General features: G+C 38.6%; 5 protein-coding genes across 14 annotated transcripts; 2 read left to right on the forward strand and 3 right to left on the reverse strand.

Annotated features, from left to right (window-relative positions):
* Positions 1-6,850: 6,850 nt before the first annotated feature.
* Positions 6,851-246,860, reverse strand: KDM4C (lysine demethylase 4C). Of its 5 annotated transcripts, none has more exons than XM_032213187.1 (24): positions 246,494-246,683; positions 223,566-223,765; positions 222,072-222,117; positions 221,090-221,252; positions 217,631-217,806; positions 211,886-212,000; positions 205,738-205,931; positions 200,025-200,074; positions 190,235-190,338; positions 179,744-179,881; positions 115,430-115,620; positions 111,228-111,466; positions 109,286-109,599; positions 107,076-107,187; positions 86,835-87,016; positions 84,890-85,103; positions 84,169-84,245; positions 49,714-49,769; positions 47,711-47,819; positions 30,652-30,837; positions 27,622-27,792; positions 13,606-13,725; positions 9,560-9,652; positions 6,851-7,914 (listed from the first exon to the last, which is right to left on the reverse strand). In XM_032213187.1, the coding sequence occupies exons 4-24, from the start codon at positions 221,231-221,233 to the stop codon at positions 7,738-7,740; spliced, it is 3,162 nt and encodes a 1,053-aa protein (XP_032069078.1). In that variant the 5' UTR covers positions 221,234-221,252; positions 222,072-222,117; positions 223,566-223,765; positions 246,494-246,683; the 3' UTR covers positions 6,851-7,737. The 5 variants fall into 5 exon arrangements, with proteins under 5 accessions (XP_032069078.1, XP_032069074.1, XP_032069077.1 ...); XM_032213183.1 differs by having other exon boundaries at positions 221,090-221,255; XM_032213186.1 differs by lacking the exons at positions 223,566-223,765; positions 246,494-246,683 and adding an exon at positions 246,764-246,860 and having other exon boundaries at positions 221,090-221,255.
* A 19,426-nt stretch (positions 246,861-266,286) lies between these two features.
* Positions 266,287-307,496, forward strand: GLDC (glycine decarboxylase). The gene is made up of 25 exons (XM_032212964.1): positions 266,287-266,731; positions 267,226-267,304; positions 279,509-279,644; positions 283,682-283,846; positions 284,433-284,510; positions 284,756-284,903; positions 285,895-286,091; positions 289,115-289,211; positions 289,446-289,551; positions 290,245-290,384; positions 290,854-290,934; positions 291,505-291,602; positions 292,034-292,118; positions 292,202-292,243; positions 293,167-293,309; positions 294,441-294,516; positions 296,482-296,607; positions 297,791-297,940; positions 299,021-299,133; positions 302,183-302,324; positions 303,313-303,424; positions 303,744-303,839; positions 304,181-304,353; positions 304,486-304,566; positions 306,682-307,496. Exons 1-25 carry the CDS (start codon positions 266,429-266,431, stop codon positions 306,823-306,825), a joined length of 3,111 nt encoding a protein of 1,036 aa, XP_032068855.1. The 5' UTR covers positions 266,287-266,428; the 3' UTR covers positions 306,826-307,496.
* Positions 307,497-309,802: 2,306 nt separating this feature from the next.
* UHRF2 (ubiquitin like with PHD and ring finger domains 2) lies at positions 309,803-397,152 on the reverse strand. 3 transcript variants are annotated; one of them, XM_032212967.1, is made up of 16 exons: positions 396,848-397,152; positions 380,653-380,895; positions 357,709-357,968; positions 337,407-337,625; positions 331,258-331,367; positions 329,254-329,440; positions 326,147-326,270; positions 324,462-324,569; positions 323,855-323,959; positions 319,470-319,576; positions 318,679-318,841; positions 316,231-316,368; positions 315,213-315,336; positions 313,342-313,505; positions 312,921-313,019; positions 309,803-311,604 (listed from the first exon to the last, which is right to left on the reverse strand). In XM_032212967.1, the coding sequence occupies exons 3-16, from the start codon at positions 357,747-357,749 to the stop codon at positions 311,458-311,460; spliced, it is 1,836 nt and encodes a 611-aa protein (XP_032068858.1). In that variant the 5' UTR covers positions 357,750-357,968; positions 380,653-380,895; positions 396,848-397,152; the 3' UTR covers positions 309,803-311,457. The 3 variants fall into 3 exon arrangements, with proteins under 3 accessions (XP_032068858.1, XP_032068856.1, XP_032068857.1); XM_032212965.1 differs by having other exon boundaries at positions 396,638-397,152; XM_032212966.1 differs by lacking the exon at positions 313,342-313,505 and having other exon boundaries at positions 311,516-311,604; positions 396,638-396,937.
* A 14,248-nt stretch (positions 397,153-411,400) lies between these two features.
* On the forward strand, positions 411,401-470,501 carry KIAA2026 (KIAA2026 ortholog). Of its 4 annotated transcripts, XM_032213553.1 has the most exons (9): positions 411,401-414,328; positions 440,773-440,973; positions 451,409-452,799; positions 458,806-458,882; positions 460,480-460,569; positions 464,565-464,680; positions 464,797-464,975; positions 466,089-466,483; positions 468,611-470,501. In XM_032213553.1, exons 1-9 carry the CDS (start codon positions 413,694-413,696, stop codon positions 469,697-469,699), a joined length of 4,173 nt encoding a protein of 1,390 aa, XP_032069444.1. In that variant the 5' UTR covers positions 411,401-413,693; the 3' UTR covers positions 469,700-470,501. The 4 variants fall into 4 exon arrangements, with proteins under 4 accessions (XP_032069444.1, XP_032069441.1, XP_032069442.1 ...); XM_032213550.1 differs by having other exon boundaries at positions 411,402-414,328; positions 466,089-470,501; XM_032213551.1 differs by having other exon boundaries at positions 411,402-414,328; positions 466,092-470,501.
* A 7,359-nt stretch (positions 470,502-477,860) lies between these two features.
* MLANA (melan-A) lies at positions 477,861-484,167 on the reverse strand. The gene is made up of 4 exons (XM_032212771.1): positions 484,073-484,167; positions 482,248-482,344; positions 480,624-480,728; positions 477,861-478,085 (listed from the first exon to the last, which is right to left on the reverse strand). Exons 1-4 carry the CDS (start codon positions 484,144-484,146, stop codon positions 478,017-478,019), a joined length of 345 nt encoding a protein of 114 aa, XP_032068662.1. The 5' UTR covers positions 484,147-484,167; the 3' UTR covers positions 477,861-478,016.
* Between the last annotated feature and the right edge of the window lie 8,753 nt (positions 484,168-492,920).

A 492,920-nucleotide genomic window follows, 5' to 3' on the forward strand; every position in this document is an offset into this window, starting at 1 on the left:
TGTATAAACTGGGAAGAGGGCGAAAGCAAGCTAAACAAAGATAGATTAAGGTCATGTTTTTGATACTCTTCATCTGCCAATCTCATATTGATATAGATCCCTGTAACCAATTAACTCTTAAACAGATGTATTGCTGGAGAAATATTTGTTATAGGCATGGACTTCCTCCAGCTGTTCGTGCAATTCAACTTGACTAAGATCAAATGCAATTAAAAAGAAATAGAATGACTTGTAAGAAATTAGCCCAAGAAGGTTTAATTCACTCTGGTGTATTTGTAACATGTCTTAAAGACATCATCCAATACTGAAACTTATGAAATTCTCCTGAAATTATTTCTTCATTACAAGTGGGAGGAATACAATGGTTTGTTGGCTTGGAACACTGAATGCTCAAGGAGTGGGAGGATTCGGGTTCAAGCATCTCTCAGCCATAAAGCTCAGCAGGGGGGGGGCACTTGGGTCTCCCATTATCCTTAATTTAATCTATTCAATTTGGTTGGAATATAAAATGGGAGAATCGTGGGTGCTGCCTGAGCACATTGTGGAAAACAATATGCAAATGTAATCATCAGTACTTTGTGTGAGGAGTGGACTCTGAATAATATCTGTTGGCAGTTCCAACCCAGGGGGATTATGTATGTATTGTGTTGTCGAAAAAACAAGATGCACAACCCAAGATGACAAAAGAGAAGATCAGGGGATCTATGTCATTAAGTGTAATAAGTGCTAATTGATTGAATAAATGTATATTTCAGGATTGTGACTGGGTAAAGAAAATGGCATTTCACATGGGTGTGGAAAACCTTCGCTTGGGTTTGGATCAAACAAGCCTTCAAACACAGGATGTCTTCAAAGCAGGGTTAAGAAGCCCTTTGTTAGTCAAGGCTACATTTATTGGATGGTTATATAAAAGGAGTATACAAAACGAAAGAGCCATTAGTTCGCAACCAATGGTTTGTCTTTTCTGTAAGTTGATGGTGTAAACTAGCAATGGTATGTGGGAATGACCTTGGGAGACAAATGGAAGACCCAGAGACTAGATAATGGTCAGACAAGTGGCAGCTGAGCCTTCAGAAGGAATATTGGTGTGGCAAATGTTACATTCCTCCCTAGTTTCTTGGACCACAAAGGTGGGAGTAGGAGAGAAGAGATGTACTTCCAGACTTGCTTTTAAATTAGATATTAAAAATTATCTTTTTAAATATAAATACAAGTTAGAGCTAGCAATTCTGGGTGTCCTTCATGTCTGGACCACTGCATGAGGCTGGCACCTAGTTACAGAATATAGTTGATTATTTTTATTATTTTTTTGCTTGTTTATGCTCTGCTGGAAGCTACAATGTAAACACGGTAAGAAAACCTAATTAAAATGAATAAACTTGATAACTGAATTCTCCAACTCATTCACTGAAATAGCAGCAACCAGCTATAATTAATTTCCAAAGGATTCCTAGGAGAAGTCAAGCTTTCATTTACTTCCAAAAGGTGATAAGGTTGGGAACCATCTTTGCTTCAAGGGGCAAACTATTCCAAAGAGCACATCTGCCATTTGGCTTCCTCTTGCCATCCCTTGTGTTCGGAGGGGCCCGTTAGCAGGCATTTCTTGATTGTTTTGCTCAGATAGTCAAAAGCTTTTGAGGAAAGACTCTTAATATATCCAGGCCTTGAGTAACATAGGCTTTACTTTGAATTGCATTCAGAATTGTGCCACTGTGGTTAACCAGCACTGTACAGCAGTGGTGTAATGTGGATGTACAGCAGATCCTCATTAAGAATATGTTTTCTCACTTCCGGGGGGCGTGGCCTGTTGCCGAGGAGGGCTCCACCAAGCTCCTCAGAGATCTGGTCTGTATATCTAAATAAGATCATAGATAGCACCCCTTTTTGGCTAAGAAAGGGGCAGGGAGGATAGCCCCGTAGGTTAGGATCTAATCGTAAGCCACAGCCTTTTTTCTTTTTTGGCTGCGGAAAGAGATTAGAGCCGGCCGAAGCGGAGCTTTTATCTCCAGCCATTTCTTCTCAGCTGCCTTTTTTTTTTTTGGCAGCCCCAGACAGGCTAGCCTCCCCCCAGGACAAGACAAAGTTTTTTCAAGCTAGAATTGATACGGGCGGGTCCCACCCCTGTGAGATTTATGTTTTCATTACTATCGTAAATACCAGCACCATTCGTCTTAGAGACTTCTTTGTCTAAACAGACCTCAAAATGGCGATTTCTCTCCGTGGATGATTGATGTACTTAGCCGGTGTTATCTTCCTGCAGACTGCTCCTTAAATTTTTCTTCTTTGGAAATAGAGGGGAGCGAAGCTCTGCTTACTTGCTTATTTATTATGCCACCCAAGTCAAGGAAGCGTCTTGCTACAAAAGAATTTAAAGAATCTTCATTGGAAACACAGCCTTTGTCTCCTATGCCTTCTGCTGGGGAACTTTTAACACAGGAATATCTCCTTAAAATGCTTAACGCTTTTAAGAAAGAAATCAGGGAATTTGTATTGGAATTATATGATGATTTAAAATCTAAAGTTAATCAAATGAAGGCGAATACGTTTGCAGCTGTGTCTGCTCTGTCAGATTACTCTGCTGAAATAGAGAACAAATTGGAAAGTCTGGAGAAGGCTAACTTTAATTTGACTACCAATATTCAAATTTTACAACAGAAAATTAGAGACAATGAGAAACAGCTTATGATGTTAAATTTTAATAGGAAGGCATCTTCTATAAGAGTCAGAGGATTCCGTGAAAAGGAGCAAGAGAATTTAAAACAGACCTTTGCTGAAGCCTTCAGCCATGCGGTGGGAAGCCCGGGACTTAACTTTGATTGGCAGATTCGGAAAATCTATCGCCAGAACTCATTGATAGCGGAACAGCGACAGCTCCCGAGGGACATAATTATACATTTTTCTACAAAAGAATCTAGAAATGCGATTGTGCAAAAGCTTCATAATAACAGTCTCCGAGTTGACGGCCAAGACCTAATTGTTTTTAAAGATATCCCTTCTCAGATGCTGAAAGAAAGAAGGGATTACGCCTTTTTAACTAAGGAGCTTAGGAGCCAACAGATTCGATACAGATGGGAGGCCCCTGCCGGTATCACGGTTACATTTGAGAATCAAAGATTTCGTCTTAACTCTGTTTCGGAGGCTCAAGATTTCTATTGTAGGAGTCTGAAGGCGGGACTTCCTGACGCGTTTGGAAGAGTGGAGAGACAAGCGGAAGGGGAAGCCGAGCGGCTGGCCTTGTGGTTGCAAGATGGAGGGGGTAGCCCCTCCTCCCTCGGAGAAGCAGAAAAACGGAGATCGAGAATTTAGACATTTCAAAATGCTTGAGGACTGAATGGGGGTTTGAGACCTCTCTCCGGTAGAAAAAGCGGACTAATTTTTATCAGAAGGAAAAGCTGGGTGAAACTACTTTGAGCTAGATTTTAAATTAACGTTAGCATAAATTTGATAGTGGTAAACATCAGACAAACAAGGGATGAGGGTAAAATTTACGTTGTTTAAAGCTTATTAGAACAGAAAGCCGGTTGGGATTATCTTAAGATAAGTGTAAAAAGAATGCGGAATGATTTATGGTGTTTAAAATTTGTTAGAAGGGACTACTTTAAAATAGAAGGATAACTGATTCTTGCTGAAAGTATTATTTGAATATGTGGAATGATCTATGTTATTTAATTTTTATATGAAGGGAAAGTTGGTTGAAATTGCTCTGAATTACATTTTAAACAAATGCTAGTATAAATTTGATAGTGGTAAATATCAGACAAGTAAGGGATGAGGGTAAAATGCATGTGGAATGAACTACGTTATTTGAGGTAAACATTAGACAAGCAAGGGATGAGGGTAAAACTTATGTTGTTTAAAGTTTATTAGAACAGAAAGTCGGTTGGGATTATTTTAAGATAATGTGTAAGAAGAATGCTGAATGATTTATGTTGTTTAAACTTTGTTAGAAGGGACTATTTTAAAATAGAAGGTTAACTGACTCTTGCTGAAAGTATCCGAATATGTGGAATGACCCATGCTATTTAACTTTTACTTGAAGGGAAAATTTCAGACAAGTAAGGGAAAAGGGTAAAACGCATGTGGAATGAATTACATTATTTAAATCCTATTAGAAGAGGAAGTGGGTTGGAATTATCTTAAGATAGAAATTGATTTCTGTGTAAAGTAATATCTGATTTACGCTGCTTAATTTTACTAAGAAGGGGAAGCTTGGCTAGATTATTTAGATTTACTGTTTGAAAAGGGGGTAAAGAAAGATCATCCATCCTGTGTAAAATTTTACCAGAAGGGAAAGTTTGATTATTTGTCTGTAAAGTTATATTTGAATATATGGCATGAACCATGTTGCTTAAATCTTATCGGAAGGGATCATAAGGTTTAGGAAGAGGAACGGGAGAACCTACAGAAGGTTGGGGTAAATAGCAAAGAAGTAAGAGACGAGAATAAAATATAGATAGAATGATTTATACTATTTAAACATAGATAAAGATGGGGGGCTGAGATCAACACAAAGAGTGGTTACCTTTTTTTTTTTTTTCCTTTCCTTTTTTCTTTTTTCCCCTTTTTTCTTTCTCTGTTTTTTCTCTGTTTTTTTTTCTTTAGATATATTATTTTTTTTATTTTTTATTTTATTTTTTAATCCATATGTACACAAGATATTTTAGACAGAAGGAAGCGCCAGGTGTGGGCCCTGGGAACTTGGGAGGATTAGGGATGGGGATTTGTGGGGGGGTGGGGTGGGGGGGGTGTTAACATAGCCTTAATAAGAACAAGAATGTATTTATATACGGTGGTTCTTTTTTTTTTTTCTTTTTTTTAATATTTATTTATTTCCTTTTTTTTTTCCTTGGTTCATTTTACCTTTATCAGATCAAACAACATTCGAATAAAGGCATACACCAAGGAGGGAGGTAGAGGGAAGGAAGAGGGAGGAGTAAGGAAGGAGTAAGGGGAATGTAAGGGGAATGTAAGGAGGGTGTCTGGGGAGTAAGGGGAGAAGGAAGGTTTGAGGGGAAAGGGAAGTAGGAGGGGAGTGTTAGAGGGAGAAAGGAAAGTTGGAGGGGGTAGATGGGGTGTATGGAGGATGGAAGGGTTAGGTGGGGTTGTGAATGATGAGTTGTGTTTCTTTTTTATCTGTTCGTTTTATTCCCTTTTTCCTTTTTTTTTTTTTCTTTTTTTTCTTTTCTTTTCTTATAGTGAATACCCTGTATATAAATGATTGCAAATGGAATGTGAAAATTGAATAAAATATATTTAAAAAAAAAAAAAAAAAAAAGAATATGTTTTCTAGACCACCCAAAGATTCTGGGTGGTCTTCAAGGGCAGTCCCTTGTAGAAAAATTACAGTAATCTAATGACAAAGGCATGAGCAACCATCATCATTGTATCTGCTTCCTGGAAAGATTGTAAATAGCTCTCCAGCCAAAGCTATTCAAAAGATCTGTCATAGTCTCTACTTGCCCTATGGGCAGGAGCCAAGAATCCAGGAGGACTCCAGATTCAAGGCTAGGTCTTTCTGGAGAATCAGAAGCCCATCAAGCAGTGGTGGGATACGAATGGTACGCCCCGGTACGGCCGTACCGGTGCCTACTGGGACCACCAGGTACTGTTCCGGTATGGTGCTCCAGAGGCCCCGCCCATCTGCCCGCTCTCCTTACCTCTATTTGAGCTGACTGGGACATTTGCGCACATGCAAGGTACGTACGGCACCTGTGCGACACTCCGCTGAGCAGCTGGAGCATTGTGAACGGTGGGTACGCATGCTCATGCTGCACGTGTACACGTGATGGACGCCTGGCCCCATTGCAGCATAGCGGTTGCAATGGGAGCCGGAACCCACCACTCCTATCAAGGGACTAAGATGGAACATTCCTGGAAAAAGTCATCCTCTGATGTTCACATTACATTTACATGCTTAAAAAGTGGATCACCTGCTGCCAATGTTTAGCAATCATGAATGTAATAGCTCCTGAAGCAAGAGTCCCTGAGACCTCAATTAGATCCTTGCCTGCTGTTCATAAGGCTTTAAACACCTTTTTCTCCCTAAGCATTTCTGAATTCATTTGATTGCTGAAATTACCTCTGCAGAATGTGCAGGATGGACAAAAAAACAATTTAAAAAATCAAGGCAATGGTCATAATTACATAGTTGAAGCCAATGCTTTGTAAATCCATGCAATGTTGACACATATACAAAAGGGGAAGGGCTTTGATCATGTGTCATGACTCCTGTCTTTATTCTTTTGACTCCCTCACCTCCACCTGACAGTCCTGTCTACATAACAAAGTTTAGTCTGATTTACAGAGTTCACTTAGAGATGTCCCCAGAATTCAGAATTCTTGAATATCCTGGAGAACTTTCAATTTACTGTACTTTATAATCCATTTGAATTGGTTAAGCCGAATAATGTGAAAGTGATTCATATTGTTAACTCAGTAATTGCTAAATTAACTCTCTAATTAGGAAGAATATGACTTCTTTGGTCTACATATAAGAAGATGGTTACAGGATATATATGGAAAGAATTAGGACTGAAAAACTGATTAAAATAATTTTAAAACTTATTGCATGATGATAAAGGCAAGAAACGATACTTTTCTGCTACTGCGACATTAGCAAAATGGTATCCTGGCAGAGCCATTTGGGATGGTGAACTCTTGGAATCTTGTAGTTTGAATTTTGCTGATAAAATTATTTCTGTCTGTTCTGATTGTTTATTCCATACCAAAAGTTAAATTTGTAAAGGTAATAAGCTGTCTTAGTAATTATATAAGTTATTTTGAAAGATGTAAAGACCACCAATGTTTTGATTGCTCTCTAGAAGTTATATAACACATATTGCAACTCTAATAAGCAAAGAGACATTATTTATTTATTTCAAACACTATTACATTTGCAGACTATTATTTATAAAGGGAAGACAAAATTATTTTTCTATATTACATTAATTCAAAACTGGCCTGCTAAGCAAAGATATGTAAACTGTAATTTTATAAACACAATGAGGCATTTATTGTACAAATTGCTCTTTCCCCAAGAACATCTTGAAAAAAAGTTTAAAAATAGATGCCAAAAATATCCCCCTTTAAATATACACGCCCATTCCATTCCTAAAGATATCCTTCATTAAAAACACCTGTCTTTTATTAACACCCCCTCCCAAATCCCATGTTAACTTAAACCTAGCCAAAGAGTACTACTAGTAGTACTGTAAGTAGTAAAGGCATAAATAGTGTGAAAAGCCCTGTGCAAAGTGATGAGCAGCACAGTACTTACAGATCGTAATGCTCTTTATACTTGCATTTGTTTTAGCGAATGCTGTAGAAAGCTAAAACTGGTGGAACTTGTACAAATTATTTGGGGGTGGAGATTCCTATCTAGATAGGTAATTTTTAAATATCAGGGAATTGAGGCAAAACACTCACTGACTGTCACTTTTACTCCTGCTAGTCAGTAGGGTTTCAAAACTGAGGTTGATCAACACAAATTGATTCAAATGTTTAATAAAGTAAGTCCACATTGGAGCCCTAGATCAAGACATTTCAAAGGGTTCCAAATACTTTGGAGAAAACTTCTTGATATACATGTATTTAATGCATTTAACCACTAGGTAGACACCTGAATGAATAAGAGAACACATCTTCAAAAATTTTACATTTGTTTTTCTTTGCCCAGCAGGGAATACATTCATGCTCTTCATACCCCAAGAGAAAGTGAATTTGAAATCTTTCCTTTTTTTATAGTCCTTTTTGGCACTTCTTTTGGAATGAGGCTTTCAGGAAACTGCGGTAGCCGGGGTCATCCACGTACTCATTCTTAAATCTGGAGCTCAATACCCGCTGCCTTTTCTTTTGTCCTTGGATAATATCGGCACCATAGAACGTATCTTCAAACCTCATATCAGAAGCTGTAGACTAAAAACAGAGATTAAGAATATATTTCAACTTTAGAAAGCCCATCATGGGGGGGGGGGGGGAGGATTCTGCCTTGGTATAAAAGAAATCTATTTAATATAAATCCTGTACACCACTTATAGGGGAAAACCTTTCACATTTAATGGCCACAGTCTATCTTCACTCCAATGTTAGGTATATTCTACAGAGTCAGTAATGATATGGCACAGCCAAGGTCATACAGTGCATATTTTAATACCAGGTGGTGTTTTTTTTTTTTAAAAAAAATCTAGAACAAATATTGAATCTGAAGTGCTAATAGGTCTTTTGATGAACAATTATTGGATTCCTTTTGCACTCACAAATATACACAATATACAACTTACTCCCTCATTCCAACCCTCCCTTCCACCCTGCCCTGCCTTTTCTTTTCTTTTCTTTTCTTTTCTAACTAATATATTTATTTCTCTGTTCCAAAGTTATCTTTCCTATACTGGCAATATATTAGTTTCTTAGTTGTTGAAACACACAGACTATAAATACCACCAATTAATGTAAGAGTAATTCCTATTTGATATCTTTCTTTCTGGGAATCTGCTCTCACAATTTCACTGTACACACAAAGAAAAAGCTTTTCTGAGTCTTTTGCTGCTTTGAAAATATTGTTGCTATCTAGGAAATTCTCTATTTTTATTATTATGAATATCTAAGTTATGGATTTGTCTAAAACTTTACAAGATGTATGTTTGGACAAAAATATCACCATATTTTGTTCCTAAAAGAATACTTTGCCTGCTGTAATCTTACCCAAAATATTGCTTTGTAGCAGAGATGGAACACAGTTCATCTCTAGAAATAGATAAGAAATGTGTTTTGACAAATATAAGCAATCTACAAATTTGATCAATCCATCCACACCATGTTACAGAAGTGGTTGTAAAACCTGCGTATTCATGTGCTTTCTACCTTATAGCAAATACATTTTTATGCACACTCTCAAATTTATAAATTGATACAGAAACAACCTGGCAACAATTATGTTGATGGTAAAATGCATTGTTGAGAAAAGCAATCAAGCCAGTACCCTTACCCTATGCCCTAGTCCAAGGTATTGGAGGAGAACCAGAAAGCTGGAGAACTATTTGTTTTACAACAGGTGTATGTAAGAAAAGCCAATTTATAGCTGAGAGTTTAGCTACAATTAGATAAATTGGGGTTAGCTTTAACAAGAAGTACTGTATGGCCAGTTTGTTTCTGATACAGAAATGCCAACTTCCTTTTCGTATTTTGTGTGTGTGTGTGTGTGTGTGTGTGTGTGTGTGTGTGTAGGTAGGTAGGTAGGTAGGTAGGTAGGTAGGTAGGTAAGTAGGTAGATGGTAGGTAGGTAGGTAGGTAGGTAGGTAGGTAGGTAGGTAGGTAGGTAGATAGATAGATAGATAGATAGATAGATAGATAGATAGATAGATAGATAGATAGATAGATAGATAGATAGATAGATATAGTAAATATCAGTAGGATGCTGGTCACAGGAAACTAAACTATATATTCGTATAAGACCTCAGGAATTTTGAGGCACATAATTTTATAGTGTAAATAAGCAATATGGCAAATTTTGTGAAATTTTGTCCAGATTTGTGGTTCTAACACTTTCCTTGCCAATACTTACAAAGCGGGCTCTCACTCTTTTGGGTAATTCTTCATCAAGAGTGTAAAGTTCTTCTCTTTTTGTTGCTATCTGGGAGCCATCTTCAAATTCTACCTGATGGTAAAATGAATTAATGAAATAATTATTAACTGTTATTTTCACCTGGCAGCATAGCTAACGAAATATTTCAGCTGTTTGTATGCAGGATAAAATCCCCTGGAGTTAAACAATTGCGTAAAGAAATACTATAAAGGAAAGGTCAAGGCATTAAAATTAAAGGCTTTTTTAAAAGTGCAATAAGCAGTTAAGAAAAAGTGATAACATATTTTGTTATTTCTAAATTGTGCCAAAATGCTGAATGATTTTGTAAGTCACATCTAAAAGATTTATTTCATTATCTGGGCACATCTTTTCACTTTTTGGGGCAACACAAATGCCACAATAACAAGAATTGAAAGTGATAGAAAGGGAAGGAAAAGTCTCCTGCAGGTCCCCATTTGGAAAGGCCATCACTGGACCCCTATATCCTGGGCAATTATCATCTTATCTCAAACCCCCCACTGTGGAGAAAGTTGTTGAGAGTGTGGTTGGATATTAGTTGCTGAAAATCTTGGACAAACGGATTATCTGGGTAGGGTTTAGTTTCAAGCCAGGGTAATAGTAGAGATTCAGCACTGATTACACTGGGCCTGACCTGTGGCAGAGTCAGGATGGAGGTGGGGCATCTATCCTCATGCTCTTGATCTCTCAACAGCTTTTGTTACTGACAAAAGCTTACCTTCTGGATCAGCTGTGGGTAAGAAACACTGTGATGCAGTGGCTCATCTCCTTCCTCAGCGGTCAGTTCTTGTCGGTATTGACAGATGAGGAAAGGTAATGCCCATGGCTTCTCACTCGAGGGATGCCTCAAGTTCTGCTTTATTTTAGCATCTACATGAAACTGCTGGGTGAAGTTATCTGCTAGTTTAGAGTTCAGTATCATCAGTAGGTAGATGTAAAGAGTAAGGAAGGCAGCCTTGAGTACACTAGACCAACTGTATAATTATTGTGCCCCAACAAATGAGGTAAAAATGCTAGACAGCATATGAGCAATGACTTTATAAAACTTTTCAATGGAAAGTTTGATTAGACTTGTCCTGCTTGTTTGTGCTTTTTTAGTTTATGAATAAAAAATACAGACATCTCTAAAAGTTGGGAGGAAACTTTAGATTGCCAAAGCCATCTTTAGATTGCCAAAGCCAAGCAAGAAGTGTGCACCAAAAACTGGGAACATCTCTGAAACAAATAACTATTAAAAGGGGAAGTTTTAGTGAATTGTTTTATCGAAGATTGTCACTATAGGACTTTTCTCTAAGCTTATTAAAAGGATCAGAATTTCAGTTCCTCCATTTTATGAAAATTCTCAAGCCTAGAGTAAGAATCTCTTGTGCTTCTAAGAAAGAATGTAATTCTGGGACACTTTCCAAGTGCATTGAGTATGGTTTAGCCAGAATGAATGAATAGGTCCAAGTTGGCATGTCTATTCAGGTTTACAGCAAGAATAATATACAAAGTTGAATCAGTGGATAACTAGAAGTTGGGCTAAGAGCAAAACACACAAGGAAATATCTAGTCTGTCAGACCTCCTTAGTAGAAGCAGAAGTAGTGGCCAGAAAACATGTAAAAGAGAACTTCTCTTCACCACATAATATCTGACCCAAGGGCTTGGATCTCTGTTCCAAAAAAGCATCTGACCTAAATGTAGAAGTCATGACTGGTAGTATAAAATTTTCTTAGCACAACATCTTTAAATCCTGAGCAGTGGAGCTAGCAGTTGACTGCATAAGAAAACATATATTTGCTGGCTGTACATGGAAGTTTTCCATCACAAATGCCAAAGCCCACAAACAGTTATGCAGCATATTAAAACAGCTTGATGCATTTTCCTCCAATTTTCCAAGTGATAAGCATTAATCTTTCTGTTTTCAAGGTTGTGGAAGACTTATGTCAAAAGGAAGAAGGTATGAGTGACACTAAAGGAAATGCCCGTTAACAGAATCTGATGGAACATCTTTAAAATAGTCTGTTGAGAAGATGAAAAGCTTTATCATGCTTAGGTTTAGATCTAATCCAGTATGAACCTCTTTAGCAGAAAATGAAAAAGGGAATGTAGCTAGGTGTAGGGAATGCTAAATTGCTTTGCTGCTGCTGCCGCATTAGTTGTACCTTTTAAAAGTTCTAAATTATTTGATTCCACTTTTTAATGGACAGACATGGGAATTTGTGCATCTACAATTATTTTGTATTACTAGCCAAATTAATTTTTAAAAGTTCAATGATCCTATTAAATTAATTAAATTTTATTTTAAAAAATTCACACAAAAAACTTCTACAGGAAAATGTAAATCCTATTCAAATTTATCTAAAGGATATATGAGAAGAATGATTCAAATTATATTGACTAGCTCCGTTCTTAACCTCAATGTAATGTTAGCAGCAGACTTAATTTTTTTATTGTTTAGTGTTGCATTTTGTCTCATCTTATATGCAATACAGTACACATAGAGGTCTTTCATCCATACATCAACCTGATGAAATATGGCAAGTGGAGAAAAAAATAGCATAAAGTAAATTTTCTAGGCAAGTAAGATTAACCTGGTTCTCCTTAGCTAAAGCTCAATATACTATTCTAGCTATCCCCTAGTAAGCTAGTTTTTGTATGTTTGTATACACAAGACTCCTGGCGACCTTCTTGACTAATCAATGCACTTTTCTACGCAAACAAATCTGAATTGTTTTGCCATTACCTTCTTTCCAGGGCTGAGTGAAAGTGATTGGCCCAAAGCCACCCAGTTATAAGGGTCTCCAACTTTCTAGCCTTATGGGTTAACCAAACTGGATCTCCGGTAAGCCACAATGTAATTCATTATATTCTCTCTGATTTCATAGAAAATTATTAAATGGGCCTGAGATTTTCTGCAGTTATTTCAGAATAATTAGAAATTCTTAGTAAACAACTCAGTTTTGAAAATGTAACATTAGTCATAGTGGATGAAACAGAAGCAACTACAGTACATTTTTGTACTGTACATTTTTAATCTTCCATTAAGGATTCAGTCATACATGTGCCACTACTGTTACTTAAAAATAAATTGGAAAATAACTCCCAATTGTTGAGGTCTAATAACAAGCAACAGTTATTCAGCAGGATTTAATATAGAGAATGTTAATATATTCCCAATGAGTCCAAATCTGAATTAGGATTTATTTGCAACTGTAAACCACCAAGTTTGTCAATCACTGTCCATATTAATTGATATCAGCCTCAAGAGAGATACACACATAACAACATAAAACCACTACCACAATATGGTGTCAGTTACATTTGCTATTTAGCTCTCTCTATTTGCTTTTCTTATATTAGAACATAATTAATTAGTGGTTTAATTGGAATTTCTGCAAAATATTTGATTAGTACACAGAAATTTAGTCACTGTCATAAGCTCACACATGCCAAAAGACTGTGTTAGAAAAATGATAATGAGCTAATGTTTGGGCTTATATTTTTCCTACAAAATTCAACTCTCTATCTTTCTGAAAGTCATGGCAGCCATGTTTTCAAAAGTCATTAAAGTTTGTTAAATATATTCTTTTTAATCCTATAGTATCTAGAATCTACATGTTTTAAAAAATTACTTATGGAGTTGCATAGATGTGTAAATAAATCTTTCTTGGATGTTTAACACTAAGTTACTGGCTGTATTAAGATTGCTATTACATAAATATAAACATATAATTATACTAGTAACAGTGTATGTTATACACTGTGTGTTGGTTTTACAGCTGAATTCCAACACTGACACATGGACAAAGTGATGAAAATTTAACAGAAATGGATAGGAGTTAGACAAAATTCCTCTGAATCTCCTTTAGAATTTTGGGCAGAATATCTAAATATTAGAATAAATTTCTATGACTTATTGATGAATATTTTCTCCATGAAAGACTACCTTTCCTACCACTGTAAGCAACTGTCAACATAATCCTAAATATATAATGAGTATCTTGGAATAATAAATGAAACTTACATTGTACATATATGCTACATTGGTTCCAAAATATTTTGCACCATAAAGTTTTCCATCTGGCCATTTTACTTGAACAACTTCTCCCTCTGCAGGTGGGCCAAGCTTCAGGCAGTCTCTGCTCTATTTGAAAAGAAAAGAAAACCATGTTCAATCAGTAACTTAAATAATAACTTTTGAAAAACACAGGAACCAAGAAGTTATTCTTGTTTTTATCATAGTAACTTATACGCTTCTCTTAAAAAATGGAAGTCCGTCCCAAACAGCATATATGAAAAGTCCAAAAAGCACAGATATTGGTGATCTTGTCTGAAAATGTAATCAAAGGGATAGATATTGTCATAGCGCAAGGGAGGGGACTATGGCTACAGAGGAGGTTTCTTAAAGCTAACAAAATGTACTTGCTCAGAATCTACGAGAGAAAGTAGTTCCAGTTTGTAAAAAAATTTCTGCCTGTCTGTCTGTCTTATCAATCAATCAAATATGTATAGCTGCCCATATAAATAAAGTGGTCCATACAACAAACAAATAAAACATCAAATATAAAAATAACACATATAAAAATATAAAACCCACATTAAAAAATAAATATTATAAATATGCAAATTCTAGACAAAAAGAGGATAAAAATAAGTACCTCAGCAATAGAGCCATCTAAGCAAGTCTCCAGTTCTCAGGGAGGTATGATAACTTAACCTGGTCTTAAGGGGCTTCAGAATGACAAAAAGATGGAACTAATTTAATCGGGGGGGGGGGTTCCATAAGGTGGCTGCCACAACAGAAAAGGCACATTTCCTGGAACTTAAAAAATGTAGGTCCCTAGTTAATGGTACTCACAACATATCTTTGCTACCGGATCTAATAAGGCAGGCTGATGTACCTGAGGAGGGGCAGTCCCTCAGACAGTGTAGAGCAGAGTTCTCCAACCTTTCCAATTTTGCGGACCAGCGAGAGGAGGGGAGACGGGATGGTTCTGTGTGAGTGGGTGGCAAACACATGCATACAGTTTCATTTGCACAAGCAGCGTATATGTGCACCTGCCGCTCATGCAAATGGAGCGTGCTTGGCCTCTGCTTGTAGCCCCATGCTAAGAAGATTAAAACCGGCACTTTGAATTGGACCCAAAACCAAACAGGCAACCAATGTGACTTGTGGAGCAGAGGTGCACGCCGGAGCACCAGAAACCCAAAGACCAGCTGGCTGGCGCGCACATGACTGGTTTTTGGGGCCGTTTTCAGGCTGTTTTTCAGGCTGTTTTTGGTCTGAAAAACAACTTTCTTTTGGCCATTTTTCAGGCCATTTTCCGGGACTCTGGTACCCATAAACACCAGCTGGCCAATGCACTTGTGCACTCTGGAAACCAGAAGAGCAGCTGGAAATGGCACGCATGCCCACAGAGAGGGCTCTGCATGCTACCTCTGGCACACGTGCCATAAATTCGCCATCATGGACCTAGGCAGTCTCTCCCTCTCACACTCTTACTTCCATTAGTGGATCTCCTGATAAGTTGTGAGCAACTTCCTGATGAGTTGGAGATTGCAACTTTGATTCTTGATCTGATAGTGGCTGCAGGAACTTTTTCATGGAGATATTAACGGCATGAAAAAAAAAATTTTTTAAATGATTTTGGTGGAGTGCAAATAGTATTGTATCTACTATAGGCATAGTATACCCATTCCCAACCTTATTTTACCAATTTATCCCAAATATCACAATTTGACTATCATGCTATTAGATTCTGAGTTAATCTTGGGGAGCACAAATGTACTGCTGGAAGGGGTGGGGGAAGGGGTGGCATTAATCATGGGATGTCCATTTCTGCCTTATGCTTTTCTGAGCATTTTTTATTCTTCATTTTATTCCTGATTATTTCTACTGCTCTTAGTAGAGCAATCCATCAAGATCTCTAAATCAGTATAGTTAAAAGGAAGCTCAATTTCAAAAGGATAATATCAGATACTAGGAACAAATGACAATACACTGCTATTCATTTCTTTGAGAGAGTCCAAAGACATCTGACTGGCTCCTGTGGAAAACAAAATGCTGGACAAGACAGATCTTTAGTTGGAGGCATCAAGACAGTTATAGAATTATTTTTGTCCCATTATGGACATTGGAGTTTTTCACTGTTATATTGTAAGAAACATTTTTGAAGGCCAGCAAAAGGCTTACATTTTCTATGCACTATAACAAAGTAGATGAAACCTGTGAAACTAATTAAGGTTTTGAAGCTCCTTTTTATTTTTTTGCAAAAATATTTTTTGTATTACTTTTGAGTCTTGTCCAACTGACATACAGTGTCCTTGATAGGAAACTCTTCCCATCTACCCAAAATCCGCAAGCTTTTCAAAAAAATTACAAAGTATGCTGAATTTTAATTCTAGAGAACAATCAGCATACATTGTAAATTTTGTGAAAGATTTCAAGAGAACAATGCCTTCTGACTGGTTAAAATTACGTGGAAACCAAACTGATCTCTTGAATATACTTTTGGATGGATCTGAGTACTAAAAGCATATCTGCCAGAAAGAAAAATCTCCAAGCTATTCAAACAGCACAGCACAGAAACTACTACTAGTTCAATATAAACCATTCATTTTAACAGAGACACAATAGTCTTTGCTAGACGATTCTATCATGCTTTCTGATATATAAAATTAACCTACGTTATCTCAAGGAGTACTAGTTTTCATAATAAAAATATTATTGTTTCAGCAAGTATTATGCCAGTAATAGATCAGTGGGTCTGTAGCAAAAATAGATTACTGTCACATAGTTAGTATTTACTATTTAAAATCTAAGTGGGCAGAAGTGCTCCCGAGCAGACCAATAAGTTGAATGAATGGAATTCTTTGAAATAGGAAAAATATTTCTCTGAACCAAGGGTTCTAACAATACATCAAATTTGGCCCTCAAAATGAGAAATCAGGATGCCCCAATGCATCCTTTAAAAAAGTATGATATCAACAAAAGTTTTTTTTTAAAAACCCAACCACTGAGTGACAACACCATTAATAAATCGGGGGTTCTCAAACTATGCAGTGGCATGAACCACTAACATTTCAAACAGGACTGATTTGTCTCTCCATCTTGGCAGCAAATATTTAAAAGTCTGTTCTAAACAGTTCAATTTAATTAATGTTTAATTGGGAGCCTGTAGCTTAGAAAAGTAAAACTAACCAAAAAAAAAAAAAAGACTTCCATATAAAAAAATTCCTTTGAACTAGATGGCATTACTGGCTTAAAAAAGGCTAGAAAACAAGATCCTACGTACTATCCTCAGAGAACTGAAGACAAAGAGAAATAGCTTGATATCCCTCTTGAGGGTAGTTAGTGAAATTATGAGAGATTAGAGAGATTAATTGTCTAACCTCTTCCCCACTTTTTAATATTGTTAAGAAGTTATATACCAAAATAATAAAATACCGTAAGAGGCATCGGCTATAATCCTAAACTCACTTCCCACGTTATTTCTTAGTATTGGGTTGGTGTAATAAAATGTTATTCAGTCTTACTGAACTAAACAGACACAGTTAATCCATAAAACATGATTTCAACTTCTATTAAAAGAAAATGATAAAAGTTAAATTCTTCACTTGATATTAAGTTTTATTATTTTCTGTACAATTAGAGCAGGTAAGTCACTTTTCCCACATTGTCAGAAATACAGGAGTATGATTCTGAGTGGTAGTATTAGCCATCAAACCTCAACAATACACTTTTCACAAAAGATTTCCACAATTTTGGCCACTACTGTAGGTAGGTAGGTAGGTAGGTAGGTAGGTAGGTAGGTAGGTAGGTAGGTAGGTAGGTAGGTAGATAGGGTAGATGGCTAGATGGTCGGAGAGAGAAGACAGACAGACATTTACTAAAAAGTGAAGCATACAGTATGTCACCTTTTTTCCCACGCATATGAACAACAGTATTTGGAGATTCCTCTGTGTGTGCCTAAAATGTATTCATAGATATTTATTTCTCATAGTATACCAATTGCTTTCTTAGCTAAATTTTGTAAATTGCAGTTATAAAATATAAACTCACACATTTTTCAAAACCAACAAATATATATGTTTAGCTCTGAAAGAACTCCATGGAGCTGAGAACATTATTATGTTTAAACAATGTCTCAAGCTGTCTTGTTATTATACTGGCATTTTGTTCAAATATATGATCACAACAGGTCCACAATTCCAATACAAAAAAAACCAAAGATAGTAATTTTCATGTTTCATAAAATGTAGATGTATTTCAAAACTGGAAAGTAACCTTTACAAAAAAATTATTTATCATATACTTTTGCTATCACATATTTTCCTCTTTGTTTGTAGCTGATGGGGAGTTTAAAATCTTGAAAGATTAATAGTTTAATAGCAATAGCAATTAGACTTATATACCGCTTCATAGGGCTTTCAGCCCTCTCTAAGCGGTTTACAGAGTCAGCATATTGCCCCCAGCAACAATCCGGGTCCTCACTTTACCCACCTCGGAAGGATGGAAGGCTGAGTCAACCCTGAGCCGGTGAGATTTGAACAGCCGAACTGCAGAACTGCAGTCAGCTGAAGTAGCCTGCAGTGCTGCATTTAACCAGTGTGCCACCTCAGCTCTAAACACTGCCATTCTCATCTCACTAAAAGACCTTTGGGCTATTCTATTTAATGGATATGGTTTCATTAGGGTAGGCATCATTCTGTTATGGGTTTTGTGTCTTAATTTTGATTTTAAAAGAGGGAAGGAAGGAGGGAGAGAGAAGAAAAAGTATTGCTACGTTTTCGTTCAGATTGGGGGGGGGGTTCCAGATAAGAAAATATTCATTTTAGAAAAAATTGACCAAACAAACAATACATACATACATGATCTAAAATTAATTTACTGCTGTAGCTGATTTCTTTGTATTAGTACAACTAAGTCATATGGTAATACATCTTTTGTTACTGCTAAGAGTGCTACAATCTGCTAAATGTCTTTATCTGAACAATGCTATTTATTCACAGAACTGTATTGTTTAACATAAGGATATTGGATATTTTTGAGACCGGACAAAAGAAAAACACACAGGCTTTTCGAAAAATTCTCCTAGGATTCATAAAAAAGCCAATTCATTAAAATAATGTTCAGAATCACAATTTTATAAATTGAAACAGTAAACTTTTATACATACGCATGCGAGAAAGGGAGAGCAAGGGGGGAGTGATTTAAAAAAAGTATACTTCCTAATTGTGTTTTTTGTTCTTGGATTGTCCCAGAGACAAATCCTTCACCATTTGACCATGTACCAGGACCTTATCTGGGTGATCTGCCTATTCAATTTTCTGTGTAACTGCAAGGCTAACAAGGCAGACATGTAAGAGAAAGCAAGATAGAAACATAATTTTTAATTTGATTTTTATCCTGTCTTTATTTACCTCATAAGAAACTCAAGGCAGTAAGATATCAAATACTCCTTTCTCCTTCTATTTTCAACACAATAACCATAGGTAGTATGACTGGCCCAAAGTCACCCAGCTAACTTTCATGCCTAAGGCAGGACTAGAACTCATGTGTCTCCTGATTTCTAGACCAGCACCTTAACTACTACACCAGACTGGCTCTATATTAGGCTGCTTCAACATCTGCCATGGAAAGAAGACGATCCTCTGCATTAAAATACTTTTCCCCTTGTTCCCACAAACAAAAAATTAATAGACAAACAAAGTGTGGGGAAAGGAACCTAGGCACATAGTTAAAGTAAGACTTACAAACTGAGACATGTAGCTCAAATACTAGTCTATTGCAGGGGTGGGTTTCAAAAATTGTTCGAACCACCTCTGTGGGCGTGGCCTCCTTTGTGGGAGTGGCTTGCCGCCCATGTGACCGGATGGGAGTGGCTTGCCACCCATGTGACTGGATGGGAGTGGCTTGCCACCCATGTGACCGGATGGGAGTGGCTTGCCGCCCATGTGACCGGATGGGAGTGGCTTGCTGCCCATGTGACCGGATGGGAGTGTCCAAGACGATGTTATTACTAGATATTACTAATTACTAGATATTATTAATATTACTAGATCATTATTAATGCATAGATAACTGTGGGACATTACACACCCACCCACACCCACAAACTATGACAGTGCTAGGAAAACACCCAAAAAATAAAAATCCCCCCCCCCAAAAAAAGACTGCCAATGAAACCAGTTTTTTTTTTCCTAAGCCTAAGAACAGGAAAGACAAAGTCACTGGAATAAAAACCATCAAGGCAATGTGGAAAATTATAAAGGACAGGCACTCACAGAACCATCAACCACCTCAGAATTACCTAAACAAGTAAGGTGACCAGATTTTCAGATTGATAAAGAGGGACACCATTGACCGGAGGGGGGGGAGCTAGGCCGCGGCAGTTACTGCCAGCCCGCGACCTCGCTAGGGACGTCTGGTCACCTTAATTATATACATCCTCTCTCTCTCTATCCATCCATCCATCTGTCTAACTGCCTGCCTATCTAGTTATGGTATCCCTCTCCCTCTTTCCCCCTCTCTTTCTCCATCCATCTATCTGCTTGCCTACCTATCTCTCTCTCTTTCTCTCTATCCATCCGTCTATCTGCCTGCCTATCTGTCTATCTAGTTATGGTCTCTCTCTCTCTCTCCCTCTCCCTCCCTCATTATCATCTATCTCAGTGTTTCTCCACCTTTTTATAAAAATATTTTTTTTAATTTTTTTTGTTACAGACGACACATGCCCACAACAATAAAAACAAAACAAAACAAAAAGAAAAAAACCCATCATCACATATAGCATGTCGTTTGGTTACAAGTGTTTTAACATTTATCATTCTTATACATTTATTATTTCATTTAATAGGTTATAATATACAGTTTGGGTTGCTTTGTTTACCATCCCTTCCTCCTGTTATAACACCACCTTATTTTCCCTTTCTTTTCTCCCTCCCTTCTCTACTTTCCTCCTTCTTCCTCTCCTTCCCCTTCCTTCTTCCCTTACCTTTCTCCTACTCCTGCTCTTCCTCTTCCCCTTTCTACCCTCTCTCCCCCTCTTTCTCTCCTTTCCATCCTCCTCTCCTTACCTCTTTCTTCTTTCCCCCATCTTCCTTTCATTCTCTCCTCCTTTCTCCCTTTCTCCCAACTCCCTTTCTGGGAGTTGAAGTCCACACACTTTCAAGTCTCCAAGGTGGAGAAAGACTGATCTATCTAATTAATATAATTATTTCTCCCTCTCTTTTTCACTCTCTTTCCAGCGCATACACGCAAATGCATAGGGCAGCCCACCTCACACACAGGTAACTCCGGGCGGCTTACGGGAAGAGGACAGCTCACCCACGCGGGGGGGGGGGCAGGATTTCGCCAAGAAAAGTTAACTTTCCTGCGAAAGGGGCCGGCAGCCTCTCAGCTCTTCCCGGCCGGGAAGACCTCCCCCCACTTCCACTCCTGCGACCCTCCTCCCGCCTCCTCGGAGCTTCAAGCAAGCTAACTGGGAAGGCCGGGGAAGAAGAAGAAACGGCAGCGCGAGGTCAGCGGTCCTTGGGGGCGCGGCGGAAGCCCTGCAAAAGTGCTCCTTTCCCGGCTCGGCTACCATTGCTGCTGCTGCGGGCGGAAGGAGAGGAGGAGGAGGAAGAAAATAAAGCGGCGGGATGGTCCCTGCAGCCGCCGACGCGGGAAAGGTGCGCTTTGACAGCCCTGCCAAAGCGCTCCTTTCCCGGCTCGGCTGCCATTGCTGCTGCTGCGGGCGGAAGGAGAGGAGGAGGAGGAAGAAAATAAAGCGGCGGGATGGTCCCTGCAGCCGCCAACGCGGGAAAGGTGCGCTTTGACAGCCCTGCCAAAGCGCTCCTTTCCCGGCTCGGCTGCCATTGCTGCTGCTGCGGGCGGAAGGAGAGGAGGAGGAGGAAGAAAATAAAGCGGCGGGATGGTCCCTGCAGCCGCCGACGTGGGAAAGGTGCGCTTTGACAGCCCTGCCAAAGCGCTCCTTTCCCGGCTCGGCTGCCATTGCTGCTGCTGCGGGCGGAAGGAGAGGAGGAGGAGGAAGAAAATAAAGCGGCGGGATGGTCCCTGCAGCCGCCAACGCGGGAAAGGTGCGCTTTGACAGCCCTGCCAAAGCGCTCCTTTCCCGGCTCGGCTGCCATTGCTGCTGCTGCGGGCGGAAGGAGAGGAGGAGGAGGAAGAAAATAAAGCGGCGGGATGGTCCCTGCAGCCGCCGACGCGGGAAAGGTGCGCTTTGACAGCCCTGCCAAAGCGCTCCTTTCCCGGCTCGGCTGCCATTGCTGCTGCTGCGGGCGGAAGGAGAGGAGGAGGAGGAAGAAAATAAAGCGGCGGGATGGTCCCTGCAGCCGCCGACGCGGGAAAGGTGCGCTTTGACAGCCCTGCCAAAGCGCTCCTTTCCCGGCTCGGCTACCATTGCTGCTGCTGCGGGCGGAAGGAGAGGAGGAGGAGGAAGAAAATAAAGCGGTGGGGTGGTCCCTGCAGCCGCCGAGGCGGGAGAGGTGCGCTTTGACAGGGCTTCCTCTCCGGAGAGGCGTTTTTTAAAAAGAAAAACCCTGCAGGCACCCAGCGACAGGGGCTAGGAGCTAGGAACCCGGAAGTTAATTACTTCCGGGTTCACTGACGAACCGGATCGCAAGAACCGGTAGGAACCCACCCCTATAATGGCTCAATAAACATAGGTTCTCTAGGTAGCCTGTGTAATTTCTCTTCCTGAACATAATGGTGTCCCTGCCTAAATTAGTTCTTAACCAGTGTGTTGAATTCTAGATTGTATTAAGATATCATAGTATACACAAGCTTGATAGACAGAAAAGTTAAAATGCTACTTATGATTATGGAGATGCTGGATGGTGGGTTTCAATTCAAAGAGAATCCCAAATGTATTTAATTTTAAAATAAACTGCTTTTGTTTGATTAAAATATATATTTATTTTAAGGGCAACATCACTATGATAAAATATTTAGAAACAAGTACCAATTTATTAATAATGTATTTAGTAAAATAATTAAGAATCAGATAACCACAATGATACTACTGTTTAAGTTCTCACATATTGTTTCTTAAGATCACATTCAATTAAAATTACATTTTTATCGGCAAATTTTAAATCTAAATTTGTCTTTGTTTTAGATTTTTAAAAACCCATCACTTCCTGAATATTCATTTGAGATTTACAATCTAATCAACATGGCTATCTCGCTGATTACACACTGTTTGACACTCTCCAGTCGTGAAAAGTACAGCAGCTACCTATTAAGTTCAATAGTATAGCTTAAGCCAAAATTTTCATCCCACATATTTCTCTTGTTATTAATATGAAGACAAAGGCATTAAATAGTAACTATAAGCCTAAAAGAAATATTAATATTGAATTATTTCAACCAGCCCTACTAACTATAGTTGCCTCTCTATTAATATACACTTCCAAATGCCTTCTAGGGAAAACATACTGCCTCACTTGTGTTCCTATAATCAAGGAATATAAAGTTTAATATCCTTAAACCTCTTCTTTCACCTTGCAATCTCATCAATAGTAGCTGGTCTCACATTAATGCAGTTGTGAACTAAACTGAAATTGTGCAGTGGCTTGAACACATAAAAAGCATTTGGTATCATTGTGAGCTAGCCAAACAGGAAAACAGATTAGAGAAATAGCTTTTTCAATAGCAGCAACATTGCTTTTGCACAAAGTTTGATAAATAAGTCTTCCCTGATATGCACATTGCATGGATTAGGAAAGCAGTTTAAAAAAAAAAATCTTCTCCATTATTGAAGCTACAGGTATATTATCTAATGAAAAACACCCAAAGATTTCTCCAAGGAATCTAAAAGTTCTTTGGTGTTTCCTTCAAACAATTTATATGTTGTTCTTTTACTATCTGAGAAGCACTGAGGCATATCTAGCCCTGATTACATTTTTTTCTTACCTCCAAATCCCACTATCCCACTTGGATGGCAAGTAGTTTTTATTCTCTCCCACAATTCAAGTTTTGATGCAGATGTAAACAAAAGAGAAGTTTCTGTAAGATGTATATTCCCGCATATGTCATATCTAGATGCTCCTTAATAAAGCACCTTCAGTCATTAATGACATTTTGTAGCATTTCTGCATGGCTTCATTTATTACCACTGGGATAGGAATAGTTAAATCCATCTGACACTCCTTTGAAAATATCCCATTTTAAGGGTTATACTTCCAAAAAGGCATCAGACCACTTATAAATAAGGACTTAGCAGGGAAGACAGGATAATCTTTACTAATAACGTTTGAAGGGCAAGTTTGCTTCCTGAAAAACAGTAGAGGAGAGGTCATAACAAAGACCCCTATAAGAAATGTGATGCCTTTTCTCAATATGCCTTGCTCTCAAACAGAACCTTTCTTCCTACTATACTTCAGTCTATTGACCCAAAAACTGGAAACAAAGATCATAGCAAATCTCACTCTTTTTCAATGTGTTAATTTCAGGACTCTAGTTTTTCTACACAAATCATATTCTTTTTTTTTTTTTTAGAATTTTTTTTATTGTTTTAGTTAAACAAAAAGACAGGAAAAAAATAATCTTTCGTTACATCTTGTTGAAAGCGTATCGATTGGTTACAAATATATTCCGTGCGTTTCTTCCACAATCCTTACATATGTTTCATTCAAATCAGGTTGTACATTTTAAGTCAAGAAAGAAGTGTTATATATTTTACTATCTCTGTACCATAGTTCTCATTTAGTTACCATTGTTTAAACATGTTTTTATCTAGAACCATTTATATTAAAAGACACAACCACCTATTGGCATTCATTTGCAATTTCAATAGATCTCCAATAACATTGCACCTTTATAACATATTCTAAAATTAATTCGGTTAAGCAAGATATCTAAATGTTCCCCCCGCCCTGTAACACACCTGTATGTATCATTAATTATTGTCCATTAACATTTCATTGTTATTATTGTAGTTAACTAAAAGTTATTTACTGTTTATCTCACCTCTCCTCTCCAGGCCCACACAATATTATAACTTTATAGCCATCTTTAAACAATGATTTGTTAATAAGATTTATAGGACTTTTCCCTCAATCCCAAATTAGTTAATTACGTGCTAAGAAAATAAACATTAGACATCTAAGACAATCTAAGAGATATTAACATTTCTACTTGACAATCACCCAAAATATACATTAGCATTTCTATGGCCTGGTTATTTATCCTAACTAAGGTTATTATTTCTCTATTAGTATCATAGTAAATTTATGTTAATGAATAAACATTCAATAATAATCTAGAACAGTCTATAAGGTACTAAAATCTCTACTTAATAATCATCAATAGTTAACCAGCTTTTTTCCATCAATTAGCATTATTAACCAGTATCTTTCCAGTAACAAAATGGTCTTTCCTCTCTCACCAGCTGTTGTGTCGATTCTCTTCCCAGGACCTTACCAGGGTTTGAGACTTCTCTCCGCACCGTGAAGCTTAAACGATCTGTCATGTGGTTTTGTTGCCCTTGAGTTGTTATTAGTGTAAGCTTAACTTTGGTTGTCAGGTTTATTTCTGAATAGATTTGTCTTATTAACTCCATCTTTTTCGCTCTTTCTTTTTCTCCTACATCTTGGAGTTTGGGGTGGAGCACTAAATTACCAAAGTCACTTTTCCAGCTTCCCTTCTTTCCACCTTCACTCACATTTATTCTATTAATAAGTTCATCTGAGTTCTTATTTTCATTTGCTTCTTTAATTTCTGGGGCTGCAACCCCATCATCTTTTTTTTGTGTGATACCCCATTTTCTGTCCCATTTCTTATCAAATCTCTCGAGTCCTTCTGAGAAGTTTTGAAGTCCAACCAAATGTTTTGAATTATCAAGTTTTCTTCGTCTGAATATTGCTCCATTTTTTAGAGTAAGGGAAATATAAAGAAAAAGCAAGGAGAAGAATTTGGTACTATCTGCCACTCTAGCCTGTCACAGATTTTGAAGAATATATCTATTTTTATTTTAATCTTAAGCAAATGTTCTTTTATGGTTTTCAAAGAAGAAGGGTTCTAAAGTTTTTCTTTCCTTTTCCAATTCTTGCCAAAATATTTTTTCACACACACCAGCAGAACACTATTTGTGACCTTGGGTCTTTATCAGGTTTTAAAAAGAAGTTCCAAACCTTTCTGTTGCACAGTCAGTGTAGTCAGATAAGAGTAAACAAAGGATACATTGTTACGACAGCAGAAGAAAAAAAGCTTCAGACTTGGGCTTCCAAGTGGCAGATTCAACTATTTTAAAACCTTTTTCCTTAAGTATATTTAATATGATATTGTAACAAGTAGCAGAAGAAATTTATTAAAGTAAAAAGAATTTTAATTTAAGCCAAAAAAATTAAAGTAGTAAAGGGAAATAGAGAAAAAAAGATCCCTTCACCTCAAGCAGAAAAAAAAGGAAACGTTGCAATCACTTCAAACTACAAAAGATCATTACAGGCAAGAGCAAAAAACTTTCTAAGGCAGTCCAATAGGGATTAAATACGCCGCTTTGTTCTTGCTTTAAAGGACTAATTTAGATTAAGAAGAGAGTTTCTTAGGGCAATCTTCTAAAAGAAAAGGAAAAAAAACCCTCACCAGATGGAAACACTTTCATTTCTCTCTTTCTCGAGCCGTCTCCAACTATGTCAGCCGGGGGGGACTGCCTGTTGCTGCCGGTTGGAAGCGCTTCCTTTGGGTCGATCAGGGACTTTGCGATGTCCCTGCGACCAGCAAGATCTTGTCTTCCCAGTCACTGTCTCTTCAGGGTGGTTTAGGTCCTGCCGGACCGTCCAGGGGCAAAAGTGTCATCGGCGGATTCGGACAGTCGAATCCGCACAATGTAACGTTGCAATATTGGTTCCTCCTCCCACAAATCATATTCTTAAGGTGCTATATTTCCAGTGTATATTTTATGTTTGCAATTAATAAAAAAAAGGCATGGCTAACCCTTCTTTATCCCTTTATAATCACTGTTAAATTAGTGCACTGGGACCAAATAAATGCTTACATTCATCTTCATCATGCATCAATCTTTCTGCTTCAAAAAATGTATATATTTTGTGATTCTTCATTTTCAATACATCTAATTTTTCCCATAATTCCAGTTTAAAAATTGATCACCACATTTATGTTTCTGGGCTGCCAATTCTACAGAATTCAAGGGCAGTGTAGTGCAATTGTTAACATATTAGACTAAGAATACAAGACCCAAGTTCTCATCCAATGTTTCTCAACCTCACTAGCTTTAAGATAAGTGGACTTCAACTTCCATGCTGGTTGGAGAATTCTGGGACTTGAAGTTCACACATCTTAAAGTTGCTTAGCTAAGACATTATTCTAGGCTACCCTCAGTCATGGATACTCAATTATCAGTCATGTTCTCTTAGCCAGTCTACCTTTCAGAAGTACATTTGTGGAGAAATATAGGAAGAGGGAATGTTATGCACAATATCTTGAGTTCCTATACACAAAGATAGGATATCAATGAAATAATAAATACATTTAAGGGCTTATTTGGCACTGACTCTTTCAGAATATTTTCCAAAGATATTCTACTTTCTTACAATTGTAGCCCATGGAGTTTCTTATATAAATGAAGCAACATTAGATAACAGTTTACAAATACAATAATCAAATGTGTAGGCCCAATATCTTACTCGATTCATGTGAATCATGTTGCCTGTTACATATTTTAACATTAAAGGGTTTTTTTTGTTAATTCATCAAGGAATTTTGTTATATTACCTCTCTGAGACACTACAACATGTAGAATTCCCACTCTAATATCTTTTATTAAAAACATATTTCTTATTTAATTAAAAGACTTTGGAAGATTAGTTGTTATTCATTTGGAGAAATGGTAGATACTAATTAGCACAAACAAGGTTGGGAAGCCCCTGAGAAAGTGGTAATTTTCTGCTGCAAGAAATAACAAACATGAACAGAATATTAAGTTAATTATCTCTGTTGAAAGGTCACAAAAATAGTTCAATTTTTCTGATTTACCTTTAAAAAATAAAAGAAAACATTTCTAAGATAAATACTTACTACAATATCTTCAGGGAAGGTGTCCCGACTAAAGGAGCCATCATCAAACATAACTTCATAGAAAACTTGTGATGTAACTTCTATTACTCTGCAGCTGTAATAGCGTGTATTTCTGTGTTTTGCTATGACAGTTTGCCCAACTGAGACAGCTTTCTCAAAGGGTTTGGTTTTCTTTAAAAGATTAAAACAATATAATTAGTTCAAATACTATCTCTCCCCCTAAGTTTGTTTCCCCAGGTCCTAAAGAACTCTCACGAGTTCTCAGATTGCCTCATCTAAGTCAGATCAAGACTTAAAACTTATAAAAAGTGTGCTTTATCTAAGTTACTTATAGAGATTCGCCTTTTACCTATTCACATGCACATATTTAGCTGAGATTTGTAGAGTTTAAAATATTTTACAGATACTGATAGTTCAGACCAAATGATGCCAGATTGTATAAATGTGGAATAGGGAGCATTACTTCCAAAAAAAGATATACGAAGAAGTAAAGCATTTTCACAGAGGATGGCCCAGTTCATAAAGCTGGATGAAGGAGAAGAGCTGAGTCTATGCAACATTCAGCAAAGTTTCAATTTGTGGCTTGCTCTGAATACTATGTGGCATTTGTGTTTCTAGAAATCCTCTTTTGTTTATAGTTCCCAACTATAGCACTAAATGCTCACCTGATTATTGCACAGCCATCAAATTATTTTTTTATGTAGGGGGCTCTTGTGAGCTCCTCTAAGCCAGAGGCATTTGTGAGAAGCAAGGGGTTAATCAGTGTGACAAGAGCAACAGTGTGGCATTGTGATAGAAACTGTGCTTCTTCTTCAGATGCATCCAATGTTACCCACCCATTCGAAAGGAGTAAAGTTTGAAGCATGATAATGCTGTTATCATTTTGAACAAATCAATTAAATTTTCAGAGCACTTCCACCCTATCCCATGGTTATATAGCTGAGAGTTTAAGTTGTTAAAAAAAAGAGTAAGTAGCTCCAATAAAGCTGTGATGTAATCAGCATCTTAAATGAACTCTTGAGCATTTCATCAAACAAACTTCATTCCTTATCTCTTGACCTAGCCTCTGTAGTCTTGGCATTTTCCTATTCTAATATAATAGATTAGAATGGTTTGTAACTAATGTTCCCTCTAAGCTGCGGGGGTGCGCAGCCACGCACATGGCAACAAAACACCACGCAGCAGTTTCCAACTGCCGTACAGTGATTTTTGTGAGACACCTTCCACGATAATAGGAGAGACAGCAATGTAGACAGCAATCAGTTCTAGGGCCACAAGGCAGAAGGTAGCTGAGAGAAGGGGCGTGGGGGTTGGGAGAAGGCATGGGACAGGCTCCCAGCAGCAGCTGCTCGGATTTACCTTTTGTGAGAGAGAGGGGGGAGGGAGGGAGGGAGAGTGTGTGTATCCCTCCTTCCTTCAGCCCAACACTCTCGCTGGCATCCCGGCCAGACGACAGGGACTGCAGAGGGTCTCCTCGAGTCTAGGGCAGCGATTCATTCGATGGGAAAGTTGCCTCTTGGAAGGAATGACCCGGCTTGGCTCCTGCTTCATCTCTCCTGCCTCGTCTCTCCTGCCTCTTCGCTTCTCCGTTCAGTCATTGGGCAGCAGATCGAAAGCGGGAGCCAAGCTGGATCATTCCTTCCAAGAGGCAACTTTCCCATCGAATGACTCGCTGCCCTAGACTCAAGGAGACCTTCTGCAGTCCTTCTCGCCTGGCCAGGATGCCAGCGGGAGTGTTGGGCTGAAGGAAGGAGGGATACAAGAGAGGGGGGGTGTTAGTGGGCAGACTTAGCACTTTGTTAAGTTTGTTTCTCTGTGTGTTGTGTATATATACATGTCTCCATGGATGCAATTGTGCAAGCATTTTTTTTCCTCTTTAAAATAATTTTTGGATTTCTCCTCACCAAACCTTTAAGACTGAAAGTGTTAGAGTTGAAATATAAAGAGATTGTCAATCGCCATACTGTTAGATTGATAGGCAATTATGGACTATCTTGATTATATCCTCCTTAGAAAGAATATGCTACTGTATGGTTGAGAAAAAGAGCAAACTTCCTTCCAAGGAAACCCAACAAAGTTCATAGGGAGGGTTTCTTTCTACAATGGGCTTCTTGGGTCAACAGTGAATATCAGTTATCAAAAATGTAGGTAGAAAATTAAGCAGACAATAGGCAATTACAAAAAGGGAAGCCAACTTTCTGAATTCTGTTTCTTTGCATTTAGTGACTTATAAATAGACTAATGTTCTGAAAACCTGATCTAAATTACTATATATTTTAAATAGCTGTAAAACTTTGCTGAAAAAGTTGTTCTCAGGGTATTGTGATAAATTCAATAAAAAGAAGGGAATTCTTGATGAACTTAAGGAGAAATGAGAGTATTGGATAGTAAATGGACAAATAAAATTACCAATCAAAGAGAATATTTGCACCTCAGGGTTGAAATGAGATGTTCTCTCTTACTCTTTCTTCTTCCTCTCTTCTCTGTCTCTCTCATCCTCTTTCTCTTTGTCTCTCTTCTCTTTCTCTCGCCTTCTTTTCCATTCTTCTGTGACTTTCTCTCTCCTCCCTTCTCTCTCCTCTTTGTCTCTTTCTGTCTCTCTCACCCTCTTTCTCTGTCTCTCCTTCTTTCCCACTCTTCTGTCACTTTCTCTCTCCTTCTCTGTCTCTTTCTGTCTCTCTTCCCTCTTTTTTCTTCCTATCTTCCTCTCTACCACTCTTTTATCACTTTGTCTCTACTGCCCAACCTGTCCCCATACTTATCTTCAACTGATCATGTTTGCAATAATTTACCTTTACACACACACACACACACACGCACAAAACCATTCCTATAAATCATTGCTCTGTGAAACATCTGTGAAAAAAATTCAGGTGCTCAGGCATGAAAATGTGCCACTCAAACACTATACTTTTCCGCACATACTGAAAGAAATTAGAGGGAACATTGGTTGTAACAGGATATATAAGATCAACAACAATATGTCTAACTTAAAAACAATATTGAATACAATAGTATCTAAAACCTTACCACATTTTGGCTTATTTTGTGCCTGAAGCACGTAATATAGACCACGTAAGGCCAGTCATCTGGTTCCATCAACACCCCAGCAGCATGAGCACATGTGACATGGAATGAAGCTGGGCAACGTCCATAGGAGCACTGGATGCAAGCACCAGATATTTTCTTAATTCTTTGTCGACAGAAGATACATTTCTGCAGGTACAAATGGAAAGAAGGATTTCCACAGATTTAATTTTGAATATTGTCTAGCAGGTACTTATTTCCCATGATTTATAGCTACTACATGCACCAACTGGTCATGTGGTTAAGAATGTAGTTCAGAGAATACTGTAGTTGGATAACCGGTTAGATATTAAAAGGAAATATATAAATTAATCAACAGTTAAAATATTACTGTGGCAAACATATCTGTATGAACTGCATGATACAAAATAATTTCTGTTCAGCAGGAGAAATACCGGTAAGGTACTTAAATTTGATGTTGTAGATATCTGGAGATTTACACTTTTGTTAATGTAGTATTTATACAGAACTGCTTAGATATGCTGGCTCTCTGTTCACATCTAGCTGTAATGTTTCTTTGCTTTCTTTTTTTCTGTTATCGTGGCACCTTGGCTCAATAATTTATTTTGTTCTAGAAAGAGCAACAAAGCTCTTTAGCGAATAGCAGAAACAAGAATACAGCTCTGGAGGAATACTAAAGTACAAGAACCAAAGTTACTTAATTTAAAACTTTATAAAAAATATAAGAATTGATTTTTTTTTAAAGTAAATTTAAGCAGATTAATGAAAATGAAAATCATAAACAGAGAAAAATGATAGAAAATAGGTGTCAGATAAACATTATAGACATTAATTGTAATGTTGAAACCAATCAAAAGCTAGTAAAAACAAGAGATTCAGAATATAACTCTAAATCTTATCATAGATCAAGTCCAAAGAATATAGAGATTTTAATAGGTAAACATGAATATTACTGAACTGTATTCTGCCTTAAGATTAGAGCAAAATAGATACTAAATTAATTTTTGGGGGGATAATATATGGAAAAGCCACTGACAAAATAATACCTAATTATGACTTGCCTACATTCCAAGGACTAGATATAAATGCAAAAATGTATCATTTACCAATTTCAGCAAATGTGCATAAATAAAAAATAAGTCCCTGCATCTATATGGACCCGAAAATCATATGCAGCTTTATAAATTCAGTTTTTAATCAGGCAGCTTTTATTCTGGTCTCAGTATTCTCAGACTAGTACAAGAAATATATCCTTAAATAGTCTATAATCTCCTAAAACAGTCTAGCTTTTTGAAACCAGTAAATAAAAATCCATTGCCAAAGTTGAAAAACATCTGTAAAGTGACTAGGACTCATAAAGTAAAAAAGAGGTAATCTAAGTCTAGGCTGTAAATACGATATTTAACTGTACATAAAAGAGCATAGAATACACCTAAATAGCAAGACCTCATGTGATCAATCTGGCAGATTTTACATGCTACAGCACACAATCTAGTAGCATAACAAATGACAGTGCATCTGTAAGTAGTATTTTGGGTCTGCTGTATTTTGAGTCTGAGCAATCGTGATATCTGCTGATCAAAGATAGGATAGATTTAGTTTTGAATGTTTTTATAAAAGGAGCAACAAAGAAATATATATTCTGTGATTTTTAACTCTCCAGAATAATGAAAAACTGAAGCTTTTAGCGATTTATACTTTTTTTATAATTACCATTCAAAACTGCAGTGGTAAGAGCTTTATAAATTAATGGAAGTACTTTGGATTAAACCTAAAATTGAATATAAACCATATTTTCTCAGAAAATTTAATTTCTGAGTTCCAATTAATTTAAATTCCCAAACTAACCAAATAATTTTTTTCAGCACTTGTAATTTTAAACACTTTCCAGAAACTACTTCATATATGTTGTACTAATATAATATAGAACCAGTTTGGCCCAATGGTTAAGGTATCAGGCTAGAAATGGAAGACCAGGAGTATTAGTCTCGCCTTAGAAACAAAGCCAGCTGAGTTGTTCTCCCTCTTAGCCCTAGGAAGAAGGCAATGGCAAATCACTTTTGAAAAAAATTGTCAAGAGTAATACTGCAGGGACTTGTCAAGGCAATCTCTGACAATCTGGCAAAGGTAGGCAATACATTCCAAGAAAAGATAAAGTCAGCCTGCTTTGCTTGGTAAAATGCAGACCTAGAAAGAAGGATATATTTCCTGCTTTGAAAGAATCTGTCCACTATCATCTCTGGGATTTTCTCACTGGCAGAAGTGTCCTAAAGTCTTTCTTCCTTTGTTTCATTGTATTCTTGAATATATTTTGGTTGCTGTCCTGCATTATATTATTACATTATTTTCTTACACTGCCTTGGGATAAGGCCTTAGATACTCATAGAAGTGTGGTTATTTCTTCCAAATCCAAAATAATATGTGCCTGGACCCTGCTAGCCAAGTGATAGAGCCATATAGCACCTTATATGCTATTAACCTAATATCCCAAGCCCCAAAAATCATTTTATCAAGATATCTAACCAGCAAAATTTTGCATGACATAGTAAACTTGTATAACTCAATAATAATACACTTAGATACATTGGCTGCAAATGAATCACCTTTTAAATTATTAGTACATTGATCTAATTTGATACAACCAGCAAATGTCCTTGAAATGTCTATTGGAGTTGGGCAGTCTATAATATCGAATAAATAAAATAAACAATAGAAATAGAATAGGCTGTAATTCCTATTAGGAGTCCAAACCCATCAACTCCTGTATGTTATGTACTATGGATCTGTACCTAGGAAATACAATTTAATTCCTATCTGTTTATAACAAATGCTAGCCTATTTTTCATAAAAAGTAAAGCTCATCTGAATCTTTATGATCATGCCACTTTTGATATCTTTATTCAAATCATATATATAAAATAAAAAGTATAAATGGCTAAAAGCTTCAGTTTTTCATTATTCTGTTATGATCATGCATATATATATGATCATAACAACCCAGGTTTTCTATAAGGTAATAGAAATAAAATCAAGAGATAAGGTTAAAAGATTCAGTTATGAGCTCTGAATTTCTGAACTCTGCCCTCCAATTAGTTATACTTTTCACTTTCTACGTTTCTAGTTGCTACAAAACATACATCTTTATATATTTTTTAAAAAACAGAGAGGGAAAAAATAACTAGTTTATACTAGGCAGCCATTTAAAACTGATTGACCAAGATGAAAGGATTAAATTCAGAGCAATATGCTCTAAGCAATTTATTTTACTAAGGAAAAACCCCGCAGAGAATTCTTTATCACAAACTGGGTGCCTGTGCCTCCTAACCAATAAACCTTCCATCCTTCTGAGGCTGACTAGCTTGCCTGCTGATACCAATAAGCTAAAAGATAAATATTTTCTTTTCTCCTACAAACCTCAAAGAGATAATTTAAATTAAAAACACACACATATACCTCATGAGACAAAACAGTCCTAAGATATTCAGTCACATTTAAGGCTTGCATGTTCAAATATTTAGAAAGAGGAATCTTGGCAAGCTCTGACAGAGAATTTTGATGTGATACAAATACTCATATCAAAATTTCATCTACCTTGAGGCTACTTACTGGCATTTCAGCAATGGGCTGCAATGTATTTAAAGGAGACACGAGAATCCCTATGTGTCTGGCCAAGAGAAGGCTGTTGTCAATTATGTAGGTGGATGCCTCTGCACTGGAGAGGTAAAAATGCTGCATTTTTGAAGTGTATGGGTAATGACAAACAACTCTGTTGTTTGTCTTATCTGCTGAAGTGGAGTCATTGCAAATGTAAATAGTGCATGAGCATTCTGGCCAAGGCAGGTGTTTGGGTCAGCATGCACCTTCTCATTATTCTATTCTAAATCATAGAAATCTATTAATAGGCTCAAAAAAGATACCTTTCAATGAATTACTAGTGTTGAACAGTTCTTGTATTTTTAACTATTTTAATGGAAACATCCAATAACTCATAAAGTATTCAGACAATTGTGCTCTTATTTTCTGCATCCCATGGGAAGAAGATACATATTATTTGAGAGTTTAATCTTCTGGTTTAAGTAGGGAAGTTTTGTGCAAATATAACTATAAAATCCAAAATTGGTTGGTGAAACAGCTTGCAGTTTGTTGTTTTTTAAACTAGTTTCTGAATACATGCTTGAAATTCAACTACTAAGAAATATAACAAATTTATCAAAATACAAAACAAATGTACATTATTTACCTCATGTTTTATTATTACAATTGAGAATTACAATTTTCTAAAAAGAAATAAAACATTTTGGAATTTGGTTTAGAACAGGGCTATCAAACTCCTGCGCCAAGGGCCAGATGCATCATATGCTGGCCACACCCACGCTCGGTTTAGAGAAAGGGGGGGAGTCCTGATATATCATGTAACAACATGAGTTTGACACCTCTGGTTTAGAAGCATGGTTATTTATACAAATTCTGACAAAATGAAAGTTTCATCTGATTGATTTTACATCATGATGACAAAAAGCAGGGATTATTCATGATATCTACACCTATACAAACATATTATTCACACCACTAACATGTTGGGGGTACTTTTGGGTATTTAGACTCTCAGAAGTATGAAACGTATTCCAGATAGACAAAAACTTCAGACTAGACATTTGGAACTTCATTGAAATGCATTGGGAAACAGAATTTGAAATCCCTGTTAGAAATCTGTTGTCCAACATAAGTGGGAATCAGGATTTTTACAAATAGTGAAAATCACTTGTTCTTAAGTTGGGATATAACCAAGATGAAAAGAAATAAAAGGAATTGCTTGTACAAATGCTATAATACTAAGTTAATATAAAATAATGAGTTGGCGCTGTTTGCTTGGGGCAATGTTTTCAAATATTATGGTGTCACCAAAATCATTCTAAATGGATAAAAAGTGGTTAAAACAAATATGAAAATATAGTTTATGTATACCTACAGAATATTTTCATACATTCCTTTAGAATCAGAATATAAAATGAGTGAACATGCAAAATCTCATATTAATTATTATACAGTTTACAATGAGCAATTATCTCCTGACACAAATCTTCTGGACTTCTAATTTCATGAATTAAAATATACTCAAAATACTCAAATCATATTCAAATGCTAGACCTTATCATTATAATACTAATCCAATCTTAAAAGGACTCTTTAAGATTAAAGACTAAAGTCTTAAAGCACTCCTTATTGCTGAAAAACACTAAACATTAAACTATATTATAGTTATTTCATAGTGTTTCCCTTTAAGAAATACACTTGCTTTATTCTGTAATAGTTTCTTCAATATGTTCATATTTTGTTTGTATTATAAATGTTGAACCTAAAGGAAAAGAATCCACTGCCTCAAAATATCACAACCTGAATATATATGATACATCAACATTCTTTTATACAACATAAGGTTAGTGGATCAGTAACAGTTTATCTGAGTATGTCTACTCTGGGAATATTCAAGATGGCTAATAAAATATTAATATAAAAGCAGAATATAAAAAGTCAAAAACATAAATTTATCAATAAAAAAGTACTAAAACATCTAAAGCCTGAGTAAATCTGATTGATATCAGTTTCTGGCAGGAGCTTATTGACAGTTTAGTGACCAGACAGATGAGGCATGGAAAATACCATGGATACATACATTAATCTTACAAAGACATGGGGAAATGTTATTCTATTTCTTTAAAAAGGTTCAGAATAAAGAGAAAAGGAAATGAGACGGAAATTAATTTTAAAATAATAGCTATTCTATCCAAATCACACTGAGTACTTGACCATTTTGTATTATTATATTTTATTTTATATTGCAACTCTCTTGCCCCGCCTCTGTCTGAGATAGAGATTGATTGATTTCAATGTAAATTGTATTTAAAACTGCCATTTTATTTTATTTACTGGGTGAGGGGAGTTGTTTTGAAGACTGTTTGCTGCAAGTAAAACCAATTGAACTAAACTGCAATTATTTCTGAACAGGCCTGCAGTTGACAGAGGTTGTAAGCTGAAGCTACAACTGAAAATGGAATGGTATAAGCAGGATAGATAGGTCCTTATATTCCATTGGATGGCTTAATAGAAGGTATTTGTTGCTAATCACAAAAACATAGAACCTGAATAAAATATTTTGCAGATTGGCTAGAATTCAAGTATCTTCCATTTCTCTCATTTTTCTGCTGAAACAGTAAAACATGGATTATCAGTTTCAGTTTTTAGTATAAAGATTGCTATTTCCCCACATATATTGTGGACAAATCTAAATTCATAATTGTCTCTTAAATGTTAATAAAGGCCCCATTGTTAACCATAAATTACATTATTTTTTTAATTGGCTGGTATACTGAAATACAATTGCTTGAAGGCTTCAATAAAATTCAGTTTACTTATTTTATTTCATTTTATCCAGTAAAATATAGGGCAGTTTTCTTGGTCCTTTCCATTTTACTGGAGATTATTTGCTTTTAATAAGATGAATATGTAAAATTTACAAAAATGATAAACTGGAAAACACCAGGTTTTCCCAACTTCAGATTGGCAAACAAAAAAAAAAATTACGAATCTATCTCAAAGTTCACAAGGGTTGGATATGCACAATAATAATTGAATAATGATTGTGTTTGCATTATTACAAAGGAAGATGTAGTCTTCTGTGACATTTTTCCACCCAAAATAGCTGCTACTGCTATTGTGTACTTTGAGCTAGAAGGGGGGGGGGGTACTGCTGTGCTGCAGGAAGCAAAATACTTAATATTTAAAATCCATAATATTAACACTGTGCAATAACCTATAAGCATGATAATGATTTACACAATTTACATATCGTTTTAGTTTCTTCTCTACAATGGACAAAGCCACTAAGGGCTATACATTCTTCAAGTAATAAAATCAAAGAAAAGTCTTCATAATAGTAACTTTGAATTTGTGAATATGTAATGTATATGTGTGCATAAGTGCATATACTTTTGTTCTTTATAATGCCATTTGTAAAACCGAAGACTGATGGCTTTAATGTTTCATTAAAAGACTGACTACTTCATTAAATGTACTTGCTCCTGAAAGATGCATGAAAGTCACACATATAGTATAAGTGCAATTCTGTAATTAGCATTTATAGATGAAAGTTCCATATATTTTAGGGTTAGGGTTAGGTCTCCATGTATTCGGAGAGCAAGATGGACATCGTCAATGGATTCAGAACACATGGGTATGGTTAGGAGGGTGCATACCAGTGGTGAGTTCCAGCCAGTATGGCCCAGTATGGCCGTTCCGGTAGTAGCCGGGAGCAACTGACAGTGTACCGGTACGGTGGCCCGTTTCACCCGTCCACCCGCCCACATTTTATATGGTTTTAAAGTAACCGGACAATTCTGCACGTACGCACAGCATGTGCCACCTGCGCGACCTCCGACCAGCATCTGGGTGTCGCAGGGGTGGTAGAGTACACATGCGTGCACAGCGTGCGTGCATGAACATGACGCCCGGCCCCGTGCGGAGAGTACCAATAGCAAAAGGGAGAGGAACCCACCACTGGTGCATACTTTTCAAGCCTGCCTTGTCTATATTTCCTGGCAAAATACATGGGAAAATCACATTTAGGACAGTGGTATCTACTGAAGGCCCATGGCCCATTGGGTGCTTAATTCTGGCCCATGGGGCTGCCATGGAAATGGCGAAGGACCGGCCTGCAGTGCCTCTGCCAGCAAAAATGGAGCTTTCATTGGACATGGAAAGCCCCATTTTCAGCCTAGATGGCATCCTGCACCGCTCTGCCAGCAAAAATGGAGCTGGGGGGGGGCTACGTGCAGCCTCCCCAGGCTCCATTTTGGTTGACATAGGGCTAGCAATACAAGCTAAAAGCAAAACAAAAGGAGAAACAAGGGTTTGGCTCCCTCCCTGGTCTCGCTTTTCTCTGCTGGAGGCCACAGGTGCCCCTGAAATGAGTGATGTTGAGCTGGCCATGCCCCCCATCACTCTGAGGTCAAACAAAACCCTGATGCAGCCCTCAATGAAATCGAGTTTGACACCACTTTATTAGTGCATTAGATAGACTTATCTTCCTTTCTGCAGTGCTGGTTTCCGAAAGTATTCTTACTTTCAAATGGGAATCTGGTATATAAAAAATACTATTACTACATCCCATTTAATCTTCCAAGATATATTTCTACCACGTCAGATTAAGCTTATGCACTTCACTAGAAGAACCCAAAACTGAGTGAGCCGAATCAGCTCTTTCAATATGAAAGATAATCACAGCATAACAAAACTATCTTAATTTGTGAGACACCTGCCATTAAACTCACAAAAGTATAAAATTTTAACATATAATTACTCATCAATAAGTTTTAAATTGTATTTTAATACTGATATGCAAAACTCATTTTTAGAATTATTTTCCTTTGTAATTCCGTTATGGAGAAAAAATGGTACAATTACAGATAATAACGGATAGTAGTATATCTACAGTTACTCACAAGGGACAATAATTATCCCGAAGGCAGTGAAGTTAGCTTCATATAGATCTTTATGCAAAGTGGCTTTATTCTTCCAACTTGATGTTGTAGGGGCCTATAATCAAAATATTGAAGGACTGTCTAAAATAAAACAACCTTCAGGTGTCTCGTTGTGTAAACAACAAACGCAACACATTATACAACTTGCAAGCACTAGCTTTGTATTATACATAATCTTTGAAGTTATTGAGTTCCTTTTTAAAATAATTAAATAAGGATACAGACAAGCCACTGAGTGTCTTTGGTCTGTGGAACTTAATCACAGGAAAAGAGGTTTAAAAATCAACCAGTTATTGTTTCATGTTGAGCCTCTTTTTCTTGTGTTAGTAATTTTCTCCTCTAACCTTCTATTTTGTACTGTCAACTATATGACAAGATTTATTATGAATTCTGTATGTATTATAGCACTAAAAATCACTTATACACATATACCTGAAATCATTACACTCCCACCCGGTCACATGGCCGGCAAGCCACTCCCACAAAGCAGGCCACACCCACAGAGTAGGTTCCAAAAAATTTTGAAACCCACCACAGATCAGGAATCACTAAATATATCAAAAATGATATTCTTTCAAATAAATCCCACAAATAGACTCTTGCATAGTAAATTATGACTCTCATAAAGAATGAGAAACTTTCACAGAAAAACTATTTCTCTACTAGAAAAACTATTTCTAGTATACTGCTTATTTTGACATTGTCAATTCATCATTTCAAAAATGAGACAAAAGCATAGACCACTTCACTCAGGAAGCTCATTGCCTCATTAAAAATATAGTCAGTCTAGAACTCCACTTTTCTTAGATATTTATTGTTAAACAAAATAATGTGTAGGGAAAAGATTCATCCTGTTTTGGCTTCTCTATTTGTCATCTGAACTTGCACTGTAGCTGAAGTTGAAAAACAAAAGGCAGACATAATAGTGGGTTTTAAAATATAAAATCACAATGTCTATTTCATGACTGCCTAAAAAAATCCATGTAGTGAAACCCTTACATGTAAAAACCTTTCCTAGAATAAACCTCAACAACTGTCTTAATGTTTTATTTTCAGTTTTCTAATTTCGGAAATCTCAGAAATTAGAAAGGTTGTGACAACCTATATCCTACAGAGCTGGCTTTGAAATATCATTAAAATAACTTTGCCTCACCAGACTTGCAAGTCCCTTAACCCATGGGGGTCCAACGTTTTGGCTTGCCCGGGCTGCATTGAGTGACTGAGTGAGGAGGAATTGTCTTAGGCCGCATATAAAATATATAATATATTTAATGTATATATGGTAAATTACATAACAATTGTAAAAGTTTACAATCTTGTGGGGCTATATTATTAGCTGTTCAGGGCTGCATGTGGTCCACGGATTGAATGGACCTGCCCTACCCCCCCCCCTTTACTTATAGTCTGTCTTTGTGCCAATTAACTTTGATGCCAGATGTAAATGAGTCCACTCTGATTAATATTTATTCCGAATTGAAGTTTTAATATTTTGCTTTGTAGTAAGTTTTAACACTAAAATTAAACCATATTTACATTTATGCACTGAGCCTTTAAGTTTAGCATAGCAAATGAACTTAAATCAATTTATACAAGACTTTCAATGTTTATTCTGCCTTACTAGCCATAACTTGCTCTACTGCCATATTTAATAAATGTTGTTTTATTACCACTGTTTATTTGTTGAGAGCTACTTCGATGTAGTGGTTAAGGCACCAGGCACAAAGCCAATTGGATGAAAATTAATTGGTAGATTACATTAGTATTGTTGTATAATCTATTTAATAAGAATATGTAATATCCATGTTTCACATTATTTACAGAATATATTTAATATTGAGAAAATACCAGACCATTAAAAATGCAGTCAGCAAATTAATTTTTAGTCACTGTTTTCTAAGGATATCTGGATGGAAGACTATATTACCTCTTTTGGCAGAAACACAAGCAGAATATTAAATAATATCCTGCCTGGAACTAAATAGGATTTGCACTTAACTGCATCAACAGACATCTATTGAATATGGCTAATAAAATGACATGTAATTAACATCAAGGAATAATTAAGAACAAAATCAAGATGATAACATGAGCCAGGTTGCTGCTGCAATCCTTTCACCTCTTATTTCTCAGAATTTGTTTATACTTTATATGGGCTTCCATAATGGATATCCATTACAGTGAATCCTTAACAAGACGAACAGGAACATCTGTTAAATCCAAAAGAAATTTTAAGCATATATATTTTAGACATGTGCAAAACTGTGAATGGGATTTAAGGTATGCAAGGAATGGAAATGCTCAATTAATTGAATCCAAATTACATTAAACAGAGGTTTGTTAAAATTGATTTATTGCATATTTGGTACAATAAAGAAATGATATGTAAAGATGCATTTATATCTATTTGAAAAATGTTTCATTATTTATTAAGTAAAGCAATGTTTTATTAATTTTCATTTCATATATGATAAATCAATATAAAATTAATTCATCAAATTTAATTTTAATACTTTTAAAAATGGTTTAAAATAAATATGATACGTATTGTTAAGTACATGTGTGAAATTATTAAAGCTTACTTTCAGAATTATTCTTTACAAATACAGACTTTTAGGTCACAATATTTGTAAATAAACTATATGTACTACTGACAAAATTATTTATGGATATGTAAAAAGCTTATATTTAACCATTTGTTAACAACTTATATATCAAATAGTAATTTAAGAGAAAATTTCACTTACTCTGCTATAGACATCAAACATTGATCAATAACTGATGTACAGGCATAAATGTTTTTGTGTACCAATGTGTAAATATTATAAAAATAATATATTCTTAAGAGGTAGGGGGAATGTATTTAATATTTTTCCACCATTTAATGTCTTGAATAGTTTTGATTGATTAGTTTTTCAAAATTATAATTGTAAGCAAAGTAAGAACTCTGTAATAATATTAAATTTATATTCTACAATTCACTTTTATATATTTAGGATTTTAAAACTAGTATATCAGTCCAATACATACTTTATAAAAAATATGTTACAGTTATATTACTTACATACAAAATTAAGCACAGCAAAATCAATTTACAGCAACATATAATTTTTAGAAAAAGTAGATGACTTGTCGCATTCATTTTTATGCTACTAAAATCAGACACACAAAAACGTATGATAAGATATATTCTACGCACTGGCATCATTTTAATGCAACCATAAATTATTAACTGACTCTCTAGTGCAGTGTTTTTCAACCTTTTTGTGCAAAGGCACACTTTTTTCATGAAAAAAATCACAAGGCACACCATCATTAGAAAATGTTAAAAAAATTTAACTCTGTGCCTATATTGACTATATATAAAGTAAATTTCCCACGGCACACCTTACACTATGTCACGGCACACTAGTGTGCCGCGGCACAGTGGTTGAAAAACACTGCTCTAGTGAATTTTTAGTCTACTAACTATATTTTAACAACTTTCTAACTGAAAAATGCAAGCATTCATTCCTCATCAATGTATTTTAATATTATTTTTGAAACATTATAGAAATATGGTTGAACAATTCTGAGTATTATTCCAAAACATAGAATATGGAAGTCAGATAGTCAATGTGTAAGTTAATGTTCAGTATAATGACTTTCCTTCATATTACTGCCTGCAGCAATATTTTTGAAATGCTGAAAGTTAATCAATAGTTGCTTATTTTCCAGGAATTGCATGACAACAGCATAGTGTATCAGTGTCAAATATTTGTACAGTGCTAGAAAAAGGGAGTAGCTATTCAAAACTTTGTACTTAATCAATTTTCTTGTAAAATTAAATCCAAGACAATGAACAAATTGGTTTAGTTCTGTTTTTGGATTTTATTTTAAATGTGGGTTAAAGTATGGACACCTTTAGCACTACTATACCAACTCTTCCATTTTATTTTATTTTATTTTTTAAAATGGCATACTAAAGTAAATTTATTTTTTAAATGGATCACCTTTTTCAAGGATCAAAACATTGGTCTTTGGTTTTCAGACCCACAGTTATTTGCCTTCAGGTGCAAATTTATAACCACATTCAGATAAAACTTTGACCTTACCACATAATAAAAATCTCATAGATTTGCTATCGTTGCTTTGTAATTTTATTTTCAAAATACTATCCTCACCCAGAAAGTACTCATGCTTATATAGGATTCACTTCTCAAATATAAATATGAGGTAATCAAAAGCCTAAGGCAACTTCAGTCTGTTCAAAACTCATTTTCCTCTCTGCTTGGAGAAATATGTCTGAAATGTAAAAATAATAGGAAACTATATGGCAGAGAAAAAAAATCACTGCCAGTCATTGTACAGATAAGTATTGCTCCTCATGTCATTCAGTCTGCTAACATTCAAAAGAAATTCTAAGAAGGAAGACTTAATGACAACATAATGAAGTCCAGAAATTTGCATCCAAGCATTAATCTTTATTTTAATCACTGTTATATTAATCTCAAAATAAAGTAATTTATATTATTTTATACATAAGCACATTATTTTACTTTTATCATTCTGCATTGCCATAATTGGCTGTCTTTATTCTAATGTTTTATATGAGGTACATTATTTTGTTATCCAGAGTAAAGACAGCACTTGGCCTTTGAAAGGTATGCTGGGATACAAAAGGGAGGGTGGACAGAACACTACATTTCCTCCCCTTTCCATTTAATAAAAATTAAATACAGTTGATATGATTATTCTCCAGGCATAATTTATTATCATCTTACTTCAGTTGCATTGAAATTAAATTTTAGTAACAACTTTTGGAAGCTTTTGGGCACTTTAAGATTTGATAGAACAGCATTTGGCCATCAGCCTCTGTTATACAATTACTGCAGTTTTACAATTATTAAAAAATAAAGCCAGTCTTTAAATTACTTCCTATTTTTTTCAGTAATAGCATATTTGAAAAGAATGCAACTATGCAAAGATGTGAAAATAAAAATCTTCACAATATAGTCAGTCAGTCAGTCAGTCAGTCAGTCAGTCTGTATCTGTATCTCTATCTATCTATCTATCTATCTATCTATCTATCTATCTATCTATCTATCTATCATCTATCTATCATCTATCTATCTATCTATCTATCTATCTATCTATCTATATATATATATATAGAGTGTGTGTGTGTGTGTGTGTGTGTGTGTGTGTGTGTGTGTGTGTGTGTATGTATAAATAATTATTTTTTTCAATGTCTTTTTTCTTTCTTTCCCCAAAAAAGTTTTCTGGGAGGGAAACCAGCTCTGAACTTCATAATTAAATTATTGTTGAATTGACTTAGCCAGTATTTTAAATGTTTTTTTCATTTTTTTTATACACATACAAAACACTCAGAACATCTGGAATTTTATGAAGATTAATGCTGACAATGTAAAAGTCCAAAGCATATGAACAGTTCATTGCTTGAGTAAATAGAAGCTGTTTTACCATTTTTTCCCTGAGGGGAGTGAAAACATTAGCTATTTTTAAAAATAAAATATTCTTCTTGCTGTTTGTGAGTTAACCAGACACTTCATGTGTATAATGAACATCTGTGCTCCTGACTCGAGCAACTGTTGGCAATTTCCTTATTTTCAGCTGTTGAAGACTTGGATCTCAAAGATAAAGTCATACATGATACATATTGATATGCTATGGTCCATTTGAGTTTCAATTTTTTTTTTATCTGAGGGGGAAAGGTACTATTATTATTTAATCTTCACTTTACAATCAAAATACTAGTAGTTTCAATAAATCTATCATATATTGTCCTCTAAACCTATGATTACAGGAGAATTAAGATATATTTAAGTAATCACAACGAACATTGTTAGCACAGTAAGATGTCTCATGGAAAAACCCCAAACCAAAAAGCACAGTCAAATTTCCTGTCATCGTGTATTCAATCCAATCTGTTATCTATCCTATATCTTCTGTACCAATGACACATGCAAATAATTCATTTAGTTTCTCAGCAATCTCCAGATTCTTCTTGAGCATCCATTCAATTATTTTGTTGTCTAACAACCCAACCACTTTGACCACTTTTCAGGTTTAAATATATAGGTTTTTATCAATTCCTTTAATGCTTTAATGGACTTCTATAATTCCTTATAACATACATATTTTCTGCAAATTTAGTGTCCTCATTAGGTTCACATTGTCTAGAGCCATGATGGCAAACCTATGGCACGCGTGCTACAGGTGGCATGTGGAGCCATATTTGCCAACAAGGTCACCCTTGGCAGTCCTCAGCTCTGATGCGCCAGCTGATTTTTGGCCTTCAGGAGGACAGGAGAGACATTTTCACCCTCCCCAGGCTTCAGGAAAGCCTCCAAAGCCTGGAGAGGGTGAAAAACAGGCCCAATGGCCAAACCGGAAGTTTGCTGGTTGGGCCATTGGGCCATTTTTCACCCTCCCTAGGCTTCACGAAAGCCTCCGGAGCCTGAGGAGGGTGAAAATAACCCCCCCCCTGCATGGGGATCATTCTCACATGCACAGTGGGGGGGGTCACTCATACATGCACATGTAGGGGACATTTGTGCATGCGCAGGTGGGTGGGCATACACAACAGCAGACGCGCGCGCAGTTTTGGCACACTTTTAGAAAAAGGTTAACCACCACAGGCCTAGAGGAAGCTTTTTATAGAATGCTGATAAATAGATATTCTGGATTCTTTCTGGACTTCTATTATTGTAGAATTTATTTTTTATTTAAATTATTTATACAACGCCTAACCCTAACCCACAGCAATGACTGTGGGCAATGTACACAACTACCACAACAGTATATAACCCCATGACAATCTGTTAAACTAACCTCCAAAACAAAAAGGCACATCATCATTAGATGTACATCTCATGACCACAAATGACCACAAATGATCTCTCTCCAGCATCTTAAATGGTAAATAGGAATTAAAAGAAAGTAGAAGCCTGAGGGGCCTCTGACAAAGTAGGGATCTCTGACTTAACCTCAGCCCACTACCAACATTGATTGGAACTGGTCACAAAGAAGGGAAAAGTACCATAGCACAATGTCTCACACTCCTAATTCTCTGATTCATCCCAGAAGGATACAGGATCAAGGGGAACAAAGGTTGCTGAGAGAACAGAAGACCAGGGTGATGTACAGTAGTACTCTCATCCCAAGCTCATCAAAGGACACTGAAAAATGCAACCAATGCTATGCCAGTATTATGGCCAGGCCTCAATCCTGACTGAAAGGATGCCAGATAATTTGCTTTTTCCTAAATCCTCTCAAGCTATAAGTCATCACCTTCTCAACCATCTTCCCCAAAAAGAGAATGTTAAAGACTAGATGTAAATTGTCCAGATCTGTTGGACAATCCTGGATAAGTCTCAATTCTTATGATTTTAAATAAACTCTACGCAGAAACAGATTTGTTCATCGTAATATTTCCTCCCAGTATCTTTTTCATCAGTCCCTTCAATTTTAAGAATTTTCCCTGTTATAGTCAAATATGACCATGGAACATCAACAGTTTTCGATTTAATGTACCCTATTGGTACCCCAATGCTTACAAACAATGATTATCACATAAGTAAATCTAGAATCCCCTCCCCCCCCCGTGTTCGTAATGATATGGATATCTATAAATTTGATTTATTTGTCATGAGCTAAGCTTTATTACATTTTTCCTTTGTCTACCTGATGCCTTTCATCATCTCAAGATTTGGTTTCAGAATTTTAATCAGATGGCAATAGCATATCTCTATTTATGGTTAGAAGCCAACACAAAAATTATTGTTAGAAAAATTTAGCCTTCCAATGCATGTAATACACCTGATTGTACATCCTCTTTCAAATAAAAATCAACACACAGACACACACACACACACACACACACACACACAAAATCCAATCCATTCCCTGGCCTTTCTATGGTTTGGCATATAAACAATTGTGTATGTTCTTTACATTATATATATTCTTTACATATATTTGGATATATAAATAACCATACCCGAATGTTCTACAAGGTTTCAGTTAATTCTACATTATGTTTTGTTGTCCATGCTGGCTCTTACAGTAGAACCAAGAATATTTTCCAAAGAACACTTGTCATTTGATGCTTGCTGAGGCAGAACTTTGTCATATACAGTTAGCAAATTTATCAGCAATAATAGCTGGAAAAATTGTCCTTCTGTGTAAATACTTCAACTTACCTATTTTAGAAACGTAAGAAGAAATTAGGGTTTTATAGCTGGTAGTAGAGCAAAATAAATAAATAAAAGCAAGAAAGAGTAAAACACTAAAGAAAAAAAAAACACTAAACCATGTCATGTTATAATCTTGCAGATGAATGTATATGTTTCCAGTCTGCTACTTTAAGGCATAAGGAATAGCAAAAATTATGGTATACTCATTGAAAATACATCAATGCACCTATTGTTTACATAATAATTTGTAAAATTCACTACAACTGTAAATTATATATTATAGTAACAATTTAGACTAATATTACTCACCAGTTTCAATCTCTGCAAAGGTATCCTGGTCGTGTCTATTGGTGTTCTCTCTGTGACATTACCAAACCTGACTTCAGGTATAGCAATTGCACACATGACATGAGCCCACCTATAAAATTATAGAAAGTACATGCATGCAAAGACAAAAGAAATATAAACATTAAAAAATTTAAAAGATAAATTCATGTAACAGCTTTTGCACATTTCCAAAACTGCATGTAAATCAAGATCATGGTTTTAAATATTTTAAAGTGCTGAATTCTTTTTTAAATATGACCTTTAGGTAGACATATCAAATAAAGGTACTGTATTCAATTTATTTTTTTTCCTCCTAAGATTATTTTGAGTTCTATCAATTATGCAATTTTTGGAACTTATCGGTAATTCATATTTCATTTTTTTTTAAACTATACTGAGGTGATATTAAGGATTTTAATTAATTTAAAACAGTGTATAGTTATATTTTGATTTAATCTCTATAACAATAATATATTTGAGAAAGAAAAACCAGATAACAATAATTATTTATTTTATTCTATTTATTAGACATGTTTGCCATCCATCTCACCAATAGGTGACTCTGGGAGGTTTATAAACATTAAAAGCTATTAAAATATATAAACAATAAATAATCAAATAGCAATAACATGTTACTCCTCAAAGTAACATGCACATTTGAATATAATTATTCTTCACATATCATACATTTCAAAATTAATATTTTGAGTAATTTTTCTCCAATAAAAGGTGTACATTCAGCGCAATTTTGAACAAGAACAAAGATTTCCTGTTGATTTTTTAATTGTAATATAGTGAGATTTGAGGAAAGGACCTTATTATTAGCAATTGAAATAGCAGTTAGACTGTTCCATAGTGCTTTACAGCACTTTCTGGGCAGTTTACAATGTCAGCATATCGCCCTGAACAATCTGAGTCCTCATTTTACCGACCTTAAAAGGAGGAAGGCTGAGCCATCTTCAAGCCCCATTAGGATCAAATTTCAGGCTATGGGCAGAGTTAGCCTGCAATGCTACATTCTAACTATTGCATCATCAAGGCAATGTACTACACTTACATCAGAGGTGGGTTCCTACTGATTCGGACTGGTTCAGCCGAACCGGTAGTAACTTGGTAGCCTGGGTCGCTAGAACTGGCAGCAACCCAAGCCTGCCATGCCACCAAACCAGTTCTCCTACAGCGGCACCATCTTGATTTTCAGTTATGCGCATGTGCAGAACAATTTTCATTGCAGTAATATAATTTCCCCCCCTTTTTTTAATTTTCTGCACATGCCCAGACCTTTTTAGGTGCAAATGTGCATGTGCATGAGCAAGCAAAGTGAGTGTGCTTGCACATTTTTTGTGTGGCGAACCGGCAGTAATGCCTGCAGCAATCCACCCCTGACTTACATTGTTCTGAACGTAAGCCTAGAATCTGAATAAAATAGAAAATCAGATACAGTATAAAACTGTGAACAAATGAAGAGAATAAGAGACCATTTACTGTGTTCCAAAATGAAACCTGCAAGGGAATATCAGTGGGATAATAATGATAGACCGGCTTGTATATTAAAGCATAAGATAAAGTAAGATATTGTAATATCATGGTTGGCTTTAAAAATAGTAGTTTATCTATAGACTCTTCTAAAAGTAATGCTTGTTACAAAGATCATCTGTGAATACTTTTTCATTAACATTTCCAAATTCTCACTGTTAGAAACTGAAAATGAATGGAGCTTCTTATATCACATTTACCCTAATTTTCAAACCGCTTTTCAATTCTCGTGCAAATAGTGCTTGTCACAAAGAGCAAATTACTGAGGAAACTTGCAAATACTATTTAATTTATATTCCAGCAATTCCAGTCAGTTTTTAATTCAACACCAGTTCAACTAGTGTATGGGATTGCCCTCTCATAAGCAGTTGAACTATTGGTAATGTTTTTCAAAGTTCAATATTGTTGATAAAATAACAAAGATGGAACTTATTGGATAAGTTACTTACTTTTTGTCAGTAGTTTGCTTGAGTGCTCCACCTCTCAAATTACAGAGACAACATTCCTATGGGAGGGGAGGGGAGAGCTTAATCTTAAACTGCAATAAACTTTATATAATTGATTTTAAGATAAAAATAGTTAACCTCAATATTATCTTTACCATCATAACACAGCATAATATAATTAACAATATTTTAATGATTTTCAGTGCTTTTTTTCGATATTAAAATATTTTAATTGGATTCCTCATAAAAGGTTGATGGAAGTAGAAAAATCACATGACATTCCGGAAATAGAATTTGTACAAACTTGTTAAATGTTATAATATATGAACAATACACTTAAATCTGCTAAATTATTTTGGACACATTACAGGTAGTTCAAGCACAATCGAGTCCAACATTTCTGCAGTTGAGACATTTGTTAAGTGAGTTTTGCTCCATTTTACGACTTTTCTTGCCACAGTTGTTAAGTGAAACACCAAAGTTATTAAGTTAGTAATACGATTGTTAAGTGAATCTGGCTTCCCCATTGACTTTGTTTATCAGAAGGTCATAGAAGATGATCATGTAACCCCAGGACACTGCAACCAACATAAATATAAGTCAGTTGCCAAGCATCTGACTGTTGATCACATGATCATAAGGATCCTGCACTAGTCATAAGTGTGAAAATGGTCATAAGTCACTGAATGGTCACTAAATGAACTGTTGTAAATCAAGAACTATTTGTACTATGTAGCCTCTGCTTGAAAATCTCCAGGGATAATAACCCATTCCTCTGGTTTCAACTCTTACCATCAGAAAATTATTTCTAAGGCTTATACTGAATCTATTTCCCTGTAGTTTCATCTGACAAGTCCACTTTCTCCTCGCTATGATCATCCTTCAGATGTCTTAAGACAGCCATTAAATCATCCTTAGTCTTCTCTGTTACAGGTTAAACATTTGCCATTCCTTTACTATTTATAGGATAAGATTTCTTCTGGCTCTTTGTCTCCCTGTCTGTCTCCCTGTCTGTCTGTCTGTCTGTCTATGTCTCTCTCTGTCTGTCTGTCTGTCTGTCTGTCTGTCTGTCTGTCTGTCTGTCTCTCTCTCTCTCTCTCTCTCTCTCTCTCTCTCTCTCTCAGTGTCTGCTAAAACATTCCCCAAAAAAGCAATACTAAAATTAAGTTTACATAAAATAAACTATATTGTTTATAAATGTAATTGACAGAAATACAAACCACTTTTTGCATACATAAACCACTCTCATATATAGAAATACAAATACAAACATGTGCATCCTTCAAGTGGAAACTGCAAAAAAGAAGAGGAAAAAACAGGATGTGTTTACAGTGAGGAGGAAGAAAAACTATATTGGAAGGAAAGGGATGAGAAGAAAGGAAATAAAATGAAAGAAATAAGAAGATTGAGATGTAAAGAAAAGAAAAATCAGTATTGTTTAAACATTACAAAAAGCATTACCTTCAAGAGACAAGCTGATGCTTTAAAAAAAAACATTGAAGGTATTACATAATAGCAAAGTATGATGATTCTAACCCCTTGCACTTCTATTCATTCACACAGCATCATTAATTCTTCTCGGCTAGTGCAAAAGCTCCCCTGTATTCACTGGTAATTATTGAGTGGGTAGAACCTCATCTTCCTATCAAATGTGTAAGTTTTTTGGTAGAGCTTTCTCCAAAGAAAACATGCTCATTCATAATCTTCAATTCATCTGACTGAAAGAATGATCACTAAAATCTGAAAAATCTTTATAGATTCAAGGGGGGGGGAATATGTTGATTCACAGATAACTTTTCAAAGAATCATGATTAGTGATTTTTCTATTACTGGTAAATAGTAAGCTTCTCAAGAGGAACAGATTCTGAGATATGACAAATTAAAAAAGCAGGAAACAGTATCAAGTTGAGTGTGAGGTGCCATCCTATTATGTCAAAAATAGACAGATCACTATCACCCTTCATAAATTTAAATGAGCAACTATCTGAAAGAAAGCTGCTCATTAAGATATTTTGTTAGTGGAATGATGCCACAGCTGTTAGGAAACAACTGATACTTCATATCAAAATCAAGACAATCCCCTTGCAGATTACATTGTGCTTCTCACATTTCTCAAGAGTAAATGACAGAGCAGGGAGTCAAAAAATATAATCAGGAAAATCAAGTACCATCTCAAATGTACTCTGGGTACCATCTTTGGCAAGAACAAAATGTATTGGGGTTAAACAATGCCTTATGAAAAATCAGCCTGCAGAAATGGACTGTTTTTTTTTTAATGCAAGATGTAACCAACAAATAGACATAGATTCAAAGGATTCTTACTGTGACTAAGTAAGAAATCTTCCCCCTACAAAGAAGGCTACAAAAAGTTTAAATGTAATAAAAGATATAAAACTCTATGCCACAAAGAGAGTAAGAATAAAGGAATAAGCTGAATTGCATCATAAAAGAAAAAAATGAAAAAAATTATCTGTTGATGGGTTGTGAGACATGTCAATTAATTATTACATTAAGCATAACTGTGTCACTGATACGATTCTTCATTAACTGTCTTAATAGTAAATATCATAAAAATATAGCAGTTCTATTATTAATGGAAAGTAGCAATACTTCCCTTTTTACATAAAGAAGACAGAGTGAAGGCATATTTACTACTCCACTTGACTTTGAAATTTACTTGGATTTGAATAGATTGGGGAATAGAAGCAGGATAAGCACTGATGATCTAACTGAGAGAAATAAAGGAACACCTGCTCTCTTGGACAGATGGGCGGATATTAATTGAATTAATAATAATAATAATAAACTCCGCCGTTGCCGGTCCCAAGCCCGGATGAGAAAGGAGGAAGGTTGGGATCAGGTTGGCATCTGGTCCCGTAAAAAAACCCCCGCCAACCCATACAATATGGTGGAAAAAACGAATAAGAATTCCATACCGCATCGGTCGTCGCGCGGGTTAACAAGGGCCGCGGCGGATGTTGGGGTCCCTGGACATCCGTCGACAAGTGGGCTACAAGTGGACCAGCCAACAAAACGACAAAAATATAGTGCAGATGAAAACCGTGCCATAATGGCCTGTTACTACAACTCAGAGCCAGAAAAAAGAGGATATTTAAAGCGAATGTATGAATTATGGAAACAACAATATCCAGATTCAAATGTTAGTGAACAACGACTAGCAGATCAAAGGCGATTTATTATACGGAATAAAGTGTTTAGTGAAGTTGAACATGAGGAAATTCAGGCAAATTGCAAAAGCTAAAAAACAATATCACAAGCGGAAATAACTGATATTCAAGACACAACTAAAGACACTATAGTAGAACTCCCAGAAGAAGCTCTCAGGGAGGAAATAACATCACCACCACTAGAACCAGTTATCACTGAACCAACTGATGAACTAACTCAAAAACAAAAAGAATTGAAAGATAAGATCATGGAGCATTTTCTGCTTAATGTGGAAAGGCAACGTTTACCATCACTAAAAACTGTGCCTAAGAAAATTTTGGCCCCTATCATGAAAATGGTTAATGCAGTGTTTTCAACAATTGAACCGGGATCCATCTTGGAAACAAACCAGTTAATGTACAGCGCAGCTGTAATAGTCACTAATGAACTAGGCATTAAAATTAAAATACCTAGTCACACAACAGAAAAAGCATCAAAGCCAAAGTGGAAAATCCGTCTAGAACAAAAAATCAAAAAATTAAGGGCAGATGCTAGTAACTTAAAGAACATGCATGAGCAACGGCTTAAAAACAACAAAATCATAGATCGGCTAATCAGAAGATATAGATTGGATACAAGAAACATCAATGAAGCTGTAGAGATTGTAAAACAGCAGATAACAGCAACAGCTAGAAAAATTGAAAGATATGAGGCACGAATCATCCAATATAAACAAAATCAGCAATTTCGATCAGACCAACGGCGTTTTTATCAAAGTCTTAATGTGAATGGTGACACCAAAAGTGAAAAACCAGAAAAGCAGGCCACAGTTGAATTCTGGAAAGAATTGTGGGAAAATGCAAAGGACTACAACAAGGAAGCAAAGTGGATACATGACTTTGAGAAAAGCATTGGCAACAAACAAATGCAAGTATTAGAAATAACAACTGAGATGATCAAAAATCGAGTTAAAAAGGTAAAGAATTGGACATCACCTGGAAAGGACCAATTACATGGTTTCTGGCTCAAATATCTGACCAGCTTACATGCAATATTGGCCAGGCAACTGAATGAATTTTTACAAAAGGGCCAAATTGATGAATGGTTGACAACTGGAAAAACATACTTGATTCAGAAAGATCCAACCAAAGGAACAACACCTGAAAACTATAGACCAATAACATGCTTACCAACAACCTTCAAATTACTCACAGGCATTATTGCAGATAACATGATGGATTATTTGGAAACAAACAACATCTTGCCAGTAGAGCAAAAAGGCAACAAAAGAAGGAGCAGGGGCACAAAAGATCAGCTTCTAATTGATAAAATGATATTAGAAAATTGTAAGAACAGAAAAACGAACTTGAATATGGTCTGGATTGATTACAAAAAGGCATTTGACTCACTGCCACATAGTTGGATCATAAAATGCTTAGAAACAACTGGCATTAGCAAAAATATTACATCCTTTACTGAAAAGGCAATGAAACAATGGAGAACTGAGTTGGCAGTAGGGAATGAGAGCTACGGAATGGTTAATATCAAGCGAGGAATTTTCCAGGGTGATTCACTTTCACCTCTTCTCTTCATCATCGCAATGATCCCACTATCAGTAATCTTAAAAAAAATGAAATTAGGCTACCAAACAGCCAAAAAAGCTGAAAAAATTTCGCATTTACTATATATGGATGATTTGAAACTCTATGGAAAGTCAGAAATAGAAATCCAATCATTGACAAACACAGTCCGAGTATTCAGCACCGATATTTCAATGCAGTTTGGCATGGAAAAATGCGCCACTGTATCCATAAAAAGGGGCAAAATCACTGCATCTGAGGGAATTGAAATGCCCAATGGCCAACTAATTAAATGCAAAGAAAATGAAGCCTACAAATACTTAGGCATTCTGCAGTTGGATAACATCAAGCATGGAGAAGTAAAAACTATTGTCAGGCGAGAGTACACCAACAGAGTTAGGAAAATTTTGAAATCTAAATTGAATGGTGGAAATACAATCAAGGCCATAAATACCTGGGCAATACCAGTTATAAGATACACAGCTGGCATAGTTAACTGGACACAAGCTGATTTGGACCTTTTGGACCGAAAAACCAGGAAACTAATGACAATGCACTACAGCTTACATCCACGTGGTGATACTGATAGACTATATCTGCCCCGAAAATCAGGTGGCAGAGGATTATTACAAGTGAAGCAAACAGTTGAAGAAGAAAAACATGCACTGGCTGATTATTTAAAAGACACCCAAGAACATCTATTAATCGAAGTAAAGAACAAAAATCTACTGAAGGCCCAACAGACAAAACAAGAATACAGAAAAGATGTGATAAAATCAAGAATGGAGAGTTGGCAGAACAAAGCACTGCATGGTCAATTTCTGGAAAAAATAAAAGATAAAGTGGACAGTGAACAAACTTGGTTATGGTTAAAAACAGGTACATTAAAGAAAGAAACAGAGTCACTAATCCTGGCTGCGCAAGAACAAGCTATCCGCACAAATGCCATTAAGGCCAAAATCGAAAAATCCTCTGATGATGCCAATTGCAGACTTTGCAAAGAAGCTGATGAAACTGTTGATCACATACTCAGCTGCTGTAAAAAAATCGCGCAGACTGATTATAAATTGCGGCACAATTCAGTAGCACAAATGATCCATTGGAATTTGTGCAAAAATTATAATATTAAAACAGCAACAAACTGGTGGGAACATCAGCCTGAAAAAGTCACCGAAAATCAGATGGTCAAGATCTTGTGGGATTTCCGTATACAAACCGACAAAATACTGGCGCATAATACACCAGACATCACACTGGTTGAGAAAAATAAGGTCACAATCATAGACATCGCAATACCAGGTGATAGCAGGGTCGCCGAGAAGGAACATGAAAAAATCGCAAGATACCAGGACTTAAAAATCGAAATTCAACGACTATGGCACAAACCAGCAGTGGTAATTCCAGTAGTAATTGGCACACTGGGTGCTATTCCAAAAGCACTGGAATTACATTTAAAACAGTTAAAAATTGACAAAATCACCATCAGTCAAATGCAAAAAGCCGCACTGCTTGGATCTGCACGCATATTACGAAAATACGTTACGACGTCCTAGGCCCCTGGGTGGGGCCCGACTAGTAACCAATGCCAAATCCGGCGAAACAACTGGCCGCTGTGATACAATTGTACAACAATAATAATAATAACAACAATCATCATCATCATCATCATCATCATCATCATTTACTATATATGGATGATTTGAAACTCTATGGAAAGTCAGAAATAGAAATCCAATCATTGACAAACACAGTCCGAGTATTCAGCACCGATATTACAATGCAGTTTGGCATGGAAAAATATGCCACTGTATCCATAAAAAGGGGCAAAATCAGTGCATGTGAGGGAATTGAAATGCCCAATAGCCAACTAATTAAATGCAACGAAAATGAAGCCTACAAATACTTAGACATTCTGCAGTTGGATAACATCAAGCACGGATAAGTAAAAACTATAGTCAGGCAAGAGTATACCAACAGAGTTAGGAAAATTTTGAAATCTAAACTGAATGGTGGAAATACAATCAAGGCCATAAATACCTGGGCAATATCAGTTATAAGATACACAGCTGGTATAGTTAACTGGACACAAGCTGATTTGGACATTTTGGACCGAAAAACCAGGAAACTAATGACAATGCACTACAGTTTACATCCACGTGGTGATACTGACAGACTATACCTGCCCCGAAAATCAGGTGGCAGAGGATTATTACAAGTGAAGCAAACAGTTGAAGAAGAAAAACATGCACTGGCTGATTATTTAAAACAAAGTCAAGAACGTCTATTAATCGAAGTACAGAACAAAAAACTATTGAAGGTCCAACAGACAAAACAAGAATACAGAAAAGGTGTGATAAAATCAAGAATGGAAAGTTGGCAGAACAAAGCACTGCATGGCCAATTTCTGGAAAAAATAAAAGATAAAGTGGACAGTGAACAAACTTGTTTATGGTTAACAACAGCTACAATAAAGAAAGAAACAGAGTCACTAATCCTGGCTGCGCAAGAACAAGCTATTAGCACAAATGCCATTAAGACCAAAATCGAAAAATCCTCTGATGATGCCAAATGCAGACTTTGCAAAGAAGCTAATGAAACTGTTGATCACATACTCAGCTGCTGTAAAAAAAATCACGCAGACTGATTAGAAATTGTGGTACAATTCAGTAGCACAAATGATCCATTGGAATTTGTGCAAAAAATATAATATTAAAACAACAACAAACTGGTGGGAACATCAGCCTGAAAAAGTCACCGAAAATCAGATGGTCAAGATCTTGTGGGATTTCCGTATACAAACCGACAAAATGCTGGCGCATAATACACCAGACATCACACTGGTTGAGAAAAATAAGGTCACAATCATAGACATTGCAATACCAGGTGATAGCAGGGTCGCCGAGAAGGAACATGAAAAAATCGCAAAATACCAGGACTTAAAAATCGAAATTCAACAACAATGGCACAAACCAGCAGTGGTAATTCCAGTGGTAATTGGCACACTGGGTGCTATTCCAAAAGCACTGGAATTACATTTCAAACAGTTACAAATTGACAAAATCACCATCAGTCAAATGCAAAAAGCTGCACTGCTTGGATCTGCACGCATATTACGAAAATACGTTATGACGTCCTAGGCCCCTGGGTGGGGCCCGATAGGAACCAATGCCAAATCCAGCGAAACAACTGGCCGCTGTGATACAATTGTATAATAATAATAATCTCAACTTAACCCCTATTGAGTGGCTACAAATCATTTTATACATAGGCAAATCTGAACCCAAAACAGAATGTCAAGCATTTCCACAATCATTCCTTTAAAAAAAAAATTAATTGAACAAAAACACAAAAAGAGAATCATCCTTTATTACATCTTGTAGAAAGCATGTCGATTGGTTACAGATAACTTTCGTGCATTTCTTCCACAGTTATTACTTATAGTTCATATTAGATTATACACTTTAAATCAAAAATCTTTGTATATCTTACTATTAATGTACCACAATTCTCATTTTACTACAATTATTTGAACGTGCTTTTACCTCAAATCATTCATACTTAAAGACACAACCACGTAATGGCATTCATTAGCTATTTCAAAAAATCCTCCAATAACATTACATCTTTATAACATCTTTTAAATAAAAGTCAATTAATAAAGTTTCTAAACCTTCCCCCCCTCTTTTCCCCCCAACTCACTGTTTAGAATTTATATCCAAGTTACTTTTGCCAATACCATAGCATGTATATATTGTTAAACAATGTCCATTGACATTTCCTTGTTGTTATTATAATTGGCTAAAAAGCATTTACTATTTATGTCCCATTTCCTTTCATCAGAGCCCCCCCACTCCCCAAAAAACCTTACACCTTTATAACAAGATCTAAATAAAAATTTGTTAATAAAATTTATAGGTCTTTTCTCCAAGTCACAATTTACAATTTATATCCAAATTTCTTTTACTAGATTGCCAATACATGTATATATATTTACACTGTATCCATTATCATTTCATTATTATTATTATGGTTAATTAATTGTTAGCGAATAAACATTTAATAACAATCTAAAACAATCTAAGAGTTACAAAATTGCTACTTATTAATCACCAAAATCAACTAATTTTTTATTATCAACTTTCATTGTCAACCTGTATCTTTCCAGTAACAAAACAGTCTTATCTCTCTTGCCAATTGTGGTGTCAGTCTTCTTTTTATCTCCTTTGTAATGTTTTTTATAGACTTCTCTCCACACTTGGTTACTTGAAGGGCCTCTCAGATAATCTTGTTGCCCACCAGCCCACTGTAGCCTTCCAGGCCTCTTTTATTTTTTATTTTAGATTGACTTGAACACAAGTTCTTTTATGCTCTTCAAAGGAGAAGGGTTCTGTTTTCCCCCCTTTCTTTCCCCTGCCAAAATAGTTCTGAGAGGCACCTGTAAAAACAGTTCGTGCCCTTTGTTCTTTATCAGTTTCTGTAAACAAGTTGCAAACCCTTCAGCTACAAAGTTAGTGAAGTCAAATAAGGAAAGAAAAGAGATACGTTGTTTCAAAAACTCCAGCCTCTGACCTCCGAGTGGTAGCGTGCTAATTTTTCACCTTCTAATATTTATCTCTGGCTTATAGGAAACAAAGTTCTTTAGATTTCTTTTAGTGAAATTTAATAACAAATAATAGGAAGAATTGTTAAAATAAGAAGGAAGGTTTTAATCCAGAAGTCAAAAAATAGAGGAACAGAAAGCAGAAGAAGAAAAATCACTTTAAGAGGAGAAATGAAAAATGTTGCAAGTACTTCAATCCACAAAGAATAGTTACAAAGAAAAAAAACTTTCCACAGCAATCCAATTAGGGTTATTTTTGCCACTCAGTTCTTTTGCTTAAGGATCTAATTTGGCTTTAAAGAAAATTTTCTTCAGGCAATCTTTAGCAAAATAGAAAAAATACCTCACCAGATGGACTCACTTTCTCTTTTCACTTCCTTCCTTCCGGAGCGTCCCGATTTCATCAGCCTGGGGGCTGTCTGTTTACCACTGGCTTGAAGCTCTTCCCTTGGGTCGATCAGGGACTTTGCAATATCCCTGAGATCAGAAAGGCTTTGTCTTGCTGATCACCGTCTCTATGGGAGGGTTTAGGTCTGAATGGACCATCCAGCGCAAAAGTGTCAATGGCGGTCTCGGAGTATCGAGACCGCACATTGTGACATCGCGACTTGGCTCCTCCTTCTCTCCACATTCATTCCTTAATGTTAGGCACAAACCATTAAATTGGTTTACAGGTAGTCCTTGACTTACAATCACAACCGAGCCCAAATGCAATCAACATAGATCATGCTGGGCTACAATCTATATTTTGGGAACCTGGGAATGTTTTCAGGAAAGCAGAATCAATGGGTCAGCACCAGCCATAGCAGGACAATGGTAGATTGAGCTAATATATTTATGGATGACTGGTATAACAATGTAAGTTTCTCCTTTATAAAATAATGTAAGTCATCTAGTACACATACAAGGCACACTGTCAGATTACATATCTGGATAATGGTGTATAAGGTAACCTACCTCTGCCACTCCTGACAAAAAGCTGTGACCTTAGTAATTGCTATCACTGTTAGATAAGTATACTTAAAAGATGTGCCCCTAGACAAGTGCTACAGACTAGATTTCATTTTCTCTACAAGCACATCTTATCTGATCAGGTCAGAAGGTTATTTCCTCATCAAGCACATGCTATAGTGATTATATCTGAACATAATCTTCAATTTAAATAGTCTCATTAAAAGCTATGAATTTTATGGAGTGTAAATGTGGAGAGAGTCTATTAAAATGAACAAAAAAGAGGCAAAGTATAATTCTCACAGTAAATTGATTTATCTTTTTTTGCCAATTATTCTTCTGGTGGCTGAATGAAGAAAAAAATCAGAAATCATTGTCAAGACAAATCATTCCTATATCAGCAGTACTCTGCTTTTTTGAAGGGGAAAAACGAATGGAATGTCCTTCCTTCTAAGAACTTTGTATGTGTGGCCACAATATGGCAAAAATTACATGATCCTATTTTTACTTAAACCTGGTCTGCAATTAGAGTTGAAATAGTTATTAGAAAAGATAAGAGCATCAGCCTCCGTTTTCCTCAACTGATTTCATTCTGCTAAAAGTAATGACCTTAAGGCAGTGGTTTTCAACCTGTGATCTGCAGACCCGGGGGGCGGGGGGGTTGCAATGACGACACAGGGGTCCACAAAAGCTTGAATAAATGTTATTATTTAAATCTTGAGTCAGGTCTTGGGGGTCCAGGGCCATGGTTACAAAAAGTATTTAAAGGGAGTCTATGGTGAAGAAAAGGTTGAGAACCACTGCATAAAGGTACATCTTAGTACCTTATAACTGCCTAAAATATTTGTTTAAAATGTACCAAGTTTCATATCAGCATTTTGAGGGAAAAACATATATATTTGAAAATCATCTTCACCCATCTTTAACTATCTTAAATAGCAAAGTGCAGTGATTAAACATAATAGGCTGTGATAGGGAGTCACAAAAATTAATATAATGAACACATTTAGATTGAAGATTAAAACATTGACATGGGTTGTGCAAAAAAACATTTAACCATTTTGGAATGGTCGGATTTTAGTGTTCATGTTTTCTTAATACGTAAGGTTGATGAACATTGCATCTCATAATCTACATTTAGCAGCAGAAATATTAAAAGCAAATAATCCGGGTAATCTCACTTAAAGTTGTTTTTAAATTATTTTTCTATCAACAATCACAGGTCTGCGACTAAAAGCTGTTTGATTATTTTCATCTAATTTCCATGTATTTTGGTGTGCTGAAAACAAATAAAATATTGAAAAAACTCCTAGATGTCATGATTTGCCACAATATGCAAAATTGTCTTCAAATTTATCATTTTTAAAAATTTTTGGTATTTTTTTATATTATGGGTTATAATATGGTTTATATAATTAATAGTAATTTGGACTTTACATTTGGTTAAAAATGTAAAGTCCAAATTACTATTAATTAATTCACATAAGTGCATTTCAGATATAAAATGCCAAAAAAAAACCACCTTAAAGGATTTGTCCGAGTTATGTAAAAAAAAATATAGCACTGTAAATCTGATGGTCAGCAATATATACATAAACTAAGCAAGTTTTAAGTCTGTGCTTCTAATGGTAGAAGGGGTTAATCTTTCCTGAAAAATCCAGCGGGAGGGAGACACAGGGCAGATAGCAGCGTCTCCGGTCAGTGCAAGGGGCAACAAGCTGGGTATACCAAATACCCTTTTTTTGTGTCTATGGGACAGTCGAGACCGACAAAATCACTGGACCAAGAAGAGTTGGCAATCGGTGAAAAAAATGTCCTCCAAGAAACTTTGGTACCTTCCCATAAAGTTCTTCTACCACCTCTCCACATAAAATTGGGATTGATGAAGCAATTCGTAAAATCACTTCCAAGAGATGGAGAATGCTTCAAATACTTGGTCACCAAGTTCCCATGCCTGTCGGAGGCAAAATTGAAGGAAGGTGTGTTCATCAGACCAGACATTAGAAGGCTTATAGTTGTTCCAAGAGATTGTCAATACCATGATGGATTCTCAAAAAGAAGGATGCATTGTATTTAAAGAAGTCGTACAGAAATTTTTAGGCAATAACAAAGATCCTCACTACAAAAAGATAGTTGGAAGAATGCTGAAAGCATTTCAAGCTTTAGGTTGCCTGATGAGTTTGAAAGTGCATTTCCTCCAGTCCCACCTTGACTACTTTCCTGAAAATTTGGGAGCTGTGAGTGAGGAACAAGGTGAACAATTCCACCAAGACATTAAAGAGATGGAAAGGAGATACCAGGGAAAATGGAGCATTACAATGATGGCAGACTACTGTTGGATGCTTCAGAGAGACATTCCAGATGCTACTCACAAGCGTAAATGCACCAAGAGGAGCCTCACAAGGAAGAAGAATCGAGTTTAGTGTGTGTAGGTGAGCTCATTTCAGTTCAAAAAAGGATTTTCATGAAAATATTGTAATTTCCATTTATTTTGAGATATTACCTTATTTAACATAGTTACCTAAATTGTCAGGAAACGTGATGTCCTATGATAAAATGGAGGTCATTTTCGGATTCAGTACACCAAAAAACATAAAGATTACATGGAATAATCAAAACAGCTCTCTAAAAAAATTTTTTTTTGCAGACCTGTGAATTGGCACTTAAAGCAGCTGCACAAGGTGTCTACAGAATGGGTGAGGAGGATATAATTAAACATGTATTCAAATTCTTCCACTATACATTTAATTCTCAAATCTTTTTTTGATAATGTTATTGTTTTATCTTTTTTATATTTTGTATCAATTTTATGCTGCTATTTCAAAGTTTATGCTACACATACTGCTAATTTTAATCATTTTTCTATTTGTCTCACATATGTAGCCTAGCAAGCATCAATGTTACTAATAAAGGAGAATATTTGTAGCTCAGGGTTGACACTAGCACTGATGACTTTACCTAGTTTGGGTAATGAAACATCTGAAAAAAAAACAAGCAAGCTCAGAGAGCACCAAGGACCCCACAAACACTAATATTTTTTTAATTTAATATTTCCTTTTAGCCAAAATTCTTTGTATTTGCCTTTCCCAATTACCCTAATGTTGTCAATTTAATTTTGAATATTCAGGTGCCAATCTCCTTATGCAGTTTAATGACCATAATAAAGTTATTTCAATTTCCACTTACATATGTAAGCGCAAACACAGCAAAGCTTCCAAACCCAACAGACAAAATCCATTTATGTACAACATCTGCTGAAATAAAAATGCTTTTGACTTATATTCTGACCTTTTTGCAAAAGAGTTCCCAGGCCTGGGAATAGTTCTTTTTGATATTTTTACTAGACCTTGTCATATAGTACCAATTTGGGTCTTTATATATGACAGCCAGCACTCTGAAGGATGTCTGAAAACAGATGGTAGCTAGTTATGCATGGTGTGAAGTGGACACAGGTGGGAGCAGCTTTCAAAGCAATGGCTCCAGCCCTGCAAACAATGCAGCTGCTTTCTGATCCAGACATGATTCCCATCATTTCCATGTATTCCAAAACACTTCTTTCAAAGAATCTGCACGACTCTTAGCTGCTTTCTGGCAATTATTTCTATACAGTTTTCTGGAACTTCAAATTGAAAGTTTTCAAATTGCATGTAGAGAGCATTCTGAAACATAATTCAACTGATAAAATTAAATTCAAATTAAATTAAACATAATTACATAACTGATCAATCTGAAAGATCTGACACTTTCAGGAATAGGAATGATACATTACGGTTAAGTATAACAATGCCATCTAAGCCACAGTCAAAGTATTCAAGTTCAGAAATGAAGCCAGGAATATCCTGAAACTATTTTCATGGGGGGAAAGGAAGTTATGTCAATTGCAGCCTGAATTCCAATTCCTTTATCTCCCTATCACAGTAATTCTGTCTCATCTAGTAAATGTCATCACTCATGTCATTACCAATGGACACTCATTTACAATTTTAAAAACATCCTTGGATTTTGATACCAAGAAAAGGAGCTATGTCATCACCAGCACTTAGTGCCAGTAAACATTACATTAAGGTGACCAGACGTCCCGATTTCAGTGGGACAGTCACAATTTGTCCCGTGTCCCGGGGCATTTTAAAAAACTCCCGATTTTCTGGCTTCATGTTGAAAGCCCAGTGGATTTGCTTAAGAAATCCTAACCGGGGCAAGACAAAAGACACTCTGTCTAACTAACCCCTCTCTCTGTCTCAGTACTTTCATTGACGATATTAAAATGTTAAAACAACAAAACGGACCCCCCCCCCGCCCCTTTTACCTCACTTTATAAGAAAAAATGACCAAGTACCATAGAGCTGCAGGAAATACTTCCTGGATTTTCCAGACGGGAGGGGCACAGAGGTTGGAGGTCGGCCCGTGTGGAAAAAAATGGTGGCAAAGTTTCTTTGAAAAATATTTCCCTGACTAATTTCACCATTTTAATTTGCTCAGTTCTTTGTATTAACATCTATATCATTCTGGATTGACTTGGAGTGTTCACTTGTGCCTGCTGGTAAGTGAGCTGGGTTTTTTTCTTTTATTTTTTAATGTATTTTAAAATAATATTTTATTTATTGTCCATAGGATTTTTTAAAAGTTTTATTCTGTGTGGATTCTTTTTTTAAATTGTCTTAGACTATTTAAAAAAAGATTCTATCCAAAATAAATTGAAGTGAAACCATTTTTAAAAATTCTATGCACAATACTTTGAAATGTTTTACTTCAATTTATTCTGTGTGGATTCTTTTTTTAAATTGTCTTAGACTATTTAAAAAAAGATTCTATCCAAAATACAAAATACCAGCTGCAGTTATTCACTTAAGAACTGTGGCAAGAAAGGTGGTATAGTGACCAAAGTTACAATGGCATTGAAAAAAGTGACTGATGACCATTTTTCATACTTAGCAACCATTTTCACACTTAGCGACCGTTGCAGCATCCTCATGGTCACGCGATCAAAATTTTGATATTTGGCAACAGATTCGTATTTATGATGGTTTCAGTGTCCTGGGGTCATTTTAATTGCCTTTTGACAAAGGCAATTTGGGAAACCAGATTCACTTATGTTACTAACTTATCAGCTGCAGTTATTCACTTAAGAACTGTGGCAAGAAAGGTGGTATAGTGACCAAAGTTACAATGGCATTGAAAAAAGTGACTATGACCATTTTTCACACTTAGCGACCATTTTCACACTTAGCAACCGTTGTAGCATCCTCATGGTCACGTGATCAAATGTTGATATTTGGCAAGAGTTACAATTTATATTTGTAAATTGTAGTTATGTTGAAATAAAAAAATTACAATACTATTTTTGTGTTATATGAAAATTTTTATTGCTCCGTATGCCCCCCGCCCCAGTTAAAGGTGTCCCTCTTTACAAATCTGAAAATCTGGTCACCTTACATTACATCCATTTTATCATCTACGTTTACAGGCTCGTATTCTATCCAGGTTTCTAAATAGATTTTTTAAAAATCCATGGGCATACTTGAAATTTTGTTTCCAATATTCCTAACAGAGGAAGATTTTATGTGAATCTTTCATTAATATGCATAGACATTAACATAAATTGCATGCCAGCTTTTTAAAAGTGCAAATTTCTTCAATGTCATTGTTAGTTACACTAATTTCTCCAGTTCAGGCTTTTAAAATGTCAGTTTTACAAATATACAATCATTTTTCCCCTTTGCTTATTTAGAACATGTGCCATCCAACTTAATCAGTATGACTCTGGGCAGTGTACAAAATAGGCAAGCAACAAATGCAAAAGAAAACAACACATTCAATTAAAAATCAACTAAAACAATACATGGCACCCAGAACCAAAATATATTATAGCTTTGCTCATTTTGACCAAAGGGCTGAGGAAAGAGCCAGGTATTGATTGCCTTTCTAAAGGCCTAGAGGTTCAAGGTTAATGACACGGGTAGTCCTTACTTAACTACCACAACTGACCCTGTTCCTAAGCCATTTCAGGCTTGGTTTCAGAACCACTTTTGCAGTGAACATGGGTATTGTAATAGATCCCTGAACTTTGTAATGAGAAGATGCTGGTTAGAGACTAAACAATGAGGAAGAAAAAAAAAAGTTGGGCTGTGAATGACTGTCACCGTGGGGGGGTGGGGGTGGGTTGTATGTTTAAAGTTTGTATGTCTTATTTTTTAAAAAAATAATGTGTAACCAATAAAGATTATTTAAAAAAAAGAACCACTTTTGCCATGGTCAGAAAGTGAAACACTCTGGTTGTTAAGCAATTCATTTGAGTTGTTAAACTGGCAAAAAAAAAAAAAACCTCTTACAAACTGCAGTCACGTGGCTGCAGGATGCTGCATAATCATAAATGTGAGCTGGTTACAAAGTACCCAAAACAAGACTATGTATTTGGCAGTGGGGGCAGGCACAGTTGTAACTTCATAGCCAGGTCATTAATAGTTTTTCTGGATCTATCATAACTTTGAACAGTGATCAAGAGACAGGTCATTAAATGAGACTTCCTGTATGTTGAAGGAAAATCATTCAAGTGGGTAACTACATAACTACTGCTGTTTGATTTTTAAAAAAACCTTTTCAAATATAATTTTAATGTTCGTTTTCACGCAATCCCCGAACTCTTATTGCAAACGCAGTCTTTTTATAATTTGTCAGAATTTGAGAATTTGAAGCAGACCTTTTTTGAGGCTTTCAGTCGTGTGGTGGGAGGTCCGGGACTCAACTTTGATTGGCAGATCCAAAAAATTTACCGCCATAATTCGTGGACAGCAAAACAAAGACAGCTTCCGAGAGATGTGGTTATATATTTTGCTATAAAAGAATCCAGAAACGCGATACTACAAGAGTTCTACAACAACAGGCTGCGAATTGATGGACAGGATTTGATCGTTTTTAAAGAGGTGCCACCCCAGATGTTAAAAGCCAGGAGAGACTATGCTTTTTTAACTAAAGAACTTAGAGATAATCAGATACAGTACAGATGGGAGGCGCCATTTGGTATTACAGTCACACTTGACGATCAGAAACATCGCCTCAACTCAGCTTGTGAAGCCCGAGACTTTTATCACAAGATTTTAAAGGCGGGACTTCCTGAATTACCCGGAATTGGACAAATACAAGGAGAAGTACAAGAGAAACAACCAATCACACCACTACAAGGCGGGAGCTATCGTTTTTCCCCTTCGGAAGGGCAGCAGAGCGGAGAATAAGGATTTAGTTATGCTTCCAAAACATTTGCTTAATCTTAACTTGAATAACACTCTGTGACTATGTCTTGTAGAAAATGGCATAGCGGTATACCGATCAAGAGACATTAAGGCTGTAAGAAATGATGCTGATCGCCTCGGAAATTAAATTGTATGGGACTTAAAAAAAAAAAAGACTTGATGGACAACTTGGAACTTTTACATAAACTGCTTATGTTTTATTCTCTAGGGTGAGGAAGGCGGAGATTGTGATGCTTTCGGATTGTGGTTTAGGTTGAATCGAGTTGGGAAGGGTGGCGCAGATGGGAGGGTAGTGAAGGTTTAATTAGAGCTTATTTTGAGCCAGAAAGTAAGTTGACTTTTATAGTAATTTTTATTTGAACATAATGTTTGGAAGAATATACTCAGGGAGCTTGAAGGAAGGCGGAGCAAATAGGGGAGGTGTACGGATGATAATAAAATATATATATGGACACGGGTAGAGGCAGGATGAGAGGAGTTGGAACAGAAACCGAGAGAAATATTTGAGGTGTTTAAGTTGCTTTATAGAGAAAGAGGTAAAAGGGATATATTAAAGGTTTGGAAATGGATACATATTTAGATAAAGAGATAAGGTCCCTAGCTAGAGTAGAATTTTATTTGATTAACTCACTTGGTTTCAACATAGTTTGAAATCCTGCAAGTAATAAATTAATTGAGACTAGGAATGATGCACATTGCTTAAGTGTTAATAACGATGGGAAGCTGAGCTTAAGGTAGAGAGTTTATTGATTTCTCTTTTTGGGGGGGGGTCTTTTTCCCCTTTCTTTTTTTTTATTTTTTTTTTATTTTTTATTTTTTCTTTTTTCTTTAGCTTCTAATCTATTTGGTTTCAATATACTCCAGACTTTGCTTGATAAGGAACGATGTCGGGAATGGGATCTGGGAAGTCGGAAGGGGGTCTGGGAGGGGGGTTCATGGGGGGGAGGGGGGGAGGGTGGAAATATAGATTCAATTTTTAAAACAATGAATGCACTTGGATACTGTTGCTTTTTTCTTTCTTTCTTTCTTTTTTCCTTTCCTTTAATTTTTTTTTTCTTATAATTTTGGTGTAAATTACAAAACGAATGGACCAATGAATAGTGAGAATGCACCGAGGTGAGGAGTGGAGGGAAAGAGGGGGGAGGAATTGAGAGGGAGTGAGAGGGGAATGTAAGGAGGGTGAGATGGCGGGAAGGGGAGAAAGGAATGGTTGAGGGGGAGGGGAAATAGAAGAGGGGATTGTTGGAGGGGAGAAATGAAAGTTGGAGGGGTAGAAGAAAGGGTGTATGAAGGACAGAAGTGTTATGAGCGGTGTTTATTGCTTTTTTTTTTAACTGCACAGTATTTAAGTGATTGTATAAAGGAAAATGAAAATGAAATAAAAGATATAAAACTAAAAAATATAATTTTAATGAACTTTTAATTGGAGAAAGATGGATATTACATTTAATGGCATTATCCTTAATGTTCTTCCTATGTCAACTCAGGAAGCTCAGATTGGCTAAGGAGCTGCTAATACAGTTCTACAGAGGAATTATCAAATCTGTCATTTGTACCTGTATAATGTTCTGGTTTGGCACAGCAACCAAACAGGACAAGTACAGACTTCCATGGATAGTTAGCAGTGCAGAAAAAAACAATTACAACCAGTGAAACATCTCCCTGTTAGAAGAAAATATTTGGGGAGTGAATGTACTATAAAACTTAACGTGGCTTCCAGCATTTGAATTGGGGGAAAGGACAAATGGGAAAATGACAAGGATTATTGGTAAATTGCCAAGTTAAGCAGAACCTCTTTTACCGTGTTTCCCCGAAAATACGACATGTCCTGATAATAAGGCCATGCCACATTTTTCTGGTGGGCAAAAATATAAGCCCTCCCCTCCAAATAAGCCCCCTGAACAACCCCCCACCTCCGGCCAGGCAGAGCACCACTCACCAACCTAGTGGTATCCCAAAGGTGACAACCCACGAGAACCAGGGAGAGGCAAAGGTAATCGCGTTGCTTGGCGCCTTCGGGATACCGCTAGGTTGGTGAGTAGTGCTGTCGCAGAAGCGTAACAAAATAGCCATGAAGTGACCACGCTCACAAGCAGCCACCTGGCAAACTCCTTTCCAGCCGGGCACAGCGCCATTCACTGACCTAGGGGTATAGCCAAGCTGCGTGAGCACCTGTTTGCAGCTGCCTGGCTCCCGCGGCTTGGCGCCTTCGAAATGCCAGTGAAAGATGCTCTGCACGGCTGGAGAGGGGGGTTGTGCGAGCGGCTGTTCTGCTCCCGTTCACGGGCCTCCTAGCTTCATGATGCCCTGGCCCAGCTCTCTCTGCAGAGCCAGGGCACCTCCGCTGCCATCACATGGCTTTTTTGGCGGCTTCCAAACCAAGTCTTCCAGCAGTGGCTGCTCTTGGTGTACGGTCTATGGTTGTGGGCCAGCTGCCAGCAGAGCACCTTTCATTGGCATTTCGAAGGTGCCAAGCCACGGGAGCCAGAGGCGGAGAACAGGCGCTCACACAGCTTGGCGATATCCCTAGGTCAGTGAATGGCGCTGTGCCCGACTAGAAAGGGGGTTTGCCAGGTAGCTGCTCATGAGCGTGGTCGCTTCGTGGCTGTTGTGTTGCGCTGCTGCAACAGTGCAACACAGCCATTCACCCATGAGGCTATGCCCGGCTCTTTGGGAGCCCACTCGGAAGAGAGCAGCCACCCGGCAATCCCAAAACAATAAACTGTCGCCTCATAATAAGGCACAAGCCATATTTTGTGGGTAAAAAGAAAATAAGACCCTGTCTTATTTTTGGGAAAACGTGTGGTTATGGAGACCTCCATATTTATTAAGCCAAATTTCCATTTGAAAGCATCCTAGCAGTCAATTCTATTTTCTGTTTTAATATAGTCCTTTCCTTAAGTCTCTCCCTCTCCAGTCTTGGTCAAGTAGAGCTCAAATTTAGCCTCAGTTTAATTATTTCAATCAAACTAGAAGAATTTTCTAAATAAATTCTGAATACATAAATTCTGAAGTGGTACCAGGAATTGTTCCCCTTTGGGTCTGATTGATGTTGTTTTTTGGGGGGACGAGTAGGAATCTGAATGTATTATTTATACTTATACTTCAGGAAAGGACTACTTCCCAAACACCTAGCAAATTGCCTTTCAGAAATTTTCATCAGCCTATTTCTAGTAGTTAAAAAAATAAGTTTTGAGTCTTCAGACAGAACTTCACCTGTTCTTTCTCCCATTAGTGGATGAAGTGGTATGAGAATAAGAAAAAAAAAACCAACAAGCTTCATATGGGGAAAATTGCCACTGTCTTGATAATCATCCAAGGCAATATATCTTGGAAATAATGAAAATGATAGCTTGAACTTTGAATCCTGCCTGCCACATATTCAAGACAGCAGTTGATTGTGCATCGTTCTGTTGATAGGTGATGCTAGAAAGAGGAGAAAGGACAGATAGGAACCCACTAATAACTTCCTTGAAAGTAACCCAATAACCCATAATACCTTCTGTGAGGGCAGCAATATTACCACCTTCATTGACTGAAGGGCGGAGGGAGGGGGGTAAGAGGTTTTTACACCAGTAAGTATAAGAAGAAAGGACTCCTGGCTTACAAATTAACTATTGACAAAAAATAGTATGGGTGAAGAATTTAATGAGTAGCCATTTTTTAAATGAAACAATGCTGAATATTGACATTTTAAACCTAGCAAGGCATACTTCTCAGCATGTTTGCTTTATGAAAATTCTGTCACTGTAAAAACTGCACCGAGCATAGCTTATAAACTGGACTGTCTGTTAGATATTTTGGTATGTTTATCCATCACAGGTGGATAAATTTAAGTCAGGATTTTTTTTAATAATATACAATACTAAAATTGTATAAAAATAAGTCTCAAGACAAAATAGAATATGTGTATTTCCTTGCCCGATAGACTGTCAAAGGCATATTCCAAAACATTTTTGGCATGCAGCCTTCCCTCTTCCGAAATTTCATATACAGACCTTTTTAAAAAAGCTTTAGAAAAATGTGTAACTTTTCCCCTAAAAACAATGCTTTAACATAGACCCCTAAATTAGGAAAAGTTAAATGCGTTATAAAATATTAGAATGCAAGTCTTGCTTATCAGAATTATGCATAGAAAATAAACTTACATCCCAAAAAGGTAGCCAATTTTGTCATCAGTTAAGCTTTTGGGAGTCAAAAGATGAGAAATACATAAATAAAAGGCACTTCCATACGACAGTGTTTCTACTCCTCTCAATCAACAGTTGGAAGCCAATTTTCAATCATCTTCACTTGTACCAGCCTGAAAATGCTGAGAACATGCTTAGGTCAATCAGTATTCCCCCAGCTGACAAGGGGAAGAGTATAAAGAACAGCATTCAATCAACGCCCTGCCTGCTGAGCCACTCCAGATCCTTGAGAAACAAAAGATCTTTAGCCTTATTCCACAGAAATACAGAACAAATAAGGGAGGGAGGGAGGGAGGGAGGGAGGGAGGGAGGGAGGGAGGGAGGGAGGGAGGGAAGGAAGGAAGGAAGGAAGGAAGGAAGGAAGGAAGGAAGGAAGGAAGGAAGTCCTTTTTATGTTTAACATTTGAATATTGGCAGGAGGGAAGAGAACTCCAGGACTTGTAGGCAAAGTGACTCATTTCTCGCAAACACAACAAAGCTGCAATGATCCAATCAAACAATCGAAAAGGCAACTACTCAGTATTAGGAAACAGGTAAGCCATCACAAATGACCCAAGCTGATTTTAAAAGAGAACAGAATCCTCATATAAGAGAAACTTGAGTTGAACATACATAAGGTGACCAGATTTTCAGATTGGTAAAGAGGGACACCTTTGACCGGGGGGGGGGGGTGACCTTGATTAAAAATTTTATACGGAGCGGGGAAGAAGGCAGGGCTTAGCAGTGAGAAGACGGATTTTCAGGCTACTCCTGAAATTCCTCTATTCCGAAGCATTTGGACGGTCCCTTTTTGGACCCAAGCTGTCCCGGAGAGGCAGTGAAAGGTAGGAGGAGATCCAGTGGTGCCAGAGACATTCGCAAAGTCTCTGGGGACTTGGAAATTAACCTCCTTTGCCAGTGACTTCCGGATTAGCCATAAGGCTAACTGAAACTGCAGATAGCCCCAAAGAATGGCAAAAGTGTTTCCAGCTGGTAACATGATTTTATTACTCAGAGAAAGACAGTCCGCCTAAAAATTCAAGCTAATTTAAATTAAACAGAAGAATCTAGCGACGATTTTGATCTCTTTATTGGTTTATGGGCGGTGGTTATCCTACTTTTTAAATGTTTTAAATGCTATTCACACGGACAAAGGATAGATTATTCCAACATCTCCTCTGATCCTCTGCAAGCGGGCTGTAAACCAATTCACTATAATTTGGCTGCTTACAACTTGATACTTTTATTGCTTGGCTGTATTGGTCTAAGATCTGATAAGATTGCACAGTTCCCAGCTTGTTTTTATTTGCAAATACCTCAGAGCTCTCAAGAAAAAATACTAACTGCGTACAAATATAGCGTCTATTCAAGCCTCTATTCAAATGATTTTTTCGGCACTACAGAAATTATCTGTCACACATGATAGAATTGAGAGAAAATTGGATTATCTGGTGTTTCTAGCAACAAAATACGAGGAAAAAAATGAGAATGTTGAACGTTTGAATGTTCTTCAAATACAAACTAAGGATGTCAGAGATAAAAATTCTCAATTTGCTGATATTTGGGGCAACTGGTTTACCTCTGAGGGAGAAAAAGATGGAATGTCTGAAGGGGGAGCAGCCACACAGAAGATTTATTTTGAAAGACAGGGCGCAGGAGGAGTGAGAAGCATTAAAGAATTCATACTTTATGAAATACCATCTGCAAAGCATTTGATACCACCACTGAGAATTAAAGACAAGCTGATAAAGGAAATAAAAGAGGGCGGCAGCATTATATGAGAGGCACCATAAGCAAAAAGGTGCAAAGATTTCTTCGTATGGGCTTGCTCATAAAGATGTTTGGAGAACTGGACCCATGAATGGCAACAGATTTAAGACTGTTCTGTTACTGGAGAGACACAGGCTGATAGATGGAGGAGTATAATTTAAAATTAGCTAAACCTAGTTAAATTCATTTGTAATAGGTATGGTTGAATAATAATTGATAATGATAGTAATGTATATAATGTTGAGTTGCTATGATAAATAATAATTGGATAGGAGAAGGGAAGGTTAGAAATATCTTTGGACTATATATAAAGGCTATTAATCACAATAATAATTATTATAAAAAAATAAAATAAAACTATATCTATATACAGTTAAATCTTAACTAATAGGGGGAAAATGCTATGGTATAGGATATAACTAAATAAAGAAAGGAGAATGATAATAAATTATATACATGGAAGATGAAATTCTTGGTATTAAATATTATGGATGTTTAGCTAAAACAGGATATGAGGATTTGATGTTAATGGAGGATTTTATAAATAAGTAGATGAAATGCCAGCATGTGGTTATGGATTAAATCTTTGGTAGAGTTAAGGATGAAGGATGTTTAAATAACTGTAGTCAATTAAAAGTGGAGGTATGATGATGTTAATATAGTAAACATTTGAGTTAAGATATTTGAATTAATATGAATTAATGGAAGAGATGCACAAAAACTTGTTGTAACCAGCTGATATACTTTTTTATAACATATACTTGTGTTTTTTTTTCCTTTTTTGCTGTGAGTGTGTGTTTTTCTTTTTTAATTGTTGTGTATATACAAAGTATGTCTGTGGGGGGAAATATAGTTAGGATAAACTAGTAAAAGTAAGGGAATACCTATTAAATGAAATAATAAATGTATAAGAATGATAAATGCTAAAACACTTGTAACCAAATGACATGCTACATGTGATGATGGTTTTTTTTCCCTCTCCTCTGTTTTGTTTCTTGTTGTTTTTTTTGCTTTGTTTTTTTTTTTTCTTTCCCCACTGTTGTGGGTATGTGTTGTATGTGTTAAAGAGCCGAGGTGGCGCAGTGGTTAAATGCAGCACTGCAGGCTACTACTAGATCAGCAGTTCAGCGGTTCAAATCTCACCGGCTCAGGGTTGACTCAGCCTTCCATCCTTCCGAGGTGGGTATTGGGTATTGTTGGGGGCAATATGCTGACACTCTGTAAACCGCTTAGAGAGGGCTGAAAGCCCTATGAAGCGGTATATAAGTCTACTGCTATTGCTATTGCTATTTATGTAACAAAAAAATAAAATAACTTAAAAAAATTTATACGGAGCAACAAACATTTTCATACAATGCAAAAATAGTATTGTAATTTTTTTTATTTCAACATAAATTGTAACTGTTGCCAAACATCAAAATTTTGATCACTTGACCATGAGGATGCTGCAACGGTCGCTAAGTGTGAAAATGGTCACTAAGTGTGAAAATGGTCATGTCACTTTTTTCAATGCCATTGTAACTTTGGTCACTAAGCCCATTATACCACTTTTCTTCGCACAGTTCTTAAGTGAATAACTGCAGCTGATAAGTTAGTAACATAAGTGAATCTGGTTTCCCCATTTGACTTTGTCAAAAGGTCACAAAAGAGAGAGTTACATGCCCCCAGGACACTGAAACCATCATAAATACGAATCTGTTGCCAAACATCAAAATTTTGATCGCGTGATCATGAGGATGCTGCAACGGTCGCTAAGTATGAAAATGGTCGCTAAGTGTGAAAAATGGTCATCAGTCACTTTTTTCAATGCCATTGTAACTTTGGTCACTAAGCCCATTATACCACCTTTCTTGCCACAGTTCTTAAGTGAATAACTGCAGCTGATAAGTTAGTAACATAAGTGAATCTGGTTTCCCCATTTGACTTTGTCAAAAGGTGATTATATGACCCCAGGACACTCAAAGCATCATAAATATGAATCTGTTGCCAAACATCAAAATTTTGATCACGTGACCATGAGGATGCTGCAACGGTCGCTAAGTGTGAAAATGGTCGCTAAGTGTGAAAAATGGTAATCAGTCACTTTTTTCAATGCCATTGTAACTTTGGTCACTAAATGAACTGTTTGAAAGCTAAGGCTAGCTTGCATTATCTTTAGAAAGTCTACACGAATATAATTTATAAATCCCCCTATATTGCTCCTTTCCCATGACTCCTGATGCTGGCAGGTAGACTGCCCTTGCCCACAGAAGCTCAAGAGTAGAAAATTGGATAAAGCACACCTTAGTCATGCTGGATGAAAATTTAAATTTCTAACTTGCCTCTTTTTGGGGGGTGAGGGGGGGCGTCAAGGCTGCCCAGGAGGACCAGCAGAATAATAATTTAAAAAAAGAGATAAGACTTAATACGATAAATAGAGAAATGTGTAGAGAAATGTAAAGAATGAAGAGGGATGGATGGATGAAAAGGGGGAAAGATGTATGAGTTTTTAAGAGTCTGGGGCTGCAAAACAGGGGTTATTAATATCTCTCTCTCTCCCTGTGTGTGTGTGTGTGTGTGTGTGTGTCCAGCCTTCATTCCTGTTCACTTCACACTGGATGCACAAAAAGAGCAGTCAAAATGTATGTTTGTGTGTCTGTGTATGTGTGTATGTGTGTGTTTGTGTGTGTGTGTGTGTGTGTGTGTATGATTTTTACCAGCAACAAAAGGCTAGCAGCTAGCAGGGTCTTTTATTTGCAGCTGTTAAGTCTCGGTTACAGCAATTACGAGATCTCAGGAGGAATGGGGGAACCTGGGGAGGGGGCGCGGGGGAGGGGGATCAGAGATTACAAGGTAGGAAAGGGATAGATTAAAAAATAAGAGGGGATCGTACACCCCCACCCACCCACTCCCAACCCCATCCGACAGAAGGAGACAAGAGAAGAGCAGCGGAGAGAAGGAAATCTCCTCCATCCCCTCCCCCGTCTCTTCCAAATTATACACACAGACACTGCCCTCCCCATGCCGCAGCCCCAATTCCAGCCACACCAATTCAAGCTCCCAGATCTCTTTCTCTTTTTTTTTCTCCACTCATCCCCCCCAACCAAACAAACGAGCAAAGGAAATACAAGAAAAGCATCTTTTTTTTAAATAAATAAATAAATGAAGTCCAAGGCATGGGAGGAAAATCCCCCTTTCCCCTAATTCTCACTCCCCTCCCCCATCCCACCTCCGGATCCATTTGGGGTGGATTTCTTTATTTGCAATAAATCCTGGGTTTTTCCCCCCTTTTTTTTAAAGGAAGGAAAATGACAGATCTTCTCCCCCCCCTCCCGCCCCCCCCTCATCAAAGGAGACCGGAGAAAAGCAACCAGATCGAAAGGAAGGGAGATATGATCGGAAGAGCAGGAGGGGAGGGAAGGCTGCGAGCAAGCCAAGCGGAGGGAGGGAAACCACTGCCCTCTAAAGGCCACATCAGGAACGACACTTCGGAGAAATAAAAAAAAATTTAACGGCGTCCTTTTTAAATCAGGACTTTTTGAACATGCAGCGGGACACGGGACAAATTTTGAAAAATTGTGACTGTCCCGCCAAAAGCGGGACGTCTGGGCACCTTAAACATACAGCCACATATTCTTTGGAAGTACCAACCATCCATTCCTCAGTGATTTCTTTGGAATATACCAGATTATCTAAAAAAAATTCAGAAGCATGCATAGCTAGTTAAATGGAACTCACTTTAGATAAGGTCAATATGGAACTACAGTATGTCCTTAATATGTTGTGAGCTATAGACTTCCAGTTTATATTCTCCATTATACATTTGCTGCTCAGAATTATGAAAATAACATACTAAATATTTTAGTATGAATGAGAAAACCATAGAAAATTGTTATTTAATTTATACACATTTACTGATTTTCAATCTTTAACATAAATTGTTAGAATTCTTATTTTCCCATTTAGCCTTATAAATAAAATGAAGGCATTCATGTTTGAAGAGACTGCCAGAAGGATAAATTTAGGCTACATACTAGAGTATGTCCTGTTCCCTGAATTATTAGTCATTATTCTTCCTAACTTTATTAGTAGTTTCTGCTCAAAACATTTAAGATTAATGAGGCATTTCCTCTCAATCAAGAAGTTATGGGTGAGGGTGAATATAGTTTCACTTTTAAGAACAGGACAGATGAATTATGAAACTTATTGGGTTCTTTTATTTTTCTAGATGAAGCAGGGCCATTCTTTTTCCTTCTTCCCCTTGTTTTCTTTAAATTAGCCCCACACCAAAGGTGGATAATATAGAACTCTTCATCTTCTTCAATAACTATTAGCAGAAATATAGAAAAGAGTGCAAACATATGGCAAATAAAAATGCATATAATCTTTTGAAGGGATGTGAAACATCTTGAATAATGCAGGAATTGAGTATTGTGAGTATTGCTAAAAGGAATGGCTGTGGGGATGCCTATAGGTAGTGAAGATATTTATTCATAAATAGCTTTTTAGAGGTCTTCTAAAAAGAACTAAAAAAGAAGGGAAAGGCAGAATAGACTAGAAATTGTTCTATAACTGCATTTCATTCTACATACCGCATATATTGTAACATACTGTATATATACAGTGAACATTAACATCATTTTAAATTATTTCTCTTTAAAATATAATGGCAAATACAAATTGAAGGATTCTATGGCAGATTAGAATATGTGCTAAATACAATTTAGAAAAAGCATGGTACTTTGCATAACTAGCATACAAAAGCTGGAGAAAGTGAAGAATTAGACATAGTCAATTGGGTCTTGCAAATGTTCACTGCTAACATTGACTCAGGGTTGACTCAGCCTTCCATCCTTCCGAGGTGGGTAAAATGAGGACCCAGATTGTTGGGGGCAATATGCTGACTCTCTGTAAACCGCTTAGAGAGGGCTGAAAGCCCTATGAAGCGGTATATAAGTCTACTGCTATTGCTACTATTGCTAACACCTGCTTCAAGCAACATTAAAGCAAACTCTATACTGGGCATTACCACATGGGTAGCAGTGGAATCACATCAATGAGTAATTCAAAATAGAAGACAGAAAAATACAATACAATCCAGCAGAATACTTTTGTTCATTATTTTATAACAAGAGAAGCCACTTTTCCCCCAAAAGATAGAGAAATCCTTGGACAACAAGATGCATATGCAAAGACTGAATGCAACAGGTTTACAAAATCATGCAAAAAACATACAAAAAGATATCTTGATAAAGAATGCCAATGAAAAGAAAAAAGAGAAGGAAAATAAAACATGTTTTAAAATACTGTATGTGAGAAATTAAAAGGATATTTGCAATTGGAGACTGATGGACAGTAAATCATAAAGGATATGTGAGGCAAAACTTAAAGAGATGGAAAGATTATTCTGAAACAGTTCATAAATAGGATTACAGAATGAACAATTAAAATACTAATGGTGCTAAGCAAATAAATAGGGACTCTAGAGGTTGGAAGAATGTGGTTTTATTTATATTTGTTTATGTATTATTTTTATTCTACCTTTTTATAATCATAATGTATACCTAATACTGAAGAAGATACAAGAAAACAACTTCTATAATTCCTCATATAAGCAAAGCATTTCTTAATATTAAAAAGAAAATTAGAGCCATACAGAGAGTGAAATATCAAATGAACAGAGAGAATCAACAAAGACAGATAGTGAAGCCTGCAAGATAATAGAAGTACTTTTCTGACTATAATAGTGATGTCTGTAATAAGCTATGAGGTTATTAAAATGACATGTACATAATGACATCATTGCACCAGAGACATATTGAACAACTTGAATTATATCTAATCTGAGTACTTACAAAAAGTTGTACTATTTCTGTCATGAGATCATGATTATCAGAGCCCTTACCCATCACTTATTTTCCAAGTTAATGATAACAAGGCCTTGCTTTGATTATGTAAATGATGCCAGAAATAAATATTCCTTAGTGTGTCATACATATTCTTATTCTCCTAAGGAAATCTACATTGAATGAAAAGCTAGGCTAAAAACAGAGTTTGGAAAAAAGAAGATATTTCAAAATAGGAAAGGAAATGAGACAAGGATACATATTATCCAAGTATCTATTTAGCTTGTATTGCCAATATATTGTAACAATGGCAAGAAATAAAAGCTGAATCAGAATGTGAGGCCAAAATTCCAGTACATGGAGATAGGCTGATGGCAGCTCTTAGTTAGATGAAAGTAATTCACACAATAGTTTATGACAAACATAAAATCTAAAGTGGAAATAAAATTGTAAAGTAAAATGTGAAGCTGAATTTTAAAATGAGAAAGATAATATTAATCAGAATGATTAGTGAAACAGAGGGCAAAACATGAAAATGGTAGACTACACTATCTCTGGGCTCAGGAATAAAGGTAGACAATGTTCAGGAGAAGTAAAGATCAATGTTAAAGATGCTAAGCTTGTTAGTTGGAAAGTTGACAGTCCGGGTTTAAGACCCAAGCACAATAGAGTGAGTTCCCATTACTTGCTGCCGTGGCACGACAAAACCGCGCTCAACTAAACCGCGCCCGATTAAACCGCGTCGCTGACGTCATCAACAGGGCGACAACAGCAAGAGCGGAGAAAGAAGGGCGCTTTAAATAGCGCTTTGAAAGCAAGCTGATTCAACTTAAGGTAAGGGTTAGCTTTAGGGTTAGCTTTAGGGTTAGGTTAAGGGTTAGGGTTAGGTTTAGGGTTAGGTTAAGGGTTAGGATTAGGGTTAGGGTTAGGTTAAGGGTTAGGTTTAGGGTTAGGTTTAGGATTAGGTTTAGGGGGGTAAGGTTTAGGTTTAGGGGTTAATTTTAGGTTTAGCGTTTACAGCGTGCTTCTGTCTCCGTGCTGTTGTCGCCCTGTTGATGACGTCAGCTACGCGGTTTCGGCGAGCGCGCTTTAGTCGAACGCGGTTTTGTGGTGGAACCACTTGCTGCAGCTCCTGCCCACCTAGCAGTTCAAAAGCATGCTAATGCAACTAGGTAAATAGGTACCACTTTGGTGGGAAAGTAACTGCATTCTGTGTGCCTCAGCATATAGTCATGCTGGCTAAATGAGCACAAAAGTGTCTTTGGACAACATTAGCTTCCTCAGCTAAGAAACAGAGATGAGCACCACCCTCAATGAGTGCGACATAACTGAACAAGGGAAACATTTAACTTTTACTATTTCTGGGCTCAGGAATAAAGATAGACAAGACAGAAGGAGAAGTAAACATAAATCCTGCTTTGGACAGGATTGCAAGAAGAATCAATTGGTTGATCCTGGATAAAAGAATTATTGCTTGCTTGAGATGATCAGCAAACAGAAATTCATATATTTTGGACATGTGATTCAATTGGATGACTGACTTCAAAAAATATATAATAGCAAGATTAATGAAAACAGAATGGATAAAATAGATAGATGTGATAAATTATCAGAGCTAGTGATTGGGTGAGATGGTAGGCAGCTGCTGTTCCTTGAATGAGTATAACTCAGGAAAAAAAAAAACCCTCAGCTCCAATGTCAACCAAAGAAGAACCAATGCAGATGCTGCTTTCCTTTCTCTCTCATATAGAGGTTCCTGTCCTGGAGCTGGAGGAAGGCATCCCAAGCTTTGAGAATGCCAGCAGCATGTATAGAGGTTAGAAGCAATGGAAAGAAGAACCATTTGCAGTGGAAACCAACTTATGGGAACACTGACATTGTTCCTTGTCCGACCCCAGTGGTAAAGAAGTCTTGGATATTAAGGGTACTACTGAGTGGAATGAATGAATTCTTGACTCTTGGACTGGATCCATCAACTGCACCTACCTCTGCACTGAAGCTTGACTTCTGTATTTGGACTTTCACTTCTGTGCTACTGCCTGACCCCTGAAACCCAGATGGGAGGCTGATGCCTGATTTATGGCTCTACAAGCAAACACAATGATGTATTTTCTGATTTATGACTGGATTGTTTCACTTTCTGCCGGAACATAGATTGTGAAACAGTTGTTCATAGAGTTGCTCAAGGCTTATACTTACAGTTCAGTTTTGAGTTCCAGCACTAAAACCTACTCTTACATTTATCCATTCATAGGTCTTTATCATAAATTAGATATGTGTAGGTATTATTAGATGAGAAACTCTCATCATTCTAAATATAACCAAGCTACCTACACAAGGAAACTCATGATCATTCTTCTTACTAATGCTAAAAGATGCCATGTCAGTTCCTTGGCTGAAAGAAAACTGACACACTCTTGTTAGAGCAGCAGAGCTGTATATCTCTGTTTAACTGAACTAAACTGATAATTACATTCTGACTTAAAAGACACACTGTCAGTTCTTGGAATTGACTTCTGCCATTCTCCCTCCTTTCTAAACCCACCCACAACTCTTACTGAAGCTATAACAAAAGGAGTTTCATAAGTCCCAGAACTTCTGATTGCCTGATAAGGAACTTTCGCAATTTTATCGGGTAGCCAGCAAGGGAAGAAAAATTCAATTTTGCCTGGAAAGAATGCCTACCCTGCTAAAACGAAAACATATTACAGATTCAGAAATGGACTCTAGGAAAATTTTAATAGCAGCTCACCAAGCAAACACTGAATTAGCTATACATATGAATCACCGTTTTTTTATATTAATATGTTCTAAATTGGCATTTGCCATTTTATTTGCCTGCCTTGGTTAATATACACTTCATGTTTGCTACCTTCTGTTTGTTCTTTACCAACAGCTAGAAGGAATTATTGTCTCTTCCAACCTCTTCAGTCTACTTCTTACTTTTCATAAAAGAAAAATAAACTAAATTGCTGTGAAAAATACTAATATATTCCATAGTGGGATTGTGGCAAAGTCATTATTTATTGCAAAGTTCATTGCTAATGCTTCTCTTTCCAATTTGTGTAGGACAAAGGATGCATTAGAGGTAACTTACAAGCATGTTATAAAAAATATAGATACCAAAGTTAATTAGTAAAATGAAGTAGTTTTTAAAAGTAGCCCAGTGTTGTTTTCAGTTACTCAGTTTTTACGAGGAACAACTTAGCTAAGCATCTGGGTATCCTGAGGCTGCCTTCTGCCATGTTTCATTCAGCACCCAGATCTGAGAGACCTCAGGAACAGCTTTCATGTCACTGCCCCCTTCCCTTGGAACAGTATTTCCTCCAAGATGTATCCAAAACTGTTACGGTATCAATAGGCCATTAAGGCTTTTCAAAATGCTTTTTCAGAGGGCCTTGGGGAATCTGTTGCAATGTCTTTTTTCTGCGCCAAGAATAGTATTGCTTGTTTCTTGTTACTTTTAGGCAATGATGTTTTTTAAAAGTTAGTGTTTTAATCTCATTACTGGATGGGGGAATGTTATCTACTAATAGTCACACATGAGTGGAGCAGCACATAAACCGAAATAAGCAAGTAAGTAAATATAATTTTAAGTGTACTTTCATAGCCATAATATAATGTATGGATGACCTTGGGGAAATGAGGGGAAGACATGCTGTCTAGCAAACAAAGAGATAGAAGCCCTCAATGGCTTAATGGTCAGAGAAAGAAACATAGGAAGGACCTGTCCTAATAGATCAAGTAGTTAAAATTGACAGTGGAAAGTTTGTACAATCAAACTTGCAAAATTGTGTTAATGTACCCTTGCAATAAAGTAGAGATACTTCACTTAGTCCTGCTTACTGTCTGGTTTACCTGGGAAGGCTACAATAGCTTTAGGTGGAAATAAATGTCATTTTTTACAAAATAAATGGTAAATTCTGGACTACTGTACTATATGTTGAATGTATTAGCAATTATAAAATAAAAACAATAAGGTAGCACACATATATTTCTGAATAATTTATATCTCTTTATACACATCATGTTTATAAAAAGTTCCCGCAACACTCTGGGTTTGGGATTTTTCCACCCCTTTAATCACCTTTAGTTTCATGAAATGTCTCAACTAACTTGAGATAAATGAAAGTGTTCCTAAATGTGAAAGATGGCTCAAATTTCAGTAGTTTTATCTTCTACACTTACAACTTAATTATTCTGAATATTTTAATTATTGGTTTCATCCAGTTGAATTTACCATAAAAATAAACTGAATTCTTAGAGGAAACCAGTAATTATAAAAGGATTGAGCATTTCTTGCAGGAAAAGAAACTTCACACTGGAACAACATAAGAAAGATATTCAAGGAGTAAGAGATATGCATCTTGAAACCATTCAACTCCAGACATGGAAAAACATAAACATAAGACATAAATATTTTCATTTAAAGTACCTTAGCAACCTCCCAAATCCCGAATAAAATATATATTTAAAATAGAAGAACATGGGAAACATTTGCATTACTTTTACATCATAAACTCAATAGAAAAGAAAGATCTGAAATTATTGATATTTTGAGGCATACATTATATTTTGTATGATTCTTTTATATACCAATTACCTGTATAATATGTATTCAACAAAGGATTTCAGTATTGTCTTGAACCTATGAACTTAACTGTAGTATTTACCCTTCATTGATATCAATTTTAAATTTCAGTCTGTTCATCTAGCTACAAAGAGAGGTAATAAATTATTGGCAGTTCATTAATCTTTCTAGATGGAATATTGTGCAAACTTGGAATAACTTGTGCACTACTCAGCAATTTAAAATAATTGTATCAAAAAGCCTCAGTTAATTAGTTACAGTTTGGAACTAGTTGGCTATAAGCAGCATTGCAACGACAAATAATGAGAGGAATTTCTGATGGCTATTAGTATCAAGATATTCAGTATTTGGATTTTTAATTTATACACTTTATTTACCATATACCAAAATGAAATCAAAAAAACATTCTGAAGAATAATAATTAAAACAAGATGTTAAATTCATAAAATAAATATTTCCTGATTCTGAGATACATACATTTATGTTTTATTGTCACATATAATCTGGAGATTTAGTCGGTCGGGGATATGAACAATTAAATAAAGTTCATAACTTACAGCTGTCCAGGCTCCTCTTTTGCATCTACAACAAAGCCATCCATCGTGGATTTCATGGGAAGGAATACCATAGCAACCTATAATGTAAGAGCAAAAACAATACAACAGATTTTGCACTTTGTTATTTATCTAGCTAAAGAGATAACATGTAACTGAACCATTAAAAAAAGACAGTAGATTTGTATGCTGTGATTAAAGAAAGTGAAGAACAAGCATTTTCTCAAAAATATGCAGCTGAAATACATATCTTAGCAACAGTTCTCATTCCTCAAAACAGCTGTCTTTAAAATTTCTTTGACTATGATAGCTTGCCTATTAATCCAATATATTTGTCATGTGATAAAATTACTACTTGACTACTATAGCAATAATGTTCTATGATGAAAGGCCAGCACTGTGTAATGTGTAATGCTGCAATTCAATCAAGTAACTTAAGTACCTAATCTTTAGGTATGGTGTAAAACATTATAGTAGAATTATAGACTGATACAAAGACAACAGCTCAGTTATTCAAATCATGCTCTATTTCTGCTCTATAGAATATTTAAACCCATTTTCTGATTTCATCAGTATTAGGCCCTTTCATTTTTTTATACAAATGAGTTCTATATCATCATACATCTCCTCCAGGAGTAATGATAGATTAATGATTGTAGTTACTCAAAGATTAGCTTAACAATGCAAACTAAATGAAAGTGGAATGTAAAGCTATGATACATACTTGCATGGACCTGTACACAACATTTTGCACAGGATATTAGTATACTAGTCCCATCTTCTTCAATAAAGCCATTGGATGGATAGTTTTCTGTATTCTCCTCGCTATAAATAAAACATATCTCTGGAATAAGTGGTTTTGTCTTTTCAATGGACATACATATTTCTTTTTGCTTTGTTTCTGACCAGGCATATATTTCTTCATTAGGTTTATCAGCCTGAAAAATAATTTTAAATAAAAAGACGGTTATTCAATTTTCTTTTGTTTTTGTAAATTTTCTATAATTCATAATAATATTACATTCAATGCAATCTATTTTTGAAGGTGGATTTTTTGATAAAATTAGAAGTTTAACTTCTAATTTTAGAATTAGATGTTGGAGAAGACTGGCACTTATTTTAAATCTTTCTTCTTTCTATCACCAAATTCAGTTCTTACTATTAATTTTTATCATTAATAAAATAAGAAAAGAGACGAAATCAGTACATTGACAATGAGGGAAGCATCAAGCATCATTCTATAAAGTAAAATTGCATCTGCTGGGACCAGGGAACATTCGATTAAGACCTGGGAATTTTGTCTCATGAGAAGTACAACCAAGAATATCATTCTTCTATAGTTACACTAGATTGGATTCAGATTGAAAAGAACAATCTAAACTCTGGTCAAAAATGGAGACTATATTAATTAACTACGAATGTGATGTTCACCTTTTGATAAATTGATAAACTTTAAGGATGATAAGTACAATATAGAGTAAAATATATGCAAGACAAAGAGAATATGCCTTCTATATCACAAATATCAATGCACCTAAGTGGATATTTATTTAATTTAGCAACAGGATGAAATAGATTATTATCCATGATTATATATCATTAATAGCTGAACAGCCAAAGCTATAGTAAATGCACTTAAGAACTCTTATATTGAGAGTTAGTCAAAATAATTGCAATGTAAACAATAGAAGAACGAGAAACGTTTATTCCAGTCTGAAATGGAAAAGACAGGTATGTGAAACAGGATTGTCACATCAGCTGCCAAATTGTGAAATGCTGTCCTTAAAAACTCAGTAGCTTCATTATCAGCGTCAGTTATTTGGCTTTTAAAAATTCTCTTGAGATTTTTTTTTATAACGTATTGATCTAATTGTTTTAGTTCCAAGTGTGAGACTAAATGTTTATATTATACATTCTTATTGAGCTTTATGCTGGGATTTAAGATATGATCAATATTTTATATCTTACTTGAGTTTATGATTTATATAATATGTAAAGTATTGTATAAAGTATTATGTGAGGTACGTAATAAATCAAAAGACATAAATAATAAAAAAATCATTTCAGCTCTCTATAGCAAGGAGGAAAGTAGCAAATCTGGACGTAAAATGGGAATTAAAAACATTAAAAATGGTTTACTTGAAAAATTACAAAATGATCAAATCTTTCCCCTTTATGCACACATGGAAAGGCACTTGATATTGAGAATCAGTTTTTCATAAATGAAAGAGATCCAGGATTGAAGAAATAGGTATTTATTATTTAAATTAGGGTGTATGTGCCTATCTACATTGAGGAATCTGCTAAGAATGAAATTATACTCCCGATTTAGATACTTACACGTACCCGCGTGCGCGCACACACACACACACACAAACTTCCTCTCTATTTCTTTTGACACATCATACAACTAAGCAATAAAGATCATTGCTAAGAGCAAGAAGCAAAGTCCTTCCTTCCTTCCTTTTATAATGGTAAATATTAGGATTTCACAAACCTCTCTTGAATTAGAGTACTTATTTGACATGCTGGATGGAGGTGTATTTACCTTTCAAACCTTTACATGTTAAGAATAGAGAGATATTTTGTAGTTTCACAATAAAATATTTTGTAAGTACTAGAATTTCTGTGTAGCTGTACTTTTATTTTTCAAATAAAAACTTCCTTACCTTATAGTAAGGTTTGAGGAGTGTGCAAATGGCACAATAGGGTTCCAACTTGGCAACAGCTGCATTGTGCTCCTTTTCAGCAGTAAAATTTGGTATTCTGTTCTGCCAAAGATAGACTAGAGGCTTGGCCCAGGATTCTGTTTCTTGTACTTCCTCTTCAATTAAGGGAACCTCAGGCAGTTCTTAAAAGAAATTGACATATGAAATAACTATATTCTGAAGGTAAAAGCAAACAATTATTTAAGTGGAAGTTAAAAAGAATGGATGGCAACTTCATGAAAATGCGTAAGAGTAAATGAATTCAGGTTTGAGAGGTAGCTTGTATTGCAAAGATACCAAGAATTCCAAACAATAAACCAGTTCTCTTAACTACCCATTTGTGACAGGTACTCATTCCTGCCAAAATCTATAATGAGCAATAGTCTAAAATGCCTATCATTGATACTCAGAACAATATGCTATTTTGAAAAGAAGCATTTAAAGTTATTAAAATCTTTTATACTTAAAAGAAAATTATGTATCATAAAACAGAATGTGATCTTGGGGTATTATAAAATGAATTTATGATTAGCAAATCCTCTGCATAGAAGAAATTTAATGGTACCCTATATGTTGAAAGACCAAAATGTTTACCTATAACAGGCTTTCTTTGAATGATAATCTGAACATTCACAATTATAGGTTCTACACCTGCTCAGATCTTTGTCAAGAACTATTTATAACTAATGTGTTTTTTTGGGAAAACCCAATTGAAACTTGGATTAACAACCTTCCCTTCTGCAGAAAGACAGAAACTCAGAAATAATGAGTACTGATTTTAACAGCTAATTTATTCAAAGGAAAGGAAGGCCTGGAGAAACGTTGTCCATTGGGTCACGATGCATTGAACACGACTTCACAACTAACAACAAAATGTCCTCCACCCACAGAACTGAAAAACTAAAAAAGCACTGATTTAAGACCTAATGAGATGTTACATAGTATGACACTAGTTTATTTGCAAGATTGCATCTCTGAGGGTATTTGCTCATGACACCAGGATAATGTTGCAGGATCCAATCTGAGTCAGTCACCAGAACCAGAGGCTTGTTCTTCTAAGCTTTTGGATTTGTGCTGGATGCCATCCTCAGGGAACTTCTCACTCTCTAGGATGTATCCTGTTTCTCTGAAAATAAGACCTCCCTGGATAATAAGCCCAATCGAGCTTTAGAGCACCTGCACTAAAATAAGCCCTCCCCGAAAATATTGCAACACAGCAGCAGCGATGATGTGACCACACTCACCACTTCCTGCTCCTCAAAAATAATAAAACCTCCCCCAAAATAAGGCCAAGCGCTTATTTCGGGGCTCTGTCTTATTTTCAGAGAAACACAATATGCACAGATTGAACTCAGATTGAATCCTGCAAGATAAGAGGAAGTTGAAGCCTGAGAATTGTATTGTTAGATGGACTGGATAATTTTGGTTGAGTGCTTTTTATAAGGTTTTTTGGGGAAGGGAAAAATTATTGTTGTCAATCACCCAGAGCTACCTTACATAAAATGGGCAGCCATATAAATCGTATAAATAAATAAATAAATAAATAAATAAATAAATAAATAAATAAATAAATAAATAAATAAATGATGTTCCTTAAAAGTTATACACCCTAGAAATATACATCGATTTTAGATGCAGATTATCCAATGCCTATTGACAATTAGATGGTTGAAATAAGATCCTGAACTGCCTGCAAACCACTAGTAACCTCTGAGTGCAAAAGAAATTGCAAGTGGACAGGACTTAGGCTCAGAAGATCTGTTTACTACCGACATGCAGTATTAGTATTTCATGAAGAAAACCCTTAATAACTACTTGCGTTGTGTCATATGCAAGCAGACAAATGGCACTATTGAGATGTAAGCCCCAAAGTCTTTGTGGCAATCATACCCTTGCTATTAGACTGACTGCCTTTTGATATGAAAGGAAAATCTTTGTGGAGAATTGCATCTACATAACTTCCAATAAAACAGTGAGAATGCAAGAGTAAAAGTAATCAGTTTTTCTAGGTAACATACAACTTCAGATGTTGTAATCAGTTGAAAGAGTGCACCAAATATGACTCTCAAATGAATTTGTTTGAGACAGTCAAGAAGCTATTGTCAATGCATGGATATGGTTTGTTGAGAAACAGAGGTAGGCAGCTATATATTTGTTTACATTCTTTAATGCTATGCAGAGATCAGACAGGGAAACTTAGACTAGAGTATTTTATTTAATTGCAAATTTTAGATACTTCTGTAATGCAGTAGTCTAATCTTAATTTGGAAACACACACCTCTATAATTACTTTTCTGACATACCTAAAAACAGCAGTAATTATAAAACATTTTAATAGTGCTTTTAATGTGAAACTATATCACTTTTACTCTTCAAGCATGCAATTGTTGGGAAAATGCAAACAAATCTGACTCCTATTGTAACTTTTTTACTGTGTTCTTAAAATAATGCTAAACAAGCAAATCTAAATCTGCATGGAGTTAAGATAATTATATTTTTCTTACAAGTATACGTTTTTTATATTGAAAATGAACTTTAGCTTTTTACTGAAAGTGAACTTCAGCTATTCATGCAATATTTTATTTTAAAATACAAATCGACAAAGGTCTAAAAGGCTGAAATAAACACATTTCATGGAGTTGGTGTTGACACCATTTTGTAGATGATTACAATGTCATGATATTGAAAATCTTAATTTAAGCCAATGTGTGCTTCTCAATTGAAAAAAAATATTCTCACATGAGAAACTGTGTTATCTTTCTTTCTTTAGATTATTTTCAAATAATAATTATTAGCTTAACCTTCATTATCCCTTGCATAAAAATATTTTTAGAACAGCAACTGTGCATCACTCTGCACTCTATCCTCTTCCTAATCCAAGACATCTATAATTTCTGAAATTATTCTTTTGAATTACTAATTTGCATAAGAAACTTTTGAGAAGAATTAATCTGTTTAGCTTTCCATCTTCATATCCTCCAGGCATTATGCCCAATGTTCCCTCTAATTTTTTTTCAGTGTGTGCAGAAAAGTAGTGTTTGAGCGGCACATTTTCATGCCTGAACACCTGAATTTTTTTTAGCCATAATTGCCATCAGAGCAGATGTTGGGGAGAGGGGCAAGGAGGAAAAGGGTCCCCTTCCTCTCCCTCAGGAAGAAAGGGAGGGAAGGGACGGGAAGGGAAAGGAAAGGAAATGGGAAAGAAGAAAAGGAAAGGATGAAGAAGGGAGGGAAAGGGAAAAGAAAAAAAGAAGGGAAAAGGAAATAAGGAAAGGAAAAGAGAAAGGAAAGGAAAGGGAAAAGAAGAAAAGGAAAAAGGAAAGGAAATGGGAAAGAAGAAATGAAAGGATGAAGAAGGGAAGGGAAAAGAAAAAAGGAGGGAAAAGGAAATAAGGAAAGGAAAGGAAAGGAAAAGAGAAAGGAAAGGAAATGGAAAAGAAGAAAAGGAAAAAGGAAAGGAAATGGGAAAGAAGAAAGGAAAGGATGAAGAAGGGAAGGAAAGGGAAGGGAAGGAAAAAGAAAAAAGAAGGGAAAAAGAAATAAGGAAAGGAAAGGAAAAGAGAAAGGAAAGGAAGATAGAAGGAAAGAAAGGGAAAGGAAAGAGTGGAATGGATTGGTACTGCTCAAAAATCAAGTCTCAAGATCCCGTGGACCCCTTTGGCTCAGGCAGTCCAACGCCACACTGCTTCCCTCTCTCCGCAAAGTGAAGGGATTGCGGAAAGGCTGCCGAACCCAGAACGGGGCTTCAGATGATGCAATGTCTGAGAAATGCGGGATGTGCAGAGAAATGCAGGCTACAACCAGTGAATCGTGTTTTCCCAGGAACCGACGAAGCCCCAGAGGACCAATGGGAATTCTCTCCTGTGCAGCGTCATCGGTCTCCGGGCAGAGTCTTCCTTGACTTCACATGCTGGAGGAGAGAGTTCGGTGCAGATAGAGGAGGGAGGGAAGGGGAATATTTTAAGTCATATTTTAAGACATTAAAAAACACTGTGCGGCAGTTGGAAACTGCTGCGTGGTGTTTTCTTGTTACGTGCCCAGCCGCGCAGCTTAGACGGAACATTGATTATGCCATTAATTTACTTTTAAATATATTTTTATGAAACCAATATTTCTGAGGCCAAATAATTACAAATAATCCTCAAATTACAACCATAATTGAGCCCTACATGTCTGTTACCAAGCGAAACCGTGGTTAAATGAATTTTGCAACATTTTACAATCTTTCTTGTACAATGTTTAAGTGAACCACTGCAGTTCTTAAGTTAGTCATATGGTCATTAGGTGACCTGATCTGTGAATCTGGCTTCTCCATTGACTGCTTGTCAGAAGTTTGCAAAAGGGCATTCCATGTCAAGTGGTCTGATTTCAGAAAAGTGCCCAGCTCGACCACCACAGATTTCAATGAAATTTGGTGTCAACATGCACATACAGGTGAAACGTGAAAAATTAGAATATCGTGCAAAAGTTCACATATTTCAGTAATGCAACTCAAAAGGTGAAACTAATATATGAGATAGTCTCTTTACATGCAAAGCAAGATAGTTCAAGCTGTGATTTGTCATAATTGTGATGATTATGGCTTACAGCTCATGAAAACCCCAAATCCACAATCTCAGAAAATTAGAATATTGTGAAAAGGTGCAATATTCTAGGCTCAAAGTGTCCCATACTAATCAGCTAATTAAGCCACAACACCTGCAAAGGATTCCTGAGCCTTTAAATGGTCTCTCAGTCTGGTTCAGTAGGTATCACAATCATGGGAAAGACTGCTGACCTGACAGGTGCAGAAAACCATCATTGACATCTTCCATAAGGAGGGAAAGCCTCAAAGGGTAATTGCAAAAGAAGTTGGATGTTCCCAAAGTGCTGTATCAAAGCACATTAATAGAAAGTTATGTGGAAGGGGAAAGTGTGGAAGAAAAAGGTGCACAAGCAGCAGGGATAACCGCAGCCTGGAGAGGATTGTCAGGAAAAGGCCATTCAAAAGTGTTGGGGACTTTCACAAGGAGTGGACTGAGGCTGGTGTCAGTGCATCAAGAGCCACCACACACAGATGGATCCTGGACATGGGTGTCAAATGTCGTATTCCTCTTGTCAAGCCGTTCCTGAACAACAAACAACATCAGAAGTGTCTTACCTGGGCTAAAGAAAAACAGACCTGGTCTGTTGCTCAGTGGTCCAAAGTCCTCTTTTCTGATAAGGGCAACTTTTGCATCTAATTTGGAAACCAAGGACCCAGAGTATGGAGGAAGAATGGAGAGGCCCGCATGCAAGATGTTTGAAGTCCAGTGTGAAGTTTCCACAGTCTGTGTTGATTTGGGGAGCCATGTCATCTGCTGGTGTTGGTCCACTGTGCTTCATTAAATCCAGGGTCAACACAGCTGTCTACCAGGAGATTTTGGAGCACTTCATGCTTCCTTCCGCAGACAAGCTTTATGGGAATGCTGACTTCATTTTCCAGCAGGACATGGCACCTGCCCACACTGCCAAAAGCACCAAAACCTGGTTCAATGACCGTGGGATTACTGTACTTGATTGGCCAGCAAACTTGCCTGACCTGAACCCCATAGAGAATCTATGGGGCATTGCCAAGAGAAAGATGAGAGACATGAGACCGAACAATGCAGAAGAGCTGAAGGCCGCTATTGAAGCATTCTGGTCTTCCATAATACCTCAGCAGTGCCACAGGCGGATAGCTTCCATGCCACGCAGCATTGAGGCAGTAATTGCTGCAAAAGGGGCCCAAACCAAGTACTGACTACATATGCATGCTTATACTTTTCAGAGGTCCGATATTGTTCTATGTACAATCCTTGTTTTATTGATTGGATGTAATATTCTAATTTTCTGAGATTGTGGATTTGGGGTTTTCATAAGCTGTAAGCCATAATCATCACAATTATGACAAATCACGGCTTGAACTATCCTGCTTTGCATGGGTCTATCTCATATATTAGTTTCATCTTTTAAGTTGCATTACTGAAATAAATGAAGTTTTGCACGATATTCTAATTTTTTAAGTTTCACCTATATGTCCCCCCAATGAACACTAGTAAAGTGTTACGTTTGCCGATGCAATACTTGTAGAGATATAGTCATTTGTTTGCTCCGATACTGCAGCCTTCTACAGTATGACTCTGAGGGTTTAGCAACTTTGAGACATAATATCTCCAGCAATATTTTGTTGAGAGAAACAAAACTTGGCCAACTTGTACAACTTGGTGTGCTTTATTAAACAAAATAATAAAAACATTCTCATGCGAGATCTCCATCTAGATAAGTTGGAACAAAGTTGGCCAAAAATGACTGCAGTTCAAAAAAAGGTTAAAGTTTGGCTTTTTATATCTCTGGAAGGAAAGGTACGAAAAACGTGAAACTTTGTGCATAATAACATAGCAAAACAAGGTTACCGAATGTAAAATTTCATTTTCCTACTGCTTTCCAATAGTTCACAAATTGAGTGTAAAGTTGATGGTTTTTGTAATAATGCCAAAAATAGTGTATTTTCAGCCCACTTTTACAAAAAAAAAGACCTTCTGGAAACTCTATTAAATCATTCTCATTAGAAAGAGCATGTTTCAACCCCCCTAAAAAGTAGGGTTGGTGTTTCATCACAGATGTATAAAGCCCTAAAAATAGGGACAAAGTTGAGGACGGTGCTATGGCAACGTCACATGCATTCTATTATTGTTTCATCTTTGTTTTATAAAGACATCATTACTATTATTATATTGTGTTGGTCCATGGTGACATTGTCACTATCAGTTCAGGCACTTGACCCAGCAATCCCATTGCCACTGGAGGTACGCCCAATAGCTGTGCAAAATGAGCCACAGGTGGGTTTCTTGATTCAGGATCCCAAGCCTGTAGTTTGGTTTCTTCCTCGAGGTTCCAAAGCCTTGTGTGGGTATCTGTCTGGTTTCCATGCCAACAATTGGGCAGATTAGTCTAGGTTTCCAAGCCTAAAGTGGGTATCTTATATGGTTCCCAAGCGATGTCTGTATTGTTCGTATAAACTGCCAAATTCCAACAATTGCTTATTTATTCTTGAATTTGCATGCCACATTCTTTAGTGTCGCTTCTGGGAATTGATACTGTCGACCTGATGATATAATTGTTGGAAGCACACAAATAAGATGTGGTTCTGGAACCCAACAAACATCTTGTCTTTCAGGCCAATAAAATGAATGAACAGGGCCTTGCAGATGCATAAATGTTACAAACACATCATTTTGTTCGATCAACATTTCCATGACATTGCTTGCCCACCATTTTTTGTCATAAATGCAGGCAACATAACAACTGGGAAATATGTCGGCCAATTTTAAATTCGGATTGATGGTATTGGACATTTTTGCTACAAAGTGAATCGTGTCATTTGAAACTTTGCTGACAGAAATCAAATTTGAATCAACTGGCACAAACTGGTCATGATCTCTTGTGCCAGATATTGTGCTACTAACTTTCCATCCTTCTTCTTGCAGCATCCTGCTTTCTTCTATTTCTTCCTTCAGAACGTGTATATATATATTTAATCACATGAATGTTTCACCATGTGATTTTATTTCACCAACTTACCATGCGATGGATTTGGCTTCTCAAGCCAGCCTCCAGCGGCCATCAACTGACCAAATACTGATACTGACAGATCTGTTCAACTTTTGTGACATATATATATGTATGTATGTATGTATGTATGTATGTATGTATGTATGTATGTATGTATATGTATATGTATATGTATATGTATATGTATATGTATATGTATATGTATATGTATATGTATATGTATATGTATATGTATATGTATATGTATATGTATATGTATATGTAGGTCTCTAGTTGTTCGGGTTTTCTCCCGCGTAGAATTGGAGATGTCTTGGCGACGTTTCGACGAAGTCACATTCGTCATCTTCAGGCTGCTGCTGACTACTTCAGGTTTGGTGTTTCCAGGAGTAGTGTGGGATCTTGGCTGTTTGTTCCTTATAACTGCTGGTAGGGGATTAAATTTTAACTGCCAGTAGGGGATTAAGTTTTAACTGCCAGTAGGGGATTAAAACTGATTGAATGGGGGCTTGGGTGTGTCTTGATTAGGTGGAAGTGTGTCATTATTTGGTGGAGGGGTGTTCTGTTCTGATTGTTTGGGGGGTTGTGTTTCCTGTGAGGGTAGGAGGGGTTTTGAAGAGGGGTTTTGAAAAACCTAATCCCCACACAATTCCAATTGAAATCCCACTCCAACTCTGCAGCCACCAAACGCATCCTGAAAAGAACAGAATTGGCCCTAATCAGAAATGAACTTCACAGGAAAAGATTCCTCCTAGACCGAATCAACAAAGATCTCCTCACTCTCCACCTCGTACTCAGCAACCAGATCCACCCCACACTTTGGGACAAATCGAAACAACTCGCCACCTGGAGAGCTGAAACAAAGACCACCCTCAAGACAGAAACACACACCAACAAACTCCGAAGACTAAAAGAATGCCAGAAACCAACCCCCCCCCCGCACACACAACCACACATGAAACAAACAGTGCATAACATCTCAGATAGGATCCTCACCAAAGCCGAAACCAATGTCCTTTCAAAAGGATTCAACTTTGCAGTCGCCCCCAAATACATCCCCACTGAAACCATTATATGCGGAGTTGAAACCAGCCTGACCAAAATCAACCCTGACGACGCTAACAGAATCAGATCCGAAATCACTAACATCCTCTGCACCAGCAAGCCACCCAAAAGCAACTTACCCAAAGAAGAACAGACAGCACTACATAATCTGAAAGAAGACACCAGCATAATAATCTTACCAGCAGACAAGGGCAATGCCACGGTGGTTATGAACACTTCTGACTACCAAACCAAATTAACCAACCTACTCCAAGACTCCACATACAAACCCCTAAACACGGACCCCACCACCTACCTGGAAAAAACCACTAGAACCAAAATAAAAGCCTCCCCCATCAGTGAAGAGATCCAGCAAAGAATCATTCCCAGAGAAAAATCATCCAGATGTCCCAAGCTCTATGGTCTACCCAAGATACACAAAGAAGGAACTCCACTTAGACCAATAGTCAGCTCCATAGGCTCACCTTTACAAAATCTAGCCAAATTTCTTGCCAAACAACTACAGCCCTATGCAGATTCCATCACCTCACATGTAAAAAACTCTTTCCACTTCATAGAAATCATAAAGAAACAAAACTTACAGCCCAGTGACCTACTCGTGAGCTTTGATGTCGTATCACTCTTCACCCAAGTACCAATCAAAGAAGCCTTAACAGCTATCCAAAACAAATACAACCCCCCCAAACACATCCTGGATCTAACCAACCACTGCCTATCTAACACATACTTTATTCACAATGGACAAAGATACAAACAGATGGAAGGAGCACCCATGGGATCACCCCTCTCACCTGTCATTGCCAACCTCTACATGGAAAACTTTGAAACCCAAGCTCTAGAAAAATCTGATCACAAACCTAAACTCTGGCTCAGATATGTAGACGACACTTTCATAATCTGGCCACATGGGAAAGAACAACTGGACATCTTCCTTACACACCTCAACAGCCTACACCCCAAAATACAGTTCACCATGGAAACAGAAGTAAACAACCAACTCCCCTTCCTGGACGTCTTAGTCTACAGGAAATCTAACGGCTCCCTAGGACACACCATCTACCAGAAGAAAACACACACTAACCGCTATCTGCACGCACTCTCACACCACCACCCAGCCCAGATCAATTCCGTAGCCAAGACACTCATCTCCAGAACAAAACGCCTAGCTGATGAACAACACCTAAAAACCGAACTACACACTCTCACCAACGTACTGACATCCAATGGATTCCAAAGAAATAAGATCACCAACCTAATCCAAAAAGAAACCCCCACTAAAGTCCAGGACAGAGAACAAGAAAATGGAAAAGCCCTCCTCCCATACATAAAAGGCACTACAGACAAAATCAGCAAAATCCTCCGCAAACACAACATCAAGACAGCATTCTGCACAGACCGGAAAATATCCACCATCCTAAGAAACCCCAAAGACAAAATTGAATTAGAAAATCAAGGAGTATATGAAATCCCATGCACTACTTGCCCCGCCACATACATCGGACAGACCAACAGAAGAATAAGTGCACGCATTGAAGAACACAAAAATGCAATCAAAAAAGAAGAACCAACCTCTTCCCTGGTCCAACACCTCAAAGCCACAGGACATAAAATTGACTTCAATAAGACAAGAACCATCGCCAAGGCTGAACACTTCAACAACCGTATAATCAGGGAAGCAATCGAAATAGAAAAACACCCACATAGCATGAACAGGCGAGACGACACCTCCCGCCTGCCAGCCCTTTGGAAACCCGCCCTCATTAACAAACAAATCCCAAACATGAAGAATGAGACCAGGCCCACACTCACAATAGCCACACAGAATACTACCAAAAAACATCCACAAAGAAAACAACCCAAAACACAAACTGATGAGGAGGCACGACCCAGAACCAGAAGCCAGACTGCTAAAGCACAATCAGCCTCTTCAAAACCCCTCCTACCCTCACAGGAAACACAACCCCCCAAACAATCAGAACAGAACACCCCTCCACCAAATAATGACACACTTCCACCTAATCAAGACACACCCAAGCCCCCATTCAATCAGTTTTAATCCCCTACTGGCAGTTAAAACTTAATCCCCTACTGGCAGTTAAAATTTAATCCCCTACCAGCAGTTATAAGGAACAAACAACCAAGATCCCACACTACTCCTGGAAACACCAAACCTGAAGTAGTCAGCAGCAGCCTGAAGATGACGAATGTGACTTCGTCGAAACGTCGCCAAGACATCTCCAATTCTACGCGGGAGAAAACCCGAACAACTAGAGACCTACATACTAACACCCGCGAAAACCTCAGAAAACATTATATATATATATATATATATATATATATATATATATATATATATATATATATATATATATATATATATATATTAGATATAAAATATAAATATAAAATAAAAATCTATAAATATAAAAATCTAATAGATACCTTTCACCCTGGCTTCGCTGATAAACGGATAAGAGCCTGTGGCCTAATGGCTAAGATCTCTGCCTAGTGTGCCTAGTATGCCATATAGCCCAGGTTCAAATCCCAGTAAGGGTATGGCTAGCTGATGAGAGCTAAATAGCTTGAAATAGATCTATACTAGTCTCCCTTTATTTATTTATCAGCACAAATAAAAACACACACACACACACACACACACACACACATATATATATATATACACACACACATACATACATACATACACACACACACACACACACACACACACACACACACGTTCCAAAGGAGGAGATCAAAGAAAGCAGGTTGTAAAAGCAGGCCTGTTATGTATGGGAATAAGGATCAAAGTGAATAAGTGGGCAGTTTGGAAAAAGCGAGAAAGAATGGAACCCAGTACAGAATAAATGGCGTGATATGGAATCAAAAATATGATTTACAGATGGGGGAAATTATTATCAAGAGCATTGAAGGATTACCACATGGGCTGTGGTTAATACTAATAATGAGGGTTCACTATTCCTTGGCGAAGCAGCGATACAATGCTGATATGAAAGGAAGAGTGCAAGTATCAAGAAGGCAAAGTAAAAGTAATAATGAGCACTGGCTATTTATAATTAATTAAGACAAATATATGATGAGGGAATAAGGCAGGTTTTAATTTTCTAAGAATTGGTAGAGAACAGCAAGTGAAAAATTTCTCAAAGAGGAGAAAATAGGAAGACATTTTACAGCAGCACAGATTAATAGAATGGATACTTGGACACAGACGGCAAAAAAACAGGTACTGAAAGCAGAAAGAAGAGCAAAACAATGGAAGAAGAACAGTTTTGTGACATGCTTTGTTTTTGGAAGAATAGAAAGAATTAGATTTATAAATACATAAATGGGTATATTGGGATATAAAATAGTATTTGTAAAGTACAATTCAAAATTGGGACAATTAAGTGCATACTCAGCAAGGAAATCATTATTTAAAGTCAATGCAAACAGTTGATCGTCCCTTGATTTGTCCAATAGAAAGTGATGGGAATGATTTGAATGATTTCTTCTCATATTCAATATACCTGTAATATCATGCACCACTAAACTTTAGGATAGTTCAATTTTATTCTACCCATAGAATTGTTTTGTATCTAGTATTCTCACAGCTTAAATATTTCATATAAGAATCTCTTTTTTTAAACTTTATTTTTCTGCTACCTTAATGTGAAACAAAACCCATTTAAGAAACTGTGGGATAGGTGAACACTGGAATTTCTATTACAAAAAATGATCAAAGTTAGGTTATCTAGAAAATTACCTACATAGTTTCAATAATAATGCCATGTGAAGTGTATCAGAGCCAATCACAATTTTTAAACAAAGCCTCCTTTATGCCACCATTGACACTTTTCCTAATTTTATACAGAATCATTAAAATTGAGCTGAAGTATAGGAATTTGGGTTAAACTAGGTATATGCTAACAATTCTGTACTGCAATATTGAGCATTGTGAATGTTTTAAGAGGCAATAGGTCTCTTAAGCAGAATTGCATTTTAGCTTTATGCTTATCAATTCTGTACACAATTATAACAGGGGAAAAGGGGAAAAAGGACATCAGGGAAAAATACACTGTAATCAAAGACTTTCATTGAAAAGGTAGATGAATTCTTAAGGACCTCCAAACAGTCCGAATTCTGCTTGCTAGAACCCATTTTGAAATAAGACAATCTCCCTAACAGAGCAGTTAAATGAAAATTATACTTATTATTAATTATACTTATATTTGCTTCAGGAATATTTTTTCCTGAGTGAATAGATTCCTACCATAGGAACAAGAAGAACTTTTTTGGTTGCCCAGACTTAAATAACACTGATATTTCTGAGTCTTTAATTAGTTTGTGATGGCACTTTATTGGTCTCTGATGCTAAGTATTTATGTATTACTTTTAGAGTCTCTTTTTAAAATATTGCCTTATCTACAGATTATGTAAGCATTCCCTTGAAAACTGTTGCAGCTGTTATAAGACATAACATATAATTTAAAAATAAACATAAAAAGAACCTTCAAAACAGGAATGTTAGGGATGATTGTATGTTAACTTTTTAATGAGTCACTAAAGTCTTAAAAGGCTTCAAAAGTCAGTAATTGCCTCTATTTCTTCCCAATTATCTTATTTTTTTGTTTTGTCAAGGCAAAACTATTCTCTACTTCACCTGTTGCTTAGCAGACTGAGTAACTGTCTGAACTGTTTGGGCAGAAAAATAATTAGACATAATGAAGCTTGTATTGACAATTTCCCGTATTTTTTGGAATATAAGACACACCTTTTTCCCTCCTAAAAGAGCGTGGAAATGTTGGTGCATCTTATACACCGAATATAGCCATTTTTGGCCTCCCGAAGCCCCGCTCCTGCATCCCATTTTTGTGAAAAACGGGCCATTTTTGCCTTCCCCCACCCCCCAGAAGTAGTTTCAAAGTTTCAAAGTTTAATAGCATTTGTATGTTGCCCAATCCCGTGGGACTCCGGGTGGCTAACAATACAAATCAAAAAGAATAGAGAAAAGAAAAAATAGATTTAAAAACACACCATGCACTCCATTCCAAGTGGGGCTGGACCATATTCCAAGTGGGGCTGGACCGTACTCTGCAGGCTTCAGCAGGGGTTGGGGGGAGGGAAAATGCCCCCGTTTTGGTGAAAAATGGGCAAAAAACAGGGGCATTTTTGCCTTACCCCAGCCCTGCTGAAGCCTGCAGAGTGCTCCTGGGGATCGGGGAGGACAAAAACTTTTTTTTCTTATCCCTTCGAAATCTTGGTGCGTCATATACACAAGTGTGTCTTATAGTCCAAAAATATGATAATTTAGAATTCACATTTAAAAATTAATTTCCTTTAGATTTATCATTTAATTCTTCAGACATTAAAAGCATTTCAATTGTAGGTACCATTTGAAGAAAAGAATCTATGTATTTGAATCTGGTTAAGGCCCATGTTTACAATTCAAGGATTCACCTAAATCCAGTACCTCAATACTATATTGGTGTTATTACAGAAAGTCTTTTTTCATCTTTGGCTTACAGACCACATATGCTCATTTTCTAGATGAAAACGTTTTGATATTAGTGGCATATTTACTGGTAATGTACAGGCTGGATTACTATAATATGCTTTTTATTGGATTGTCCTTAAAACCAGTTTGGAAGATACATTTTGCATTAACAATAGAAGAGAATATTTGTAGCTGTGGACTGAACTGTGGGACCCTTACTGATTTCTGAACTTGATTGTCATCAAGTTCTGTGATTGGCAATGATGATGTTACCTATTTGGATAATGAAGCATTGGCAACAAAACTACCAAGCTCAGAGAGCACCAAGGATCCTACATGTTGTATTCTTTCTTAAAGGGTTTCTGTCACAGACTCCAGAGTAGGTTGCAACTTAAATCTCTTTATTATGTAACATTTTGAAATATAGTACATTCTCAATTTTTCTTTCCTCTTTGTATCTGCTACAACATCTCCTGGGACTAATACTATACTATAGTGCAACTATCTCAGAATGTAACAACAGAACCAGAATATTTGCCGGATCCATGTATTACCATGTAATTCTCATCCTTTTAGATTCAACAAAACATCTACTGCAAATTTCACCAGAGAAGAATTTAATATGGTGCCTGGTGTTTTTGAGATGGGGAAAAATGTTTCTATAATAGAACAATATTCTCTTGGCATTGCCTCTTGCCACTCCTTGTTACAATTTAAAACATCCAAAACTATGGTTTACAAAACTGAAGTATGATGCTTATGGAAACAATTTGCAATAAAATTAACAGGCCTACCATATTGAATGTAAATAATTAGTAGTAAATAAATATTAATATTGCTGAATTACACAATACAGTACACAAAAGCTGAATTAAATCATTTGTGAAAAAAGAAGATGATGCTGAAGCACTTCTAAAATTAATCAGGATAGGCACAATTCAAATTACTTCAGCTTGCCTTAATACTTTCCTTATTTCAGTTCAGTCCTAATACCATGTTAAAGATTCCCAGGATTGAATAGACAAAGTATGATAATACCAGATCTTTCTTGTGAATCATTCCAATTTTCTTCATTTTTAGCCAAACAAAGATAAAAGCCATTGATTTTTCTGAAAGACTATTCCAAAATTGTGTCTTTGCCAGCTGCAATATTGCTTTTGCTAAAATAACACCATGCCTAAGGTAAAATGTAGCCAACTATCCCTGAGGAGTTAATCAAGGACTTCCATTAAAAGTTAATGACAAACTTACAATTATGCAATTTTCAAGCTATTTTATTGTGTTTTAGGATTCTCTTCTCCCTCTGCATAGTCAAGACATGCCACACTGAGTGATCCTCTATATACAGTGAGCCTTATGACAGTTTTTTTTTTCTGGCCTTGAATCATAGCAATAGCAATAGCACTTAGATTCATATACTGCTCCATAGTGCTTTACAGCATGCTCTGGGCATATCAGTATATTGTCCCCAAAAATCTGGGACCTCATTTTACCAACCTTAGAAGGATGGAAGACTGAGTCAACCTTGAGCCAGTCAAGACTGAAATCCTGGCTGTGAGCAGAGTTTGCCTGCAATACTGCACTCCAACCACTCTGCCACAATGACTCATCTTGGAACTGGCATCTCTTCAGCAACTGAGATTGACAAACTCCATTTTTGCTTGCAAGACATTCTGTTTCTTTTCTCTCCTCTTTCAGCTTTCACCTGACTCCTATTCCTGCCAGTTTCTTAACCCATTTCAATTTCTCCTAGTCCTATGAGAGGCTCTATGTGATAACCCTTATTTGTTTTTTCTTTCAACTCTTTCCCAGACTCAGATTATAATATATAAGTATTGCATGGCTGCATGACAAGATGGAAGATGGTATTTACCTTCTCTATTCTGCAACATAACCATTAATTTTATTAAGATAATCCTGTACTTAAGCACTTTCTTGGTAGCAACAACCAATCGGAAATTTCATACTTGACACAACTAGCAGAATAAAACTTTACCCCTACTATTTCATGAAAAGCAAGAAAAAAACAAAGATACATCACAGCACACTTTATTTGTTCTGCAGTAATTTTTGAGTATTTACTACACTACTGACTATTTCGATATATGTGGTAGGGTTTGGTTTGGTTTTTTAAATTGGAAGAATGATATAGGAGAGGGGAAATGTACTTCCAAATCTCTGCTGAACCGAAGAATCCTTCAGTTCTTTGGATCTGAAAGAAGTCTGACAAGGACAACTCAAAATGTCCTTTTACTTAGGTTCAACCAAGGTTTACTATCATCTTTAGACTCAAAACTATTTAATCTCTAATTTAAAATGCAGCAATTTCATTTAAATTGAATAATTTTACCAGATGGGTTAAAATGTTAATACAGCTCTTTTTTGTTTGTAAATTACAGGAACATTCTAAACCCACTCATAATCTTGTCCCCTTAGGACATGCATATATTACATAGATACAGTTGATGGTTTAGAACTTAATATAATTTGAAGACAGATGCTTCACAACTAATTGAACTATGTATTCAGTGAATTGGTGACATCACTCTAACTTCTCCAGTACTAGTTCTGATACACAGCTATAGATCTATTCAATTATTCACCAAGAAGATTAAAACAAAAACAAAGTTATATTCTGTAGCTGATCTATCCCTTATCAGTCTATAAATATCAGAGAATAATTCTATGGTTGTAAAATACTAAGGCAAGAGACAGATGTCCAAGGTTTATTACTGAACATCCTTCAGTTCTCCAAGCAGCAAAAAAAATGATTTAGGTGTATGCATTAGTTAAATCAAAGACTATAGACAATTGCAGCATTTCCTTTATACTGAGTAAGCAAAAAACATTTACATTTACATTTTTTTTACATTTTATTAAGATTTATAGGCCGCCCTTCTCCCTGAGGGGACTCAGGGCGGCTTACAATCATAAGGGAAGGGGGTGCAATAACAAGAGACAAACAATAAGTGAACAAAATAAAATGGTAAACCACAACATGCATTCAACAGTCAACACTCGGGCGGGTAAATTGGAAACCTATCCCCAGGCCTGCTGGGAGAGCCAGGTCTTGAGGGCTGTGCGGAAGGTCTGGATGGTGGTGAGGGTACGAATCTCAACGGGGAGATCGTTCCACAGGGTCGGAGCTGCAACAGAAAAGGCTCTCCTCCGTGTAGTCGCCAGTCGACATTGACTGGCGGATGGAATCCGGAGGAGGCCCAGCCTGTGCGATCTAATCGGTCGGAGGGAGGTAATCGGCAGAAGGCGGTCTCTCAAGTATCCAGATCCACTACCATGGAGTGCTTTAAAGGTGGTCATCAGTACCCTGAAGCGCACCCGGAGACCGACAGGTAGCCAGTGCAGCTCGCGGAGGATGGGTGTAATGTGGGCGAACCGCGGTGCGCCCACTATCACTCGCGCGGCTGCATTCTGGACTAACTGCAGTCGCCGGATGCTCTTCAAGGGCAACCCCATGTAGAGCCCATTGCAGTATTCCAGCCTAGAGATCACAAGGGCTCGAGTGACTGTTGCGAGAGCCTCCCGGTTCAGGTAGGGCCGTAACTGACAGACCAGGCGAACCTGGGCAAATGCCCCCCTGGTCACAGCCGACAGGTGATGGTCGAAAGTCAGCTGTGAATCCAGGAGGACTCCTAAGTTACGGACCCTGTCTGAGGGGTATAAAATTTGACCCCCCAGCCTGAGTGTTGGAATGTCGGCCAAATTATTGGGAGGGAAGCACAACAGCCACTCGGTCTTGTCCGGGTTGAGTACCAGTTTGTTAGCGCTCATCCAGCTCTTAACGGCCTCAAGGCCCTGGTTCATCACGTCCACCGCTTCATTGAGTTGGCACGGGGCGGACAGATACAATTGTGTATCGTCCGCGTATTGGTGGTATTTTATCCCGTGCCTCCGAATGATCTCGCCCAGCGGTTTCATGTATATGTTAAATAGTAGGGGGGATAAGACCGAACCCTGCGGCACCCCATATGTTAGGGGCCTCAGGGACGATCTCTGCCCCCCTACCCTGCAAGGGATCTCCCACATCCCTCCTATTAAGGAGGGAGCGGGTGATCCTAAACAGGGCGGCTGGGCGTGACTCGGCGGACGCAACCAAGGCGGAGATATGCGTTCTTTTGGCAGCTCTTAGTGCCTGGATGTAATCCTTGGTGCAGGTGGTCAGAAGTGCTCGGTTCGCCTCGGACTTATCGGACCTCCACAGGTGCTCTAGGCGTCTCCTCCGGCACTTCTTCTCCCGGAGTTCCTCGGTGAACCAAGGAGGTCTCCGGGATCCGCTGGCCCGGAGGGGCCGTAGTGGTGCAATCCGGTCAAGAGACTCCGATGCCACAGAATACCAGGCGGCAACTCCGATGCCGCCGAATACCAGGAGACTCCGATGCCGCCGAATACCAGGCGGCAACCAGAGCCTCCGCCGAACTGTGGGCGAGAGCGTCAGGAATTACCCCAAGCTCCGTCTGGAACCTCAAAGGGTCCATAAGTCGCCTGGGACGGAACCATCTGGTCGGTTCCTCCTCCCTACGGTGGGGGTTTGGCCTCCAGATTAGCATAGATTTAGTAATTTGTGCAACCTTATTGCAGTTTTCAGGTAACACTAAATAACTAAATAATACTACCTGACAGTCACTTCAAAAGGTTACTGTTTTTATATTGTTATTTAGAGGCACCTTAATTCTGATTATGAAGGCTACCTATATATCATGGCCAACAACCATTGGCAGATTCCTTGTCTGATAAATCTTGGTCTGTTGTTATTTACCACTTAGATTTTTTTATGACAAACTGATTACTACCTCTTTCAAATTGCCACCTCTCTCAATATTATTCTGATTCTCAAAGAAATTCACCATCTCTCAGACTAATCAGCTATCCTTCTTACACACATAGCAAACCAAATTAGAACAAAAATTAAACTATACTTTCTCAAACTCAATACTGTTTTTTCTTGTAGTTTTCTACTGTTTTCCTTAAATGTATTGTTTAAACAGATAGATGTTTCAGCAATCCTCCTCTGACTTAAAAACTGTAAAGTCCTCCGGGATTGGGCAGCCTATAAATCCATTAAATACAAAAATACAAATACAAAGTAATATACAAGAGTCAGTCCACCCTGTATCTCTTATTCAATTGGAGGCAGCTGTACATAGGGAAGCCACAAAATACCCAGGGTTGAGCATTTAAAATCCAAGCATGTAAAAAAAGTTATAAAATATAAAAAATGCAATAGATATTGTACACTAATTTTTACCTTTTGATTAACCTCAAAACAAAGCAATGTAAACAGAAAAATAAATAAATAAATAAATAAATAAATATGGCTGTGGTGTTAATGATGCTATTTGTTTTACAATCTATTTAAAAGCTGACAATGGTACTACCAGGAAATAAACTCACTAATTCTAACTACATTTAAATAGATTGAGGAATAACCAAATCATCCAAACTAAAAGGTCTTTATACAATGCTGGCTGCCTCGGCCAAAGATGGAGATGAGTACTGTGCCCTAGAGTTGGACATGACTGACAGGGAAATCTTTACTTTAGTGTACTAACAATATAAAAAGATGCACCTTTTCTTGTTTCATACTTGAAATTAGGTACAAAATTCAAAATTTAATAAAGGAGAATAAATTGAACATTTTTTGACCCAAAACTGGGTTAGTTCCAAATGTACACTTAAGATCCAATTTCTCTCCCTGGAAAGTAGGTTTGATATCTTTTTTAATGCTTCATTAAAACAATGTTTTTATGATGTTCTAAAGCTGTTATGTTCTGGGCAGAAGTAATTACAGTATTTAAGCAACAATTCTAAGTATCTTACCAGGTCTTTTTCCAATGCATTCAGAACACAAAGAGAATAGTAGGATGGAAAGGACATTATGTATTTAGGAAACAGGCCAAAAACATTTAATGCAGTTCATTCTACAATTATTGAATTTTTGGCATGAGATTAAATACCTTTTCATCTACATCACTTTATCACTAAGTAACATTTAAAATGTATGCATATTATTTGATTAGAAAATATATTATTACATGGTGCTTTTAAAATATGCTCACCTTCGTCACTTATTGCCTGCTGTTTAACCAACGTCATAGGAGATCTGGCAGGAGGTTTATTTAGCGGATGACGCCAACTTTTTGATGTTTTGCTTTTTTCTCCTTCAAATATCTAAGAAAGAAAACATATACTGTGTTTAAGATGAGAGAAGAGAAATTATGCAATGTCTTATACAATATCTTGCTTTCATGATGGATATTTTTGGAGAATGCTCATGACCAGGTGCAAAAGGTTACCTCAGTTTTGATCATACATACAATACAGTGGTGGGTTCTCGATCCCATTGCAACCAGTACGCTGCAATGGGGCCGGGCACCCACCATGTGCATGTGTGCAGCACGCGCAAGCGTACCCACAGCCCACAACGCTACAGCTGCTGGTGGGCCCTCCGGAGCACCATACCAGAATGGTACCTGGTGCTCCCAGCAGGCACCGGTACGCTCATACCGGGGCATATCGGTCGTATCCCACCACTGATACAATATGATGGAAAAGAAAAATCATGGTATTGGTATCATGGTTAGAAGACAGCACATATCTTCCAATTGCAATGCCAATTTAATTTAGTTTAGTAGTCTTCAAGAAAAAAAATAGAAATAACTTTTGCCATCACAAAGTGGAAAAAGGATTGGGAACACTTGGAAATAAATTTAGAATGTATCATTCTAGTAAAGAGAGCATTTAAAAATACAATTTCTAGTATGGTGTCAGCTAGAAAATTACCTCACACCTCACATTGAGCAGCATTATTTGTGATAGTGGATATTTAAAATTTCTCTATTATGATCTGCTCATTCATAATTAAGATGGGGTACAGGAATGGAAATTCATATTCTTTTAATTGAGGCTATTCTATATCGTTAGCATCCACTGTTAGAATTTCAGCAACATCTGAAAACACACTACTTTTTCAGAGAAGAAGTAAATATTCTCTAATTTTAATCTTGATAGTAGCAACACAGGTAGTCCTTGATTTACAAGCATAATTGAGCCCATGATTATGGTCGTGTCATGACAATTGTAAAGCGGGTCATCACATGACTGCATCTGATTTGATGATCTTTTTATGATAGTAGATAAGCAAACATAGTTCTCATAAAGCAAATGCCACCATTGTTAAAGGAGTACCAAGGTTATTAAGAAAACTAATTGTTCACTTTAAGACATTTTTTGGCAGAAATCAAAAGTAAATGCTGGTTTCCAAAAAAAATCATAAATTGTGATCATGTGATTGTGGGATACTGTAAATGCAGTCCTGCCTAGCATCCAAAAGGTAGTCAGTCATGTGATGATTCATGTTGTTTTTTCCAGAAAGCACTTGATAGACACCAGAATATAATCTATTGGTAACTTACAGTCATAAGGTACTGAGATAGCCAAGTTTGTATGCTACTCTAAAGAGTTGTTAGCTTAATGCATTACACAGCTGGTCTTATGATTAAAGAATATAGTGGAGTCACAAAACAAGGCAAGTTATTTGTGCAGGTATTTGAATTAGATTTGTATAAATTCCTTGGTAGACAGACACAGTAGACAAACTTATTAGAAAATATTCAGAAACCCACCTAGGAATAACAAAAAGTACCCAAGCAAATGAATTAAATGTAAATTGAAATGCAAAATCTCACTATTGAGGAGATGTTTATTAGCACATTATATTAAGAGAAGAAGAACTGGGTTTGGGATTGTTAAATCTCATCTTTTAATTTAAAAAAAAAGGAGTTCATTATGTTGGTAAAAGAAAAAAAAACCTGCCTTATTCTTGGGTTTAAAATATACCTACCACTTTCTCAGGAATCCAGGCAATCCAAACTCTGCAAGTGCCAAAAGCAAATCTAGTCCCAAGTTATTATCTCTTGAAGTCTCATTCAAATGCAGAAAAAAATGAATACTTAATAGAAACGAATATGCTATAAACAATTATGAAGGCACTAGTTCAAATCCTTGCCATAACCATACACAAATATACAAAACTATAGCCACAGGTTATTCCATTATCTCACTCTTACATGTAGCTCATAATTGCAACATAATGCCGATCTACATGCAGTTGTTGAAAGCATTATTAATGTATCTTAAAACAATTTATAAAAGGATATATGCCTTATTCTAATAGAAAAATGTTAGAAACCAATTGGGGAATTTTATTATTGTTTCTAACTAAATACTAGGTTTTCTCTCATATTCTCTCATATTTCCTAATTCTTACCGTTGATATTTCCCCAGGTTCCAGACCACTTTTATTGCTTTCAGCATCACTAATCTCATCCTCTTCTGTGGATACACTACTAATTTCTTCTTTCTCAAAGTTCTCCATTTCAGAAGCAGCATTCTCAGAAGTTTGCCTTGAAATATTTGAAGTTTTTAAAACATCTTGATTGCAGTCAGGATATGAAAGCAAAGCCACTTTAGATTCTTCAGAAAAAATACGTGCAAGGTCAGAGACTTCTTTCTCTTCCTTTTCTGATTCTATATTATGCATTTCAGGAACTTGATCAAGTTGTGAGCTTGAAGGGGAATGACCTAAATAAAATTCATCATCAATACAAAATAGATACTAACAGTTCTTATTCATTTCATTATTATACAGAAAACATATCTGCAAACATTTTGAGTTTAGTGACAGATAATTACCATATTTTTCAGACTATAAGATGCACCAGTGTATAAGACGCACCAGGATATCGAAGAGGTAAGAAAAAAAAGTTTTTGTCCTCCACTGCCCCCAGGAGCATTTTGCAGGCTTCAGCAGAGCTGGGGGAAAGGAAAAACACCTCCATTTTTTTAAAAAAAATGGATTGTTTTTCACCAAAACGGGGGCATTTTTCCCTTCCCCCAGCCCTGCTGAAGCCTGCAGAATGCTTCTGGGGGATGGGGGAAGGCAAAACCGCCCCAATTTTTGCAAAAATTGGCTCATTTTTCACCCACTTTTCACAAAAATAGGATGTGGGGGTGGAGCTTCAGGAGGCAAAAAAATGGCTGTATTTGGTGTATAAGACGCAACAACATTTCCATGCTCTTTTGGGGGTGGGAAAGATACGTCTCATACTCCAAAAAATACGGTAATTGATTTCAACAGCAAATATTTTTAACAGTTGAGAAATAACTGGTCTTTTTAAACGTTTAGATTAAAATTGAATAAAGTTGTTTCTTTTTTGTTAAATTTTGGAGAAATGAATTTGTTAACCAAAATATTTTTTTGTATTTATTTATTGGAAGTAGGGTCATTCTACAGGCAAAAAAATGCATCCTGTACTGAATACTATACTGTAATGAAAACACATTTTCATAATGAATATTATAAATAAAAACATGTTTTCTAGTATCACTTCTTTTACCGTCCACAATATATTTTGCCCACTGTTATGAACAGTCTCTCTAACCATTTTATCAAATTGTTTGGAAATATTAGTATTCTAGCAAGGAGAGACTCAATGAAGATTACATCTTCCATTATAATATTAAAAATGCCAAGTTATATTCTCAGTCTTCCATGAACAAAATTAGTCTTTTCAACTTTCAAGGAAGGAAGTTCTAAATCCAACTCTATGTTTTTAAACTATTTCATTACCTTAGCACAATTCAATTTTAAACCTTAGTAAATAGTTACAGAACAAGACATTACATCTTAAATAGTAATATAAGTGAGGAAGGAGCTTTCTACTTACTAAGAGAAACCAGCCTGTAATTCCAGTAGTTTTCTGCCATGTAAAAATATGCTCATATGGAACATTGTGAAAAACTATACATTATAAGGTATATAGGTACTTTATTTGAAGGCCCTTTTTACAATTAAATCCTTTCCTAAAGATATTTTATATATTAGTAGTTATTATCTTCCACATTATTGTCAACTCCTGAGCTGTTAGGAAATCATGAGATAAAGCTGAAATTTAAGAACACTTAGCAAGCGTTCAGTTCTGAACTATTATTGTTTTATTGGGACAATGTTTTATTATTTTTTATAATTGACAAATATTACAAAGGTACTAAGCATAACATAAATGATGATGATTATGTAATATCACTGCAGAAATAAAGAAGCATAATGGACAGAACAGAATAAGGTATAAATTCTCATTTGCAGATTTATAGGATCACAATATCAACAATCTGCAAGTTATATGGAAAATAAATACCATTTATCTCACCCAGTATCTTTTTGTTATCCAATAAATTTTGATCTATGTGCATCCTGCTTGAGACTTGTTCTTCCCCAGAAGGCACTCCTGTGTCTCCTGGCTTTACTTTTTCTGATGGTTTGTCTTTGACCTTGAAGCAATCTGTAGCTGCTTCAGTAGCTGTGATTTCTGTACCAACCTCTATGGTTGATGGCTTCTTGTCTTCAGGAGTTTTAAGCTTTTTTGATCGTGATCGGGTATGCTGGAAGCTGTTATAAGAGATACTGCTGTCAAAATGAAACGTCTGGCTTGAGTAAGATAAAATATCTACCAATAGAAATGTTCTTTTTGCTTGCTTTAAGAAATGGAAAAAATGACATTTTTTCATCTTTTTGTGTAGAGATAGTGTTTACAATTTATTATGCAAGAGATTAACAATAGGCTGAATTTAACCTTTTAATCTGTCATTACTACACTTTAAAACTAGCATTAAACTAAAATGACCTCAAATAACCCTGTTGAAGCAAGTTACAAAGTTGGTTACTTGGTTCAGCATTATTTAGAATGTGACGATGCTTCTAATCACATTCTATCAATCTTTAGCAATGATGCTCAGTCACAAAATGTGGAAGACATTTTGACAATTTACTCTTCTGTGGCATTTACAGAAAATACAGGTTTTTTTAACCTGTCACAAGTACAATTTCAGCAACAGCTAATTGAACTGAACTACAAGTAGTCCTCGATGTACAACCACAATTGATCCAAAAATTTCCATTGCTAAGCAAGACAGCTGATAAGTGAGTTTTGCTCCACTATTGCTCCTTTCTTGCCACAATTGTTAAGTGAATCACAGTAGTTGTTAAGATATTGATATCATTGTTGAGTGAATCTGCCTTCTCTATTGACTTTGCTTGTCAGAAGCTCACAAAAGATGATCACATGACCCCAGGACACTGTAACCATCATAAATACATGCCAACTGCCAAGCGTCTGGATTTTGACCACGTAACTACAGAACTGCTGTGATGATTGTAAGTATTAAAATGGTCAAAAGTCACTTTTGACTTTTTGTAATTTCTAACAGTTACTAAACAAATGATTGTAACTCAAGGACTACCTGTACATAGATTGAGAATTTGTTTCTATAATAGAAACTATGAGACTGCGATATATAGGTTTTTAGAAAGTATATTTAGTTATTAAGATTATACACAATCAACAAAAGGTGGAGAACATGTCTGATGCTCTTTCAAATTCTAATGCACACATTTTATTGCACTTTAATTAGCAAATTGCTTCTATCTGAGAATGAATTCCCATATTACTTAACAAAAAGTAAGTTTCCTATTTTTACAAACAAAATGGAAATAGGTAAGACTCTGTCTGAGAGCCAACTTAATTTTACCCAAAGTCTTTCACTTCTGCATGATAAATGGCTCCAGAAAATGTATGTGTGCTGAAGCGTGTGAACAGTGTCTTCCAGAACAATTCCAATATATCTGAAACTAGAAAACTTTGCCAGCTTAAAGTAAGAATTTCAAAGCTGTATTATATTTTGCCATTGTTCTTTTAAATAAACCAAAAACTATGGTTACTTCTTCTCAATCTGCTGAGTCTAATAAATACATTTTTAAAAATCTACATAATTTCCCTTTAGCTGTAGTATGATTTATATTTTTCATTGAGGCATGAAGGCACTGATGAAGCTGATGGTGCTTATTATTTGCCTAGCAATGCTATATAACATGGTCATGACTTGTGCTTTAAAAATCGATTGCAGAAATCATTTGTCACAATTATGATGTCCATCTTTACATAAGTACCTTAAATTAAGTGGGATTAACATAAATGATTGCAACAAAAATATTATCAATTTTTTTTGACCTGCTGTTTCTATATACATGGGATTCTGTCTAAAAATTTATTATTCCCAAGAGTAAAATTATAATATTTTTCTGTGACATATTAGAGCAAAGGTGAAACTGAACATTTTATTTTCATTTTGGAGATGAATATCTCTTGCTGTATTTTCATTTGTGTGAGGACTATTAATTAAGCAGCACAAAAATGCAACCACCAGTTTAGCATAGTGGATAACTATAATCCATGTACACATCTGATAAAACTTTCAACATAATTACTACAATGTATCCATTTTTTAACTTGGCTAAAAACTTGGCTATCCAGATAAATATAGGTTCTACTGACAAGAAAATAATTGCTCTGCCAAGTACAAATCGTAGTTGTATAATAAATATGCCAAACTGTGTAGCAATACAAAAGTAACACTAAACAATTATATGACTTACATATGAAAAACCAAAGTTTATCAAGTTGTAAATGTAAATATGCATATGTATTAATAATTAGACATGACATGTTTGTTTAAAGTGTAATATCCTGAAAGAATTATCATTTTTGGAGATAAGGTTATTAATAAAAAAAAAAAGAGACCAGGTAAAGGAGCATCTGATTTATATTTTTTGTGTGTGTTATTTTTATTTTAAAAAGTCTCTATTTTACTAAACATTTTTGTAATTACTACTAGAAATTTCACAGAAGAGAAATTTCAGCAAACTTTAACATGGTGCATTTCTTTGTCTCCTCTCAAACTTTGGTGTGGTTGTAAAGAGAAATCTGAAAGCATCAATCACACTTTAGAATAAACACAGATGCCAATTTGTGAAGTATTTTTAATATCTGTAAATTATAAATCTTGACCTAACAGAAAAATAGACAACACTACATAAATAACACTACTCTTTCTACCTTTTTAAGTGTTTTTAAGTGTTCAGATGTATTGATCTCTAGTTAACATAATTATCTGATCTTTCATCAGCACTGGCATGGGAACTATTGTATAGAACTGGGTGGCACACGGAGCCATTTCTCAGGGACACGCAAGATGTTGCCCTGTCAGCTGGCCACACACATGCACACGCTGCGCTGACCAGCTGAATTCAGCCTTTTTTTAAAGCCATTTTTCGCCCTCCCCAGGAGGGGGGAACCTAGGGAGGGCGAAAACAGCCTCCCCCCACCCACAGAGGCCCTCCGGAGACTTCAGGAACTTCCCTGAAGCCTCCGGAGCGTAAAATACCAGCCCTTCGGGCAAACCGGAATTTCAGAAATGAACTTCCAATTTGCTCATAGGGCCAGTTTAAGCCCTCCAGAGCTTTCAGGGGCCTTCTGGAGGCTTCCCTGAAGGCTCCGGAGAACAAAAAATAACCCAATGGACAAACCGGAAGTCGTAAGACTGTTTTTAGCCCTCAGGCCCCTGAAGGCTCCGGAGGGCTTAAACTGACTCTACAAGCAAACTGGAAGTCTGTTCCTGAACTTCCGGTTTGCCCATAGGGCTGTTTTTTTGCACTCAGGAGGCTTCAGGGAAGCTCCTGAAGCCTCCAGAGGGCCTCCGGGGTTGGGGGGGAGGCTGTTTTCACCCTCCCCAGGCTCCTATAAAGCCTCTGGCCTGGGGAGAGGGGGGAAAGCATGCAAAAAATGGGGGGGAGTGCCTGTTATGCACGCATGCATGCTGGGGGTGTCACGCATGCATTATGGGTGCAGCACGCCCACGCACAACCCCCTGCGCTCCCCCCGCTGGCACGCGAGCCAAAAAATGTTCACCATCGCTGGTCTGGAATATGTGAAGGATATTAGATAACATATTTAATATAAATACATAAACTGTAAAATATTAGGCAAGTGGAAGAGAAAACTATGTATTTTTATCTTGGGGAAAACATCAAAATAGATATTGGGTGTTAAAAATAATGCTTACTTATTAAAATATTTGATCACATAATTTTGTGTGTGTGTGTGTGTGTGTGTGTGTGTGTGTGTGTGTGTGTTTGGCAAAAAGTATTGTTTAGGAAATTTCCTATTTTTTTCTTTTTTATGCCTGGAGTTAGCCCTGATTCTGGTGATGCTGGACAAGTCTATGCAGTTTTCTTGGCAACCTTTTCAGAACACCTCAAAAAAGTCTAAATATTATATTAATGCTCAGACCTCCAAACATTACATTTTCAGTAATGCTTTCAGAATCAATATATGTATTCAATAAGTATGTCCATGATGAAATATGATTTTTTGGCTCTCAGAATCACTGTTAAATTTAATGAGACACAAATTAACTAGGACTAAAATACAATAAAAGACTTCTAAAAACAATAACTGAGACATGAAAGCATATATTTTAAGTTTAACTATAAATAGAGGGAAAATATTATTACAACCTGGAACATCTCTTCGTTTTCTTTCTTCTTTGCAACCAGGCCTTTACCTCAGGTGTGGTTTCAGGGGTGGGTTTTGTATGATCAATATTATATAAATCTTTTCCTTGTTTCCACAGTTGGTATCTATCTGGCTGAAATTTTCTCACAAAGATGTCCATTGATATTGTCACCATGTCTTTTCTACAGGTACACTAGAAAAGAAATAAACTGGGTATGTTAAAACAAGCTCATACATAAAGGATAAACTACAGTAAATAGAACCATAGAATATACAGAATTCTCTGCATAGCAGTCAGTACAAAAGCTCCAACAAACAGTAGAATCAATTAAAAGGAGTTATAACGCCAATCCTCAGGTTACAACAGTTAGGACAGGGATTGCTGTTGCTAAGTGATGTAGTTATAAAGGGCAATGTTAACAATGGCAATCCTAGCAGTTCCAGCTGCGTCATAATTCACCGACTATGTGAGTTCTTAAACAGGAAGAAGCAAGAGTCCAACTTAAGAAATGGAATGTGGGTGATATGGGGAAGGCTGGGAAGAGCTAACCACCACCAGTGGAGTGCTTTAGGCAGTTCCACACTATAGTGTGTGGACAAGTGCTTGTTACAGGGTGTGGGCAGGAGGATGTGTGTGCTACAAGTGGAGCCATCCGGAGGAAAAGCAATGGAAGTGATTTATGGGAGTGACTTTTCTGGTGTCAGAAGCCATTAGCAAAAATCACAATTGGTGATCACATGATTGCAGCTTGCTGAAAACCAATAGGTTTGCAAATATACTTCAAAGTGCTATTTTTAACCTATAAAAATCTACTTCTCGGTATCTTCAGGGACTGTGCCCTCAAGGTAAAGCTAACCTGGCATGTAAACAGATGAAAAACTAGCAGTAAGAATGGCCTCAAGTTCAATAAACAATATTTCTAAGCATATGAAATTTCAGTATTAAATGTATTAAAGCGCTATGCTTCAGAATCATTTTTTCAGATGCTTTGCAGTGCTTCTTTGTCACATATTACGATGAGTTTATGGAGCTCTTTTCAGACATAAGCACTGATTGCATCACATAATGAAATTAATGACATTGTAGAGAAATGCGAGATAAAGTTAACGAAGGAATACAAAAATCACTTGCAGAACCATTAAGAGATAATAAAAGAAAATGTAAATGACAACATAGTCTTACAGAAGGGGGGAACATAAGAAAGAGACTCTGCATTTTTTCTACATGGTTATATAAACCAGCGGGGGGGGGGAGACTCTGACAGGTTTTCAAGATTCTGTTATTGTACCCTACAACAACAGAGCTCCAATCATTCTTTTTTTTAAAAAACATTTTTTTTATTTTTAAATAAACAAGTACAGACAAACATAAAACATAAAACCATCTTCCAGTTTCGTACAGTGTTTTGATTGGTTACAAAACTTTTGTACACTCTCACCATAGTCTCCACCTACAATTTATATAGAATCTTGTATTATCAATCTGATATATATGTTTACAATTATTATCATTATTAAACATTTATTTGACTATAACTATCATTACTTCATTTTATGTGAGATATTCTAAATTTTGTGTAAATTTATATTATGGCATTTAATTACATCACCCTAAATCCATCCAGTAGTAATACATCTTTATAAAATTCTTTGTCTAACCATTGATAAGTCCCATGTTTTATAAAATTGTTTATCTTTGGTTACAAAACTTTTGTGCATCCTCTCCATAATCCTCACTTACAAATTATATAAAATCTCATATTATTAATCTAATATATATGTATAAAATATTATCATTGTTCATCATTTATTTGATTATAGCTATTATTACTTCATTTTATGCAAAATATTTTAACTTTAAATAAATTCAAATTAATTTTAATTATAACATTTCATTACATCATCCTGTATCCATCCAATAGTAGTACAATCTTTTATCTCTTGCCATTTGTGGTATTCATATTCTAATTGCTTTTTTAGTAAATCTTGTATGGACATCTCTTGGCAACTTATATTTCACTGCATATCTTGTAAAGGCTCGAAACCCCTCATCCATTCCTTCCATCATCTTTCCTTTGGTTATCACCAATGCTTCTGCCAGCTTTTCTATATTACTTTTGCCAAATTTCTCCCTTTTCTTCTTCTATATTCTGGAATCTGAAGTAAAACTCTAGTCTGTTGATCTCCCATTCCAATATTCCACTCTTGTCTTTTTCAACCACAATCTGTTGTCAATGTCTCCAATTTTCTTATCTCTTTGTTCATCTTTTTCTTCCATTTTTTGAAATCTGTCCTCATATTTCATCATCGTTTGGTGAATATTCTCATTTTTTTCATCTACTTTTTCTGTTCTTTGTCCAATATTCTCCATTCTCTTTTTAATCCTCTTTGTTCTTACTTGTATTTTTTGAATTTCTTGCATATCACTTGTCACTTCCTTTTCTTTTTCCTGCTGTAACATCATCTGTATTGATCTTCTCCTTCAAATAGTAAACACTGCCACTATGTAGAATCCAAGGCTCTTTTCCAAACAAAGTTAACTGTTCTCTCTCCAAGTTCAGTGTAATCTTTTTTCTTTCCACTCCAAGCTTTTCACTCTGATAGTACCCAGAGAAGCACCTGTATAAACATCCATGCTCTTCCCACTATCATTTTCAATAAACAAGCTGAGAGTCCTTGAAGTGTAACACCATCTCTTACTTTGCACAAGATTATCAAATGCTCAAACGAAGAGAAGAGAAGAAAAACAATATTTCCAAGCCTCCAAGTGGCAGTGTTACTTCTTTTCATCTACTTTCACTTCCCTCTTTATATTCCAGGAAAGAAAGAAAAATTTAACAAGAAAATATTATAGGGCGTTGAAAAGAGAAAAAGAATGAGTCTTTTAAAAAAAGAAAAATAATAATCCAGTTTAAAAAATAAGAAGCGTTTGTAGAAATTCCAACAGTAAAAGGATTAAAGAAAAATAACACACTAAGTTTGACTCAGGCTTAATTTCTACATAGTATAAACAAAGGTTTACACTTCTGTCTTCAATTTTAACTTTACTTTTAATCTTTTGGGGTGTTCTCTCATCTAATAATAATTATTTCACCAATTCGACACACTTTCTTTCCAGCTTTCTAGAGCTGTCCCAACTTTCAGCAGCTTTAATGGCTGCTTCTTTATCGCAGGAAAAAAAGGCTTTTCCTGGATCTACCAGGGACTTTGCAATGTCCCTGAGATCAGCAGAATGTGCCCTTCTCTATCACCATCTCTACGGGACAGTTTAGGTGCAAAAGGACCATCCAGCGATAGAGATATCAACGGCGATCTTGGAGTTTCAAAATAGCACGTCGTACCATTGCGACATCAGACACGCCTCCCCCAGAGCTCCAATCATTCTTATGCTGTTTTCTGACCTTTCCTGACAGATATGTTGCCACAAATTAAATTTATTTTGGCACAGTGATATTTCTTCACACATCTTTTTTGTACTGACCAAATTAATCTATTAAGGAAATTAAAGCATATACTTATTTTAATTATAAAAATATACTTAGTTTGAGTCAAATATGTTCTCTTAAATTCAGAAAGAGGATGGAAATAACTTTTGCCATTTTTTTTCTCCCATTATTTCATTCTTTGCAATTGGTGTTCAAGGGATCTTAAAAAGCACATGGTAAGTGATCCTGGAAGCAACAGATGGAAAGAGGAACTGGGCAAGTGGCCTCCCTCTTCTTCCACAATCAAGTCTCTACTAGTCTTCTGAATATTAAACATATACTCTCTTTGAGCAGGAGCGCATGAGAGGCAGTTCACAGAAGAATCACAATTTCTTCCCAACCTTCACAATCACATGTCTCTAACTTCAAGATGCAATAGTATCAGGCATGAAAAACAATTCTCTAAATATTTTAAAAGATTAAATATGTGCTCCAAGTGTTCCTGGAATTTGAGGTAGGATGAATACTAAAGCCACTATTAATACATTGATGAAATATGTTACTTCTGAAATAATATCCAAAGGTTTCTAGTCTTCAGAAGCAAACTGTTTATATAAAAGTATAATAAGCAATATCTTAGATCTTGGAGTCCTAGTGGACAACCATTAAATATGAGCCAGTGTGCAGCAGCTGCCAAAAAAGCCAACACAGTTCTAGGCTGCATAAACAGAGGGATAGAATCAAGATCATGTGAAGTGTTAATACCACTTTATAATGCCTTGGTTAAGGCCACACTTGGAATACTGCATTCAGGTTTGGTCACCATGATGTAGAAAAGATGTAGAGACTCTAGAAAGAGTGCAGAGAAGAACAACAAAGATAATTAGGGGACTGGAGACTAAAACATATGAAGAATGGTTGCAGGAACTGGGTTTGTCTAGTTTAATAGAAAGAACATGATAGCAGTGTTTCAATATCTTAGGGGTTACCACAAAGAGGGAGTCAAACTATTTTCCAAGGCACCTGAGGGTAGAACAAGAAGCAATGGGTAGAAACTAATCAAGGAGAGAAGCAACTTGGAAATGAGGATAAATTTCCTGACAGTTAGAACAATTAATCAGTGGAACAGCTTGCCTCCAGAAGTTGTGAATGCCCCAACACTGGAAGTCTTTAAGAAGATGTTGGATAGCCATTTGTCTGGAATGGTATAGGGTTTCCTGCCTAGGCAGGGGGTTGGACTAGAAGACCTCCAAGGTCCCTCCCAATCTGCTATTGTATTGTATTATATTGTATAATATAAGGGACAAAGGAGAGTCATAGTTTAAAATGTAACAAAAGTTTCAGATTCATTGTTAGCATTTCTCTTTTTATGGTAAATGCTGATCAGATAGGGCATTAAGCAACTTAATGGAAGGCTACAAGGGGAAGAGGAGGAAGCAGTGACTAACCACTGTAGAGAATTAGATTAGTCTTACCGCTTCTTGCTTGGATGTGATACATGAGGGCAGCAGTGGTACAGTGGGAATGAGCAGCAGTAGCCAGAAGTATTTCACAGCTAGGAAACTGAATTGGCAACCATGCATTGAAATCTGCCATTTCTCAGTGCCTGAATGTGCTGGTAGCTTTATCAGTTGCATCATTTGGTTTTTGCTGATTGCCTACCAGATCATGGTAGATATCCAGTGCCTAGCCCTAGACCTACATTTGCTAATGTAGAAGAGGTTTGAATTTTTTTTTTCTGTCTGGGAGAAACATGGTGATCTTGCCTGCCCAGCACCAAGAAGCTCTCTTGGTATGCAACAGTTCTACAACAAGGTCTATTGCACTGTGACCAGAGATGTGTCAGAAAATAGCTGGTGTGAGGGGAGCAAATTTGGGACTAGTTGTTATTGATCTAAGCCCCATGGCTAATCTCGCAATTTGCCTTCTTTCCTTATCCAAAGTTCCTGCTTGCCGATTTTGTCTTACCAGACTTTTTTATTTTTGTGGACCATGAAAGATTTACAATCTGTTGGGCAGGGTGAAGTTGATTGGTTGGATTCCACAGCCTCTGAAAAAGTAAGCAGGATCCTTGATCTATTAACCTAACCATTTGTTTAGCTGTGAAGGAAGTTATCGTATGCCCCCTCCATAAAAAACTGACACTGGATCCAATAGTTCTGGATTACTTTTGTCCAGTCTATAAAAGTTTACTGGATAGATGGTGAAATGGCAGCTTGAAAGAGTCCTGGAGGAAGTAAGCTTTCAATTCAGGTTCAAAATCAAGCCACAATATAGAGATGGCATTGGCTGCACTTGTAGATAATCTCTGAGCTGTGATGGCGCAGGGGTTAGAATGCAATATTGCAGACTATTTCTGCTGACGGCAGTTCAAGTCTCACCAGCTCAAGATTGACTCAGCATTCCAAGTCAGTAAAATGATTACTCAGATTGTTGAGGACAATATGCTGCCTTTGTAAACCACTTAGAGAAAGGTGTAAAGCACTCTGAAGTGGTTTATAAGTCTAAGTGCTATTGCTATTGCTATCTCTGCTTGGGATGCATAGATTCAACTGTTTGGCTCTTTTTCATCTTTCAGCTTCTTTCAAAGCCACTGACAACGATAATAATTGTAAACCACCACCCATGGGGCACTGTGTGGTTATAGTTGTTTTCCATTCTCTGTGGCTAGTTCAAGTTAGTGGGTTGTGTTGTTTTTTTGTTTGGAGAGGAAAGCATCAATCACCAAGATCAAACCAAGGCTGCCTATCAATTTATCATGAAATTCACTAAGCTATTATGAAATTAACTCAGAAAATCTTCTCAGAGTCAGAAGTGTTTTGAATAATACTTTAAAACATGGCAATTATAGGCATTTTTGAAAGACTTGCCACATATATTATTTGAGAAAGGAGAAGAAAATGCCATCACATAATAAAAACAAATATCTGAAACAAGGACTAGTTGTACAGTGCAAGTGACTCATTGTTTCCTAAAATATATTTGGAGATGAGAAGTCTCTCAGAAGAGTTCTGAAGAACTACCTTCCATTTGTTTTATGAACACAATAGCACTATTTGTGACAAAACATATGAATCGGCATAGTACGATATATGTAAAATTGAATCTGTTATTTGTTTGTTTGTTTATAATATGTGTGTGGTCACCTATCTTAAAACACAGCTCTGGATAGCATGATTTACAGCATGATTAGTCTTCAAGACTATATAGTCCATAAGATATACGCTAGCAACTGAAATATATAATAAAAGTAGACTTGCATAATTCTATATGTGCCTATTCAAACTATGAGCCATTCATATAAGATTAAAGCCATACTTGCCAATCATTTCTTTCAAATAACAAATAAATCTAGGTATCTAGTTGTTGTTGCTGTTGTTGTTGTTGTTGTTATTAGTTGCGAAGTTGTGTCCTACCCATCACGACCCCATAGACAACATTCCTCCAGGCCTTTCTGACCTCTACCATCCTCTGGAGTCCATTTAAGCTCACGCCTACTGCTTCAGTGACTCTATCCAGCCACCTCTGTCGTCCTCTTCTTCTTTTGCCCTCAATCGTTCTCAGCACTAGGCTCTTCTCTAGTGACTCCTTCCTTTTCATTAGGTGGCCAAAGTACTTGAGTTTCATCTTCAGGATCTGGCCTTCCAAGAGGAGTCAGAGTTGATCTCCTATCTAGACTTCTGACTATTTATTGAAAGTCAAAAAGATTCCCTCATTCTTTGGTTTCATTCATCAAAAATATCATAAAAATATTACAAATACCACACAAGTAGTTCTCATCTTACAACACAATTGGGACCAGAATTTCCACTGCTAACCAAGGCAGTTATTAAGTGGGTTGTGCCTGATTTTACGACCCTTTTTGCCATGGCTGTTATGCGAATCACTGCAGCTGTTAAGTAATCCATCTCCCACCACTGACTTTGTTAAAAGCCACCCGGGAAGGTCATAAATGGACAGGTATATTTTTACGATGACCTTCCAGCAACTTGTAGTCAGTACTGCTTTACCTCTGATATTAGCTATCCATTTATACAAACTGCAATAAAGCAAGGGTTCCTTTGATAAAAAGCCTTGAAAAGCACATTGTCTGTTTTTCACTCACAAAAAAGAATCAATGTTATCACTGTCTAGCTTATTTTCAAAATACGTACCTTTCAAAATTTTAAACTTTAGTTCTATCTTTAAAAAAACTGTAAACAAGCAAAAATGTTTTCAGTTCCATTATGGGGAATTACTGATATACAGTACTGGATAAATAATAGCTGTCAGCATACTTTAATTTCATATTAGCTATTCTCATTGCACACAGCATCATCAATGAGATAAATGTCTACATGATTAAAACTAAAATGAAATAAATAAATACTACATGTTCAGAGTTGTGGTCTATGGCAAGAAAAAAATAATTTTATCCTTTTAAGCCACTGCTATTAAATGATAATTTAATCAGAACAACATAATCAGTTCTTGAATATAATGCTGTTTCAATGTTGGCTGCAGAATGGGAAAAGGCTTTGTCCTTTCTTTCAGTAAGCAACCATGTACGCTGAAGGCTAAGGCCATAAATATTATATGAATTATGTCCTAATCAGAAGTTCATTTTCTCTTAACTAGTGAAGCAAATAAAAGTGAATTTGACCAAAACATTTGGAATAAAATTAATCATACTAATGAGGTCACTGTAGAGATTAAAATGATTAACAGATCTTTATAAGAAATCAATATCTCAGTATTTCAGAACTGGGCTGATGGAACTTGCACTAACATTCTGTAAAAGGCCTTGTTACATAGCAAAATAAAGAACAAATATAATGCCACTTTACCAATTCTTCAAAATATCAAATATTACATACCAAATATTCTGCCATCTGTAGGGGCTGGGAACTTTATATTGCATTCTCTCTAATTTTGGCAGATTTTTTCCAACATCAACCCACACCAACCAATACCAGAGACTGTTGTAATATAGTTCCTTGTGTAGATGTGTGTCCTCCATGGCCTAGTTCATACTAGGGCCTGCAGGGTCATGCTGAATCACACAGGAGACAACTGGCTCCTAGAAAGCCATAACATCCTGATAGTGAATAACATAACATTCTGAGATGTGCCCTACCATTGACGTCCAGGATTTGACCATATATAGAAAGAACTTTCCTGAAGCAGTAGATTAGAAATTGTACTTTTACAGGCTGTTTTTTATCACATGCTATTGCTCCTCCTGCCTTTGTCCTGTCTCAATAAAAGGGGCTCTCAGGTTCTCATCTGGGTCGCTCCATCCCGAGAAAATTTGTCTCCTGTCTTTTCTCAACATTGGCCTCATGGGCGAACAGCGGAAACTTCACATTTGGTGACCCTGACGTGATCTTCCTGTGTCACCAGCCTTTCACTCATCCCCGACTTGGCAAAGCCTCGCAACCAGGGCCTGCCGTTAGCGACGGAGCACCCTCCCAATCGTGAGTATGGGCTCAGGTTTCTCGAAGGCTCAGACTGCACACCTGCAGGAGCTTCGGGAAATCGTTAAATCGTCTGTTGCAATCTCTCAAGCGACAGGCCATCCGCTTCCCATTCCCCCGAAAAAACATTTCCTCTCTCTATTGGCTTACATCTATGAGAATTGTCCCATTTACCCAGAGAAGGGCTCTCTTAAAGTCTCCTTATGGCTTCAATTGGGTGTTTATTTCCATAAGGAACCTCGGGCCCCGCCAGAAGTTCTCACTACTTGGAGACTTCTTGTAAGATGCCTTCAAATTCATGAGGAAGATATGCAGGGGGCTGCTTGTAAGCCCTCGGAATTATCTCCTCCACGCTACGAGGAGATCGCCTCTCCTGCTTGCCAGGCGATGGCCCTCTCCGAGGCCTCTCCAATTCCCCCGGCCTCTCCACCTCCCCCGGCCTCTCCGGAAGAGAAGGTTTCTCCTCTCCCTTCTGCCCCTTCCCCCGCCCCGCAAGTGTGGCGTAGCACTCTCCAAGACGCTCTGCGCGATGCTTACAATCAAGGGGACATGGAATTGGCAGAGGATTGTTTCCCCGTAACCTTTCAAACCAATGCGGCTGGGGTGGTTGTGCCTAATTATATCTCAATCCCCTATAGAGCTCTTAAAGATGTTAAGCAAGCAGTTTCCGCCTATGGGGTGCAATCCCCGTACTGCAAAGGACTGTTCCGAAACCTTTTGTCAGGGGACCCCTACGTGCTGGAGGATTGGAAACTTCTCCTCGGCATGCTTCTTACCCCCTCTCAGTATGCCATTTGGGCCTCCGAATACCTTAAAGAGATTAACAAGGAAATTGTCAGAGGTCTGCCCAACAATGTTACCGCCCCTCAGTTACAGGGAGGGGCTGGGTTTGAGACGGGGGCTCTGCAGGCTACGGCCCCCCGGGAAGCCCTTGATATAGTGGGACGGGCAGCTGTTAAAGCCTTGGAAAAGGTGGATGATCCTATGGATGGCACCGCCCGACGATCCTTTGCAAAAACTATGCAGGGTCCTAACGAACCCTACTCAGATTTCATTGATCGCCTGCAAAAGGCAGTGGTCCGTCAGATTGACAACGAGGACGCTCAGATTGAATTGGTGCGGAAATTGGCTTGGGAAAATGCTAATGCGGACTGTCAGAAAGTCCTGCAGCCTGTGGCAGCCAATCCCTCCTCCACTGTAGCTGATTTCCTGAGGGCTTGCCAGGTGGTGGGAACCCAAGTTTTTAAGGTGGAAAGCCTCGCGGCTGCCCTCCAGCAAACAACTGCTGGTAAAACTGGAAATTGTTATAATTGCGGGAAACCCGGTCATTTCTGGACTCAGTGCAAAGCCCCATGGCAAAACTCTGTTAATTGGGTGCGCCCCTACATGGGCCTTTCGACTGCTCAATTGACCCCCCTGTTCTCGGCTCTTAGCGCAGGCAAGCACCCTGCCGATCCCATAGCGCTCAACGATGCACAAATGCAATCGTTGCAAACAGTCCAACAGGCTCTAGGGATGGTTTGGGTGGACCGATGTGCGACGAGCGCCCCCTTGTGCATAGTGATACTCAATACACCATCCCTCCCCACTGGTGCGATCATTCAAAAACTGCAAGATCGCACTTTAATTCTGGAATGGTTACATTTGGCACATACTCCAAAAAATACAATTGTACAAAAAATAGAGCAAATTGCCCAGCTGGTTGTCAAGGGGCGACTTCGCACCAAAGCATTGATGGGCCTTGAACCAACCACTTTGTATGTTCCCATGCCGCTACATGTTTGGGAGCAGTACATGGTCCACTCAGAGTCCTTGCAGGGAGCAGTTGCCGGGTGGAATGGGACGGTCTCCTGCCACCCCCCCTTTGACTTTCGCTTTAAACTTATTTCACAAATTCCTATGTCTTTTTCTTCGCTTTCTGCCACTGCACCTATTGGTGGCGCTCCGACTGTTTTTGCTGATGGCAGCAAGACGCACGGCGCCTGTGCCTGGTTGGAAAAAGGGGTGTGGCTTACACAAACCACAGGCCCACAATCCAGCGCGCAGAGGGCTGAACTTGCTGCCGCCATCTTGGCTTTCGACAGGTTTTCGCATACCCCCTTCAATCTCATCTTGGACAGCCTGTATGTCACTCAGATCGTCAGGACTGTCCATGGCGCCTATCTTTCACCAGAATAATAAAGTGCTCATAAAACAATTTGGCCTTACGTCGGCGGAGGCATCAGCAATTGTTCAACTATGCCCCACCTGTAGCCAGCAGGCAAACCCTCTCCCGATGGGAGTTAAACCCCAGGGGGACAGAGTGTTGCCAAATTTGGCAAATGCATGTCACCACAATATCCTCCATTTGCCCCTTGGAAATATTTACATGTTTCCATTGATACATATTCAGGCTACATTATGGCATCCCCCCAAAGGGGTGAAGCCACCAAACATGTTATTAATCATTCTATTCGGACCTTTGCATCGCTGGGACGCCCAAAAGAATTAAAAACAGACAATGGCCTCGTTTACACAGGTGCGGCCTTTGCTGCCTTTTGTAACCAATGGGGCATTGTGCATAAATTTGGCATTCCTTATAACAGCCAGGGTCAGGCGTTGGCTGAGCGCGCCAACCAGACATTAAAACATGCCCTGGGCAGATATATTGGCAATAGGGGAAAATGCCCCCTGGCCTCCCAGCAGTGCAACACACCGGCAGCCCACCATCCTCGGCAGCGACTCATCATTTTGCAGCTCCACCTACTGCAGACACCTCCCGTCCACCTGTCTACTATCGCTGCTTGCCTGACTTGACATGGCGAGGACCTGCTGACCTGATTACCTGGGAAAGGAACTACGCTGCAATCCAACTAAAAGACAAAGTTCTTTGGATTCCAGGACGGCATGTAAGACCATATTTGCCAAAACCACCTATACAACCACCTACACAAACACAGAAGCAGCCTGACCATGACCAACCAACAGGAACCACAGCTTGAGGCTGTCTCTGTCTCTGACCTGGAACACAGAGCAGAGCACCCTCCACCCTACACTCCCCCGACCGGCTACCCCGTCTTTCGCCGCAGATCCCCCTACTATGTGTTTGGTTGAATGCTACCTGTTGTCATTATTTGAATCAGTCCGGACAAATTGAAACCAGTGTGGACAAATTACATGATACCGTTCAAACAGTTGGACAAACATACAAGGCCTTGGACTCCTGGTGGGATTGGATGACCTCTTGGTTACCAAATCTTAGCTGGTTGGGAAATACTGTCAAGACCGTTATAACCCTTGTTGCTTTGCTGATACTGTTGTGTTGCTGTATTCAATGTTTACCCTCTTTATTAACTATGTGTAAGAATATACTCTCTAGCTTGGCTCCACAGAAGAATATTCACATTGTCAACCACATGGAGTTACATGAACAGTCAACCCCCTTCATGGGGAAAGCTCCCTTCCGCATGCCCAGCGATGAAGAGGGAGACGCTGCCTTTTAAAACAAAAACAGTGTTGGAAAACATTCCGGGTGTGTGTGTGCAGGGCAGTTTCTGCTGTCTGAAACACACATACACAGGGATGCAAAAACATCACACCAGAAACATCCTTCCGGCCTAAACGGCCAGGACTCACTATGCAGCCTCATGTAGCATGGACTATGTGAGCCAGCTACTCCCACACATGCCCTTTCCCCTCCCAATGCCATGCAGTTGTAATCTTCTATTCCCACTTTGCCCACCCTTTGCCATGATGTGATTTCCTATTGGTTTATGTGTAGAATGCTGTGATCAGCCCTGTCAGATGAAGAAGAAGAGTCTTTTGAAAAAAAAGAAAATAAAAAAGTAGGAGATGTTGTAATATAGTTCCTTGTGTAGGTGTGTGTCCTCCATGGCCTAGTTCATACTAGGGCCTGCAGGGTCACGCTGAATCACACAGGAGACAACTGGCTCCTAGAAAGCCATAACATCCTGATAGTGAATAACATAACATTCTGAGATGTGCCCTACCATTGACGTCCAGGATTTGACCATATATAGAAAGAACTTTCCTGAAGCAGTAGATTAGAAATTGTACTTTTATAGGCTGTTTTTTATCACATGCTATTGCTCCTCCTGCCTTTGTCCTGTCTCAATAAAAGGGGCTCTCAGGTTCTCATCTGGGTCGCTCCATCCCGAGAAAATTTGTCTCCTGTCTTTTCTCAACATTGGCCTCATGGGCGAACAGCGGAAACTTCACAAGAGACAGCAAATAAACTTATCATGTTAAGGTGACTATTACATAACCAATAATAGAAAATTATCTTCAAGATACAAAAAAGAAGAAAGATTCTTTTTAACTGTTGTAGGGACATGTTCACATATTTGACGATAGCCTCCTCCACCCGTCAAAAAACCTGTATGGTCTTCACTTCAGTGCTAGTCAGTCATAAATTCCTTCAGGATATCATTCTGTCCTCCTTCCCTGCATGTCTTATTTTTGTGCAGTTTTAAATATATATTTTTCTAGTACTATTTGTCCTTCCAGGCATAATGATAGCTTCCTGATATTTCTAAATGGACTAAAGAAGTCCACATCAAAGAAAGGAAATTGTTACTCTAACAGTTACAAAATGTGATGTAATTAGAAAGCAATACAATGTAGCATGATACCTATAGTAACAAACAATTGAGTGCAGGTTGAAAGTTTGGAAAGAACTGATAAGGCAATTTAAGCACAGTAAAAGATGATCTCTACAAATTCAAATTAATTTCTTCAATTCCACCTTCACCTTAAATGTACTACACTACAGGGCAGTTTGTATGTTTTCAACCTTCTACGTGGGAATAAAAACAACATATATAAACTAGGTAAATATGTACATTGTTGAACAAATATTTTAAAACCCATATAAATTTATGAGTAGAAGGAAGACCTCTGTATACATATTCTGTATACAAAAGGGTAAAACATTGTTCATTCAGATCATAAACCTCTATGATTAAAACATTATTGTATGATAATTAGAAGATGCTAAGGTATCAACTCAAATCTTTGCCATTCAAAGCAATGTTAGCCCAAACCAAACCAAGCTCCATAATTCACTTGATACCTAAATGCCCATATCCTCATGTGGAAAGTAACTACATGTATTTTCTGTTGGAATTTAGAATCTAGATTTAAAAAAAACTTAAGAGAAATCATCTTAAATCAAACAAAATTTATATAATTCATGTGTCCCTTTCCCTACAAAATATCTATGGAGATTCTCAATCATCCAGGTCATGGTTGTCCCAAAGGTGCTTTTTCAAAAGGTGACTGGACTTCGTTTTTCCTTGAAGACATTTCACTTCTCATCCAAGAAGCTTCTTCAGTTCTATACAGAAGAGAAGCAAAACATCTTTAAAGAAAAACAACAGCCGGTTGCCCTTCGAAAAAGCACCTTTGGGACTTTTCCTACCAGCTTGATCCAATATTGATCCAATTTTTCTTTACTTTTGTTGCACCATTTAGGAGATCACAGCATGAACAAAAATGTTAATTTTTTATTTCTTATAAAGCTCATCTTAACAGAATAACAACAGAATAACAGAGTTGGAAGGGACCTTAGAGGTCTTCTAGTCCAATCCCCTGCTCTAGCATGAATCCTTATACTATTTGAGACAAGTGATTGTCCAATTTCTTCTTTAAAACCTCCATTGCTGGAGCCGCCACAACTTCTGGAGGCAAGCTTTACCACCAATTAATTGTTCTAACTGTCAGGAAATCTCTCCTCAGTTCTAGATTGCTTCTCTCTTTGATTAGTTTCCATACGTTGCTTCTTGTTCTGCCTTCAGGTCCTTTGGAGAATAGATTGATCCCCTCTTCTTTATGGTAGCCCTTCAGATATTGGAATGCTAGACATACCCAATTCCTGCAATCATTCTTCATATGTTTTAGTTTCCCATCACTGGAATAAATGCCAAGGCCTCAATACAAGTAAAATTAAAACTTGTTCAAAATTTGCACTTCTCTGTTTCATCTATCTTTAGGCTGTTATATTGCCTCATTGAAGCAGAGCTCTGCTTCCTTCTAAAATTATGAACAGATTCATATATATGGAGTTCTTGACTTAGAACAGTTTGCTTAGTGAGCATTTGAAGTTAGAACAGTATTGAAAAAAGTGACTTATAACCATTTTTCACACTTATAACTATTGGAGCATCTCCATGGTCACATGGATCAAAATTCAGCCATTTGGCAAATGACTCATATTTATGAGGGCTGCAAACATTTTCTATAGTCAGATAGGAGTCTTTCTTTTTCTGCTTTTGGAATTTTTCTTACTCTTCTTTGTAGAACTCTTCTAGATCAGAAATATTCTTAGCTTTCCTTGCATACTCTGCATGTCTGAAACATTTTCAATTATATTCAAGCCTGGGGACTGTGAAAACTATTCCAAAACCGTTATCTTTCTTTACTCTAATGTACTTCATGGTTGATTTGGTTTCAAACTGTTGCCTTGCTGAAATATCTACCTCTTTTCAGTTCAATTTTTTCACTGACTTTCAGATATTAGTTTCTAGGATATATTCATATTTTGCTGAATCCTTCCATATGTATAGTATTTCTTTTGCTACTAGCCCGATAGCAAGATAGGTGGCAAACAAATTTAACAAATAATAGTAATGATAGTTATAATAAAAAATTTCACACAACCCAAAGCATATTAGAATCAATCTCACACTTAATACCAGGCAAAGTGGAGTCCCCCTTCCCCCCCCAAAAAAAAGTTTCACCAATTCTTCTCCAAACCAACTGCATCTTGTCTGGCTTATGACAGTTCAATCTTTGTCTAAAACATTTGGGGGGGGAAATTATCAGGCTTCTCAAGAGTTCCTTTGAACATTTTAGACAATGTGATTAGAAAATATATATATATATATGTATGTATGTATGTATGTATGTATGTACGTACGTACGTACGTATGTCTTGTTGTATTTGGGTCTTTTCCCATGTAAGATTGAGATTGAGATTGTCTTGGCAACGTTTCAGCGAGGTCTCACTCACCATCTTCAGGCTGGTGTTTTCGGCTTAAAGTGTGGATTCTATAAATCTTGGTGGGGGTGCGTGGAGTGCTGGCTTTGTTTCAGTAAGTGGATTGCTTGGCTGTGTGGTTGTATCATGATTGGTAAATTGGTGCTGATTGGTGCTGGCTGTGTGTCCATTGTTGTTTTGTGTTGAAACGGCCTGGGTGGTGGGTGGGGCTCGTTTGTTGACTAGGGCTGGTTTCCAGATGTCTGGTAGGCGGGAGATATCGTCACGTTTATTCATGTTGTGGAGGTGTTTCTCTATTTCAATAGCTTTCATAATTCTCTTGTTGAAGTGTTCAGTTTTGGAGATTAATTTGGTTCCTTCAAAATCAATTTCAAGCTTTAAGGTGGGAGGAAGTTTTTTCTTTTTTTCTTACTGCATTGTGTTCTGCGATGCATGCATTTATTCTCCTGTTCGTTTGTCCTATGTATGATGCAGGGCAGATTTTGCATGGTATTTCGTAGACTCCTTGGTTTTCTAGCTGGATTTTGTCTTTGGGGTTTCTTAAGATATTGGCTATTTTTTGGTCAGTGTTGAGAAGGCTGTCTTGATATTGTGTTTGTGGAGAATTTTGCTGATTTTATCTGTTGTGCCTTTGATGTAAGAGAGGAGGGCGATCCATTGTCCTGTTCTGTGTCTTGGTTCTTGGGGGAAGTCTCCCTTTGGATTAGGTTGGAAATTGTTTTTCTTTGGAATCTGTTGGAGATTAATACGTTTGTGAGAATGTGTAATTCAGTTTTCAGGTGATCTTTGTTGGCTAAGCGTTTGGTTCTGAAGATGAGAGTCTTGGCTACAGAGTTGATCTGTGCAGGGTGGTGATGGGATTGTGCATTTAAGTAGCAGTTGGTGTGTGTTTTTTTCCGGTAGATGGTGTGTCCTAGGGAGCCATTGGTTTTTTTGTAGATTAGGATGTCCAGAAAGGGAAGTTGGTTATTTTCTTCTATTTCCATAGTGAATTGTATTTTGGGGTGTAGGGTGTTGAAATGTGTAAAGAAGTTGTCCTGGTTTTCTTTCCCATGTGGCCAAATCACAAAAGTGTCATCAACATATCTAAGCCAGAGTTTGGGTTTGTGTTCAGATTTATCTAAGGTGTTGGTTTCAAAATGTTCCATGTATAAGTTTGCAACGACAGGTGAGAGGGGTGATCCCATGGGTGCTCCTTTTATCTGTTTGTATCTTTTTCATTATGAATGAAGTATGTGTTGGTTAGGCAGTGGTTGGTCAGGTCCAGGATGTGTTTAGGGGGGTTGTGTTTGTTCTGGATAGCTGTCAAGGCTTCTTTTATAGGCACTTGGGTGAAGAGGAATATGACATCGAAGCTCACGAGTAGATCACTGGGTTGTAGGTTTTGTTTCTTTATTGTTTCTATGAAGTGGAGTGAGTTTTGTACATGTGAGGTGATGGATTCTGCATAGGGTCGGAGTTGTTTGGCAAGGAGTTTGGCAAAATTCTGTAGAGGCGAGCCTATGGAGCTGACTATGGATCTGAGTGGTGTTCCTTCTTTGTGTATCTTGGGGAGGCCATAGAGTTTGGGGCATCTAGAAGATTTCTCTCTGGGGATGACTCTTTGCTGGATCTCTTCATTGATGGGAGTGGCTTTTATTTTGGATTTGGTGGTTTTTTTCCAGGTAGGTGGTGGGATCTGTGTTTAGAGGTTTGTAAGCGGGGTCTTGGAGTAGGTTGGATAGTTTGGCTTGGTAGTCAGACGTGTTCATCACCACTGTGGCATTACTTTTGTCTGCTGGGAGAATGATTATGTTGTTGTCTTTCCTCAGGTTGGTGAGTGCTTTTTGTTCTTCTTGCTATAAGTTGCTTCTGGGTGGATTACTGGAGCAAAGGACGTTGGTGACTGCAAGTCTGGTTTTATTGGCTTCATCTGGGTTGATTTTGGTGAATGTAGTTTCAACTCCGCATATGATGTCTTCAATGGGGATGCATTTAGGGGCAACTGCAAAGTTGAATCCTCTGGAAAGGACATTGGTTTCAGCTGTGGTGAGGGTCTTGTTGTATTCGGGTCTTTTCCCATGTAAGATTGAGATTGTTTTGGCAACATTTCGGTGAGGTCCCACTCGCCATCTTCAGGCTGGTATTTTTGGCTTCGTGCTTGTGAGAGTAAAGCGTAGTCGGAGCTGCCATCTCTCTATAAATCTTGGTGGGGTGTGTGGAGTGCTGGCTTTGTTGCTGTAAGTGGGTTGATTGGCTGTGTAGTTGCATCCTGATTGGTAGATGGAGTTGATGTTTGTAGATTGGTCGGCTGTTTCGTATCATCCTGTGTGACTGAGGTGCTGGCTGTGTGTCCATTGTTCTTTTGTGTTGTAATGATCTGGGTGGTGGGTGGGGCTCGTTTGTTGACTAGGGCTAGTTTCCAGATGTCTGGTAGGAGGGAGGTATCATCACATTTATTCATGTTGTGTGGGAGTTTTTCTGTTTCGATGGCTTCCATAATTGTTCTCTTGTTGAACTGTTCAGTTTTGGAGATTAATTTGGTTCCTTCAAATTAATTCACACCTCGTCGAAATGTTGCCAAGACAATCTCAATCTTACACGGGAAAAGACCCGAATACAACAAGACCAGCATATCTACACCCTACCTATAGATATATATAGTTATAGATAGATAGATAGATAGATAGATAGATAGATAGATAGATAGATAGATAGATAGATAGATATAGAGAGATAGAGAGATAGAGAGATAGAGAGATAGATATAGATATAGATATATAGCAATAGCAATAGCAGTAGACTTATATACCGCTTCATAGGGCTTTCAGCCCTCTCTAAGCGGTTTACAGAGAGTCAGCATATTGCCCCCAACAATCTGGGTCCTCATTTTACCCACCTCGGAAGGATGGAAGGCTGAGTCAACCCTGAGCCGGTGAGATTTGAACCGCTGAACTGCTGATCTAGCAGTAGCCTGCAGTGCTGCATTTAACCACTGCGCCACCTTGGCTCTATATCTATATAGAGATATATAGATGATATAGATATATAGATGATATAGATATATAGATGATATAGATATATAGATATAGATAGATATAGATGAGATATAGATATAGATATAGATATAGATATAGATAGAGATAGAGATAGAGATAGAGATAGAGATAGAGATAGAGATAGAGAGATAGAGAGATAGAGAGATAGAGAGATAGAGAGATAGAGAGATAGAGAGATAGAGAGATAGAGAGATAGAGATAGAGAGATAGAGATAGAGATAGAGATAGAGATAGAGATAGAGATAGAGATAGAGATAGAGATAGAGATAGATATAGATATAGATATAGATATAGATATAGATATAGATATATAGATTTTACAATCCCCGGTATGCCCAAATATGGGAGGAAGATCACTACTTCCACTACAGCACAGGCTCGATTCCCAGTAAGGGTATGGCTAGCTGATGAGAGCTAAATAGCTTGAAATAGATCTATACTAGTCTCCCTTTATTTATTTATCAGCACAAATATAACAAATATAACCTCTAGCTAGATTTTGTGCAGTTCGGAGAACCCCCAAATCTCATCCCTGGCTGGCACTGCCCACCCTATCCCACTCCTCCCAGGAGTCCCCAAGCAGCTTGTTCTGGATGCAGGGCATGCACGGAGGCTCAGAGAGGGCAAAAAATCTGCCTACTGGAAGTAGGGGAAGGCCAGAAATGGGCCTGTGGAAGCTGTTTTCGCCCTCCTGGATGCTCAAGGAAAGTCTCCAGAGGGGAAAAATGCCCCCCCACCCACTGTGGTGCAGGAGGCCAGCTAGGCCACGCCCACCATGGCCATGACCACCCAGCAACCAGGCAGAGTACCCCTTGCTAATATGTTTAAGCCCACTCCTGTACTGAACCAGCTAGATTAATATCCTACCATATTCACTGTTTTCTTATTTGAATCCTTAAACAACTATATGTCAAGGTTTTGACTAACGAGCCAAGCAAATCAGAATTCCGAGACTCAGGCCTCTCTCAAAGAACTTCTTTATTCGGCACATCATATTGGCACGATTAAATGTAAAACCAACTGCAAACCTTTCCCATTGTTTCAGTATAATTAAAATAGGAAATAATTTGCTCCCTAATTGTCAGAGGTCACGCTGGCCAATTAGCGTAATTGGTAGGTTCTCCAGACACTCCTCCTGATCTTATCTATCACCTGTGGAGATGATCTTGATTTCAGCAAAAACTCTGTGTTGTGTCTAGAAAAGCATTCCATCTTCCTTCCCTCCTCAGAAAAATGGCCCCTGCCAGGTTCGTTTCGAAGTTGGCATTATATATTTTGGGCATATATTCTACATGAAAAAACAATGTCTAATTTTGCATTATGTACACAACTTCTGTTACTTGGGGGCTTACTGAAATATACAATTTGAATAGAACCACCTAAATCTTTGTATGCCACTGCAATGTGGAGATAATTGATAATATTGGACAATAGCTTTTGTGTAGCATAAATGCAAGCTATTCTTAATGAGGAGTCAGTAGCATATGAAAAATTCCAAAACTTCTTTTAAAATCCCTAATGTACAGCATATCTCAATTATACATTCATCACAGATTTTCGAGAGGATATTTTTAAAATTATTTGCAGTTATCTGGAAATCATCCATAAATAAATCAACCATAAATAAAGCAGTTTAGTGCTTTTGGCAAGCAATAAAGACCATTCTAAAACAATTCTGCTTCCTACTCTCCAATTGCATATCTGATGCCAGAATAGACATCTGTACGCATTATATAGTAACAAAAAGAAAAACTATTAATATAAATATGTAAAACGGAAATTATAATGTGACAGCCCTTTTCAGCATGTCTTGAAAAGTTGCTTCCTATTGTGGTCTATTCACTGTCAAGAAAGAAATATGATGAAATATATTCTACCTATCCACTTAAAATTTTGTTCAGATTAAATTACAATAGCAAACTTGTTTGGAAGAACAGAACAGAAGCCAATATGAAACAGATTTTTACAACTGTAATTTTGTATGAAACAGATCTGACATAATTTACCATTACAAAATGGAAGTATTACAAATTCATCTCTTGCTTTCCAATCTGAGTTCAAAATAAAGAATTTTCTACTTAAAAATGTAATAAAATCTCTCTCTGCCACAAAAACATACGAACACACAGATATATTTCCAAATGTGCTATGATTTCTATTATGACAGCATAAAACATGTATATTATAGCTATCCAAATTAATAATTCTATTGTCTTTTCAGATGTTTTCCATATTGGTTGCAAGATTTTGTGGTGATTTTTTAAATAATTAGAAATTATAAATAGAAAAAAATAAAAACTATTACAAAATGTAAAAAATATAAGAATGAAAAAAGAAAAAATAGTAACCATCCTTCAACATTACAAGTATAAACAATTTTGGTGACCTCACCATTTCATAAAATACAAGTACTCTCTTCACCCCATATCTCATCTCTTAACTAAAAACAAAATCCAAAGAACACATCAATTGTCCCTTCTTAGCAGAAGTCCAGGAAGGGTTGCCAGATATAACTAATTATCTATTTTAACCTTGATTTTTTTAAGAAAGCCAACCTTGTATTTCTTCTCTATACTTTTAACTGTCTTGATTTTTAACATCTTCAAATAAAGTCCCAGAGGTTGAATTCTTTTCAGCTTTTTTTTGTCCCCTCTCAAGGAATCTTCCAAAACTTTAACAGAGTCGATTTGTACAGGATATACAGGAAGAAAATGTTATGCAAATTGCTTTTTCTGATTACTTGTATATCTCCTTTAAACAATGAAACAACTGGTTTTGTTTGTACATTCAATACATTTTCAATACTTGTCACATTTAAAACTACATTCACTGAATTAACTTTGAACTCATCCAGTATAGCTTGTTCTTCTTCTGTAACTTCATTCACAGACTAGATATCTATTATATCAAATGATTTCAAAGACCATTGTTCAAAAATATCCATCAAAAATTCAATTGTGGGTGTATTTTGCTCCATTTTTAACTTTTAATTAAACTATTTATTATCTTCTACCTCCCTCTGGTGTCCAACCTTCAAAAGTCCTATATTATATTTTCTTTTAAAGAAACCCAAACAATCACCTATTTGCCATAGAAGGATGCTTGTAATTAATTTAACACTGTAATTCCAAGTCTATCTGAAGCCTTAATTCATTGCTACTTTCTGAAATCAATATTGTAAGACCCCTTTTGCTATTTAATCCAAAGTGTGATCTTTTTTCAAAAATTTAAAATCATATTTAAACATATTTCTCCAAGGCAACTCACCCACTGAATATAACTTTCCATTCTGAAGGGTCTTAATATTTCAAAGGTAATAAAATGTATCCAAAGTGATTAAGAAATGATGCTTGGTTGAGCTTTATGTCCTTAAAAAGAGCTACTGTGTGTTCATGCCTGGGAATAAAGATGGCTCCTTCCTAACTCCATCAGCTCAACACATAAGCCGGCTGCAAAACCCTTTCTGTGCCCTACTCATAAGGAGTAACTGTAAGGATTGCATGTGGGATATTAAAGGATCTCCTCTTTCTCAGGGAGATTTTGACTATAAATTTAGACTATAAAGTTCAAAATAGCATATTTTGTGAAAATAACTGTAAAAAACTGGAACTTTTGATTGTGCATTTTTGAGCAAGTAAAATAATTTGTTAAATAAAATATATAAATATACAGACTGCAAGTCCACTTGTCAAATAAAAGTGTTTTGAGTGTTACACAGCTTATGCATGTGCAAATGCTGATGTTTTCTTTATTCTAATCCAGATGAATGTAATGCCTAGTAGGATAGGAAAATTAACTTAATTTATTCATTTGTAGTTGATGAGTCAACTACATCATGAGGTCAGATGAAACCCTCATCTCAAGCAGTGCATCAGGAGAATAAACAGTTGTATAAGGGGCTTTTTTGCCATCAAAAGGATTACCCCATTGTTTTGCTATTGTAGAAAGTTAATCCAAATAAAGCAGCAGGAAGGCATCTAGCACTGCTCTTCAGAATGGCTGTTCATGAGAATACAGAGGAAGGCATTGAAATGAGCCAAACAAGCTTCTTTCCTGCTGTGACAAATGCTAGAGCAACATGAAGTTTCAGCCTCAAAACTACCTCACAAGTCAGCATATGGAACCGAAGACTGTGAGGACAATAGTGAGCACTTCAACTATTAATGGGGATCAAACTTCAACCTGTATATATATATATATATAGGTGCAGGAGGTGGCGAGCGTAGTCACCTCATGGCTGCTGCTGTGTTGCAATATTTTCCAGGGAGGGCGTATTTTAGTGCATTCACTCAAAAGCCCAATTGGGCTTATTATCTGTGGAGGTCTTATTTTTGGGGGAGCAGGATACAATGGTGTAGTATACAAATGCCCTATACTAATTCAAGACTAAAAGACAAAAATAAATGGCCAACATTTTCATTAAATTTGCCAGAATGAATTACTTCAGAAGTGCACAAAATTTTTCAGAAATGTGGTATCGTGACCATGACAGTTATTTTTGCTTTATAAAATGCAAGGCAAACAAACAAAACATCAGGAAAACCCTTACAACAGAAGCTTTTATTTCAATAATTTCTTTCAAATAGATTGAAAACCATACTAGAACACTAAGAAGGACCAAGTCAATTGGGATAAACATTAACTTAACTCAAAAGTTAAGTAACAGTTCCAACATCAAACCTCATTGGTAACTGATTCAGATATCAAATGGATTAATGTGCATGACAATTTGAAAAAAACTGAAAATATATATCTCAAAAATATAAGCTGTACCATTTTCAGCTGATATGCTCCATAGCCAAGTTGGAATGAAGTCAAAGCTTCCCAGTATGTGGCAAGGCATGGTTCAAAATAGAGCTTTGTTACAATAGCAGAATGAAGTTCTAAAACATTTAATTACTTGTGACAATTAAGGCCAATTCCCCAGTTTATATCCTCTTGGATGTTATTCTGGGTGTCTTTTTTTCCCCACACTTTCCAAACATAATAATAAACTCATTTAATGTTGCCCATGGTGAGTTCTAAGTGACAATTTCAAATTTACATTCTCTGCATTCCAGCTCTAGTTGTAATGTATATCTCCAACAACAACAAGTCAAAAACCTTTTAAATACATTCCTTATACTTTTTTGCCTTAAAAAGAGCTAGTTATTTACCTGTACTTTGATCTGTGAACTCAAGACACATGGACTATTCTCCTGCACTAAGCTCTATTCACAATGTTCTATACATTAAGGCTATTTGTGAAAACCCTGAAAGAAACTCTTTGTTTCCTTCAGCCAGATTTGAAGGAACAATGATTTTATCCTAGACCAAGAGAATAAGAAGATTCTCTCTGTAAAATTACTGATGATCATTTGAAGAATTGTAATTACTAATAAGTAATCATTTCTTTATTATAATCTAATACACACATGTAAGTGTGTAACAAGCTTTTATCTGGAAGGAGATACTGTATGAATGGCTTTCAAAGATTACAGTTCTTGGGCACAGGAATCTGGTCTATAATACTAGATGAAAGTACAGGTAGTCTTTGACTTATGACCACAATTGGGACCAGAATTTTCATTGCTAAGCAAGGCAGCTGTAAAGTGCATCGTGCCTGATCTTACAATCTTTTTGCCACTTTTGTTAAGCAAATCACTGGAGTTAAATGGAGTTAAATCACACAGTCATTAAGCACATCTGGCTTTTCTCATTGACTTTACCTGTAGGAAGCCCACTTGGAAGGCCACAAATGATGATCACATGACCCCAGGAGGCTGCAGTATAAATACATGTTGATTGCCAAGCGCCTGAATTTTTATCACATTACTGTGTGGCTGCGGCAACAATCATAAGTGCAAAGACCAGTTATCAGTCACTTTTTTCAGTTCCACTGTAACTGTTGCTTAACAAATGGTTATAAGTCGAGGACTATCTATAGAGGGCTAAGCCTTCAGAGGTAGCTCTGGTAGGGAAATAGGCCAGCTGAAGCTATTGATCCAGTCTCTGAGTATCATTGATCAGTGGCGTGGAGTCCCCACATTGTATTTTATTGCTAATATATGGTTTTCAGATTAATAGTGGTTCTATCTCTCTCTCTCTCTCTCTACTCTTTTAATTATAAATCACCCAGCACCATTAAGGAATTAGGCAGCCTCAAAATTGAATTTAGTAACTAAAAAAAATACCTGGAGAGTAAATACTGATAAAAAAAAGTGCATGGTTGTTTGACAGCTCATAGCCAAGTAAAGAAATTGTCTGGAGAAATGCTGAGAAGAAATACTAAACTTTTTAGATGGAAATAGATAGCTAGAAATGTCTAGCTATGTATAGAAAGAAATCTATCGTGGACATGCAAAGAATGCATACAAATTTAATAAACAAAAATAAAAAATGAGACAAATAGATGCATGAATACAGAACTACTTTGTCCCAATGAAGAGTAAGGAAAGAAGAATTACCTTTCAAGGCACACAGTTTTTTCAGATTGACAATCATAGCAATAAAAAGTCATGTATCTTGTAGGCAATGAGGTGAAGTTGTGGGATAGGTCATGGTTTCAAAAGATTTTAACATAATGACAACAAGAGAAAGGCTCTAAACATGAAGCTGAAACAGAGATTATGAAGTTATCAGCATGACAGAGAAAAGAAATTTAACTTCAGGGCAAAGGAAAAATGAAGAGATGGCCAAAAATATATTTTTTTAATTGGATAGAAAGTCAAACTGCTGTTTCAAATGCAGGAGAAAGACTAAAATGTGATGGATATTGCAAGGTATTGTTTTTATTTATTTATTCATAGCCGCCCAACTCAGCCAAGTAACTCTGGACAGCTTACAACTCTGAAATTATAAAACAATTTTAAAAACATTAAACCAATAAAAACATCCACAAAATAGATAAGTACAAACAACAGCAATGATGATTAATCAACTAATAGTAAAGCCAAGTAAAGGAGCCTTTAACACTTTTTGAACTCTCCAAGGCCAGGTACACAACTAAATTTTTAAAGCTTTGTGAAAAGCCAACAGGATTGGAGCCATTTTAATCTCTGAGGGAAGAATATTCTATAAGTCAGGGGCTGTAGCAGAAATAATATGGGGCATGGCACCTCAGTGTGTAAGACGCTGAGGTTGTTGATCAGAAAGGTCGGCAGTTCAGTGGTTCGAATCCCTAGTGCTGTGTAACAGAGTGAGCTCCCATTACTTGTCCCAGCTTCTGCCAACCTAGCAGTTCGAAAGCATATAAAAATGCAAGTAGAAAAATAGGGACCACCTTGGTGGGAAGGTAACAGTGTTCCATGCGCCTTTGGCGTTTAGTCATGCCAGCCACACAACCACAGAGATGTCTTCAGACAGCGCTGGCTTTTCTGCTTTGAAAGGGAGATGAGCACCTGCCCTAGAGTCGGGAACAACTAGCACATATGTGCGAGGGGAACCTTTACTTTTACCTTTATAGCAGAAATAGTTGAGCTTTTTGGCTGAGAGTCTGCAGCATGATCAGACTGGTTACTTGAGGACACATACACTGCCTTGCTTTTATTAAAATGTTATTACAGTTTATTTTTATTTATAATTATATTGTTTTATTATGTTGTAAACACCTGGAGTCACTTAGGTAATATGGGTGATGTAGAAATTCAATAAAGAAATAAAATTCAGTTCTTGGAAATCGTTATAGAAGCCAACATAGGCTGCTGTATTTCAACCCAAAGGGCCATGGAATAGAATTATCCATAACACAAAGCAATAGGAACCAAAGGCTGGATAAAGGTCTTGTCCCTGCTGATTGGAAAGTTAGTTGAGTCAGCTCTTAAGGTAGAGATACTAACACCAAACAAGTCAGAATATCCATAGCTGTACAGCACCCTTGGTATGTCCAACCAAGCAAAGCTGTAAGCTCTACAGCAACGTGACGCCACAAGTTTGACACCTAGAAGATTCTGAACAAACCTCTGTGCAGATGTTAAAAGTATGCCAGTGAATCACTGTGATTTAAAAAAAAAACCTAATTACTAAGTAATTTCATCCTCCAGCATATATTTAGTCAATTTCTCTGCAAAGATTATGTCACTCACACACACACACACACACACACACACAACTCCAAGTAATGTTCTCCTCATCCCAACGGAGTAGTGAAGAATATCAGTATTGTATCATCAACAAACAGAAATACCAAAAGAAGCCCATCTGCTAATTTCAGAGGGCAAATGTTCATAAAAATAAAGCTTTTAATCATGTTAAAATGTATGTTAAGCAAACATAAAGATAAAATATATTATCAAGAGATTTAAATATACTACAAAAATAATTACATAGTTGAAAACACTGATTCGTAAACCTGGAAAAACTCCCAGTTATTTCAATTATTCACCCATTCAAAATCACTTCATCTTGTCTACTTGCACAGGCATTTTGTCACAAATGAAGGCAAATATGAATGACCCAGATTGGATACTGCATTTTGTCTTTAAGCTGATACAATTGGAAAATCTGAATGCCAATGCCCACTGGAGAAGATCTAGTAACATGTTAAAACAAGGCCCACCGAAGCTTGTAGAAATAAAAAGACTTAAGTTTGCATTGGATTTGATTTTCTTTCATCTGAAAAGGACTTAAGTGAAAAAGATATAAACTATTAGTTCAATATCCTCTATCTCCTGGAACTTAGTCAGTGCATATTTACTTACCCAACTACAAGAGAACATCTATTTACAGCTGAACATGACAGATTGACATGTCTTTGAAGAGAGAGGTTAACAATGAGGCAGAGGACTATGACTGGGCAATAAGACCAGGTCAGGGGAATTTCTCTGAAGAGAGCCTGAAGAAAACAACTATGTGCACGTTGGAAGGCAGTTCCTCACAAGGAAACCCCAGGGCATGAATAAAAGGAAATGGAAAGAAATGCCTATAAGGAATCAAAAATAATCTACAGCAAAAAAAAAACTTGCTAAAAGTTTAGTATTTGAACATTTAAAATGGATAAGGGGTTTAATTGAATTTGGATGCTCCTTATTTTAAAGCATTTTCAAATTGGTTAAACAAATCAAATAAATAAATAGCACATGCCTCTGTGGGAAAGAGGATTGTTTGAATTTTCAAAGAGAAATGATTAATGTATTTTTACAAACTAAAAGACAAGGAATTGTTATTAAAGTCCATAAATTGTCAAATATGTTGAATAGAATTAAAAGTTAAGAATACAGGAGGGAGGGGGGAGTATCATTTATTTCATAAAGAGTCAGACACAAATGAATGGATCATATCATTTTTTCTTTCTATCTACCTACCTATCTACCTACCTAATTTATTTGCTGCAAATCTCATGGTTCTGAACAGTTTTTACTCTCCCAACTGGCTATTATCAGGAAACCAGCAAAAGGGGATTACTTGCACAGCTAATACCAGGAAAATATTTGTAGTTGTAAAAGGTACATCAGTAATGTTACATCTTACAAAAGATGTTGAGGAATTTTGGAACATTATATAAAATCAGTGAAAACTTCAGTAATTGAATTTATTAAGAAAAACCTGGCTGAATGGATTTGCAAATGTGGAAGAGAAAATGAATTTAAAAGTTTGAAGTGTCTGCAATATAAATGATTGGAGAAACTAAATCAATGGAAAAAATATAGATCCCAGATTATAAAATGAAAACAATAATCAGACCAATTAATGAAGACCTGGAAATGGCATCTACTGGATCCAAGAGAGGAAGAAATGTGTCTAAGTCTGAGAGTAAATTTGGAAAACCTAATCAATCATGGGGCTATTGAACCATTAACAGAAATTATGGAAGAGGAAGATGTGGGTACAGAAGGAAGTATAATATACAGAAGCAACACAAAATATATAAGGATAAAAAATTTCAAGAGATGTATCTTTGGAGTCTGTCTAGAAGATTTTCATTTGGTTAATTATTTGTATCCTTTTTTTATTTTTTTATTTTTTTAGAAATTACTCAAGGTGGCAAACATATCCAATACAATTTTCTCCCCCTATTTTCACAACAACTAAACTGTGATGTGGATTGTGCTTAGAGTGACAAGCCCAAAGAGATCAAACGACACAAAAATACTTCAATACTCAATTAATTCTGCACAAAGCAGCAGATTAGATACTGCCTATGAGAAAAAAAATATAAAGTAGATTTTTTTTGACCAGCAGTAAAATATATATATTTACATAGAAAAGATCAAAAACCCTTTATGGAATTTTTGATTCCATAATAATAATTTTGATTCCACTACAAAATTTAAAATGACCAGGGTTTGGGAGCTTTTGTTAATTAAAAAGTTTGAATGTGGAAGTGGAGAAATATGTATGAAATTTTAAAGTGGGAGGAGGAAAAATGTGTTTCTAACTGCTGTGAAGAAGATAGGGACTTCTTTTTCCTAATATTTTTTTTCTTTTTTCTTTCCTGCACTTATTTCTTTCTTCATCTATTGAATAAAATTCTTCACTATTTTATAGTTTTTCATGTTTTCATATTTTTCATGGTTTTTCATCTTACCATAGTATAAATTTCCTTCTACAAAAAATAAAGAGGGCCTTTGAAGGTCTTTGTGATCTTATCCCTCAAATCAACAGGAAACAGGGCCCACTTCAACATAGTTATAAATCTTCTTAAGCACATCTGATAAAGAAAAAAAGCTTTGAATGGCCAAGGTTAAACTAAATTGGTATGAGAGAGGTTAGGTCCAGTGCCCTGATTTGAAGGATTTCTCAGGGCACATTTTCCTCTCTACAATTTAATATCTACTTGAGTCCCATTTGTTTAATGTCATGTATCATCCATATGCTGATCATATTAGTATACATCTTGTCCTTCAGCTGGCAAGTGAAGTCATCTCCCAGTATCTGAAGGTTGTGAAGGCTGTAGGGAGAAATAAGTTCAACCCTCACATGATTCAGTAACTATGATGTTCAACTCTCCTGGTACTGGGAATTTTCCATCTCTGGTTTTGAATAGAGTTGAATAGAGTTGCACTTCCATGTTCAGGTCTAGGTACAATCTGACTGCCATCATTGACTCACAGTTCCTGCTGGAAGCTTATCCCAGGATGGCATTCTCCTTGTGTGTCAGTTATGCTCTTCCTGGACTGGGAGATTTGTTTCAATAATCATTCATACCTTGCCGTGGTTTATTGCAATGTATTCCACTGTTAAGGTATACATAGTTCTTCTGTCCCCCCCCTTCACGGCTTGAGAACAAACGGCAAGGACAAACTTAAAAGGAACTTTTCTTTATCAATTCACAGTTCAAACTGGCTTCGAGCCCAAAAAATAACATAAATGCAAGTCTTTGACCAGATAACGTAATGAAAACAAATCTTCCTTACGGCAACTCAATTTGAAGAAAACAAAAGCAAAACACTTCTTCCCAAAGTCTCTACGAATCAGGGTTACAGACAGACAGAGCACTTATCCAAGTGAATCTTACATAAACCACGACTGATGATCAAACAATGTTGTACAAACCAAGGCACGCATGAAGGAACGACGTTGACTCCAGCAACTGGGGCGTGGCAGCATCCGTCTTTTTATCTCCAAACCTGCCTCCCACAAGCCCCAGCTGCATACTGAATTTTGTATCCCGAAAAGACTCTCAGCAGAACTGCTGAGTCACAACACTATCCCCCACCGCAGGGCCCTTTCCCCGGGGTCCGATGGTCTAGATGACATGTCCCCAAGATGATCCGCACCCATTTCCCTTGGTGCCTTTTTCATGAATCCCAAACTCTGGAGGCATAGCCCCCTTGAATCGGAACTCTTTAGGTATCCAGTGGCCACCATGTTTCCTTCCGCCCTTCCCGGCGTCGACACCCCGTCAAGGGTCATCCACCCTCCACAAGGCCAACCCACCAACCCCCCTACCGTCGGAGGTTGATGGCAGCTCTATCGACTGTGGCCGAGCCTTCACTCCCTGTCTTGGGACCTCCACCCTCTGCAAGGCCGACCCACCAGCCCCCTTTCCATCGGAGGTTGACGGCAGCTCTACCGACTTCAGCCAAGCCTTAACACCCTGTCTAGGGTCCTCCACCCTCTGCAAGGCTGACCCACCAACCCCCTTTCCGTCGGAAGTTGACGGCAGCTCTACCGACTTCGGCCGAGCCTTAACACCCTGTCCAGGGTCCTCCACCCTCTGCAAGGCCGACCCATCAACCCCCTTTCCGTCGGAGGTTGACGGCAGCTCTACCGACTTCAGCCGAGCCTTAACACCCTGTCCAGGGTCCTCCACCTTCTGCAAGGCTGACCCACCAACCCCCTTTTTGTCGGAGGTTGACGGCAGCTCTACTGACTTCGGCCAAACCTTAACACCCTGTCCAGGGTCCTCCACCCTCTGCAAGGCCGACCCACCAGCCACCACGCAATCCCCTCCCGCAGAGCCCTTCCCCCGGTTTCGATGATCAGGGTGCAGCCCAGAAGGGCTGGTGACGGCCTCCCCGGAACACAGTCCAAGACCCTGGCACCCCATTGGGAACCTAGAGACAAAGTCCAGTGTTGCGGGGACCGGAGTCGATAAAGTCTGGAATCTCGGCGGAGTTCTTGTAGACCTGGCCCAATGACACTGAGCACATGACTTCATGCACCTCCATACGTCATTTTTCAGATGGGGCCACCAAAATTGACGGGAGGCCAGGCGCAATGTCCGAACAAACCCCCAATGTCTTGCTGCAGAAGCGCAATGAATTTGTGCGAGCACCCATTGACGGATGTGCCCTGCGGGAACATAGAGCCAGCCCCGACACTTCAAAAGATCCCCTTCCAAAGTCCATGGGGACGCCGGCCTCACTTCCACCTTATGTCGCTCCACCCAGTCGTCACCCCACTGTGCATCCTGTACCAGAGACTGCATGCTCCTGGAATGACAAACGGCAGCGCAGGTTGCAACGGGTAGAACAGTCCGAGGTGGAAGCGAGTTTGCAGGGTCGGAGTTCTTTACTTTACTCGGCAGGGCATCTGCCCTGGGACTCCACAGCCCCCGAACGCATGCTATCATGTGCGAACGGGGTATCACGGCCACACCAACGTGCTGATTGTCTGACTTGATCGTGCGTTGCTGAAAGATGGCTGCAGTCCACGCAACCCTTCTGTTCTTCTTGGGGCAGCTCCCTGCCAAGTGTCCAAGATCCCCACAATAAAAACACAATCCCTCCGCACGTCGTCTGTCCATCTCTGTCCGTGACACTCGAGGTCTGACAGCACCCTACTCCATGGGCTTCTCCCAGTCCACTGCAGTCTCTTGCTGAACCGGCATGCTGGTGGTCTCCTGGAATCCACAGCGAGGCCTTCGCCTCTGCAGCCGGGCATCTATCCAGAGGCACAAGTGGACCAAGGCGTCCAACGTCAGTGGCCTGTCCACCCTCGCCAGTTCATCCTGCAAGGCCTCAGACAATCCATCTTGGAACTTGTCCATTAGAGCTGGTTCATTCCATGTGGAATCCTGGCTACGTAGCCTGAATTCAGACACATATTCCTGCAATGACCCAGTCCCCCGCTGCAGTGATTTCAAACTTCTGGCCGCTGTTTCCCCTTTGATCGGATCTTCAAACATCAGTCTGAAATATTGGCAGAAGCCCTGGAAGTCATCCAACAAAGGGCTCTTCTGAACTAACAAGGGGGTAGCCCACCGGGCTGCTGTGCCTGAGAGCAAACTAATCATGAATCCCACCTTCGTCCGGTCAGTGGAAAAGTCCTCCGCTCTCAGGCTAATAAACAGCTGGCATTGTCCCAAGAATGCTGCAAACATGGCCAAACACCCATCATATTTATCTGGCATGGCTATTGGGCACTTCCTCCTTGGCTGGGGGGTCCTTGCAGCTCTCTGCAACTGTTGAATTTGGTCCGATAGGACAGCCATTTGCTGCGCGAGTTGCGTCTAAGCAGCATGTAATTGCTCCATAGTAAATGAAATGGAGGCTTATCGGGCTGGAGTCAATCTGTTCTGTCCCCCCCTTCACGGCTTGAGAACAAACAGCAAGGACAAACTTAAAAGGAACTTTTCTTTATCAGTTCACAGTTCAAACTGGCTTCGAGCCCAAAAAATAACATAAATGGTCTGGTCTTTGACCAGATAACATAATGAAAACAAATCTTCCTTACGGCAACTCAATTTGAAGAAAACAAAAGCAAAACACTTCTTCCCAAAGTCTCTACGAATCAGGGTTACAGACAGAGCACTTATCCAAGTGAATCTTACATAAACCACGACTGATGATCAAACAATGTTGTACAAACCAAGGCATCCACAAAGGAACGACGTTGACTCCAGCAACTGGAGCGTGGCAGCATCCGTCCTTTTATCTCCAAACCTGCCTCCCACAAGCCCCAGCTGCATACTGAATTTTGTATCCCGAAAAGACTCTCAGCAGAACACATAGTATAGTTAGTATAGGGAGTATCATATTTTTTTTACTGTCCATTTTTTGCAACAATGTGCTTCCTCAATGGGGACAATGATTTGATTCATACACATCAGGAAACACAGATTGTTTTCATTAAAACAGCAAAAGAGTGAGAAAATGGATGGTATCTGACTGCAATGTCAAAGCATCTATCAAATAATATTTTCTTATGCTGTAATTGATATATAGAGAAGAAATACTAAATTGGACATTTAGTATTTTAGCAGTTTCCTGAATATGAAGGTGGTATATAAATCAAATGAATAAATAACATTTAGTAGAAGACATTATTCTAAATACTTACATTAAGGTGAATCATGTCTGTTAAAAATGTTTGTATATATGTTGCATTGTTACAAAATTTATAAATTCAAGACGGAACAATATAACACCATCATCTGCATTTATCACATATATATACCCTAAGGAAATAAGTCGGGCAAGAGATAACTTAATTTTCACAGATTATCTCTCTAATTATCCTTTGCACTTGTTCTGCAACCTTTTTTAGGTTTGTGAAGTACTGGAAGTTTCAATTCAAAATAACCACCAAGCAATTTACTTCTTACATCCACAATACATTTGGCAACCAGGGAGAGCAATTTAGGCTAATATCTGTTGCCCTGTGGATGCACCATGCAGCTTCTATCTTAGGAGGATACTGCTGATCTTAAGCTCTGATACCTCCTAATACAACTGATGGTGTTTAATTTAAAAGGCCTCCCTTCTTAGTTCAGACTGGGTGCATTCTGAAAACATGGAATCCCTATCTGAATTTACAGAATCACCAAGCAGTTTGGACAAAACTTTAACAGACCTCATCTTTAAATACAGATCTGCCATAATCATACCCCATAACCTCACTTACTAGCAGTCCAGTCCTTTCCTTTCATTTGAGTTCCAGTAACAAAAGTGAGGCTGATTTCTGAAATGAAGGAATAACTAGTTGGTCAGCTTTCATTCTGGCTTCATCCAACACCCCCCTTCCCAAAGCCTGTTTGCCTTACTAGCCCAGAGTCCCGGTTTTCAGAAGGAAAAGAAAGGAAAGGAAAATAAATTATTTGCCTCTGTTTTTCCAAAGTACAAATTACTTAAATATATTGTCAGTTTCCCCCCAATATTCCTGTGCTACTATTTCGTATCTATGCCTTCCATTTTGCAGGGAGTATTTAGGGATATCCATCCTGTTCCTATTCTGCAATGTCCTTTTTTTCACTTCCTCAAAAGCTTAACTATTTCTATATTCCAGTGGTATGGAGTATCCATTCTACCTTAAGTGTTTTTCACTAGGCTTGCTCCCTTGTATGAATAACTTTATAAAGAGTTGCTTCCTATGTCAACTTTTGTCACAGCACCCCCTTTGTTTGAAAAGTGAAAATAATCCTCTTCCACTGATTTTCAAGCCACTATGTACTTGTGAGAATTGGTGCTACATTAATTTACAAACTGTGATGTATTAACTTTTCTTTACCACTCTAGTAATTAGTTACAGGTAGTCCTCAACTTACAATCATTAATTTAGTGACTGTACAAAATTACAAAGGCACTAGAAAGGGTGACTTATATCAATTTTTCATTCTTATGACTGTTGCATCACCCCCGCAGTCATGTAATCAAAATTCAGATACTTGGCAACTGACTCATATTTATGACAGTTGCAGTGCCCCAGTGTCATTTAATCATTTTTTGTGACATTTTGATAAGCAAAGTCAATGGGGAATCCAGATTCACTTTACCATTGTATTACTAACTTAATAACTGTAGTTATTCATTTAACAACTCTGGCAAGAAAAGTCGTAAAATGGGGCAAGACTCATCAACTGTCTCACTTACCAACAAAAATGTTGGGTTTGATTGTGGTCATAATTGAGGAGTATCTGTAGCTATGTTTTGTTAACTTGTACTTAATTGCAGTTTAACAATTCTTGGAAACTTACAAAATATACACTGTATATACAGAGTATATAGAGTATATACTATAACCACAATCAATTAGGTAGGATTAAAGGAAATAACTCTAAAACAGAACGAAAACAGAAAAACAATGAAGAACAAAAAAAAATAAGCACATTGCTTAAAAGAGTCCTTCTTAGATAATTCACTTTTAGTAATTAAATAAAAGCCCCACCATGTCTTAAGAGGTCAGATGCTTTCCAACCTAAAAACTGTCTTGAAATTTAATTCAAATTTCATCTTGTTTTGTAAGCTTTTTAATCCTACCAAAATATATTTTAAATCAGGTGTGCCCAACCTGCGGCCCACAGGCCACGTGACTCTGGATGGCTAGTAATGCAGTCCTACAAGATTATAAACTTTTAACATTGTGATTTATATACATTTATATGCATTACATTAGAAATATATATTCTATATTTCTCTTCACACAGTGCAGCCCCAACAAGCCAAAAAATTGTACACCCGTGCTTTAAATCATTCTATTACTCCTTTTCAGAGTCATTTTCATCCTAAATTCAGTATTGATCTGTATGCAAAAGCATCAAGGTACGTTTAATCTGTATGCACATACATACACATTGCTAATTTGTGATTAAGTTGGTACATGATATTTTATGTTATGTGCATCTTTTACAATTAATTCTTTCCCTGTTTCCCTACTGAATAGTTTATCTTATGTATAGCAACTAGGCAGGTCAACAAACTACTTATACTGAAAGTTTGCTGTTTATTGTGGCCTTACATAGATCCACCATTTTGCCTTCCTGAAAGTATGGGGTTTTTTTCAGAAGTCGTGCTTGTTGACCACTGCCTGTTAGCCTAAAATAGGCCTTGTCACTACAGTAGCTTTACAGAAAAAGTTCTATAAATAAGCTGACTGCTCTTTTTAGTAAGATTTCTCAACCTTTTAAAAAATAGATAGAAAGCTTCATTCTAAGAGTTTAAGCTGTACATTCTACAAGAAATGTACAGAGAGAATTCTTTTGATTTCAACTGCCAGAAGTATATAATTGTTAAATCCACATTTTCTACTTTGTTCCTCTTGATACCTGATCACATTCTTGTTTTCCATAGTCCTAACTCTTTCCTAAATTCAGATTTGATTTTTCTTCCATGCTACTTGTAGTCCCAATCCTAAAAGTTAATGTACAAGGAGCAACAATACTTTATCTTTTAAAAAGACTTGGGAAGAGAAGCCACATAAACTTATTCAAACTTTTTTTCCCCAGTAATATCAATTTTACAGTCAGACAAAAATGTCACTTGTGGCTCTAAAGATGAAAAAATACTATTCCGTATACTGAATAAAATAAATGATTTTAAATAATTTCCAATAAAATATTATGGAAACATAATTATATCTTTGAAAATAACTGGATGAGTTCTTTCTCTGACAAATGGCACAATCCTATTCTGAGAAAGGTAATAGGGTTCAGCAAAGTTTAAGGATTGCAGATTATGAGTTCTTGTAATATGTCTTAATTTATATTTATTCATTGAGTTATAATGGCTAAAATGTTAAATATTTGCTATTTATTTAGATTTAATACACTACTTCAAGTTGCAGGCAATGCTAAGGGGCAAATATTCCAGTACTATAAACTATTGTATTAAAACCACATAAGTTATAACCAAATTGTTTTTCTAAATCTCAGCCAACTTTTAGATTTGCATGACTAGTGTCAGTCTTGCTAGTTAGTTCAGATAAGCATGCCCAAATGAAATTATTATATTTTAAGGTCATATTAACTAAATCTTGAAATTATAAAAATACATTTCTCCCTGTCTCTCACTGACATTCCCACATACTAGTAGTCATATACACACACCTGATTGTCATCTCGTTGATTGAAATACCTGTAATTTCTCCTTCAAGGAAACTGAAAACTGAGAGGTTATTGTATGGTAGACAAAATCTACACTGCAGGATTGTAGGAACTAGAAATATGAATGAAATAATTTAAATATTAAATGAAATGTTATTACTTTTATTTTTATAATGCCATAAGAAAAATGAACTCAGAAAAAAACCTATAATTTGAATACTGAATTTCAAATAAACACATACTAAAATTAGGAAGAGAGGAGGGAACCCCGCCATTTAAAAAACTGTGAACAGGTTTTTAAATCACAATCTTCTCCAATAAAAATCTTCTTGCAATTAAAAATACTGGGGTAATTTTTAAATTAATAGTTTCTCAAATTAAAAGACTATAGTCTGGAAATTGTAAGTACAGTAACCATTTTTCCACTGCACACACAAACTACATAGCTCTATGTCACATCACTTAGAAAGGAAGAGGGCCTTGAATCTTTAAGAAAAATTTTCCAGAAGCTAAAGATTCAAATAAGAAGAGTTCTGTGATGGGGACATGGCTCCGGATCTGGCTTATTTCATTTGCACTGCATTTAATACTGCTTGCAAAAAAAGTATCATTACAAAATGTTTAATTGAAATGAGATCTCACTGAAAAGGGAGCAACCCGGTGCACAGTTCATACATATCTTAATGAAGGAGGCAAACCGTGCAGTTTATACACATGCCCCAAATATGCTTTTTTTCAAGAGGCAACTGGACTTACTTGTTTTTCTTTGAAGATGTTCACTTCTCATCCAAGAAGCTTCATCAGCTCTTACTGGATGGTAGACTTTCTTGTTTTTCTTTGAAGATGTTTCGCTTCTCATCCAAGAAGCTTCTTCAGCTCTGACTGGGTGGTGGGAAAGAAGCTTCTTGGTTGAGAAGTGAAACGTCTTCAAAGAAAAACAAGAAAGTCCAGTTGCCTCTTGAAAAAAGCACCTTTGGGACAACCATTACCTAGATGACTGAGAATCTCCACAGACATTTATGCATATGCCAATCTTTACCTTCTGGGAGCTGTGGGTATGAAGGTCTGAAGCTATGATTTCGCTTACTAGTGAGTAAGAGAACTGGTGGTGAGTAACTTTGGAATAAAAAATATATCAGTCTTTAAAATCTATATAAGAGACACTGTCACAGGATTGTTCTTCCAAATTCTTATAGAAGTCTGAGGGGTCCTTTGTGCTCTCTGAGCTTGCTTGTTTTCTTGCAGACATTTCATTACCCAAACTAGGTAACATCATCAATGCCTGAACCAAGGGAACACCAGAGCCAGAATGGGTGAGCAGCCACCCATTATACACTGCAGAACACAGGATCCTACAAAAAGGACTCAACTATAATACAGGTAATGCCAATGACCTAGAATTTTTTTTGCAGCCCTAGAAGGGTTATTTAAAACCACTAAACTCGCCACAAGTCCAAGAAAACATTAGACAAAGTGTCATTCCAGACCAGCAAAACATCTGCAAGTAAACAAGTAAGTTCAGAGAGCACCAAGGACTTCCTCACATCAACCTTGAGCTATAAATATTCTCCTTTATTTGTCTTAGAAGTCTATCTGTACTGATACCTGTATTAGGGCCTCAGTTGTCAAAAATACCTTTTGCCCACCAAATTTCAAAAAGTAAGGAAATTAAAATGTAGTTCACTGTTCTGTGATTTAGAACTTTCTTTTTCCAACATGTCCAAAAATAGTAAAAAGAAAAGTATATATTTAAAATTTTATTGAAAAATTCTTCAGCAGCATCTAGGATTCAATATTATTTTCTTTCTTTCTTTTTTATGAAAGAAGACTGCAAATTGAAATAGTATCTTGAAATCCTATATTGTTATGTAGCTTGAATTTCAAGACACTATTTCAACTTTACTAACTAGGTGCACTTGCTTAATAATTTTTGTATCTCCGTGCATTTCAAACAATAGTAACTGTTCAATAGTCTTCTTCAGAAATATCTTCATTTAAAGCTGTTCAATAAATTTCCAACCAGAGTTTTTCCATCATACAGTTTATATGACTACATTTAATTTTTTTCTCAGATATTTTTAGTGACAACCTGGTTACGTATGGAATTGCTTTTTGGGAGGGGGATTGGGGGGAAGAGATTAGATTTTTTTTCTCTCCTACTAGTAATTCTATTACTAGCAACCTAAAATACATTCCAGGGCACTACATTTTATCAATGTAATAGCAGGAATGAGAATCTATTTTATTCATTTCTCACTGCTTCTTTTTCTCATCAATACCTATTCTACTGCTGCTGCTTGTTAAACTGGAGTAGCAGGAAGAGAGTCAGTCCTTTTCACATAACAATTAATGTGTACTTTCAATCTTCTGTATTTTTCATTAAACAAAATACAATTTTATAGTATATACTTTAATTTTCTTTTAATTGGCATATACTCTTCCATAGCCAGCATATGGACAAGGTACACACACACACACACACACACACACACACTTCCAAATCACAGTTTTTACAAGAGATAGGGGAAAATGTTAATTGAGAATAAAAAAAGATGTATAAAAATACACAGTATAATCAATGGAAGTCAATTTTCAACAATGTTGTCAGTATGCCACAAAAATAATTTTAAAATCATCTTGACTTCTATCAAACACTATTAGCCCAGAGGAATTCACAGCAGCACTTTAACAGATGATCCTGCAGATGAATCTCTAATTCATATATGAATTTAATAAAATCTATTTTTCAAACAAATAAGTGGTAATAATGTTTTTTATTTATAGCATGATCATTTAAGCTAATCACTATGACTTGCTGAACTTGATATACTTCTCCCACAGAAAATAATGTCATAAAGTTTCACTGTTCTATTAAGTGGCAGTAATGTTCACCTGAATGGTCATTTCATTGCCATCAGGTTTATATGTGATACTATCTGCTTATTTTATGCAATATCCTTATATTTTTAACACTGTATCCAATAGTAAACAAGTTGAGTAGCTACAAATATATGAGGTTACACTGCCCTCTGCTGATGAATAAGCAGAAACTAATAGTTTGCTTCAAATACCTCTCCAAATATTTCTTGGGGAAAATTCAGATATATATTGCTCTAATGTAACTTCACAGACAGCAAGCATTTACAAGGGATAATGACAAATGCAAAACTACAGAAAAGATTTGAAAAAAACCATGCAATTTTGGACTTCCCCATTAGTTAAAAATATACTAATAAAACTTAATTCTAAACTAACATATCTCTGCAGGAATCACTTTTAAACAGCAAAGCAGTGTTATTATAGCATGAATCTTTCTCCACAGGTACTGAAAATAACAGAACATGGTGTGAAAATATATTTCTTCAAAGGGAAGCTTGAAAAAAATACTAGGAAATTAAGACAAAAGATTTCGTTACTATATATTTGTTTAATTTCCAAGCCAAGTCATTTTTAAGAATTTCCAGCCTCTCTTCATTTGTACAACAGAATTGTACTAATGTTTAAATAAAACACAACCCTATTAATTTATATAAGGTCTTCTCAGTCGCTTTGAATTTTGTGTTACAAATAAAAGTTTGATTCACATTTATAAGGCATCAACCACATATTTTGTTGTAAGGCAAAAAAATATCATTATTGACCAAGATATATTTTCGTCATTTCTCATACTACTTGTGTTGAAAAAAAGATATCTCTGGCATCTAAAACCACATTTCTTTAAATACTCTCTCATTTTTGAGTCCAGCATAGAAATGATTGAGTAAAATTTTGTTTTAAGGAAACTGACACTAGTAGTATTATTCGCTTTTTCAGCTACTCCTTCCATGTCTTTACCTGGAGAAGACAAATTTTCTTCAACTTACACCAACTGTATACCAATTCATTATTTCACCAAGAGACACAGAATAGATACGGTAGCTAAAATACTTCCATTGTACATTTCCTTATTGAAAAGTTAGGTGAAGCTGAAATGTATGCCAACACATATCTGATATAGAATGCAATTCTGAAGAAATTATTATTCTCGTGGGGGGGGTGGAAACAAGCCCTAATACTTAACTGCTGGACCAAAGATTTTAATTGCTAGGGAATAAAATTGTAATACTTTTCAGAAATAGTGTGTGCCTAAAGAAAAAAAGCTGCACAGTAAGCACAATTGCATAATGGCTATCAATATAAATGAAGACTAACAATTATATTTTACATTAATATCATATTCTACAACTGTTAAGGCTTACTTGAGATTAAGTTCTTCAGATAATCAAGAAAAATATGTTTATATTACCTGGTATAGAATGATAAGTAAAAAAAAATTAAATGCATTTTCTCTATTTTGTTCCATATATTCTGATTATAATATTCTGATTATGCATATTCCTAAATATCTTATCTATGCAAATACTTTTCTTATATTTAGTTTTTATTGCAATAAAAATAGCATCAAAATATTTCTCTTTTATGAACACTGTTCTGGCGAAATAAAACAATCAAAACTCCCATTAAGGATAAAATCCCATTAAAAAATTAACAATAAGTAACCCTTTTGAAAATGGTACAATTTACCATTTTCAAAAGGGTTACTTTTGAAAACTAATAGTAGAATACTACTATTATACATTTATATATAGATCTACTTGTGCAAGTGAAGAAAAAATTATAACTACCAATTTTAAAGTTCATAGCATCACATTAATCCTCTTCTTGACTTAACAGTTTTCCATTATTACTTTGCTGGTATTAGCCACTATTCAGATCTATATATTTGGTTTCTATTTATGACATAAGCTACCATCAAAAAAATAAAGCCCAAAACTTGAATTTGGAATGAATAAAACAGCAACATAAATATGACTGCGATACTTCAAGATATAAACATCGTTATAAATTATTGCTAACATTTTGAATTGGAACTAGGAGCTATCAATAGTAACATAGCATAAGGCCATCTCTCTTATGATAAGTTTCAAAACTATAGCTAATTCAGTCCCATCTATATGTTACCAAAACTATCCTGTCTGCTTGTAAAGTTCAATTGGGTAAAACAGTGCATCATATGGTAACATATTTGAATGAAGATATATCAAATACTCTAACTTAAAGAATGTATCCAAAATTAATAACTCATGTGGGATTGACAATTCAAGGATCTTCAGACCAGAGGTGGGTTCCTTCCAGTCCTGTCAGTATGCCAGAAAAGGTAGTGAAAATCTGGTGGACCAGACCGGATGTAATGGTGGCTTGGCCATGCCCCTGAACCTCTGTCAGAAGCTCCTTTTTTAGCCCTTTTTCCCTGCCAGTTCAGGCAAGGGAAACAGGTTTTAAAAACTAAAAGAGAGGGGGGGGGGGAGAGGGAGAGAGGAAGGAAGGAAGGGAGAAAGAAAAAGAAATAAAAAGAAAGAAGGAATCTTACTTTTTAACTGGGATTCAGCAAAGTAGAAAAATGCTGTTGCTTTAAATCGAAACTGAGCATGTCTGGCTGTGGAATTCTGGGAGTTGAAGTCCACAAGTCTTAAAGTTGCAAACTTTAAATTGAAACCTGCTTTAAATTGAAAATCTCAATTTAAATTGAAAAGCTCAAAAGGAAGTTTGCAAAATCACATTCAGCAATTTGTTTCTGGGTCAACTGAACTTGATAAAAGATAGGATCCTTATATGGTTCTATGTTTTTTAAGTTTGGGGGGGTTGTGCAATATGGCCTTCGTGTTTCTAAAAGGGTTTGGATCATTCCCTGCTTGTGAATGGAGCCAAACTTTCTATAGGCTCATTATCTCATTATCTATGGGGGGGGGAGGCTGACCAGTTGTATTGGCAAAGTTGTGGCCCTTCATGCTAAAGCACCACCAAAGGCAGCCGTAATCATGTTATTGTGAAACACTATTCACTCAGACTATCAGGGTACCATATTATCTGACTAGGATATAGTTTGCTGGCTTCATCCGATTTATTGTCTCAGCCAAGTGCTGACTAAGCACTTCTACTCTTACATGAAAATGATGAAAAACAGGGAATCTCAGGGAAGCCCAGCAATGATGCAAAACAATCCAGGTCTTAAGTTCAGTTTTTTATTGCTTACATCTGTGATCCTCAACCTTTCCAACTTTGCATACCCACAGTGACGGCAGCCGGGGGGGGGGGGGAAGAGGGATGGTTGTGCACATGTTTGCCTCTCACACGTGGAGCTATGAGCCCATTGCTTGTGCAGCCTGGTTCTGAATGCCCTGCAGCCTGGTATTGGGTCACAGCCCGGGGGGGTGGGGACTCCTGGCTTACATCATATAGACAAAACCTATCTTAAGATAAAAGACATAGCCTGGAAGATTCCAGGGAGTGACTATCCACTTCCCATGATCCACCTCTGGATTATGCTATATCTTGTCGCTCACCACCTTCCTCCTTGGAATGTGTTCCCGCCTAGGAACTTGCTGCATTAATGTAATCCATCATAGGGACAAAGACGGTTGTCTATTATCAACAATGCACTAAATATAAGATTGAGTTTAGTTAATAGTTTTACTTAGATATTAATAGCTAACAAATATAATAGAATCTTGCAGAAGTGTTCAGAATAAAAACTCTACAACGAGCCGTCAATCTAACTGAGTATAATCCTTTTAGAAGAGACTCTGGTGTGATTTGACTTTTATTTGCGAGAAACACATTGTTTGTACCAGTCATTAATTTGGCTTAAGGCCAACTAATTAAAAAGAAAAATAGAGTGTTCACACCCCAAGAAAAGTTTTTATTAAACTAAAGGGAAAGCAAAAACTTCAAGTTCCAGCACAAGGCCAGAACTATTAGACCCCATATGTTGGAGCCTTTCCATAGTCAAGGAAATGAATATTTTCATTTGTTCCTTATTATTGATAAATCACTATTTGCTTACATATCTTGGTATTTTGAGATCCACTAAAAACATTGTGAACTATAAACTGGTGTTACTAATAAATAAAATAAGTCTCTGTTTGCATCTCTGTTGAAAGAAATATGGACTTAGATCATTATCATGCAGCTACGTCTCTGCATTTCACTGGTTTTTATTCTGCCTAAAGAAGTCTGGTTTTATTTTGTGAATAAATGCTATATTTTAAGTAATGTGATTTTCCTTCTTCACATACATTTTCAGAAAAAGTCAGAAAGTTAAACAAAATAATTAGAGAGTAAATAAGTATTAAAAGGCCTTTTCTTCCATACCAGTAACAATATAAATGAAATAAACTCAGATTTAACTAAAACGTTCACATTAGATTGCTTTCAAATCTCATGACTCAAAATATTTTGTGACAATTTTCCACATAATGCATCACTGAAATGTATTCCTGTATTGCTTTAAGTGAATAGTGATATCTCAATCATATTATACAGAGATATTTAATTCTGCTGTGAAGAAATACATCTAGAATTTTGTATCACATATCACTTGTCTAATAGTTTTATTTCAATGAAAAATTCTGTATAACTTTAGTATCATTACCAAGATTTAGAGAATGTGATCTCAAAGAAATTTCTTAGTGTTACTTTAACTTTTTGTATTTTCAGACCCTTGCTTTTTTACTTCTGTACTTATAAGTTGTTTTGTTTGGCTTTTATGATTTTTAATTGCAGTTTTATTGCAAGTTCCTGCGCCCTATGAAATCTCGAATTGGTTTTAGGTATGAACGCAGGGTTGAGGTATAACATCACCTGATCCGGGTGGAAGATGCAGAGATCTTGTCTGATGGACAGGGCAGCGAAATCAGAAATACTCCTGGCCGATGTTATGGCCACCAGGAAAGTAGTTTTAAGAGAGAGGAGTTGCAAGGACGTTGAACGTAGAGGCTCAAATGATGCATCAGTAAGTCCCATGTTGGATATCTTTGGGTAAGTCCCATGTTGGATACCTGTGGATAACAGGTGGATGAAGGTTCGATGCGCCTCGAAGGAACCATCGAACAAGTGGTGATCGGAGAGATGACTGGTGGAACAGCAGAAGAGGACTGATGACAATGCCGCCACTTGCCAGTGCAACGTGTTGGGAGACAAGCCTTGCTCCAAACCCCACTGTAAAAAGTTCAGAACCTGGGAAATAAAAGCTCACATAGGCTCGATAGGAATGGATCAACACCAACACTGCAATGCCTACCAGGTGACATCATAGATGCGGTTCGTGGAAGCTCTGTGGGAGGCCTGGATAGTAGCTATAACATCGGTGGTGATGTTATCCACTGTCAGGGCTTGCAATTCTATTGCCATGTGGCTAGTTGCATCCACTGTGGGTCAGGATGCTGGATCAACCCGTGGTGAAGTGATATTTGTGATGGAGGGATGTGCCATGGAGGCGAGACCGAGAGCGTCACAAGATCGGCGAACCCTTCCTGGGAGGAGCCTGCTGGTGGTGGCAGCAAAAAAATCAGCTGCCTCCTAATTCCTGGCTACGTACCTGTTTAGAGGATCTTCCATCTGACGTCTTATCAGGTTTTCTTATCCTTCAGACAAGAAGGAAAGAAGAAATTGTTTTGCTGGCAAATGCTCTTCGATTTTTGCAGCTTTTGTGCTTGCAGGGAAAGGGGGGCTAGCCCAAGGCAGAACGGCTGTCCGTGCTGGGAATTTCAAACTGCCTTGTGCAGGACAAAGTAGGTCTCCCCCACTCAGTTCAAAGTTTTGTTTGATTTAATCTTATCACGAGCTGAATCTGTTTCCGTGGACAATAATTGTTTATCAACATTTTAGCTTCTTTTCTTTTTCTCCTCCGAAAAATTATTTACTTAGAGGCTTTTTAAATGGCGCCAAGCAGGCTGGTTTCTCTGGTAATAATGAACACTTTTTGTTGATTCTCACAAGAATTCAAAACAAAAGAGATTGCTTATCATATGTTTTGGTTTCACAATAGGCCAGCAGAAGCTTTTTAATTAGTTTCATTTCTACAAGAATTTTACTCCTTCATTAACTTTGCTTATCTGGAAGTTAAATGGTGATGAATCTGCTGAACGGTCTTGTTACAATGTTTACTCACTGAAAGTTTTGCCAAGCCTTAAACTTCAAAATAAAAGGGGAACTCAGCCTCTTTACTTAAAGCTGCATACTCAGGCAATAGAGTTTTACTAACTGCAGGCAGATAAATTTTGAAATGGCTTCAAAACCAAATATTAACTTGAAGTCGTAAATTTTTTTCTTATTACTATTCAAAATACCAGCTTCAATTTTGTAAAAGGCTTTCTTACCAGCTGCGTTACAAGATGGCGATTTTATAGCTTCTGCGTTTGATATATGACACACTCAATCAGCTCTATTCTCCTGAAGACTTCTCCTTATTAACTGTTAAAAGTCTATAAATAGTATCCCATTTAAAACCGAGGGGAGCAGAGACTTTGTTTGTTTGCTTGTTTGTTTGTGCGTTTTTTATAATGGCTCCCAAATCGAAGCAGTCTAAGCGTTTCCTTAATAATACATCTCAAGAAATTGTTACAAAATCGCTGCCCTTGCCTCCCACGCCCTCTACTGGAGATCTCTTAACGCGAGAATTTCTTTTTGAAACCCTTAAAGAGTTCAGACAGTAAATTAAACAACTTTTATCGGACTTATATGATAAACTGGATGCCAAGATTGCTCAAACAAGGGAAGATATGATCGGAGTTATGACTGTTATGACAGACTATGTTTCTGAAATGGAGGACAAATTGGAACTTTTGGAAAAAGCTAATTCTAATTTGACATCTAAAATTCAAACGTTACAACAGGAAGTTGAAAATGCTCAAAAACAACTCGTTATGATAAATTACAATAAGACTGCGTTTGCAATAAGAGTCAGAGGATTGCGTGAAAAGGAACAGGAGAATTTGAAACAGACCTTTTTTGAGGCTTTCAGACGTTCGGTGGGAAGTCCGGGATTTAACTTTGATTGGCAGATTCAAAAAATTTATCGCCAGAACTCGTGTGTAGCAAAACAACGACAGCTTCCGAGGGACATAATTATATATTTCACCACAAGAGAATCCAGAAATGCGATAATACAGAAGTTCTACAATAACAGGCTGCGAATCGATGGACAGGACTTGATTGTTTTTAAAGAAATACCATCTCAAATATTAAGAGCAAGGAGAGACTACACTTTCTTAACTGAAAAACTCAGAGATTCTCAGATACAATATAAATGGGAAGTGCCATCTGGTATCACAGTCACATTTGAGAACCAAAAATATCGTCTCAATTCTGTTTGCGAAGCCCGAGATTTTTACTACAAAACTCTGAAGGCGGGACTTCCTGATTCACCCGGACTTGGAGAAAGACAAGGAGAAGGAGAAGATAAGCAGCGGGACACGTGGCTACAAGGCGGAGGGTGTTGCTTTCCCCTTCCGGAAGGGCAGAAGAGTAAAGAATAAAGATCCAGTTATGCCTTTAAAATACTTCTTAAATTTTTAATCTGAATAAAATTTCAGGACTCCTGTCTGGTATAAAATGATAAAGCTGTATACCGATGAAGAGATATTGAGACTGAAAGAAGCGGTGCTGAATTTGGACATATATTGTATGGGACTTATATAAGACTTGTTTGAATCTTAATTTAAACTGCGCATGATCTATTCTTTGGGGCGAGGAGAGCGGAGATCGTAGTTTTCTTGGATTGTGGTTTGGGATGAATGGAGTCGGGTGGCGTGGGGTAGATGGAAGGGTAGTGAAAGTTCAATTAGATTACCTTGATCCAGAATGTAAGCTGATTTTTGTATAAATTGTTATTTGAATACAAGGTTAAGAAAGATTATCTGGAGAGTCTACACGAGGGTGGAGCAAATATGAGAGGAGCAATAGATGAGGATAAAATATATATGTGGACACGGGTAAAGGCAGGATGGGAGGTATAAAATTTATATGCGGAAGCGGGTAAAGACATTAAGATTTTAAAAATAATGAGAAGCTGAGTTTAATGTTAGAGAGTTTATTGACTTCTCTTTCTTGGGGGGGGGGGTTTCCCCCCCTTTTTATTATTCTTTTCTTTTTTGTTTTTTATTTTTTATTATTATTATTATTTTGTAACTTCTAATCTATTTGGTTTCAATATACTCCAGACTTTGCTTGATAAAGAACGATGCCGGGAATGGGATCTGGGAAGTCGGAAGGGGGTCAGGGAGGGGGGTTCAGGGGGTGGGTGGGGGGGAGGGTGGAAATATAGACTCAATTTTCAGAATAATGAATGCACTTGGATACTGTTGCTTTTCTTTTCTTTTCTTTTCTTTTCTTTTCTTCTTTTATTTTTCTTTTGTTTTAGTACAAAACAAATAGACCAATGAATACTAGAAATACACCGAAGCGAGGTGTAGAGGGAAAGAAGAGGGGGGAATTAAGAGGGAGTGAGAAGGGAATGTAAGGAGGGTGAGATGGTGGGAAGGGGAGAAAGGAATGGCTGAGGGGGAGGGGAAGTAGAAGAGGGGATTGTTGGAAGGGAGAAATGAAAGTTGGAGGGGTAGAAGGAAGGGTGTATGTAGGATAGAAGTGTTATGAGTTGTTTATTTCTTCTTTTTTTTAACTGCACAGTATTTAAGTGATTGTATAAAGGAAAATGAAAATGTAATAAAAGATTAATCTTGAAAAAAAAAAAAAAAGATCGGCAAACCAAGGACGACACAGCCAGTGGAGTGCTAGGAGTAGAAGTTCCGCCGCCTGTTCCAAAAGTTTGCGAACCACCCATTGAATGAGTAGGAGCGGTGGAAATGCATACAGGAGGCCGCAAGGCCACTGGCATCTGAGAGCGTCTACGGCCTCCACTGTTGGATCTGCAAACCTTAAGAAGTACTTGGGGACTTGATTGTTGATAGAGGTTGCAAATATATCAATGACTGGGAGACCGTAGCGGAGGATCAGACAGTGGAAGAGGTCTGGATGGATGCTCGACTCTGCCTGGTCTATCTGAGAGCGGCTGAGCCAATATGCTTGGACATTCAGGACCTCCGAGATGTGTTCTGCTTTGAGAGATGCTAGATGAGATTCCGTCCAGAGACATAACAGATTGGCCTCCCTCATGAGAGGCCAGCATTGGGTCCCTCCCCCATGGCAGTTGATAGGTAGTGTTGTCGGTCAGGACTAGTATGTGGGCATCCCTGACCGAGTCCTGAAACTGCAATAGGGCTAATCAGACCATCCGCAATTCGAGCCAGTTTATGATGTTTTGGCACTCATTTGCAGACCACTGGCCCTGGGCTATAAGGTACTGTAAGTGTGCCCCCCATCCTACCAGGCTGGCATTGGTCATCAGGGTGAGGCGTGTCGGTTCACTGAACAGTATCCCTTGCGACATGGCAGGGGGTGTCCACCACTCGAGAGATCTTTTCACTTCCTGGGGAACTAGGACCCAGCAAGGGGAGCAGCTCCTGTTGGATTTCTGATGGGGGAACAGGAACCACTGTAGTGGCCTGCTGTGGAGCTTCGCCCAAGGAATTATGCTAAAGCAGGAAACCATTTTTCCTAACAACTGGGACAATAAGAGAAGAGGGGCTTTGTGAAGCATCCGTACCTTCCCAGCTATTTCCCGCAGGCTCAGCAAACATTCTGGGAAAAGATAGACCCTGCCTTCCCTGATGCCTTCAGCACTACAAACAGGCAAGAATAATATCCCTGTCCTCTCTGGTCTGGGGGTACTGGTTGGATTGCCTGGTGCTGGATTGCCTATTCCATCAGTAACCATCATCAGGATATGGGGCATTGCATGAAGTGCTCCAGAGGATTGGAGAGGAATTCTACAAGGAGGCCAAATTTTATAGTTTTGAGTACCCAAGCATCCATTGTGGACTCCTCCCATCGGTGAGAAAACAGGGCTAGGAAGCCCCCGATGGGAATCGAGTCCAGGCAGCCACTTCTGACATCTGAATTGGCAATCTCCCCCCTCGGTAGGACTTCTTCAGGGGAAAACGCTGGTTGCTTCTATTTGTTCTGTCCTGCTGGACAACCTGTCTGGGTTGAGCAGGTCATTGCAGACAGGGGAAAGAGAATCCCCTGTCAGACCTCCGAAAGGGCAACCATCTGTAAAAGAGGGAGGGCTTATTCTCCTGTCCCTTGTAAATGGATGAGATGACCTTTCTTTTGTCTTGGAGTTGGTTAAGTAGGGGTCCAAGAGACCCACAAACAGATCATTACCCATGAAGGGGGAAGCAGCCAGGCACCATTTGGTTCTAACGTCTGCCTGCCATGGTTTCAACCATAAAAGGCACCGGGCTGTAACTGACAACGCCATTGACAGTCGGAAATCAAGCAGCATTTAAAGATGCATCCGAGGCATATTCTATGGCTGCCCTGATCTTGTTGAGATCTCGGGGTGACCTGGTATCACCTGCGGGAGTCCGCTCCTGGAGCTGTTGGATCCAAACCAGGGCTACCCTGGAGAAAAATAAAGTAGCCGTGGTGGCGCGCACCACCCAGGCACCTGCCTGATATCCCTTGACTAAGGTTTGTTCTGACCTCTCATCCTTGGGCTTGAGGACCTCCTCTGTGGCTCCAGCAACAACAATTGGGGAAGAGAGAGCCGCAACTAGGGCATCAACAGTAGGAGGCTCTAGAAGCTTGGAAAAATCAGGCCCTATATTATACAACCGCTTGTCCAAATTGGTGGGTAGAGGCCACGCCCCGGGAAGCCCACTGATGCTGGACAACATCCATAAACAATTTAGGATATGGAATGACTTCCTTCTCAACAGTTGGCTCAATGAAGTAGGAATTACATGAATTCCCTGTGGCTGATTCCGATGCCTGAGCCTATGGAGGCTGGCTAGGTTCACTGCATTTTTGGCTTTGAATAGCAAGCTCTTAAACCGGTCAGGTTTGAAGAGGCCAGCAAAGGCCAGAGTGTCCAGAGTTATGCCCTCATCATCAGATAAATCAGAGTCTCTAAGAGTCTCTTGTTCTCCAAAGGAGGCCTGGCTAGCTGAGGAAGATGGAAGCATCCCCTGAATAACACTGGACAATCTATGTCTACATCTGCTAGAGGACCTGGATGAAGACTTTTGCTACAGACTTGCAGCAATGCCCTGCTTAATTGCCTCAGAGATTATAGAAGACATATCGGGGGGGGGGGTTGATAATGAGGCCTGTGGTAAATTTTGCCATGAATGAGATGGAGGCCAGCCTGTGTGGCCAGGATCCCCTTGTTCAAAGGAGCTGTTCCAATTTAAGGGAACATCAAAACAATTTCTGTCAGCAGGTGGTTGTATGGGAGAAGAGGAAGCCGAGAGATCCTCATTCGAATCAGGGGATAACTCATTAATAGAAGTGCAGGTTTCCACCAGATTTTGAGGTGGAAGAGGAGGATCAGGGCTGGCTTGATCCACAGCAGTAGGAGGGGAACAGGGCCAGCCTTTGAGTCTTCTGGAACTCTTTGTCCAACTCTCTCACCCGATTGCCGAGCTCCTTGTAGCCTTCGGCAATGGTGTGCACTCAAAATGGCCACCACCATGCTTTTGCACCCTTAGAAAATGGCAGGCACACCTCCAGCTCGCAATCTGCTCAAACTGGCCACCCGCGCTGTTGCACACCTTCGATTGATGTCTGGCAACTTCTTGCGGCGCCGAAAAACAACCCAGTGTTTTAAACATACACAGCAATGTGAGAGCCAGTGGGTGAAGAGGCAGCCCTGATTGATGCCTCTGAGCTTCGCTCATGAGCCAGGAGAGAGGCTGGAGAAACGCTGCGCTTCCCTGTAGCCTCCTAGCCAAAGGCCTGGTCTGGCTAAGTGGTCCAGTACCACTGGGAAGTCCCCTGCTTGATCTGATGTTGGAGGAGAGCAGTCAGACTAGATTCCTAACCAATTTAAAGGAAAAAATATTTTTGAAAAATTCCAATTAAGAAGAGTTTTGGAAATAATTGAGGAGAAATCAATTCTCATATCTAGTCCTAATTAGACTGAGTCAAAAACTGGAAGGAGCCACCAGTGCATGATGAAATCACAGATTGTAGACTCAGTTCAATTGGATACTAGACAGAGTAAACCCAGTCTGGCTGCTATTTCCATCAATTGGAAGAATTTCCAAATGTATAACACCAGTAGTAACATAAAATGGTTAAAGTTCTAAAATACTTAAAAGAAAAAGAAAATGCTTGTTTTATTAAAATATCATATATAAATCTAACTATTGAATGCTTCCAGTTAAAAATTGTGCACATCTAGTTATTTACTACAACCCATGGTGCAAGGTAGTATAATGGTACCTTTCTTTACTGCAATGCAATGATTATATATTAATAAAAATAAGAAGAAAATACTTAGATTTCTTCCTTTTAACAATGTAGCCAGGAGGAAAGTCTGAATATAGTAAACCAGTTTTGTTCATTTTTTATTCTTATTACCTTTCTTTCTGGTAGCATTAAAAATGTATGAATGTGAAGGATCGAAGGAAATATGGAATGAAATCCATCTGTCTTTTGGAATACAAACCTCACAAAAATATTTATTTCATATTTTATTAGAGTCATATTCTATCTGCCACTTTGCACATCAAACAATTAAAAGTAGAGAGACAAACATTAAAGAATTTGACTGCTTTGCAAACTATCCTAATCAACAGGAATACATGAATGCAGTTACTGCCAATGAAATACCCCATGCCTATACTCACCAATGTCCTTTCAACCTGAACAATCCTACCAATACTCCTAATGATTATTACAATCATGCAACATATTTAATTTTTATTAAACATAAGAGCGAAGTCTGAGGTGATAAACGATTAAACGCTGTTCTGTTCTGACTAACGTGCCATACGCTAAATAAATAAATAAATTCATGTTTATGATTAGAATGTGTTAAGGACTGTAGTCATTTGGCAAGATGCTGATAAAATTGAATGCTGCTATCTGGACTGTGTAGCAGCTAATAATCTACTTTCTTGGAAACAGCAAACAATTCCAGCAGACTTAAAATGTTTATTTAGGGAAGAAAATACCATCAATAAAAAGTCCAGTGAAATATTCTTAGAATCCTACATTACTGACAAAGGTATGATTTAGTTCTGATTCTCATGAGAACTCAAGAAACATTCACCATCTTTAAATGATATTTCCAGCACTTCCTCAGAAAATGGTAGCAGAATAGTCTATTCATCAGACAAAGATAAATGAAGAGCAAATATGTTTTACAGGGGTACAAAGAAACAGAACAGATCAGTCCAACTTCCAGAATAACAATATATTGATAACATTCAATTAACATACAAAATTCTTTATTTCTATTTGCTGTAATTAAAAGTAGCTATAAATGTGGGTTGATGATCACATTTCTTAAGAGAAGATAAAAATATGGGTTGAGCTATTTTTCCATGATTTAAAATAAAAGTAATAAACAAAACAACTTCAAAGCCTAACCTCAGAGAAGTACTAAATAATTATCAGGCATTTAATTTATTTGTAATATATATTACACTATATATTACAGGTTGTAGATTTTATTTTGGTCATCAAAATTCATTTTAATGCATAGGCACTTCCTCTCTAAACTATTAAAGGAAGAAAAATGGTTGAATACACCAGTTGGAAGAATAGCAATTGAAGCCCAGATAACTGCCAATTCAAATACTATTAGTATATGCAATGAAAGCAACTCAATTTTATTCAAAAACTGTCATGAAGATATGTTGATTATTATAAACTATTCATGAACTTCAAGTTTTAGAAACTTAATTCTTAAGTTATAAGCTTCTTCTAAAAGGCATTCATGCAAGTTTGCTAGTGTGCAGAAAATCTGTCTGTTCAGTATGTTTCTTATCTTAAGAAATGAAATGTTACAGTACTTTAAATTCAAATATGCCTTATAAAAGTAGGCCACATAATTTCTATTCACACATACACACACACGCATCAACAATTTAGCCCCCAAAATCCAGAAGAAGGAGAAGGAAAAGGAGGAGGAGGAGGAGGAGGAGGAGGAGGAGGAGGAGGAGAAGAAGAAGAAGAAGAAGAAGAAGAAGAAGAACAGCAGGAGGAGGAGGAGGAGGAGGAGGAGGAGGAGGAGGAGGAGGAGGGGGAGGAGGAGGAGGAGGAGGAGGAGGAGGAGGAGGAGGAGGAGGAGGAGGAGGAGGAGGAGGAGGAGGCATAATTAACCCTAAGGGATATAAGAGTAATCAACTCTTTAAGTGGCTTCATCCTTTTTTGTCAATTGTTGAATATCTGGCAAGTTGCATTCTACGTTGTAATACAGATTCCTATCTAGTCATACCATGCTGGATATTTGGCAAGCTTTTGTTGAGTTCACTCCAGGGAGCCTTACAATTTTCCAATATTAGCCAGCAATTCCATCAGCTGTACCTTCAGAAAGCTGCTTGATTATCATACCTCCTATTAACATTTGGGCTCCATTATTATATTTTCCTTTTTACCATAAAGATAACCAATTGATGTGAAGGGTAACAGCCAGAACACCCACAATATTTCAGATTTAATTCAATTTATTTGAACAATTCATAGGTTCTCTATTCATTTCTAGAACCAATTTAACATGTCTATTTTAGCGTTTTAGAAATTAAATGCTTTCAGATAACATTATTTGAAGGACTATCTATAGCTTTATAAGCTCACCAAAGCTTTACATTAATATCTACTGTCCAACTTTTAGGTACTCCAAGGAGTACAGGGCTATGATGGTGAACCTATGGCATGTGTGCCAGAGGTGGCACACAGAGCCCTCTCTGTGGGCACAAGAGCCATCATTAGCCGCTTTTCTGGATTCCAGTGTGCGCATGAGTGCTGGCCAGCTGATCTTCGCTCATGACAGAGTGGCAGAAACCTGAAGATGGTGACCAGTGCGCATGCGTATGCTGGCTACCCAGTCTTTGTGTTTCCAGTGCTCTGACACGTGCAAAGACCAACTGCCGCCCTGGAAACCCAAAGATCAGGTGGCCGGTGCGTGCATGTGCACCAGCCACCTGATCTTTGGGTTTTTGGCAGTCCAGCGTGTGCACATGTACGTTCCACTTTGGGCACTCGGTGCCGAAAAGGTTTGCTATCACTGGGATAAGGATAGGGATAGGCAAGGACTACAGACAGCTTTGTTATAATGACTCTTAGGTAGAGAATTACACTCTTCTCCACATGTAAGACCACATGTGGAATATTGCATCCAGTTTTGGTCTCCATGATATGAGGTCAAAAAATTGGGCACAACTTACTTAACAACTGTCTTTCTTAGCAACTGATATTTTGGGTTCATTATAAAGTTAGATGACCGTATAAATTTAATAAAATACCAACAAAACCCATAAATAGAATTTCAAATTTATAATACCACTGGTAACATAAAATGGTATTATATTTGTAAAATATTGAAAATTATATGCACAAATATAATTCTTGCTTTCTTGAAATATCAGTTCTATAAATTTAGCTATTGAAATAAAAAAGAGTGCAGAGAAAAGCAAGAAAGATGATTAGGGAACTGAAGTCTAAAACATATGAAACGGTTGCAGAAATTGGTTATATCTAGCTGAGTGAAAAAAAGGATTAGGGGTGGTTATATAATAGTAGTGTTCCAATATCTAAAAGGCTGACCCAAAGAGGACAGGGACAACCTGAAGACAGAACAAAAAGCCATAAATGGAAACTAATCAAAGAGAGAACCAACCTAGAACTAAGGAGAAATTTCCTGACAGAACAATTAATCAACGGAACAACTTGCCTTTAGAAGTTGTAGGTACTCCAACACTGGAGGGTTTTAAGAAGAGATTTGACAACCATTTGTATGAAATGGTATAGGGATTCCTGTGTGAACAGAAGGTTGGATTAGAAGACCTCCAAGGTCCCTTCCAACATTCTTATTTTGTTTAGAAAAGTGTATGATCCCTTTTTGCAGGCCTATAAAACAATTTACCATTAATTTAATTTAATATTTTAAAATTCTTAGTTGTGCTTTGTTTTCTAAATATGTTAACTCCCTTGAATGCTTACAGAAATGTACAGTATAAATCAAATAAATAAATAATACACTTCAGTGGTATCCACAGGCTCTCACTATTTTCTTCAGAATTAGAAAACCAGTTTTTCCCTTTACCACCTTCCCAGAGAATCCATGGATTTTATTTTCTTCTTCTGTTATTAATTATGGTTATAACAAAAAATAAAATAAAAAATCTTGAACACTTATTTTATTTTTTAAATTATCTAATCTACCTTGTGAGAATTTTATCACAGTTATCATATTATATATCTAATAAGCAAATCTGCGTATACAACAAGCAGATTGCAATATGTATGTCAAACACTGGCCAGAAAAAAGATAATTACCGTATTTTTTGTACTATAAGAGTATAAGATGCGCCTAGATTTTGAAGAGGAAAACAAGAAAAAAAATAAGTTTTGGCCTCCGTGCATCCGGTTTTAGCCCTTCCTGGCCCCCAGGACACTCTGCAGGTCGCCCAAACCCTCTGCGCATCCCATTTTCACCAAAAATGGGTCCATTTTTGTCCATCCGAACCTCCTACACATCCCATTTTGCACTCCCCAGTCCCCAGGAGAACTCTGCAGGCCTCCCAAACCCTCTGTGCAGCCCATTTTCACAAAAATGTGCCTGTTTTTGCAAAAAACACAGAAGGAGGATTGATTGGTGCTTAGGGTTTTTTTAAGTGTAAATGCACAGAATGTCAAAGCTGGGAACCTGGGAAAGCATTGGCTGCAAGGAAGGAGATGCATCCCATTGCTGAAATAAAAGCTGACTTGTGTTTTTGTATACCAAATCTAATGTATTTCTGTAAATTATTTATTTTATTTAAAAAATATTGTTTGTTGACTGGATTTTTTTCCACTGAAAAAGAGATATGCCTATTCATTTGTTACTTCAAACACAAACTATGCTATTACAAATATTAACTTTATTAACTTATCTATTCTTTAGAAAATACAGGCTAAACCTAATTATCTGCAGGGCAAGAAATTCTTTTTTTAAGTCAATGAAATCAACATAGTAACTAACGTTCCTTGGCTTTAGAAATAGTCGTAAGTACTTGAGGTTGCATAGCACCAACATAAAATATCTTCACAAATGTCTCCAAACAGTCAAGCTGAAAATCTAAGCCAAAGTTTCATTTAACAGCCTGTCAATTTTTTGATGTGAAGCTAATGAATGCAGTGGCAAACAAATCCATCAAACCTAACATCAAAACAACTGCACTTCATCCCACCAAAGGGGGGAAAATGAAATACAACCTGCAGGCCAGCACTTTGATCTAACATACCCACACAACAAAGGTCTCTTAAGCAGCTACTGCTACAGAATATGGATGAGTAATTATGGGCTTACATCTCACAAACAAGCTAATCATTTTTAGCTGCCATGATTTCAGAGTGTAACACTGGCTCCTTTTGGGAACTAGTCAGTTTAATAGCAGATCATAGGAGATAATCTCAGTGAGAATTTTGAGCTGTCCTAAAAGCTTATTATGTTCTTTAACACAAATGTTATATATTTCCTCTTGTGATATATTAAAGTAAGGCAAGAGGTAGTATATAAATTTGATATTTTAAATTTAATTTATAAATATAGGCAAAAATATATTCAAGACCTTCATCTGTGTTCATTATAGATTATATAAATACATTGAATTTTTATGCCACTTTTTTCTTTTAAACTTTATTGTAATGATTCAAATGATAAAAATGGAGGTGATGTACAACAATTTCTTCATTATTTCCTTTGAAAAACATTTGATTCACTTTGCTCACTGCTTGGGATTATTATCACCAAATTTTTGATTAATGCAGATTTATGATCGAAAAATCACCTTACATTAAAAAAAGAAATCAAATGCAATGAAACCTTAATATCATATTACAGAACTAGTAGGGTAACAGCATTATTCAATAATAACTGTAAAACCCTTAGCTGCTATATTATAGTTATTGCTTTATGATATTTTGAAAATAAAAAATAAAGTATATCTCAATGTAAAAAAAATATTCTTCTAATCTCCTCTAATGTCTTGCTATGATTTTTCATTATGGTGGAGATGGTGCTCCTAAGGGGAATTAGTGAAGAATACTGGGGTATACGGCAAGGATGTATATTCCCAACAGGATCACTCATAGCAATAAGATCATCCCAGCTCTCAACTAAAGCAAGTAAAGTATATTGGGCAGGAACAGTAGAAGGAGATGCTGGAAACAGATAATCATTTTAGTGGCAAAGGAATTATTTTATAATGCATGATTGAAGGTAATGATCAGCTATTCCTTTATTTTACCAAAAACTTCCATGGCTAGACAAGATCAAATGATTAACAATTATACTGCTAGATAATGGCTTCTCAAATCGAATGATATTCAACATGCTTTCTAAAAAAAAACGAACATGCATTACTATTACCATTGATATTAACTTGATAATTTAACAGACTACTCAATTAACTAGAGCCTTTATTAATGGAAATTTGGAGGGGAAAAAGGAGTTTGATTTTTTTCTTGGTATTTGGATTTTTTAAAAATATCTTGGAATAATAATCCCTAGAAAAATGTCTTTGTCCTCCATGTAAATATATTGAACTTTTACTTCAGATTAATATTAACAAAAATAGATGCTAAAAATCCAATAAGTTTACAATGTTGGATGAAAAAATATTACTTCAAAGACTGATATAGGTAATACATGTAATACTGCATCAATGCCTCCTTGCTTAGTGACTATTTAAAATTACAACTGTTGAAAAAACAGCTTTGGGGCTAATCCTCACATTTATGGCCATCGCAACATCTTATAATCACATGATTGTCAGTTGGGCGCTTCGCAACCACTGCACATTTACAATACTTGCAGTGTCTTGTGGTCATGTGATTGCCATTTGCAAATTTCACAGTCAGCTTCCAACAAGCAGAATTAGTAAAGAACTTGGAACTGAAATTTCAAGTCATGGTCATATGATGCCTCATCTAACACACACAGTTATTCATGAACAACAAAAGCAGAAGTGATATTGTAAGACTGGCTTAGTCATGTGATTTTTTTTCCCTTAGCGAAAACTTTGCACTTAGCAACACAGTTGCCAGTGCCAATAAGTAATGGTAAGTAAGGACTATAGATAGTCTTCCACCTCACTTCCTAGTTCTTAATTCTACTGCTTTTTCATTTTCTTTCCATCATTATTGCATAGCTCCTCCTGTCCCTACACTTGATCCATATCCCTATAGGTTTTTTCTTTACATTTTCTTTATACCCCTCCACATCTCTGTGTCATTAGGTAGACTAAGGCAGTCATAAAATGGATTCCACTTGATAAAAAGCATCCCCCAAAGAGACCTAAAACAAGATGGAGAGATGACATCAGCAAGTATTATGGACCCAATTGGAAAAGAAAGCTCAAGACCATATTGCTTTGAAACATGCAAAAAGAGGCCATCCTGCAGTGGATAGAAAATGGCTAGAATGATGATGATGATGATGATGATGATGATGATGATGATGATGATGATGATGATGATATCTCTGAGTACCGATGTCTATTATCCTGTGTAATGACACAGTATGCTCCAGGCACAGAACAATTTTTTATTACATTCAACTGAGGAAGAAGTGTTTAAGAAGGTCTGAGGGGTAATGAGACCATACCCCTGTCGTGGTCAGACCACTGCCTACTGAGGCTAGACTTCCGGAGGCCAAACCCCCACCGTAGGGAGGAGGAACCGACCAGGTGGTTCCGCCCTAGGCGACTTATGGACCCTGTAGGGTTCCAGACGGAGCTTGGGGTTATTCCTGATACTCTCGCCCACAGTTCGGCGGAGACTCTTGCTGCTGCCTGGCACTCGGCAGCATCAGAGTCTCTGGACCGGATTGCGCCACTACGGCCCCTCCGGGTCAGCGGCTCCCGGAGGCCTCCTTGGTTCACCGAGGAGCTCCGGGAGATAAAGCGCCGGAGGAGACGCCTAGAGCACTTGTGGAGATCCGATAGGTCCGAATCGAACCAGGCACTTTTGACAGCATGCACCAAGGAATACATTCGGGCATTAAGAACAGCTAAAAGAACACACATTGCCACCTTGGTAGCGTCTGCCGAGTCCCACCCAGCCGCCCTGTTTAGGATAACCCGCTCCCTCCTAAATAGGAGGGAGACGGGGGACCCCTTACAGGGTAAGGCTGAGGAGTATGTTCAGTTCTTGGTGGACAAAGTTGCTCGGTTTCGGTCGGACCTGGACTCCACTCCCGCAGATCCAGCCGAGACACAAGGGAATGACTTGGCAGACCATCTCTGGGTTGAGTTTCAGGATGTTGCCTCTGGGGATGTGGACAAGGCTATGCGAGCTGTGAGTGCCTCCACCTGTATACTGGACCCGTGTCCCTCCTGGCTGGTTGCCAACAGCAGTGAGGTGACACGAGGCTGGATCCAGGCGGTTGTTACCGCCTCACTTCGGGAGGGGCACTTCCCCACCGCGCTCAAGGCGGCGGTGGTGAGACCCCTCCTGAAGAAACCGTCCTTGGATCCAGCCGTCCTTAATAACTATCGCCCAGTCTCCAACCTCCCCTTCGTGGGGAAGGTTGTTGAGAAGGTGGTGGCCTTCCAGCTTCAGCGTACCTTGGAGGAAGCTAACTATCTTGACCCCTTCCAGTCCGGCTTCAGGCCCGGTTACAGCACAGAAACCGCTTTGGTCGCATTGACCGATGATCTCTGGAGAGCCAGAGATGGAGGCCACGCGTCCATCCTGGTTCTCCTTGACCTCTCAGCCCTTTCGATACCATCGACCATGGTATCCTTCTGCGACGACTGCGGGAGGTGGGGGTGGGCGGCACTGTTCTGCAGTGGTTCTCCTCCTACCTCTCGGACAGGTCGCAGTCGGTGTTGGTGGGGGGGCAGAGATCGTCCCCGAGGCCCCTAACTTATGGGGTGCCGCAGGGTTCGGTCTTATCCCCCCTACTATTTAACATATACATGAAACCGCTGGGCGAGATCATTCGGAGGCACGGGATAAAATACCATCAATACGCAGACGATACACAGTTGTATCTGTCCGCCCCGTGCCAACTCAATGAAGCGGTGGACGTGATGAACCGGGGTCTTGAGGCTGTTAAAGACTGGATGAGAGCTAACAAACTGGTACTCAACCCGGACAAGACCGAGTGGCTGTTGTGTTTTCCTCCCAACAATTTGGCCAACGTTCCATCGCTCAGGCTGGGGGGTCAAAATTTATACCCCTCAGACAGGGTCCGCAACTTCGGAGTCCTCCTGAATCCACAGCTGAGTTTTGACCATCACTTGTCAGCTGTGACCAGGGGGGCATTTGCCCAGGTTCGCCTGGTGCGCCAGTTGCGGCCCTACCTGAACCGGGAGGCCCTCACAACAGTCACTCGAGCCCTTGTGATCTCTAGGCTGGAATACTGCAATGTGCTCTACATGGGGTCGCCCTTGAAGAGCATCCGGCGACTTCAGCTAGTCCAGAATGCAGCCGCGCGAGTGATTGTGGGCGCACCACGGTTCGCCCACATAACACCGATCCTCCGTGAGCTGCGCTGGCTACCTGTTGATCTCCAGGTGCACTTCAAGGTCCTACTTACCATTCATAAAGCGCTCCATGGTAGTGGATCTGGCTATTTGAGAGACCGCCTTCTGCCAATTACCTCCCTTCGTCCCATCAGATCGCATAGAGTAGGCCTCCTCCGAATTCCATCCGCCAGTCAGTGCCGACTGGCGACTACGCGGAGGAGAGCCTTCTCAGTTGCAGCTCCGACGCTATGCAACAATCTCCCCGTGGAGATCCGCACCCTCACCACCGTCCAGGCCTTCCGCACAGCCCTCAAGATCTGGCTATCCCGTCAGGCCTGGGGATAAGACTTTACTCTCGCCCCTCCCGAATGTTGAGTGAATGTTGTGTTTTACCGCTAATTATTTTTACTCATATTTTCTTTTTGTGTTTTGTCCTGCACTTCCCTCCCCTATTATTGTAAGCCGCCCTGAGTCCCCTCAGGGAAAAGGGCGGCCTATAAATGTTTAATAAAAGTGGGGGGAAAAAAGTTTAATCAATGGATTGGTTAATGATATACTGTATAAACTAAGTTTCAAAATAAACAAGAATGAGCTTTTGTTAGCAGAGAGATTATTTGTCTGGTTTAATGGTGTGCAAACTGCTAAGGAAGATCCTGTACTACTTGTTTGGATCAAAGTATTTTTTGAAATTAAATTACTTCTAGGGAAACTTCAGATTTTTAAAAACAGGAAAGATAATCACAAAGTTTGCAAACATATATATTCAGCAGTTTAGAAGTCTGCATATAGCTCCAACTTCAGCATAAATATTGCATGCTAAGCACAAATTAAAGAAGGCCCTAGCACAATACATGAACTAATTGTCACTTTATCATCTATTTCACTAACGTTTACAAAATGCACTCAAGTAGAATAAGCCAAAATGTCCATAGAAAAATACATATCTAACCAACTAACATGAAGATAGACTTAAAAAATTTAGAAAGGTCTGAGAAAACATCCTATCTGCCTTTCTTTAAAATCTTAATATGAGACTTTCTCTATATTTTCATTAGATATATCGTGCAGAGGAGGGAGATGACATTAATGAAAGAGAACAAACTTTACAGTCTACATGTGTTGCAGGCCTATGCAGGCTGTAATTGGCAAACATGTGATATTAATGTAGAACAACTTACAGCTGTAGAGAATAGACAAAGCACGCTGCCTTTTTATTGTCTAGCTTTCAGCCCATCTTTCCCTGACCTAATTTCTCAGCACATGAGGAAACTTATGAGGTTCCAATTCTTTGCTGTTGGAGACAGCAATCGGTTCCTTTCATCTGTATTGTCTGCTCTAACTCCTCTTCTGTGGATCTGCATTGGGTCTTTACTTTGTTTATTAACTTAGGAATGCAGGTGGGAGCATACCCAGCATTACACTGTAGCTATACATTCTAGGAAAGTTTTGTAAGGTATTTTTTCAGTGAAGCTTATCTAGTGTTACTGACTTAACTGATCAATACAGAGTTCCACAGAACACAGTATGAAAGCTATTGAATTGGAAAAATAGAGAATCTCTACTCATTTGCTTACTGGACAAATGACTTCTCTTACCAGCCATCCTTCTATGTTTGTATTCATACAGTTTTGTAAAATACTTTAATCATAAATGTGTGCTTAGTGTTAGCTTTTTAGGCATTAGGCTGGATTCACAGTAAAGATAGGCAGGTTAGGAGGTCCTATGACCCTGGAATGACAAGGGCAAGTTGCTAAAATTGAGGAAGTGGTTGAAGGTCTAGACAGAATTGAAAGTTAATCTCTCTCAACTAATGAGGACAGGTAAGCTCACAATTCTTTAATATGGACCGCAAAGCCTTGGAGATTGCCAATTGCCTGGCTGATACTAGATTTTGCAGCAAATAAAGGGGCTGTTAGTATGTTGAATTTTGGTCCAAGTCCCATGTTGAACCAAATCCTTTAACTGTTAAAGTCAATATATTCCATCTTGTTGACAGCTCTCATCCTCTCCCAATGATTCATTTAATACTGCTAGGCAAAGACACTCAAGAAGTCTCATCAATATTCTTCTTGTAAAAATAAGAACCCTAAAAGCCACAACTTTCAGAGAGACTTTCTTTGGGAATCATGGGTTCCAGATTTTGTATGCATTCTGTAAGGCGTTTTGATTCAAAAATTGCTGCCCTATGATGCACCATTTTGTCCAGTTAAAAATCATAACAAGAGTTTTAGTAGTATATAGATACTGTTCCTACACATATATAACATATAATATTATCAAATCAGCACATTTGGCTGAATTTTTAAGAATTTTCCTAAATAAGTCATTAATTACATGGAAATGAGAAATTTTCACAGTTAGAAATCACATTCTATATATTTTCTGAGAAAAAAACCTCATTGAACTTATTTCTGAGGAAACTTAATAAAAATTCTACCTTAGCAAGATAACTATTACAGTTGAAATAACAAGTTGAAATATTTTCAAATTCTGAAAATAATTAAGATGAAATAAGTTGGAATTAATATAAATATAAATCCATAAAGACTGATATTGTTTTAAAGGTCACAATAACTTTAACTAGCCAATTCTAACAAAATGTGCACTGCCTTAATAGCCATACCTATTGTAGGAAATCTCTGAACTATCTGGTAATTATTACTTGTAATGATTAATAACATTATACAAAATATTTATTCAGCATAAATTACTTATGTTGAAATTATCACGTTAGAGATTTTTTTCTAAATTCATGAATCCTTTTTAAACCCAATATTTTGAATAACTTGGTTATTAGTAATATCATCTAACTTACCAATTTAGCTACTTTTCCATAATCAATCCATCTAATTGTTGCAAAGTTTGTTGATTCTGCACAGTTGAAACCATGATTATATCCTGCATGGTATCCATATGGGAAAGTGATCATAAATTCTCCAGCCTCCTGTGTGATCTAAAAAAAAACACAAGGACAATAAATGAGAATCTCTTGAATATGGCTGTAGATTCCTTGCTTTCCTAGATGTTACCTCCCAGTTGTCCTTTTCTAGTCTCAGTATTTCTATGTGGACTATACAACAGATAGTTCAAGTGGGACATTTCATATGAGGAACAGATACAGAATCTTTTAAACCATATTTGATTTCAGCTGGCTGTGTGAATTCCTTTAACATAATAATAATAGATAAATGATTTCCTTTTTTTCTTGTCATGTTGGTTCAAGTGTCCACTCTGGCCTACCCTCCTGTGTTTCCCACCTAAATACTAATGGAGTAAAATTCCATTTAACTTTTAAAGATCACCCAAGGTCAAATATGTGCCATCAACTCTTAAGACATCAAGATAAAATATCTTCTGCATATTAGAAAACAGGAATTAAAACATATAATTTTATATAGCCAGGTTGCTATCTCCAACAACTTCATAATCACCCAATGCTAAAATAGGTAACAAGATGTCAAGGATCCATTGTAAAAACAAAATCAACAGGCAAGCTTCAATAAACGTTCTACCCATTATTTTCATATGCCACCAAATCACAGTGCTTAAGGATAGTTAATTACCACTTCTCCTGGGTTGGCAAAACAGCTAAAGCATATTTAACTAAAAACAGAGAGTAGCAAATTTTGAATCTTGTATGGGAAAGATATTTAGACTATGGAGAAACTCATGACAAAGGTAGACTTCATTATGCTCCATGTCATATATACACTTTAGAAACACTACTTTTTCTCCTTTGGCTTAAAACAATCAATTTTTCTTGCTAGAATTTCAAAAATAATTTAATGACAATACAATGCTTGGAAATTAACATGCAGAAGAATGGAAAACAGGAGGGACTGAAAAAAAAGTTCTATGTATGAAAATGTGCACACATTATTCATAAGCATATATGTATCTGTGTATGAATCTTATCACAACCTCAAAACAGAAAATTTATACTTGGCAAAAAAAAAAAGAGAACGACAATGACAATGACTATCCCATCTTCCTGCTTAGAGAACCCTCAAACAAAACATAATAAAACATTTCTAATTCAAATAGCAAAAGCTAAGCTGAAAAGGAAATCATTGATTCCTTTTCTAAAAGCACAACTGCTAATACAGTGTACTCCATGACTTAGAAACAACAGCAGAGAGATTTCTTTCAAGCAAACTTTCGGAAAAAAACATGTTTAAGAAGGCATCTCCTGTTGATCTAACTATTCAGGTAAAAATATTTGAAAAGTGGTCCCTTGGATATTTAGATCTTAAGGGTTTTTTTAAATATAATTTTCAAGATAAAATGCAACACTTTATATTGTGCCTGTAAAACAACTGACTAATAGTGCCAATTTTCATTTGGGTCTGTTTTCTAAATTTTATAATGGTCAACAACCAACCTGCCACATTTTGCACTGGATACATTTTAAGACAGCCTTATACAGAACACATGTTATGGTACAATATATGAAAGGTAACTACTAATTCCAGCTCAGCAACACAGTTGATCTCTTGGTATATCTGTACAAATGTGTTCCTTGCTACTATGCCATTAGAAAGCTGAGGTGAAGAAGCATCTACAGACTACAAGTAGTCCTGCATTTGGACTACTTGTGGATGCAACAGTTTGTTTAGTGACCATTCAAAGTTACAACGGCATTGAAAAATGTGACATGACCATTTTTCACATTTACAACCTTTGCAGCATCCCCATGATCATGTGATCAAAATTCAGATGCTTGGCAACTGGTTCGTATTTATGACTGCTGTGTGCAAGGGTCACATGATCACCTTTTGTGACCTTCTGACAAGCAACGTCAATGGGGAAGCCAGGTTCACTTAACAACTGAGTTACTAACATTAACTGCAGTGATTCATTTAACAACTGTGGCAAGAAAAGTCATAAAATGGGGCAAAACTCAGAACAAATGTCTCATCTCACTTAACAAAAAGAAATTGTGGGCTCAACTGTGATTGTAAGTTAAGGACTGCCTGTATAGGTCTCCTTTTTCAGGGGGGATGTAATCTTAGCAAGAGCAAGCTGAACTTCAGTGGCTGAGAATATTTCCCTACTAACCAACATAATCTTTATCTTATCAGAATCATTCAATTTTATCAGCATCTTGCCAAATGACTACAGTCCTTAACACATTCTAATCATAAACATGAATTTATTTATTTATTTAGCGTATGGCACATGTTAGTCAGAACAGAACAGTGTTTAATCGTTTATCACCTCAGACTTCACTCTTATGTTTAATAATAAGTCCATTAAAATTAACTTAAGGGAGTCTGCCTTAAAGTTAAATGGCAGGAAGTAGAGCTCAGTAATATCATTATACTGATAGCACCTTAAAACCCACCATGAGATCAGAGAAAATGGGAACACTATTTTAATTTCCAAAATAGTTTAATCATCAAGATAATTAAATAGTATGACTTTATATCCTGTTGAAGAGCCTATTCAAGGGTGTCAAACTCACGGCGTCATAGCATCGTCACAGCAGCGTTATGTGACGCATTGGGACTTTTTTCCCCTTCACTTAACAAGGCATGGATGTGGCCATTGCATGACACATCCAGTCCGCAGGCTGGGAGTATGACAGCCCTGGCCTAACTGAAATGAGTCCAGATGAAATATCATCCAGGTATCTTCCAGTTAAAACTACAGTAATTAAGAATATACTGAAAAAAATAATTTGATTTAGAGCAATTCTATGGTGCTAAGTAGTGGAGAATGTTTCCTTCTCTTTCTGGATAGAGAATTGTTTATTACTGTGCTGAAGGTGTTGGGGTGTTTTTTTTGGGGGGGTGTTCATTATGCACCATTGCCTTCACCAGAAAGCTGGGGAAATGGAACAGAGCAATCTTCATAGATAAAGTTATTCAGATATATCTTGAATTGATTTTTAGTAATGGCAACTACTTGTCATATTATTTTGGATACTTTTGAATGTGTAAACCTTTGATGGACAGGCAAAGTGCTTGGCTTTTGCATCTTAATATAGCCCTGCAATTAAAAGTAATTAATGCTCCCTTACAGGAGATATGTATCACTCTCTGCCTACAGAAGTTAGTGATGAGGCCAATGTTAAAGAAAACTTCCCTTGACTTGAAAGAGCTTAAAAATCAGGTGGTGTTAAATGTGCCATTTCTGGCTGAGCTAATTGAGAAACTTTAGTATTTCCCTGAGATTTCCTCCATTCACAACTCCTAGCCCTTCTATTTTATCACCTTCAATTCCGTAGTAAAATAGACTTGAGTCTTCAAAAGGGAAGAGTGTTGCAAATAAGAGACAGCAAAATTCCAAGTTCATTGAGGGGAAAAATCCATCAGGTAGCTAGGGTAATACACTTTAATTAGATCACAAGTAACTAGAGAAAGATTGGTCTGGTGATAAATTACACTGATTATCTGCAGTCTCATGTTACTGGTTCTACACAAACAGAGCATCAAATCTAGAATATGCCTTATATGCTTGAGGCCCAATATTAATTGGACCGGTGTACTATTTCAAGGTGAGAAAACTATGATGGATCAATTTACAAATAATGTATTGACTAGTGGTAAGGCTGGCAGAGAGATGTGGATGCATGTATTCCCCCCAAAATATAGGGAAGCAAGATAGAGCTGGCTACATTACAGCAGTTTTGAGTTTGTTTAAAATAAAACCAGGAACAAACAGCACACACCTTCAGGGAAATACCCAGAGAACAGTTAGTCAATCTGAATCAAAGAGCAAAGGGAAAGCAAAGACATAAGAATGCTGATCCAAAGTTAGTGTGTTGTTTCCAAAAGAGACATTTTCACTGGTAGCTGTTTTAAAATGAGCCAGATGTAGATATGGTTCAATTACAAGCGTTAGTTCTTCTCTGCTTAGCTCTCTGAAGCTGCTAATGCGTTCGGAGTTGGGTGCTCTGCAGGGATGTGGCCCCTCATCACCTGACTCTTCTGACACCAGGTCCTGCTGATGTTTTTTTCTGAATTAGTGTCAGATTGCTTCAGATAGATGCTGAGTCTTGGCAATCTGATGAACCAGGCTCTTCACCCTCTGATGCAGAGGAGTCACACTAGCTCGTGACAAACAGGTCCATGATCTTATTTCATATAGGAGATTTCTATGATACATTCTAGGGTTTTTTATTTTTTACTTTACCAACATACCACATTAGGCTAGAAGCAGATGATTGACTTTCTCTATGAATTCCCTAATTACACTGAAACCTGAAAGGAAGTGTGTCAGTTAGCATTAGAGCTCCCCATTCCCTGTAGCAGATAGGTTGAAGTTTTCCCCCTTTTCCTGGGTGAACAAATTAACTTCTTCCACCCTTGGTAGCAATAATCTCACTGTTTATATCCTAATTATTTCTTGTTTTCTCATCTCCCAAGTTCAATCTACCACATCAAGCCCCAATAAAATCAGTCATATATTCCTTTTCCCAGTGGTGGGATTCAAATAATTTAACAACAGGTTCTCTGTCCTAATGATTTCTTACAACAACCGGTTCACCAAATTGCTCAGAAAGTTAACAACTGGTTCTGAATCACACCACTGCCTTTGCCCAATGAAATATGATTGTATGATCTTCATACAATCACCATAGTGGTGTCATCTTTTACTGGTAGCCATGTTAGTTTAGGGCTAGAATTTTGTAGGCCCTATGTGTACAATAATCCAAAGGAGGCCAGATAGAATTCTGATAGAAGCTGATAAGTCAATGTCTTTGTAATAGATCATCACCAGTTTAGCACCAGCTTAGCTTACCCCAAAACAAGTGATTGTAAAACTGTTTTAAATAAATTCTTGTTTCCTTACACCCCCATTAAATATAGCAATTGCACACTATATCTAAGCATAAGCAATATAGATGGGATTATGCACAACAGCCATATGTTCATGCTGAGATTGTGATTGGACTGTTTTATTTTTACGAATAAGAAGTGAGTGCACAGAAGTATAAACATTTTCTGTGCCAGTAATTCCCAAATTTATCTTGTCACTCACCCTCACTGGTGACAGTTTAGCAGGTGTGCTGTGGCAATAACCAGCAGTTCAGCTGTCACCTGGTAGGTGTAGGCTGGCTTATCAGTGTTCAGCATGTTTCCAGTTCTATCACTCTAAGCCACAAGAGATCATAGCCTGACTCCCCCTATTCACATTCTCACAGAGGTATATTAATTAGAACTCCAGTTTAGTATTGACTGCTCCCTAGTGGTACAAAGTTATATAACTATTCAAAATACTTAAATGAGAAACTAGGGAGAATGCTAGGGAGATTCAGGTATCTTAAATTAAATAAAATTAACATGAAATAAAATAACGTAAAATAAAATCATGTAAAATGACAAATTTTGCATACTTAATACCCTACAGCTTATGAAAAACAAATTTGGAAACATTAAAAGGAATCTCTTCGCCAGTATCCTTGACATTTCTATTATTTTTCCAACATTTCTTTTATTTCAGTTTGCAGAATACAAACAAAATATAAAAGAAAAACCAGTATATGACATATGGGGAGAGAAATGAATATGGTATGTTTTTATATATGTAATTCAATAAAGGCCATTGGATATGTATAAATAAATCTTTGGAGGAATCTCTATTGCTAGAAAAGGTAAAAAGAAATAGAAGAAGAGCATGACCAGCAGCAAGGTGGATGGACTCAGCTACAATCACAATCAGTACACCACTAGAAATCCTGAAAGACTAAGTTAGGGAGATTGTCATAGAGAAAATCTATGTGGTCACTAAGAGTTGACCCCAATTTGATGGCACATCATCAAACAGTACAGAAATACTGTTTCTGCTTAATGTTTTAACATATACTTACAATGAACAAGTATATAGTATCTAAATTTGTTCGGATGTAAATCTTTAATTATTGATTTCACATATCTAAATAGCACAGTGGTATCCTGCATAAAAAAGCTGAAGACATTCTGAATAGATGCTAAACAACTCGCTCTATGTTTTTTTTACAAAACATAACACCCGTTAGACCATTGTCCTCAATTCAGCATTTAATCCTTCTTTATAAACTTAAATGCATACTCAGGAGCAACAGACTTAGTGTGGATATATAATCTGTTTTACTGTAGATAAAAGAAGCCCTAATAACAACAGCCACTGCAGATTTGAACCATCAATCTTTCTGTTTATAGTGGGCTGCAGTTCTAAATCTTACATTTCTTTTTCCCACAAATACATGGTAACAAACCTCTTGCAGCTCATTTCTTGTTCCTACATATGGAAGAAACCCACACTGTGTTTTGATAACATTCTTGGCTGGTTTGGGATTCCGTTTCTGTGTTTTCTGGCATATAACTATTGTGAGAAAACTGCAGCTGTTCTACAATTAGACTTAGTCCTTTTTTAAATGTTTTCCTCTCCAAGACTACAAACTATAAGGCAGAGTATGAAACAGAAACAATTATGTTTTGCAATGGTTTATATTATATTATTTTCAAACCTAAGGAAAGATTTAAATTTTCTTATTTGTTTTCATTCCTTTACATAGAGATTCCTCTCTGTTTTTAGAGGCTGCTTGAGTTTGCATTCAGCGGGACACCAATCTTACTTCTATACTGTATAGTTATACATCTATATTGCATTTTCAAAAAAAAATAGATCAAATGTTTTAATATTTCATCTTTATCCCAGCATTCCTATAACAATTGTAAATACCTAAGAGTCCCTAAGAGAGCCAAGTATAATGTCTCTCAAACACCTAGGACTACAACTTCCACATCTCCAATTTAAAATGGTCATTCATATTGGAGAAGATTGGAATAATCTATTTTGTCTGCCATGCCATTGTTCAGTTACTTAAAACATTCCTATCCCACCTAAGAATGCAAAATGGCTTACAATACAATAAATATAAAACCAGAAAACAGCAGACAGAAATTACACTGTGCACTAGAAGCAATTTGATAAAAACAAAAATACATTTATACATTGATGGCACTTTTAAAAAGGAAGATCCACTGATTTCTCAAAATTTATGGAAAGGAAATGAGATGGGGGTTTTCTGGAAATTTAAATTTCATTTCAATTCCTAGTCACAATACTGGAAAATCATAATTACAGACAGCTTACAATATAGAAACATGATCCGACGATGCTACCCACAGAGCAACTATTTCATATGGAAGAATGTTATACTTCAAATATTCTATTTCTAAATTATTTGGAGCTTAAAAAAACACAAGCAATTTGAAGTATAGGCAGAAACAAACTGGAAGATATGAAACTGTTTCAACAAAATAGTTATGTATTTTCCATACACAATTCCTATTAAAACAAACTGTAGCATTCTGAACTAATTTTTGTTTTTAAACGTCTCCAAAGAGAGCTCTAAATAAAAGTGCATTGAAATACATGATATATCTAGAATCACAGAACTGGAAGAATTGGAAGGATCTATTTAAGTAATATGCATGCTTTTTGCAGGAATCCAGATTAAGCATCCCACAGAGATGGCTGTTTAGCCTCAGTCTGAAAACCACTTGAATGAGTCAAAGTGCCAGGTTTGCATTCTCCAACAATGGCTATAATTGTCCACCAATCTCAGTTGCACAAAGTAATGCTTAGTCACTTGACAATTGGAATTCCAGGTTCACAACTGGATCCAGAATAATCTCTAAAGTGAGTTTTCAAAGGAAATGTTAGTTCATTAGAAGGTAATTCCTAAATCAGATCTATAAATGAAAAATACATCTGTATGATTAGAATTCATCTTCCATTTGCTAATTCCTATAGAGTCCCTTCTTCAAAGTCCCAAGAATTTCTTTATAATGAGATGGGAAGGATAGAGTTGGCTATTATTCACATGCTTGTGATACAGTATGTGAATAATACCAAACCTCAAAATTTCAGATGATTTCTTATAGAAAGAGAATGGAAAATAATAAAATAAGATGCCCAGAGTAGTCCCATGGTGAGATAGGTGGAAAATAATTTTAATATTAAATCAAATTAAATAATTAAATATCTCAGCACAATCTTTGGAGCACAATCTAACAGAAAGAATTAAAGTCCCGGTAAAACTATACCTTTAAATTCATTCCTAAAGATTATCAAGAGGTTTGCCACGCTTGGTGGTAATGAAAATATGCTAAAAATCCAGCAGAATCACCACCATCCAAAATGCCAAACTAGATAATTCAATGAATTGATCGCAAAATAAACCATCCAATGAATTGATCACAACAAAGGACCAAAGTTGAATCTAATCTAATTTGGGACATATGTTATCCAGATGATCTAAGTACACATGTAGCTATGCCTATATTGCCAAGAATTCTATCCATGTTTACAGAATGCATAATTTGAAACATATATAATTTTAAATGGGCATGCAGGTACTAAAGATGTTATCTACAAATATTGATCCAACAAATATTCAAATGAGTATTCAAATAAAAATAGATATGAGTGATTTGTCTGCAAAAAGCTTTGCAAACCGATCACAGTGAACCACCAAACCCTGTTAGCTTGCATCTGTCTGCGCAGGTAAAAGGCTGTCATTAAAAGCAAAATCCATTATGCTCTCATCAACCAATATCTACTTCCACCCCAAAGCAGTTTAAGATTTGAAGATTTCTATAACATGATTCCCAATTTTAAGACAATTAAGTTACCTATAACTGTCTTTGAAATATTGTTCCCATACAATTATGTTGTCAGGTCTATTCCTCCTTAAAGAACAGAACTATATACATTGCTTTGAATTCTTTGAAGAAATGTAAGATACAACTTGTATTGTACAACTTGTATTGTAATGCGGTCAGTGGCTAAGACACTGAGGTTGTTGATCAGAAAGGTCAGCACTTCTGTGGTTCAAATCCCTAGTGCCACTAACGGAGTGAGCTCCCGTTACTTGCCCCAGCTTCTGCCAACCTAGCAGCTCAAAACATTTAAAAATGCAGGTAGAAAAATAGGGACCACCTTGGTGGGAAGATAACAGCATTCCACGAGCCTTCGGCAGTTAGTCATGCGAGCCACATGACTAAACGTCTTTGTACGACACTGGCTCTTCAGCTTTGAAACGAAGATAAGCACTTCCCCCTAGAGTCAGGAACGACTAGCACATTTGTGCAAGGGGAACCTTTACCTTTAAGATACAACTTAGGTTGGCATTTTCATTAAAAGACTGCAAATCTTAGTTCACCAATCTGATTGATTTAGGAAAAACTTTGTAGGATGTAAATCCAGAGAAAGAAAGGGAGGGAATATGTATCTAGCAGTGACATGCGGTGAGCTTTATGGCTGGTGAGGCAGCTTTTTAGACTTGTGGACTTCAACTCCCAGAATTCCACACCAGGCATGCTCAGTTCCGATTTAAAGCGACAGCATTTTTCCCCCTTGCAAAATAAGTTTTCCCATTCTTTTTCTTCTCCCTCCCCCTCCTTCCTCCCACTCTCCCTCCCTCCCCCCTCTTTCAAACAGACACACACACAAAGAGAAGTTGGATCCCTCTCTCACTCACTCACTCTCAAACACAAACACAGAAGTTGGATTGGATATATTTTCCAAAGGCTTGAAAGCAGCTCCTCTGCCATACCCCCCCCCATTCCCCTGCTGCCTTCCGATCGGAGCCTTTGATTGCAGGTGAATCACGTTGCCTTTTCAGTGAAGCTGGGCTTATATACTTTTATCCAGCTCTGTGTGTGTGTGTGTGTGTGTGTGTGTGTGTGTGTGTGTGTGTTTGAAAAGGCAATGCACCTTTTCCAGCTGTTTCAGAGAGGATTTCAACTCTGCCCTCATGAAAGGCCAGAGCTCTGAGTCAGACTGAGCTAGTTGCTCCCAGAGAACTCTAAAAAGCCTCTAAAAATGCCCTCTACAGGAGGTGAGAGAACACGTGCCTCCTTTGCATATGAAATTTTTTGCTTTTTAACCCTTGCTTAACTCTTAAAAGGCGAAAAATTGCTTATGCACAGGAGGCCCCTAGTTCTCTGGCCTCCTCCTATAGTTAACACTAAGCACTCTTCCAAGTCACTGTGACTTGGAATCTGGCAGCAACTACCTTGGCTTTAATTATTTTTTTTTAAAAATTTAAAATTCTTTCCTTTTCCTCATGACTGGTGAGGCCACGCCTCCCCTGCCTCTAGTGACTGCACGTCCCTGGTATCTAGGTATTATGTGTTTTCAATAAATAAAGTTTTATTTCATGTCTTCCTCAACCTTACCAAGTATATGCACATCATAATTTGTTCATCAAGATATGTTTGTTTAAAATTGAATTTGTGTAAATATAAATGTGATTTCATAGGCATTATTTGATCTAATGGCTAAGGGCCAAACATAATAAATAACTCACTTTATTAAAAGGAATTCCGTATTTTTTCAATATTGAGGGAGATATTAATGTCATCTTATGGCGTAGAAAAGCATCACATCCTTGAGAACTGCTTGGGAAAAATCCTAGTAAAACAAAAATAAATGAAGAACTGCATTAGACATAGTTAATAAACAGTGTACTGTGAATAGATTATTTGAATTTATCTATAATAAAATGTATATATAACAATAACTCCTCTCAAAAACAGCATTCTGCCTGAGAAAGAAAAGAGAACACATATAATCAACAATAATTGGTGCTTTTCAACTAAATCCCTCATTCAAAGAGTCCCCCCAGCAATTACATTAACATACATACCAATCTCACAGGAATTATTTTACGGTATCAATTACTGTTGCATAATTTATTATCATGGTTGTTGACATATAAAACTGATAGCTTTCCAGATAATTTGAAAATACTATAATTGCATTGTTGGGCAATTCAAATTCCTTTTCTACAGAACTGCAATTCTTATACCTAATTTTCAAGAAATCAAACTCATAGAATTTGTCACACAGATTGTGACATATGATGGCAACTCCTTCCACAAAAACAGTGGATTCTCTGAAATCTTTACTAAAAAGGAACTTACAAATTGTGTTGAACAATTTCATCTGTTGAAAGTAATAAAATGGGAATAACACAATTATTTAAACTCAAAAACATTGACAAGCCTCAATACATTACTGAAAAATGTATGCAACTAATAACACGTTAAATTGCCCAACTTATTTTAATGGGAACCTTTCTCAGGGAAATAAGACATTTGTGATATCGTTGCCTTACTAGAATAAGTGAAGAGTGGACATTTTACTTCTGAAAAAAAGCTTGCATTAAAACCCATGAAACAGTTTCTTACTTCACAAAAATTCCTATACTTTTCAAAAACATTTTTCTTTTTCCATCAATTTTCTTTATAGAATTTTCAAGAACCAAGTGCCTCAGAATAACGACAAAACTGGATAATATTTTCCAAACAAAAAGGTAAGAAAAAGTGCTTAAACTCCTGATAAAGAATGTTGTGCTTTAGAGAACAGCATTTATTCTACCTTCTTTGGTCTCCACATTTCCCAGAAGTTACAAAATACTTCAGCAAAGAATGTTATGGCAAATGTGGGTCTGCTAGCAAGAAGAGAATCTGTGACTCTATGCACTGCTAGGAACTCACTTCTATTTTACCAAATTCTATATTAGCAAGATTTGAGATTATATGGAACCTTTCAAATGTACAACCACAAACACAAAAACCTCCACATTGGAGACAGCTGCATTTTGTCCATAGATATTTCTATTTTACCTCATGCCACAATGTAATAAATCAAAAGCTGGGGCTTTTTATAGATTCCCACATGATGTATTCTGATCCATGAGTGGGACTTATAATAATTATAGTTCTGATACACAAAAAGAGGTGGGATTTGTCAAAATATAAGTATTTAATAAAGCTAAGTAATAATTGTAAAAAATTCATAGGAAGTGCATCAAATCTTATTTCATTGCCTAATAAATACCAATCTATATAGCGCAGTGTTTTAGGAAAGTTGGTATTGAAGACTGATAAATTTAAGAGCAGGGATAAGAAAACCTATCTGCTAGCCGTAAACTTGAAATGAACTCATCATCACACTTTTAAAATCTAGAGGTTTGTGCTGCATTAAATAAATTAAATTTTAAATTAAAATCAATGAAGAAAGAAGAGACTATTTAAATCACCTTCTTTATGGATTTGTAATCAGGGCCTGAACAAATGTGGTGACTGGTCATAAGTTAATTTAAATTGGAAAACCACTGGAGTAAGGTAATGCACAGTATATTAAGCCCAGCACATCAGTTTAGAATGTATATTTACAATGACCCTGGAAAATTATATCCTATATCATCCCAGCAAGAAGGGAAATACAATACAAGATACATGCTTTGAAAGCCAATCTTCTGTGAATATTTTAAATTGGTTACACTTGTAACACCAATATCATTTTTTTGCACAAATGCCATAATCTCCAACATTATACATATGAAAATACAATATGCTTGATATGTCTTAGTAGGTGGGCAGTATTTTATAGTTTTCATTCTGTGAACAACTATGGTCAGAACTACTCACAGAAGACACAAGAGACAGAAATCATTTTTCTGTCTTCGGTCTCAGGAATACAGCCAATTAGAGACTATGCAAAATCTCAATTTTAGAGCCTACATTTTAGTTCATTTTAGATCTTAAGATTCAAGGCTTGATTATAATAAGTGATCATGAATATAATTAGATCTTAGTATATGCATGGAATGTTATAACTAAATGTCAAGAAAATATACAAGAAAATTGAAGTCTTTTCGCCATTCTTGCAATACTAATCATTAGCTGAGCAACATATGTAATTAGTTATATGAGGTGCAAATTATTTATTCCAATGCAAAGTACAATTAAATGAGGTGAAATTAGGCATATTTATAACTTGGATTTTTACTCCAAGTGCTCCATTAATGGATACTCTTTATTACAGTAACTGACCAGCAAATTAAACTTCCTAAATGTCTTAAAAGAATAGAGCACAAGAAGTCATTGCATTGAAAGGGAAAATAATTATCTGGCGGGGAAGGGGGACAGCAAAACACCTAAAACCTAGAATGTTTCTAAAACATAGATAAAATTCATGTAACAATTTACCACAATAAAGTGAATACAGAAATAGAGCCCAAATAACAGAAACAAATAGTAGATTTTAGCAAGGCATTAGACAAAGTAGAGCACAACCTACTTCTTGGTAAATTAGGAAAACGTGGGATATACGAATCACCACCAGATAGATTTGTAACTGGCTGACAAACTATACTCCTTAATGATACAACATCTACATAGATGGAATTAAGCAGTGGGGTTCTACAAGGTTCCATCTTAGGCTCAGTACTCTTCAATATTTTCATAAATGACTTAAATGGAGGACTAGAAGGGGAACTCATCAAATTTGCAGATTGCACTAAACTTGCAGGATTAGCCAACACCCTGGAAGACAAGCTCATGATCCAAAAAGATCTTGAAAGACTTGAACAATGGGCTTATCTAAGAAATTGAAATTCAATGTGGAGAAAAGCAAGGTTTTACATCTAGGCAGGAAAAACCAAAGGTATAAGTGCAGATTAGGTGAGACCTGGCTCAATAGTAACTATGAGAGGGACCTTGGGGGTCCTAGTGGATGATCACTTAAACATGAGCCAGCAGTGTGTGACAGCAGCCAAAAAAGCTAACATAATCCTTGGTTGTATAAACAGAGGCACAGAATCAAAATCAAGTCAAGTATTAGTACTGCTTTATAACGCCTTAGTAAGACCACACTTGGAATACTGTATCCAGTTTTGGTCACAACATTAAAAAAAGATGTTGAGACTTTGGAAAAAGTGCAAAGAAGAGCAACTAAGATAATTAGGGGCCTACGGACAAAAACATATGAAGAACTGTTACAGGAATTGGATGTGACAAGTCTAGAGCTGGGGTCAGCAACTCGCAGCTCTGGAGCCGCATGTGGCTCTTTCATCCCTCTGCTGCGGCTTAGTAGAGCCGAGGTGGCGCAGTGGTTAGGGTGCAGTACTGCAGGCCACTTCAGCTGACTGTTATCTGCAGTTCAGCGGTTCTAATCTCACCGGCTCAAGGTTGACTCAGCCTTCCATCCTTCCGAGGTGGGTGAAATGAGGACGCAGACTGTGAGGGCGATATGCTGACTCTGTAAACCGCTTAGAGAGGGCTGAAAGCCCTATGAAGCGGTATATAAGTCTAACTGCTATTGCTATTGCTAGTAAAAATAGTACTAGTAAAATACTTTAAGCACAGGGTACTAACTATGAAATATTGAGCAATTGGGTAGCTATATTATTACATGCGTTACATGTGAATGTAAGTATATAGTTAAAATCAATTCTGGGTCAGTGACAAATAAAATATAATAGGAAACATAAACCCTAGATAAAAAAGAGACAGAATAACAAAATATATATTAGTACAGAAAATAGTGAGATTAGCGTCCTGCTAATAGTATTGTGTAGCATTTATTTTCTTTTGTTACTGAGTAGACATTTTTCCTATGCAGCTTATAATGTTATGGAAAGTCTTTTGGCGTTTTTTATTTAAAAAACAATTGAGCAGTCTAACTGTCATCTTCTCCCTATTTTTTTTTTCTTTTAGCAGCCCTCTAATCCCTTTCTTCAGGCTGGAGTCAGGGCGACTGGATGGAGCTGAGCTTTTCTTAATGTAGTGACAAAACATATTAACTTTCAGGCTTCTTGGAAACAAAATATTAAATTACAAGATGCTAGGATGGATCTAGAATTGATCCAAAAGTTTTCTCAGTTTTTCTGCAAAAATGGGACTTCAAAATGTTCAAACAAATGTGAAACTATTTATGACATGTTGTTTCATGTCCAGGACCACCAAATCCTTGACTGATGTTTGCACCATCCACAAGGATGCATAGACTTTTTCACATAGTGATCTGGATAGCTATATCCAGTTTAAGCAATATAATATGCGCAAACAAGAGCAAAAACAAACAAAACTAATTTTACGGCATTGTGATTTCAATGACACCCATAAATGAAAATAAAAGAATGTACATAAACAGCTACCTGAGTAACTGGAAAATGAATTCATATTTTTGTTCCTTTTTTTTAGAGCACAGCAAATTCTAGCCCAAATAATGTAACCTGGATTTAACTCTGAAAGTTTGCCTTAACATGATGTGCGAATGAATCCAATTTAGTTTATTCAACAAAATACAGATGACTAAACCGTGGCATAGTACAATGTACAATCCAGCCATCATTTCTGTAATTTGTGCTATTGATTTATTTTACAGGATGATTTTTCGTAGTTTTGAGATACAGCAGTTTGTATATGGTCATGCAAATTTTTAAAAAGGCAAATTTTAACTAGAGACATTATCTCCTGTGCCAGTGCATCTATTAAAAAAACCATTATTAAGAAAAATTACAGATCATACCTGAATATTTAAAACAAGCCACACACATGTTAAAACAAGCCCTTTAGGGTTCTGCATGCTATATAACTGGCTTGCGTGTAGCTTAGCATGCCATGTGAAAAAATATGTTTTAATATTGCATAATTGTAAGAATTCAATACAATATGTGCAGGATACATTGGTCACTATACAATGCTAAATATTATTTGATGTTTAATAAAATATTACTAGTTAAGTAGTATTAAATGCTTTGTGTTTATGCTTAAAAGAATTTGAGTAATACAAAGCTGTTCATTCCGCATAAATGATTTGTAGTTAGATCGAGAAACGATAAATTAAGATTAAAAAAAAGATGTCACAGCACAGTCAATGAAGTTTGATCCAATTCTCTGGTGTCTTTGAATGTTAATTACTATGTCAAATTTTATTAAAATTGAAGAATAATTAATTTTCATTTACTACCTCAATTTTTGGATCTTTTCCAATTTTTCTTTTATATTGCACCACTTTTTACAGATCCATTGATAAATAATTTAGATAAATAACCATAGACCTCAGAACATATACTTCATTTCTCCCAGTGTAATCATTTAAACATAATAAAAATCATATCATGATTTATCAGATTCCTATTTTCCTTACAACATACAATACCAAGAAATCTTTTACACTGAATAAAACACTGCTAAAAGAAGGCAACAGAAGAGACAGAAATAAATTAGTGGTAGTAACAAACTGAAATCTCTTAAAGAAAAAAATCAAAACAAAAAAGGAAAATTAAGAAATTGAATGATAGATTTTAAAAAACATTTCTAAAATGAGTTGGCGCCATATTTAGTCATACCCTTTAATAAAGTCAGAACATTTCAATGTACTGTATATAATGGAAAGCAATGGGCAACATCTCTATATATTCTAAAGTATGGAAATTGCAGTGTGAAAATGTTGAAAAATTATTCTGACGATTCCTCAGGGAGTGAATCAAATAAATATATGGTTCTGTTCCAGAATAGCAAACAATAGTCCTACTAAAGCCTCATTTTAAAAAAAATACCGTAACAACCACAACAATCCAGTGCAGATTTAGGCACATTTATGGTCATTGATTTCAGTGGCCATAAATCTATGTTGCGTTAACTTGGCAACATAGCATATTATGTAGCCTCATTATTATTTAATACAATAAAACCTAGGTTTAGCCCCAAATTTTATATTATCAGTAGAGCAAAATAGGCTAGGAAAGTATACCAAATGAAACAGCTTCTAGCTATTGTGAAATCCTCAAAAGTAGCTCACAATACATACTTAGGTCTCAAAAAACATGCCAGATATAAATTAATAAGTATGTACAGTAAAATATTTCTCCTTTCTCAAGATATATTACAGATGTGCTAAACTTGCCTTATCAATGAAATTTCACATCATGGTAACAGTATTTTCTTTAAGAATTACCATATTTTTCAGAGTATAAGACGCACCCTTTTCCCTCAAAAAAGAGGCTGAAAATCTGAGTGCGTGTTTTACACTGAATACAGCATTTTTTGCCTCCCGAAACTCTGCCCCTTCACCAAAATGGCCATGCATAGCCTTTAGGCTTTCAGAGTGCTCCTGGGGGCTGGGGAGGGCAGAAATGAGCAAAAAAAGGGCCATCTTTTGCTCAATTTTGCCCCCCGCCCAGCCCCCAGGAGCACTCTATAAGATTCCTAAAGGCTATCCATGCCTTTTTTTTAAAAAAACGGGCCTGTTTTTGGGAGGTCTACAGAGTGCAAAAACTTTTTTTAAAATTTGCCTCTTCAAAATCTTGCTGTGTTTTATACTCAGGTGCGTCTTATACTCTGAAAAATACAAAATACTGTTCTTAAAACTAGGATAGGAGTTTTCAAAATCTGAAACTTCATCAGCGCCTGACATGATAAATAAGTTTATACATTTTCTGCCCTCCGAATGAATAAACTAATGATTTCATTGAGATTAGGGTTGGGCAAGAAATAGTAATATTTGCTTTTAATAATTCTTACTCTGTCTATCAAGTATAACCAACCATGCTAGAAACTGACAAGGCTATAAAATAAAATTGGTTATTATAGTTTTATTGTTCATTGACAATAATAAAAAAAATAAAAATGCTATTTTAATTAGAACAATGAACTTATTTCTGCATTATAATCAAAATACAAAGTTCCTGCAGACACTACCATATTTTCATATTTTTAAAAAATATCACCACTGAAATACCTTTATTATTAAATATTGAGAGAGAAGTCACATAAAGACAATGACTGACTCAGTGTTGATTTCTGAATAGAGTGGATGGCAAATCTGATTGACTTTATTATTTCCTCTCCTCTCATTCTCCTTTAGTGATGGCAATTACTTTTACTCATCAAATAAAAAAAAATAGGAATGGTTCTCTTAAACTATTAAAATGTTGCAGCTTTCAAAACATTGGCAAGCTGTGAATTGTCTGTCACAAACACCCATATAGTATTTTCCTTGATACCGCTACCTGTAAATCTCTCCTTTACTGTCTTAGCCTTACAACTCCCTCCTCCTTCCATTCCATAGTAATTTCCTCTGGAGAAGGAAAATCAAGTCAGGTGGTCGGAATATTTTAAATAAATAAATGTTTGCAAAAGAATCTTGTGTCATCAAAGGATAATTATTCCTTCTCTGAAAGACATGTTTAATATACAATATAATAGCCCCCCTCCACTGAAAAAAATATTTAGATGTCATAATCTACAACAGTCATAGTAAACCTTTTGGACTTGGCATGTCAACAAATTAGAAAATGCCTAACTCTGCTGGTATATCACCTTCCCCTTGAACAAAAGAGAAACAATCCTTTATGTCTCCCCCTCCCACCCATCTAAATCACCCTGACAGGGGACTCTACACAGGGCCACATGATCTTGGACAATGGTGAAGCTGCTCCCCAGATCTTCCACATGACATTTATCTTCAGGTGTTGTTCTCTTTCGGTTGAGAGCTCCTGCAGCCAACCCAAAGCTGCTCTGGATCACATGAAGCCTTTTTCTTGTTGCAGCTTCAGAGAATGTTCTACCGCAGCCTCTTCAGCCTCCAAACATCATGTGAAAATACTCCCCATTCTCGTGCAACTTCCAGATACTGTGCGAGGCCACACCCATTCTTGTGCAGCCTCTGCAGCTCCAAAAACCACAAGGGAATGAGGTGTGCTTTCAAAAATAGTTGTTCAGTATTGATGAACACTGCCATGTCACTCAAAATAAATGTGGTGTGTCACTTTTGACACACATAGCTTCAATGTCACTGGTCTAGAAACATCTCACAGTTTTGTGTTCTGCATAGTTTTATACCAAAAGGTAAGCCTGCTTCAGAGCTGATGTATTCAAGGCACTCCCTTATAACTTCCGTTGTCTTATGTCCCCCTAAATATTGTGGCCCACTTTTGATCCATATTTTGACTACTATCCTAAGCTACAATATTTACAATAATGTATAGGGAAATTGTGTGTATTTATTTTTATTTCCAATATATAGTTTGAATTCAAACAAAGAAATTTGTGAAAACTTCATTCAAAGACAAATGATCTGCATAAAGAACTATATTCAAATATATCTAAAAACAGTAAAGTTTGTCAACCATTTTCCCTGACCATACACAACATTATAGATTGTGTCTGTTAACATAAAAGAAAATTTTAAAACAGAAATGTCTTCTAAAATGTGCTTTGTGACATGGCTTCATAATATTTGTCATTGCCATTTAGAATTGTCATCAAAAATAGAATCTGTTATATTTTACCTTGCATTTTACAACTATGCAAGCTACTCTCAATATCTTAAGTATTCAGCAGTATTACAAAGAAACGTCTAGTTTCAAAATTGCAGTAACAGCTCACTTGAGATTTTATTACATTTGTTGCTGTACAAAAAAGAAAGAACTACATAAATGAAAAATAATCTAAAGAGCAAAATCAGGCTTCTGCATTTATTAGATGTAAGTCTAATGTCTTTCAGATAAAATATTTGTAGGTGCCATAGTCAATCAAGTATTCATGAATTCCAAAGATGAAAGCATTCATGCATAAAAGGCAATGTGATAATTATGATCGGCAGACAAGATAATGGGAAAAAAATCCCAGGCTTCCTTTAATTTTATGTATCAAGTACTGGCTTGACCTAGATAACCTGCAATGCTTCACCACATTTACTGCATTATTTTAGCATTTTAATTATTTAGGAAAATTCAATTAATTCAGCAGGCATCTGTTAAGCAGGTCCAACTTTGTTGCACCTCACAGCTTTTTTTCTAAGTTGCTGCAATTCTGGGCTACATTTTTAATATAAATATGTAATTAAGCTTAAAATCTATTCACTCTGCAAGTTTATTAACCTTTGCTGATTATGCAAATTGTAGCTGCGAGGCTGTTATGACATTTTCATAATTTTAGAAAGCTTGTTTTTAATTTTTTATTGTAATCTTTGTGGTTGGAGACCCAGGATGAAAATCATGTATGTATCTCTTTTGTAAATTCTATTAGTAACAAAATAGAATTATCAAAAGAATAAAAATGAAAGATAAAGAAGCAATATGAATTAAAAACTATAAACCTTCAATTGAAACAATAGCTTGCTAAAATCTTAACTTACTCAAAATGAGAGCTATTCCAATATGTTGAACTAAAAATCCCATCCTCTACCCAAAAATTACACATGAATGTTTGTAGGGAAAGATGAAAAAACAGCAGTCACAAGGCCTTGCCTCGCCTTTTAAATACAGTATGAAATATTTATTTAAAACCAAACAGATCTACCTTGAGCAAGTCGTTCAAGTCGCTTTCCATGCTCTGGAGGAATAGCATACCTAAAATGTATTTAAATGGAAAATGCAGATTAATTTAGAGATACACTTAACTTTTTAAATTTTTCTTAAAATACTCTACAGACTATATATGACAGATAACACAAAAATATTTAGTTTAATATTTTTGTGACATTCCTCTTTCTAAAATAAAATTCAGATGCTAACTGCAAGAAAAAAAGTATTTATATTAGCTATAAAATAATGAAATAAAACCAAAAACTAATATAAAAGCAACTGCCAAGTAAATAAAATACACTTTATCAGCTTCCATCATAAAAATGCTAAAAATAGGTAATAATGCAGTGGCAGAACAAACATCAAGAAGTTTCCTAACCTAAGCACCATTTCCAAAAAGCCCTTGCTGTTCTTACTCTTCTAACACTGGTAAAGAACTGCAACTGGTGTCCAGAATGGATATTCCTCAAATACCCAAACTGTTAGGAGCTCATATGTAAGCCAATAAAATGTACAGACAGAATATAATATATGTATGAGAGTAGTTTCCTTTAAATTAAAGTAATTGAACTATGTGTAATATTGGTTTATTATTATGAAGCTTTTAGAATATCCTACAAACCGGATGCTAAATATTTTATGCAATTCTTACGTGAATTTTTTTTGGACCAAATACGTATGTGCTTGTAACCATGCTGCATTTTTGCAAATTTCCAATTTGTTTCTCATCCTGCATAAGATTATGCTATATCTGAGTGTATATTTATAGACATTTTCATTTTTACTTTCAAAAAAGTATTTTTAATTAATTAAAAATATGTATTCCTTCAGACGTAGAAATTAGTATAGATAGGTTACAGAATAAATGATAGGGGAAAACTCAAGTTAATATTTGATATTCATACTTTTTATTATTGAAAAATAGTTTAGCAATAAGTAAAAATTACATATATGTACAAGTGCACATTTACAAACACTTGCACCGATTTTTAAAAAAAAAACTGCATTGTATTGTGTGTGTGCCTTCAAGTTAGTTTTGACTCCTGGCTACTGACATATTCACATTTGTTGACAGGATTTCTGAATTGTTTGCCACTTCCTAGGATTGAGAGTTTGTGACTGGCCTATGATTACCCAGTTGGTTTTATGCCTAAAGCAAAACTAGAATTCATAGTCTTCTGGTTTCTAGCCTGATGCCTTTAAGAGTTCTCCCTTGTATTCTATTTCATTTACTATCGAGATGATAAGGGGGTGAAATGCCATTGGTATGCTAACAATCTCTCTCTTTCATCTCCTATAAGAATCAGATAAAGATATACAGAAGCTGAATCAGGAATACCCTGAAGCAACAATTGTATGAGAGTTAATGAACTGAAGTTTAAGTCCAACAAAACAGAAATGCTATGAATGATTTCAGGGGGGAAAAACCAGAATGCTATTTCTAGCACTACTTCACTACTAGTTCACCTCCTAACAGTAATTCATGTTCTTATAACTTCCTAGTTGAAATATTGCAAGGCATTCCAAGGTCCTTGGAAATGCTGGGAAATTGCATAACTTAAACAAAAGAAATTGAATTAGTTGATTGTAAGAGACTAAATAATGTCTATTTATCTTTCAACCCAATTCTAGATGTTAATTAAAATGCTAAAAGGCTTATGACACACTTATCTAAAAGGAACTTCTCATCTTGGACTGTCATTTCCTGTTTTGAAGTTAGAAAACCCCTATTGTTAAAGCTTGCTGGAAGTTAGACTGGCAGTAATATTATCCCTTCTGCCTTTTAAATCAATTAATGGTAAATATTTCTCCTGTCCAGTCATAGCTATCTCCAGGGGATGGTGTTCATCTCCATTTCTTAGCTGAGGAAGCCATGTTGTCTGGATATTTCCATGGTCATGTGGCCAGCATGACTATATGGCAGGGGACATGGAACGCTGTTACCTTCCAACCGAAGTGCTATTTATTTATCCACTCGCATTTGCATGTTTTCGAACTATTGGGTGAGCAGGACCTGGAGCAAGTAATGGGACCTCACTCTGTCACATGGTATCCGGGTCTCAAACCTGGACTGACAGCTTTTCAGCTGACAATCTCACGGTCTGTTTAAACAGTGGCCTGTTTAAACCAATTATGGGACTATATATCCAGGAGAAAGACTTACAGGTAGTCCTCAAGTTACAATGTTTTATTCAGCAACCATTCAAGGTTATAATAGTGCTGAATGATGAGATTTACAGTGTTTTCAAAGTTCTGACGATTGTAGTAGTTCCATAGTCATGTAAACAAAATTTGAATGCTTGGCAACCAGCTTGCAGTTAGTACTGGTTGCAACCTCCTGTGATCACATAATTTGCAGTGTTTTGTGCTACCTTCCTACAAGCAAAGTCAATAAAGGAGCAAGAGGGAAGGCTGCAAGTTGCCCAGGTAAGTCTGTCTCACACCTGGCCTATCATTGCTCACTTGCACCACACCCTCCTTTTCCCCGTCACTCACATAGACCCCATGCCCTCCTTCCTTGGCCTCTGTGCACTTGCATGCATCCCATACTCTCTTTCCATAGCCTTCCATTGTCCACACGCTTAGCAATGAAAATTCTGGCCCAAATTACAGTTATTATTCAAGAACTACCTGCACTATAAAACCGCAGTGCATCCAAGATGACATTGGGTATTATCAGATGACAAGCCTTTCCAGTGTTGTCCAGAGAAGAATAAAAGAACTCTGTCCCAATATTAGCAGCTCACTACATTACTGCACTAGTCGTGGAGGAAGATGATTCTTTCTCTACCAGTCCTATAGTTTTGTACAGTGGATGCCCTTTGGCATGATAAGTGTGTTTACTAACATATATACATCAATATACTCTGATAAACAAATTAACCAAGATCTGAGACAGTATGGACTATCAAGACCAGTCCCACTTGCTCTAGACCTAGAAAAAACCCTGATAGAACTAAAGCAGAGAGTATGGGACTTAGACATTCAGGCCAACAGTGCCAAAGTTTCATACCTCTCCTAGAGAAAAACTGTTCTTTCCACCCGAACAATGCCAATTCTGAATGTTCCCCATAGAAGGGTTTACACTCTAACCTGAACAGATGTTCTTCCCAATAGGGTGACAACTGATCAACATGCTAATCTTCCACCTGAAGATAAACTACAGGTAGTCCTCGACTTATGACCACAATTGAGCCCAGAATTTATGTGGCTAAGTGAGACATTTGTTAAGTGAGTTTTGCCCCATTTTACAACTTTTCTTGCCACATTTGCTAATTGAATCATTGCAGTTGTTAAATTAGTAATACAGTTATGTGAATCTGGCTTCCCCATTAAACTTTGCTTGTCAGAAGGTCTCAAAAGATGATCATGTTACCCTGGGACACTGCAACTGTCATAAATAGGAACCAGTTGTCAATCATTTGAATGTTAATCATATGACTAAGGGGATGCTGCAAATGTGAAAAATGGTCATAAGTCACTTTTTTCAGTGCAATTGTAACTTTGAATGGTCACTAAATGAACTATTGTAAATCTGCTACTGTTTGGTCCCTTTAATGAAACATTAACTTTATTAGATTTATTTATTTTATATATATGTATAAAATAAAATAAAACATTTATATCATGTGACCAGGTCGGGGGGGGGGGTCCCCTAAAACAAAGACTCAACTACATAGTTCCATTGTTGAGGGACCTATTTCTTATCCTTCACTTTAATTGTATTTGGGTTTCTTTTAAGATATTTGTTACTAGGTATTACTACGTATTATTGTTTTTGCTGTTTTTAGATATTTTTTATCTATTCTGTGCACCTTGATATGATGGCCAATTATATAAATGTGATTAATTAATAAACAAATGTATCATACATATTACTTATGCATTTTAATCATGTGCCGTATTTTTTAATTGGATTGTAATTAAAATGAATAAATAGACATGACTGAAACCACAGAATATTCAGTAGATTGGTGATCTTCTTTCTATGACTGAATCAGGAGCCTAACTGATTGGTATCACTTACCAGCTATCCTGAGTTCATATCTAATATAGACTATGATTTACTACATATACACTGTTTTTAAAAAAAATATGAAAGGAGGGAGATGGCAGTGACTGAATCGACATCACAAATTCATGATTCCAAGGATCAAAACAGTCCTGAAAGCATTTGGTAAACATCAAGGGGAAAACAAATAATAATGATGGTAGTATGGGTGTGCATTACAGACCATTAATCCACAGAGAAGACAGAGATGAAATCTTCACAAGATCAAAAGAGATGGAAGAAAAAGCTGAACAATTTCTATGAAAATACAAAATTGTAACTGGGTGGAAACAGATAAACAAGTAGCTTTCAAAGTTAATCAAAATAAAAATGATAAAATAATTTGAGATGAAATTATAGAGAGAGACAGTTTGGTTCGTGGTTAAGGCACCAGTATAGAATCTGTGAATTCTTTTTTTTTAGTATTTTTTTATTTTTTCATTTTCATAACATATAATCACATGTATACTATTACATAGCCAGCATCATTTTGTATTATTAAATGTTTACATCAATTTATCTTAGCTCTTCTGCTCTTCATACACCATATTTGTCCTTACCCATTACTTTCTTCTCCCTCTCTCCTCCCCCTCCCTACCTCCTTTCTTCCCTCTATTATCCTTCCCTATTCTACTTCCCCTTCCTCTCTCCTTTTCCTCTCCCCCTTTCCACTCCTCATTTCTCTCCTCCTCTTCCCCCTTCCTTGCCCTCTCTCCTATTTGCTCTCTTCTTCCCTTATCTCTCTCCTTTTCTTCCCACTCTTCATCTCATTTACTTGGTGTATTTCAGCTTCTGAGCAAGCTCCATTTTATGTTGATGGTATTTATACATATTTAATTTTAACATATATTCTGAGACTGTGAATTCTTGTCCCACTTTAGGTAAGAAAACCAGCTGGACTAAGCTTGTAGGTGTGATGGAAGCACTGATGATTTTGCAAAGACAGGATGGTGTAGATTGGTATTATGAATGATTTGTGTAATTAGATTTTGATATGATTTATCTTTTTTTCATGCCTTGATACCTTTGACTTACTATTTCTTACTCCTTTTCTGCATTTTGCATAACATTACTTCACTTCTATTTTCCTTTCTCCATTTTTCCCCATAAATCTTTGAAGTACTATAGAATAAAGATTTTCAAACAAATAATATGTCTTGGCTCTGAAAATAACATATTCCTTATATTGCAGCCTTCCAGCCTTCCAAGGTCGGTAAAACGAGGAGCCAGATTGTTGGGGGCAATATACTGACTCTGTAAACCACTTAGAGAGGGCTATAAAGCACTGTAAAGCGGTACATAAGTCTAAGTGCTATTGCTGTTGCAACATTTTTCTTCGTATATTCAATAACTCTATTATGTATACTATGGTTATTATCTTTCTTAAAGATGCTAGAGACAACATTGGAAACTTTATTCATGCAGTATAAAATTTTTAAATGATATTTTAAAGTTAAGTATACTTCTTTGCTCACAAATCTGAGACTTCAGTTGAATTACAAATTGCTGACAAGATGTTTCCATATCTGCTTTTAGCCATATACTTAACATTGCAGCTCTTCATATTTTTTAATCTTTCAAAACTAAGAAACATTGTGCACTCTCCTTCTCTTTCCCCCCGCCCCACATACACCCACTCATAAAAGAATTAACTTACCAGGATTTTGGTTCTCCAAAGTGGAGATAATTAATACTGTAGAGATCCATATCTTCAGTGTGCCATGCAAATGTTGTTTTCCACATTCCAAAATACAAATATGGAGTGTTGACTCCCTCAATTGAGATTCCACAATCTTCTTCTACAATATCCAATATGGTATTGAGATGAGCGATATTCCATTCCTTTACACCCTGAAAAGCAGATGTGTACAATAAATAAAATATAAAACAAGCACAAAATAATAATATCCATGTACACTTTGGAGATCTACTCTCCCTTTGGAAAAAGGTAGCTGTAATCTAAATTGTCCATTGGTTTTCTTAGGATATAAACCTGAATGGTGATTTCTAGGCTAGGAGCAAAAGGTAAATTGAAATTAATTTTTAAAATAATATATTCCCTAAACAACTGTAATTATTATTTAAAGTATTAACAAGAATTATTTTATTAAAAGCAGAGTTCCTAAGCCACATAAACTGTTCGCTCAAAATAGTTCATTGTTTTGACTAGGGCACTATGAAAAAGATATTGAAATACTAAAAGCATCGTAAACCAAGGAAGATTGGGAACATTTGCACTAAATCATTGCTCAATACATTAAATTCAGTTAAGAGGCCAAGTGAATCAAATGCCTATGGGAACAATTCAAAACATGGCAAAAATAGTTTTGTAAACAATGAATCTAATGACAATTATAAGAAAACCATGCCAGGTCACTAGTATCCCAAACTATTTGATAACCATATGTATATGGAAGAAATATTCCCAAACCACAATAATTCCAAGATTTGAAACAGTAAAATACCAATATTATTAAAAGGCATCAAAATGGATTCAAAATTATTGAAGGTATTATTTGAGGTAAACATTAGACAAGCAAGGGATGAGGGTAAAACTTATGTTGTTTAAAGTTTATTAGAACAGAAAGTCGGTTGGGATTATTTTAAGATAATGTGTAAGAAGAATGCTGAATGATTTATGTTGTTTAAACTTTGTTAGAAGGGACTATTTTAAAATAGAAGGTTAACTGACTCTTGCTGAAAGTATCCGAATATGTGGAATGACCCATGCTATTTAACTTTTACTTGAAGGGAAAATTTCAGACAAGTAAGGGAAAAGGGTAAAACGCATGTGGAATGAATTACGTTATTTAAATCCTATTAGAAGAGGAAGTGGGTTGGAATTATCTTAAGATAGAAATTGATTTCTGTGTAAAGTAATATCTGATTTACGCTGCTTAATTTTACTAAGAAGGGGAAGCTTGGCTAGATTATTTAGATTTACTGTTTGAAAAGGGGGTAAAGAAAGATCATCCATCCTGTGTAAAATTTTACCAGAAGGGAAAGTTTGATTATTTGTAAAGTTATATTTGAATATATGGCATGAACCATGTTGCTTAAATCTTATCGGAAGGGATCATAAGGTTTAGGAAGAGGAACGGGAGAACCTACAGAAGGTTGGGGTAAATAGCAAAGAAGTAAGAGACGAGAATAAAATATAGATAGAATGATTTATACTATTTAAACATAGATAAAGATGGGGGGCTGAGATCAACACAAAGAGTGGTTACTTTTTTTTTTTTTTCCTTTCCTTTTTTCTTTTTTCCCCTTTTTTCTTTCTCTGTTTTTTCTCTGTTTTTTTTTTCTTTAGATATATTATTTTTTTTATTTTTTATTTTATTTTTTAATCCATATGTACACAAGATATTTTAGACAGAAGGAAGCGCCAGGTGTGGGCCCTGGGAACTTGGGAGGATTAGGGATGGGGATTTGTGGGGGGGTGGGGTGGGGGGGTGTTAACATAGCCTTAATAAGAACAAGAATGTATTTATATACGGTGGTTCTTTTTTTTTTTTTCTTTTTTTTTAATATTTATTTATTTATTTCCTTTTTTTTTTTCCTTGGTTCATTTTACCTTTATCAGATCAAACAACATTCGAATAAAGGCATACACCAAGGAGGGAGGTAGAGGGAAGGAAGAGGGAGGAGTAAGGAAGGAGTAAGGGGAATGTAAGGGGAATGTAAGGAGGGTGTCTGGGGAGTAAGGGGAGAAGGAAGGTTTGAGGGGAAAGGGAAGTAGGAGGGGAGTGTTAGAGGGAGAAAGGAAAGTTGGAGGGGGTAGATGGGGTGTATGGAGGATGGAAGGGTTAGGTGGGGTTGTGAATGATGAGTTGTGTTTCTTTTTTATCTGTTCGTTTTATTCCCTTTTTCCTTTTTTTTTTTCTTTTTTTTCTTTTCTTTTCTTATAGTGAATACCCTGTATATAAATGATTGCAAATGGAATGTGAAAATTGAATAAAATATATTTTAAAAAAAAAAAAATGGATTCAAAATTAACAGGAAGTCATAATGTGTTTTATACTAAATCACAGTTCCTTATCATAGGGGATAAAACTTCCCCAAAAATATATCTCTGGTTAGCAAGGTCATTGATCTGATCAAATAGAGAAATGAAGATAAAAATCAAGGTTAAGCAGAAGAAATTGAATATTTCAAGTTAATTTGAAAACACTACATGGAAGGATTGGATAGAAATATATTTGTCATTGCTGCCATCTAGTGGTGACCCAGAATTGTGTAGCCCATAGCTCGGAGCTCATTCTTTGAGCCATGTGAAGACATCCAAGCACATAAGATATAATGGCTGGACAACTTGTGCCTGACTTGAAAGTAATTACTAGCTTTTAGATAAAGATTTCATGGAACATAATAGTTTCTGAGCAAATCCTCAGTAGTGAAAACAATTCTTGATGAGTTAATTAGTTGCTAAAGATAAATGTTGTATATAATGCCACTTGTCCTCTTCTGATTTGGATGGTTCTAGTCTTTTCCAATTAGAACACACAATAAACCAAAAATAATCTTTGAGCTAAATAATCTTTGGTCAATGATATAAAATGCACATTAATGGAAAACCAACATGTCACAGCGACTCCATAAAAAAAACATATAATTCTGATAACATAGTCAAGATTGTTTTTTTTTTACTTTTTTGCCCTAACAATATATTTCATAATACTTTACGTGTTTGTTTATCATTCATCAAAATACTCAAAGTGGTTTCCATACCAAAATTGGAAAGTTTATTTGCAGCAGAGGGGGAGCAAGAAAGCAAAATGTCATCTCTATTAAAAGACAAACAATTCTGTCTGAAATGTTTCCATTTCAGCTTTTCATTATAAGCATTTTCTTTGAATAATTAATATATTAATTATTTTTCTGACCTTTTTCTTTTCTGTGTTAAACTACTGACAGTGTAAACCAGCACATCGGACGTATTAATATGTTAGTTTTCATATGTAAACCAATCAATAATTATTTTTGACATAATAGAGTGCATAAAAATGCTTTTAATAAAAACTGTGAAAATATATATAATTCCAAAGTGATATCACTTGTTACTTAAGAAAGGCCTCATTTAAACTGTATGGCATACTAAGAGTAGCAATAGTTCTTATATAAATTATTGACACTCCTTTTATAGCCAAAATATTCATATTTTCTACAAGCAATTGCTAATCTATGACTACCTAGTAATGAGTACTGCACAGGATTAGTTATAGCATAATCACGTGTAGTGGGCATTATATACTATTGCAATTATAGGAAAGTAAAAGGAAGATAAAATACATGTGTTTTATTCTTTGCATTTATGATTAGGTCTTATGCCATAAGCCTCTAATAAAATGCTACTCTTGCTTTAGAAATTGGAGGTCATTCAGTCTGTTTAATGTACTTTTTGGAGGGATCTCCTAAATACATACGTAACTGAAAAAACTAGGCAAGCATACCAGTGGTGGGTTCCTCTCCCCGCCGCTACTGGTACGCTGCTCACAGGGCTGGGCATCCTGTTCATGCGCACGGGCTGCATACACATGTGCACTCCACCGCCCCTGCAACACCCAGCTGCTTGTCAGAGGTCGCACAGGCACTGCACGCTGTCCGTGCTTGCACAATTGGCCGGTTGTTTTAAAAACAAGTATAGAACACTGGCAGGTGGGTGGGCCAAATGAACCACCGTATCGGTACGCTGTTAGCTGCTCCTGGTTCCTACTGGTATGGCCATACCGGCCCGTACCAGCCAGAAACCACCACTGAAGCTCACAAGCTTTAAAACAAAAATGTTTGTATGGTGTCAATATCCATACAATTTTGTAAATGTTTATTGGAAATCAGGGGCAAAGAAAGAGCAGCAGAGATTAGTCACCTACACTGTCAATTTTTTTCCCCAATGAAAAAATATTTATATTAGACCCGACTGGGTCTAAACATAAAGCTGAGTCTGCAGATATTAACAACATACCACAGCAAGGAAAAAACAAACAAACCCTGGGGCATTAATGATGCCAAAACTAAAGCTGTCAGGTTTACTAAAATATGCAATAATTGAAAGCATAATTGGAAGCAAACAATATCAGTACTGAATAAATACACATTTCTTCAAATATTTAGGAGCCATTTTGTAATCTCCCCTAATATGGAAGAACCAAATCAAAGATGTCCAATGATACAGTTCTATTTGCTAGATGCAGCAATAACTTCAGCAATAAAATTATTTAAACCCAAGTCTTATATGGCATACAGCCTTGTATGTAGGTGTGTCTTCAGAAGCAATCCAGAATAAATTTGTAAGAGCCATCTTTTATGTCTCCAGTTGTTTATCAAATGCTCTCTTGTGTCTAGTAGGTGGTCTTTCTTTTATATGGACACATTTGAAAATCTGTCAGCTAACCTACTGGTTACCATTAAACTGTGCGGAAGTCTCTCTTGAATCTGTTTTACTGGCAAGATTGTTTTATGTTAGAAGAAAAGCACAACCAAGTTGAAAAGATTATAAAGATTCTCATGACAAATCAAACCACTGACTGATCTACTCAGTTCTACTGAACCCAATTAGAGATGTCATAGATTGAAATGATTTTTTTGCATAAAATGTATATGATAAATCTCTGAGCTACAGTCCTTTCCAATTTTTCAATGTCTATTGCACAAAAATAAAATTGTTTATGTTTAAATAACTTGTTCAACCATGACCATTTTAATTACCACGAGTTTATTAATTTCAGAGGTTTCCATTTGCCCTACATATTCAATGCCTTCTTCAAAACACTAAATGCCAAAATACATATATTGTAGCCGCATTTTTTAATTGAAGCTTCATAAAGTAACAGTCTTGATTTATTATAGAAAATAAGTAGCTTCCATTTAGATACCTGAATTACTTTTATTCTTAATAAAACAATTCACATATGGTTTCATGTGAGTTGTAGGAACTCACCATGAACTGTTTTCTTCCCTATTCTTTGCTTCCATTGCCTCATTTCTAAGCTTGTATTTCATCCATCATTGTTGAATATATGAAAATCCCTAATGTGAATAAATATGGGAGATCATGATTCTAAATTTAGATTTCCGTTAACAGCAGATAATACTAATGATATCTATTCTTGTGCAAGGTTACCATCTGGTGGCTGATAAAGAAATAACCAAAGTGCTTTTCAGATTAGAATATCTGGAAAGGCACAGGTGTCAGAACATACTTCGTTACTCTGAGACAGAACTGGCTATTTATCCCTCAATCTGCTCTTTTTCAGTTTCCATGTGGCTACATTTACCTGAGAAGTGTCAAATTTCTGATGAGACATGTATAAAGACATGCTAATAACCTAGTATCTCCTACATGCTTTCCATTATTCTTTTTTTTATTACTTTCTTCTGTCAATTTTTTAACCCAATTTCCCATAATTATGCCATCTATCAAAATTGCAGGGAGTTGTCCATAAAGTCACCAGGAATCATGACTGACTTGAAGGCACAAGGAAAATATTTTACAGACATCTGCCACTTACACAATATGTAAATGATTATTGAGATATGACATCATAAGGATGTGATTATTAGCTTATTCCTTTCAAAGAAAACACAATAATGCATGACCCAATTAAAGACTTAATTTTTACCATAAATTTGTGATTATCTATTTTATATTTAAAACATCCAAATGGATACAGGCTATAAGCTCATTTCATAAAATATACCTGCACTCAAAAGAAATGGACCATAGCTATATTCAATTTATGTTTCTTATTTGTAGTGAAAATAATATAATATTAGACAGCTTCGGAGGATACAAATAATGTGCTTACTTCGTTATATATGCTTCCATTAATATCTGCTCCATAGATTGGTGCCACAAAAGTTAAATTTTTCCAGTATTTACGTTCTAAGTCTTCAAAATCTAAATGTCTTGGAGTACAATATCTGTAAAAGAAAAAGTGAAAAAGACAATGGTTTCAAAGAATTAGTGTGTGTGTGTGTGTGTGTGTGTGTGTGTGTGTGTGTGTGTGTGTGTGTATGTATGTATATACATACATATAGATATATATACGAGCCGACTGACAGATGATGGAAGCAGTTGGCTTCCTCCCATGATTGGGGCTTACCAGGGGTTGGGACTCTAAATATATACCTTCTTCCCTGGCTGCCTGATAAGGAGTCGAGCTCTGTGGCTCAATGGTTAACACATCTGCCTTAGAGGCAATACAGCACAGGCTCGATTCCCAGTAAGGGTATGGCTAGCTGATGAGAGCTAAATAGCTTGAAATAGATCTATACTAGTCTCCCTTTATTTATTTATCAGCACAAATAAAAAAACACATATATAACAAAGGCAATAGTAAAAATATTGGGTTTCTGTTGTGATGGACTCTTGTGACGAGCCGATTGATGATGGAAGCAGTTGGCTTCCTCCCATGATTGGGGCTTACCAGGGGTTGTGACTATATATATATATATATAAAGTCACAACCCCTGGTATGCCCAAATATGGGAGGAAGGTCACACTTCCACTCTCTGTCTTCGGCTCGTCACAAGAGACCATCCAGACAGAAACCCAATATTTTTTACTGTTGCCTTTTTGTTACATTTGTTATATTTATGCTGATAAATAAATAAAGGGAGACTAGTATAGATCTATTTCAAGCTATTTAGCTCTCATCAGCTAGCCACACCCTTGTTGAGCACAGGTTCGATTCCCAACAAGGGTGTGGCTAGCTGATGAGAGCTAAATAGCTTGAAATAGATCTATACTAGTCTCCCTTTATTTATTTATCAGCATAAATATAACTATATATATATATAGTCACAACATATAGAACATATATATATATGTTCCTTGTATAACCAAACAAACTTTTAAATAAACCTTAGATTTACAAAGAATGCTGTGTTTATGTATTTTATCTACGTGCATACATATATGTGTCTGTCTATTAATCTTCTTGAAAAATTGAAACATTTTGTAATCTTATTGTACCGGTTACTATCAACTTTACACAAGTAGTAGTTCAATCGTCCAGTTAATAAAATTTATTTATTTTAATGTTTTACATCTTGTTCTAAATGCATTTTATTATTGTTGCATATAAAATTAAAACAAAATCCTTTTTCAAAAATTGCATAAGCTATTATAAATCATATTATAAGTCATGCCAGCCACATGACCATAGAGATGTCTTCGGACAGTGCTGGCTCTTCGGCTTTGAAATGGAGATGAGCACTGCCCCATAAAGTCAGGAACGACTAGCAAATATGTGTGAGGGGAACCTTTAACTTTACCTTTTAAAGAAAAAAATGAAATGAAAATCCAACACAGGTGTGTAGCTTTTTCATTCTTAAGGACACTAATTGAAACATTAGGTGCTGCACCAGAATCCTAGATATCATCGTTGATGGAAGGAAATGAGTTTTTTGATGGAAGGGGAAATGAGTTTTTTCCCCTTTTGGTAATCTTTTTTTTCCCAGCAAAATTTACTTAGATCCCTTGAGAGGACGATAAATATTCACTGTTTTCTGCCAGTGAACTTGGTTCAGTTTCCTGAGTTCTAGCTGACAATTGGAAATGGATATTTAGCAATCTTTTCCCTAGGCTGCCAAAAGATCATGCATCAGCATGTACTATCATGAAGAGCTTTCCAGTGCAAGAATGCTTCCCATAAAGCACCAATCAATGGAGCACTGAAACTGTGACAAAGAAAAGCCCTACTGCAAGTCACACAGACAATTTTAAAAGATCTCATGTGACTCATAGACTGGCACCTCAGTTTCCTATGTAAAACTGTTTTCAGGCAGATAATTCTTCATTCCCCATTGCTCTTTGTCTAATTGTCAACTACCACTCTCTTCATACCTCTTTCCAAGTTCTCTTAGTGTGCTGTACCATCTTCCTTATACAGAAATATTTAGTTGATTACTTATTTTATTTAGGAGAATGCAAGTAAATTAACACTATTAAGAGCCTTTATTAGGACTTATTTAGTGGCGATAAGGGTGGCAAAATGTGCATATTTTTCCGCTCTTATTGCATCCGCAGAATCACGCCCAGCCGCCCTGTTTAGGATAACCCATTCCCTCCTGAAAGGAGAGGACACGGGGGATGCCTTACAGGGAAGGGCTGAGGAGTTTGCTCAGTTTCTGTCGGACAAAATCACTCAGATTCGGACAGACCTTGACTCCATTTGGACAGAACCAATGGAGATGCTCTGATTTCTTGGAATGAGTTCCAGCTTGTCACCCCTGAGGAAGTGGACAAGGCCATGGGAGCGATGAGTGCCTCCACCTGTTTACTGGATCCGTGTCCCTCCTGGCTGGTTTCGACCAGCAGGGAGGTAACACGAGGCTGGCTCCAGAGAATTACAAACGCGTCTTTGCGGGAGGGATCTTTTCCACAACCTCTGAAGGAGGCGGTGGTAAGACCCTCCTCAAGAAGCCTTCTCTGGACCCAGCTATTCTTAAAAACTATCGTCCAGTCTCCAACCTCCCTTTTTTAGGGAAGGTTGTTAAGAAGGTGGTGGACCTTCAACTCCAATGGTCCTTGGATGAAGCAGATTACCTAGACCCTTTTCAGTCTGGTTTCAGACCTGGTTACTGCATGGAAACCGGTTTGGTCGCACTGATCGATGAACTCTGGCAGGCCAGGGATAGAGGACATTCCTCTATCCTAGTGCTCCTTGACCTCTCAGCGGCCTTCGATACCATCGACCATGGTATCCTTCTGCGACGGCTGGAGGAGGTGGGAGTGGGAGGCACCATTCTACGGTGGTTCTCCTCTTACCTCTCCGACAGGTCGTAGTCGGTGTTGGTTGGAGGGCAGAGGTCGACCCCTAGGCCCCTTAATTATGGGGTGCCACAGGGGTCAGTCTTGTCCCCCCTCCTATTTAATATCTACATGAAGCCACTGGGTGAGATCATTTGCTGGCACGGGATTAAATACCACCAGTACGCGGACGACACTCAGTTGTATCTGTCCGCCCCGTGCCAACTCAGTGTAGCGGTGGAAGTGATGTGCCAGTGCCTGGAAGCTGTTAGGGTCTGGATGGGAGTGAACAAACTTGCACTCAATCCTGACAAGACCAAGTGGCTGTGGATGTTCCCCCCTAAGGACAGCCCAACTAGTCCATCCCTGAGTCTGGGAGGAGAAAATTTACTCCCCTCAGAGAGGGTCCACAACTTGGGGGTCTCCTGGATCCGCACCTGACGTTAGAACATCACCTGTCAGCTGTGACCAGGGGAGCCTTTGCCCAGGTTCGCCTGGTGCACCAGATGCAACCCTATTTGGGCCGGGGGGCACTGCAGTCACTCACACCCTCGTCACAAGACTGGATTACTGTAATGCGCTCTACATGGGGCTGCCCCTGAAAAGTGTTCGGAGACTACAATTAGTCCAGAATGCAGCCGCACGAGCAATATTGGGTGTACCAAGGTACACCCACACTACACCTATCCTCCGCAAGCTGCACTGGCTCCCTATTGGTCTCCGAGCACAATTCAAGGTGCTGGTTATTACCTTTAAAGCCCTACATGGCTCAGGACCCGGATATCTACGAGACCATCTTCTGCCGCACACCTCCCTAAGACCGATAAGATCACACAGGGTGGGCCTTCTCCAGGTGCCATCAGCTAGACAATGTCGGCTGTCGGCACCTCGGAGGAGGGCCTTCTCTGTTGCCACTGCGGCCCTATGGAATGAACTACCCCCAGAGATTCGGACCCTACCCACTCTCATGGCCTTCCGAAAAGCTATTAAAACCTGGCTATTCCGGCAGGCCTGGGACTGTTGACCTCTTGACTGAGGTCCAGCCCAGCTTATACTGGGTGCATGATGTGTGTTTTTTTTTAAATCAGTTCTCTTCTGTTTGTCTTTTTAACCTTTTTCTTAAAATTTTATTTCTGTAAGCCGCCCTGACTCCTTCGGGATTGGGCGGCCTATAAATTTAATAAATAGAATAGAATAGAATAGAACATCTATTATCACAGCTAGGTACATTTCTAACATACAATGCTACAAATGCCCACCCTCAGTTCCAATCAGTCTTGTTAGTTACAGATCAAGAGGGCAAAGAATTGGTTTATAGCTGAAAGAACCTTGTCCACATGCTCAGACTATCACAAATTTCCTGGAAATGCACATATGGTGCACTGGACATCAGTAAAGAGGAGGTTGATTTTAGCTTTAAAGTACTGTGACCAGATTTGTCATGGGCAACTGGGGATTTACATACGTCAATCATCAAATCACATAAACTTCACCTAAATATGTTCAGTTGCCATCATGCCAAATCCTCCAAATTTATTTTCTGGTCAGGATCCTGCCCATTTCACTACTAAAATTTCTTTAAATAAAGGAATATACTTACTCTTAATTATCTAATAGTAGTAACAATTATTTTCAAAGAATGAAATCATTGGTATTTCAGGCAACTGAAGTAGTTTTACTTCTCTTGAAAACTTATTATATAACTTAGAGCTTCAAAATCATTAGAAAAGTGTCTAAAATTCTTACTGGTAGGGATTCTCAAACTGGGGATCATAACTTACTGGAGAGGGGCAAATTTGAGAGTGAGTCAAACTCACTCCCATTTTGCTCGAATTTAGGTACTGTAACCAAGCCAAGTAATACTACTGGACTGGTTAAGCATTGAATGCAAGTGCTATTGTTTTCCTTTGATGACATTTGTGCAAACATTTCAAACCATTCAGAGAGTCAGAGAGCCATCCAAAGTGACTTGTCCATGATCAAGATGTTCTTGTCTAGTCTCATATTCTATCTATTCAGAGATTAGCCACATACTTTTCTTGGAATAGGCTGAGCTAGGCTGTAACAGGCTAAACTGTACCAATAATGGACTCTCAGTAGAGTATATGGAATGCTGGACCAGCAGACCTCCAGTTACAGAAACTTTCTACTTTAAAAAAGAAGATGGTTGCAAAAGTCTATCAGATTAGAACTTCTAGATAAGGCCCCGTCCTCAACAATACATTGGAAAAAAGAGGCCACTTCTAAAATTAATATTTTGGAAATCAATAATACTGTCTTGAGAAAATAGCTTTAAGCTACAGGAATAAAATGCAAAAAGAAAAAATAGTGAAGTAATACAAGGGAATCTATTTATTAATATAAACTGAATGGAAAGATAAATGAATAAAACTATCTCACATCCTTCTTATCACAGTGTCATTCCTAGTAAATGTTCTCTTACTGTGAATAAGTTGCTTAGATATCTAAGCAGTAAACCTCTATTCATTTATTTTTCCTAATCAAGAAACTTACCAAAAATCATAAAGAATAATAAATAAATCATTTATTCTGAATTTCAAGGATAAAAAGTCTGAATGCACCAAAGAAGAGTTATACAAGTCCCAAACAGAACATTTTTTCCCAGTAAGTGCCCTATTTTGACTTTATGGAGGGGTTGCCCGCCATAAAATAAATTAGGCCAGGTATCAGAAAAATATCAACTGAATTTAAATATAATTAACAACAGATGCAGTTAATTAAATGTAATTTAAATTGAGCACCTTTATGAAACGAAGTATGGAATGAATATACCTACTTGTCACTATTAGCAAGTTGCCTAAATTCTTTCACAGTCATTGGCTTTTTTTGAATATTGTATTGAGTGAAGAGACCTGATTGACCAGTTACCATCTGTTGAATAGGAGCTGGAATCATCAGATCATCAATATCATCATAACTTTTTCTTGGCTTCCATTCCTTAGGAGGAATCACCTAAAAATTTAGAAGGACTTAAATTTAATTTTAAACAATGAAGAGAAAAACATTACATTCAGACAATATGTGTAAGTAAACCTAGGAAGATCACCTAAAAGTGTTCATGTAAAGATAGATTATATCTCCATAGTATTAACCAAGTTGTTAATATAGCAATATTTGTGAACAGTTTATTATGCACTGACTTAAAGGTGCATAATGTTTAGACGCTTACTATTTCTTTTTTAAGACTGTATTCTCTGTTGTTTTAATTTTAAAATAAACAATTGTTGTCTGAAAGACTGCTTGTTGGTAAATCTAAATGGCTCCTTGGGAGTCAATTCAGGAGAATAATGCTGAATAAAAGTGGCATCCTTCCATTAAGTTCCCTATAGATATTAAAATATATAGTGAATCCATTACATTATGCCACTGCATTATGGATGTATTTCCATAATTTGTAGCAGTACCACATTCTATGGACCAAGAGTAAAACTTGTATGTTACAAAGAATCAAGAATAAACTCAATATGAGAATATTGCTTCTTAAAAAAGCATCATTTATCTGTTTATAGGTATGTCTATGTATAACTGTAAGATTTGATTTGGGTTTAAATCTAGTGATTCAAAAAACAGCAAACAACAAATATTTTTGATGATATTAACCGGGCAAATGTTAACATTGCCTAGAGGCTGTCATATATGAATGAATAAAAAGAGTTTTTAACTAAATCCCTCTGACAGGGAGCGGTTTTGGTTTGTGGCCTGAATTACTCCAAGGACTTTTCTTCTTTCACTTTGAAGAGAGTTGTATATGTTTGCACAATTTGGAAGCTTTTCAAAATTCACAGCTCCTCCTTGTGGAACAAGTGGCATCTGTGCCTAGAAAGGCTTTTGAACAGCTAGATTTTATGTGCTAATTGTGACTTTTCTTCAATCAAGATGCCCTGCTCATAGTCACTCATGATCCACTTATCTCCTCTTTCAATGGTTAATATAATGTACATGTTCATCTGCCTGACCAATGGTTCAAATTCATGGCACTATGATCTGATGGGTGTTCTTAAATGACTGCCCCCACTAGAGAATGTTTGCTTAAATGTAGTGGCAGGCTTTGGTACATGAAACACCAATATCTCATAGGAGCTTGATATAGTGTCCCCTAAGCACTCTTACCTCATGTTGGAATACATACAAGCATCCAAAATGTTATGATTTGATGTTAATGTCTTATTTTACTGCAACAGAGTGTGTCGGAAGTTAATGCTTTTTTTCTTTCTTTTTTTATCCTTCCTCACTTCTTTTTCCCCTTTTCCACCCCACTGCTTTTCTATTTAGTTTTGTATTTTGTATTTTACAATATCTTATAACTCAATAAAATGTTAAACTAGAATACACATAGCATCATGATATGCTATGTAGCTGCAGGCATTGTAGCAAAAGAGAAGAAGACATACTGTAGATCCAGGAGAAACTCAAGCATAATAGAGGCATCATCATTAAGACCTATGCTATAGTAATGATAGAATACAGCAGGATATAAACTACATCCAAGGAGCTTTTTAGGGTTGCTGGATACATTTAATAGTTCTAACAAAAGTCAGATTCCATTTGTACACTATCATGAGAAAATTTGAGTATTATTCAAATTACCTGGATTCATACTGAGTTTGTGATTACCGTACTGTAAGTAGCACTATGCTATGGGTGTCCACTACACCAGCATTCCTCAACCTTTCTGGGTTGGCAGCCCATCAGGGGGGAGGGAATAGGTCTGTGTGAGGGGCAGGTGCTCATGTGACTGGGGCTGCAGGCGCCAGCACCAATCACTCACACAAGTGGTGCTGCATGTCCACGTGCGGGCCCATCACACACACAACCCAGTTGCAAATAGGCCACATCCCAGTAGTGGGCCGTGGCCCACAGGTTGGGGAACCCATGCACTACACTATCTAATAATACTTGTTTCACTCATTTTTATAGTCTGTCCCTTGAAGAAGCCAATAAGATTCTTACATAAGTTTATGCCATTACAAGACTCTATCTCCCAAATGTTGAGACAAAACATATTTCTTTCTTGCAGGCTATTTCTCAACCCTAACCCTTAAATGAGGCATTGACGAGATCTTGATTTCAGAAATAAGCTTTGACCATGCTTACGTATCTAACATTTCATTGGTCAAGCTGATAAAAGATATAAGAAGCGCTTATATGAAATGGCTTGGCTTGTTCTTTTCCAGTCGGATTTAGATTAATATAGGACATGAAGACTGTCATGGTCACTCAGGTAGATTATATATATTTGGCGAGAAATGGGATAATGTAAATTTTTGACACTTTTGAATCTCATTGTATCTTGTTAGAGAGTTTGGAAAAGTTGGAGAAGTCTCCATTTTGGAATGATTCTATTCATACTACTCCAAGAAATAACAGAAAATAGTACCAAGAAATTTCTGGTTGATCCCGAGAGACTTATCTGAGGGTTCTGATCATTCTTATATCTCTATTCAGCTTCTAAGAAAAAGCTATCAGATACACTTCTTTCTTGTGATTTTGGGATTACATCGCAGCACAACCTATGAGTGTTTCCACACTGTATTTTGGTAATTGGTTATTGTGCTAAAATAATACTGCTAAGTAAGTATAGTATTATATAAACATTTAGTAGAAGCTTTTAAGATGTGAATATAGACAGTCCTCGATTTTCGACAATTGAGCCCAAAATTTCTGTTGCTAAAGAAGACAGTTGTTAAGTGAGTTTTGCTCCATTTTACAACCCTTCCTGTCACGGTTGTTAAGTGAATTGCTGCAGTTGTTAAGTTAGTAACATGGTGATTAAGTGAATATGGCTTCCTCATTGACTTTATTTGTCAGAAAGTCGCAAAAGATGATCACATGACTTTAGGACATTGCAACCGTCATAGCAAGAGCATTTAGACATATACTGCTTCATAATGCTTTACAGCACTTTCTAAATGGTTTATAGAGTCAGCAAAATGGAAGACTGAGTCAACCTTGAGCTGGTCAGGATTAAACTCTTGGCAGTAGGCAGAGTTAGCCTGCAATACTGCATTCTAACCACTGTGCCACCAGAGTCAAACGCCAAGCATCCAAATTTTTATCATATGACCATGGGGATGCTGCAATGGTCATAAGTGTGAAAAACAGTCATAAGTCACTTTTTTCAGTGCTGCTGTAATTTCAAGTGGTGACTAAACAAATTGTTACAAGTCAAGGACTATCTGTAATGCAGTAACATTCATTGTTCCTCCATCTAGAATTTTTTTTTTAAAAAAAGTACCTTTGCTAAACCAGCACGGTGAGCACCTTTTGATTCCATATACGCCAAGTATTTGTTAAAATCCTTGAATTCATCCATTGTTGGTTGGAATGTCATAATTTTACAGCTTGGATTGGGAGGGGAGTCCAATGATTGAGCAGCCATGGCTGCTCAATGTTAAGACCTGCTGATAAGGAAATACATATTGATTATTATGAACTCTATTTGAACAACATATTATAAATGGGTTTTATCTAAATTTAAACTTGCATTCTTAAAGTTCTATTTTTACAATGATTTTATACAATAACTTCAAGATAATATGAAGTCATTAAAACCAAAACAGACTGAAAGAAAATAGTGGTTAATACCCAGAAAGTCTAAAAACTTAATCACCATAACTTTACATCTAAGCCTTCAGTATAATTCTATTCTACATGCAATTATATTTATCTAGATTCAGTCTCTAAACATTTCCAAGAATTCTCAGGTCATTTCTGTGGGCCTTGGTACTTAATTCCTATGTGTGCAGTAATCACTTTGGGACATAAATACAGAGATTCAGTAAGACAGTCTAAAGAAGAAAGTTAGATCACTTCTAGATTAACCCAGTCTTTGATGTAGAATTTTTACATTTCAGATGCGGCAATTTAACTGAACCACACACAAGTTTTCTATTCTCTGTAATAGCTGAAAGATACTTTTTATGTTTGAAGGTTGGCAGATGATATGAAAAAATAATTTCTGAAAATTTTTCCACAATGGCCATTGCAGCTACAAATTTGCCTTTGAACCTATCTGAACGTATTATATATAGAATATTTTTAAAAGCTTTCACAAATGAAATGCCAGTCTTGCCATATTTTGAAAGGGATTAATAGACCCATGAAGTAAAAAAGCAAATACAAAATAATTTTTATAATTCCTATGGTTAAAAATTCAAAACTATTTTAAAAATCTATATACCTGGTGAGGAAGATGATAGAGGAGTTATAATTTTTACCTGCCAATTCTGTATTTTCGTCTATTTCAACTCAGTTTTCTTCTGCCTATGGATTAGAAAGAGATGAAAGAAAAAAGAGAAATATTACTGCATAAGTAATAAAACAATAGATTTTTCAATATATAAAATTTGTTTAATTTAAAATGAGTTCATAAAAGTGTCCTAAATTTTTTTTAAAAAATCTAAAAGCACTCAGCAGGTGAAACAAGCACTCAGCAAAACCAGCTAACAGGAAAAAGTACAGTAAGAGACAATTGAAATTACATCAGAAATTTTGTAATGTCAAAATCATTAACTGATTTGTCAGAAATAATGTATAGGTAGTCCTCAACTTACCACCATTAATTCAGTGACTGTTTGATATTACAATGGCACTGAAAAAAAGACTTATGATTGATTCTCAACTGTTGCACCACCTGCCAAGCTGGCTTCTGACCCGCAAAGTTAAGGGCGGAAGCCAGATTTGCTTCCTTGGCTGTGTGATTTACTTACCAATTGCAATGATTTGCTCAAAAACTATGACAAAAAAGATTACAAATCAGGCATGACTCACTTAACAACTGCCTTGCTTAGCAATAGAAACTCTGACTGTAAGATGAGGATTACCTAAAATTGATGCCCAACAAATTTATAAAATTATTCCAATATCTATCAGATTTGATTAATACACTTGATTAAAATGTTGACATCTTACACATATGTAGCAAAAGTTACTTAATTTTGATTTCTTCAATATTCTATCATAGCTATGACAAAAAATCATGTATTTAAATGCCAAATATGTTTTGATAAACTGCTAAGATATGAGAACTGAAAAAACAAGAATAGGTAGGTTTATTATAGATATCTTATATATTTGTATCTCCGCTTAAGCCAAGCAAAATTATTTCTTGGTATATTTCTATTTTCTAAGCACATTTATTTAACTTTAAAAGGTTATCAAACAAAAAGAAAAGAAAAATCTATTTAAAATATTGTATCAAAAACTCTAAAGATATATGTCTTATTTAATCCTAGTAGTTTCGGTTCCCATTAACATGAAAGTCATAGTGATTCTCCCACAGACTCTCTTAAACAAGACATAACAGGCCCCAGATACTATACAGCTCCATACTGAGTAGTTTGATGCAGCACAAATCAACTCAAGCATAGAAACAGCAGTCTAGTTTCAAAACTATTGCCCACGAAAACTTCTTCCTTGCTTATGTGCTGATAAAATGACAGGAAAACCCAGACACTGTGCTCATTCTCAATTTCTTTTGATGGCCTCTGGTATCCCATTCATTTATTTACTTGTGGTTTCAATCAGCTAGAATGCTAGGCAATAGAGAGCATCCAAACATTGATAAATACAATGCAATATAACAATAAATGATAATATTATACAGTTTATTCTTCCACATAAAACTTGAGGTTTGGGGATGAAGATTATTTCTATTCCTGACAGTTTGTTTACATAGCCCCTATGCTCTGTCACAGAAATAGCCTACTCACATATTTTAACACCAGAGCCTCCACTTTAGCCCAGGTTACTCCAAATATTTTCCTGTGGAAACCTTCCTCTGTGCCAAGATTCTGATTCACATGAACAAAAGGCTTGGGGAGATGAGTGACCTGCAGGGCTGCAACCTGCTTACTGCTAGACTGCTCCTCTCATCTGGCCTCATGTAGCTCCTTGGGCATTTCTTCTTTGGCTGTGAGAGAAGAGCAACATTTCTTCCTTATTAATACTGACTTCCACAGCCTCCATCTACCCTTTGCTCTATGCTTACTGTCAGAGGAGCTAGAAACAAGAAAGGGATTCTTTTCCCTCTTCAATGCTCCCCACCCCATTGCAGATCCTTCGGCATCTACCACCATGGTGGATTCCTTCCCCTATCTCCAATCTTTCTGGAATTACTGCTATCATTCCCGATAATAGCAGCAGATGCTTTCCTGCTCTTAACTGAGGGCAGCACTTTTGCTAGTCTCATATTTGAGGCATGGCAAAAAGACAGCTGATAAAGCAATGTCCTCCCACTGTCCCTCCCTCATAACTAAGAATATAGGAAAGAACCCTAGAGTTCATTGGTGGGTTGTCAATTTTTTTACTATCAGTTCGAGCATGTGCATGAGAGTCAGGGGGCGGAGTCTCCCACCGCCGCTAATACCGGTTCGCCCAATCTGGGCCAAACCAGGAGCAACCCGCCTCTGCTAGAGTTGTTCTTTTGTGGAAAAGATAAAGACTGTTTGTTCTTTTACTACAAACTAAATGTTACAATCCTTTTACAAAAATCCATACATGCTAACTTCAGCAACAGTTAAAACAAGACATCATTTTGCTACATCTTCATTGAAACAATTGGGAGCATATCAGTCTTTTCAAAACCATCTAATGATTTGCCAATAGATGCAGTTCTTCTTTCTACCCTTCTGTGATCAATAGCATGGAATCAATTATACAAAGAGTCTTTTTCTAATTATCCATGTTTTGGTCAGTTCCAGATGATACAACAGCATTGTGTTTTTCAAGAGGCTGCTTTTTAAGATAGTAACTTCTATTTCAACTAGTATAGAATATGGTCATACCTAGCTGTTGCAGACAGAAATACTGTATATCTCATAGGATATCAAGAACTCTATTTAGTTTATAATTCAACCGATGGAATTCTGGCTTAGGAATCCAGGTAGCTGAAAAATGTTTGTTTTCACTGAAAGTCGTATAATAGTAGTAATAGTTTACTTGTTTTAGGAGCTCTCTAAAAATACTGCCAACAGGAAACAGAAGAAAAATTGAAAAATGCAAAGCAAATAGAAAAGATATTTACAAGCTGCCTAGTTTGATCTAATGGTAAAGGCACCAAGGTAGAAAGCAGGAGAGCTTGAGTTCAAATTCCGCCTTAGCCATGAAAGCCAGCTGTGTGGTTTTGAACCAATCATCAGCCCAATCTACTTCACAGGTTTGTTGTTGTGGAGAAAATAGGAGGAAGAAGTAGTTATTTGTAAAAATAATATAAAGTTGGAATAAACAAATAAAATTAGAATTTCAGAGTTAGATCAGTACTATATAATAAAGTTTCTTCTATTAATCCAAAATTTCAAATCATTATTAAAAACAATTCAATACTGATTAACTAAAATGGCCAGTACAATCTGAATCATAAATCACAATGAACTAACAAATTTTCTGTCAAGTCTAAATATTCTATCCTTATTTAACAATTAAAGCAGAAGTTAATATATTAAAACCTCATGTTAAGACTGCCAAACTTTGGATATGATAAAGTCAATGCATAGAATTATAATCCCTAAATGGTTACCAATTTTGTTAAACTTTTTTTCAGATATGAAGTTATTTTTGACATGAATACATGCTTTACTGAATACTTCTTCTAAAGACGAAATTATGGATTATTTCCAGTAATAGATATAAAATATATATCATTGTCATATACAGAGCTAACCTGGTATACCTTATATGGATATAAACCTTAGTAATACTTAACAGAAAAATAGCTAACAGGAAAGAGAATTTAACCTTTAAAATGTGTTTTATTCCAAAATAAATTATCTCTCAGAAGTATTACTCTTTACACCATGGTCACCAAATATAAAAGAATAATCCTTCTGACTATTGCATTTCTGATAGATCTTAAAAATGAGGTTTCTATTTTAGCAATTAGCACTGGGGTGTATTACCCCAGTGGGTAAAACATCTTGTATCATTCTTTTCTAAGTGCTTTTGTAAATCCATTTGAACTGTATTGTTTATTTAAAGATTCTTACCAATCCAAAAAACAAAAAAATCTCAAACATATTTTAAATTCTCTTAAAATATAAATAATTATCTCTTCACTAATATTTTTGTACATTCATTTTCATGAATTAATACATATTTAAGCAAGGAGCGGATAGACACAGAACAATAATGCTGCAATGCAATGCAATTGCAGATGCTTCTGTGTTTACCCTATATTTTTAATATGCTACTTATTGAGTAATTTCATATGGGTTGTGCATTTCTATGTCTATCAAGTCAAACTTCTGGAAGGCTTGCTCCTTTAGCAGAAATAAGGAAATATAATTCAGTATGTAATCCACATTAGACCCCTCTCAGTATTCCTTGGTTCAGTCCATAGTTTCTAGAGATACTACAAATAAGTATTACACAAAATCTGCAGTAATGTTAATTGTTTCCTCCTAATTATCTACTTTGCATTGTCAATGAATTTATGAACATTTTTCAAGAAACATCATGTGTTGAGAATGCAGTAAGTGTATTAACTTTTTTTCTCATTCAACCCTAAAGAAAATGCTCTAATAAACACTAAAATGCTCTAATAAACACTAGAATCTCAAAATCTTCCCCTAAGGATCTAAAAAATTAGAAAAATATAATACCCACAACAGAGAAAGTGATTGACCAATTAAATAATAATAATAATAATAATAATAATAACAACAACAACAACTCCACCGTTGCTGGTCCCAAGCCCAGATGAGAAAGGAGGAGGGTTGGGGTCAGGTTGGCAACCTGGCCCCATGAAAAAAACCCGCCAACCCATACAATATAGTGAAAGAAACGAATAAAAATTTTATACCGCATCGGTCGTCGCTCAGGTTAACAAGGGCTGCGGCGGATGTGGGGGGCCCTGGACATCCGTCGACAAGTGGGCTACAAGTGGACCAGCCAACAAAATGACAAAAATATAGTGCAGATGAAAACCGTGCCATAATGGCTTGTTACTACAACTCAGAGCCAGAAAAAAGAGGTTATTTAAAGCGAATGTATGAATTACGGAAACAACAATATCCAGATTCAAATGTTAGTGAACAATGACTAGCAGATCAAAGGCGATTTATTATACGGAATAAAGTGTTTAGTGAAGTTGAACTTGAGGAAATTCAGGCAAATTGCAAAACCAAAAAAAAATATCACAAGCGGAAATAACTGATATTCAAGACACAACTAAAGACATTATAATAGAACTCCCAGAAGATGCTCTCGGGCAGGAAATAACACCACCACCACTAGAACCAGTTATCACTGAACCAACTGATGAACTAACTCAAAAACAAAAAGAATTGAAGGATAAGATCATGGAGCATTTTCTGCTCAATGAGGAAAGGCAACGTTTACCATCACTAAAAACTGTGCCTAAGAAAATTTTGGCCCCTATCATGAAAATGGTTAATGCAGTGTTTTCAACAATTGAATCGGGATCCATCTTGGAAATGAACCAGTTAATGTACAGAGCAGCTGTAATAGTCACTAATGAACTAGGCATTAAAATCAAAGTACCTAGTCACACAACAGAAAAAGCATCAAAGCCAAAGTGGAAAATCCGATTAGAACTAAAAGTCAAAAAATTAAGGGCAGATGCTAGTAACTTAAAGAACATGCATGAGCAACGGCTTAAAAACAACAAAATAATAGATCGGCTAATCAGAAGATATAGATTGGATACAAGAAACATCAACGAAGCTGTAGAGATTGTAAAACAGCAGATAACAGCAACAGCTAGAAAAATTATATGAGGCACGAATCATCCAGTATAAACAAAATCAGCAATTTCGATCAGACCAACGGCGTTTTTATCAAAGTCTTAATGTGAATGGTGACACCAAAAGTGAAAAAACAGAAAAGCAGGCCACAGTTGAATTCTGGAAAGAATTGTGGGAAAATGCAAAGGACTACAATAAGGAAGCAAAGTGGATACATGACTTTGAGAAAAGCATTGGCAACAAACAAATGCAAGTATTAGAAATAACAACTGAGATGGTCAAAAATTGAGTAAAAAAGGTAAAGAATTGGACATCACCTGGAAAGGACCAATTACATGGTTTCTGGCTCAAATATCTGACCAGTTTACATGCAATATTGGCCAGGCAACTGAATGAATTTTTACAAAAGGGCCAAATTGATGAATGGTTGACAACTGGAAAAACATACTTGATTCAGAAAGATGCAACTAAAGAAACAACACCTGAAAACTACAGACCAATAACATGCTTGCCAACAACCTTCAAATTACTCACAGGCATTATTGCAGATAACATGATGGATTATTTGGAAACAAACAACATCTTGCCAGTAGAGCAAAAAGGCAACAAAAGAAGGAGAAGGGGCACAAAAGATCAGCTCCTAATTGATAAAATGATATTAGAAAATTGTAAGAACAGAAAAACGAACTTGAATATGGTCTGGATTGATTACAAAAAGGCATTTGACTCACTGCCACATAGTTGGATCATAAAATGCTTAGAAACAACTGGCATTAGCAAAAATATTACATCCTTTACTGAAAAGGCGATGAAACAATGGAGAACTGAGTGGGCAGTAGGGAATGAGATCTACAGAATGGTTAATATCAAGCGAGGAATTTTCCAGGGTGATTCACTTTCACCTCTTCTCTTCATCATCACAATGATCCCACTATCAGTAATCTTTAAAAAAATGAAATTAGGCTACCAAACAGCCAAAGAAGCTGAAAAAATTTCGCATTTACTATATATGAATGATTTGAAACTCTATAGAAAGTCAGAAATAGAAATCCAATCATTGACAAACACAGTCTGAGTATTCAGCACCGATATTTCAATGCAGTTTGGCATGGGAAAATGCGCCACTGTATCCATAAAAAGGGGCAAAATCACTGCATGTGAGGGAATTGAAATGCCCAATGGCCAACTAATTAAATGCAACGAAAATGAAGCCTACAAATACTTAGGCATTCTGCAGTTGGATAACATCAAGCATGGAGAAGTAAAAACTATTGTCAGGTGAGAGTACACCAACAGAGTTAGGAAAATTTTGAAATCTAAATTGAATGGTGGAATTACAATCAAGGCCATAAATACCTGGGCAATACCAGTTATAAAATACACAGCTGGTATAGTTAACTGGACACAAGCTGATTTGGACATTTTGGACCGAAAAACCAGGAAACTAATGACAATGCACTACAGTTTACATCCACGTGGTGATACTGATAGACGATATCTGCCCCGAAAATCAGGTGGCAGAGGATTATTACAAGTGAAGCAAACAGTTGAAGAAGAAAAACATGCACTTGCTGATTATTTAAAAGAAAGTCAAGAACATCTATTAATCGAAGTAAAGAACAAAAATCTACTGAAGGCCCAACAGACGAAACAAGAATACAGAAAAGATGTGATAAAATCAAGAATGGAGAGTTGGCAGAACAAAGCACTGCATGGCCAATTTCTGGAAAAAATAAAAGATAAAGTGGACAGTGAACAAACTTGGTTATGGTTAACAACAGGTACATTAAAGAAAGAAACAGAGTCACTAATCCTGGCTGCGCAAGAACAAGTTATCCGCACAAATGCCATTAAGGCCAAAATTGAAAAATCCTCTGATGATGCCAAATGCAGACTTTGCAAAGAAGCTGTTGAAACTGTTGATCACATACTCAACTGCTGTAAAACAAATTGCGCAGACTGATTATAAATTGCGGCACAATTCAGTAGCACAAATGATCCATTGGAATTTGTGCAAAAATTATAATATTAAAACAGCAACAAACTGGTGGGAACATCAGCCTGAAAAAGTCACCGAAAATCAGATGGTCAAGATCTTGTGGGATTTCCGTAAACAAACTGACAAAATACTGGCACATAATACACCAGACATCACACTGGTTGAGAAAAATAAGGTCACAATCATAGACATCGCCATACCAGGTGATAGCAGGGTAGCCGAGAAGGAACATGAAAAAATCGCAAAATACCAGGACTTAAAAATCGAAATTCAACGACTATGGCACAAACCAGCAGTGGTAATTCCAGTGGTAATTGGCACACTGGGTGCTATTCCAAAAGCACTGGAATTACATTTAAAACAGTTAAAAATTGACAAAATCACCATCAGTCAAATGCAAAATGCCGCACTGCTTGGATCTGCACGCATAGTACGAAAATACGTTACGACGTCCTAGGCCCCTGGGTGGGGCCCGACTAGTAACCAATGCCAAATCCGGCGAAACAACTGGCCGCTGTGATACAATTGTATAATAATAATAATTTTTAAAATTATTAATAATTGAACTTTACAGTTTGATGGATGGTTACAATTTAATTATTATATAATTTTGTATTTAGACTTTCCAATTTGCAGCCCAAATCTTAGAGAAATTATACAAAGACAGTAAGCGAACTGTGAACAAAATGTTTTTCAGTATATATGTCTGTCTACAATAGAAATAACCACCTAAGCTAAGAGAACATAAACTACACAGTATACATATTCTATGTTTAATTAAATCTCTTAGTTTGAATTAAGGCTAAGCAGGATATAATGTTACACTGCTACTCTCTTATAACAAAGACTTCAGATTCAGCCCACAGTTAACAACTCTCACGTGTCCAAATTATAATATACCAGCTGTGACTTTTTTCCAAACAAGAGGAGCCAAGAGGATCATCTATTCTCAGTACAAAATATTTGCAGCAGTCAAATCTGTCAAACGAAGTATTGCACAGTGTTTATTTTCCAAATATTCAGATATGAATTATTAACTTAAATCTACAGATTTGATAATAAAACAAGTTACTGGAAGATATACAGTTCTTATTTAACATACCGTAGTATGGCATCTACTGGTGAATTGAAATAAATAATGTGACTGTGAAATCTCTGACTATCCGGTTTCACTAAAATGTACTGTCCCTGAAAAAAATCTAAATATTGGGAAACAAAAGACAATTAACTGTAGCCTAACATAATATTCAACATACAAAAGGAAGCATTGATTGAACCAATCTTGTCTATCAAAAATTAAGTACACTTTGATTAACACAGTTCACAAACCTAACACTTGTGTTTTCAGCAAGAAGCAAAAGCTGCTTATAAAATGCGACAATACTATTAATTCCAAATGACCTAAACTGTATAAAAAATGGGGTGGGGATGAGAGGAGAAGGATAAAATATATCCAGAGCACATGGCACTGATAATAAGCTTTAAACTTTTACCTGCCTGTACAAGCACAGATTAAGTTTCCAATTACTCCTCAATTGAGATCATTCTACACAGCACATTGACAGCAGAACTATCATGGCTTACATTCAAGATACTCTGAAAGCCTAAATGTGTTCAATATTTTAAAACCTATTGTACTACCAACACGTCTGCTGATGCAATGTAGTGCTACTCTTGAGCAATTTTAAATATTAGCTGTGGGATATAGACATTCTGTGTATTTTATATGTAATATTCAATGTTAATATTTTATATTAAATATTTATGTGTCAAATAATATATATATACATGCATTTTATACAATATGTAGAGAGATTTAATATATAAATGTGTTAAATATTAAAGACTAAATCATTATAGTTGCCTTTGAGTTATGGACTAGACTGCAATTTTCTTGGCAAGATTTTGGAAGTGATTTGACATTGCCTCCTTCCTAGGGCTAAGACTAAGTGAGTGGCCCAAGGCAGGAGCATCAAACTCGATTTCATTGAGAGCCGCATCAGGGTTCTATTTGACCTTGGGGGCCGGAGTGGGCATGGCCTAGCTTAATAAATTCTAACATGTAAAAATTCAAATATATTTAGTGAGAGAAACAGAATATATAATATAGTAGCAGACTGATTTTGAACACTGAACACTGAACGCTGTAGGATAGATTGTTTTTAACAAAAGTGCATTATAGCACACCTCTAGCAATCACAGGATTAAAAGCATAATCCCAGAGAATTATCTGGATTTGAATTGACATCATGGAGTCCAAATAAATGATAGAAGAACTTCAACCTATTCATTATCTGAGGGAGAGGAGGAGAAAAAAAATTTAAAAGGTAAGAAAATTTAGAAAAAAAGCCAGTTAAGGGTATCTTTGTCGAATAATCCTAAATTTAGCAAGGAAAGATCAATTCTTACGTCTGTCCAGGTTGGACTGAGTCTAGAACTGGGAGGAGCCACCAGTGCATGATGACATCACAGATTGTAGACCCAGTCCAATTGGTTACTGAACAGAGCAAACCCAGTCTGGCTGCTATCTCCACTAACATAGGAGAAGTTTTCAATTGCCATAACCTCAGAATTTCCAGAAAACCAAAAAGCAAATACAGTGCAAGTAAGTGAATCAGAAAGTTACTCCTGGTTATCAGAAAGTTACATAGTGGGGCTTGGATAAATGTCTGGCTAGAAATGCATTCAGGTTCCATATGTGTTTGTTGATTTCATGACTCTGATAATCTGTACATGCTCTTATTGATGCATACTGGCATCTCTTCACAACAGTGTTTTCAATCAGGAGCAAAGCCGTATCATCCTAGTCAGAGATGGGTTTCAAGTCCCGGTGCTACCAGTTTGCCCGTGCTCACGTGTGCACAATGCTTCTGCGCATGCACAGAAGCATCCAGGTGAGTGAGCGGAGCCTCCTGCCACTGCCACTCCTTACAAAAAACATTTTCAGTGGCACTCATAATTAAAAGTTTAGAGATGATGCAACACTGTGGGGCTTCTCTAATTTTGTGCATGAAACAATCTTTTTTTAAAGAGAATTTAATACTACTCATCAATATATCTGCCCTTAAAAATGTAAACTACACACTCTAGTATGTTATTCTTTGTAGCAATTTAGTTTACTATAGATAAAAGTATAGTTGCCTTATAAAAACTAGGGATTGCTGTTGAGAAACAGCTCATGAAGTGTTTTATTAAGAAATGCTATGGGAATTAATTGTTTGAAATTGTTTGAAAAAAACAGCTCAAAGGTAGAAAAATACAAAGCAGCTTTGCAAAAAAATCAAAGCGGGCAGTGGATGAAAAACTAAGGAATTTGGGATATTTAAGAAATAATAAATTTATAAATTTATAATATAATAAATAAATAACACTATCCAGAATCTTACAGTTGTAAAGATAATTTAGGTACAAGCATAAGTAGTTTGACATCATTTTGAAAGTATATAAATAGAACTTCATGAAAGTGAAATTATTTTATAACTATGCACGTTTACACATTTTTGAAAAATCAGTGACATACAATTTGGAAAAGAAGATAATCCAATCTTATCTCATGTTATCTGTCCATGATTATCTGACTGAATATAACTTTTTAGTTTAATGGGTTTCCAGGAGAGGTCATCCTTGTTTTGAATTTGCCTCAGATAGGCTAGTAGAAAACAATATTTGGTACATTAAGATATTCATTTAGAATCCTGATCTCATGCTAATATATTGAGCTAATCCCTTGATATATATAATGATATATGGATACCATTGTGTTCTAATCTGTAAAATATTTATGTTTTTAGTAACCAGAAAGAAAGTCATTCACTGCCTCAGAGGATGACTTAAAGATAAATTACTGTGCATCTGAAACCCCAAGAGACATATGTCTCAGGAAATCTGACATAGGTTTAAATGCACCTATAACTACTAAGCCTGTGATGGCGAACCTATGGCACTTTTTGCGAGCACACGAGCCATCGCCCAGCTCAGATCCACAGCACATGCCCGCAAGCCTCCTGCCAGCCAGATGATTTTTGGCTCTCTATTGCTGGCAGGAGAAGCCTGTGAATGTGTGGAGAGTAAGCGGAGGTCACACATGCATGCGCGAGGGTAGGGGGTAGTGGAGGGGAATGTGCATGCAGCAGGGTGAGGGGCGTGCCATGGCTCCCCCATACCCCATTTCTAGTGCTCACCCCGCCCCACCCGCACATGCATGTGCGCCCCCTATTTTGGTGCTAGCAGGCCTCCTTGAAGCCTCCTGGTACCAAAATCAGGGATGGTTTTGGCTCTGTCCTAATGGGAGAAGTTCAGCACTCAACTGTGACTGTGAGAAGCTGCTCCAGATTCCCCAAATGAGTTTGCCTCAGTCAATGGGGTGGGGGGAGGCCAAAAAAAGAGTGCCAAAGCCACCCCCAAGCTATTAAGATGAAATATTGCAAATTCTATGAATCACACACCTCTCTTCGGCTACTTGGGAAAGAGCTTGGGAGTTCTCCCTCCCATTATATTGCAGGAGAGGTGGCCAGATGGGTGGGCTCTCTCAGCCACTGCCAGATGAGCATAACTCTCTAAAAAGCCTGCTTGCCTCTTCTTCCCACCCCCGAGTGGGAATCACTGAGAAAGAGACCAGGAAGGTGGTGGTGCTTGGCTGCAGCGCATTTGCAAGCTGCCTAAAGTTGAGCCGTCTGTCTGGTGACGCAGGTCCAGAGAAGAGGAAGAAGGAGCGGGGGCTGTTTACTGGAAAGTTGTGTATCCTGTGCACTATTACTGCCGAGCTCAAGTAACTGCATTCATGCATGAGCCCACATACATGTAGACATCCACATTGCCCTTTAAGGCAGAGGAAACGGGTGAGAAAAGCTGATCGTCGCCCATCTTAATTTCCAAAAGCACTCAAAGGTTCTTGCCTGTTGTCATTTTTCAATCCAAAGGCCCTTAAGAAGCGCATGCACACCCAGAAATGGAAAAGGTCAGATGGAGAAAGACGTGAAGGAGCGATGGCCATTGTCCCCATCCCCTCTTCCCAGAAAACAGCCCCCCTTCCTTCTTGCTCTTGTCTGGACCTGCTTTGTCAGATAGGCGGCTCAACTTCAGATAGCTTGCAAACATGCCACAGCCAAGTGCTGCCACCTTCCTGACCCCTTTCTCGGCGATTCCCACTCAGGGGTGGGAAAAAAGAGGCAAGCGGGCTTTTTAGGGAGTTATCCTCACCTGTCTGGCCACATCTCCTGCAATGAAATGGGAGGGAGAACTCCCAATTTCTTTCCCAAGTAGCAAAGGGAGTGTGTGATTCATAGCGCTTGCAATATTTCAGCTTAGTAGCTTGGGGTGTGCTCTCTTTTTGGCCTCCCTCCCCCACCCCACTGAGTGAGGCAAACTCATTTGGTGAATGAGGATCCAGAGCAGCTCCTCACTTCAAGTCAAGGTTGAGTGCTGAACTTCTCCCATTAGAGGAGAGCCAAAGCCATCCCCGTTTTTGGTACCAGGAGGCTTCAAGAAGGCCTCCTAGCACCAAAATGGGGGGCAAGGGAGGCAGTGCCCCCCAGACCCCATTTTAAGTGCCAGAAGGCTTCAGGGAGGCCTGCTAGCACCAAAACAGGGGTCGCGTGCGCATCCACAGGGGTTGTTGTGGGGTGAGCGGGTGAGTGCCTGCATGTGTGCAGGGGGTGTGGAGCCTGCACTGAGGCATTGGATTATGGGTGTTGGCACACACACATGCACTATCGCTTTTGGCACCCAAGGGAAAAAAGATTTGCCATCACTGTCCTAAGCTAACGTCATAGCTAAATGGGAGACACATCAAAAGAATTGTTAACATAAAACAATAGTTCACATTCTGAATAAGAACAAAAAATCCCTATGGCTCCCTGTGCAGTATAGTGTCCCAAACCTCCCTGTAAATATTGTTTATTTATATTTGCAACTTTATGAAATCTATTGTGCAGGAAACAGTCTTTCACTTAACTTTTTTAATAGTTGTTAGCTTGGTTCACTATTTACCAAAATTTGGGTTAACCATAAGGTGACCAGACGTCCCGCTTTTGGCGGGACACCCCCGCTTTTTAATGCATTTTCCCGCGTCCCGCCCGCTTTTTTAAAAAGCACGCTTTTTTTGGCGCTCGCAGCTCCCGCCCATCAGCTGCTAGCTTGCTGGGCTGGATCATCGTTCTGTTCTCTATCCTACCTACCTACAAATTTAAGCCAGCCCAGCCTGCCGCTCACTGATTGGATTGGCCTGGACTCCAGCCAATCAGTGAGCTGGCTGGGATGGAAAACGCAGCGTGCTTAAAGTTTTCCATCCCAGCCAGCTCACTGATTGGCTGGAGTCCGCTTAGCATGCCGCATGAGTGCCCCGCCCATCCGTTGCCGCTCGCATGGGCGGGGTAGCGTAGCGAGTGAGCGGGGAGCGAGCTCGCCTTTCCAGCTCCACTTCCGGACAAGCTGTGGGAAAACCTCTGCAAAAAGTGCCACCTGGGGCCGCCGCTTCTTTTCCGAACTCAGAGTAAGTGACGGGCGGGGCGAGTGAGGGGGGGTGGCGGGATCGCCGCCCGCTGCACTGCAGCTGACTCACCCCGGGCCGGGCGGGCTGGGAGGCTCTGGGCGTCCAGGTGGGAAGAGCGCAGAGAAAGGCAGAGCGGCGCTCGACGCGACTCTGCTATTTCTGCTGGAGGAGTCCCTAGATAGGGAAGGCGGGTGGCGAGGCAGAGCAAGGGAGCGCAAACGGCGGATCCCGGGCTCATATGCAGAGGGAGCTCTCCAGGCACAGGAGCGCTGGAAAAGTGCTCCGCTCATGCACCCACCGGGACGGAGCACGCACGCACGCTCGCTCGCTCCAGCCCTGCCTGCCGGCACGACTTTGAAGTGTTGGCTTGCCGCTTGCCTTCCACGTCGGCCCGCGCGGAAGGCAATCCAGCCCTTTCAAAGTCATGCCGGCAGTTTAGAACTCGCCCACCATTCAGCGAAACATCTTTCGCTGAATGGCGGCCGAGGGGCACACTAAAGTGCCGGCATGAGTTTAAAGGGCTGGCTTGCCGCTTGCCTTCCACGTCGGCCCGCGCGGAAGGCAATCCAGCCCTTTCAAAGTCATGCCGGCAGTTTAGAACTCGCCCGCCATTCAGCGAAACATCTTTCGCTGAATGGCGGCCGAGGGGCACACTAAAGTGCCGGCATGAGTTTGAAGGGCTGGCTTGCCGCTTGCCTTCCACGTCGGCCCGCGCGGAAGGCAATCCAGCCCTTTCAAAGTCATGCTGGCAGTTTAGAACTCGCCCGCCATTCAGCTGAGGGGCACGCTAAAGTACCGGCATGAGTTTGAAGGGCTGGCTTGCCTTCCATGTCGGCCCGCGTGGAAGGCAAGCCGCACTTCAAAGTCATGCCGGCAGTGGGAAGCCTTTGCCGGCCCGATACCAGCTCTGAAGTTGCTTTCCTTTCTACTAAAGCCCCTGCTCAGCAAAGCAAGTCCGGGGAAGTCCTTTGAGCCGGCTAGAAAAGATCTGCTGCGAACTGGGAAGCTGACGCACCCCCCTCCTCTCTGCCCCCCCTCTGCAACCCCGGATACCCTCTGCCGCCGTGCCTGAAGCATGGGAGCGCTCATCAGCTGGCAGAACGCCGGAGTGGAAGAGGTGGATGTCCCGTCCAATTCCCTCTACAGATACCCCCCAAAATCTGGTAAGACGGAGCAAGCGGGGGGGGAATATGCGAGGTTTGCGGGGAGTCCCGCATGGCAGGGTTTTGCGCGCGCTCCGTACTCTGAGTTGAGGGAATGGCGAGCAGCGGCTGCAACCCCAGAGTTCGGCTAGGCGAGAACTTTAAGGCGAGCGGCGGGACGGACCCTTGCTGTCAATCTCCCCCCCCCTTGTGCCTTTTCACAGCCGTCCCATCGTTCTCCCGCCAGTGGGGCTGCTCCTGTGATCCCCCCCCCATGGCTGCGAAGGAGTTTCCCGAGAGTTTTAGAGGGTCATGAGTACGACCCTCATTGCAACATCACCATTTGCAAGCTCCGGCTGCTTGGGAGGGTGGTTATTTATTTATTTTTTTCTTCTTGCTTCCGCTTTCTTGCCGGCTTACAAGGATTGTGGTGGCGGCTTGGATGGAAATAGTGACATTTGTGGCATCACGCTTGGGGTTAAAACTGCTTTTCGTTCGCGGCAGCAACTGCTCTTTGAGAATTCTTGCTTGAAAAAACAGGACTCCCTCACGCGGTCCTGAATTGAGGTCCATCTCCCTCCACCCCTAATTAAAAAGCCCCTGGTAAATTCTTGTCTGTCCTGTGCCACTTGGCATGCCTGCCTGTTTAGTTGTTACTGCGCTGATTGAATTCTAAAATACCCCATCAATCTTCCGATGTAACATTTAACCATCCCCGCTGCTAATGAGTTCGCCCCTTCGCCCGCTGAGTTGGAGTCGGCGATGGGACGCGCGGGGTCGGTCGGTGGCTCTCTCGCTCGCTCCTCCCGCCGCGGCGCCAGCAGCAATGGGATATGCTTGGGGAAGGGACAGCCAGAACCACCTGCCCGGATTTGTGCTCCAGCCGTCGCCACCGCTTCTGCTGCTGCTGCAGCAGCCACCAGAGACTCCTTCCCCTCCGCCGCCCGCATGGAGTGGGGAGTGAGCACGCGAAAGGAGAAAAAAGGAAAGGGCGACGGCTCCAGGACACAGCGACCCGTGGGAGCGCCGGAGGAACCGGCGGATGTTATAGCTGCTTTTCGCTTCTCTGCCTCTTCCTGGGGATCGTGGAGGAATCTTGGTCTGGCATCATTGAGGAGAACCTGCCGCGCGCCTGTTTCGAGGCTCATCACTAGCAGATACCCACCGCTAGAAGATGGGGAGGGTAGCCTTGGTCTTCTCGGGCCAGGATCGGACCTTCCTGGCTGCCTTTGCCACTGCTGCCGCCGCCACTGCTTGGCAGGTTCTCCTCAATGATGCCAGACCAAGATTCCTCCACAATCCCCAGGAAGAGGTGGAGAAGCAGGGCGGAGAGAGGAAAGGAAGCTGCAGCCGAAGGGAGAGACGCTCGCCCCCGTGTTCAGCAAAGCAAGCCCGCTGGCGGCGCCTGTGCTGTGGTGGGAAGCGAACTGTGGGTCCCCCCCCTGCCGCCGCCGCCTTCTTTACCTCTGCCTCTTCCAGAGCCCGGGGTGGCTGTCAGGGCGCTGACGGTGGAGTGGACGCGGCCAGTTTGTTACTGCTTCCAGGGATCGAGACGGACGAGGGAAGCGGCAGTGGCGGACATCGGACGTCGGCAGCGACTGTAACGACCGCTCGGGCGAGGTGCAGAGGAAGAACGGAAGGTCCCTCCTGCCCGCGACGACGGCTGCAGCCATGGACGAGCAGGCTGGCCCCAACAACAACAACGCGCTGCTCTTGCCACCACCTCCGGGTGGGAAGCAACCACGCCTGTGCGGCGCCTGTGTTGCGGAGGGAAGCGTGTCTGTGAGGCATGGTTGCTTCCCACCCGGAGGTGGCAGCAAGAGCAGCGCGTTGTTGTTGTTGAAGAAGACACCGGGGCCAGCCTGCTCATCCATGGCTGAAGCCTTCGTCGTGGGCGGGAGGGACCTTCCGTTCTTCCTCCGCACCTCGCCCGTGTGGTTGTTACAGTCGCTGCCAACATCCGACGTCTGCCACCGCCGCTTCCCTCGTCCGTCTCGATCCCTGGAAGCAGTAACAAACTGGGCGCGTCCGCTCCGCCGTCAGTGCCCTGACAGCCACTCCGCCGGCGGCTACCGGGCCTCGCTGGAGTCAATTGCAAAATTGCATTCAGCGCTTTGAGGACCTGAGGCATCTTGGGAAATGCAGTTCCCTATCGGAAAGAATGGAGTAGCTGCGAATTTGTAACAACAACAGAAGATAATAACTTGGTGCTTCGCAGGTTACGAAAATCTCAAGTTTGATTTGCACACTGTTTTTTAAAAGTTAGATAAAGAAATTATGCTGTGAAAGCGACTAGAAAGCCGCCCCCCTCCCCTTCCTGTATGCGAGAAAGGGAAGGAGAGGAAGGAAGGAGGGAGGGGGGAAGGAAAAGAAGAAGGGAGGGGGTGAGAAGATGGAAGGAGAAAAGATGATGGAAGGAGAAAGAATGGAAGGAGAAGGAGGAAGATGGAAGAAGAAAGGAAGAAAAAGAAGAAGGGAGGGAGAAAAGAGGGAAGGAGGTAGGAAGAAAAGGGGTAGAGAGGGAAGAGAGGGAAAGAGCAGAAAGACAAAGAGAATGAAGTTGATAGGCAAGAGGAAGGAGGAAGGAAGGAAGGAAGAAAAAGGGAGGGAGAGAGGAAAGAAGAAAAGATGGAACTAGAAAGGAAAGAAGGGAGGGAAGGAGGAAAGGGGAAGACAGGGAAAGAGCAGAAAGACAGAGAAGGTGAAGGTAGATAGGCAGAAGGAAGGAAGAAGGAAGAAAGAGGAAAGGATGGAAAGAGGAAGGAACAGAAGCGAAGAGGAAGAGAGAAATGGAAAGCAGAAAGACAGAGAAGGTAGATAGGCAAAAGAAATGAAGCTGAAAGAATGGAAGGAGGAAGGAAGAGAAAAGGAGGAAGGGAGTGAGTGAGGAAAGAAGAGAGGATAGAAGGAGAAAGGAAGGAAGAGAGGGAAAGAGCAGAAGACGGATAAGGTGAAGGTAGATAAGCAAGAGGAATGAAGGAAGAAGTGTGGTGTCTCGAGGAGGGGGAAAACATTTAGTGACCAAAGTTACAATGGCATTGAAAAAAGTGACTGATAACCATTTTTCACACTTAGCGACCGTTGCAACCATTTTTCACACTTAGCGACCGTTGCAGCATCCTCATGGTCACGTGATCAAAATTTTGTTTGGCAACAGATTCGTATTTATGCTGGTTTCAGTGTCCTGGGGTGACCTTTTGACAAAAAAAAATTTTTTTTAATAAAGCCCCCCCCCCCCCCCCGGTCAAGGGCGTCCCTCTTTTCCAATCTGAAAATCTGGTCACCTTAGTTAACCAATAAGCCAAAGACTATAAAATTATCATTAATACCTACACAATATTTTGAGCACAAACATGGGTCATCCTAGTTGATTTATTTAAATATTTCTAATTAAATAATTTCTTTCCTTTCTAAATCTATCTCCTTATGCTGCCTTTTTCTCCCTAATAATATAATGAGAAATGCTCTTTGAAATGCCCTTTAAAATCAGTACAGAATAGCAGCCTCAAACACAAATTCTTATGAATTCTACATGAAGACCTGTTCATTAGTCTGAGGTCTTTTCATAGATAACACAGAAGTTTCAAGTGGCTCAAAAAGGAAGTACTATATGTCATTAAACGTAAATTTATTTTACTGAAAACAAGAATAAAACTTTATTATTTTATCTTTTGCCATTTAAGTCACAGGGGTAGCCCAGCGATGGATGGGGTTGCTTTTGACTTTAAGGTGTCTAAGGTAGATGATGCCTGTATAAAAAGCTATGAATAACGAAATTACTGGATTTGCAGAAGAGACTCTGGGAGTCCTGCTGACATACCCAAGTACTACAACTCCAAGGAAAGGCATCTCCCCACTTGAAAAAGTTGCTATTCTGCAGTGAACTCACAGAATCTACCACAACCTCTAGACACCTCCCCGCCTTTCCATACAGTCTGAGAGAACCATGGTCAGCTAATAGGGAGCAGATCCATGCACCTGTTACTGAATGAGAAGGTGTGGTAAAGGCAGAAAGAAATCAAAAGGGTAGAGTGCCCTTATTTTTGACTAGCATCATTGGCCCTGGCACAGAAACATTTTTTTTTTCAGCCTAAGGGAAGATCCATACTGCTTGGTCAAAATCTGCAAGATCTGACAGTTGTTTTCTTTCTGTGTGACTGAAACACTTTTTATTGTTCTGGATTGCAGCAAGCCAGCATTCATCTTTTCTTTCTTGTCTCTTCTAGAATTATATGGTTTGTTTACACCTCATTTGCCACACACATTGAAAGGGGCAGGGAACAATGCCCCCTTTTAAGGTAGCCTTTGCCAACAGGCTTTGGTGTATATATTATCCTATGTACTTTCAGTAGATAAGCCTGATATTTTTCATTTTATATTCAAAGTTTTAATAACATATAGTTATCAAATAATATTGTATATAGCACAGACATTAAGAAAATAACTTAACTATGTCTCGGATTCTACAGGTTGCTAGATCAAATAAAGAAGTACCATATTTTTTGGAGTACAAGACACACCTTTTACTCATCCTAAAAGAGGGTGAAAATTTGGGTGCGTCTTATACACTGAATGTAGCCCTGCCCACCCACTGGCCCCCATCCTTTGGCCTCTGTCTCCCAGCAATTTATCTCCTTACAACAAACTAAGAAAATGGAGCTTGCAGAGCGGAGCTATGACAATCCCTGCAGTGCTGAAATTGAAAGTGAAACTTTCTGTTTGTTGCAAATTGCTGGGAGGCAGATGCAGGTTTCGTTTTCTTCTAATCAGGCTAAACTGAAACAGGCTGTTTGCTGTAAGGAAGTACCATAAGTCAATAACTATAAATGCCTATAGAATGTTCAAATTATTAGACTTATTTTTTTAAAAACTGCTTTATTATTGTTCTAGACAACTTAACAAAAGGAAGAAACTTTTTAAAATAAATGCTTGATCTGAAGAAGGTCACTGCTATTGTATCTTCTTTTAAATAGCAGAGAATAACGTATACTTCCAGAAACCACATCAATTTTAACAGCATCTGTACAAGTATAGTCTGAAATGTAACACCACAAACAGTGTATATCTTCTGTACTGTTTGCTGTTTGGTGCAAGGAAGAAAATTGCTGGGAGACAGAGGCAGATTTTTTTCCCTTCTTTTCTTCCTCAAAAGCTAGGTGCGTCTTATACTTCGGAGCATCTTATACTCTGAAAAATACAGTAGCTTTTCTGCAACTTTTAACAAAATAGTATATCATTTTCATCTTTCAAGACAAAGATCCTATTTTACAGAGATTAGAGTTAGAATGCCACAAGGCCCATCATTAAGTAAAGTGAAGTTATCTGTTCAAGCTGCAGATAATATGAGCACAGCAATTGCAGACTCTTAAACTATTCTTCCAGTCCTCTACCTGATCTTCCCATCATATCTTTTGGACAGTAGACTTGAAATTACCTTACAGCTTATCTTGTATCCACTAGATAAAGGGTCTCCAAACTTGGCAACTTTAAGACTTGTGGACTTCAACTCTCAGAATTCTCCAGCCAGCATGGCTAGCTGAGAAATTCTGGGAGTTGAACTCCACAAGTCTTAGAGTTGCAAAGTTTGGAGACCCCTGCTCTAGATTAATATATTCCCCTCAATATAGTGAAATATTTTTTTCTGACATCAATTTTGATATATATAAAATTGATAATATTCAATAAACAATCCAGCAGGCTTCTGTTTGTGGAACCAGGGAAAGACACCACACCATTCCTTACCTCGGGAAGTAAAACAAGCAGGATTGCCATATTTTTGAGGATACACACTTTCTTAAAGATTAAAGCTGAATTTCTTCAGGGTTCAATAACTTGGTATTCAAATTACAGTAAGCAAAGCATACATCATGTACAATTTAATTTATATTCTGTGGTACAATTCTACTTTTCATAGAAGCTAGACACATAAATTACAGTTATGTGTGATTTATGCTTCCTTAATACTACCCAAAATGAGCCGAAAGGTATGTCTTTTAAAGGTAAGAATATTTCTATATGTTATTTTTGACATTTGTTTCACCTTCAGTCATATAATATGTTGCAATAAAGATCATTCTTTACTCCCAATTTTCTTTTTAAAATCTAAGATTAGCAGGAAGTGATCAATCTATTAAAAGATTCGAGGAGGGGGGTATTGATCTGTAGATTACATTAAAATGTACAACAGTCTACATATGAGACTTTTATGTAGAATGTTATGAGTATTATACAACTTAATTAGATATTTCTATAATTTTAACCCATTGTTAAAAATAACCTCCAATTTTAATGTCAAAAATTATATAGTTAAAAAGTTCAATAAATGTAATAATGTATTTAAAATTATAAGAAGTTAAGAACTAAGGTATAGAATGACAACTATGAACCAAATCAGAAAACCTAGTTCACCAAATGCTTGAGCTATCAGATAGGTCTTCAACTAGCCACACTTAATGTAAATCCCACCTGAAGAGAGAGAGAAATGCACAAACAGTTCTGTCTCAAATTGCCATGTCCTACATTTGAAATTTTAGAAACTACCTCAAGAATAGTCCTAAATACACCAAACTCATAATCTAGCCTTCAGGCTAACAGTATGCAAAACATACTATGTATCTGTGTCCAGGAGGCACCAGAACTGATAAATTGGTCAGAAAAATGAAATCTTTGCTACAAAGTTTCTACTGATCATACGAAACTAGAGGTGTATTTCCCGATTACCAAATACTCATTTAGAGAAAGGGCACCATATCAAAACCAGTAACATTTCTAATGTCCAGAGAAAAAAAACAGATACAGAGTCTGCCTATCATGCTGAGACTCAGACTCAGCTGTCCTTCAGGCAACCTATCACCAATCTTAGGGCATATTCAATTTCTGAAACATTTTTCTAGGCATAAGGCACATTGTGCATGAGAGGAAATTTAACTTTGAGAATTTATAAAATATTTATACATCAGAATTCATTGTAAATAACATGGAATACGATTTGCATATATTTCATTAAAAAGACAACCTAAGATGCCCAAACAAATTTTAAACAAATAAATACATTAAGTACTCAAATTTGGTCAATTCTAGCACACAATGACTTTATCAGATGCAGTTTTAATAGGTAAATCTATGGCATCCGAATGCATAAATGAGTGAGCATTTTGATACAGCTAAGCCTGAAAAAATAGATTGAATTATTCTAAACTATTGCCTCAAAAGCTAACAAATGATAAAACTGGTTTTAAACTGATCTGGGAAAAACTGTATTCAGATCTGGGATATAACATTTTTATGATTATTCCTATAAATATAGAAGTTTCAGGATTCTTCAGTGAAAGTAAACCAAATCAAATTGAATGAATTTTTGAATTGAATATAAAAAATGAATATTAAATACTTTTAAGAAGGAAACGATCTGTCAGTATTAGAAGTCTTCATGTCAAGTTATGGGAACTGAAAATAATAAATGGTGCTAAGTAGAAACATAGTAAATTTATCAGAAACCTATTGGGGCAAAACCTGAATATAAAATATAAAATCTTGAAAGGAACATTGCAGTAACATTTAAGATGTAGACTAAATAAATTCCACTAAAGCAATTGAAGATAATTTAAACCAACATATTTTGGGTAGAAATAGATTTGGTGATGAACTAAAACCTATACAGACAAAACAAATATAAGATAATTTTGCATCATTTTCCATTAATGGAATGAGGGGGAGAAGTTATTTTTCTTTGCATTTTAAAATAAATTAAGCCAGTTTTAGAACACTGTACATTTAATTTTTGTAATTTGCACATATTTACAACTTTCACAACTATTTTTTAAGCAAGTGTTCTGCCAAATTTCAGTAGTCTAGTCAGAGAAAGCGCTGGGGAATTAACAAAAATGGCCAGTTGTGGTTGCGTATTTACCACCCTATTAACTGATCTAAAACACTAATTCTTTATATAGCTAAGACACTCCTTCTTTATACAGATAAATAAATCATACAAGCAAATCTTATAATAACTCCAAATAAACTAACACTCATTGGATAAAACTAATTTCCAGGTCACAAAAAGAGGCAGACTTAGAATATCTGTGAACAAAAAGGATTTGTGTACAAATGCTGATGCCATCATCTGTCTGTTTAATCTTTGTGGTGTCAGTTTCCAATATAATTACACATTAGATGCTTTATTTTTAATTCAATGTACTTTCAAAAGCAGGAATAGAGATGAAGTCCAACTTTTCATTTTTCAGAATGTTCCAAATAAACACACAAATTTAATGTTTAAAAAAACCTCTGGCAGCCCAATTTTTTTTAATGCACCTGATACCTAGCTTTTGAAATCCCTAAAATTACTCTGAAGCATGACTAAACCTTATAAAAGAATTTTTAAAAACTTGACTGCAAAAAACATTTAAACGTAGCTGCTTAGGGCAGTGTTTTTCAACCTTTTTTGTGCAAAGGCACACTTTTTTCATGAAAAAAATCACGAGCCACACCACCATTAGAAAATGTTAAAAAAAATTAACTCTGTGCCTATATTGACTATATATAAAGTAATTCTCCCACGGCACACCTTACACTATGTCACGGCACACTAGTGTGCCACGGCACAGTGGTTGAAAAACACTGGCTTAGGGGACCCACTCTTCCTCACTTGTGAACTCTCGGGGCAAAACACCTGAAAGAAACCTAGTTATTTGGTCTTACTCAACGATACTTCTCTCTGCCTTTGCCAATTCCACAAAAGGGGGGGGGACACCCAACAGCCTCTTGGATGCGACCACAGCTGGTCTCAACCCCGAAGGCCACCAGTTGCCTGGGATTTCTCTCCCAGCCAAGGCCGGCACCAGGCTTCCCCCTCCGACTCCCCCTCCGACCGGCTCTCCTGATTTCTTCTCCCTCTCGCCCAGCCTACTCACCTGCCTCCTCCCTCATCAGTAAAGCTTTTACTCCCCGATAAAACAGAGCTTCCATATCCCCTCTCCTCGGTTATTTTGCTTTCCCCACGTCGCCCTCCGGGACTACTCCCCCACATTTCTCATGAGGCCAAAACCCCACCAAAAAGGTCTTCCCCCTCCTCCATCCCCAGAGGGCCAACCCCGACACCGCGTCCTTCTCTTCTACTCCTTTTCCCCACCTCAGCCCGCCCGGGGCAGGGCTCGCAAGCAGCCTTCCCCGTCGACTACGGGGCATCCCCGGCCCATCTATCTCCCTCAGGCTTTTTCTCGCCGTGGGGGGAGAGGGGGGGGAGGAGAAGCCGCCTCCGCCAGACAAGCAGGTCAAGTCAGTCCTCCTCCATCACCTTTGCCCATTTTACCTGGCCGCCAGAGGATGTTTCAAAACGACGCTGCCTCGAGGCAAGACTGGAGAACGCGGGTTGTCAAAAGTCGCCGGACTTCCTTGAAGCTTCCAACTACGATTGTAACTATCACCCCGCTCCCTCCCTCCCTCTTTAACACACACACATATACACACACACCCCTCGCTGGGACTTGTTGTTCCGCACACCGATGACAGCTACGAGCTGCGCATGCGCAGTCCGTTCGGGGAAGGGAAAGGAGGAGGAGAAAAAGAACTTCCCACTCACCCAGCCAAACCCCGCTCCCCTCGCTCGCCGCGAGAGCTTTTTGAGGAAGGCCACCCCTGTGACGTGAAACGCGGCGGCTTCCTTTCCGCGGCCACGTGACCTAAGTAGTTGCACACGCGACCTGTGCGGTTCCGCCGCTACGCTGTGGTGCCATTGAGTCGGAGCGTTCCGAAGAGGCGCGAGGCTGAGGAAAACAAATCCATCGTGTTGGGTCACGTGGGCCCTGCACGTGGGATCCTGGTTGATGGGCTTCTCTCCCTCTCTCTCTTTTTTTTAAAGACTTCGGGGAAGCTATCTTAAAAAAAAATCTCATCAGAGATTGAAATCATCAAGAGAGGAAGAGGAAGGGAGGAAGAAAACAGTTGTGGTGGGGCGGGGAAACGCCTCCACCCCGCCTTGAGTTACGGTAGCAACCTGGCAGACAGCCTATTCCCACAGGCAACGGGGAAGTGGCTGGAAATCCAGATTGTTATCCTCAACCTAACTTTTAAAAGTGTGATGGGTGAAAAGGAGCTTTCTTTGGATTACTGGGATTAGGTTAGCCTGTGAATCGGAATCCTAGTTGCTACTCTGCCATCTTTTTAAAATGTCTTGTGAAAGAGATAGGGTTTATCCCTATTTCAACCAACTTCACTCATAAATTGGAAACTGAATTGTTGGAAAAGCTACCTATCCTTGAGTTCAGAAAACAGAACGGGATGCTTTGTAAGCTGAAGTGCTGGGGATAGAAAATCAGCTATTTTGCATTACTGTGTTGTGTAAGATGTTACAAAGGTGATGCAATTTTCAGATAGCAGCAACAGGTAGAAGTATCTTTGGTGGAACTCAAAAGCAGTATGCAAATAACTTACTTCAATTTCCCTGTTGTGTCTGCCATGACTTGCTTCACTGGATAGTCAATCAGTTAGATTGCTTTATAAATGTAATAAATAAATGTGTACATACATAGTTGTAGGTTGTATGGTTTACTTCTTGCTAAGTAGTTCCGTGAAATTTTAACAAATAATGACCTGTGGAAAATGCAGAGTTGAAGAGTAAATCCCAAGATTTGCAAGAGTTGTTATGAATCAACAACTTGAGTCTCACACCTTCCAACTCAATAATTATCCAACATAATTTCCAGAACTATATTTTTGTAAATATTGCTCTGCCTTTCTAAGGGATGCTAGGGGATAATCAGTGTGAATGATACTTTCTGTCCACCAACAATAACAAAAAATGGACATCAGAAAGTTGTTCACTAAACAGAAAACCAATTAGAAGGACACAACTCAAGCGAGACCAATGTATGAGAATGGAGACACCAGCATATTCTTCTCTTCTGATGAGGCTCCAAGGCCCTTGGAGAAAACACATGACATAAGGATGATGAAAGCTGCAGTGCCAGTGCTACCATCATCTCTTCTAGTGTGATGACATTTTGAATCTTCATTTGTTCACCCAAAGAATATAGGACTGTGTGTTAACATGCAGCAATCCAAACATTTTTCTAACAGCTATCTTTTGTTTGTTCCATCTTAATTACTAGGTGCAATGAAGCCTATCCACCAACATCATAGCTTGGCATGGGCTGTTGTCCTGTAGTGAATTCACAGGCCTATCACTACCTTCCTATGCAATGCATACTTTTTGTTTGCCCTGTTCAGAGTTTCATAAGTCTCTGGGCTATAGCTTTCAGTTATCAGTTCTGGAAAGTTTGGATCATCCAAATTTCAGCAGCCAGAATTAAATTTGCCAATCAGAAATAGCCATGATTTTTTTTAGTTAACTCCAGATTTATGCTACTTAACTTAAAATGCTGTTTAAATTTTTAGAGCAGAAATCAGGAACCTTAAATAATTAAGAGTTAGCCAATAAATTTAATAAACAAACAAACCTTAAACTAATAGGCTTAATGCAATCTATCAGACAAGTCAAATTGTTGTGGTCAACCAGCCCCTTTTCTCCAGCAATACTAGCCATTATGCCTTCTCATTTATTTGTACACACATAAATCGAGTCTATACCACTCTCTAAAGTAAGGTACCTTTTAACAGAGAGCCAGTTAATGAAATACATAATTCCAAAACATAAAAAATTGGATTACCTCTTTGAGTAATTTAATGCAGATGTTAAACTGGGGAGCAGAGAGAGAAAAAGAGGCAAAGTTGAGTCCTATGACCATATCGGAATAAATCCTCCCTTATGATCCTCCTCCATAATCTCCAGTTTGAATGCCTACTTTAGGAATGAATATCACCACTTTCAATCTCCAATTCGCCCTACTAATCACTGTCCTGGTTGATAGTATAAGATACTACTGAAGGGTCTAGCAGGGTCCAGACAGGTATAAATGCGCCCTTTAAGGTTCCAAAAAAGATTATCCAGCACAGACTCATTGTGCTTAGTCCATGTCCTGATTGAACAAACATCTACATCCTCTACTATTCTCTGTAGGAGAAACCCTGGGCCTTCTCCAAAACTTTCTCCCCAAATAGGATACTAAACATGTTGCATCGTACAGCAGAATTTGTAGGTGTTCTTACTATTAATACTACCAATGGCAACATACAAGCAATATTGATCATTTAACACAGAAAATGATTTAAAGTAAAACTTCCAACTTTTTTCAAATCTTCTATATAATAGGTTTTCAATATTAAGATCAATAGATTATCACCAAAGCATTGATTCCAAGTAATAAAAAGAATCAAAATGTAATTTTTAGAAAGTTTACCGCAATATTCAAACTAATATAGTTGCAGGATCCATTTTGGGTCGGTCACTGGCATCAGAGGTTTTGTCTTCCAAGCTTTTGGATTCATGCTGGAACCCATCTTCAGGGATCTGCTGGATTGATTCCTGCAACATTATTCTGGGACACATATATTCGCCTTTATTCTTGACATTATAGTGATAGGATCTATATTAAATCTACTAAAACCTGAATCTCAAACTGTTCCACTAACTAAAGTTGTCATGTATAAATGGACCAAAAGAGTGCAGAAAAATAATTTATACTGAGTATATCACATGGACTAAAGAATTCCTAAATAGGTACCCTGTTTTCCCAAAAATAAGACCTCCCAATCAGGCTTTTGAGCGCATGCACTAAAATAAGCCTTCCCCCCAAAATAAGCTCTCTCCCTCAAAAATAAGCCCTCCCCGAAAATATTGCAACACAGCAGCAGCCATGAGGTGACCATGCTCGCTGCGGGAAAACACGGTAATGAATTTAGTACTTATGAAAATGATAATTAGTTGTTGATAGTTTCTTATTGGTATCAGTTCCAATTTCAGCCAAATAACAGAGCATTCCACAATTTGCCTAAATACATTAGAGTCAGAATTGAAATAACAAGTGCACAAATAATAAATATTATCATGTCCCACTAATTTAAATACCAATGAACTGTGCAAAAAAAGGGGTACTATATTGTTTCACTTTGGCCCTAAATTGGCAGTAGTTTTTTTGTTAACCAGGTCCCCAATATTTGGATTTATTACTAGGGTTTTGTGTAATATTTTCCCAATGATATATAATCTGATAAATTCTGCTTTTGTTTTGTTTTCTACCCTTGTTAAGAACAGGTTTGATTATTCAGCTGTTCAGTGGTTCTTTGGCCTTTGCTGCAATCAAAGTTTGCCACACCACCCCTGGAAATCTCAATTATGTAATATCTTAACCAAAATCCATAGTCTCATTTTTCATAGACATTGCAAAGTCTTATTTAAAAAAAACATGTTAAAAGGATTAAAATATTTTTAAGCCAATTCTACATCTGACTTTTGAATATTATACCAGGAACCACACTTCAAAAAGTAGATAATCCTTGGGAAAACTGCCCTTGGGTCTCAGATTGGAGCATGCAAAAAAGGAAGACAGTATTACTAATCATAAATTATTCTCCTATTAACCAATCTACTGTGAAATATCTTGAATGCAAAATAAAAGGTGCTCATATCATCATGTGGACAGTAGGTGGCAGCCTTTGCTTTTTATTTGTATCAAATTATTTCTCCCACATCTTGGAAATAAAATATTCTTGACAGGAAGAAAACTGGCTGTACAACTAATCTGTTTTTGAAACTGAAAATTCTAATGAGGATTAGAGAGAAGAACATATGCAGATGTCAAATTGATAATAACTAGATGTATTTTGGCTTTATTATAAATGCTGCCTACCCACTCTAGAATGCTATTTAAAACCGGCCTTATGAATATTGTTCAACTTGAAGCTGGAAAGAAAGTTTGTAGCTCCTTTAGCAGAATGTTCACCCCAAAGATGATGTCATTTTAGAAATGACAGAAGCATTGGTCTCTTGCAACAGTTTGTTAGAAAACAATTTATAGAAATGATTGTCTTGAGACTCAATTTAAAATTCATCAATCTCCTTCCTCTCAGATAAAGGAATGGTGTTATAGGGAAAACCTGGGACTCTGCTCTTAGTAATTGAAAGACCTGGATTGTGATCAACTACAACAGAATTTTGGTCATAAGTCATTGGGGTCATATTGAGATATCATTTGATCAGACTCAATTTTATGATCATTCTTATGATAGTCGTGAAGCAAATGACTGTGGTTGTAAAGTGAATCACATGGTCATTAAGCAAATCCATTCTTCCAACCAAAAAGAATGACAAAAATGTCACAAATCGCAGTCACACAACGGTAGGATGCTGTAAAAGTAAAGGTTTCCCTCGCAAAAGTGCTAGTTGTTCCCAACTCTAGGTGATGGTGCTCATCTCCGTTTCAAAGCCGAAGCACCAATGCTCTCCGAAGACATCTAGTGGTCATGTAGTCGGCATGACTAAATGCCGAAGGTGCACGGAACGTTGTTTACCTTCTCACCAAAAGTGGTTCCTATTTTTCTACTTGCAGTTTTACAAGGCTGGCAGAAGCTGGGACAAGTAACCAGATGCTGTAATTGGTTATAAATGAAAGCCAGATGCCAAGTAACAAGAATGTGATCATATGTTTGGAGGAGAGGGCACCAGTTGTAAGTGTGAGGACAAGTCTTAAGTAACTTTTTAAAAAATCTATTGCAACTTTGAATATTTGTTAAGCAACCAGTCGTATATTGAGAACTATATGTACTTAATCTGCTACCCAATATCTGTAGATGCAAGGAGTGAGATTTCACTATTAACTAGTAGTTGAAAGAGGTCAAGCTCATCTCTGCAATGTAATTCTGGGGTTATATTGGAGAATTTGGTCTTAGGGAGAGACAGCTGCCACCTCCCTCCCTGCTCTCTAGGAGCAAGGTTCTACCCAAAGTGATTCTTTTTTGTATAGTTGTGTCATTTGGCATGGATAAATTAGTTACTCAGCAATTTTGATAAACTAACTGCTGAGTCACCCTTTGGATATTGCTGGAAAGCAACTTTAGATTATTTTACTCCAGTTTCTGGGCCATTATCCTTATTCTTGGCGGGGGGCTTAACAAAAACAAAAGGGGATCTGTCTGGGTGGGTCATCTGATGAATCTTGAAAGAGAATACTATTTTTCAGTAAGATCATGGCAATCTGTGTAAAAGGACTTGTCACAGAGAATTTCTAATACTAGGTTTCCATCTGAATTCAGTAAATATGTATAACTCAGACAGACACTAATTACAAAAAACTAAGATGAAAGGAAGCCAGCAATGCAGGCCAAGAATCATGAATAATAGATAAGAACTCCATAGTTTCTCCAAATTCATCTAAAGTGACTGATGTTTACTTACTAACATAATTTACAGTAAGAAATAGTTAAGACATTGAAGTTGTTGGAACAAACAGTATCTGCTGTCCATGTAACACTCGATACTTGATATGTTAACTGATAACGGTTGAAGTAACCTGCTTCCCTCAACTGGAAGTATGGAATTCTGATAAGAAATTGAGGGATGATGCTCGAACAGTAGAAATGGAATAGCAATGTTTGGGCTATTGCTTTTGCTAATTACTTAACAAGCAATTGTTAATCATAATATGAGCAAGACTGGGTTAGCCTGCTGAAAGTAGGTGATACAAAGATAGCCTTTTAACATGCACCCTAGGTGTGGCTAGGAATAAGCTTGACTAATAGCAGGCAATACTGACAATTTGGAAAATATTAACTGGAATGAGGAAAGTCATGCCCTTGGATTACAGTCTTTCATTTTAGGGTATGGTATGCTGATGTAGGATAATATTTGTGAATGCCGGGTTTTAGTTCTACACACTAGAAAACAGCTTTGATGAAAGATTTGCCATTGCTTTCAGATCTCCCTATAGAAACAGGTGGTATATAATAAAGTATGGTAAAGGTGAAACAAGTGAATTGCAGCAAAGTATGGTAAAGTACAGTACAGTACTTTAGAATAACAGTCTCCAATGTTTCTGGCTCAGCGGACCAGCAGAAGTGGTTGCGGGGGAGGGGAGAAGCGATGTACATCCGTGTGCGACTTTCACAAATTCAGCTTTTCGATCATGTCTATAAAGGCCACAGACTGGGGCTTGGGGGCGGGGGGCTGCTTTAGAAGACAAAAATAAAGGGTCCAGTAGCTAAGGGAAAAGAATAGCATATATTTGAATAATCCCAGGCATATCCCAGAAATCCTGAAAGCTAATCCTAATGAAGCTTTCAGCATAAATATAATAGTCAGATCATGTTCTCCTAAGGTTCACAAAATAGACAGGAATAATCTTTACTGGCTAAAGACACTTCAATTATTAATATTCTATGATGAAACAGGTTGGAAGACACATGTAAGGATGAAGATTTTGTTGGGTAAATTTTGTTGCCAAGATATAGCATATGGACTTTTCCCTGCAATGTGGAGCAGGCAAATGGCATATTTGGTATGCTATAAGTGGTATAGGATAAGCTGTGCACAAATATCATGTTCACTGATGGACTTTCAGTTTTGATCATAAAACTAGATAATTTCCATGGGAATGTATTCACAACATGGTTGATGTCGTCCATTTTTTCCATTATTACACAATTTCTGTCATTTTTAATGAGCCAGAGGGCTTGTAAACCTCCAACACTGATCGTTATAATCCAAGTCACCTATAACAGGGGTTCCCAACCCCTGGTCTGTGAACCGGCAATGGTCTACAGCATGCCAGAAACAAGACTGCACAAACAAGCAAAGCCCCATCCGTGGGATGCAGGCAGCACACGAAACCATACCTAAAGTGACCAGATTTTCAGATTGGTAAAGAGGGACACCTTTGACTGGGGGAGTAGGGGGGGCTTGATTAGAAATTTTATACGGAGCAACAAAATTTTTCATACAACGCAAAAATAGTATTGTAATATTTTTTATTTCAACATAACTACAATTTACAAATATAAATTGTAACTGTTGCCAAAAATCAAAATTTTGATCACGTGACCATGAGGATGCTACAACGGTCGCTAAGTGTGAAAAATGGTCATCAGTCACTTTTTTCAATGCAATTGTAACTTTGGTCACTAAACCCATTATACCACCTTTCTTGCCACAGTTCTTAAGTGAATAACTGCAGCTGATAAGTTAGTAATATAAGTGAATCTGGTTTCCCCATTTGACTTTGTCAAAAGGTCACACAAGGCAATTACATGACCCCACGACACTGAAACCATCATAAATACAAATCTGTTGCCAAACATCAAAATTTTGATCATGTGACCATGAGTATGTTGCAACGGTCACTAAGTGTGAAAATGGTCGCTAAGTGTGAAAAATGGTCATCAGTCACTTTTTTCAATGTCATTGTAACTTTGGTCACTTTTTAAAAATGGTTTATTTCAATTTATTTTGGATAGAATCTTTTTTTAAATAGTCTAAGACAATTTAAAGAAGGAATCCACACAGAATAAATTGAAGTAAAACATTTCAAACTATTCCACACAGAATAAATTGAAGTAAAACTATTTTTTAAAATTCTATGGATAATACATTCAAAGTATTGTGCATAGAATTTTTAAAAATGGTTTATTTCAATTTATTTTAGATAGAATCTTTTTTTAGTCTAAGACAATTTAAAAAAAGAATCCACACAGAATAAAACTATTTTAAAAAATCCTATGCACAATAAATAAAATATTATTTTAAAATACATTAAAAAAATAAAAGATAAAAACCCGGCTCACTCTCCAGCAGGCAGACACTCCAAGTCAATCAAGAATGATGTAGATGTTAATACAAAGAACTGAGCAAATTAAAATGGTGAAATTAGTCCCAGGGAAATATTTTTCAAAGAAATTTTGCCACCATTTTTTCCATACGATCCGACCTCCAACCTCCGTGCCCCTCCTCTCCAGGAAATCCAGGAAGGAACACTTGCTACTTCTCTAGCCAAAGTATTTCCTGGAGCTCTATGGTACTGGGTCATCAGTAATATAAGTGAATCTGGTTTCCCCATTTGACTTTGTCAAAAGGTCACACAAGGCAATTACATGGCCCCACGACACTGAAACTATCATAAATATGAATCTGTTGCCAAATATCAAAATTTTGATCATTTGACCATGAGTATGCTGCAACGGTCGCTAAGTGTGAAAAATGGTCGCTAAGTGTGAAAAATGGTCATCAGTCACTTTTTTCAATGTCATTGTAACTTTGGTCACTTTTTAAAAATGGTTTATTTCAATTTATTTTGGATATAATCTTTTTTTAAATAGTCTAAGACAATTTAAAAAAAGAATCCACACAGAATAAAACTATTTTAAAAAATTCTATGCACAATAAATAAAATATTATTTTAAAATACATTAAAAAAATAAAAGAAAAAAACCCGGCTCACTCTCCAGCAGGCAGACACTCCAAGTCAATCAAGAATGATGTAGATGTTAATACAAAGAACTGAGCAAATTAAAATGGTGAAATTAGTCCCAGGGAAATATTTTTCAAAGAAACTTTGCCACCATTTTTTCCACACGAGCCGATCTCCAACCTCCGTGCCCCTCCTCTCCAGGAAATCCAGGAAGGAATACTTGCTACTTCTCTAGCCAAAGTATTTCCTGGAGCTCTATGGTACTGGGTCATCTTTTCTTATAAAAGGAAGTAAAAGGGGCAGAGGGATTCCGTTTTCTTGCTTTAGCGTTTTAATATCTTCAATGAAAGTACTGAGACATAGAGAGGGGTTAGAGTAGACAGAGTGTCTTTTGTCTTGCCCCAGTTAGGATTTCTTAAGCGAATCCACTGCGCTTTCAACATGAAGCCAAAATCGGGAGTTTTTTATAACGCTGTGGGACACGGGACAAATTGTTAGAAATCATGACTGTCCCACCAAAATTGGGACGTCTGGTTACCTTAACCATACCCCCTCCAGTCTGTGGAAAAATCTCTCTCCATGGAGCCAGTCCCTGGTGCCCAAAAGTTGATCTATATGAAAAATCAGAGACTCTTGTTAAGAGTCCCCACTCAATGACGTTTGATATATGAAAGCTTACGCTAGAGAGTAAGGAAGATAACTTTGAAAAAGATATGTTAGAAGACTGAAACTTCTTTAAGTTCAGAGCAATGAAATACCGTAATTAAAAGAGGCAATTTAGGCAGATGCTTCGCTGATTCACTGGGATATAAGGAGCAGAGACGTACATTTGCAAGATTATGTTATTATAACCAGACTCAACAAAAATACAGATAGTCCTTGTTAATGACCATAATTCGGACTGGCAACTCAGTTGGATGACACAGTCACTAAGTGGAACATTACATTACAATCGCATTACAATTTTACTTCAGTTTTCCTTTTTTTCCCCATTTCCCAAGCATTTGGAATGCTCATCCTTGTGTAAGGATAATTAGCAAGAAGGCAAATGATATTTGCATTAATATCCATTGGAGAGGAAGGGATTACAAATGAGTAAGCAGCACACAATGGGGAATACATCTCAAAAGGAATGCACTGGGGCTGTTTACCAAGCACAATTGCAGCCGAGCCCCTTGTCAGTAGGAAGCAAACAAAAACTGGAGGTATGAAAATGATTAAAATCTTGTCAACAAACAGGCAGCAACTGCAGCCAGCTAATTAAGGTCACAGCTGAACTTATTAATTTGCAGTTAGCACCTTTTGGGGAAACACTGCCCTAATGAAAACCGCAGCTCAATTAGGGAGAGATTGCTTCTTTAGACAATCTCACCCCTTTGCAAGAAGTAAAAAAATAAAAAATGGGGCAGGCATAGAACATCACATATTGACTGTAATTGGCAAACCTATGACTGAGAGGCACTGCTAAGGTCAAAAATGTGGGCACTGATTGCAAAGTTACTTTTTCGCCCCCATTGTAGGTTTGAGCAAATATGAGATTTATGTTATTATGGACTTGCTTTTCTATCTAGTAGAGCTGACAGAGGGGGAGTTATCCCCAGCTCAGGGACAAGCTATTCCAGGGAAGCAGAACTCCTACTAGACTTACAGGTAGGAGGGCTTTGGGAGACATTCTTGATTTTAGATAGGATCAGATGACTCATAGCTTATTCAGACCCTGAGTTACAGTATAGAGAAGTCTATAGCAATAACCAGCACCTTGATTTGTATATAGAAACAAAGCAACAGTCAATGCAGTTATGAGATTGTCCCATTAGGTTATTGATGATAACCATTACTATAGTTGATGTTTGTTTGCTTTCCGAAGGACAGCCCCAAGTAAATCAAATTATAATAATTCCATGTAGAAAATAGGAAAGGGTGACACAGTGGGACTGTGTGTCCAAGAGGATCCCCCACTTTGCAAAGACTTTGAATTATGAGGAACCCAACACTATTATTTTAAATGTGACAGTAACAAGCAGCACTTTAAAAACATATTAATGGTAGAGAAATGTCTTTAATCTACTATGCTTAAGTTTTTAAACAATACACTATACAATATACAAGTTCCTACAAAACTGCAGAACTGCACATTTTTAAAGGATATCCCTGCCTTCTGCTACACAGAGCTTGGAATGATTAAATCTGGCCACATGCCTCATTTAATTACTCAATAAGTCAAGATTTAGCAAGCAAAGTCCTTGTACTTATTGCGTACTTACCCACTAGCGATAACAAAATTGATAGCAGGTACTGTAATAGGCAATTTTTTATCAATTGTTAATATTCTTAGTTAAGTGAATCCTTTATTACTGGATGTTAAGAGACAATAACTCTTTAGGAGGGAAAGGAAAAATTAATAAGCAAATGATGCTGATTTTAGGACAAATTGAGCTAGAGTGCAGCATGTTAAAAAGCTAAATTTTAAAATTATTAAAATACTTAATTTCTGAAATACTAAAAGAGAAGGCTACTAAATATTGAAGTGCTAAAATACTACCCTATCAAGAATATCCCTTTCTTTATCCTGTCCTATCTTCTCTTCTACATTCCTTACCCAGGAGATTGTCAAATGAAGTTTCATATAATATTGGGCTCACAAACCTCAAGATTTGTCAAAAAAAGTCAGAATTTATACATACTTGTAAACTTTGCATATGAATATCTCTGGGAATATCTTCCACTGCCTTGAGCTTCTGATTAAAAATTGTGATATAAATTTTATAAATGAATCCAATAAATTGTGTGAGAATAAATCTGATTCTGTTCAAAGAAATTTTTCCATGATCCATCTAAACTTTAGCTGTTTGTCTTTGTATAGTCTTTGCTTTTTTGTACCATATTACTGACAGGTGAAAGTTTTGTACCATATTCCTCAGTGGAGAAAGTTCACACTGCTATTTTCCTTTCCTGTTGCTTGACTCCAGGTATTCCCAGCCACATTTAATAGTAAGAGGAAAATCCTTCTTAATTTAATATAATTAAACAAAGTATCAGTGTATAAACACTAAGATTTTGGAAGGCTGATTCATTCCACTAGGAATGAATAAAACTCTGCAGTGATGTGATACTGATGGGAGTTGCTCCTCTTTTCCCTTTCTTCTCCCCTGTCCTCCCCTTCCCCCTCCTCCTGCTTCTCCTCCTGCTGCTGCTTTTCTTTTTCCTCCTCCTCTTCCTGCTTCACCTTTCCCTCTTCCTTCTTCTCCTTTTTCTTCTTTTCCTTCTCCTGCTTATTTTTTCCTTCTTTTTCTCCTCCTCTTCCTCCTTCTCCTTCTCCTCCTCCTTTTTCTAATTAAAATTATTCAGACATCTGTATGTTGAACAATGTGGTTTTTTTAAAAAAAATACAGATTTCATTGCTGATGAAACAAATCCTATCTTGTCAGCCTGAGAGTACAGGCTGAAGTCACAGAGAGTACAATCCAATAATTTAACAAACTATTGTTTGCATAAAGACAAACTCTATCTATACTTGAATCCACAAAGATAAATGTCAACTCCCACATCTTCTCTGACATAAAATATAAATATGTCAGAATGCCTGACAAAATTGTCAGAGCTTATGTCATTATGTGATGCAATTCTATTACTTTATTGCCAAGCTACTTTGGTTCAGAGATCCTCTGTTAAATTTATAGATCTAAAGGCTACTACCTATTTAAATATATACAAAATATTTCTCAGTATGAAATCTATATGTATATTTTCTTACTTCCCACAACAATTGTGATCCCATATCAGACAGTCAATATTGTGAGACATTTATCCAGTTATTCCATCAGCAATGTCTGCTGAGATTTTAACTTGTTTTCTTCTCTTCCTTCAGTGTTCAATCCTCTAAAAATCTGCTATAAATTAATTTGCATTTTTGGAAAGTCACTGTCATATTTTATGTGACAACCATTTGGATTGCTATTTAAAAATATGTGAAATGAAGAAAATATGAGCATGTCAAATAATCATTCAAATTAACATCATATAATCACATTGGCAGTTAAGCAAATCCTTACACTAGTTAAGCAAAACATCACATGGCCAGCATACAACTTACATCTCAACAGATCATAGTGTGGGAAGTGCACCCCAAAAGGACAGTGCCAGAAACTACACAGCTCCAGAAGCCTCAGAAAACAGTGCCAAAAGACTCAAACCAGCCCTTCCCCCTTTAAGAAAACCAAGAAGCACCAGCTCAGAGGAAAAATGGCTGTTACAAAAGAAATACTTAAGTAGAGCCATTAAGATAAGAAGAATCAGGCTAAAAATAAACTCTCCAAGGTAAACCAAAACTCCCTTTTCCTGCCCCTTCCCTTGACAAGATTAACCCCCAGGATAGGAAGGCAAAGGTCCTGGGACAGGATTAACTGATTAAAATAGGAAGACAAAATCCAGGGCAATCACTTTAACTAAAAGCACACAAATAAATCCATCAAACTGCAGGAGCTTCAAAGGTGAATTAAGCATAAAAGGCTCAGAGTCACACCCAAATCTGCTTGATTCACTTTTACTTGTACTGTGTTTTTGTTTGTTTGTTTGTTTTCTGGAAATTCTGAAGTTAGGGGAATTGAAAACTTTTCTAATGTTTCAGATAATGAATAGATTGAAGTTCTTCTATCATTCATTTAGGCCTTATGATGTTAGTTCAAATCCAGACGATTCTCTGGGATTATGCTTTTAATCGTGTGATTGCTGGAGGTGCATTATAATGTACTTTTGTTAAAAACTATCAGTGTTCAGTGCTTGAATTCAGTCTGTTACTATATTATATTCTGTTTCTCTCCTCACTAAATATATTTAAATTTTTAGCTGTTAGCATTTTATTTTAATATCTGAAAGAAACACTGCATCACAGAGGAAAGAAGCTTAGCATGGCTCTCAGTTTCTTAGTTTTAACTGTGCTTAAAATATTATAAAATGATATAGAGGATTTATCTGGCCAAAAATAGCATTCTGTCCTCTGAAACACCCATATTTGTTAACATGATAGCGATTATGGATTGGATATTAAAGAGAAATGCTGAAGCAGAAGTGCTATTTTTTAATGGAATTTATTTTATCCTTGACAGCATTTAGTAAAAAGAAAATATAGACACAGTACAAAGCTATGAAACTTCCCAATGAACAGTTATACAACTCTACTCTTCCAGAAACAATTCTGCATTCATGAACTAGATAGTTACAGAAACTGAACATATTCAGTAAAGGTAGTTTTTTTTCGATTTGAGCCCAAAATTTCTGGTAAAGGCAGATGTAAAGTGAGTTTTCTCCCATTTTATGGCCTTTTTTTACCACGGTTGTTAAGTGAATTGCTACAGTTGTTAAGTGAATCAAGTAGTTATTAAATGAATCTATCTTCCGCCATACACTTTGCTTGTCCAAAGCCAGCTTGAAAGGTTACAAATGGTGATCACATGACAGTGTAACTCACATAAATACGTTCAGGTTGCCAAATGCTCAATTTGTATCACATGGCTTTGTGGGCACGCTGCAACAGTCATAAGTGTAAAATCTGGTCATAAGTTACTTTTTTCAGTGCCGTATTAACTTCAAATGGTCATTAAACTACTTGTCCAGCAGGATAAGTTGCTTTTGCTGACAAGAAAAAAGTTATACACTTCATTTATTTGTTTCTTTTTTATTGGTTAATCACAATTATATAGCTGCTTCTCTGTGTTGTACATACGATAGAATCTGTATCACATCTTCCTCTTTTATACAGAAAATCAGGGAGATAGTCTATAAATTCTGCATGTTTTTTATATCAATGCTCACTCGAGGATTGTGAATGCAATATTATCTGAGCAGTGGCAAAACTTTGTTTGGCAGTCTGATGGCTAAGGTGATCTGCAGAACCAAGATCGGATACTGTAACAAAGAGCATATTCTAAGGTAATGTTTTGGCACTTTCGTGTTTTAGTATTTTAGCAAATCCATTTTTAATTCATTGGTAATGTAAAATTTCAAGGCTTTTTATGAAAAGCCAACAGGATTGGGACCACTCTGATCTCCACGGGATGATGTCAACATGGTGGAAGCCACTGACTAGACCCAGAGCATGTCCCTCCTGCTAAACCTGATGGGATGGATAGATGTAATTGGAGAGAGATTATCTTTCAGATAACTTTGTCCCATACCATGAAGGGTTTTATAGCTCATATCTGCACCTTAAATTGTACCCAGAAGCAAACTGGCAGCCAATGCAGCTCACAATGCAGAGGTACATCATATGCTGGTTGAGGGGTGCAGATTGCCCACAGAGCCTCAAATGCTACCAGCTGAAGCTTATGATGTTTTATGAATATTCTCAGCCTGAATTAATCTACTACAGAACTACTTTCTACTTTACTTCTGCCTGCTTCTTTAAAGCACTACCTTTCTGCCAAGATTAAAATTTGGGGTAGTGAATTTGGGACAGCAGTAGGTATTTATAGACAAGAAAGGTGACTGGGCTGTGAATTCAAAATATTCCTTAATGGCAAAGTTATATGATTATGGGATCATGCTTGTCATATTTGACATTTTATGAGCAGCTTCTCCCTGTACTTTGACACTGCATGTTCCCAATATACTCTACAGTACATGACATATGTGAAAATGTTTCCTGACTCTAAACCAACTGGAGCTTGATACAATATAACTGCATAATTATCTCTTAAGCAATCAAAATTTCTGTTGTCCTGTATAATAATTAATCTATAACAATATAGATTAAATAGCTGCTATTTTTATTTCATGTAAATATATTTCTGAATTACTGCTCTGCAGATCTCTCCATAATATGACTAAAATTGGAGGAGGGAACAGTTCCCAGTCACAATGCATGCATGACCAAATTAGGTCTGCTAAAGTACCAACTCAGCCCTCAATTACTTAGTGCTGGTTATGAGATCAATGTGTCTCCCTCTGGGTGAACAACAACAGCCCTGTGTCCCGTGTCAGTAGGCAACATGATATGTACTTGCTTTTGCAAATGTTGTACAACATCATACAAATAACAAAGTGCTTGATATGGTTTCTTGGGCTTGTGTCTTCTGAGGAAGGTGAGAGCTATACTAGAATATCAACCGTACTGGAAAAATCTGACCAGAGGAGTCAGATGAAGAGTGTTTCTCTCATAAAAAATATGGTGAGATACAATTTACAGAAACACATACCAGCTTGGTCATCACCCAAGTCAATCAGGACCATGTTAGGTGTTGGAGTTCCTGGACATCTAGTGAAAATGGGCTACAGGACAAGACTGTTGGTTGACCAACCATGGCCAGCAGCTGTAGAACTCCTGGAAGGAAAGATGTTTTATCCATCACAAATATACAGAGATTAACTCAGAACAGCTTACATCCTTTAACACCATCAAACATTAACATCTGACTATCCCAGGTTCTTGTGAAGTATTCAGTCAGTAAATAAAAATACCAAATCCAGTCTGAACGCCTGGTTGACTCTATGACGAACCATAATAATAATGTGAAAAAAACAGTGGATCACTTAGTTGAAAGGCATGGAGCTCACTAATCTTGTCAGATCAAACCAACTTGGCAGCTGTTATGGGAGTCAGGCAATTCCTCAACTAATCAGGCCATACATCATGATGAAGATTGTGATGATGATGATGATGATGATGATGATGATGATGACGATGACGACGACAACAACAACAACAACACACATACTTTTTATCATCATGCCTTCAATGGCCTGAATGTTTTCTCTATCTCATTCCTACAAGTGGCTGTATGCTGCTTCACATAAGCCTGCCACCAAGCGAATGCCTTCATAAATCATTAACATAATGGCAGTTAGATGTAGGAGCAGTGTGACGTCTTGAATGTTGCAAAAGTAGCACTCACAAAATTTGGCTACAGTGGTCCCTGAGAATCATCATTTCACTGACATGATGTCCATGCACCTAGTAATGTAAGTTCTTATTTGATGGACGTTGTGTGCATTCAAGGTCCTTTTAGAGAATCCATAAAATAAACTCACTGCATTGGTGAATTGTGAATTGTTGTATGGGGAGTTATTAAGGTAGCTACATTTTTATTAATGTCTTTGCCTAATATTCTGTCTTCTTTAATTTTTTAATGTTTTAATAATTATTATAATATTTATTAACTTTATGTTTTTAGCTCCGTTGTATACTAGCCTCAATCACACGTGGAATGGGTAATTATATAAACTTGATAGATAAACAAACATTCTGCTTTTTATCATAGGCATGCTTTTGCACATCCTGTGGACAAAACTATTCCTTCCTGGCAGCCATGTGTCTGATTTGGCTGCACATCAATTAGTTTCTTTTCTTTTGCTTTCTAGTGTACCCAAACAAACATGAAATGTCTTGCAGAGGAGTAGAACAGCGGGAGGACCTAATCCGCCTACACACATGTACTCATAACTATTTGGCACAGCAGCATCTGCAAGGGAGAATTTAAAAGAAAAACCAAGGTGGTAGAGGCAGCATAGCAAGCTGGACTTCTCCATTTTGTGTGTACATTAACCATACAAGTACCAAAGATAAACAAATAGAAGAAAATGGAGCTTATCCATGACAAGGATGGTGCCAGGAGGATGCAGGTGGCCTGGCGTTAATTGATGGCCTACATGCAGGCAAGTGGATTTTACCCATGGTGCCAAAATAGGAAGATGGGTGCATGGGGCTCTGACCTTTGTCCGAGCTTTATTGACCAGAATTGGCTATTCTACCAATGGCAATGAACAAGCTTCTAATCAAGGAGAGAACCATTAGACCAAAGAACTGCCATTTGTATATTCTTTAGCAAGGGACACTTACAGTTTCTGGCTTTTTTGGCTTCAGGCATAGGTCCTGCTTTCCATCTTAGGTCTACTTGTGGTTCTTGGCTGTGGAATTCTGCTGAGGTTTCCTAACTCCCAGAGGCAGCAAATACTTGCAAGGCATGCTCAGTTACATCAATTATATGCTGGTCTTGTTTAACATCCCTTCACATTGAATCACACAGATGTGACAAGTCCCTAGTGTCTCTGAAGCACTTGCTACATTGCGGCAAGTTCTGTATCAGCTGCATTGCATCTCTGCTGCTGCAGCAGAGGACCTGGATCTGCTCCTTTGTGACAATCCTGTTGTGTGTTTCCTCTCAGAACTCTAGTATAAAGTTGCCATTGCTTCTCTGTCTACCATTATTCTTCCCAGGAACTCTCAGTTATGTTCCAGTCGATGAATGAGGAACCCCACCTACTTTTGATGCATGACTGGTGCCTCTTTTGTGTTGGAAGAATGATGCAGTAACATACTGCAACTCTTTTGGAGGTCATAAGAAGGAAACTGAATGAATGAGATCTAAGTATTGATTGCTTTGCTTTCCTCAGGCCTAGCAGTTGTCGAGCATGCTGTGGACCAGGGAGTGTAGTGTCAATTATCATGCCTTCTACCTGTCCAAATGTTGCAATTGTCCCTATATCTTCTATCTGGAAACTCAACCAACATATAAAGCAAAAACCCAATGCGTATTACTGTCAAACTACACAGAGAACAGCAAGTGCAGAACAACTGACCAACTGAAGTAGCATCTGAAAGATCAAAAAGGATAGATTCAGGCTTGTAAGCTCAGAAGAGAGGTACATATAACAAACATGGTGTCATCAGCAGTGCAATAACATGGAAAGTTGACTTCATTGTATCCCCAAGGTAGAGCAGCAGATGTTGCTGTGCTACACTGAGATCAAGGGGGATGCATCACCTTGATCTGGCCATTCAGCAAAGGCTATGATGTATGTGATATGGGCCTTGTAGAACGTCCTCAAGAGGTCTCATAACCCTGCAGGTGAAGCTGGTAGTTCTTTGGTGAATCTCAAAGACTTACCTTGCTTCTGACTGAGAATACTACAGACTTTGGAGCTATTGCAGCACAAAAACTGTGTGATAGTAGAAGGGCCAGGAAGTGATTTAACATTGTGGACTGTCTTCTTCCCTTTTCTGTGAAATATTCATTGCATCTTTCTTTTTCTTGTTGTTTTTGGGGAATCAACAGATGATGTACACATAAACACCCAAAAGGGGAAACAGACACAGTAGGAGGAAGTCATGAGAAGAGGATAGAAATGGGCAGAGAGCAGGATCCAACCAAATGCCATGATTCATAACATTCATTGCGCTCTCTGTCATTTTCAGCTTACTGAGTTGGAAGATCAAGACAAACATTGCTGAACATTTCATTCCTTCAATAGTTAGCAATAGCAATAGTTAGACTTATATACAGCTTCATAGGGCTTTCAGCCCTCTCTAAGCGGTTTACAGAGTCAGCATATTGCCCCCAACAACAATCCGAGTCCTCCTTCCAGTAGCAGAACTGTGGCTGGTGGCCAAGAGAGACTTGTGGAGACATCTGGACATACCTTCCAAAACTCCTTGTTGGGTTATCCTTATACCAGCTATGGAGATTTGCCTTTGGCAGAATGAATTACTAAGGAGTATTTCTGCAGCAACAAGTGATCCTTGTGTGGAAAGCATTGAAACAAAAATTAGGGTAGGAGGAAAAATGAGTGAAAATAAAAAATAAAAGGAGAAAAAAAGATCATTTCAACACTCTCCGTCATCATCTTTCTTTTCAACCTGGAGAAACAACTACGATAACGCCTGACTGCGAGGAACTGGCTGACAGCCAGTTTCGCGTCGATTGTTCTGTCCTGTCCTGTCCAATCCAGCCTTGGGAGGAGCGCGCATTGGCTGGCGAGGGGGCAGCCTCTCGGCAGGTGGCTTCGGCGGGGAGATCAGAGGCAGGGCGGGGCCAAAAGGCCCTCCCTTCGGCTGACGATCGGCTTGGGGGCTATAATAGGGTCGGGGGGACCTGGGAGGAAAGAGTTGCCGGCTGCCGTCTTCGAGGCGCAAACTAACTTTGCCCAGGCGAATTGGAGACCGTCGGCTTCTAGGCATCATGCAGTCTTGCGTCCAGTGGTGGGGGAGGCTGGTGGGTCGGGGGGGCAATCTGCACGGGCACCATGGCAGCGTCTGGGGAGGCAAGAAGCCGCCAGGCCGATGGGGACGCAGGGAGCAGCTGAGACTGGCTTGTGTGAGAAGAAGCAGTAGCAACCCCGGAGCAAGAGCCGCCACCGCCGTCGCCACCGCCTCTTCCAGGCACATCGAGAAACTCCTGGGCAGCCACGATGACTTTTCCGAGAGACACATCGGTCCAGGGGACAAAGAGAAGCAAGAGATGCTGCAAACCATCGGTTTGTCGGTGAGGAAGCTCCACCTGAGCTAGCTAGCTTTCTTTCTTTCTTTCTTTCTTTCTTTCTTTCTTTCTCTTTCTGTCTGTCTCTGTCTTTCTTTCTTTCTTTCTTTCTCTTTCTGTCTGTCTCTGTCTTTCTTTCTTTCTTTCTTTCTTTCTCCCTCTTTCTTCCTTCCTCCCACCCACCCCCTAGTTTCTTTAACATTCCCCTTTTAGCAGCACCCGATTTGCTTTGTCTTTGTATCCCTCTCCCTCCGACTCACATCATCGTATCCTAAATCATTTTCTACCATGTCACATCAACTGATCTCCATTCAAAAGGATGGAGGAAGAATGTGAATTGAATTTCACAAAATCTCTTTTTGTTATTGAGAAGTTTAATGAACATTTCTTCAACCTCTTTTATGGTTCCTCCCTTTAGCCTCTTTGACTATGAATCTTACAAGAAGTAGAAGCCTAAATTTGATTTTTATGATGCTTTGATATATCCCTTGTATTTTTAGACGATTGATGAGTTGATCAATAGAACAATTCCTGCTAATATCCGCTTGCAACGACCTCTGAAGATGGATGACCATATATGTAAGTGTCCTTTTCACACAATTGTTATTATGGTTATGTGCCATCAAATTGGTGTTGACTCTTAGCAACCATAAGGGTGCTGCAAAAACCCAAATTAAAATATCCTCCCCTCCCCTTTGCATGTAATCTATAGTAATTAATCACTAAAGTTTAGAGGAAAATTACATTTTCTCATCTATACTAGGTGCAGTTTTATGTTCATAGCAAGATCTGATTATGATTTCAGATCTTCCAATATAAATATACACAGGTGCTATGTTAGTCTTCAGTGTTCTTATAATTATATCTAAATACAATATCATGGAAATATTTATTGCTTCTAACCTATTGTTACAGAAACTGTTATTTAGGAAAGCAGAGGAAGAGGCTTTTCAAAGTAAAATGAGAGCTTTTAAAACAGATTTAAAAGAAACTACCAAAGAACTATAATATAGCCATGTGTGGATTAAGAATTGCAGAAGTATATTTCTGAAATGTATTAATATTCTTTGTACAGTATTGTTATTTGAATCACTTCTGGGTTCTAGGTATAGGTTCATTGTTATATGCATTCAAGATTGCCAGGTAGAAGGATAATATTTTTATTATATGTTGTTTAAATCACTGCAGAAAAGACACCCCTGTGTTAGGAGTTTGGATTTGAATACCTTAATCCAAATTATATGTTCTGGTGTATTTCTGGTGTTATTGAAAATGTGATATGCTAGCAGCATTTAACCACAAAAGCTAGCTATATCCTATCCAATTAATACTTGGATAAGAACATAGCCAGGAAATCACAAAACTGTAATTTAGTCTGGGAAATGAGAAAAAGGATGTTGCAAACCCTTTCTATATAGTTACAAACTCCTTTTAGAAAGAGAGAGAAAACTATAATGTTTTACTAGAGCCACTAAAAGTTATATTGAGCTTGAAGGAATCTTTACCTTTTAGCTGTCAACAAACAATTCCAAAAATATCATTTAAGTTATATTTCAGAACATCTGCCTTCACTAAGTACAGAACGCTTTCTCAAAACAATTGCACTACTTTTGATTGAAACAGAATTCATTTATACATAAAGTAATTTCTATGGGTGGAGGAAGAGAAAAAACTGGAAAACAACATTAACTCTTATTTGTAAAGAGACCCCTATGCATAATGTGAAAATGCTCTCTTAACAAAGATTTCTTCCTGGCACTTATGGCATAGGTTGATAAATTGAAGTTGTAGACTATAAATACAATTGTATTGTGGTTTTTAGATACTATTGTATTTCATGCAGCATAACTTGCTGGGTGTTTATTTTTGCTAATATTTTGGTATGTACAGTACCCTATAAGGGATTTTCAGCCTCTTGTTCTACTTTTGATGTGGCTCATCAGCAATTTGAGGATAAACTTTAGGCCCTGCGGCTTTGTCAAGTTCCTGGCTAGTTCAATCTGGTTCCTTTTGATGACATCACAGAACAGAAGCTGCAGCCAGAATGAAAGAGCCAGAGGTGATACAATCAAAAGGGAAACACAAAGGAAAGAATCCATGTGTGATGAAAAATTACTGTATTTCCTAGTTTATTTGCATCTTTATGCCAATGTAGCTTTTAATTTTTTTACTAAGCTACCTTTATGTTTTTTTTGACTGAATAATCAGTAATCTCTGTCTGAAAGAATATTTGGAATCTTCAAAATCAGGAAAATCAGAATGTTAATATTTAAAGAAATATAGCTAAATGATTTTCAAGAGAAACATAATTTAATTAACTCAGATAAAATACCTGCAATGTTATGTCTTCCATATCAAGGTTGCAGAAATCCAAACATTTACTAGATGGTAGCAAAGAGGTACAAATAATAAAATAAAAATAAACTTAAAATGTTGTTGCCAGTTAGTGATCAAATGGATTTATGCTGACCAGATATAGTAGCATAGGAATAACATGTCTCAGCCAAACTATATAATATTGAGGTATTTAGATATATCTTCCTAGCATAAAATATAGCCATTTCTATCAACTGTCTAGTAAGTGGTGGAGCAAGTAGAAATTCCCAGATTTTATGTTACTTAAAAAAAAATAATGTGAAGAAATAATATAGCTTGCTTTGCTTCTGCTACTAACTAAAGAAGTCAAGGAGGAATATAATGGTTTGTGGTAAGTAATGTATGGCTTAATATAATTTGATGGGTGTGGCCAACAAGAAGATGAGATATATTTTATATATTTGTAATATTTCAAAACCATCTTTAAAGCCACATTTCTTTCAGTCCTAAGCTAGATTTCCATATTATTATCCAACAATCGTTGATCTCCTGAGAAACCATTGGTATCTGCTAAGTTAACCTTGTTAAACTGTTATCTAAACTATTTTGCAAAACATTCTATATACCATAATTCACTTAAATTTTAGATATTATCACTTTGTAGTAATTTTACATGTTGTTGCATTTAATATAAATTTAATGTTTACATTATAATGTAATGTAGGCTGAATCGTGGACCTCACTTATAAATGTTTGGGTGTTTCATGACTGCATTTTAACTTTGTCTTCAGCCTTATTTTGTTTATCATCTACTAAATTAGATTAGTGAATAATAATTAGTGAATAAGTTATGGTAATCCCTGTTGCTGTCATTAAGTGAGGACAATGTGGTTGGAAAGAGACTGGCTAAGGCAGTGGGAGGAGTCAAGCGGGAATTAGCCTGGAACCTCTACGTTGGCATAAGATGGCATAATCTGACATACACACACACACTTTATTGAACCTATCAAATCTAGCCTCGGTGCAAACTGCTACTCTGAGAAGATTCCCAGGTTTGAGCAATAAAATGGCTAATTAAAGTTTTCATGTGTGGATCTGGTTGTTCATGCCTGACACATGCAGGCTATTAAATGAGAACTTCACATGGCTGTGACTTCCAACATCCTGCTAACTTCCCCATTTACTTTATTTATGGGAAGCCAGCAAGGTGTGTCAGAAATCACAATCATATCATGTCAGCGATTGTGATAGTCAGAACTCAGAGGACTCATTGTAAGTACCCCTTGTTCAACACAGTTGGAAATTCAATGGTCCCTAAACAGATGGATGTAAGCCAAAGACTACTGTATGATATAGTTTTTTCTATGAATTGTTATGAAATATCTCCAACGTATATGAGACATATGGTTAAAAAAATTGTCAACATTTAACAATTTTATTCTTTTAAAGAAAAGTTATTATCTGCTAATGCTTGGTTATTATATTTAGAAACTGACTGGCAATGGTAATGTATTTTTAAAACTATATAGACTCTTGGGATATATAGACATTTATTCAGATAAAAGTAACATCTTATTGCTGAAGATGCCTAAAAGTTAACATTAGCCTGAATGTGTAGTACAGGTAGTCCTTGACTTACAACCATTCAATTAATGACTGCTCAAAGCTTACAACAGCACTGAAAAAGTGAATCATGACTATTTTTCACACTTACAACCATTGCAGAATACTCAGGTCACGTGATCAAAATTTGGACAACTGTCTCATATTGATGATGGTTGCGATGTCCCGGTGCCATGTGATCCTATTTGGTGAACTTCTGATAAGCAAAGTCAATTGGGAAACCAGATTCCCTTAACAACTGTGTTACTAAATTACTGCAGTGATTCATTTAACAACTATGGCAAGAAAAATAGAGCCAAATTCATTTAATAACTATCTTGCTTAGCAACAGGAATTTTGGGCTCAATTGTGATTGTAAGTTGAGGACTACCTATATTTCCTTTTCTCTCTCTCTCATTTTCAATTCTGATAGAGCAGTGCCAAAGATCAATGACCAAAGTTAACTCATGTTATGCAATTCCTTCAGCTCATAATAATCAAGGTCAAAACAGGCGTTTATTAATCCAAATGAATTCTTAGCTGAAGTTGCTGAATAAATACTTAACTATTTCCAGAATAGTCATTTTACTATATAGTACATTTTGTCTTCGCTGCAGGAAGAAATGGGCTGAGTCAGGTGGCTAATTGCCAAGTATTTCATAATAAGTGTTTACACTCCTTTGGATTCAGCACATTGTTTACAGCTTTCTCTAAGTGGAGGCATAAAGGCCAATGTCTGTTCTATGATATGATAAATAACACCAACAAAGATATCTTAAAACTTCACTTGAAGTGCCTATTAAATCAATCCAAAATATTATCTGGAACTGGTTTCGTTAAATCAATATTATACTGCAGCAAGCCAGAGTCATTTAAACTTTTTCTTTTGAAGCAAAACGTTAAAATAAAGTAAACCAAAAATAATTACATCTCTTGAATGGGCAAGATAGTGCACTCCAGGAGTTTGGGTTCATAAATTACAAATCCTATGCTATCGATTGTATTGTCCAAAGTGCCCTAAAATTGGGAGGTTTGGTATTATGAGCAGAGTATTCACATAATCCATTTAGCAGGTCCTGTCTTGTCATCTATTTCTATCAAACAGTATTTCAGCATTGGCTGAGATATCACCAGCATTTCTTAAGTTATTTTTCTTAGGTGTTAGATACTTAAGTTGCCTTGCAAGTTCTTAGATTGATTTAATATTTAAAGAGTTCTAAAGGATGCACATTCCAGACTATAAATGCAAAGCACTCATTTCTTGTTAAAATGTTTTAAGTTGTGAAAATCTTTTCACTTTGCAGTTTTTCTTCTGTTTATTTTTCTTCTGTTCAAGATGTGCCCTTCCTGTTTCTCCATCTGAAATGTATAGTTTTAGAAGGTGAACTCTATCTCAATATGTCCAAGGAGAACTTTTCCCTTTGTGTCTCAGCATTATTTGTTCCCAGCTTGATATTTATTGCCTTATTATTTGATAAGGCTTAATATAAATGGAGTGGACCAACCAGTATTTTAACCTCTGTGGGCTAATGCTTGCTTGTGTATGTGTGAGAAAGAGCACACATGTACCTCTGAGTCTATCTTGATTCATTGCCAAAAAAACTGATCCTGCAGTTTTTTTGGCAAGATTTTTCAAAACTGGTTTGCCATTGTCCATTTCTTATTGCTGACATAGAAAAATTTACCCAGTCACCTAGCTGCTTTTGTGCTTAAGGCAAGACTAGAATGCAGAACCTCCTGGTATATAACCTAGTGCCTTTTACTGCTGCATTGAAATGACTCTTAGAAGTAACTAATCTTGGATCGAATTAATAGCACTAAACATTACCTACACCAGTTTCCTTCACGTAATATATAATGAAGCTAATGTTCAGGTTATCCATTAGGGATCATTAGACATTTGTTGCTTCATTCATTTATTTCTAACTTTCAAGAGTTCATTCATTTCAACTGTGTCAGTTGGTCAGCAGTATGAAAATTGTATTCTGTATGTAATTGGAGGTGGTCTCATTAGAGATTCTTTGGTATCTTGAAGGAGATAGTTGGGAGTTTTTCTAGGCAATTCCCTAATGAAGCAGTGGAATGTAAATTGTGTTATAGAAATTGTATGTCTTTGATAATATATTTTCAAGGATGGAGTACACTTTAGCATCTAAAATATATAAACCAGAATTTTCCAGTATTCCAAAACATGAGGAGGGGACATAATTGCAAAGAAGATTATATGGTCTGCTATTTAATTTGTCTTTCAGCATAGAGGTTTACTATTATGAATATAAATAAGTTACTATATTTACACATTTACAAAACAGTACATCCATCTTGTGGATTATGTTACTGAACATGTAGTACATCCAGATATCTCTGGGTCAGACTGATGAAAATTATGTATTTTAAAATGGTTGAGAGAGACCACATTTTAAAAAGTGCTGGTATATTAATGGACTCATGTTTCTTTATGTCTATTACACCAAGAGTTGTAGATTCAGAACATTCACTTTTGTTGAATGCTTATGCAAGGTTAGCAAAGCTAATCAGCAGATTCCAGCTTTCTTTTCAGATTGCATGGCAACCGTGCCTAATGCTTGATTGGGCTGGACTGTCGTCCGTATTACTTGCTTTCATGGATTGAATGGAAGTTTTCATGTCTATAATACTTTATTCATCCGAGCTGCATTTTAGGATCCAAAGGGAGAAATTCTATAGGTAGTCCTTGACCTACGACCATTCATTAAGCAACTGTTTAAAATTACAAGAGTGTTGAACAAATGGTAATTACAACCAGTCCTTAAGAGTTTTGGCTGTCCCAGAACCTCACCAGTTATATGATTGCAACATGGACACTTAGCAATTGTTTCACACTTATGACCAATTGCAGCACCCTGTGATCGCATAATTGCCATTTGCAACCTTCCCTTTCACAGACTGTGAATAGGGATGCTGGCAGGGAAGACAGCAAATTGCTGGGGTGAGTCTCCTCTACCACATACCTTCCCTAAACCCCTCTACACCTGCACTGCATTAGTCACTTCTGCATCCCTACTCAACTTCCCAGCCCCTCACTGCGTCTTTTGCTCACTCTCTGAATCCCTCACCAACTTACATTTGCACCCTCACTTACCCTCCCTATCTGAACCATGCCCCTTGCATATCCTCACATATCATTCATGACCCATATCATGCCTCTCAGACACCTTCCCCAACCACTACAATGCACCCCATCCGTCTCTTCCCCACCTAGCAGCAGCCACTCACCTGGCTGTCTGCCTGCAACTTCCTTCCACTTTCTTTATTGACTTTGATTCTGGGAAGCCAGGAGGAAGTTGCCTTGCCTAATGATTGGGGGATTTGGTTAACAGTGGCAACTGGCACTGCAGGGGATTGCCATCATTAAGTGAAGCAGTCACACTTTACAAATGCATCATTTAGCGACAGAACTTCCTATCCCAATTACCATTGAAAGTCAAGGAACACTTGTAACCCAGTGTTAATTTAGTCTTTTCCATGAAGTTATTAGAAATATTTCCAATATGTATGGGAGATATGGTAAAATATTTTTGTTAATATTTAACAATTCTACCAGTGTAAAAAAAGTAATTATTGGTTGCTGACACATGGATATAAAATATAGAAAATGAATGGTAATTATAATGTGTTTAAAAACTACTTAAGCTCTTATGAGAAATGGAGGGCATTTTTCCAGGGAAAAGTAACACCTTGTTTCTGGAGGTGCTTGAAAGTTAACATTGGACTGAATGTGCAGTATTCTTTTTTTTTCTAATTCCAATAAGCAGTACCAAAAGATCAATGAACTTTGATCTTGAATACTAAGATTATTGCCTATGATCATGTTATGCAATTCCTTCTACTGGGAAAAATAAGCAAGGTCAGGACAGGCATGTATTTAGCAAAAGGAATTGCCAGCTGAAGTTCCTGAATGATTAGCTAACTATTTCCAGCAAGTGAACTTGCTGTAGTATGTTTTGTGGTAACTGCTGCCCTAGAAAATTAGGAGAAGGAGGCTGAGTCAGGTGGCTTATTGCCAAAGTCTTCTTAAAAGTGTTTACTGCCTTCTTGGATTTCAAGTTCACAGTTCATTGAGTACACTGTTTACAGATTCCTTCAAATTGATGCATAATCAAAGGCCAATATCTGTTCTATGATATGAAAAATATTGCCTACAAAGGGATTTCAAATATTTTGTACTTTAGCCAAGGCTATCTTTTTTGTGGCAAATATGTATGAGCTATCAGATTTAGTGTAGCCATAGGATACAAAGAGTGTGTGTGTGTGTGTGTGTGTGTGTGTGTATACATACATACATACATACATACATACATACATACATCTTAAACATTGTTTAATAGTCATTTGGAGTTCAAGTGCAACCCCAAAATTATCTGGAACTACTTCAGTGTTATACTGCTGTGCCTCAGGATTCAATGAACCTTTTTATTTTGAAACAAAAAGATAAAATATAATAACACACACAGATCTCCCACAAAAAGAGAATCTTAACTTTTGGGTATAAGAAAGTATGCTCCATTTTCAACCACAAATGACACGTTGTCTGCTATTGGTTGAGCTGACTAAAGCTGATGAGTCATAAGGCACAAAACTCTGGAGGCATAAAATTATACTAACTTAGCTCAAAAGTAGAAGGAACTGATTAGTTGTGTAATCGTTATCTTAAGATATAAATCATTAGGCAACAGCTGTGTTGTAACACTGGTACGTAATTAATTATTATTAATGTGAGTCCAGTAGTGCAAAAAGTTACAGCAGAGTCCAAAAGGACTACCACAAGAAAACACTTAGGATAAAGATTCTAAATGCAAGCATATCAAAATACTTATAAATCATCTTCCAGAATAGATTTAATGATGCATTGGTGATTTACTAGTTTGTTCAATATATCGAACTAAATTATTTGCATAGTTCCCATTATGCAGCCTATTTCACATCTCCGTGCAGCTATTCTTGTCTGTATCACTTTGAAAATATGTATTTGTGAAATCTGGCCTCCATCATAATTTCAAATCAATTTTCTGCTCACTTTTTTTAGTCTATTATCTGCCACATCTGTCACAAAACAGATAGTCTTTGAACTATAGATTTCTTCTTGTAGTTTAATCTTTGAAATTTGTGTTGGTGGCAGGCTATTTATTGATAAGCTGGATAGAAATTCAAGAAAAATAAATCCTGTTATGTTTGCTAAAATGACCACCTGGGTTATTTACTGCCTGTATAAGGAGGATCTCACTTCCAAGAATTTAAAGTTTTTAGTGTTTCCATTAATTAATTTTTTTCTCCCCTGTGCTACCTGTTCCTTCCACATCCCCCATCACAGGTTGATAGGATTCCCTTTGAACTACAAAAGAAGGGTCTGTCTTTAAATAAGGATTTCTCATTTCCTCAGTGTTATATTAACATATTTATTTCCATTGTTAACTAGTGCAAGTTTCCTATGCAAAATTTGTGACATTTGGGCAATATAAGCACGCCTACTTACCTCTAAACATGTGTATTGGAATAGTCAAGGGTACCCACAGGGCCTAATGAAAAAAATAAAGATGGCACCAGATGGCATTTGACAGGGCAATCAGAATCCTGGTAGTTTTTCATGTTCATCGCACAAGTGTGCCCATGCATTTAAAAACAGGAGGAACTTTGATCATAACATCATAGTCACCATCTTAGCTTTCTTTGCCACACTCTGCAGATTTCCTGGCAAATAATAATTTTAAGGCTTAAAATAAAGACCACACCATTACTAGCCATGATTCATAACAAGATTCATATCTCATAAGATCTTCTCATTTGTACTGCTTATATACATTTAAGTATTGTGGCATGATTTTTTTTCCTGGATTCTGGTTATGTTTGTATAGGACAGTTCCCCTAACAATCAGGCATTAGAAGGCCAGGGATACTGCTGCTGTGGTCAGTGACCTGGTTCACGGAGAAAAAGAATGATGTCTTAGAAAGGCTCATAGGGAAAATTGGCAACCAGCTTAGATAGAAATACAAATCAAATAACTTAGATTGCTCAAGATGGTCTGCTCCAAAGATGATAATTGTGAAGCCATTAGTCACCAAGCCCAACAAAAACCCAAGAATGGAGACAAAAGAATAAACAGCTTAAATCAATGGTCAAATAGTTTATAAATGACCAGTCATTCATATTTTTTTAAAAAAAGATGTAGCAAGAAAGCCATGGATAGTGTTGCAAAGTCTGTTTGAACATGAATGTTTCAACAGCAAGCCGTGCCTCTTCTGTGAGTAATTTAAATGAGGGTCAAGAAGAAACAGGAAAGGCATGAGAGTTTGAATTCTTTGAATGGTATATGATCTAACCCTAACCCTTTGGAAAAGACCAGAGACAGATCTGACATTAAAATATATCAAAAGCTGATCAAGAGCAGGGATGGGAGAATATCAATTGGAGGGTTTTGTGCCAGAATCAACTCCTATCTTCTTTCATCCCAGAAGGTTGGCTCCAGGTAAGGATTCAGTCTCTTAACTGCAACTCGTCTGTGATGCATTTGAAACCACAGTAAAAATGGTCCAAATACTGGGCTATTTTGGAAAAGACAAAGCAATGATAGCCAAACTAATAGCAAATCAACTGGAAAGTTCCCAATAATCAATAGAGATAGTTCGGCCCATCTATAAATTGGCATGGTGACCAGATCAGACAATGCATAGCTAGTATTGTGCAGAAGAAACTAACTGCTGCTACAATAAAAAGTTATATGGAATATTTTAAAGCCAAATTGCTAGAAACCCCCTTAAATGTGCTGGATTTGCAGCTTTACAGCACCAACATATGTGTGTTTATAGTATATATATAGTATAACTGAATTCATTTTCCCCTTCAAACCTGTTTTGCTATTGCAATCTGATGAAATTTGCCAAGTTGTTATTGAGATACTCTAACAATTAGAATCCTGAGAACTATAGTTTCACTTCAGCTATTATTTAAAAAGTTGTAAATTAACATTTCCTATAATTCTTTCAGAAGCAGTATTATCCAAAATACCCTCCTTTATTTCTGTACAGCAGTTTTATTATCCAAGAATCAGGATTTTTTTTTATCATTTACTATAAAGGTAGAAAAAGGATTTGGTATTGATGTTCACATTCCTTTGTAAAATAGACACTGATTAACTTGCAAGCAATTCCAGAATATGCATTTGGGATATTAATTCTGCAGTAGTATCCTGTCATCATAGGGTTTTTTAAATTTTCATTTGCTAACTTGCAGCTGTTCATGAATTCAACCATGTGTTGAGGGATTTCTGTGCATTCAGCGTAGATCTGTATAATTTTATATTCCTTTCACTTTAAGCAGTATAAGGATATTATTGGAATTATGGTAAAGCCTAATTTGATTAGGAATTAGGCTTCAAAGAGATTTGATCCTCATTGGAAAGGCTACCAATATGACTGATTTCTCAGATGATTGATTTTTTTTCTCAGTATATTTTCAAGGGCAGAATCCATGGGAAATCTAACCTTCCCAGCAAAATATATGGAATTGTTCTCAGGCTGATAGCAGCACATTGCATTTTAATGCATATAACTTTTTCTGTGTAGTATAACAAAAGTTGGCCTGCAGACTCCACTCATTGGTTCAGCATGATGCTGTTGTAATGTGATTGAATCGCTTTTAGCTCACGAGATGTCCAAATCCACACAAAGAAAGACTTAATGATAGAATCCATAGTGAATGGGGCTATGTGTTAAGTTTAACTATGGATGAGTATAAATTTTATTTATTGATTTATTAGGTGTAAATCCTACCTTTGATTCAGAAGCTTGAGACCACATGTATAGCATCCTAGAATTTGACTTTCCTTGAGTTTCATCCATTCCTTAATGACTGCATCACATGAAAACAAGGAAATAAAATCAATTTACCAATTATGGAAAATTAAATCAATAAAACATTTTTCTCCAAATCACACTTTTTGTAAATGTGGGGTGTTAGATCAGGAGGCACAAAAGGCTTCAGTAAACAACAGCTCTTTATTGCGAGTCAAGTAAACATCTGGCTGGAGAATGGTCAGGCAGCATCCCCTTTTAAGAAGATCTGTCAGACCTCTTGACCAATGAGATTCAACCTCTGTTCCCGCTGGAACAAAGGACCTTGGTGGAAACCTCTTTCAGTCTGTCAGGGGTGGGGGAATATCTAACATGGGGGATGTGCTGAAAGACTTGTTAAGTTTTTGACATAACAAGCTGTGTTATTGGTGGCAGTTAAATTCTAGTTCAACCAGCACAGTTTACAAGGTGACTTTGTACTCTCACCCTAATGTGCCACCCAGGATTCCTGCTGTGAGGGAAAATAGGAGGAAAGGGCGCTACACAGTCTCATAATTTATGTCAAATAGACATAAAGAAGCAGTGTGAAATGAAAGAACTTGCTTAAATATCTCAAGTGAGATAAAATAGTTGGTTTCCTTTTTATTGGTGCAAGGAAACTATGTGATTTATGTGAGAATGCAGATAAAATAAATATAGCTCCTTTAAAAATGTAATTAAATATTTAAGTGTATTTTTGACCTCAAAAAACTCTTGAAAACCATGTTGTTACACTACTACTCATAAAGAATAAATGTAACTGAAAAGTTCTGTGTAATAATTGTTAATAATCAGCCATTTCTATAAATTTCAAAATGACAAACGGGCAAAATATGCAGACAGTTGCAAATGAAGTAACAGGGAGTCAACTCATGTTGCTGACCATTATAATGTATATTCTCATGAAAATAGGTTAACATTAGGTTGCATTAGGTGTGAAAAGCTTGATTAACCTTTATTGAAATGTTCACACAATATTTTCTTCACATTTCTTTCTAGGTGAAAATGAAATTCTTGAAACTTTATACAGTATTGCCAGCAAGAATAAAATCTGGAGATCTTATATTGGCATGGGTTATTACAACTGCTCGGTCCCTCCAGCCATTGCAAGGAATTTGTTGGAGAACGCTGGATGGTAATGTACCATTTTTATAGTTAGACACAGACACAGACACACTGCATTTTCCAAGTCAACATGCTGGAGAACGTTTGAATGCCAAAGTTCTAATTTATAGTGGTTCCATTAAAACTATCTTTATATTTGCTATTTTCCTAGCTATAATGTAAAATCAGAAGTTACATGCAATCCTTTTAATGCATTGATTCATTTATATAAAAAAATATACATTGTATAAGAATCTTGCTATTGCCTCTCAGAGTATTTCTGTGTGAATAGCAGTGTTGGAAGTGCCCATAGCACATAAAGATCTTTTCCTTAGTATGTGCAGAGTATAAAAATTACAAATACTGAGATATAAAAATGCTTGATGTACCTCTTCCTCTGGAGTCTTGTGTGAGGGCTAGACATCACTAAGACTGCAATGAAATGTAGAGTACAGGCAGTGCTTGACTTGCAACAGTTCATTTAGTAACCATTCAAATTTACAATGGCACTGAAAAAAGTGATTTATGACCATTTTTCACACTTATAACCATTGCAGCTTCCCCATGGTCATGTGATCAAAATTCAGATGCTTGCCAACCAGAGTTGGGTTGCTGCCGGTTTGGCCCAGATCGGGTGACCCGGTAGTAGTGGCGGCGGGAGACTCCGCCCACCCACCCGGACACTTCTGTGCATGCACATGGGAATGCGCCCAAACAGGTAGTAAAAAAAATTGGCAACCCACCACTGTTGCCAACTGACCCATATTAATGGCACTTGCAGTGTCCTGGGATTGTGTGATTAGCCTTTTGCACCTTCTGACAAACAAAGACAATGGGGAAACCAGATTCACTTAACAATTGTGTTACTAACTTAACAACTGCAGTGATTCACTTAGCAACCATGGCAAGCAATGTTGTAAAATAGGGCAAAACTCAATAACTGTCTCACTTAATAACTGTCTCACTTAGCAACATAAATTTTGGGCTCAATTATAGTCGTAACTCAAGGACTATCTGTGCATTCCCAAACCAGAAGGGTGATCTGCCTGTGCCCTACCTGTAATCTGCCTGGGAAGAAAGCCTGTTGGCATATGTTCTGTAATTCTTTCCAGCCCAAAAAAAGCAGCCATCACAGTTACTGAGGAAGCTCACCCCACCTCTTGTCTCCCTCTCTCCTTCTTGAAAACAAGGCGCCATTTCCCTGATGGATTCAAGGAATGGTTTTGCCCGTTGGCCACATTTTTTTTCTTGCTGCAAAACAAAAGCAGCAAGGCCTGTAAAGGGGGTGGGGGCAGACTGGAATGTCAGTGTTTGCATGCTCCAATTAGTCAGCTGGCAGGAACTGTGGCAATATTGAGCTTCTTGGGAGAAGGTGCAAATGTGATTCTGAAAGTTTGGTATATAAAAACATTGACAGTGTGGAAGTTCCTGTACAATGCTATTAAGTGACAAAGGTGCCTTTGTGCCCAGTTCGGGAGCTCATGGACGATTTCAGAGAAACAAAGGTACAGCTCTTCCACGCAATCATCCTCCTTTTTGCCCAGGATAATAGGGAGAGAGAGGAACTGTCAGCCAGTTAGAGATTTTTATCAGCTTTTGATGAATGATTCCTTTATTTCAATTGTACAGATCTGATTGTAAAGGTCATGGTGTTAAGAAAGCTAAGCTTATTTTGTTTTGAGAAAATATATAGAAGAGTTACATCAGATTTGTAGGCACATTCTGTTCTCCGTTATTAGCTTTATTCTGGTAATTGCTTCTCAAATTGGGATTACTTCAAATATTAGGATCTACAAAGCATTTTTAATTTTCATTAGGATTGGCCCTGAGGTCAGATGCCTGTACAATTTTTGAAACAAGTTAATTCAGCTTTTTTTTTTTACTAAAGGTGTTTGTTGGCACATCATAGGTCAGTGATGGCGAACCCATCACTTCCCCCCCCCCCAGAGGCCCTTAGAGCCTGAAAACATCCTCCCAGAGCCTCCGCACAAGCCTTGCACTTACCTGGCATTGCGTGGAGACTCCTGGGAAGATAAGGGCAGTGTGGACACACCAGCTGAATATCGGCTGGCAAGCACACGCCAGCACGCTGGAGTGAGCTAGGGCAACGGCTTGTGTGCCATAGGTTCACCATCATGGACATAGGTTATATATTCATAGTAAAAAGCACCCTAAGTCACAAAATAGGCCCACCAGTCTCTCTGCCAGCTTGAATGCATACAAGAGAATGAATCTGACCTATTTCTTACAAGGTACTCCCATTTTAAGACAATCGTCTCATTTTAAATCTTTGCCTTTACCTATACTGGAGGCCCAGTTAACACAAGCAGTAGTACTTTTGGTGTATGTCCTGTTTTGATTGTTGATCAATGAAATTCACATAAAACTCAGCAGGGCAAAAGAATTATAGGTAACAGAGAATAAAGGACAGCCATTGGCTGTTCATGGTGTTGTTTTTCTTAATGAGAATAGATTTCCTCTCATAATACCACATTATTACAGATGTGTTGATTTAAAAAAATGAAAGGTTATATGTGTTCTTTAAGTTATTCCGAGCTGTTGTTTTTATTTATATACAGTGAAAAGCACAGGAAAAGCTTATTCTACAAACAAAAATAGCTTGGCTCAATAACCTACAATCAATTGTTAATGGCATAATGTTATGGGGCTGTGTTAGACTGAGCAACCTAGTTGTGCCTGGGTTTCTGAATGACTTCAGACTGTGTTGCCCTAGAAACTGGGTTAATTTAGTAAGTGATGTGACATGAACATAAATGAATGGGCAGAGAATTGAAAATATGCTTGGCTTCTTGAGGGACTCCAGTCTCAGTCTAGACTTAACCCTAAAAACCCAGGTTATCCTCAGTCTTTATTGCTTGTGCAGTATTTATTTTTCATGTGCTATATTTAATTTACTTACACCGCACAATTTTTTTTATTCTGCAATAAACAATAGTGGTCTGTGCAGTAGTAATATTTCATGGGAAATTTGTTAAGACATAGTTTCACATATTTAAATTGAGATGTCATTATGAGGGTTAACTTTTACTCTCAGATCTTGGATAGTTAGTTTAAGTCCTTCTTAACTAAGGCAGTGAAGAGATTCAGGTTCCAAGAGAAACATGTGAGTTGATCTATATACTTCCTATGACGAATACCTTAAATCAGCAGTGTCCATCCCTGGTCCTTCACAGCTGATGTACTATCTCATGTGGTTTACAGTGTTCCTAACAGATACAGTACTACACACAACCGTATTGCCTACTGTGTTTTATGCACAGTGCTTCTCTATAATGCTTTCCATGTTTTTTTAATGTAATATGCTTTAACATGAAACCACTATAATCTCAGTGACAATAAAGATGCTGAATTAGTACTCCAGTAGTACCCAAATATAACCAATGCCATCTGTGTTTTGTGTTTATATGTGCTTTCAAGGGAAATAAAAAATAAAAAGACTTGAATAAATAAATAAATCAGGATCTTTTACTTCTCTTCTACTGTTGTAGTAAGGGATAGTAAATCAATCAATAGTAATATAAGCTATAATATATTGGTTTTTCATATGCAAAATTAATATCTTTAATTTTATGTATCTTTCTTCCTCAGGGCCTTTAATTTATCATCACAATAATAATCCTGTGTTCTTGGGCTAATAGAGAATGCTTGGCCCTTAAATTCAGAGGGTGTCTTCTGTTCAGGAACATAATTATTAGAATTAAACTTCATGTGTAACTTCTGTTGGCATTTCTTTGACATTATATTTGTAACAACTAGTTTTGTCAAGTGATGTTAATTTTGCTTAACGTTCACTTTGCTTGTCAGAAAATTGCAAAGTGGGATCGTATGACTTTGCAACTTTCTGACAAGCAAAGTCAACAGGAAAATTAGATTCACTGAACAACTAAGTTACTAACTTGGTAACTGCAGTCCGTCACTTAACAACACTGGCAAGAAAAGATGTAATATGGGGCAAAATTCACTCACAGGATTATCTGTAAGGTTCTGTAGTATTCTTGGGGAAAAGTGGGGAAAAGCTTAATGGGGAAAATGTGTTGTTTTTAATAGGGTGACTCAGTATACCCCTTATCAGCCAGAAGTCTCCCAGGGCAGGCTGGAGAGCTTGTTGAACTACCAGACGATGGTGTGTGATCTCACCAGGATGGATGTGGCTAATGCCTCCTTGCTGGATGAAGGAACAGCAGCAGCAGAAGCCATGCAGTTGTGTCACAGGTAACAACCTCAGATCATAAGACTGCTTTTGGAGGATGTAAAGTTCCTCAAACTTTAGTGTTGAGGGGGCAAGACTGTCCACAAGGCACAATGTTGTCAAAACACAAAAGTCAAGATGCACATAAAAACAGTCCCATCATCATCTAGCATCTTGAGTTTTTCCTCACAACCTGCAGACACCCTCAAATATTTTATTATATGGAAGAGACTGAAAACAGCCCATAGGTCTATATTCTAAATCAGGTATGTCCATCCTTGTCCACCTTAAGATCCGTGACTTGAACTTCCAGGCATTCCCCATGCTGGGAAACACCCATTACATTTATGTAATCAACTCAGAATTCATAACAAAATCATGACTTACTTCGTAGTCATTTCCCTTTTGTGGACTTTGGTAGATTGTGGACTTGTTATCTTTTCCAAAGTTCCTGGGAATAGAAACTTGAATTTTAGATCAGGAGATGTCAAAGCCAATTAAAAACAAGGTTTTTGTCTGTATAATAACAAGCAGTGGAAACTTACCAGTTTAGAGTGAACTTTTTATGACCCATTCTGAAGTAATTTTATTGTTTTCTCCTTCCAACAGGCATAATAAGCGAAATAAGTTTTATGTCGACATCAGATGCCATCCTCAGACGATAGCTGTGGTGCAGACCAGAGCAAAGTAAAGATTGATTTACATCTTTTAAAAAAATTAAATGAGCAATCTGCTTGAAATTCTTTTGTAATGTAGTCTGCCTTAATAAAATTGACTATTGCTTTACTTGAAACAATTTCTATTGAAGGCGATCAAGCTGACCTTTAACTCTGCATTTAATATTCTTGCTTAAGTTTCTTTTTTCTTTTTTAAAAAATCATATTCACTACTCGGAAATGACTTTGTCTTAGTATGTCATTATTGCTTTCCAGATACACTGGCATAAATGTAGAGTTGAAGCTACCTCATGAAATGGATTTCAGCGGTAAAGATATCAGTGGTGTCTTGTTCCAGTACCCAGACACTGAGGGGAAGGTAGAAGACTTTACAAGCTTGGTTGATCAAGCCCATCAGAACGGGGTAATTGAAGCAATAAGAATATTTCCAACTTCCATGGTTATGTCTGGTAGTGTACATGTCCTTTAGGTCAATGTCAGCTTTTCCAATCTAGTAAGTTATTGGATTCATAGCATTTCTGTACCCCCACAAAACTCCCAATCTCCATTTGATCACAATAGAGGCAGGAGTGAGTTGCTGCCGGCATTACTGCCGGTTCAGCGTGCACCTAAAAAGGTCTGTGCATGTACACAATGATAGAAAAGGAAAAAAAAATTACATCTTCGTAAAGAAGATTGATCTGCGCATGCGCAGAAACAAAAATCAAGATGGTGCCGCCGCCAATAAATTGGTTCGGGGGCATGGCAGGCTGAGTTACTACCTATTCGGCCGAACCAGTCTGAACCGGTAGGAACCCACCTCTGAATAGAGGTAACTTATCTGTGTAGGTAGTCCTCACTTAACAGCTACCTTGTGTAGAAATCATTTGAAGTTACGACGGTGCTGAAAAATAACATGATGGATTTATGGCAGTCATGTGATCGCCATTACAATCAATACACATTGTTCTGGGAACAACTCCCATGGTTATCTACATCAGCAGTTCCCTAACCTTTCCAGCTTTGCAGACTGGCGATGTGGGAGAGAGAGCTGCACGCAGGTGCGCCTGCTCACCCGCCACTTCCATGGCTCAGTTCCAGTGAGCCGTGGTCCAGGGGTTGAGGGCCCCTTATCTACATGGCCTTTTGGAAAGCCTGGACCCCTGATGGGGGTGCCTCACTTCGAAGGTGGCTAGTAGACTATTACAAGATCTCACTTCCATTCCATCGCTGCATTGGTTTTTATCCATTTTCATCTTAATTTTTTTTTGCTTTTACTGTCGAATGTTTTAATCCTGTAATTGTTTTATTCTCTTATTTATAATAATTTAAGCTGCCTGAAGTCACTCAATAGCGAGATGGGTGGCATACAAAATGTAATAAGCAAACAAACATATTGGCTTCTCTTGTACCAGAGTCTGGCCTGCTGTGCCACCGATCTCCTTGCCCTCTGCATCTTGCGACCTCCAGGGGAGTTTGGAGTTGATGTTGCTCTAGGCAATTCCCAGAGGTTTGGGGTGCCTCTTGGGTACGGAGGACCACATGCTGCCTTTTTTGCGGTCAAAGAGAATCTGGTGCGAATGATGCCCGGAAGGATGGTGGGAGTTACAAGGTAGGGTCACTTTCTGTTGAAAATCTGAATCCACGTATAATCCATGAAGGGATTATACATGGACTGTGAAAAATTCTACTCTTCTTATGTATTTTCCTCTTTCCAGAGAGCATGGAGTGGTTGTTTTTTTTCTTTATATCTTTGGCTGATTTTAGATCATACAAGTAGTCCTCGATTTACAATGGTTCATTTAGTGACCCTTCAAATGGTACTGAAAAAAAGTGATTTATGATCATTTTTCACACTTACAATCATTGCGGCATGGTCACATGATCTAAACTCAAATGCTTGGCAACGGACCAATATTTATGACGGTAGCATTGTCCTGGGCTCATGTGATCACCTTTTGTGACTTTTATGAGGAGCAAAGTCAATGGGGAAGCCAGATTCGCTTTATGACCATGTTACTAACTTCATAACTGCCTTGATTCACTTAAAGATGGTGGCAAGCAAGGTCGTAAAATAGGACAAAACTCACTAAACAACTGTCTCGCTTAGCAACAGAAATTTGGGCTCAATTGTGGTCGCAAGTCGAGGACTTCCAATTGTGGTCGTAAATCGAGGACTTCTTTTAGTTCTAGAAGATTAATTCCCCTATAACTACTCTTCCAGAACTAAATCCATGCTACTGAAACACATGCTTACTATCAAGTTTACTTCCATCCATACCCACCCCTCACAAAATTTATACTCAAATATACTTACCTGCATCCTGAAAATGTCAGAGAATTGCGCAGCAGCTGTCCAGATGAAGTTGGAGACACTAATACAAACTTGTAGTCAGATAGATAGATAGATAGATAGATAGATGAGAGAGAGAGAGATAGATAGATAGATGAGAGAGTGAGAGATAAATAGAGATAGATAGATAGATAGATAGATAGATAGATAGATAGATAGATAGATAGATAGATAGATAGATAGATAGATGATAGATAGATAGAGATAGACAGACAGATAGAGACATACATACAGACAGACAGACAGAAATAGCTATAGATATATAGTTAAATAGATATATAGATATATAGACATTTAACATTCAGATTTACAGCAGTCTTTGTCATCAGCCAGAAAGAAGAAGAAAAACACAAGATAGTCAGGAATACAGGAACATCATGAGGTAAATTAAACAGTATACAGGACACATACAAAAAAAAGGGAGGGAGAAAAAGGGAAACTCCGCCTTTATACTTAAGGCAACCAATCATAGCGTAGATTGCCTCACGCATGAGACAGTGCTCTCTAACTAATCCACTCCAACTGTGTGTTTTGGCCTACTGTACACTTTACTGTTCCTAAAGCGACTAAATTCAATATCCTAACGGAAAATGAACCCGTCCTGAACGAATAATGGAAGAGGTGCCCTTAAAAAAATAATGTTGCTGTATATCCAGCACAAAGAATTCAAGGACCTATAATAAAATAGTCTCAGGAGTCTCTTTGGTTTGAGGTTAAAAATAAAAACATTGTGTCCCACCCACCCCCATAATTAAGGCAGATATAGGAAAACATTTGCAGAGAAAAAATAGTGAGCAGGAACCCAGAAATGTCCAGTTCAGGGTTCCTTTGCACACAGAAAGTCTTTGGTGTCTTCTCAAGATTCCTCATTCATTTCTCTGCATGTGTCTCTCCCTGCACACTGATAATTCCTTTCTTTTCAACATGCGGGTTGATGAAAAAGGACAATTGTAGAGGACATCACTGTCCTGTCCAGTCTTATTAGTTTCCCAAGCGTGTCCAGTTAGTGAATGTGTAACATTTGGGTTAGACAGATCTAAACCAAGGCTCTTGTGTTCTTAATGGGAGCTCTATATTCACAGTATTGTAGATTTCCAGAACTCTAGGTAAGGTATGTATTTATCACAGATATAATGCTCCATCTCCTTTTCTAAAGGATTTTTTATAGTAGATCCTCAGACTCCAGCATGTTGCCTCAAGGCAACTGTGTGTGTCTGTGTGTCTGTGTGTCTGTGTGTCTCTGTGTGTGTGTACATGTCTGTTGGTTCACCATGCATTCTGACTTTCCTAATTTTAACTTTCTTTAAGCTCTCTTCAATTGAAAACCTGAACGAGATACTAAATTGATAGAAAGCAAAGCACCAGCTTCAAGCATAATCCAGGTTTCCAACAAGGCCTTTGAACCCCAACTAAATTCTAAAGCTATTAATACAATGGACGCTAGTCCCAAGTTGTTTTAGCCTTTTGATATAGGTGATATTTTTGTGACTGGCAACTGATGTTCATCCATGGCGTGTTCTCCAAAATATAAAAAAGAAAAGAAAAAGGACTACTAGAATTGGGATGCAGGAATTCTGAACACCACTTGATGGCAGCAACAAGTCATGATTTTCTGTATTTCTTCACTGCCATCTAGCGGCAATTCTATGTAAATCTATGTATCCCGGATTTGGTACTTGTACTAAAAGAAGTTAGGAATTCTTAGTTTGAATTGAGGATTACATTGTCCATGATGGCATAGCTGAGTAGCCTCTTTGCAGTGCCTTGTTTCATAAACATGCAATTTGTCAAACCATAGTATTGCATCAGGTGATAACAAAAGAAAACTGCCTTGATTCAGGAATAATTTAGGGAGTTTCATATTCCAAATTATTCATTTTACTATATGTTTTATTTTACCAAAATATTATTAATCATTTAAAATACAATACAATACAATACAATACAATACAATACAATACAATACAATACAATACAATACAATACCAGAGTTGGAAGGGACCTTGGAGGTCTTCTAGTCCAATCCCCTGCCCAGGCAGGAAACCCTATACCGTTTCAGACAAATGGCTATCCAACATCTTCTTAAAGACTTCCAGTGTTGGGGTATTCACAACTTCTGGAGGCAAGCTGTTCCACTGATTAATTGTTCTATAGAACAGCTTGCCTCCAGAAGTTATGAATGCCCCAACATTGGAAGTATTTTTTTGTTAACAAAATCAAATAGCCTTTGTCTATTTAAATTGAAAAAAGTCATATATTTTTTCCTTTGTGCATGTTTCAAGAGATGCTAATGGAAAAGAAGTATACCGGCTTGCGTTGCAAACCAGAGAACAGCACATCAGGAGAGATAAAGCTACCAGCAATATCTGTACGGCGCAGGTGGGTTTTTCTTCAATCCTTGATTATACATCTGAACTAGAATTATGTTTATGTAGTATATATTTGAGGTGGTGATCCTTTGAGAGTTGTATGCAATGAAATTTCGTTTTAATGTATGTGATTAGTGTACATTTAAAGTGGCAATAAAGTTATTCCAAGTCTACATGATGTAGTATCTCAGTTGCCTCATGTTTATACACGTAAATTTATTTAATCCCAATTCCTGCTTCTTAGGCCCTTCTGGCTAACATGGCTGCCATGTTTGGAGTTTATCATGGTGCAAATGGATTAAAGTACATTGCCAAGAGAGTCCACAATGCTACTCTAATCTTGGCAGAAGGTGAGTGACCCTTCAAACATAGCAATACCCTGTCCAAAAGGAGCAAATTTAATGTTGGGGAATTTGAATAAACTCCCAAGGCTACACTGTAAATAGCAATACCAATGGCACTTAGAATTATATACCACTCTGAGGTGCTTAAAACACTCTCTGAGCAATATACAATGTCAACATATTGTCCCCAACAATCTGGGTCCTCATTTCACCAACCTCAGAAGGGTGGAAGGCTGAGTCAACCTCGAGTTGGTCAGAATAGACTGCAATACTGCATTCTAACCACTGTGCCACCACAGTTTCTTTTCTTGACATTGTAAAGTGTAATGATTCCTAAAATAGATTTGTAAAGCAACTTAGAATAATTTGATCCAAGTCTAGTAATATGAAGAGTCAGTCACCAATAGTGCCAACATAGTTGCCAATAGCAGCCATATTTATTTGTTTACATACCACCTTTTATTATCTTTATAAATATCAAGGCCGTGAACATGCCAAATATTCCTTCCTTTCTTAATTTCTCAACAACGACAACCCTGTGAGATGAGTTATGCTGAGAGAGAGAAAGAGACTGGTCCAACATCACCCAGCTGGCTTTTATGCATAAGGCAGGACTAGGACTCAGCTTCAAATTATAAAAAATGAAAGACATATTGAACACAATTGTGCATAACATCTGAATGGCTTTGTGTTTGTTAGGTCTGAAGAGAGCAGGTCATCAACTCCAACATGACCTATATTTTGATACCTTGAAAATCCAGTGTGGGTGTGACATCGAAGAGGTCTTGCAAAGGGCAGCCCAGAGACAGATAAACTTTCGGATTTACCCTGACGGCACAGTAAGTGACAGCTTAAGGATACTCAGAAGTGGTTCTAATGCGTTTATCCATTATCATTTTCTCTTTAAAGAGAATAAAAATAAAAATAAAATCTAAGAAACTCTGAGGCCTTTAGTGCTCTCTGAGGATGGTGGTTTTCTTGTAGACATTTCATTACTATTCTAGGTAACGTCATCAGTGCTCTAAAAAACTCAGTCGTTTCATAAGGGAAGCTCAGTAAACAGCCACTGAATGTGTGTTAGAAGAAAGAACATTCCAGAAACAACATTTTTAAATTGTTGATGTTCATAGTAATTATTAGAACACTATGCATGATGTATAGGGGGTATTAATAAATGTCATTCAGATTATGTCATTCAGATTATATATTCTGATATTCTTTCAGTGTAGCTCATTGATAGAACATATTGAAACACTTGCATTGATGAACTTAGAAGTTGTGTCCTTTCTTTCTTTCAACTGTCAATAGCTTGGAGTTTCTCTTGATGAAACTGTAAATGAAAAAGACCTAGATGATCTACTGTGGATTTTTGGTTGTGAATCTTCAGCTGTAAGTATATCACTGATTAGAAAACTTAATAATGTACCAACATAGAACATAACTCAGTCCATAATGTCAATAGTAATGCCTGGATTCTCATCCATTCATCAATATCACAGAAGGTACTGGGAAAATATTTTAAACTTTCAGCAGTGTGAAGGGAAGTTCAATAAAGCAACTTGTATCATTCCCAAATTTTAACACTATCCATAACTTCACAGTTTTGAGCCTTCACAATCTCTGTGAAATTTTACCATTTTGAAATCAAAAAGTTATAAATAATATCCTCAAATATCTCATTGTGTGCAACAGTTTCCAGTTGCACTTCAGACTAAGATAACAACATTAGAAGGTATACTTGCAGATTGAAACTCAATTTCTTTTGAAAGTAAATAATCCTGTTTCTGAACTGAGCAGATTTTACTTCATAATAGATTATACAAAGATAAATGCAACCCCAGCCAAACCACTGAAGGGACAGTTCCCCCCACTCCAAAAAAATAGTTACTATCCAAGAATGAAAACCAAATTAATTCTGAGAGGAGAAAAGAGATTGACTGCTTCTTTTATATTTGAAAGGAATTAGTTGCAGAGAATATGGATGAAGAAACAAAAGGCATTTTTGCTACTCAGTTTAAGAGAACATCAACATTCCTAACACACCAAGTATTTAACAGGTTTGTAAAACTTTTTGGAATTTTTTTGGTCTCTTGTTGGTTGATAAAGTAATACAAAGATGAAAATGAGGTAAGTGATATTCCAGAAAAGCAATGCTGGCAAGTTAAAATATTAAGCTACTAAGTTTGCATTTTAGGAATCTTGTTGTACTAAGTTTTTGAAGGGAAATTGTCTAATTTGACCAATTAATAACAACACACAACTAAAGCAAAATGCTTTATGATTGTACTAGGGTATACCTTTTATCTGTATGTTAATTTAAATACAAATGTTTCATCAACATATATAGTCAGCCTGGAAAAATGAGCAAATATTGACTATTACTAAGAGGAAGAATTTATTATTGATCTAACAGATGACTTGGGGGCATAAATAGTGTTCAGCTATTATTATTACCTTGGTTGTTCATGTATTTTTTTTGTCTCTGCAGCTATCACTCTGAAACGAACATTGTCCGATATATGAAAAGATTAGAAAACAAAGATATTTCTCTTGTTCACAGCATGATTCCTTTGGTAAGTATAAATTGAAAAGGAGAAAAAAATATAGCTGTTAGTTTTCTTGAATAAAATTCTGATGGTGTGTTTTCTTTCTTTAGGGATCCTGTACAATGAAGCTGAATAGCTCATCAGAACTTATGGTAAGTTGTTTAAATTAATGTATTGTTTTTATTGAATACATTTCAGATAACTACTCAATCATTTTTGTGAACATTAAATAAACTCAAAAGATTTTGGGGTAGATTGCAATCTGTTTCTCTAAAAAAGAACAATATAGAATTACATTTTGGTGAAGTCAAGGAAGCTTTGATCTTGTGAACAGGCTCAGTTATATTAGGTGAATATTAATAATTGAATTTGGCTTGCTCATAGGATCATTGTACAGAACAATCAGATGAGCAAGATTCTGTTATTATAACCAATCTCAATAAAAGTAGTTTTAATCTTCTTTAGCAAGTTGATTTCCTGGTTTGGTCTATGCAGTGGAGTTGACATCAGTTTTGCAAGTCTCTTTATGCCATACCATCTCCCTCTTCTTACACTGAATTAGGGAGGCATCTACCTGAATCTCTTCCAAATATTATCTGTTGTGAACTGAGGGCATTGCTGTGGTAATGGAGCTTGTATCTCCATCAAGGTCATTTTCCTTGCTCTCTACATCCACCAAGGAATTATTACACACTATGACTTTCGCTATTGCAGGTCAGATGAGGAGGATAAAATATTTCATGGTTAAACTAAATTAAATGCCTGAAGATATAATTCTTCTAGTTACTTTAGAAAATGTATACTGATTTCATTTTCTGAGCTGTAGCAAATATGTCTATTCCTTGTATAAAGAAACAAAGTACTATAGAAGTAGTCCACTCCAGTTGACAATCACATTTAAAAAGTGTTATATCAGATTTTCCAATGAATAGTCACACTTTATGTCAGCTTAGAGTTGCATTTCATGTGCTTCCTATAATTTATTTACATATATTTTTAACACAGATATGTTTGATTTTTTCCTTTTTCCTTTTCTTTCTCTGTGCTCATCTATGTATCTATGTCTGTTTTGAAGCCTATCACATGGAAGGAATTTGCCAATATACATCCTTTTGTTCCCCTGGATCAAAGTCAAGGATACCAGCAACTTTTTAAGGAACTTGAGAAGGATCTGTGTGAAATCACAGGCTACGACAAGATTTCGTTCCAGCCTAACAGGTAGAAGCAATTTTGTTTGACCCACTGCAGTTTGTACAGATTTGAAACTTCATTTTGTTTTTTCATGTAGTAATTTCCTTTTTCAGTTATCTGTGGAATAAGAACTCCTGGTGCAGCTGCACTATTTATATATGATAAATGGAACATAACTCTTGGGCCATGTGTACACATGGTGAAATAGACATTTTTAACATTGAAGATATGTATCAGGTTACAGTGAAGTACAGATTGGTTTGGGTTTAGATAATGGAAATGGAAATAAAATATTTTATCTTAAATGCTTAGGACTTCAGTAGCAGCAACCTGATTTCTGAATGAATATATGCTTGGAAAATGTCTGAGCTGCTTTTCTTCATTGCAGTATTCAAGATTCAAATACATACTCAACCAGACTTTTGTGCCTTGTTTATCATTTTCTTATATTTCTCAGTTCCAATCACTTGTCTACCAGTCCAATAGATGCTTTGGGCTTGTGTTATCCAGCTGTCCAGGGTCTAGCTAATTTCATAATCATTGCAGGAAGTGCCTCCTTCTTCTCTGGGGCTATTTCTGCCCTGCCATATATTTCTTTATTTTACATTATTTTAACTTGGGAGCCAGCCAGAAGAGATTGTGAAGGGAAGACATGCAAACTAGTCAAAAGACAAAGGCAAAATTCATGCTCTGATTAGTTTTCTGGTTATGGTGCTGTCCCCTTTCAGTGTGTCATCACCCCACATCTTCCAGACCATTTGTTTATAAATGTATAACACATCCACAGATCAGAACACCTCCGTTTGGCAGTGATACGGAACAGATGCCATAGAGATAGGCTGTGCTCGGCCAGTGGGAACCACACATTAGTGATTTGTGCTGGGTCAAAGATGGGCAGATACACCTTTAATTCAGTAGTGGCGAAGACTTAGGGAAAAAATGTTAATCTGCTTTAGCAACTTAGGTTTGCAACATGAATTTAAAAGTGTTGGTATTTGGTATCATTTAATCCTCCTTCTCTGCATGGAATGATGTATTCCAGTATTTTTTATTTTGGAGATGATTAAACCTGTTTAACAGAATTTTAAATCGGGATGTTGATTGACACTAAAACACTAAACACTAAAAAGTGTTGTAATAAGCTTTGTTTCTTTGCAGTGGAGCTCAAGGTGAATATGCTGGGCTAGCTGCAATCAAGGCTTATTTAAATGCAAAAGGAGAATGGCAGCGAAGTGTAAGTAAAAAGTGTACTTTTATCAAACTTTTGATTTCCTGTCTCCTATGTTTGGAATGGCAGCTTGTTTTTCAGTAGAAACAGACTTAATTAGCCTGGCTGTGTCCAATGTAAGCTCTATGGGTTGTTTGTTTGTCATTCGCACAGTTTGCTGGTTGCTAGGTGAGATAATCTGCCTCCTTTCGCTAGCCTTTATACACTTGCACTATTTTCTATATGCTTCTAAATGCCTTTTCCTCCTTTAGATACACTAATCATTCTGCAAAAATTCCACAGAATATACACTGTGTTTTTTGTTTTGGTTTTTGTCAGACTGAACAAACACGATTATCTTTTCCATTTCCTCCTGAAATAAATGGAGGAGGGGACCAGGAGACACAATATTTTATATTCTGCTCATGCAAGGGTTTATATTAATATTTGTGCCTAAGGCAGAACTAGAACTTATTGTTTCCCAGTTTCTAGCCTGTTGCTTTAACCACTGCACCAAACTGGCTCATTGCTGCTAACAAAGATGCTCTTAAAAAGATACTTCCTCCTGTATCAAGTAAACAGTCTTGTATTCACTAGCTGATTAGCAACCTTAAAGCAAAAGTTAGGTTAAAATCAAAGTCAAGCCATTGATGCTCAGATGGGCAATCTAAAGAGTTTTCTATTGTGATTGTTTTTAATCACTGAGGGAGGGAATCATGCTATCTGATAATAGCTTTGCTCCCAAGTTGGAGAGTTTAATATAAATTACTTCCTTGTGAAGAAATACTAGTCATAAGATACGTATTATACAATAAAATAGCAGAGTTGGAAGGGACCTTGGAGGTCTTCTAGTCCAACCCCCTCCCCAGGCAGGAAACCCTATACCGTTCCAGACAAATGGCTATCCAATATCTTCTTAAAGACTTCCAGTGTTGGGGCATTCACAACTTCTGGAGGCAAGCTGTTCCACTGATTAACCGTTCTAACTGTCAGGAAATTTCTCCTCAGTTCTAAGTTGCTTCTCTCCTTGATTAGTTTCATAGTTTGACTCCTTCTTTGTGGCAACCCCTGAGATATTGGAACACTGCTAACATGTCTCCCCTAGTCCTTCTTTTCATTAAACTAGACATACCCAGTTTCTGCAACCGTTCTTCAGATGTTTTAATCTCCAGTTTCCTAATCATCTTTGTTGCTCTTCTCAGCACTCTTTCTAGAATCTCCACATCTTTTCTATATCGTGGCGACCAAAACTGAATGCAGTATTCCAATGCAGTAAGATGTATAATAGCTTCAACATCACAGTCCTTTCTTACATTCTTGACTATCTTAAGAATACGCCTCTTGTCTCTGCTGACAGTAGCACCTGGCAGACACTTGACCTCTTTTAAAACCTCCATATCCTTTCCTAAATTTACATCCCTTATGATTGAATCACCAACCAGAAGGTGACTTCTCTTTTTGCATACCTTGCTCTTCTTGTATGACTGACGTGTGATACCATTTCGCCTTTCTGAAGCAAGTTCTTCATTTTGGACCACGATCCTCTGCTTATTTGAGTCATCATTATCACAACTACCTTGACCTGTCTCTTTAGTGTCCCCATTAAGGTCAGTAAGTGCACTATATCTGTTATGCTGGGTCACATCAAAAGCTTTGTGTTTATGGTTCACAGCTCTCACTCTGCCAGATCCCACGGTTGGGTATTGTTTGTAGTCTTTTTGTCTGTCTTTCATTATACTTGTTATTTGATTGACAATTAATGCAAAGCTATAAGCATAATTTACCTCTCCCAGGCCATGTTCTCATTCATACTTGGCCTAAAGGGAAATATATTACTGCTTAGATCAATATTTTCAATGTGTTTAGCCTATAATATAATCAAGCTGGAATTAATCAGGCAGCTTCAAGATTTAACAATGTTACACCCTGTAATTACATCTCATGCATTCAGTTCATGACAATCTATTAATTTTACATATTTTCTTCCTAAAGGTCTGCCTTATTCCTAAATCAGCTCATGGTACCAACCCAGCAAGTGCTCAAATGGCAGGGATGAAGATCCAGCCAATAGAAGTAGATAAAAATGGAAGCATTGATGTGAGCCATCTGAAAGCAATGGTTAGTTTGTTGCTCCCTCTCCTAATACATTCCTCTATTATAAATTATGAATGTTTAGAAAAAACAAAAGAGAAAATTTGTCTTTTTAAATGTTTTTATGACACCTACTTTTTGACTATTTTTGAAATATTTTTTGTTTGAGAAACAATACTGCGGATGTGTCTGGTTTTGTGGCCTATTTCCTATTCCCCTCTTTTTATTAACACAAAACTGAATATAAGTGAAAATAGCAATAGCATTTATACAGCGGAACCTGGGATCACAAACACTTCTGACCACGATCAAATCAAGTGCCAACCAAAAAAATTTCCTAAATGTTTCACTCTGTTCATCCTCAGGTGGCGACCAATTACATCCATGATTTTCCCTACCGCAGTAATTTCCCCTTCCATGCCTTTTTTGTGTGCGCGCGCATGCACAGTCAGTCTTGCTTCCAGTCATGACCAAATTGGGTGCTGACGGAAGTCCTGGAACAGATTATGGTCATGACCGGATGTTCCACTGTATACTGCTTCACAGTGTTTTACAGCTCTCTCTAAGCAGTTTACAGAGTCAGCATATTGCCCCAAACAATCTGGGTCCTCATTTTACCCACCGCAGAAGGATGGAAGGCTGAGTCAACTTTGAGCCTGGTGAGATTTGAACTGCCATATTGCAGGCAGCAGGCAGGCAGCAGAAGTAGCCTGCAATACTGCACTCTAACCATTGTGCCACCGTGGCTCTAGCATAAAAGAGTAAATAGTTATGAAAAATTTCAGGTACCAGATAGAATTATTTACTCTGTGGGTAGAAGTATGATCATTTTCAGTGTGGTTTCCCAACCTTGGCAACTTTAAGATGAATGGACTTCAACTGCCAGAATTCCACAGCCAGGGATGCTGCCTGAGGGAATTCTGGGAGTTGCAGTTTGCTCATCTTAAAGTTGCCAAGGTTGAGAAATGTTGAGTTACAGGAAAAGGAGGAAATCTTTTCTGAGAACTGCTGCTTGATGAAGTTGCTGAGACCAAATGAAATGACCAAATCTGACTCAATAGGCCTTTTATGCTTTTAATGCCAAACCGATAAGAGACAGATTTTATTTGTCTTAAAATTTTGTAATGCTCCATGTGAGGAGAAGGAAGAATCTTGTTTTTATCACTCAGATATGTCACACTATTGATCTTTTTTCCCTTTCTTTTTGTAGGTAGATAAGCACAAAGAAAATCTAGCGGCTATCATGATCACATATCCTTCCACTAATGGTGTCTTTGAAGAGCAGATCAGTGATGTATGTGATCTGATTCACAAACATGGAGGGCAAGTTTATTTAGATGGAGCAAATATGAATGCTCAGGTGAGAAAAAACAAAGGCAAATCATTTTAGTTCATGTATTCAATAATATTTTTTTAAAAATCCTAGGAAATGGTTGAGACATGTCCAAATGTTTGACTTAGAAATGATCAACATAATGAGACTCTTGATGCATGGGATTTTGGCAGTGGGAGCATCGAAATTCATGGATATGACTGATTTCTCATATTCAGTAACTCTGTAGTCCTGGATACCTGTTCCTGACTGAAATCTTGGATCACTCTCACACTAGTTATTCATAATTTTGACATGAAACATTTTATAGAACGGCATCCATATGGGAAAAGGGTAATATTTGGATCTTTATAGTTTCAAAAAAGGATCAGTGAGGAAATACATAATGAGACATTGTGGTGTGGAGAAAGCAATAGACCGCTCCCTATGTTTCACAATGTATATCAGTTGGCTACCAGACTGGGAGAGAAACCACATTCCAAAATCAGAGCAGCCCACGAAGTAAAATTACTTTACTTAAAGTTAAAAAAAAGAAGATGCTTGTGAGATTAGCCAGAGAAGAAGAGTAGGCTCACAGCATTTGACAAGCCAGCAGGACTAACTGAAGGGTATTATCAAAAACATCAAAATGGAAATCACTATGGTATGAGCAATGTTGCATCCATTTTTATGTTTGTCAGAAAGAAAACAAAATCCATATGGCAGCCACCAATGGTGCAAGTTTTGGTATCTTGCAGATATTTAATTACCATCTAAGTATCATTGTCAGTGCTAGAGCCTCACTCTCTTCTAGCCCTGATGATACTAGCTAGTTGGGTAATGAAACATCTGCAAGAAAACAACCAAACTCAGTGAACACCAAGGACCCCGGAATTCAACTCTGAGCTACAAATATTCTCTTCTATTGGTGCAATCAAATTTCTCCACATTTTCAAAACGGGGAGTATTACCATCATGGTTGCTGTCTTGACTTTTTTGGCTCACAACCAGCAGATGCCTATGCAAGCCAGATTATGTAGTGTCCCCCATCCCTGTCTCCCCCATTCTCTAAATCTTTTAACATCTAGATTTTGGATTGGGAACATTTTTCTTTCCTTTCCCTGACAGGTTGGCCTGTGCCGCCCTGGAGACTACGGGTCAGATGTTTCTCACTTAAATCTTCACAAAACATTTTGCATTCCTCATGGTGGAGGAGGACCTGGCATGGGACCAATTGGAGTGTTAGTGTCTACTTCTTGTGATAAGAGCATGTATTTTTATATTTAAAAATTTCATATAGACCTTAAAGCCGAAATTTTAAGAACGCTTGTTAGGGAATAAGATACCGTATTTATCGGCGTATAACACGCACCGGCATATAACACGCACCCCCCATTTTAACACAAAAATTTGAGTAAAAATTTTTTTCATTAAAACTTCTTCCTCAACAAGTTCAATATCTAGACACAGGGGTAGATTCAAAATTTTTAGCAATGGGTTCTAAGCCCGGTTTCTGGGTTGACGTGGCCTAGTCCGCCTCCTGTACCACGGTGGGGGGGGGTTGCCCTTCCTGGGCTCCGGAGGCCTTCCTCAAGCCTCTGGGAGGGTGAAAATGGCCTCCCCAAGCTCCAGAGGCCCGCTGGACTACCCAAACTTCTGGTAGGCCCATTTTGTGCCCTCCCTGAGCTTCCACAGATGCCCTGCACTTACCTGCATCCAAACCGAGCTGCGTGGGGACTCCTGGGGGGGTAGGGGTGGGCGGCAGCCAGGTATGGGATTTGGGGGTTCTCTAAACTGCACAGAATCTTAGCTAGAGGTTCTCTCTGTTTCCTGCGAGCCCCCAGCAGCCCACTTCTGTAACATTCAGCAAGAAATTTGCATAAAGTACTGAGGCTTCAAATACAGCTTGGCTAGTCTTCTGCAGATAACCAGAGACCTATCAACTATGAGGAGGATCCGTATGCCACTTCAGTAAATCCTCAGAAAAACTGGAAGCTCAAGCCCAGCTTCCACTCAAATCACCACTATTCAAACAACCCCAAATAAAAATGTAATATATCAAAATCTTGTGATGAGGATTGCAGGATTGGCAATTAATCCACATCCATTAAGAAGATTACAGTTGGCAAATTAAAAGTCTAGGACAGTGCCTTGAAAAAGCATCAAGGTAACTCATGATGTTTGGATTAGTTACATCTGACTTTATTTTTTTTTTTAAAAATACAACTTGTTTATCCTTTCCTTTTAGAAGAAAGTATTGGACATGAATTGCAAATGACTAAAGTTTAGCTCTTCAATTCCACTTAATTTCAGATTTTTATTATTAATATTTTACTGAGCTATGCTGACAATTGACTTAGAAACTATAAATGTCTGCCTCCAGTTGCTGTTTGAAAGATCAGAATGAAGAGTCCAGAATCTCATGTCATCTTTACAAATGGCCATAATTTTTAACAGCATGTGAAGTTTCCTATCCGAAATAGCTTGATCTCAATTATTTTGAGGTTAGGAAATATATAAAAAATGAAAAAGCTTATTTAAAAAATTGAAAAATAAAAAGCCAGATTGATGACACAATTTCACTCGATTTGTAGGCTTCAATGTTATTGTTTATAACATTTTTTTCATTAAAAATAAATGACTTGGAAGCTCGGAACTTAATGTTGGATTAAAATTTATAACATTAGAACATGAATTATAACATTAACTCCTCTTAAAAGGCAAATATGAAATGAAAAAACACCTCTTTGAGCAAAAAAACTTAATCAGAATCACTGCTTTTTGGAAAACCAAAAACCTCTTCCTCATCTTCACTCTCTCCCTCTTTTTTCCCTTCCTTCCCCCTTCCTCTTGCCTATCAACTTCATCCTCTTTGTCTTTCTGCTCTTTCCCTCTCTTCCCCTTTTCTTCCTACCTCCTTCCTTCTCCCTCCCTTCTTCTTTTTCTTCCTTTCTTCTTCCATCTTCCTCCTTCTCCTTCCATTCTTTCTCCTTCCATCCATCTTTTCTCCTTCCATCTTCTCCCCCCCTCCCTTCTTCTTTTCCTCCCCCCTCCCTCCTTCCTTCCTCTCCTTCCCTTTCTCACACACAGGAAGGGGAGGGGGGCTATCTAGTCGCTTTCACAGCATAATTTCTTTATCTAACTTTTAAAAAACAGTGTGCAAATCAAACGAGATTTTCGTAACCTGCGAAGCACCAAGTTATATTATGTTGTTACAAATTCGCAGCTACTCCATTCTTTCTGATAGGGAACTACATTTCCCAAGATGCCTCAGGTCCTCAAAGCGCTGAACGCAGCTTTGCAATTGACTCCAGCGAGGCCTGGCAGCCGCCGGCTGGGGTGGTTGTCAGGGCGATGCGGAGCGGACGCGCCGTTTGTTACTGCTTCCAGCAATCAAGACGGAGAAGGGAAGCGACTGAAACGGACGCTGGCCTCGCTCTCCTGCTGCAGCTTCTGTTTCAGTAGGGAAGAAAACTTCCTTTCGCTTCCCGAATTTGACTGGGTCCCGGGGCTTCTGCCGGGCGGCAGAAGCCCGGGAAGCGAAAGGAAGTTTTCTTCCCTATTGAAACAGAAGCCGCAGCAGGAGAGCAGGGCTGCTGCCGGCCGTTTCACCTTGCGCAGCGAATTTGACTGGGTCCCGGGCTTCTGCCACCCGGAGTATCGGCGTATAACACGCAGGCAGGGTTTAAGCGTGCAATTTTAGTTTTAAAACTGCGTGTTATACGCCGATAAATACGGTACATACCTAGAATTACCATATAAGTAAAATAGCATTATTGGGAAGAAAAATCTAAATTGAGATAGATGTCATTGCCCCTACATGTATTCATCAAAAATGTCTGTATTAAAATAAGTATTTCTAGAAAAGGTATCCAGTGAGTAAAATATATGTACTCCTCCCCTTATCTGATAAGTGAGGCTCTCTTGTTTTCTAGGAACCAATCATATTGGCCATTGAAATTGGCTAATGATTCCTATATATAAATCAGTGTTTCTCAACCTTGGCAAGTTTAAGATGGATAGACTACAACTCCCAGCAATCCTCAGCCAGCAGTCCTCAACCAAGAAATCCATTCATCTTTAAATGGGTTGACAAACATTAGTATAGATAGAAATGCAGAAAGCTGGATGCTATTCAAGAGGATTTTTTTTCTTCCTGCCTTGATTTAGAGGATCAGGATGAAATGTATTTAAGCAGACCTTTGGTTCTAGCTAATTAAAACATTGTGCTATGTCTGTTGTTGCTACGGTAGGAAGGAAGCTGGATTCAAGTTCTTTTCTTGCTTTTAGGAAGATGCACCTGGCTCCTTTCCTGCCCAGCCATCCTGTCGTTGTCTCACCACACGATGCACATTCAAGCTCATTGGGCACCATCAGTGCTGCCCCTTGGGGATCCAGTTCCATCTTGCCTATTTCCTGGGTTTATATCAAGGTACGGCCATAATTTCTGTTCCTTGTTTCTTCTGTACTAGTACTGTAGATTCTTACACTGACAATAACAGATCTCTGCTGGAAGGTATCTGCAGGGCTGTATGAGAAGAGATTGTATAAATTGCATTCAGAAGTAATTATCCAATCCATTTGCATCCAATCCATTTGCATCCAATTATCCAATCCATTTGCAAACCCTCCTTCCCATTGCAGCCCCCCACATATAATTCAAAAAAAGCATCAGAGGTGCTACAATGATTTGAAGCCCACATCTTTGTGGAAGCTCACAGCGACATACATAGTCCTCCTATTTTCCCCAATAACAATAAACCCATGAGATAAGTTGAGCTGGCCCAAAGTCATCCAGTGAGTTTCCAAGCTGGAGAGTTGATTTGAACCTTGTTCTCCTATTCCAAGACCAACTCTTTAACCATCATACTACAATTGCAGATGGTTTTAAGTCCCATCATAGACAACCCCAGTTAAAGGGATTAAATAAATGCTGAAAGAGTAAACAGTATTCTACCAGGTGCAGCAGTGAGATGTTGCTCCAAGAAACTTCCCCATTCTTTCAAAATAGATAGAAAGGACAATAAATAATAACTGCAATAACGGGGGCAAATCAGATTTGGCAAGATGATTTATACCTTTCAAAAAGTTATTATGGATAAAAACAGCCTCACTTTAAAAATTTTCAACTTAAACAAATTAATTTCTTGGATGAGATCTCCAAAAAAGTATTAATTTATATCCTGTCCACTCCTGAATGGTTCTGGTTGATTTATCGAGTTTGTATAAGCCACCAAAACCATTCACACACTGATGGCATCTCAGCTTATAAACAAAATACTGAATAAATATCAATAGAATGCATTCATTTAGTATGTGCATAGTAATAATTCCACAATTAATATGTAACGTTTAATCATCTATGTCAGGAATATGGCTTTGTTTCCCCCCAGTTTTCATTCATGTTTCCTTTTCTTTAGATGATGGGAGGCAAAGGTCTAAAACATGCTTCTGAGATTGCGATATTGAATGCTAACTACATGGCAAAGCGACTAGAGAACCACTACAAAATCCTCTTTAGAGGCTCCAAAGGCGAGTATCATCACTGGAAATACTTTCTGCCCAGCAAAGTTAGCCATTGTACCGGCATGTTGACATATAGTAAAAGTGAAAGAAACAAACTGAATGAGGGAAGCTTAGTTTGAACAGCTTTTATGGAAAGCCTGAATAGCCACCCCTATCCTCTCAAATAGGAAACCTCATTCAATCTCCAGCAGTTGCTTCACTGCTCAGCAAGACAACCTCTCTAGAGCCCACTAAAATAGGGGAACTGCTCTCTTCCTGGTCCTCTGTCTTATACTCCGATTTTATTCTAAGAGATTCATGTGTTTAAATCTTTACTTCAAAACAGGCTATGTAGCTCATGAATTTATTTTGGATACTCGGCCGTTTAAGAAAACTGCAAATATTGAAGCTGTGGATGTTGCTAAGCGGCTTCAGGATTATGGTGAGATTTTTCTTCTTCTTCTTCCTTTCTTTTTTGAATGGTCCATATTTCACAACCAGCAGAGATGTGATTTTTTTAATGCTGCTGCAGGGTGACTACAGAAGGAGAAAGCTACTCCTGGCTGCTGCTGGTTTTCTTTGCATCAAGAGGAAAGTAGAGAATATACAAATGGCTTTAAGCAAAATCCAGAAATGCATATATTTATTTTATTTTGTATTGTCTTTATAAAGCAGATTAGATCAGAGATTGATTTAGAAGGGGGAGATGGTTGGGATGTTTCATGACTGTTGAGGTTCATTATTTTAAACATCGGGTGAACAATTAGAATTCATATTTCCTAGGATTCCACGCTCCAACAATGTCCTGGCCAGTAGCAGGGACCCTCATGATAGAACCAACCGAGTCTGAAGACAAAGCAGAACTAGACAGATTTTGTGATGCCATGATCAGTATTCGACAAGAAGTAGCTGATATAGAAGAAGGAAGGATGGATGCTAGAGTTAACCCCTTAAAGGTAAATTCAGGAGGGTTTTAATTGTGTGAGACTTCTACCAGATGCTCCTTGTTCACAATTGAAATATTTGACAGAAAATATGTGTGGGGGCTTTTTCTTTGTTGCTTTCTAAACTATATTTCTTTAACTTAGATGGCCCCACACACCTTGGCCTGCCTGGCTGCACCCAACTGGGATCGTCCATATTCTAGGGAAGTGGCTGCTTTTCCACTAGTAAGTAATGAGTTACTATTTTACAAATATATTTTGAGCAATTATTTTATTAGAAATGTTCTGGTCAGTTTTTAAAAGCCAACAATGTTCCATCAGATGTGCCAAACACACACACACACACCCTCTAGTGGGTATTTATAAACCAGACAAGCCATGTTTACCTTACTGCATTCAAAGTATTTTATTTGGGACTGCCATAGAGAAAGAGAATGACTTTTCTTCTGTCTTGAAAGATGTCCATCATGATCCAAGTTTAGCACTACATGCACTAGAAGTTACCTGCATGAAAAAAAATGCAGACACCTTTCTTGCATTGAATATAGCAGATGGTCTGTATATAGGGGAAGTTTCTAGGCCTGAAAAAAACCCAGTAGAACATAGTACAAATTTAACAAAAAAAGGATAGCATAGCTTATATTTTATGTTTGAGTCTGATCTACGGTGGCTCAGACTGCTGACATCCCTGTTCTGAAGCAATGTTCCTATACATACTGGAAAAATGAAATATTTACTCAAGTATTCTTGAGTGTGCTTAAAGAAAAACCAAAGTAATTCTGTAAATTTTCATCAGTCTCAGGTTTTTTTCCCCTCAAAACAACTTTTGAGAAATTACTTTTCACTAACTGCTTTGGAAACTGGCAAGTTCAAAAGCAGTATGTGTTGCATTGAAGGGAGGAGGTATTGGATGAAAAGGACTTCGTTTCCACCACAAGAAGTGAAATCAAGTAAAGAAGTAAACTGTTTTGTTTTGAACTGGCTTTGATTTATTCACATTTCAGTTCCTAAAAGAATATGATAAAACCTTTGTACCAAAAAGAAAATTATATCCAAAGCAAAACAAGGAACATCTATGGAGATTCTGTCATCCAGGTCATGGTTATCCCAAAAGTGCTTTTCAAAAGGCAACTGATCTTCCTTTGTTTTTTCCTTGAAAATGTTTCGCTTCTCATCCAAGAAACTTCTTCAATTCTGCTGAAATTCAGAATTGAAGAAGCTTCTTGGACATGAAGCAAAATTATCTCCAAGGAAAAAACAAAGAAAGTCCAATTGCCTTTTGAAAAGCACCTTTGGGACAAAACAAGGAACGTTTAACAAGGAACAGTGGTTGTCCTGACCAAGAGGAGAGCCATAGTTATTAAAGTGGAAGGCCAGTGACGTTACAAAAAGATATAGAGACATAGCTAATTGTGGTGGGGAGATGGGGAATTGGAAGGTGTTAAGTGGGAAACTGCAAGTGGTTCATCAGCCCCATCCCTTCCACCCTCCAAGACTTCTGAAGAAGCCCAGTGTGAAATTCAACAGCTAAATGGTTGTTTCACTAGTGTAACTTGGGATCATTTATGGTGGGGTATAAAGGTTCAAAATGGAAGTTTACCTGCAGAGATTTCCCACTTTCATTTCCATCCTTATTTTGGAGGACCAACAAAAAAAAGTCCTGCTGAGTTTCACTAGCAGAATGTTTGGGTGCTGGGGTGAAGCACAGAATGCAGGGTAACCTAATCTGTCTATAAAATGAGTAGAACAACTTCAAATTTCTCAAGCTCCTGGCTTGGTCACTGAATGACTTCCAAAAAGTTGCTTTGGAGAAAAGAAAAAGAATTCAGCTAGCATCTTTCCAAATCATGTAGGGCCATGATGGCGAACCTATGGGACGCATGATACAGGTGGCACATGGAGCCATATTTGCCAGCTCGCAAGCTGTCAGCTCCAGCACGCAGCTAGCTGATTTTAGGTCTTCTGCAGGGCCAGGGGAGGCCATTTTCACCCTCTCCAGACTTCAGGAAAGCTTCCAGAGCCTGGTGTGAAAACTCCCCCCTGCATGGGTGTGTGTGTATGTGTGTTGCACACATGGTGGGTGGGGCACATTGAATTGTGGGTGTGGGCACACATATGCGTGTGATAGCACATGCACACAAATTTTTGGCATGCCTTTACAAAAAGGTTCGCCATCATTGATGTAGGGCTTACAATCAAAACCTTGCCTTGAAAGCTTTCCTTGATGCACTTTACCACCTATCTTTTTTTTAATGTACATAAGCATATTGTAATTACCAATTTTTGTAGTTTAGATGTTGTACCATATAGCTTTTCTAAATACTCCTTCTTCTTCTTTAGCCATTTGTGAAACCTGAAAGTAAGTTTTGGCCTACAATTGCCAGAATTGATGACATCTATGGGGACCAGCATCTGATCTGTACCTGCCCACCAATGGAGGCCTATGAGTCTCCTTTTGCCGAGCAGAAGAGAGCATCATCTTAGGACCAGCTTCTTTCTACCCTTTGAATTATCTTTCAGATCACTGGGCTTAATTTTTCTTGCTGTATTTGTAGCACCCTGTGAAGACAGGTGAAATCTTCAGCCCGGTTAGCATATTTTATATACAGTGTATATTTTTGAAAACTCCATGCTGTTAATTACATTTCTATGCAGCTATTTGTAAATACTTTTATTAAGCGGCAATTGATTTGATACAGTTTCCATGTCAATCCATGCTGAAGTGCCCTTGATTAAGCCCCTCTTTTCTATCAGGGCTGCTTTTCTGTGATTTAATAATAAGCATTGGACTGTATGAACAAAAGCAATACAGTACACTTTTTAAACAGTGTCATGACTATGCACCTGCTCGCCCAAATGCTCTGTGATACAGGATTAACCCCAATTTTTTTAGGACATAGTTTTATAAGGTATTTCCTTTGTATTTGGGCCAAGGTAAAATGGAGTTATTATTCATTTTGTATGAAATGAAGTCATGGACAACCATTAACAGAGTTTGATATGGTCGAATGCAGGTGGCTTTTTTAAAAAAATGTACCACACTCTAGATAGATTATGGCAATGCATCTTTGTTGTTTATAATTATATGTCCTAGAACTGATATTTTTAAATTTTCCTCTTGTTAATGTTCCAATTAAAAACTAGCTGACTTTGAAGTTTGATTTCAATCTGTTTGGCAAAAAACAGATCACTTTCTTCACAATACGGACTATAATCCTAGCCAAGTAGCACGGGACACTTGCTCGGCAGCATTTGTGATCTCATCCACCCCACCATAAATGAGGCACTTTGAGAGATTTTGCTAGGACTCAAACGATTACACTTATGAGAACCAAAGGTTGCCCGCAGGATTGCTAGCATTAAGCTTTCTAATACATTTTGTTCTAATACAGGTATTTAAAGGGCACATTGTTTGGCAAATGAGAAAGCTCTGTTCTCTTTTAGGTTAATCATTGCTGAATATTTCTTAATTAGTTAGCCTTTTCTGTAAAACTGACTTAACGCATTCAGTGCAAGACTTAATTCCCAGTTTCTTTGTCACAGTTCTGTACACTGGCTTAAGGCATAACCAATGAAAGACACACACACAGACACACGCAGGTCAGACACTTCTCAGAATATGACTTCCTATAAATCTTGGCTTAATGTGGCCTGATATGGGACAGTGCTATCACAGTAGTTATGAGTTCAATCAATTACAATATGCTACAGCAATTAAATGCAAGTGCAACAATCTGAATTTATTATTTGAAATTAAAGGATGAGAGTACATCCTTTACAGCACACATCAAAAGCACATAACTTTTAAAAGCTATCTCACATTGAACAAAGAGATGCCCACAATTGTCAAAAGAGAATTCCAATTTGAAGACATTGATGGCAAGCTGACCACTATGAAAATTGCCTCAAGAACTGCTTAAAAAGAACTACAAAACACCCTATTTAGTGTGGTGCTTACCACCTCTGGTTTCAGAAAAGCTTGCAGGGATAGGAAATGAAATGATAAAGTGCCTCCTACATATGATAACGCTAGCAACAAAGTATTTATGAAGGGAAAGTCTCCTTTTAACGCTTCAGTAGACCTGGAGGTTGTAATTTTACAGCAAATGAACTTGGAATAAATTATGTTACTCTGTAACAGAGCAAACTGTACTAATGTATCAGAAAAATGATCAACATTTTATTAGTGGTTAACTAATTAGCACTATTTGGTTATTCTTTTGGCTAACTTTAGCACAGGATAGCTAATTTAGGAAAGATATACCTGTATATATATTTTAATATTCCACCTTTATTATTTTTTAAAATAACTCAAAGTGGTAAATATACCTAATACTCTTTTCTCCTCTTTATTTTCGCCACAACAATCCTGTGAGATGAGTTGGGCTGAGAGAAACTGGCCCAAAATCATCCAACCAGCTTTCATGCTTAAAGTGGGCCTCAAACCAGTTTCTAGTCTGGCGCCTTGACTAGACCAAAGTAGCTCTGTACATTGAAACAGACATAGTAAGGTCTTGCACAAGCCAAAAAGAAGTTGTGCTTTGTTTATGCTTAGTGTGATGCAGAAAGCTGGTTGTTGTGCCTCCTAGGCCATGACTTATGTCAGCAGAAAAAGGCTACTGCCCTCCTCCCAAAATTATTTCATTTCAGAAAAAGTTCTGAAATCTTGCATGAAAATCCCAACACTTAATTCATCCAAAAGTTCACAAATTTCCAGCCACCTCAAAAGAAGTTATTTAAATTCCAGAAAATTTGACATTTTAAATTTTGTGATAAGAGACAGCGGAATTGTGCAAGATTGTTGATTCATTGTTTACAGTTTAGGTGAACCAGAATACTATAGCTTGTTCATTATTTAATATATTAGAAATTGGCCACTGAATATTTCCATATCCCATTAAAATTAACTGGTTTGGTTTAAACACAATGCTAACTTACAGTTTTAATATTTGTGCACACGGCATAACCTCATGTGTGTTTATGTCCATAATACATGACTTGGGTTTCAATCAGTTTGTGATTAACTTACAAAATAAGCAAGGATTCTTAATCAGCATGAAACTGGTTTTCTAGATAAAAGTTGTAAAATTGACTCTCCCAATATTATTCCTCATCACGGAGGTTCAATTGGTAAGACATATGGGGCTCAGAATCCAGTATAGGCAGGCTACAGGTTTCCAGGGCATAAGATTGTTAACCCTTTATCTGGGCTGAAGATATACTCACTAGTCATGACTGAAGCCCAAAAGCTTTTAATCACCTCACAGCTGTCTCATCACTCAGGAGACTGTTATTGCTGGGAGAAAAGCTAAAACCATTTATGAAACTTTGCTTTCTTATCCTACTTTAGCTGCAAATTTACAAACTCTTATGACTAAAAAAGCCATTGGCTGATATAGCAAAGTCAATATTTGTGTATCCGAGAGAGAAACAGGAAAGCTTTCATTTCAATTTTTATCTAACTAGACACTTATTACTATCACAGCTGAAAAATTCTGGTTCATTTAATCTGTGAATAATTCAAATAAGTCATGTTTATAGTTTTGTTATCCTGGCTGATTGACTTAAGTATAATATAAACCAACCTGAGTTTTGATATTGGTCCAGTTCATCCATAATGATTTCTGTTTTACTTAGTATTACATGTAAAGTAGGTCACTATGGCTTTAACCTGTTAAGTTAAACATTCTGACAGTGTTACATGTGAATTTAACACTCATTTTTTAAACTATCCTATTTTAATTCTACTTTCTTTCTGCTAAAGGAAAAAGACTGGAATGTAAAGTAAAACTAGTTAAATAATGTGAATCCAATGTTCAGTACCATATCTAAAACAGAGTTGAAATCAAAAAGCTTCAGTCTCAATTTGTAATAAAGGGATAATACCAGCTTCCCCACTCAAACAATGCACAAACAACTATGTATATGTTAAAATAGTATGTAAGTACTCAAACATATTTGTTCTGAATCAGTAATTATAGTTATCTATAATCAAAAGTTGATATGAAAATGTAATCTCCTCAGAATGAAAGTCTTATAAAAATGTATTTTAAAATATATAACTCTGCAAGGCAAATGCCCAAAGGACTAATGTAAACTTCAGGTTTACTAAGCCCATTTATCAAAATTTCAAATGGAATTTTATGTAATATATACAAACACTATTTCAGGAAATTACTTGCTATCATGTTATGGGTGTAAAATGCAAACAATCAACACTTTATGAATCATAAAATATTTAATAAGTATATTCAGGGGTGGGGAATATACTGTATATAAAATTTCAGATCACAATATGAAGCAATTTGAGCCCTCTCCAAGCTAGCACTGCTTTCAATGCTGTATAAGATGTATTGCCACTAATACAAGACCTACTAAAAGCAAACAATTTTACCTAATACAAAAGTGGCTTGTTTTATATGAAATAGTTTTTACACAATTAAGAGTGTCTTGAAAACCCTCTAAGTGCAAAAAACACAAATCACTTTACATCAACAGCAACAATGCATTCATATTATTCTCAGTCCTTAGTAGTCAACTTGCAGAAGATACGAGAGCACAATAACGCTCACAAAAATAGACTAAAAGCTTGTTGTTGCAAAAAGAGTAAGAAAGACAGCAGGAGGGGAAACACAATAAAGAATTATGCACACCACAGCATTTGATGTTCTGTGATAAAACTGGCTTTTTACGTGCTGTTTTCTTGTTGCAAAATCAAATTGCATGGATCAGGCAAAACTAATGCTCAGGAGGCAGTGTGTAGCTAAACTTCATTAGATGTGTTGTTAAACTTCCCCCAAATTTGTTTTATCCATTTGAGGTAGTTATAAAAACAATTGAAGACCTACTACTACCATGTCCAGAGCCAAGAAAAGCCTTTATTCCTGCATACAAACTAATGGCCATCTGTTCAAAACTACCTTTGTGAAAAGGAAGTTGGGAATTTGAAATTGTTACTACACAACAGATTGCTAAATGGGAAAGAGAGTTGAATTAGCGGCTTCACAATGTGATAGTAAATATGAATTCCCTTAAGCTGGCTGGTCCACTGTTTTCCTAGATGGTTTCTTTTTTTTGTTTATTCAGTCATTTGGAGAATAAGGTTACAAATACATATCATCGTCCTTTGCTATAACCAGGGAAGAACTGATCAAGTAGTGTCTGCAGTATCTTGTTGGGAATCATGGTGTATCCCTTCCCAAGGTCATGTCGGCAAGCAGGACAGGTGAAGACTTCAGCTCTGAAAGAGCGCTGTAAACAGCTCTAAAGTCATGGGAAACATACATATATTAAAATCCAGGTCACAAGACAGATACATTACTTAGAGACTACAGCAATATTCAGATGCAGAATATTCTATGTTTGAAACAATTCTGAGCAGGCTATGGTTAAGATACAGAATGTGGGTTTGGTGAGCTCATCTTCACATCTCTCAGCCTGCCTGTGGCCTGAGTGGTAAAAATCACCTGCTCCCCCCCCCCTCAAAATTTTGCTTCCATCTGATGCCAGTGCCACCATGCGAAGATGAACCTCCCATGGCCAGTGGTCCGCTCCATCCGACCATCTCTTGGCTTGCCTTTCAACCGCATGGCACATTGGGATCACTTGCCTCCCTCCCTGCGCCTCTGCCTTTGTCTGCTGTCGGTGCCACCATGCAAATGGCCTCTGTGGCTGCCTCCTCCAGCCCACCAACTATTGGCTTTCCTGCGGCGCATCCTGATTCTGTAGCCCCCCCCCGGTGTCTGTCTGCTGCTTGGACAGGTAATCAATTCATCTGCGCTGCATGGGCTGCAGCTGTTGACGAACACCATTGACCTCCGCAGCCTTGCAGCCTCTGGTGCTGGCAATGCCCACCCACCCAAGTAGGTGACAACCTTAATGGGGGCTTATTTTTGGATAGGTTTTATATTATGAGCCCATTAAAAAAATCAGGCTAGGGCTTTTTTTGGGGGGAGGTTGCTTAGGTTTTATTTTTGGGGAAATATGGTATCAGATAAATATAATTAATCTTCATCTAGGATTTGGAAGCATTTAACGTATTCAACTGAACACTGTCTACAAACGTATGTAGAAAGTATATATTGTTTTCATTAAAACAGTCAAAAGATGATTTCATAAATGTAATTATAATTTAAAATCATGCCTGAATTATTTTCTATTTTGGGAACTATATAAAAACACTGAAGACTTACAAAAAATTATTTTTAACAATAATAAATTAAGTAATTTTAAGTGGTATTTTTAACACTTAAAATTACTCAATTCATTATAGCATAAGGTCTGATCAAATTGTCTTGTCCAAAAGAATCTTACATTGTAGTACAATATTGGATTGTACCATTCCACAAGAGTCTTCATTGTTTCATTTGCTGTAATAGGCTACCACAACTACACTATGAAACATATTGCTATAAACCAGATCATGGATATATCTGATCCATATAATCTTATTCATTGACTCATTGCATATGCTTATCTTAACAGCAGCACAGAATTTTTCTTTCTCCTTTAAAACATGAGTTTATTTTCTTTTACAAATTTCAGTAAGGCAATGTGAAAATGATCCATGAGACACTTACTTTACAGACATTGTGCAGGCACTCTGTGGTCACTGGCTGATAAACCAGCTCCTGGCAGCAAACACACATAAAGGATTGTTCCAGTTTCTTCAAAAAATTCTAGGATAGGATAAGGGAAAAACAATTAAGTCAAATACTGAAGTGCTGTCAATCTCTTCATAAAATAGTATTATTTCTATATTAACCCAGACTTCTTTTCAGGCCTGGAATATAGCATTTGAAATACGTTTTCTATTTTAATAAGTACACTACATATTAGCCAAATTGTGTTTTCACTTTCTACAGCTCCTCATGCACTCTGCATGATGGGGGGTACTTTCCAAAAAAAGTTGCAGGTATAACAAAGTTCTTGTTGTTGAAAATCCAGTGGCATGACATTAAAAGGAAACCATGCAGAACACTAGTTAATATAAAAACATACTGGTCCTTCTTTAAGAGATTTAAGAACTTCATCCCAAAGTTTCTGGTTTGGAGAGTCTTCCTGTATCAACCATTGTTGTTCCTGCGTTAGCTGAAAAGCTTCTCCCTTCCCTCCATCACTCAGCTTCATCGTTTTGGCTGTGTTTGTAGGTTGCTTTATATTGTCTGGAAAAAATGTTATCAAACTACAATCATAAATTTACACTGGCTCCTTCAACTGCAGGTACAGGCTTATTGATTAGATTTACCAAGAAAATGTAAAATAACACCAAGACAAACTTAAATCAAAAACTTCCTCCAAAAAATGAGCCGAGGTGGCGCAGTGGTTAGGGTACAGTACTGCAGGCCACTTTAGCTGTGATCCGCAGTTCAGCGGTTCAAATCTCACCGGCTCAAGGTCAACTCAGCCTTCCATCCTTCCGAGGTGGGTGAAATGAGGACCCGGACTGTGGGGGCAAGTTGCTGACTCAATTTGCTAAAAAAATTTGTAAACCACTTAGAGGGCTGAAAGCCCTATGAAGCAGTATATAAGTCTAATAAACAAACAAACAAACAAACAAACAAACATACATACATACATACATCCTCATATATACACCAAATATATATGAGCAACAATGGTGAATCTATACCTACTGGAAATAGTAATACCAAGTTGGAAAGATATTATGGGTGCATTTTAGAATATAAATATGTTAAGATTCTCAACACTGTACATTAAGTACAAGAATCATTTTGGAATGTGATCAATTCTCTATAAAGAGAGACTTCATAAACTGGCTTCCTTCCCTGTTATTCTTCTTGTTATTGACCTCCCTACTGTCTTGTCAATGTCCTCCAAAACTTTCAAATGCCAAATATCAATCCAAGATTTTCATTTTTCCGCCTTGCATCGGTCCCTTCCTTTTCTGTGTTTCTAATATATCATAGAAAAATCTTAAGTTTCCTCTTCCTTGGTTAATCTACATGCTAATGGCCAATAGTTATCTATAACCAACAGCTTTTTTAAAAATCCCCCAAATTGCATTGTCAAATTTTGTCAGAGAATGCAGAAAACTAAAGGATAATTTCTCCCCATTCTTGGTAGTAAACAATGACAAACATTTTGAAATGACCTAAACAATGGCCCTGTGGCAAGAATGAGAGTTTTGCAGCAATTCTTCTCAACCCCAAGGAGCTTGAGAAATCTCTGTCTGTCTCTCTTTCTTTCTTTCTCTTTCTCTCTCTCTGTCTACCTATCTCTCTTTATCTATCTTCTGGAGGGAGAGGTGAAAAAAACGGACCGTTTTCGCCTGTTTTTTGGTCTCCTGGGGTGTCTGTGCACCCCGTTTTCCACACCCATCTCCAGAAGCATTCTGCAGACCAAAACCAGCTTGTTACAATCCCAAACACACAGAAACATTCAAGAGCCCTCACTTAGTTGACAATGGTTATACAAATCCTAGTGCTATGGTGCTTGAATGATATGGAATGTCATTTCTTTGATAAAGTGACTGCAACTTAATTATAAGAGTAAGTAAGATATATGGATGAGAGCGCATATCTAGCATGACTGATACTTCTGTCAATGCCCTGTCCAGTGGTTAACATAAAGATTCCTAAATGGCTTCTCTCTGAAGGTACTCATTCAGCCCTGCAGTTCACCAGCTAGTTGGGAATGAAGAAGTGATGGAACAGTAGATAAAATCTAGGTGGAAGATGACTCAGAAGATATCCAATTGAATACAAGGAAGAATCAATATGAAAATTGTTAATTTCTCAAAACTGACAGGCATGTTAGATGTTTGATGGAACCCAGAGAAATTATGATTCAATATGGGTTGAAATACCTTCTCTATCTGATAACTGATGGATTTAAGTTACTAAACATACCATCATTAATAGGTCTTTTCTGATTTCCATTGCTCTGTTCCACTGATTCCTGTTTCACAGGCTGCTTTTTTACTTTATCTTTCTTTTCTTTATTCGCCATAGCTTCCCAATAGCCTTCTGGGTACTACAAAAGAAGAACATCACATCTGAGAAATATTTACAGCAATGCTTGCATCAAAACAAGAACATCTGGAGTAGCAGTATGTTCATAAGATCCATTATTTCAAAGACAACTCCAGAGCTTGAAGGGGAGCAAAAAAAAAGTATAATCCGAGTTAACTAATTCAAAAGTGTCATTATTCCCTTGAGGCTTCCAAGATGAATCCTGAGTTTCTAATTGAATTTCTAACTATAACAAATAGATTGGTTAAAATTACCAGGTTTGCCTCTTTGGTAAGAAATCAAGGGGCTGTTTCCAGTTTTCTATATTTTAACAATTGATATAGGAATCCAAATGTTAATAAATGAAGTAAGTACTAGGTTAATCTACTTCGACACATTTTACATTGGGAGTGATTCGTGTTTGAAGGATAGTAAGTCACCTCTCAGTCTCCAAATTTTCTGAAGAACTAAGAATGAATAATCAACAGTTTCGAAGCCATTTATTGTATGGGATGGCAGATAGGATAAAGATTTATATACTTTATTTACAGTTAAGGAGCAGGAATTTCCTGATATAAACTGTTTGTTCCCATCTATAAACCATCTCAAAATTTGAAAAAGTGTCCTCAACTATACTGTCAAAATTCAGCCATTTGGTTACTGAATTTCAATCATTATTTAAAAATTATGGGGCCAGAACACAAATGTAGTCCATCTGTAGCCTATACGTTGTCACCTTCTAATCATCATGAAATCAAGAATGGATTTCTGAACATTATATAGAAAATATAATCCAAGCCATCTGATATCTTTAAAACAAATCTGAAGGAAATCTTCCAAGAGAGCTTCTGCTGAGTATTGACTAACTTGTCTGTTTTAGTAAAACATAAAAATGATGGCAACTTTAAGTTCTAACCTGTAAACTCAGGCCCAATTTCTTTGACCGTTCAATTCCCTCTGTAGTCCAAGGTGCAGGTTCAGCATCATCTCTTCTCAGAAGATAGCGCCAAACTAAAAATCCACATTTTCCAATTTCTGGCCAATATTTCACCACCTAAATTATAAAGTAGAATTGGCTGATTAGATCAACTTTAAGAAACTATTCAAACATTTGTAACTAAAATGTTTAATCTAACAAGGTTATCATAAAGAATTTCCTAAAGTTGACAGTACAAAGATTTTTTGAAAAATCCAATACATTAAGTAAAATAGTCAAGGAAGGACGAAACAAAAAACAGTAGAAATAAGATTATTTAGACTACCACATTACAGCATAAATGAATTTATTGATCTGTGATTTTATTCTTTGCTTAGTTGTGTTTTCAAAGTGGGTAACAAAATTAAAATGCAGGATACAAAATACAAAATTAAAGTATGAAATAATCAAATATTAAAAACCTGGAACTGCATCTTGAATGCTCTTGTAATATACAGAAAGAAAGGGCCAAAAAGAGTACATTCCATAATATGAATGTGATACAGAAGAGCTTCTGAGTCAGGGGACACACACAAAAAGGCTTCTTCTGCAGATCATAAAGTTTCTACAGACTTGTTAGAGAAAAGGAAACTGTTCACATAGTCAGGTCCTAAGCTGTGCATTATTGTTTTATTATTTTCTATTTTTTATTAAATGTATAAGCCCACTCACTCTAAAATTTAATGGCAGCACTGTATCTTTCCTATCATTCCCATATATTTTATTAGTTAACAGCCCAAATGCCACATTTTGTGGCAACTAAAATTTCCAGGTGCTTTTTAAGGATAAATCATAATAACTGAAAAGTAGCTAACAATGATTAGCAATCATCCAGGTATCCTGAAAGTGCAAGTGTAGTAGGCTCTTTATCACAGCTGCAACCTTAATCAAGGGGATCTTCTATTTCTGTGGAAAAGGGAGGGATGTAATATATCCACAACAAGCTAAATTTCAACATCCAAGTACCCAAGACTCAACTAACATAAGCCTGGATTTTATTTGTTTGTTCATCTGAGTTTAGCTCATTATCAAACTTCATTATTTGTCTTCAAGTACTATTTCCTTGAGGGCAAGCAGTAATCAAACTGGTGTTATCAACACATTGATAGCATCCTAGTCCAAAGTTCCAGCTGTTTCAAGTAGATGCTGAAGAACATGAGGAACAAGATGGAGTCTCATGGGATGCCACAGTGTGAAACAGAAGTGCCTCAGCAAAAGATCTGAAATTACTGTAAAACAGCTTAAAGAAATTAGGAGAGTCACGAGTCCTATACATTTTCCAGCATAGATAATCCACCAAGCCAGTTTTAGTCCTGTATTTAAACCAAAAGTTAAAATTAAGATATCTGGAAGAGTAATAAAGTATTTGCCTGGAACCAATGTTCAATGTCAGAAAAACTCTCTAGAAAGAAATAATGAACAGCTGTAGATTAAAGATCCCAGAAAAGTAAATGGGATATATTTTCCTAATCTCCTTCCTAGCAGAGATCATAGGAAGTGCTAGGCAGTTGACATGTTAAACCAGATCTAAATCTCAACTTGAAGTGGATTTTGGATCTTTTACATCCAAGCATATCTAGATATAACAATTTCTCTCTACATATACATTAGTTCTAGGAAAGAAACTTATGCTATCTGAAAAGCAACTTACATACAAAGGCAAGTTGAGGTATTGATCTCAATTTATCTATCTTGCTTCTGATCATCTCCACTGTGTTGTAGTGGACTTCCTAAGCAATGGTATTGTAAAGAAAGAACTTAATATTGACTTCCACAATAAGTAACCTTTGATAACCAGACCGTTTCTCTAAAAAGTATATATCCCACATTTTCTAAGAATCAAAAGACATTTTTTTACTGGTAGTGGCAGATTTATTTTTTTTGCAAATCAAGATAAATAATAGAAAAAGTTAGCTGAAGACGTTTACATAAATCATCAAAAAGATGCCAACAGCTGAAAACTCTGTTTCCTATGCTATAAATAGAAACCATTTTTTTAAAAAATGCACACATTATTGAATTACTAAATATATATTCAATTATCAATTCCTTCTCTCCCTCCATCAACTCAGATACATTGTGCAAAAGCTGAAATAATAGATAACCAATACAACAGTATAATAAATTGATTACTGATGTTAACTGGGCATACTTTTTAGAATGTGTTGAATCCAAAACTGCATGAAGAGAAAGCTGTGCACACAAAGGGCTTTCTTTAAACCCACTATGACAGATCAGAAGGTTACTGAATGCTCAAAATGTGCCATTAGTAACATCCAGAAATCACAAAAAATCATACAATGCGCCTTTTAAATCAATATGTTTTACAGTTAAAAAAAGGACTTCATTATCAATATTTTCCAAGACAAACAGAAGAACAATACTTACCTTGTATATGCCATCATATCTGTTGCCTTCCTCTGGTGCGTATTTGCTGATCCTTCGACCTTTTGAACTGCGAACAACTCTAACTGGTTTCCCAGCTCTCCAATTTTTAGACTCAGCTCCATTTTTGTCATCTAATGAAGCATCACAATTTAGAGCTAGGGCCCTGAAAAAAATAATTTTTTAAAAGTCTTTCAATACAACAGAATATTTCTTAAAGTATTAGACCATCAGTGAGGATTATCATGACATGCCAAACCATTGCAATTTAATACTCTATAGTCAGCAGAGCATACAGTAGGCTAGTTAAGCATAGAATCACTATGAGTCAACTGCAGTTTGTTCCTATGGAAACAGTATGCCCATCTCAAGTCTAAATGTATCCTCCTTTTTCTTCCTTCACAAAAACATAAGAGTGCTGCATTCAGGCACACAAAGCTTCAGCCGCCAGATGCAGGTGTTCCACAATTTGAAGGGCTCCTAACTTTATTCAGCTATTAAAACTAAACATTAAAGGTCTTCCCTCTGTAACCTGTTCCACTTTATCCTTCCATCAACAAGATAGCGATAAGCAGAAATATTGTTTTCCCTCTACAGGAAAAGCTGCAATCCACTTTTGCCTAGCATCTTGATTTATCACAGCACTTTAATTTTCCAAGGTACCTCTAAGATGCTTTAGCAACCTATAAGACGCAACAGACTTAGGATGATTACCTGTTTGAAAGTGCACAGTTTCTCCTTAAAAATGAATGCTTGCTCCTTAAAAAACAAATAGGAAATATTTTTAAAAGCACCTGTTCATGTGTGTTAAAGTTTGATCAAATGAATGTTCCCCAATTCTTTTATTGCCAGAAAGATCTCTTCCACCACTCCCAGTGTAAGTAAATTCATCACCTCGGTCCTAGATAAGAAGATAAATTATCCTTTAAAATGTGAAATTATGATCGAGGATAGTCTGAAACATACAAGTAGAAGATGAAAATGAGAATGAGTCTCATTCAATAACAGCTGTGATATATAACTATGCCAACACTTTATGTGGTGTGGTCACAGATATTTGGGGAGGTATTTGTGTGCGGTTATGTTCATATGTGTTTGCATACAAATGCATCTATCTAAAAACACAAAAAAGCATTAACTTCAGTAGGCAGTGTCTTAGAAGGACCAATTTACATGTGGTGCAAGAGGGGAACAGAATACTGATGACATTCTCATTCTGAGTATAAATTGAAGGATTTTTCAACCCCAATCTTCACATTCCATACTCTCCCATTATATCTGTTCTATATCCAGGATAGATGTGAATATAGCAAATTTGACTTAGTGGCAAAGAGCTGGATCTAATAACAGCTTTCTACAAGATTTATGGAATGTCAAGTATATTATCCTCAAATTTCAGGATTAAAAGACTTGCAAAAACTTTCCAAGAATTTCATTAGCTGGGGGACATCAACACATATCAATGCACCTTTTCCATCTATACTGTAAAAATAGTGAATACAACTATAAACTGCCTAAATATTTTATTGTGTTTGTTATTCTAAAAAAGGTCAACTACTGTATATTTTGGCATATTGACATTTTTTTTTTGACATTCAATATTTTCTAGCAGTTTGCCTTAACAATGTCAACTATTCTGGTTTTTGTACATCTGTAGGTATATGACTGGCTTTTTGTTTCATCACAATTCTTGAAGCTGTACTGTATTATATACACAGTATATATGGATATAATTACTTTTATTAATATCTTAGTCTACTACTGTGTTTCCCCAAAATAAGACCCAGTCTTATTTCCTTTGGGACACTAAAAGCACCAGGTCTCAGGGACTGTCTTACTCGTTTACCTTAGGACCACTGCAGTCATGCCTCCCACACCCCAACATCTGCCGCGCTGGGTGCCCGACTTCTTCTGTGGCTGCTTGCAGCCAGATACCACATGGCTCGTCACGCAGCCTGTGCAAGCTGTCTCCAAGCTGTTTTTCAGCTGATTAAAATAGTTTTAACTTCTGGAGGGGGGGGGGGGAAATAATATTTTAAAAAGTTATCATCAGCTATCCGTTTCCTTTGGGCTAAACTCCTTTACACCAACCATTTCTACTTGACTACACTTTCTTTCATTTTTGCTTCCCTTCTGAGAAGGAAAAAAAGAATGCGAGCAGGGTGGATAAAAATCAATGGTTTGGGTTTTTTTAATGGATTTTTAAAAATTTAAATCAGATTTTTAAAAAATTAAATTTATTTTAATAAAATGCTTTTGGAGTAAAAATCTGTCTAAAGGTAAGTTTTCTATTTAAGACACATTAATAATTTAGCTTACTCAGCATGAAAGGGAGCTTAGTTACTAGCATGAGGCTGCATATTCTGCAATATTGGGACTGTCAGTAAGTCAACAGTGGGTCAGAGGAGGAGCTGCTACAGGACAGAGATGACAGTTGTTTTTTAAAAATTATGATTTAAATCGAGTTGATTTAAATCAAATCCACCCTGGAGTCAAGTATGCATATCTCATGTTCCCACATGCAGCAGGCCGCCGTGTGGCATGTCATGCTGATGTCAGTGCTTGTGTGAGCAGTGGCACAACATGCCACACAGCCTCCTGCCATGAGTGGAGGCATACCATATGCATACTTGGTTCGCATTCTTTTCTGCCTTCTCAGAAGGGAAGTAAGAGTGAAATGAAGTGCAGTCAAGTGGAAATGGTCGGAATGCATTTAGAGTTTAGCCAAAAGGAAATGGATAGCTGATGATAGCCTTTTAAATTATTTCCTGGGGGGAAAAATGCTCCAGAAGTTAAAACTGTTTTAATCAGCTTTATAGCTCGGAGACACTTGCATGGGCTGCGCGATGAGCCATATGGCAGAAGTTGGGCAGTAGCACAACAGGTATAGGGATATGAGAGGCGTGGCCACAGCAGTCCTAATGTAAGTAGGCGCGGGGCTCATGGGGCAGCTCCACCCCCACCCTGATTTTTACGCATGCACCTCACCTCATACAACCAGATGGTGGGAGGGGCTTAACTAGGGCTTATTTTGGGGGTAGGGTTTATATTAGGTGCATGCATGAAAATTGGGCCAGGTCTTGTTTTTGGGGTATGTTGTATTTTCAGGAAAACACGGTATTAGCAAAGGGTGAGTTTGAACAATTTCAAATCCAGTTTAATGGCTTTGAGTGAATTCGGACCTCACAGATATGATAAATTACTGATCTTTCTCTCCCTGGCTATATCCATTGCACACGATGTAAACTATCCTCCCCTCCAAAATAATTTAATAAAGCACTTAGCAAGACTTAAACGTTTAACTGGTTCAAGCGTGGGAGCATGAATTAAATCTGTTTGAGAGCTGCTATTCTTCTATGGTTGTTTGGGGAAATAAAGAGAAATGTTTGAAGGCTTATGCACCTTTTCCTTTGAAGTATTCTGATTTTTAGCATCAACTATAAAGTAAAATGCATCATTTCAGTAAAAACTAATTAGCATTTAATGGCAAATGATACCAATAAACTAAAAGGAATCTATAACAACATTATTAGTATACTGTCTGTATTAATCACAAAATTGTAGGCCTGAGGAATTAGGACAAAACACACAAGTACATTATATCTTGAGGTACTTTGTATACAAACATGAACCATGGATAATAAATAAAAAGAAACATTAATTAAATATCAAAGCATGCCAGTTAGCACCAATTCAATACTATCAGATGTACCTGACTAAATCAACCAAACGTTGTAGCAGTTGATAAGCTGGATTTACACAATAAAAAATGTTAATAAATTATCTAGTAAATAGAAATGTTTTATAAATTTCATAAGCAACTTATGAAAGCCAAAATTCTAGTAAATATTCTAATAAAATTATATGAATGTATGTTTGGTTGCACTGCTGAAATACCTTTTTTTTCATTTGCTAGATACATTTCCCATCTTTATTTTGTGCAGCTTAATCTTCAACCCTGATAACTTTAGGACCTGTGGACGTCAGCTCTCAGAATTCCTCAGCCAGCCAGGCAAGTCCACAGGTCTTAAAGTTACCAAGATTAGAGACCCCTGCTAATAAAATATTCCCTCCTCCAGAGGTGGGTTCCTACCGGTTCAGCCGAACCAGTAGTAACTTGGCAGCCTTGGTCACTGGAACTGGCAGCGACCCAAGCCTGCCACGCCCCTGAACCAGTTCTCCCGGCAGTGCCATAGGGGCCACCATGTTGTTTTTGGCTTCTGCACATGCGCAGAAGCATTTTCTAGTACTGTGCATGTGCGTACAGCGCGCATCACAAACAAACTGGCAGTAGCGGCTGCCAGAACCCACCATGCCCTCCTTCCATTTTCTTCACAATAGCACTGCAAAGTACATTGGACTTATGATTGGCCCAAAATCACCCAACAGCCTTTCTTTTAAAATGTTTTCCCTCTATTGTTACAATTATTGTATAAGCCCTGTACAAAGGTCAGAAGTAAAAAATAAATATCTTATTTAATAGAGCAGTGGTTCTCAGCCTGTGGGTCGGGACCCCTTTGGGGGTTGAATGACCCTTTCACAGAGGTAAGACCATCGGAAAACACATATTTTCAAAAAAATATGGAAAACATAAAATAATTTTATGGTTGGAGGTCACCACAACATGAGGAACTGTATTAAAGGGTCGCGGCATTAGGAAGGTTAAGACCCACTGTAATAGAGAGTACATTGTAAAAAGAAGTATTCTGTACAGTAGTGCCCTTTCCTGCTTCCTTTAATTTATCTTCCAACATTAACTACTACCTAGATAATCAAACTTTGCTTTACATTTTATTGTTGTTTCTTTCTATAGTCGGACAACATAACTACAGCTTCATTCTAAGTCTCCAATACAAATCTCTTTTGCCAAAAACAACTCCTAGCAACAGAAAGAAATATCATGTCCTGCCTCTGGCTAAATATCAATTCTGATTTAGCTAGTTAAGGTGAATCATTCAAGCTGTCAGATTAATAAACATCTATAATTTTTCTCTCCTTCTCCAGTTAGAATCTCAGTATAACTGAATGCTAGGACCCACTGACATTTTGCTAACACAAAAATATATGCATTTTAAATATTAAAAAACATTTTACCAGCATGTTTATATCTTTACATAGGATGAGATAAAACAATCCAATAGAGCATTAATACATAAACTAATCAGAACATAGAACTTACAACTTCATCTTCAAATCCTCCAGCCAACACAAGGGAGTAGGCTCCATCGTTACTACGTCCATGGATTCCACCAACATGAGGTCTATGAACACCTGCTTCACTCACCTTTAAAATAAACAAGTTTAAAATATGTTCCTATTTTTAATAGCATGTGAAATATCAGTGCATCTAATTTAAATACTTTTATCTTATTTTCCTGAAAAAATGTACTCAAAAGCTATTGAATTGTACTCAAAACACTTCCCAGTTTCAAAAATATTTTGTCATATATTATAATGCTGACATTTTTTAAACGGTAACTTTAATACCTGAGTCCATAGAGCAGTAAATTTATGTTTGGCAATTATTCAAGACAAAAGATTTATCTTACAATAAAGATATTAACCCAGCATCATAAAAGGTTAACTTATACTGATATACTGATGAGATTCTGTCAATAAATCTGCATGACAATGGGAAAAATTCAAAAGCAGCTACTAGTACAACATAAAAAATAATTGGCTTCAAATATGACATTAAAAACCCAAGTAATGATTTATGCACTCATGCAAATGACACAATGCTGAAAAAGAGTAGAAACCAGTATATAGAAAATATATCTACATACCTGCACTCTAAATTTCCATGTTGCTCCAACAGGAACACCAGGTATAGGTCCATAATGGTTAGAAGGAACAATAGTGCATTCCTTAGTACGGCCAACACAGGCCATGCCCTACCATCATCAGAAGAACAAGCAAGCAATTAATCATAGTAATTGTGAAAGTTTATTAACAAATATGTGTTTTAGCAATGTTTTAGTTCACAGTTATTGAGATAAGTGTATTCAAGCGCTGTTTTGAAACCAGACTGGTGAGCAATAAAAAAATGATCGCAGGCTTTGCTAATTTTTTTTGAGAACAGCTACTATGAATTATATATAAAACCAGCAAACTTCCCTATTAGCAGCACATAAAAGATAGCATAAGAATTAAATTGTTTACCAGAGTTGCTGTCGTTATTCAACATGGTCACAAGACTTTATGCCTTATTATCACTGAATGAGGGTGGTCCTGGCCCAATCATTATGGATAAATGTGGACTACTATATTTAAATATTTCCTAACATACATTTTAATGAATATTTTCAGAATTCTCCATCCAGAATAGGTAGAATAAAATATTTCATTGGAACCAGTCAACCGTCTCGATTAAATTCCATTATTAATCCTCATCTCAATATTTTTTTTAAAAACAGACAGGTTCATAGTGATATAGGGAACATTTTTAGATGCCATAGTACAAGCTAACTAAATCTTCATACGTTTATTAAATTGCGCCCAAAAACTGATTAGAACCCAGTTAAGACTTTAATTCAAATATTATCCATCTTCACTGATGTATTTTCAACTAACTGAATATCTGAAATATTCTTTTTCAAAATCATTCACATACAAAGCACTGAAATATTCATGTTTGAGAAATAAAATAAATAATACAATAGTAATATGCTAAAAAAACCAAAACATCTATTTTCATGTAATTGGTACCATAAATGTCATGGTAATCTAAAATAATGCAAAAGATATTGCAAACAATTAATTTGGGGTTCTGTGGCATAAATTAATTAATTAATTAATTAATTAAATAGCAATAGCACTTAGACTTATATACCACTTTATAGTGCTTTACAGCCCTCTAAGCAATTTACAGAGTCAGTATATTGCCGTCAACAATCTGGGTCCTCATTTTACCCACCTCAGAAGGATGGAAGGCTTAGTCTGGTGAGATTTGAACTGCCAAATTGCAGGCAGTTGGCAGTCACCAGAAGTAGCCTGCAGTACAGCATACTAACCACTGCACCACCCAAGCAACCAGATTTTTTAAATGACTGTAGTTACTTTTAAAAACTACTCTAAAATAACAAACTTCATTTGACTTTGCTAGCAAAACGGAAGGGGAAAAAAGCACACTCTAAAATAATTTCAATTCCTAATCATGATTTAATTCCATACTATGTTTACGAAAAATCATACTTAAGTATGATGTTTAAACTGAACCAAAAATGCTTTGTTTCAGACAGGGGAAGTAGCAGCTAATAGTGATTTTAAATAACTTGTCTGAGTTTTTGTTTCTGGGGTTTATTTTATGTGGGAATTACATTTCATACTTGGGATTATGAAGCTATGGAGGGTATTAGTAAACAATTATTTTTTAAAACTTTTTTTAGATTCTTGAAACTGCTTGAAGTTTATAAGTGAGGAAATAAATGTTTAGAGAGAATACATACAAAGGTATCTAAATGTTATTTACCTTGCCCCAATCACGTTGGCTGTCAGTGTAGGCAGAGGGCATCTTTGCTTTCTTTTTACTTTGTTTGAGCTTTTCTCCAGCTTTTACAACCTCGTTAGAATCATTTTTACAGGAAGGACAATACCTAAAATATTAATTATTTTAAAATCTGTTAAGCTATAAATAAAATACAAATAATACCAATATATGAATTTTATACAATATGCATCTGAAACACAACTCCTTGTGGTTTTATATTTTGTATTTACATTTCTTGAAACCCCTTTCTTCTTTTAATCATAGGGATATTGTTTATTTATTGTATTTTTTGTTCAAGTAGCTATAATTTTACCACCATAGTATCGTGTAACAGACATTAGATTTACAAATTGATTCAAAATCATCAAGCAAACTCCATGACTGATTAAATCTCCAAAGTCTCAGTTCAAGACCTACACTAGATAATTTGGCTTATATCAGTTGGGACTGGAATTTCTACCACTAATTGATAAAGCATAAACAGATCACTTAATGATGGCACTCTCTCGAGTGTCTGTTGCCTTCATTAACTGAAGCCTATGGTTGTTACATGAGACAACTTCCTGCTGGCTTCCATAACCAAAGTCAGTGGGGAAGCCAGACCCAGAAATTGCAAGTCCTAGACTGGCAGCCGGGTAGGGCTAATAGCAATAGCACTTCGACTTATATACCGCTTCACAGTTATTTTACAGTCCTCTCTAAGTAGTTTACAGAGTCAGCATATTGCCCCCAACAATCTGGGTCCTCATTTTACTGACCTTGCAAGGATAGAAGGCTGAGTCAACGTTGAGCCACTCAGAATTGAACTCCTGAACTGAACAGTGAGTTAGCCCTGCAGTACTGCATTCTAATCACTGCGCCACCACAGCTCTTTAATGCTAATGCTGGGTGGGGAAGGGCGTGCAGGGAAGGATGAAAAGAGGTATGCAGTAATGGCTGGTACGAGCACAGAAGGACTAGGGGGAAAGTATACAGGTGGGGCAGACTTATCCCAGTGACTTGCGACCTTCCTGACAGATTCCCCACTGACTTTCTTGGGAAGCTGCTAGGGTAAGTGGCAGATGACAACAATGTGATCATGGGGCACTACAACCTGTCATTCATGCAAACTGGTTGTCAAGCACCTAGACTGCAATCATGTGATCATAGAGGAACATTTCGTCCAATATATTAGGTGGGGTATCTAACCATACCATATATTTCTCCCAAAATATTGTATAAGGGGTTTGATCTTGAAATAAACAGGGCAAAATTAGGCATAATTTGCTGCTTCTTTCTTGGCTTTAAGTTTGGATTTGACACTGTGTTCTATAAAATGCAAAATTAAACCATGATCCCATGTTATAATCATTACAGCATAGAAGAAACAAAAACACACTAGGACAAATCTGATACATTTCTCCAATGTAGGAGTTATATGAGGGAAGCTGTGATCATCACTATCTCCTGCAGCTGCAGGTTTAGGATATCACATTTGGTAACAGCTGGCTAAGCGAACAATATAACAATTACACTGTCCAAGATAATTAAGCCTTGATTTGAGCAAGAACTGTTAAATGATAGTTACTCTAATTAGACAGGTTTTATGCTCAACAACTCCTGGATATTCTCTATGATAAGCAGAACAAAAAAACTTACTATCTCAGCAAATACTTGCAAAATTCTTCATTCTACAAAAACTGTATGACATTCCAAATTTAGCTTCTAAATAATGTTAATTCCTAAAAGACTGCAATTATTTTGAAATTCTGAACATTTGGAAAGAACTGCAAACAATCTCCTGGTAAACACAGCTTCTATTTGGTTCCTGTCACAAGTAGCTAAGTAAATCACAGAGCTGAAGGTTATGAACAAACCAACTCTTTCAATTCTGAGTACAACAGGGTAAAGCGAATATTTGAATTTCCACACCTATAAATTACAGAAGGAATTGATCTTTCTTTAGAAACTCTCGCTGGTAAAAGGAACAGGAGTAATCAACTTACTATACAATAAGCCTATGGTTACTGTTGTGGCCCAGTAGGAGCCATTGGAGCTGCCACCAGACTCCGACAACGAGGGGCCCTATGAGTCGGCTCTGGAGGACCCTGGACAGGGTTCCGACTCCGAGCAGGGCTCAGAGATGCAGGTTGGCCACCAGGAGGCGCCTGAGACTTGGACCAGTGGGGAGGAGACAAGGGAGAGTGAGCCGGACGCCAGCAGTGAGTTGTTCCTGGATGCTCGGCACTGAAGAGCTAATAGGCGTAAGGAACAGTTGCGCAGTTTCAGGAGGTAATTGCACTCAGCTGGTGGTCATTAGGCTCCTCTCCAGACTATAAAAAGACTGCTTGTGCACATGCCCCTCTTGCAGAAGTCAATGCAGGAATTAATGTCAGAGAACATTATTGTGAGCTTGGTAGGCTGGATTGCTGCCAAGCCTTCTCTGTGCTGGATTGCTGCCCAAGCTTGTCTGTGCTGATTTGCTGCCAAGGATCTGTCTGTCTGTTAATTAAATGCCATAACTTATCTTTGGCTCGGAGTGTGTGTTGGTGTGGGACGAGGGGGGTCAGAACAGGTATATATGGCTTTCTGCCTGGATGGCTCCCAGAGTGAGCCAATAAGACAGAAAAGGGAAGCAGTATGCTCCCGCCCATATTTGGGCATAACAGGGGTTTTGACACAATACATACCTATTTCCCTGGCTTAGCTGATAAAGGAGGAGAGCCTGTGGCTTAGTGGCTAATATAACTGCCTAATATGTAATACAGCCCAGGTTGGATTCTCAGTAAGGGTATGGCTAGCTGATGAGAGCTAAATAGCTTGAAATAGATCTATACTAGTCTCCCTTTATTTATTTATCAGCACAAATGCAACACACATGCACGCACACACACACACATATACATACATACATACCCAATGTAAGTAAGTAAGTAAGTAAGTAAGTAAGTAAGTATGTATGTATGTGCTGCCAGATTCCCAATAACTCTGGGTACCTCACTACTATCAAAACAAGAAAATTTCAATAAAACCAATTAAAAGGAAAAAAAAGTGTCTGTGTGTGTGTGTGTGTGTGTGTGTGTGTGTGTGTGTGTGTGTGTTTTTCTTACCAGTCCTCATCTTCTGGTATTTTGCTTAGTGGTGGGTTCAGGCAATATATGTGGTAAGCCATATTACACTCATCACAGAGAAGTTGCATGTGTGCATCTTGTTTTCCACCACATAAATAACAAGAACAAAATCGGCATTCTTTATCTGGGTCAGCTCTGCAATGTTTACATTCAGGACCACTCTTCCCTGCAAAGAAGAAAAGAAAGTAAAAGAAAGTAAGAGAAATAAAGTGATTAAAAGGGCCTTGAACACCAGCTGCACAGAAAAATAATTATATAAACAACAATATTGAAAATATTAATAAGCAGGTATTAATGCCTAGATTGTTAAAACCTTTTTTTTTTTTTTTGCTTCTGAAAAAGCAAATACAATGATAATCAAGATTCCCTAGCTTGGCTTCCTGGGGTGACAGCCATCAGGAAAACAAATTGAAATGCAAGTGATTGCAAGCTACCAGACAGTCATTCATTCAAGATCATGAACTATGAAGTGTTTACTATTTGTTACTGGACAGAATATATTTGCGGAGAGAGCTGCATCACACATTTTTTATGTCTTGATGCACATAAATACAAAGTCAGAGGAAACGTTATCATATTATTAAAAATGCATATTGTCTTACGATTTCCCAAAATGCATGTAGAAAAGTTTTAAACTACAGGAACACATAGTCCAATATATATAAACAAAGAAAAGCACCCCAGCATCTGTGGAGATAGAAAATTAATATTGGAAGACTAGATGAAGCTTGCCTTCCAGTAAGGGATCTTGATAACTTATGTCACTTGGATCCCCTGTAAACATGGCAGAGAAGAGTCTCTAGACTGTTGCTGGTGCATTAGCTGCTCCTTTAGGTGGCAATTCAATTCAGCCTTCTGAATTCCTTGCATTTGTGGTTTTATATTGGGGAAGAAAGAGTATCTTCCTCTTGATTTCAACCAGTATCTGGTCTAAGGAGACACCAAAATGCCTCTTTCCTTGAGGTAACTGGAGGATAATACTGACTTAAGAGGCACCAAGATAGAAACCAGGAGAATGTTAAGTTCTAATCCTGAAAGCCGGCTAGGTAACTTTGGCTCACTCTCTCTGCTCAGCCTAACTCACCTCACAAGATTATTGTGGGGAAAATAGGAGAAGAATATTAGATATTTATTATTATTATTATTTATAAATAACTTGAGGCAACCAATATACCTAATACTCCTTACTTCTTATTTTTCCCACAACAAGTGTGTGAAGTGGGTTGGGTTGAGACAGAATGACTGGCCCAAAATCACCCAGCCACCTTTTATGCCTAAAGTGGGACTAGAAATCACAGCCTCTTGTTTATTTGCCTGGTGCTTTAACCATTAGGCCAAACGGATTCATTTGAAACTGTTGCCTGGAATGTCAAATCACACTGGAAAAAAATACTTGCACTGAGTCCCTGGTAGGCAGTTTTTCATCTATCTAAAAACTCTTTCCTTCCTCACTAAGGACCTGGGGAAAAGATAGTTCTTTGGGCAAGTGGAAGAGAGCTACTTGGGCTGTTGATTATGTCTCCTAGAGAAACGCCTGTTGAAGAAAGCCTGCCCAAGTCATCTGAGCATTCTTTCAATATGTCCTCTTCCTCCTATAATTTCTTTTCTTTCCTATAAATTCAATCAAGCAGTAATTTACTATAGTAGTCGGGACTGAAGAAAGGCTGTAGGATTACTCTCTAGTGCCACCTTGGGCCTATAAAAGACAATAATTAACAAAGGAGGTTGGCTGAATAAGCAACGTTTAAATATATGGCAGTGAAAGCATAAATGTGCAAATCTTTGCAGACAACAAATCATTGTATTCTGATTTTCTTTACATATATCTTTATCTACAAATATCTAAATCACATTGTAATATAAAATTATCTCTATGAATTGTATATGTATTGAAGAATATATTAATCAAATATTTCTTTTAATAGTATGTTTAAAATACTATTCAAAAATGGGAAACCTTTAATGGGCAGACTAAATACCTACTTTTGAACTCTCCATCTGCAAATGTCAATGGATATGCTCCTGGTTTTTCAATCTTGTATATTTCTTCTATAAAACATAGTTTGCAATCATTTATTACATCTTCTGGGCTCCTGAAAATGAAAAAACAAAATATTCAACTCAATTTTTCTCAGTCTAGTGTTAACGCTATTCAATGGAACACAACATAAAATTACTGTGCAGTATACATTATATGCTTGAAGAAGATTCACAGACTGAACTAAAAACTAAATAGAAGCATGCTTCAAACTCAATTCTGAAATAGCAATATTATAATATTAATCCAGAAAATATTCACTAATATTAAAAAACCAAATAACGCATCTACTTGAAATATCAAACTATAGCATTAACAACAATTTACATATTAACAACTATATTAAGAAAAGAAATCACAAATAACCAATATTATCAACCAGAAAAAAGATCAACAATAAAGGAACAACCAACCTAAATTTTATTTTCATTTTGCTACATATATTTAATGATCAATATAGAAATAAATACAACCATGCAAAGCACTTTCAAATAAACTCATATGATGCCAATAGAAATGGAACCAAGTAAATAAGGAAACTAATATGCTTGAGGGCATATATTTTTAAAGAGCCAAGAATATAACATATTTAGAAATCAGGTGAAATCAAAGAAAAAAATTAAAGAAACAAGATATTAGCATAGCTGACATCTAAATTAGAACTGTGAAATTAAAAGATGAAGACTTTTGATTTTAGATCTGATTTATACTGGACAAGCAAAATATGTTTATTTATTTCTGTGTAATTAAATGTACAAGCATATTCAACTCTAGCAGGAAATACTCTTTATATTTTCAGAGTATAATACTGGATAGTAGTTTAATTAATGAAATACATCTTCTAGTTAGCCTTCCTGTCACTATATAATATTGCAAGAGTTCCATACAGAGAAACATAAGCTTACCAATCTAACTTGCTTAATTTTTCATCTTCAAAACATCTTCAACAAATGTGTTGTTGAAAACAAAGCAAAGCAAATTAAAGCAAAACAAAACAAAAAACAGGATAAACTTGCATAAACCACATCCCTTCACATAAATCCATTAATATCTTATGCTGCGTTATTGGCAAAGCTACATATTCAAATCTAGTTTTTATCATGAATTGCCACACATTGCTTAAGCAAATTGCCAGCAATAAAGTTTGCCTAAATTTGAAATATACTTCATTCTTTTCCTTATGAAATACCTGTAATTGCTTCTTTATTTAGGGCTTTTTAATAATTGAAACAGTAACTTAAATAATTAAAAAAGTAATTTACTCATTCATTTATTTCATATGGCTACTAACTTGCTAATTGTAGCATCAATTAAGTGGGCAACAATGATAAGTGAATACATCAGGATTTATAATATAACTTAAATGTAAATTGCTTTTAGATTTTCTTCAGTATTACCAATCATTAGCTTTATACATTTCCAGGCACAAAGGACTGTAGTTATTTCCATGAATAAAACTTACGAAGAACTTATCTTTTCTAATGTATTCAGGGAGATACTCAAGAGTCTTCTGATGTAAGAGAAAATAAATTATTTAAGGTTTAACTATGCTACTTTCTGCTATTATCCTTTTTTTTTTGCAGATGCGTTCATTATATTTATTATTCTTTCTGATTTTACAAAAGGGCTGTTCTCTTTCAGGATATTGGCAGTCCTCTGCTACCACAATGAAGATCAATACATAGCCAAAATATTTCATTCCACAGGATTATGAGAATGCTGAAATAAGCATACTCTGAGGGAAAGAAAACTAATGAGTTGGTGACTTGTTTCAGCTCTCTCAAAAGCTTGTTGCAAAGTGGAAAAAACATTTAAGCTGAGGAGAAAGGGGAAGAGCACATACATCCACCTCCTGCTCTTGCCTCTTGTCCAAACATAACACTGCTCTGCTAATTCAGCCATTTTTTCGGTGCTGAGTAATTTCTCTTTTCTTGCCAAGTTCAATTCTGAGACCTAAGTCTACTTCACATTTGAGAACACTGATTAACTATATATAGAGAGAATTCTTCCTTCTGGAAGGCAAAAATTACCACAGTGAAGTATTCCATTTGCATACTCTTTATTTTCAAAAAGCCAAAATGTTCTGGCAAATCAGAAGGATAACATGGTTGAAATGTTGCTTCTTGCTATGTTCCTGAAACACAGAAATCACTACAATACTGTCATATTTCTGGTGTATCATTTCCTTTGTAATTTCATGGTATTTCTAAAAACCAAAATCTAAGCATCTTAATTTCTATATAAGTTGAATTAATCTGTCCCTGAAGCTACAAAACCAGACCTATCATTATGAAAAAAAAATAGGCTGTGATTTACGTTCAGTTATCAAAAGTAAGCCTATAATGAACAGAATTTTCTGCTGAGCCGATTTCTCCAGAATTGTAGTTTACGTATTTCAAATAATAACTGGAAAGAGAACAACATGAGTTAAAGCATGATATAGTAGTTAAGGTGTTGACCCAGAGGCAGAATGGGCATTGGCCTTATCTGATACGCCCATTCTCTGGGAGGTGGAGATAGCATCCAGGAATGAAAGGGGTTTACTTCATCTGTCATCCAATCGGATGTGACAACATGCCTCCTCTGGTAGCTTCTCCAGCTTTTTGACAAAGGTGTTGCTGCAGACTGACGTGTGGCGGTGAAGAAATGTCTCCTATCAGGTCCAGGACTGAACACCTATCTGGGTGGGGCTGGATGCTATTCCATCTCCCAGAGAATGGGCATATCAGGTAAGACCAACACCCATTCTCCATAGTGATGGAGATAGCATCCAGGAATGGGACATACCAAAGCCTGGCTTGTCCTTACAGGTGGGCCACAGTCCAGTCCAAAGTCCCATAAGCTGTGTACTCTCTGCAGAACCTGCCTACCAAAGACCTCCTCTGCAGAGGCAAAGATGTCCAACTTGTAATGGTTGATGAAAGGGGAATGGAGAAGCCCAGGTGGTGGCTCGACAGATTTCTTCTATCGAGGCCTGCAGTCATGCTGCAGTCATTGCCGCACTCCTGGTAGAGTTGGTGGTAATATTTCTTGGCAGTGGTAAAGTTGTAACTCATAGGCCTTTGCAATGTAAGCCCTGATATGTCTCAAAGAAGATGGGGTAACCTTGTTGCCCATCGTGGATGGCTGAAAGGAGACGAGCAAAGACTCTGCATCTCAAAGAAGAGGTCCTTCTGATGTGAATGCGGAGAGCTCTCCGTACATTTAGCATGTGCTACTTCCGCTCCAGATGATGAACAGGTTCAAAGCAGAAGTTTGGCAGCACAAGCTCTGGGCTCAGGGAAACCAAGACAAAGGATGGGTCCAGCCACAACACCACCTTGTCCGAGTGAAACACACAGAGATCTTGTCTAATAGACAAGGCTGCCAGCTCCAAAACCCGCCTGGTCGATGTGATGGCCATCAAGAACGCCACCTTAAAGGTAAGGTAACACAGGCAGGTAGTCAGTCCTCAACGATTCAAAGGCCCCCCCGGTGAGGGAGTTCAATATCTTGGTGAAGTCCCACTGGGATATCTGAACAACCGGGGTTTGAGGTTGGTAGCACCCCTTAAGAACTGTCAAATCAAAAGATGGTGGGTCAGAGATTCCAATGATCCACATGTCAAAACTAAAGATAGGGCTGCTACCTGTCTTCTGAGAGTATTGGGGGATAGTCCACTATCAAGTCCTTCCTGGAGGAAATCCAGGACCCAAGGAATGGAGACCTCTGTGAAGATGAGATCCTTACTTGAGCACCAGCGGCAAAAGGCTCTCCAGGTGGCATCGTATATACAATTAGTCAAAGACCGTAGTGATGCCTGCAATGTCTTGATGACCCTGGTGGACAGACTGTCCTTGCTCAGGACCCTCCTTTCAATCGCCAGGCGGTCAACTGGAGCAACTGAGGGTCCGGGTGGACCAGAGACCCCTGACTGAGCGAGCTCTTAGTTGGAGGGATCCTCCAGGGTGGAGTCATGGAAAGGTTCACCAGGTCTGTGAACCAAGGCCTTCTGGGCTAGTGGGGCACCAGGAGCAGTACCTCCTCCTCCAGCATCTTCCTGATGACTCTCTGGGTGAATGGAAGAGGATGGAAGACATACAGTAGCTCCGAAGGCCAGACAGCAGAGAGCAGCTTCCCCCTCTGTCCTGGGGCTATGTATCTGGCATAGTACCTGGGCAGCTGGCTGTTGTCTGGGGTGGAAAAGAGATCGACTACTGGAAGACCAAATCGTCTGTCAGTTCCCAGAAAAGGTTTGGGTAGAGGCACCACTCTGCATGGTCGACTGGAGCTCAGCTGAGCCAGTCCACATGTACATTTGCCACCCCCAACATATGTTCTACCCTAAGGGACAGAAGGTGTATATCCGCTCAGAGACCCAGCTGTTTGGCCTTGAGCATGAGGGACCAGGAGCAAGTTCCGCCCTGGCGGTTGATATGTACCTTTGCGATCGTGTTGTCTGTGAAGACCAGAATGTGCTTGTTTGCCACATTGTCCTGGAAATCAATGAGGGTCAGATGGATTGCCGGCAGTTTGAGTCAATTTATGTTGTGACTCAAATCCTCCTGAGACCACTGACCTTGTGTTATCAGCAATTGTAATTGAGCTCCCCATCCAAAGAGGCTGGCATCGGTTGTCAATGTCAGTGGTCTGGATCTCTGAACTGGAAATATCCAGGGACAACCACCACTCCAGTGACCTGATTACCTCTGGCAACATCTGCACCTTGTCCAACGAGCAGCTCCTACCAACCCTTTGATGTGGTAGGAGAAACCACTGAAGGCATCTGCTGTGGAGCCAAGCCTGACTGAAAAACAGGGCACCATCTTTTCCAGCAATTGGGAGAGCTGGAGCAGCGGTACCTGACACTCCCTCCATAGGTGGCCTGCCAAAACCTGTAGACTGGACTGGCACTCTTGGGAGATGTAGACCATGCACTCCGTGGTATCTATGATTGCTCCCAGGTGCAGCAGATGAGTTGTCGGGGTGAAGTGGCTCTTGCCTAGGTTTATGGAAAACCCATGGTCCTGGAGAACCTGAAGTGTGAGCTCCAGGTCTTTCTCCACCTGTCCTTCCAATCTGCATTGAAGAAGGATATCGTTCAGGTAGCACTGGATCCTGACTGGCCTGGGTTGGAGCTGCCCCGCTAGGGCTGCGAGCAGCTTGGTGAACACTCTGGAGCCGATAAAAAGCCAAAGGGCAGCGCTCTTTATTGATAATGCTTCCCGCATAGAAGAAGCGGAAACACTGCCTGTGGGCAGGGAGGATGGGCACATGCAAGTATGCCTCTGTGAGATCTACCAATGTGAGGAAATCGCCATCCAGAATGGTCTGGAGTGAGTGAGTGAGTGATCTTGAACTGTCATAGATAATGTGATGGTTCAGACGCTTGAGGTCTAGAACTGCTCTCCAGCTCCCTGAGGCTTTTGGGACTATGAACAGGAGGGAGTAGAACCCCTGACTCTGTTGATCCTCTGGAACTGGCTAGATCGCCTGAATTTCCAGAAGCCCTTTCCGTTGGAACAGGAGGCTGCTCGATCTGCTCTTAAAGAGAACCAGCCTCCGAATCAAACCCTTGTTTGTTGTTTTCATTGTTGCAGTTGAGAAATATCCAGAAATGGAGAATTTAAACACACGTCTTGTCCTAAGAAAAACTGAGGCTAAAAGCTGGGAGGAGCTACCAGACGAGATGTGTTGTCACAGCCTGCAGACTCAGTCTGATTGGATGACAGACAAGAGTAAACCCCTTTCATTCCTGGATGCTATCTCCACCAGTATGGAGAAAGACCCAGATTTTAGTCCACTCCTAGCCATAGAAGTGCATTAGATGACTTTAGACATGTCACTCTCTCTTTATCCAACCTATCTCACAAGTTATTGTTTTAGAGAAAAAATGGGAGGATAGAGGACTATGTATGCTGTCTTGAGTTCCAAAATAAAAGTAGGGATATAAATCTAATATTAGAAAGACAGAGCAGTATTGTGTTTAACTTCTTGCTATAAAAAAAATACAATTGAAAGAAATTACAGGTTTTGTGCTATATGAGAAGGTTTTATTTACTGAAATAATGTAAAAAATTTAGATAGACTGCAGTATCAATCAATAAAATCTTACCCCAGCATAATTTTGGCATAAGCCTCTTTGTTAGTCCTTGAAATTTCCCTCAAAGAGGTAATTTCTGCATCAAACCAGAATCCTCTTTCTTCTGGACTCTCTACGTTGTAATTAACCATCACCATATCACCTACATGTAATTCATTCCATTTCAAAATAGTTCTTGCTCGAGGCCGCAGATTATGGACAGTCATTTCCACAATGCCACTTTCTGGGTATCTTGAAGAAAGAATGAAAACAAAAGTTGTAACAACCTTAATATCATAATGCAAATTTTTAATAATCTATAAAATACAATACCACCCTTAAAAATCAAGCCCATAATGGATGGGAATCTGCTTTTGAAACACAGCGGGATTTTACTGTCAATGTGAGAAGTGTTCCCCAAAGACCATTAATGCACATGAAGGATTGTAAAGATGCTTAAAGAATTTCTCAGTGGTGGTTTTATATTTAAAAATTATGAGACACACTGATGGGACTGAACTAGCTTTTAACTGTAACACATAAAATAAATATCACTGGGACATCAATATAATTCATTGACATAAATAAAATAAAATGCTTTTATTTTCTCAATGTGACTATAAAGAAGTGAGCATAAATCTGAATAACTATCTTATTTTGAGATATATAGAAGAACAGTAGATTCACTCCAGTTCTAAAAATGTATTTGTAAATAAGCCCTAGTAATTTCAGTAAAACATAAGTTTTAGAATTTCAATGTTATTTCAGTTTCCATAAATAATGATAACAAAAGATCTGACGAGGCATCTAAGGCTGTAATTAATGTTTCAACAATAGTGGCCTCTGAAGTTCCCTGAAGTCTCCGGAGGGCAAAAAACGGCCCAACATGCAAACCAGAAGTTGGAAAACAGACTGTTTCCGGCCTTCAGACAGCCTCCGAGGAACGGGGGAGGTAGTTTTCGCCCTCCCCAGGCTCCTAGAAAGCTGTGTGTGCATGCACGGGCACTAAGTTATGGGGGTGGGCACATGAGTGCGCACAATAGCATTCATGCTTGTGTTTGGCACCTGAGGTGAAAAAGGTTCACCATCACTGGTCTAGGCTAATATTGAAAGACTTTAGATAGACATTTTTACATGTAAAAACAATTACAAGTTTCAAACTTCAAATATATATATATATATATATATATATATATATATATATATATATATATATATATATATCACATCATTAATAGTTATCAAAATGATTACAGCTTTAGTAGATTTCTGTTCTAAGACATAGAAAGCCAAGATCATTTGACTGCATGAATTTAATTGTAGAATTACTTATAAAAACAGATTGAATATATTTTTGAAAACTTATCTCTGAATTAGTAAAACAAACAAAATAAGATCTATTTATATAGAAAGGGAGCAACTGCTTCTCCACATTCTATGTTGCAGATTAACACTCATGATTATGTCATACAATCACATTTATCTCTGCTTATATCAATTATCAAAAAAGGCTTTTATAAAAAGATGAAATACATCATCACTGGAATTAAATATCTAACCACTGAATTCTTTTCTAGAATTCTACTTCAGTAAACACCTTTTATAATGATGCATTTATATAAAATAAACATGGGGATCTTTTAGTCCATTGGCCACTGTATTCTCCATCTATCCATCCCCTCTACTCAAGATCTTCCTTCCTATAGTTCATATTTAGAAGATGAGCTACTTTCATACCAACAGCATGAAAAAATAAGGAAATTGCTTATGGAAGAAAAACTCTTCTTGCAACAAAGACAGCTCCAATTCCTTTCTCTACTGTATAATACAGAAACTTGTTTCTCATCTTTTCCGTTTGTATTAAACAGAAAATCAGTAAAGCATACACAGCAGAATGGATTGTGATTCTGCCTCCAGGAAAACAGATCCTGTGTCCCACAATCAAAGTAGGCCTTGAATGTAAAAACCATACAAAATGTAACTCATATATTGTTTTAAAGCAATTCATCAATAGGCAGAAACTAATCTAGATTCTTTATTTCTGCATGCCAAGTAGCAATGTAAAAAGTCCACAATGGGGGTAAAAATCCAAATAAAGTACACATAGCTCATACTAATGACTTTGAAATCTTGTGATACTAAGGAATTTTTAATATAGGCGAAAGATAAAAATGTGGAATCTAATGAAAACTGTATTTATTCAGATGAATTACATATTTTCTCAAATGTTTTGGGGCAGCGTACACATAGAACAATAAACAAAATATATTTATCATAAAATATAACATTAATGCAAACATTCCAAGCTATCTTATCAAAGAGGTAATCACATTGGACAGGAACTCAAGTCCCCATGTCTGGGGAGAGAAGAGATGCCAGGTCTTTAGAAAAGATAGTTTTGGGTTGGGTTACCCAAATCTGAGGGTAATGCTGTTCCATAGGACATACACAATGACAGAACAGCATTTTTAAGAGATGAAAGATATGCCAACTGTTGGATCTTATCATCAAATAGGCAGAGTTACAAATAAAACCCTTGTGCATGAAGGGTTTTAATGGTGAATAACCAGCACTCTGAATTCCACCCTGGCTCACACAGTTAAGGTGCATAACTCCTCATGTAGCTACATTCTGAACTAGTTGCAGCCTTCGAGAGCAGCCTTGGAATGTATGTTGCTATAATCCAAATAAGAGGTAACTAACACATGAATTACAGTGAGTAGGGCCTCTCAATCCAGAAAAGGGCACAAATAATGCACAAAATAAAATGAGTAGAGGACAGAATGAAAGGCCTTGAAGGATAGAGGAAAAACTGCTTCCAAGGCGATGGTCACATCTTGACTCTGAAACAAAAATACAGCTTAACTTGAATAAATGTTTCCAACAAGTTATAGAGGTGCAGATTACAGACTCAATAATTCCTCTGTAGAACTATCAGCAGCTCCTTGGGAGTTTGAGCTCCTGACTTGGTGCAAAAAGAACATTCTTTGTTGCAGTTTTTTGATGATGTTTTTGATATTAAATGTCCATAAGAGAAAGAAGTACTGAGGTACCTTACAAGAGTCAAGGGTTCGATCTCTCCCTATCTCCAACACTAACTGGAACTGATCCTGGAAGAAAAATTACCACAAAACCATATCTTCCTTTCCAACCCCCCGAGCTGGTCCAGAAGCATACCATGATTGGTGGAAATGAAGGCACTGAAAAATCAAAGACAACTAGGATAGATGCACCATTCTCATTCCAGTCCTACCAGAGATCATCCAGAAGTATGATCAATGTCATCTGATACTATATCCAAGCCTATAGGATTTAATTGCCTATATCTGGAGACTGAAAGGTCTCCAGATAAACTGCATCCATATAATCTATTGACAGACCACCTTCTCAATAATCTTGCTGCAAAACACAAGCTTAAATATAGGCCAGAAATTATCCAACACTATTAGATACAGAGATCTAAAGAAGGGGCAGACCACTAACTCCTTAAGAAAAGATGAAACTGGCTCTTTGCTCAAGGATCAATTTCCCACCACCACCATTATATCCAATCATACATCATCTCCTAGGAGGCCTTGATCAGCCAAGACAGGTGGTTATACTCTACGCTCCAAGGACCATGTCCATTTCCTTAGGACCAATGGATTCCAATAACCACATAAGACTGTGCTTCAGTCAACTTAAAGGACATGCACAGCTGGAGTCCAACTCAAAATAAAGTGATGATTCGAAGTTATTTTATTTAATAGATGTCTTGAAAAATCTTCATAGTAGTTGTTCAGGTGATCTTCTGACCCATCCTCCCAAGGAGATAAACAGGGCTGCAAAACATCAAGCAGTAGTTGTAGTAAGAGTGGGGAAAAGACCTGAATGGTAATTCTCTGTCCGCTGCGGGAAACTCCATGCATGGATTATAATTTCTGCCTATTAGCCCAGAGACTGAGTTTGAAATGTTTGGACATGCCTCCTTGGCTTGACTGATGTCTTAATGAAGGAGTAGATCGAAGAATGTCATGTTGAACTCTTCAGTATCAGGCCTGGATCCTGGCCTGGTTCCCTAGGGAGGGAATGGAGTCTCCCGCAGCGCACAGAGAACTACTGTTCAGGTAAGACCAATCATCTTTCTCCTGTGCGCTGCTTGGAGACTCTATGCATGGTATATAGCCAAGCACAGATGCTCAAGGGTAGGTGACAGACTGGTCCAGGGTCCCTTCCGCAGAGAGAACCCTCTGAAGTACCCATCGTCCAAATGCTGCTTCAGCTGAGGCAAAAGCTTCCAACCTGTAATGTTTGATAAACAGCGATGGTGAGGTGCAGGTGGCAGCCCTGCAATTTTCTTCTACTCATGCCTGCGTTGCCTAGGTGGCAGTGGTGGCAGTGCTGCGCATCAAATGAGCTGTGATGCGGTGTGGTACCGGTCTAGACTGCAGTTCGTAAGCCAGAGCTATGCTAGCCCTCAACCATCTACCGATCGTGGATGGCGAGACTTTCTTCACCATTGTGGCAGGCTGGAAGGACACAAATAGGCCTCAGTTTGCCAGAAGGCCGCTGTTCTCTTGTATCAATGAACTGCTTGCCTGACATCTAGTTTATGCCATCTCTTTTCCGCAGGGTGAACAGCTCTGGAGCAAAAATCCAGCAGGATATCTTCTGTGCTCTGTGAAATCACATATTAGCTTTTGGAAGAAAGGATGGGTCAAGCCTGAGGATGATTCTGTCTGGTTGGATGAGGCACATACCGATAGTGCTGCCATCTCTTGAGATTCTCCTCACCGATGTTATGGCCACAAGAAAGGTTACTTTGATGGTCAGGAGCCTGAGACTTGTAGAGCTCAATGGCTCAAAAGGAGGAGATGTGAGAGGTTGCAGAACAAGAGAGATTCCAGGAGGGGTATTATGTATTACAGGTGGCTGGAGGTTGAGAGCTCCCCTGAGAAAACTCCGTACCAGAGGGTGTTGCGAAAGTAAACTGGAGCCCTCAACCGATAGGATTGTAGCTATAGTGGCCACCTGCCTCTGGAGAGTGCTAGGCAATAGGCCTTTCCTGGTCCTTGTTGTAAAAAGTCCAGAACATGAGGTACAGAGGCTGACAGAGCGTTGATGCGAGCTCTCATACACCAGCTGCTGAACGCTCTCAAGCATGCTTCGTAGATCCAGGGGGTGGATGCCTGGATGGTGGAGATGATGCCCCCAGAAAGGTTGCAGCACGCTAAGAGATCCCTCTCAAACGACAGGCGGTTAGCTGGAGCCACTGAGGATCTGGATGCTTCATCTCCCCCTGACTGAGACTGTCCTCCGGTATCCTCCATGGGTGGGACATGGACAGGCTGAGCAAGTCCCTGAACCACAGTTATCTTGGCCAATGTGGAGCGATCAGTATGACCTCTGCCCCCTCTATGATCACTTTCCTGATGACTCTCGAGATGAGATGTAGGGGTGGGAAAGCATACAGAAGGCCTGGTGGCCAACGGCTGTGAAAAGCGTCTGTGCCCTCTGCTCCTGGGCTCTGGAACTGTGAGAAAAACCTTGGCAGGTGAGTGTTTCCCAGGGTGGCGAATACGTCCACCATTGGCTGACCGAACCTCCAGGAGATGTTGTAGAAGAGATCTGGGAGCAGGCACCACTCCGTGTAGTCGATCATGGCCCTGCTCAGCCAGTCTGTTTGGATGTTGGCTGTGTGTGATATATGTTCCACCTTCAGGGAGAGGAGGTAGGTCTCTACCCAGACTCAGACACTCAGCTTCATGCATCAATGCCATGGACTGAGTGCCGCCCTGGTGATTCACATGTGTCTTGGTGATAATGTTGTACATCAGCAAGAGGACATGGCATCTGAATATGTGCCTCTGGAACCGATGGAGAGCCAGATGGGCAGCCCTGAGTTCCAGTTAATTGATGCTGGTATCCAGCTTGTCTTGTGACCAATGACCCTGGGCCAACTGAATTTGGAGATGGGCACCCCAGCTGAACAGGTTGGCATTTGAGGTGACAGTGACCTGATTGGCTTCCCTGAACAAGGTTTCCTTTTGCACAGCCTGGAAGGTCCACCATTGCAGGGATCGGACGACTCTATGTGGCACATGGATCTTCACCACAGACGTGGAGGTGCTGACTCTTTGGTGTGAAAGAAGGAGCCATTGCAACAGTCGGGTGTGAAGGCATGCCCATGGAACAAGGTTGATGCATGATATTAATTTCCCCAGGCGAAACAAGAGAATTAGTGGCACATTGCGGTGAGAGCTGACAGTGTCCATAAGGACTAGTATGCTTTTGTGGAGCTCCTGGGAGAGGAAGACCGTGGATACTCAGTGTCGATCACCGCTCCTAGATAGAGAAGGTGGGTGCTGGGAATCAGGTGGCTCTTCTCTGTATTCATGGAGAATCTGTGATTCACCAGGGAGCGGAGTGTAATTCGAAGGTCTCAATATGCCTGGCATCAGGATGACAACTGGATCAGATGTCGTGAAGATAGCATTGTAGACATATCGGGAAAGATTTGAGTTGGGCTGCAACAGCTGCTAGCAGCTTGGTAAATGTCCTGGTGGCCAATGAAAGGCTGAAAGGAAGGGTCCTATATTGGAAATGATGATTGGCATAACAATCTCAGGAATCTCCTGTGGGAAAGTCGGATGGGCACATGTAGATACGCCTCCTTGAGGTCGATAGACGTCAGAAGGGCTCCATTTTGAATGCAGGCAAGGGTGGACCGCAGAGATTGCATCTTTAAGCGCCTGTATGGTATATGTCTGTTGAGGTTCTTTAAATCCAGAATGGCTCTCCACCTTCCCGAGCCCTTGGGAACCAGGAAGAGGATGGAATAGAACCCAGTTCCTTCGTGGCCTGCTAGAACAGGCTATGGCTTTGACGTCCCTCAAGTGACAAATCTCTGCCTCCAAAAGCCCTTTCTTCAAGGAGTTCTTTGGAGTGGGACACCAAATAAAGTGAGGAGGGGGAGGGGAGACAAATTCCAGGGTGAGACCTAGATGGACAGTCTGCAGAACCCACATGTCCATGGTGGTTGCCTCCCACTAAGTTGTGAAGAACTGCAGACGACCACCAATGGGAGTGTCTAGGACAGTGATGGCGAACCTATGACACGCGTGTCAGTGCTGACACGCGTAGCCATTTGGGGTGACACGCACAGGATTCATCCCTAAGGTGACCAGACGTTCCGCTGTTGGGACGCGATGCATCTGTAGCGGAGGAGCGGGATCCCGAGGGAGGCTGTTGCAGAAGGGCGAAATCTGAGATTTCTTCGCTTCTGCGGCAGGATAACATTTGTTCTTTAGAGGAAGGGGGGGAGAGACCACTACAGTTGCATTTCTTTTCTTGCTGGGGATTTAGAAGTCTTATGTTTACTTTTATTCCCGGGGAAAAAAACAAACCCGAGCCTCCGCCGTTGTCCAACCCTCGCGTTTCCTGGCAAGAAATCCATCCCCCATTATGACGAGGTATGCCGGCTTTCGATTGGTAAGGCATCCTCGGCATCCCCCGGGTGATCTCTGGGCCCCCGGCTTCCCCATCTCCTCTCCTATGGGGAGACGTGCATCATAATGTTGTAAGCTGCCCGGAGTTACCTGTGTGTGAGGTGGGCTGCCCTATGCATTTGCGTTTGTGTGCTGGAGAGAGAGTGAAAAAGAGAGGGAGAATTATATTAATTAGAAGCGGCGGTGGCGGACGTCGGCAGCGACTGTAACGACTGCTCGGGCGAGGTGCGGAGGAAGAACGGAAGGTCCCTCCCGCCCGCGACGACGGCTCCAGCCATGGACGACCAGGCTGGCCCCAACAACAACAACGCACTGCTCTTGCCGCCACCTCCGGATGGGAAGCAACCACGCCTGTGCGGCCCCTGTGCTGAGGTGGGAAGCGAGTTGGCAAGGCGTGGTTGCTTCCCACCCGGAGGTGGCGGCAAGAGCAGCGCGTTGTTGTTGTTGTTGAAGAAGACGCTGGGGCCAGCCTGCTCGTCCATGGCTGGAGCCGTCGTCGCGGGCGGGAGGGACCTTCCGTTCTTCCTCTGCACCTCGCCCGCGCGGTCGTTACAGTCGCTGCTGACGTCCGCCACCGCCGCTTCCCTCGTCCGTCTCGATTGCTGGAAGCAGTAACAAACGGCGCGTCTGCTCCGCTGTCAGCGCCTTGACAGCCACCCCAGCCGGCGGCTACCGGGCCTTGCTGGAGTCAATTGCAAAACCGCGTTCAGCGCTTTGAGGACCTGAGGCATCTTGGGAAATGCAGTTCCCTATCGGAAAGAATGGAGTAGCTGCGAATTTGTAACAACAGAAGATAATAACTTGGTGCTTCGCAGGTTACGAAAATCTCAAGTTTGATTTGCACACTGTTTTTTAAAAGTTAGATAAAGAAATTATGCTGTGAAAGCGACTAGAAAGCCTCCCCTCCCCTTCCTGTGTGCGAGAAAGGGAAGGAGAGGAAGGAAGGAGGGAGGGGGGAAGGAAAAGAAGAAGGGAGGGGGGAGAAGATGGAAGGAGAAAAGATGGATGGAAGGAGAAAGAATGGGAGAAGGAGGAAGATGGAATAAAAAAAGAAGAAAAAGAAGAAGGGAGGGAGAAAAGAGGGAAGGAGGTAGGAAGAAAAGGGGAAGAGAGGGAAAGAGCAGAAAGACAAAGAGGATGAAGTTGATAGGCAAGAGGAAAGAGGAAGGAAGGAAAAAAGAAAAAGGGAGGGAGAGAGGAAAGAAGAAAAGATGGAACTAGAAAGGAAAGAAGGGAGGGAGGGAGGAAAGGGGAAGACAGGGAAAGAGCAGAAAGACAGAGAAGGTGAAGGTAGATAGGCAGAAGGAAGGAAGAAGGAAGAAAGAGGGAAGGAGGGAAGGAGGAAGGAACAGAAGCGAAGAGGAAGAGAGAAATGGAAAGAGCAGAAAGACAGAGAAGGTAGATAGGCAAAAGAAATGAAGCTGAAAGAATGGAAGGAGGAAGGAAGAGGAAAGGAGGAAGGGAGTGAGTGAGGAAAGAAGAGAGGATGGAAGGAGAAAGGAAGGAAGAGAGGGAAAGAGCAGAAGACAGATAAGGTGAAGGTAGATAAGCAAGAGGAATGAAGGAAGAAGTGAGGAGTCTCAAGGAGGGGGAAAACATTTAGTGACCAGAGTTACAATGGCATTGAAAAAAGTGACTGATGAACAAAGAAGTTACTAAGCAGGTATGTTAAATAATTTGTTTTTGGTTTATTAAATACAATTATATTGCAATTATATATTTTTGTAGTTTAAACTATAAATTGCGCAAAATTATGTTTTTGTCGAAGTGACACACAACGCGAGTTATGCTCGATTTTTTGCCGATTTTTGACACACCACGCCAAAAAGGTTGCCCATCACTGGTCTAGGAAGTCACTTGGACTTTCTAAAAGAACTATTACTGGATCCTCTAAAGGATTTCCTGAAATATGACTGTTGTTATTACTGCCTGCCCTTGTCTCTGAAGGACAGTCTATCATGGTAGCGATCAACTCCCTGGAGTAGCTTCGCTGATACCAATGGGCCAGGAACCCAATGTCAGCTGCATGAAATGGCTGCTGCTGAGGGTAGGGAAACATCCTGCAGTCAGACCTCTTGATGCTAGAGGGCAAGACTTTCTTTTTGTCCTTTGTTTCTACAAGGACCAGATCTAGTGCCTCTGCGAATAAGTTACCTCCCTTAAAGGGAGCTGACACCAACCTCCATTTAGATCTCATTTCAGCTTGCCAGTGTCTTAACCAAGCCATCCAACAGGAGGGTGACATTAGCGACCAATGCCCGAGAGAGTGAACTTGGCCCTGTTCAAAGTGGTGTTGGCCAAGAACTCAGCAGCTTGTTAAGATCCTGACGTAGCCTAGTGTCCTCAGGTGGAATTATGGCCAGAATTTGACACATCAAGGATGCCTTATTAAAGAAAGAGTAGTAGTAGTCGCCCTGATTGCCCAAGCTGAAGCTAGATGGGCTTTGCAAAAAGGTTTCCACCTTTTTGTCCTCCACAATATCGGAGGGAATGAGAGCCGAGGATGTAAGGACAGCTACTGGGGGATCTATCTTTGGCCATTGGAGGAGAACCTCCAATTCTGGAACCACAGTGTAAAAACGCCTATCCGTGCTGTTGGGAGTAGCAGAGGAACTAGGCTGAGCCGATTGACACTGAATAATGTCAATGAACAATTTTGGGGAAGGAATGGATTCTTGTGTGGCTGCAGGTTCAGTAGCCGTTCCTGTGTCCTGTGGTTCCTTGCAGGACTTAGTGGAATCCCCCATTCCCCCCAAATTAGTGATGGTCCCAGCTTTGAATAGGAGAGACTTAAAGAGGGTCAGGGTAAACAAGCCCGTGAATCAGGCTTTGTCAGGCGCCAAACCTTCAGCTTACGACTGCTCTTGGTCATCGACCTCTCCTTCCACTAAGATGGAATCATCGCTGTGGTCAAACTGTTGGGCAACAGAATAATCATGCAGGTCCAAAGTATCCACCACCGGTGGTTCCTGTCTGTTGGCAAGCATGATAGTAGAAAAAGTAATGCGTTGTGACCTACAGTGAAATGCAGCTTCGACGCCCTGGAGAATGGCCTCAGCGATGTAATCTCACATTTCCTGTGTGATAGAAGAACCAGCGTGCCCAGAAGGCTGGACCACTGGGGCAGAAGTGGATGTAGAAGGAGCTGGCTGTTAAAGGGATCCTGCAGACGTTCCCTCCTTGGCGGGAAAACAATCAAAGGGCGCAAAGGAATTCTCAAAGCAGGCCGATTGCGCAGATCGAAGAATGTGCACATCAGGTGAGCGGTCACAATGTTGTCTACCTGCCACTGGTGAATAAGCCTGCACGGTCATAGATTTGGTGGCCTGCAATGCAGCCACCTTTTGAGCTTTAGCAAACTGTTTTTCAAGTGCTTTTTGATGTCTGGAAGAAAGTTTATCTACAATGGATGACGACTTAGATGCTGACAAATGTCTGGTCTTAGTCTTGTGGATTGTAGATGCCATGGCACGGTAAAGAAGATAGCCCCCAAATGGTGGAAAAGGTGCTCTGGCAGATCGGCGGCATCCCAAGATGGCGACTGGCAAGGAAACAGCCCCCAAACAGCGGAAACGGCTGTCCGGAAGATTGGAAACCCGAAGAGCTCCCTCTGCCTCATTATGGCAGGCAACTGAGTAAAACCGCCACTTGCGATCGAATTGTGAGCAGCGTGGCTGGGAAGGCAATTACTTATTTCAGCTGCCGCCGGCGTGTGGTTTGAATGGCTACCTGGCCTCCAGCTATCTGGCAACCATTCAGGAGCGCTGATGGTGTCCCTGGGAGTCCTGATGAATTTAGTTGATGCTGTAGATATTTTCCTGTCTGTTGAAGACTTCAGCGTAGTGTTATTTCAAAACTCTGACTGTTAACCTAAGTGATTGAAGATGCGTCTCTTTGGGCTAGACTGAGTTAAGAAACTGATATCAGTAAAGCCAAGGAGGCGTGTCCAAACATTTCAAACTCAGTCTCTGGGCTAATAGGCAGAAGTTATAACCCATGCATGGAGTCTCCAAGCAACGCACAGGAGAATAGCTGATTGCCATTCTACTAACATTCTTACCCATGTTTGGTTAGACTAGCTTGTTGCCTTACTCCAGTAAAGTACAAGGCACCTCTTCTGTCATTTCATTTTTTGGAGTTACTGTAAAACCAAAGGATCTTTTGTGATCCGTGTATATAGAAAGATCATGCAGGTACAATATAATCCAAAACTTCAACCACTGTATCATTCCAAGAGAAAACTAAACTTCAGTTGAATTATGCACTGATGTTTGGGAGCTTTCCTGTGTTGGCTCTGAAACCTATAGGATTTATCCAATGGGCCAATCTAATGGATCTTTCCTCTCTGCCACAGGGAGCCGATATAAGAAATTCTAAAGCAATTAAAAAGTTTTCTGTCGATGACAACACCCAACTTCTGATCAATTCCCCACTACCCCGAGACAAAAACAGATCTAACATGTGACCGCATGTTACCTGAATTGAGCAGTAGGCCCTCAATTATTTGGATCATGTTCATGATTGAAATATGCAATTTCAGCACTGAAGTTTTTAGTGTTGAGAAAATAAAAGGCCTGAACTAAACGCCCCTGAGTCATTATCATCCAACCTGGAAAGCCTCAAGCAAAACATCTTCTAGTCTCTGAAATTCCATCCTTCAAAATGCAAGTCACCAACGTCTTTATAAAATAAGACACAGGAATCATTATCTTTTCCATGCATGAAGCAGAAACGTATTCTCTCCCTGTCTCTCTCAGCAGGGAAATAAGCCTGTTGTTATTTATATAAAAAAAAATGTTCCAATTTTCTAGTGTTCATGTATTATTCAGTGGAAGTTCTTTCTCTGGCAAGGCTTCACGCATTTGATAGCACTGGGTGGGGAGAAGTGCAATGTAGTCCCAGTGAGGAGAGATAAGTTTCCTCACTCTGCTGTTTGGAATAATGGTGTACAAAATATGAACTGGACAAAAGGAATTGTTTCATATTACAATCTAGGTACCTGTAGAAATTCAAGTGAAGTATGAAAATTAAAAACAAGGGTTTCATTTCTTTCTTGATTTTTTTCTTGTTATTTTTAAAATACTTAAAAATCTAATTTGCTGCACAAGAACATGTTTAAAACATTCACACGCATAATCAAAAGAAAAGAAATATATAGTTAATAGTACTTTTTTCCTATCCTACTAGCTAAGAAAGAAGCATAATATTCTTCATATAATCATAATATTTATTCACTATTTAGTACAGTAACATGTATAGTAACAATCTCAGGCCCTCATCATATATGAGCAATGTATATCACCTGAACTGAGCTCTAAGCTGTTCACCAAAGTGAAAGAGACTGCAACAGTGCATTTCAATAAGTTAGAGGACATAATAAACACCAACTCAAATTTCAAACCACTAATAAAATTATTTATCTATCTTCCAACTTCCATTTGCTTGTATTATATATTGTTCTAAAGAATCAAATAGCAGAGTTATCTGGAAGACTATAAAGGCAATTTACAGAAGATAAACACAAAGCTGTGAGAAAACATACTGTATTTGTACTAGGATTACATATCAGCTAGCCAAAATTCAGCATCTAAAATCTGTAAGAAAGATAATTGTAATATGTTTTATAGTGGAAGAAAACATTTATTTTCACTCATGCTAAATTAAGGAAATTATCATGGGAGAAAGTGCTATAAAAACCAAGCTATGTTAAAACTAGTGGATTGGAAGGGATAGCTGAGCATAATGTTCCTTTCATTTAAACCACAGATTAAAAAATGAAAAAATGCTTTTCTTCCCATGTAAAAATGTATCTTATTAAGAAACATTTTTAAGTTTAAGTGAATGATTGTTTACCCCCACGTCCAAACAAACTTTCATGAACTCCCAAGCCAAAAGGGAAAAGACAAAACAGCTATTAAGGACAGCCATAAGTCATCAAAGGAAACAGGGTTTGAAGATCATGGGGATGGACATAAGGAGGTACAGAGAATAAATGTGAATATATTCAATGTTTAAAAGTCCAGCAAATTCAATATAGATGGATGTCTTTCTGAAAGCAACCCTACCAAGCCTGTTTCTAATTTTAAATATTAATGTTAACATAGCAGAACCCTCATGTGTGCTTCCATCTCTATGGAAACCTTTCTTAGCAATTGGTTACCCATTAAGAAAAGACCATCAGCTTTCTTTGACCACAGACTGCATTTTATAAGGCGATGCAAGCAAAAAATGTTAAACCTGTAATTTAAAAAAAAACCACATACACTTTTCCGAAGCAAAAGATTAAAATCTCTCTTCATCCTTTTCTTACCTGTTCTTTAGTTGAAGATAAAGACATTACATTACATTCACCACTTGAATCCACAACAAAACCCTAATCTCCATCTATCTATAAATTATTTAGAAATTTAATATATGCGTTAATCTTATTTTCTTTAAATGTACACCAATTATTTATGCCAGATCTAAATCTTAAACATAGTTTTCAGCTAACATAATTTAATGTTGAAGAGATTTGTTTTTAAAAAATGAGTTCACAAGAACAGTCCCTCCCATCAACCTATATAACATAAAACATTAAGGCAAGAGAGCTATGTATTAACTAGGGTGAAAAAGATTGGCACATTAGGTCTAACAATCAGGACCATCTGCCAAAACAGAGAAAACCAAGTCAAAGCGAATTTCATTTCGTCCCAAAAAGCTAATCAGGAATGCCTATGCTGAAAAGCACATCATTTTTCAGTAAGGGATACTTTTGTTCATGGAGATTATTGGAGCACAGTTGTTCTATAAAATATGTACCTAACACAATCATTGTAAAGGCATAAATGCAAAATTTATGCATTTATATTTTCAGAATTTCATATTTACAGTATTTTGCTTTTCTTATGTTGAATGTCTTACACAAATGTTCCAAAATAATCCTCATAAAGAGGAACTACATAAATGCAAATAACATGACAGAATATGAACATTACTTTTCTCCTAGTATTCATAAATGTACAGGTGAAACTTAAAAAATTAGAATATTGTGCAAAAGTTCATTTATTTCAGTAATGCAACTTAAAAGTGAAATTAATATATGAGATAGATCCATTACATGCAAAGCAAGTCGTGATTTGTCATAATTGTGATGATTATGGCTTACCGCTCATGAAAACCCCAAATCCACAATCACAGAAAATTAGAATATTGTAAAAAGGTGCAATATTCTAGGTTCAAAGTGTCCCACTCTAATCAGCAAATTAAGCCATAATACCTGCAAAGGGTTCCTGAGCCTTTAAATGGTCTCTCAGTCTGGTTCAGTAGGAATCACAATCATGGGAAAGACTGTTGACCTGACAGTTGTGCAGAAAACCATCACTGACACCCTCCATAAGGAGAGAAAGCCTCAAAAGGTAATTGCAAAAGAAGTTGGATGTTCCCAAAGTGCTGTATCAAAGCACATTAATAGAAAGTTATATGGAAGGGGAAAGTGTGAAAGAAAAAGGTGCACAAGCAGCAGGGATGACCGCAGCCTGGAGAGGATTGTCAGGAAAGGGCCATTCAAGTGTTGGGGACTTTCACAAGGAGTGGACTGAGGCTGGAGTCAGTGCATCAAGAGCCACCACACACAGATGGATCCTGGACATGAGCTTCAAATGTCGTATTCCTCTTGTCAAGCCACTCCTGAACAACAAACAATGTCAGAAGCATCTTACCTGGTCTAAAGAAAATCAGATGTGGTCTGTTGCTCAGTGGTCCAAAATTTTCTTTTTCATCTCATTTGGAAACCAAGGCCCAGAGTATGGACGAAAAATGGAGAGACACACACTGCAAGATGCTTGAAGTCCAGTGTGAAGTTTCCACAGTCTGTGTTGATTTGGGGAGCCATGTCATCTGCTGGTGTTGGTCCACTGTGCTTCATTAAGTCTACTTAATGAAGCGCAGCCGTCTACCAGGAGATTTTGGAGCACTTCATGCTTCCTTCCGCAGACGAGCTTTATGGGGATGCTGATTTCATTTTCCAGCAGGACTTGGCACCTGCCCACACTGCCAAAAGCACCAAAACCTGGTTCAATGACCGTGGGATTACTGTGCTTGATTGGCCAGCAAACTCGCCTCACCTGAACCCCATAGAGAATCTATGGGGCATTGCCAAGATAAAGATGAGAGACATGAGACCGAACAATGCAGAAGAGTTGAAGGCCGCTATTGAAGCATCCTGGTCTTCCATAATACCTCAGCAGTGCCACAGGCTGATAGCTTCCATGCCACACTGCATTGAGGCAGTAATTGCTGCAAAAGGGGCCCAAACCAAGTACTGAGTACATATGCATGCTTATACTCTTCAGAGGTCCGATATTGTTCTATGTACAATCCTTGTTTTATTGATTGCATGTAATATTCTAATTTTCTGAGATTGTGGATTTGGGGTTTTCATGAGCTGTAAGCCATAATCATCACAATTATGACAAATCATGGCTTGAACTATCTTGCTTTGCATGTAATGAGTCTATCTCATATATTAGTTTCACCTTTTAAGTTGCATTACTGAAATAAATAAACTTTTGCACGATATTCCAATTTTTTGAATTTTACCTGTAGTATAGTTATGGTTGCTATGCATGTTTTCTATAGGGGAAAAATTGTCCAACTAGGTATAATAAAAAGATAACAGTATTGAGAAGAAATTGATTCTTCTTGCAAACTAAAAAAGCTTCAGTGAGAACAGTAAAAAGGTAAGCTTAATATTTTGGGATGAAAATTACTGTAGAAAAGGAGAAAAAAATGCAAAGGATATAATCCAGATTTTCTTTGTTCTAATGAATAAGTTAATACTGCAAGCTAATGATCTGTTCTTCGGTAATATAAATTAGCAATGATTAAAAATTTTAATCTTCTAAAATGCCATATTTTCTCATTAACATCTGCTTTCTCAAAGTAGAATATGAACACAGACTTCTGGGTGATGTTATGAGTAAAGTATTTAATAAAGAAACAAAATAAAAAATTGCAACATGATTTTGCATAGATTCTTGAATTATAATAACCAGTAATCCTGGATTTTATTTAAATGAAGCATTTCTGCTTCAGAAGAATTATCAGTCTAAAGAAAGCTCACAAGAATCCAGAATGATATATTTTATTAGTACAATTCCAAGATACTAACAATGCACAAAACAATGTCAAAGGCAAACATTCCGTTGACTGCGCTTTCTGGATGCACCAAGATAGAGCAGAATTAAATATGAAAGGTGATGCAGTACTGCAGGCTACTTCTGCTGATCACCAGCCAGCAGTTTGGCAGTTCGAATCTTATCAAGCTCAAGGTTAACTCAGCCTTTCATCCTTCCGAGGTGGGTAAAATGAGAACCCAGATTGTTGGGGGCAACATGGTGACTCTGTAAACCACTTAGAGAGGGCTGTACAGCACTGTGAAGTATGTAAGTCTACGTGCTATTGCTATGTTGGCACAGAGCAACAGAAAGCACATCCTTTAAAGCAGTCTGGTGGCATACAATGGCATTTTTTGTTTTCTAAGTAAAAACTTCAGCTTGAAATATAAACCTGTTCTTATTTGAAAAATAAATTATGTGGTGTCACTAATAGAAGCAGATATACCAGTAATACATAGATATATAGCATATCTAAAAACACGATATAGCTAAATACACTAAATACTCCCAAAATTTGTTGTTGCTTACAATTAAGAAATATGTCAACAAATTACATACAAAGATGCATTTTATACCAAGAAGATTCAAAAGTTACCGACTGATGACCACTATTTTAGATCTATACAACTTCTCCTATGAATTATTTCAAAACAGGTTTTTAAAAAACACTGAATTTTGCCCAACCACAAGGACCTACTTCAAGAGTGGAATTAGCAGCAAAGATTATACATAAGCAGTTCAGCAAACTATTCCATATTCTAATGAATACCAGATAGAACTACACAGCCTTCACTAAAAAGTGTTGAATGCTATATTTGATGTTGAAAGAGTACCCAGCTACCATCCAGGTAAAGACTCTCACTATCAATATATAAAAAATAGTTTGACAAAGTAATCCAATTTTACCAAAACATTTTTAGCAAGTCTGGAAGAGATAGTCCAAAGATTGTACTAGCATTGGGGAGAAATAAAGTTCAGTGATAAATACATTATTTTTTTCCAATTACACTGAAAACCTGAAAAAAATAATACAATTAAATGTCATCAGCAATTAATCAGGCTTGAAAATGAACTTGAAGATACAAGACATGTTCAACAACTACTTCCAACTTTTGCCAATAAAATTGGAAAATCATGAACTGGAACAGATCAATAGTTCTGGCCATATCAAAGGATTACCATGAAGGAGATACTATAAAAGACATTTTGAAACTAGGTTGAGGAGATTTGGACGATCTCATGCTGTATTCAAAAGCAAATGCTTAACACCATGACAAGAATAAATTCATACTGATATGTATGTGACCTAAAAAAATGGGTAGTCTCATAGAAATTGCAAATGAGCCAGCCATATTGCATGATGAATAGATCAACAGTGGACAACAGCAATCCTTGAATGGATACTGACTGACATTTAAATATATATATATAGTACTCAATTTAAAAGTGTGGTAGACAATATAGAGGATGGCCTTGATGAATAAAGGGAAGATCTGTTGCTAAGGCAACAATCATATAAAATTAAAGCCTGAGAGATTTATGAAAAAGCTTCTAACAGCACCCTCCCCATTCAGTTAAAGGTAAAAGAGGAAGGACGGAAGTACCTTCAGAACATATAAGATTCTACTACAGAAGTAGAGTTTAAGGAATGGTATTTTAGGTTCTGTTCTTACTCCTTTGCTTATCTCAATATAATAATTCACAGGATTGTTTTCCATCAATTTGAGGCAAATGTAGTGAGCAGATCGAGAGAGACAATCCAGAAATTTTTAGATATTTGGGTAAATAAATGTGATTAAGATGAACCAAGTATACAGGTTATTGAACAAATATGTGTGAGAAAAGCATCCTCTCAGATAATTCTTGCACAAATTACAATTTCTTGTAATTTGTGCCATATAGCAAAATATGTAAAGCTATTTGTAAAAAAGTATGGGAACAAGTTGTTAAAAACTTTCATTGGCACTGTAAGAGCCTTGAGACATATTCAAAGAATCCACTTAAAGCACCAAACTGAAGCCAGTTAGTTAATTCCATTTTAATTACCTATTCACATCATGGTTTCACCAGAACATCAGATTGAGATAAACATTGGCTATGAAAATAATCATTAACATTGGCTTCAAAATTCAGCTCTTCTTTGGATTTAACATTATTTGACTACTGAAATCCTAGCAAGTACTATAATACCGTGTTTCCCCAAAAATAAGACAGGGTCTTATTTTCTTTTGACCCCTGAAATAAGTGCTTGGCCTTATTTTCGGGGAGGTCTTATTATTTTTGAAGTGCAGGAGGCGGTGAGTGTGGTCATCTCATGGCTACTATTGTGTTGCAATATTTTCAGAGAGGGCTTATTTTAGCACATGCGCTCAAAAGCCAGATTGGGCTTATTATCCAGGGAGGTCTTATTTTTCAGGGAAATAGGGTTCCTATTTATTTACTTTTAATACCTATTTGTAAGGCTATAAGGTATGGAAAACATTAAACTGCAAAATACATATTTAATTCATTTATCAACGAAAACAATTATCTAATATTGAGAGACAATCCCAGTTAAAACTAGTATGTGTTTATAGAATAAACACTGTCTCTGCAATATTATTTATTTTGGATCAATTCCACATTCTGTGGAATCACTTTTTAAAACTTTCACAGAATGGAAAAAATATGTAATTTTGACCTTTTTTTCAAGCATTTTACTATTTAGTCTTTTCATTCATCTGTTATTGGTGTTCTTGAAAAGAGAAATGCACCTTTTTTTGCAGGAAGATGATGAATTTTTTTTTTAATATCGCCTCTGAAATAATGATGTAGGTTCGCATTAACTAGTGGAATGTTGCTTTAAATAATGTAAAATAAGCTAAACATAACCTTAAAATAAGGTTAACCTAACAAAAAATATTTTCTGTATAATGGACAGAAAATAGGCAACAAAAATTGTAGGATGTTTGTGTGTGTATATAAATTGTAATGTAATGTAATGCAATGTAATAATGTAAAATATTCTGGTTGTAGACATAGGATTTTTATAGTTGCTTTAGTTTATAAGTAAATCCAGTAAATTTTTTCCATCTCCCTTTTGGTATTACTCATGGTAAAGTATTTATATGGATCTTATCTGCTTCCTTGAATAAAAGGAAATAATATTTTCAAGATTTTCACTCAGCTCAAACATACACTATAAAAATTAATAAACACTGGCAAAATGAATTTCCTGTAAGAATCCCAAATCTTAAATTTGTCTTTGGTATCTTTCAATATTTTAAATAAGTGTTGATTTCACTACATTAATAACTTCCCCAAGAAACATGTTCATCCTAATTCTAATTACAGTACTGAATATGGCTGTATTATGTCTCACACAGCCAACTGAACTTTTAAAAGGAAAAAAACTCAAAGTAAATGCTATATCCAAACTTTCCGCAAATCATGTCACTCATATATATATATATATATATATATATATATATATATATATATATATATATATATATATATATATATATATATATATATATATATATATATATATATATATATATATATATATATATCAAACACGTTTCACAACTTTTAAAATACGATTTCCTTTGAACTCAAAATGTGATCCTGTTTTAAGGATCCCATTTTCTTATTTTATATCAACCACAAACTAAATGGCATCCTCATAATAATATCAGCAGCACTTACTCATCATACTTGATACGATAAATAATATCTTCAGTATCCATATAATCTGTATAAGATGTGGAAGGTGTATTGTCCAAATTATTTGTATTTTCTCTAGAATGATCTTGGCTCAAGTTTCCATTAGTCCTTTTGTAATTACTGCCACTCTTTCCTTGAGCTTTTCCATTTTTATGTCCTTTTGTTGCTCGAGTTACATTTTCTATATGAGCTTCGAACCAGGATCCAATAGTGACATCTCGGGCATCCACCAATTCATTTATCTAAAAATAAATTTGACATTTAGTGAATGTTATGCTTTTATAACAAATGTGATGATGTTGAGCTTCTGTGCTAACTATATTTACACTTATACTAACTTAATTCTACTTTGGCATTTTTGTCTCTATGCTCTTATACTGCCTACATTGAAAGTTGTAAAAACAGATTTCATAAAATAGGATAGTCCTTTGTTCTGCCCTATTGGAATTCCTCCAACATATGAAACAGATCTGGAGTTGTGCAAAAAATGTGTGAGAATAAAGAAATGTCGGTGGATGCCATTTTAGCAGCAAACTATTGCCATTGGGTATAAACCTGATTGTCAGAAAACTATTTTCAAATAGAAGTTGTACAAAAACTATATATTTAATGAAAATAGAATATTGGGCTATATATAATATTCTTTCTTCATAATATTATTAACACCAATGATTTAATGTATCTGCAATTTTTTAATACATGTATGGCCAACCTGTGGGCCACATGAAGCCCTGGATAGCTAGTAATGCGGCCCCACAAGATTATAAACTTTTAACAGTATGCAATTTTTATAACTAACAATATTAGTTATATTTTATAGGCAGCCCAAGACGTAATACGTCTTCATTTCATGTGGTTCAGGCAAGCCAGACAGTTGGACACCCATGTTTTATTTGTTGCCTCTATTTTAACTGGATGTTTCTAACTATGTACTGTTTTCCTAATAATCATATTTTCTGTAGAATTAATCCTTCATCACACAATAATTAAATAATTGAATCAAGAATACTTTCTTTCCCTCTTGCTATGTACCATATTATAATGCAAGATACACTTAACATTTCACATATAATATAAATATTTAAGACTTATTAATCTTGATAAAGTATACTCTTTTAAATAACAAAGATTGTGTAAAACAACACAGCCTTGCTGTGCACCCAAAACCATGAACTCACCACTGCACCAGACTTTAACAACAAATTCCCTTTATGTAGTAAATTTTCACTTTTTTTTATTTTAGTCTCCTACATTTTGCTGAAAAATGCATTTTATATCTTTCAAAAATATGCTCCTAAACCTATACTAATTAAAGTCACATTATAAATTAATGTCATGCAAGCAGATTGCCACGAAAATAGTCAGATTAACTTCCTTAGCTTTCTCCATACCCCATATTACCCAACCTCTGCAGACATCTAGGAAAGCTACAGAATCAGAAAGAAATTGATTCTTAGTAATACATTCCACAGATACATTAACATAGTTGTACACAGGTCTGTTTATATAGACACCCAATGACATCCATAGACAATGTATTTTAAAATAGATAAAATACACTTTAAAATATAGTATCATAAACAAACAATCTAAAGCACAGGTTTCCAAGATAAATTTTCAGGTACAATGAAAGCAATCAATTAATATACACTATTTATCTGTACTTAAAATCTGTCTCAACATAATAAGTAACTTGAAAACAGAATAGAGACCAAACACGTTTATATTAGTATAATAAATTCTTTCATAACAAAGTCATGCAATTTAATGTTTTCCCTAAATCTTTCCAGAGGCTAAAATTGTGTTGTTATTTTTATTTGCAACAATTCAAGAGGGTGGTACAATAAAGACAGTTTTTCCTCTGTTGTAGCCCCCAGGCATGCTCCTAAAGATGTTCCTAGCAATTTAGCATCCCGATTAATTTTACGTATGGTGACTAAGAATATGTAATCCCACTAGACATTCAGTATTTGGATCAGATGGGTACAAATTATCGAGAGGAAAGGCAACATTGATAAACTAAAATTTCTTGTACGACACAAATAAGTATTTGGAGTCCTGATCAGCTGTTTTGTAGCTAGCTGTGATAAAACCATGGGAGGTGATGGCAGCAGTAAGGTCTGGGGATATTCAGAAGCATGTCTTTCGTGACAATGGCTATAAATGTACTACTTTTTATAAAATATTGGTGAACCTCATGCAACAATGTAGCTATGTAGTGAAATTACTTCAATTTCAGGAAGACATCTTTAATGCTAGCCAAGATAAAATATAGTCTTGTAAATTTCCAGGCAGATGTGCAGTGCATAAATAAAGTCACAGTATCCTTGAAATAACTCCTTCAGAACCCTCACCCCACCAGATCTGGCCTGTGTTGCTTCTTCTCAAATAAACTGAAATCCTACTCCCCTACCACCTTCCCAGGTTCATTCACATTTATTGTACATAGCAAGAGATGTGTTGCAATTTGAAGTGAAAGGCACTGGCTTCCTGGGTGGAGCCTGCTGGTGGTGGCAGCAAAAAACCAGCTGCCTCCGAATTCCTGGCTACGTACCTGTTTAGAGGATCTTCCATCTGACGTCTTATCAGGTTTTCTTATCCTTCAGGGAGGAAGGAAAGAAGAAATTGTTTTGCTGGCAAATGCTCTTCGATTTTTGCAGCTTTTGTGCTTGCAGGGAGAGGGGGGCTAGCCCAAAGCAGAACAGCTGTCCATGCTGGGAACTTCAAACTGCCTTGTGCGGGACAAAGTAGGCCTCCCCCACTCAGTTCAAAGTTTTGATTGATTTAATCTTATCACGAGCTGGATCCGTATTACGTGGGCAATAATTGTTTATCAAGATTTTAGCTTCTTTTCTTTTTCTCCTCCGAAAAACTATTTACTTAGAGGCTTTTAAAATGGCGCCGAGCAGGCTGGTTTCTCCGGTAATAATGAACACTTTTTGTTAACTATTACAAGAATTCAAAACAAAGGAGAATGCTTATCATTTGTTTCACAATCGGCCAGCAGAAGCTTTTTAATTAGTTTCATTTCTACAAGATTTTCACCCCCTCATTAATCTTGTTTATCTGGAAGTTAAATGGTGATGAATCTGCTGAACTGTCTTGTTACAATGTTTACTCACTGAAAGTTTTGCCAAGCCTTAAACTTCAAAGTAAAAGGGGAACTCAGCCTCTTTACTTAAAGCTGCATATTCAGGCAACAGAGTTTTATTAATTGCAGGCAGATAAATTTTGAAATGGCTTCAAAACTAAATATTAATTTGAAATCGTCACCCTCTACTTCCAGGGGCACATCCCCAGTGCCTGGCACAAAGCTGCAGCCTCCGCTTCCTACGCCCCCTACTGGGGATGTGTTAACGAAAGAATTTTTCCGGAGCAAACTAAGCGAGGCTCTTAATGCACTGACAATTAAAATGAAAGATAAGCTTACAGATAATAGAGAGGTGATAAAGCAGGAGAGAAAAGAGGAAATAAAAGAAATGAAAGAAGAAATCACAAGTGAAATAAAAGGACTTAAACAGGAGCTGTATGAGAAAATCGACGCTAAGGTTGTTAAAATTAGAGATGAAATACTGAGACTTGTAACTGTATTGACAGAACATACTTCTGGAATGGAAGATACTCTAGAGGTTCTTAATGATGCCAATACTAACTTGACATTGAAAACAGAGGTGGTGAAACAAAAAGTGGAAAATGCTGAAAAAGAAATTATTATGATACAGTACCGACAAATGGAGTTTGCATTAAGAGTAAGGGGGCTGCGTGAGGAGAAACAGGAGAACTTGAAACAGATCCTATCGGAAGCTTTTGACCGCCTGATGGGAAGACCAGGGACCAACCTTGACTGGCAAATCGACAAAGCTTATCGCGTTAATTCTTGACTGGCAAAGCAGAAGCAGCTTCCTCAAGACATCGTTATATATTTTACTACAAGAGAGCTTAGAAATATGGTACTGCAAGCGTCTTATAACACTAACCTTCAAATTGGCGATCAAGACCTGATTGTTTTGAAAGAGATACCACCTCAAATGTTAAAAGCCAGGAGAGACTACGCTTTTTTGGTTGAAGAACTCAGAAATCGTCAGATACAGTATAGATGGGATGCACCATTTGGCATTATATTTACATTTGATAAGCAAAGATATCGCCTCAACTCTGTACGGAAAGCCCGAGATTTTTATTATAATATATTGAAGGCCGGATACCCTGCACCATCTGGATCTGGAGAAAGACCACAAGAAGGACAGGATAGACAGCAAACTACACAACCACCAGACAAGATGGAGCATCTCTCTTTTCTAGAAGTGCAAGGTGTTATGGAACAAAGACCTAGCCGCATGACTACTAGACAAATGGAGAAACAAGCTAAAAAGCAACAGCATCAACAATCACCGGCCATCGATCAAGGAACTACAACAACAAGTCTGGAAGCAGTGGGAGGAGCTAGACCTAAGGTTAAACAGGCCATGCAGGAAGCTCTAAAAATGCTTCAGCCAACCAAAGATGACAACTAAGATTTTAACATGGAATGTCAACGGACTGAATTCTCCACAGAAGAGGAAAAAAATATTTCATTATCTCAAACAGTTTAAGAATGATGTAATTTGTTTGCAAGAAACTCATATCAAGTCAACTGATCAAAAATATTTGATTAACTCAAAACTTGGTCAACATTTTGCAGCTTCCGCTATGGAAAAGAAGAATGGTATAGTTGTATACTTAAGAAAATATATGAAAGCTGAATTAATAGAAGCAGATCCCTTCGAAAGATATATTGCTTTAGACTTAATCCTAGAAGGGAAAAAGACATTACTTTTGGGAATTTATGCTCCCAATCAACAGCAAGATAGATTCTATAGAAATCTTCATGCTAAATTAGTACAGTGGGACTATAGTTCCTGTATACTATTGGGTGATTGGAATGGTGTGATAGACACTAAGAGAGATAAGAAGACTTCCCGCCTAAATACTAAGATGCGAGCAAAGTTACCCAAACCTTTCTTTGACATCATGGATGACTTTGAATTGAGAGATATTTGGCGAGAAAGAAATGCAGAGGAATATGACTTCACTTTCTTCTCGGACAGGCATCAATCCCTTTCAAGGATTGATTTTATACTAACCACTAATGATTTGCTTTCTAGGGTCAAGAAGAGAAAGATTGCGGCTAGGGTCATTTCAGACCATAACCCAGTTTGGATGGAGTTGGGAAGGGTAGTGCAGGCAAGAAGGTCTTGGAGATTGAATGAAAACTTATTTAGATATGAAAAGTATATTAATGATTGTAAAAAATTACTATCTGAATATTTTGTTTTGAATATGAATAAGGGTACATCTATGGAATTCGTATGGGATGCAAGCAAAGCGTATATGAGAGGAGTGCTGATGAATATAAATAAAACACATAGAAATAAACAAGGGTTAAAACGAACAGAACTGGAAGAGGAAATTAAGAGAAAAGAGTTGGAGTTAACAATGAACCCAGACGATATAAAGGTTAAGGAAGCTATTAACATATTAAAATCTCAATTTGACATGTTGATCTCTGACCAGGTAGCCACTAATTTATTATATGCAAAACACAATACTTTTTGTAATGCAAACAAACCTGGCAGATGGTTAGCTTATCAGATTAGGAAAAAAAGGAAAACTCGAAATATATCTAAACTGATTTACAGAGGGAAGGAGGTGTTTCAACAGGAAGAGATTCAAAAGGCCTTCCGGGAATTTTTTACAGAACTGTATAAAGGGGGTAAAATTAATGGTTTAGATATAGACAAATATTTAGATAAAGAGAAAATACCTTCAGTTAGAGAAGAGCATAGGCAAAAATTGAAACCAATAACCTCGGGGGAAATCTTGCAGGTAATTAAGCAATTAAAGTCAGGGAAAGCACCAGGTACAGATGGCTTGACAGCGGTTTACTATAAAAACTTACAGTTAGAAATGGTAGAACCTCTTAGAGAATTATTTAATATGATTCAAATGGAAGGTAAAGTGCCTCCATCTTGGAAGACAGCGTTTATATTTTTGATACCCAAAGAAGATCAAGATACTACTCAACCTAAAAATTATAGACCTATTTCATTACTGAATGTAGATTATAAAATTTTTACTAAAATATTAGCAAATAGGTTAATGTTGGTTATTCAACAATTGATACACACGGACCAAACAGGTTTTATATAGGGGAGACAGATGAAAAGTAATGTCAGATTAATTATTAATGCATTAGAATATTTGGGAAAGAACAACCAGATCCCTGCTGCGTTTATATTTTTGGATGCTGAGAAGGCCTTTGATAGAGTTAACTGGCAATTTCTGCTGAAGATATTGCAAAAAATGCAGATAGGAGATAATTTTTTACAGTCAATTAAAGCAATATACCAACAGCAAACAGCACAAATCATAGTCAATGGAAGTTTAACAGACTCTTTTCAAATTGGAAAAGGTACAAGACAGGGCTGTCCTTTGTCCCCATTATTGTTTATTATAACTTTGGAAGTACTGTTGAATAAAATACGGGGCTTGGATGGTTTAAAAGGGATCAAAATTAGGCAGCAAGAATATAGAGTCCACGCCTTTGCGGATGATTTGGTCATAATATTGGAACAACCGCAGGAATCCAGTACGGTCTTAATGAATACGATTAATCAATATGGTCAAGTGTCTGGCTTTAAAATAAATTTAGGAAAAACAAAAATATTAGCTATAAATATGAATACTAAACAAAAGGAAGAATTAGGAGTGATGCTAGGATGTGAGGTAGTTAAAAAAGTCAAATATCTTGGAGTTAACATTTTAACTTCAAATGGGAAATTATATAAGCATAATTATGAACCACTTTGGCATAGTATACAGACGGAGATGAAAAATGGGAGAAATTGCACTTATCTTTGCTGGGTAGGATAGCGGCAGTGAAAATGAACATTTTACCAAAATTTTTATTTCTTTTCCAAATGTTACCTATACTTAAAAAAGATGCGAATCTTTTAGAATGGCAGAAGGGTATCAACAAATTTGTATGGGCAGGAAAGAAGCCGAGGGTAAAGATGAAAATAATGCAAGATGTACATGAGAAAGGAGGATTGAAACTACCTAATTTAAAACTATATTATGATGCAGTGGCATTATCTGTAATTAGTGATTGGACTCATTTAACCAATGATAGAATATTGAATATTGAGGGACACGATCTGGTATATGGTTGGCATGCTTACCTGTTATTCAACAAAAAATTGGATAAGAATTTTAAAAGTCTTATCTTAAGAAATGCTTTACTGCAGGTCTGGAAAAAATACCAATATAAATTAAATGACAAGATACCCATGTGGGCAATTCCTAGACACGCAATTGAAAATATGAATATAGCACAAAAACAGGATAGAATTACTTACAGACAGCTTCTTACCTCGGAAAGGGGGGGGTATTACAATTAAAATCCTTAGAGGTATTAAAAGAGGAGAAGGTAGTTCAAACATGGTTCCAGTATGGGCAATTACAGGCTAGGTGGAAAATAGATCAAAAAATTGGTTTTATCCAAGTTGAGGATAATTTGTTTAAACAAATAAGAGATCAAAGCTTAATGCATATAAAGAGGATATATAATGTATTAATACAGATGGATTCGGAAACAGAATTAGTTAAAGATTGTATGATAAAATGGGCTCAAAATATTGAAGAACCAATAATGTTGGAGACATGGGAAAGAATCTGGGTAAGAAATGTGAAATTTACACAAGCTCAAAATCTGAGAGAAAATTTTTACAAGATGTTCTATAGATGGCATTTAGATCCTAAAAAGTTGGCTTCTATGTATCCGAATGTACAGCCTAAATGTTGGAGGTGTGGTTCTCTTGATGCTACATATTATCATATATGGTGGACCTGCCAAAAGGTTAAGGCATTCTGGATAAAAATATGGTGGGTTATGCAAAATATCTTTAAAAGAAGGATAAAGTTTACTCCTCAGTTATTTTTATTAGGTATATGTACTGATTTTCCAGTGGTAGAGACTAACTTGATTCTGCACCTAATAACGGCAGCAAGACTGTTGGTGGCGCAATACTGGAAGAAGGAAGACTTGCCTACAATCCAAGAATGGACATTGAAAGTCACAAACCTGTTACTAAGCATCAAACCAGAAAACATAAGCAGTTCAATATGGCATTTGAGCCTGCATATAATTGTGGCCGCAAGAATAACCTATGCACAATTTTGGAAATCCACTACTATACCGTCGGAAGATGCTATAATTAAAAAGATCTACGAATGTGCAGAAATGGACAGAATGACGGGTTGGCTGAGGGACAAAGGAGAAACAGAACATTATCTTAGCTGGAACCTATGGTATATGTGGGCGACAAGGAGAACAGCAGGGACTTAAAATGGGGAAAGTTAACATAGGTACCGTAATAGATCCCTGAATCTTGCAATGAGAAGATGTGGCTTAGAGACCTAACAATGAGGAAAGAAAGAAAAAACTGGGCTGTGAATGACTGTCACCGTGGGGGGGGAGGGGAGGGGGGGTTGTATGTTTAAAACGGCATTTGTATCTGTATGTTTTACTTTATATTGTTATGTATGATTTGTCTTGCTTATGTCGTTGCATTTATGTCGCTGTATTTTTCTTCCTGTTTTTTAAAGATAATAATGTTTAATAAAAATTATATTTAAAAAAAAAAAAAGAAAGTCACAAACTTAGCCGAGATGGCTAAAATATCGGCATATCTTAAAGATCACTCAAATGAGAGATATAAACGAGACTGGAAAAAATGGATTGACTATATACAAAATAAATACGGGACCAAGAAATTCCAGTTAGTCTATGCTTAAGATCAGAAATGATTTAAATTGTTTAAAGTTAGTTCAGCAAGAAGAAGCTAAGGTCAATGTAGAATGTCATTAATTTCTTTATTTCTTTTTTCTCAATAGATTTTAGACTGTTAATTAAAAATCCATACCGTGTACGGGTTCTGGGAAGTCGGGGGGGAGGAGGAGGGGGGTTGGGGGGTGGAGGGAGGGAGGGGCATACAAAAAAATTGTACTTCAATGTTTTAATGATTGACGAATGATGAAATATTTGTGTTTTTTAAAAGAAATAAAACCCTTTGGAACTGAAAAAAAAATGAAGTGAAAGGCACTGAGAAACTGTCATAGGACTGTATTTCAGTCTCTGGCATGGGTGAAATTCAGCAGGTTCTGACAGGTTCTGGAGAACCGGTAGTGGAAATTTTGAGTAGTTTGGAGAATCAACAAATACCACCTCTTGCTGGCCCGAGTGGAGTGGGAATGGAGATTTTGCAGTATCCTTCCCCTGCCACGCCCACCAAGCCACCCCAAAGAACCGGTAGTAAAAAAAATTGAATTTCACCACTGCCTCTTCACTAATGTACATAATACCACATACAGATTCAATGACCATTTTTTATGTATACACACACATATATGCTGGTCTTATTGTATTCGGATCTTTTCCCGTGTAAGATTGAGAGTCTTGGCAACATTTCGGCGAGGTCCCGCTCGCCATTTTCAGGCTGGTGCCTTCGGCTTCAGGCCTGTGCGAGCAAAGCATGATCGGAGTTGCCGTCTTTCTATAAATATTGGTGGGGGTGTGTGGAGTGCTGGCTTTGTTGCTGTACGTTGGCTGTGTTGTAACATCTTGATTAGTTAATGGAGTTGATGTTTGCAGATTAGTCGGCTGTTTCGTAACATCCTGTGTGACTGAGGTACTGACTATGTGTCTATTGTTCTTTTGTGTTGTAACAACTTGGGTAATAGGCGGTGTGATGACATCCTGAGCTCTATTGTAGTGATATCCTGAGTCCTGTGCTACAACCTCCTGGGGGGGTTGGCTGCGTTGTAACATCCTGAGCCTTTGCGTTATAACCTCCTGAGTTCGGTGATGTAATGTCCTGAGCAGATGGCTGTGGTGTAACATCTGAAGGTGGCAAGTGGGACCTAATTGAAATGTTGCCAAGATATTCTCAATCTTATGTATGTATGTATGTATGTATGTATGTATGTATATATGTGTGTATGTATGTATGTACATATATGTATGTATGTATACACACACACACACACACACACAAACATGTTGCCAAGACAATCTCAATCTTACACAGGATATATCCTGGTCTTGTATTCGGGTCTTTTCCCATGTAAGATTGAGATTATATTGGCAACGTTTTGGCGAGGTCTCACTTGCCATCTTCAGGCTGGGTTTTGGGCTTAAAGCATGGGCGGAGCTGCCGTCTTTCTATAAATCTTGGTGGGTGGGTGTGGAGTGCTGGCTTTGTTTCAGTAAGTGGAATGATTGGTTGTGTGGATGTATCATGCATGATTGGTAGATTGGTGCTGATTGGTGCTGGCTGTGTGTCCATTGTTGTTCCATGTTGTAACGGCCTGGGTCGTGGGTGGGGCTCATTTGTTGACAAGGGCTGGTTTCCAGATGTCTGGTAGGCGGGAGATATCGTAATTTATTCATGTTGTGGGGGTGTTTCTCTATTCTGATAGCTTCCATAATTATTCTCTTGTTGAAGTGTTCAGTTTTGGAGATTAACCTGGTTCCTTCAAAATTAATTTCATGTCCTGTAGCTTTAAAAGGGAAAGGGAGGAAGTTTTTTCTTTTTTCCTTACTGCGTTCTTGTGTTCTGCAATGTGTGCATTTATTCTCCTGTTTGTTTGTCCTATGTATGTTGCAGGGCAGATTTTGCATGGTATTTCGTAGACTCCTTGGTTTTCTAGCTGGATTTTGTCTTTGGGGTTTCTTAAGATGTTGGCTGTTTTTTGGTCAGTGTTAAAGGCTGTCTTGATATTGTGTTTGTGGAGAATTTTGTTGATTTTATCTGTGGTGCCTTTGATGTAAGGAAGGAGGGCGATGCCGTTGTCCGGTTCTGTGTGTCAATTTTTTGGGGGAATCTCCCTTTGGATTAGGTTGGTAATTGTTTTTCTTTGGAATCTGTTGGAGATTAATACGTTTGTGAGAGTGTGTAATTCAGTTTTCAGGTGGTCTTTGTCAGCTAAGCATTTGGTTCTGGAGATAAGGGTCTTGGCTACAGAGTTGATCTGTGCAGGGTGGTGATGGGATTGTGCGTTTAAGTAGCGGTTGGTTGTGTGTTTTTTTCCGGTAGATGGTGTGTCCTAGGGAGCCATTGGGTTTTTTGTAGATTAGGACATCCAGAAAGGGAAATTGGTTGTTTGCTTCTATTTCCATAGTGAATTGTATTTTGGCATGTAGGCTGTTGAGATGTGTGAGGAAGTTGTCCAGTTTTTCTTTCCCGTGTGGCCAAATCACGAAAGTGTCATCAACATATCTAACCCAATTTGGGTTTGTGTTCAGATTTATCTAAGGCGTTAGTTTCAAAATGTTCCATGTATAAGTTTGCGATGACGGGTGAGAGCGCTGATCCCATGGGTGCTCCTTCTATCTGTTTGCATCTTTGTCAATTATGGATGAAGTATGTGTTGGTTAGGCAGTGGTTGGTAAGGTCCAGGGTGTGTTTAGGGTTAGGGTATTTGTGTTTCTCTGAAAATAAGACTTATTTTCTTTTTACCCACAAAATATGGCTTGGACCTTATTATGAGGGAGGGTTTATTGTTTTGGGGTTGTCAGGCAGCTGCTGTCTTGCGAGCGGGCTCCCAAAGAGCCAGGCACAGTCTCATGGGCGAATGGCTGTGTTGCGCTGTCGCAGCAGCGTAACACAACAGCCATGAAGCAACCAGGCTCACAAGCAGCCACCCGGCAAACCCCTTCCAGCCGGGCACAGCGCCATTCACTGACCTAGGGGTATCGCCAAGCCACTTGAGCACCTGTTTGCCACCGCCCTGCTCCCGCAGCTTGGCACCTTCAAAATGCCAGTGAATGGCGCTCTGCATGGCTGGAGAGGGGGGTTGTGCAAGCAGCTGTTCCACTCCCGCTTGCGCACCTCCCAGTCTCACGATGCCCTGGCCCAGCTCTCCACGCAGAGCCATAGCACCTCCACTGCTGCTGCCACTGCCACCATCCCAGAATGGCTTTTTCGGCGGCTTCCAAACAAAGTCTACCGGCAGTGGCCGCTCTGGGCATACACTCTATGGTTGTGGGCCAGCTGCTGACAGAGCATACAACCATAGAGTGTGCGCCCAGAGCGGCCACTGCCAAAGTGAGAGCGGAACAGCCACTCGTGCAACTCCCCTCTCCAGCTGTGCAGAGCACCATTCACTGATATTTCGAAGGCAGGGAGGGCTTATATTTTTGCCCACCAGAAAAATGTGGCATGGCCTTATTATCCAGACATGTCATATTTTCGGGGAAACACGGTATAGTATGTGTGTGTGTGTGTGTGTGTGTGTGTGTGTGTGTGTGTGTGTACACACATATATACATGCACACACATATTTTCCAAGAGGAGTAAGAAAAGTTCTCTTTCTTTCTACTTGAAATGAGCTTAAAATCATTGTCCCTCTGCTGTCAACTGAAAAAAAAAAGAATTTAATGAATTTGGTAGGAAAAAAGGAAAAGGCAAGGGAAAAATGCTTAAATCTATTGTATTTCATCTAACAAGAATATAGTGATTTTAAGTATCTTTGTAGGGGGAAAGGGGGAAGTGATACAAATAGTCCCTATAGATTAACTAAAAAGTAAACTGGAACTATTTGGAAGTGATGATCACAAGGTTTGAAGCAATAGGCCACTTACATAGATTCCATGGTCACATTTTTGCGCATGTGCGAGCTGCGGTATGGTCGGCAGCTTTTCTTGCTCCGGCTGGATAGGCAGAAGGAATGCTGGAAACATCACCAGTTTTAGCTGCGAGTCTTCCGGAAAGGAGCTCTAATGGTAGAGTATGATCCAGGGGACCCAGGCAGGCGACTAGCTGGGGAGTCGCCGTTCTCGGCTGGCTCCCAGCCTACGTGGTTGTTTTGCCGGTTTTTCCTATCGAGCAGCGAAGATGGCGCCTTCACGCTGGCAATGCCGCTCCCGGAAGTTTTAACGACGCCAGCACTTTGTGACTATTTTCTGGTTTCGGGAGACCCAAGAGAGCCTTGGACTACTCTGGACTGTACAGGAGATCATCGTGCCAGGGAGGGGGTGGCTGGCCCAGATGGCACCAAAGGGGATCGAGCGGCAGGCTTCGTTGACACCACCATGGCCCTCCCGGGTGCCCTCCCCTCCCGTATCACCTCAACAACTTGCGGCGGTCTTGCCGGTCTTGTTCCTGCTTTCAACGAATTGGAAGGAGCCCTTGGATTTGCACCAATTTATTGTCAACTTTTGGGGAGTGGGTTGGCCGATTCGTGCGGCGCTGGATGGAAGGGGGCAGCGGACTTTGCTTGGCATCTTTGCTCCCCCTCAGCACCCTCCCCCGGCTCCACTCGATCAGGGCCTCTTTGCAGTGCATCCTCTCCCCGCCTTCCTTTACGATTGCGGAGCCTCCTTCCCTTTTTTACCATCTTCACCATCTGGCTCTCTTTGTTTACGAACTTGGACTCTCAGATTTCCAGATCTATGTCCCTGCTCCTTTGTTGCGACTACTGCCGCCCACCGCTACCCCAAGAACATTATTCCAACCATTGGGGACACCATTCCATCTGCCCTCCATTTACAATCGCCTCACCCAACACGGATTTTTGGACCTTTGGCTTTGGGTGTCTTTTAGGACTTGAGGAAGGGAGGGGCAGAGCAGCTCTCCCTCCTCCTTCCGCACCATTGACTATCTCAAACCGCACTAACGCAGTGCTCCACAAATCTTATGAATGTGGTGTGGATGGTGTGCCTGTTTGATGTCTGTACCCACTTTTTAAAATTCATTATTGTTGTATTTTCTGTGTTTTACCTGACTTATGTGGGGACTGTATGGGTGAGTGGCTATGTATGTATGAGAGGACTGGGAGTGCAGCCTGGTACCTCCTCCACTGAGTGCTGTTGCAGAAGTGGTAGGGGGGCCCAGGTCTATCTCCCATCCTAGAATGACTGATATAAATCGCCTGCCGGAAGGAACGGAGGCTGTGAGGGGGGAAATGAAGCCTATGATTGCGGGAGTGGGCTGGAGCATTACGGTCATTACGGGGAGGGGCAGGTACGATGGGAACTTCAGGGCTAGCCATTACCGAGGAAGGAGGATTTGCTACGTCGCAGCTATCCCCCCTTCCGGCCCTATTAGTTCTACTCCAGGGACAGATGGCGGGAGTTGTCAGGACCTTGGTCTCAGGCTGTTGCTGCTAAATGCCAGGTCTGTGGTTCACAAAGCTCCCCTCATCTGGGACCTAATATTAGATGAGGGGGCAGACCTGGCATGTATTACTGAAACCTGGCTGGGCCCGGAGGGAGGAGTCCCCCTCACTGAAATGTGCCCAGAAGGTTTTCAGGTGCTTCATCAGCCGCGACCCCAGAGAAAGGGGTGGGGGAGTGGCTGTCATCGTCCGAAGGTCTTTAGTTCCTCGTAGGATCCCTGCTCCAGAGCTTGTCGGGTGTGAGTCCCTGTTGGTGAAGTTGGACCTTGGGGGTCAAGTGGGCTTGTTGTTAACGTACCTACCTCCCAACAGCGTTGCAACAGCCCTCCCCTCGCTCCTCGAGTCAGTAGCCGAGCTGGCGGTAGAGTTCCCCAGGCTTATGGTGCTGGGGGATTTCAACCTGCCAATGCTAGGTGAACGCTCTGACGGGCGCAGGAGTTCATGGCTTCCATGACAGCCATGGACTTGACCCAAGTAATTCGGGGTTTGACTCATTCAGCGGATCACACACTTGACCTTGTACTCCTCTCGGAGCAGTGGAGACGTGATCTAGAGTTGAGGGGCATTAAGATCTTGCCCTTGTCATGGTCTGATCACTTCCTACTGAGGCTTGACTTTCAGAAACCAATCCCCCACTGTAGGGAGGAGGAACCGATTAGGTGGTTCCGCCCCAGACGCCTGATGGACCCTATGGGATTTCAGACGGCGCTTGGAGAAATACCTGACACTCTCGTCCACAGTCCGGTGGAGTCCTTAGTCGCTGCCTGGAATACAGCGGCAGCGGGGGCTCTAAACCGGATTGCGCCTTTGCGACCTCTCCGAGGTAGCGGATCCAGGAGAGCTCCTTGGTTTACCAAGGAACTCCGGGAGATGAAGCGTCAAGAGACGTCTAGAGCGCCACTGGAGGGCCAGTAAATCTGAGTCAGACCGAGCATTGGTGAGAGCCTTTATCAGAGCCTATCTCGTGGCAATACGGGTGGTGAAATGTGCGCATTTTGCCGCTCTTATTGCATCCGCTGAATTGCACCCAGCCGCCTTGTTTAGAATAATCCGCTCCCTCTTGAAAGGGAGGGATACGGATGACCCTTCACAAGGTAGAGCTGAGGAATTTGTTCAGTTTCTAACAGATAAAGTCGCTCATATTCGGACGGAGCTGGACTCCAATTCCACGGTACCAGCCGAGGTACTGGGGGAAGGTCTTGAGCGGAGTTTATGGAGCGAGTTTCAACTTGTCTCTCCTGAGGAAGTGGACAAGGCCATGGGAATGTTGAGTGCCTCCACCAGTATACTGGACCCGTGCCCCTCCTGGCTGGTCTCGACCAGCAGGGAGGTGACATGTGGCTGGATCCAGGCGATAGTTAACACCTCTCTCCGGGAGGGAATTTTCCCGCTCCTCCTAAAGGATGCGGTGGTGAGACCCCTCCTGAAGAAGCCTTCTCTGGACCCAGCCGATAGCAACTATCGTCCAGTCTCCAACCTGCCCTTTGTAGGGAAGGTTGTTGAGAAAGTGGTGGCCTTTCAACTCCGATGGTCCTTGGATGAAACCGATTATCTGGATTCCTTTCAGTCTGGCTTCAGGCCTGGTTACAGCACGGAAACTGCTTTGGTCGCGCTGATCGATGATCTCTGGCGAGCCAGGGATAGGGGTCACCCCTCTATCCTTGTGCTCCTTGACCTCTCAGTGGCCTTCGATACCATCGACATGGTATCCTGCGACGGTTACGGGAGGTGGGAGTGGGAGGCACCGTCCTTCGGTGGTTCTCCTCCTACCTCTCGGACAGGTCGCAGTCGGTGTTGGTCGGAGGGCAGAGGTCGACCCCTAGGCCCCTCAATTATGGGGTGCCGCAGGGTTCGGTCCTGTCCCCCCTCTATTTAACATCTACATGAAGCCGCTGGGTGAGATCATACGCTGGCACGGGATTAAATACCATCAATATGAAAACAATACGCAATTGTATCTGTCCGCCCCGTGCCAACTCAGTGAAGCGGTAGAAGTGATGTGCCAGTGCCTGGAGGCTGTCAGGGTCTGGATGGGAATGAACAAGCTTGCACTCAATCCCAACAAGACCGAGTGGCTATTGATGTTCCCTCCCAAAGATTGGCTAACTATTCCATCCCTCAGTCTGGGGGGTGAAATTATACGCCCCTCAGAGAGGGTTCGCAATTTGGGAGTCCTCCTGGACCCACAGCTGACTTTAGAACACCACTTGTCGGCTGTGACCAGGGGGACCTTTGCCCAGGTTCACCTGGTGCACCAATTGCGACCCTACCTGGACCGGGAGGCCCTTCAGACAGTCACTCATGCCCTCGTGACCTCAAGACTGGATTACTGTAACGCGCTCTACATGGGGCTGCCCTTGAAGAATGTTCGAAGACTTCAGTTAGTCCAGAACACAGCCATGCGAGCGAGTGTGGATGCACCTAGATACACCCACGTTACACCTATCCTCCGCGAGCTGCATTGGCTACCCATTGGTCTCCGGACACGCTTCAAGGTGCTAGTCATTACTTATAAAGCCCTACATGGCATCGGACCTGGGTACCTGAGAGACCGCCTCTTGCCAATTACCTCCCAAAGACCGATTCGATCGCACAGACTAGGCCTTCTCCAGATTCCATCTGCCAGCCAATGTCAGCTGGCGACCCCCCGGGGAAGAGCCTTCTCTGTTGCAGCTCCGGCCCTCTGGAACGAGCTCCCCGTGGAGATCCGGACCCTTACTACCCTCCCGGCCTTCCGTAAAGCCACTAAGTCCTGGCTGCTCCGGCAGGCTGGGGGCTGTTGAAGTATCCAGCCCCACGGTAACTATGAATGTTGTTGTATTTTGAATTGTTGTTTTGTCTTATTTACCCCCTTCCCCTTTTTATTGTAAGCCGCCCGGAGTCCTCCGGGAGTGGGCGGCATACAAGACCAATAAACTCAACTCATTTTAAAAGGTGAACGCAGAAAAGATCTTCAAGTGCTGCTACCTTCTGAGATGACATTTCTATATAGAGATAAAGTTTTGCCTTGAAACAAGCATGGAAAAGGAGGGGCGGTTTCATATATATGTTATAATTCTAATTTTAAAAAGCAAAGAAACTCACAATCTTAAATGGGAAATTCAGGATTTGACAACAGATATCCCAGAAGTAAAATCTACATGCACACGCACCTATACAAACCCAGAGTTCTCACATCTATAAAATTTTCGTTTCACAAAGCTGTTCTTTGTTAAAAAAAAAATATTTGCACATATTTATATGTAATGTAAAATTTGTCTCTTTAATTTATAAATAACCTCTAAGCTAGATGTTACTATATGCCACTGTTCAAAACTTGGATTATTTTAATGGCTTTGAACTACAAAGTAGTTCATAAGCACTGACAGAAAAGATAGCTTTCAGAATCTGACCAATCATTATATTTGCAATTGTTAAAGCATTAATTACTATAAGATATTTTCCTTCCCCCTGCACAGCCTTGTTTACAGATTTAAAAGTTTTCCTACGCTGCAGAGGCACTTCTAATTTCAAGCAAAATATTATTTAGGAAGAAGGAGAGGAAAATTGTTTGGATAGGTCATAAAAGTAAACAGAACCAAATGAACTTGAACTTTTCTTTCCCAGTGAATGAAATCTAGTACAATCATAAACCAATAGTTACAAATAAGGATATAAATAAGGACTAATATTCCCATTACACATAAACTCAATGTTACATTTCTAAAGGCAAACATAATTCTATACAAATGTCATGAAAGTAGACAGATAGCATCCATTTTTATGATCCTCTACTACAATGAAAATCACTTTCAGAACTACTTAAAGGCAAAATAAGATCTGATAGTCCTCTATATGAGGAAAGAGATATGAGGCAGAAAGTTGATGAAAGGAACGAATGGATTTTAAAAAAATCACTCATGCACAAGGACAAGCATATAATTGAAAGAAAGGGAATAGCCAGCTATAAACCTATAGGATCCAAAGAACAATGACACAAGGATGGGTGTGGGTGTGAATGAATTTATATAGATTCCAAAATACATTCAGACAACTAGTAGGAGCTGAATTTATATATGAACTTAAACCTAACAAAAATCCCGAGCCACATATAGTACTATTTTATAAAAATGATGGGCCTTCTTGTTCCAGCCATTTTATATGCTCTTCTACTACTTTGTCCGTCTGAATGTGGACACTGAATGAATGTAACAAGAGAATGAATTGGATGGAACTATCTTAAAGACTGAATCTAGTCATAATCCATTGACTGTAACCACAAGATCATAAACCTCACAAAAGAAATAGCACTTTTCTGGCATAAAAAGAATGAGAGTTATGACCATACTTCAGTTATAGCACTGAAGATAGAAGCATAGGTAAATGGCTTCTAAGAACTGAACTATTAACAATGCTTGAATTCTAGCTGCAGCAGTATGTATTTCAACAAATTTCTATGGGAACTGAATATTAAACAAGGCAAATAAAAAGGCTTTTACATTTTCAGCCACATCAAGCAGGACATGGGTTCACATCAGTGGTGGGTTCTGGATCCCGTTCCAACCGGTATGGTTGGAATGGGCCCGGTATTGTCGACATGTACACGTGCAGCACACGCATGCATCTTACCTTCCAGCAACACCTTCGCGATGCTTCAGATGCTTAGCGGAACATCGCGCAGGTGTTGTATGTGTCGTGCACGTGCATGGAAGCACAAAATAGTTTAAAGACAGGTTAGGAGCGCGGGCAGGCCCTCCAGAGCACCGGAACGGAATGGTACCCGGTGCTCCAGGCAGGCTCCGGTACGCCCATATCGGGGCATACCTCCTGCAACCCACCACTCTGGTTCACATGGAATACCGCATGTCAGAAACCAGAAAAATATCGTTTAAAAAAAATTGCAGTCCCAATAAAAAACACCAAATTACAGTACTGTAATAAAAGAAAATTCTAAATGTCATACTCTCAATCTATTAATTTTCAGAGATTCCATAACCACTATTGAAATTTTCCAATAGAAATCAGGAACCAAAAGAATAAATCAAGAAATAAACTGTCACATTCATAGTTCATATTTTCCTGAGCCCTTGTAGTTACAATTCAACCCAAGGAAAAACCACAGCTCCTTAAGAACTACTGACAGGTACCTCAAGGAAGGCAACATCAGAATTGAAGTTTATTTACCTGATTTAGAATCCCAATACTGCACACATCAAGCATTACATCATATAATTTAGTCAACAGATATTTAAACTTTAACTAGACAATCTGTAACTCATTGGGTAATTATTTCAGAGAACAATAATGACCACAAGAGGCAATAAAGCTGTGAGAGTAGAAACCATTTCCAATTTCCTGCTGGTTTCACCACTGACTTTCCTTGTAGGAAACTGGAAGGGAGCTTTAGAAATTAAGTTTATGTGATTGTGGCAGACAGCAGAGGAATGTCAGCACTGGAGCAACCACAACTTTGCCAAATTTCAATCCCACAGGTCTGGAATTTTGGATGCATTCTTTAAGTTAGCCCATCTGAGGTACTGTTACCCTGTGATGCATCGTTTCTACCAATTGGAGGTTACAAACAGATAACCAGCAGGCATATGCGCAGATAATACATGGCATGATTTCTGCTTAACTGTTTTACTATTGCTTATGGCACAACAATAATAATTTTGAATTTTCTCTGATTTGGTCTTGCCTTCATATTTTTTAATCAAAAAATATCATTTGTTCTCTTTAATAGAAGAAAAAGTTAACAATATTATACTAAATTAGAAATTATACCTAATCAGTTACATATCCTAAAGAAAGCATTTTCACAACAAGCAATGTAACAAAAACACTTTTCTGTAACACATTCAGTTTTAGGATTAGTAGAGACTCTATAAAGCTGTGTTTAATCAATGGATTATAAATCAACAGTTGTGTTTGAAAGTTTGACTGTCTCATGACCGTAGCTGTGATTATTATTTAGGAAGGAACACAATCTAAAATTATAAGCTAAGTTTAAGCTAATGAAATGTCATTTTAATGTATGCCAATTAGTGTACATTCAAGTGACAATAACGTTATTCCAAGATTCAAATCTTTTTGAAGCCTAGTTCAGGGGGGAGGGGAGTTAAGTTTTGCAAAGCAAACATTTTGCTGTTTCTTGATATCCTGTTGATACCTTAAATTCTTTCTTGATAAACTACCATAACAAAGAGACTTCTTGATAAAAAGTTTAATCTCGGTAAGCAGAATGGTTGGAAGGAACCCTGGAGGTCTTCTAGTCCTGCTCAAGTAAGAAACCCTATACCACTTCAGACAAATGGCTGTCCAATCTCTTCTTAAAAACCTTTAGTGTTGGAGCACCAACAACTTCTGGAGGCAAGCCAATTAATTGTTCTGTCAGGAAATTTCTCATTTCTAGGTTGGTTCTCTCTATGATTAGTTTCCATCCATTGTTTGTTGTCCTGCCCTCAGGACAAGAATAGGTCAACCATGTCTTTGTGGCAGGCCCTTCGATATTAGAATACTGCTAGTCCTTCATTAAACTAAACATATCCAATTCTTGCATCTGTTCTTTGTATGTTTTAGCCTCCAGTCCCCTAATCATCTTTCTTGCTCTTGTCTGCAATCTTTCCAGAGTTTCAACATCTTTTTTATATTGTGGCAACCAAAACTGGATGCAATGTTTTAAGTGTGGTCTTACCAGGGCATTATAAAATGGTAGTAACACTTCATGTGATCTTGATTCTATCCCCCTTTTAAAGCAGCCCAGAACTGTGTTGGCTTTTTTAGCAGCTGAGACACTGCTGGCTCATATTTAAGTGATTTTCATTTGGAAGTAAAGGAATCCTTAGTTATAAATTTGATATAAATTCTTCATCACTTCCCTTTTTTTAATAACTCAAGCTTTCTCACTGTCAATCCAGCTTAGAAGAAAGATCTTTGTTTTTTGTTTGGTCAATGAAATGGTTAGGGTTACGGTTAGGGTTAGGACCAGGTACTGTATAATGTTAAAGGTGAAAAGTAAATATTGTTATTGTCTTGTTTCTTGTAAAAAAAAAAACTTTTCTGGACAAAGCAATCACAATTGTCTACTAAGCTATATTAGCATACACACTATGTACATGATAATACATTAACTAAAATATTAATCCAGTTTTAAGGATACAGAAATAATATTGGTTACAGTTCAAACAAAAGTTCCATAAGCAAATGATTGTTTCAAATCAACTAACATTATGTTGCATAGGGCAGATTTTTGTACTAAATACAAAGGCAACTCAGTTCAGTTCAGTTTATTACAACTATTGTTATTCATAATTTAAAACTTATTAAAACATTTGGAAAGACATAAAAAATATGAACTGCAGAGGGGCAGAGAAAGAAAACCGTTATTTCACCTTAACAAAAGAATTTTTTAAAATTGTTTTGTTTATTTAACAAAAATAAAGCCTATATCAGTGTTGGAGAACCAGTGCCAAAACGGGGCCTCACGCATGCACATGCCAGAAACTGGAAGTGCAGCTGCCCAGTGAGCATGCATATGCCAGGAAGATGATGTTCCGGTTTCCAGTGTGCACATGCACACCGGCCACCTGGTCTTCGTTTCTGGCACGCACGAAGACCAGCTGGCCGGTGCGCATGCCGGAAACCAGAAGAGCAGTCACCCAGTGTGCATGTGTGCACTGGAAAGAGGATCTTCCAGTTTCCAGTGCGCATGCCAGCTGGTCTTCACATGTACATGCATGCTAGAAACCGGAAGTTCAGGTGGCAGGTATGCATGTGCTTGCTGGAAACCGGAAGATGTATGTGTACTAGGCGGTGCTCTTCCAATTTCCAGTGTTCCCGTGTGTGTGAAGACCAGATGGCCGGCGCACCAGAACCTGGAAGAGCAATGGGGGACAGCCTGAGCACCCAGAGATGGCTCTGCATACCACTTCCAGCATGCATGCCATAGGTTCGCCATCATGGGCCTATATGGATAGCCTACAGCAGTAATGGCTAACCTTTTTCGGATCGTGTGCCAAAAGCAGGGGGAGCGCAGGGGGGTCGAACAGGGCCATGCCATCCCCCATAATGCTATGTGTGCGACCTGAAGCCCCCAGAGGGCAAAAAAAGCAGATTTTAATTCTGAAATCATGGAACCTTTAGTCCAATATATATAAAAGTAGAGAGTTTAGAAAAGACTGCATAAAACGATCGGCCAATTCATATTTCTGATTATAGAAATTGGCTCCGATATCTTCTCTTTTGTTATACTTGCCTAGCACAACCAGCCACTTCATTCTAGAGCAGGGTTCCCTAACTCCTCCCCGCCCATCTGTGGACTGGTACCAGCCCGTGGTATGCCAGCAATCGGGCCACGCAAACAAGCAAAGCCCCATCCATGGGATGCAGGCAGCATGCAAAACCACACCCCTTCCACTCCATGGAAAAAACTTTCTCCACAGATCTGGTCACTGGTACCCAAAAGGTTGGGGGGTGCACTGTTCTAGAGAGCCCCCAAGCTTTGAAAAAATATGAAACTAGAGGCTGCTGTTGAGAGGAGGGATGGCTAAGTTGCTATTCCACTAGCACTTCTTTGTTCTAGCTGATTTAAACTAGATGAAATCATTATAGAATATTTCCTGTTTCAGAAGAGGTGTTCAATACATAGTCTTGGTTTTTTAAAAAATGAATTCACAATCAGCTTGGAAATGTAAGAAGACACAGTCAAGTTTTAAAAAATAAAACAAGTACCTTGTATTCACCAATGCCAGGATCTATAAGAAATGAACGAGCTGATGTAGATGGCAAACTTGATGATCCACTGTTCACTCCTTGTTTGGCTTTATTCTTACAGTTGGTAACCGCACAGGGACCAGGCTTTCCATCTTTTTTATTCAAAATTGTAGAAGGAACATCAGACTCTGAGCGTATCAAAAGCTGAACTATATCATTCAGTCCAACATTATAATCAAATAAGGTATGGCCATCTTCAAGCTATTAAAAATGCAAAAAGAAATCCATCAGAAAAATATATATTAAAAGAAATCAATATAGTATAAAAACCTCAACATGAAAAACAGAAAAAGCTTGCATGAAAATAAAATATATGATTAATAGCTGGTATTAATGACATCTTTGTTTTTTAGGGGATTTAGAACTCTCAATGAAAAGGTGGAAAAGCTTCATTGAACAAAATGCCATAATATACTCATTTATTTAGTATATTTATATTTCTATTTTATAACTAAATAAACATAAAATAAAAATGATCCTTCCCTTTCCACACCATTTCAGAGAGTTATTCGATATCAAAAATAGTTTTTCAGGATCTATGGAAGGAAATAGTAAAAATTGTCTACCACTATTTTCTCCAACAGAAGAAACAGCGAAGTATTCTTCAAGAGAAGCCTGGAGCCCAATATCAGTTTAGTATTGGATTTAACTACTTCTTAGTTAAAGAAAGATACTAGGATTTAGTCATGTGATTTAATTTCTGGAAAACTACTAAAAAGTCATCCTGTATCAGAAACTATTTATAAGCAGAGGTTTGTTCTCCAAGCTTGCTGCTTGGCTCCCAGATGTTTTGTTACCAAACTAGATTAATATCTTCAACCCTGCTGAAGATGTTACCTAGTTTGGTAATGAAATGTCCAGGAGACAAGCAGCAAGCTTGGAGGACAAACATGTCTAAATCTACAACCCAAGCTATGAATATTCTCTACAATTTCTGTTTATGCTAATAATCCAATAAGTAAGAATAGGACAAGTGGTAAAACTCCAAATAAAATGTGATGTTAATTCACTACTTCCTTCCTTTTAGAAGGAAAATACAGGAACAAAGAGATGGAGTTACAGTAATCCCCTATACAAAGATGCTGTTAAACTTTCTAAATAAGTACACTTGTTTCAATTTTAGTCAATCTCAGAATTACCTAGTGACACAAACTGGAGTCTTTAATTTCATATATCAATAAATACCTGATGTATCTAACATATGAAAGAAAGGGGATTATCAAGTTCCAAATAGCATCCAAAATTAAATCAGAGTGCAAGGCAAAGTATTGCTCAAAGTTCCAATTTATTAAGAGAGCCATGTTGGCACATCTGGGAAAACTCAAATCTGAAAGCTTCCAGGTTTTCCCACCTAGTTGAAAGTTCAAGAACTTGGCCCAAACCCACAAGTCCATCACATGGTCCAATCTCCCATTGCCATTCTGGCAGTTCCACCCATCCAGTTCCGGTCAATTGCAGAGACAAAGGATGACCTTGGCTTTCTAGAAAGAATTTTGTTTTGGCTACACAGTAAGTAACTCCGTACAATCCCCCCTCCCCTTTTCCCACAATAGAAAAAGGCATAGTAGAATAAGAGATAGGCAGGCCAAAGATTCAAAAGAAAGCTGCAGGCCTGATAGGTGGCTTTTCCTCCGAAGAAAAGTATATCCTGAAAAGAGAATAATGTGGGGGTTAAGCATAACTAACCAGCTTTGGCTTATCAGGAAATTTATCATGGAATTGTTTCACTAACCTATCAGCTTTTACATTCCAACTTTTCACCCAAGTAGCTTCAGATAAAGGGTATCACTTCCAATGCACTAAATATTGCAAACAACCTCTATACAATCTACAGTCTAAAATTTTCTTCACTTCGTTGTAAGTTTCTCCTTCTATCACTACTGAAGAAGGGGGAGGCTGGATCAATGGTCTTTGGTTGGACCCAATCACTGGCTTCAGTAAGCTGCAATGAAACACTGGTTGAATTTTCCCTAGAATTCTGGGCAGACTGAGCTGAACCGTAACTGGGTTAATTATTTTCACTATTGAGAAGGGACCTAAAAATTTTGGCCCTAATTTCTTGCTAGACATCCTTAACTTTATATATTTGGTAGAGAAGAAAACTTTGTCCCCCACTCGGAAGGAGGATTGGAGCGAGCGGTGCTTATCCACTTGTTTCTTGTATTCTTCTGCTGCCTCTGCCAAAGCTTTTTTTGTATTCTCCCACCCCTTTTTAAGAGTGTCCATCCATTCAGTCAGAAACATAGAGGAGGGGGGCTCTCTGGACAGTTCAGACATGGGAACAAATTCCATGCCACTGGTAAGTTGAAAAGGAGTTAATCCAGTGCTGCTATGGACAGCATTGTGATACGTGACTTCGGCAAAAGGTAGCAAGTCCAACCAGTTTCCTGCTAGTAATCAACATAATGGAGGTATTGCTCCACCATTGCATTCGCATGTTCCGCTGCTCCATTCGTGTTTGGATGGAAAGCCAAACTAAGTCCTTGCGTGGACCCAATAGCCCGCGGGAACTCCCTTTAAAACTTGGCAGTGAATTGAACTCCGCGGTCTTGAGATGATTCTCTTGGGTACTCTGTGTAGGCAGTAAATGTGTTTGACAAACATCTTCACAAGTTTTTTTAGTGGATTGTAATACTGAGCAAGCGATGAAGTGGGCTTGCTTGGAATAATAAGTGGATGACTGTCCAGATCACTTTATTTCCGCTGCTGTCTGGAAGCTCTACAATGAAATCTATTGCGATCTCCTCCCTTGGTCAGCTAGGACTAGCCACCGGTTGCAGTAACCCAGGGGGCTTGCCTGGCCATATTTTCATGGTTGCACAAGTGGCACGGCTTTTCATGTAGTCTTCCACTTCTGCTTTCATTTTCGGCTACCAAAATTGACGTCTGACGAAGTGAAGTGTTTTTAGGAATCCAAAGTGACCTCCCAATTTTGCATTGTGGCTTCGCTGTACTAATTCCAGCCTCAAGTTCAAAAGGACGTACAGTTTGGATCCCTTCCTAGCTAAGCCATCTCTCATTGTCAGGATGACTTTGTTGTCGTTGAGCCAGGGATCGGTTGGCAGCGCCAATTTCATTGCTGCAGTCAGCTTGTCCTGGCCAAGAATAGGCTACTGCCTTGTCTGGCCTTTGGTGACTTGAGCCGCCTTTTGGTTGGGGGGGGAATGATGGGGTGAATCACTTATTCCCTCCTTTGTCATACTGCAGTTTCCTCGATAAGGCATCTGCCAGCAAGTTCTTTCTGGAGGGATGTGCTTCAGTTCGAATTTAAACCTTCTGAAGTATTGTGCCCAACGAAATTGCTTGGGAGACAGTTTCCACAGGCTTTTCAGGGCTTCGAGGTTTTTATAGTCAATCCAGACTTCGAATGGCATGTCACCCCACTCTAGGAAATTTCTCTCAAATGGTCCACCTTCTTTCCGTGGTGGTGAGTTTTTTTGAGACACATGTGCACGGCAAGAATTGTCCCTCTTTGTTCTTCTGCAACAGCACTGCTGCTAAAGCCACATCACTGGCATCTGACTGGATTATGAATTGCCATTCTGGATCGGGATGTTGCAGAATGGGCTCTTTGGCAAAGAGCTGTTTTAATTTTTCAAATATTTTTTGATGGTCTATTGTCCACCCAATAGATTGGTTTGGCTTTGGCTTTGTCGGGGATGGCCTGTTTTTAAAGTTCAGTCAAGGGCAGAGCAACTTCTGCAAAAGCCGGAATGAATTGCCGATACAAGTTAGCAAATCCCAGGAAACTTTGTAGCTGTTTGTGTGTACATGGGGGTTGCCAGTCTAGCACCGCTTTCACTTTCCCTGGGTCCATTTCTTTCCCTTCACTGGAAATACGATAGCCAAGGTAATCCAGTGAGGTCTTGTGGAATTCACTTTGATAGTTTAGGATAGAGTTTGGCGGTTAGAAGTTTTTCCAGGACCTGCCGCACCAGCTTTACGTGTTCTTCTAGGGTCTCAGAAAAGACAAGGATGTTATCAAGGTAAACGAGCACCCCTTTGACAGGTGCTCATGCAGCACCTCATTAATGAACTGCATGATGACTGCAGGGGCATGACTTTGAATTGGAAACCACCAAGGGGGCAGTTAAAGGCGGTCTTCCATTATCTCCCTCTCTGATGCATATACGGTTATACGCCTCTGCCAAGTCCAGTTTGTGGAACACTGCCTTTAGTTAAGTGGTTCAACATGTCCTTCATGAGGGGAAGGGATACTGTATTTTTCAGAGTATAAGACACGCTTTTTTCCCTCAAAAGAGGCTGAAAATCTGGGTGCGTCTTATACACTGAATACAGCATTTTTAGCCTCCTGTAACCCCACCCCCTTTGCAAAAATGGCCATGCATAGCCTTTAGGAGGCTTCCAGAGTGCTCATGGGGGCTGAGGAGGGCAAAAATTAGCAAACAATGGGCCGTTTCCCCCCCCCCCGCCCCCATGAGCACTCTATAAGCCTCCTAAAAGCTATGCATGGTCTTTTTTTGACAAGATCTGCAGAGGCTGTTTTTGGGGAGGTCTGCAGAGTTCAAAAACTTTTTTTTTAATTTGCCTCTTCAAAATATTGGTGTGTCTTATACTCCCAAAAATATGGTAGGGGTTTTTTACGCAAACGGCATTGATCCCTCGGAAGTCAACACAGAGCCTAACCCACCCCACCCCACCCCGTCTTTCTTCTCTTTGAAGAGCATGGGGGCTGCTATTTCTGAATTGGCTGGCTGGATAAAGCCCCGCTTCAAATTGGCAATCCTTAATTCCGCTATGTCTTTAATAGCCATTGAGTATTCCGCTATGTCTTTAGGAGCCAACTACTACAAAATATGTCAAAAAAAATCCAATCTGGTGGTGTGATGCCTTGACCTATGACAACAACGACTTACCATCATAATTCAAAGTTTAATAATGATAGTAAGTTAAGGACTGCCTGTATCTTCCACTTAAGGAACTCAAATAGCCATTTACTGATATAGGTTAAAGCAAATTGTACCAAATGTATTAGAGACCCAAATTCAAATCCCATTCTCTACTTTAGCCCTCTAAGACCATGTGCCACTCATATGTGTTGCGAGTTCAAGTCAATGTTTTTAAAATTACAGTATGATGTTGGTATAATTACAGGAAGCGTTTGGAAATGGTATTTTTCCTCATCTTATTTGGGAATCCAGTCTGGGGTCCAGACTGTATTAATTTCCTTCATCTATTATCACACAATAATTTAAGTTCCATTCAGACTTTCAAAATGTTATCAATACAACTAGGGAAAGAAAAAAACAAAAATGTAGCTGTTTTGTTAATGCTCTCTTTATATTCTTTATTTTTTTTCCCCTCTTCCTTCTTTTGTAAGCCATCCAGAGTCCTTCAGGATTGGGCGGCATATAAATTTTAATAATAAATAAATAAATTTTAATAATAAATAAATAAATTTTAATAATAAATAAATAAATTTTAATAATAAATAAATATTCAAGGTGAATTTCTGAAGCAGAAAACCTTCATCCTATAATTTCCAGGTAATAGCAATCCTGGTAGTATAAGAGATAGTCCTCAACTTACAATAGTTCATTTAGTGACCTTTAAAAGTTATGACACTGAAAAAAGTGACTAATGACCATTTTTCACACTTATGACTGTTGCAGCATCCCATTGTCATGTGATTAAAATTTAGATGCTTGGCAACTGGTTAATACTTATGACTGTTGCTATGTCCCAAGGTCATGTGGTCCCTATTTGCAACCTTAACAACCATGTCATTAACTTATTAACTGTAATGATTCACTTAACAACTGTGCTAAGAAAGGTCGTAAAGTGGAGCAAAGCTCACTTAACAAATGTCTCAGTTAATAGAAAATTTGGACTCAATTGTGGTCGTAAGTCAAGAACCACCTGTACACTGCTTCACAGTGCTTTATAGCCCACTCTAACCAGTTTACAGAATCAGCAAATTGCCCCCAACAAACTGAGTTCTCCTAGCGAGACTCGAACTGCCAGCAGAGCAGAATTAGCCTGCAATACTGCATTCTAACCACTGCATCACCATGGCAAATGTTGCCACAACTATTTTCAATAGTTACAAATAAAAATACATACTTATTGATTAAAGAGGATACATTTGGCCATTATCTAAAAGTAAAATTATTAAGTATGTGAATTCTTTTATCTTCATTGTAACAGTATGTAATACCAGCATTAAATAAGAATAAAAAAACCTTTTTATGCTTTTTATTTGTTTTTCATAGTCATAAAAAAGCAGCTTTTAAAACTTAAAATAAAAAAACGAATGTACTATCAGCAAATGTAAATGGTCTTAACATAACTTCCAAAAGAAAACGTGTACTGTTGGATCTAGTGAAACAAAAGTTAGATGTAATCTGTCTTCAGGAAACCCACATTAAAGAAAAATACAATAACCTGTTGGTCTGTCCAAAACTAGGTAAAACATTCTGCTCGTCAGCACAAACCAGAAAAAGAGGAATTGTAATGTATATAAAAGAATGGTTGAACCCCAAATTAATATATGCAGACAAAGACGGTAGGGTATTAATGGTGGAGATAATTAATGGTGGGAAAAAAATTTTACTAGTTGGAATCTATGCCCCAAATCAAAAACAAGAGAGATTTTATATTAATCTATATAAGAGGATAAATGAAATAGAGTGGCAAAATATATGTATTCTAGGGGATTTCAACGCTATAGCAGACGGTAAGATGGACTATAAGAGTACTCACAAGAAAAGCACAAGAAGGAAACTACCGTCTGCCTATGTAAATATGGTGAAGGATCTAGATCTTTATGATGTCTGGCGAGCAATGAATGACAAGATGCAACAGTACACGTTTTACTCCCATCCACATAATTCATGGTCCCGTATCGACATGGTTTGGTCAAACTCGGAGCTACTCATGGATACTGTAAATATTGAAATAATAACCAACAAGTGGGCCGATCATCACCCAGTCTTATGGCAATGGAAAGGGAAGGCAAGGATAAAAGCTAGGTGGACATTAAACCAGAACATACTACAAGAGAAACAATTTGTACAACAAATAGAAAAGGAATTGGGCTACTTCTTTAAAGAAAACGGTAAAGAGCAGACCTCAATACAAAATGTTTGGGACACGATGAAGGCAGTCGTGAGGGGAATATCCATAGCCTATATAATAAGAAGAAACAAAATACACAGGGAAAAACTTAATACACTGAACAAAGAATTAAGAGAGACGGAACTGCTGACCCAGAAAGAGCCAGAAAATAGTAGACACAGGGAAAAAGGAGAGTTAATTAAACACCAAATAAATTTGATCTCTCAAGAGGAAATAGCACAAAACATTAAGAGAATGAAGCAGAATTATTTTGAACATGCAAATAAAACTGGGAGATGGTTGGCCCACAAAATAAGAAAGGAGAAGGTCAAAAGAATTATTAAACAACTGTATGACGAGGAGGGGAATTTGAAACAAGAAATAGGAGAAAAGAAAAAGATAGTACAGAACTATTATAGGAAACTATATAAACAAGACGAAATTAATGAACAAGACATTAGAAAATACCTTATAAAGCAGAAGCTTCCAGTCTTGTCGGAGGAGATGAGAGAGATGCTCGATAAAGAAATCACACAAGAACTGAAAAAGGCCATTCAAAAACAAAAAAACAATAAAACACCTGGGCCGGATGGGCTTCCGTCGGAAATATATAAAAAACTTCAAAATACCATAGAAGACAAATTATTAGAACTATGTAATGAGGCATTACAAAATGGTAGGGTCCCAAAATCATGGGGGGAAGCTTACATCACCCTAATACCAAAGGAAGAGGCGGACAGTAGCAAGGTCCAAAATTATAGACCCATATCCCTGTTAAATGCAGATTACAAAATCTTTGTATCAATATTGGCGGAAAGACTAAAAATAATATTAAATCAGAGTATACATTCGGATCAAAACGGCTTTCTCCCAAAAAGACATATTAGAAACAATACAAGAATAATAATTGATACCTTGGAATTCTATCAAACAAGATCCGAGAAACAACTCGCATTAATCTTTGTCGACGCTCAGAAAGCCTTTGATAACCTAGATTGGAACTTTCTAACCACTCAACTAAAAATGATGAAATTTGGCGATAAATTTATTAGGATTATAGAATCTATATATTCACGGCAATCTGCAAATATTATAGTCAATGGGGAACTAACGGAGAGGATACAAATTTGAAAGGGTGTTAGACAAGGGTGCCCGCTCTCCCCACTACTATTTATTACGTCACTAGAGGTCCTTTTAAATCGGATAAGATCAAATCAGGAAATTAGGGGCTTGACCATAAAAAGAGAACAATATAAAGTACAGGCCTTCGCGGATGACATGGTCTTTATCGTAGAAGACCCCTTGCTTTCAGGACCGAATTTGATGAAGGACATTGAGAACTTTGGGTGTGTGGCCGGTTTAAAAATAAACAAGGAAAAAACAAAAATGATTATAAAAAACTTCCCCAAAAACCAGATTGGAGAACTAGAGGAAACAATGGAATTAAAGGTAACTAAAAAAATTAAGTATTTAGGGATCGGGCTGTCTGCGAAATGCTCTTCCATAAAAGAAGACAACTATGATAAGTTGTTACAGAATACCCAAAAGGACTTAAAAACCTGGTCAAAACTACAACTATCACTGATGGGAAGAGTCGCAGTAATTAAAATGAATGTTCTGCCAAAAATCCTCTACTTATTTCAAACGGCACCGGTCAAGCTAGGGGAAAAATTTTATAATGATTTGGACAAAATGATTCGAAACTTTATATGGAATGGTAAAAAGCCCAGAATAAAATATATGCACCTGCAGGATAAAAGAACTCAAGGGGGAATGGGATTACCGGAATGGAAAACATATCACCAAGCAGCAACAACTATGTGGATAAAAGAATGGGTAATGTTAGCTAATAAAAGAATCTTAACAATAGAGGGCCACGACCTGCAATACGGGTGGCATAACTACCTATGGTGCGAGGGAAATAAAATTCACAATTATTTTAGTAGTCACCATTTAAGGGGGGGTATTGATTAAGGACTGGCTCGAAATTAGAAGGAGATACTACACGCAACTACCTAAATGGATATCTCCGACGGAAGCCCTGATATACCCGAATTTGATAAACTTGGATAAAATTGTTACCTACCAACAGTTGCTAGACGACCAAAACAAACTAAACCCCAGGGAAAATTTGGCTGATAAGGGAATAAACATTGATTGGTGGCCATATCTCCAAATTCAAAACAAACACAAATTCGATCTAGCACAACCTGGCTTCCAGAACAAGAACCAGGAATTAGATAAAATTTTAATTGGACCAGATGAGAAATTAATTTCAAAAATATACAACTGCTTACTGATTCGAAAAACGGAAGCAGAAAGGGTAAAAGAAGTCATGGTAACCTGGGCCCAAAACATTGGCCACACAATAGACCTAGACGACTGGGAAAGAGTCTGGGAATGGAACCTAAAATTGACAAAGTCGACGGCCTATAAAGAAAATATATATAAAATGTTCTACCGCTGGCATCTTCCACCGACAAGACTGGCGAAAATGTCTTCAAAAGTTTCGGCCATATGCTGGAAATGTAAAACGGTGCTGGGCACGTATTACCATATGTGGTGGACGTGTCCGGTAGCCAAAGCATATTGGAAGCAAATACTAGGATGGCTGAATGGAATCCTCTCAATTAAACTATGCCTTAAGCCGGAAACTTTCTTATTAGGAATAATAGATCAAAAAATTTGCAAATCTGACCAATACCTCCTAGTCCATATTCTGACAGCGTCAAGGATTGTTTACGCACAGTGCTGGAAGAGTGAAAATGCCCCCACCAACACTATGGTGATGAATAAAATTTTAGAACTAGCAGAAATGAACAGACTGACGATGCGAATTAATGACAAAGAAGACACAGACTTTTATACAGTCTGGGAGAAGCTATACAAATGGCTTGATGAGTCAGTGAAGACCTAGACATAAAAAGAGACAGCTGACTAACCTAATACGATTAAACTAATAACTCAAATGAACAATATACAACAACTGAGAGATAAACGAAAGGAGAAATGTATCAGGGGCGAGAACCCACCGTCGAGCAATTTTGTTACGCTACAATGTTGGGAAAACTTTAAAAAGCTGATAGGAAATCCGCTATAATTACCTGCATGAAATTAGCGATCAAACTTCATTTTAGATGAGGCAAGAGGACTTATAATCCTTGCCTCTTCAAGCAAGGAAAGGGAAAGAAAACCAGGTTGTCCTCAGCAGAGGGAAATATGTAAATGTAATAAAGGTTAGAAGGGAGGGAGGGAGGGCAGTAGGGAAGTCAGGATGGAGAGGAGAAAGGAGAGGAATAGGAAAGGCAGAAGAAGGGGGGAAGGATAAAGAGGAGGAAGAGAAAGAAGAGAAGGGAAAGAAGGTGGGAAGAAAGAAGGAGAGGAGAAAGAGGAAAAACTGGGGAAGGAAGGAGGGAGGGAAGAGAAGAGGGTAGTAAAGAGGGAAAGAGGGAGGGAAAGAAAGAGAGAAGGAGAGTTGAAAGGAAGGAGGGAAGGAGGGAGGAAAGGAGGGAGATTAAAAGGAAGGAGGAGGGAAAGAGGCAGGGAAGGAGGAAAGGTATGTGAGAAGGAGGGGGGGACCGAGGGAGAGAAAGGACGGGGAAGGAAAGGAGGAAAGGAGAAAAGAAAGGAGGGAAGGCAGGGGAGAAGGAAGTAAGGGGGGGAGGGAAGAAAAGAGGGAGGGAAAGATACCTAACCTTTGATGTTTATAATGATTTGATAGTATGGGAATATCTCGAAATGTAGTTGTATTGTTTGTTACAAGTTATGGATGTTGTATTTTCTTTTTACCAATAAAATCTTTAAAAAAAAAAAAAAAAAGAATAAAAAAACCTTTTTATGCTTTTTATTTGTTTTTCATAGTCATAAAAAAGCAGCTTTTAAAACTTAAAATAAAAAAACAGTCATTTTGTGTTACCCTTACTTCAAAATCCAAATCTCACTGTTTTTTTCTTCCCAGAAATCAGCTAGTCCATTCTTAGAACAAGAAACGTTATAACATAATCAAGTAACTCAGCAAGTCTTTAGTTCAGTTATATTTATGCTTAGGGTACCTCCCAAATGGCACAGATTCAAACTACTCCTGCAGACTTTGGTTTAAGGTTGCCGTACTATAAAACAAATGTGACACAATGTTTTCTTCCAGTTGGAACAAGACAGAATGGAAACAAATATGACTGGATCATATGAAAACCTCAAAAAACAAAATTAAGACTAAAGCCAAAGGTGGGCAACTTTTACAGAAGGATTCTCTAAACATAATTAACCAAAAGCAAGGATGGCCATGCTTTGCAAACATACTTATTGTAAAAAAATAATATATGCAATACTGTAATCACAATTACCGTGTTTCCCCGAAAATAAGGCAGGGTCTTATTTTCTTTTAATTCCCTCCCCCCAAAAAATTTGCTTGGGCCTTATTATCGGGGGGGCTTATTGGTTTGGGGTTGTCGGGTGGCTGCTCTCTTGCGAGCGGGCACCCGAAGAGCCAGGCACAGCCTCAGGGGCAAACGGCTGTGTTGCGCTGTCGCAGTAGCGCAACAAAGCCGCCATGAGGTGACCACACTCATGAACAGCTGCCCGGCAATGCCCCTTTCCAGCTGGGCAGAGCGCCACTCACCAGCCCAGTAATATCCCAAAGGCACTAAGCCACCTGGCGCTCTGCCAGGCTGGAGAAGTTGTGCGAGCACTTGTTCTGCCTCCAGCCCGCGTACCTCCCTGCCTCACCATACACAACTCTCCCTGCAGGGCTGGGCCAGGGTTCCGCTAACGTGGCCCCGCTGCCGTCGCCATGCTCCAAGCATAACTGGCTTCCAAACTCCGGAGATCCGATGCAGTCTTCCGGCAGCGGCCGCTCTGGGACTACGCTCTCCAACAGCCAGCCCACAACCATAGAGCGTAGTCCCAGAGCGGCCGCTATCGGAAGACTCAGCAGCGGATCTCCGGAGTTTGGAAGCCAGTTATGGTCGAAGCATGGCAGCGGCGGCGGCGCCCTGGCCTAGCCCTGCAGGGAGAGTTGGGCATGGTGAAGCAGAGAGGCACGCAAGCTGGAGGCAGAACAAGTGCTCGCGCAACCTCTCTTTCCAGCTGGGCAGAGTGCCACGTGGCTTAGCGCCTTTGGGATATTACTGGGTCGGTGAGTGGCGCTCTGCCCGGCTGGAAAGGGGCATTGCCAAGAGGCTGCTCTTGAGAGCACCCCCGGCTCCTGCGGCTTTGCGCCTTCGGGATATCGCTAGGTTGGTGAGTGGCGCTCTGCCTGGCTGGAGGAGGGGTTGTCCAGGGGGCTTATTATTGGGGGAGGGCGTATATTTTTGCTCACATGAAAAATATAGCATGGTCTTATTATCAGGACATTTTGGGGAAACACGGTACATTTCTAGCCACAATCACAGTATTGTAGTATAAACTTTTGCTTTATTCATACTGGCAGAGAAATTAAACTATCTGAGCCTTCTGAATATCTGAAGCACAACTTGATATGGCTTTATACAGAAAAGAATCATGTATCCTATGAAGAACATGATATGTGAACCCTATAAAGATGTAACTTCTTCTTTCACTATCCATCTGGCATGCTGATACTACAAAAGAATCTGTTGCAAATTCATTACAAGCTGAGAAATTAAATAACAAGTTTTTCTTCTTGTCATCAAGAAGGATAAGGTAGCAGAGAATGACAGAGAATAATCCTAAATACTGATTCAGTAAGAAAAATCATGCATGCTAAGAATCATAGAATAGTAGGCATTTCTATTTAGTAACTATTCAAAGGAAGAACACAGTGTTTTCCTTTATGGGAGAAATATGGGCAGCAAGACAGATAATAATTTCAATTTAAAAACAATATCTTCTTCCTCACTAATGCAATACAGATAAGTCCTTGACTTACAACAATTCATTTAGTGACTGTTCAAAGTTACAACAGCACTGAAAAAACTGACTTACAACTGTTTTTCAGTTACCACCTTTGAAGCTTCGTCATGATGTGATCAAACTTCAAATGCTTGACAACTGGTTCATACTTGTTGCTATGTCCCAAGTCATGTGACACCCTTTTGCAACCTTCTGACAAGCAAAGTCAATGAGGATCCTATATTCACTTAACAACCAGGTTACTAACTTATCAACTGCAGTGATTCATTTAACAACTGTAGCAAGAAAGGTCATAAAGTGGGGCAAAACAAATGTCTCACTTAACAACAAAAATATTGGGCTCAATTATGGTTGTAAGTCGAGGACTACCTGTAGTGGAAAAAGAAAACATGCAAAGAGACAATTGCTGGATTTATGTTTGCAAATTACTATTGTGTGATGTTTGCTTTATGCTTTATATAAACCTAGCTATTTTAATGTAAGAAATAAGCAATACTTAAACAAGGCATGATTTAGCATTAAATATGCATTAATACCATCAGTGAGAATAGAACAACAATCAGTGTCTCTTTTTACTTTTCCCATTAGACGAACCCCAGAAAACATATCTTTTCCTATGCTCTCAAACAGAGATGAGATAGTCAGCCAGCACTTGAACCCAAAAGAGATTTGCCAACATTTCCATTCTCTCTGTCAGTTGTGAAACAGAGCTGAAGCAGTATAACTACACATACAGTATCCATTACAGATTCTTCTTCTGTGTCCCTTGTCTTGCATTATAACTGCCCTTGGCTTTTGATTCCTTACTTCCCGTATCAGTAAACTTCATATTAAAGTCTATAGTGCAGTAATATTGTAACTTATATACAACCATGTTACTATAATTATAGTTACACTATTTTGACACAACACATACATGTACTTTAAATAGGCAATATGTTGCAGTGGTTAACATGCTGAACTAAGATCAGTGATTCAGGTTCAAGTTCACTTTTAACCTTGAAAATTCACTACTGGCTTAAAGCCAGTTACTTTCTCCTAGTCCAAATCTATCTTTCATGGTCATTATTATGGGAATTTAAACAGAGATTCCCTATGAAAAATAGTATTTAAAACCTACAAGATTATAACAGTTAAAAACAGACTATCACCAAAGCACCCACATCTAATATCCTTTGGGTATGTTGGACTATTATCTACAGCAGCATGGCCATTTACAAAGCACCAAAAATATTGATGTGCTGTTTACGCGTAAGCAAAAACAAAAATATAGTTATATAAATCAGTGAAAATATTAATGTTATAATTTAATGAATTTTGCTGCCACAATCACTAAAGGAAATCTAGATGGTATAGATTTATTGTAAACTATATTTACAATGAGACTTTATTCCATTAATAAATCTGACAGCTTTTAAGGTACCACAACGTACTTTAATTTAGTACACTTGCATCATACCTTTGTTCTGAGAGCTTAAAGTACCGTGCATGTTGTTTCCCATCATTTTAACCTAAAATAATGTAATATCGACCATTGTAAGTAATAGTCATGGTTTTTGTTGTAATAAAATAACAAAGCCATGATTTTGATTGCACAAAGTATTACTATATTATTTAACTCTGGATTAAAGAAAACAAATAATTTTACCTATTTATCCTTCTCCAATTGTATTAATAAGAGGCAGTCTCCTTGTACTTTTAGTCTGTCATCACAATAAAATATAAGGGGAATACCTATGATACCATACAACTTAAAAACAAGTTGTAACAGAGCACAATCCTAACATAGTACAATAAAATAAACTGACATTTGCCTGCCCGAGGTTAATAACCCAAACTGTCACAGCATTTATTATACATATATTTTGGGAGGCAACATCTTGAATTAATATATCCAAGTGTAAACAAAAAGTTCCAGCTCAGCACTCACAAAAGGTGTGCAGAACAGGAGATGACAGATTAGTTGCCATCGAGCCAATGCCAATTTTTAGTGATTGCAGGCATATACTTCAGGATGGAACAGGAGATCACACTCCAGTTAAAAACCTAGTGCAGATAGTCCTCAACTTAAACTGAGCCCAAAATTTCCACTGCTAAGCAAGACAGTTATTAAGTGAGCTCTGTCCCATTATACAACCTTCCTTCTCGCAGTTCTTAAGTGATTCCCTGCGCTTGCTAGTTAAATAGTTAAGTGAATCTGGCTTCCCTATTGACTTTGCTTGTGAGACTATGGCAAAGCAAAAACAAGACCACAGGACACTGCAATCTTCATAAAAATGAGTGGTTACCAAGCGGCTGAATTTTGATCATGTGACCATTGGGATGCAGCAACGGTCATGTGTCAAAAACCATTATTTTTCCATGCCACTTGTCACTTCCAACGGTCACTAAACAAATGGGTGTAAGTCGAGGATTATATGTACAGTGGCTGGAAGAAAAAGCATCAGCAAAGTTGGCTAGCAGTTTTCCCGCCAGGACGATGGGGGAGAAAGGGGGGGAAAAACCCACATGAGGGCAGAGGGAGATGAGGAGGACAACGATATGAACTTCCTCGGGGCAGCTGCCCCTTCCCTCAAGAGGCAGCTGAGGGTGCTAAGGAGACCGTTGAAGCACCGGAAGTAGCGCGAGGCACACGAGAGGCAACTCGCGCCAACGGCCTCTTCTCTTTCCCCTCCTGAGGGAAGCAGAGCGCTCCGCTTTTCTCGGGAGTCCCGCGTAGGAATCCCCATCACCCAGCCTTGCGGGAAACCCGCTAGCGGATGAGAAGATGCCTCGCGTATAACGGGAAGAGGGAGGAGGAGGCGGGAAACGAAGCCGCCGCCGCCGCCGCGGTCCCTTCCCTCAGCACAATGGCATCTCGGGCTGTTTCCTTCCCCTCAGACGGCGGTAAAGAAAACCCCTCGACCGCGGTGAAGCGGCAGTTGAAGCTGCAGGCAGCGCAAGCTGAGAGGCTGGGGGATAAGGGGAGAAGGAGTGTATGTCGCGCCTGCCTCACCTGTTTGCCCCGGTAGAAAAGGCGCTGCAGTTCAGGGCTTACGCGGAAGCTTTCCTGGATCTTTTCGCGGAGACTTTCAATCTTGGTCAGCCGGCTGAGGTCGTCGATAGTTTGGGTCTGGGCACCATCGATGGTCCGCACCTGGATCCACATGGCGCGCTCCCGAAGGAGAGAGGGGGGGGGGAGGCAGAAAGACCGGGAGGTTCCTACCTCCGGATTTTTCCACTTGGCGAAGCGGGGGTGGCGATGAGGAGCTGCTGCCTGAATCTCGAGGACCGCCGCGGCGCGAGCCGCTTCTGTTACCGACCGGCCTTCCTTCCTTCCTTCCTCTTCCCCGACCCGCCAGCGGTCTCCACTCTTCCTAGGCTCGCCCACCGATCCCACCCGCCTCACTCGCGACCCACGGGCGGCAACAGTTTTCTCGAGCCACCCCCCGGAATGGCGGCAAACCCTGTCAGACCTTGAGTAGGGAGCTGCCGGCTGGGCTAAGCTTAACGGGCGCCGGCAGGAGCCATGTCCTCACCCCGAGGACTGTTTACCAAAGCGCCGCTCCTCTCACATGGAGGTCACGGCGCCAACGCTGATCTCGCGAGACGAGCCCAGACCACCACAAACCACCGCCATCCACGAGCGCCCCCACCCCTCGCCACGACCTTAAAGAGACAATAACGGCGGGCGGGGAAGGGAGGCGCGGAGACGGCGTTTCACGTGCTCAAATCCCTCTTCGCGCCTCTCCCAGCACTCCCGGCCTAGCGCCACGCCCCTTTGCGCGCGACACCGCGAGGCGCCAGATCTGAGGTCCGTTGACTGATGTTCGTGGCAAATTGGGAGGTTGCGCAACTCCGCTGCCTGGCCTTAGGCTTGCCTGCATCGGCAGTGGGTTACTACCCAATCGCGGTTGCAATCTAGTAAACATCCTTACCTCTAAATAGGCATTACTCGGGGGCGGGGGGCGGTACTGAATTCAGTGAGACGCTGTTCATCCCTTATTATCTTTCTTGGAATGGCGATGCGTTGAACTCACGCGTATACACACAAACACAGATCCCGTCGGTGTATCAGATCGGTTTACGGGGACAGCACAAAAGGCTACAATTAATATTTCCTGTTCGTGGCATAAAAACCTCGATCATCCGGATTTTGCCCTGAATGGCACCAGAACCTGCGTTATGTTAACAGATAATGTTCGTGGTCCACAGATCCGCACTTCACAGCACAGGATGTACCTGAGACGCCTGTTAATTTTGTATTAATTTTACTTTATATATTTTGCACACTCGAATCTGTGGGTCTCTAGTGTTTGCAATATTTAATGACTATGTTCCACACGAATCTCTTGCAATTTGCATTTGAATCTTCTCTTATTGACAGCGCTGCAAAAAATGGCCTCCACAGGCAGCCCCTTATAAAATGTGTTATAGAAAATACAATTTTTGTACAAATTCCGGTTTTTTAAAAACACCCATCACTTCCTAGAATTGAATATAACAATATTTGGAATTCAGTGTAAAAGGAACAGATCTCAAGTGCCTACAGATTACACTTTAAAAGCCATAGATTAGGTTTCTTTTGTTATTATTCCTCTTTACTGATTTCTTCTCATGATTCAGTGCTGAGATCCTGTCATTATTAACACAAAAAATTCCAAAACCCCTCCCTCCCAAAATCAACATGACTCAAACTAAAAACTGCTTTGAACACTCTGACCACTCTTCCAGGACTCTTCTCAAACTGACCAGAGCTAGGATTTCCTATATAAATTACCTTGATCGGCTACTGCCAGTTGACACCGAATAAAAGTACACAGTGAAAGAAAGAGTGAGGGGTCCATCAATTCACATCATTGATAGTGTGCTTTTGACAACTGCATTTACCATTTTTTCACCTTGGACTGATTATTTTGGAGCTTTCTGAATTTTTTTTTTTAAACTTATCACTGAATAATTTGCTGATGTCAGAAATCTTTGCCATCTCATTGCTCACAACAATTTCAAGGTACCTGAAATCTGCTAACTTAAAGTATGTGTAAAAATCTGAGACCCATTACTTCGGTACTCCTGAAGCTCCATGGTATTCAGACCAGTTTTATTTGTAAAGTTATGACCATTGCAGTGTCTTTGAAGTCATATGATCATAATTTCCAGTGTTCCTGCCAACTTCCAAAAGCAAAGTCAATGGGGGAAGCCAGCAGGAAGTTGATTCCGGCTCCCATTGCTTTTTGCTGATCCTACTGTCATTCTGTTTCTCTGTTTAGGTAAGGAAATATTGACTTATTGAAATTCATTTGCCCCTATAGTTGTTTTCCTATTTATGTATATGCTGTACTCTTAGATAATCATAGAACCATCCAACATTGGCTGTGTGATGGGGAAATGGGCCAGTCTTAAATTTAATAGACATTCTGCATTTCCTTTCTCTCAAAGGATGCTCCAACAGGTTACAGGGTTGTGTTTGCATTCATAAAGCTAAAAAGAGGTGATCCTAATACACATCCTTGGGAAAGCCTATTTAGCATAATTTTTTATTTGTTCCTGCAGCCCTCTGTTTCCAATGCATTAATCGGTTGCAAATCTATATGAATAGCTGTTCCCTTTTTCTATTGATATTCATTTTCCTAGATTCTTCTGGTAAGGTCATTGGTCAAATTCAAAAGCTATACAATATCTAATCAGATCAGTCTATGGACATGTCTATTGAGATATGCCCTTTTATTTTTGTAGAAGTCACTTTGGTTTTTCATCTAACTAAGTTAATTTCTGCTATTTATTCAGGACAGACATTTCCGGTCCTTTATTTCCCTTTATTTTCCCTCCAACCTTTTATTTAAATGGTACTTAGATTGGTCATTTTCCAGTGTTCAGAGACTGATCATTGAGATGAGAAAGATTATCTGCTACATCACATTTCAATAGTATTTATTGTTAATTAGTAAAAACTTAGGATGATGTATTTGATTATCTATAGTTGTTTGATTTCTTTCAATTTCTCCCCTGAAAAAAACTGTTTAGTTATGGGGATTTGCCTTACCTCCTCTACAATGAATTTATGCAGATTTCATCTTGAAATAACCTAAACCAAAATCAGACTCACCACTGTCCTTGACAGTCTTACACAGATTGCTAATAAATGTATGCAGGATAATTTTTCTCTTTCAGGAGTATCAAGGATTAAAATAGAACTAAGTGCTTTGAATTAAATCTGTCATTATTTTTCTTCGAACATTTCAGACAAATCCTAAATTAAGTTGAAGGCGATAGCAATCTTCCATTATTTTCAGTTGAGTATTACTATTTCATCTATGTCAAGATTAGGTAGAAAACTTCATTTAAAAGCAGTAGAGCATTTCCAAAGCCTCCAATTTATAAACAAAAAATCCTTCAAAAGCAATGAAGCATTTCTCTTGAATCTTCACTTCTAACAAAATCTATAGTTTATCTTTTACTTCTACAGAAACCTTTTACTGCAGTCATTCTACTCATTTTAATACATCAGCTGGTTTTAGGAAATAACTTTTTTCTTTTAACTCTTTCAGGATTTATATTGGATGTGTTCAGCTGTTATATTATTGTCTAGTTCTAGTTTAATAAGTTGTCAGCAAGCAGAAATATTCAGTAGTGAGCTTCAAGCTCTGTCATTGTGTTTAATTTGTTCTCTCCTGTATCTGATGGTTGTATTGTGACTGCTTTTTTAATGATTGCTTTTATATACTTGTTGTTTTATTTGTTATATGTTGCTTAGAGTTGCTTTGTGTGAGATAGGCAGCTATATAAACTAATTTATCCTCTTTCTCTATTCCTACTACATACCCAGAAAATTCATACTTAGCTTCATAATTAATTTGAATCAAGTCATCTTTAAATCCTAAAACCAGAGATCTCTACTGAATATATTTGCAGAAGAGGTAGTCCAAGTTCACAACTGGCTTAAATGACAAAAGCTCAAAAATTGCCTTTTAAGTTCACCTGATCTCAGTAAATATATTATTGGCTGTCCATAGTTGCTTTAGAGTTGGGCACCTAAACTAAATAAATAATGATCAATGTTTTAAAAATGATTATTCTTTATTCTTCAATTGCTCACACTCACTCATGCCTTTGTCTCTCCAATTTGGGTGACTTCAGCGTGCTGTACGTGGGGCTGCCCTTGAAGGCCATCCAGAAGCTGCAACTGATCCAGACTGCAGGGTTATGTGCAATTTTGCATAACCCACAGTTGATCTGAGTTATACCACTGCTACGTGACCTGCACTGCCTCCCAATTGCTTCCTGAGTCAACTTTAAAGCCCTACATAACACAAAGTCAGGTTGCTTGTGGGACAGCCTTTCTCTAAGGGTATCAGACAGGGGTGGGTTCCAGCCAGCTTTAATGCCAGTTCGCTTGTGCGCACTCTTTGCATGCACATGCTGGATGCGCAGTAGATGCGCATGGACAGTTCAATTAAAATTGTTCTGCATGTGCACAGAACTCCAAAACAAGATAGCGACAACTGGGAAACCAGTTTGGGGGCGCTGCTGGTTCCACTGACCCAGGCTGCCATACCACTACCGGCTTGGCTGAACTGGTAGATACCCATCACTGGTAGCAAGCCATCCCACTAGTTTAAATAAGATAAGTCTACTCCAGCTCCACTTCCTTAAATTTTCCCATGTGATGGGACCTCAGAGGTGTGTTCTTGGGAGTTGCCCCAGTATTTTGGAATAGCCTACCATATGAGATTTGAGGGATCCCTAACTTCTTAGCCTTACTGAAGATTGTGATGACTTGGCTCTTCTTCTAAGCACTGGCTATGGTAGTTTTGAGCACGCATGTGTGTGTGCGTGTGCGTGTGTGTGTGTAGGGGGAGGGGGTTAAAGACTTTTTGGCACTGCAGAAACAGTGGGAAGCGGGGTGTGTGTGTTGTGTGAAGGGGAGGTAGAACGAAAGAGCCAAGCTTCAATAGCTTGCCCGAAGGAACATCTCTGTTGGCTTTGAGGGACAAGCAGAGGGGACATGGACTGTTCACCGGTGTAGATGCAATGGGGAGGGGTGTGCCTAGGGGAAAATGGGAGGCGCCCTGCCTGCAGAGGCTTCGCGTGGAAGGCGAGGGTGCAATGGCAGGGGAGGCTGGCCATCCCACAGCACAGGGCTCTCTTCCCTTACCACTTGCTGCTGCCACCCCTGCGGGATGGAGCATTACCACCCCCTCCCCAGCTGCAGCCCGGGCCTTGCCTGCCCTGTTTAGGTGGGCAGCTAGCTGGGAAAGCGGCGAGGGGGCGAGCAGCAGTGAGCAGTAAGTGAAGCAAGCACCTGGCCAGCATCTTTGCCTCCTTCCTCCGAGAGCCACGACAGCAGGGAAACTGAGGCTTCTTTGCCAGCCTCCCAGCTGGCAAAACAAATTGTCGTGGTTCTGTGGGTGTGGCTAGTGGGGGGCATGTGACTAAATGTGCATGAGTGACGTGAAGTAGACCACGCCCACTCAGTCACATGCCCCCCACCTAGCCACATCCACAGAACTGGTAGTAAAAAAATTGAAACCCACCCCTGGTTCAGAAATTTGAAAATTACTTTAAGTGAAAGAAATAAGCACCAGAGAATCTTGCAAATCTTGCAATTAAAGATAGTTTTATTGAAATCTGTCTTCCATTTTAATCTATATTAATCATTCTACTTACAGACATCCTTGTGAGAAGTACTGAATATGAATGTTAAAAATGTTACATTTTCCATTTTTGTTTATGTTGAAATTCTTAATAATCTAAATTGTCTTTTTAAATGACACATTTAATCTAATTCCTACTCATTGCGCCTGTATCTGTATTACACATTTTTTGCATTTTGGATGTTGCTATGACTTTTCACAGAGATCTTTATCTTGGAAACTATATGAGTGTTTGTGCAAAATCACTTTCAGATTTATTAGAGTAAGAGGATGAGTGAACAGTTTACACCCAAGAGGATTATTGCTTTAATTATAACCATAACCTAATACAGCAGTCTACCATATAAACTTTTCAACTTGTATTTATCTAGAATATATCTAAATATACATTATGAATATATGAAATTTTGTATCTGTTATAAAATTAAACAAGTCTGACAAAATTATGCAATAATGTGCCTCTAGTAAAATGCTAGAGGCATTTTAACATTAATGATGATAAAATAATGTAAAGCGAGGATAAAGAGAGTTACTGTAGATACCAATGATGTCTATCCTTTGCCTTTTATCCATTGGCTGTACTACTTTCTATAAATAGGACCAGATTATTTGAAGCACCATCTTATCCCAATGGGCCTGGCTTGCCCCACTTACACTGATGAAAGGGCCTCTTTGGATCCCATAAGTGAAGAAATTTTGCCTTGCGATGGTCAAAGAGAAGAGTTTTTTCTGCCATGGGTTCTGCCCCCTGGAGCATTTTACCTCCTGAACTGAGATTTGCCACCACCCTTTTAGCCTTCTAGAAGAGCCTCAAGACCTGATCTGCTGATTGGCATGGGGCTCTAATGGGAGGCACAGTATGTTAGAGGAGATTGATAAAGTGAGAGAGAAAGTTCACTCCTGTACCATCCATACTCTTGATTTTAACCTGTTAATTAATTGTTGCTAACCTTAATTTTAATACTTTTAATGTTTTACATTAAAGCTGCCCTGCTGAGATAGGCAGCATATAAATTAAACGAAATCAGTTCCAGAAGAATTAGCCTCTTCTGTTTCATGAAGCCTTTACAAATTATATTTCAGAGTGTGTGTAATATAACAATATTCTGAATTCATGTGCAAAACTTTTACTGTAGTTAGACACTTGCCATTTCTTCATTAATAAACTGCTTAACTGGTTTTTTTTACTGTTTTTTAACTGTTCATATGAGCCAACATGAAAGAATAAGCATTGGGTATGAGGAAACCAGGGCTCAGTGGCTCAATGGCTAAGACACTGAGCTTGTCAATCAGAAAGGTCAGCAGTTTGGTGTTTTGAATCCCTTGCACCGCCTAACAGAGTTACTTGTCCCAGCTTCTGCCAACCTAGCAGTTCAAAAGCATATAAAAATGCAAGTAGAAAAATAGGAACCACATTTGATGGGAAAGTAACAGCGTTCTATGCATCCTTGATGTTTAGTCCTGCCGGCCATGGAGATGTCTTTGGAAAGCGCTGGCTCTTTGGCTTTGAAATGGAGATGAGCGCTGCCCCCTAGAGTCGGCAACGATTAGCACATATGTGTGAAGGGAACCTCTACCTTTATCTTTATGAGAAGTGGGATTCTACCACTGCAGCACTGAACAGGATAAGTAGGTTGTATTGCTGTAGCATTCCTCTACTGGGTAGGGAAGAAGTTTGAATATAGCCCCGCAGCAGTACTGGTGGTTGTCTAAGGAGTCACAAAATGAATGTACAGAATCTCTCCAGGTAGTGGGGATCCAGCTTGTTTCAGGTCTTTCAATGACATGCTTGAACCAGCTGTGGGTAGAATGATAACACAGGTCTGCGACTAAAAAGCTGTTTGATTATTTTCATCTAATTTCCATGTATTTTGGTGTGCTGAAAACCAATAAAATATTGAAAAAACTTCTAGATGTCATGATTTGCCACAACATGCAAAATTGTCTTCAAATTTATCATTTTTTTTAATTTTTGGTATTTTTTTATATTATGGGTTTTTAACCAAATTTAAAGTCCAAATTACTATTAATTAATTCACATAAGTGCATTTAAGATATAAAATGCCAAAAAAACCTTAAAGGTTTGTCCGAGTTATGTAAAAAAAATTAGGACTGTAAATCTGATGGTCAGCAATATATACATAAGCTAAGCAAGTTTTAAGTCTGTGCTTCTAATGGCAAAAGGGGTTAATCTTTCCTGAAGAATCCAGTGGGAGGGAGAGACAGGGCAGATAGTAGCATCTCAGGTCAGTGCAGGGGGCATGGCCAGCACTGTGATGTCTCATGTACAGACACAGAGCTGCTCTCTCCTGCTTGCCACACTTGTGCACGAATCATCATCACTTTTTCATCGCAGTTCATGTTAGCTCATCATTCCTCAACCGTTATGTTATGGCTCCGCGAAAGTGTATTAATTCACCAGTTTGTGTTTCATCTGTGGTGAATATACAGTGTTGAAGCAACAGCAGAATATTACAGACTTTGTGAAAAAAGTATACTTTGCATACTTTGGACTAAAAATTGGAGATCAAGATAAAGTTTGGGTGCCTCATAAAGTGTGCAAATTGTGTGTTGAGGACCTCCAAAACTGGTTTAAGGGTAAGAAAAAATCTTTCTGTTATGGGATTCCTATGGTATGGCGAGAGCAAAAGACCATAGTGATGACTGTTACTTTTGTTCATGCGATGTGAAAGGGTTTACTTCCAAATGGAAGCATTCCATGTCATACCCCAATCTTCACTCAGTAATTCTTCCCATCCCCCATGGCACAGATATACCAGTACCCAAGCCCCCTGCTACGTTGGAAGAGATACCTAGCTTCGATGAAGGTGAAGTCATACCTGAACCAGATGATGAATCAAGTTCTGACTTTGAAGATGATACAAGACCAAAATTGTTTTGTCAGGAGGAGATGAATGATTTGGTAAGAGACTTGAATCATCCCAAAGATGCCGCTGAGTTACTCGGATCAAGGCTGAAAAGCAGGAATTTATTGTTGCCAGGAGTGTCATCTTCATGGTTCAGACATTGTGAAAAGGAGTAGATTCCTTACTTCACCCAGGAAGACAAGTTGGTTTATTGCATCGATGTCGATGGTCTGATGGGTCAATTTAAAATCCAATATGATTCAGAGTAATGGCGTCTTTTTATAGATTCTTCAAAAAGAAGTCTCAAAGCAGTTTTACTCCACAATGGTTTTTACTCTTCCATACCTGTAGGTCATTCCGTACACTTGAAGGAAACCTATGAGAACTTGGAATTGGTTCTTCGTAAACTTAAATATGAAGACCATGGTTGGCAAGTATGTGGGGACTTGAAGGTCTTGTGCATGCTGCTTGGGCAACAAGCTGGGTATACCAAACACCTTTGTTTTCTGTGTCTTTGGAACAGTCGAGACCAATAAAATCACTGAACCAAGAAGAGTTGGCAGCCGAAGGTGCTAACAGTCAGTGAAAAAAAATGTCATCCAAGAAACTTTGTTACCTTCCCATAAAGTTCTTCTACCACCTCTCCACATAAAATTGGGATTGATGAAGCAATTCGTAAAATCACTTCCAAGAGATGGAGAATGCTTCAAATACTTGGTCACCAAGTTTCCATGCCTGTCGGAGGCAAAATTGAAGGAAGGTGTGTTCATCGGACCAGACATTAGAAGGCTTATAGTTGTTCAAGAGATTGTCAATACCATGACAGATCCTCAAAAACCAGGGTGGATTGCATTTAAAGAAGTCGTACAGAAATTTTTAGGCAATAACAAAGGTCCTCGCTACAAAAAGATTGTCGGAAGAATGCTGAAAGCATTTCAAGCTTTAGGTTGCCTGATGAGTTTGAAAGTGCATTTCCTCCAGTCCCACCTTGACTACTTTCCTGAAAGTTTGGGAGTTGTGAGTGAGGAACAAGGTAAATGATTCCACCAAGACATTAAAGAGATGGAAAGGAGATATCAGGGAAAATGGAGCATTACAATGATGGCAGACTACTGTTGGATGCTTCAGAGAGACATTCCAGATGCTACTCACAAGCATAAATGCACCAAGCGGAACCTCACAAGGAAGAAGAATTGAGGTTAGTGTGTGTAGGTGAGCTCATTTCAGTTCAAAAAAGGATTTTCATGAAAATATTGTAATAAAACTTTAATTTTATAAGTCTATTTCCATTTATTTTGAGGTATTGCCTTATTTAACATAGTTACCTAAATTGTCAGGAAACGTGACGTCCTATGACAAAATGGAGGTCATTTTCGGATTCAGCACACACACAAAAAATAAAGATTATGTGGAATAACCAAAAGAGCTCTTGAAAAAAAAATTTTTGCAGACCTGTGATATGCTAGGGACAATTTTTCCTGAATTGCCCTAGCTTTTCTTCATTAAAATGTTTTAGAACCATGTACATTATGCTTTAGAGTCCATTCCATATCTCTTACAATATTGCCTGCTATCTCAGGTGTAATGCATTGTTCCTAAGTAGAAGCATAGAAGACCTTCAATGGCTCGGCTTCTGTTCACCTCATGGCTTGACTACTACAATGTGCTCTACATGGGGCTGCTATGGGAGATCACTTGGAATCCTCAACTGGTCCAAAATATAGTAATGCAGACAGTGATGGACATGCCTTAGTAATGTTCATGTTACAACTCTCTTCATGAGCTGCACTGGTTATCAGTTATGATTGAAGATGCCGGTCTTTACTATAAACTCCTATGTGGCACACAGCCTAGTTCAGGCTCTATGCAATGCACCCCACCGTGCTGTGCATGCATGCATCACCACTCTGTACCCCCCACACACACACACATACATCCTCTCAATCACCACCCTGCGCAAGTATGCAAACCCCCTATGCCCCGTTTTGGGCCTAGCAGGCCTCCCTGAAGTCTACTGAAACCAAAAATGAGACATGGGGGGGGCGTACTGCACCCCTGTATGTGCACATGACCCCACCTCACCCTGTGTATGTGCACATGACCCTGTCACACACACTCTGAAGCTGAGCTGGGCGACAGCTTGCATGCCCGCAGAGCAGCTCAACGTGTCATAGTTTCGCCATTACTGACCTAGTTACTTGGATGACCACACATCTCCCATAGTATCTGCCCAATGTTCTAAACTGGCAGCCAAGAAAATAAGGATTTGATCATGCTTACCTAAGGCAACTAAAAAAAGGAAGGGGAAAGATTAAGATGGCAACTAGTCGATGGAAAGAAGGGTGAAAGTCACAATTCTATATTTTCCTTTTTTCTCATCTTTCCTTTAACATTTTAAATACTTTTAATACTTATATTGTGTTTTAAATTTCTAATAATAAATAATCATGCTTATCAAAGGCCCTGGCAAAGAGTCAGGACTTGAGGGCCCTTCTCATTTGAGGACAAACTAATTCCAGGGGGCAGGCATTGCTACAGAGAAGGTGCACTTCCATGATCTCAACAGATGCCATTGTTTAATTGAAGGAACTTTGAGTAAGGCTATTTATGTAGAGATAAGGGGGAAAGTATGTTAAATTGTTGCCACTATTGTTTTCTACAACTATTTAAAAAATATATCCAGGATTTTTTTTTAAAAACTTCCCTTACACTTCAATTCTGTAGATAAGACAGTAACTGTCAGTGTAATCTATAACCCACCTACTGATGTGCCTTAGACAAAAAAACAAGGGAGCAAGTGGCTTATTCTGCATTTTCAGAATTCTTTAGAGTACAACACTTGAAACATTCTGAGTGAGCTTTGAATGATATACAGAAAAAGGATGTTGGTACTTACCTGATACGCCTCTTCTCATAGTGGGAGGAAGAGGCTAGTCAGCCTCCTGCCCTCTTTTTTCTCCTAATTAAAGGAAAGAGTTCTTAAGGGGGAAGCAAGAATTAGCCACCAAAAAACACAGCTTTGCTGCTGACAGCTGCTGGCCATTAACTGTGTCTCCTTCTGAGGACCTTCTCACCCCCCTCTCTCCTACTTAAAGGAGAGTGTTCTTAAGGGGGAAGCCTTCTCCTGTTACTTGGCAGTCAGAAAAGGGACAGAGATGGGGGGGGTCTTCCTGCAAGCCTTGTGGCAGCTGCCTCTGTGATTCATCAAGGAGGTAGGCTTGGGGGGGATTGATCAACCGCCTGCCTCTTTAACCTCCTTGATAAGCCTCCTTTTGGCCCTTTGCTGCCTCCCCCGCCCTTGGCTAATGCCTCTGCGATGGTCTCTCACCTTTTTAAGGGCTCCTCAGCGCCTCCGGTGGTGGTGTTGCTGGAGGGCTGAGAGCTGGGCTCCTGCCGGCCTCCTGAGCTGCTGGGGGCCGCCATCTTGGACCACGTGGTTTCAAGATGGCCCCCGGCTCCAAATTCAAAAGGCTCCTCTTTGCTGGAGCACATGGAAATGGCTTTTGCCTTTGCAGGCTTGCCATGCGGCTGCTGCTGCCACTCCCGCCTCCCCCTGCCTCCCGCAGCTCTTTCTGAGCCTTTCCGGCTCTCACCATGTCCACTGGTGATAGCTGCCAGCGCAGGTTTTCCAGGGCATTTTAACAACCCTCGTGGCTCAACCCCTGAGGGGAGCGGAGGAGAGGCCTCTGCGGCAAAGGGCTGCCTCTAGGAAGCATGTCCCCAGTCCTCCTGCTTGCCCGGCAAGGGTCCTCACTGAGTGACTCCGTCTCACTCAGTGGCCAGGGCAGCGTGCCGCCCCAGGGGGCTTGTGGCAGTCCAGTCCTTGCAGGAGGAGGTTGTGTGCAATGTAGGGAGGCAGGATTCGCCGGGTCCAAGTTTATTTTCCTTAATCCTTTGTAAATTACTGGAGGTCCAGAGTGGTGCATCCTTTCCATTGAATGGGATGAGTCAAAAATGGGAAGTCCTGCTGGCCAGGGGCGTTGCCCAAAGAGCTTATCTGACTCATCCAATCATGAGAAGACAAGGTCAACCCATTCTGAATACTCCTCCCCCCTCACTATGGAGAATTTGAGGCATTTTCAGTTTGTTCCCACAGAACCCAACCAGCTCAGAACAATTTGCACAAGTCTGTGCTCCAAGTTTAAAACCAAATTTTAATATCTTGCACATTCCCACTTCTCTCCGTTTATAAAATAAAAGTAAAATAAAACACATCAGTTTAAAATGCTCATGTATTTACAAAATAGATAAAATTACAAATTACCAACTATACAATCTATAAATTTTCTTCAAATTAATGTGACGGCCGGCAGCATTCAGAATCCAGTCCTTCGGAGGCATCAAAATTGCTTAGTTTGTTTTATTACCAATATTAATGGTAATATAGCATTTCAAAAGAATTTCCCTATAGCAGTGTACCTTTTCAGGAACTACACTATACATCAGTGATTGCTAACCTTTTTGGCGACAAGTGCCGAAAGCGCATGCAATCACCCCCCCCACATGCATCCCAAACCCCTGCGCATACACGTGACTCCCATGTGACTGCCCCCACTCCATGTGTATGCCCCATCCCATGTGCATGTGTCTCCTGCATGTGCTCCACCCCTCCCCCCATGCATGCGGGGCAGAGACCCAAAAACCAGCTGGCTGGCAGGTGTGCGCACATTCATGGCAGAGCTGAGAAGACGGCTTGCTTGCCCTCAGAGAGCGCTGTGTGCCACTTGTGGCTCACGTGCTATAGATTCACTATCACAGCTATATATGATGTTATATTTCTGTTGGGTTGTAATTAATTTCCTAAGTTTTGAAACCACATCACATTATTAAGCATTGACTTGCTTTTATTTGGATTTTGAAGGAGCAACATAAGAGACTATTGATACTTTTGAACTTTCGTGTTGAAGATGCCTGGGAATATCAGGGACATCCTAAACAGGGATAGGGTTAGAGCTAGAATTACGATTAGAAATCAATTTAGGACCTAACTTCTAACCTTAAACCTAGTGGATTTCCATCCCAAACCCTAACCCCAAATGTATTTCTATCTCTAATCCTAACTCTAATTATACCAGGAATAGGATTTTCCAGTATATTTTGCAAATATAATCTGAACAGAATACTGTCACACTCCCACTTCTTACAGAGGCTAGGTGGATCTAACCCTTCACTTGATTAGGGAAGCCTAACCCAAACTAATGCTAGCTTCAATTTTAAATCATAGTAGGATTTTCCCATGTATTTTATTGTAGTCCAAAACTAAGTCTCAATGGAAAGCAGTCACTCTCAACTTTCCTTAAAGAGAGTCCGTGAATTGATTTCTGAGTTGCTTTTCAGATGTGAGTTGGAAGATTTTTAACCCTAACCCTAACTCCAATTTTAACTGCGAATAGGATTTTCCCATGGAATGTTACTGTGATCTGTACTGCAGAAGGTATGGAAAGATGTCAGACTACCTTTCTTTAGAGATGGCCTTTGAATCTAATCCTGAAATTGATTTTCTGCCCTGATTTCAAAAAGCCTAATCCTAATGCTAACCCTAACCCTAGTTCCAAATTTCACCATGAATAAGAGCTTCCCTTGCATTTTACTGTGATCCCACACTAAGTCTGAATGGAAAGCTTCCATTTGCAGACCTAAGAAAACCCTCACTTTTCTTAGGTCTGAAAATAGAAGCTCTTGCAATAGTAATAGTCACTGGTTTTGTAGCTGTGCTTCTGCAATGCCCTTTACATGGGGCTGCCCTTAACACATAAATTGTAACTATTTCAAAATGCAGCTGCTGGTCTATTACAGGAGGAGGCAGGAATTTGCTGTATCTGTTAGAAATAGGACCCCAGGCCAAATTCAAAATGTTAATTTTAACTTTAAAAGCTCTACATGGCTTAGAAAAAGTATATCTGCAGAACTGTCTCTCTTGATCAGAATTAGCACTCTGAGAGATGCTGCTGTAGATACTCATCCCACGAGGTTAAGATACTTTGTTTGGTGTTTTGCCACTCAAGACTACAGTTCAGAAATGACTGGATTACTTATACAAGTCTAACTGACGTTAAAGAAGTTTGACTAACAAGGAAGCATAGTATCATTCCATAATTCCACTCTGAGCTATGTATATTCCCCTATATTAGGGGTGTCAAACTCAGATCATCACAGCGGCACCACATGATGTATCATGACTTTTTCCCCCTTCGCTAAACTGGGCATGGGTGTGGCCAGCGCATGATGCATCCAGCCCACGGGCCACAATTTTGACAGCCCTGCACTATATGTTTGTGTGTATATGTCTATATATCTCTAGTAACAATCTAATAACATTATCCACTCCTCTCTGTGTAGATATTTGCAACTGAATTTACTGAATAATAGATAGTCCTTGGGTTAAGACAGCAATTGGGGCTGTCTTGGTAATCAGGATTACCATAGTGATCCCAAGATGTGCAAGTCACTAAGTGGAAAGTGGCAGGAATCCCAGGCAAAAACACAGGGAGATGGGGGAAGCCCAGGGAGAATTGATGTAGGCCTCACATGAGTTGAGGACAGAAGTGTTATGGTGTGGCAGTCAAGGAAGGACGGTGCAGGTGTATGTGAGCACAGGAAGGCCAAGGGAAGGAGAATGCAGCACAATGTGAGGAGATCAAGGGAAGGAGTGTGAGGGCAAGCACAGGGAAGCCAAGGAAAGGAAGGCATGGTTTGATGTGCAGGCCGGCAGAGAAGATTACCAGAGCAACTTGTGAACTTCCCTGCTGGCTTCCCCATTGTTCAGTACTATTTCAGCTTTGAATGGTCACTGAACTAGTGGTTAGTTAGTGAGAACTACCTGTAACAGTGTCTATTCCTTCTTGGTAAATTCCTGGACTATAGGTTCAGAATGAATTGCAGATATTCTGCCTTCTCTGTTTCTCAACATTTCAAATCTTATTCTAGAACATCAGAACATTATTTACTTCCAATTTAAGACATTTATATACCACTTTTTACAGCAATGACCCCATAGTAGGTTACAATGTAAATTAAAATAGTAAAGTGTTTATTTGTTAGGCTTACATCGTACTATCCTAACTTATTTCGTGCCCAGGACAGTGAATAAGAAATATAGTACTGTACACATGAAATATGAATCCATATTAAACACACATTTTAAATAAAAAGCTTTCGACTGCAGCAACTTATCAGTCTTTCATTCCAAATGCATTCAATTTCATTCTTAGATTATGAACGCAGAAACATGAGCCATGTAGTATTTATATGGCACCGACAGCTCCCTGGAGTAGAGAGCAAATGAACCGTTGCTGTTGATATAACGGCGGCAGTCACAGACCCTAAACAACCCTGATGAGAAGCTAATTTTTTTTAAAACTCTCAACGTTTTTCTTTTTCTTTCTCCCTTTCCAAAGAATTAATTTCCGTGTTTACGATTTAAGAAAAAGCTACTTGAAGCTTCAGATCGATAGAGTCCTATAACCAGGGTCTTCCATTCCTTGGCTGTTTTCAAAGCCGCGCCTGAATCAAAAACGGTGGACCATCCAGGCTGCAGTTGGTGGCGGAGAAGATTCACAAAATGCAGGTAGAAGAACAGCGCAACTCCGAACTTTTCTAACGTTTCCAATGAGTCTTAACACCAGCATTACGATTTTACTTGAACTCGCATCTGTGGCAGCTCTTCCCTTTGGACCCTACGGTCAGCTTTCCATCCTTCTCGGTTACCAGCAACCAACGGCTCTAACCGAGCGGCCGGCCTCCCCGTCTTTTCGCTCGCTCTCTCTCGTCACTCCCTGATGATGTCACTCTCCAGCAGGTGTCCAATACAAAGCACGCAGTCAACGCAACCGGAGAGGCCGCCTCGACTACGCTTGCGCAGACGGTGGAGGTTGGGTTCTCCCACTACTTCTCTCTGTCTCTTGGCTGTGGGGGAGGGGACTGCTCAAGTCTGGCAGCGCCCCCCATTAACTGACAGCACGCCGGCTTCGTCCGTGCGTCCCTCAGCCGAGGCAGCGGGGCTGGAGAGAAGCCTCGTTCAGGCCCGGGTGCAGAGCCAGGAAGGGAGCGCAGGCCTCCCTACCGGTCGGGACGCCTCTGGCTCCGGAGGGGGGAGCGAGGCAATGAGCCCGGAGCCCCCTTCGGTAGCCGCTCCTTCCACTCAGGCAGGTATTCCCTGTCGGCTGTGCCTCACGCCCCTCTCGGTCCTGCGGCGCAAGGGCTGAGGGGTCCCGGCCAGCCCTTTTCTGAGGGAACTCTCGGCGGGCTTTCCGAAGCCGTTTCCTCCCACCCGGGCGAGTTTAGAGGGGCTCTCACCTGCCGCCACAGGTTACGGCTCTTCTCCACGACGAGAGGGCCTCTGCCGCCGCATCTCGGGGGCCAGGCGAAGCGCGCAAAGCGGCGGCGGAGGGGCCGCCGAAGCGGCACCTTCTTTTTTTTGACCGAGGCCGGCCTAACCAGAAGAGGCAGGCAGGAGCTGTCTAGGCCGGCTGAAGCGGCGCCGACTTCTTCCAAGTTCTTGGATGCCGGGACCGCTTTCCACGGGCGCCAACATACGCAGCTGCGGCGGGGCATGAATCCGGCGCAGCCCGAAGGGGAGGAGGAGGAGGGCGACGGCAGCGAAGAAGAAGAAGGCGACGGCGGCGACATGGAGATGCCGTCGCCGGAGAAGGAGGAGGAGGTGTCGGTGGTGGCTGCCACGACGGCCGGAGCTGGGGAGCACGGAACGGAGGCATTAACGGACCCGGCGCTCACCGGCTGCCTCCCGATGGCAGACAAGCTCGAAGGAGGGAGCGCTGGCGGCCACCCCGATTGGGAGCAAAGCCTGAGCCCGGAATTGCAACAGGGTTACCGGATCCTGAGCGAGTTTCTCTTAGAAAAACACCGGCCTCTGACGGCTCCTTTTTTGAGATCTTGGGAAAACCAAAAAAGTGAACGCAGCCAAACGGGCGCTGCCCACTTTCCCGCGGAAGAAAATATTGGCTGTCTTCTGCCTTGCCCCAAAACTCAGCAATTGTCCGGGATGTGGCTGTTGAAAATGGAAGAAAAATTTGCTTCTGGCCAGTACAGAGGAATTACTGATTTTGTGGCCGATTTCCGATTGATGTTGGAGACCTGCTATCGGCTTCATGGGGTAGATCACTGGCTCTCCAAACAAGCCCAGAAGTTGGAGATGATGCTTGAACAGAAACTGGCTCTGCTTTCTCGGTAGGTGTAATATATCTGCTGTATCGGAATACTTAGGAAGAAAGTTTACAGAGTGGAAGGAGGTTTTTAAAAAAAAAAAAATAGGCTGTGAGGGTGTGAATCCTGTACAAGCTAACTGTACTTTTTTTTAAACCCCACTGAACTAATAAGATTTTGATCATGAATATAGAGTTTGTTGTATTGCACAGCTGATGATCATTTATGACAAAGTTTAGAAGTGGGGTAAAGTGATGTAGTTATAGCCTGGTTTTATATAATACTGAGTTATAAAGTGTTTTGAATTAGTGTGAAATGCAAACTATGCCACTAGAATACTTATGAATACATTGTTCTGAATTTCTGCAAGATTTTTTTTGCTGAGGGTGGCTAAACATCCATTGAAAGTATGATTATTTTATAGTGAGCACCACCACAAAATACCTGTGTATTTTTTTTTGTTCATTCTATCTTCTTAATGTCGTAGTTAGAGAAATAGAGTATCATATAAGATGCTTTGGTCAGAAAATGTATTATATAATATCACTTCTTTTATAACTTCATAAGATATACCAGGGAAAAGCTTCCCGTGGACTAGAAAAGGAATCTCTCTTATACAATTGATCCATTTAGTATTATTTTGCCTATGCTGTTACACAGAGTTTTAGCTGCCAGAATCTGATTCTAATCCAAGACTTTCTGTATATGAAGCACACACTATTATTGCTAATGAGCTATACAGTATTTCATTTCATTTGGAAACATTGGTAAAGACTCTTGGTGGAGAGTAACAGAAATGAAGTGTAAGGAAAATCTAGAATTTTTTTTGTATTTGTTCATCAGCATTTTTGATTATTTTTTCATCAGCTCGCATACTGTTTTACAGTATTTGAATTTTGTGCTGTATAAATATTCTTAAAACTAAATGCTTTTGCCTGAACTACCACTTTTGTGTGCAATTACCTATTTAAATAAAGAAGACTTGACAGCATCAGAAGAAATCTATATTTCTAATTGTTCTGATTGATTGCCACAGAAGTCACAGAAATAGACCTAAGTTTGAAAATTTGGTTTATCAGACCAACCCCTTTCTTCTCAATGGACAAACATGGGCTAGATGGTATATTTTTACTCTGCCTTAACTCTAAATCTGAAATAGTTCAGGTTCTGAGTTACTGATTGATGCTGGTAATGGCCTGAATGAAGCAAGACAGTTTGAAGATGAAAGAGGGGTATTCTTGATCAATAGAAACCCATATTGAAGAACATGAACATTCTATGGATGCCTACTTTTGATCTACTGCAAATAACTGCGTTGAAAAGATGGTGTTTAATTACTGGATGAGCTGGTTGGATGCAGATACCAAAATATATAAAGCCAGTGTTCAGCATGCTACACTAGCTCATTAATACTTTTTTTTCCCAGCAGTGCTCAAAATTCCAGTCACTGATAATAAATTTGGTCATAATGTTCTAGCAAATATAATGGTTTCTTTTGCTTTTATAATGCAATACTTTATTATTTCCCCTGATCAGAAACCAAAGATACTGGATTTTGTGCTACAATATGAAAACAAATATCTTTAATGAATAGATCTAACAAATGATACTGTTTAAAATATGTCCTAAAATGCTAAAAGATGAACTCCAGTAGTTTGAGCAGATTAAAGTTCACAAACACACAATATATTTGTATTCCCTAACTTTGTTTATAAGCAGATGTTTACATTTTAAATCTGGCAAGTGTGACTAGTTATTCTTACAACTTTGAAGTTGCAAGGATGAATGGACTTTATCTCCATAGGTGAACACTCTGATATATTTCTGTAATTGCTGATGAAGCAATTAATAAGAGGATTCAGTTTAATATCATAGATTAGTAAATGAGAAAAGGAGGATGAAACTGAGATTTGTCTCTTGGTTTTAGGCCAGGAAAATTACCATTAAAGATTGTTCAATTAGAACTGAAAGATGGAATACAAATGTTTAAATTAATAAATACAAATGTTTAAATTAATAAAACAATGAGGAATTAACTATGTAAATTTTATCTGTGAAGATAGGACTTGAATCTAATCTTGCATACTTTAAATGAAGGAGCTCCTGCTATTCAAGAATGTTTTGATCAGTGGAGAATTTCCATTGATGTAATGAGAAATTAAGCAATATTTGTTTCCCTGCCTTATCCCATTTATTTCAGAAAGCAGGAGACCATGCTGGATTTGGTTTGTTTACCAATATTTAAAGTAAGAGACTGAATTTTCCGTGAACTTCAATCTGTACAATGCATATACTATTTCTAACCCCAGAAAAACCACCAGAAAATGGATGTTTTTTATTACTAATTGTTAGGTAACATGAGCAGGAGGCTGTTATATTCATATTTTGTTGGTAAACTTCCTACCCTGTTTTCCCGAAAATAAGACCTCCCTGGATAATAAGCTCAATTGGGCTTTTGAGTGCATGCACTAAAATAAACTTTCCCCAGAAAATAAGCCTTCCCCGAAAATATTGCAACACAGCAGCAGCCATAACCACGCTTACCACCTCCTGCACCTCAAAAATAATAAGACTTCCACGAAAATAAGGCCAAGCCTTATTTGGGGGGCCAAAACATGGTATAAGCTATCTGGTTGGTGGGAATAGAAGAATGGACTAGATAAGCTTTTCATTTTACACAGACTATTTCTAAATTGTTCTTACGTTCCTCATTTCACTGGTATGTTTCAACAAGTACAATTGTTCATAGCTAATTCTTGTACTACAGAAACTTTGTACAAAACATCTTGAGTGGCTTACATATGATAGTTAGCAATTCTCACTTTACACTAATTTTAATAGTCCTATATTTAAGACTCTATCCTGTCATATATCTCCCTTTTCAAAACAATTTTTTTTCTATTAAGCCTTTACATTCTGTTGAAAAATACAGGAATCTTTTCACAATAGTCATTCATGTGTAGTAGCCATCAATAACTGTCTCTTTTTTCTTTTAAAACATTTTAAAGCAAATTCTATTGTTTAATAATGAACTTATGAAGAAATACTTCCCTGTAGCTATCTTGAATCTTCCATTTGCTGCATTCCTAGAGAAAATTGAAATATAAATATAGTAATAAGAAATTTGATTACCTTGGTTTTTGGAATTCTGAGAGAAAGCTACTTTTTATAAAGCTTAATAGAGACTCCAATAATATCTTTTTACACCAGTTTGATATAATGGTTCATCAGGCTAGAAACTGGGAGGCTCTGAGTTCTAGTTTCCCCTTAGACACAAAGCCAGCTAAGTGACCTGGACTAGTCACTTTCTCTCAGTCCTAGAACAGGGTTATGGTAAACAACTTCTGAAAAATCTTGCCAAGATAACTATAGGGACTTGTCCAGGCAGTCTCCAAGAATTGGACACAATTGAACAGAAGTGGCAGCTGGGGAGGGAGAATTTAAGCAGATGCTGTATAGAAAAGCCAGAACAGACCAAGAATAATATTTTTTTCAACATTTACCCTTTTTAGATAAAACCATATTCAGTTAGAACAGTGTCAGTTTCAGATTATTAAGAACCTAGTTACAACCATCAGATAACATTATAATTTGTTATTTCACTCTGTGCCATCAGAGATTAAATACATTCCTTGATATGACAAAATAATTAGTTTTACTATAAAGTTATGGGAATGTTATTCTGAAGAAGCAGGTTACTTAGCTTAGCAACATTTAAGACAATAAAACACTTATTAACTTTTCCCCTGTCCAGTTGTGTCTGATTCTAGGGGGACTGTGCTCATTTCCATTTCTTAGCCAAGAGAACCCGTGCTGTCTGAAGACATTTTCATGGTCATGTGGCCAGCATGACTATATGACGAGGTGCATGGAACATTGTACCTTTAATAGGTACATAGAAGTAGTACCTATTTATCTACTCGCATTTGTGTGCTTTTGAACTGCTAGATGGGCAAGAGCTGGAACAAGTAATAGAGGCTCATCCCGTCACTCAGAGCTCGGGTCTCAAACCTGACTCGAGTCTCAAACCTGGGCTGTTAGCTTTCCAGATGACAAGCTCAACATCTTTAACTACTGAGCCATCAACTGTAATCTGTTATGGATCATGTTTTTGAGTTGTTGGTTATTTGGCCATCATTTTTTCCCAAAAGTAAAATTTACTAACAATAGTAATCTAATAGAAGCTTATGCATCAGTGTTTCAATAGCCTTGGTAGATTGAAGAGGTATGGACATCAATTCCTATAATTCTGCAGCCAGCTAGTCTCTCACATCCTTTTCATTTCTTGATTGGACTATACTAACCCACTTTACATTGATTGAAGATCACATGGAAACTTCAAGTGATGCACAATGGAGCTGCCCAATAAACGACCAGACTCTATTACACCATTTTTATGTGAGATGCAGTGGCTATCAGTGTGTTTCTGTGTGCAGTTCAAAATGTGTTTTTATCTATAAAGATCTCTATGCTTGGTGTCAGGGTACCTTTGAAATTACCTTTTTCCAGATAGAATCTTCCTACTTAATACATGCAGAGAGTATGTTGCACACTCTCAGTGTGTGAAGGATCTTTTCTTATTTTTCTTTTTCAAAATTATAGTATTATCTTTTTAACCTAGGGAGATGTCTAAAGGATCTATTGCTTTTTCAACCATGAGGAAGACAGTACGGTCATTGTTTTATGCTTAAGGAATCAATTTAATTTTAATTTTAGATAAATAATTGTAAATGATTATAAATGGGTTCCCTTAATATTTTAACCTATCAGGAGATTCTCAGTCCTTGCCTTTCTTGGGATTTATCACTGGCAGATTGAAGTAATCTAAGGCTAGGATTCTGAGTTAACTCCTAACTTCTGCCTTCAGTTGCTCCCTTCTCTCTGGTGTATACATGAGAGAAGCCCTTTATAGTGCCAAATCATTACAGAGAATCTGTTGAAAGCCCCCTTCTATTACAACATCTGTGGAAAGTGCATGGAAGTGAATATTCCGTATAGATGCTCTTGTCATGTAGAATAGCTTGTCCCAAAAGAAGGAGTGGCCATTCTTAATCCTTACATTCAAAGATAAGAAAAAGCTGTTAGGGGAAAAAAATAGAGGTACAGATGTGTGCATACATGCTGCATGGCATGAATTTCTGTGATGATAACCTTGAAGATTAGATGGTGCCTGATGCTGTTTTGTGAATTAAATAGTTTTTGCAATGACAGGACTTTTCTCTCCCATTCCCCCTCTTCCTCATTATGAAATTACAATTTCCCTTTGGTTCATTTGTGGGGTGTTTTTTTTTGTTGTTTTTTTCTCCCTTCTGATTTCTTCTTTTCCATAGTGCAGGTGGCCCTTAACCTATGAGCATTTTTCAGCAATCTTTAAAAATTACGACAGTGCTCAACGAAGGGACATATGACATATGTCTGAAATTACAGCTGCTGCAGTCCCCTATGATCACAGTTCTGACACTTGGCAATCTACCTGCCCTTACGACTGGCTGTGAGGGTATTGCAAGTGCCCCTGCCCATCTTTTTCCTGCATCCAACTCTGCTAAGTCTCTTAGGCCTGCTTCCTGCCTCGCTGGGTCCCACACCCACCGCGCTCCACTTACCTCTGCTGAAGATCATTTTTCTTGAAAGCAAATTAACTAAAAACCATGTTGACTACCTAGAATTGCAATCTGAGAATTACAGCCACCTCCAAATGGCACCTGCTTCCAGGATGGCATGAGGGGCTTCTGTAATAGGGAGGCCATGTGGTGCATCAATTGATTCTCTTTTAGAAAGGCAGTTTCCAAGGATAGACTTTCCAAAAAAGCATCCAGCCAATGCAATGCATGGCCTTTTTGCAGAGGCTGCTTTGTGCCATTCTGGAAGCATCTGCCATTCTTGCAGTCTCTCAGAAGGCATGATGAAAAATCATGCCATTCTAAACAAATGGCAGTTCCCTCCAGAATAGTGCGAGATAGCCTCTTCAGGAAGGTTTCACATAGCACAGGCTGGGTGCTCTTTTGGAAAGGCAATCTTCAAAAGAGATAAGTGGAACAAGGCCTGACAGGATGGGCCCAAGAATGTGAGACCCAGTGTGATGGGAAGTTGTCCAAGGGATGCCTCGACTGGGAAAGGCCCTGGGAGGCCTGATGCAGGCCTCTTGTGAGATGGGAAGGTGCTGCAGTGCAGGCCTCAGTCTGTACCATGCCTCCCAGGGCCTCCCACTATGGAGGCACCTCTGCTTTGCTTAATGACCTGCACGGTTATTTAATGAGCACAATGGGGAGAACCAGAATCGTGATTGTTAAGCAAGAGGATCACATGGGTCTTTAATGACCACAAAGAGTTATTGCCGTAGTTCCAGGCTCAAGTGTGGTTGTAAATTGAGAACTATTTATACTTCAGGAACATCTCTTTTCTTTTCTTTGTAATTGTTTCTTCTGATAAAAAAATTGGAAATGTGTATACGTGTGAGGCTGATTTCTAACAGACTAACAGAAAGAGTCTGTCTGTCTGCCTGCCTACTTGTGGGAGATAAATATATTTACAGTGTACATATGCCTGTACAAAAGTGTCACATATACAGTATTTATTGGACATATAGAGGATCTCCAGGATTTGTTTCACCTAAAACGTTTGACAAGATGGGAATGTTGACATGGTTGTGAAGGTGGGGAAATTGGATATTCAAATATTTTGTATACATTTACACAAAATATATATTTTTCTATCTGCTTTTTCTTTGGAGAGAAGAATTGCATTAAATTTAGAATCAATTAACTTTCAGATAATTTTAATGTGAAGACTTTTCAAAAATGCTAAAAATAATGCAATGTTAATTAGAAAGGAATACATAGCAATCCATAGTCTTAATTTATGCTATCCATATTGGTTAAGTTATGGCATACAAATTTTTTGATGCCAGTAAGGGCAAGGACTTGGACTTGGACTTAATCTTCGTAAATGTCAACGTCCATAAGGCAGTGACCGTTGCATTGTAAAGGCCAGGGGCAGGACGTCACGGATTACAGCACGCCATTGATTCCGATTTAGGGCGGCTTGTTGGGCATCGGTTGTCGAGAAATGGAGTGGTTGAAGATCGTGAGCCACTTGGGATATCCACGTTTTCTTTGGGGCATTTCGTGCGATTTTCCACCCATCCGGTCGCAGCGAGTTAATCGATCAGTAAGGTAATCGGCTATTGTCCATGCAGCAAACGTGTCCAAACCATCTAAGTCGTTGTCTTCTTAGGTAAAGTTCGATTGTAGTTTGATTTTTACACAGCTGCAATACCGTTTCGTTTTTCCATCGGTCCCGTAGAGTTATGTGCAGAATGTTGCGCAGGCATCTTAGTTGGAATTGTTCTAATAGGTTCAGGTCGCTTTTAAGTAAAGTCCACGATTCCGAGCCGGGCAAGGAGACAATTATAGCATCACATCCAAGTACATAAGGGAGCAAGCTTGAAAATTGTAACATGTTTTATCATTTAGTGGATTTTGGCTTAATGCAGATGTCCTGTGATCATTTTGGACATTTTACATTTTCTTTCAAATACTTTACACAATTTTTGATATCTTAGTTCAGCCAGAAAGTTAGTTGTGGAATGGATAGAAAAAAGCAAATTTCCATTATCTTTATTCCCCCCCCCCCAATGCTCACAGTCCCCCATAACAAACTGAAACCATATTTCATTGTAATCCCAAGCAAATGAGAATGCAAGTAGCCCTCGACTTATGACCCAGAGATGGGCTGCTCCCGGTTCGGCTGAACCAGTAGTGGTGATTTGGCCTGGTTGCAGAACTGGCAGTGACCCAGGCTGGTCATGCCCCCAAACCAGTTCTCCGGTCTCTTCTACTGTTGCCGGCATGTTTCTGCACATGCGCAGAACAATTTTTAGTCAACTGCTCATGCACAAGCAACACGTGGCTGATACTAACCAGTTCAGGAACCCACCCCTGTTATGACCACATTTAAGACTGGCATCAGTTATATGTTAGACCACTCAAAAAGTGAATCAGCACATGACTAACCCAATTTTATGGCCATTTTTTGCTGTCATTAAGCAAATCATAGTTTTTAAGAAAATCCAGCTTCCCCAATAATATTTTTGGTTGGGAACTGGTTGGGAAGGTTACAAATTGTGATCACATGACTGCAAGATGCTGCAACCAGTCATAAATGTGAGGTGGATGTCAAGTGCCTGAATTGCAATCACATGACTGTGGGTGTGATGTGATGGCCATAAGAATTAAAGCTGATTCATACGTGACTTTTTCCGAAGCCATCGTAATTTGAACAATTGTTACGCAAACGATCATCAGACAAGGAATACCTGTATTAACCATTATTTTTCTTTAGGTTTGATAATATTTTGGTTTCTTCAACATTATTTCAATAAATTCAAATGTGCACAATTGACTTTCCTTATGCATTGCAGCCCAATCGGCTTAAATTTGCACCTACAATAATTTATTGTTTAATAAATTAAACAACCTGGAAGTTGGTATTTTAATGTCTCATTGAATGGCAGCACATTTGTAAATTCGATTTTTGAGACATTGTAATATTTTGAATTTAATGCAGGAACAGGTAGTTCCTTAAGTTTGGAAAAGGAGACTTATGACTTACAGGTGTGGTTGTAAGCAAAAAGCTCAAAAATAAATATAAGACTAATTTGAATTCTTACTACTAATTCTTAGTAATAGAGAAGTGATAGAGGAAATTCAAGTTGCTGGAACCTTGGATTGAGAATGACCAAGGAATTCAATATAATGCAAACACAAACAATGGAATATAATCCAGCCAGTGTTTTAAACTTTAAAAGAGCTGATTTTAACTAACTCAGAGAGAACCTAAGAAAATATTCCATGGTTGAAAATCATAAAGGGAAAAACAGCTCAAGAAGCGTGGGAAACTCTGAAAAATATAATTAAAAAGCCCAGTCTTCACTCAAAAAGAAACTATAGCCCAACCTTCCAAAAACATAACTGCAAAAGACAGACTAGAAATAAAAATTAAAGTAATGATAAGAGAACACCTGTTTGATCTTGATGAATATAAATCACCAGGACATGGGTGATTAATATTCATCAAGATCTGGGATATAAATGTGGGAGGTAATCTGAAGGAGCTGGCAGATGTTAAATCAGAACCATTGTGCCGTACCTTTAAAAAAATCCTGGAGTACCATGGAGCTACCAGAGGATTGAAAAAGAACTGATGTAGTTCCCATTTTCAAAAAAGGAAAATAAAACAGATGCAGGAAACCACAGACCAATCAGTTTAACATCAATACCTGAGAAGATACTAGGAAAAATAATCAAAAAACAGATCTGTGAACATCTAGAGTTCACAGTATAAATAAAGTTATAACTAGTAGCCGGCCAGTTTGTTAAAAACAGATCATGCCTTTGACAAAGTGACTTATTAGACCAGCAAAATGCTGCAGACATTGTAGATTTTAGCAAGGCATTAAACAAAGTAGAGCACAACCTACTTCTTGGTAAACGTGGGATATACAGAATCACCACCAGATAGATTTGTAACTGGCTGACAAACCATACTCCTTAATGATACAACATCTACATGGAGGGAATTAAGCAGTGGGATTCTACAAGATTCCATCCTAGGCTCAGTACTCTTCAATATTTTCATAAATGACTTAAATGGAGGACTAGAAGGGGAACTCATCAAATCTGCAGATTGCACTAAGCTTGCAGGATTAGCCAACACCCTGGAAGACAAGCTCATGATCCAAAAAGATCTTGACAGACTTGAACAATGGGTTTATCTAAGAAAATGAAATTTAATGTGGAGAAAAGCAAGGTTTTACATCTGGGCAGGAAAAACCAAAGGTATAAGTACAGATTAGGTGAAACCTGGCTCAATAGTAACTGTGAGAGGGACCTTGGGGGTCCTAGTGGATGATCACATAAACATGAGCCAGTAGTGTGTGACAGCAGCCAAAAAGGTAACATAATCCTTGGTTGTATAAACAGAGGCATAGAATCAAAATCAAGTGAAGTATTAGTACTTCATTAGTAATAAAGCCTTAGTAAGACCACACCTGGAATACTGTATCCAGTTTTGGTCACCACATTAAAAAAAGATGTTGAGACTTTGGAAAAAGTGCAAAGAAGACCAACTAAGATAATTAGGGGCCTAGGGACAAAAACATATGGAGAACTGTTTCAGGAATTGGATGTGACAAGTCTAGAGCTGGGGTCAGCAACCCACAGCTCTGGAGTCGCATGTGGCTTTCTCCATAGTGAGGGGGGAGGAGTATCCAGAATGGGTTGACCTTATCCTCTCATGATTGGATTGAGTCAGATAAGATCTTTGGGCAATGCCCCCTGGCACCAGGTATTCCCCAGTTTTTTCTGACTCATCTGATCGTGAAAGGTTGCACATTCTGGATCTCCAACAATTTACTAGGATTTAAAGAGAATTCATTTGGACCCGTCGAATCTTGCCTCCCTGCACTGCGCACAGCCTCCTCCTACAGGATCGGGACTGCCACCAGCCTCCCTGGGGCGGCACACTGCCCTGGCCACTGAGTGAATCCAAAGACACTCAGTGAGCATCTTGGCCGGGCAGCAGGAGGAGAGGGCACAAGCCTCCTGGAGGCAAGCCCTAGCCGGGAAGGTTGTAAGTCGCTGGAGCACTCCGTCGCTCCCCTCAGGGGTTGAGCGACGAACTGGGTCTTCCTAAACGCCCCAGAGCGCCTGCGCTGCCTCCACGTGGCCAGAGGATTGTGAGGAAGCCAAAGAAGCCTTTCCTGGCCACAGCGGCATCGGAGAAGAGGCAGGAGGAAAAGAATTCGGCTGAGAGGGCATGCGGCATCTCCCTGGAGCACAAGCCGCTCTGCAAGTACCTTTGAATTTTGCGCCCCTTTTGCCAGTCGCACGGCGCCATTTTGAAGCCGGAAGGACCCACGTGGTCCAAGATGGCGGCGCCCAGCAACTACCAGGAAGAAGAAACCCAGGCAGCTGCAAGCATGGATTGCAGCCCCACTGGAGGGGCAGAAGAACAAGCATCCAGGTCAGTGGCTTCCCCAGAGACTGCCCGAGGGGGGGGAAGGAAAGGCTAAATGTAAAAGCAAGCACCTCTCCCCCAGGGCAGATCCAGAGGAAGGGAGGGTCACAAGCCTTCCAAGCCCTCTAAGTACAAGAGGAGGAGGCATAAGACTTTAGAGAGGGTCTGCAAGAAGGCGGCCAGCCATCAGGCCACCCCAGGCAAAGGGGGGAAAACTCCAGGCACTCCCTTACCCAGTGGAGGCACAGTGGAGAATCCAGCCCTGCCAGCAAGAATCCCTATAGACACCTCAGGACTTTGGGTGGCAATCCCCTACCACTCCTGCTGTGGGAGCAGCCTTGCCTACTGGACTTCCCCTCTTTGGCATTCCCCCTAGTCAGGGGGGCATAGGGCCCAGCCAGAAACCTCCCACAGGGGCCCCCAACCTTCAGGAGATAATAATGCAGGCATTTCAGCAATGCATGGCAGCAGCATTCCAACAGCTACAGCGGGCTCCCCCTCCCCCCAGGGCTCCTGAATACCCAGAAGCCCAAGAGGAAGAGATCCCTAGCTCCTCAGATTCATCCCAGGACAATAGCGACATGGAAAGTGAGGAAGGCGAGATCAGGGAGGACAAGCTGTCAGGGGACGAAGGCATGCCTCCCCCTAAACCTACATTAGCCGGGTTGTTCCAGCCCTCACTGTTTAAGTCCCTGCTCTTCAAGGCCAAGACAACAGTCAAGCTAGGCAGCAGGGCAGCAGAGGTCCCACTTCAATGACAGGGCTTCTCAGCGGAGAACATCTTCGATGAGCAGGCCATTGAGGCGGACACCGTCCCTACGCCCAAGACCTTTCTCGACTTGGTAAGGCGCCAATGGGCATCTACAACTGGTCCCTCACCCTCCTCTTCAGACAGGGTGTTCTTCAATGTGGACCAAGAGCTGGCTAAACTACTGGCGCAGCCCGCCATAGATGCTCTGGTCATGGCTCTTCATACATCCACCAACATGCCTGGGGAGCCAGAGGATGCCTTGAAGACGGAGGACAAGAAGGCGGACCTCACCTTGCAGAGGGATCATCAAGCAGCGGCCTGGGCGATGAAAGCAGCCACCACAGCCTCCTTCATCAACAGATCATCCTTGCTGTGGCTGCAGGAGCTACAGCAACACACACCCATAGCAGATGTCCGGGCACATCAGGACATCAACAAGCTGGTGGCAGCCATCCAGTTTTCATCGGATGCCACCTTGGCTTCAGCCAGATTTGCTTCCAGGCGATCGCGTCATCAGTGGAATCACGCAGGCTGCTGTGGCTATGGCAGTGGCAGGCGGAGGTTCGTCACAAGTGGCGCTTGGCTTTGGCCCCCTTTACAGGGGACTCCCTCTTTGGCTTGGCTCTGGACCAGTTCCTGATTGAGAACAAGGAAAAGAGGAAGGTCCTGGCCACCGCCCAGAAGAAAGGCAGCTTCAGGATGACTCCATACCCCAGATGCTCCTACTCCCGGGGTCAGGACTCTGGTTCCTTCTTTCGGGGTCAGGATTCCTTTAGGGTGTCAGAGGCAGGGTTCTCTGGAAACAGGCAGTACCAAGGGGGATTCCCTGCAAGGCAGAGGTACCCTGACAGTCAACAGAGAGGCAGGCAGCAGAAGCGGCCCTTTCGAGGGGGCGGAGGAGGTAGGGGGGAAATCCTTCTGGAAAAATTAAAGCTAGGCCCAGCATTCTCCCCATTGGGGGGTGCTTAGTGCACTTCGCCAACCACTGAGACCTCGCTTCCACTGACAGGTGGGTGCAGAAGACCATCAAGCATGGCCTTTCACTTGGATTTCTTTCCAGTCCCTTGAGCTTCTTCCAGATATGTCTGGTTTCAAAGAACCCGACCCGGAGGTTGCTGATGCAGGAAGCCATCCAACACCTGTTGGAAATCAGGGCGATCCAGCTGGTGCCTCCAGAGCAACAGGGTCAGGGGCACTACTCCATTCTGTTTGTCATCCCCAAGGCCTCAGGGGGCTGGAGAACGATCCTTGACCTGAAATGCCTGAAACGTTCCATTCGTTATAGGAGGTTCAAGATGCACTCTCTGCATTCTATCTTGGAGGGGGTTAGGCAGGGAGACTTTCTCATCTCCATAGACTTCACAGAGGCCTACCTGCACGTTCCCATTGCCCACCTGATATCTCAGGTTTTGCTACATGGGATACCACTATCAGTACCAGGCCCTCCCCTTCGGGCTGTCTTCGGCCCCGAGGGTATTCACGAAGGTAATGGCAGCACTGGCAGCGCACCTGAAACAGGTCCCAGTGTGCATCCAGTGTTACCTGGATGACCTGCTTTTGCAGTCATCTTCATTTAGGGGTGCCCTACGAGATCTAGACATCACCATGACAGTCCTGAGGGATCACGGGTTTACGGTAAACCTAGCCAAGAGTCACCTCCACCCCTCTACTAGTCTGATTCACCTAGGAGCCAGAATAGACACCCAGATTGGCATGGTTTTTCTGTTGCCTGACAGACAGATAGCGCTTAGACAGCTAGCCTCCTTGATAGCCAGGAAGCGCAAGGTGTCCTTAGCCACTCTGTCTAAACTGCTGGGCACCATGGTCTCCGCCATTGGCATCGTCCCATGGGCTCGCCTCCACACCAGAGATCTCCAATGGTTCCTATTGCCATTCCAGCGAAGGCTCACGAGCTGTTCACAGACCAAGGTACTTCTCCCGGTAGAGGTCTCCCACTCCCTGACTTGGTGGAGGTCCCCAGCGGAAGGGACGGATGCACTGCAGAGTCCATGGCCCAGGGGTCTTCTGTATGCCTTTTCTCCCTTGCCCCTGATCCTCAGGGTCATACGGAAGGTCATTCAGGAGAGGGTGGAAATGGTTCTGTTGGCTCCTCACTGGCCCCGGAGGCTGTGGTTTGCAGATCTCCAGTCTCTGTCTGTGGAGAGGCCCTGGAGAATCCCCCAGGAGAGGATATCCCTCAGCCAGAGGTTGCTGGAGCACCCAGATCCTCAGTGGCTCCAGTTGACCGCTTGGCGATTGAGCGGAGCATCCTGAGGAAAGACCTCTTCTCCCCAGGGTGATAAGGACTATCCAGGCCGCCCGCAGACCCTCCATGGAGCGCATCTACGGCTCCACGTCGCGGGCCTTTGACTCTTGGTGTAATTCCTGAGGGTACAATCCTATCCAGGCTATGGTGCCACAGGTTCTGGACTTCCTCCAGGCGGGCCTGGATAGAGGGTTAGCTCCTAACACAATTAGGAGACAGGTTTCAGCCATATCATCAGTTCTCCTGTTTGGCAGAAACCAGGGTTTGATGCACCACCCCATGGTCAGGCAATTCCTCAAGGGGGCTTCCAATCTCAAACTGCCCACGGTACACAGGTACCTTTCTTGGGACTTACACAGGGTATTGGACGCTCTAACAGGCGCTCCGTTTGAGCCATTACGAACAGTTTCCCTTAAGTTCCTGACTCTGAAGGTGGCGTTCCTGGTGGCCATCACCTCTGCCAGGCGGATATCCAAACTGCAAGCGCTGTCCACCAGGGAGGATCTCTGCATCTTCCACCAAGACAGGGTGGTGTTATGGCTGGATCCATCCTTCATCCCCAAGGTGTGCTCCTGCTTCCATCGAGCCCAGGAATTGATTTTGCCCAACTTCTGTCCAGACCCTTCTTACCTGTTGGAGAACAAGTGGCACACTCTGGACGTAAGGAGGGCTCTGAGGATTTACCTCAGGAGAAACCAGGCCAAACAGGAAATCCGAAGCTCTGTTTGTCTCCTTCCAACCAGGGTCCCTGGGTAACAAGGTAACTTCCACCACGATAGGCAGGTGGTTGCGAACCTGCATTGCCACTGCATACCAATCACAGGGCTTACAGACACCAAATCATATCACAGCTCACTCCACGCAGAGCGCAACCACATCCACGGCCTGGGCCACGCAGGCATCCCTGGCCAAAATCTGCAGGGCAGCCATGTGGGCTTCCCCCTCTCCCTTTGTTAGGAACTATAAGCTGGACTCCTTTGCCTCGGCAGAAGCCTTGTTTGGCCGCAGGGTGTTGCAGGCGGTTCACAGGGCAGGGTCCATGCCTCAACAGGCTTGAGTGGGGGATATGGGGCCTCAGGAGTCTCCCTCCCTAGGGACGTGCAGGCTTTGGTATGTCCCATTCTGGATACTCCTCCCCCCTCACTGCAGAGAAAGGGTGTTGGTACTTACCTGATACACCTTTTCTCATAGTGTATGTGGGGGGGGGATCCAGTCCCTCCCTGACTATGTTTGTATGACTTAAGTGTTATGTTCATTGTTTATGAAGTTATAAATATTGATGTTGAAGACAATAAAAGCTAAGAACTGAATTAAGAGTCTGGAGTGAATGGTGCAACAAGTCAGATAGAGCTCTTCGTCAATAAAACTGGGGAATAACTGGTGCCAGGGTGCGTTGCCCAAAGAGCTTATCTGACTCAATCCAATCATGAAAGGATAAGATCAACCCATTCTGGATACTCCTCCCCCACTCTGAGAAGAGGCGTATCAGGTAAGTACCAACGCCCTCTTTCATCCCTCTGCTGCAGCTCTCTGTCGCTGGTTGGCTCTACAATTGATAGGGCTTTCAGGTAGGACAGGAAGAGGAAAAAGGATGCCGTACTTGGAGGAAACTATGGTGGGGGAACTGAACTTCCAAATTAATTTTCAAATTAAATCTATGTTTACCTAAAAGCATGGGTTCTAGTTGTGGAATTGAAATTAATTTAGAGTGATATCCCAATAAATGAGTAATGTGCTAAGTAAGATGCTGATTTCTTACTGTATATACAATATTATATACATTAAATGTTAATGCTTACAGTTACTAAGATTTTCTGTAAGTTTTATAAGGAAACTTTCTGTAAATGTATTATTACATGTTAATGCAATTTAGCTCAATTATAGCTGCTTACTTTGTAGTTCTTTATCTGTCTTAGTTAAACTATGTATCATCCAGAACTATATATAGTACCTTGTATATGAAAATCAATTTATATTGGTCATGGCCATACTTTCTTAATTTAGCATGTAAATCTATTCACCATGTAGTGTTTACATGTAGTAGAGACAAAAAGGTGATATATTACCCTGACACATTAACTTACAATTCAGTGAAAAACTAGATGCTATTAATTTTCAGAATGTACTCTGGATACTAACAGTTGTTTAAATGGCTGAATAATGCCCCCGGAATGCACATTTTAAAACGTTGTAGGAATTATAAACCAGTTGAGAAAATGTCTTAAGACTTCAAAATAAATTATGTAGTCCTTTAGTTTATCTCACTAAGCCAGAGGTGGGTTGCTCCCGGTTTGGCCCAGATCAGGCAAACCGGTAGTAGCGGTGGTGGGAGGCTCCGCCCACCCACTCAGACACTTCTGCGCATGTATAGAAGCATTGTGCATGTGCGCAAGCGTGCCCGAACCAGTAGTAAAAAAAATTGGCAACCCACCACTGCACTAAGCATATTTTTTAACATCACAAGACAGTGTATTGGGCTGAAGCTTTTTACATACTTTGTGAGTTTTCCCTCTTAACTTTTAAAATGTTTTGTCAATAACTCCAAAATTGTACATTCTTAAAACTTATTATACAAACCAGATCATTGTGTAGACACCTCATCATACCAAATACATCAAAATACATCTTTGTTCTCTGTACTCATATGTGGAAGGGTCCAGGAATGTGTTATTCTCATGTCCAATCTGCCCAGAGTCTGAGTTAAATTTGAAGCCATGCTTCTCTGCTTCCTCTGCCTGGCTCCACTTTCAATTCAGTCTGGCCTGAGATACACCTTTTTTGGTTCCTCTGAGTTATTCCTTAAAAAAATCCTCATTCCTGGACTCTTCTACCCATCACCCACCTCTCGCTTGCCTCGCCTGAGCCTTCTACTACACTATGGCAGTTCATCTTCGCCATCAGAGGAGGGAAGCCGAAGGCACTGGCAGGTGACCTAGTTCGACTTCCTGAAGGCCATGTGGAGCCCATAGGCAGTCACTGTGAAACAGCAGCCACCAGGGAGCTTGTGATTGCACAAGTATCTCCAGTTGGGCTGTCTGGGTGAAGCACGATCTCCCATTGGACAGGGACAGCCTCGGTGCCTGCCACAGCTTCAAGGAAGCAGGCGAAGAGTGGATTGCCTACAGGGACCGCATGGGAGTGTCCAACCGCTTTCCGAGGCTCAGGAAAGGAATGCAGAAGCTCCGCAGTCAGCACAGAGCTGGAGGAAGCTGTGACAAGAGGTTCGCCATTGCTGAGGCAGCAAGGTGCCATTTTGTGCATCTCGTGACTACTGTGTGGTGTGGGGGCGGTTAAAATGGTGGACACTATGCATGCAGAGGAGGTGATTTCCTCAACATCCAGCAATAGAACCAGGCCCATGGCCTTGGCAAGGGCCAAGAAGTCTGAAACAAAGCATCCCTCCAAGGCTTTGGAGAAGGACGAGTTAAGAAGACATAATGCTCTGGGGAAGATGGTAGAGAGGGCAAAAAGGCAATTGCAAAGGGACAGGATTAGCCTGTCCCCCGCTAGATCTAGAACCCCTCATGAACTGTCACCTATTCCAGGCCCCTCTCACAGATCTCCAGGACACAGCGTTCGATTTATAAGAATGTTCTCTCCCTGTTAACCCCTCTATCCCCAGGAGACACAGAGGATAGAACAGGAGATCCGTTTGCTTGTCTAGCCCAGGATAGGACATCCTTCCAGCCTGGGTCCAGATTGGCACCGCAGGGCCCTAGGGCCAGGATCACTCCCCTACCAACCTTCCCACCACAATGCCTGAGCTTCCTGACTGCTTGAGGCACCTTTTAAACCCAAGCAATATCCCAGGGCATTGCTACAAGCCTGCAGCACAAGTCTCCTCCAGCTACAGATCAACATCCTTGTGGGGCTCCATGAGGTGGTATAGACCAACACCAGTCACTTCCTCCTGCTCAAGATAGACCTAACTCCCCTTCACCAGCCAGTGAGGGATCAGGGGGTAGTGAGGAAGTTCACCGTGATCTGGAATTATCTGATGAGGAAGAAGAGTTGATCCAAGACCCACCTGCCTTTACAGGTGAGTTTTCTCCTCAACTGTTTAAGTCCCTTTTGCGTAAGGCTAGGTCCACTGCTAATTTGGATGAGGGTTCTTCTGAACCCTCCACCTCTAGGTCCGCTACCGTAGTGGGAGGGGGCCTCTTTTCTGAACCTTTGGCTGCTAAGGAAGAAATACCGGCTCCCTAGCTCTTCCTAGACGTTCTTAAGAAGCAGTGGGAGAAATCTGGGGCCTTTCCCCCTCCACGGGGGGAATGACAGACTTTTTTACAATCTAGAACCAGGGTTTTCCCAGGTACTACAAATGCCATCTATAGATTCCTCTGTGGCAGCACTGGCCTTGTCCTCATCCCTGGTATTGGGGGACATAACCGATAACATCAAAGTTGAAGATAAAAAGGCTGGACTTACCTTACATAAGACTTTCCAAGCTGCATCCTGGTCATTAAGGGAGCTGCCTCGGCCTCGTTCCTTAACCAGACCACTCTTCTGTGGCTACGTCAGATACAGGAACATATTCCCTCATATGACCTTAGATTGCAGCAGGATTTGAGTAAACTGAGACATTGTTTTCCTCTGATGCTACACTCATCGCAGTGAAGTGCACGTCCAGGGCATTGGCGACTTCGGTGACCTCTAGAAGGCTCCTATGACTTCGTAACTGGCAGGCTGATGCCAAGTCCAAGTGGCAGCTGGCAACTTCTTCCTGCTCAGGGGGCCAGTTATTTGGAGCACCCCGAACCCTATTCTTGTTGAAGACAAGAATAAAAAGAAAGTATTGCCCACGGCGACCAATCATTCGGACCAGAGGCTGGCTCCATATTATTGTAGACCTTCTTTCCAGGACCAGGACCAAGAATTCCATCAATCCAGATTCTTTCCTCCCCGTAGTGATAGACAACAGGACAGGCAGATGGACAGGGCATATCCTCAAGATAGAAACAGACTAGGAGGCCCTTTTGTGGGAGAGGTGGTCGCCCCTTCTGCAGAGGCAAGTGATTCAAGAGCGAATCATCTCTGTGTTTGCAGATGTATGGGATTCCATTACTACTGATCAGTGGGTTCTCAGCACAATCAGATTCAGCCTTCACCTAGAATTTATCTTCTCTTCCCCAAGAAACCAAGTCAAGCAGAATCTCAATAAGGTGGAAATTCAACACCTCATTGATATTCAGGCTATTGAGCTGGTTCCCAAGGATCAGGAGGGTTTGGGGTTTTACTCCAACGTGTTTATGATTCCTAAATGTTCAAAGAGGGTGGGGTTTGAAAGCAATTGTGGACCTAAAACTTTTAAATTCCCACATTGTTTATAGGAAGTTTAAGATGGCCTCCCTGAAGACCATTCTGGAAGGGATTAGACCAGGGGATTATATGACCTCAGTCGATATGGAGGCATACCTCCATATTATGATCTTTCCGGATCACAAACAATTCCTCAGGTTTTCCCATTTGGTCTCACCTCAGCACTGTGGACATTTGGTCTTGCCTCGGCATCGCAGACCTTTACCAAGGTTCTAGCCACCCTGGCTGTGCACCTGAGATCCACCCCAGTTAGAATACAATGCTACCTGGATCACATCTTAGTCCAGGCAGGATCACACCTGTCCCTCACAATTTGCACCTTGCAAGCCTATGGGTTCTCAGTAAATTTTGAAAAGAGCGATTTGGTTCCTTCAAATAGGCTTTAACATCTGGGAGCTATTATCAATATAGTTGATATATCTCTCCCCCAAATGTAGGGACAACATTGTGCAGTTGGTCAGGCAAGTACATAGGGAGCGGTTTGTCCCTGTTCTCCTTCTGTCCAAGCTTCTGGGGAAAATGATCTCCTGCATCGCTATAGTGCCGTGGGCTCGCCTCCATGCCAGACACTACAGTGGCTGCTGCATCCACATCAACAAAATGGCACCAGCGATGCATCATTCAAGATCAAGGTGCCATCCCAGGTCCCCTGTCTCTGCCTTGGTGGCAGTCGCCAGCTCTACAGAAAAGCTCGATCTTCAAAGATCCGGTGAGGCTCACCTTGACTACGGATGCGAACCTCTTCGGCTGGGGGGCTCGGCTGGGCTTGCAGCTAGCATAAGGTCAGTGGTCTCCATCAACTTGAAACACAATATCAATTGGCTGGAGCTCAGACCGGTCCACGTAGCCCTCCGGCACTTTGCGGCGCAAGTCACCTGATGCCACGTGCTAGCACTGACAATGTGGCTACCAAGACCCATATAAACAAACAAGGGGCACTCACTCAGTGACCCTCTGGCACAAGGCACTCAGACTGGGGACCTGGGCGGAACAACATCTCTCCCTGACTGCGGAGCACATCTCAGACATGAACAACGAACAGGGCCACCATCGACCATGGGGAGTGGCATTGCAACCCGGTCTCTTCCACCTGATTTGCCAGAGGTTTGGTCAACCACTAGTGGATCTCTTTGCATCACCGGAGAATACCCAGCTCCCCAGGTTCATCTCCCGGTTCCCAGCTCAAGGAGCAGAGGAAATCAATGCACTCCACTGCTGGTGGCCAGAAGGTCTTCTGTACACCTTTCCCCCCTCCCCTAATTCCCCGGGTCCTGAGGAAGGTAGTCTCGGAGAGGGCGGAGGTTATCGTGGTGGCACCATTTTGGCCCTGCAGACTCTGGTTTGCAGACCTAGTAGATCTCTCGATCACAACCCCATGGAGAATTCCTGAGGAGAAGGTCGCCCTTCTCCTCAGGAAGGTGTCAGGGGCTGTTCCTGCACCCGGAGCCCTAGTGGTTGATTGCCTGGACTGGAGCGGAAACATCTAAGGGCAGCCAGCTTCTCAGCTAGGGTGATTGGGACCATCGAGGTTTCACATAGGCAGTCCACCACGTGAATCTATAATGCTACTTGGTCTGCCTTCACGGACTGGTGCCGGGGAGCACACGTCATTCCGACCTTAACCTCCATTCCTCAAATCCTTGAGTTCCTGCAGGTGGCTAAGAGAAAGGTCTTTCTCACAACACCTTCCATAGGCAGGTGGTCACTCTGGGCACAATGCTTGGGGTAAAGGTAACTGATCACTAGCTCAGCATCAAGTGATTAAGCAGTTCCTGAGGGGGGCAGCTAATCTCAGGCCAGCTTTGAGAGAAACTCTTAGATATTTCACTTGACTTTAAGAGTTGTAGTGGGTAGGGCACAAATTAAATGGAGAAGCCTATGGAGCTATGGTGGCGCAGTGATTAGAATGCAGTACTGCAGGTTACTTCTGCTGACTGCCGGCTGCCAGCAGTTTGGCAGTTCAAGTCTCATCTGCTCAAGGTTGACTCAGCCTTCCATCCTTCTGAAGTCAGTAAAATGAGAATCTAGATTGTTGGGGGCAATATGCTAATTTTGCAAACTGTTTAGAGAGGGCTGTAAAGCACTGCGAAGCAGTATATAAGTCTAAGTGCTATTGCTATTGAATGATGCTGCTTTCAGCTTCTCCCATAATTTGGTCCTCAATACAGAATCAAAATAAAAGCATTTTATGTTTATTTAATAGTGAAATTTAAGTGGAAAAATAAGTGTAATTAAAGTTTCCAATTGTATAAGACCTTTCAAGAAAAAATGAAACTTTTTCCAAATTTTTTGTTCTCTCTCTAAACTGTACTAAACACTAAACACTAAACAAACTAATTTGTTCCAACTAATTTGGAACAAATGTGGATATTTTCACTAACATTTGAACAATCACTATGATATATAAACTGATATATAAAATTTGCCAGTTTCACTAAGAGAGGTCTGTTTACTGCTCAGAGTTTTTCCCATTCCATTATTGTACTTTGCTCCCTCAGCTTTTAGGAGGACAATTTGCCATCATTTGCTAGTATCTTAAAGTAAAAGAGATTAATTGGGTGATTTAACTTGCTGATTGTGTCTTGCAAGACACAAATATATTTTATTTATTTTCTTGCAGTTCAAATCCACAATAAAGAATAAGCACAGCAAGAAACCTAAAATAAATTTGGAAGTTAAACAATATCTTTGATTGTGTCCCTAAGCATCTCCCAGGAATTATAAACAAATTAGCAAATAGGGCCCATTCAATCAGTACCCGCTTAAAACGAAGCTCCCATCCCCAAATAGTGAGTGTTTCCTCACTATTAAGCATATTATACATAAATGCAACTAGGCAAATTTTTCAAATGCTTACCAATTTTTCCTGACATCTAATTTCCATTATACTGTATTTGCATAATTTTAATCAAAAGTTCAGTCTGCTTATTGTCTCAATCTGCCTTTTTCCTCATATTTTAAGCCACTGAGAATAGATGTAGCTGTAGATAGAATGTTTTATGAATAGTGGAAATTCTAAAAGTGTTACATAAAATTTTGCCACAATTGCTCTTACTCTGTCTTCTCTTTTGTCACTAATTATTAAAGATTGCATTCAAGAGAAAAAAGAGCACTTGTCAGTAGATCATTGAAGCAACTGTGTCTTTTATAGGATCCTTTCTTTTCGTAGGATTGCATGGCTGCCGTCTTGAGTTGTAGCAAAATCCCAGGAAAAGATACCCTTAATTAAAGGTTTGAACTGTATGCATGCCCATTTGTGTTGTGTAATAACTATTTCCCTTTGAATCTGATGTGCTGCACTGCTCTAATAACATGTTTTTATTAAACATTGCAATTTTTTTTAAAAGAATGTAAACTAAGAAAACTAAAAGAAAAAAAGGGTGGAAAAGTAGAAAAAAAGAATAATGTAATAAAAGAAGAGAAAAGAAGTATATAAATAAATAATTTTCCCCTTTATCATAACATGCATAAACAATTTTAGCAACTTACCATCTTCTCTAAAAATAAAATAAATGATCTTCTCATATCACCTATCTATAAACAAATTCTTAAAATCTTGTCATTCACACTAGTCAGCAAATGTCCATTAAGGATTACAAGAGATAAAAATGTACAGTATCTATTTTAATCTTGATCAAATAAACCAACTTTATATTCCTTCCTGATCAGGAATGAGCAATTAATTTTCCCAAGGAGCTACATGCGAAACTGGGACTGTTGTGGAGGACTGAACAAATAGAGCTGGAGCTGCTGCTACAACTGCAGCCTCCACTGTCACCATTGCTGCTGTGGTGGGCCAAACAGGGACAACCAAAGGGCCGGATTGCCTGTACGATGTAAAATGCCCAAGTCTGATTTTGGTCTTTGTTACAAATAATGTCCTATACCAGGAATCCACAACTCCCAGGGCACAACCCACTACTGGACTGCAGCCTGTTAGAAACCAGGCCACGGGAGAGATGAGCAAGCATGCATGTATGAAGCTTCACTTGCGCAAGCAGAGGGCACTTCGTACACAAGCATCCTCCGCTTGTGCAAGTGGCATTCACACGTGAGCACAAGCATCCTCCACTCTCATGAAGCTCCTTTCGCATGAGTGGAGACTGTGCACACCTGCCACTCGCACAAATGAAGCTGCATGCGTGCTTGTGCAGCTGCCACTTACAAGACCCTTTCACGCAGGGCTGGACTGCCAAATTGGAAAGATTGAGGACTGCTGTCCTAGAATTTAATTTCTTTTCATTTTTTCCTTTGTAGCTTCTCACAAAAATCTTCAGAACTAAAGTCTCTTTTGTAAACATAAGGAAGCTATCCAGATAGTTCTTTTAGTTTTCTATTTGTATATCCCATTTAATTATTATGGTATTATTGGTACATTCGGTGTAACATATTTTTTCATCATTTTTAAATCAGATAAGGTTTCAAATAAGCCTTGGTCTGATAAAGCATCCATACCTTTTTTAAACACAGCCTGTCTAAAATGGCAGGCACTTTTTAAATTAACATCTGGTTCCATTGTTCAAGTATATCATCCAATATGTGCAATATTGAAATATTTTGCTTCATTCTGTATCAGTAAGTATTATCCATCTTCATTTGTAATGTTCAGCTTCTTCTGGTCCAGTTAATGTCTAACTTTCAAAGTCCTATCCTATCATGCTTTTTAAAATAAAAACAACAGCATTTTTTCATGGGAAAATGTTAAAGGAGTCCCTGCAGGTATTATTCTGCTAGCCATAGTTGACTTAGGGGACTGTGCTCATCTTTGTTTCTTTAAGCCATTGAGCCATCTGTCTGAAGATGTTTCCACGATCAGGTAACCAACATCACATATTGCAGTGCAAAGTGTACGGTGAAATATGGAACTGTTACTTTCCCACTGAAATAATACCTATTTATCTACTCACTTTTCCATGGAAAGGAGTTTTATTAATTTCAAAATCTTATTTCAAATCCATCTGGATCCTTAGTCCATTTGTAACATTCCAAAATGAATGTTCTAATCAGCCTTTTGTTGTTTATTCCAAATAAGAATTTTTTAAGATCTAAATATATATATACATTTTATTTTGTGAAGGAAACTTACTCAGTGCTATAGAAACTTGTCATTCCAAAGATTAATAGCTGAAAAATAATTAATGAGCAATTTCTAAAAATGATTAGAGGATGTGCATAAAGATGCTAACCAGTTTGGACAAACGAATTTCCTCATCTCACAGGGCTCTAAACCTACCAGTTCTTGCAAGGAGCAATTGTCTGGAACACTTTTGGGCAACCCCAAATTATCAAATCCACTCTTGGTGTAGCCATCTTCAGTTCATCATTTCTTCCCTAGAAGTCCCATAAATGGTAACATTTTAAAGGCTGCAGCTTTTTGGATATTTATTTAATAACAGGTCTTAATGAACTAAGTAGGGCATATTCCTTTATGAGCTTAATGAGTTTGAAAAGTAAACCAGTCCCTAATAACAACCAAGATTTAGTACATCTGTAACAGCTAATATATAGAAGAATGACACAAATAAAGGGGCATTTTGAAATCTGAGTTTTATCCTTCAAAAACAGAGAATGCTTCAATGCACTTGTGAAATGGGATAAAAGAAGTATTGGCTATATTTAATGTCAGAGTAAATCAAAGCGTTTTGAATTACAGTTGTTTAATTAGAAGCTTGTTGCACACACCTGCTCAGTCATTTTCACTTGGCTGCTCAGTGGGAGCAACTAAACAGATCAAAGAAACACATTGCCTTGTTTCTTAGAATGTTGCTGGAACCAGTATCTCTAGTTTGCTCTTCTATACCTGGAACTCATGTTTATTTCTTGTCTGTAGATTCTGGTTTATTTAATCCGGGGTAAGGAAAAGCTTTCATATATTCTGCTTCTGGCAGGACGAGTCAAGCAGAAGTGATTGAGTAATGGTTCCACCTAAAATATGCATTTCCAGGAAATGCAGACAAATGAGAAGTCTACTTAAGCTCTGCATCTGTCAGCTATTATGTTAATCCATAAGGCAAGTCATAATCACTTGTGTATGAGTGAGATGCTTATGGGATTATGGATAGTTGATAAAGTGTAACAATTAATACAAAAAGTTTAATAGCCATTCAGACTAATAGTTGTTATGGCAGTAATTATAGTAAACAAGCAGAACTCAAGGGTTACAAATAAAAGGCAATTGGGGATAAAAACCTGTTGTAATGATCTTGGTAGACTTGAACAATATGAATTTGGATATGTCATCCTCTCTTGCTCTCTTCATTTCGTAGTGTGCTTTGCACAACTGTGAACTATCATGGCATATAAAATAAGCCATAGTTACCACAAAAGCAGAACTGGAAGCCACAAATGGTGTGAGCTATATGAGTAGTAATCTGTAAAAAGCATGTTCTCATTAAAAAATTAATGTGTTCAGAATCACTTGATCTTCAGTATTTCTTTTGTGAGAAAATACTCAAACTACCCCTTACATTTAAAATACTATCCTATATATCTGTACAGTCTATGTATTCACAGATATATGATTATCTGGATTAAGTCCTACCGAATCTCCAAGTATTACCTTTAATTACACTTGCTTATATTTTCACCTTCTCGTTTGCACTTCTTCCCTCCAATTCAGAATCTCCCCTGCTTAAATTGTTAAGTTATAGAAGGGAAGCATCATCACTAGCACAATGTACTTTGAGGGTACTTAGTAAGAATGCAGCATTTGAAATTGTGTGACTGCTTCCTCTCTACTATAATAATGTTTCTGTAAAAATCAGAAACATTAAAAGCAAGCATTTCTGTTCTACACCAATATTTATCCCATCCAGAGTCTCTTATTTTTCCTTGAAGTTTTATTAATGGTCAAATGTGTTAATGGAAGATGACAAAATAAAATCCAGGTTACTGTTTTAGAAAAAAGAGTTTATTTTTACTTACAGAGCATATGATAACACAAAGCACATAGTGAAGAGCATATTTTGCTATCAGAATACATGTCAGAATAACACTTAATTAGTGTTAATTAATAGTCTAATTGAGCTGCCTTTGTAAATGTGAAAAAGTGTAGTTGCTGGATTACTGCTGCTCAGGAAAAACATTCTTGTGCATTTGTTTGATTTTTCTTTCAAGGCATTTAAGAGAGAAGACAGCAATAACAGTAACATCTAAAGGGTTCTATGGGCTGGAAGATGAGAAGGGAACAGCTTGTACTTCAACAAGGCGTCGTTCTACACCCCGCAGTTTAGCAGGCTTGACTACAGGCGTGTTTGAATCCGTAATGGTTCAGGTTCTGAGACAGGAAGAACAACTGAAAGCAAAAGAAGAAAAGAGGTAAAAGGCAAAAGTGGAATGTGTTTAGCTATTCTTTCTTTATTTTGTCCCTCCGGGCTTTGTCCCTTAAAAGATTAAACATTTCACTTGCCCCTCATTTCTGGTTCAAAACGGATTTCCAAAAGAAATCTAAATGGTTAACAGATAATTATGCCATTGTATCTGTTCTTAGAAAAATAAGACATTTTTTTGGAACCAAAACACATGAAATACACTTTTATATTTCAAGAATTAGAAACTGCTCTAAGACTACAGAATTTTATAAAAAATCATTATTTTCTTGTGGATAGCATCCAATTGTGCCTAGATACTGGTAGACAGGTACTTGTTGAGAGAACACCTACCCAGTTTCTCTTCACTGCTTGTCTCCCAATCAGCATTCAGAAGTTCATGGGAGGATGCAGGGGAAAGGAAGGCACCAAGATGTCTACTCACATAATAGTGGTGGTAGCCTTAACTGTTAATTTTATTAATATCCTGCTTTGGAACAAAAAACATGTATTTTTGTTTTATTAGAAAACCATTTGATAGCAAAGCATTTCATTTTTCAGGGGTGGTGATTGTGGTGGTTAATTTAGACCTTAGCTCAAATATCAACATAGTTAACATATCTCCCATTTATTTTACATTATTAATAGTTTACAATTAAGTTTAATGTAGCATTAATATATGGGGCTATATAAAATCAGGAGGAAGGTGAAAAAGCAGCCTGAAGAAGAAGGACACTACTAATTTGGTAGAGTGGCTTGGTTTAGAAAGCTTTTACTATTAATCATAATTAACTTTCAGGAAAGATTCTCTTTTGAATTATGAAAATTAATTTTGGCATGTAGAGTTATTTTAGTTGATGGCAAAAGTTCCTTTGTCAACTCGCAAAACATCCCTATTTATTTAGTGTGATAACAATAGTAAATATCATAAACTCTGAAATTTATGGCTTTTTCCTAGCCAAGTTTAATAAACTGAATGTATCTTTTTTGCATATCTTTTTGCAAATTTTTCTTATATAAAATGGCAGTGAAAAAATGTCCAGGACTCATATGTAGCATGTTCATGTTACGATTAATCCATAACACAACAGTCGTAGAATGCCTGGATTGAGGAAAAGGCAGTTATATTCCACAGCTAGGAGAGTGGATAGGGACAGCTTGCTAAGCCCCAGTAACTAACACTGGTATAGGCAGGTCAGTCCTGTGTATAAAAGAAAAGGAGAGAAGGAAATACGTATATTGAGACTCACAGAAACTAAAAATATACTCATAATAAATCCATTGAAATGTATAAGAATATAGCAAATTGTAAAACGTAGTATACCTGTAAAATAAATTACATAACAAATTTGAGAGATGAAGTTTAGGGAAAAACATATGCATAGAAATAAGTTTGTGAAAAAGTAAGAGTTATTTAAATCTACATAAAGGGATAGATCTTCAATTGTATTGATAAGTAATTTTTTTATTTTTGTAAAGAATGTATTTTTATAAATCTTCCTCTGCAACAAGAGAAGATAAAAGTACAATTCTTGTCTTTAGTTGGTACCATTCTTCTAAAAAATCATACTACACCATTCTTTCATTTTGACCACTTCTTCAATTTCTGGAGTTCAGAAGTTCTTTTATATTAAGATAGGAAATCTGCAGATATCTTGTTTTTTAGCTTGATGACAGATAGAAAACTTATACAATTTTTGGACAGAATTCTATCAAGAATAGAATTCAATTATTAAATCTACCTAATTGGTCAATTATTAGTCATCACTTTACATTCCAGGGTCCCATAGATACACATTAAGTACCTTGATGGCCCAAAGTATTTGTTAGGAGAAATTCAATATTTGGTGCATTGGTCCCTGTCTATAAAGTAAGCAAACCTCTTGTGCATATCTTTGAGAGAGGCACTTCATTCACAAACAAAGTTCTCTGGAACCATGATGTGATGGCAGACATTGGTTGCTCACAGCTGTTTTCAGGCAGAAGACCTTGGTAAGGGTTTGGACAGCTATGCCAAATGTTTGAGGCACTACAACTTCCTTTGCAATATGGATCCAGAAAATTATTCACCTAATCTATAAAAAATAGTTTGTTAATAATGTGAAGTATTCAAACATTAATACTGGATTTGACATTTAAAATTAATTCCACAAATATGTATCTATATCTCTGAACATTTGTTTGTAATTCTAAAGTCATTTTATTAAGCTAGCTTCAACTTTTTCTGTTAAAAGACATTTCCAACACGGCCTCATCCATACAGCACATAAGATGGCTTACATGAGCTCTCCCTCATTGTGCTTGTCAAGCCATGATTTTTGAAGTAGTGTATGAACCAGGCAATTGTGGCTTACTAAATGAACCATGACTTAGCATAATGTCTGAATCCAGTTAATATTAATCCTTTTATGTTTGTATTTTTATTCATCATTTAATTATTAGTAACTTTTCCTGAATTAATCTCTATATATGTGAATCCAATCTCCATCATCCTCTATGTAATTGAGGAGCATATTAATTATAGATGAGTCAAATATATCTGGGAACAGAATAATTAGGAATGCTTGGCTATGTATTGTTATTGCATGCAGTTTAGAGGATTGTCAATACTTCAGTTTAAACAAAGCACTTTGATTTGTAAATCCAGTCATTGTTAAGACAAAAGCATATCAATATAATCAAGTATTGATATATGAACCAAGCTAAGATAGTTTTAAATATACAAAATACCCTTTTCTTGTTTAATACTTCATGTGCAATCTTGAAACAATCCACATAATTATTCCAAGGATAAATGCATGGAAGCTTTGTTTGTGTCTCAAACTTTCTGGAAGTCACGAAAAAAAGAACCACTTGATTAATATTTTCCCTAAATTTTCTTCAAGAGCAGGATAGCTCTGATTCTTTACAGAATAAAATAATGTACAGAATATACTGTTTTTTTCCTGTGTGCTGCTTGTAGAGTCCAAACAAGGATTAAATTCTATCCTTTTGCCCAATGGACTGGATTGAAATTCTTGACCATGCCTCCTGGTCTCTCTGTATCTTCAGTTTTTCAATTCAGTCCATTGCCCATTAGGACGTCTTTTTAGTCTCTCCTGAGACTTTTCTTCTTTTTCTTACCTGTATTCTTTACAAGCATTCGATTCCCTTTTATTCCTTATTTGTTCCTTGCCTAGACCTTTTTTCCTTCTAGCAGCATTAAGTTCCTTCGCCTCTCTGCATCATGACAGAGAGGCTCGGCTCTCCAGGCCTCCCGGGGTAATCTGGGTACTGGGAGCTGCTAGCCGGGTGGTTTTCTACCACCGGGGTTTGTCCGTCAGACAGCCCACGCGGTGAGACACCGAAGTCTTCAGAGGAGGTGAGCTTTCGGAGCGGAGCAACAGCTGGCTTTCCCCTTCACAGCGGAGGCAACATGGTACTTCCCTGGGCGCCGCCATTTGCGCCGCCCCCTTACAATGGCCATTTTTGAGCGGCAAAGTTTCTCGCAGTTTGCACAATTGCCGTGTTTTCTCACCGGTGGCTGGAGAAAGTCAGGACGGCGATTGGAGCACTCTCTTGAAGCGGCGAGAATTTTGGGCTATTTCGGAGGTTTCTCAGGCCGAGAAACTTTCCACATCTAGCCTTTCGATCTCTGGCACACTCCTTCACAATCCTCTTCCCTTGGCAGCATTAAATTGTGTCCCGTTGGCGCATGCTTTCTCTGCTTCCCAGCGAATTGCCAGCAGACACTCTACTTGCCAGATCTCTGCCTGACCACCGCAGAAGCCGACTCCCACCATGCGGATGAGATCTCCGTGGACCTTCTTCCGACAGGCCAGTCTCCCAATCCGACAGGGCCCTATCTCAGGAAGGTGGGCAGGGCTGCTAGGGAAGCTATTGGGGGGACCAAGACTAGCAAGCCTTATTCCAGGCAGCCATCTAAGGCGCAGGAAAAAGATGCTTCCAGACGCCAGAAGGCCCTGGAGAAAGAATTCGCAAAGGCCCAAAGGCAAATAGTGGCACAAGTCCACCAGCCAGATCATCCAGAAAGCCCTATTGGTCAGGATCCAATTGGGGCCCCCTCTCCTCCTCCTGCTATCTCTGAGTGTATGGGGGTTTTCAGAGAGGTTTCTCTCTCCGGGGGTCCAGGTCCCCTTCCCCCTCCCTGGGGGGGGGGGGTGCGGACCTATTTGAGTGCAACTTACTTTCTGATAGGGAGGGCTCCCCCCCTCCTGTTCCTCAAGCTAGGGATCCCACTCTTAGGCCCACTATGGCGGGGACCCGCCCAGTAGAAGACCTGGGCCCAGACCTCTCAGCAGAAATGCGGCAGTGATTGCTACAGCAATCTCTCAGGGGATAGCTGAGGGTCTTCAAAGGTCTGAGGCACAACCACAGGTTCCACAGCCAGCTCCTCCCATTGCTCAGGCTGCTGCAGCGCCTCAGGCCCCTCTAGCTCCACAAACCCCTCAGGGGCCCTGGAGAGCGACGGTGCCCTCACAGGCCTTCATCTCCGTCCCCATCAGTGGCCAGTGCTGAATCAGTTTGGGACGATGAGGATGTGGGGAGTCATGACTTATCGGATGATGAGAACCCCGTTCCAGATAAACCAGGGTTGCTGGGTTGTTTCAACCATCCCTGTTCAAATCAATCTTCTTCAAGGCCAAGGTGTCCACCCACATGGAGGTGGTGGTGCCTCCGGATCAGGCAGCTGCGGATCCTACGGATCACAGTAAAGGCCTGTATGATGAGAAGGTCCCCACTCAGGAAATCGTCCCTTCTCCCAAACTCTTTAAAGATGTAGTCCAACGCCAGTGAGTCCAACCTGGGATCCTGGCCACCCCTGGTGGTAATGACAAATGCCTTTATTCAGTGGATCCCACCATGGAAGATCTTCTTAAGCTCCCTTCCATTGATCCTCTAGTTCAGCCTCTCCCTTCCTCTTCAGTGCTCCCACCGGACCTTCTAGAGGGACTTAAGGCGGAGGACAAAACAGCTGAACGGGCTTGTCACAAAACCCATCAAGCTGCAGCTTGGGCCATTAAAGCGGCCCCCTCCGCCTCGTTCTTCAATAGGGCCACGATTGCCTGGCTTCGCCAGTTATTCACTAGGCTCTCGGCAGGGGACGCCAGACTGCAGCATGACGTAAACAAAATTGTAGCCACGGCGGAATATTCTGCAGATGCCACCCTTAACGTGGCGAAGTTTGTTTTGCACGCCATGGCCTCTAATGTCACCTCTCGTAGACTTATGGCTATGCCACTGGAACGCGGATATGGGTTCGAAGTGGAAGATTGCTTCCACTCCCTTTAAAGGGGGCAAGTTATTTGGGGAGGCCCTTGACTCAGTTTTAGTTGATAACAAGGATAAGTGGAAGGTGATGCCCACGGTTTCCAGGAAACGACCGCAGGTCGTCCTCCTTCTCCTGCACGCAGGCTTCTCGCCCAGCTGATTCTCTGAACAACAACTCCTCCTTTCAGCGTTCCTACGCTCAAGGGACGGATCGCAATCAGGATTGACAGCCATTTCGGGACAGGGCCCGTCAGCAGCCCTACTCCCAGCGTTCCTTTCGGAGAGGGTTTGGAAACAAGCCCTTCCATCGGAACAAGTGACCACCATCCCAATTCTCCCATGGGGGGGGGCTCCAACTCTTTGCTGCACAGTGGGAGGAGATTACCTCAGATGCGTGAGTGCTCCAAACGATTCGGATAGGCCTCACTCTGGAATTCCTCTCCCCCCCTCCACGCCACTTCATTTGTTGCCTGACTCCCAAATGCCCCACTAAGAGGGGTCTCATGGAGGCCGAGATCCATCACTTCAGAAAGATCAGGGCCATAGAAGTGGTTCCCCCAGGGCAAGAATGCAGGAGGTTCCATTCTTTTTCTAGTGCCCAAAAGCTCGGGTGGTGGTGGTGGTGGAGAGCAATACTATATTTAAAGGAGCTGAACCATTATGTGGTCTACAAAAAGTTCAAAATACAGTGCCTCCAATCTATCTTGGGCTGCATTTGTCAAGGGGACTTCCTAACATCAATAGACTTAAAGGAGGCGTACCTCCACGTCCCCATCAGGCCCGAGCACAGGCGCTACCTAAGATTCTTCTACGCCGGGACCCACTTTCAGTACAAGGCTCTTCCATTCGGCCTGTCGTCAGCCCCAAGGATGTTTACAAAGATCCTGTCTGCAGTGGCTGCCTACCTAAGGTCACGACCGATCCGCCTACAGTGTTACCTAGACAACATCTTGATTCAGTAGTCGTTGGCATCGCAAGCAACATGAGATCTACGCATCACCATGCGGACGTTGCAGAATCATAGTTTGACCATCAACCTCGAAAAGAGCCACCTGACTCCAGTCACCAGGATTCGGCACTTGGGGACCATGATAGACACTTCATCTTGCCAAGTCTTCCTGTCACCGGACCAAGTCAAAAGTCTCTGAGAACTGATCCAAAAGGTTTGCCTCTCCCCCAGAACTCGCATTGTTACCCTATCACAATTGCTGGGGAAGATGATCTTGTGTCTCTCGATTGTTCCTTGGGCGAGACTCCATACGAGAGATCTGCAGTGGTTTATCCTGCCAATGCAGAGACCGAAGACTAGCAATTCACCGGTCAAGGTACTTCTACCCACCAAAGTTTTTCGTTCTCTCTGGTGGTGGCTTTCACCAGCTCTCCTGAAAGGGACTTACTTCAAGGAACCGCCCAGACTGACCATCACAACCAATACCAGCTTCTTCGGCTGGGGAGCTCACTTGCACACCCTAGTGACTCAGGGACACTGGTCAGCTCGCGATCTCTCACACAACATCAATTGGTTGGAGCTGAGGGCAGTCAGGCTAGAGCTTCCCAAGTTCCAGCACTGCATCCAACACCGACAACGTGGCAATAAAGGCACAAATAAATCACCAAGGGGGTACCAGGTCCCGGTCCCTCATGACGGACGCGGAGGCGATTGGTCGGTGGGCGGAACGTCACCTACAATCCATTCAGGCAGAGCACATCTTCGGAGTGAACGATGTCCAGGCGGACTGGCTTAGCCACACCAGACTAGAGAACTCGGAGTGGCAGCTCCATCCGCGCCTCTTTCACCAATTGTTTCAAAGGTTCGGTCATTCCCTGGTTGACCTGTTTGCCACTCTGGCGAATGCTCAGCTCCCCTGATTTTTCACCAGATTCCAATGTCCCCGGGTAGAAGGAGTCGACGCCCTCTGATCCCCCTGGCCTCCGGGGCTGCTCTACGCCTTCCCTCCACTGGTGCTCATTCCCAGACTGATCAGGAAGATTCTGGAGGAGCAGGCAGAGGTTCTTGTGGTGGCTCCATACTGGCCCCAACGGACTTGGTTTGCCGATCTGACGTGCCTGTCCATCGCACATCCCTGGAGGATTCCTCAGGAGTCGGTCTCTCTCAGCCAGGGAGCAGTTATGCATCCGGAGCCCCAGTGGCTCAAGCTAACCGTATGTCACTTGAGAGGGACTTCCTGAGGAGAGCCAACTATTCTACCAAGGTGATCAGCACCATCCAAGCCTCCAGACGAGCCTCCACCTCGTGGATCTATGATGCCACCTGGATCACCTTTGCTAGCTGGTGCACAACATGCCATCTTCAACCAACAGCCGCTCCCCCCCTCTCAAATCCTAAATTTTCTACAGGAGGGCCTTGATAGGGGTCTAGCTGCTAACACCTTACTACGCCAAGTAGCAATCTTGTCCATTGTGCTCTCCTATGGCAACCATCAGCCACTCAGCAGGCACCAAGAAGTAAGCAGCTTCCTATGTGGCGCCTCCAACCTGAGTCCCCAGGTTGTCCATCATTATCCTTCCTGGGATCTTGCCACTGTGCTCAGGGTGCTCACTGCTCTCCCCCCCCCCCTTGAGCCATTACGTCATGCATCCTTACAACACCTGTCTCTTAAAACTGCCTTCCTTGTTGCCATTACTTCAGCCCACAGGATTTCAGAAATTGCGGCTCTATCGGTCTGGGACGATTTGTGTACCATCCACCCAGACAGATTTGTCCTCCGTCTCGATCCATCATTATAAATCAAAAATTAATTCATATTTTCACCATGCCCAGGAAGTTGTCCTCCCAGACTTTTGCCCATGCCCAAATCACCCGATGGAGCGTCGTTGGCACTCTCTCGATGTTCGAAGGGCAGTCAAGAGGTACATCAGACACATGGTTTCCCTTCGTCGGTCAGAGGCCTTGTTTATTGCTTTTTAACCAACCTCATTGGGTCAAAAGGTCATCTCGTCCACCATTGGGAGATGGATCAAGGCTTGCATCTCCCTGGCCTGTGAACAGCAGGGCAGGCCCGTTCCTTCTCGAGTGACAGCACATTCCACACTCAGTGCGGCCATGACAGTGGCCTGGGCCACTCAGGCATCGGTCGAGGAGATCTGCAAAGAGGCAACCTGGGTGTTCCCATCATTATTTGTCAGACACTACAAGCTGGACAAATTTGCATCCGCAGATGCGGCCTTTGGCAGGAGAGTGCTTCAGGCCATTGTTTCTGAGACGCATTAGGGTTGGGTTGTTATTCTTCTTTGTTCCCGCCCTTGGACATTTCTTTGCTTGGGTATGTCCCTTGCTTGGACTCTCCAAGCAGCGCACAGGGAAATGACCATTGGCTTACCTGAAGGGTCCTTTTCTGTGTGCTGCAGGAGAGTCCAATCCCGCCCTAAAGTTATCTCCTTTCCATCGGAGTTGTTCTTACTTTTCGTCTGTGGATGTTGTTTGGAAGGATGGAACATTGACATTGACTTGACATCAACTTACCTTTCGGGACCATGCCTTCATTGAAAAACTGAAGATACCGGGAGACCAGGAGGCATGGTCAAGAATTTCAATCCAGTCCATTGGGCAGAAGGACAGAATTTAACCCTTGCTTGGACTCTCCTGCAGCGTTCGGAAAAGGACCCTTCAGGTAAGCCAATGGTCATTTTCCCTTGAATTTGTTTAGCAAAAGCTGTGATCTAGAGGTAGCAATTTTATATATAAATAATATAATATTTATAATATTATATATTATAAATAAAAATATTTTGCTAGTATTTAGTCCATCAGCTGTTCACTAATTAATGTAACAACTTGTACCCAATCAGCTCTGAGATTCACTGAAACATAGAATGTAATGGACAGTGCTTGTATCAATAGCTGCTGCAATGCTTATGAGTTGAGGATCTTTTTTCTTATATTAAAATTAACCTGATGCAGAAAGAGGATATAGAATTGATATTGGCCAAGTGGCTTATTATTAGGACACTAATGTACTTGAAACAGATACCAAATAGCTTGTACAATAGATGAAATATAAAATAAACTGAAGGTATGGGCTAGACTGAATTAAAAAAAACTGGCTAGAACAAGCAACCAGAGGTGTAGCTAAAGAAGTTTCAATTCAGTCCTTGGGCAGAAGGCAGAATTTAACCCATGCTTGGACTCTCCAAGCAGCGCACAGGAGAACATAAGATTTAGTATTCAGTAGTCTGATTTTTTTTAAAAAAAGATAATATATTGGGAATATGGATTGTGGAATATGGACAAAGTTAAATATTGTGATTTAAAATATATATTGACATATTTATCAATATGGTGGTCTTTATAAATGAAGAAACCTTTGATAGGATTTAAAGTGTATTCCTTTAGAACCTGGGTCCCAAAAGTACAGTGGCAGAAATAGCAGGGCTTTCCCATCCTTTGTACCCTTACAGTTAATCTCCTTAAAAGAAAAAGCTTGGGTAAAAGCCAGGAGGCTATAGCAGGTGGGATTATGTGGAGTGCAGCATGTGGAACTATATTGTATGAGCAAGTGTTCTGGGAAAGTGTTTTTCCTTTACATAGAATACTGTGGGATCTCAGAATGAAGTCTTGATAATGATAAAAAATTAGTAGTAGAGTTCTGTTCTGTGCATGAGTGTGGTAAGATTTCAATAGAATTAATTTGAGACATTAATAATTATATTATGTTTCTAATATTATGCAATATTATATATTATAAATAAAAATATTTTGCTAGTATTTAGTCCATCAGCTGCTCACTAAACACAGGCACCATAACAGACTTATTTGTGTTTTTTTTATGCACTCAGTGCAAATGTCTGCTGTTATAATATTTTATCTTTATACTACATCATGCTATAAGTATTAATAGGAAAATAGGATGTGAGGGATAATTTATCTTGGGCAAAAGAAGTATAGTACCATATGCTGCATCAGCACCCCTAGGTGCTACATTACAAAACTTGTTCTAGTTGAAGAATAACTTAATATCCAGTGACAATAAGATAATAAAGTAGCCAAACTAAATCAGGTTGCTGTTTTAGTAGATTTTGAATTATAGAAGTATTGCATTATCTAAGACTTAGTCAAAATCTTAGTTATGCTACTATAAAGTTTATTTTGCTTTTATGTACAAACTATTTTCCATTTGTCTTCCTTTTTTTAATGTTAAACCTTTTTTTTTTAGACTTCGAGACCAAGAAAGAAAAGAGGCAGAAGAAGCTAGTCAAAAAGAAGTAGAAGAATGGGAAAAGTCTCTTCTGTCTCAAGCAGCACCTACTCAAATGGAAAACATGTGGGAAATTCCAGCTGTTGGCCATTTTCTTTGTTTAGCACAACATATTTTAAATTTGCCTGAAATAGTATTTTATGAATTGGAACGCTGTCTTTTGATGCCTCAGTGTAGTCCATTTTTGTCTAAAATAATGACTTCTTTGTTAAGTCCTCCCCATCGAAGATCTACTTTGCATCGAAGACCAAGTTTACCTTACAGGACTTGGGAAGCAGCACTTAGACAGAAAGTACAACAGTGGTATACAGTGGTTGGGCAAACTGATAATCCAGACAGTTGTGCAGAAAAACTTGGTCTCTGTCCTCAGTTTTTCAAAGTTCTTGGAGAAGTCAATCCTTTGGAGGAAAAACCATTTCATGAACTTCCATTTTGTCAGAAGGTATGGTTGCTTAAAGGCCTCTGCGACTTCGTATATGAGACTCAAAAAGATGTACAGGATGCAGTACTTGGTCAACCTATTCATGAGTGCAGGGAAGTGATTCTGGGTTATGATTACTTAGAACATGCCTATGTTCACTTCCCACAATTCTGTGGTGCAGACGTACGGATTTATAAGCAAAAGCCTTTTCATGCCCCTGAATTTCCCATTTCTCCAATTAAAGTAAAAAGAGTACCACGCATTAAACTGGAGAAGGTGAAATGTGAGTATGGCATCAAAAGCAATGGGGAAATTAGATTTGACGCTAAAGAGCTGTTGCCCCATACAAAACAAGAACCTGGAAAAAATCTTTGCTTGGCAAAAGTTCACTTGAATCTCTTGAATGTCATACCAGAAAATGAAATCAAATACAATTGCGAAGAAAAAACACATAAGGATTGTGACTTTACAAAAGATTGCTGTAAAGAAAATCAAGATAAAGGCATTGTTTCAGAAGATGGTTTGGGGGAACCTCTTAGCCCAGGAGAAATCAGGATTCTAGAAAACAAAGAAAAATGTGGTGAATCTTCAGTAGTCAAACTTGAGGGAATTCCATTAAAAGAAAACACACTTAAAATGTGCCAGATTCATGTGAATGGTAATCAGACTGACAATCCAGACTTTAATTGTCACAAGGTTGCTAAAGAAGTGACTTCAAAGAATCTGGTAGAACAGAAAACACTAATGTTTAGTCAAGTAAGAGCAAAGAAGAAGAAGAAGAAGAAAAAGAAATTGAAAGATATTTTGAATGAAAGCCTTCAGAGAAAACGCGAGATTCATCTCCACTCATTAAAATCTTATAAACCTGAGATCCAGAATAAATTACTCATGATAAAAAAGAAAGCCAAACACAAGAAGCACAAATCTGGTAAGATGACTTGAACAAAGCAACAGGGGGAAATAATTTTGCTGGCTGTTTTCCTATTTAAACATTTAATGCTGCTGCTAAAAATTGTTCTGAATTTGATTTTCTTTCCAACCTAGACAGTATAGGTAGCATCCCTCCCACACATAAAGGAGAGAGGAACTCCTCCAAAGGGCTGTAGGAATGGAGTTCAGACCTGAAGATCTGAATTGTTTTTCTGCAACCATTCAGAGGAGTTCCCTTCTGTGCACAGAGGGGAACTAAACTCAGCAGGCAGCTTAGGAGGTTGCTTAATGACTGCAGGCAGGACTGCAGGATTGCAGTTATTGAATGAAGCAGTCACATGGGCATTCCACTTAATACAAGTTTCTCAACAACTGAGATTCTGATCCCAATTGTGGTCATAAATTGAAGACTAATTATATTAAGCTTTCAGATTTGTATTTTACAAAAGTAGTCTCATCAGTACTACATAGGCTATTAATGTTTCTTCCCTAGTGTTGAATTCCTCTTCCTATCCAGCTTTCCTCAATATGTATGTATGTATGTATGCATGCATGTATGTATGCATGCATGTATGTATGTATGTATGTATGTATATGCTACATATATATGCTACATATAAGTTGAAAAAATAAGGAAAGAGTATGCAACTTTTTCTCACTCCTTTGCCAATCTGGGGCCAATCTTTTTTGCTATATTCCATCATAACTGTGGTTTCCTGACTTGTGTATAGGTTTTGTATGAGCAAAAGGACATCTTGTAGGATTCTCATTTTTAAACAATATTCTATAGCTTGACATGATCAAAATAATCAAAGGTCTTTCTGTGATCAATATTTTTTTCCTATTCTTTGGCTGTCTTAATTATCTAGAGCACCTTAGCAATAATGTCATATTCCAGCCTTTTCCAAAATCAAGTGGCATATCTGGCCACCCCCCTTTTCATACAGGATTCTAATTTGCATTGGATGACCCTATTTTGCTACCATTTGAAATTAAGGATACTTTATGATAGTTTGCAGAGTCTACTACATTTTCTTTCTTTGCTATTAAAATATAGGTTGACCTTTTCCAATCTGTTGGCCACTGTGTATTCTCACAACATGCTGTATTTGTTGGAATACTTTGATTAGAATCCTTTCTAATTCTTCTTCTGTTGCTTGTCATATTTTTGAATATATTATTTCTATTTCTGCAACCTTCTGATTTGTCAGTGACCAGAGTATACGGATCTCACTAGTGATATTTTGGTACTAGAGGTTTTTAAAATTTGAGAATATCTTCCAAGGTATATTGGATATTGATAACTGTACTTTACAGAATTACAGTATACTCCTTTCATGTTTGTTTGACCTTCTTTGAATCAGTTGCTATCAGTTGAATAAATTAGTGTCTTCCACTGGTATCCTTTAGCATTCCAATTCAAAGTTGGTACCTCTTTCTCAATGCAGTGATGTTTTGGAAGATTTTGCTTGCTTTTCTATGTTTCCATTTTCAATGTCTTTACAGGTGTCATAATACTGCTTTATGTCTCTTCTAACAGCTTTCTGAAATACTTTGCCAAATTTTGTCCTGAAATCTTTGTCTTTCTTGGCTTTAATTTCTCTTCTCTTCTTGGCAATTTCCACTATGCATTCTGACATTTGCTTTTTTTTCTTTTCTTTAATCTTATGCACTCTTTTTTCCATAAATCTTTAACAGCTTATTTTAGTTCTTTGCAAAGTTCTTCTGGTTCACGATTTCAAAATGATTCTGGATATTCTCTTTGAAAATATTGGGTAAATGATCAAAGTCTTATCATTATCATTGTTTATGGAGATTCCAGATCATGGTTGTCCCAAAGGTGCTTTTTCAAGAGAAAACTGGACCAGAGGTGGGTTCCTATCGGTTCGGCCGAGTAGGTAATAACTGCCACACCCCTGAACTGGTTCTATTGCACAATTATTATTTTTTTGCGTGCTAAACTGGCAGTAATTCAGGCAGCAACCCACTCTTGAACTGGAAATTGGCTCATCTTCCCCTGAGTGGACATTCAAGGAGAAATCTGGGAGACATCACATTTGAGTGTGATCACGTGATCTTTTGACTAAAAGTATGTGACAGCCTAAACCAGATTGGAAGCAACACCTGAGAAACTAAGGAGGGTCACTTCTGGGCCTCTTGCCCTATCCACTAGCCAGCTCTCTCTTATCTCTGTTCCCTAGGCAGAAATTCTTTGTCCCTTCTCCGAGGGTCTTTCCCACATGACTACAGAGTATAATTCCAATTCATTCTATTTACTAATATCTATGATAGCAATGTGTAGTTGTTTTATTTCATATTTCTCTGTTCTGAGCTTGTTCATGCGTCTTACATTCCATATTTCCTTTGTAATTCTGTCTTTGCAGCTTTGGATTTTCTTTTCCTTCCTGGCAACATCAGCAACTAGACTTCCTGAAGGCTTTAATGTAGCTACATTATAAACATCATTAACACACTGAAAGATTCTCAACTCTTCCTCAGTACTATGTTGAATGCCATCTGACCTAAGGGGCTCATCATTTGCCAATGTATTGTCAATTACTTTATATTGTTTATACACTCCCAATGTTCTTCACTCATCCACCACCATGCTGAGGTAGCACAGCAGACATTCCAGGGGAAAGAACCAACATTATTAATAGCTGCTCAGAGTCACCTCAAACTTTCAAATGAGTGGCATATAACAGAATAGCATAGTTGGAAGGGACTTTGGAGGTGTTCTAGTCCAACCGCTTATTCAGGCAGGGAGCCCTATATCATTTCAGACAAATGGGTGTCCAATCTCTTCTTAAAAACTTCCAGTGTTGGAGCACCCACAACTTCTGGATGCAAGTCATTCTGCTGATTAATCGTTCTAACTATCAGGAAATAATAAATAAATAAATAACTTATGGGTGTCTCTGGCCCCTCTTTTGGGGAACTGCCTTTAAAAGCAAAACAATTTCTTCAATATTTGAAGACCATTATTTTTAAAACTTCCCCATTGCTGTCATAAATTGCAGCAATGTAAACATCAACGCATTGCTTCTTTTGATCATTCAAATAATGTATTAGGTTCTCAGAGTTTTATGTTTCTGAGTCATTGATAAACTTAGCTCAAATGACTAAAATTAAGCAAAATTCAACTATTTTGAGTTGAATGCATGAGCTTTAATTCTAGTTTCATAATAGCAGAAATTCTCCTTAAATTTTTGAGTTCCTTATCTGGCCCCTAAATATTGATATTGAGGTATGTTTTGTGACATATATGATTGCCTGCTTGGTTTTGATTAAAATGTTAAATATGGAAGAAAAAAAATTAAAGCTGTGTTAAGTTTTGATTATCCATGTTCTCAAAACATTCACATGGAAAAGTTTATTTTAAAACAATACCATTAATAGAACATTAGTGAGCTTGACCTTCAGTAAGTTGAAGATCAGAGGGTAGCTTATTCATTCTATTCTATCAATCAAATAGGCCATAAAAGGAATATATTCATTGCAATTTGAACACCTGTAATGTATATTATGTAAGAATATTACATTGTATCATTTTGACATCACACCTAAGAGGAAAAAATATGCTTTTTTTGGTCATTCATTTGCTTATAAGAATTTACTATCTCATCTTTGAAGGTACAGGTTTCTAGGTTATCAAATATATGAAATAGGTAATAAAGGAGGAAGTATAAAATATTCCAGCCAAACTGACTGTTTATTACCAAAATCAAACAGTAAGAAGACCTTGCAATAAAATGTCAACAGTGTGAAATGTTTTTAGTTAGTGATATTCCAGTGTTCCTTGATGTGTACTCTGGGAACAGCAGTATTTCATTAAAAATGTTGGAAGTATGCACTGAATGTTCATAAAAATACTTCACCTTTATACACATGATCCCACATTGCTGGCAAATTGCTGGAGGGGGGGAGATTTTGATTTATCACTTTGATCAGCACTGGAGTGCCTCAAGCAAGGAAATTGCAATGCCCATGTCAATTCATGAAGCAAATGAAACTTTCTTGCATTTAAGCAAAATTCCCTTTTCTGATCACAAAGCAGTTGGAAGTAGAGGCACAGCAAGAAGACAGAAATCTGTTTCTCCAAGCCAAATTGCACCAAGCATGCTTCCCACTCACAGTTTCAGTAGTCATACAGTTTTTAAAAATTAATAGAACACTGTCAGTATCCCATAGTCTTGAAAAGTTTAAAAATATCAAACTAGTCTCTCCAATCCTGCATTGTGTTTGATTTTCTCTGTTGTCTTGCAATGAACATTCCTTGAGTACTAAATGCACTGAGGTTTTGCAAACATGAGATTTTTCCATGCTTGCTGATAATTTTCTTATCTGCGCCAATTTGACTGCATGATGTTTAGTGGAGAGGCAGCTGTATTCACTATTTAAATATCAAGAATGTTTAATATTGAACTAGAATAGCAACTAAATAGATCAAGAAGGGGCATCCTGAGGTCCTCCAGATGCAATCCTAAGGACAAGAAATTTTGAATGTTATAGGGTAAAGTATCTGGAAGACATGAATATATTTTGTCCTTCTATCTCTTTTCAGAAATAAAATTACTACCAGCTTAACCTCCCGCATCACGTCTAGCCTATAATAAACAACAGCTATCCAATCTGAATCCAAATACAATAGTCTGCATAATATAGGTGACCCTCCATTTACAATAGTTTATTTAGTGACTGTTTGAAGTTACAACGGCACTGAAAAAAGTGAGTTGTAACCATTTTTCACACCATTCATGGTACTAATTATGACCTTTAAAGCGCTCCATGGCTTAGGCCCAGGGTACCTGCAAGACCACCTACTGCCACCGGTAGCCTCCCACCGTCCAGTGCGATCCCACAGAGTTGGCCTCCTCAGGGTGCCATCGGCCAGACAGTGTCAGCTTGCGAACCGCAGGGGGAGAGCCTTCTCTGTGGGAGCACATTCCCTCTGGAATGAGCTGCCCCCGGAGCTTCGTATAATCCCCGACCTCCGGTCCTTCCGACACGCCCTAAAAAGTTGGCTTTTCCAGCAAGCCAGCCTGGCCTGAACAAAACAAATTAATTATTGATCATTGTTAATTTTAATTCAATTTTTTTTAATGTTATTGTCAATTCTAATTGGGTTTGTTTGGGATATTCTATTTAATTTTTTTTAACTTTTGTATTATGTGTTTCTTTTAATGTTGTACGCCACCCTGGGTCCTTGGGAGAAGGGCGGCATGTAAATCTAATAAACCAAACCAACCATTGCAGCATCCCCCCCGTTATGTCATCAACTGACTCTTATTTATGATAGTTGCAGTGTCCCAGGATCACCTTTTGTGACCTTCTGACAAGCAAAGGCAGTGGGGAAGCCAGATTCACTTAACAACTATATTCCTAAGTGAACAACTGCAGTGATTCACAATTGTGGCAAGAAAGGTTTTAAAATGGGCCAAAACTCACTTAACTTAGCAACAGAAATTTGGGGCTCAGTTATCAGACGTCGAGGACTGCCTGTATTTATGAGTCAGCTTGTGATCTTAAATGTCAATATCAGTTATTACTTTTAAAGGTAGTTAGGATTTTCTGCTCCTATCTACTTTTAATATTCCAGATGGGGGAGATGTTGATTCCTTTAAAACTTTAGGCTTGAATTCTGTCAGATAAGATCCGAATTGTGTATGCAAATAAAGAAAAAGAAGAGAAAGGACCTATATATAAGAGAAGCCAAGAATATTGGTTTTTATAAAAATTATTTTTAAGAGATCCTTCAATATAAATCCAACATTACTAGAATATTACTAGTCTGAGAAGAATAAAAGAATGATTTTTTAAAATTCAAATCTTGAATTTGAATGAAAGTCTTATACAAAGCCTTACAATAGTAGGCTGTCTGCAGAGTTACTATGACTGAAACATTCTTGATTCCTATAAACTGTTGCAAATTAATTTTCAAGTCCATATTTTTACACATATGAATTTATATAGTTATATTGCAAATCTTTTTTCCCCTTTAAAGGAAAGAAATCCATATCTAAAAAAGCAGTTACAAAGAAAAGGAAATCTATTACAAAGCCTATTGTCCCAGAATTCCAGGTAATACCTTTTGGGTTTTATTTGGTTCAATAAATGATTTGAAAGGTAACTTCTACAATGTCTGGTTAATATCTCCCTCACTCTAAATAATACTTAAATTAACACTACCAAATTAATAATAAACAGAATTTATCCTGAACTAATCATAGAATATTTTATCTAGATTATAGAGATTTTTCTGAATTGCATAGGTTAGGATCCAGTAACCCATGCATGTAACAATACTCTGAGAATTGGTCTCAGAAGAAGATTACATGGAAGAGAATATTTGTAGCTCAGGGTTGAGCTGTGGAAACCTTGATGTTGTCCAAGCTTGATTGTTTACATGTAAATGTTTCACTACCACACTAGATACAGTGCTACAAAGGAATGGGATTTGCTCTCATTTTATATGCTAATGGTACATCCATGAACACCAACTATCAGTCAGAGCACATGATGAAAACTCTTAACTCCTTAAAACTCCTTAACCATAACTTCAACTGGGAAACTGTGAACATCTAGCTTGATCTAGGGCTTTGGTCAAGTCCAAAACTGCTAGAGAATTTCTGGAATCCTGGTACTGAGACAAATCAACCATCAACAGGCACTTAGAGATAAACAACAAGTAGCATTCAACAAGACAGTCAAAAAGGAATCACTATGACCAAAACACTTCCTCACCAGCAATCAACACGCAGATGAGCAGAGATTAACAAGTTTAACACTAGATCAAAGATCAAAAAGTAAACAATATCCCAAACTCTCAACTCAGACAAGCAACCTAACAGTAAAGAACAACTCAACACCAAGACGATTCCCATCAACACTGTCAGGGCAAGCCACTAGTACAGTATATAAAGAGCGCAAACCTCACTCTTTCTAGCACTGATGATGTTGCCTATTTGGATAGTGAAACATCTACAAGAAACCAACCAAGCTCAGAGAGTACCAAGGACCCCACAGTGTATTATGTATTCAATATTTATTACATATATTGATGGAGTGGTTATTTTCCAACTATGAATCCTTATATAATAATGTGGAGGCCACAAGCCAGGTCGTGACGCAACTGAGATATTCTGCCCTGGTTTTAAAATAGCTGGTCAGAGTCTGTGGTTATAGGCTAAATAAATTTAAATACATAAATTTCCCCCTTATGTGTATGTGTTATAATTCTGCCAAGAGGGATCAGAATTGGACTATTTGAAAATATTTTATAGTTCAGGAGAGTTGGAAGGCCTCTGTGATGCAGAATAGCAACCACTCATACTATTAAAATCCCTCCAAACCTGAAAAATTACATCAATTTTTTTTTTCATTTTCCTGCTGGCTTTCAGCATCATTAGGGACAATATGTACCACAAAGTCTGCCCACCACTTTTTATGAAACCCAAATGGCAATAAAACTTAAGAAAAGTGCAGCTATACTTCAGGGGAAAAACTCGTATGAGCAGATCAATGATAGGAGAGAATGCTCAGTGGAATCAAAATCTAACTGGTGCAACATATATTCAATTATTTTGTAAATAATTGAGTGCAGTAATACTTATTTTCTAATAGATTGTGTAGCATGTCTCTGATTTTTAACAGTTTTAACTTTTTTCTCTTATTCCAGCTTATTTGCACTAATCTTGATGAACTCAGGGAATTAATTAGAAAAACTGAGAATGAACTCAAAGATATTGAGCATATTAAAAAGAAATCGGTATGTGATTTTTTTCTTGATGCATCATATTAAAACTATTGAGATCATTTCTTTTAGATAGCTAATCAATGGTTTCTCAATTAGATCTTGTTCAACTGTTACTGAACAAAAATTCCTAGTGTCTTCCACCATTGAACATATTGACTGGGACAGTGCAACATCTTGACTCCCTAATCTCTTTTTTTTTTCAATCATGAAAAAGTTTACAAGATTTTAACTAGGACACATTTTGGTTTCCAGTTAATTTAAATAAAAGAAAATATTTGGATATCAGTATTTGAGCATTATCTCTTATTACACCTTATAATGTTAACTTTAGCCAAATAAAACAACTTATATTTCTATATTGTCTTCCAAACTCCTAACAGATTGATCAAATACTACCTCCTGAAAGATTTTAGAATAGGAAACATAATTGTATCACTTTAGTACATTATGGATTTTATGTCATGAAACTAACGGGAAATTACAGATAGTGCTTAACTTACAATGATTCATTTAATGACCATTCAAAGTTGCAATGGCACTGAAGAAAGTGATTTATGACTGTTTTGCACACATGACTGTTGCAGCACCCCCATGGGTCATATGATCAAAATTTGGATGCTTGGCAACTGACTGATATTTATGACGGTTGCACTGTTCCAGAATCATGTGATAACTTTTTGCCATCTTCTGACATACAAAGTCAATGGGGAAGCCAGATTTACTTAAGAACCATGTTACTAACTTAACAACTGTAGCTATTCACTGAATAACCATGGCAAAAAAGGTTGTAAAATGGGACAAAATTCACTTAACAAACGTTTCACTTAGCAAGTAGAAAAGACTTCTGCTCAGCCATGTGTTAGGTTATGAGTTAACACTATAAGCTAATTCTTGTAAGGTTACTCAGAAGTAAGCATTTTTCTTTCAGTAAGATTTCCTTCTGTGCAAGTAAACATACAACTGAAATTCAAGTACAGTGATGCTTAAAAAGTTTGTGAACCCTTTTTAACTATCAACATTATGGCCTGAAACATAATCTGTTCACAGAAGTCCTAAAACTGGATAAAGAGAAGCCAATCAACACATCCTGCCTGATCATACCGGATGGGCAGAAACAGTTAGAGATAAGAGGTTCCTCAGATAGCCAGGCTGTATCCCAAGAAGTGCTTTGTTAAATGACAATGATAGTCAGATTCTTAAATAGTACCTGGGAGCCAACTAGTACAGCTTGGAAAGCAATGAACATAAGTGACATTTCCTTCATTGTTTCTGATGCCACTTTCTGGACTACTTGTAGTTTCCAGATGGTTTTCAAGGACAAGCCATATAGAGTACATTATACAGATGTGGCCAAAAGTATTGCAACACTTCACTTTGCCCCAAAGAATTCTAGTTTGTCATGGGATAAGTTGAAGCAGACAAAGTCAATGGCCTCCATTTTTATTTCATAGTCCAAGGAACAAAATAGCAGACAGCTTAGTGTATTCTTGTAAATAATAAAATAAATGAAAAGGGCATGGCCATTTGGCCATGTTTATAACAATCCAATTGTGAGCTGATCAGGAATATATTTAGATGTAGGGCCCATTTATCTGTCCGTAAGCTACCCTGAACTTAGTGGGTTTTACTTTTCAATATAAATGTAAGATTTTTGCCATTAAAATATTTGAACCAGATTCTTTAACCTAAATTTAGATTCCTATCATATAGACTACTGCTCCATCTAGTCTTATAAATATATTCTGGGATGAGATATTTTTTAAAAATACTTTTTCTTCATTTGTAAAATCCACCATGGTAAAGTGTTATGATGCTAGACTAGGAACAAGAAAAGCTCCACTTCTAGTTTTCCCTGTAGCATTAAAATCATCTGGGAGATTTTGATCAAAGCATTCCCTCTTAGCGGGTCAGCGCAGTGGCTCAGTGGTTAAAACCCTGGGCTTGTCAGCTAGAAAGTCAGAAGGGGAACTTGTCACAAAGTCACACGGGGGGAGGTGGGTGTTCACCCTCCACAGGCTTCAAGAAAGCCTCCGGAGCCTGGGGAGGATGAAAAACAGGCCCAACGGGCCGTCCGGAAATTTGGAAATGATTTGTTTCTGCCTTCCAGAGGGTCTCCAGGGGGCCGAGGAAGGCCGTTTTCGCCCCACCCCCCAGGCTTCAGGAAAGCCATATTTGCTGATATGGCAGCCCTCAATTCTGGCGCACATGCGTGTGCTGGCCAGCTGTTTTTGGCCTTGCGGAGCCAAGGGAGGCCATTTTCACCCTCCCCAGACTTCAGGAAAGCCCCCAGAGCCTGGGGAGGGCAAAAAACAGGCCCAACGGGCCAACTGGAAGTTTGGAAATATGTGCCATAGGTTCGCCACAGAGCTAGACCAATGCTATTTCCATCCCATGTCTGGCTCTGACTCCTGGCTGAAAGGGATTCAAATAATTTGTTTCATTTAAGATCAGGTGAACCTGCTGTGCAACCACCTTCTCTACCATCTTCCATAAAAAGGGAAGTTAGATTGGATTAAAATTGTCCAATATAGTGGAATACAACAATGGTTTCTTGAGGGAATGAATCAAAGCCTCTTTAAAAGACAAAGGGACAATCCTCTCCTACAAGAAGAATTAATCATCACCAGAACCCACTCATACAACATCCCCCAGCTGTTTTAATGAACCAGAAGGGACATGGATCTAAGGAACAAGGGGCCAAGTTCATAGTCCTGGCCACTTTCTCAGATCCAATTGGTTCAAACCATTCCCGATTAATTGGGCAAGATTCTGTCATAGGCTTCTTCTCTGGACTTGCAATGTAGTTAGCATCCAAATGGGAACGAATCCAAGCAACTTATTCAGAAAATGCTTGCACAAATTCCTCCACATGCCTCTGTAGGAGGTTCTCTATGGTCTCTTATCCAACAGGTCCTATGTCACCTAAAACAGGACTGCAGGGCAGCAATTTGCAAATGCAAGAAGGTTAGGGAAGCACCAATGCTTCACCACCCTTACTTCTAATTATTAATGACAGTACGAACTTGTGTTCAGTTAAGTTCCTTATTGAGCATTAGAACTGCACTAGACATCTCCCATTTCATTTCACTCAACTCTTCCATAAACCATAGAGAGCAAAGGGATCTGTGAGAGTAGAGATTGCGTAGGCGTGATCCAATCCAAATCTTCAGCTGTTCCTTTGGCGGAAACCAACACTTAAAATGGACTGTGCAGCAGACCAATAGAAATAACCATCAGCTCATTCTGATACCACTCTGGGTCCATCAGTCACCAGGGACAGACCAATCCAATAAGTCCCATCTCCCTATAGAGAATCCAATTGAAATTGGGGTGTGATCTGATCATGTCAAAGGGGACACTAAAAAAAACCCAATTTTAGATCATATTGTCACTGCTATGACAGGAACAGCAAATCCAGAGTGTGACCATTCTCCCAGGTCCAGCTTGATGAACAAGATCTCACAAATTGGAACCTATGAGGCATGCCCCCTAAAAACTATAAGAGATATTTTGATAACCATTGCCACACCCCTGCCCCAGTTTCTCAGCCAATGCCACACTTGAAACTCAGCTGGGCAAATTTCAGAAAGGGCAAAACTGAGTCTGTAGACTGAGTCATCAAATCATGAATGAGGAGGTCTTGTTATAGACCAATCTTGCATTCTGTACCAGTAGCTGGATTTATGATTTATGATATTTAGGCATTTTATTGAAATAGACATTCATTGTGTTATATAGTTTTAATTCTAATCTGCTTTGTAAATAAAGTGACATCTTACAGTTAAAAGACACAGAAAAAGAAAAGTTGAATCATGTTGTAGTAATTTAGTTCTATATTCTTTTTCTACTTTAATTTTTAGGTGGAACACTAGACATCTCCTGCAGTAATTAATGAGAAACAGATTACTGCAAAATAGATGAACCCATAATGTTGTTTTTCCTGAAGTTGCACATTTTATCTTTATTGATTAAAACTTACTCTGTAATAAGTATTTTCATATTTACAGGGAAGATGGTATCATCGAAAGCAAGCTGTAAAGGAACTCCACTGTACTTTAATAAGACTGCTAAATGAGTTGTTACCATGGGAACCAAAATTAATGAAGGCATTTCATAGAAACAGGTAATTAACTTAATATTTTTGGTAAATGTAAAACGTAAGAATTCACCAATCTTTTACTTGTTTTTAGATATTAATATGAAAAAAAAAATCTTACTATCTACAATGTTCCATCAAAGGTCTCGCTTAAAAAAGGACTATGATGACTTCAGACGGCAACCGGATCATGATAAATTTATTCGAGAACAGTGGACTAATGAGGACAGTGAAATAAATATTGTCAAAGAAATTTCCAGTACATTTACCAGTGAAACTTCAGAACACACAGAATTTTTTAAAAGAGATTATATGGATATGGGTAAGTACTTTTGTTACCCTGCGATTCATTGGTGCAGTACTGATTGAGTCTTCAGCTGTCTTACCAAAAGGAAATTTGATAACAAAGTAGTTACATGTTTTATACTAACCATTTCTTTTAGAATATTGTGCAAATTCAAGGAACATTAATTACAGCATAGTCTGCTGGTAATTTTGACAAATCAACTTATGTTGTTTCCCCAGGTCCCAATGGTAAAAAAAAGTTCATTCTTTCTTTCTTTCCCTTTGGGGAACAGAGGGATGCTGATAGGTAACTCTGACAAGATGTTTTTTCATACTTTTGATTGAAACAATTTCAGATTTTTAAACACATCCCCTCTATCCCAGGATAAACAATGAGATATCATCTCTGTTGAGTTGATTAAATAATTTCAGAAAATGCTTAAATATTAAATTGAGTATAAAATAAATGAAGATTTATAGACCTAAAATAATTACTGTATTTTTCGGAGTATAAGGCATACCTTTTTCCCTCAAAAAAGAGGCTGAAAATCTGGATGCGTCTTATAAACTGAATACAGCATTTTTTGCCTCCTGAAACCTCGCCCCCTTCACCAAAATGGCCGTGCAGAGCCTGCAGGAGGCTTTCAGAGAGCTCTTGGGGGCTGGGAAGGGCAGAAATGAGTGAAAAACAAACCATTTTTTGCTCAATTTTGCCCCAGCCACCAGGAGTACTCTATAAGCCTCCTAGAGGCTATGCATGCAATTTTTTTGACAAAAAACGGGCCTGTTTTTATGAAAAACAGGTCTTTTTTGCTTGTTTGGGGGAGGAGGGGCAACCCCCAGGAGCACTCTGCAAACCCCCTAAAGGCTATTCATGCCTTTTGGGGGGAGGAAACGGGCCTGTTTTCGCAAAAAAGTTTTTGCAGAGTGCAAAAACTTTTTTAAAAAAATTTGCCTCTTCCAAACCTTGGTGCATTTTATACTCCAGTGCGTCTTATACTCCAAAAAATATGGTACGTTTTTGAGCACATCATAAATTGTACCACCAAAACATCTTTTGTTTTATTGGAATGGTGTGATCTGATGAATTAAGAATTATTGTTTGCTTTTCTAAAAATGCTTCCCTTCTTGATTCTTCTTTTCCTCCTAGAAGACATGAACTCGCCAGAAATGGACCTTGGTACAGGAAAACCCAGACCACTTAAAAGAGATTTGACTTGTAGAGAAATGCAGAAGATAGTGCCTAAATCTGTTAAACGCCAATCCAAGCAAAACTATTACCTAGATGACAGCACAAATGATTTTTTACCAAGGAAAAAGCTAAAATTAAGCACAAATGATGCTACCTTCTGTAGCATTGAAAATGATCTGTCAATTGAGAGCTGCTTGAATAGGCAGATAGAATCTTCAGCTTCAGAATCATTGGACATGACAGACTCTACAGCATATGTACCACATTTAATAAAAGGGACCAAACCTATCCAAGCCTTGCTGGCTAAGAATATTGGGAACAAAGTGGCCTTAACAAGTCAGTTGCCATCAACGGTAGGTAGAAGCACTTTTACTTCTGAAAAACTGATTATATCAACTGTCAGTTCTTCTCCAATTAAACCAGAATTGACCTGCCAGACCAGTTCAAAGAGTTCTTTGCAAGTGTTGTACAAAATGCCAGCTGGCCATTGCATGCCAGTAGACTTGCACAATAATGCAGTGAAGATTCAGATGCAGCCTGTAGTTGATGGTAAATCAGGAGAAAAAACCACAGGAGAGAAAATCATGCAGCAAGTCCTTATTTTGCCTAAAAATTTTCTTATCCAGCACAGAGAAAGTAAAAGTGGAGCAAAAGAAAACCAACCCCTACAGCAAAATACAATTGAACAACACTGCATTTCTCTTCCACAGTCAACCGACACCAACACTACTTTAGTCCCCCCTATTCCAGCTTCTTCAATAAATGCTGCTACTACCCTTCTGCCTAACACAACTATTAAAAAAAATATTATACAATTGCCACAAGGGCCTGATTCAGTGAATAGAATTTCGCTGCTGCCCTCTGTCACTTCCACTAGTAACACATTAGCATCAGTGAAAATGAACCAAAGCGAGACTGTAAAAATTACCAAGACTGTTGTTTCAGCTGCCTCCTCCCCTGTTGCTTTACCTATTGTTTCTTCAGCAGTTCAGACTTTAACAACAGTATCACAGAGTGTGACCTCTTACACCAGTTCCTCTCCACAAAATACTGCTGATATTAGTGAAACAAAACAAGAGCTGAAAACAATCTGCATAAGAGATTCACAGTCTATCCTTGTCAGGACACGTGGCGGGAACACAGGAATCGTAAAAGTGCAAACAAATTCAGAACCAATTTCTGGTAGTAACTTCTCTCCAAGTTCTGTTTTTACATATGCACCCCAACTTCAAGCATTTTTAATGCCCAAATCCACACAGTTATCAACTTCTACTGTTTCCGCTGTGACAAAAGCGATACCTAGCTTCCCAACGCTTGCCCAAATGTCTCCAGTAACAACTTCTATCCCAACTATTTCCTCTTGTGCAACTCCAAAAAAGGGGAAAAACACCACAGTCACATTTGGGCAGTCTCATAATAGTGGTGTGGTGAATCAAGGAGTGTCAAAAACTCTACATGGATCCTCCTCTCCATTCTTACCTTCCATGTCATCAAACATTGTCATGACAACTCCACCAAACAGTTCTGGTAATGCAGTGGGCTTATCTACAGAAAATGTTGGGCAGAGTTCCACGTGTTGTACTACCCAGGGTTCTTTTATTAATCAACAAGTCAACATAAATAATGCAAAATATTCTGTTGCACAACCTGAAGTCACTTCCATTACCAGCAGAGGTCTGGGTAGTGCCCAAGTTCAAAAACTTATGTTAGTCACAAATCCTTCACTTCTTCCTGTGTGTGGAGCTACAGGAGTCAACTTAATTCCTACTCCAACATCCACTGGTGTTAGTGCGCAGAAGCTGGTTTTCATTAATACTCCACTTGCCAGTATTCAGTCAAATGCAAATGTAACAACAGAACCACTTAAACAGACTTTCCCTCCTTCCATTGGTAAGACATATGTTAAAAGCACAGAGAAACCTCAGCTTGTCCTCCTTCCATCTACTGTGGGATCATCATTAAAAGTCAATACATCGCCAACTGTTTCTCAAGTAAAAGATGTAAAAATAGGTCTTAATATTGGTCAGGCCTTTATAAATAGCACAGGCAATGCTCAGAATGTTTCAACAGTTAACATTATGCAGCCTACAGCACCAAAAGATTTGGAAGATAAAAATAATCATAATGTAATTTTCCCATTATCAACCAATAGTAGTTTAGTTCCTGTATGTTCGAGTTTGGCATGTCAAAGCATTGCAACAAAAGCAGTAAATACCACTACAGTAACCAGCAGCCCATGTTTAGATCCTACTTCTGTAACACTGTGTGGAGCTACTATTGGAACACGGCCTACTATTTTGGCAGGTGGAATGGAACCCCCAGCAAAAATAATACCAGTTTTAACTACACGGCTGTCCTCCTCTAATGTTGGAAGTACTATGGCTATATCGACTGTGAAAACAGGGCACCTAGCTTCATCTGTACTGATTTCTACTGCTCAACCAACAGTTACTCATTCAAGTTTATCATCTGCTTTTCAGTTGCCAGTAACAGTTTCCTTGCCTGGACCAGTGAATGGTGTCCCTAAAATGTTGCATACAGTTCCTCAATTGCCAGCAATTCCATCTACTTCACAATGTGTGTCCCATTCAAAAAGTCAACAATCCACACTAGCTCAGTTTCAGCCCACGGGAATTTCAGCTGGAGTGCCAACAAATGGAAGTACTCCGAAACTTCAAAAAGCATCCGCAAATGCAAGTAAAGTGATTAATTTTTCTAATTTAGTTCCTCTGCCTTGCCCACCAGTGCCACTTAATGTAAAGCCAGTTTCAGCTTTCTCCTGTGCTCCTGGTACCTCTACAATTCAAACTGTTCCATCCTCACCATCAATAGTTAATAATGTAGGCAGCCAATTAAATGAATCCCATATCCAACAGAAAATAATAATTAACACCTGTACACCTTTGGCACCTGGAACTCAAATAATGATCAGTGGTACTCGTTTTGTTGTTCCATCTCAGGGCCTTGGAGCTGGCAGTCATGTTCTACTTATTTCTGCAAATCCAAAAATTGGACCTCTCTTAACTGTTAGTAATGGCCATGGATTTCAAGGTGTATCGTTTGCTGCTCCCACTCCCCAGAAGACTACACAAATGATGGGTAATTCCTTAAGCTGGCAGCCATCAAAACTGCCTTTAAAAAGCTCTACCAAAATTGTGAACTCTCTTGGGATTGCAAATCCTGTGCCTATTGTTCATGCTACTCCACAAATAATTGCCAATACTTCAAAGTCAGGCACTCCATCTTTTGCAACAACACTGTCTACATCTTTGGTAGCGGCCACCTCATCTTCTACTCAAACTAAGACAACTTTAGCTCCTGCAACTCACACTAGTACCTCACAGCTACAAAACAATAAGTCTGTATTACACCTAGATACATCTATTAAAAAACTGATGGTCAGCCCTGAAGGAGCCATTTTGAATGCTATAAAGACTCCAACTTCAGAAACTTCATCTCTGTCTTCATCCTTCTCTGCTGACCTTATTTCTACAACTAAGAATTCTGCTGTTGTCTTCCCCAGTTTTCTGAACTCCAACATAGGTGTCCCAGACACAGCTACGTCTTGAATTTCACGTAAATGAGCCGTTGAAATATTGGGGCATTTGTATGTGTGCGTGTGTGTGTATATGTATAAAATTAATTTATAATTGTTTTTTTAAAGTACACTGTTTGAAACATCTGACTTATGTCCATGAACCCAAGGCATGTAATGGCATGTTTTGAGCAGACGAAGCAATGAAGCAAAAAAATATTTTTGCGTATCATTGAGAATTCATGAGTGGAAGGGATCCAAGATGACAGTAGATAGCAGCTACACAGTTTGCCGTTAACAACAAATGTTACCTGTTAACATGTTAAAACACCTGTCATATCTCAAGGATTTGTGTGCACAAAGCCATCATTGGTTTTTTTAAAATTCATGTTTGATTGAGCATCATTTCGGTTTTCCTTTTTAAAAAAATGGTGAGAAGGTACTTCTTGAGATATCTTTAATAACAAAGCTTTTAAAGGCTTTTATTAAAGTGGGAGAAAAACTGTTCAGAGATATAGAAAGCAATGTTTGGTTCTTGGTTAGCACATTTACTAGGATCTGTTCTTTCTCATAATTTAGAAATTTTCTATTTTGTTTTCAAATGTCCCCATGTTCTATATTGATGTGTTGTAAAAATGCAATCTATGGTGTAAAATTGTACATAATCCCAATTCCTTAACAGTATGGACTAAACCATGTGTAAAAAGAACTATTCTGTCTTATTTATGTTTTGTTTACATAATGTATAGTTTTTTAAGTATTTTAGTAATTTTGGATAAGTGTACTGTTTAGCAATAATGCAGAAGGATCTGTATGTAATAAACAAAGTTGCTGTATTTCTGCTTCATAATACTCTGTGGAGAAAGGATATTTGTCAGTAAGATGTACTTGCATTAAGAAATCAATGGAGGTTTCCCAATATTACATAATAAGCACACATATTTAGACATGGTCCAATATAACATGGCATTTCCCCTTAAGTAAATGGCTCACAATTATGATTCTTTTTCTTTAACTTTTACAGCTCTTCTGTATATCATTTATAGACCTCCTAAAGTGTTATACTAGCCATAGAACATGAACATTTGCTCACAATTTCAATGGGTTATTAAAAGATAACCATTTCTGTTTGTCTTGATTAAAATCACAATGAAACCTAATCAGCTAATACACTATGATGTACAATAATGCAATAATTGTGAGGTAGACAATGAAGTGAGTTGACTTTGAAGAAATCCTGAAATTGAAAATATTACTCAATTATTTGTTCCTCACCATAAGTTCCACTATTCATACTTTCATTAGGATTTCACAAACAAGTATTTAAAGGGCACAGTTTGCATCAAGTTTTTCCCTATCCCTCTCCCCCTTTTTGGATGTATGTTTAGTTGTAGTTCTCATAAAACAAGTATTAGCAATGCAGTAGCCACCAGCCACTTTATCTTCAAATACAACCAATAGCTCTTGCCACTTGAAATCACCTCCTTTTCTTTGTTTTCTATTACATCATTGCAAATGTAACACACTAAGTATTTATATCTGGAACAAATCAGAGAGAAGCCAATGATTTGTCTATGGGTTGTATTTTTTGAAAGCAAGCTTCACATTGGTGGTTTGCAGCTGTACCTCTTGGATAGAATCACGATCTGCTCATGGCTAAATAACGGTGGATGATGGCCATAAAGCACTCTTAATCTGAAATTTACTTCCAGATTTCAAAATTAGGATTTCCTCTTGGATCAGGAATAGAAGCACTGTGGTTAACACAGATCTATCCTAGTACATAACTGTCAAACATTCTTCTCATTAAGATTATTTAATGCTGCTTTTAGGATTACATATTAATATATTCCCATAATGCCATAGCTAGCAATATATAAAAATCTTAAAAGTGTACTTTTTACAAGCAAGGATCTGAGATTTAGATTTTCCCACCAGAGAGGACATGGAGTGAACCTTAGAATATAATATCTCAGATTCATATGCAGTTTTATATATAGTAGACTTGGCTGATTCCATAAGGCAGGGGTGTCAAACTCAAGGCCCAGGGGCCAGATCCATGCAACTCCCCCCGAGCACCATTTTCAGTGGCGGCAAGAAGCTGTCACAATTGAAAATGGAGCTTGGGAGCTCATTTCGCAGGCAGAGTGCTCAGGCCACCACAGACACCCCCAACACGAGTAACGTCAAACTCACCACACCCACACTGGCCATGGCCATCCCAGCCCCCAAGGTCAAACACAACCCTGATGCAGCGTTCAATGAAATCGAGTTTGACACCCCTGCCATAAAGTAGAAGAGTATACAAGACTCAAACCTTATTTCCAGAAGCCTTATGAAGCATCACCCTGGTTTACCTTCTGATTTGGAATAGCACCTTCCAGTTTTCCCCACCTGTTTCCTGGGGTACTTCAGTTATCTTCCTCATAATCCTAGTGTATTAAAGAGATAGCCTCTTATGCCCCAGGCTGTCTTTCTAAAAATTAAATAGTAATGCCCTGCTCCCAAAAAAGGAAACAATATTTATATTATAATCCTTTGATTATATCACTAAAAAGATTAAGAAGAGATTATTCTTCTTTGGCATGAATGGCAAATGTGGTTACTTAATATAAATTTTGAATTGATACAACGTTCTTTGCGACTTGAACCTCCTGTTTCTTTAAAATTGCTTTATAAATAACTAGAAGTCAGATGAGACAAATCTGTGGTGTCTTTTTCTTTAAAAAAAACTTGTGCCCAGGAAATAACTACTAATCCTTTCTTTCTTAATGCAATTTTCCAGATTTGTTGCCTCAGGTTTTTGCTAGCTGTAGAGGACATTGTAACTTGTTGCTCTTTTGCTGAAAGTGACCCAATTTAGATTGCTTAAAAGGACATAATGGGGAGAGAGTTTTATGTTCCAGATTCAAATCCTGTATGGTAATTTTAAAATAATGAAAAGTTTATGAATCTATAATATAACCAGTTAGATCATTCATCAAACAGGCATTCATCAAGCACTTCAATTACCCCTAAATATATAACAGAGTGCAGCTTAAGTATCTAAATTTGAATTAAGATTGCCAGATTTAGATACAAAGTTAAATGCATATTTATTTAATAAAGCTATTTTTTAATTTTTATTTTTTAAAAGCTCCTAAATGGTGTACATGACTTGCAACAACAATGCGACACCAGTGCAAAACACCATGGAATACAAAACAAGAAAATGCCATCCTCACACAAAAGTTCATCAATGTTAAAATGGTGACAAATATGGAGACCAAGGGAAACTGAATGTTGTGATCTAACCCATAGTGTCCCAGTCCCAGAGTATTCCTACCAGTACCCTCACCTATCACTCACACATAACGGTGTGAGTTAGCGGGAATCTAATTGCTGAAAGACAAACAAAATGATAATAGCAGACTTTTAACAAATCCTACTGCAACAAAACCTGAAGAAAATGAAGAGCATATTTTTAGCAGCTTTTCCAAAGTCTTTTCGACAAATAAAATGCAAACCTGATGAATTGTGCTATTTTTTTCATATTAATATTTGAATTGTTTGTTTTCCATTTTATTTTGGGAATATATCAATATTTTGTTGTGAATTATTCTGAATAGAGTTTTAAAAATTGATAGTTAATTAATTAATTCCCATTCCAAAGCTGTTCTAGCTATTCTTTCTCTCATTACAGGTAGTCCTCGACTTACAACAGTTAATTTAGTGACCCTTCAAAGTTACAACATCACTGACAAGTGACATGATCATTTTTCATAGTTATGACCGTTGCAGCCTACCCATGATCCTGTGATCAAAATTCATATGCTTGGCAACTGGTTCATATTTATGACCATTGCTATGTCCCAAGGTCATATGATCCCCTTTTGCGACCTTCTGACAAGCAAAGTCAATTATTATTATTATTATTATTATTATTATTATTATTATTAATTCAATTTATAAGCCGCCCTATCCCCGAGAGACTCAGGGTGGCTAACAATCGAAGAGGGGAGGCGATACAAAATAAAAAAATAAAAAGACGAACACATTTTAAAAACACAACAGTCATACCATCAAGTGAGAGATTTAGCAGCCCCAGGCCTGCCGGAACAGCCAGGTCTTAATGGCTTTGCGGAAAGCCGTAAGGATGGTGAGGGTCCAGATCTCAATGGGGAGATCATTCCAGAGGGCCAGAGCAACCACAAAGAAGGCCCTCCCCTGAGGAGTTGCCAGCCAACACTGGCCGGCAGATGGAATTCGGAGGAGACCTAGTCTGTGGGATTTAATCGGTCTGTGGGAGGTAATTGGCAGGAGGCGGTCTCTCAAGTACCCAGGTCCGATACTATGTAGGGCTTTAAAAGTAACAACTAGCACCTTGAAGCGCGTCCGAAGACCAATGGGCAGCCAGTGCAGCTCGTGGAGGATAGGTGTCGCTCATGCGGCTGCATTCTGGACAAGCTGAAGTCTCTGAATACTCTTCAAGGGCAGCCCCATGTAGAGCGTGTTACAGTAGTCCAATCTTGAGGTCACAAGGGCGTGAGTGACTATCCGAAGGGCCTCCCGGTCCAGATAGGGCCGCAATTGGTGCACCAGGAGAACCTGGGCAAAGGTCCCCCTGGTCACAGCCGACAAATGGTGTTCTAAAGTCAGCTGCAGATCCAGGAGGACTCCCAAATTGAGAGCCCTCTCTGAGGGGCGTATAATTTCACCCCCCAGGCTGAGAGATGGAATAGTGGACCATCTTTGGGAGGGAGCATCAATAGCCACTCGGTCTTGTTGGGATTGAGTGCAAGCTTGTTCGCTCCCATCCAGACCCTAACAGCCTCCACGCACTAGCACATCACTTCAACCACTTCACTGAGTTGGCACGGGGCAGACAGATACAACTGTGTATCGTCCGCGTATTGATGGTATTTAATCCCGTGCCGACGTATGATCTCACCCAGCGGCTTCATGTAGATGTTAAATATGAGGGGGGACAGGACCGAACCCTGCGGCACCCCATACTCGAGGGGCCTAGGGATCGATCTCTGCCCTCCGACCAACACTGACTGCGACCTGTCCGAGAGGTAGGAGGAGAACCACCGAAGAACGGTGCCTCCCACTCCCACCTCCCGCAGCCGCCGCAGAAGGATACCATGGTCGATGGTATCGAAAGCCACTGAGAGGTCAAGGAGCACTAGGATAGAGGCGTGGCCCCTATCCCTGGCTCTCCAGAGATCATCTATCAGTGCGACCAAAACAGTTTCCATGCTGTAGCCAGGCCTGAATCCAGACTGAAAGGAATCCAGATAATCGGTTTCATCCAAGAACCGTCGGAGTTGAAAGGCCACCACTTTCTCGACAACCTTCCCTACAAAGGGGAGGTTGGAGACTGGACGATAGTTACTCAAAATGGCTGGATCCAAAGACGGTTTCTTCAGGAGGGGTCTCACCACCGCATCCTTCAGGAGGAGCGGGAAGGATCCCTCCCGGAGAGAGGTGTTAACTATCGTCAGGATCCAGCCACATGTCACTTCCCTGCTGTTCGCGACCAGCCAGGAGGGGCACAGGTCCAGTATACAAGTGGAGGCGCTCACCGCTCCCATGGCCTTGTCCACTTCCTCAGGAGCGGCAAGTTGAAACTCAGTCCATAAACTCCGCTCAATACCTTCCCCTAGTACCTCGGTTGGCACTGAGCAATTGGAGTCCAGGTCTGTCCGAATCCGAGCGACTTTATCCGCTAGAAACTGAACAAATTCCTCAGCTCTACCTTGTAAAGGGTCGTCCGCATCCCTCCCTTTCAAGAGGGAGCGGGTTATTCTAAAGAAGGCGACTGGGCGCGATTCAGAGGATGCAATAAGAGCGGCAAAATGCGCACATTTCATCGCCCGTATTGCCACAAGATAGGCTCTGACATAGGCTCTCATCAGTGCTCGGTCTGACTCAGAGTTACTGGCCCTCCAGCGGCGCTCTAGACGTCTCTTTTGGCGCTTCATCTCCCGGAGTTCCTCGGTAAACCAAGGAGCCCTCCTGGATCCGCTACCTCGGAGAGGCCGTAAAGGCGCAATCCGGTTTAGAGCCCCTGCCGCCGCTGTGTTCCAAGCAGCGACCAAGGCCTCTACCGGGCTGCGGACGAGAGTGTCAGGTATTTCTCCAAGCGCCGTCTGAAATCCCATAGGGTCCATCAGGCGTCTGGGGCGGAACCACCTAATCGGTTCCTCCTCCCTACAGTGGGGGATTGATTTCCGAAAGTCAAGCCTCAGTAGGAAGTGATCAGACCATGACAAGGGCAAGATCTTAATACCCCTCAAATCTAGATCACGTCTCCTCTGCTCCGAGAGGAATATGAGGTCAAATGTGTGACCCGCTGAGTGAGTCGGACCCCGAATTACTTGGGTCAAGTCCAAGGCCATCATGGAAGCTATGAACTCCTGCGCCCCATCAGAGTGATCACCGAGCGAAGGCAGGTTAAAATCCCCCAGAACCGTAAGCCTGGGGAACTCACCCGCCAGCTCGGCTACTGACTCGAGGAGTGAGGGGAGGGCTGTTGCAACGCTGTTGGGAGGAAGGTACATTAACAACAAGCCCACTTGCCCCGCAAGGTCCAACTTCACCAGCAAGGACTCACACCCGACAAGCTCCGGATCTGGACTCCTACGAGGAACTAAAGACCCTCGGATGATGATAGCCACTCCCCCACCCCTTTTCTGAGGTCGCGGCTGATGAAGCACCTGAAATCCTTCTGGGCACATTTCAGTGAGGGGGACTCCTCCCTCCGGGCCCAGCCAGGTTTCAGTAATACATGCCAGGTCTGCCCCCCTCGTCTAATATTAGGTCCCAGACGAGGGGAGCCTTGTGAACCACAGACCTGGCATTTAGCAACAACAGCCTGAGACCAGGGCCCTGACTACTCTCGCCATCTGGCCTTGGAGTGGAACTAACAGGGCCGGAAGGAGGGATCGCTGTGACGTAGCGAACCCTCCTTCCCCGGTAATGGCTAGCCCTGAAGTCCCCGCCATACCTGCCCCTCCCCGTAATGACTGTAATGTTCCGGCCCATCCCCGTGCCCGTAGTCCCCACTCCCCCCCCCCCCGGTAGCAGCCGCTCTGTCCAGCAGGCCATTTGATTCAAGCATTCTAGGACTGGGGTTGGGCCTGGGCTCCCTAGCACTTCTGCAACAGCACTCAGTGAAGGAGGCACCAGGTTCCAGTCTCAGTCCTCACAGACATACACATCCATTCACCCAAGCAATCCCCACGAAGTGAATCTGGGGAAGCCAGATTCACTTAACAACCAGGGTACTAACTTATCAACTGGCAGGGATTCACTTAATGTTTTGCAAGAAACATTGCAAAATGGGGCAAAATTCAGTTAACAAATGTCTTACTTAACAACAGAAATGTTGGGCTCAATTATGGTCGTAAGTCAAGGACTACCAAAGGAAAAAGGTAAACAGGAAGACATATTCTGAGAACAAAATGTAAGGATTGTTAAAAGTTTTTGCACCCTAAAAGACTACAACCATATCCTGAAAGTGAGTGTGTGCACATTTTATACCAGATTGGATAGAACTGAAGATAGACCATAATTTCAGATCTTATTTTTCTTTAGACAACTTGCAAAATTAGAAGCTATTGAGTTGAATATACATAGACGCTATCAGATGACAAAGTTTAAATACGGGAAAAGTTATATTGCATCCTTTAATATCTAAAAAATAAATTGCCTCAAATTTAACTTCTTGCAGTTTTCTTGGCATAATGTAGAAGTGTTTTTCACTGTTTTCTCCAAGGAAATTTCTATTTCCCAGTTTAGCTCATAGCTCTGGATTTCCCAGGTGATCTCCACAATCCTGATGAATTTTTTAAATCAAGGTTAACTAAATTCCCTTTTTGTTATGGAGATTCTCAATCATCCAGGTCATGATTCTCCAAAGGTGCTTTTTCAAAAGGCAACTGGACTTCCTTGTTTTTCTTTGAAGACATTTTCTTCTCATCTAAGAAGCTTCTTGGATGAGAAGCAAAACATCTTCAAAGAAAAACAAAGAAGTCCAGTTGCCTCTTGAAAAAGCACCTTTGAGATTCCCTTTTTGTTAGTATTGTCAAGGATTCAAAGAAGACAGGTTTTTAGTTTTTTGTAATATTTATTATATATATAAAAATGAAATAGCCTGTTAAGGTTAATCTTATATTGAATGAAGATATATAAAATGAAGATACATAGGCTATAGCTTCAACATCTTAAGCATTTCATGCAAAAGAGGACAGTTACATTTTCTTAAGCAAGTATTTCTGAAAATATTCATATTAGCTTGCGTTTTCCCTCCCAGATGCTCCTAGAAATTACTTGAAGTAAGCAAGCACTTAAGTAATTCTTCCTGTTTATGGTGCATATGGTGGTGGCAACAGGCTGCTGGAGCTCTTATCATAAGCTGGTGGAGCATCTGGCACCTGCATCAATGAAAGTTGAGTAAGTTAATAATATGCAAAGAAAAGTAAAATTTCAAAATTCCCAGTGCTAATATGAAAATATTTCCGAAGAACAATCCTCCACCATTATCAATTTCCAGAAGCACAACTGTGCTACTTTTTAGTAGTCAATATGTTAAGGAGTTATGCAAGTAATATATTATTGCATGTATTCATCGATTGTTGTAAGCATTCATTGTAAGAAATAGTTTGTGTACTGGATGGTAGCTGGAAATGTGTGTTTCTGGTGTGTGTGTGTGTGTCTGTGTGTATGTATGTACTGTTGGTTGGTTTCCAAATTATGCTTCTCTGTTTATCTAAGATATAACCAAGTGTTTAAGTGAAAGATTTCAAAGCTCAATATTCAACCTTTAAATTAAAAAAAAAATTCCCAGGAATAATCTTTTACATCAGGGGTCCCCAACCCCCAGAACATTGCTGTGGCCTGTTTGCAACTGGGCACACACATGCAGCAGGTGTGCATGTGTGTTTGCATGCAGCTGCACTTGCAGAAGCATCAGGCTGCTTGTGGGTGCTCCAGTTGTGTGACAGGTGCGCACACTGGCCCCTTGCACAAATGGAATTCCGTGCATGAATATTCGCTCACACAGAACCATCCCCCCTCACTTCTCCACTAGGCCACCAAGCCAAAAAGGTTGGGGGCTGCTGTTCTACAGAATAGACCAATAGTAGAAGTCACTAGTTGCCACAAGTCCCTCATTAAACCATTCATATTTATCATCGATATAACTAACAGTCCATTCTTGGGCAATGACTTTTCCTTTTCATCGACCTTGTATAGTAGACCTCTGGTTGTGTAAAAGAAACATAAACCAGTTACCAAGCAACAGAATGCCACTATGATACAATCATAGAGACCTGTCCAAATCTATCTATATCTTTTGGAGCACCTAGTCTACTAATTTTTCCATTGGACAAACTGGATAAACTAGAGAAAATAATAAAGTAATTGGATATAATTGACATCAAGAAGGACAGAGGCCAGAAATCACTGGAATATTTCAGGTGCCCAGACTATCTTGTCACTGACCTCAAGGTGGCAGCTTAAGAAAAGGAATTTCAAAAATGAATTTAGTAACAGCATGAATTAGAACAGCATAGTTGAATTATAATTCAAAGTTTTAATACAATTTCTTGTAAATTAAATGATTTGGCTAAGTAGGCAAAACTAAAAAGTAGTTAAGTCAGACATCCTTGTATTGTCAATTAAAATGTACAGTATATTGTTTATATATTTTGACTGACAATACAAGGATGTGTCATTTAACTCATTTTTAATTTTTGGCTACTTAGATAAATCTATTTCTTTTTCCTACCCTGCCTTTCTCTTTCCCTTGTCCTCAAACCACTGTGAATGTAGAAGATTACCATGTGTGAATATTCTAAAAAGACAACCCTGGTGGATCTGCTTCCCCAAACATTCATTCTTACTGTCAAATCCCAAAAAGGCAAAAGAGAACATCGGTATGTACAGAGCAGTGTTTGGCTCTCCAGGACTATTTTTCCCTAAGCCAAAGGCACAGTAACAACATGAGGGAAAATAACTGCTCCATAGTTCATCAGAGTCAGATGAAATTACGCTGCAGTGCAAATTTGTAAGTAGTTTACTAACAGGTAAATAAGTGTAATATTCTGATCACCATTGGATAATCGACAATGCTGAATATATTCAATAAAAATGGAAATATGTTTATAAGTAAAATGTAAGCCTGAAGGGGCTGGATGTCAATTTTGCACAAGCTTTCTGCATACTCGTTTCCCTGAAAATAAGCCATATCCTGAAAATAAGCCCTAACATGTTTTATGTGTGCACCTAATATAAATCCTACCCCCCAAATAAGCCCTACTTAAGAGCCTGTGCAGCCGGCTTCCCACCCATTCCATCTGGTTACCCGCAGTGCCATGGCCACAAGGCAAGTTGGGAGGGTGGGCCTACCCCCATGCCTCGCACTGATTTACCTCAGGGCCCCCACAACCAGATCATCCATGCCCCAACACCTGCCTCATGGCAGCAGCACTGGCAGCACTGTGCAGCAGGAGCCCATGTGGTCCTACTTGCTCATGGCCGCAATGGAGCAGGACGCTGAGGGTGTGCTGTGGCCGCAGCCCCAAGGTGAGGCATGTGTTGGGGCGTGAATGGCCTGGCTGGGGGGGCCCTGAGGTAAGTAGGATATGGGGAGTAAGCAGAAAAAGTGGGCCTCCTGTACATTGAAAAAAATAACACACTCCCAAAATTAAGCCCTAGTACTTATTTGGGGATCCAAAGGAAAATAAGGAAAGGAAACACAGTTATATAATATGTATTGCCTGCTAGGAGCAATGAACACAGACAGGATTTTTAACTTCATTTTTAATTTTAGTATTATTTTATCCAATCTATATCCAGCCCATTCTCAATTATTTTAGGACACGTATCTCTCCCAACTCTTTTTAAACTGACTGTTTAAATTGTACTCTCCTGAAGCATTTATCAAAGGTAATGATAAGCAATCATCTTACCACATGAGTATAGCTGCTGGTGTATTCCCGCAAGGGCAATTTGGCATCACTGAGGGAGCTTCTGCCTTCTGAGGTGGTCAGAGAGGCCAATCCAAAATTCTTACTCTTTGGCATAAAGATCAATATTAGAAAGAGTTCAGCATAACAGAAAGGGTATAAATTAAGCAAATGAAAGAAAAGGAGATATGAAAGGGATCTTGAAATGCAAGGAGGAAAACACTGCAGCATTAGAAAGACTTTTTAGCAAGAAGAGATAATACATTCGGATTATGTTAATGCAAAATGATTAACTTTCCAATAGCTATTGAGTAACTTAATTCATAGCTGAATTTGTGCCCATAGTGTGGATCAAATGTTCCCAACCTGAAGGCCCATGTTCAGGTCTCTTTAAAATTTGGATGCAGCTCTCAGAGAGCCATCCGAATTTGCCAGCAAACCATAATATTTCATATTACAGCAACAAGAATTTATTAAATATATTGTAAACATTATTTCAACATAGTCTTAATTAAATCAAATTTGAATCTAATTTGTTGTACCATCCCAGGCACTGGCTTCCAATTTGCTTCCAAGTATAATTCAAACTACTGTACTTATTACTGTACAAAGTACTTATTACTGTACTCACAAATTTCTACATGGCATGGGTCCGGCACATATGAGAGACTGCATTATTCACACAATTCCTGTCAATTACATCAGGTTGACCAGAGGAGCAGGCTCCAGATCTATTTTTTTGGGATTGTCATATAATGGGCCCAAATAATAGTTGGATCTGCACTCTAGAGTATCATACTGCCTTGAGATTTGGCTGACCCCAGCACTGTTCCTCTTTCAGAAAGCCTTGAAGACCTGGTTATTTTCCATGCAAGAGACTGGGAGAGTCAGGTTCACACTATTGGTGAAGGATGCATTGGGGAATCCCTTTGATTAGTTAAGCTTTTTTACACACACACACACACACACACACACACACACACACACACACACACTGCATTTCCATGTGTTTTAATTCCTGTTGGCTGCCCAGAGTTACATTGGTGAGATGGACAGCCACTTATTTATTTTATTTATTTATTTATTTAGTCGATTTGTCAATCGTTTACAAGATAATAGGTATAAGAATAAACATTATGAATGAAATGGGTACAAATAAATGGGGACAGTAGGACAGGGATGGTAGGCACGATATTGCGTTTATGCAACGCCTCTTACAGACCTCTTAGGAATGAGTTGAGGTCAATAGTAAACAGTTTAAGGTTAAAGTTTTGGGGATTTGACGATGTAACAACAGAGCCACTTAAATTGATAAAAGTAAATAACAAAACTTTGAACACGATTGTGCTTAACTGGGTCAGTGAACAAGATTGTGGCTGACCCGGTTAAGCATGTTGTCTGAATGTAATTACAAAAGGATTCTTAAACAGCTCCAGACAAGAGTGCATTTCCTTTGGCAATGATTCATTACAGAATATTTATATGTACAAGGGAAAAAGGAACAACACCTGAATTATATAGTATGAGTTCTATGCAGACTTGAGTTTAGCATATTTTGTAAAAATTAAACAATGTTCAAAGAGGTGGGTCTAATGAATAAAGCAATAAGAAGGCAGTTTATTCTTACCAAAAGCCTTGTATAACCACTGTGCCTTTTACAACACCAACATCCAAGAATCAGTAAAACTGCAAGTACAACTATTAGAATTCCAATACCTGTAGCCCTGTTGAAATAGACAAATTGATCTAATTACTGCTAAGGATCTGGAATGACTATTCTACATTTTGAAGGTACATGCAGAGAAAAGGTGACTTCAAACTTTACAAAAGATAGCTTTATTATTTAAATGGACATAACATAACAGTTGTTATTAATAAATGCATAGTTTTATAAGTAATGTATTAATATTTAAATGATTTCAGAGAAATTTCCTTTATCTATGAAAAACTGTATGCTAGAAACTCATGATCAATTATGAACAAAGGAATAAAGATGGACTTTTGATTACTCCAATTGGTTCAGTACATGGAGACTCTCTACCAATGTGAAATTCATGTCAGTGTTTATATAACATGCTGAGACATTATGTAGTTAGGACTAGTGCAACATTCAAATACCAACCATGGGTTAAATTGTGGTTAAGGGTTACAAATGTAATCTTAATTACAAATCACCATTTGTCATAGATTTATTCATGTTATTTCATGTTCCAATGTATCAACTTGACTAGAGTTAGGTGGGGTGTTAATCAGTGGTGGGATTCAATTTTTTTACTATCGGTTCTGTCGCTTGGTGGGCATGGCAGGGGAAGGATACTGTAAAATCTCCATTCCCTCCCCACTCCAGGGGAAGGTTACCGCAAAATCCCCATTTCCTCCCTGGGACTCAGGGGGCAGAGACTAGATGAGAGCGGGGCCAGTCAGCGGTGGTATTTACTGGTTTTCCGAATTACTGAAAGTTTCTACTACCTGTTCTCCAGAACTGGTCAGACCCTGCTGAATACCACCTCTGGTGTTAATTCCATGTTCTGTCCTTCAAAGGTAGAGACTGGATGCTGAGGCAACCACCGACTGAAATTCGTCTAGATGTAATATCTCTATTAATCTGTCTCTATAACTCTACAGAAAGGTGTGAAAAGGTGTATGAAAAGGTGTGGAGGGAAACTCTGCCTGTGTCCAGGAGATTCTGGCCTTGGTCAGACTATCATGTTAGTTTATTGTACTGTATTATATAATCTATTGTAATATCTTATATTCAGTTATTGTATTTTTGTTGTATATGCTGTAATTTGCCAATGAGATGGTATATAAATGGCATACATACCAATTTATCTTATGAAATAAAATTATTTAGCAATTATTTAAAAAAATCAGTAAAAGTCTGCCAGTGTCTTGGTAGCCCAAACCAAGAAATCAAGAAGGATGAAACTGCTTTTATTGAGAATCTTGCAAATCTGATTTTTTTGCTGCATCTCCTCTCCTTTCTTATACTTTTGTGAATTAGGGAAGTGCTATCTCAGTCACTTACTAATGCTGTTGTGGACTTAAAATGTGTTTTTCCCTTCATTGCTTTGATAACAGAGCTCCCATATTTCTTTCAGGCTCATCTTCATTACTCTCTAGAACTAACCACTATAAAACAGCCTGTAATCCTGAACAAACATGGATAAAACTTGCATTTCTTGGCACTGAAATGCTGGGTAAATGGTTTACCCATAGTTAATTCATAGTACAATCTAGCATAAATTTTGCTATATATTTTCAATTCCACAACAAAGTGGATAGCAAAGTGGATTGTTACATGCCTCTACAATTCCATAAGTGAACCATATGTAGTACCAGGGAGTCAATATAGGACAAAGAAGAAAAACACTCATATCTATTGCCCTTTCCCCAAATGAAAAGTATATATTTCACATTGAATTCTTTTTTAATTGACCCAAAATTCTTACTCTTCTGCAGAAAGAGAAGTATATCCCTTCCCCTTAACATAGTTGCCATCTAGGTAATGCTGTCCCCTAGGCATCTTGCTTTGTTCAGGTCTCACCTAAAAAAAACAAAACAAATAGAGCAATGCCTGGTCTGTACAATATATTCCCATAAGATTTTTGAAATGAAATGCAAAAATAAAGTCTTACTTTTCAGCAGCATGAAAGGTGTTTTGTTGTAACTATACTATAGCACAAGCATCATTATGCTATGTTCTCATCCCCAAACTTCTGAGGAAATCTAAAAGTCTCTTTAGATGTTTCTGTTTTGAAGTACTAACGTATTTTAGGAGTATAAGACGCACTGGAGTATAAGACGCACCAAGATTTTGAAGAGGCAAATTAAAAAAAGTTTTTGCACTCTGCAGACCTCTCAAAAATGGGCCATTTTTCATAAAAACGGGCCTGTTTTTGTCAAAAAAATGCATGTATAGCCTTTAGGAGGCTTATAGGGTGCTCCTGGGGCTGAGGGGACAAAAACGAGCAAAAACGGGCCATTTTTCATTCATTTTTTTCCCTCCCCAGTCCCCAGGAGTACTCTGGAAGCCTCCTAAAGGCTATGAACGGCCATTTTTGCAAAGAGGACAGGGTTTCGGAAGGCCAAAAATGCTTTATTCAGTGTATAAGACATACCCAGATTTTCATCCTCTTTTTGGGGGGGGAAGGTGCATCTTATACTCCTCCTTTCCACCAACAAGGTTTTATTAGGGTTATGATCCAGCAGGCTTTATCAATGTTGTGGTTGGTGCTTAGTGGTGGGATTCAAAAAAAATTACTACAGGTTCTGTGGGCGTGGCTTGGTGGGCATGGCATGGCTTAGTGAGCATGGCTTGGTGGGCGTGGCAGGGGAAGGATACTGTAAAATCTACATTTTCACTCTACTCCAGGGAAAGGTTACTGTAAAATCTCCAATCCCTCCCCACTCCAGGGGAAGGTTACTGCAAAATCCCCATTTCCTCCCAATCAACTGGAACTTGGGAGGCAGAGTATAGATGAGGGCCAAGTCAGATATGGTATTTACCGGTTCTCCAAACTACTCAAAATTTCCACTACTGGTTCTCCAGAACTGGTCAGAACCAGCTGAATACCATCTCTGTTGGTGCTGTGGTCAGGAGTGGGACTCCTGCCTTGGTGAGACTAGAACAGTGTTTTTCAACCTTTTTTGTGCAAAGGCACACTTTTTTCATGAAAAAAATCACGAGGCACACCACCATTAGAAAATGTTAAAAAAATGTAACTCTGTGCCTATATTAACTATAGGCGGGTATTTTTCCCACGGCACACCTTACACTATGTCACGGCACACTAGTGTGCCGCGGCACAGTGGTTGAAAAACACTGGACTAGAAGACCTCCAAGGTCTCTTCCAGCCCTATGATTCTATGATTTCTGTCAGCTACTTCAGCCTTTTATTCCTCATCATTTCCAGTTGCTGAGAATAGCTCTCCATGGTAATTTTGTCTTGGGCCTTAAGAGAAATGAGGCACTCCGCTTTCACAGAAACATCTCCTCCCATTGTCTCTGCTGGGTGCTTTCTGAAGTGCTTGTTAGAGCTTGTGCAGATTGCTTATAAACATGGCCTTTGTGCTTTGGAAAAAGTACTGTCTTATTTAGAGAGTGCTAATTTGATTCTGCCCTGAAGGCTATTTTCATTTTTTTAAAAAAGTTTATGTGATGATTAGCTTGAGCATACAATGAATGATTGATTCTGTTTACATATTTCAAAGAGGTGATACTCAGAACATATGATCTGCCCACTGATGCAACAATTCAATTAAAAATGAAACAACTCACAGAAGAAGGGCCTTTACTTACAGAAAAAACTGGAGAGCAGCTGCCAATCAGTTCAAACTTCCTGGACAAATGCTTTCCAATCAGTATCAGAAACACAAAAACAGGACTCCAGGTTAGATTTTGCAATTAAATTTTGCTGTCAAGAGTAGATTATCCAAATTACAATGGTATCTGAATGTAAAACCCCTTTTATTTATAAACTGCAGAAATATGGTTCCCGTTATAACAGGTAAAAGGATTTCAGATCTTGGTTTTATCTGACATAGCTTTTGATAACTCTGGAGCAAGTGCACCAGACTAATGTTTTTACAACCATATCACACAATGTATTTAATGTGGAGTGGAACAAGTGTGTCTGTATAGGGAAATAAAATACATATAGACAAAATTAAATGTCCATGCTACAAGTATCTCTCAACAGAACCTATTTATCTCTTTTTGCATGTTCTGTATACTCTTTAAATCTGATCCAGGAAGTGGCTCGAGTAGATGTGGAGATATAGGAGGAACTACCGTACGATGAAGGAACATGGAAAAAATCCATAGCTTGAATAGAAACACACTCGTTTCATTTTGTATATATCCTGTAATCAAGGAGTGGTAATGAGCTTTGTTAAGATATACTTTCTCTAATGTCTCAAACTTTTTAATGGATTTGTTTTGTTGCCATTTATATAAATACCCAAAGAAAATTAATCATCCATACTAAATCAAGCTGAATGGTTTAATCTAATTTGTATGACTTCAGCCTTAGAAAAATATATACACAGTTTGGGTTAGCCGCAATTACGCGATGTAAATCCAATTAAAGGCAGTAAACAGGCTAACATTCTGCAAGATCAGAATCAAAACAGCATTCATTCATTTAAGTTTCTTTCAAACAAAAATCACACAATTAAAAAACAGCAACAAACAAAAGCACCATAAAAATTCATTAGTTTTGATGACTGTTGATTTATGGGTACATAAAATGTTAGTTAGTTTTAATACTAAATTTTAAAACACTAAAATTTGATTTCACAATAATCTAAAAACAAAAGTATGGTATTGTTTAAAAGCAAGGTAGTAAATTATGCACTGAAGTAAAATAATCACCAATTGCATCAAATTTATTTTTCAGAAATAAGGAACCTTACCAAGCTGAAATTTAATATAAAACCTAGCAAACAAAAATTCGGAGTCTTACCAGTTCCTATACATCCAGAGTCTGGCTGAGCTATGAAAGGTTTTCTCATTTTTCCTTAGGATTAGCTAACCCTCATGACTATCACGAGTGAATTCCTGGCAATGCAGCTTTTGATCACTATAATTGGCATGGTTTAACTATAAAATGGCTTTTATTCCTTAGTCTAGCTTCTCCACCACTAGTTTAAACAACTTAATAGTAAATCATCTTCCTTAATCTAATGTTCTCCAGATTATCTGTCTGGGCATTTTGGAGATAAATTCCCAAGACACCTAGAAAAAACAAGCTGAAGAAGGTTGTATTGATCCTATAATATGGTTGCCACTATTACTACTGGCTGCAAGTAGCCTAAACGTGCTTTCTTGTTGTTTTAATCTATTGGTTCTGATTTTTTAGGGTCCCCAATGCCACGGCCCACTACCACCAGCCCATCACTCATGTGGCCCAATTCCCCAGCCCGGTTCCCCGCTCCCTCCCAGCTAGGCTGCCAAGTTGCAAAGGTTGGGGACCATTACTTTAGGGCAATGATTCTCAAGGTGGGCTATATTTCTAGGGGGGCACAGTCTTTTTTAAGATACAGTTTAGCTTCATAAACAGGGAAAACCATAAAGTACCCTTCCCTGGCTAACAGGGACTATAAAGGGGTGGTTTCAGAGGTAAATGAGGGAGCTATGAACAAAGAAAGGTTGAGAACCCCTGCTTTAGGGTATATCAACTCATTTTTCCACATGACCAACTTTCAGATATTTGAAGACTGCTTCTGTATCTCCCCTCAGCTGTCTCTTCCCTAAATTATACATATCCAATTCCTCACAAGGCTTATTTCCAGGCCTCTTACAATCTTTATAACCAACGTGTCACTGTCTGTTTTGAACTGTGGCGTTCAGAATTGGACACTGTACTCCAACTGGGACTAACCAGTGGATGGACAGAAACAATTATGTTCTGTGATCTGACAGTATTCTCTTTATATCAGCTACTTATTAGCAGATTACAAAGAGCAATCATAAAGCAGAGGATCCAGGATTCCTGAATGTATTGGACTTTATTCTAGGTGGATAGAACAACCTATCTTGAACAGGGGCTGTTGTAGGGAAAATAGGTGGAATGTCAGCGTTCCAAATATCATGCAGAATTAAATCAGAGTCCAAGGCAGAACTATCCTTAAAGTTCCAATTTAATAAGACAGACATGTTGGCATCGTACTGTGGAATCCCAATTCTGGCAGTTACATCGGATTCCCACCCAGTTGAAAGTTCATGATCTTGTCCCCACACCCACAAATCCATCACATGATCCAATCTTCTTCTTCCACGCTGGCATCTCCACCCAGCTGGTTCCAGTCAGGAGCAGAGGTGCAGAGAAAAAATATGTCCTTGGCTTCTAGAAAAGAATGACAACAACACATTCCACAATTCTACTCCTTTCTATTCCCCTCTCCCAACAACTACACTAATGAAATAGCATATTGAAATAAGAGAAAGTGTGGCAGGCCAAAGATCCTAAAAGGGATATAACTGCAGGCCTGACATGGAGACCCCTAATTGTGCCATTTTTGACTCCTGAATTAAAGATGGGATGCAAAACAAACAAATACATCTAAGTTGCAAGACTCCACTTCTGTTCACTGGGAGTAAGTTCAACTGAATTACAGACATTTCTCTATAACTCGGGTGTCAAACCTGCGGTGTCACATTGCCATCACGTGACATTTTGCAAGGTTTTTTTCCCTTTGCAGACTGGGGTGGGCGTGGCTTGTGCATGGCACATCTGGCCCACATGCCACCAGTTTGATACTAGTTTAGTTAATTTAATTAATAATTAAATTATTAATTCAATTTTAACTGCTGCCCCTTGCTGTTGAAGTGACTCCGGTCAGCTATATCATCTCTTTGCACAGATGATCATACGTAAGATGAAAACACAAAGGTTTTGAACAACTGAGTGGCTGATTGGGACCATTTTCAGTTCCTGAACTTTTAGTATGAGCTCTGGGAGTTGGCATTAATGTTCAAAAAAGAATTTCCTCATTGGGTAGTGCTTATGGTACTGTTGAAAGCCTTTTGTGTTTCACAACTCTCATAAAAGAATGTGGACCAGATATGGTTTACGTATACATAAACAGTTCTTTGTCAATGTTAACAGCACATAGTCACAAATAACCCATGTGACAATATAACTAATACGTTCATATCTTGCCAGGGGCTGATTTAACATTCAGAGAATTTAAGATTCTAAATGTCAGTGGTCTGCTTTTCTTAGATGCAGGGAGAAATCACTATCAACGCAGTGTCAACCAAATTGACCACTTCATAAGTGGGAGCATAATATTGAATTATTCAACCTGATCTTAGGTTGAAGACAATTAACAACGCAATTCTCTCCATGCCTACTCTGAGGTAAACTACACTAAGATCAAAAGGAGGTATTCCTGTGATGGCTAAGAGCACCAGTGTTCCTGCAAAAGATCCCCATGCAGCCCCTCCTCAATTTTTTAAGAATACATTCCCTTTAATTCTAAAAAAGGAAATGGAAATTCTTTTGATATTTAACCTACATCATTGTTAGTGTCTGGCAGCTTTTACCATACCAGGAAGAATCAAGCAATTTATATCTAGTATTGGAGATGTGAGTACATCATCCATGAAACTATTAGAAAAAAAGACTGATAACTTGTTACTGAGATTAGGGCGCTTGAAATTGTGATTTTATTTATTTCAAAATGACTGGTTTAGTTCAATGTAATAGCTGTCTTGCACCTATCTTTCGCAGTACTCTTTTCAAATTTGGATATTGTCCCCTTTGTAAACAAATTACTAGTCTACATAGACAGATTACCTATCTAGAATCTCTAATCTGTGCTCTCCAAGCAGAAATTAGGTGTCCAATTCGGCCATTCCACTCTACGGAGATGCCACGCTATCAGCCCCCCCTACCGCAAAGATCCCACAGGAGAAGAGCAGTCTGGACAACTGTGGGATCTGGCACGGTGAGAGCTGTGAACCATAAACACAAAGTTTTTGCTGTGACCCAGCATAACAGATATAGCGCCCTTGCTGATCCTAATGGGGACACTAAAGAGACAGGTCAAGGTAGTTGTGATAATGATGACTCAAATAAGCAGGGGATCGTGGTCCAAAATGGAGAACTTACTTCAGAAAGGCGAAATGGGGAACCAAGTATCACATCTGTCGCACAAGAAGAGCAAGGTATGCAAAAAGAGAAGTCACCTTCTGGTTGGTGATTCAATCATAAGGGATGTAAAATTAGGAAAGGATATGAAGGTTTTAAAACAGGTCAGGTGTCTGCCAGGTGCTACTGCCAGCAGAGACAAGAGGCGTATTCTTAAGATAGTCAAGAATGCAAGGACTGTGATGTTGATACTATTATACATCTTGGCACAAATGATCTGTCCCAAAAAGATGTACTTTCTGTGAAGAATGATTTCCAGAGCTTGGGGTATGAAGTTAGTAGTGTAGGTTGTAGGCTTATCTTTTCCGAGGTTTTACCAGTACATAAGAAATAAAAAGGGAAGGGCCATTGTGTAGCAGAGTTTAATGTGTGGCTAAAGGAGTGGTGTAAAAGGGAAGGCTTTGGTTTTATTAGTCATGATGTCTGCAGCTGGTCCAATGAAAAACTGTACAAAAGAGATGGTTTGCATCCATCCAAGAAAGGGACTGAGTTACTTGGCATTAAATTCACATATTTTCTGGATAAACATTAAACTGAAAAGCGGGGACAGAGAATTAATTGATACAGAACATTTCTGTCCCCAGCAATCTAAAATAAATAGGGTTATCAGTGCATGTAACACAGATTTGTGCGGGTAAGATTATCACTTCTGCTGTCAAGCAAAAACCAAGCATTTAATAGTGACTGCCATACCATGTGCATGAATCATACAAGTGGCAAGAAAATAGGGGCAGTCAGACATAACACAGGTTATGAAGACAGTAAACACAGGGTCAATCAAAATGGACTCAAATGTCTATATACCAATGCACAGAGTATGAGGAATAAACAGGGCGAATTAGAAATTCAAATAAAAGAGGGCAGATACGATATTGTTGCCATTACAGAAACTTGGTGGGATGAAACCGACAAATGGAACATACAGCTAGAATGATTTAAATTATTTAAAAGAAATAGACCAAATAAAAGAGGAGGTGGAGTTGCACTATATATAAGAAATAATTACCTCTCTACAGAAATAGAGCACAACAATGATGAGAACTATCTTGAATGCATTTGGGTCAATATTAAAGGTTGGGGGGGAAATGACATTGCCATTGGTCTATACTACAAGCCACCCAACCAAGCAGAGGAAGTAGAATTTTTTGCTAGTCAGCTAACTAAGGTATGTAGGAAGCATGCCACAATAGTAGTGGGGGATTTTAACTACCCTGACATCAACTGGGAAACAAACTCTGCACCAAGTAGAAGATCCAACAGGTTCCTAACAAACCTAGCAGACAACTTTGTTTCCCAAAAAGTAGAGAAGGGAACAAGGGGATCAACCATATTGGACTTAATTCTCACTAACAGAGAGGGAATAATAGAAGATGTTGAAGCCACAGGAACCCTGGGGGCAAATGACCATGCAATATTGGAATTCAACATTATGCAAACACAAGTAGTAGAACAAAGTGAAACTAGAGTCTTGGACTTTAAGAGAGCTAATTTCAATAAACTTAGAGCTTGGGAAAAATTCCATGGATGAGAATCCTCAAGGGGAAAACAACTCAAGAAGCTTGGGAAATTTTGAAAAATGAGATTACAAAAGCCTACTCTAGCACAATACCAATGAAGAAGAAAAATAACAGCTCCCAAGAGAAACCAGCATGGCTGTATAAAGAACTCTCTGACAAATTGAAAGACAAAAAAGATAAGTATAAAAAGTGGAAAGGGGGGACATAACTAAGGCAGAATATCAGCAAATAGCCCGAGCATGTAAAGGTGAAGTGAGAAAAGCTAAGGCTCACAATGAAGAACAGCTTGCCACAAAAGTAAAAAATAACAAAAAAAAAAACTTCTTCCAACATGTTAAAAACAAGAAAAAAGTTAAGGAAACAATTGGTCCATTGCTGGGAGAAAGTGGCAAGAAGGTGACAAGCAACAGGGAGAAAGCAGAACTATTTAACTCATGTTTTGCATCTGTCTTTACACAAAGGGATAAAACAGTTCAACCTATCAAAAACAGCACCACAAAAATCAGATTAGAAACACAAGTTGAAATAGGGAAGAAAATGGCAAGTGAGCACTTGTCTACCCTAGACAAGTTCAAATCACCAGGACCGAGTCGATTACACCCCAGGGTTCCGAACTGGCAGACAAGATCTCAGAACCATATCTTTCAGAGATCCTGGAGCACTGGGGAACTACCAGAGGACTGGAAAAGAGCTGATGTGGTTCCCATCTTCAAAAAAGGGAAAAAAACAGATCCAGGAAACTACAGACCTATCAGCCTGACCTCAATACCAGGAAAGATTCTGGAAAAGATAATCAAGCAACGAATTAGCGAACACCTAGAAGCAAACAAATTAATAGCCAAAAGCCAACATGGGTTTGTCAAAAACAGATCATGCCAGACTGATCTTATTGCATTCTTTGACAAAGTGACAAAATTAGTGAACCAGAGGAATGCCGTCCATATAATTTAGTTTGTTTGTTTGTTTTGTTTGTTTTTATTTGTCTTGCATGCCGCCCACTACCGAAGGACTCCGGGCAGCTCACAATAGACAAGGGAAGGGGGAAGACTAGACAAAGACAACACTTTAAAAACAAAACCGCAACATTCACAATTTCTGCGGGGCTGGATGTTTCATAGGCCCCC

The sequence above is a fragment of the Thamnophis elegans genome, chromosome 3, assembly GCF_009769535.1.
Source record: "Thamnophis elegans isolate rThaEle1 chromosome 3, rThaEle1.pri, whole genome shotgun sequence".
In the NCBI taxonomy this organism is placed as follows: Eukaryota; Metazoa; Chordata; class Lepidosauria; order Squamata; family Colubridae; genus Thamnophis; species Thamnophis elegans.

Bases quoted from the DNA above. Each gene is read 5' to 3' on its own strand.
- KDM4C (XM_032213186.1), bottom strand. From the start codon at position 221,233: ATGGCTGCTCAATCATTGGACTCCCCTCCCAATCCAAGCTGTAAAATT. The intron at 200,075-205,737 runs GTAAGTTAATTC...AATACATTTTAG, and splicing joins TTTGGAGAACCAAAATCCTG to GTATGCTATTCCTCCAGAGC. The intron at 190,339-200,024 runs GTAGATCTGTTT...TTGTTTTACTAG, and splicing joins ACTTGAACGACTTGCTCAAG to GATTTTTCCCAAGCAGTTCT.
- GLDC (XM_032212964.1), top strand. From the start codon at position 266,429: ATGCAGTCTTGCGTCCAGTGGTGGGGGAGGCTGGTGGGTCGGGGGGGC. The intron at 266,732-267,225 runs GTGAGGAAGCTC...TTGTATTTTTAG, and splicing joins TGCAAACCATCGGTTTGTCG to ACGATTGATGAGTTGATCAA. The intron at 292,119-292,201 runs GTAAGTATAAAT...TTCTTTCTTTAG, and splicing joins TTCACAGCATGATTCCTTTG to GGATCCTGTACAATGAAGCT.
- UHRF2 (XM_032212965.1), bottom strand. From the start codon at position 396,790: ATGTGGATCCAGGTGCGGACCATCGATGGTGCCCAGACCCAAACTATC. The intron at 357,969-380,652 runs GTACTTGTTTTA...ATTTATTTTTAG, and splicing joins CTGGCATTGGTGAATACAAG to ATAAATGAATTGGTGGATGC. The intron at 324,570-326,146 runs GTAAATAACATT...TGATGATGGTAG, and splicing joins GCCAACGTGATTGGGGCAAG to GGCATGGCCTGTGTTGGCCG.
- KIAA2026 (XM_032213550.1), top strand. From the start codon at position 413,694: ATGAATCCGGCGCAGCCCGAAGGGGAGGAGGAGGAGGGCGACGGCAGC. The intron at 414,329-440,772 runs GTAGGTGTAATA...TTTTCTTTCAAG, and splicing joins AAACTGGCTCTGCTTTCTCG to GCATTTAAGAGAGAAGACAG. The intron at 460,570-464,564 runs GTATGTGATTTT...TCATATTTACAG, and splicing joins AGCATATTAAAAAGAAATCG to GGAAGATGGTATCATCGAAA.
- MLANA (XM_032212771.1), bottom strand. From the start codon at position 484,146: ATGCCTAGGGGACAGCATTACCTAGATGGCAACTATGTTAAGGGGAAG. The intron at 482,345-484,072 runs GTAAGAATTTTG...CTATTTCAACAG, and splicing joins ACTTCTCTTTCTGCAGAAGA to GGCTACAGGTATTGGAATTC. The intron at 478,086-480,623 runs GTAAGATGATTG...TCATTGATGCAG, and splicing joins CCAGCAGCTATACTCATGTG to GTGCCAGATGCTCCACCAGC.